At 40.9% G+C, this 575939-nt stretch overlaps 14 protein-coding genes, 1 long non-coding RNA gene and 2 other non-coding genes across 63 annotated transcripts; 7 read left to right on the top strand and 10 right to left on the bottom strand.

Annotated features, from left to right (window-relative positions):
* The first annotated feature begins 8664 nt into the window (after positions 1-8664).
* Positions 8665-48109, top strand: TRIM55 (tripartite motif containing 55). 3 transcript variants are annotated; one of them, XM_087752211.1, is made up of 11 exons: positions 8665-8977; positions 9383-9555; positions 16292-16457; positions 18180-18275; positions 22240-22473; positions 23513-23535; positions 23626-23750; positions 25927-26141; positions 28054-28341; positions 30733-30823; positions 45595-48109. In XM_087752211.1, exons 1-11 carry the CDS (start codon positions 8789-8791, stop codon positions 45603-45605), a joined length of 1611 nt encoding a protein of 536 aa, XP_087608337.1. In that variant the 5' UTR covers positions 8665-8788; the 3' UTR covers positions 45606-48109. The 3 variants fall into 3 exon arrangements, with proteins under 3 accessions (XP_087608337.1, XP_009469920.1, XP_087608346.1); XM_009471645.2 differs by lacking the exon at positions 30733-30823; XM_087752220.1 differs by lacking the exon at positions 30733-30823 and having other exon boundaries at positions 8810-8977; positions 9378-9555.
* A 78-nt stretch (positions 48110-48187) lies between these two features.
* On the bottom strand, positions 48188-49485 carry CRH (corticotropin releasing hormone). Its single transcript, XM_087752230.1, has 2 exons — positions 49188-49485; positions 48188-48736 (listed from the first exon to the last, which is right to left on the bottom strand). Exon 2 carries the CDS (start codon positions 48719-48721, stop codon positions 48188-48190), a length of 534 nt encoding a protein of 177 aa, XP_087608356.1. The 5' UTR covers positions 48722-48736; positions 49188-49485.
* Positions 49486-122381: 72896 nt separating this feature from the next.
* RRS1 (regulator of ribosome synthesis 1) lies at positions 122382-123686 on the top strand. The gene has a single exon (XM_087752166.1). The coding sequence runs from the start codon at positions 122473-122475 to the stop codon at positions 123553-123555; it is 1083 nt and encodes a 360-aa protein (XP_087608292.1). The 5' UTR covers positions 122382-122472; the 3' UTR covers positions 123556-123686.
* A 392-nt stretch (positions 123687-124078) lies between these two features.
* ADHFE1 (alcohol dehydrogenase iron containing 1) lies at positions 124079-145410 on the top strand. 6 transcript variants are annotated; one of them, XM_087752117.1, is made up of 15 exons: positions 125388-125443; positions 125914-125951; positions 128220-128263; positions 128430-128483; positions 129585-129739; positions 129906-130102; positions 130512-130589; positions 131733-131838; positions 133085-133237; positions 134393-134491; positions 135449-135527; positions 135679-135775; positions 139552-139709; positions 143464-143592; positions 145276-145410. In XM_087752117.1, exons 1-14 carry the CDS (start codon positions 125388-125390, stop codon positions 143545-143547), a joined length of 1398 nt encoding a protein of 465 aa, XP_087608243.1. In that variant the 3' UTR covers positions 143548-143592; positions 145276-145410. The 6 variants fall into 6 exon arrangements, with proteins under 6 accessions (XP_087608270.1, XP_087608280.1, XP_087608253.1 ...); XM_087752144.1 differs by lacking the exons at positions 125388-125443; positions 129585-129739; positions 145276-145410 and adding exons at positions 124079-124200; positions 124967-125056 and having other exon boundaries at positions 143464-143725; XM_087752127.1 differs by lacking the exons at positions 125388-125443; positions 145276-145410 and adding an exon at positions 125228-125291 and having other exon boundaries at positions 143464-143725.
* A 725-nt stretch (positions 145411-146135) lies between these two features.
* Positions 146136-176082, top strand: VXN (vexin). Of its 3 annotated transcripts, XR_015703546.1 has the most exons (10): positions 146136-149946; positions 150612-150688; positions 151403-151528; positions 156403-156575; positions 159619-159674; positions 165512-165674; positions 169980-170041; positions 171715-171800; positions 172821-173558; positions 174148-176082. XR_015703546.1 is itself a non-coding variant. In XM_087752175.1 (9 exons), exons 4-9 carry the CDS (start codon positions 156509-156511, stop codon positions 173005-173007), a joined length of 621 nt encoding a protein of 206 aa, XP_087608301.1. In that variant the 5' UTR covers positions 146136-149946; positions 150612-150688; positions 151403-151528; positions 156403-156508; the 3' UTR covers positions 173008-176082. The 3 variants fall into 3 exon arrangements, 2 of the variants coding, with proteins under 2 accessions (XP_087608301.1, XP_009469929.2); XM_087752175.1 differs by having other exon boundaries at positions 172821-176082; XM_009471654.2 differs by lacking the exons at positions 146136-149946; positions 150612-150688; positions 151403-151528 and adding an exon at positions 155778-155803 and having other exon boundaries at positions 172821-176082.
* Positions 176083-187269: 11187 nt separating this feature from the next.
* MYBL1 (MYB proto-oncogene like 1) lies at positions 187270-211940 on the bottom strand. Of its 5 annotated transcripts, none has more exons than XM_087752073.1 (16): positions 211526-211940; positions 207657-207759; positions 207460-207531; positions 204359-204451; positions 203086-203306; positions 201132-201315; positions 200832-200906; positions 199198-199302; positions 197730-197963; positions 197048-197416; positions 196414-196556; positions 195895-196009; positions 194089-194205; positions 193898-194002; positions 191754-191933; positions 187270-189893 (listed from the first exon to the last, which is right to left on the bottom strand). In XM_087752073.1, exons 1-16 carry the CDS (start codon positions 211543-211545, stop codon positions 189765-189767), a joined length of 2265 nt encoding a protein of 754 aa, XP_087608199.1. In that variant the 5' UTR covers positions 211546-211940; the 3' UTR covers positions 187270-189764. The 5 variants fall into 5 exon arrangements, with proteins under 5 accessions (XP_087608199.1, XP_087608202.1, XP_087608216.1 ...); XM_087752076.1 differs by having other exon boundaries at positions 199198-199299; XM_087752090.1 differs by lacking the exon at positions 191754-191933.
* A 445-nt stretch (positions 211941-212385) lies between these two features.
* On the bottom strand, positions 212386-212475 carry TRNAY-GUA (transfer RNA tyrosine (anticodon GUA)). The gene is given in 2 exon segments: positions 212386-212421; positions 212439-212475. It is a non-coding gene; the product is annotated as a tRNA-Tyr (tRNA).
* An 8880-nt stretch (positions 212476-221355) lies between these two features.
* Positions 221356-237965, bottom strand: VCPIP1 (valosin containing protein interacting protein 1). The gene is made up of 3 exons (XM_009471656.2): positions 235076-237965; positions 229520-229606; positions 221356-226620 (listed from the first exon to the last, which is right to left on the bottom strand). Exons 1-3 carry the CDS (start codon positions 237780-237782, stop codon positions 225749-225751), a joined length of 3666 nt encoding a protein of 1221 aa, XP_009469931.2. The 5' UTR covers positions 237783-237965; the 3' UTR covers positions 221356-225748.
* Positions 237966-253680: 15715 nt separating this feature from the next.
* SGK3 (serum/glucocorticoid regulated kinase family member 3) lies at positions 253681-316203 on the top strand. Of its 5 annotated transcripts, none has more exons than XM_087751983.1 (17): positions 253681-254332; positions 286082-286287; positions 291131-291214; positions 293278-293350; positions 296214-296289; positions 302021-302108; positions 304111-304160; positions 305496-305553; positions 306357-306440; positions 306538-306669; positions 308723-308835; positions 309047-309083; positions 309194-309280; positions 311407-311502; positions 312351-312506; positions 313614-313703; positions 314754-316203. In XM_087751983.1, the coding sequence occupies exons 2-17, from the start codon at positions 286210-286212 to the stop codon at positions 314922-314924; spliced, it is 1473 nt and encodes a 490-aa protein (XP_087608109.1). In that variant the 5' UTR covers positions 253681-254332; positions 286082-286209; the 3' UTR covers positions 314925-316203. The 5 variants fall into 5 exon arrangements, with proteins under 5 accessions (XP_087608109.1, XP_087608117.1, XP_087608138.1 ...); XM_087751991.1 differs by lacking the exon at positions 253681-254332 and adding an exon at positions 278483-278613; XM_087752012.1 differs by lacking the exon at positions 253681-254332 and adding an exon at positions 278752-278791.
* Positions 316204-320033: 3830 nt separating this feature from the next.
* MCMDC2 (minichromosome maintenance domain containing 2) lies at positions 320034-331236 on the top strand. Its single transcript, XM_009471650.2, has 14 exons — positions 320034-320247; positions 320342-320472; positions 320571-320630; positions 320946-321141; positions 322101-322223; positions 322403-322510; positions 323716-323844; positions 324376-324607; positions 326389-326594; positions 326905-327071; positions 327452-327628; positions 328136-328278; positions 328891-329000; positions 329508-331236. Exons 1-14 carry the CDS (start codon positions 320034-320036, stop codon positions 329672-329674), a joined length of 2163 nt encoding a protein of 720 aa, XP_009469925.2. The 3' UTR covers positions 329675-331236.
* On the bottom strand, positions 320138-334261 carry LOC148057298 (uncharacterized). 4 transcript variants are annotated; one of them, XR_015703526.1, is made up of 8 exons: positions 333859-334261; positions 332700-332812; positions 331759-331868; positions 331058-331211; positions 323448-323571; positions 321778-321914; positions 321619-321681; positions 320138-320270 (listed from the first exon to the last, which is right to left on the bottom strand). It is a non-coding gene; the product is annotated as an uncharacterized LOC148057298 (long non-coding RNA). The 4 variants fall into 4 exon arrangements; XR_015703527.1 differs by lacking the exons at positions 320138-320270; positions 321619-321681; positions 321778-321914; positions 323448-323571 and adding an exon at positions 326478-326606 and having other exon boundaries at positions 333859-334256; XR_015703525.1 differs by lacking the exons at positions 320138-320270; positions 321619-321681; positions 321778-321914; positions 323448-323571 and having other exon boundaries at positions 330942-331211; positions 332700-332808; positions 333859-334255.
* LOC148057299 (small nucleolar RNA SNORD87) lies at positions 331303-331381 on the bottom strand. Its single transcript, XR_015700180.1, has one exon. It is a non-coding gene; the product is annotated as a small nucleolar RNA SNORD87 (small nucleolar RNA).
* Positions 334262-337296: 3035 nt separating the features above from the next.
* TCF24 (transcription factor 24) lies at positions 337297-345448 on the bottom strand. Of its 9 annotated transcripts, none has more exons than XM_087735386.1 (5): positions 345098-345448; positions 343060-343145; positions 341954-342049; positions 340631-341040; positions 337297-338085 (listed from the first exon to the last, which is right to left on the bottom strand). In XM_087735386.1, the coding sequence occupies exons 4-5, from the start codon at positions 341012-341014 to the stop codon at positions 337972-337974; spliced, it is 498 nt and encodes a 165-aa protein (XP_087591512.1). In that variant the 5' UTR covers positions 341015-341040; positions 341954-342049; positions 343060-343145; positions 345098-345448; the 3' UTR covers positions 337297-337971. The 9 variants fall into 9 exon arrangements, with proteins under 9 accessions (XP_087591512.1, XP_087591521.1, XP_087591493.1 ...); XM_087735395.1 differs by lacking the exon at positions 345098-345448 and adding an exon at positions 344661-344706; XM_087735367.1 differs by lacking the exon at positions 345098-345448 and adding an exon at positions 344133-344250.
* A 2630-nt stretch (positions 345449-348078) lies between these two features.
* PPP1R42 (protein phosphatase 1 regulatory subunit 42) lies at positions 348079-373022 on the bottom strand. Of its 2 annotated transcripts, none has more exons than XM_087735336.1 (9): positions 372906-373022; positions 371243-371453; positions 368828-368994; positions 368248-368386; positions 366033-366149; positions 360024-360141; positions 358613-358741; positions 357189-357342; positions 348079-349742 (listed from the first exon to the last, which is right to left on the bottom strand). In XM_087735336.1, the coding sequence occupies exons 2-8, from the start codon at positions 371369-371371 to the stop codon at positions 357206-357208; spliced, it is 936 nt and encodes a 311-aa protein (XP_087591462.1). In that variant the 5' UTR covers positions 371372-371453; positions 372906-373022; the 3' UTR covers positions 348079-349742; positions 357189-357205. The 2 variants fall into 2 exon arrangements, with proteins under 2 accessions (XP_087591462.1, XP_087591470.1); XM_087735344.1 differs by lacking the exon at positions 372906-373022 and adding an exon at positions 372532-372615.
* Positions 373023-375320: 2298 nt separating this feature from the next.
* On the bottom strand, positions 375321-399170 carry COPS5 (COP9 signalosome subunit 5). 2 transcript variants are annotated; one of them, XM_087751971.1, is made up of 8 exons: positions 398684-399170; positions 398327-398561; positions 395468-395596; positions 394171-394236; positions 392614-392699; positions 389661-389772; positions 388744-388892; positions 375321-377354 (listed from the first exon to the last, which is right to left on the bottom strand). In XM_087751971.1, exons 1-8 carry the CDS (start codon positions 398845-398847, stop codon positions 377318-377320), a joined length of 978 nt encoding a protein of 325 aa, XP_087608097.1. In that variant the 5' UTR covers positions 398848-399170; the 3' UTR covers positions 375321-377317. The 2 variants fall into 2 exon arrangements, with proteins under 2 accessions (XP_087608097.1, XP_087608089.1); XM_087751963.1 differs by lacking the exon at positions 375321-377354 and adding an exon at positions 385247-385647 and having other exon boundaries at positions 398684-399167.
* Positions 399171-399218: 48 nt separating this feature from the next.
* On the top strand, positions 399219-466813 carry CSPP1 (centrosome and spindle pole associated protein 1). Of its 15 annotated transcripts, XR_015703486.1 has the most exons (32): positions 399219-399350; positions 404287-404390; positions 405691-405787; positions 410302-410402; positions 411115-411138; positions 414223-414303; positions 417653-417754; positions 421299-421744; positions 425962-426063; positions 426708-426790; positions 428632-428725; positions 429696-429753; positions 432728-432900; positions 433584-433702; positions 435251-435329; positions 435682-435802; positions 437691-437838; positions 440171-440323; positions 442671-442783; positions 443878-444027; positions 445272-445418; positions 446228-446332; positions 447449-447515; positions 448975-449095; positions 449804-449949; positions 450499-450639; positions 455874-455914; positions 457223-457286; positions 461232-461341; positions 461526-461676; positions 463452-463733; positions 465948-466085. XR_015703486.1 is itself a non-coding variant. In XM_087751871.1 (31 exons), the coding sequence occupies exons 2-31, from the start codon at positions 404289-404291 to the stop codon at positions 466172-466174; spliced, it is 3666 nt and encodes a 1221-aa protein (XP_087607997.1). In that variant the 5' UTR covers positions 399219-399350; positions 404287-404288; the 3' UTR covers positions 466175-466813. The 15 variants fall into 15 exon arrangements, 10 of the variants coding, with proteins under 10 accessions (XP_087607997.1, XP_087608020.1, XP_087608027.1 ...); XR_015703492.1 differs by lacking the exon at positions 461232-461341; XM_087751871.1 differs by lacking the exon at positions 463452-463733 and having other exon boundaries at positions 465948-466813.
* Positions 466814-469650: 2837 nt separating this feature from the next.
* Positions 469651-569796, bottom strand: ARFGEF1 (ARF guanine nucleotide exchange factor 1). Of its 3 annotated transcripts, XM_087751845.1 has the most exons (39): positions 568449-569796; positions 538125-538155; positions 533701-533857; positions 532469-532615; positions 522030-522209; positions 519706-519979; positions 519033-519146; positions 518219-518391; positions 516971-517104; positions 513269-513503; positions 508725-508824; positions 508465-508604; positions 508252-508360; positions 507035-507236; positions 505861-505972; positions 504424-504629; positions 504239-504323; positions 503309-503480; positions 501950-502101; positions 498171-498299; positions 494667-494825; positions 494137-494287; positions 490354-490444; positions 489123-489163; positions 488858-489027; positions 488073-488224; positions 487739-487911; positions 486591-486751; positions 485801-485931; positions 484098-484227; positions 482945-483080; positions 482720-482858; positions 478053-478122; positions 475568-475697; positions 474576-474715; positions 474023-474191; positions 472933-473071; positions 471848-471965; positions 469651-471103 (listed from the first exon to the last, which is right to left on the bottom strand). In XM_087751845.1, the coding sequence occupies exons 1-39, from the start codon at positions 568570-568572 to the stop codon at positions 470939-470941; spliced, it is 5541 nt and encodes a 1846-aa protein (XP_087607971.1). In that variant the 5' UTR covers positions 568573-569796; the 3' UTR covers positions 469651-470938. The 3 variants fall into 3 exon arrangements, with proteins under 3 accessions (XP_087607971.1, XP_087607979.1, XP_087607986.1); XM_087751853.1 differs by lacking the exons at positions 522030-522209; positions 532469-532615; positions 533701-533857; positions 538125-538155; positions 568449-569796 and having other exon boundaries at positions 519665-519792; XM_087751860.1 differs by lacking the exons at positions 519706-519979; positions 522030-522209; positions 532469-532615; ... (1 more) ...; positions 538125-538155; positions 568449-569796 and having other exon boundaries at positions 516971-517024.
* Positions 569797-575939: the final 6143 nt, after the last annotated feature.

The following is a 575939-nucleotide window of genomic DNA, read 5'->3' as shown; positions in this document are numbered from 1 at the left end:
CCCATTTTGGCTGCAGGAGCCTCTGGTGAGTACCTCTGGTGGAGGTCAGGGATGGCCGAGGCATCCTCTGCTGTTTGGTGTGGAATAGGAGATTGGCCCCAGGCTCGACTCCTGAGGTTCCCCGTGGTGTCTGTCGGGGTAGGATAAGAAGCCCAGTGATGAGCAAGAGCTTTCCTGCCCACCCAAAAACCCCCTCTCCTTTGAGTTGGAATTAAACTAAGGTTACCCTGGAAGCACCACAGCCCTCCACCCTGAGAGCTGAGCTATCAAAGGATGAGAGATGCAGTCCTGAGACTGACTCCTGGCAGGCTCCTGCAGCGGCCCCAGTCCCAGCGGCGTGATGGCAAGCAGCAGACGCATCACTCTGGGATATGGGGAACCAAGGCCTATAAGGCATCTTGAATACGAATATTTGCACAAAGCAATGCTGCTACAAAGCTGTTGCCTTGCTGTGAAGTGCTTCGTAGCAATTATTAGGGATGGAAATAGCACCAAGGCCATGCTACGTAGGTAACTGGAAGAGATGTGATTTGTAGTCTACTCATACATAAATCTATTATCACCCCTCTCATGTTCGCATTACAGTCTTTGGGATTATCAGAAGCAGCAGAAACGCGCTGTGTACTGCTCCAGCTTGTCACCTCCCAAGGTTTCCCTGAAGTAAGATTCCCTGCACACCTGCAACGGGGCAGAGGTGAGGAAGATCTGACCCCTCACATTAGAAAAACAGTGACACAAGGAGGCAAAACTCACAACAAGCAGATCCATCAGAGGGCTGACTGTTGCACCACCTCTTCTTTCTTGCAGACTACATGCAGTCGGCCGTGTGCTTCGCTAGCAGCAAAGCTCATAAGTGCTGTGATAATGGAAATGCACAGTGGCTCTGGCACTGATCCTGCGCTCTGCTTCACCACCACATCCCAGCCCTCCCTGCACCCCGCACATGCCCTTCCTCTCCCCCAGCCACCTTCTCCTGATCCAAAGGGTGGCTGTGGCAGGGGGATATGGGGTCAGTGGTGCCCTGTTTTTCCAGCTTCTTGACCACAGAGGGCAGGACAAGGGAGATCAGGCATTGCCAGCTCATGGCAGCCCTCTTTCCCTTGCACACAGCGCCAGAGCAGCCTCCCTCCCTGCTGATGGCTGGGGTCACCAGGAGTCACCCTCTGGGCTGGGGACAGGCTGTGCTTGGCTAGGTGAGGTAAAGGCAGGGGGAGAATGGGGGGAAGGGGGAAGAGAAAGCCCCAAACTCTTTGTCTTCTCCCCAGATCGTGGTAACAGATTACTGCGATGCAGTCTGCTGCTATGAACTACTTATTGCCCAACCCTGACTGCAGGGGTGCAGGACTTCACGGTGAGAGATGTGCGTCCTCAGGCAGCCTGACCCGGGCTTTCCGTGCAAAACACAGATTTTACTGCAAAGCTGACCCTTTGGTGGCAATGTCAAAGCCTTTGAAGAGGCACCCAAAATGTGATTTTTTTTGTGTGGTCAAAGGACTTGTCTGCCCTTTCTTTCCTTGCATTCCCTAAACTCAGCCAGAATCAGAAAGGCTGACTCCTGGGGAACAGCCTGATGGGACAGGGGGATGCAACACCACGCATGTGGATGTGGGCTGACGTGCTCGAGATGCTTCCTGAAGTGATAATTCAAAAGGACATTAATCTAATAGACTGCTGCTTGGTACAATGAACACAATGTCACAGCGGATGGCATCGCTGATCATAGCTTAAAGTGCGTTCATTCAACTCCTTCCTGGCTTGAAGGCGTTTCCAGCTGTTGTTGTCCTTGCAAACACCTGCATCTCTCTCTCTCATGCACTGTGCTCCCCAGCACTCACGTGAATCTCACATGAGGGAGTTGGGGAAAAGAACTTGGCTGGAGAATGGCCAAAAGGCAAACTTGCTTTTCTAATCTGACTTTCAAAAGAAAAAAGGCATTGACACTCAGAAATGAATAGTCATGCTGGTTTTGCTATATGCCTAAAGAGCATTTACAGGGCAAAGGAACACATGAAAGGAAAACACAGGAGTTGTTTGAAAAAAAAGGTAAAGGACAGAGGTACCATCTCTGTCACCAGTCATGTGCTGAGCAAGCGCCTGACTGGTTCAGGTAATGCCTCGTTGTGTGAAAACCTTCCTGCCCCCCCACACAGTATTTTTGTTTAGCTGTAATACCATAACGTTCGATCCTTTATCTTCCAGCACCGAACCTCTATTCTGTCCTAGAGGAATGACCCTCAAGATGGGGATGGATGAAAACATAACTTAGACCAGCCTAGGGAGCTGGGATGGAGTCTCAGCAAGTCTCTGATGTGGTGTAAAGTCATGTGCTTGAGTATAACCTTAAAAACAGTCCCTCCTTTGAACTCCAGACCTCAGCATTGTCTTGGAGAAAAAAAATACCCACGCTTCTCTGCTCTGCCAGCTGAGCTATGGAGGGGACATACTGAAATAGCATCAAGAGTGGCTTATATTGAGGAGACCAAGGCTGGGGAGAAACGTGACACTGGGACAGGGCTGTATCTCTGTGAAGTGATGAGCTGACACCAGCTGGGAAGCCTGAGCTGGATCTGTGCTGTGAAACACAAGTCGCTTCTCTATTGAACATCACTCTTCTAACGACAGAGCTGGGGTTGCAGCAGCGGGGTTTAAAGAGGAGTGCTATGACCTGTTAAGGCCAGAGCAGGAATCAGATCTGTCCTCCGGTCAAAATTCCTACTGTTAAAATTCTGCAATCACCTTTTCCTTAAATTCTGGTATGGTCAGGAGGCCCTCTAGCACTGCCCCAGCTGTGCCACCTGTGTCCAGCCCCGCTGTCACAGCACCGACTCCTCCGCTGCTAACCCAGCACTAAGTACCCTTGTTATTCCACAACATGAGGGAACTCGGGGAGAAGCCGTCATTCCTTCTTCTCTGCTAGCAGGGGAGACGTAGCGATGATTTACAAACAGGCTCCCATGGGATGCTGTGATAGCACAGTAGAGGGGAAAGGGTCAGGGCTGCATTTGAAAAGCGGGAAACTGTGCTAAAGTAGTAAAGCACTTGGTCGCTTACTCTCCAACAGGAAACGGGATTCTCCCACCTTTCTAACTGGTGTGTTCTCCTGTTTTTCCAACTGGTTTTGGTTTATTTATATCCTTTCTTCCTTCATGTCTCATTCTCATTGCAGGGCATATTTGGGGGTGTGGAAAAGCAAGCCTGTGCCTGTTATCTCTGAAACTTCTCCCTAGCCCTGGAGAGGACCTATTTTTAGGTAGGCAGTAGTGCAGGGCTATTTCTTCCCCACGTGCTGTACTTCCTCCATGCAGTGCTTTGGACATACTTTCATGCCTTGCATGTGAAACATAGATCTCCTTTTAGCAGGAATGTGTTGAGGGGATGAGGGTTTGGGAACCTCTGGGCTTGTAAAGTTGTGTATTGATCGGGGAGATGCTGAACCGCTAATCACATGTTTGTTATTCCACAGCACTGGTAGCTGTCTTTTCAGGCTCACTGATTTTGAGAATACAGGTAATTGCAGGGAAGATGATGAACACCTCATCTTCATCACCATTCGGGGTTGCCCTGCCTCCTGAAGGCTATGGCCCAACCACCATTTCTCATCCTGATCTTGAGGACTGTGAAGAAACCAGGACTTTCTGTTGGGAGGGCTTTCTATTTTCCTGTGGCCCCTAAAACCAGGTGACATTCGGGTCCACGCTGGCCTGCTGGCATTGCTGGAGGACAGCAGGAAGCCACAGGACCCTTCTTCTCCCAGGCAGGCAGCCAGGAGCAGCAACACCACGGCTCGGTGTTCTGCCAGCAGCAGAGCCACAGCACGTGGAGGTGATTCCCCGATGGAGTTCATCCACGGACTCTGCCTATTTCAGGGTCTTTTAATCCAAATCTATGAGGTTTGTCTGCTATAATTTATGTTGGTACTGCTGATGATTCTGGAACAGAAATGATAATGCAGTTCACCTGCCCATTTATCCCATGTTTCTGTCTGTTTGCTGCAAACCATGGAAGCTCCTTGAGCATGGCTAAGCCCAGAGAAGGCTGCTTTTGAGCACGATTCAGCTCAGGTCAATGTCCATCCCATATTCAAAAGAAAAGGGCAGACATCATCCCTCTGACTGGTCTTTGTAGCTTGTCCCTGAAGTCCTGTGCTCCTGCACATTTGATGTGCTTCCAGTGACTCACCCTTAGAAATGCTTTCAGCTTGTCCCTGCTGCTGTGATTTTGTATGGGCAAAAGGAAGTTTCAGAAGACGTCATTAGCTCCTGTGCTGGTCCTTGTTTTCCTGGAGATCGGAAACCGTCCCTCAGATTGTTTTTAGAAGGTGTCCAAATACTGACTGCATACGTCCTATCATCACATACGAGGAACGCAAAGGCGAATATACATGTTGAGTGGAAAAATGTCAGTCTCAAAAGGCAACTGTTTTTGAAAGCATTTGTCTCTGTTGCAAAGGCTCTTTTGCTGCATAAATTGAGTCACGTACAAGGGTACTTTTGGTATTTATCGTGGGATGTTTAGGGATCACAATAAAATCATGAAATGCAAGAAGTCATTTGCAGTTTGCACTTGCATAGGTAGGAGGGCTTCATCTTATAGCTGGCTCATCTGCTTAGTAAGTTGTTGCAAATGTAAGTGAAATGTGAGTTTCTGCAACATGCCTGCTGTAGGTGGGAATGCCGGTGCTCCCCATCCACCGCTGAGGACTGCACACTGCAGGGTAAATGGGCACAGACAAATGGTGAGATGGGTGGACACCCTCCTCGCTGCCCCCCGAGGGATGCTTGGCTAAAAATGCAAGTATTTACAGTCAAAAATCTCACATTTGGGTGGGCAGAAATGGAGGTAGCAGCCTCATTTTTGTTAGGATGTTGTATTGCTCAGGCAGCCAGGACTTCTCAGCAGAGGTCAGCAAGGCAGGGCAAAGCTGGGGGGAGACAGGCAGGTGGGTCCAGGGGTCCCCTCTCTTGCCCTGCACAGGTGGCTGCCAGCCTTGTCCTCTTCCAGCAGCTGAGCTCTCGCACAAAGCCCTCAGGTGAGCCCCGCCGGCCTCGGGAGTGCTGGAGGCAGCGGGGTGAGAACGGGTGTCAATCTCTGCCCAGGGGACAATGGGCAGCTGCCCACCTGCTTTAGGCAGCTGCTGGTCAGAGGCGTCTGCCTGCCCCCAGGCTGGGTGGCAGGGTGCTCGCTTGTCCCCGAGAACAGGCAGGAGGTGGGGTGGTGGCAGGCCAGGGCACCGTCGCCCCATGGACTGGGATGCTCCATGCCACCCACCACGTCCGGGTGAGGATGCCTGGGCAAGGAGCCTGGTGCTTGCAGAGCGGGCTTTGTCTCTGCTGGGCTGAGTGGGAAGGTAAGTCACACGGGAGCTATCCTCTGGCAAAAATACGCTTTTTCTCTTTGTTTTGCCATCATGCAAGAGAGCCACAGGGCAAATTTTCTGTGACTGACACAGGAGAGCTTCACAGCGCTGGTACAAGATAACAGGTTGCAGAGGGGAATTCTGTGAATGCAAAACCCAGGGATGTCATTAACTCTATCCCAGCCAAAACCGTCACAGGCATTGAAACCTGAACCTGGACATCGCTCAACCTCTCCCTCCTCCTCTAAATCCCTCTCCTAAACCCACTCCTTTGCAGCCAGGCTTCCAGGCTCTCCTGGCTGTCAGTCCACAGCCTGCAAGCTGTTATTCGGCTGCGAAAATGGAGGAGTTAGAAGCAATGTCTGTAAAAGCAAGCATATCTCTAGGAACTAGTGTTCTGATTGTATCAACAAAGCCAGGTAACATTCCCAGGCAAGCAATGCTGCAAGAAAATATGAGAAGAAAATGATATTTTCTTCTTGGTGGTGGCTGTCAGACATCCAGGGTTTCTGTCCAGGAGGGGGGGTTAAAGCAGGTCCTCTTGCCCTTTGTTAGTCCCTTGAGAGACGGCTTGGCTTGGTGACTTTTTGAAGGTGGACAGCTGTGCGTGCTGGTGGTCTTCCCTTGTGGGTGTAGAAGGGGAGGAAGAGGAGGGTGACAGGGCTGCCAGGGAGAGACAGGAGGGTGCCAGGCTCTTTCTCAGTGCGAGGTCTTCGAAGTCCAGCCTAAGCAATCCCTGCTGAAGACCGGCTGCAGGACCGTCCCGTGGCTCTGCGCCCTCTTGGGCTTTGCTCTTCTCATCCTCCTTGTTGCAACGCGGTCATACAACATGTGGCTTTCCTGGCACTTCTCATCCAGCCTTTGCAAGGGCGGCTGAGCCTTCGCCTTTCTTTACCTAGCAATTGCTGCTGTGGTTCGTAATATTTTGACAGGAAAGCCTGTGCTAATTTTTCACGTGTCTGAACTACATATTTCTGCCAGAAAAATATTTCAGCTTAGGCCTGGCTGCAGGAGGTGGGTCTGTCTTTGTTTTGTGGGCTCCATTTTGTGTTGTGCTGTTTATTACCTGTTCTGTGTTAGCGTGCTTCAGCACACAGAAAGGGGAAAACCAGCAGCAGACTGTCCCTCCCCTCGTTGCCATGAGGTGTCCTCTGCAGATGCATCAGGTGTCACAGTCAGCCTGTTAACAGAAGGCTTTTGTGGGCTACCACAGGTAAGTATAAATCCACCAGAATTACACCCCAGAGGCATGTTACACCCTGAGAGGTGCCTCAGTTCGTTGTCCAAAGGGCCGGCACTGCAGCACGATCCCCCAGGTTTTTTCCATGCCGTGAACACCCCCTTCCCTACATCACCATACGCAGGTCTTTCTGTGCACTGGCATTTCTAACCTTCAGCTTTTCCTCCCAGACTTTCTCTGTTTCTGCCTGTGCAGCAAGGTGGAAGTGCCTGCCTCGCCAGGCGAGGAAGGCTTTCCTCATCTAATTCAAAGCCCCTTATTAAAGCAGGTTTTGATGCACAAGGGGCAGCTGACTCAGAGTTAGAAGGGTAGGAATGAGGCATTGAAATTCCTCCAGACGTGAAAGTCACCTCTGACCCGGCCACAGAGGGGAGGGGAAGAAGAGAAATATCTTCTCGCTGCTGCCAGGAAAGGCTCCTCACCAGCCCTGCCAAAGCCCCAGCTGTCCGCGGCTCAGCTGCTGGAGCAGCTTCTCCTGCTCAGCTCCAGGCTCTTGTCTGCACCAGGCAGTCAAAGCAAAGGTGTGATTTCAAATGGGTTTAACTAAGCTATCACAAATTTCCCGTGAATGCAAGACTTCAGAAAAATCTGTTTGTTTTTATGTGGCTGCTGACAAATGTGTATGTTTACGTAGGGGAAATTCCAGCTCGATGGGCTGCAAACGGGTACAGGATTTCACCCAAACACATAAAAAGTATGCGAGGCATTGAAAATAAAATAGTCAATAATACACAACTTAATGTGATTCATTGCCATTGCATGCAGAGAATAGTATTCATTTTCATGCAGAAATCAATGAAAATCTTCACTTTTATGTTTCCCCGAAGTGCACAGTTTCCAGACTGGTGTTGCATGCAGATAAAGGGCCCTGAATTGGAGTCAGGGTCTGCCCCGGGACGTGCAGGGGACTCCCTCAGCCGCTCTGTAGCATATTTCAGATACAAGCCCTACACAGTCAGGAGGTAGAATAAACATGAGAGCTTTCTACAAGACACTTAGCAGAGAAAGCATTGTAGTTATTGATTAAAAAAGAAGACAATATTCTGATTACATGTACAGTACAGTGGCAAAGTGATTTTATACAGTACATGCAGGGACTCTGGCTTAAATTTGAGGATGAGATATTTATTGCTTGTACAGTTGTGTGATAAATTATTGGCAAGTAGAAGCACAGATGGCTTTCCCTTAAGATCAGGCATCACATGCCACAAATTATCTGGGAAATTGTCATTTTAAAAATAACTCTGGAACAAGTGCCAAGCTGAGAGGGATAGCAGTGTCTAATAAACAGATATAAACACAGCAGTGCCCAAAACTAAAATCTATTTGAATTAAACTATGTGGAGAGAGAGCATCTACAATTAGCACCTATTCTCTAGCAGTACAAATGAAAGCTTTTCATATTGTATTTCTTCTGTCTCCTTCTCATCAGGAAATTCAAATAAAGTTTCTCGTGCATATTTAAGCTGCTGTGGAGTTAATGTCTTGAATAGTTATGCTAGATTCTTATGTTACATCTCCTAAAAAAAAAAAATCATACCGGAAGAAACTTAAGCACAGTTATAGGCAGGCAATTTTTTTTAACTGATTTTCAAGGTGGTGACATGTTTACACCCTGAAGTGCCTGAGCTCCGGCGCAGCCATCGCTCCTATTGTCTTCTCCAGCAACCACGTGTGCTGCACACCTTGGAAAGGCAAGATCCTGGAGCCAAAACACATGGGCAAAATTACATCCTGCGTCTCATGGCCACGGCTGCTTGCACAAAACCGAGTATTTATTAGGCTGCAGCGTGTGGCTGGGCAGATCGGGGCAGCCCCACGCTCTCGGCCGCCGTGCAGAGATAAGGGGGGTAGCGGATCGCGTTTGCTTATCGCTCGCCCTCCTCCTCAAGGGGTGAAGGCCGCCATGTGCGAGTGAGGAGAGCCAGGGCCCCGCCGGCCGCCCCCCCGTCCCCCCGCTGGCCGTCACCTGTCCCAGCCTGTCCTCCTCTCACGCGCTTATATGGGCACGGCAGGGTGGCATCTCGTGACGCCACGCTGCTAAAAACAGCCCCGGCTCCCTTCGGCCCCTCGTTTAAACAATGTCCTCCGGCCAGAGCAACCCAGAGAGCCTCTGATCGCAGCACAGCCTTGGACCTATTTCAAGGGAAATTAACCTGGAAACCCCTCCACGAGGCCGTGATCCTGAGCATATGCCCCTGGAAAAGCTAGGGATGAGCACCTCCCTGAACTACAAGTCCTTCTCCAAAGAGCAGCAAACCATGGATAACCTGGAGAAACAGCTGATTTGCCCCATCTGCCTGGAGATGTTCACCAAGCCTGTGGTCATCCTGCCCTGCCAGCACAACCTCTGTCGGAAATGCGCCAGCGACATTTTCCAGGTAGGTTTCTTCCCGCAGAAAGTTCCACTTCCCAAGCAGCGCTGGCTGAAATTAACGGAAAAGCAGATTTTCACATGTTTCAGTGAATTGCTTTTAACAGGCGGGGGGGAGTGATTTTAAACAGAAGTTGAGTGTCCCTGGGAGCCAGGGCTGAGCTCGTAGCAGGTTAACGTGTCCCCTGCTAGCTGCGGGGACATGGCCGCCTGTGTGAGCCAAGGAACCGGCCCCTCACCCTGCGGTCACCAAGCACTTTCCTGAGGGCAGTTTGTCACACCTACCCTCTCCTTGGGCATGTTGATAGATGGTTTGCTACAAGCATGTTTTTGCCCCGGTGCTTTTGAAAGAGGTTTTTCATGGTTTTGCATGGCCTTACTCACCTCTCCTTGTGCTGCTTGGCAAGAGCAGGCCTCCAACCCCTACTTGCCGACCAGGGGAGGCACAACCGTGGCGTCGGGAGGTCGCTTTCGCTGTCCCTCCTGCAGGCACGAAGTGGTCCTCGACCGGCACGGCGTCTACGGGCTGCAGAGGAACCTGCTGGTGGAGAACATCATCGACATCTACAAGCAGGAGTCCACAAGGTAACGAGTGAATGTGTACCCTTCAGAGGAGGTTTGCCACAAAAGCAGAAACGGCTTAGGAGACTGCAGTGCCCTTCTGGTCTTTCTGTTTGTCGCGCAAAGTGATGTACTTGTTTTCTCTCTTGGAAATGCGGAAAGGGACCGTGCTGCCGTGCATGCCTGTCTGTTTGCTGTGCAATGGAGTCAGCTCTCACTGAACACAGAAAACTGTATCCAAATAGATGCTGAATTTCCCTGCTTCCACTTACAGCAGAGGCTTGTGCTATGCTTATTCACATGGGCAACACTTACCCGTGCAAGCAAAGCCCATGACATTATTTCACATGAATAAGTAGCTAGGTTCACCTCATTTATTTTAAAAACAGTTCAGATGAATCTTATTTGTCTTTAACCTGTGTGTTCTCATGCTAAAGAAGAGAAAGAAATTTCAAATCTTGTTAGAAAATCCTGAGGTACAGACAGCGCAAAGAAGAAGAAAACTGAATTTCACACAGAAGATATCCTGCATCATAATGTCAAATCAAAACTCAATTAAAATATCTCCATTCCTCTCAGCCTGGGATGTGAACTCATGAAATCAAGTCTTATTTAGGATTCCATAAAAGAGAAGGAATAGCCAGAAATAATACACATCAGTGCTGTGTGGCTGCACACAAGAATCAGGACCCCAAGGCAGAGGAATGGGTTTCTCATCTCTCTTGCCCTGGGATGGGTCAGATGCACGGTACCACCTTGGGGAACTTCGCAGGGGGGAAGCTAAACCTGGTCCCAGCCTGCCAAGCAAGCAGATCTCACCCAGGGAAGCCGCCTGTTGTCACCAGTGTGCATCCGTAGGGTCAGTTTTGTATGGCAAGGTGTTTTGTACACCTGAAGGAAGGTGAAATCCTGGCCGTGCTCCCTGACAGTCTGCCCATCCCGCCCCAACAAGAAGCTGAGTTTCACAGGGGCAAAGAGGTGATATCACTAGAGCAGGTGGACACAACTGTCGGAGCCCGGTGCCTTAGGTGGCTTAGGGCACTTCTACCCTCCTCCGGCAGCGGCGGGCAGTCACCAGCAGAGAGGACGTCAGAGGCCGGTGGTGGTTTTGGCTATTCTCAGCTGTTTGAATCCTTTCAGGGACTGTTGTAGCTGGGCATAGGTTGGAGCTCCAAAGCTTCAGAGAGCACAAAGTTGGCTTAAAATTGTCCTTTCTGCTGCCCTTCATGCTCAGTGCCAAGGGAAGGTCAGCTACCCTTGTATGTGTCATTGATACCCAAATATTATTTTAGTCAGGAAAATCTCGGAGGAAATGAATCAGCAAAGCTACGGTGGTGGACTTTGCTTTTGACCAAATAAGCTGGACATGTGTGACCTCATGGCTTTCTTGGTTGTGGGTTTTTTCAGCTCACAGTTGTACTTAACTTAAAAAATAAAGAAATGCAGCTCCTTTTCCCGTGTAGTTCATGGGCAATTGGAACAAAATTTAGTTAAACAGAAATGTAAGAGATTTAGTAGATTTTTTAAAATTCCATGAAAGTAAAACACAACATGATGAATAAAAGGGGAGAACAGAAAAAAATATAAATATGAACATATATTTGCTTAGATATTTGTCCAAAAGGTTCGTTTATTTAGTCTGTTAAGGCGCTTATTTAACCTTCATATATGTCCTTAGAATGAAAGTTATCATCTGTGTTACATAGCAGCAGCAATGCATAGCAGCATTATCTAAACTATTCGGCACTTTGTAGGCCTCAGCTGCTTATCTCCCTCTGCCTAACGTTCCTCAGGCTCCCATGAGAGTGTGAGCAAGATCTGCCGTGGCTTTATAGCCCGTGCTGTCCCGCTGAAACCAAAAAGTCAAGGGAAGTCAAGTCTTCTCCACTTCTTCCTTTTGTACCAGTCTCTTCCAAACTGAGGCTGGGGTCTGGCAGAGGTACAGAAGAGGAAGAGGGAGATGTGACCTTTGCCTCCTTGGTTCTTCCCAAGACAACCCTTCAAACTGGCAGCACCTGTGATTTCCAGGCAGGAGCCTCTTCCCCTCAAGTCCTCCTGTGTGTAAAATTCACCATAACTGTCTGTGCCAGAATGATGCCAGCTCCCAGCTGCACTTCACATGAACTTAGGAGAGTGAGGGGAATTCAGCTAGGGAGGAAGCTTTGTCTCCTGTTTAGGCAAAAATAATTTATTTCAAAAACATTTTTTAAAATTTGAGTTTCTATTTTAATTAAGGAATTAGTTTTTTTTAAATAAGAGCTTGGGCAGTAGCTGGGCTAGGGTGTTGGGAGGGTCTGTCCAAGCCCTCACATGCAGCCCCTCCTATTACTAAAAATCACATCATATGGTCTTTTATCCCATTCCTCATCAAATTCCAGCTGACGGCAGTGTAGCCTGTTGCCCATTTTAGAATCTATTAATGATGCAAGGAAAGAAATCTTCAAGCAGGACGTGGGTCCTACAAAGCTTTAAAGGAAGGCAAAGGACTGAACCCAGTGGAAACAGAGTTGGCTAAAATACTAAACCAGTGTTCGAAAGTCTGTAGGCCACTGATTACCTGAACTATGTGAGGAACATCAGGGTGCCTGCTGCCACCAGGAAAGGGTAGCAACAGGAGGCTCTGACTTCTTGCAAGCTCTGGCAGCTTCTAACGAGCTCGGCTGGCTCTTCCCGATCAAAAGGTGCTTTGGGCTTTGTTACCAGCTAACTCCTGATCAGGGATGGTTGAGAAGACCAGCGGGAAAGTCTAGAGCAAGGAAGACTTACCCTCAAGGGAGGGAGATGAGGTTAGGGAATATTAAAAAAAAAAACTGGGCATCCTGATGGGAGGCACATGAGTGGTGAGGGAGCTGGCTGATGTCATTGCAAGGCCACTATCAACAATCTTTGAAAGGTCGTGGTAATCGGGATACGTTCCTGAGGGCTGGACTGGAAGAAAGCAAATATTACTCCAATCTTCAAGAAGTCCAAGGAGGAGAATCCGGGGAGCTACAGGCTGGTCATCTTCACACTGGTCCCTAGAAAGCTGTTGGAGCAAACCCTCCTGGAAACCATTTTCAAACACATAAAAGACAAGAAGGTGATTAGAAATAGTCAGTATGGATTTATGAAGGGGAAATCACACCTGACCAACCTGATAGCCTTTATAGTGAGATGACTAACTCACTGAATGAGAGCAAAGCAGTGGATGTTGTTTATCTAGACTTGACACTGTCTCCTGTAACATCTTTATTGACAAACTGATGAAATAAGGTCTAGAGTGGACAGTGAGGTGGACTGAAAACTGGCTGAACTGCCAGACTCAAAGGGTTATGGTGAGCAGCATGAAGTCAGGTGGAGGCCAGTCATTAGTGGTGTATGCCCGAGATTGACACTGGGGCCAATACAGTTTAATATCTTCACTAATGATCTGACTGTGCCTCATACAGTCATGCAGATTCTCTCCATCCCCTGACCAGGCGCAGGCACTAGGTGATTTGATGGTACAGAAAGAGCTACAGCTATCTTAAGATCCTCAGTAAAACCACTATCAAAGTTGGATTCAGGATTTCAGTAGACACCTTTCTGGATTTGTAGAAATCCTAAGGAAAACATGCCTTCTAATTAAACAGCGGTTTTGTTAAGGTCTTGCTATGTCCTTAATTAAAGTGTGCTCCTTTATGTGCCCAGCAACTTTGTGTTTTCTTACCAAATCACAGAATCACAAAATGGCTGAGGTTGACCAGGACTTCTGGAGGTCATCTAGCCCAATCTCTCTGCTCAAGGAGGGCCACCCAGAGCCAGTTGCCCAGGACCATGTCCAGATGGCTTTTGAGTATCTCCAAGGACAGAGACTCTACAGCTTCTCTGGACAACCCGTGCCAGTGCTTGGTCACTCTCACAGTGAAAAAGTGTTTCCTGATGTTCAGAGGGAACCTCCTGTGTTTCAATTTGTGCTCATTGCCTCTGGTTCTGTCACTGGGCACCACTGCAAAGACCCTGGCTCCATCCTCATTACACCCTCCTTTCACGTATTTAGATACCTGAAGGTATTGATAAGATCAAGGTCATTGTTAAGATCCTCCTGAACCTTCTCTTATCCAGGTTGAAAGTCCCAGCTCTCTCTCAGCTTTTCCTCATAACAGAGATGGTCTATACCCTTAATCATCTCCAAGGCCCTTTGTTAGACTCTCTCTGGTATGTCCATGTCTCTCATGTACCGAGGAGCCCAGAACTGGACCTAGTACTCCAGGTATGGCCTCACCAGTGCTGAGAATCCTCTCCATAAAACATGCACAACACTCTGCACATTAAGGTCCAAATCCAATTTTAATGGAAAAGAATAAGCCTGTAGCAGTCAAACACAGGTTTAGTATCTCAAAGAGCAGAGTCAGAGAACAAAAGCACAAAGTTATTAAGCCATTTCAGCTACCTGCCACTTCATTGGTCACAAGCACATTTATGACAAATCTGTTCTACTAAAGCCATGCTGTCATTTTCCTACTGGCTACTCTTCAATCTTCCATTTCAGGAGCAGCCACCATTTTAAACTTATGGGTTGTGTTTTGGCTTTTGCTACATCTACACAGACCTAGAGGATCTCCTCCGAAGTCAGGAAATGTTCTGCTAAAAAATCTCTCCTTTTGCAAAGCCTAGAGGGGAGATTATAGATCTGTTTACTTCTAGCCTTCAGCTACTGTCTTCAGGGCCCCGCTAGTTCAGGGAGTTCTGCCAGGTTTCTTCCTGCTCTTTGCGGCACCTTTGAAGGTTGGCTAGTTCTGGCTGAACTTGCTTGACACCATTGCCTTTTTGCCCTCTGCGATGTGTCTTTCATGCTAGTGGCACCATTCCAGTGTCATATAACATTCTAGTAGTTTCTGGTTCTGGTCTTGTAAATATCTTCAGGAAGAGCAGCTTTTTCAGGCTTAATTAATCACTTTGAAATTCATTGTCTGTTATTGCCCTCGCATGCAGGCCCTGCCACTGGTGCACTATAGCATGAATATATTACGGGTTGCTTGCAGTCATCTGCAAACAATGCAAAGCATTCCTTATAGTGGAGACACCCCTCTTTTGACTAGCTTTTAAATGATGCTGGATTTGACACACTGAGTGCCTTATGTAAATGTATGCTGGAAATTTCATCCAAATAATACAGGCTTCCTTCAGAAGTGTCCATCTTGTTTTATTCTGGTATATCATGTTATATTGCAGATTACAGATTTTCCTTATGAACCCTTTAAATCCCAGTGCCCTCCTGCAATTAAAAAATATGAATGCATGAGACATTTTCTTTGGTACTTGATCTTTTTTTAAACCCATCTAATTGATCACATTCCATTCCCTTCAGAAGAGAAAACCTGTACTTTGTCATTAAAAAATAAGTGCCATGTCCGCTCTACCAAACTGTATGGAAAAACTCTATTGTAATATAACGTAAAATAATTAGCTTTCCATAAATTTTTAAACTTGTAATAGAATGAGTGGTTGCCTCCTTGCTACAGACCTCTGTAGAATGGCTTTTAAAAAGTTGTTGCCATTTAATTCCATTATATTCTATAGTTTTGGAAAATATTTTCTATCTAATAATGAAGATATATATTTCTATGATGCCATTGCTCCACTTGCTACTGCTCGTAGTCACAGTTCTCCTTCCAAATGGTAACAGAAGGGGATAACGGCTTATATTGGAAAGATTTAATGTTGCCACAGTAGGAGTGGGAACCCTTGGAGGCTTGAACCTCCAGGCACACTCCCTCCATCGATCTGCTAACTCTGTGCTCCAGTATTACATCCTCACACACTCATGTGCTTGTCGCAGACATGCTCAGGGTGCTAATCCTGAAGCGGGGGGTCAGAAAAGCATCAACCTGCCCACACGGACTGGACCAGAGCTTTCATTTACACTGGGAATGTCAGTTAAGTGGCTCATGTAAAGGAAGCTACAACTAAATTAGTTGCTAAAATAACAGGGATTGACTTGTGTGTATATGGCTAAATCATATTGGTGAAGAGACGATCAGGACTGAGCTGTAGTCTGGTGACAGCTCCTGGCTTAGCACAGGAAAAGAACTCTTCTTGTGTAGCCTGTGCCCTTGACGGCTGGTACAATTGAGTGGCTACTGTTAAAAAGTACACTGTACAAGCTAAACATGTGCCACCCAGCTAAAATTAATTTGTGTGAGACCTTATTTTGGTTGCTGGCCTAGTGTAAAGGCTGTAAGGACCCAGTTCTGTTTGATATTGACAGTCCTGACCTGGGCCTCACAAAGCTCATCAGCAGAGATATAGAGTTAAGAGCATGAAGGTCCACCAATACCTACAACTCTCACTTAAATTAGCCCCCTGAATAAGAGCTTTGCTGCATTAAGGCCAAATGCCCAACATTTTGCATGATGAACTCTAAAGGGATTACATATGTTTCATATTTCAGACAGATGTTGGATAACATGCTAATTAAAGTACACGGGTAGTCTGAGATCAGTCTTAGTGAGGTTATTTACATTTTTAAATATGAGCGAGGGTTCTGTCACACTCCCAGCTGGAATCCCCGTATGAAGTCATGTTGCTATATTGTCATCACATCCTGTTTTGTCAGGACATTAAGCTGTACCGCTGTCTATTTAGTCATCCTGTGTGGCAGGTGTAAGTCTACTCTGCGTCTTCAGGTCAGCTTTGGGCACTACTATACAAATGTATCCTATTTCATGATGATACCCTCAGTGCTGTCATCAGAAACTTGTGAGCACCGAGTTTGTTTTAAACTTGTTTTCTTTTGCAGACCCGAGAGGAAGTGTGACCAGCCAATGTGTGAAGAGCACGAAGATGAGAGAATTAATATCTATTGTTTGAACTGTGAAATGCCTACCTGCTCCTTGTGCAAAGTCTTTGGTGCCCACAAAGACTGTCAAGTTGCTCCTCTCACAAATGTTTACCAGCGACAGAAGGTAAGTATCTTTTTGTATCTCATAGTCCTCCCAGGATCTGACACGACGATTGACAGGAAAGTATTCCCATGAGCTTCCTGCGAGTTTCCAAAGGGGCCTGTGGTGCCTTTGCCATTCCTGTGTGTGAGTGAAAGGCTTACACAAATCTGTAGGAACTGTTTAGAAACAGAGCAAAATAAATTTATTAGAAATCATACAGAAAGATATTACAGTGTTCCAATTTTTGTTAGTATAGTGAGTAAACATTTTAGACAGGAATTTGATGTGAAGCTGAGGATCTCTCTTTCGAGGTTCCTAATCTCTTTTTTTCAGTGCCTTTAGATCAGAAAAACAAGTTGGATTTCCAACACATGAACTGGAAAGAGAGCAGTCCATTACAAATCAAATAGTTATCTATCAGGCACTTTTGCCTTCAAGCATCCCACTTTTAAGAAAAGCTAAGTGAAAAACTTCCTTCTGCAAGTGAATGCAGGAATATTCAATAGTTGGCAGCACAGGATGTACCTAACATCCTCTGCCCTTGCTGTCACCAGTAAAAGACTTGTTTATTTTTAATACAGTATTAATTTAAAACCTGACTCACTGGGTTATCCTCCTGAGATAAACAGCTCATTTTTCTGGAGAGCCCCAGTGGGGCAAGCAATCAGACAGGCCAAGTTTGCAATCCCAGCCTCCAACTTTGTCACACAGATGCTTGTGTGTGGAAACTACAAATGAGAAGTCACTTTAGGAAAGTAGTTACAAACATCCTTTTCAATCAAAAAGGGAGGGAGAAGGGGGAGAAGTTTCTTGGACCAAATCCATGCCCCTGATCATTCCCTTTGCGTGGAGATTTGCAAGCGGTGGTTTCCCTCCCAGCGTGCCTGGGGAAAGGGGCTGCCATGCCCACAACTGGAGGCCTAACCTGGAGGCTGCAGGATGCATGCTTCAAAGGATCCTTTACAAAGCTGTGGAGGCCACAGACACGGTTGCCTCTGTCACTACAGCAGTGTGCCAAGGGCCCTCGCCCTGCCCAGCACCCTCATCAAGTTCCCTAGGGACTAGCTTCTCTGTCTCTCCTTTTCCAAGGACACCCCATAGTCGTCTCCCTCCCCACACTTAGACCAATTCCCCTCTTCCACTCGTTTTCCTCATGCCAGTGGCTCAGTCTTTGCTTTCTCCTCGTTTTTTCTCCCTTCCCTTCTCACCACAGCCCCAGCCCCACTGCCCTTATGCCAGGGGCTCTGTAGCACCCTGGTCCCTCCAGGTCCATGGGCCACCTCTTCTCTCCAGAGCCAAGAGCTACAGTCATCAGGGAAATACTACAGTGGTGTGGCTAGGCCCAGACACTAAGAAAACCAGTCCCTCAAGAGACAAAGACTTTTCTCTCAACAAACCCAAAGGGACTATTTTGGAGCTGTTGAAACATAGTGCTTCAGACAAAAGGATCTAGAAGAACCTCCTAGAACAAAGTCCTTCCTCCTTTCCAAACCACAGTTTCTACTCCATGACAAGTTTCAAAACATCAATGTTTTCACAGTGTTTTGGGAGAGGAAACAAATGTCAAAGTACTAGTGGGTAACTTTTGGGCAAGTAAAGCTCCAGTTCTCCTCAGTTCTGGTGGAAAGAAGAGCTAATACCCTTGTATGGCTCATCCGTCCCCTGCTCCCCACAGTTAGATATGCCACCCTGAAGTGGGACAGTGTCTAACCCTCTACTGCTTGCTCTCCCCTTACTGCCTAGTCCGAGCTGAGTGATGGCATTGCAGTCCTGGTGGGGAGCAATGACAGAGTGCAAGGGATAGTCACGCAGCTGGAGGAGACCTGCAAGACAGTTGAGGTAGGTACCACCCCTTTAAATGCAGATATTTCAGTGTGAAGTCGCATCTTTTAAACTGATGGCAACGATCATTCTTTAACAGACCTCACTTTACCCACATGCATTCCCACAATGTTTTGCGAAACCATTACCTGTGGCATTGTACAGTGTCAGCTGTACTGCCTCAACCAAAGGATACGTCCTGCTCGGCACCCTGCCTCTGACATTGGCCATGTGGTTGAGAACAAAGAGCAAGGATAAACCACATCAACACAGCTTGCTCATTATTCTTAGTGGCATAGGATAACACTGAAGTTAACAGCAGATCCAACAAAATGCCAGCAACTCCCAGTTCATTTAACATCTAAGATCAGGTGCTAAAGCTGTAAAAGTCCAGTATTAGTCTAAGGCCTGACTGGTCCTGTGAACAGAGTCTTAGTCTCAGTCACAGGGTAGCCACAGCGTGGCTCCCACGTATGCTGTTGAACTCTGTCTTTGGTTACTTTCCCTCCTGTGCAAAGTAGTTATTTAATATACTTATGCTGTTCTTTAAGGAGTCTTCGTTTGTTGCTCATGGGAGGCAAGAGTTTGGGTTCTTACTGTGAGTCTGGATTTTCTGGTAAAGGTCTTGCTCTGACAAAGCTGGAATTAGCTTTGTGTCATTTAAAAGCAGAAGTGGTTTTCATTTCCTCCAAGAGGTTTGCACCAGCAAAGCAAATATGTATATGAGCTCTGACCAGTTTGAGCATCACAGAGCAATAGGCTGAAAGGAGCTCATATCAATTGATTTTATGATCAGAGTTTGATGAAGTATCTAGTGAAGGAGTTGCATCCCTCTCAGCCCAGTTAGAATTATATTGACTCTTCAGAGCTGGAGCAGAAAAGAGAAACTGCAGAGAAAAAGAAGTTAATCTAAGATGTATAGATTCTAATTGGTAAGAAAAATTGATTCCACAATTTACCTACACAATTGCCCAAGGCTCCTATTTCCTCAGGGCAAGGAAGAACAGAAAATGGCCAAGTTTGGTTCAAAGAACATAAAACCATTAGCCCAAGTAAATGAGAGAGCACGTTAGCAGCAGTCAGAACTTTGTAGTCAGGAAGCCTTCACGTCGCAAGGATGAAATTGGCTGCTATCAGGACTTTGCAGACAGAAGCAAGCCTTTCAAGTAGGTTAACTGCAGAAATTTGAATGATACAAAAGCAAAAGCTTATACTCATTTAAGTTGAAATAGCTGAGCCAGAAACAAAACTTCAAACATCTAGTCTGAAGTATGGAGAAAACATTGTGCTAAAAATACCTTAGTAAATACAACAGTTTCAGAAACTAGCTTCCTCAGAGTCATCCACTCAGTTTAAAGTCTAACCTTTAAACTCAAAGCCCAAAGAAAGTACAGACATTTTACCTTCAGATGTTTTAACAGGCTTTTCACCTTTAAAGCCAGAGATTGCAGAAAATAGATCCTAGAGCTTACCTTGGCACGTCCATGTTACATTTCAAGCAAATCACATTTCCTACCACACAAGAGTTTTGTCTGAATTGACATTAGTTTGCCCTTGAAGATGAAAAGCTACAGCTGGAGATGAGAAATGTGCACACATGGAAATAATGCTTATAATCCAGGATTGTCTCTTCTCTCTGCTTAACTCTTTGCAGAGAACAATAAATATCTGCTTTAGCAGAAAATACAGGATCATTTTCCTGTTAGCTGGAGTAAGCAATAGCAATATAGTTCTATATTTAGCTATTGCTCCTGTCCAAACCTAAAAAAGAGAAAAACAAACAAAAAAACCCTGATTAATACTTGTATACCTTTTAAGTGATTGAAAGGTAGACCAAATTCACATATTATACTGAAAATAAAAACAGGGAATATAAAATGCTAAATACTGGAAAACAATAACAAATAATTAAGTACTGTTTAGCCCTGTAAACAACACGAGTCAAATAATGAAGGAAAAATTACAGCGTTTCTTTCAAATGCTAATAGTGTAGGCCAGTCAATACAGACACTTCAGAACAAGCAGCGCAACTCATGCTCAGTGGCAAGGACTCCTTTCCTTTTGCTGTAGCCGTGCTTTAAAAAACAAATAGGCTGAGAACTTTTTAGAATGGAAAGTCATGTATTTGTTAACCTTTTTCGTTACTCAAAATCTGATTAGGGTAATTCCATCAGGCAGAGACTTTGTATGGGAACATTTTATACAGAAAGAGAATATTTCAGAAATATTTGAGCATTTGCAGTTAGGAACCTGTTTTGCACTCTCACTCTTGAGGTTCACAACTCTGTAATATCTCTGAAATATTATATATTACAGCTTAGAGATAGGGAAAGATCTCTCAGGGCACTCTGCTATCACTCTCTTGCTCTTCTTCCCCTAACACTTGTCCTGTGTCAAATGGCAAAGATAGGACATACCCGTCCTGAAATTAAGGTTGTTTTACAAGTGATCTGAATGACATTTCAGAGGAGGTCATTGTAGACTAAACCAAAGAGGAGTCTGGAGCAAGCAGAAGTGCAGGAAACACTGGCAGAAAGCTAGGAGAGGAGTGAAGGAGGAGAGGAAGATTATTTGAGGTCTGAACAATAGAACCATGACTCACTTGGTTCAAAAGCTTCCTTATCTCCACCCTATAATTCACTAATCAGGAATTTCTGGGAAGTGGCAAGGACCTCCAGAGGGGCAGGTCAAGCCTGCCCCCCGGCAAGGAGTTTTAAATTAAGAGTGCCTGCTTAGCCTAGTCTTCCTCATTGGGAAGCAGAGGTGGATACCTGGGTCAATGCAACAAGATCTGCCTTCACTCCCCACCCCTCAGCATAGACAGTGATTTTTGGCCACACATCCATCTTCAAAAGGCTTTCTCCTTTGAACGATACAGAGCAGACTGTCACCACTCGTAGGAGAGAGCTCTGGCTGAAAGTCAAGAAAAAAGTTGGATTCTCTCTGGCCAAGTGCTATGAATAATCAGTCTTATCACTTCCAAAAGTACTGTGGGACTGTTAATAATCCTATGCTGCCAGGATCTCAGCATTATGCCTCAAGGGACGAAGATGAGGAATTGATTCAGCCTCAGTTCCCAGGAAAGAGATTCAAATAATCGCCACCATGCGCAACCAGATATAACCGCAATAAGGTTGTGCCCCAGGGCACACAGATGACTCAAGTACTTCTATTTGGTAGACCTCAGACATTATAGATAGCCTGTCTCTGATTTCCTCCTCATAAATCCTCCCTTGCAAGTGCAGTGTGTTCTTGTTAGAGAGAGCTCGATGAAGCAGTCATCAAACCCATCCTCCTTCCTCAGCGAAACATGCTATGTTGTCTGGTTGGAAGGACAATAAGTGTGTCTCAAAAAATGATGTGAAAATCAGCGTCTGAAGGTAGGGTTGGAACCTGATTCCTCTTTCTTGTCTTTGTGCTTTTGTCACACACCATTTTCTTCGTGGTACCTCTACCTCATTCACTGCACAGTAAATGGAATATAATGGACACCTATTGTCAAAATAGTGTCTAAGAGGGTGTATGTGAAAATCAAGCCCAGCCAGGATAGTTCCAGGTCCTCTGGCAGAAAAAGAAAATTCTCCAGAGCTGGTCTGAGATGATCACTCCTTTAAAAACCATTCTGTTCGTGCAAATGAACACAGCTGCTAATATGGTGGGGTTTTTTACTTTTTCTGCAGACTTTGATGTGTCACTACAGACATCATAAATACCTTTCACAATTTTTTAGCAGCCTGACAAGTTATACAATAACCTGTTTGGGGGCTTTCAGTGGCTTGAAACTCAGAGTTTCAGAACAGTTTTAAAACTTTTGTTCCAATAGCTTGGACTTTGAAAATTATAAAAGTCTCTGGGGTCATTCAGAATCCTTTGCACTGTTCAGAAAGAGGAATTTCTTTGATGAAAATGCTTCCAAGTAACTGTAAAAATAGAAACTCTTTTAAGAACATAACATGTTTAACATAAACCAAATGATTCACAGGAATGCTGCAGACGACAGAAAGAGCAGCTGTGTGAAAAATTTGATTATCTCTATTCTGTACTGGAAGAAAGAAAAAATGAGATGACACAAATAATCACTAGAACCCAAGAGGAGAAACTGGAACACGTCCGATCCCTGATGAAGAAGTATGCAGATCATTTGGAAGCTGTGTCAAAGCTGGTTGAATCAGGAATCCAGTTCATGGAAGAACCAGAAATGGCCGTGTTTTTGCAGGTATGAAGTCTATAAATAGAGATAGAAAAACAATGATGGGTTTGTCAAAATACTATTTAAGCATTTCTCAATTTTAGGCACATTCAGAGTTTGGTCATCTTTGAGTGAACATTTATACAAACTCATTTTTTAAACACTTGCATCAGCACAGACAAATGACTAGTCTTCTTGTGAATAGTATCCAAACCAAGAACGTGAGTATTTGCTATTTGCACGAAAATATACTATCCTGTGTATGAATTTCTGGTCCCCAAAGAAGAAACAGGAATTTTAACATTTTCCAACATATCTTTATTGTCCCACCACTATAATATATATGTATATGAACTTCTGGGAGTTATAGGTTTCATTTGCATATTGAGAGAGTGATTAACTTTCCAAGAATTAAATATTTATGTTCTAAGTCACATTTTTATGCCTTTACTCCATTTTCTTTCCCTCTGGTTTCTTACTATAAACTTAGGAGAGCTGATTAGGAAACCATTAGCAGCCTATCCACTGAATTCATCGGTGTAGAATTTCTGTCCTGCAAGTTTACAATTTCTCTATATTAAAGGCTGGAAGGGTGTTTTCTACCAAAAAAAAACCCTTATTTTCATTAAATAGTTGCCTTTGAAGAGTACAATGTTCTTTCCAGATGAATAAAATTTTGTGGCTCCAGAAGTATGCCTTTATGGATAGTCAAAGATATAGTTACTGTGACTAAAGATGGTAACAGAACAATTGGTTTTCACCACAAATACACACACACAAAAAAAAGAGCAAAAATATTTCCATTTCATTTTTGTAGAAATTGTACCTATTTCCCATCATATTCAGATTTTAATTAAAAAGCCTTCAATGAACTAAAAGTTTTACTCAGCTGTATACTAATTACCATCCAAATTTGATCTCATTCATAGATCTCATGGTTGTCATTTATGAGATCCATATTAGTGCATTTAGAAGCAGCCAGTGTAAGAATTAGATCTCAATGCATAAAATCTCTGAAAAAATGGAACCATTTAAGAAGTCCGTTATTTCCTTTTTGTTTTCACAGAATGCCAAAACATTGCTACAAAAGTAAGTATTTAAACTTGAGACTCTTGATCTTTATAATGAATTACAAATTACAAATTTATCTGCAAATCCAAACCAATCTCTCTGTTTTAGAATTACTGAAGCATCTAAAGGATTTCAAATGGAAAAAATAGAGGACGGATATGAAAATATGAACCAGTTCACAGTGAACCTCAGCAGAGAAGAAAAGATAATACGAGAAATTGATTTTGACAGAGGTATGTCACTTATTTCACCTCAATTGCTTTCATAAATTGCAGCTGTGTGTAATTTGCATGATGGTACTGAGTAGGAAAACTTGAATCAGATATTTCTCTCCATCTCAAAGTGTAACTAGACCACTTTGTATCAATTATAATCAAAAGCAAAATCCATCACAGTCAAAAAATCACATAACCTGTTGACACCATTAATCTTACCTTTTATGTGGCCTCAACACTTTCCTAAGCCCATGATCTTTACTGACTCCTCATGTGAAGGGACCACAAAATTAAGCTTTTATCTCTGTCTGTAAAGTCCTTTTTTCCCCAAAAGATGCCATTATTGTATGGCCTGTTTGCTCTAGCAAGTCATTAAAGAAAGTTTACTGCTATAAGAAGTACTTATGAAAGATACTTTTTTTTAACTCTTTCTTTATAATAATTGAGAAATTTAACAGAAACATAATCAAAATTCAAAATTGCAGTTATAGAGGGAAGCAAAAATTGTCGTCTTTCATACATTTAACATTTTGTGTCATGTCCTTTGTCATGACATCATGACTGAACATACTTAATATGTCTATATACTAATGCAAAGTTGTAATTCTACATTTACCAAAGTAGCCTGAAATCTAGGCTTATCTATGCTTCACCTTACAGAGTAAGCCACAAGAAGTTAATGGAGATAAATGTTTCAAATAAGCAGATCTCTCCTATTAAAAGGAGGCAGTAATAGTCATCTGGGTATCTCTAATTTTCTTGCTAGCGCTGGATTCTGCTAGTACATTTACATTTACCTTTTTCAGCCCAGTTAAGTCTCATGCAGATGCCACCCATTGCTTACTCCCCTGCCACAACTTATATTAACTTGAGAGTGCATGGCTGCTCCCTGCAAGGGACCTTGCGTGCCTGCTGTGCAGTCTGTTATTTGGGATCCATGGACTAGCTATGCTTGGCACAGGGGTCCATGTAGTGGGACAGCAGCTGTGGGACCAGTCAGCAGCAGAGGAGCAGGTGCCATCTTGCAGGGACATGAACCTCCAGGGATTTGTCCTGGGAGGGACAATCCCTAGTCACAGCCTCGTGCCCAGTTCATCCCTGTGATCGGCCACAGGTGCCACATCCCGGCCACACACATGCATCTGCCAGGATTGTGACCTCGTGCTCCAGGCACACACCCCCACCATGTGATGAGGAATGTGACACCCACCTCTTGGGGAAAAGGCATTAGCAAGGGCTTTGGCAATCGGGAGTTCAGTCCTGCATTTGACACTCCTACCACAGTCAATGAGGTCCTCTGCAGCCAGAGGACGTGGAAGCAGAGATTCAGCACTCTGCTTATAGGAGTGTATTTGTCTGCAGAAACATTTCTCCATTATGAGGGCGTTATTGCGTTATTTTGCAGATCTCTATTCCTTCTACATACTCAGGCAGAACCATAACCTGTGCAAAATGTGCAGCCAATTTGGAGCTTGGGTTAATGTATCCATCTAAGTTTATTTCTCTGAAGTGGTAGGATGGCTCTGAACAACATGCGAGGTTTGTGAGGATGAATAGTGTGATTATGCAAAAGAAAATGCATTGTTAGAGGGTTCCCTCTGGAAAAAAGCCAAGCCACGAGTGCTGACAACAGGATGTGTCAGATGATGCCAAAGCGATGGTTTGACCAAGTTTGACAGTCTGGTTTTAGGGAGGTTGGTATCCCAAACCTCCAGTCACATATTGCAAAGCACTGACCTGGTAAAGATTAATTATGGTGGCTTCCATGGTGTTTAAAACAAACACATACCTAAAATTGCAAGAGGGACTTTTTTTCCTGGCAGGTTGTGCCAGACCAGGTATCCTCTCCCAAAAAAGTGCAGGGCCGTGCTGCCCATCCCTCATGAGGATAACTGCATTGGCAGGACTTTCTGTCCTTTTCCCACGGAAAGGGCCAGCTTAAGATTTTAACAAGCGTGTGTGTTCAGTGTCCTCCCTGCTGCAAAGTACCCGCCGGCAGCTCCATGGTAGTGCCCAGTCCAGGCTGGTGGGAGCAGGCTCCTCACCAAGGCCCTCTCTCCAGCCTGTGTCCTCTGCCAGGAAGCAGACTATCAGTAGCTTTGCCATGCAATTGTAAATGGCTTTTTAATTACATAAAGACTGTAGCCATCTTCATGTGGTGCTCAACCCTGTACTTCTACATGTATCCTATCAGAGGAGGAGGAAGAGGAGGAGGAGGAGACAGTGGATGGTGAAGATTTGGATGAAATCCACACAGAGTCATCCGGAGAGGATGAGCAGGAAGAGGTGGAGGAAGGGGCTGAGAGAGCACCACAGCCACCTCAGCAGGACCCTGAACCGCAGAGCGCAGCGGGAGAGCCCCCGGCCGAACCCACTCCGGTGCCACTGCCCGCTGCTCCGGCTGGTCAGGTAAGTGGTCCCAGTGCCCCGCTGCCCTGCCAGCTATGCCGAGTGCACCCTGGCAGAGCAAGAAAATGCTCCCCTATGGCCCGTAGGCACCATATGTTAGGAACGTGGCTAAGGGAGTCGATGCGCTGGAGAGCAAAATTTTTTATTGCCCTTGTACACATATACACAACTGTACCCTGTCCTTGTGACCTTCGTATATATCACTTGATAGGCAAAAAATTACACTGATGGATAAATTGAGATATATATGGAGTACATAAGATATAAATAAGAGATTCAGTTTGGGAGTTAAGCGCATTACAATGGATGTTCTGCTTGCTGTGACTTAACTCAGACTAACTATTATAAATGAAATGGTTGGTAAAATATTGATACTAAGAGAATCTGGCATTCCCTCTGGATTTAGTGAGCTTTCCACCACCAATTTTTAAATCGTACTTCTAATCTGCTTTCTGTGAATGGCATTTGCCGCTTTCTGTGAATGGCATTTGCCGCCTTCTGCTCTGGTCATCCTAGGGATATCGTCCAGGTGCATGCAGGGATATCATACACCAAACAGGAGAGGAAACTGCCTCTTAAAACTTAGCAGCAAAAAGATTCAGGGTGTGAATAATTTAGGCCAGCAGTTTTTCTTAAGGAATGTGATTGAATGAAACCATAATTGCCACATACTCTAAAAGACCTACATAAAAAAAATACACTTCATGTGTTACTTTAGCTGGCCATACATACAATTAAATTAGCAAATTCTCCTCTTATGCAATTTACCCAGTGAAGCTGCTGAGTGGGTAAAGGCTGCTGTGAAGATATTTGAGGAGGCCAGTGTGAAAACAAGAGAGCACATAAAGAATCTTTGATTGTAGCAAGCTCCCCACATAAAACAAGGGAAAATAAATACTATAGATTCATTCTTGCTTTGATTTAAAAAAATACGTGAGTTTGCACCAGTTGTGTGAAGATGCCCTTAAACCAGGCTTTATTGATTTAACCTTTAAATTTGCCTTTTGAGGATTTGCACTGACTTAACTAAACTTAGGTCGCCTAACTGATGTAGGTTTTTATGCAAATAAGAACGAGACATAAGCAATTCTGCCCACTGACGTGAAGTCCCTCACTTCTAAGGCTAAAATGGGAAAGGTACAGCATGCTGCTGTAGCAATTGTAAAATGCCATTAGGAGACGGTCAGCCGTGGAGTCAGATATGGCACATGGGTGTTGCGGTGTGTGGGATACCTGTATTTCAGCTTTTGCCTTCAGGTGTAAGAAAGGCAAAGCAGAAATGCTGTGGTGATAGCAGGTACTGTGTGGGTGAGCCCTGAGAGCCTGATGCAGGTAAAGAGGTGCAGTTCAGACGGCTGCTCCTCTTCCTGGCAGAGCAACTGTGCTTGGCTTATAGCATTGATAGCAAGGCTGGTGGGCAAATGTTTCTCCCCAGTATCTTTTTATTCCCCTCATTCTGACTGCTCATATCAACAGACTCATTGGCAAATGTGTCGTTCTTAACCCAAAATCCAACAAGCCATTCAAGGTACCTACACCCATCGTTCATGGCTGGTACCGGTTCATGGGGCTCTTAGGCAGAATTTCTTATATTTTTAGGATTGAATTGGGTGTTTATCTGAATTAATGAACCGCTTGCTCACTCCTTTCTCAGTCAGCATCCCCTTCCCAGCTAATTCTACCCTTCTATTCTATTTTTTGGGTAACTTATTTTCTTTCCCATATCTGTGTTATTCAAATGATAGTTGCTTTTGCTTCGCATTTTGATTGCAATTCTTTCAGATCATATGTTAGAACAAAGCTGTTCCTTGCAGTGAGATATAACAAACACGGCATGCAGAGCAACGTGGCTATGGCAGGAAGGTAACATGGTGCACTCTGCTTGTTCTTCTCTTTATCTGTCCTGATTAAGGATGAGATTGTGACACCAAGTGGTTCTCAACAGACCCCAGAGTCTGACAGTCAAGTGCCAGCCACAGCAGAAACCATCGATCCCTTGTTTTACCCTAGCTGGTATAAGGCTCAGTCGCGGCAACCAAGCAGTCCAAGCTCAACCCCGGTGAGTGGGTTGGGGAAAGTAGGGCCTCCCGTTTCTCTGGAAAAAAGTGCAAAGAAGACAGAAGCCCCAGCAGCATCAGCGATCGAGGAGAACGCACCGGGGAGTGGTAAGGAAAGTAATGCCACTGCAGCAACGTCCAAGGTCAGTGCTACCGAAGTCACCCCAGCGGGCTGTGACATGCAGGAAGGCGGGAACAGCAGTTGTTAAGGAAAATGTGACTTAATTTTCCTCTGCATGCTCAAGAATAAGAATAATTTCAGAAATATGGAAACAGTATAAATTGTCATTTCAGCAAATCCACTGGATTTACAGATGGTTTCAATATGTGACAGGCTGACTTTTCAGCTTCAGAGTAGCATGCTGACGGTTGCTTGTGCTTAACTGCCAGTGCACCTCGCTTGTGCGAGCTGTTATCCGAGTTGCTCACACACACGCTTAGGAGCTGTTGGAGAGGCTGGCGATGCCTCTGCGCAATCAGATATTTGCATGCATTAGTAGCAGATAAATCCTGTGCATGAGATTACTCTCGTCACCTGTTGAAAGCCTATGTACATCATAAGCCATCCTACCACCACTGGTAGAGCAGCTATGGCTTGGCTTTGCCTTCTGCAGCTCTCTGGCTGCACCTGGAGCATATGGCTTCCCCATGTGAACATGAAGCTATGCAAATACTCAGAGCCTTCTTGTGTGTTTGATTACCTCTCAGTAAGCAGTGTGATTTCCTGGGTTCAGATCTGTTGAACAGGGTTTCCTCCAAGGATTACTGGGACTTGATTAAAGGAGAGCAGGAAGATAATATATTCCAGTTCTGTGCTAGACTACCAGCAGCATGATGGGATAACAGAAACTGATGTGTTGCGTATGGGAGGGAGTTTCCCTTAAAATGACAATTTTAGAGTTGGGATAACCTGAATTTGAATATATCTTCTTCTGCATACGTGTACAAACTCCACATGGGTCAAAGATCCAAGAAACAGAGCTGAGGGAGCTGTGCATGGGGGATTTGCACACTATACCTGCTCCTGCTCTAGTGCCTGGCTACCAGCCCATGATCAGCACTCTCTAAATTAGACCATCCTGATTTACAAGCTTAAGCCATATGTTTTAAAAAAGCAATTACCTGTATGTGTGCGACAAGAGGAGATTACCTGTGTGTGTGTGTGTGTGAAAAAGCACAAGTGGGTAGTAAGTATTTCATGCAGTTTCCTTTAAAGTTGGAGTCAACCATTCAGCATACATAAGCAGACCTACCATGATAAACCATCACATGGCAGGGAAAAAGTTAGAAGAAGAAGGCATTCACACAGATATGATAAAATAGGCACTTACCTTTTAACTGGAGGCTTTAGTCAATGACACTTGAATTTGGTGCAGTGATCCTCACCATCTTCAATCTTAACAAAAGCAATGTTTGACCCTCAAATTTCAGTAGCTATTTTTCAAGTCAGGGTTTGATTTCAGAGTATTTGAGTGGAATAAAAAAAAAAAAAAAAAAGAATATTTTGAAATTACCAAATCTGCTATGACCTTATCTTCTTAAGCATATTCCAAACGAGCTGGCAAAAGCAGGTAAATTCAAAGTGAAATTAATTGCTGCTATTTCTTCGTATCAGTTCCACTAATGATTGGACAGCCAAGCCTCACCATAGGCAGGTAAAATTCTTACTGGGTAAATTCCCTGGGAACTTGCCTGACTGTGGTCTGCTTCCCTGGGTCCTAATTTACCAGTAGCAAGTAAAGGAGCAAAATTAAGGTTTGATGTGGCCAACTGTCTGAAAAAACAGTGGCAATGGTTTTCAGTCACACCGAAGCAGCAACCTGGTACCCAGCTGTCTTCATCATCAGGTACCGGGAATAACAACAGGCGCGTGGGAAAGATGTCAATTCCTGTTGACGTGTGAATGTGGGGGTGCTGGGTTTCGATATTTTCCCAGATCACAAGCGACACTGACATGTTGGGAGGAGGAGGATGTTGAGAAGAGTAGCACGTCGTTCTGGGGACAGGGGGAGGAAGGAGCAGGGGACACAGCTGAGGATAGAGTTGCCCCTGGGCTGGAGACAGAGGAAGGGATAGGAAAGCTCAGAAAGCAGAAAGGTGCAGAGTGTGCTGAAGAATAGAAAAAGCAGAGTGACCAACCTAGGAAGGGTGATGCCGCAACATTACGCCATGGTCAGATTTGCAGATCTGAGCTGAAATGTGTCTATGTCACGAACAAAATGGCCTCTGTCTTGTGGCAGTGATCATTTTTACGTATGTGAACTTCAACTCTGTTTTTTTCCTGCATGTGATTTTTGCACAACCCACTCTGAAATGCCGTATTTGTTTATTTTTTTAAAACCCCAGCTGGTGTTCCTCACATCATTGTTTCTACTCCCTTCCTCCAATTATATCATTGTTTCTGCTCCCTTCCTCCAATTAAAGGATATCATAGAAAAGTGCTGTGGAAACAGAGCTTTTTCACTGAACGTAGTGATAATGACTAGTTCATGTCATGACAACACTGGTGAAGCACTCTTCTTATTTTCTCACAGGAGTTAGCATTCTGCATATCACTTTTGGCATTTCTTATCATACTACATCATCTTTGGAATCTGATTCAATACATGATTTGTACTTTCATGGGTAGGAAATATTTTGTTTTACCATTAACTAACAGTTAAAATAGTGTCTCTGGTGATGTTCCTACATGGTTTTAAAGGATTTTTTCCCTTTCTTCCCATCCAAAAACATCATGCTAGTTCACAGTACTTCCACATTTCTTCCTCGCACCTTCCAAACGCCACCCTTCAGCTTACTCCTGCATGGTTAAACATTGCATTTCCCTGGTTCAGAATGAAGAGACATTTACTCCCTCAGATATATGGGCTTATATTTCAGTTGCTGTTCAGATGACTAGCAGGATAGAGAACCTGTGGGTCAACAGGAGATGTGAAGAACCCTGAGTTTGTTCAGTCCAACAAACGGGGGAGGAAGATCAGGAGAGCAATGGTTGTCATCAGAGGGGTAAACGTCAGGAAGAAAAATTCAGTGAATAATCGTGCTGCTGGGATTCCCACTATGAGCAAACTGCCAGTGGTCCCTTGGGGGATGGCTCAAGCCCTGCTCCGTGGAGGCCCCCATGAATCAGGGCTCAAGCCATCCCTCCAAGGGAGCACTGCCGTGGAGAGAGTCCCTTCACACCCCAGCCCACACAGCACACCCCACACATTGGGGACTCCTCTTCAGGTCCTTTTTCCATCAAAAAACATCCGAAGCCATCTCTCCTATATTCCCAGTGAGCGTGGAGTACCAAACATGGCCCTGAAATGCATCCCCATGCAGCTGGGGAGGATCCCAGCCCTTTAGACACCCAAGGCTCTGTGTGCGTTTTTAAATATCTGTGCTTAAAAAACATTATTCTGAAGGCAAAGGCTTTTTTTCCTTAGGTCACACTAATTAAGAGCTGAAATATCTAAAAGATCAAAGACTAAGAACTTCACTACCCAGTGAAGTTGTTCTGAATGCAAATACTGTAAATTAAACCTCAACTATTCCATAACATCTCTTCTGGAGTAGCTCTTTTTTGGCAGACACTGTCCATGATTTAGTTCTTCCAGCTCCAAATTCACACCCCTCTTAGGTAAGACATATGTGTATATTCAATTTCCAAAGTGATATGGCTGATCTGCGGAGAATTCCGTGTTACCATTGGGGCATTTAATCTTATTTTCTGAAGACCAAAAACATCTGATGCAAAACGACTGTAGTTACCTTTGGGTATTTGCCCTAATGAAAGAAGAATTCAATTTTGGTCTATTCTTCAACACAAAAATGTTTGTTTTTCCCTGCTCACTTTCTGTACTGCGCTCTAAGCATTGTACAACATGATCTGGTGCATCTATGAAAAATGATAAATTATTATTCAGCTTTTATGTGCAAAAATTCCAGCACTATGACTGAAGTATATCTCTCCATAAAAAAAGGGAGAGGGGAGAAGCTACACCTGTGCTTTAGCTGCGTAAGTTATGCAAAAAGATGCACTGTCTTATGGCAATTTGAATTTGAAAAGCATCAGACACTGTGAATCTCAATTAAATTTACAGATCATAGTTTAATTTTCATTTATTTGTCTTTGGTTTCGAAAATTTGTTGTTTTATTACAAGAGGACATAGAGCGTGTTTGTACTCCTGGGAAATCAGGCATGCGAATAGCATTATGCTCTTTTTTCCCTCTCTTTCTTTTTTAACTCAAAATACCTTTTGAAATTAAAAATAGACAAATGGAGAAAGCTCTCATTTCTACCATTTGAGACCTCTTTCTACGTGGTCTCTAGTGACAGCTTTATGATTTATTTAATCATGAAATAGAAAGGAGGTGAGGGAGAAAGGCATTTTGGTCTCAGACTCTATTCGCATAAAAATGATTTTCTCCGTTTGTAGTGAGGTGGCTGTTTAGACAGTTCATGTGTCTTTATCTTTCATGTGAGATATCAGGTCACTGCCCTTTTTTCTTCTTGTATGATAAGCCCCTGAAAGCCAAATAACAAAATTACTTTAAATAACTGTGATAATAGTTTATAATAATAATATAAATCTGCATGACTGTCATCATAAAAGCAGCATATAATTTATTTTCAGGCTATTTTAATAGAATGCACTGATAGGGATTTCCTTCTTTTTCAGCCGCAAAAAGAGGTCAGTTCCAACTATTAATTCCCAAAATTTACTTTATTTAAAGGCCACTGCACTCTAAGAAATTGTATCGACGCATTAAGAAAATTCCTCCACAGTGCAGGAGGGTGTATTGGCAGGGATATGGCAACAGGAGGTGCAGCCCACAGGTGTACAGATTGCTTGGTCTAAGAAAGGACGGAAGGAGATGATTCAGCGTGAACAAAATAGATAACTCTGCACTAGAGAGCTGTATCCCGCTTCAAGGAGTGCCTAAGTCAGAAGCATAGTCACCGCAGGCTGCTTCTGTGGCTGACAGAGGACAGGAGGCATCTCCAGTGAGAGACAGTTCACCAGCTGCTGCTGGTTCTCACTTGGCACATCTTCACATCTGCCTGCTGTGTGTAAGGTGACATCGCTCCTAACCCAGGTGCCTGAGCATCTAAAGTTGGGGGGAGGCTTTTGAAGTGAATCTCAGCCTCTGTGGATGACAACTGGGAGTGAACGATTGAAACACAGGGCGCGGGAATAGCATCAATGAGCTGCCTTGCCACCATGGGGAGTAATGTATTAGTGAAGGGTGACATAGACATTAACAAGCAGCCCTTTCCAGTGCTTGGGAGAAACAGATCTTGGATCCAAAACAAAAACTTAGAGAGGTTAGAGACAAACTGTGTGATGAGTTACAGAAGGAGGTGAAGCAAGTCTTCACCAAGTCTTAAGTTGTCTTCTTGTGTTTGGTCTCAGAAGACACGCTGAGTGAGCTAGGAAGAAGAATACATATTTTGTTCATTAGACTTCAGAAACTCATTCACCCATTTGGCATTTCAGGACTCAGGCATGTGTTTTTGTACTGTTTATATCTGGAGGATGCTACCAAGGCATATAGGTGTGGAGGTTTAGGCATATGAAGAACGCTGTGTATGTTTGTAAATGCTCGTGGCATCTAACTGTTGGACTGGCGCACCTGAAGGGGTATATGGCCCTGCAGTCTCTTGGAAATCTGACTTCTACATATATTCTAAAAAATATGCATTGAGTCATCCTTAGTAGTAAGATTAGTTTTCAGGAGTGCTGAACATCTATCTGTCACTTCTAACAGTGCAAATGCTCAATACTGATAGCTGTCAAGCCAGGTCTGTAAGCCCTTCTTGCTGCCCAGCTTTAGGCAACCAAATGTGAAAAGCTGGCCCTAAGTTCTGCCTTTTAATTCCCTTGTGCAGACCTCTGATAGCTAGAGAAATCCATGCACTTCAAGAACAGTAAAACCACTTTCCGGAAATGTGTAGTCCTTAAAAACGTCTTCACGTTCAGAACCACTCTATCCCACACTTTGTAATAGAGGAATTCCAAAAATGAGCAGTGATGAGTATTTTATAATAAAACCTTCTTGTGTTGTCACTGGAGGAAGGGAGATCACAAAATACCTTACATCTGCTCAAATTATTTCAGTCTGGTTAAAATACAGAGGAAATGGATGCATAAGGAAAAATTTGTTAATTTTTTTTCCCCTAATCAGATTTTTGTAGGTAACATCTCTCATGCAATGACACCATATAAATTTGTGAGAGTTTATGAAAGTCTTGTATTCACCTGGGTCTCTTGTTATCCAGTTTATTTCACCTAAGATGAAGTACTGGACCTTATATTCTGTTCCTCACATTCCCCATCAAAGAAGTGGCTGTCTGTGGCTCCGAAGGACTGAAGCGCATACCTTTAGTTTGAAAGGAAATGCAAGTTAATCATCCACAAACAGTATTCTGATCTAATTTCCCTTTGCTGCCAGTAAGTACAGTGCTTTAATTCCATGAGGATATAAAATATAATCAGGACTGAGCTCTTTGGGAGGAGAAATACTAATGGAGTGGCCTATGTTAATCTTGTTTCATTAGTTTTTAAATTTTCTTTTACCTGCTTGCAACCTTATGCCATCTGCCCGAATTACCATAGGGACAGTCCTCTCTGTATTCATGTACTGTAGTTCTCTTTGCCCTGCTGCTGAATACTTCAATTTCAGCTCGTGATCCTTCAAATATTTTTCCATGAGACAGCTTTAAATCACATGTCAGAGAGGTCAGTACTTAGCTAAGTTTTAGCTGATTGGTTGTCACGTCAATATGCAGACAACACGGACAAAATAAGATCATTTGAAACCAAAATAAGCCCAAGAGAGATCACGCTGTGCTCGTTGTCCATGTACCTCTGCTTTTCCATCACTCTATAAAAGGTACAGCCCCACATTTTAGCTCAATGCTGCTCTGGAACGATTGCACGAGCGTGGCGGTGGTACGCAAAAAATAATTGCCTTTCTTTTCTCCAAATTGGAAACTCAGTCTTGCCAATCTGCTCAGGTAAGGAAGCTAAGTCTCCCTCTTCAAGCCAACTACTCCAAGAGAGGGGATTGCTTGCTTGAGAGAAGGGAGTCTTGCAAGGCTGGATCTTGTGGGAACGACGCTAAGCGAGGGTCTCCCTCCCCTCCGGCCCACCTGACATGGCCTTCCCACAGTTTGCCTCCAGAGCGGGACAAGAAGTTTGTTAGCATCAGCAGCAGGCACAGCCCAGGCAGCTCTCTCTCAGCCAGCTGCTGCTCTGAAGGCTCTCTGCTCCCTGCAACTCCTGTGTGTAGTGCTAATGAAAGATCTGGGAATGTGGAGAGCAAAAGTCAACTTGGTATTTACCATCTACGTCTGGATATACTTGTACTATATCTTTCCTTGGGTAGAAAACTGGATGGGTTTATTTATGTTCAGATAAAAAATCTGTAAATTTTGACAGAATGAAAAATGGGTCATCTATCCTCCGCAAAGCTGAGCCTTTTGTAGGAGACCCATGAATCAGCTAGTATGCAAGCCCAAATTAAATTCTGTTTGAAGCTTCTTCCTGAACATCTCTTAAATTTCACTCAGGAAAAAAAAAAGTGTTCAGCCTGTAGCTGAAATACAGGGCAAATGCTAGATGCAAGAATCTCAGTTAACGGTCCAAAAATTCTGCCTTTGCTTCGCTGTAATTGGACTTAGCGAGTTGGGAGTCAGTTATAGCGGCAGGGTCTGAGGCCACTCAGGCTGATGTTTAGTTGATGGCAAATTCTGCCTGTAAATTTCCATTTTGCATCTTGACTTTGTGGTTCAGGTGAGATTTTTTTTCCCCTCAGTTGAGCAAATACATGCAGAGAAAATCAGGAAAGTCTTGATTGTTCCCCTTTTAACACCTCTCTCTCCCTTGCTTCTGAGAATTATCTGAGTGATTCAGAGGCAGCAGTGATGAGTCGTGAGGGCACTGCATTAAGACCGGCTTTCAGACAACAGTTTCTCATAATTAATATGAGTGGCAAATACTTCACCTGAAGTTTTACCTCAAATAGTCTGCTCTGTGATTTGTCTGGTGAGTCATAGATACCATCTGATTTATGTGTGTTTCATTTATTTCAATCCATTACTAGCAAAAGGACCTCCACAATGACAGCGTGGACAAAATTATTTCTCTTGTTCAAATTAATACAAAGCCAGGCTCACCTAAATGTTGTCTTTCTGCAACTAGCTTATTTAAATACTGAATCCTACCTCCACTCAACCTCCTCCTCCAAGCATCGCTCGTTCTGCTCATTGTTAGGGCATTCGGCAAGGAAAATAGAGTGTAAACAAAAAATACTTCTTAATCATGGATGAACTCTTGCTGGTTTACATCACATTACAGTAGATTTATGTCACAACAACATAAGCCATCTGTTTGTAAAATACTTGGTTAGTTGTCATCCTATTGCCTTGAGACAGCTCAGGCTTTCAGTGTAGCTGTACACTCGTCTACAGAAAGCAGTGTTTGTAATCCTGTAATCATTAGAGATGGATCAATATTTAAATACCAGCATATGTGATTGAAATCCCACTGGCAGTAATTAGTAAACTGGGGCTGAGTCCTTTGGATATTGTATCATGCCACTTCTAGGCTTTCTGGACTTGTGAGCAGGCAAGGGGCTGGACCGCAGCACCCTGCAGGATTTGGTGCCCACCTACCTGGCATTTGAAATGGAGACACAGGTTGGGGGCTGCATGTATAGCCAAAATTAAACAGAAAAAAAGAGAGGGACATATCAAACAGTGCTGATGCAGTCTTAGATCCCTTCCCAGTTGATATGTATTCCTAACATCTTTACAATAATCTCCAGGTCACTAAGTAAGAGATGAGTGACTAATTCAGAAAACCTGTTATCCCAGGCTACTGGCCAATGGAGACAGATCGGTGCTGTGATGTTCAAACCATGATGCAGATAGCCGACATGGATGTCACACCTTTGACTGAGCAGAGAATGAGGATCTTACAGTCCCGGAGAATAAGTGATCTGAATTTCTCATTGCTCTTTTTAATTTAGAGAGCACCCTATAAAATCCGCCTGAGTCTATCTCAACCACCAAAGGTGGTGATTGAAATACAGACCCAATCTCTCAGAGCACTCCTGGCTCAGCACTTCTGCACACAGAAGAAATGGCTATTTTTCATGATGAAACACTTGCTGTATGACTTGCTCTATTACAAAATGCCTTACTGAGGAAAGGTAGCTGTTGTTGCCCCCATCAGTGCTGGTGAGGCTTTTCAACATCTGGCACTAGACTTATTTTTTTAAATGCATTAATTTTTATAATTATGCACAATTTCGTAATTTAATTTTATAAAATAAATAGATTCCCTTTTTTTAAAAATGGAATTGGTGGCCACCCAGATGCAGGTCAGTTCCAAGCTTGTCTCTGGGGTCAGTTGCCTGTGATCTGTGCTCTATATTTCGTAAAAACCTGGTCAATAACTGTGATTGAATCAGGGACTTTAAGAGCAGTATTTATCACAGCTTCCTTGGACTTCACCTGGGAACAGTGCAAGATGGGCAGAAGGAAACTTGATTTAATATCTTGCTCATCGGCTGGCTGAGTGCTGTGCAAGCAAGCCAGCATTGCTAATGGGTGAGCAGAGATTACAATGTGTAGACATGATACAGCAGCCGTCTGTCCAGGAAGTCACGGTGCTGCTCACTGAGCAAAGTATTATTGTTAAAGTAGAGTCATTCCTTGGCTACCAGCTTCATTTGCTGTGGTCGTAGTTAGGAGAAGATTCAGGCAACTGAAGACATGGAAAAATGACCATACAAAGGAAAAGGGGCAGCAGCAACAGGTGATCAGGGAAAAAATGTTTTAACTGTGGCCAAGACTTTCTTTTTTCTGTTACGTCGTGGCTTTAAAGAATGGCAACCTGTTGCTTTAGCTGACATTCCAGCTTTTCTTCCTGCATCTCCATCAGTGTGCTTTTGTCTCTCAGAGAAGCTGTGCTGTGTCCACAGCTCACATATACCACCCCCGGCATACTTACAACAGCCCAGCTAAGTCAGTCACTCAGATGTGAGCAGTGCTCCAACCTCCAAAGCATGGTATGTGTCTACACACCTCCCAGCTATGCTGGCTCCACTATCTGATCCTGTGAATGGAGCTCTGGGGTGAGTCACAGTCTGAACTGGCACTCTGTCTCATTCATTGATTTGCAAAAATACCATTTGCAGAGAAAGAAAAAGCTTTCATTTACAACACTCTGCATTACTCAAAGGAAAGACTACATGACAGACACAAACATGACGTTAAACCATTACTAGGTTTGCTACTTCTCCCTGAAAGCTAATAGCAAAGTTTCTCTGACATGGACTAGATGCGTTACTGCCACCGAGAAGTTCTTGGAAGGTCTTTACTTCACGTTTAACTTGTTGATCTACTTTTCCGATGAAGCAGAATTAGGGGGAAGAGGGGAGAACTGGTAGCCATGAGTAGCTTTCTGGCACTGGTGGCCAGTGCATACCACTTCTACGCCCTCTCAAGATGATCCTTCCTTTGCTAGACAGTTCTCCAGCAGGGCTGGAAGGGAGCAGAAGTGTCAGATTGTTCATTGATCAGGAGGTCCTCAAAAACTTCACTCTGAGAGGAACGAAGAATGACGTGTGGATAGATCCAGGAAAGACTGTTCTGATCAAGCAGCCTTAACATTCACATGTTTGTAAGACTCTCCTCTTGGGTTTCCTTCGTTCTCCTGGACAGTGGCAGGACTAGGTTTTATGCAAATCTGTAGTTAATCACTCTCAACAAAAAGTAATGCCAGTGAGATGCAGCAATGGGTGAAATATTAAACAAGTATCTTACTTCTGGCTTTTTCGTTTGAGCCATGGAAAAGATAGGTGACATAAATATGGGAATTGTATTTCCTTTGTCTCAAGTAACAGAAGAAAGCTGCTCTCTCGCACCATTCTCTAAAGCTGTTTTCACCACTGGTTCAAGTGTCTGGACCTTTGGATCCCATGGAAGATGGGCAGATCCTATACTGAGCTAGCTGAGCTGTTATCTTCTGAACTATATTTGGTCTCTTTAAGGTCATTACGTGAGACATTGCATTAGACATTAACCACATAATGTTAATTGCAATATAATGAAAATCTATTGAAGAAAGGCATTTCCTCCCAATGGACTTTTAAAATTCATTACTGACCACTATTAAGAGAGTGTCATATCTAGTGCTGTGACTGATGGAGCTTATCTGTGCATATTATTTTGTCTGCCACCATATGTATTTCCGTGGCAGGTAATTGTAGCAACTATTTCAGAAAATATTGTGTTGGTTCCCGCTAATAAAAAGAAAAGATCCATACAAAATAAGCAGCCTCTTAGCTTGAAACAATATTGTTGTGGTATATGTGACAGCTGCCAGGTGTTATGCTGAAGGAGCTAGACTGCGTAAAAATATGAAAACAAAATGCTTGAACTAAAGTTTAAACTATTTAAAAATAACCTGTTGTGCTCCCTTTGTTTCTGCTGCCTGGAAGTGTTGAGTGCCAGAAGTGTAACACTTGACATTTGAGGCAAACACAGCCTACAAATTCTGTGATGGCTTTGCGACCAGCTATCATTTTTTAATCATGCCTGTTCTTGTCAACAGTGGGGGTTGTTTCTAAACAAGCCAGCTAAAATATCAGAATTAACTTTAATTTTTCACTCGCTTTCTGAGGCTACAGAAACTGTAGAAGCAAGAAGCTTGTATTTTCACTGCTTCTCTCTCCAAACCTACATTTTCTAACAAATTCACATTCTTGCTCTCCTGCTGGATCAAGAGGAGGCAGAGAAGGCATTGGGTAGTTCACATGCCTCTAAGGGTATAGATCCATTTTTTTCTCTGGCAGCAAAGGTGCTTTAGGAGTTTCTTGCCAAATGGCCCTGCTTCTTATTCCTGCCCAGATGCCACCAGTCACATGGCATTTGTGCTGAGGCAGCTGTTTGTTGGGCTGTGTTGGAATCAAATCAGTCAAATGGTCCAGGTTTAAAAATATCTTCCTTCACCTCAAAAAAACAACAAAAAATTGATGTAATTCCAGTGACATTCCCATTCTTAGCACAGCCCTGCAAACAGCTGCAGCAATGCAAACGGACAGTGAACCATGGAGGCAAAGCGGGAAGAGGTGGATGGGGAGCCGAAGGGCAGGACCTCCTTTGGTTAGTGTTGTTGGTCCAGAAAACATTCATATAACTGCACAAAAGGGCTATTTATAACCAAGCAGTGCATCCATGTGCATAGTTGTAAGAGATAACCCCCTTTCCTAGGCCATACTGCCTTCTAGTAAACGACATGCAGTCTTTTCTCACTTATTTCACTGTAAATCTAGACCTTTCTCATTAATTCAGTCAAAAGAGAGACCATGATTCCACAAGATGGTAAATACAGTTTTGGAGAATTCAGCACTAGGTCAGAAATAACATACTTAGGTGACACAAAGTGTTCAACTACTACAAATTCACTAGGTAGAACCATATTTGTTCAAAAAATGTGAGGAGGTCATTTTTGCTTTGCCAACAAAGGCATAATCTATTTTCCTGCGGCCAGTATAAAACCAGCATTTTTGTTTTCTGGTTAATTACAAAAAATTGTGGTAGTTTAGTCATGCTCAATCTGGATAAAATATACTGGTGGGTGATCTACAGTCCTGGAGGAAACAACCATTTCAGCCCTCATTTCTTGTATTTCTCACATGTCCTTGCAAGTTGGTGTGATATAACCTCTGAGAGGGCCATTATAACAATGGTTTCTCCAGATTCTACCTTACCAGAAGTCATCAAAAATAAGCAAAAAATGGCCAAAACAAAAACCAAACTGAAAAAGACTATGAACACCCTTCACCTTTCCTTTCCACTTTTGTGGTGCTTAGGGACATGGTTTAGAGGTGGACCAGGCAGTTAGGTTAACAGGTTGGGCTCGATGACCTCAGAGGTCCTTTCCAACCTTAACGATTCTATGATCTTCTATGATTCTAAATTTAAGAGTTACTGATATTGTAAAAAGTTATAGTGCAGTCAAAGTTCTCAATTCCTATCAAGCAGTTTTCTGATATCCTGAAGTATTTGGCTGGAATCTTTTTTGTGTAATTACTTAAAAGCCAGCTTCAGTCTAACCCAGTCACCAAGAGTATCTCTAGAGTCAGTAAAGAGAAACAGGTACCTCCAGAGGGCAATCCACCCTATAGACACTTCTTTTAGGATGGGACAAATCACCCTCTGGTGGTGCCTTTCTCTCATCACTCCCATTAGAGGGGATGAATGCAGTTTTCTTGAGTGGGTATCTTATTTCTGGATGACCGAAGTTTGGTAACATGGATCCCAGTCTTTGTACCTAAAGGCTATGGAGATTAGTGGTGGTAAAGCAGAAAACAGCGTGTGGACTTCATTGTGTTTCAAATATCTAGAAGGCCTAGCCTGCCTATTTTCCCCAGCATAAATAGGATAATTGCTGGGCCCTAATAAATGAAAACATTATGACAAAGCCATCCCACTCACCCCTTTCCTCCCCTCCACACCCTTTACAAGTACCTTATACAGATTTAAGTAGTGCTCTGTCAAAGGAAGCAAATGCTGAAAGGTGCTGAATACCTGCAACTTTGATACGACTCATCAGGTTAAACACTGAGATCCTTATACTGTTTATTCATGCAAATTCTAGTATTTCAGATGTTAAGGAGTGCTGAATAGCTGCTCAGTGGGAGTTGTGGTTGCTCAGCACCTCCAAAGAATTGGCATGTAAACTCCAGCCTGGACTTCGCTTATGGGAAAAACAAATCCAACCATCAGTCATGCAGGGTGTGCTTCCCTCCCCGCTTCATGAGCTGGCCTGGTGAAAATTCCTGGTGCTTATTGAAAACATTATCTGATGTCACTCGACACCACAGGGGAAAATATAAATCAAAGTGTAAGTATTCAGCACTCTCTCAGCATTGGCCTAATGCAATTAATGTAATCTGAGGTAAACACTTTAGTTATTCCTTATTACTGTTAGGGACCCAAATCAAGGGTTGGGACTTGTTATTCTAGGTAATGTGAAAAAACAAGCCCTACCCATGAGATCTCCAAGACTAAGATAAAGCTTGGGTAGAAGCTTAACAACAGTTACCTAATAGCAATGAAGAGACACAATGAAGTGTTGAATCTGAACCGTCTGAAAGGCATGTGGCAAGGGCTGTGCCATGCTCAGCAGAAAGCTTTTCTCTGGCAGCAGAGTAGGGCTGCGGTAACAGGGAGAGCGAGGTAATCCGGGATGAGATTGCAAGCATCTACAGGGGGGTCGGATGCCCAAATGCCATTGACACTGAGGGGACCTACTGCTGCTTTCTACCTTTCAGAATCACCTGCTGGTTCAAAAAAGTTGTTTTCTGTAAAAATTTACAGCTGAAATCTTTGTCTCAGACAATCCCAGCACACTGTATAACTCTGAGTTGTGTGGGCTGCCGTTGGAAGAGGGGAACAGACTTAATAACGTGGACAGCGTTGCTCCTGGCACCTTTTGATGGTCTCTTGCCTCGCACGAGGATAGCGTACCTCAGTTGCTGTATGACTTAGAGCACAAATACTAAAGTGTCACAAGTGTGAAAACACAAGTTTAAAAGCCAAGGAATGGCCCTATTTTCAGTTTTGTGTTTGCTTCACTCCCAGATGGGTGTGATGGCAAATGGTTGCTCTTGGAAAGGCACCCAGAGGTGTTGCAGACTGGCAGCCTGCTGAGTCCAGCGAGGTGCGGGGACTAAATGCTTCATCCAGCCAAACCCAGTGGGAATACGTTGGAGCTCCAACATTGTTTTGCTGACAGAGGAAGATGTCATCACAGCAGAATATGAAGGAGTTAACACATTATGAAACACAGTTTTGGCAGGGATGCAGACAAAGATTGTTTTGTTTGAAATGCAGTACCAGCAGTGTTGGTTAACAAGGTAATGCAGTCACCTAGCCAGTCCCAGTCATTACATTGTGCTTTATGTTTCTAAAGTGTTAGGTCCAAATCCTATGAAACAAGCTACTTAACTTTAAGCCCATAGATAGTTTTTTTCTTCAAATTAAAGCTTAGTTTAATGGATATGCCTGGATAACGGCTGGTTGAAATAGCAAGTGGAAGTGCTAAAGGAAGCCCACCTTGCACAGGAAGAGAAACGACAAGGTGCTGGTGTGGTTTTAAGTAAAAAAGGATAAAAATACAGGAAATTATTTTTTTAAACCTCTTGCCAGTCCTATTCCTTTGCAGGGTGAGGAGAAGTAAGGAGGGCTGTCCAATGCCTGCTTACACACACTGCTGAGGGCTCAGTGCACAAAATTGCACAACCAATTTCAAAATGACTTTTAGCTAGTCCAGGCACTCCAGCTGTCCTTCCAAAAATAAAAGGCAAAATTTTCAACATCACAGAGGACTAATAAACCACCTACGCACCTGCATCCACCGAGATCAAGAAAGCGCAGGATCCCTTACGACTCAGAAAGTCTAGCCACGTATTTACTGCTGATCCCTGACTTTTGTAATCGGGGTTGGAACATGTCAGCTGAAAGATTTGCTGAAAGAGAGGCAGCTCTTCTATAATCGGGACTCAATTAGCTACGTGCCTTTTCAGCTGAAGATCTGGCCCCGTGGGCCCAATTCTTTACAACACTTTTGCATAAGCCTGGGAGATGGCCCTTCTCACCAGCATTGCTGAAAATGGACTTCTGTATTCAAGTAGGCAGCTGATTCTCCCAGATTTTGCACCATGCTTGTGCTCTCATTAAAGTACATGATAAAGTTAGCAAGCAAAAGCTATACTCTTCTGCAAGATCCTTGGCCATAAAAATCCTTTCTGAGCCCTCTATTTTGCAGTGACTAGCAGTGAGGGCCTTGCTTTGAAAATATGAATCTAAGTCAACGATTAGTCCACATTTCAAATATTAAAGCAGATTCTCAGTATGTCATTGGAACAAGTAGGGCTGTTCCAGTCTAGAGCAATTGAGGGTCTGCATCTAAAAAAGGAGCTATGAACTCTAATTAGATATAAAGAAATAGGGAGCTACTTTTTTCATACCTCCATGCTGTCTTGTCTGTTGGTGTCATGACACTCAAATAGGTAGTAACTGGAATGAAGCCCAGTAGCCAATTTATACTTAACATACCATTAGTTCTTACTAATTCCTGTGGTACATTTTAACTTTAAGCGCTTACAAAAATGCTTAGGAAAATCATCCATCCCGTGCTTCAGTTCCTCACAAGCATCCCTGCTTCATTGTTTGTTCCTGGATATGTCTTTTAGCATCACTGCTTTGGTAACTTTCCATTTTAGGACAGTATTATAAATGATTGAGATGTGTTAAAGTTCAGAGGACCTTGTCATTTTCATGCTTTGTCACTTTCCCTCTATCAAGTATAGCATCTTGACATCAAATAGTTCTCCTGAGATCACGATGAAGTTCCCAAAGTAAGGTGAAACCCGGCACAGAGAAGGCTGGCAGCATTGGCTATTTTCATTTTAAGAATGTACAATAATGTATGTGCATATCTAGGAATATAGAGGGAAAAAAATCCCGTCTATTGCACGTTAAATTGTGATTTTAATGGTGAAGACACAAGGCATCCCTTAGCTACCAAATCACCCATTTTTGTATATTTTATCTTTAATAGGATTTCTGATACTATCACAAAGCTGTGGTCTTCATTCTTTGCCAAAGGGATCTCAAAACACTGGAACTAGTGAAAATATTTCTGTATATCATACTGGCCTGCTAAATATTCAGCTAATTTAAAAAAATAGTAATAATTCCTGTGATTAGCAGCTGCAGCATATCATGTCCAGATTCCTCTTTTTACTGTAAGCGTAGGATACCTGTGCAAACAAAAGCAAAATTTGGCCTGGGATATAAGCTTCTGCTTATACCTCTGTATTATTTATTTCCTGTTCTTGGGCTGAGTGAAACTGAAGTGAAATAAATATCAAAAGATTTTAAAGAAGAAAAAAAAAAACACATCCAAGGCAGATTTCCTGACAGCAGAACAAGTATCATTTTGAGTGGCAATGCACTGACAATAACTTTTGGCTTTGGTCCACATCAATCTGGAGGCCCGGCTACACAAGCCAAGCTGGCTCGGGATCACTTCTAAACAGGCAGTTATCACCTTTGGTGATATTCCAGAGGTCCAAGTCAGGACTAAGCCCTTTGCACAGGTGCGACACGCTCACCCGGCATAACCCTGCCTCCGCCGTTGTCCATGGCAAAAGTCCCTCTGACTTCTCTGGCGTTAGAAGTCTGGCTGACCTCCCCAAATGTTCATGCTCCCTGCCTTTCCCCCTCTTTCCCACTTCATTCTGGTTTTCTGCGTGTTGTGAAGTCTTAAGGATTTTAATGCAATTTGTCTTTTCCTCTTCCATTTGTCAACCTTTCCTTACTTTACAGACTGGTTCTGAACCATCCCCTCAAGGACGAGTGGAGGAAACTCCCGTGAGCAATGAGAGGGGTGACGAGCCGGCTCGTCATGTCTTCTCCTTCTCCTGGTTGAACTCACTGAATGAATGATGACTCACTCCGGCTGGCTTCTGGTGTGCTTCTCCTCGGAGGGACCGCGAGCGCAGGCAGCCTGGCTGCAATCAACAAAGAAACTGGCCTGGAAAGGGACATCCAAGCAGGTTTCATTCCCAGGAACTCAGTTGACCTCCACATCATACCCAGCCCTTGAGATGACAGAGTCCTAAAAGGGATGGGAGCATGGGGACAAATTGCTATACTGTATCGTAGTCAGAGTGTTTTCCAATAATTTCTTGTTTCCAAGGGGAAAATAGCATCACTACAGCTGTAGGCTGAGCACCGCTAATGTTTTGTTATTCACTTTTTGGCGTGTCCCTGTGTAGGTATAAATGCTTCACCAATGTTGTTAGCTAAAATGCTGGTAAGATATTCACTAGAAGCATCCTCTGCCAAGACAGTGTTTCTCCTCAGTACCCTCCTGCGTCCCAGCTCGTCGGTGCTGGTGACTTCGGTGACACTATCGTGCCCTTGGCACCCCCAAGTCGGGGCTGTGTCTGAGCACCTCCCTGCAGCCACTCCTGGTCCCCATGGTACCAGTGCCTCCCCGGCTGCAGAGGCTGAACGCGGGAGGGGAGAGGGAAGCTGCCATCCCTTCCTTTGCACTCGCCCTTCCTGCTAAGCCACAACAACAGGTTATTCGTAGGGAAGGTGCCCAGCAGCCGGGAGGAGGAAGATGCACACGCCAAAAGCACTGGCCACCCCCTGCATATGGATGCGAGACGCAGCTCTGAGCGTGTGGGGCAGATGCTAGAGCGCTGCCCGCCTCTGTCCAGCCATAATCTGTGTCTACGTCTTCTCAGTCACCCGTGCGTGTAGGAAAAGGGGCATGTTCTTGCATGAAACCAGGATGCAGTGAGGTGGTCACCAATAATAATTCAAGGTTTAATTTGAAGGCCCTGTGGTGTGCTATAGAAAAGGCAAATGACGAATGTCCTCTTCTGTGTGCATGGCAGATGTGGAGCTGTCTAATGAAATCAAATTTGTGTCTTAAAAGAAGCTCTGCAAGATGTACCGAAGGTGACACACTGCAAGTTTTGTCACTGGGGACAGGGTGTCAGCACTCAGTAGTGTTTAAGAGAGATTGGTGGGTTGCCGGCAGTGCTCGGTGCCATGGGAGACCAGGTGTCAAGCTCCGCGCTAGGGTTAAGTGTGGATCTCTCCAGGATCCCAGAGCCAGGCCCTAAGCACACCGTTTCGGCAGGGGACCGTGCCAGGCCATGGGGCTGTGCCGCGCGCCAGCAGGACGGGGGACGGGGGAGCAAGCAGTGCAGACGCAGCGCAGCGCCCGGTTAGCAGGCTGCGAGGGGTCAGCCCCGCTCCTGGCCAGCCCTCGCTGCAGGGCTGAGTCACATCAACCCTCATTTGTCTCCGTTTCCCCTGGAAAACACTCCTGCGGGAGAAGTTTTGGAGGGCTGCATAGATGAGGTCTGGACAAAGCTTTGAGACTCAGCCCAGAGCGAGCGCCGCTCCGCACCAGTACCACCACCGCATTGCCTCTGGCTGCTGGAGCAGCTTTTCCCTGGGATGTGGTTTGGGGTGAGGGATTTCCTATTTTCTCCCGCTCACCCTGGAGGATTTCCCCCCAGTTCCTCCCGGGAAGTTTCTCCACAGGCACCACCAGCCACCTCCCCAGCGCCCCTGGGAGGGACCCGGCTTGGGCACCGCCGCCGGGCCGGGGGCAGCCAAAGCGGGGAGGACCCTGCCCTTTTTGGGGTGTGGGGAGGACGAGCAGAGCCAGAACGAAAAGACAAAAGAGGTCGGGGCACGGCTCCGGGAGAGCCTGCAGGGACGGGGAGGGGGGTCCCCGGGGCCAGGAGGGGAAAAAGATGGGGCAGGGAGGGGAAAAACATCCCCTGGGGTGATTTAGAGGTCCCAGCGGCTCTGGGTGTCCGCAGCCGGGGGTGCCCACCCCCCCCGCCCCGGTAGCGCTGAGGGAGGGGGAGCAGCCCTCAGGCAGCTAGGCAAGAAAGTCTATCCAGCCATGGTTACTTTGCAGCTTTTATTAAAAATATAAATATTAAACATTCTCTTACACAACAAAATCGACCGAGCGCTGAAAAGATGTTTTATTGTGAAAATGTTTACAGGAAAAAAGTGGCTTTAAAGTAGCTTACAGAGATTCCCCCTCCCACCTCCCTGCCCCCAGCAGAAAAGTTACCTGTCTTCTTGGCACCATTGCTTCCAATGCTCACAGATCCCTACGTAGCGATGGCACTAGAATAACTGGGAAATGGAGAAATAAATAAAGGTAGGGGAAGTTACGGACGACACTCGTGTTTCTGCACTTGGTACACGGTTGTGCATGCTAGTCAAGGGACAGAGGCTGTTCGGAGCACACCCTTCTAGGTTTAAAGCTATATAAAAATAAAGAGATGACATCAGAGCAGCACTATGGTACATCGGACGGTGTAATTATTCTTGTGCTAATTGCGGAATCTCTTTGGCAAGGCGGGGAGGGGCCGCTTCACTTCCCGATTATCTCCATCAGTTTCCTGTTGCTGTGAGCTTGCTGCGCCAACTGCTCGGCTCGGGCCATCTCCAAGACTTCTCGCAGGAGGTGGAAAGTCAGATCCAGGGAAATAGGGGGCTCCTCGGACCGCTTCTCCCTCTCCACGGCCTCGCCCTCGGCCTCGCCCTCCGCGGGGCTCCCCGGCGAGCGCTCGGGCAGCTGCTCCAGCTGTTGCACCGCCGCCCGGACAAAGTTGCTGGCGGAGGCTGCGGGCTGTAGGTGGCTGGTGCTGCCGGAGGAGGCGGAGAAAGAGCCAGCGGGTCTCTTGTTGAGGTTGCCCAGGCGCAGGAAATACTCTTCTCCCATGCGGAGCAGGACGGGCAGAGTTTGCTGCTGCTGCTGCTGCTGCTGCTGCTGCTGCTGCAAGAAATCTGGCGGGCGCAGAGCCCCGCGGGCGGCTACCGGGCTCTTGCTGAGGGCTCTGCACTCCTGGCAGGGCAGGAGGGCGACCAGCAGGATTCCCGTGGAGACCAGCAGCGGGATCTTCATGGTCGGGGCCCAAACCTGCGGGGGCAGACGGGGGGTGGCGGGGGAGGTGGGGGTTACACAGCCGAGCCGCGGCGGCGGGGAGGGCAGCGCGGGGCCGGGGAGGGGGCGCAGCCCGCCGCCGCGGCCCCGCTGCTGAACCGCGCCGCTCCGCGCCCAGCCCCGGCCCGGCCGATCCCCGCCGTCGGGGCGGCCGCCCTCCGCCGAACAGCCCGGGGACGGGACCGGCCTGAGCCCCTGCGGAGCCCCACGCCTCTTCTCCCACCCGGGGGGTGGGAGGGTGCGTGGGGTGCCTGCGGCGGGGCGGCCGTCCCCAGGAGCTGCGGGGTGCGAGCGCCCGGCTCCCCGCGCCTCCCCGCTCCCCGCCCGGCCGGGGGAGCTCCCAGCCTCCCGCCGGACGCCGGGCTCAGCCCCCCGCACCGCACCGCACCGCAGCCCGCTCCGCGCCCGGGCACGGCCCCGCACCTACCTGGGGCGGCGGCGGCGGCGGCGGCGGCGGCAGGGCAGGGCAGGCGGCGGGGCGCGGCGGGGCTCGGCGGTGCCCGGCGTCCCTTCCTCTCGCTCTCCCTCGGAGCCGGCTCCTGGCGAACTTGGGATCAGATTTGGTCCTAATCAGAGCCGGGGCGCGGGATTTTTATAGCTTAGACCCTCTCCTGGAATCACGCAGAACTTGCCTAATAAGCTGACGCTCTCCTGACAGCCCGATTGCGTGCCCCGATCCACTGCTGAATAAATCATGGGGGCCCGTCGGAGCGGCGATGGGCCGAGTTTCGCTATCGCAACCCCAAATCTCACGTCCAATTATATCAACAGATATTTATCGCCTCTGCGGTGACGTCAGCCGGGCCGGGGGCCGGGGAGCAGGGTGCCCCCCCCCACCCCATTGACAAAAATACTTGAATGAGATTTCCTAGCGGGCGCGTACTATGAGAGGTCACTCCGGGGGAAACTTTCCACTCGCGGACCGGCCCGCGGGGAGGGACCCGACCCACCCGGGACCAGGGCTGCCGTCCCGGGCGGCGTCCTTCGCCCATCCCCGGAGCTCCCCGGACCCCGCTCCCCGCCGCGGCCGGCCGGCGCGGGAGGCTCCGCGGGACGCGGGTTTTGCGTGGATCCCGTCTTTGCTCCGCACCCGGGGCCAGCCCGGGGCGGGGCAGCGCTTCCCCCTGCAAAGCGGGCAGGAGCGCGGCCGAGACCCGCGGGGCAGGGCCGGGGCCGGGGCCGGGAGGGACCGGCGGCACCGCTGACACCGTCAGGTCGCAGGGGCTGCCCGGGGCCCCGCCGCCGGGAAAGGGGGCGGAAAGCCCTCGGTGAGCTTCCCCCGGGGCCGGGGGTGCCGCCGCCGGGGCCGCCCCGGGAGCATCGGCCGGGCGGGGACCGCAGCCCGCCCTGCCGCCCCGGCCGCCCCCCGCTCCCCCCGGCCCTGCCGCCGCGCTAGCGGCTCCCACTCCCTCCTTCTGGCCCTCGCTTCCCTCCATTGTCTTCTCACTTCTTGCGTGGAGGTAGCAACCGGTCTTTTTTCTTTTTTTTTTTCCCCTTCCTCGACACAACTAGCCGATCTTCCCCACCTCTTCACTCCCATGGCCATGTGTTTCCCTGTTTGCCCTCCTCAGCTAAAGCCCTGCCCTCCAGGGTGTCCCAATCCCATGTTGAGCTCCCTCTGAACTGCTCTCCCACCTCCATTAGGCCCGCAGGCTCCAGACCATGTTCCACCGATGTCTCCAGCTGGGTTGCTTACCCTGAGATCTCCTCTTCCAGGAGGTAGCGCTGCCTATAGAAGCAACTTCTGCCCAACACCCATTGCATGCGTCATGTGCGTTCTTCAGGTTTTGCATCCCATCAGCTTTGCCACCGCATCTCAGGCCTGCTTCTCCACTGCCTCGGTTGCAACATGAATCATGTATGTCCACTTTAAATTGGAAAATTGTACTGGAAACCTACTGGTTTTATCCTGCCTAGACTGTAAATGCTTGGGGTCAGGCACTTGCATGTCTCCCACCACAGTGAGAAGTTTCAGCAGACCACGGAAGGTGGTCATATGCTATCGATGCTAAATCAGTGATGAATCTGAAATCCATTTTCTTAATAAAATAACAAAGTTCAAACAATGTAATATATGAGGTTGGCCACAGCCCGATTCCGAGCATCTCCTTAGGGATGCTATACACTTTAATTTTTGTTATACCTACCTCCAGCCTTGGATGCTGTTGATGAAGTGCCAAAGAATCAGATCGTGTGCATCATAAAGAAACAAACGGAAAAACAAGTAGTAATACCAGAGATTTATCTCTGCATTACCTCTGTTAGCTCAGGCATTCATGAACTGAAATGCGTATTACAACGAAAACAGAACTGAATATATTGTGTAGATAGTCACAGCAGAAGCTATTTGTATGCTTTTAAAGCATGTCAGCACAGCTTGCAGTGAGAAGAACAAGAGGTTCAACGAAACAGGAGCTAAGTTCAATCAGTTGATGGAAAATGCAAGAGGCACTTATTAAACTCAAACCCTCCAGATGTGCTCCGGGGTGGGTTTTATCACAGTGTCTCCATTTTTAGGTTTCATATACCTTTTAAAGACACGAAACCTCTTAAAATAATGTGATCATAAATGTAAAGAAGGCAGCATTCTGATCCAAATACATTTTTTTAGTGTCGTGGGTGAGATCTGAATAAGACATAGAGCTGCATCTCTCCAAATGATTGATGCCAGTGAGAATTGGCTCAGATTATTTTGTTTTTCATCATTTACAGTATTATTTAGGTCCCTTTAGGCAGACGGTTTCGTCCCTTGAAGAGTTACAGGGATAGCAAATAGAGCATAGGAGTGGGCTAGGAGAGCTCCTGCGACCTTCACAAGAGCTGTACAACCTGCCAGGTTCTTCTCCCCGTTGTCCTGACCCCTGGCTCTGAGCAGGGTCTGCAGTGCCTCACACGTGCTTTTTTCTAATCCAGCATGGTCATGTTACCCCACTTTCCCTGTAGATCCTGAGTGATGTGTGAGAGGGCTTGCAACAATTTAAATGCAGGGCAGACTGTGAGACATTTGGAGGTCTTGATAATGAGGAATATAAAATATCACAGATAGATACACAAAACAAAAAGTAGTTCCCTGAGCACTTCAAATGCAGAACTGGCTGCCCAGGAACATAGCAGTCCTTTCTCCAAAGGGTCACTAGTTTCTGGGTGAAATCTCAGCTGTTACTCCTGAAGGAGATTACAACAGAAGAAACCCTGGATTCTCACCGGAGGGGTGAAAGAGAGAGACAAGGCAGATATCAGGTATATCTGGGTTAGAGTTTTATGTTTAGTGATATAGTTTGAGATTAGCATACCCTTTATAAGAAAAGTATTTATATTTGACTCATTCTGCAAACACCAGGGACAAGTATAATTTTTGCAGTGAATCACAAAATAACGTTGACTAGAAATAAAAAGCGTTAGCGAGGCCCATCTCCTCTCTGTTGACTTGGGCTGGGTGCACGTGCCCTTTAGCCTTAGTGATCTCAAACTCAGGCACCTACTGAAAGGCAATTATAGCTACTCTGCTGAAGCTAATGGAAAGTAGGAGCATGCCCAGAGCATGATACATCCCCTCACAAAATAGTACCTTCAGGCTTCTGGAGAAGCTCACCTCGTTCCTTTGTCTATAAAGGGAGTGCAGACAGCTACCTTAGCCTACTCACTGAATTTTTAGCTAGCTAATGTGAGGCGAGAAGAATCCCCTCCTCACTGATTGACCATAGCAGAGAGATCATGCAGTTCTAAAAACAGCAATACAGGAGTGATGATGTTAAACTGAGGGCATGGCTCTTACCGCAGGTATTTTTGAAGATGTCCAACTGCAAACATGGAAGAAAACACACTAGATGTAGATCAGCTTTCTACTGTGGTGCAATATTCCATTACCACTCTAGCTTTTGTCAGAAGGTGGTAAGGATTTCTGGTACTGTTGCGTTCAGCAAACACTTCCACGTCATCTCGCATAACCACTTAATGTGATCACCATCGTTACTCGGTCCCTGGGATCAGTCTCTAACATGCGATCTTACGTTCTGTGACTATTTCAGGTGAACTCGGTGCGTCTCACCCACTCTGAGGTGCCAGCAGTCATACACTGGCACATCTATACATTATATTTCCATTTCACCCTTTGGTACTCCTGATACTAAGACATCTAAATCTGATGGTCATAGATGCTATGGATTCTAGAGCAATCCAGAGAAAAAGAAAAAAATTCACGGTATCTTACTGCACCTGAAGGTGATAAGTCATTTTAAGAACAAAATACATTTGCCTATTATGCCTCAGCAGACTGAATTTGCCAGACAAATCATAGAGAAGTTCAATTAAAGTGAGTTATAAAAATCAATAAAAATAAATCAATTAAATACAAAAGAGTACCTTCTAGGTCAGGACAAAGAACAAAACTGACAAGGAGCTCAGCTATCTGCCCTTTCTTCTGACCCCAGAAGTCTTCAAAATTATCCCATTCAGTTCTAATTTCTCTTTCAATTTTTCAATGACCTCACCCCAGGACGGGACTCACATGCTCATGTCACAGGGATTTTCTATGGTACATCTCACCATCGTATCAGATCTCCACCTATAACATAACTGGTTCTCCTACGGTCCTGTGAGAGAGAGAGGAAAGCACCTTAATTTCCCAAACTTTCCAGCGGGGAAAAACAACACGAGATGGTGAAGAGGTTTATCCAGTATCCCTCAAGGATTTGTGTACGAGGCAGGACTGAATCTTGCATTTTCTGAGACCAAGTTCATAAGCTCGACCAGAGGACTATTTGCTTTCATGACAACATTTACGCTCCTGATCCCAGACGGCTGCCCACAAGACACAATTTTATGGGCTAGGGGTCCCAGCAGAAGGAAAAATTCCTTGGGAATATCCTCTCGGTTCCACAGTGTCTGGGAAGAACACAGCCGTTCACAGCGGGTCACACACGGGCGGATTTGCAGGGACGGTTTTCCTCCCAAAGCCTGACCCCCAGCTGAGCAGAGGCCAGCACACGCTGCTCAGGAATCTCAGTCATGGACCTTCTGTCCCAGCAAGAACCTTCCCTGTGCCCAAAGCCCCGCACGCCCGGTGGGGTATTCCCACCAGCGCGTGTAACACGGAAAGGAGCTGCGCCCGTACCCTCTTGAACATCACCAAAAAGCACTTTTGGAGGCTTCATGGCCCCGCTTTCTCCTTCTGAGCAGCGAAGGAAAGTTGCAGGCGCAGGCTGGGACAAGCGTTCAGGCAGCAAGGGCTGCGCCTCTCTCCTCCTGACAGCCCTCATCCAGGGAGGCAACAGCTGACCTTTATATTTACCTCACAAGACTTGTCAGTTGCTATTCTTGCTCTTGAATAAGGGCTGGAGAAGGCTGCATGGGTATGTGTGCAAGCCCTCTATGCTGTTAATGATAATGCTGTGGGAACTAATCTCACAATTATTGGTAGCAACAAGGAAAACCACCAAACAAGCACTCCCTGAGAGCACCAAGCAATCGGTATTCCTGGTTGTCTTGGTGTCTGGGTACATTTGGCCATGTGAGAAATTTTGCAGGTTAGCTGAGCGCCCAATCTGTCTGTCTTTGGCACACACCGGGCCAAGAACAAGGGTTTGGGTTTGCATCTCGCACACATCTGGAACAACCCACTGAAATCGCCAGGTTCACCCTGGTTCACAGTGGCAGAGACAAGGACACACACAACCTGTACGGACAGCAGGGTACGGGCTCGGCTGAGCAGGAGGGGGGATGCTGAACCGGAGGAGGGCAGGCATCAGGCACACAGGCCAAGCCGCCGGCCAAGGGGAGGTTGGGGAGAGCAGGGCAGGCCTGCAGGGAAGGGCAGGTGGGAATGCCCACATTGCCTCTCCCCAGGCACGTTCCTGCCCCTGGGAAGTTAGAGCCCAGAGCTGTCCCTTTACTCGGCGCTGAGAGAGGGGCACAGAGGGGAGCCCACAACGCTGTAACTGTATTGCAGATGGCTGCTTGCAGGCTTGTTCCATGGAGTCCGTGAGGAACGATCCACCAAAAGCCAAGAGCAGATGAGAGCATGTCTGTCGAGCTAGGACATCCCGACTGAAAGGGCCACTGAGCCAGTGATGGCTTCAGCTGTCAAACACACGCTTGACGCCAGGGACCTTGCCTTGCTCTCATCACGTGCAGCACCAGGCCTGCCATTAGCCATTAGCGTCAGCAGCAATATTTAGTTCATTCAGCTCTAAAGTTGTAGCCATGTCACAAGCAAGGGGAAACCATGCTGCTGGGGTGATGGATCTGGGCGTCACTATGAAAATCAAGAGAAACATCTGAGCACAGCTGGGCTGGTGTGGCATTTTCCAGCATCCAGGCAGAAGCAATTTGAGCAAATTGCTGGACTACATTTTTTCAGCGGCCAACTCGCTGCTGTCCCACTGGAGGAGAAGATAATGGGAGAAAAGTTGGAGTTGGAATTTGCTGAAAGCGAAACCCTCAGTCAGTGGCAAAACATCCACCATGTGTGTTTGTTGTGAACAAGGATTTCCTTCGTAAGGTAAGACACATGATACATTCACATGTAAGAGCATATACAACATGAGAATGAGACTGAGAAATGAAAACTGAGAGGGAAAATGATCGGTGCAATTTAAAGGAGGCTTGTGATACCAAGGGCAACTCCTGCTCCTGGAATCCTGTTACAACCTCAACTATTGCTAAAAAAAAAAAAGTTTAGCCTTCAAGCTTAAAGACATCACCCAGCTATACCATCAGGGCTGAGAACCCCCAAATAAACACCAGAAGAGCTGAGAATGTCATCTTCTTTAAAAATCTCATGATTCTGAAAACAATCTCAATATCTGGGGGAGAAGGAGATGGGGGCAGCACAATTTTGGAATACCTGAGGCTAGAGATGTTGCAACTGCCTCCTCACTTCTTTCAAGTGAGGAAATATGGGAAGAAATACAAACACACTATCTGTCTTGAATGGCTGGGCAACGGGCTATATATAGAATCTGCTCTGTCCTACTTAAGTTATGACTAATGCTAAACAATTAGAAATTCAGATGTCTGCATATTTGAAGGAGCAAACATCTCTAATGCACCATTTGTTGTTCATTAAAAAATGGAAGAATCAAAGTCGCTCTAAGCTCCGACTAGGCTGCACTTATCAACAGGTGCGTGTTGCTGGAAGTGGAGCCCCATGAGACTAATTGCAAGGGATAATGAACAAGATGAGGCGTTTCTTGGAAAAAAAGATTGTTATCTTTATAATGACCATACTCATGCCAAAGACTGCAAATTCTTTCGGGAAGGGACTTTCTTTTTTGTTCCGTTCCTGCCTGGTGTCTAGCACAGCGACGCCCTAGTCTGTGACTAGGAATCCTAAGTGCTACTGCAATTCAAGCAGTACATTAGAGTAAATAGTAGTATTGAATTAGCTGGGAACATGAAGGTGGTTTTCATCAGCATCTCTGATGTACAGGATCAACAAACATTTCTCTAAGCCAGAGGCCAATGGAGTTTTGTTTGAAAACACTTCATTTTTATGAGGAGAAGACAATGCTGATACAAAACTACAGCTTACTCTCAGGAATTTGGCAGGACTTTTTGTCTGGTTCCTCTAATTCAGGGCTGCAGTGTCTGGAAGCACTGGAGTGGGTTTTGATATAGCCAAGAAGAAAGACTGAGTGAAGGAATTGAGGTACAGAATAAAAATACAAATCATGCCAGCCAGTAAATGGAAGAAATGATCAGTCTCCACTGGACAAAATTTCCAGATTTCTCAACCATTCCCATTCTCACTAGGGGTTACTGTTATTGCAAAGTATATACTTAACGAATTTAGTTACTGGATGGTTTCCTTCATCTCTCTTCTGCTTTGTCATCATTACGGACGTAATGACAAGGGTTATGGATGGCACTGCCGCACACACATCATCATGTATTATTCTTTTAGCAAAAGAGGAAGATTTCAGTCTGGAAGAAAACACTGTCTTTATTCTTAACTCCTGATGCTGGGAGAGCAAAGATGAGTGGCAATGGAGGTATTGTAGCTGTTTGTCTACAACTAGGAGCTTCCAATAAACTTAGAAGTGGGTGTATCTGCTATCTCTGTTCCAGGCTAGTGGATATGAAAATCAGGTAAGACAGACTATGAATATTCCTGGGCAGTAAGGTTTTGATTTCTCCTTTACCAGGAAACAGCGGTGTCAGTGGCCTGACATCAGGCCATTTGATAAGAAACAGATCTCAAACTGCTTTGCAAATACTACCTCTGAATTTAATGAAGTTAATGAATAGCCATATATAACTAATTTTGTTTAGCAGTAAAATGCATTCTGTACTGAGATAGTCCAACACCACCCAGAATCAAGACCCACAGACTGGGCTAAAACTAGCACCAGGACACGTGTATGGATACTGGATCCAAGCAAGGCTGCAGGATGGGTGTGTTACAGGCAAGCCTACCTCATGTAATGGGTGCAGAGATGCTTGGACTACCCAAGTTTGGGTCATGCCGCTCTGGCAATGCAATGCCGCATCTCATGTAAGAGTCTTGCTGAGAGCTGGTGGCTCCTCGCTTTTCTTTGCAAGAGCAGGCACATGGGTTCGGAGCAGCAGTAGCTCAGCGCTCTCTCACTGTGCTCTGCTGTACATGCCCTTGGATCGACAGTTAAACTGCAACTTGGCTAAAACCATCTGGGTAAATGCCAAGAGCTCTTCAGCACCCATATCTGACGTAACCTGGCTCATCCGGATGAAGTTTTTACCAAATGACAGAGGAAGGATGAGATTTTAGGAGTGAACAACTACAGCAGAGAGGCATAGGGTGGCCTCAAAGACATTAGGAGCTACAAGTTCACAGCTCCTCCTAGGATGCTTTCAAACAGGAGAAGACAGCTGCTATCAGAAGGGCCAAACCTTTTTTAAACTTAAAAAATAACACCAGAACTGTAATCAGTAAATAAAGTCTAATTTTAAGCAATACTTGAGTTGATAGTGTCTCTTTTGAGGCAGTCACATATATGGGCATACAAAGGTTGGGAATGTCCCTATAAGGCTTTTTCAGTTCCCTTAGTGAAGGCTGTGTGAAAAATAATTTTAGAGCAGCCAAATTTAAGGTGTTAACAGTGAGTGCCATTGACCTTTAGGTGTTGCTGTAAGACAGCAGCGTGAATAATAATAAACTCCCTGAGGTTGTCTCTCTTCAGTTTCCTACAAGCATCTTGTGCTCAGGGAAGATTTTAAAAATCCTTGGCTCAACCAGGCAGCTCATCTGAACCTCCATGAGTTGCCACCCCAGGAAGTCTGCTCAGCGAGGCCTCTACCGTGAGAGATGGATTCAGAGGAACCCGGGAACACATCTAGTAAAAGGGTTGACACAAAAGCACTGAGAGCTTAGTCTGAATTGCTCTTAGGCTTCAGACTAAGAAAGGCCTCTCCCTCTGCTAGTAGGAGAAGGAAGAGGGTCCCTGGGTGAAATGTGGGGAGTACATCTCAGGGCCTCGCTTGTCCTACCTGTGTTGATGATCCTGAGGGGGAAAAGATACTGGTTTTGACTCAGAGGGAATGAAATTGTGCATTCTGAAATCTAAGGTTTTGACACTGACTGTCATTAAACTTGTTTTGGCCCCAAACTGAAAAGCACACACTTTCCTCCTATTTGTCTTGGCAGAGCTTTTGGCAGAGCTGTGTGATGGAGGCTGGCTGACTGTTGCAGAACAGGAATGGAAAGGAGATGCCAATAACAGGAAACTGGTGAGCTGGAAAAGAAGGGTGGCGGTAAGTGAACTGGCTTCTACACACCGATAGGTGATTGAACTGCACCATCATGTCTTTATCATGTCAGCAAGAACAATGACAGTAGGTACATATGTGTCATTCAAGACACGCTCCAATTTCGCTACTACAGTGACTGTGCCTAAGAGGTGGAATTTCTCTCTGGATCCTTTTGCTATTTCTATTAACAAACAAACCTCAAATTAAAGAAATGAGCAAGAAGGAATAGTGTGCATTTCACAACCAACCAACATTTCCAGCACAGCTCTTTCTAGACCCAAGAAACACTCAAGTAGGTCCTTAAGGGAGCAAGGAAAGGAGGTATTAATCCATTCTGAGAGCGAAGGAATTGTGGCATGTGGTTTTTTTGTTGTAGCTGCGAACAGTGTCTCTTGCCGCAGGCACAGGACTATCCTCCCTCCTTCAGCTGCTTAGTGACATGTGAGGACAAACTTCTAATAAACAACACATCCTAGATACTTATCTAAGGGGTAAATATCCCAGTTTTGGCCCCTCAGAACAGGTCTTCATTTCAAAAAATGAGCTACATGATAATCCCTTCAAAAATCCATTAGAGTCAACACCAAGCAGACTCAAAATCAGCTGATGGAAAACAAGGCGTTAGTTGACTTTTCTTTTGTAGACAATGTAAACAAAGTCCAAGTTTGGGATCAAGGCCGGATTTCAAATCTGGAACACCATCCTGAAGTGCAACCTTGCCTCTCCGCATGATTCAGCTTGAGATACTACACAGAGCTTGAGGCAGAGCTGCTTCATGCTCCAAAGAACGAATGCCGTAGCTTAACTATCTTTACATGCTATCTGCCATTATAACTGGAGCCACAAGGAATAAGTTTTCCATCTGCGTGTATTTCCACCACAGTATCACAGAGATCTTATTCAGTTTGACTTTTGTCTTCTAAGAACTGGACATGAACAATGCCAACTGCAGATGAGTCGCAGACAAGAGTCTGGTGAATCTTTTCATGCTCATTGTCACCTAGTGATAACCAATCACTGTTTATTACCAAAACCAGATAGTCTACTTATCCTTCAGCCTTCAGTTATGGCTAGGATGTACCTTGAGACAGACCAAGATGTTTTCAAGAATCTAAACTGAAGTACATCTTCCAGTGGCTTGTCTCTTCTGACAGTGAATGAACTAGGTTGTTATGAACTCACGGCATGTATAACTCCTGGTGGTTTTGGAGAAATAAAGTAATATTTTGATATTTTGATAGCACTGTTTCTGATGGGGCACTGGCCTTCAGTATCATGCTGCTACCCACGATGCCAGTCTCAGACTGTATCTCCTCACTGTACTCATACTGGGTTCATTTTCCCTTGGGAACTAACACATGCCTCACTTACTAGCCATAAACTAGCTGTGTCTTTAGCTGTACTATCTTTATAAGTGCTGAAGAAGTAACAACTATTACAGTGCTTCCATACTTCACAAATACAGCGTAGACCTGTCATTCATTTGATTGAGCCTTCAGTCAAACGGTGCTCTCTGCCCTCTGCTCCACGTACTAGGGCCTGATCACGCAGCTCTGTGCGCAGAGGCTCTCATGGGATGTGGTCTGCAGCTTAGGGACTTTGTGATCCAGTGACAGCCTTTGTGTTCCATAGAATAGAATTTTAATAGAATAATATAGAATTTTCTTTCGTAAATCTGTCTGAAAAAAGATTGATTGAGAAGTGCTCTGTCTGTGAATGACATCTGCATTAAAAATAAACAAGCCCCATAACAGATCCTAACATGTAATGTGACTGTGATAGGAAAAAGAGAACTTCAGTTATACAACCCATCCGTAAAACTGGGGAGATCCTTCTTTTCCTAGGAAAGATATCTTTGCATTTGACATCGCTGCCCTTACACTGGAAAAGGAAGGAATCGATTTTATAATTGATTGTAGAAGTCCTGATTCTTCCACAACATAAACAATGCAGGTGATCGCCCACAGCTCAGATTTCCACTGGAAATACCAAAAATTCCAGCAGCGCTTTGAAAGGCTGGTAGATTGCTTGCTTTGTGCCTTTAGCTGAGGAAATAACATCTGTCCGAGAAGAAAAGAATGGAATGATCTTTAGCCAAAAAGGCTAAGCTTCCTGATTCCCCATTATTCATTTATTTAGCTTGAATCATCCCATACCTACAGGTGGGAGCCAAGAGGTGGTGCTAGAACTCAGCTATCTTGTACCCAGCAAACTCTGTTCCATCTGGTTTTCAGGTGGAAAGATGTAAAAGATGGCTGCGCTCACTGCACTTTGTAATATTTCCAACCTATGTTGTTTAGTCTCTCTCAGCTGTCTGTGCTGTTAGGAAAAGTATAACCTGTTTTGTAGTTTTAGGGGCTAGCTGTTCTGGAAAGCAATCATCCTCAATTTTTCCTGCTCGCTTCCTAGAGTTCTTGAAACTGTTCACTCCTGGCTACATCCAGAAGCACTCATTATCAATATAATGAGAACAACTACCTCAGATGCAAATATTCATGAGTTAATCTCGTCTCATTGTCCTTAAGTTGAGCACTAGAGCAACACACTACCAAATATGCCTGAGTCAAATCATGCTTAAAACTAACACCAGGCCTTTCATCAGTGACAAATGTCCTACTTTGGGGGTGAATTACCAGAAGCACTTTCAGTGACAGCAAATCGCACTACATTTCTACATTTTGGGTTAAGGGCCTTGAGTAAGAAAGCAAGAACAACACCGGAGATACTTACAGCATCACTGACAGGAGCATCTGCCATAGCTGGGGCTTTTCTTGCCCTGCTGGTATATGGCTGAACTGGGAAATCAATCCCCTGGGAATTGTTCCCTCTATGCAGCCATCTTCAAAGGGAAATTTTGGTGCTGCCAGTGGAAATTTGAGCAATGTTAGGAAGAGCAGGTACCTCTCTGCTGAGAGAACCACACAGCAAAGTTTCAGTGGTAGTTTTGCAGCGTAAACCTTTCCAAATCAAACTAAGCAGAGACCACAAGAGCAGTGAATAACCATTTTTATTATCAGCTAGCAGTACTTATCACTTGTTACCTGCACCACCCTTTAGCAGGTGATTTTACAAGGCCCCCAAAAGAACCCTCCTGTTGTAGCTTCCAGTGTGTCTTCTCTTCTATATTTATCTCCATTAAAATCTGGACAATTAAGCCTCCTTCATCAACTTCATTTATTCTACAAAAACAGCCCACTAAAGACTGTTACTTCAGAATCAACAACAGGTAGCTAATAAATTGTAGCATCACAATCAATGATTAGGGAATTTCTTGAAGAGCTCCTAAACAATTAGCTGATAGAGCACTTGAAGTAAAATTTTTGTAAGCAAGCTGCTCATGAATAAACTTGGTTTTATTTCATCATAAAAAGAGCATACTGAGATAACAGATTTAAATGCTAGGATATTACATAATTTGTCATTATTATATTCTTATATAATTTGTATAACATTGCATTGTTGTTCACTAGACCAATTTTCTTTGGAACAAATGAATGTAACAGCCACCTTCTATTTTGGGATAAATGTAAGCATCAATTATAGTACTCTAGGGAATCAGACAATAAACGATACTATTCTCTATCCCCAAAATGCACACACGTCACCAGTAAAGCCATACATCAGCATAACTAGCAGGGGAAGTTTATTTGATGTTGTTTTTGGAAGGCTATCCATCTGAAAGGGGCTGAGAAGATTAAAGCTGCTGAGAAAGAAAAGCTCATGACATGATCAGAGCAAGCTCTGGGCACACAGCTCCGAGTACTCAGTACTGCAAATCTGACCTGGCGCCTGGCAGTATTGGATCAAAAGTGCTGCAGCCACCTGGTGCAAAGTGCTGCTGAATCAAAATTCTTCAAAAGCAAGTTAATTTTGTACCAGCGGGGTTTGTGCTGCTCTGGGTATCATCTGTTCCCCCTAAAGCTGGCACAGAAGATGGAGGCAGTATAAATACCACAGCACGTGATGCGAGTAATTTGACAGAAAAGGGAGCATATATTCGTGCTCCAGCTGGATCAGTGGGTGATCTGGTGGTGAGCAGCTCTACCAGCAATGAATGTGGCACCACCACCAAAAAAAGAAAGAGAACTTTCAGGCTAAGAACTGACTGAAAAAGGAGTCCAAACTACGAACAATTATCCTTTGTTGCTTGGTTCTTTCACCAAGATTTTGACAAAGGAACACCATTTTGTCAGCTTTTCTGTTTCAGTGGCTACGGACTCATGTCCAAATGGGGAACAATAGTACATTTAGACTACAACAGAATATTTTGCTTAAAATAGCCCATTTGGCAACATATTTCCAAGTTTCATAATAAGACAGCAACAGCGTAGTTATTTAGTATTTTTAATGAGCTGAGAAGACCAATGCATTTCAAATAAGATACAAACCAGCAGATAAAGTGTTTTGAGCTCTCATGGTCCCTCTCCCTGCCAAAGAACACACAAATAAAACTAAGTCACAAGATTGGAGATTATTTCTTTCCTTATTTTTTCCTAAATCTATTCTGTTACCGAGCTGTGTCCTAAAGCCCTTACTTCAGTAGAATGTCCTTCACCATTTAGAGTTTGCCCATGATGTGGTGGAGGTAATCAGCAGATGTGTTTATCCCATAGGAAATACCTGGACCCAGCATTTCCAGATGCATTATTTCATTAGCAATTGATGAACGCTTGCTAATGCAGTATCAAAAGAATTTACACCACCAGAAGGAGCACTTGGGGTGACCTACAGGCAATTTTGTAGTTCCTGGTCTTTCCATAATTGTGTACTCACTATTGTCTTTTTTGAGAAGTTTTATTTCCCACCTTTTTGTGGACAGCCACTTCCACCCTTGCATAAGAAACAAGAACTAGACTTAAGACTTGGAAGACCAATGCTCAGTTCCTTTCTCTGCTACTGTCATCCTAAGTGACTTTGAGCAAGTCATGTACTGTTTCAGAGCCTGACTTCCTTAACCTTGAAATATTCTTTCTGAAGATGCTTGCAGTTGTCCTGGTTTCAGCTGAGAAAGAGTTAATTTTCTTCCTAGTAGCTGGTATAGTGCTGTGTTTTAGATTTAGTATGAGAATAATGTTGATAACACACTGATGTTTTAGTTGTTGCTAAGCAGTGCCTACACTGGTCAAGGACTTTTCAGCTTCCCATGCTCTGCCAGGTGCACAAGAAGCTGGGAGGGGGCACAGCCAGGACAGCTGACCCAGACTGGCCAAAGGGCTATGCCATACCATATGACGTCATGGCCAGTATATAAACTGGGGAGAGTTGGCTGAGGGGCAGTGATTGCTGCTTGGGGACTGGCTGGGCATCAGTCAGCGGGTGGTAAGCAGTTGCATCACTTGTTTTTCCTGGGTTTTGTTCTTTTTTCGTTGCTGTTTTCCTTTTCACTATTACTATCACTATTTTTATTTTATTTTATTTTATTTTATTTTATTTTATTTTATTTTATTTTATTTTATTTTATTTTATTTCAATTATTAAAATGTTCTTATCTCAACCCGCGAGTTTTCTCACTTTTACCCTTCCAGTTCTCTCCCCCATCCCACCAGGAGGGGGAGGGTGAGCAAGCAGCTGTGTGGTGCTTAGTTGCCAGCTGGGATTAAACCACGACACCAGTAAAGAATGTAGGGTACACAGACATGACTGTCCTGGAAGCCCTATGACCCGACATGAGATATGCATGGCCTAGTAGCTTCCTAGGTCATCTCAGCCATGCCAGTCCCTCAGTACTGTGATCTCTCCTCCCCTCCTACCAGGTTTATTTTGAAGCTCACAGATGGATGTCTCAGTAGAATGCCTCTAATCAGGCACAATATTTTGCATGTAGTTAATCATTCATATGGGACTCCATTTCAAACAGTTCAGATTTTCCTAATTAATGTTTTGCATCATGATCATATTTACAGTAATTGGGACTGATATTTGAAGTACAGTAAAAGCTGTCATCTCATTCCCTCCTAAAGAACCCAATTACCTTCATTTGTTAGCAAATTCATACTAACATTTGGGTTTATTACACTTGACGATATAAAGCCAGCTCCTTCCGTGACACAGTTCAACAGAATGCCATCAGCCCAGGCCTAAAAAATGCTACAGACCTAGTCTAGGAGGCTAGAGTTGGGAGTACCTTCCTGACTTATGTCCTGACGGCGAAATCAGTCAAAAAGCATCTCCAGGACAAAAATGTCCCTTGTGCCCGTGCTAGACTTCAACCCATGACTACTGAGGAAGATGACAGCTTTTGTAATCAGCCATTTCTCTGACGTTCATGTGCTACAGGAGACAGCTTGTGCCCAGGTTCACTCAGCCCAGCTTCCACCTAATTCCTAATGCCTAGTGTTTTCAATTAGCACCTCTGAAGACCTACAGCCAGCCAAGAGGAAATATTAGGCACAGAAACTAGAGCAAAAGTCAGACCACATGAACTAAGGCATTAGTCTTTTTGAGTTTTCACATCCCTGGATTACAGTCCTAAAGGATGGCTGCAGAGTGGCACATGCTACTCATGTCGTTGAAAGCCATAGCTGCCATTGCATCCAAAAGCTAATTTCATGATCAGGTGTTAAAATGCACCTGTGTATATGGCTCTGTCATATAGCCATGTATGCCTCAGCAAGGTGTTTACAAGCATGCCATGCAGGCACTGCAGAGCGACTCAGCCGGTCCACAGACGGGAAAGAGAATGGAAAAGTGCCATACCTGTTTCTTATTCTGGGAAGTCCTATTTCAGCTACTGATTATTACCTAATAACCTAATCAGCAGTAACAGCAATATTTGGCACTTAAAAACAGTTTACATTCAAAGAGCTACACAAGCAGATTAGGTAGAAAAATAATCCCTAACTAATTAGCAAAGGAAGCAAGCAAAAAACAACATTTTAGGATCAGAAAAGAGAGCTACAGAAGCAAGGTCAGATCGTTAGAGCACAGTCATTCATTTGTTGTGGCTTTCTGTAGGGAAACAGGTGTTTTTCAACAGGGAAATAAGGTAAACTATTATTTTAACAGATGTTAGTGCATCAAGGTCAGGCCTAGTGGGATGCTTTGTGTTGCCTAATTAATAAACATTTAAACACTAAGAAAAAAAATCTTACATCACACTCACCCAGCTACAGCAGAGGTTTAAAATGGGCTTGTTACAGTGTGTTAGCAAGCACCAAAGACACCTCTCTGCCTGGGGTAAGCAAGATGTGAATGAGAAACAGAACTCAGGAGGTCCCACCCTTCCCACCTACCTACTGAGAAAACCAAATTTGTCTCTGCATGAAATTTCAGCACAAAGTTTTCCGACTGAAATCAGTTCCATGATTCAACAGTTCAATAAGCAGAAACCTCTCTCTCTTCTTGGTAATTTTCCCAAGAGTTTCCTCCAACTATTTTAGCTCTTAATTTATCTCTCTCTCCTTCTCTCTTTTCTTTTCTTTTTTTTTTTTTTTTTTTGGTACAAGCAACTTCTTCCCCAAGCACCTATCTACAATTGAATCCTACTCTAAATTCATGTCAAGATCAGCTTATGTATTCATTGCTGAATGAATTTCAAATATGTGCTCCTTGTGTTCCTTTCCCAACAGGATAGAGAGGCCTCTTGAGTTGCTTTAAATGTCTCATTACAAATGCTTCATTAGAAACTACGTCACAGATTGTGTCAATCTGGTCCACACTTTCATGCCAAAAAGTAAAGACTTTCAAGCTGTGCCTTTCTTACCATTAAGTTTCCAATCTGTTTTTAGAATCTCAATCAGTTCTTTAAGGAATGCAAATGTTACTTCTCCCTTCAGTGCTGAAACTAGCCATTGGGAAATGCACATGCATAATGCTTTCCTGTTCCTGCATGTATTGAAACAATAATCAATTCTGGAAGGGCAGACTACTTTCTATATATTTTCTGAAGGACGTGCAGACCTTCTACACTCATAGGGACAGACCGCCTCCTTCACATTGTGTGAACAGAAATAATTCACTTGAAATCAATATTACATGTGACAAGAGTTTAATCAAAATCAGTGTGAGAAGCTTAAGTCTATTGGGGCTGAAGCTGATCTTATGATAACGTAACATGAGTCAAGTTTCTTTGAGCCTGTTTTTCCCCTCAGCCAGACCTGGTTTACACTACCATAAACGTACTTATTTCAAGGGACTACTCTTAACTGCTACTTTCTGCTTAGTGCAACTGGGCTCCATTATTGTTTCCTACATACTCAGGAGCCCTACCTGCTTTACAGACATTGTGAACCTCAGTTTCATCAGTGATTCTTACTATGCTCTCTTATATCCAAATGGTAGAGGCCTTCTGCTTCTGTGGCTTCTGAACAATGCAGTGAAACATGGATTATTTTGTTTGCTACTAATTCAGCCTTGGAAGCTGAGTAACTCATTAAAAGCTCCTATTTTGTGTGAAACCATAAAGAACTAGTACAGAAAAGCATTATCATGCAGATGATCAGCAGTAAAAATAGAGGCAACGAGTGAAAATGTGAGATGGAAAACTCAGCACCTCAGATGTGGGAAGCTCAACCCAAGTAAAAATAGGAGGTAGTGTATACAAAATACAACACAAATTATTCCCTGTTGACTGTGACAGAGCAGAAGGTAGATAGGACACCCATGCTGCTGACAGCTGTGCACCCAGATGGCCTCACCTGTCTGATGGTCCTGGCTGAGATACACCAGACCATCATCTTGCCTCGAGGTAGGATCACAGAGACTCCACATCGTAGAATCATAGAATCATAGAATAGCTTGGGTTGGAAGAGACATTTAAAGGTCGTCTAGTCCAACCCTGCTGCAATGAGCAGGGACATCTTCAACTAGATCAGGTTGCTCAGAGCCCCGTCCAACCTGACCTTGAATGTTTCCAGGGATGGGGCATCTATCACCTCTCTGGGCAACCTGTTCCAGTGTTTCACCACCCTCATCGTAAAACATTTCTGCCTTGTATCTAGTCTGAATCTACCCTCTTTTAGTTTAAAACCATTACCCCTTGTCCTATTGCTATTGGCCCTGCTAAAAAGTCTGTCCCCATCTTTCTTGCAAGCCCCCTTTAAGTACTGAAAGGCTGCAATAAGGTCTCCCTGCAGCCTTCTCTTCTCCAGGCTGAATAACCCCAACTCTCTCAGTCTTTCCTCATAGGAAAGATGTTCCCACCTCTCTGATCATTTTTGTGGCCCTCCTCTGGACCCGCTCCAACAGGTCCATGTCCTTCCTGCGCTGAGGACCCCAGAGCTGGACGCAGTACTCCAGGTGGGGTCTCACCAGAGCAGAGGAGCAGAATCACCTCCCTCGACCTGCTGGCCATGCTGCTTTTGATGCAGCCCAGGATACAGTTGGCTTTCTGGGCTGCAAGCACACATTGCTGGCTCATGTCCAGCTTTTCATCCACCAGTACCCCCAAGTCCTTCTCCGCAGGGCTGCTCTCAATGTCTTCATCCCCCAGCCTGTATTTATACTGGGGGTTGCCCTGACTCACATATCAATCTTCCCTTACCGTTGCCAAGGTTTCCTAACACCTAACCGCACTATCCACACAGCCCATTAGTTTTCATCCTATCAAAACATTCTTTGGAGACCACGACTGTGTCTCACTCAGTTTTCTTTGTATTAACCCCTCTCAGATGCTTTTGTCTATCCACTACACTTCGTTTCCTAGGACTGCATTGCCCATACTACCCTTCTCTAGACTGTACATCTATGTTGCAGGATGGTGGACCCGAGACTGGACACAAGACTAAGGTGAAGCCTTATCAGTAGTGAGTAAAGCACTCCTCTTCATACATCCTAGTGTGATATCTGCTTTTCTATCCAAACAATGTGACATGGTTGATGTAAATTCAGTTGTGATCTGCTATAATCCCTAGACTTTTTCAGAAAATCTGTGTCTACTGAATACCCTTATTTTAGGTTTGTGCATTATTCTTCCTAATAACAGAACTTTGCTTATTGGGCTGCAGCTTTTTAGCTCAGTACTGTTTTTTTTTCAGATTTTCAGCAACAGTTCAGTCCTTTGCCACTTATGCTGCCCCTCCCAGATGGGTGTCATATGCAGGTTTAACAGGTATATTCTCTATTCCGTCATCCAAACCATTAATGAAATAGTGAATATCAAGCCCAGGTTATAACTCCTTGAATGCATCTCCTCAGTTGGAAAGATAATCATAACTACTCTCTAAACAAGGTTTTTGAAACCAGATTTGCACTGGCTGTGTTGCATTTTCATCTAGAGCAATGTTCTTCAACCTTATTCAACAAGAACCACTCAACCCTTTTGAAAAAAAATACAATACAAATCAATGGACCATCTTGTGCAATGACACCACATGAGATTTAGGTGTGGTGAAAACAAGATGAAAGCTTATTTCTCCTCCCTCCTTGTTTTGCATTCCCAGCATGCACAGGAGCATGCACACATTCCTTTTTAACTGCTGTTAGTAACCCTTTTGCAACTCACCTCTGGTATCTTACAAAAGACTAGAGATCAGTCCCCAGACTACCAGAAAGAAACTTGAACTAGACAAGATTCCCCTATACTGCTTAAGACAAATACCCCCGAGACAGTGTCAAAAGTCTGTTGGAGTCAAGTTTCATCTGTTGCTTCTTGATTAACACACACCCCCTCCACCCAGGTTCTGGAGAAAAGGGAGAGTTCATACGTTTTGTGTCCCAATGTCACAAATACTTTGGCTAAGAGGCAGTAGGATCCTGATGACTACATGCTCTCTTAAGTTTATATGATTTCAGGAATTGTTAGGAAGAAATACAATAGCTCAGAGTGGTGTTAGGGATTGCTAAGTGCTGGAAACTCTTTGTAAGAAGGTCTTGTTCCAAAAGATGGGCATGCCGTCCTGCATTGCTCTCAAGAGCAATCTGCTGCAACATCCAAAGCTGACGCATGCTCGGCATTGCTATGGCAATGGCTGTGCATGTCCATCTCACTTTCAGAGATTAAGTTTATCGCAGATGCTCAGAGCTTCAAGCCTTCAGCAGACATATCACCTTCTTTGGCTGGAAGAGTTAACCCTGATCTTGTGACCACGGATTACATATTATGTTATGCACTATGCTGTCACAGATGTTTTAACACTTTTGTATGCCTGACATGAGTAGGAGGATCCTCAAGGGAAGCTGTAACCACAAATATATTACATTTAAACTTGGAGGAGAGGCCATGCAATGTCTAATTAGATTTTCCTCATTTCTTCCTCACATTTGGCCAGTTGGGATGTTACGAAGTTTCATAACCTCTTAACTGAAAGCAAGGACTGTTTTCTGTTGGTGTTGTTTTCTTCCTAGCTGATTAAATGTCAATTAGGTAGTGGAAGAAATTTAATTGAGTTGTGCTGAGTTCTCCAATGACTAACAAGTCTGCTCCTGAGCTCTGGAAGAAAACATTATATCACCTGTGACATGTGTCATCCCAAGGATGAGGCAGCGAAGCTGAAGGAGCACTGGAACACGTACAGCTGGATTTCTTCTTTTCAAGATGAGGCCCAGGCAGTATAGTCCACGTATACACTGTCTTAAAGAGAACAGGGTAGTAAAGGCTTCCAAATCAACACACCCATAGCTCCTTACAGGAACTATAGGCTGCTAACATTTGCAAGTCCAAAAGCTTGAGCACAGGGTTTTGAACATCCTGATTTAAATGCTTTGTTGAGGGTATGTAGACCCCTGGGATGGTGTTTACTGAGCTCATTTGGGAACCAGCAGCAGTCTGACTTCATTGGCCACACACTACATCTACGTCTGCTAACCTTGCTGAGAGGTGGGACTTCTTAGCTCCTGTAAAGGACACAAGCTAGTACTGCCTCACAGGACTGTCCTGTACATTGTGGAGGTACCAGTCAGGTCAGGGAACTTGACCCATTAATTTCTGCATTTTGTTCCTTTGCATAGCTTAGATGTATCCTCCAAAAATGTCAGCTTGCACCTCAGTTATGGCCTCCTTTGCTACTTTTACAATAAAAAATCCCTTTAAGTGAATGTAAAGCAAAGTATTATTCACTGTAAGGTACCTCTGCGTTGCCACAGCAGCACTGAAGAACCTTTATGACACTGAAAAGACGCAATTTGACTGTACAGTCCGGACCTAGACGCATTTTACTGTTGCCGTTAAGTTGTGGGTGAACCCTGCCCTTAGTCACAGGGCAGTGAGGGTGGAGGAGCAGTCTGCAGTCCGTGGAAGAACGCAGGCAGGGTAGAAAGCACTCTGCTCTCCCTGAGGTACCAGATGCTAAAAAGCTGAATCACCTTTGCACAATTTCAGTTTTACAGCTGCAGAGGGTAATGCAGCCTCCCGGGAGCAGCGGAGCGGTCCTAGCCTACAGCACAGCCCTCAGTGCTCCAGCAAAGCTCCTCTCCTGGATCAGCCGTACAGCTGGCATTGTAATTAAGGCATCTGATCCACTGAGAAGTCGTGTCTACTGCTCTGATCCATTGAGCTCTCTAATCCAGTGGGGAAAGGTATAAGAAGATGTGGGCGCTAGAGGCAAATGTGGGCCACACAGCTCCAAGTCAGAGCAGAGACACCCTGTTTTTATCATGAAACAGGGTAACCGTTGTCACAGACTACCTCGTCAAGAGCTAGGCTCTCCAGTTCTCAAGTGTTTTCAAAACAGGACTCAGTGCCTTTCTGGGAGATCTTTCATCAAACATGTTACTGAATTCAACTAAGAGGTGACAATGACCTGCATGTATGTAATTCACAAAGGGTTTCAGGCTAGATGGTCTAAAGATGCTTTCTGGCTGTATATACCATCCATCTTCATACCTATTTTGTCCTTGATGATGCAGAACCAGCAGCAGGGACTGGCCTTGAGAAATACATCTACTATCTCTCTTCTGATGTTAGCCGTTCTAGAAAATGTTTTATTTTTTTAAACTGACATCCTCTTCACCATAAATGTTTTCTACCAAAGGTTCATAAGCAAGTATGTGCCCATTCACATCATTTTCAAACTCGCTGCCATTATTAATTCAGATTTTGTTTTTGTTTAAAAAATAATGTATTGATGCACTGAATTTTTGAATGACTCATCTAATTCTCTGAGTAGGTGGATTGTATGTCTTCGCTGCTTTAATCTCAGCCATCCAATTTTTTTAATCTTCAAAAATGGAAGGACGCAATCCAGCAGTGCAGTTGACTGCTGTTTGAATTTTTGAGGAAGATCTCTGGTCCTGCACCTATGTCATAAAACAGACCTTCGATTACCCTAGAGCTTACCAGCATGGCTTCACTCCAAGGAACTGATTTAGACCATGGCATGTTTCAGGCCAGTCTTAAAGCTGCTCTGACTTTTGCTGGTCTCCATGTCTGTCTAGGGCTGCAGGAACTGGTGAGGCCAATGGCTGTAGTATCATCTATCCACACTCCTCTTTTCCCTGGATCAGACTCCAGGCTTCCCAGCATTGACTGGTTTGAATCTGACTCCACTTAATGGCACCAACTCAGAACAAGAGCTTGGGGTGCATGTGCACATGTAGCTACTACTGCCTTTGGACCATAAAGTTGGAGGCTGACATGCAGCAAATATCTATGGGTAGTCAAGTGATCTAGAAGAAACCAAATGCAAGGTTTCCTGCTTCCTAGGTATGGCCAGCAGACAGGACAGACGACGTACAGGTGAAGAAGAACTCAATTAGGTTTCATCTGTCTTTTTAAGGGGACAAAATATGGAGATGGATGTGTCCTCCCCAGTCCTACCTTGTGCATAATGGTACTACTTAGAGCTTTCTACTACAATTGAATGAAATCCAGCCTCAGAAGGGGAATATGAAACTTAACTCCTGTATTTAAGTTTTATTTGAGTTGACTTGGCCAGCTAACCCACCAGCTGCTCTATGTGCCAACATACATGCCTGATTAAAAAAAAAAAAAAGTCTGCCTTAAATTTGCAGACAAAACAGAGTAGATGGAATAGTTCCCCTTTCCCAGCCTATGTATCGTTAACAACCCTTTGGCTGAGTGTCAGGCTGTCTAAGCACATTTATTAAAGCGAGAGTGAAGGTGATGTCTGCATCAGATTTGCTGGAGACAGTCTTTAATAACTGTCCTTAATCTGGGATAAATCACATACAATCAGCAACCCCAGCTTCAGAAAACAAATCAGAAGGAGTAAGAAAGTGGTATTAAATCAGCTAAATCAACTCAGCACAGGTGAATACAAGTCCTACATGCAGCTTTTGACTGATTTACAATTACTTAATTCCCTGAAATTAAAGAAAAATTAACTGCCTGATTGATCTGGTAATCCAGGGGCCACAAACTGCCCTTGTTAATAGAAGACCTGCTGGTTTGGATAATAGAGAGAATTGCTAATTTACTTGCTGTTCACTATGCTATAATTTTTCCTCTGAACTGAATTGTTAAAAATAAACAATTTCTTTTCCTTCCCAAATAGGAAAAAAGAGAGAATTTATTAGCAAGAATGTTTTGTGGCTTTAGGGGGAAAGTTAAATTTAGAACTTAGACTAGTTGCACAAAACACTTTATAAATATTTTAAGGAGCTAGCTTCCACTTTCTTCTGAATATAGATAGGAGCAGGGAACAAACTGAAACAAGAGTTTGGGATGGAGTGTTATTCACAGAGCATGATGTACCTCTGAAGAAGAGTGAATGAATTTTGCTTGGGATTTAACCTTTCTTGACTCTGTACCTTGTCTGTGTAAAATTGCAAAGCACGTGGTAGCCAGACTGGTCAGACGGGAACCTGTTGGTGACTCAGTCTGTAGCCCAAGAACTCCCTGCCTCCTGCCCAGATGTGCCTGCACTGATCCTTCCTCACCTATAATTTGGGGTACAGCTCTGGCTGCTGCTCCCTGGGCATGGGCCCAGGTGCTTTCTCACTAGGACTGTGGTGTATGAACATGTCTATTTGTTAGCACCTATTTGGTTTTAATTTAGCACACCACGCTTGCTTTGCGATGCCCAGTAAGCAGAGGAGACCAGTCCCCGCTGTCACCCCAGTCTCATTCTCAGCCTTGCCTACCAGCTGTGTCGCGCTCAGCCAGCCTGTGCCTCTGCAGGGCCTGGCTTTCCCTTTCTGCACCTTTTCTGATTTAGCTGGACCAAACCTGGGTGTCATAGCAGTGAAATACAGACACCTCCTCCTCATCTCAGCAAGCAGGAGGCAACTGGGAGTCAAGTAAAGCCAGTCACCTCCTATGGGAAACGTGTGCCTGCCCAGGTTCACCCTGGGGCACACCAGACACAGGCTGAGATAGCTGATGGGCAGACAGGTTCTCCCATGAGGTGGTCCTTCAAGTGGCTCTATTTAAGGGGGTATTAAGGACTCTGGGACATGACCCTATAACTCCTTTGCACCAATCTCTCTCCAAACTGATGCACTAGAATAGAAGCAAAGACACATGCGTGGATTGTATGCAGTAAAACCCAAAAATTTGGCCAGACCAGAGGTTTGGATCTGAGCCTGGATGTGCGATCTGGGCACACTTTGCGGTGTATATACAGTATATGTCAAGAGTGACATTTTAGAAGAGCTTAGGAGAAGAAGAAATGATGACTTGCATCTCCCTGAACGTAACTCTAACGGCAGTACTAGAAAAGAGCAATCAGCCCTTTTTAACCACACTTGTTCTCACAGAAGAGTCAGGAAATTAAAGATTTTTTTTAGGCAAAGAGATCAAATGAATTTTGGTCCCGCACTTCAAAAAAACTGGCACTTTTACCAAACAATGAAGATTTTCAATAGGAAAGGACAATTAATTACTCCAAAGAAGTTGCTAAATGTTAATAAGCACAGAACTTAGACATAATAATTTTAATCTGACAACTATTCCCATTAACAGTTGCTGTGTTAAGGAATATTTAGAAATCCTGACTGAAATTTTTAAATATAAATACAGTAATGCAATATAGATCTATTGTTTGATAGACTTATGGCATGGCCACAGTACATAATTTTCTTTGCCCTAGTGCAGGTAAAGAGAGAAAAAATATTGCACCAATTCAACACAACTGAGAGAAAAATGAGCTGCAATGGTTTAGAGATGAGTAATTAGAAACAGTTAATTACCACATACAAAACTAATCTGTATCATGCATCAAGGTAGGCCTCGGCTCAAGCAAAGACAAATGTCCAGACTTTTGAGCAGATCTGGTCAAAGATTTATCAGAATGTGATATTGTAAAATGGATTCCTCTTTTTTTATAAGAGGCTTTGGGATTAAACATTAAGTGTAAACTATCATTAAGATGATGACTGTGACCACTTTCATAAAATATATTATGAAGAAGTATGTGTCTATATTCAGAAGAATAAAACTCAAATTTTTATTAATTTGTGAAATGTATGTATATATAAGTGTGCATGGCTTCAGATGGAGAATAATTTAAATATTGTCATTCTCACTCTATTTTAACCAAAACCTCCTTCTTGTCACTGGTGCTACTCTGTACAAAATCAATCTGAAAGCAGACAAACGCATTACTCAAAGCACTTGGGAAGCCACAGTAATAGGTATTTAACTGACCCAAGCATTGCACAGGGCTGGTGGCCATCAAAGAGATTCTACATCTAAAAAAAAAAAGTGTCTTTAGTCATGGACTCAGGATATGTTTGTAGCTGTGGATCAATGTACTGCTGCTGATTTCACAGAATCACACAATCATGGAATGGTTGGGGTTGGAAGAGACCTCCGGAGAGCATCTGGTTCAACGCCCCTGCTCAAGCAGGGCCACCTAGAGCCAGTTGCCCAGGACAATGTCCAGCTTTTGAACATCTTCAAGGAGGGAGATTCATAGGTGGTACCTTTCTTTTCATGTTATTACTGAAGCAAAACTCTAGGCATGACAGTACCACATCAAGTGAAATCAAAACCATAAACATAAGGTTCTCAGTATCTTACAAGATTTTAATTTTTAGCCTAAATCTAGGTAGGTCACTAAAATAAAGAGATTCAATTTCAGTCATTAAGGAAAAGAATAAAAATAATAAAATAATTTTTAAAAAATCCTGTTAAACCATACTTAAAATAGAACTTTTTTGTTTGTTCCAGAGATGGTCACATTTCAGGATTAAAGGTGCTACAGAAAAGCATAAGAGTTAATACTATTAACATAATGAGACAGCTTTGTCTAGCACTTTGCTGTTTGTCCATAGATTTTAAGTGAATTTGAGAACTGCCTCTGTCACATTTCAGGCATGACCTCTCATGTGCTCTGACATATCGCACTGGGCCGCGTATGTGGCATCATGTTTGCCTTAAAGGAAGAAGTCTGATGTGACCTATACAACTCCATGCTGTGAGTCACAGCATGATGTATTGGGCAGAAAATTTTAAAAGATGCTTTTGCAAAATTCACCATTAAAAGAGTTAATTTTTCATCCTGGGAAACAAAAACGTTAAAAAATACAAAAATGCTTCTGAAAATGCCAAATTCTTCTTCATACATTGTTTAGGTCTGCATTGGTGGTTGTAATATATGATTCTCTTTTAAAGACTTAAATTAACAGATAGATAGATAGATAGCGATAGAAATGTTTTTTTTTCAAGTTGTTTTTCTTCTCGCTAAAAGACATCCTCAGTATGTTTTTATTCTCTAGATAAGATAAAGATGAAATGAGTAAACTATGCAACATGCAACATGCAATAAGACAATTAATGCTTCTCCTTATCCTGAAATTGCAAAGAGAACAGCTACGTGCAGGGTCTTTTGAGCTGTATATTGTTATCACTTTCATGATGATAACTGGTTGAATTTCAAACTCACGTCATTTATTGAGCTGTTACCTTCATAGCAGGGTTTTATCTTCTGTCTGAACTCTGTCAGGTCCCCTGAGTTCACAGAGAGCCTGAGCAGCATGGAGTACACAGCTGTTTCATCTAGCAGTTGGGCGTTGTGGAGCATCTCAGCATCTTTGAATCACAAGGAGCTGGATTTTGGTCCCAATTCAGTGTCTCTTGAAGTCAGACGCATATGAAAGGTATGTCATGCTCTTAAAAATAAGACCCTGGACCCTTCCAGCCTACCATGAAGTATCTTTACAGAGCTGCAGCCCTCCTCTGACAGGAAGCACAGGGTGTCTGTGCACGGGCGCAATGCTGGAGCCACAGACGCAAACCTCCTTGCAGCCCACTGCCGTGGTTACAGCTCCCCACTTACCATGACCGCCCGACTTGCAGAGCTGGCTTCTCTATTGCTGCCCACTGAGCTGCTTGTGTGAGCCAGGTCAATTTAAGCAGAATAATTTAAACATCAGATTCAGATTTATTTTGCCCATTTTCACTGAGGTGGGTTTGGGAACACTCATACATGTAGTTGAGTGAGCAGATCAGAATAGCAATAGCCCCTAAGAGTGGGTAGCACTGAAAAGCTGGGGCAATACATCTTCTACTGGGAGAGCCGCATCCAGGAGAGGTTGCCTACAGCCTGTTTTACTGCTGTACCTAGGCTTTACTGCCATACTGCTGTACCTAGGCTTTTCTGGGAGTAGAACTAACTCATTTAAAACTTTGTCAGGTCTCTCCAGGTTATGTTGCACCCTGTGAAGAGCAGAAACCTCCGCCAACAAAATCCTTCTCCTCATCCAGGAAGGTCATGGCTGCATTAGCCCCTGGATTGCCTTTGCCTTTGCTCTCCCAACAGTGTGAGGTAGTTTGATGCAAGGAAAGAAAAGTTAGCACCAGTTTGTGGTGCTCATACACTGTGAATAACCCTCCGTGCTGATGGAGCAAGGTGGCATGGCTGAGGGCCAAAGATGCCAGTTGAAAAACCTTGGTATAAATTCAGGATCTAGCAGATTCTGTCAATTGCCAGTCAGGATTCAGTCCAATAAAAGTCTTTTGGGGGTGAGTCTGCATTGAATAACTTTAGCCATTTAAGCTAGACATGTAAAATTAAATGCTGCTAATACTTACACCATTCTCTGTGTTTCATCCCCCTGATGTTTGCTGGGATGATGGAATATTGTCCTGCCTATGTATTTCCCTAGCTTCCTTCCTCCCCTGCTCTGGACAGGGATAAACAAGGAAGAGTGTCTCTCCTCCACAAAGCTCTCGCCCTGCTCCACCTCCCTGAGAGCTCGGTGGTGGCTAAAGATTATCCTTCAGGTACAGACTCTAACTCTAACTGGGGATCAGCACTGCTACTTCACTTTTTCCTTGCTGCTGCCTGCAATAGTCCTCTTAGATCAGCCTGCTCCAGAAGGAATGTGTTCAAGTGAACTGAGTATCAGCAGCAAGTAAATTTGTGATGGTCTCTGAGCAAATATCCTCACTCGGTAATTTTGGTTTGTTTGTTTTGCTCAGGCAGCATATCTAGTCAACTTTCCATGAAATTTTTTGACTTAACAGTGAGCTAGAGCCATGAAAATAATACATTCACTTAAGCACATTCAAATTCTTGTTATAAAAATATAACTGCTGCCAGGTGGGCAGCTGGATTTGATGCATACATGCTTGTGAACAAAGAAATTTATATATGTATCTGTAATGCTGCCTCTATCAGCTTTGCACCTTATTTTTACAATGGCAGTGATTTTCTGAAAAGGAATAAAATAAATCTGTCCGGTAATTAAACTTCAATGTAAGAAAGCTTTTAGACATACTATTAAAATAAAGTGAATTGGTCTGCTCACAGTTCTGTACATTTTGATTCAAGTTCAAAGTACAAAATAATCTTCTACTGCGCAATTACACATCTGCACATACAATAGTCTGCCCTTCATTCAACCACCTCCTTATATTAGCTGAATATATTAGTCATATCTTGCCATAAATTGTACCTCTCCATAAGGAATCCATAAAGAAGGTAGTAATAGAATGGCATTCCCATTCATATTTACCTACTCTAAGTCTGCATTAAGCAAGTATTTCCTTGAATGCTAATTTAAAAATCAATTTGATATTATGTTTGAAAATTTCATAGCATAATATAGCTGACTGGAGTCATTAACCTGTGCATAACATTAATGTACGATTTATTTGGAATCTTCTGCTTGAGGGGAAAGGGAAATGCAGTTTGTTTACAGCAATAATGATGGAAGATATTCTCAAGATGTTCATAGGAAGTGTATATAATTAGAAGAAGGGAATTTTAGTTTCTCCAAAAGCAAACACACTGGAAGAGAAAATTCAGCCCAAAACATTTTTTTCTGAGACTACAGTGGACAAAGGAGCCATCGTGCACACCTCTGGTTTCAGGGCTGGAAATGCGCCCTCTGTAATGACAGCAGGGAAAGAAACATTCAGGTAATAGCTTAGTGATTTATATCTGGTGGTTTCTAGAAAGACTGGGCCAAACTTTGAAGACAAATGGAGTAACTCTCAGCTTTACACTGTTGTAACTTAAAGCAGAATTTGCTTGTCGGTAGTAGAGGAAAGAGAAGGCTTATAACTATGGCACAAAAGTCCTTTGTAAGGTACACTTGATGTGATTTTTTTCAATAGGTATAATGTAAGTACTTAGCAGAGTGGTTTCTCTGGCCCCTTGACATTTAAACAGGAATCTATTAGTCAACTGATGTCATTAGCTGAAGTACGTTCTTTCTAAGGATGACACTGATGATCTAATCGATCATCATTATTAAGCTAACATCAATCAACTGCAGGTAGACTACAGCAGCTGCCTGATAGATAAAGTTCCTCTACTAAAGTTGGAGACAATGGATTTCTTTTCAATTCCTTGCTGTTTTTAAAACTCACAGAATGTTGACGGGCCAAATTCTGCCACTGATTTCAATGGTGGTGTTATTTTGGATTTATGCTGGTGTAAGAAAATAAGGGGAAAATGGTGTTTGCTTGTTTCAGCAATGGGAAGACCATAAAAGTGTCATGGTTGTGGCATAACAGTTCAGAAAAATAAGTAAGATATTTGCCTGTTAGGTACCAAAGGCAAATTTTATCAACAACTCTCAGCTTTAGACAGCATCAGTCTAATACAGTGAAATACACTGATAGAAATTCCTAGTCCTTTTCACAGCAAGTTTTAGCAAAAATGAAGGGACAGCCTAGAAATAAGATGAATGTTGATCTGAGCATTCATTCATCCACTACTGACTGTATTCGCTGTGCTCCCTTGGTTTGTCGAAGCTATTTTATAGACAATTTTATACATATGTTGAGCAAAGTTAGAAACTATTATAATCATATTAATCATGTTCAGGGAACAGGATACCACCAGCTTCTGAGCTGATTCTTTTCTCCATTTGTTGATGGGAAGGGAGTGAATCACCACAGAGTGGGTGTGGATGGACGATGATCTCCACCAAGGTGATGACTTCCAGCAGTAAACAAGCGTGAGGAAAGAGGTAAGCTTTGCCAGGAGAAGGGCAGGCAGATGTTATCCTCTTCAAGAAACGAAAAAGAAGCAGAGTTTAAAACACTTCTTTAGTCACTATTTGGTTATTCATCTTCTTCTCTGATAATGTAGGACAGATTTCTATAGGGCTAACCAGCTCATACAGTGCATGTTCCTTATGGCAGAGATCTGGCACCCAGCTTGGTCTGGAAGGATCATCGCACTCTGGAGCTGCTAAATACACAAGCCATAGCAATCCACATTACCAAGCCCATATTCAGGAAGGATCCACCACCACTGAGTTTTTAAAGGGTACCCAGAGAAGTCCCTGAGCATGAGGAAACAGAATGTGCCCGTGCCCTGTCTAAAATGGGTTTCCGCTCTCTGAGAAATTACTTGCCCATTTCAAAGACCCATGCCCTGATGGCTGCCATCAGGACAGCAGCAAGGTCGTGAAGTCATCCCATAAAGGCAGATTTCCCTCCAGTGGCGGTGAGACCGTGGCAGGCAGAGCCTGCGCTGTAGGGAAGAGATGTCATACCAGCTTCTGAAAGACAAGAACGAAAGGGAGAGGAAAAGCAAGCCAAGATGGGGCTGCCTGTCAGGTCTGCCTCATCCCTGTCAGATGTCAGCTGCCTCCACTGCTTCTAACTATAAATGTGACAGATAGGTGCCTCATGCCAATGAGTGCTTATAGTCATGCATGATGAAAGGATCTGAGATTATGGTGCTGTCAGTGGATTCTGTGTCAAACTGGAAATTTATATTTAGTATTTACCTCACTTGAAGTCGCTTAAGTTATTACCGCAGTTCTTAGCCAATTCTGGGGCCTGCTCCCTCCACCCTTGCATCTGACTGAGAGGTTATGGAAGCAATATTCAAAAAAGCCCATAGAAGGCAGACGTCCAACCTCTAAAGAAATTCAGTAGGATGCAGGTATCTCAAAGCTCCTTCAGAACCTGTGCCCACTGAGTGCCAAGTAAATGGAAAGTGCTTTATCTTAACCCAATCCCTCAGCACAGCTTTAAGTGATTATAGGAGGCACAAGGTGCCAAAGATTTGGGCAGATTGAAGAGGTCAGCAGCAAATTGTGATGTAAATTAGCATGAACCCATCAGCTTCTGTGACCTGTATTGATGTGCACCCACTAAAGACTCAGCCAGGTTTCATTTGACAGACTGACAGACTGAGCTTTATGCCACAGCTTAATGGAAGAGGATAATCTAAAATAGTGCCAGTAATAATGTTCTTTGGGCTCCTCTACCCTGTACATATGCAAAAACCAAGAGGTTAGATTTTTGATGAGTGTAGACTCATGAACAGCCCATCCTCATACATGGATGCAGGTTGGCCATACTCAAGATACCTGGTCCAAGTGCGACCTACTTCTGTTCCAGTTTCAGAACAAACTTTCCAGCTATCTGCACTTCTCCATCAGCCCAACTGTAACTACTCTAGGATAATCTTGTCACTGTAACTCTACTGGGATGGCTCAAGAGCTACAGTTCTCCAAGGTGGATGAGTTCTCACCAGAATGAATCTTGTACCAGAACAACTTCCTTTTGATGAACTCTGATAGCACCTCTGCGCATCATTCATTCAGAGAGTGTATTAGTCTGAAGGAAAAAGAATGAAGTGACAAAGAGGAAGTTCAGCTTTAATGAAATCAACTCCACTGAGACAAGAGGCAGATCATCAAACAGCCAAATATGTCTGCATGGATTTCTGCAGACAGAAATGAACTTGTTTTGCTCTTCTAGTTAAAAGACATAACCAGTCTAGTTCTCAGTTGGTCTTGGCATACCCTCATCGTCAGCATACCATAGAGTCTTTATGGTCCATATTGCCAGAAATGGTGTATTTGAACCCAAAGCAAACAGAATCCTGTCTCAACTATCCTGCCAGCAATAACAGATCCCTATTTTACTCCTTAATGGCCAACGATGGCAGCAGACTATGGGGCCAGCACAGAGACTCTAGCCAAGAGAAGCCAAGCGAGAGACAACTTTGAACACAGTAAAATTCTGGTAATATACATCAGTGGCAATATGTCCCTACTACTCTAATCCATTAGCATTTTATATGTACTCTGTCTGATGTAAATATCTGCACAAATGAGAATGAGAACCTTTCACCCTATTCCTGAAATTATTCTTGGATTTGCAATAAACTCCACAATTACCCAACAAATGAAGTCTGATGTGCTCACAATCTACTGGGGCATGGCTATGAATTATGTGCCTGACAGATTTTTAATTTGGCCTTAAATACCATATGTATTTAACATAGATATCTAGTTAACAGCAACCAGCTCACAACACTGAGTTTTGTATGCTGTGTACAAAATTTCTTAATCTGTACATGAAAAAGCACTTACTGGTTTCCAGATACACATCTCTTGAACTGATTTTTCTACCTCTGTATCACATTCTCATAAATTTTGTATCGGCACATACCAAACCGTAGACACATTTCCAGTTTACCATTTTAATGTCAATCATTGTTTTTAATGTTACAAAATGGCAGTACTGGAATTACGACTTTAAATAATCAGAGTAACGACTGACATACAAAGTACTCCATACTTCATGAATTGTGCTAATAAATATTTATTTAGTCAACAGCAGAAGTAAAAAATCTCTTCCAACTACATCAAATTGACTATATCCTGCACTGTTAATTCTTAGTTTGCATGGCTCCATCTGAATAAAAAAAAAATCTAATAAGTTTCACATCCATTTACTGGTGGAAAAATAAATGTAATCATAGTAAGTAATTCTATTATGTTCTCAATTTAAAATGGTTTATAGAGCTGGTTTATCATCAGACAGCTCTTGTCTAACAGACTGGCTCAACATACCTTAAAACACGTGAAAGACTGAGAATCTTCCTGTAAGAAAAAATTTTCTGTTTCCATCTGAAAATAGTCTGCTCAAAGTCTAGGCATAACTTTGCAGAACGTGTCTTAATAGAAACCATTTTGTGTCTTGGCTCCTTTCAAGAAGAGGAGCTGCTGCTTGCTTTGACCTTTCTCAGAATGATGCACCGTACCTATACCTGAAAGGCTCAAGCTGACTTTCGCAGTACCTACTTCTGGAAGAGAAGATGCTCAGTACCCCAAAAAATAAACCAAATCACTGACCTTTACCTTAAATATATCTGTAACATCTTCCAGTGATCTGATGGTTTTCTCTTTCCCATCTAGGGTTGGAGATGTGAAGAACTGACCTATCTGTTGCAGTCTATGCAAGGCCTTACTGTTTTTCTCCCAGCCCAAACACAAAGTTTCCCAGATTCACTGGGCACATTCAGCACTAATCTGCCTTTTAAGATACTGGGGAGACTTTGTTCTCATTTATACCCACAGAAGTTCTGAGTAAATCAAGCAGATGACTCTATGTGTCCTGAAATTAATAAATCCTCTAGGACTCCCTCCCGAGTTGACTCCTTATTCAGACCCAGTTTCACATTTCTCACACATCATCGTGATGTTCAGGAATGCTTCCTCATATTTGAACAACAGTGTTTTATTTACAAACTCCCAACACACAGCACTTCACAAAAAATAAATCTGCAACTTGTTCAGATTGGTTGTTTGCTCCCTGGTCAGTGTAAAGACATACAATGGATAGGAAAGGCCCCGCTAGATTTTTCAAGGTGTATGTGGAAAAAAGCAAGCCTTTCAAAAACTTTTGCCTCATTGAATGTCAGAGCCTAACTCCTTCGCTCACAGGGACTAGTTTCTGCTCATGTGTGAAATGTTATTAGAACGCTGAATTAAAATTACTCCAAACACCGAGATTTTTCAAAGATTACAAAAGAAATGACAGAAAATCGGGTTTTGCAAAGAAAGCCAGTACCAAGACTTTGATTGCCATTTAGAAACTGCAAGTCAATGTATGGCTCTTAAGGTCATATTTCTTGACCTCTTGTAAGGAATCCTTGCTTATCCTGCTAGCATTTCTGAGTCACATCAAGTCAAAGCTCCCTGCAATCCTATTTGCCCAGATCTTTTAGCATGCCTATTAACTCTTTGCTACTACCCTCCTTAAATTTGTCCTTACAGACTGTTACTCCAATAATGCCTACAAAATTCAAACCAAGTCCCCTGTTGCCCTGAGGCCAAACATACAGACTTTTGCTGATGCTGTCTGTCAGTTCCAAGATGCTGAGTCTTAAAATGCCCGCATCTTCTGGGGATCTCACTCTAAAACACTGTATTTGGGGACCGCCATGGGGAGAAGAGACTGAATCGTGGAGGGAAAGCAAAGAGAAGGAAAACAAAGAAAGACAGCAACGACAAAGTAATGCAAGGTAGATTTAGACCAGCAGCACCAAGACTGTTTTACAAGCATTTCACTACTTTGCCCTTTAAAAAAAGGACTTCTACTTCTGCATTTGGCAAGATATTGAGATGTACTGATAAATATTTATAATTTCTTTCTTATTTAAGTAAATGTAAGTAAAATGTTATGTTTTATGCCTTGTTTGTTCTGATGCTCCTGAATATATAGTAGAAATGTAAAACAGAAAGATAACCTGAAAAGAGGTAACAAAAATATCAGACTAAAATATGATGAAAAAGGAAAACAAATGGGTCTATCCTTAAAAGAGAACAGCAGTTTCATTATTTCTAAAAAAATTATACTAGTGTTACATGTATTAAATGTTAATTGCCAGAAGAGTTTATATCATCAGATGTTTATCCATGTAAGACATAGAAATGATAACAGATTTATTCCAAATTTTCCTCCGGGGCTTCTTCTGATGAATGTTTGAATGCAAGTAACTTATTAATTAAAGACAAGTGGAACTTCTGTGGGACCATTAAAATAAAGCACACCAGTTTTGTCCTCAGCCGATATAAATCAGTCCATAAGCCTCGTTCTTCATTCTTTTGCATCAATGAGGTTATGTGTATAGTACCAGTGATATGACTAGGCTTATAACCAGCAAGAATTTATGCTAACAGAGGAGAAAATCAGGCCCATTAAATTCAGTATACTTTTCATGCTGTATAACAACCAGGGTTTAAATATAGTTCTTTCAGGCATAAAGCAAGTGGTGAAATGTTCATAAATGTGACAAATGAACATCACTTATCACGAAGCTTGATCCAAGATCCATCGAAACAGATGGAAAGACTCTCTTGATCTTAAGGTCTATTGGATTTCTCCTGTTTCATACTATGGTGTGGTGCTCCCTTCTAGGTCTTCAGGCAGAAGCCTATGAGACCTCTCAGATGCCAGGCAATACAGTGAGGGCTGGCTTTTCTGGGAAGGGAAAGGTCAAAGATCCCAAAATTTTTTAAATTAAAACTATAATTAGTGCTTGTACACTGGTTTTTAATCAATTAGACTGGGATCTCTAAAGAAGATGCTTCGTTCTCTGGAAGACCTGACTGCAGTTATCTCCTTTGTCTGACAGGAGCTGAATCCAGAGAGTGTCCTAAATATCAGGCTCCACTTGGAAGGAATAGAGGACGGAAAAGGCAAGAAAAGTCCTAGTGACTTAACTGCTTGGTATTACATTTTTTTGAGGGGAAAAAAAGTCCTACAATTTTCACCTTCCTAATGAGCCTAATCATGAGGCACATTAGTCTCTTTCTGCACATGTTTGCTCAGTGTCCTATACAGCTCCCAGCTGGGATCATAGCACCTGAGAGCAGTCTACTGGAGGTAGCTGGGGTGCCCACTGGGAGATACGGGAGTTTCATTTGAAATCCCCACCCTGAATAAGGCCCCCAGTGGATACGAACGTCCTTCAACTGCACTCTTCTTCAATGTCCTAAAAAATAGGCAAGGGGTATCCATGTAGTTTTTTCCTTTTCAGGTTGGTCTATTTTGCAGCAAGTGTTTAGAGAGACAGAGACTGGGTGATAGCCTGACTGCCAGGGAACTCCCATGGTGGGCAGTCAAGTGATAGGTTGTCCCAAAAGGGTGCCAGGTCATCTGGGTTTGGCTCTTGCTTCAGTGGGTATTTAATTATTTGTACAGAGCAGGGTAATAGGAACAGGAGAAACTTTTCTCTTCCCACCTTCTCCTGTCTGCCTCTCCACCTTAGAAAATCCATGGATTAAAACACTCTCTGAGACAGTGAGAGATGTGGGCTTCAAAACCGCTTTGCAGGGGTTAAAACTGACCCAGCATCTCCCACACTGTGGTAGCGAGTGCTCTAGCCCCTGAGTTACTGGTCAAAACAGGAGCTACTGCCACCAAGATGTTTAGGATTTACGGTTCAGTGAAAAGAAAAGGAGGACAATTACACATGGTTCAACCAAAACACAATTTGTTCTCCATTTTGCCAGCCATCAATTAGTCATGCAGCTCTAATTTTGAACATTAGCAAATGCCTCTATTTTTCGAGTATCCTTATTCAAGAACCCTGAGTCCACAGAAGATAACAAAGACATTTAGAAACAAGAAAATAGGAAAAATATTTATCCGGTGTCACCTTTGATATTGCTTTATGCAGTATGCTAGAAGTGTTAACTATTACAAAGGTTTGCTTGTTCAAAGTGCTGTGTTAATATTAATGTAGTAAAACTAGTCATGATTTGTAACTCACTAAACCACAGCAGAATACTGATATAGAAAAAAGCACATTAACTCACTAGCCAGTGGATAAACTGACTACCTCTTTGGTGTTCCACACGGGCCAATGCCAAGAGGGTAAACCCTACAGTCAGAATAGAAGAAGGTAAAATTCACGTATTTGCTCTGATCTTTGACACCTCGCTACTACCAGCTGCTAAACTGCCTAAGAAAAGATTGCCAAGAAGAAAAAGGCCATGGTGTCAACATAAGAAGGACTTTCAGTATAACTGAGGGAAAAGGTAGTGGGCAGAATGATGTAAAGACTGTCCTTTGCCACTGCAGGAAAAGCAAAGCAAGGACCCCAGGGGAAGCTCTCCTCCAGAAGCCACGTAATCCCTCCCAGGGAGGTCTGTCAAACATCCACCTGGATGGATGGTCTTGTTGAAGGCTGCTCCTGACCTTTTCCCTCAGCCAGTCAGAACTCCCCTTCCAGACCAAACATATTTACTAGCAGCTACATTTACCTTGCTCCTGCAACTCGGCAAAAATTGCCCTATCCACATAGCATTCAGAAACTGATGTGGTGGCTGATGTGGCTGGGGTCTACTCCTGCACCCAGTCCGTGGATAGAGACTGAGTAGCTGGCAGGTAGCTTAACAGCAGAACTTGGAGCCACTGCTGGTAGAAAGTGTCTTGACTGGAGAGAGAAGTTCGCCTTATTTATTTATTTATGTATTTTGATTTGATGTGCAAAAATGCCTCTAAGCACTCTGACAGTAATTAAATTTATAGTCCCCATAGGATTATTCTGTGAATGATGCCAGTGTAGGTATTGACAAGGTGCCCGTAAAACCACACTGTTCCAGCACACAAAATGAACATATGTGTCACGCTGAAGGAGTAGCACTGTTGTTGTTGTACGCTCACCTCCCACATGAAATGCCATCATACCTGTTAAATGACACTTGAAAATGTGTTAGCACTTAACCAGAAATATTTTCAAAATAACACTTGAACATAAGAACCCTTAACTGCTGGAAACTTTCCCCTAATTTTCTGCTAACATTTACTTGCTGAAGAAGCTCACTTCCCAAACAGACTGCAAGAAAAATTTAGGAGACCCACTGGCTGAGCTGAATGCCCAGACTATGAATGCTTTTTGATAAGATCTTGACATTTCTCATTCTGACCCTGCTTAACACAATGCTTTTCAATTCTGCTTCCTGAAAATATGTTTTATTTAAAAGAGAGAGAGAAACAAAAAGTCTAAAAACCTCTTGCAAATACCTATAGGTCACCCACACTGTGTTAAAGAGAAACTGCTGAGAACATTAATGTTGCAAAGGCAGGCACTTAAGAAAATGCTGGAATTAAAGTTGCCTGTGGAGAAAGTGGCGTATGAGTGTGGAACTGAAGACAGTCATAGTGCGAGCGAGGTGTGATAATCTCCTGTACGGGGATGGTACAGGCAGCCTAATCCTGTCATTTTGTATCTTTCAGTGCTTGAAGCTTTCAATCGCCGTATTCTTCTTGGGGTTTCTATGTGTAATTCCCTAGCTCTGTTTTTTTTTTTTTTTAAACCTCTAGTGTTGTTTCACAGTGACACTCACCACCAGCAGGACCCCAGCTGCTACAGAGTCATCAGACAAGACAGGAACAAGCAAGATTTCTAGAAACATCATCTTCTTCAGACCCACCTTAGCTGCAGCTTCTGATCAAGCTGTGATTTCGCCCTGCAACAGAAGAGCAGGAGAGCTCAACTTGAACCAGAATCTCAGTCCAAGTATTTCACAAGCAAGCACCAGTATGAAATTGTACCGGGTCTGGCTGGGATGGAGTTAGCTTTCTTCATAGCAGCCTGTATGGTGCTGTGGTTTGGATTTATGCCTAAAACAGGGTTGGTAACACACCAATCTTTTAGCTATTGCTGAGCAGTGATTGCACCACATCAAGGCTTTCTCTGTTCCTCACTCTGACCCCCAGGGAGCAAGCTGGGGGCAGGCAAGGTGCTGGGAGGGGGACACAGCTGGCACAGCTGTCTCAAATTACCCAAAGGGATATTCTACACCCTACAACATCACACTCAGCAATAAAACCTGGAAAGACCAGTTTTCAAATGGCTACTTTCCAAGCTAGCCATTGCTTGGAGACTGGCTGGGCATCATCGGAATGATTGGCTTTGCATCACTTTTTTTTTTTCTCTCTCTTCCCTTCACTTACTAAACTGTATTTACCTCAACCCAGCAGTTTTCTTACTTTTGCTCTTCCAATTCTCTCCCTGAACCCGCTGAGGGGAGGGAGTGAGCAAGTGGCTGGGTAGGGGCTTAGTTGCTAGCCAGGATCAACCCACTTCAGAAGATCCTAAGCTTGATTTTCCTGTTGTTGGCAGTGGTTAGTGTGTGCCAGTGCTGGATGCAAGGAGGTCATTCATCATGTGCACCACAACAACGATGGCACCAAGAAAAATGACACTGTTGGTGCTGTAAAGCCAGCGGGAAGAATGCACCTTGCTGGCTTTTACCCAAACAAGTTGCTGAATCTGACCAGAACACTTCTCTGAACAGTGAAGCGCACATGAACACATGACATTGTGCTACCTGAATCTAGGAGTTTGAGTGACCAGCAAATACGTGGTAGAATAGATGGTAGTCACCAGCTAAAGAAAATCTTTCTCCTTTCTTCAAACCTGTAACTTTAATTCAAGGTTTAAATGTCAGCACTTGTCACATCCACTTTTGTCCACCGCAGGCTAGCCCTATGATAGAAATGTCTTCATAGTCTTCTGTGCTTAGAAATGATTTTGAGTGGACCTGACATTTTCCTGACCACAGACTGTGATGACTAACAACGGTACGTATGTCATGCTCTAACTTGTAGTTTGACAACAGTCAAAAAACTCAAGAACAGTTGTGCTTCAAAATGCAAGAAGTTCTGAGCCATGATATAGATTCTTAGTCACACTGTTACCCTAGCATATGAGTTTCCACCAGGATTAGAAGGTGATTTGATTTGTTTGCTTCCAATAATGTTATTAAAGCTTCTGATTTACTTGAAAGAGCTCATTATTTGGTCTGTATTTGTTTTGCAATTTACTTTAAATTTTAGAAAAGTTAATTAAAGGGTTCTGTGAAGAGCTCCCATGCCCAAGAGCAGTGGCCTATGGTGACAATTCAACAACAGAGCGTGTGTGATATCTACACCACCACAAGCATGTAGCAGACATCAGCCTCAGATTGTCTCCTATCTGACGACCTCATGATATAGGCATTGATACAAACTGTAACCAACATTGCTAATTACCGACATAGCAACAAAAATGAAGTCACTGTAGAAGTTTACTGAAGCTGTGCGCAATTCTGAATGATCTAAAAATATGCCATTAGCCCTGCCGCCTTCTTTGTAACAGTGTCATAGTCTGTCATTTTCTGAAGTTGGATAGATTTTTTTTTTATTAGTATTAATATGCACAAAAATTAGCCCTCTTTTAATATGCACAAAAAATACCCAAAAAGTAGCCACCTTTTGAAGGTCTGGGGCATTTTGAATATGATTTAATGGCAAGTGCGAAAAACAAATGAGTGTCATAAGTAGTCCCCAGAGACTTCCAAATGCCATAAGCAGACAGAGAGTTATTGATTGCTGCTTAACATGCCTGTAGAAAATAATGGGGTAACAGCACCTGTGCTGTAGCAAATAAAGTTATTCCATCTGTTGTGCCAGCACCAATATTTGGACATGTCCAGAGCTGAAGCCTCATTATTTGTAATGCCAGCTCCACTGTAACGAGAAGGGAAAGCAAGCAGGCTCCCAAGCCCTTGTGCTTTTGCTGTCTCCCACCAAAATCATGAAGCAGTTCAAGGAAGAAAAGGCAAATCAATAAGTAATTATTTTACAGCTCTCACCACTCTTTGCCCATGTCAACTAATTAAATTAATAAATAATTCATGGCTTTCTTGCTACCTCACTGGAGACGGGAGTCAGTTTCCTCAAATGTGTCATCGCTATTGATAAAGAGGTGACAGGGATGATCTTTCCCCATCTCCTTTGGTCACAAGTGGCCTCCTGATTTTGACAGTGGTAGTTCAGGGTCTCTCTGCCAAGCTGAGCAGGGCTGGCGGGGGAAGAGGGAGGACCAGGGTGCTCAGGCTGCCTAACAATAGTGTGTCGCTTGTATTCAATCTCCTCCTAACAACACAAGTGGGCCAGGAGGCTCGTGTACATGCTCCCCACTCCTGCGTATTGTATGAGAGATGCCAGCTGGGGAGTGCCAGGGCACTGCAGGGGCTGGGGGATCCCTGGGGAGCGGTGGGGTGGCAGGGCAGGGCCTGGCAGCCCATCCCACCCCAGCCACGAGCAGGGCAGCCAGGGGCCGTTGGGGCAGCCCCAGGTATTAGGCACCTCTCTGGGGATGGGCTGAGGCTGGGACGGGATGTCAGCCCATGGGTGGGGGTCAGGATCAGGCCTGGTGAGGGTAACCAGGGTCACACCAGCCCAGGATGGTCGGGCTCAGTTCTGGCTACATATCTCCACGGCCATGGGGCCAGGGGCCGCCCTCAGCTGCACTGGCACTGAGCTGCCCCGAGCCTGGCAGCCAGCACCCGGAGCAGGGGATGCTTTTGGGGCCCTGACAAGCAGGAAAACTAAAACTCTCATGAGAGCTGAAGAAAGCAGGCAAGCTGTCGGGACGCAGCCCCTTCCACAGGTCTCCATCCACCACAAGAAGACTACAAAATTCATTAGGCAATGTACAGTTTAAAATAACCTGGTGGGATTTCTAGTCTTAGCTGATATTTATTAACATTGGTTATTTCGAGGCTAACTACAAGCACCACCATTTTACGTTATTTCTGGTTTTTTTAAATATAACATTGCGTGCTCCATGATTGCTTTTCCTTTGTCCACCAGCATAGAATCATAGAATGATTTAGGTTGGAAAAGACCTTTAAAATCACCGAGTCCAACCGTTAACCCAGCACTGCCAAGTCCACCAGTAAACCAGGGCCACTTCGGATGACTGGGCAGCCTGATGCATTCTGATTTGACTTCTTCGGTTTCTTCGATGGGAGGGTATTTCTTACCAGCTTTCAAAAAACTACATGCATCACCTTCCACACCCAAGTCTTCATGTGTGAACTTTATAACATGTGTTATAAGCTTTAAAATACGTATGAGGGAGCTGAAAGGTAAGTCAGAAGAGTAGGTAGTAATGTAGTTTTTGATTGTGGAGTGCCATGTTATACTGTGAACATCAACATGAAGTTCAGACTCCAAACAGAAACATCTGGCAGGGTGATTGCCAGAGGATGTTTCCCAGAAGTCTCTTTTAAGAGTTTATAAATGCTTACCTTTTTAACAGACTTCATTTTTTTATTCATATTTTCCACAGGTGTCTGCTGTACACTGATATTTTTTCCTAAATTCAGTGTATGTGTTTTGAGTGTTTATGAGAATAATCTCAGGGAAAAGTTATTGTTTTGAAATAACATTTCAAGCTAGAAAAAATCTCACACTGAGAAACTCCAGAGCCCTGGCTTGGACCAGAAATTTTGTCCTCATAGCAGATATGCTTTTGTGATGCATTTACAAATTGTGAGAAATCTTTATTCACACGTGCCCGGTAAAGATTTGTTAGTATTTGGTGCCTAAATTCTCTAAAGACGTTGTGGCACCAGGTACCTCTAGCTCAGGCTATAGAGGCTGAGCACGGTTTTTCCTGCCATTGGTTTTCTGGACTGTCAGGGAGCAATGTGTTGTCACTGTCGGAGATACCTTCCTCCCCTGTATCACCATAGGTTCATCTACTAGCGTGTGGATGAGAAGCGCGCTCTTGCAGCAAATCTCCTGTCTGTCCACTACTTACCATGCTTTGCTTCATTGTCTCACAGTGCATGGGTCACAATCCTGGAAAGTGAAATTATTAAGGGAGGAATATGCTCCTAACATAAAGGAGGGTCCTGCCCCTGAAAGGTTGCCCAAAGTGAAATCCCCTGAAATGCTTATGGGGTGAACACTGGGTCCTGAACACATACCGTTTCACTCCAAAGGTCTGCTCCCATTGGGCCACGGTATTTGCTAATGCAGACATAGCCTCTCTGTAGTGTAAAGGAGTAGGAATTTCCCACCTGAGACGCAGAGGACAAGGACCAGACCAGGGGAAATGAAGGAGTAAGGAACCTGTTTGGTAATAAAAATGGAGGTTTTTTTAGTAGGTGCTATGAAGTTATTTAGACTTACAGCCAGTGAGTCTTAAACTGGGATGAAGAAGCTTTGGCAAGAGAAACCAGAGCCAACTGCACGAGGAAGTGGGAATGGAAAAAATAGCTGGGAGGAGAGCAGCAGAACAACAGCTGGCAGCATCCAAACCGTAATTCAATGAATAGGTCATGGGTGAAACCCACAGAAGTTTTCCATTGACTTCACCCTAGAACTCCAGACTGCTTAGGTCCATCAGCACGAGCAGGGTGTAATTTTAGGGCTGTTACAAACACATTTGAACTTTCAAATAAAAAATTGCCTCTGGGCCCCACTAACACCTCACTTCCCGATCTTTTCTCATGCTGTGCGTGTGCCTGTAGCTGTAAGCTAAGCATGGGCAGCCACTCAGTAGGAGTAAGTTGTCATTGATCCACTGGCTTAAATAGCAGTTGCTTAGATTTATACCTGCCTGAGATCCTGCTCTAGGGATTTGGCAGTTCGATGAAGAAAGAGCTAATTCTGAAATCTTTTCTATTTTAAAATGAAAATGTCTTTGTAGTCTAAATCTAAGTATGTACTATTAAGCCTATTACCAGCTGTAGTTTACTAGCAAGGGAATAGGACTCATGAAAAGGAAGAACAGGATGCGATTCAGGATTGATAATATTCGGGGCTTTTACCTCCTGCAGTAGTATGTAATAGCAAGTTGGTTAACTGGCAGAGGAAATGCACAGGATCTCCATAAATTATTTAATTCAGAAGTGACAGGAAAAAATTATTGAGTGACACTATGATACAATGCCCTCATGGTGAGACCACCTGTAGTTTAACGAATTAACATTGTTACAAGAATCTTTGCTTAAGACTTATACATTTAATTTGATTGTGTTAAACATGCCACTTATTTATCATTATTAATGGGATTTCTATTTTTAGATATTGGTCTCAACATGAGCAATGGGACAATATAATCAACAGCGGCTTCCATGATGTATACTCTCTATGGGAAGACTACATAGTGTTTCTCTGTGCATTCCCTCCATTCTTTAATTTTTTGTCTGGTCTTGCTGCAACTACAGCCATAAGCCATGACAGAGTCAGCATCTAAAGAGCAGCAGATTATGGAGACTAATTAGACAGGTGATGCAGGAGGCTCAGTCCTATCAAGCAGCTTCTACTTTAACTTCAGGTAATATTTTTTATTACAGCCAGTGAAATGTCATATTTAAATCTGAACCCTGCTCCGTACACAGCTACGTGTATCTTCTGCCTACAGTTCATCCTGTGCTTGTAGTCACACAGCAATAGTCCCTTTCATTTCGCTGGTCTCATTTCTTCCTGGTCTGTTCCTTCCACTCAGACAGTTCTGTCCCTCCTTCAAAAAGATTGCAGTACAACTGCAAAGCATACAGAAGCTGAGGTGGGAAGAGGCCTCTGGAGATCACCTGGCTCAACCACTCTTTGAAAGCAGGGCCTCAGATTAGGTTATCAAGGGCTCTGCCAAGCCAAGGCATGAGTGCCTCACTTGTAGTAAGGGAGATGTCACCACTTCTCTGGGTGTCTTCTTCCAAAGTTTAACTGTTGCCATGGTGAAGAATTTTTTTCTTATATCCAGACAGAATTTCCCCTGAAATAACTAGTGTCCTTTGCTTCTTGTCCTGTCGCTGTGCATACTTTTTTCCAGTTTACAGGGCACCAGATTATCAAGTACCGTAAATCAGCACAGTTCTGCTAACTCTAACCATCTGCAAAGGTGATTCACTAGCATTAGGGATCTGTGCTTTCTCTACCCTGACGTGACATCAGAACAAGTTTCCTTGGGAGTCTCAGCATGAGAGGCTGCAATCAGGGACCAGGGGCTATGAATACAGGTATCAAACTGTCTGCCTAATTGACCTTCTGAGCATCTCTGCAGATGATGTATAGCAGGGGCACTTGACCTAGAGTCTTTGGGTTAGAGCCAGCCAGCCTGAAGACTAATCCATCTTCTGCAAAAGACCCAGAGACATTGGCAGGAGCAGGTTGGGAGCCAGAGAAGTTGCTCCAGCGGTCTGTTACCTGCTGCCTCCTTTTCCTAAAGTACTGCAGCCCTTCCTGTTACATCCAGTCTCAAGATCTGTTGCACATACATGCTCTTGTCAATTTTGTTTATGTGACAGAGCATGTTGGATTACTTGGCAGAGAAACTGCCACTGCATAGATCCTGCAAGACCTTCCACACAGCACCTCTGTTCAAAGCCAGCATATATTTCACCTAGTCCCTAATTTCTCCTAACCTTCCCCTAGCCTATGTGACCGTTTAAATGCGTTTCCTGCTTTGGGTTTTGGGGTTTGTGGGGGGTTTTTTTGTTTTTTTTTTGTTTTGTTCTTGGTTGGTTTTTTTTGGAGGGGGGAGGGTTCTTGATTGTTTGAATAATTAAAACTTGAGTTGGGAATAAATGCCTTTGATTATTGATCAAATTCCAGCCAAACAGCAAGACAAGTAGAAAGGTCTTTTAGCACAGGAAAAGAAAGAGGATTTTTCCACATGCAGAGACTACAGAGAAGGAATCAGGAGGCAAAGGAGCTGTCAGAGCAATGAATGGCCACACTGCCAGTAATGCCTCAAAGGTTGTGTTCTAACTGCAGAAGAAGAAAACTGGGAATCAAGAAATGAAAAGGCTAGAAAAACTCATTTTGGAGTCTCACCCATAAGTAATACTGTCCTTCCACACCCTCCCACCCTAGCCAAAGTAATTACATGTGAAGTGTAATAGAGAACTGGATATAGATTGCTGTTTTATTGAAGAGATGTGGCATGGTTCTGATTCCCTTTGCTCTAGAGATGTGGAAACAAAGGAGTTTCACCTAGGGAACAGGAAGAGCAAACACATAAAACTATACTTAAGGCTAGTTAGGGAAAATTCAATCTGAATTAAACCTAGACAGCATGACTGAACATGATTGCTGCATATCAGTGCCATGCACACCATGAAAATCAACTTTTTAAAAATGTAGCCTATACCGACAAAAAGGAAACACCACGCTTAGGAAGTGAAAAATTCTCATTTACCTGAAATTGTCGGTAGCAATCTCAGGTCTCTCCAGACTTTCTGGCACCGATTACTCTTTTAAAATTTCAAAAATGTGAGTTCTCACTGTGTGCTGCATCCTCCCAAAGTGGGAGGTGGAACTGAGGACACAGCATTGGTTGGGGCCACTCCTCCTTTGTGGGCTTCCTAGGGGTGCAGGGAAACATTGCCAGAGGCTGGCTAAGTAACCCACGTTCTGATTTCCTCTACCCTTACTTCCCCCACATGGCCATCATCCCAAAAGTTGAGGCTTCCCCTTCTTCTCCTTCACTCTAACACTTCATGCATCTCATTGCCGTCTTGCAAATCCTTTCTTATAACCTGGTGCAAGACCTTGTTGAAAATGTGGAGCCAATCAAATCTAAATGAAGACTCACACACAAACTGAAGAGAGTGTCATCAGCTTCGAAAAGTGCTATTTAAACTAGCAATTATGAAAAAACAAAAAGGAATAAAAAATGGTCTCTTCCACAACTCCCCAGCGGAAAACATTAACTAATGTAGATGACTTTTGAAGACCAGTTTTGATGCAATTAGAGTCAAATAAGTTCAAAAGATATTGCACTATCTTCAATATAGAAAATTCTGTAAAAACTGCTAAAAAAAACAGGAAAAGTGCTAGCACAATTGAATCATTTACTCAAAAATCCATTCATTAAGAAAAGAAAAGTTAGCTATGAAAGTTTTTATCACTTTCTCTGCTGACTTAAAACCACAAAAATGACCTTAACCTTCTTACAAAACTGGCTGTTGCCATAACAGCCCTATTCTGAAAAAGAGCTAAAGGTCAGGTTACCTTTCAGAATCTACATCTTGAAGGAAAGCTGAAAGACACTACATTACAAACACAGCTTAAGGTTTATACACCTATATAAAATACTGAAATGATCTCCTGTCCAAATACCCAAATATTTCAATTCATGTGTCTTAAATTATATTGAAGAATTCCTTTATTTTCCTTTCCAAGAAGCAGAAGGACAGCAGGATCCTGAGGTACAGAAAACGTTTTAATAAAAAAGTAAAAGCAACATTTTGTTCCACGTATGAGAATGAGAAAAGGATCCACTCATGGACGAGCAAGTGCCTTTGGTGGGTGTCCTGATAATTTCCTCAATGCCATTATCTTGTTTATAATATAAGACCGTAACAAAAATTAAACATGGAAGCTGTATCTTAAACACATTTCAGAATAGTTACATTCTTGCAAATAATTAACAAAGTTCCCACTACACTAATCAGATATTCAAATTCACCTAGTGGCTTTGTTGACACCTCCTACACATCCCCTGATACAGCTGTGGATAAGATGCAGGATCCATACAGTTATTTTAGGAAAGTCTTCATACAGAGAACCGTTGCAAAACCTCACTAATGATGCAGAAACATACAATAGGAAATTATGCAGTCTGATGGCGGGTTTTGCACTCCTTTTGCATATAAAACGAAAGTTCATCAAGCAGCAGAATTCAGATTTTATGCACTGCTTTACACACACACAGGGCATAAAACAATTACATGCCGTTATAACATACTGTCATTTGTGTCAATAACAACAAAATATATCTGAAGTAAGTTTATCATTTGAGAAAGCAGATTCTATGAATTTGCTCTGATCTTTACTGAATTCAAAAGGAGAAGCATTTTAGAGGCAGATATTTGCTCCTCGGATGTTTTAAAGGGGGCAGTGCACACATACTGGTGGTTGGAAAAGGATCTATAGAGCTACAAGGAGCCACAGTGATGGTGGCAGGGTCCCGAGCGCATCCCCTGCTCTGGGCACTAGCCATCAGGCTTGGGGCAGCTCAGCGACGGCACAGCTAAGGGCATCCCCCATCCCTACACCCATAGGAGCACATGGCCATAACCAAACCTGGCCATCCTGGGCTATGTCTGACCCCAGTTCCCTTCACCGGGCCTGATCCTGACCCCCATCCACGGGCTGACATCCCATCCCAGCCTCAGCCCGTCCCCAAGGATGTGCCTGACAGCCAGGGCTGCCCCATTGCTTCCCAGCTGCCCTGCTCCTGGCTGGGGCGGTGGGTCCCTGGCTGGTTCCTCGCTGCTTGGCCCCACACAGTCATTCTGACTTTGACCAGCAGCAGGGTGTGCAATGGCATTTTATTTGCAGTTTGCACAGAAAAACATACAGATTCAAGTCAAGAACATCAGGCCCTTCATGAGAGATTCACCTCAACTGATTTTAAGGGCAGAATCCGGCTGCCTGAATGTGAGCACCTGGTGCTACACGAGGTCCCTTAGGCTCTGCCACCTGGCCTCCAGCACTGCTCCAGCAAGACACAGATTTCCCATCGCTCCTGCAGTATATCCTCCAGCCTTGCCATGGGGTGGGGCATCTCTGAATGCCTATGCCAAGAAAACTGGACTGAGCCCTGACTGCCTATATGGTAAAAGTGAAATTCCTCTTTGGTTTAAGATACCTAAATTTAGCTATGACAGATGCTGCCATGGAAGACAAGTGTCTAAGCTCCCATCATCGTCAGTGGAGCTCTAATCAATACAGTCAGGGGAGGTAAAGAGCTGCCCAGCCAGAAGCTGTTTACTTTTTGGTGGGCTAAATCACCACCTTGAGTGTCAGGGAGCAGCAAGAGTGGGTCTGCTTTGGAAGGGGAGCTGGGAGACGAGGGCAGCATCAGGGCAGGCAGGATGGTGGCCTCGCTGACACTGGGCACTTTCCTGGAGCATCTGGGAAAGAAGAGCTGAGCACATGTGGCAATGGGAACCAGTGTTAGCCAAGACCCCTGTGATTCCCCAGCGAGTCTGTAGTGGCAAGGCAGACCTGAGGCCAGGCCAGAAGGCAAGTCAAGGAACGAGGGTCAGGCTCAGGGAGCTGCAAGACCAGGCAGGGGCACCCCTGCACTGCAGCTCTGAGACCGAGGGAAAGAGCTCCCAAGTGAAGGAGGAGCAGGACCCCACTGAGGATCCTCAGGGCCAGACAGCTGCAGCACATCTAAGTTGGTCTTGAGCCTAGGCTGCCAAACCCCCAGGATTCAGAGGGATTTGCACAGGTGCCTGACAGCAAGTGTCATTGTCCGCACTGAATAGGGGCTTGATTCCTCTGTCCCAGAATAGGCATCTTGTGCCTTTGGGATGTCCTAGTGTACCCCTCCTGACCTCCAGCTGCTGCTTCAGAAGGGCTGGTGTCTCCTGTAGGTCCTACGGCATGTCTGCCAGCCCGGAGTAAGGGCATTAGATTCTCTGAGGGATTTCAAGTGGCTATATGCAGGAGCTTAGATACCAGTCCACACCACAGACAGTCCTACTTGTGGACACCTAGTTGTAATCTGCAGCTAAATCCCACTCCAGGTGTCCTGCCTCAGCTAACTGCCTGCACTCCCTCTGCTATCAGCGGTGAGAGAGAAGCAGCTCCAGAGGCAGTTCAGCTCATTTTAGGTAAATTGGATAAATTTCTCTTTAGAGGTGCCTTCCTCTCCCTGTGTAGAGGAACCTAGATGATTGATTAGATGAGATAGCTATCTAATAACCAGGTAAAATTGAATGAGCTGTGTCCCACCCTTTGTTTTAGAGATGTAGCTGTGCAAGAGATACTGGTTGAAGACTACGGCCCATGATCCCAGTGCAAGTCCCTAGTGCAAGGACTCACCAACACTGCAGGCAGCTACACTGCACGTACACCTACACCGTAAAATTCTGCACCTGGGTCTTCTCAGAAGTATCCCAGCCCTGGCAACGTTAACTCCTAGCTCTTTGGCTCCTGCCTGCATCCTCTCAGGATTTACAAACTGAAAGCTCTCTGTTTTGTCTGCAGCACTTGAATCACTGAAGAAGCAAAGCTGTGTGTGCCCTAATACGTCAAGGAGCACAGAAAAACAGCAAGAAGGGGCAATTTCCTCATTTTAATCCAGTAATTTAGTCAAAGCAACACTCAGTCAGCAGGTGGAAGACCTGGGTTCAGCAACCTGCTCTCAGCCCTACATACCACTTCTGCAGAGCCCTCTCCAAAGGCAGAGAGAAGAAACCGTGGACAGAAAGAATACATGAGAGCATCTAGTTAGATGCGTAGAGCACTCATCTGAGAGAGGAGAAATCAGCACTTCAGTTTCTGCATCAGCTATTATTTATTTCATCAAATGGCTGCCTGATATAAACCACAAACATTAATTGGCACAGAGAGTTGTGGTATCAAAGTTCTTTGTTCTTGTTCTTATACCCCAAGTAACTATGGATTCCAGTGAAAAATGAGTAAAAATTACATAATTCATTTGCGTCTTTATACAGCAACTCATCAAAAGCCTATTGAAATATTTCTTCCTGCTCCCTGCATCACACACCCCCACTAATCAGGCCTGGAAGTTTGTTAAGGTGATTAATACAGCAACACAGGCTTTTGGCATGCAGTGATGTAAAGGTGGAGAGTGTAACGAGGGCAGAGCCAGGCTCTTTTCAGTGGTGCCCAGTGACAGGACCAGAGGCAATGGGCACAAACTGAAACAGAGAAGGTTCCCTCTGAATATCAGGAAACACTTTTTCACTGTGAGGGTGACCGAGCACTGGCACAGGTTGCCCAAGGAGGTGGTAGAGTCTCCTTCTTTGGAGATATTCAAAAGCTGTCTGGACATGGTCCTGGGCAACGAGCTTTAGGTGGCCCTGCCTGAGCAGAGGGGTTGGACCAGATGCCAGATCCAGAGGTCCCTTCCCACTTCAGCCATTCTGTAAGCCTGTGTTTATTTCACCCAGAGTCTGGGTGAGCTCCGGCTGCTTTGTGTCAGTAGGATTATCTAAGTGCTTCAAGGCTGTCGCACAAGCTGTGGCCAGTAGAACTCAGGAACCAAAGTTTAGAGACTGCTGAAAACCCCCGCAGAAGAGACAACCTTGTAAAAAGATTACTCGGGCACATGACACATTCTGCTTTGCCCTAGGGAAAACTACTGGAAAAGGTCACTGATTCAATTTATTTTTGACCCACTTTAAACTTTGTATAAAGGACATGATTTGTTGAGCTCATTTACACTGGGCTGAACAGCACAGTTAATGTGCCTTGGGTGCTAATCATTTCAATTAACAAAAACTAACAATTTTGACTGGAAAATGTAAGCAGACTCATATTCTCCCTCACAGCCAAATGCACAGGGTCTCTATTAATTTCTGTCAATCCATAAAGTGCAGTTAGGATTGTCTCCTCTCTTTCAGGCCAAATTCAATATTTGGCTGCAACCAGCCCTCTTACAAAGTTTCACCTGTCACTCAGTGGGAAATCCACAACCCTAGTAGTTGTTTCAGGACATAGCTCGTCCTTCCAACAAAGGGCATCCTGTTTTTCTTTGGTAGCTGGTCTTCCTTTCCACAACAACAACAACAACAAAATTAAAACCACAGCTCCATTTTAAGGTGTTTTTAAAGATGGTCTGAAGGAATGTGTTAGCAGCAATGCGCGTAGCAAAGTGAGTATAAAATTGTACACAGATTCTCCCTTAAGCAGTGAGAAATGGTGAGAAACAAATTATTGTGCTATGAAAACTGACTGTGCATCAGAAGCAAATTAAAACAATCATTCAGAGGGCAAAATGTGATTTTTCTAGAAAATCAGAAATGTAATCAATGGCATAAGTGTCAGAAACAGTTAATAGCAGAACTCTATTTAAAAGGTTTGCAGCCTTATTTTTCTGTAGCTCCCTCTAGCTTGGTAGCTGGACCAAAATATTTCTAAGTTTAGACCCATGAAAACGAAGACTAAATATAGGATATAAAACAACACTTTATGAAAACAAAAATCCAAAATTTTCAGCTGTGGGTGTCTTTGGTAAGAGGTTCGCTCTTAGGTGACTGGATGCAGATCTTACTCATTTCAATGGGAGTTGTGGGACTAGGCATTTCTAAGCTCAAGGACATTTATCCAGCTGTGTCAATGTACATGACGGAGTTTTGAACCTGCTCTTCATTTTCCCAAACCATTTCTTTTCAGCTTCCTTCTTCTCCCTGTTTCCCTATCTAAACCTTTTTTTCCCCCGCTCTTATCTAACGAAGAAAGACATCACTCTGTTGAATCCCACACATCTCCAGTCTGGAGACTGGCTCTCCTTGCTATACCATCAAACTTCTAACTTTGATGAGACCAGGAGGAATGATAACCCCCTCTAGTAATAGTAGGAAATACCACAAGATGTTGCTCAGTGAAGTATTGACTTTTTTCATTTCATGTCATCATGTTTCTCTCTCATATCATCTTTCAGTAACATATGGAACGTAAATTCATAAGTTGTAATGACAAAACAGGAGGGAACAAGCATTGCAGACACAGACTCCTTCAGAAAATTGGGGATGTTATCACACTGCTCTGCCATCACATGCCCCCCAGGAGGGGAAGGGCCTGCCTACCTATTACCGGGTACACTCTGCTCATCTTTGAAGGTATTCCCCTCCTCCAGCTGCAGCAGTTAAGCACATCCTGCAGAATTTAAATGTCATTATTGGGGAGAGTCTGGTTAATGTTATCTAGTAAGAAGACACTTCTTTTCAGTATATGCATAAAGAACAAAACCCCAATAAAATTAATTGGGATCATTTTACCATGATGGCCAAAGACAAGCTTAAGTGCAGAAAGTAACAGTAATCATAGAATAAACATCAGGCAACAATATTGTTTCTGGCTCAAATCAAGAAAGTTCATTTCAAAGTTGGAGTGGTTACTCTTTTCCATCTGAATTGTAACACTTATCGATGAAACTTCAGCCAGTTGAAGCAGAATAAGAGCTATCCTTTAAGAAAACAACATATGACTACTCTTTCCTCCTATCTATGACTAACCCCAATTAGAATTTACTCTTTTTATAAATATTCAGGCATCATTTGACGCACTGTTGAAGGAAGATAAATTTGAAACCATTTCTGGATGAAGAAGAATCACAAAGATCATTCACAGGAGGCGAAGGCACTCATCTGTGAGAAATGGGAGGTGAAAGCTCTACAAGGATGGAGCACTCTCAAACTATCTGAAGCACTTGATGGATCTTTTCCCACCCTCTGTGATTAATAGAATGCATAAGCTATTCAGTCTCCAAGCATTTTTCTTGAGGAAGCTTTGATTTGAAAAATGAGACAAGTGCTTCCAATGCTGTCATTGATAGGAAATTAGGTGATAAAAGAGAGCACATTTAAGCAGCTCTTAAATATTCATAATTAGAGCTGTCAAACCGCTATACTGTCCCCTCTCTCTTTTTGCATTTACCCAAACGTTCTGTCAGGAGTAATGAAAACAGCAAAGCCAGGGGGATGTGACAGTACTAAAGTGCTTCAGAAGTAATCACAGGAGGACAAACAGGGTTGGTGTTTTTTTGGTCCAGACCACAGTGCAGATATAATCATCGAGTCAGTTGTACCTAATAGTTAATTTGCTATGTTGTGAGGTTTTGAGTTGCTTTTCTTTTAATGAATGGTATCATCAGAGGTTTCTCCTTCTGCTAATTCCCCTCCATTTGGTGCAGTAACAGGGCATTTGACTTACCAACTTTTGATTGTTTTCCTAGAAATACATTCCAGGATGATTTTTCTCATTACTCTGAATAAAAGAGAAAATTACCTAATGTAAAATTATAATAATAAGCAAACCCAGCTAATTTATTTTAATATTATTAAAATAATATATAATTATCTAAATCTTTTGTTTCTAAAGCCCCATACTGACAGAAGTGGCTCTCAAACCAGGATATCCCAAATATGAAAGTAGGTATACTCAAAAAATGAGGAATTCAAACTGTTATGAAATTCATTAGCTTTTGTTTCAGCACTCTATTAATTTAGAAGAACTCCAACTTGGCTCTGCTTTTTCAGTCAGTTTTGTGCACAGTGTTGCAAGAAACTGCAGAACTTCACCAGCAATCATGAGATGTGCTTGAACAGGCAGCTGCACAAGTGAAGCAGCACTGTGCATTTCAGGTTGCTCCTGACTGGACCAAATCTCTGCCACAAACATCTCCAGAAGAGCCAGATCTGCTCGGGGTGCAAATTCTTACCATTTGGTTCATCACTACTCAAGCTTCTGTGAGCCCAGCTGCTCCTACAGAAGACAATCTTTGCTTCATTTATGTTTTTCCATACAGCTTCTAAAGGTATGAGTTCCTCCTGTGCTGGAAGGTCACACAAGCAAGTTATAGCTGCAGGAGCTCCGGTGCAGCCAAGGCCTTAACCTGATGAAAAGCACGCTGCAGGGACTTCCAGCTGCCTTCAGCGTCCATTAGGTTGGCCCTTAAGGAACAGCAAGGGCAGATTACAATTTGTCATCTAGCACGTATAACTACTGCTGGGACCATTTCGAAGTTGGAACAGAGTTACAAGGTTGACTTGAAACCCACCTGAGAGGTAGAGAGCAGTACAAGGCAGTAATTGGTACACAGTAACGTTGTCCTCCGGTTTTGGTACAGGAAATGAAGACAAATGGCTTTTGCAATTGCCACTTCAGGAGGATGTATGCATGAAGAATGGAATTACTTCCAAAGACTTTTGGATAGGTCCGTATCCCTATGCTAATGAAATGAGACTAGCTTGTAAAAATCAAAGGGATCAGCATCTCAGTTTTATGTCTCTTCTCAGAGGTATCCCACAGTTAGGGCTGGGGAAAAAGAATTGATTCACAAAACATATTGATCATATAGAAACTGACTTTGTAATAGTGAGGAATGAAAAATCCCAAATGTATGCAATTCTCTGGAAAGGGAATGGAGTTCAGAACAGACTGTCCGGGTGGTGGATGCTGAATGCCCCGGCATGTCTGGCTCCAACATCACCTGAATGGCAGACTGGCTCACAGCTGCACACCCCGGGCATGTGTAATGGAAGATCTGGCAGACTAAAAGAAAGCGGCCGCCACTGGGGAACCAGGTCCCTTGATCTTTACTCCTAAATGTGTGCACCCAAATCATCTGTTAGGAAGTGGGCAGACAGAAAGGGGGTTTGCAATGAAAGACAGTATGTGCTGAATGCATAGTCTACATTCCTCCATATCTGCAAACAGGTTGACTGAATGTGTATGTAGGTATTTTTATACTGCATAAGAAATTTACCATCTAAGCAGACAAGTATAATATAGTTTTCCCATGTGTTTGTGATAGTCCACTTCTGCAAAGTTTTTGTGCTCAATCCACCACCTTGAAAGCCTTTCTTTAGAGTCAGAGGGAGGCAGGAACCACAGTGGTTCCAGTCAGACTGGACTGACTAGTACCATCTTGCACCTTCCTTTACAATTGTAGGAAAAAAACAGCATTCTGACTTGCAAAACTGTAAAGGGCTCTAAGGAGAAGACTGGAGTCTACGGCTTGTTAGGCTACATCACTATGATAGTCTTTCTGGAACAAGCAAAACACTATTCCTCATTCCCCTGTGCAAGTGGTGGGTGGATACTGAAACATTTCTGCTGTCACTTTTTGATTTTATGTTGTGTGGCTTCATGTTCAGCCTTAATTTGCTGCTTTTTATAGCTCAAGTGTAAAGAATACAGTTGAACAAATGTTACTGTCCCCCCTGACCCCCCCAAAAAAAACCTGGTCTGAATATTCATTTGCATTTTTGAACAAATTCACTGGGATTACACTCCTAGTTCATCTCTGATAAGTAATCCAGTGAATTCTCTAATGAGAAGCAACCGCAGCTGTGAGCAGGGAGTGCTGTGCTTCGAACGTGGGGCAGGCTCAGGTCTACCAGGAAGAAGTGAGGGAGCTTTGGCCAACCACATTAATACCGATCACCCCTCCTCACGTAATAGGCCCCGCTATGGCTATGAGGATGATGACACAATCTGGCTTCACACAGGTCAGGACAGTACTTATCCTCACACCTCAGCAGCACAAGAGTGCTCAGGGAGGCCACGCTCAATTTCTGCTTCAAAGGTTGCAAGAGGAGGAAGCAAAAGATATTGCAGACCTTTTTTTTTTTTTTTGCATTTCCTTCATGGCTGGATCCACAGAACTGACCTACAGATGTTTTGGGAATCACTCCTGAATTTCAGTAGCTTGAGCAAGAGCAGAGTACAACCTGGTGTAACAACAATACATAAAGCATAGCTGTATAAGTGCTTTCCAGCATGGGGAGCCCCATTTTTAATGTTGTACTGAGATATTTACAGTATCTTTGTCTTTGACCATGCAGAACAAGTAGGAGAATATTGACAGCGCTACGGAAACACAGCAGTGAGTAAACAGAGTTAAATCCTGTGCCACTGAAGCCAACAGGAAATTTCTGAGGGAGCCGGACTGCACCGTTGTGTACTACCTCTTCACAGACATTTTAAAGACATATATACTGCTTTTATATTGTACCCCGGGGCACAGCGCTGCTGTACCTGAAAGCCTGCAGTTTCAAAGAGAAGAACAGAAACCTCCACCTCTCCTCCTTCCCTCATGAGAAAAACTCGTTCATTTTTAATGTGATTTTTGGCCAGTCCATCCCCTCAACTGAGTCACTCCGAGGTCAGGCAAGCACCGGTGGCACATGGGAAGCAGCAGGGGTCCATGGCCAGGGAGGCAGGGGCAGAAAATGGCACCACCACCCTCTTTCAGCAGTGCCCAGCCCCTAAACCAGTTAGCTGTACCATCGCTGCACCCTGAATGTCCCAGTGCATGAGACTCCTGGCATTGGATGAAACACATTAAGCTGCCATGAGAGGCTCCAGGTAGGACAGAAGATTGCTTGGAGTAGTCTCTGTGAGCACAGGGTCTACTGGATAACACCAGTCTCACTGCCGTGCACAACCCCTTCCCCAGATTACAGGTCGGATGACCAGCTGCATCTGGTACCTCAGGTCAAAGACTGAAAGTGGGTGAGACACAGGTGGGGCAAGAAGGGAGAGCTCAGCAAGGGCGGTCAGATGAGTCTGTCCAGTTGACTGGCCTGCTTTCCACCTTTAGTCCTCAAGAGATGAGTAAAGATTTTCGAGGAATTGTTTAAGTAGTTTGATTGCCAAACGCATTTATATAGAATCATCATCATCTCAAAGCACCGAAGTGTAGGAGAAAAATAGACTATGAGTAAAAATGTAAGCAAGGGAAGAAAAGAAACAAGAAAGGAAAGTGGAGGAGAAAAAATAGCTTCTTCAGAGGAGATAAAAAGAAGACAACAAGAAGAAAAAAAGACTCTGGATAGGGAATATATACATAATACCTTGAATGGTCTCTACCTGTCAAGGTCCCACACAAGAAAGACAGGATCATCTCACCTACCTGTGACACCTACATAAGGAGGGCTATACATGAGTTACTCAAACTGCCACTGAGCTTACTGAAGAGGAACAAGCACTTCTAGGGAAATCTTTATCTTGTCTCAAAGAAGTTATCCAGAATATCTCATTATTTCTTGTTTCTCTCCGCTGGCTCTAAAAGAAGCCTAAATAACCAGCTCTATGTGGACACCTATAGTGTAGACACCTAAAGCTAGTTGAGGTTAATACCACAGTAACACCCCCCACATTCCTGCATGGTGTCTTCTGCTTCTTGATGTTCTCTGGGACTCTTGAGCTCTATGTTTCCCACTTCTTAGAGAGAGGTGCCATTAACAGACAAAAGCGGTCACACTGCCAAGCTGGAGATCAGCTGAATGCTTGGGAAACCAGGACCTGGCACACGACAACACACAAGACAAGTAGGCTTAGACTTCTCAGGGCATCACTGATATGCACTGCCAGTTTCTAGACATAAAGCCACAGCCTGGCCAAGTAGCATTAGATGTATTCCTCCCACTGTGAAGACTTTGATAAATCATGTAGAAAAAGCATTCATGTCCACTTCAAATTTGTCAAATACAACTGCCTGTGGTAATCTGTCCTTCACAGGCTGGGTTCAGCTCTTGTGTAAATCCGCTGAAGTCAGGGAGAAGTCGTAACAGGAACAGAGCACAACTCCTAGTAGAATGACAATAGCAGGCATATTCAGTAGCATACTAACTCTGTTCACTAAATTGGGCACTTTCCCACTTTATTTAAATAACTATAGTGAAAGAGACATTTATAGAATGAAAAGTTTGGAACAAAGTTCGATTTAAACAAAACTGAATGAAATAAAAAGGTACATTTTCAGTTGGCAGAAAGAAATAGACTATATTTGGATTTTGGTCAGAAATTCAAGGACTGTTTTTATCGCCTCTAAATATGGCAGCAGAATTCTGAGGTCTCTGGTACTGGAAGTGATTCTGGAGGCACATCCTCTTTGGAAGAAGATTAGAGTAATTTTCCACACATTTATGTTTATTAATAGAGGGGGGAAGAAAGATTTAACTGTCTCAGAATTGACGGAACCTTGGAAAAGCCTCACTGCCAGAAAAAGCTTCTGTCCAGAGCTTGTGCTTGCCACTCTAACAGGCATCTTGCATCAAAGCATTGCTGCCTTCAGTCATTCACCTCTTCATCCCAAGAGAAGCTGAAAAGTTACCACGAATACCTGATCCATTGGAGAATGTACTTTTGAATCTGTTTTCAGGCAGGTATTCAAGTAAAATGATGCTGAGTTCAATTCACACTGATGAGCTAGGTCACGAACGGTGATGGTCCCAGTTTACGTCCATGGTGGTCTTCCAAAGGGTGCTAGCAGAATCTGCACACCCTTGCTGAACAATGGCATGGCTCAGCTATTTCCTTTTTTTGGGCTGCCTGCCTGACTAATTGCTGGCTTTCAGTATTTTTGGATGGATTTGGGCCAACAGCCAAGTGACCTTGAGCTCATCATGTTCTGCCAGCTGCTCTGTGATGCTGTCTGCCTACTTCTCACCTCCCTCCCCATTCTGACCTGCAGAGTGCAGGGGTGTCAGCTCATCCTGACAGGACAACTTCTTTTGTCCCCCTCTCCCCAGCAGCGAATGGTCTTCAGACGGACGAGGCCACAATTCTCAAACTTGTTGACTTCAGTGGAATCACTTCAGGTTTTACCCACAAAACAGACAGTGGGGATGTGCAGTGAGGACCACTGACATGCTAGTGGGGAGCTCTGGGGTGACATAGCTCTTTTAAAACTTTTATGCAATCTTGTGCCCTCCACAACACCCCTGCCCTGCAGTTTCAGCAGAAGACACTTGCCAGGGCCGAAGAAGCAGTGAAAATGGGAACATTGCCGTGATCCAGAGGCGTGACTGCAGTTCTTCTAGGCACACTTGAGTCACCTTCAGCTGCCAGCTCTGGTGCTGACAGCAAGCATTTCTGCACAGACTCTGCAAATCTGCCCAGGACCCTGGCTGAGCACTTGGCTGCGGATGTCCTCAACATCACAGCTCCCTTGTTATCTGTACCCAAGCCAGGAAATTTCAGGTGAGATCACTATGGGAAGGCAAGCCGCAGTCTGCCCCTTGAACTGCATGACAGGAAAGGTATAAACCAAAATGCTGAGTACGTGGGACCTCCTGGTACTTTGGAAATGCAAGTGCAGTTGTTGGCACGCTGAATGGAAGGGATGTAAACAGACTACACATCCATCCTGAAAACCTCCTGTACATCTACACACGCACCAATCTCCCTGTGAAACAGCATCAGGTTAACTACCTACATTCACAGAATCATAGAATCATTCAGAGGCTTTTAAACCTTGTGATCTCACTGGAAGAGGAAAGCTGAAAGCAGGGCACTTACTTATAATGAAGGCATTTACAGAAGCAAGACTCTTTTATCTGTTTACCATGTTGTACCAAATAGAGGATTCTGCGAGCATGTGCATCAGATGATAATTGTGAAAAATGTATCTGCATTATCTTTGTTAAATATCTCACTAATGTGAAAGAAAGACTAAAGGTCATCTGTCAAATGTAGTTGTGAGGCAGGAAAAAAATAACTCTTATGCTAGATATCTTGAAACCTTTAGGCCTCGTGGTATTTTTGTTGAACAGAGAAAATGTGATCAATGAATCATTAGGAGTCCTGTGCCTGATAATGGAGGTCAAGAGTGCCTTTTGATTATGAGTTTAAGATGCTTTTATTAACCTGTCTCGAGATGGTTGATTGCTTTCTGATGTGATGAGACCCTCTCCAGCACTTGAATTTCAAAATATTTAGATATCTTCATTGTCAAATGTTTCTCAATAATGCTTCGCAATACATGAATTATTGTGCAAATGAAACTCAAGGTAGTTTTTAATAAAATCAGAGAGATTTCAGTATTCTGTAAAGACTAATCATGTTTTACAAAGTACTTGCTAAAATAAAGGTAACTAATAGGAAGACACCTGGAAATGAATGAAGAACTAGGTGGATCTCATTTTCTTTTCACACTAAGTTTCTGAGTATGTAAATACACTAATTTCTAATTCTAACTGCCTCTAATTAAATTCTGGCTCATTATAACAGTACAAATGTGAGAAGAAATGAATTCATCTATGCTCAGGTCCTAAGGAGCAAAGCCATTTTCAACCTTGATGTTTTCTGATACAAAATCTATTTTGCATCTCATTGGCTATATAGATTACATTCACATTTGCTTCACAATTCTGTAACACAGTTAGAGAAGTGCAAAGTGATGTCTGACTAAATGAAAATCAGGGCATTGCACATAAATTTTCACTCCTGTTTCAGGATCCCAATTCCCATTTCATTTACACCAAAAAGTGAATCACAAATAAATCTATTTAAATCCACCAGCCTGTACGAATGGGAAAACAGAGTAAGGAAGATCTTAATTGGAGGAGATGAGCAGCAATGTTCCATATTTAAATGGCTGCATGCTTTGTAGAGTTAGAATATATAGGATTTTGTTCATGCACCCTTTTAAAATCTCTGACAGCTTAGGCCTTCTTCTTGAAAGACAGTGCCAGTATCAGTTCTGAATTTATAAAGAGGAGCACAGCACAGTTTTTCATTAGGTCCTGCCAGCCGCAACTATTCATGGTAGATGAGTTTCCTGTACACTGTTTTCACCTGGTGATATGTTAGAGGGCAAATTATTAAGTCACTAATTAGGCTGGTAGCTGTTCAAATTCATACGGCTTCGCTTTATTGTACAGCTACGTGACATAATGCTCAATTGTCTCATCTGCCATCTGCTTTGGTGTCAAGATGTGCTTTTTTCCAAGTGACATTCTGTTGTCAATTGCAGCATTCTTGACATTTCTAAATGTCTTTGTTGAGAAGTTTGTGGTCTACTTTGTGTTTCCGCAAGAAAGTGTTGTTGATCACCACCAGTACTATGGGACTTGCTGTTCGTGGCAGCGGGAGGGATCGCTCACCCTGCCATTTCTAGGCAGCACCCTAGAAAATTCTGAAGCTTTGCAACCGCTTCTCCCAATTCCCTGCCAGTTTCACTTCTGAGTGAAGGATTCAGATGGCTTCACTTGCTCTGTTTGCTATTTTGCTCTTCACTTGCTCTACACGTTCAATATTCTTCTGACACCACATGCAAGCATGACATCAGAAAAATTAATGTTGGTCACAAGGCTTTAGTCACCTCATATAGGCCGGGACTACAAAGAGTTAATATGTTACTGAGATGCTCAGCTCACTGTTCTCAATTTAATCTAATATGGACTGGCTGTGTACTGTACCATGTTATACTGTGTACTGTATTGTATTCTGTAAGGGGGAACCTCTCATTAGGCAGCAGTTGTGCACAAAACGATGTTATACTGGCTCATGAGCTGAATATGAATCAACAGTGTGTGATGCTGAAAAAAAAAACAAACGGTCTTATTCTCTGGGGTATTGACAGGAAGGCCATTCGCAAGACCTGGGAAGTATGTTACCGATTTTCATTTGGCGTATCAAAGCCTAAGAAAGATGTAGGCATATTTGAAAGCTTTCAGGGGGCAGCAACAAGAATAAAAAGTCTGGAGAACCAACAACAGACAAGGATGGGTTAGAGGCACAATTATCATCAGTGCAATTTCTGGAGGTCCTTCCCATTTGCAGTGCTGGAGGTGTGTGATTTTTGAATTCTTGATTCAGTCCTTCCAGCCCACAAACACCAACGTGTCCTCTTGGGGAAACTTTTCAAGATCCCAGGGAACTGTAGGGAATAGGTGGAAAAAGCTGCCTTGCTGAGGGCTCATTCACAGTGCCCATGTGGGTATGTAACACAAGTTACAAGGATGTGAATAATAGTCTGAGTATATCTGCAAGATTTTTTTCCCCTTACATACCTTTTCAACAGCTTAGCCTAACTGTACACTCTGAGGGTACCTAACTGTATCTTGCAGATACTCAGACAATTATTAACATCCTCGTACCTAACTAACTGTGCCCTAACTGTACGCTCAGAAACAACCAACATGGAGCAACTCTTTGGCCTGATGTTGTAAAGCTGTGGCCCTCTAATTAGTCCCACTGACAGTCTGTGAACAAAAGCAGGCTCAGATAGCTGGCAAAGCCGATGTGACCCAAGGCAATGCCAAGTCACACCTGCCAAGGATCAGGCTGTAGACCTGTACTGTAGCAATGAGAGAATTTGGTTCGTAAAAGCTTCCAGGATCAGGCCCCGCATAGCTTTCATAATGCATTTAAATAACTTCTCTCAGACACGGCAAAAAAGTAGTTTGTACCGTACACAGAAAGGTCACAACAGCACTTACATTTCAACAAGAGGTAATTAACACATTATGTGGCCTTTCATTTGTCAGTTCTTATAGAGTGATGTACACGGCCAGCAGTTACACAAGGACTCTGTTGTACTAATGTTACCAGAGAAAAATTTCATTAAAAGTTGCATGGAGGGGTTATTAAGTAACATAGAAGGTATTTGCAGGCTTCCACGTTTTTGCTTTAAGGGTCATGCTGAGAACGAATACACAAAGTTTCTTTGTGGGGCACTTGCCATAAGACGTGTACATTTAAACAAAATATACATCCAACAATCCATGTTCTGCTGGCGCATACGCTCCTTCACTTTGATACCCCGGTGAGAATGCAGGGCCTTCTGAGTTTCTGCTCAGTGAGACACTCTATTGGAGGATCTTGCATTCAAAACCCGCAGTTAAATACATACCTCTCGTCAAACTCTGAGATCAGTAGGACTCTTCGTGTGCCTGAATACCTTCCTGAATCAGGCTGCAAACAACAGGAGTTTTCCCACCTAGTTTAGCTAAAGATGAAGCTGAGAGATGAAGCGAGGTAGCAGGCAACACATTTTGGTTTGTCTGAACATCTTTCATCTAGCATTACCTCTCATTATCTTGGCAAGCCCCGCTCGCTGCCCACCACACATGAAAAACCTGGCTAAATTTTGCTCTTCTCTATCCTAACAGAGACAGTAATGTAATGGCATGCCTTTAGTGCTGCTACAGCAAAAGTTTGCTAAGGATTTAAAGTTAAAATGTGTCTTCTGGACTCTGAGAGCTCTATCATCCCATTCGTTTTTAGACAGAAGCATAATCTGAAAGCAACTTTTCCTTAAAAATTGTCATGTTACCACCCTGAAAGATAGCAGAACGAAGAAGTATTTCAAGTGATTTTGGGGACTTGTACATCTGGGCATTTTGCAAAGAGAAAATTTGCAACAATCTGTTGAATTTTCCAAAATTATAATGAAACCAATTCAGAATCATAGCCTGTGTCCTCTTTGATCACATCTCAGCAAAGCTGTATCCAAAAAATTGGTGGGTTTCTGAAAGGAAGGGATCAAAGCTCTAGTTCATAAAGTTCTTAAAAGCATGCTTAATTTTATCTGCCTGGGAAAGTTCTTAAAAGCATGCTTAATTTTATCTGCCTAGGTTTAAACTTCAAAATCCAAACAAAAGAAAACACAGGTGATTAGCTTGCAAAACAAATGTACCTAGCTGAAGGTAGGTAGGAAGACAGGCTTACAAGCATATTTTATTTCCATATGTATGTAATTTTAAACTAGTGTAATTTACATGGAAAATGCAAACTCAGATGTGATGGTATAAAAGCAAGATTAATTTTTTTTTCAAAGACAGCAATCAATATTGCAGTCAAAGTGCATTTTTCCTATATGTAAAACAAAGATCTCATGCCACCTTGAAGACCACTGCTGAACCCATTGAGATGATTAACACAAATCTTTGAATTTCCAATCCAAAACGAGCCTTTTTAGCAAATAACATGTTTTATAGCATCCATCTACTTTTCTTTTTGTTCAAATTGTTTGAGTTTAGAGGGTTTATTTAGAAGACATAGGCTTAGTGCCAGATATTTCCATTGTAATAACTCATAGCCTGAACAAGAGCATCTCCCAAGATCTGTGAATATGTCCAGTCCAGTCCTAAACCACCTACAGGGTTTTTTTTTCTTTCTCTAATCAGCAAAAACATAATGAGAATATGCTTTATCTAGAGCTGTTTTGCACAGCTTGAGTAAATTGGAGTGAAGGAAAAGCTGCAATCATTCAAACCGCTCACTTAAAAAGATGTTGCTCTCCTCCTTCCCTACTGACCCTCTAAAACCCATTTATGAAGTATTTTTCCACTTAACTTTCCTCTTCTTTCCTCTACTTTCTCCAGTTGTAGACGTCTGTATTTTCATTGATGTAGGATACAAAGCCCAGGGAAGGCCTTACCAAGTGAGTGAAAAGCAATTGCTTTCCAATACGTAACGCTGCCCACACCAAATGTACAGCTGGGATTTTCCATGATCTTCTAATTGACGGGTAACATCAATAAGGGTTGAGTCATAAGCTTAATTCACAACTCAACTATTTCTCAAACTTACCATCAACTCTTTCTCAAACTTACCACCACCTGTTTCTCACACTTACCACACCGTTCAAACTCATCGCACCATTGGTATCAGTGCATTATAGGAAAGTTAAGCCTGGCTTACTCATGCAATTTAGTAGGTACTTTTTCCAGGTACCCAGGAGTGCTCTGTAGACCTGCATGAGAAACGCACGGTCTGACACACCTCAGCACAGCACACGGCTGTTCTGTCCACCAACAAACTAGTCCAGAGACAGGCTGCTAACTGGAGCAAGATTGCCCCACAAATCAGGGGAATTCAAGCTCAGTGCTTCACAGAAATAATTAGAAATACTAACGGCCATGATCAGGGGAGAGCATAGACTATGAAGAACAGCTTCAAATACAGGAGCAAGTAAGTAAACACAGTAGAAATAACTGGCCTTGGAGATGTCTGCATTAGTGCGTTAAAGAAGGAGGAACGACGGAAGGGAACGAAAGGGATGAGAGGAAAACAAGGCTCCAGGTGATGGGTTCTGAGGAGCACCTCCGAGGCACTCTGGATGGGTCTGTAGGGAGTGAGGCGAGTGTTGGGAAGCCCAGAGAGGAGGCAGGTGCAGGATTTATCTTCAAGAGAAAAGGAAGGTGTCCTTTGTCAGAATTGGGGATATTTGTCGAAATATCCAGACCCATCCAGATTGCCTTGCCCCTGCCTGAAAATTTCCTTGGTAACTGAGGAAAATTACAGACTGAGCAGTTCCCACGGTGCCTGTAGAAGGATTTTGGAAACTGAGATTCTATCCCATTTTACAGGTTTGCTCCTTTTCCTGTAATGCAGCAGCTGATGAACAGAGGCACGCTGCAGAAAACTATAAGGACGCACTGTGCAGAACACCTGATTTGGTTTTGTGGCGGCACGAAGGAGGCTCTGAACAGCTCGGAGAATCACTCATCCCCTCCAAGACCCAAGAGCTCTGACTGCAGATTAGGACAGGGAATTTCCTGCCCGAGCTCTGAGGGCTCTGATTCAGCAGCAGCCGGGAGGTTACCTTGTGATGGCCAACATTGCTCCTGCTCCCAGTTATCCCCACCACCGCCCCTCTGAGATGCTCCCAAACCCTTTGCAGGAATGACTGAGCTACCTATGTAGCAACTGGTTTAGTTTACAGTATATTATAATAAGGTAACCCCAAATTGCTGCCAGTTTCCCTTAACGCACCAGGCTGCGAGCTCTGGTTGCTACAGGAGCAGTTATGGGAGATCTCTGCTGCTACATGAGCAGTTATGCCACCTTCACAAGACAGACTTCTTCAAGAAGAGGTTTGGTAGGCTGCTGTAGGCATGAACCACAATTGCTCCTCCAAGGGAAGCCATCCCCACTTGTGAGTCAAACTGTGGCTAATTCCCTCAGGGACAAAGCCGGTTTGAGAGATTGCTGTTCCCTTTTGAATGCCTAGCCACGCATTCACACTCCCACCCCACCCCAGAAGCTACCTCCCTCAGCTGTGCTGATTCAGCTACCTTGTGAGCATGGTCTAAAACCTGCAAATTGACCGTGTTAATCTCTAGGACTTCTTTTTCAGTGCAAGAGCGATTTTAACCAAATCTGTTGTCACTGGGTAATGACATAAAGCCACAGCCTTAGGCTGTATGACATTCAAAATGAAAAATATTTGTTTAACAGAAATTCCCCTAATTTACTCTGAAGGACAACATACATCCTAGGTACAAGCTCATACAAGTTTACAGATGATTCTTGTCTTACATGAGTCACCCGTGGTTACATGTGGTTGAAAACCTCCCTAATATCTTGGATTGAACCTATAAAGTGCCATATTCCTGTGTACAAGAAGATCTAAACCAAGAATTTTTCCCCCTTTCATTGATAACTGTCAACTGAAAATGTATTAGCAAGACCTTGAAGTGACTGCCAGCAATGTAATTGAAACATCAAATTTGAAGCGCAGCATTTAGTATCTTTTACTTGGACGCCTACAGCGTACATTATCAAAATAGCTTGTGGGAGGCACAGTTGCACACACAAACGCTTTTGCTGCTTCATGGCAGGACCTGCATGTACATTCCCCACTCCTCATAACACCACCTTCAACGTGGATTTCGTTACGCTGGTGTCAAAGGTAGCTTTAAGAAGAAAACAGTCTGAAAACACACTGAGGACAAAATTCCATCCTGACTGATCAGCCTCGATGATGAATGGAAATGTGGAGGATAAAAGGTTACAAACTGGGCTTGGGGAGCCTTTTCCTTGCTGACTGCCAAGTAGCGCTGAGGCTTTGAAGGCACCTTTGGCAAGCAGCATTTCAGCATACATCTCCATGTCATCCAGCACGGGCTGGGAGAAGATTCAGGCGATTGTGGTGCTTGAAATGGTTGTGGCGTGTGTGTGAAATGGTTGTGGCGTGTGTATGAAATGATCTACGCCTGGATCTACGCCTAACGCCAGGTTGAATGTTCCCCAATAAGTCATTGAAGAATCGTGGTCCTAAATGCCTTGCATTGTTTTGCTTTGAGATCAGGTCTCATCCTTTTTCCTGTGGCAAAAATCAACATTCAAATCTCTCTTGTACACGTGAATGCTGTTATCTGTATAGGCTTAATCACATGCGTGCAGTATTTGTACATATGCATAAAAGGCTGAGATTTTCTACTGAAAATGTGGCCCAAGAAGCCTTTTCTATGGCCATTCCTGAAGATGGATTGCTTCTGACTCACAAAGGCATTGGAATATGGGATCTGGCACAGTCGCTGTCAGCAGACACACAGAGATTTATCCTAATCTCAGATTCACAGTACTGAACCCTTAGTTCGATTTGATTTGCCTTGTGTCCTTCTGTCAAAAATCAGGAGTGACTATGGCACATCCTTTGTGTCATGGATGAGGACTTACACGTTCCACCTCACTCAGAGACACTTCCGACGATGAATCCAACCCAAGAACAGAGGATCCGTTTTTGTTCTGGTTGCAAGTGTAGACTTAATCCAGGGCAAATCTCTGTTCATGACAGATTTCTTGCAAAAGAAAGAAATGTGCTCCATGGCTTTTTTTTCTAAACTTGTAGAAGTCATCTTATGCCAAAAAGTAGGTCTACTCTAGACAGGTGATAAGAAGGACTGACCCTGGAAAAGGAACACGTTACTACGTTGCCATTCTTTCCATCACTGTGTGATAAAAGTTCTCACTCTGTTCTTTAAATTCTCCTAAAAAAACACCTAACAAAACCAAGCCACGCCATTGCTGGTATTTCTAATATGAAGACCACGCTACAAGAAAACTTTCTCAAAGAAATCAGGTCACTGTAAAGCTCATAAAAAAGCAAACCACATCACAATCTGTTTTCAGCCTGATTCCCTGATGCATAGCAAGATAGGCACCAAGCACTTGGGAAGGCCTCAAATTAGCTTAGCTTGGTTTTGTTTACCCAAAATCAGTTCAGTGAAACCACGCAGTCACAGCCAGTCAACTGATCAAAATAGATTATTGTCTACCAATCACTTTCCACAGTGCCTGCAGTCATCCAGATCTCCCGGCTATCTCACCAGCTATCTATGTTATGGCTTCTGAACCAAAAATCAGGCTCTACTTGGTATCCACTTGTAACTGCATTCCCAATTACCCAGTCTCAGGTTTTGGGACCACAGCTACAGCCTCCTGAGTTTGATCTTCATGGGTTTTTTTTTCCACAAATACAGCATTCTGCTAATATCACACTAAATCTTTGGACAGGAAATCTAATCCTGCTCATTTACAAACCAAGTTTTTAAGCATGTGAGCACAGATAGTATCATCCGCATCAACAGAAAAATCCACATGCCTAGAATTAAGCGTGTCCCTGAACACATTTCTAGTAGGGTCTTACATTGGTGAAACCACAAGAATCAACTACCCATTACCTGTAATCAGTAATTTCACTCTTTCTTGAATAGTAAAAAACTGCAGCTACCAGGCATATTTTTGTTATACTGCTGAAGGCAATCCTGGTATTTGATAAAAGATGGTGGCTCAGGTCTTTGTGATTTTTTTTATTCCTTACAGACAGTTTTTTTCACATTATATGGACCAGTGAATAGGAAAGAGTCTTTGTTTAGCCAAATTTTCATGCCCATGCTTCGTTATTTGGACTGCAAAAGCACTTACATGTCCCAGGAAACAAGATACATGCTGAAATACATGAAATACATTTTACAGGGGTAAAAAATGTATTGGGAAGTAGAATTTGGTCCACAAACTGTTGTATTTAATTTAGCTTCAGTGAGCAAACAACTTCTCCCTGACAGGAAGAAATCCTACAACATAGACTTTTACTTCAAAGTGTACTGAACAAAGTCAGTGGAAAGGAATGATTCGGAGGCAGTGTGGGTATTTTAAGGGCACTTTCTACTATTTGCCAAAATTACCAGCACTTTCGGTTTTCCTGATAAAAGTGTTCATAATGATCCTCACAGCAGGCTTGTGAATTGGTTGAATCATCTTGTAACTACATCTACTGCCATCCAGAGGTAATTGGCAAAAGTTTGAAGAGTAAATCTAAGTTAATGGTATCACTAACAGTGAGACACAAATACTGTACATTAGAGCAGTTCCTATCAAACACAAACTTAAAGCTGTAGCCCAGCTGAACAGAAATTACAAAAATAAAAGTTAGGCAGGATCATTCTTTATTCTTTTCCAGCAGAAAAACAAAACCAACAGTATATCATACTGATGTTGTCGTTCTTCTGGCGCATCACATATATCCTGCATTATGCTTTCTATTAATCTTTTGGACAAGGGTTTCTGCAAATTATACTCTGCCATCTTATGTTTTTCATGCAGACCTCAACTGTGGTTAAAAAAAAAAACAATCCAAACCCCTACAGCCTTCTTCACCCCATAGAAAGCCTGCACTTTGCCACAGCATCCAATTTCTGTCTGATCATCTCACAGTAAAGAAAGTAAGCAAACACTAAGGAATTAAGCACATATACACACCCCATGACTTACGTATTACTATCGTTTATACTGAAGAGAGACAAAACCTCATGGAAAGAGAGAGTAAGGCTGAAATCGTTTAAGTATCTATGGACTGTGAGCGCCCACAGTAAGGGATAACTTCTTTCAAGTCCTACAGCTGAGCACTCACAAATCCAGCCACAGGCAGTTTGAGAAACGTGGTATTTGAGATTCTAAAACTAGGAACCCAAAACCAGAGATGACCACAATGAATAAGCGTTGCTAAAAATTCATCCTTAAAAAATTTACTGCAAAAGCCTGATAACAAAGCTGGAGCAAACATGAGATAATAAAACCAGATATTTTCTAACAGCTATTTCTGTAATTCAGCATTGATATCACCCTTTCATCTTTCAAAGTCCCACATTTTCAGCAGTACACACATGCCTGTTCACTCACAGGAAGCTGTGTGCCTGCTTGCAATTCTCAGGTCTAAACTGGGAGTTATAAGCTCAAAGCGTGGCTATGATTACTACGGTAAGCACCTCAGAAGCCACCTCTCACAAGGGGATAGTTCCCCAAAATATCGATGACTCTTACTTACAAACCCTGTTTGGTTTATGAATCTATTCAAATATTCTTCCAGCTACCACCTTCCCAACCACACTGTGAAATCACAAACTCAGAAATTTCCTGTCTGATTAATATACCACCGCTATGCACAGCAGTAATGATCTTGCAGCCAGGCTTCACTAACGGGCAATGTTGTGCTGAGGACACTTGAAGCACAGGAGCATGAGCCTCGTTCTTCAGTTATGTCCTGTTCTTACAGGACAAAAAGTTTGGCGTTGTCGGTAAACCAAGCAGAAATTTATTTCTGCTACACAACAGGAGGAGGTCTATACAAAGACTATGAAATTTCAGCTTGTAGTAACTAAAATCTGACCCTGCCAAGGCCTACAGCAAAACCATCCAAGGCTTCAGCTTGGTCAGGGTTTCTCCCATGTTCTTTAGAAGTCTGAATCCTTGAAATTATGCAAGAAGCTTTTTCAGAATTATTCTCTAAACAGGTATTTCAATTATTTTTTTGTGTTTTTTGAACTAATTTGAAGAATGTGTTGTAACGTCTACTTGTGACGAGTTTCAAAGACTCACCTAATTTGCTGAAAGTGTGATTTTCATAAACAGAAAAAAAAAACCAGTGCAAAAGCATTTACAGACTTCCTCTGTCGATCGTCATTGTTACTGTTCCATCATGTATGTACAGACTAAATACACAGAATCAATCCATTGCCTGCAGCAATGAAACACACAGCAAAGATCAGTAAAAGGAGAAAAAAGGCCATTAAAAAAATTCACCTTTGAACTCCATCTGAGACCAAGTACAGAATTTCCTGTCACTAATCCGTAATCATAAGGGTGCCCCTATTAGACTGTTGTCACAAAGTAGCACTGAAGCAATTGAGTAAATGAACAGTCCTGTTTACTGCATTGGGACCACTCATGCAGTAAATGACAATTTCTGGAATGCATATAAAGGCTGGAATTCAGTTGTACGCAGCAGTTGCCAGAAAGTAATTTTTACATCCTGAGATTCTTTTTTCCCTTCCTTAGCAGGTTCATGCTATCAGGTAAAACAAGAAGACCGATTCCTGGCATGCACTCCTGCTATTCCAGTGATACACAGTAATTACTAACACTTAAAGCAACTTTGGAAGTGCAACAGATATTACCAGTTATGTCCTCTCAGTCCCAGACATTTCCCTGAAGGCTTCTGGGCTTTGTACAAATATAAACCAAAAGAACTCAAAGAGTTAGCTGCGTAAGGATAAAACAGGAGGGTACAGGGATCGGTGTACAGGTATTGACCAGACTGCAGAAAAAGTGGACTTTGCAGATCAAAAGTATAAATTTATGCCTAAATCTAAATTGTGCACGGGCACCTCTTCAAAGAACTGTCTTTAAAGTTAATTTTATCTGTAATTCCAGGTGAAAGTATGAGCTGTCCAAGACAGGGAACAAGATATTCTCCAGCGCAATGCCATCTCGTGGTAAACGGGAAAACTGTCTGTGCCATCCGGCCGGGGTTTAAACGCACAGGGACTCTGCTGCTCCACGCTGTGTGAATCATACTCAGAACTGTTGACATGGAAAAACAAAGGCTTTATTACCGTTAGAATTACAAAGTACAAGCTGTGATGTCCTAGGCATTAGGTTTTGAGAATCAGCTATTCGTCTTCATTTTACAAGGCTGGCATTTTATTGTCATTCCAACAGATACTGCTGTGCCTTTGTACTTGGAATCATTTCCATCACTCCAAACATGATGGAAAGGCAGAGACGTGATATAACTTAGCATAAAATTGTATCTAGTATAAAAACTCCCATCACTTTCCTTGCCTAGAGTTAAGTGCCATCATGAGCTTGTTTTTAGGGCACTGGGGATCAGCTCAAAACGTCATGGCCACACAAGCCGAATCGCTGTATAGCTATAAAAGGATTCTTCCATAGCTCATTTGTTTAAAAATAGCACAGAGGTATCTTTGACCCAGCTGACCTTTGGGTGCAGGCAGTATCACCCGATCACCTCGCTTACCATTACGCCTGATGAGACACCTGCCAGGTGATACCGCCTTCCAAACGCCCTTCCTCCCCGCCCTTCTCTGGGGGGAGACTGGCCCACAAAACCTGCCTCGGTCTCTGTGGTGCTGCAATACAGTGCTTCAATTTTGGTCCTGCGACGAGCGCTTACAGGTATCGCTCTACAGCAATGACTGTCAGACATAATGATATACTACCAAAAAAACCCTAAAAACCGTGGATAAAGTATTTTCCTGTTTGTGTCCGAGAGCTGCCCAGCGTTTGAATGCCACGGCATGCCCCTCACGCAGGCGAGGCCCGGCGGCTCTGCGGCGGCAGCATCTCTCTGCAGCGCCGAGCGCGGCCGTGCTTTTGGCGTTGGCGTTGGCGTCCCCTCAGGCCTGTGCTCCTTCCACACCGTCTCCGCCTCAGCCCCACTCGTGGTGGCGGCGGGAGGGGGGGTTGGGGCCGCCCCGGCCCACACGCAGCCCCAGCCGCGGGGTCGCTGGGGACTTCAGTGGGTTCATCGGAAGCGCCTGGCCACAAGTCACGGCCGCGGGCGTCCCCTGACAGGAACCGAGAGGAATTACCGCGCGGTGACACCCCCGCAGCCGGGAGGAGGCGCGGGGAGGGTCTGCCGGGAGGAACGGCGCTCCTCGGGACTACAGCTCCCGGCAGGCACTGCGCCGAGCCCCCGCTGCTGTTCCGGGCGCGGAGAGGCGCTTCCGGCGCGCTGAACCGGAAGGGCTTTGCCGCACTTCCGTGAGCGGTCTGCGGGAGCTGTCCCCACGTGTGGCGAGCGGCGCGGCCCGGCCCGGCCCGGCCCATCGTGCCCGCCGCCATGGCGGCCGTGCGGGTGGAGGAGGTGCTGGCGGCCGCCGAGGAGCAGGAGGCGGAGAAGCGGCGGAGCGTGACGGTGGAGAAGGAGCTGGAGCTGGAGTTCGACCTGGGCAACCTGCTGGCGCTGGACCGCAACCCGCCGCCGGCGGCGGGGCTGCGCGGGGCCGGCCCGCGGCGTGAGGCGCTGCTGCGGGCGCTGGCCCGGGACAACACGCAGCTGCTGGTGGCCCGGCTCTGGGAGCTGCCGGCCGAGCGGGCCGGCGGGGCGGGGGGGCCGCTGGTGGCGCGGCTGCCCGAGCCGGCCTTCCGCCTGCCGCGGGAGAAGCCGCCGCCGCGACCGCGGCCGCCGACGCGCTGGGAGCAGTTCGCCCGGCTGAAGGGCATCCGCCGGCGCAAGCGGACCTCGCTGGTGTGGGACGAGGAGGCCAAAGAGTGGCGGCGGCGCTGGGGCTACCGGCGGGCGGGCGGCGACCCGGCCCGCGCCTGGCTGGCGGAGGTGCCGGCGGGCGCCGACCCGGAGGAGGACCAGTTCGCCAGGCTGCGGCGGGAGAAGCGGGAGCGGGTGGCCCGCAACGAGCTCAACCGCCTGCGCAACCTGGCCCGCGCCCACCGGGCCGGGACCGTCGTCCCCGCCGCGCCCCTCCACCCCACCGGCCACCAGAGCCGGGAGGAGCTGGGCCACGTCGCCCGCGTCGCCCGCGTCTCCACCGCCTCGCTCGGCCGCTTCCAGCCCCGGCTGCCCAAGGAGCCGGCCGAGCCGCCCTCCCGCAGCGGCGGTAGGAAGCGGCGCTTCGAGCCGCTGCTGGGAAACCTGGCAGCCGAGCGCAGCCGGCAGCTGGAGCTGCTGCGGGACATGGGCAGTAAGAAGCCGGTCCTCGACATCACCCGTGCCGTCAACAAGCAGCTGCGGCAGGAGGAAGCCGAGGCAGCCGCCGCCAAGGGCAAGAAGCAGTCGCAGCGGGGGAAGCGCGGCCGCCGGCAGCAGCGGGTTGGCCGCAGCGGGAAGAAGAGCGGAGCCCGGCGGCAGCAGCAGCAGCAGCAGAGGCCCGCAGGCAGCGGCGGCGGCAGGAGGAAGAAGGCATGAGGGACGGAGGGACTGCATGGGGCCGGGGATGCCTGCTGAGGCGTCGGAGAGGACTGTCACTGCCAGCCTCCTGCCTGGTGCTCCATTCCCACGCCTGTTTGTCAATAAATACGCTCCAGCCTTTCTAAAATGTCCTGCGTTTGGCTCTTAGCTGGCAGTCGAGGAGGGCTGTGTTCTCCGTCCAAGGGGAGTGGGTGGTGCATGGAGGGGGCTGAATTCTCCCCCAGTTTCGCAGGGACAGCCAGGTGACGTTGCTTCACGGCTGTGGCCGTGGCTGCAGCATTTCCAGGCAGGACTGGAGCTGAGCAAAGCTGTCTCTTGCTCAGGTAACTGGGACTGGGGGTGGACCACAGCCGTAACTGGTGTTTTGATTGAGTAACCAACCGCTTGCTGGGACACAGATACCAGGGAGGTGGCTGCTGCTCTGTGCTCTGGGCAAGTGGCCTGACGGTGGAGCTCTTGCTCTGTAAGTCAACTTCTGCCGCTCAGCTCTGTGGTATTCCGGTTCGGTTACTAAAGGAACGTGAAAACTTACTGTGAGATTTATTGCAGGGCCTAAGAAATTGTACAGATTTCCCAGAGAGTTCTGTTGATTAATAAAAGAAGCCAAAGCTGGTGACCAGCCATTGAATTCATCAGAAAAAGGTTTGTATTGAACAGCAGGTTAAAACCTAAATTTCTCCCTGTATTAATAGTAATCCATCATTTCATAGAAATAGTTTTGCAGTGTTTTTCTTTACCAAGCGGTTTGAGAGCAGATATTGGAAATGATCTCAGACTTCTGCTTGTTACTTCTTTTGAACTCTGTAGTGCACTTTGAACTCAAGTACAGTTGAAATAAAAAATACAATTTGCTGTCCCAATGTGTGGCTTAGCTACAGGAAGGATGCCGTTCCTGGTAAGAGGGGTAGTAAAACAAGCGTCAGCAATCTCACGTAAATTAAGTTGTCAAAATTTCAAGTCGTAAACTTGTGAGTGGTTAATGATAACATAACATTTTGCTGCAAATGAGCTTTTGGAAAAGCTAGGTGACTCTGTAGCAGTCCCGTTACCTCATTCTGTATCAGGTCAGTAGGATGGCAGCTTGAGCACGACCAAAACGCAAAACCTCGGTCTGTGTAAGGCGGCTGCTGAGGGCGGAAGGGGTACGTACGCCTTGAAGCTGAAGGGGTTTGGGTGGCACCGATGGACTGACTGTAGCGCTCAACCTACGGGCTTTGCGTAAGGGGTGCTCTTTGCCTCTTAAAGGCTTCTCGCCGCCGTGCTGGGCAGCCTGCACCACCGCGGGCTGCTTCGGACTTGCCAGTGGCAGGAATGGGCTCGCGATACCAAGCCTTCGGTGCAAGAAGCTAGGCAAAGCAGGGGCAAAAGGCACTTGCAAACGTGGAGAAAAAGTTGCTTTATGTTCCAGACGTCCGATTTTCCGGCAGTTTCCACAGGGTCCACCTTGTACCCGCTCAGCCGGAGGGCACGGCTGCATTCCCACGCGCGCACGCCCCCGGTGAGTATTTTTATGCTGCTGAGGGCGATACCGGTGAACTTCTAAACCCTAAAACCCTGGGCAGCGTGCGCGTTTCCAGCAGCGCGGCGGTCACCCGGGCAGAGGCGCGGGTGCTGCCGCTTCCTGGCTCTGCCAAGGGGACAGAGGTGTGGGACCCTGGGGCGGGGGCCCGGGCGGGCCGTGGGGGGCTGCGTCGGGACGGCGCCGTGCAAAGTCCTCGGGTTTGGTGAACTCGGTGAGTGGCGGGGGTCGGGAGGCGGGCGGGAGCCCCCGCTGCCCCGGGGGGGAGGCGCTGCCGCTGGCCCGGCCTCGGCCCCTCAGAGCCGCGGCGATGGCGGCTGGGCGGGAGCGGGCCGCCCGCCTCCTGCGGCAGCTGCAGCGGGCGGCGTGAGTGCGGGCGGGCCGGGGCGGCTGCGGGGGCCGCCGGTTTTCCTCCCCTCATCGGCAGGTGCCGGCAGCGGGGCGGGGGGCGAGGCGAGGCCGGGCGGCAGCCGCCTTTTAAACGTGAAAAGCAGCGGCCGCTCCCTAGCAGGGGGTCTCCTGATGCCCCCTCCCTGGCGCTGACCTCCCGCCTCACACGGGCACCCCGCGGGCCGGCCACCGGCACCCGCCCGCCTGCCGCCGTCGGCGGGACCCCAGCTGCCGGCCTGCCGCTCCCCGGGCCCCGGGCTGGGCCGGGGCCTCCTCCCCGGCCGGGGCCTTCTCCCCGGCCAGGCCTCTTGGGGTCGGGCGCGATGAACCGGCGCATACGGGAGGCTTTTAGGCAAGGACAGGTTCGGTTTGCTGCTTTAGTTTTTCCTTTTCACCATGCCTCTTTTTTTTTTTTTTTTTTTTTTTTTTTCCCCCCTTTTAACTAGATGTCGGTGCCCAAGCCATGGCCACACTTATTCCCAAGGTAAGGTTTGATGCGCGTCTCCAAAAATAATCCTGTAGGAGACCACGGCCCTGTAGAGCCATACGGATCAGTGTAACCTGGGCAGAGGGTGCAGGTAACAGGTAGGAAGGAGAAGAGTTTAAAGGACAAGGTAAGCAGTCTGTTATTTTGCAACTGTACAGTGATAGTGGCTATTGTTGGAGAGATTCACTGTTTCCACATAAGCCGCAACTAATGCACCCTGTCCCTCCCTCCCCTTACCGTGAAGCAAGCTGATCAGAAATTTCCTCTGGCTGCTGCTGTCATCACCTGAGCCGTCTCAACTTTAGATCTGCTTTTGAGGGGAAAAAGTACGCATCTGTTGTTACATTAGAAAAGAAACAGGAAGCGATATGGATAAAAAGGAGGTATTCGCTTTGGCTCGGGGAATGTCATCTCCATAGGCTTTTTATACAGTCAGTCACGAGAACGCAGCTCACGTAGGCCTGGCTTGTGGAGTAAGAGCAGGAGAGCTGCACCGAGTGACCGAGTCACCCCGGGAGGAATTTCTGTTTGCACTGACTGTAGGAAGGCTATGGGAGTAGCTATCTGTGTGCTGGCCAGTTTCCAGATCCAATAAAAATTAGTATTTTGGGCCATAATTTCAGCAGTGTGTAATTCTGAGTGCCTTGGTTTCGCATGCTTCAATTAAGACACTTTTTAAAGAATTACCATTTTACATACAGAAAAGCTATATATATATGTTCAGTTATTTGTTTTGCCCAAGACCATCGTGCAGCAAGACAATAGTGCAGCTGAGAAATAGAATCTCATTCTTCTGCTTGTCTGCTTGATGACCTGCTCGGTCAATTCAAACTAAGCCCTTGCTAAAAAGAAGTCTTAGGTAGGAACCCTCTCTGTAAGTTTTAGGCAGTGATTGAGTCTATAATGTAGCAAGATGGTATCAGTTCAGTAAGTCTCTAAATAGTGGGAATCGATTTAACAGTGACTAGCAGAAAAAAAATGTTCGTTGTGTTTCTTGGCAGTGTTCGAGGAAACAGTGCAATTTTTGAACTCGCTGAAATTTTTCCTGAAAGTTAAGTTTGGCTCAAGAATATAACAGCAGGCCATCTATTATACTATCAGAAAGCAAGAGAGTAAACGGCTTGGACATGTTCTTAGCCTGTCAAATTAATGACTGAGAGTACAGCAGACTCAAACTCCAGGAGAGGTCAAACACATACAGCCTGGCAAGAGATGGCAATGAAAGAGCTGATAGCAGCTGGCCTGGGCTTGAATAGAAAGTGCATAAAGGATTTTAATACATCTATCTGCTGCTGTTGTGGGTCAGTGCTTCAGTGCACCCCAGAGTGTCTCTAAGACTCATTATCATGGCGTCACTCATTGGATCGGAATCCAAACCGCATATTTTCAATTAATATAGCAGACAGCAGGCATGACTTCAGCAGGAAGAGCAGAATGACTCATCTCATCTTTTCTTGGAGAAGAATGGGCTGTTTCAGTTGATGCAGTTTGTTTCACTTTGTGGCAAAATCAAGATATGCGAGAAATGGGGAGTTTTGTGGAAATTCATGCAAGAATGACATGGCAGAGAAAGAGTGTGACTGAAATACTATCCTTGTAAATATCTTCTCTACTAAATAAACTTGATAGTGACACACCGATGCTTATTAAAACTCTCTTTATTATTAGCAATGTATGCAGTTTCTTAATTTTCAAGCAAGCAATTCAGTTTCACCTGCAAGTTCAGGACTAGGCAGAAGTAAAAAAGAAGTGTACACGCCTGTCACTACTACTCTCGCACGTACAAAAGATGTTCTCTGTCCGGGTGTGTATGGAGGATGTCTCATGGATTTGTCTTAAAAGTTGTTCTGAAGGTTATCATGTAACCCCTACACATTCATAACACCTCTCAACCTATATGTAGCAGCCTGTAGGCTCTGCAGATAACTCAGTTCTGCTTATTGTGTGCTGGTCTGGTCTTTGCAGACTGCAAACAAGTTCTCATGCAAACTTCCTGCTAACTTACTCAGTTTTTATAGGAAGGAATTAATTCTTAAAGAAGGAAAAAACACTCTTGCTGAATTAAATGAATCAAATTAAGTACATGGTTCATTTAATCTCACAAACAACAAGGGACAAAATGAGTAACTGTTACCCAGACAAGCCAAGGTGACCTGTGCAAATGTATTAGTGATTTTAAAAGCAAAGGAATCTGTCAGCTCTAGTATTGAGATACAGATTGATGTAACTTTGTTCCCTAATTTCACGGTTTCATTTCCGTTCTAGTCCCTGAACGGCCTACCCTGGGAAATACAGACTATGCATTTGAGGTACATTTAATAAAATATATTTGATTTTAAAGTAGTATTTTGTATACTTCCAAATATGGCATTTAACAAATATTTACATTAGTAAATATTTATATTTACTTTGACTGCTTAGGACTAGATGCCATTTCTCCATTTTTCGAGAAAAAATATGTTCTTTTTTTTGTAGATGGCCATTTCGAACATCCGATACGGAGAAGGAGTTACTAAAGAGATTGGCATGGTAAGCTTCTGTAGTGCAAGTCCCATCACTGGGGAAAAGTTGTATTCTAAAGGGCGGCTGGTGCTATCAATGCATTCTATAAGGGAAAGCTTATATATGGTATGTCTGAATTGCCACTGCTTTGCAGTATGTGTAGTCATATATACCAGTGTAAAAAGGTTGGAAAATATTGTTGGGTAAAGAAGAGAAGCACGTTACATCAGCGTTGCTGTGGTATAAGTGAGTACATGAAATGCAGCTTAGCGCATAATTAGATCGCTGCTGATTTGCCAGGATTATGCAACAATATTTTTCTTTGACAGGGAATTTAATCCAAAAAGTTTTGAATCCTGGTGACTCACCAGGATTTTCTCAAGATCACTTTCGTATCTTCCAGTGTTCATTAAAATGAATCAGAGTCTTTCCATTAATTTTCATTTATCATTTTTTCCTCTCTGCTTGGCATTTATGGCATTAACAGTTTTCTTTTTTGTTCGCAAATTTGTAAATTAATATTCAGATAGTAAATGAAGTTAGACAGAACTTCTGTCTTTAGGATTAGTTAGAAATGCGTGTTTTGTATAGCTATTGTGACAATTAATTTAGCAAAGGTTAGGATGTAGCATTATTTTTCTTCTTTTTGCCACCTTATTTTGATTTTTCATCAATAAATTAATATTCAATATTAAATTTTCAAAATTTTAATGCCGTGCTTTGGGATGCAGTTACGGGAGACCTAAGCTGTGGAAAAGCCTTTTTATGTCACATGAATTGTGTAGGAAAAAAATATTTCGAAAAAATCTGTTACATTTTACTCTAGTCTGAAGTGGTTCCACATGGTTTTCACTTGTTCAACATCTTTATCATTAGTTTTCTTCTATCATAAGATCTCAACTATGTAAGTTTGGCAGTTTTATACTTTATGCTGTTTTCTGCATCCTGTGTGTATATGGTTAATCCTCTTTAGCTGAGACTGTTTCAAAAACTTTAGGATAACCACCTATTTCTAGGTTGTGGGCTTTATGATTATTAAATGGTTCAGTTGATTTGGACTACTATTTAAATAGTTCAGTGTATGATTTTATGCCAGTTGTTTATTTTTTAATTTCATTGTTACTGTAGGACCTGCAGAATCTTGGTGCTAGAAGAGTTTGTTTGATGACAGATAAAAACCTTTCCCAACTCCCTCCTGTAAATGCAGTATTGAATTCCTTGGCAAAATATGGTATAAACTTTCAGATGTATGATAATGTCCGGGTGGAACCAACAGACCAAAGGTACTGCTTCTGACAGTGTGCTTCTCGCAGTAGTGCCTAGGCTCTTACAGCATGCCGTACAGCTGTTTGAACACCTCCTTGTGACCTGTGTGCTGGTCTTAACAGTTAGTTTCTCTATGTGCTGTTTTTCTCCTGACTAATTGGAAAGCTTTTCTTGTTTTCCCAGTTTCCTGGATGCCATTACATTTGCTAAAAAGGGAGAGTTTGATGCCTATGTTGCTGTTGGAGGTGGGTCTGTAATAGACACCTGTAAAGCTGCCAACCTGTATGCGTCCAGCCCTGCATCAGACTTCTTGGATTATGTCAATGCTCCTATTGGGAAAGGGAAGCCTGTCACTGTGCCCCTCAAGCCACTTATTGCAGGTAAAGCAGGAGGAGGATGTGTGGAGAGCGAGGGGTAGGAGAAGGGGAGTCGTTTTACACTCTGTATCATATTTCCAGTGAAATCAGTTTACCATGACTGTTTCACCTTCCTTTGGGCTTACCTCTGCCCTAGTTGTATTCAGCAGCAATTTTGCTATTTATTTCAGTGGAAGCAAAATCACAGTTTTTGTCATTATTTTGTCTTGTTTAGCTGAGTTTGACTCCTTTTACTGAGAAAAGAGATCAAAGTGGCAGTTTCTCTTTGACCTGTTGGCTTTGGATCAGGGATACCTCCAAGATTTCCTGGATCCTATATTTTTGGTGGCATTACTATTGAGTTTTTATTTATTTATTTTGCAATATTATATATTACTTGTTATTTGTTGTTATCCCCATTCTTCCTTTTAAGTTCCTACAACATCTGGAACTGGAAGTGAAACCACTGGTGTTGCCATTTTTGACTTCAAAGAACTAAAAGTAAAAACCGGTGAGTTTTTTTTCTGTCTGCTATTCAAGACAATTGCTTTTCCAATGTCTTCATTATTTCCCTGCCTGGAAAGAAAGGGATACTGCATGTCATTTCAGGTGTCATTTTGTTTGATTCAACTGCCATAGGCAAATTTGAAGAACTTAAATGTTTCCTCCTTGAATTAAATTTATAGCATATTAACATAATGAAATACCTATATAATACAGTGGATTATAGTTTGAAGGCAAAACAGGAAACTAAAATCCTTCAAGTTCTTAAATGGCAGAAAATGTTAATTGCAAAGGAAATTTCTACTTACATTCAGGGTCAACCAACTGTTCCTTATTTCCTCTGTATTTTTCTTTCTGCTTTTAAGACTTCTGTTTCTTTGTTGTGTAATTGCAACCAAATGTTCCTTTTCCTGCTTTTTGAAACCTCAGGCCTGAGATGCTGTGCAAGTGAGGGGCACTGTCTTCTTCTGGCCTTTTCATCCCTGGCAAATAAATATTAAGGCTAAAATGTCATCTTAAGCTTCATAGGTGTTTTGAGGTTTTAGTTCTAAACGTGTGGATTTTATATGCCACATAGTCTACAGTACTTGGGACCCAAACGGGTGTGCTAAGGAGCTCTGACCATAGCTCAGAGTTTTCTAGTCTGTATGTAGTCAGTCTGTGCGTGTCTCTATGTCTCTCTCTTTCAAAGCTACATCTGTGCCCCCTTAACCAAAATATGAAGGCATGGTTATTACAGATGCTGAAGACAGCAATTCGCAATAGAAGTTGATTATAGACACAAACCAGTCTTGCCCTCTGATTGTTCACAGAAGATACAAATCGAAGAATAATGTTGTAGATGCCATTCAGCACAGGCATTTTGAAAGTATAGGCTGCTCAGGAGGGTTACAAATGGAGAGAGAACGTTGTCTGCTATAATTCACTTCAGGCAACCGTCTCAAATCTTACAACTCTCTCACAGGGACTTCTTCATCAGTAAGGCTTAGATTCATAGATACTTCTTACTCTCTCTTCTATCTCTTTGCTTTTATCTTCACAGTTTCAAATCGTTTCCCCTCATTATTGTTATGTTTTGAACCTTAAGCTTGTCTTGTCCCATTTTGTTGCAAAAAGTCTTTAACTCCTTTTCCTCACTTACATATTGCAGGTATCGCTTCAAGAGCCATTAAGCCAACATTAGGCATCATTGATCCTTTACACACACTGTCTATGCCTGAGCGAATAGTGGCCAACAGTGGCTTTGATGTGCTTTGGTGAGTTTTCTGTGTAGGCTGCTACTTGAATTTATTACAATTTTGTATTTTTACCGTGATTGTAGAAAAAAATACATTTTAGGAGCAGAAAAGAATGATCTTTTTTCTCCCTTTCCTGTTCTTGTTAAGATGGTCTCTGTTATACTTTCCTCTTACTTAATTTCACTACCTCCCTCAGAACGTATGGAAGCAAATCATTCATTTGCAGAAATTTTAATGTTTTTGCAGTGCACTGGAGAAACTGTTTGCTTCCAGGATGGTTGTTGTCAGGCAAAAGAGTCCAGGTGTCCCTTTTTAAGAGATCATGTAGATGATTAATCACAACTGCGACAGCATTGAGCATCTCACAGTCATGGTAGGGAATAGAGAACAAGGATTTTCTAATAAAAGCCACAATGTGTAAACAAAAATTTGTCAAGGCTTGTGGGATGCTGGCAGGTCTTAGCCCAATTATGACCATCTTCAGAACCTCTCTCATAATGTGCTTTTCACTTGACACACGATTTTTTTCATCTTAAACCTACAGCTTTTAACTGCACAAAATGCATGGAAGTTTCTGTTTAGAGGGCCAGAGCTTACCTTGCTTCTGGGTGCTGTGTATATTAAAGTAATAGATGTATAATGAAACTGTGTGATTTCTGAAGCTTGGTGAAGTATCCTGAACTACAACGGCTGTAATGGAATCGAGGCATTCGTGTATAAATGAAAATGGTTTGTCTGTAGCTTTGTACATCTAAATGTCGCAATGTAGGCAGTGCCCCCTCTTTATGTAGCCAGATTCATGAGTATCCGGGAGATGAGACTGTTGGCAGTTCCACTTAGCTTAAATATCATACTCCTAATTTTTTAAAGGTCAATACTTTTAAAAGAAAGGTAGCTTCCAGTGCTTCCAGCGCTAAAGCCTCTTTTCCTACGGAAAGGAAACACACCCACTGCAGATGCACAGTGCTCTTCGGTGAAAAGCATTACACCATGCCAGATGCCAGTTGATCCAGCCTAACTTTAAGCATGGTGTGAGCTGATAGATTGTGACTGTGTTTGGATTGCTTTCTCTGTGTCTGTTGGAGAGCGAAGCACTATGGAGGTGCCCACCCAGCATTTTCCCAGTTGTTTATGAGATTGTATTTCTATTTTTGGCAGCTGTTAAACACCAGAAGTAAATAAAAGAACCTGCATTCAAAGGGCGGCAGGGCAGTAAAATGGAGCTCTCCCACTTAAATAATTCATTTTTTAACCTTTCTTTTAGCCATGCTCTAGAATCGTACACCGCTCTTCCTTACAACAGGCGCAGTCCCTGCCCTTCAAATCCAATCAACCGACCAGCTTACCAAGGCAGCAACCCCATCAGTGATGTCTGGGCTCTTCATGCTCTGCGCATTGTGGCTAAATATTTGAAAAGGTAATACATTTAACAGCCACCCCCCTTGCAGTATGTTCTGTCTTCAGTGCCCAAAAAGGGACACTTAGAAGAAATTTAATTTTAGGCTAAAATAAGGCAAACTACTACATTAAACCTTCATTTTCTACCCTGGATTTCTCTTAAATAAAGCAAGAAGTTTTTCAAATAAACTTGAAAGTAAAATTAGGGTTACTAGGTTGTCTTGAGGAGGTAGCTTTTTAATGCCTCTGTGAATCTATTTTAGGAGTCCTCAGTTAAAGGTATTTCAAGCTGCTCAGTAAATATGCGAGGAGCATTCACATATTTTTTCAAGAATTCTCTTTCTATTACAGTATAAGGGGAATATGTAACACACTGAACGAAATAACTGCTGATGTAATTTCTGTGACCTTCAGTGTAAATTAAGATACTTATGCATCCATCAAGAAAGTAACCACATGTACTTACAAATGTGCAAAATTATGCATTTACTGAAAACTAGTTCATACTTAGAAGACTTTTAATTTAGATTAAGTATTGACTTAACTGGGAGTTAGTTTTGATCCCTACCAATAAGGTTTTAACCTGTATACAGCTTTTGTATACCATGTGCACTTCTATTAAAGATCAACGTGGGTTTTTTTTTTGTAAAAGACTTTTTTACAGTACCTATCTAGTCAAAGTAGTTGTTTATTGTTCCTGTGGAATCTATTCATGAGACTTTTTCTCCATGTTGTCAAACTACACAAGCAGTCGGATGCGTAGGAAGGCAAGGAACCCTGTCCTCTTCCCGCACAGATGGTGGGGTCTAGACCACCACCTAATGAGACGGTGAGAAAGCTGGGGTGATCTTGGAGCCGTACATAGGATTGTCAAAGCTCCTAAGTAGAATTGTTGAAACCACCACTGAGGTGAATATGGCTAAATTCACTCTATTTACTCAGTTTTTAGAAAAGTGAAAGGAAACTTGCCCTTCGCTGAACCAGTTTGATCTACTTACTGATCCAGAAGCAGGATTGTTCTCTGACTGAAGTGTGAATTGGTCCTATTTCCAGCGTTTTCATCTCAGCTTATCTTAGAGGTTTCTGTCGATAAAGCAGCCCTCTCTCGCTTCTCCATCCTGAATTACCAATCCGTTTGTGAATTCACTGGTACCATTGTCTCCATGGTGCACAGAGCCATCAGAAACCCTGAAGACCGTGAAGCAAGAGCCAACATGCACCTAGCAAGTGCTTTTGCTGGTATTGGCTTTGGCAATGCTGGTGTTCATCTCTGGTGAGTACAGAAAAATGTTAACCCCATCCGAGCTCAGCTTCTAGCTAGTGTTTGTTTCAGAGAGTCAAAGACATCACTGCCTTTGTTGCTGAATATATAATAAGACATTGTAGCATGGCCTGTGATGCAGGGGGAGCCATGTGTTGTGAGAAATTGATGGGCTCTTGGCATTTTTGTGAATGAGGATTGTGTATTCTGGCATGTGATACTCAAATCCAATCACGTGAAAATTACGAAACATGGCCTTCTTTACCTTCTTTGATAGTAAAAACCATAGTTAGGGGAAAAAAAAAACATCAATGGCATTTAAAATGTTGATTTTCATGCCAGCTGTTCTGCAGTGAGACAGCAATGAGGTAATTTTGTGCCATTCCTGAACTGATGCAATTGTCTGTAAGTTTGTCTGTGGGGTAGGCATTTAGCAGGCCGAAATGAGCTGTAATTGATATTGCAAGGCAATGTAGTTTTCTATGGGTGAAAATCTCAGAGAAGCAAAGCCTGAGCCTGAATTGTGCGGAGAAGTTATTAGCAGTCATTCTCTTCAGAGACCTTCCTTTCATTCCTTTTGTTTGAGCAAATCCACTCTTTAATTATACTTCAAAATTAATGTTTATTTTTCTCAGGCAGTGTGATCAGGTAGGGATGCTGATTATACTATTTTTGGCGTATCTGTATTACTGTAGTAACTGAACATCTCTCAGTCCAGTCAGTGGAGTAATATAAGTTCACACTCACAAAGTAAGGAGGTGCTGGCTTTGACAGCTAGGTCCCTAAGGTGCGGAAGGGTGAGGGTTGTCTGTACCTAATATCCATACCATATCTGTACCTAAATACCTTTTGAGTACCTGTACCTAAGGGACTTGCATACAGAAGACTGACCGCACAAGGGACTAAACACAAGTTTTCCAAATACCAGGAGAGCTGCCCTAACGACTTTCTCTCTGCTCTCTATTCCAGCCATGGAATGTCTTACCCTATTTCTGGTTTGGTGAAAACTTATAAACCAAAGGATTATAATGTGGATCACTCTTTAGTGGTAAAACTTGGTTTATCTTTGTTTTCATATTATACATTTAAATTCTCTGTTATCTCACATTAATAAGCATTAAAGCACATTCAAGTTGAAAGTACATGTCCTGTTAATGTGATTTTATTCTTTTTTCTTCCTTTTTTTCTTTTCGCCCCAGCCACATGGCCTTTCTGTGGTGCTGACATCCCCAGCAGTGTTTGCTTTCACTGCACAGATACATCCTGAGCGGCACTTGGAAGCTGCAGAGATACTAGGTAGGAATCTCTATGGATACAAATTACTCATACAAATGGAATTCTTTCCAGAATGTCTTTTTGGGAGGGAAAAAAAAAATGTGTACAAGCAATTGTAGTTAGTTGTTGCAGAGGTTTTAAGTTTAAAAAACAAGATTCTGGAGTCCGAGTTACACATAATGCAAACTTAGGTAGAATAATGCTAAATTTTGATAATGGATGATGTAGTTAGAGAAGCAAGCTGGAGAAATCTGCTTCTTGGCTAGAAAACTGGACAGCTGAAATTGGCTGTAGATCTGTTACGAATCAGGAGAGAGTAGCTGTGATTGGCATGCTGTTGGTGCTTTATGCAGAGTAGTTACTTTAGAGTAGATACCATAAAACAAACCAGTACTTGGGTGCATCTGTTAGCTAAAAGGAAGCATTTTGCCTAACAAAATTCCTGCTGTGGCAATGAATTAGGACAGAGCGATGTTCCGAATCACTCCTGCTCTTTTTCAGTGGCACGCAACTGTGGGTTTCAGTCTTTCTAATGTAGGCCTAAACTTGTTTGTAGGTGTTGGAATTTCTCAGTGGCCAATGTCAAGGGAAAGCATGGAGTAGCTATTCTGTGGACACATCTGTGATGGCTCATAAGTGAGTTAATGAACAAAGTGGCCTTTTCTGCTTCTTAGCAGAATAAAAGTAAATGCTGTAAGCTGACAGCTCATTTAAAGATTATCTTTTCCTACAGTGCTTTGTTATCTGTGCAACCCATCACCAGAAGGTGTCCTAGAGAAAGGATACCTCTTCGTTGCACCCCAGCATGACTGTGTGTAATAAACTAGCTTTCAGTGATGTAATCTTGGAGCTGTTAGCAGTCTGGCTGTGACAGCATGGCTCTGCGGTGGGCTGATGTATTTATATATAAGGTCAGGTTTTTTGTTTGCACTAGACTCTGTTGTAGCTAAACTGCTGCTAATACCCATGCTTGCTAATGAGCAATCACAGTCACATGCACAGCAGTGTAGAGAGTAGAGAGAAAGTGGTTAGGGCAACTCTCCCGGTATTTGGAAAATTTGTGTTCAGTCCCTTGTATGGTCAGCCTTCTCTATGTGTTACAGATGAGTGGTTAGGTCGCTTAAAGATGCACCACCACAGTATGCAAGTCACAGCAATCCAGTCACATGTATGACTTCCTTGTATAAGTAATCTGAAAGCATTGTGGGTTTCGAAGAAGAGTGGGACTTCTATATAGACAATGAAAATATCACAGTATTTTAAAGAGGATGTAAAACAACATGGTCAGAAAAAATACATTGGGGGAAAATTCCATTTATTTTATAAATGTTGGCTATGAGGTTTGTTCAGCCTTCCTGTGAGGTATGCAGTCCTGCCTATGGTCAAAACCAGAACATAAAACCTAGTTGGAATCATATACTAAGCTGCAAAATGTCTGTGTTCCTGCAGCAATAACATACAACTCAAAGTAGACTAAGAAAATATTTCTGGATAACTGGCCAGCACTGCATATCAGAGAAATTGACTGTGGCTCCTTGATTTTAAAACAGGTGGTTAAAAAGCCGTTCTTTTAGGTTTTGTGGTATCAACTGCTGCCATAAATTCTGTCTATAAAAGCTCTGTCATGGTTTAATCCCAGCTGGCAACTGAGCACCACACAGCCACTTGCTTGCTCACTCCCCCCACAGTGGGATGGGGGAAAGAATAGGAAGAGTAAAAGTGAAAAAAACTCATGGGTTGAGATAAGAACTGTGTAATAATTGAAATATAATAATAATAATAACAACAACAACAACAACAACAAAAATAATGGAAAAAGAATATACAAAGCAAGTGAGGCACAATGGAATTGCTCACCACCTGCTGACTGATGCCCAGCCCGTCCCCGAGCAGCAATCACTGTCCTTCGGCCAACTCCCCCCAGTTTATATACTGAGCATGACATCATATGGTATGGAATAGCCCTTTGGCCAGTCTGGGTCAGCTGTCCTGGCTGTGCCCTCTCCCAGCTTCCTCTGCACCTCCTCTCTGGCAGAGTATGGGAAGCTGAAAAGTCCTTGACTTCGTGTAACAGCAACTAAAACATCAGTGTGCTATCACATTATTCTCATGCTAAATCCAAAACACAGCACTATACCAGCTACTAGGAAGAAAATTAACTCTATCCCAGCCAAAACCAGGACACTGTTAATTTTCTCAAAAGAAATGTAAACTATGTTATTGTCTGACTGGCTGTAAAGGGACTTTGCCGAAACCATGTCACGTGGAATTGCATTTGTTAATTCCCACCTGGGGTGTTTGCTTCTGATTCCAGTCCAGAGTCCAACCGACTACAGTAGCTGATTCAAATCTGTCATGTTGCCAAATGCAATGACTAAGAAGGTATTTTATGACATGGAGCAGATTACTAAATAGTTATGTTGTGTGTATCTACAGCTGTGAATTTGGGTACAGCCAGAAAAAGCTTAATACCTCCCTGGGTGGATTCTTAAACAGTTGAAATAGGTGTGCATGTGGCCAGAAATTTTCTAAATGCAATCAAAGACTGATGTATCCTTTAGGTTGAGCAAAAAAGTACTAGAACTATAGCAGTATTTTCAAACTGCCCTTCACATTTACTGTCCTTTTTTTCCCTCCTCACTTTCCCTTTTACTTTACAATCTGAAGATACTGGATTTACGTCCCAGTTAGTTGTCCACAGCAAAACCCAGGGTAAACTCAGACTGCATGGCATAATCCCAATAGCATAAGACTTCGTACAAGACTCTGTCATACCTTATTTATCAATTTTTCCCATTCTCTACAACAGTACTGCCAGTCTTACTACCCGAATGCCTGAGCTCCTCGAATGAGCATGTTGGTCTCCTGTTCACTTAGCCCCCTTTGAATGTTACACTGAACTGTGTGAGGATCACAGAAAATATTTTTACTGTAGCTATGTTGTGCTCACAGTCATCTCTCAGTATGGCACTTGGACCTAACATAGTTCTGGTGTAACATCATGGAGGTTACACAGAGAACAAATATAGCTCAGCTTACTTTGAAAAGAAATCGTATGGAGGAATGTCTATCTGGACATGTTTTTATTATTACTTTTAAATAAGTCCTGACCATTCACTGAAGGAGGGGAAGCAAGCTATTGTGTAAGAAATATTGTTAATTTTATATTGATGCTTTCATTACTGTTCAGTAGGTGTTTCAAAGATGCCAGTTCCTCCTCTTCAGTTCTACGTTATCCTACGCAAGTCAGCACATAGTCTAATAGCATTAAGTTTAGGATTTACTTAACCCCTTGAACACTGCCCTGTCGTCTCCTGTGTTTCTCAGCCTACATGCTCTAGTCCTCTCTTTGAATGTGTAATTGAACAGAATAGTCAGTGGTTTCCATCTCCTCTAGATGTCAGCAAACTCAAGGCCTTAAAGTTAGCGTTTGGCACAATGTTCATAAAAATAAATACCACTGACGTTCATGCCTTAGCTTCTTTCCTCCCAGCAGTTAGTCAGACCGAAAAGTGCTTCTCCCTGTAAGCGCAGAGGGAAAGGAAGTTAACCTCATATGGCAGTTAGTCTTTCTGGCAGCAGTTACCTGCTTCTCCTGATCTTGTTTTATTTCACCCTTTACAAACTATTCCAACTATAAAATGAAAAGTGATTCCTCTTTTTACTTCGTGTTGCTTTTAGGGCAGTGACTGTTATGTATGGATATGTATTCAGCTGATATTATGATTAAATTAAGTCCAGAACAGGCTTCCTCCTCTCTCTCTACCCTACAGTCAAGGCATTATGTCTTATTTTAGGAGCTGACATCCGCACTGCCAGAATCAAAGATGCGGGGTTTATTTTGGCAGACACGCTCCGGAAATTCCTGTTTGATCTGAATGTTGATGATGGCTTAGCTGCAATTGGTTATTCTAAAGCAGACATCCCCGCATTAGTCAAAGGCACTCTGCCTCAGGTAAGACAGAAAGCAAAACAGTTTTTCTTGTCAAATAAAAAGAGCAGATATTTGAAAAAATCAGAAGTGTTTCTTTTCAAGCAAATGTTATTTCTAGTCCTACATGAAAACAATTAAAATGGAGAAAATTATGGATAGTCAACTGTATTTTGTTTCTCTGCACAGTTTAGTTTTTTCAGTGAGATGGAGTGCATGCTGCAGTCTGGTCTTCACATGGATTCAGAAAGAATGGCTAGGTGTTTGTTTTCCGTTTGGTTTTTTTTTTCTGTCACATTTTTAAAAAAGAGGATGTTTTTCATAGACCTTTGGTTTTTGTAGAAGATACTGCTTTATCATAACTCTCTCTGTTAATTATGTATGCAGGATGGGTTATAGATAAAGCCTTAATACCAAATGCTATCTGGTAAGAATGATCGAGCTCACTTTGCATTAAACTTTTCCATATTGAGAAGTTGCACTTTTCTTCCCAGATGGCTTTTTTGTTCCAGTGACCCCCATCAGAATTTGAAATAAGGTCCCCTGGGATGATATAGATTAAACTTGTAATACCCTTTATTGTTTCAGTGCTCACAAAGACACGGCAAAAAGCAACACACCACTCCAAAAGCAAAATCCGGCATCTTCCTTGTAAAAAGACAGTTTGATTCATATGCTATGGACTGTTCTGTCCACTTAGGATTTATTTCTAACAAGTAGCAAGGGAAATAAACACTACAGAGAAAATGAAAATTTTGAAGGCTGAAAGGTTATTCACTTTTTACAGCAGTTCCTCTTACCATGTCTAGTGCTTCTCATTCATAAAGAAGCAACTTATAACAGAACGTAAATACTAATATTCCTATTTTGTACCTGAGAGAATGACACAAAGGTACAACTACTTAGGATCACACACAACAGAGCAGTGGTAAAGCCAGGAAGAAAACTAAGGTCCCTGAGCACCCATCCAATAGGTTATGCATGTAAATTGTTACGGGGCGTTTTGGAGGTTTGTTTTGATAAATATGTTCCTTTAAAACAATTGGGTTTGGGTCATCAGAAGCACAACATCTGACTGAAGGCATGTTTTGCATAGCTGGGGGAGGAGGAAGGTTCTTCACCAAAAGATGTTGAAGCTGTTTTTTGTTTGTTTGTTAGCTTAGCTCAAATTGACTTTTAATTCATTTATTGTCATCTCACGGCATTGATGATTAATTGTATTGTGTAAATGAGATAACCTAATAGTTTCTCAAACCTCATTTTTGTATATGAGATGTAGCACGATGAAAATGTGTTAGTGTTCCTTAATAGTCCATTATTACCCACAGAGGTAGTCCATACAGTTTAATTTTTAGTTGTTTTGTTTTTTTTTTTTCATCTTGCAGTAGGTTTTCTTTGGAATACAGCACTGACCCATTCACATCGACAAGGCAGAGTGGTACAGTGGTGACAGCACTAATAAGCGTGCGGGGTGTATTCCACACTGTGAAGCGCAGGCTGCAGGAAAACAAAACCTAATCTAATCTGCCAGGGTTTGGGGTGGGAGCTCTGCTGGGACAAACATTTATACTCGAAGTTAAAACAGAATTTTATTTTCCTTTCTAAGTGAGTCTATTGAAATTGATCCTATTTACAGACAGCAGTGAGTCTAGCAAGGAAGATGCTGTCCCAAGGTCTAAGGTGGCCAGCCCTGTGATGGTGTTTGAGGGGAGATGGGGAGGGCTGAAAATGAGAGCTGGTGGAAGGGCTGTTCTCTAGCCCACTCACCCCCTGCAGAGATCCCTGAGGCAGCTACACTGGGGCTGAACCACTGATGAGCCAGGAGTTGCTCATTTTTGGCACTATACCAGAGTGCACTGAGTCAGACTGGGTGAGCTGGGGCCTTGCTGTCTGGGTACCAGCAAATACCAGCAGGCTTGTGCCGAGGGAGCACTGGTGCCTCTGTGTCGAGGCGTACAGGAGGAGCATCCATTTGCAGCCTTCTGTCGATATAGCTGGGAAATGCTACAGCCTGTCAGGGTGATCGTCTCCTGTCACCCTGTGTGACTTTACAGATAACTCTGGCCATCTTGGTGCACAGGGCTGCAAAACTGTAATTTGGCCCAGAGTGTCCTAATACGAGCCTGATGAATTTACTGAGTACTTGAGCACCGAGTTGTTCTATTTTGCATATTTTGAGTCTGAAAAAAACCAACATACTTTTGCCCTAGTGATGTTTGAATTTTCCGTTTGGTTTCAAAACTGCATAGAAGAATCTTAGCCTGTTCTTTGGCTGGATCTGTGTGCATAGCAGCGCTGGTCAGGGATGGGGAAAGAGGCATCCTTGGATTGCTACTGCTGCACCAGCAAAGCTTCTCGTCGAGGTAGAGTTACGCACACAAAGCTGCACTTTTCAGACTCATCACAAGCCATGCTAACCGTGCTGACCGTGATTATGAACTGTGAATATCTCACAGCTGACTTCCTCACCACGCTAGACCAACCTTTCACATTAAATTCACAGTGCAGCGGCCTCTTTTGCTGTGTAACCACATCCAGCCTGTCCACAAATTGCAGCCCCGTGGGTTGAGAGGGAAGTGGAGCGGCTGCAGCGTTGCGCTGCAGCATTGCGCTGCGGCATTGCGCTGCGGCGGCGGTGTGTGCTCCGCTCGGGAGGCTGTCCGAGCTGAGCCTCCCCCCAAGGCAGGGGGGCTGGAGGAGCCCCTTCCCCGGCATCCCACTTGGTGCATCAGGCAAGGCCCCTAGCAAACGACATCCACCGTCTCATGTGTGAAAAAGGGGGGGGAAATTTAGAGCTTTTGCTGGGACAGCCTCTTCCACGAGGGAGATGTTGAAACAGGTGGTAACAGAAGAAACTCCATCTTGCCAAAATACACCGCATTCATCTAAAGATAACGCGTTCCTAGTGTAGGCCTGGCCTCTGTCTTTGCAGATGTTTGTAACTCTCCCCAATCTTTCCATAAATGTTAAAATCATTGATTGTTGAAAGCATAAAAGTACTGATCGTAACCAGTACACTAATGTTAGGCCCTTTCAGCTGCGTGTTTCTGCAGTAACTGAATACCTGCGCTAATAGAGCTCCACCTCCTCGGTGGCGTGGGGCTTTTCTGAATTGCCATCCCTGCCTTTGTGGTTATTTTGTCAAGCAGGACAGTGAAGCATATACCTGAGTTTCATTTCAGTTGGTGGGACTTCAGCAGCTGAAAATTCTGTTGAATCACCATCCAAATGAAGACCAACCGCAACTATTTTGTATTCTGATTCCAAAGTGTCAGGCTAGCTGTTCAGCAGTTTCACTACCATCCCTTGCTGTGCCTCTTTTTCAGAGTCTGAGTTGCAAGCGCTGCTTAGTCTCCCCATCTATGGCAGTTCCTGGGCTTTGAGACATGTTTTCTTTTGAACATCTTGGTCCCTAAAAATTGGCCTCCTAGTTGCAATGCTGACAAATGAATTTTAAAATGAACTGTATTCCCAGGATACTACCCACCACTGTACTGACATCTGTGACTGACAAGACCTGTGTTTGAAGTACTTGACTTTGCAGCTGAACTGCATTTTAATCTTGCTTCCGTGTATTTAATTATAGGCAATTTAAACTAATATATTCTTGAAAGTACTGTACAGTTGATGATGCTTCAACCTTAATTACTTGATTACTTATTTGCAAAGCCTTGTTATTCTCTGTGAAGGACGTTAGTACAAAGGCACATAGTTCAGCTACTGTTTGGTTAATTTTATTGGCAACCTTCTATAATCCAGTTTTTCTTTAATCTTGCAGGAGAGAGTGACTAAACTATCACCACGTCCCCAAACAGAAGAAGACTTATCTGCCCTCTTTGAGGCTTCCATGAAGCTTTATTAGCTTAAACATTTTGTTCCAAAAAGCGTGCTCTATTCTAACACAAAGGTAATTTGTTATAGATATGGGGCTGAATTTGTTTAGAGAATGGAAGAACTTGTGTGTCTTTGACTTCTGTTCCATTGTACACTGCCAAAAGGTCAAGTAATTCATCTTTAAGTAAATAGTGCTCTGAAGTGAAGGCTTGACTGTGGTTTTTTTTCTTGCTGAGTAGTCAGTGCTATTAACTTGCATAAAAGTTGCAGCAGACTTCTCGCTTTACTGAAGGCTTTTTTGTGCTTTAGAGGTGGTCAAAGGTGGAAACGTGTTTTAAGGGATATTCCAAAATATTTCACACATTATGGTTTTTATTAAAATTGTCTGTGATTTTGTTTTAAAAAGTCATGCTATTTAAGAAATAATTGGGGGTATTTTTAAATAGGGGAGGGGAGTAACCTTGTGGAAAATGTGAGCTTGCTGTATTCTGTTCCACTTTATCATCTTTTTACCATCTGGCTTCGCTAAAAAGGCTGTTGAACTGGGGTACTTTTTGTTGTTTGGTTAAGAAAAAACCTGAACACTTCATACATGTTTGGAAAAGGCTTCCTGAAAGTTTGCTTTGGGTTAAAATTTTTACATGTATTGTCAGATACTTATCTTCCCTTTTAAGATCTATATGAGGTGTTCATAGGAGGAGCAAAACCAGAGTAGAGCATGGTCACACACTCAACAGGAACCACGTAACAGCAAGACATCATCCATCATGGTCATATTGTCTCTGGAGGCAACAGCTCCCTTTTCCTGCTGCGTTCTGTGGCAAGAAGCTATATCAACTGTATCTTGCTTCTCTGTGAAGCAATTGCTTTTGCTGAGCTCCTGCAGGTGCTGTCACTCAGAGCGCAGCCACCAGCGTAAGGAAGTGGCAGTGTGCTGTGGTTCAATATTAAAAAGTGGTGGTGTAGCATATGGCTGCACAGTGCCCCGCTGGGAGCGCTGGTTAAACATGGGAATGAGTGTGCACGTTCAGAGCAGTTAACCAGCTGGTTGACTGTCAACTGAGAAAGGGAAGTGGGAAAGGGGGAAATGAAACCAAAATTTTAATACTATTTTTCTTTTTTTAAAAAGTGCACATGGTTGTGTGTACAGTTCATTTAAATCAGATTCTGCTTCATGCCGGACCCTTTCAGCATCTGATTCATGCAGCTACCACAGCCCAAGACAAATGCAAGAAGAACCCCATAACCTCTGGTGTGCTTATTCCTTTCTGCTAGGGAGGGAGCACTTTTCAGTCATCCTGTTGAAGTAGAAGGCTCTATACTTACACCTTTGCGTTCTTGTGTTGGTCTGATAAAGCTAGTGCTATCCTAGAATCTGAGGATGTGTACTGGATATTGACATTGGATCTGTTTTAACGCTCAGTTAAAACAGGTGGGTGAATACCGGTTGAAGACTGGAGATTTTCTTCTTAACCACGGAATGGGTTTGGTGGCCGTAAGGACTGTACTGCCAGTATGCCTCGGCCTGTGCTGGGACACACATTTGATTACCATGTCCTTCTGAATCTTGTCCTCTGCTGAAATTGCCCACAAGAACCTCTGTCACGAAGGCTGATGCTGTAATAGCAAGGGGCAAGGGATTCACGTTATTGTATTGTGCAAAGCTGCCGTGTTTGAAAAAAAAAAACTTTTTGTCACGCTCTTTTGTATATAATCTTTTGTCCTGTTTCATCTTTCTACTCCTGTCTTTCTCCAGGCTGTGGTAGCAGTACAGAGTCCTGAAGAGAGAATCTTTTTTCCAGGAGCCTAATTCATGGCAGCCATGCTGTGTTTGGGAGGAATACACTTTCTGGGGAACTGAACAGCACATGGGTTTCATCACTGCAGCGGAGCACTTTGATGGGCTATTTAGGAATGTAGAGTATTTCCTTCCAGCACACTTTTTATTTGCCATTTATGCCAGTATGGCAGTTATTAGCAGGCTGCGTTTTCAACTGACAGAACCTTGCACTTAACTTCCTATACCAGGTAACCCAGAGCTCTTGCTAGTTTTTAAATTAAGCCTCACACCCCACTCTGATATCATAGGTTTTATCCATATTTTATAGATGAGACAAAGGGTTTGATATAATACCTAACCCAACATAAGCAGATGGTGCTATAAGAAGGGCCATTTCTGTTTCCCACACCCCTTTGGCAGCATCAAGGTCTTTGACTGGCTTAACTGGTTGTGAAATCCCACTTATGGACATCAGCTACACAAATGTTCTCCCACCACCAATTATTAGTTACTAGTGGAAATTTTCTGAGGAAAAATCAAGGGAACTCAAGCCGCCCCACAGTACTGTCCTTCAAATAGTGATGGTGTGACAGGGAGTCATGCCCTGGCTCCCAGGCAGTGGCAGTTTTATTCGCAGCTGAAGATTTACCGGGGTTTTTCATGTATTGTCTTACTAAATTACTCTCTACTGAGAAAACCTAGTTGGTCAAATATATCTGTATCTTTGAATATGCCTGTTTTGTGCACATGAGCCTGGCATTTGTATGGGCAGCTGGGGTGAAACTGTAATTGTGAGTGCCCAGCAGTGGTTGGGCACGTGTGTGAAATCTGGGCTGCTCGTTCTTGTGGCTCCTGCTACTACTCAGGCCCTCCATGACATATCTGTTAGTGCCTTTAGATGATACTGGAATGCAAATAACCAATAATACTGTACTTGCTATAAACACAAGCTTGTTTGAAAGTGTTTGAGAGCAGTGTTTAACTCTGTCATGTTAACTTCAATCTTACAAGGTAACTATGAACCAAAAACCATTGAGAGAAAGTAGCCTTTCACTAGCTTCCCAGAGCATAATGACTCTTCCTGCAGCATCGTTTGCCTGGTGAGCTTGGCGCTGTGCAGGCAAAATCATTGTATCGTGGGTGACAACCGAGAGAAATGTTAGAGGTGTTCCAGAAATAAAAGCACCTGAACTGCTGGGTGATATTTCTATGAACATTTCAGATGCTTTCTGCACACCTTACTCTGCGTGATCAGTACATATTTGTAAGTATTATTACATATTTCATGACAACACTACCAGTTCTTGTATGTCATACTTGTTAGCAGTAAGGCTTGATTGAGTTCCTCCCTCTTCCTTGTGGAGTCAGAGACTTACTTTCTGTCTTAAACAGCTACAACTATATAAAAGGATTTGTCAGTCTTTATGTAAAAGAGAATAAATGCTCAGTTTATTTAGACCATGGGTTTTGAATAGGTTTTAAGGAAACATAAATGGCAGCTATTCAGTCATGACAGAAGGATGGTTTGAGAGACCCTAGGAATTGCTAGTAGAGTAGATTCTTGCTGTGGACGTTGAATTGCTACTTCTCTCCCCTAGTCCTGTATTCTCCAAGTTCTGTGCAGGCAAACACAAACCGAACCCTGGCCCATTTGGTTACTCACTCGGTGCATCTACAGTGACAAGGTTAGCTTTGGGGTGCAAGTATAAACAAGGGCACGTGTAGTGCTGGTGAAAATAGTTTAACAGCAGGTATAGTTTTACCTGGACTACAAAATGGAAAGCCTATTCCCCTTTCAAGGGACTCAGAGTTCACAAGGTTGCTCCTTGGCATCAATAGAAGTGGGGGCAAATGGTACAATAGTTTGTCTGGCTCCTCTTTTCCCTTGCCGCTTTCCATTCCACTGCTGATTTTCCCAGCAGTCAAAGCAAAAAGAGAATGAAGAAAAAAATATGTAACCAACGTGCCTAAATCTGCAAAAACTCTCACCATCATCCTGTGTGAATAAACTTGGAAGAAATCACAGGTAGGTTAGTGTGCATGCTCCTTCCTCGTTGCACCGTCTTCGCTTTAAGGCAATGTGCCAAGGCTGTCATCATCTGTCCTGTGGTTTGCTTTCCGTCCCCCTGAGACCTGAAGAATGGACGAGAAAGAGTGATGGTTAAGAGGCACACAGGAAAGCTATGTCTGGGCACTTTCCATAACCCCCTAGTAAATCTGCTTAAGCACCACAGTGCTCCAGGACGCGTGCAGTATGCCTTGGGTTCAACAGCCCCAACCTAACAGATCCGTCACTGCGTTTAAGCGTGTCTGTGGAGAAGGGACAAGGGCAACCTGATGCAACACAGCAGGAGGCCTGAAGGTATGGCCTTCATTTTTTCTCAGACCATCCCTGAATGCTTCCTAAATAAAAGGGAACTTAATTTGAATTCAAACACCAGCTCGTGAATACAGAAAGTGATGTGAGCGTTTTCCTGATCCCTCCAGGAGCTGTAGCTCACGCAGCGGTACACAGACTGCTTGTCTGCCGCAGTGTCAGCCCTGGGCAGTGAGAAGAGGGTCTTCCACGCCTACCCGCCCCTACTCATCCTGCCTGGGAACCCGGTCCCGTCTTTGACTCGTCAGCAGGCCACCTGCAGAAGAAGAGGTTCCTCTCTGAGCAATGGCGTGGCGGGACTGTCAGTGCCTGAACTTGCAGAGGTCTCAGCTCTCTTTGCGCATAGCCAGTTACCTTTGTACTTACCTGCAGTGTACGCATGAGAAATCACCCAGGCTCAATTTGTTACAAAATGTTCTGTGCGTATTTTTTATGTGTAGTTGTCCATGAGAATAAGCAGAAGCTTCTACTGTTGCTCTGAATTTCTCAGTGAAACTGAGACAAAAAAACCCCAAAACCTGGGCTATCATTAGGAAGGCTGCAGTTCCCTTAGATGCAACATTTCTGAATGCAGTTTTATGTTTTGCCAGTTCCAGGCTCCCATTAAATAACCCACTAAAATGTTACTCATTTTCTTTTTTTCCCATTGTACTGAAACAGCTGCTATGAGTGAGTTGGTAGAAAATGTTGTAAAGCTAAATAACAATAAGAGGAAGAACCATTTGACGCAGCTCAGTGGAATGTTAATCAGGGTCTTAAGTTAACTACTTTCCTAGTAACAGGAGAGGGGATGAAAAAAATACTTTCAGTCTTTGGTTTCTTTTGAAAAATTACATGCACTCGGCTTTCAGAGAACTTCAAATGCAACAAATGGCAGCAGATATTTTCCTTATTTCTCTGAACATGGAAATTAAAGGGGGGAAAAGTTAATGCACATCCATGAGGTGGCACAGTTAAGTGAAAGCAGAGGAAATGTGACCCGTATCCTTTGGAGAGCCGTGTTAATTCACGTCACACTGTAGAGCCGCAGAGCTCGGTTCTGCAGCCACATACGCTGGCAGCACGTACGCCACCAAAGTCAACCGAGCAGCAACAGAATGATGGCTGTGCCCACACTGTAGTCTGAGCTCTGGCAAATGTTTAATTTAATTTAGTACTACTGTGTCATGAAATATATATCTCTCATAGCACAAACGCTGGTTTATTGATGTGGAACTTTTCCTCTGTGTTCCCTGACTTGCAGTGACTTTGACCTACTTTAACAATGCACTTGTGCTTTTCCTGGGGTATGCTATTTGGCTGTTTGACCATACAGCCTTAAATTAGCAACTTGACATTGAAATGCTGATTTACACCTGCAGTCAAATGGATAACACATGTTAAAGACTGATTGTCAGCAGCTCCAATACGTTATCGCTTCATTCTGGGGCATTGTCACTTGCCTTTATGGGATTTAAGGACGCCATTGTGTGGCATTGTTGGTATGGCTATGGACACAGCTGTGGGGGGCTGACACTGTGTGTGGACCTTGTCATCTGTCTAAAAGCTGACATCACTTTCGAAAAATCACTGTGAAAGTTTGGATGTTTCAGTGTTGCTGTATACTTTAAGACAGCATTGGAAATAAAGCCGCTTTTTTGCTGGCATAAAAAACCAGTTAACATTGAATAACTTGCTCTTCCGACCTTTTCACCTTAAGGGAGATTAATGGTCGTTTAGATCAGAACTTCCCCCCTGATCAGGGGTCTGAAAGCTTCGGGGATGCAGATGGACAAAGAAAGTCTTTTCACCTCTAGGTCACCAGCACAGGCCTGTGGTGTCTCTCTAGTGACCATTAGATGGTTGCTCACCAGTTTATGTGCGAGAGTTGGTCGTCGTAATCCATTTTCCAATGGACAGGTCCCTGCCTCATGAAAGCTGTCACTACGTGCTTATCCGAGCAGCGAGAAATGGGAATTAACATCAGCGGAGCCTGAATTGCATTTGCCTTGCACTACGAAAACCTCAGAGCCTCTGTAACACTCGTTTCAGTGGATTGGTCCTTCTCCAGGGTAGTCTTTCCAGGCCAGGATGGGTTGAAGCTGTGTCAGTGCTGTGCTGTGAGCGGTGGCACTTCGGTGTTCCCTCCCGGAGGGCTGCAGCCTCTGCTACCGCTTCTGGAGCACGCGGGTCCCGTCCAGACACGCTCCCAGCGGTGCCACTCACATTTCTGGCAGCTAGGACGTCCTAGAAGAGCACGTCCCACAGCCTTCATGTAGCCATCTCCCAAGGTTAGTTCCTGGTGCGGTCAAGCTGATGTACTTCGTAACTACTGTGTTTGTGTTTTTTAAATGGAAGTCCTAAAATTAGGACTACTCAGTTGGTAAAACTGAGCACAGAGCTAGGGGGCAGATTTTGATAGTAAAGTAACCGTTTGTGACTTCTGATGTCAGAAATGATAACGTCACCAACTGTAAAGCACAGGTCAGGGACCCGCCCAACAGAGCTGAGCTAAAAACGCCAACCCGCTGAAGAAAGGCAGGGCAGCGTCAGCTGGCGGGTGCTAAAGCTGTAAGCATGTCCTTCACTGGAGACATCTGCATGTCCATAGCAAACAAGGCACTGGTAAAAGAACTGACGTGTGTGTAGACATATGCGTACAGTTGCTTACAGCTGAGAGCCTGAATATGTAACGTGGTTACAGGTTTGAGCATATAAAGAGTTGAAGAGCTAGGATCTAGGAGTCCACCTCTTTTTGGCTGACCAAGTTGAGAGGATATAGAAACATCAGACTTCAGGGGAACATCTAAGATGAGAATATGCATTTTGCAAAACATTGTAAAAAGCAGAAGGATGTAGAATCTAAAACTATGTAGTTATTAAGGAGAACGTGTCATGTCTATGGCAAGGCCCCTGAAAACTCTTCCCCGTTTCCTTTTGGTTTTCTTTCTCCCAGGCTTACCTCTGCATGGTATGGGCCATGTAGCGGATGGAGCAACTGAACAAGTTGCAACCAGAACTGAATTAATAAAGGTAAGTGTTTAAGTGTAAAGGCTGATAGGACAGAGGAAAAGGACAAGTAAAGATCATTATTTCTGCAAAAATCAAAGGTCTCGGACACTGTGTGACTTGAAAAGGACTGACCTCTGTGTCGCTTATGAGCTTGAAAATCCTCTCGTATGTATTTGCAGCATTAATTCCTCTTGTTATCCGAGGTGATCTGCTTTAATCAGATTCCTAGAAACAAGTCAGGTACTTAAAGGAGGAGGCCTTTGACACCCCTGCTGGCAGCATCAGTAGAGGGGCCAAAGACCAAACCATCAAGGAGACAAGATAACCTGCTTCATCCCTCCAAAACCCTTTTTAGGATAATTGGCGTCAGAGGGAGTGGCCCAGTTTCCCCTTCCAGACTCCTAGCCGTACGGTGTATGGCCATTTATCGTACTTATCACACAAAAGCTACCTCAAAAGTCTCACACTTCCAAGACACAGCAATTCCGTACTGGTGCTCCCACTCTATCCTAAAACCTCTGTCGCGGTGCTGGCTCCTGTGCTGTCTTGCTGCTTCACGCAGGCACCGTAACTTAAATCCGGACCAAAAGGGGACTCGTAAGCTTGATCCTGCTTTCGTGCCTTTAGTGCAGCTTCTCCTACTTCCTATTCCCGTTTTCTAAGTTTCTAGCCCAGGGGTCTCTGAGTGCCAATAATGATGGTCCTTGTTTTAAATTTAATCTCATTTTCACACAGAACTTAGGCCAGAGGAGGCAATGCCATGTGATACCCGCCAAAGACCTCCATCCTACAGTGCACGTGTGCTGCACGTGGCAAGAGGAGCTTGATGGCTGCGTGAGGACACACTTAGAGACAAGTAAGGTGAGAGTGCAGGTTGCCTCATTCTTTAGACTTATCCATGGGAGGAATCCTAAGTAGTTTGTGCCTGGTTACCCAAGCAGTGGATTTTCCTCTGCATGGTGTAAGACATAATATGCAGTTGCAGCAAGAGAGCTACCACTGCACAAATCCAGGAACCACAGGACAAGCTTTAATTAATGTGCTTGTTTGTCCAAAAATTATTATGTTCACATCAGCAGCCAATAGTCAAAATAAACTTTAAAAGTTTTAAAGGAAAAAACTGGGAGTGAAAAAGCACCATCCAAAAATGATTGTGCTTTATCAGGGAATAAAGACCTCACCGATCAATTAGCTTGAAAAATGAATTAATCAAGGACAAATGTAATTAAAGTTTGGCATCTTAATAAGCTGTTGTTGTCAGAGCCCAATTTGGACGTATCACTCTTTTGTTGACATTTTCAATGCTTTCTGTGGATTACCAGTACATGACCAGTGTATGAAAGCTTGTTAAGCCTCCACGTGCTCAGCCTGGCCCTAGCTTTAATGCTGGCTTAGCGCAATCCCTGCTGCTGGCACAAGCTCTGCGGGACTTGAACCTTGCAGTGCTGGGCATTGTACTTCTCACTAGTCATTGTATGGACTTACTCAAGTGTGTTTTACAAGCTTAGGGCAAATTTGTGAATGTCCAATTATCTATATGTAACTTTCTTAAGAGGAGCCAACCAGGCTTGTTTGATGGTTGGTTTGTTTGTTTGGTTTTTTTCCCTCAGGATCCTGCAGTATCTTTCTGTAACTAGTGGGGGGATCCTTTCAGCCTGGCTTCCAGGTCTGGCTGGTATTTCCTTTCCTGATTAGCAGAGAAGTTTGTGCAGTAGCCCTTTCAAATTGCACACCATTTGCATCCCTCTCTCCGGGTCCCCTACAGTGAATGTAAAGTTCAGAATGTTTTTTAAATGCCTCAATCTTATTCCCATTTGGGTAAAATCTGTTACAGCAGCTTCCAGCCAGACACAAATTAAAATGTTACTTTTGAAAATACTTCACTTATTCACAGACCTTTCAGCCATGCAGTGCTACTTTAATTTTGAACTAGTTTTGCAGACTGCTGTAAGTATGAGGTGAAGTTGTTGATAGCGTAGCTGTCTCTCTCTTCCTTTCATTTAGAGAAAACTAACAGACTATGTATGAGAAGCTCAGTTCATATTTTGCTTTTTTTGCTGGTTTTACTTTTCAGTCATTGGCAGTTGCAATTTTGTGGCCCTAAAATGAAACAAAGCAATTTTCCTTCCACAAAGAATGCTGCTTGCCTTGCGTCACGCAGAAGTGTTTTAGAGTAAATGTCTGCAGCATGCATGGGTAGTTTTATCCCATCTTATTTTTAAATGGTCAACTGTGCATACCTTTCGTTCACAATCCTATTCCAAAAATACCTGTGGTTTATCCTTATCATATTGCCCAGCTAACGGTAAGAAATAGGCTCAAGTGGCTCAGTACGGATTAGAGTCGCCTCTTACGCAACAGGGTACAAGATCCAGGGAGAAGCCAGAGCCCCGCCTTGGGAAGAGCTCTGTCCTCTGCGGGCCAGGGAATCCCTCGGCAATAGCCCTTGCATATGCTGGGAGTACAGGGATGCTTCCCACTGACTTCACTGGAAGAATGCTGCGCTGGAAAGGCATTCATTTCTTTACAAAGGCCAGGATAAATAAGGTTTCTGATACTTCTCTTAAATCACTCAAAGCTTTAATTACATTTTCTGTAACCATAATTCAAATTTGCTCTTATTGGATTCCTCTTAAGCTTACCAGCTCTGGCGTATTTGGTAAACAGGACAAGCATCTACACTTGTTCCTTCCACATGTGGCTGAACAGATCCAGCCCATGCGAAAAGCACCCTCGCCGCCTCCCCAGAGAGGCATTTTGCCAACTTCTGGGATTTTCTGCCATGTTGACAAGATTCACTGCACCTTATGGTGTTTTCACCAGTTGTTTTTAGCTGAGCCTCCGCATACGTCTCTTCCTCTTCTCCACTTCTCCCTCTTTTCTGCCCACGTTCCCAAAAATCAAATACCTTCCCTGTCCCAGACCTACAGTTCAGGTTTGATGGATGTTTTGCCAGACACTACATGTCTCTTCTTGTGTCCTGAGTTGTCCTCCTCCTCCTCCTCCTCCTCAGTTGTCCCCATTCACCTTTAGTCGCCAAGTTCTTCCACCAGCAAATGTTTTGATCATTTATTGACAACACTGGGAGTTCAGGTATTTGGTAAACAGAGATGTATCACAGCCCACGGCAAGGAATTTGGATTCCACATGTTGGCTTGGGAGTCTTCAGTCCAAGATATACCCCAGGACAAAAGCTTTTTGGGTCTTCTCATGGCTGCAGTGGCATCATGTGAATTAAATTTAATAGCTTATTAATGATGTTTAGCAGCAAGGAAAAATTTGAGCCTAGTTTCTAGATATTTTATGCAATTTGGGGAATAAAAAAAGGATTCATAGGATCAATAAATATTTGGTTTGCTGCTCCCACCACAGACTGAACTCTTGCTAGGTCAGCAGCGAGCCCGAGGGAGATGCTATGTGAAATCATCTGATGTGGCTTTGCAAGCAGTCCCTAGGTTGGACGTTGTGGAGCGTATCTTCCTCAAGTCTAAAATTACTGCCTGCTGTTCTTCAGCAGGTTGCATGCAGTTCAGCTTGATAGTATACTTTCTTGGCAGGTATCATCACACCTATTTTGTAGCTAGATAAACCAAGATGTTTATCCAAAATAACTCACGGACAGCTAGAAAAAAGTAGCCCAATATGTGCAGTCCTTCTCCTGAACCCACACTTAGATTTCCTGCAAAACCCTGAGCATTCATAGTGCTTGACTCTCCTGTAAGATCTGGGCAGAATGAAGCAGCAAACTCCCTTTCATGAACAGGAGAAAATTCCTTCCCAGATGAGACAGATTATATTGGCCCTCCCGAGCCCCGTTTTTGTCTGGAAGTGATGTGAGAGCCTTTTGCCAGCTCTCTGCCCAGAGAGTGACACACCCCCAGAGCATCACGTCCCTTGTAAGGAGAGGTGTTCAAAGCCTACCTGCTCAAAACCTAACCTATAAAGCCATGAATGCCAGCTGGTAACCAGCTCTTGAGTCTCTCTTCAGTTTCCACATCCCCACCACCCCTCAACATGATGAAACACCAAGTATTTGTTCTAATGCTAAACCCCAGCTATGATTTAAAAATATCTTTAGGTCATACCTATAACTAGGAGAACAATGACTCAGAGCCAAAAGTTCCTCTTATAGGACTCTGAATATCCAAAGGTGAAAGAAAGGGTGGGTTAAATTTGTTAGAGCTTTTTTTTTTTTTCCTTGGTCAACTATTCGGTGTTGCTGTTCATTATTTTTTTTATCCTTTTGAAAGCTTTAAAGCCTCCCTGCATAACCGCCTCTGCTCCATTCACTGCTGAATGGATGGTGCGCTGATCTTTTTCTCGGTGGGTAATGGATTTGGGTTGATTGCTTGACACAGGAACAATGGGGGGATAAACAATTGCATTCGCGCCCGTGCAGCTCCCCATCTGTTGAGTGCGTGCGCCTTCAGAGGGAGCCGGGCAGGGACAGATGAATGCGCCAGCCGAGCCTGATGTTAATGACATCAGTCATACAAGCAGAACATGTGGCGCAATAAATCAAAAACTAATTGAACTTTTGCTTGATTATATTGCCGTCCCACAGCCCGTTTCAAACGCGGCACGGTTTCCTGGGACAATGCCCCCAGCCCCGCAATGGCTTTGCTGCCCCTGGACAGCAGGAGGCTGCCCTGGGAGGTGACAAGCAACACCAGCTTCTCTTCACTCCTTTCTTTCTTGAAACAGTGACACCTTCCAGTCAACCAAAATGCTTCAGGATGTGTGTTTGACCAATATTTATTATTTCAAAGAAGAAACATTACATGAATATGACAGTGACAGCTCATGTTTGCTGGCACTTTCCATCTGGGACTGTTGGTGGCAGACGTCTATAGGAGAAGACAGCACTAGTTTTTGTGTTAATTACACACACGTGCTGGTAATGAAGGCTATTCATTAGACTGATATAATTTAATATCATTATGCACACTTGAAAGTGTTTCTGCTACATCAGTTGCCGGAGCCTGCAAGCCAAAATTTTCTATCTTATCTTAGGTGTCCATGGCAGCAGTAAGTCACCAGAAGTTGAGGGGGCTGACTTCGTAGATGTGGAAAGGAACAATTTCTGATGGGAGCGTTAAGGAATGAAAAGCTTTGGCAAGAAGACCCTTTATTGAAGTGCGTAAATATGGAATTAGGCCCTAGAACCATCAAGTCATGTAAGAACCCATCTATGACTGAGCCACCTGCCCTCCCTCTGCAGCCACTGAAGTGCAGGGGCATATAGACCTATGTACGTCTGCCTGACGTGCCCTTCTTTAGTCACCTGCGTTTGAAATTTTATACTGAAGTGCCCAGGATTCAGGTACCAGTTTATGAACTTAAAAGGCAAAGCACAAAATGCTTTTCTTAATACACCTAGAATCAACTCCTCATTATACGGGAGGAGCAAATTTTTACAATAAATGCGTTACAGTACACAAAGTATTAACCCAACTTATCTTAAAAATCCTTGCAGTACTTCTGTAAATGTTTATTTGTCTATACATTGGCTGCACAGAACAGACTTTAATTATTAGCCATTTGTTGTAGAGGATTCTCCAAACTGGTAAAAGGAGACATAAAATAAAATGTTCCTATCTGAATAGAGGGTTAAGTAACAGCTAAATTAAATCTTTGCATTAATAGTATTCATAGAAAGGCAGATGGGAGAAGAAAATGTTGCAATGAAGAATATGGAATGAGATGAGATCACAGCATCAGTCTGTCCTTTGTAGATCTGGACAATGATCACAGAGCCAGATTGGATTAGTGAAACCTATTTACCAGAAGTTCAGAGCGGTTGCATGAAGCTGAAAGGCAGTCAGGAGGGAGAGGTGGAAAATGCACCAGATTTACAGCTGCAGCGACGAAAATTTAGAAGTTTTCACCACTGTGATTTCATCCAAATGTGAGTACATGAAAACTGTAACAACTGCTACGGTGTTGTCTTTTAGATGGACGGGGTGTTTAGCATCAGGGAAATCTCTGAAGTGAGCAGTTCATCTGTTCTGCCTTGCCGTGCCGTGCTCTGCTTGCAGTCCAGCGCTCGCTGCTTGTTTCTGGAGCTAATCCGTGCAGGTGCTTCGACATTGTGGCTGTGTAAAATCTTTGCGCTGGCAAAATTGGGAGATCTGGAATCGGTGTTGATATACCTATGAGGTAATTGCTAAAGTGACAGCTTGCAACTGTGTGGCTATTCTGTGTCATAGAAAAGAAAATGAAGTTCTGCGAGCAGTTAGCAGCTCAGATGAACTGGGTGAACTGCATGAATGTTGAATTTAAGTCTGCTGGCTCAATAAGTGGAACATTTCCAAAGCCATGCCCTGGAAATGAATGCATGATTAACATTAATTGCTTGTAATGAAGAGTAAGAACCGGACAAAGCCCAGTCTGCATTTGATTGAACAAATTAGTTTAAACTCAATGGCTGCATATTTCAGCAACAAAAAAGCAGGTAAAAGCAGGGAAAACAAATTGTGAGGCCAGATCAGATCTTTACTTGCAAGCTGCGAGCGTGAGCTCTCAGCTGCTTAATTTCAGAATATAAGTGGAAATGACAACGTGAACCGTCACTGTAATTGTTTTTGCTGCCCGAAAGCTGGGCTGTACATACAAACATCCTTTTGCAGGCAAATCCAGAAACATCATCTGCAAGGATTCATTCTTCCCTTCCTGCTCCCACTCCCTGCAGAAAATCACGTTTGCAGTGAGAGCCCTGCAGCCCCACTGTTTGCATTGCTGCCATTGTGTTCCTGCGCGAGTGGGTCACTTCTGGCTACCTCCGTGATTCACTCTTCATTTAATGGCTATTCAAGTAATTGCTTGTTTGCTGGTGCTGTGACTACCCTTTCATGCCTTGCCTTTCTTCAGCCCCTGCAAGCCATTTGCCACTCGCTCTGGCAGACGACAGGCAGTGAGTTGGACTGTGAATCATACGTACTCTGAAAATACACAGATTTATTACCATTAGGCACATTTATGTGTTGTTCCTTGTACACCAGCCTGGGTACTGATAACAGCACAACAGTACTTGCTTCTGGTAGAAATCTGTATAAACTGTGCTCCTCACACTGTCCAGTAAAATACGTAAAATACGAGAGAGAAAAGAAGATAATTCCTTGCATCACTGAACTTTTCTGCACTTGCATGTTTGGCTTGTGAGCAATTAGTTTAGTCCTCACACAATGACATTCCAGAAGTGAAGGTGATTGCAGCAGCTTCAAAAACAAGTTACAACATATTCCTAGGAAAAAACTCACCTTCATTATGTTTGTCTGGTTTTCATCCCACACTCACCATGGTTTAAAATATAAAACGTGTACTGCAGGAGAAGGCAGTAGGGATCCCTGAGGATATCACACCATGCAAAACAGACTGTAATCGAACTGACAGCTTAGCACACTCTCAAGCTCTATACAGGCAGATAACTTACTTGTGATGAGTTCAGTGTGGAAGTACCCCACTGGCAAGGACCCAGGACAAGGCTGACCCCCTCCCATGTTACTGTCCTCTTTCACTATGGGCAGAGCGTAGGCCAAAACTTTATTTCTGTCCAGTGGGGTCCTAATGCTCAGCACTTATATCCTCCCTGGGGTATCAAGGGGTGGCTTTTAGACAAACACAAGCTGTCTAGGAAGAGTGACTTTGGTCCCACTGCCAGCTCTGCTTATATCCAGAGCCCTGGAAAGCCCCGTCCCTTGTTACTCCGGCCATCGGAGGAGAGGAGTTTGGCTGCAGTAGCGAGCGGCCTTGGATGACCTCCAGCTGCTTCCACAGCTTTGAAACTCTTTGCAAACATTAATACATAGCAGTGATAAGCACTGCAACTCCCGGAGTTGAAGGTATGCCAAAAATGTAACAGAAAGCTCACCTGGAGAGTGAGAGTCACCCGTCCTCCCATAACAAACCTTACTGGCTCTTCAAAGCCTTTGGATTATACATGGAGCCTGAATAGGAAACCCCCACTCATGTGCCTTGCCCTCAGGGTCAGCCTTTAGAATTGGAGTTAATTCTCCGGATTTGGCAGGTTTTTGCAGGCCTGTGTCTGTCACTGGCTGCTAAATCCCGTAGCCTGAACGCAGGGGAGGGTAATAATTTCAAAGAGCAAAGGGCAAGATATGGGAGGATGAGAGGGAGAGCTGGGAGTATCACAGAGTCTTTCAGGCCAGTTCCAAGTAGAAATGAAACAACAAGTGTTTAAACATCTTCACTTTGTCAATAAAAAACCCTCACCCAAAACCAATCTCTTAGGTCCAGTCAAAAGCCTGGCTTATGGTCCTGGCATCGTGTGTGTCTAGTGGCTCGTGATTCTGTTTTTGCCTGTGATTTTGGTGTCTTCATGGGTCTAAGAAATAAAATTGAGAAACACACTTTAAGCAAAATGCCCCAAGTTAAAGAACCGAATGGGTCATTTTGAGGATTGAAAAGAAAAGACTGGGCTTAGTGCAAATGCTGTGCTTTGGCCATCATGCAGTAAAAGTGAAATGACATCACGAAGGAGGCTGAGCTTATTGAAAAAGTCGCTATCTAGATAAAATGATAGGCCTCTCCAAAGTTAATGTATACACCAGTCATGTTTGAAGGTGACTGGATGGAAAGAGAAACTCATTTTCTTCTGAAACATCGGCAGGTGGGATGCCAGATCAAAACTCAGGAAGGAGAAGGACTGTTCCTCCTGGAAGCCTGTGGGAGAGGTGGGAACTTGGGGAAGGCTGTTGCCCTGTGCCCACGGATGTCTGTATTGCATAGCTAGAGCATGGTCTCTGAGATGACATTAAAAAGGACTTTCTTCTGGGTTGTTTCAGCTGGAATCCTCCTTAAACCCTTTATTCTTCCCCCACTTCCCACCATACCCCCAGTGTATTCTCACAGAGGACTTTTAGAGGCATGTGTAACCTCATCTTGTCCACCTCCTCTGCACCCTGACCGTATTCCTGTTCTTCTTTTCACAGCATGTAGTCCTGCCCGAAGACGAGCCAAAAGTACGCAGCACATCCTAACAAAGAGCGTAAGAAAAATCTCCCTCTTTTTTTTTTTTTTTTTTTTTTTAATTCTAGTTGGCTACACTTATCCTTAAAAAGGCCATGGATAAATGGGAAGCAGATCTTTCTGGGCAAAGAAGTGCATCAGTGGCTGATGCAGGGAGTGGGGCAGAAAACAGAAAGGGGAGTTTCTGTAAAGCTATAGTTTATTTACAGAAGCACTTTGAAACTTCAAAAAATATGGTCTTGCTGTGCACAGCCAGTCAAAATGAACAGAGTAGCTTATCAACATGGGTCATCTGAGGGAATCACAGACTTAATTCTTATCCATAAAGCCTTAATAGTGCCAGGAGGACAGGCAGGAATGAAAAGCAAACAAATCATATCAATATACATTAATCAAGGAGCCAGTATCCCATTCCCTGGGGAATTTGGGAGAAAAACACCAAGCAATGGACTGTAACCGTGACTCAGAAAGATGGCTCTGAGAGAGCCACAGGAGGATGCTTGTGCCTTGATTCCAGCGGTGCTTGCCTGTCCTCGACTCACCCCCAGTGCCCCGGCACAGAGGGCACTGCTGGAGCTTTACCCACCCCCTGCAGGTGAGGTGCCCCCCCAAATTCAAATAACTGAACATTTTTCATGCTCTGAGAAAATATTTTCAAGTTTGGACACTTTGACACATGGGCAGGAGGTTTCTTGTCTTCAGAGCCAGTTTTCCCTCCTTAAATCCACTTGGCCCATTCACATCACCTTCCACGGTCCTTTTATCGCAGTTCTGACTTGTAGGAATGACGGCCTCTTTCTCTTGTGCGTATCAAAGCACTTTTTACAAGCTTTGAGACTCTTCTGCCAAAGCATTTCTTCTCACTACAGACCTGTCTCTTCTCTAGCACTTTTATATATTTTGCTCCATGGCCTTTCCTTTTTCCATGCCCTATCCCACTTCCCAGCCCCATCCTCATTTGTAAATAGCCTCCTCTTTGTATTCCTGATTCCCTAATCTCCCCACAGCACCGTAGGTCCCCCCTGCTTACCACACTTACCCGTGTATTGGAAAAAAACTCGCCACATTCACTCCCATCCCCTCTCTTGGTTATTAAAGCGGATCACAGGATCCCAGTACTTCACAGGATACCCGAAGTGGTCCCCAGGAAGGGTCAATAACACGCCTGTCATGTTTGGGTAGAAACTATGTATGCGTGTATTTTCTCAAATTGTGAAAATCTTATTTTTGTCCTGTAACTCAGGCTGAGGTTTCAAAATGACTCTTCATTCCAAACGAGGATGAAAGTCAAAGTGCCATTTTGAGATACCCTTTTTTTAGTGGTTATGCCTTTTGTATATTTTGTTTTCCATGTAATATAAAAGTAGCAGAAAAGTCCAAACCAAAAGTGAACTATTCTGACTTAATAAAACAGAATGCTCAGATAATTTCTCAATTTTTTTTTTTTACAAAATAGATACTTTTCCAACAAAATGCCCAGATTTCTAACCAGAATTTTCTCATGAAACTATTCAGCTAGAAAATTTTCAGCTAGCTCTCATCAAAATCTAGGGCAACTGTATGTCTGTTATCATGTTCCAAATCTCAGTGGATAGATAGTTGTTGTTTCTGCTAAATGGGAGCCTGTAATATTTAATTTGGATTGGATCAGCTGCTGTAGCGGCACTATACTCATAAAGATCTAAGACAATTAGATAAGAAAGTCCCTGATTTGTTGCTGTATTTTTAGAGGATTTTTGTTTCCCTTTGGGGCTTTCCTGACGCCAATTAGAGATGTCCTTTGATTGGCCTTTAGCCATGATGCAGGCAGGACCGTATTAGCACCAAGCCCGAGGAATGATCTGCAGCTCCAGCTCAGAAAACAAGCAAGGCTCTCCAACCAAAGCAATCGGCACAGTCAGCTCTTAGACTCGTGCATTCCCCTTCTTCAGTGTGATGCAGCTGCTTACAGCTCATGTGCAAGCATTCAAATAAATTGCACGTACTGGAATATACGTGCCTGTGAGGAAGTTGTTATTGCCAATTTCTAGACCCACAGAAAAGTAGCAGAATGATTATTTATTTTTCACTTTTACGTCTGCACCTGCAGTCAGTGCTGTAGAAATGCCTCAGCTAACATGAAATCTTCTGCTCTGGTGATTGCAGTGGATGCACAACTCTAATCCTCAGCAAGGGCAAAAATAGCAAGCAACGTGGATGTCTGCCAGACTTTTTTCCATGGTAGAAATACTCAAGCAGTGTAGCATTAAGTGATTTCGCATTCAAATGACTGACCTTGGGGGGAGTAACTTCCATCACATTCCAGAACCCATCCCAAAAGCACATTCATGACTGTGGAAGGGTGAGAGAAAGGGGGATACACCTTCTTTTTTTTAATTGAGTGTTTCACCAATATGCTTATTTGCAGTTCCTGTTGCCCTATTAAGAGTTATTTCCAGTGATAGCAGATCCTTCCCTTCTCTTCCCTTGCTCTTCTAGCCCCAAAATCCTTTGGGTAGAACAGTCTGGACACCAGTACCTGGCTACTTTGCAGAAAAATGGCAAATCCCTCCGTGCATGCTAGTGCTGCCACATTAAAAATTAGATCAGCATTAGACCATCAAAAAGAGCTTAGCTCTACAAATCTGACATTTCCTCCACTAGCAAGTACTTTGTTGTTCAGCTTCTAAGCTTCAAAGTTTTATCCAAAGCCAGATGTTTAATTGTCACCTTTTCTGGTTGGTTGTTGGTTTGGCAGTAGGATTTTCGGTCAAGGAACACTGGCTGGGTTGTTGGAACATCCTCTGCCCTGCTCTGCAACCCTCCTGCGTCCTCCGTGCTCCCCGCTTAACACAGCTAATTCCAACAGTGGGTATGCCAGGCAGTAAAAACCACAAAAAAGAGACTTTTCTGAGCATTGAATTCAGAGTCGGCATCCTGCAAACAGACTGAGCTGGTCAAGGGACTTACAGGTTCTAAAAAGAATAATTTAGAGAGTAGTTTACTAATTCTGCGTAGTTTGGCTGACTTTGCCATTCACACAGATTTAAATTCCCTGGTACGTCTAGAAAAGAAAAGTGACTTCCAGCTGATCCTTCTGCCTTACCCTAGGTACCCTAGAGAAATGTCAGCTCCAGTTTAGATCAAAACTGAGCTACAGCAGGTTTAGTTTCCTGACCTAGATAAGTCTACATATTACAGTAACGGGTGAGGTAGCCAAAGTCATGGTGACATCTTGAATTAGGAGGTAAGAAACTCCAAAAGTGTACTACAGCCAAATGCGGCAAACAAAGATGCTAACTGAAGACATGCTATAGAGATTGTGCTGTTGTTGCCAGCTGTAATGGAAAATGGCATTGCAATTCATTTATACAGATTCTTCTGCTTGAAGGCGTTTTGGCATTACTGATAGGACATGTAACAAGGAATCTTGAAAGCATAGACAATGCACCTAAATAATTCCTGCTATTAATGGAGTTTAAAATCCTGCTTCCTTTCCCCAGATTAAATTTCATCCTTTGCAATGCATAGGCAGATTGTTAAATTTCAAGTTCATGGTGGTTTACACTGATCAAATAAGTCACTTTCAGGATTAGAGACAACTGCAGCCAGCATCCTACTTACCAAAAATGTTCTTTCCATGACCATGCAAAAGAAGCGACCTCAGGTGTCTCAGTAGCAGAGGGTTGCAGACATTTCCTGTCACACACTGAAGAAGGCTGAGTGTGACCAAGAGCACTGCACATATTTTCAGCGCTGGTGGGAAAGGTGAGCTTTGTAGCATTCTCTGACAGCTGGAAGAGCTCGGTTCACGTGAGGCAGACTCCAAGGGCTGTCATGAGAGACCCCTGCCAGCCACCGCCTCATCGTATTCGTCATGAAGGCAGGTGTCTCCACCGATGTCGCTGTGGTGATGGGGGGTAATGCCTCTGGTAAGCAGCTTGCAAGGTTCAGGTGGTCAGGGTGATGCAGTGGGCTGCACACCCCTGCGTGGACATGGGAGCCTGCAGCCTGCGAGGAGCTGCTGCAGAGGGATGGGGAGGTCCTGGAACTGGTCCAGGGGCAGCTGGGAGAGAGCCAACGGCAACTGCTTAAGCAGCAGCAGGAGGCCTCCCACCACCAGCATCACCCTCATTTCTGAATTACCAGGGCAATGCTGAGGCTCGTCCTTGTCCAGCAGCACCAGATGTGTGGTCAGCAGAGCTGGGCCCCAGCTGCAGCCTCCTTTAGCACGTGCTTGTCTTCAAGGACACCAGTAGTCCCTTTGACTTTAACTGAACACTGGGCACGTCCTTAAGTAGCTTACGGAGCAGGGACTGTGTTAGGCTGTTTGCCAAAATCCACAGAACTAAGAGAAAACCCCTCTTAGGTCTTGGATTAGGCTTTGGTTGCATCACCAGCCCTTTCCAGCAGTATTTTTGCCTGCTGTTGGGCAGTTTCTGCTCCTTGTCCTGCCGGTCAGTAGGATCTAGGTCCTGTAGCCTTATCCAGACTCCTGAGGGTACACGGAGTCAAAAGAGTAAAAAGTGGTCAGGTTGGGGTTTTTCTTTTTTCCTGTTTTGGAAGACATTGGTTTGCGCGTGTTTTTATATCTGTGCAAAAATTCACGTACACAGAATATTGCAGATTAATGGCAAACTGAATTAAAACTTACTTAAAGAAAATGGACAATTTTGCGTGAGGGGACATGCTTGAATGTGGTCTTGTTTTTATCTTGAGTGTATGTTAGAAGGCAGAGCAATAGGTGGAATTAAGGCTTTTTCTATGCCGATAGCAGACTGGTCAGTTGCCGGTCTCAGTCTTGACACAAAATAACTGTATTTGTATGTAAAACATGTAGATGGCAACTGTCAGTCATCAGTTAGATGCAAGTAACTGCTTTTCTCCTAGTCTTCCAACATAAGACCAACATGAGTAAGTCTAATAGGAAACAGTTGGAATAGTTGCCACATGTCTTGTTTCCTTGCTGGTTGGGATCTTTGCCCTGTTTAACTTGTTTTCTGTATGACAATAGCAAGTCTTCAGGGAGGAATAAAAAAAAAAAAAAAAAACCCAAACTATGAAACACTGTTTCCCTGCTGTCGGGACTTTAATCTTATTGAGAAAATTGTTTCCGGACCATCCTGGATAACAATCCTGATGGATCCACCTGCTTGGAGCCTATCCCTGGTTTTTTAAGCTCACATTAGCTCTGACCTCCCCAGTTGCCTGTGGCAGCACAGTGAGTGCCATGGCTTAGTCGTGGTCGATGTAGAAAGGAACTTGATTTTGTTCATGCTCGTTTTCAGGGACACTGTTTGAGATACAGGGGGCCTAATGTTCAAAGATGCAGCTCTTAGTGAGTTTTGTTTGTGCGAGCTAATGTTTGTGAAAATTAACCTCTAGGAGCACAATTATTCACTGCCTTGTATCCTCTGTAGTCTTTTACCAGGTATAAAATGTAAATAAGTCCAAAAGACAGGAAAGGCCATGAAGAAATAGCATTTGTAATTCACATTGCATAAGTTTAACTGATTGCCCAAGATATGACGCAGTAAGAAATTAAATTTGAGCTGTCTCAAAGGCATATCCTATTCAGTAGATCTTGAAAAGGATGACATTTCAGTCTCGTGAGGAGAATACAGAATACAACTAAGTAGCTGGGTCCCAGAGAGACCACACTTGATTTTTCCCATACTTTTGTACATCTCATGCATGGAGGCAGGACCCAAACAAAACAAACCGTCCAAATCCCACAGTCCCCACCCAACACAATCCCCTTTGGATGACAGTAAAGCAGTGGGAAGAGCAAGTGCCATGCTGGTCCCCCGTGACCTTGACAGACCACCTTATCTCCAAGGCTGGGTGTAACGAGATGGTTTTGCCTTTTCCCTGTAGGTGGTAGCCGTATCCGATCGTCGGCCCCACAGGACAGAGAAGCTGCAGCCCCACCAGGGTGACCTCTTCCAGGTGCTGTACAGCGAAGACGAGGTGCGGGGCTTGGGCTGCCTGCAGAGTGGGCAGCGGGGACCCTGCCCTGCCAAGGGCACTGCCCAGCACAGTAAGTCCACAGAAGTGGCTTTATTCCTTAGATACTGCAGTCTTCCAGCTTGCAGTGAAGCAGGAGCTTTGTTATGTACCTGAAGAATACTTCCATGCTTAAAATGTCCAGTGGAATTAATGAGATAATGACTGTGGCATTGCAGATCTCTTGCTTTATTCAGAGTCATAAACTCGCTTTATTCAGAGTCATAAGCGCTCCCTTTCCAAAGGCTGACAATATTTTAGAGATGATAGATTGCGTATTACTGAGTTTGCCTGAGTCATCTTATTATATAAGATCCCTGCTTAGAACTTGCCAGAACATAATCATTTGGGATGAAATTTTAGGTTCTGGATGTCAGCCACGGACCTGATTTTGTTTTCTTAACCAAAACTTGTTCAGCATATTTGTGAGATCCTGTGAAGGAAAAATAGAGTTTGCCAATGCAAAACCAAGGAAATGAGTAAACACAAATAGACTGGTCATTCAGCTCCTTCAGTGCTGGTGTGTTATGTTTGGAAGGTCGAAGCTGGAGCAGGGCCATGCAGTTTGGCAAGGGGTGGCCTTTTAATCAAAAACGCATCTTTTGCTCTCCCTTGAAAAACCACCTAGATGCAGACAAGTCATCAGGTTTTGAAAAAATCTCATATGGCATGTGTTCGGTAGTCACATTGGACATTGAGCTGTTAAAAGGTGCTAAATCTGTAAAGCAGATATTACCATGAAGGTGCATGTTCTTCACACCACCGGTCTGCAACTGCCCTGCTCATAAGCCACCCCATTTGAACACAGACCAGACAAGAGCGGGGCCTGGGAAACTGGGAAGGAACAAACTGAGCTTGGGACCGTAGGGAAAGATCTCAAACCAGGAGCGGAGCCAAGAAAGGGCTGAACAAAGAGCTGGGGCTTTGGGGCTGGAGCGGGGAGAGGAGGAGGAGTGGCTGGGACCAGCTGTGGGGCAGTGGGTGATAGAGGGCCAGCAGAGGGGAGAAAGGAGAGATTGCTGGTGCCTGCTGCTAGAGGCAGGTAAAGAGATAAAGGATGACAGATACATGCAAACAGGAGAAAAGATGTAGGAATCTGAAAAGAAGAGCAAATAAGGGGGAAACAGTTCTCGTAGGGGGAGAAAGGGAAGTGATTGGGCAAAGAAACTGGGATGCTGAATGGGAAAGAGGGAGAAACTGGGTTTAAATTACAGCAAAAAGTAAAGCAAAAAGGACTGACTGAGGAGTAGAAGGAGGGAGCGAGGAGAACAGGACAGGACAAGCTCTCCAGCAGCACCTGGACAAGACAAGAGAGCTGCTGCAGGGCCGCCTAAGATTGTGCAGCGTGGCGAGGTTGTTTGTTGGATCCCTGTTCCCCCCAGCACAGAAGGTGCTCAGGGACCACGACAGGGCATCTCCTGCAATAGCTCCCTAAGGTCTGTCCGTCACTGCCACCAGACTCCTCGGTGATGCTCGTCACCTCACACAGCCGATGTGTCCCCCTTTTCTGGGTGCCTGCTTCACACCTCTGACTGCAACACCCGGGAGCGCTCCATTCCTGCTGCACTGGGAACTGTGCTTTGGCTGTGAACAGTGCTGCATCCTCCTCAAGCCTCTGAAAAACTGGATCCCACGAACTTCTGATCTGACCTCAGTACCTACCTCTGTTTCCCTGGCATAACTCCTTGTCCTCCAGGAGGTGACGAAGCTGGTTTTTTTTAAAACATTTGTGCAGATGATGACTACAGTGATCAGCAATACAGAAAAGCCAGTGAAAATATTAATAGTTCTGTCCTCAGAGGATTCACTGGTGGGGAAAGTAAGTATAGGACTGGGTACTGAGAAATAAAAGCTAAGGATGACCAACTGCTTTCTGAGTGAATGCTGTCTATGAGTGAAGCAGAAAGTCTGTGGGAAAATGGTTTCTGGTCACAAAGTAGAGACTGAATCTCAATGTCTAGATCCTTGGGGGGATGAAATAACTTTGGTCCAATTCTGGTATTTCCTAACTTTTGAGTGCCTGACTTTACAGAGTTAGCATTTTAAGGGGAGGAAAGTAGAAGTGTTTGCAAATATTTGTATGAAAATAAAAATAGCTCTTTGCTACGATGTGCTGCAGTGCCCAGTTTCAGTATGTACTGTACTAATAATACCTACACGGAAAATACGGTGCCATGAGAGAGTCCAGAAAGGTTTCTCCAGCTGTTTCTCAACAGCTGGAGAGCCAGCATAATGTGATATGAAGTGAGGTATAAAAAGACATGTAGATGTGGTGTGTAGGACATGGTTTAGTGGTGGACTTGGCAGTGATAGTTTAACAGTTGGACTCAATATATTAAGGGTCTTTTCCAACCTAAACAATGCTATGATTCTATGATCTATTTTCATTAATCTCTCTACAAATGTGACCTCCATGTAAATTTCACCCTTCAAAACCACTCTTCAACTTTCTTACTGGCAATAGTTGTGTCTGTAGAGTTTTCCATGCTTGCTCCATACACAAGTACTGTTGAATATCAAAGAGACTTCAGATTTGGTAAAGCACAACTTGAAATCTGGGTCATAGAGTGAACAGTTCAACTTTCAGAGGAAGCGAAAAATGGGTAAATGAGAGCATAGATGAGAGCATCAGCACACTTATTGCTAGCTGCAGAAACCCTACACAAATATCAAAGCATAAGGACAGTGCATTCCAGCATGCAGGAAGGCAAGTAAGTGTAGTGGAAGGCCAGAACAAGAAACCCCTGACTGCACTCAAAGCAAGGCTTTGCTTCACAGGATGGATAGATTAAAAAAAAATTGCACTTATTCTCCAGGAAAGAAGTATTCAATTTTGTACCAAGTTTTTGTACAAGTACTCATCTTGGAAACACAGGGCAAGTCAGAATAACAGACGTGGAGCAACCCCTGTCCCAGACCGGGACATCCATAGCACCTTCTGGAAGTGGAATTCACACCACACCCAGCCACCACTGTCCTGAAGAGTGCTGGTGAACCTGAAGCCATGAGGACTTACTTTTGCTTACATATTTTGCTAAAACTTTGCAAGAACATTTTCTACATCTAATAAGAAGAGGGACAGGCTGCAGGGAAGAATCAGACAATATAGCAAACAAACAAAACAAAAAAAAAAAAGAAAAAATGTGGACATCAGCTGAAGCACTGATGTCTGGAGCCACTTGCTGAATATTGTTAGTACCTAATATACAAGATGAGAGGAGGTAATTGAATTAAACTTTGACATGAGGGATGCAGTTAGGTACCTGATGGAATTACTGGCCGGGGGAGGGAAGAGAGAGGCTGGTTAAGATATTTATCATGGTCAAATATTGCTTCCAGAAGGAGAAGACAGTTCTGATTGATTGGTTGCTAACTCATGCTAGAGACAGCACTATAAGCAGCACCTTGGCTATTTCTGATGTTTGTTGTCATTATTTATGTTCCATTGGTCACAGCAGTTGTGAATCATTCTGCCCTCTGTCTCAGTGAGTCTTGGTGTTTCTGTACATCCTTGCTCTTCACTTACTTGAATATCCTTTTAAAAAACAGCAGACAACCAAAACCAGCTGGGAACAGAAAGAAAGGAAAAAAAAACCAAACCAATTTCTACATTCCCACAGCCAAATGGGAGGATTTGGCTCCATGAAAAAGACCTGGCATCCCTCACTCCTTTATTTCCTCAGCACAACTAGCAGGCATGTCAGTGAGCATTTATCCACGGATAAGTTATCGGCCGAGTGCTCACTTGTAACTGCAAGGTAACCTCCAGGTTTGAGGACAGCAGAGAGAGGTGCCACTCAGCCACGGAGAGACAGAAAGGTTGAAATCCCGCCCTGTGATGGGGTGGATGTAGCACACATCTCTGCCCAGGTAGAAATAACTCCCCAGGGCAATCCAGAAAGGAGAATGCTCTCCTAGGCACGACGAACCTGGCAGTGGGGGCTCCCAGACGCACAAAAACTGCGTTACCCGGCCTCTGCTGAGGAGCAGATGGGACTGCTCTTTGTATATACATACACGAGTGTCCACAGAGGGGGAAGGGCTCCCACTTAGCTTGGTCTGCTAAGGACAGCTCGTCGTCTCGTTTGAAAAGCCTAGGAGCAAGCAGTTGAGTGACTTTCCAGAATGATTTAAGCAATTCCAAAATCATTTATTTTGACATCACAGTAGATGATCATAATAAAGAAATTTCTGCACTTTTGGCTATAATCAAACCTAGTGGCACTATAACCCGAACCTGGGCTCTGTTCATATCTAGGTTTAACTGCATGGAAGGAGGCTTTTAATGCAAGCTGTGCCAATTAATTACCGATAATGCCATGTTTCGAATGCTTTGCAGTGGGAATTACTGAACGAGAGTCATCCAAGCCCTGTAATCACCTGTTGGATGGAAAATCTTTGGTAAGTAAGTACAACAAGACCAACTACCACTGTCTGATGCATCTTAAAACCTAGTACCTGTCAGCATGTCCCACGTTAACAGTATGTCAGCCTGTCACAGTACATGCAGATTTCAGAGTCTTCGTTAAGGCTTTGAGACATGATTTATGGCAGAGGATCCTTAGCTGGGAGCAGAGACTGGCACAGGACAGCTGCCCCTCAGGGAACCAGGAAGGGTTGTGGGATGGAAACAGGCAGGCTCTCATTCTGGATGCTCAGCCACCTGCAAGAGCTGGAAGGAATTAGCCTCTTGTTTCTCAGGGAATTTCACAAATTGGGAAAAAAATAATTTCTAAAGCGGAACAAGCATCAAATAATTCATATTCTGCAGAATGCCAACCTGACATGATAATCAGATCAATCAAAAATGTCAATAAAGGGTTGATGGGAAAATCATCATACAAAACCCCAAAAATTGTTATGTAATGGACAGACAAAATGTTTTGGTTAAAAATTACTCAGCTTCACTGAAACATTTTCCCTCCCTTATTTTCTTACCAAAAAACAATTTTCAAAGTCCCTACATTTTATAAAAACTAGATTTTCAAACAGAATATAGTCCTTTGAAAAGTTTCTGACCAACATCAGACCATGCTATAGAAACTTTATGGCTTCAAATGCTCTTTTGGATGGCTGCAATATACTTGCTAACAGGTAGCCAGGCTACACTTGAGAAAAATGACTGTACAGTATTGAAGGATGGTCAAAATTAATGGTATTCAGTGCAATGAAACTAATTGCACCTACCAATAATTAACCCAGTTAAATTTCAAAGGATACTTGCAAAAGTGATTTCAAACATCTTTAAGTCTTGGGATACTTGCAGAGCACACCTAAATGTCTCAGAGTAATCCCAGGGGAAATAGCCCTAAACAGCTTAAGACCAGTTATAGTAGTGACAATAATATGAAGAAATTTTTCAGTATTGCCAGTAAAATCGGTAAGTGTGTTTATTGCCTGAAATGATGAGAGCACGTCACAATTTTTGACATTTTTTTTCTGTTTCTGGGCAACCCAGGCTTTAGCTTACCATCTTGGAGGATACGCCAGTCTCAGTGGCCTGTTTATGGGAAAATGTGACTTGGTTCTGTCGGGCTATTTGTGATCAAATAAGATAAGGAGGAAGACGATGATTAGGCACTTGTGGGGCTGTGGCAGAACTAGGGCGTGAACCAGGGCCCCCCACGCCACAGAGCAGCACCCAGCAAAACGGGGAAACATTTCTGAACGCTCAAGAAACGGCGATGGCTGGGACAGCAGCTTCTCAGCCCGCGGTAGAGGTGGCCTGTGAAGAGCTGCAAGTGGCAGGCTGCTCACTCTGCACAAAGACTGCCCTCCTCGGGAATCTAGGCATAAGAGCTAGGGAATAAAGTGTTCTGCAAGCCTCCCTCCTTCGATGGGAGGTGTAATTCTTGCCCATACAAGCCCTGTGCTGAGCTCAGCGAGACCGTTCGCGTGAGCAATCGGTATTTGTGTGGGTAAGAGTTGGGGAAAGTCCGTAGCCAGCCTGCTTTCCCTTGTTAAGAGATTTACAGTATTTATTCATTTTCCTAAAATGGCCTCTTTTCTCAGGTGAACCTGGGGTCCCTGCTCATCCACGGCGCTTCCTAATGACATGCTTTTTCCTCCTGCAGTTCCCACCATCGCCAGTTGCCCATACCACAGCGAAAGCGGCGGCTGTCGCAGACTCTCCCGCAGGCGACGTCACTCCTACAGAGGAGTAAGTCCCTTCCCACCCTCCAGCCAAGCCTGGGGGCTCTGCGTGGGGCGCTGCCCGGCGGGGAAGGGGAAGGGGCACCTCTGCCACCGGTCACCCTCTCACCTGAAACACAGAGAAGGGCTCAGCTGCAGATCTCCTCTGAGTCACAGCTGTAAAACCTCTGTAATTTACAGTAAAGCCATGCCGCTTGCTTCCCAGAGGCAGGGAGAGATTGGCTAAAGGACATGCTGGTTATATCATCAGCCATGGCCCTTTATACAGCTGCCCCGGTGCCAGTTACAGCTCTGTTTTATCACTAGAAAGAAAAGCATCTAGATTAAAAACTTAAGTATTGTCCTGTTAAGAAGTCTATAATATTTGCCCTAAGGCAGTTTAGAAAATGTAATTAAACAATTTTTAAACAAAGCTTTATTGTCTTTAAGTGTAATTAAGGAACAGCTCGACCATAGTACAAACGCACTCATCAGTAGGCAGTTAACCCAGACACAGATCCGGGTGATATCTGAGATGCCACCGTTGCCACCTGAGGGACAGTAACAAGCTCATTGTCACGGTGTCCTCGCACTTTGTACGCAGAGACATAAAAACCCGCTCAGCCGGCGTAGCCCCCTCGGCCAGGTGGAGCCCACCCGGCCTGGGCGCTGCCGCAGGGTCCCCGGGGCTTTGCTGGAAGGGCTCAGCTCTGTCCCCAGGCCACTCACCAGCTTTTTTCTTTGGTGGCAAACGCTACAGAGGATGCACCTAGTAGCAGTCCCACTTGTAGCTCATCCCCTCATGTGAGTGTTCACCCTGATAGCAAGTCAACGAGGGGCTCCAAGGGGAGCCGGGGCAGCTGCGGTGTCCAAGCCCACTGCCCCGCACAGCCCCTGCTCACCCTGGACCTGCCAGTCCCAGGGACAAGCGAGGCACAGACATGCCTTTGCAAACAGGCAGACCTTGGTTTTCAAAGGCTAGTGGTCGTAAGCAGGGGAGAAGTGCCACGGAGATGAATGCTTTACGCATCTGTGCTTTATTTGCTAGCCACAGGCAGCGCTGGAGGAAGACGGCAGAGTATGACCTGACCCTACCACCGGGAGCAGAAGCTTCCCTACCGCTGACGGGAGGCAACCTGTGTGGGACGCCCAGCCTCCTGAGGAAGATGTGGATGAAGCACAAGAAGAAGTCAGAGTACCTGGGGGCAACAAACAGTGCCTTTGAGGCGGACTGATAAGGCTCAGCGTCGCTTGGAAAGTCCTTTAGCCAGGACAAGGTGCTCTAGGATCGATGAGGGAACAGACACAGCACAGCTCATCCAGGAAAACAATATCCTTTTTATTACTTGATGCCATTGCCTCAGAATGGTAGGAGAAAGGCTAACTAAGGTAAAAATGGTGAACGTGATGCAACTCACTGGCCTTTCTTTGTTGCAATATACTAAAATCCCAAGTATCCCCCTAGAATTACATCTTGACTCCGTGATGCTGAAACTACTGCTGGCCCATTCAGCATTTTTACATGCCCTGACTGAATCAGCTCGGACTCACAAGAAAAGCCTACCAAGGTTCCTGCAAGGCAAAAGATCGATTACAGAGTGCCATTAAATCCCAGAGGTCCGCTCGTTGCGTACCACTGCTTGTCCTCTTCCCCCTCTCATATCATGAGATAAAACCTAAATCTTACGATATGCTTGGTTGAATGACATACACTAAACATCTTTTTTTTCTTCAGTTTTGAAGTTTCAAGACAGGAGTAAAAGAGGCAAAAATTTTAAAAGACCAGGTGAGTCAGAACTGAGCAAGTTTGCAAACACACACTTACCAAACTTTGCTATGTGATTGGCGTCCTGCCAGATCAAACTATGAGCAACCGGCTAACCTCAAGAGATACTTTCTTCCATAGAACCTGCTTATATGTTAACTGGTAGTCAGCAACTTACTCCCTACCTATGTGATACAGGATAGCTCACTAAGCGCACAAAATACTAAGAAGAAAGAAAATATGTAAATGGTGCAACTAGGTGATTAAACATGAGATGTTTGCATATAGGAGACCTGTGCTTATGAATAGATAGATTTAATGGAATTTGCTCAACAATTTTTCCAAAATTTTTTTCAGTTTAGAAATTGCTGGTCATGGCCCCTTGGGTTTTCTTCTCAAAAAAAAAAAAAAAAAAAAAAAAAGCTTTCACCAGTGTTACAGACAATATTATATTAGTCATGAACAGTACTTACCTTGTATGAGTGCTCCCCTGGTTATTATAAAAGACTTTGGTTTGCCTAAATACAGAACTTAAAATATAAAATTGAAGGAAGTGTATCTATCTCCTGCTGCTCATAGTAATGACGATCTTCTCCAATCTAACTGCCAGTGCTCCAAAGCATAAATGAAAAATAAAGGTCTTACTCTATGACAGAAGCAGAGGAAAGAAGCTCCCATCTGAAACTTGCTTGCCTGCCGCCAGCATAGTAAAACAGTGAGATGCCATCATACACAGTGCCACGGCACCGAGGTGAGGAGGCTCCAGAGCCATGAACCCACCAAAGGTCTGAACCGTCCGTCAGCAGTGTTAATGGCGGTTGCAGCTCCTTCCCCTCCTACCACAACCACCGGAGCAACTTCTGCACTTGGAGTACCTGCCGACTTCATCCACTGCTTGTGTTAAGATCACCTTTAACCTGGACTTAGAAAAAAGCATATTCTGAATTCCTCTTACAGCACGGCACTGAGGGAGCCTTGGATTACAGCCTGCAGAGCTGCAGGCTCCGGCAGTTATCCCCGGTCCAGGGTTCACCAGCTCAGAGGTACCAGGGTACCGCCTGGATAGGAGGAAAAGCTGCTAAAGCAGCCAGATTCTCTGGCTTTGGGGTGAGCGGGGTGGAGCAGCATGCAGGAAAGATTCGCAGCTTGACAACCTGAGCAACCAAAGTCCATGGGGTGGGAAAACAACTGGAGCGGCCCCATAGCTTTACAGAGCAAATGTCCCCAGTGGCTCCAAGGAGGGCAGCAGGGGACACCTGTGTGGGGCTGGACGTGCTGGAGAAGGCAGTAGGATGGGGAAGGAAGTCCTCATTTAAAAAGATACTATGGCTTTTCATATGGCCGGAGCCAACTCAGGCCAGAGTCTGCCAAGGAGGGGAGAGGCACTAGCCCATCATAAAATATCTGTCAGCCCTTGTGTTCAGCTGTCCATCACCGCTTCAGTCACGGGCTTCTCCTTCAGAGGTGCTCAACAACTCACAGAGGACAGCCTTGCAGCTGGAAATCACACAGGCTCTCCCCTCCTCCTGGCCAAAGGCAAAAGTCCTTCTCTGGCCCAGCAGCCTGAGAGAGGGATGATTTGCTCTCCTGCTTTTCTTCCTTCCTCCTGGGAAAGAACAACAAAGCTCCTCGTTAACCACACACTGAAAGGCCCCAGCTGCTGGCAAGGCAAGGAGAAGAGGCGATGGTGGCCTGGTATTGACCATGTGTCGCCAGCCACGGTGTGCGAGAGTAATGCCGATGCCCGCTGAAGGCTGCACACCTGAACAGCACCAGAGCAGTTTTCTCACAGGGGTCCATCCCACCTTTCAATTAGACCCTGACACATTGCCCCTGTGTAACAGCCCGGACACTGTGACCCTGCCAACATCAGGTCCTCTATGACTGAACCAAGCTGGAGCCATGGCCAAGATTTCCCTGAAACATCTTTGACAAATATCACCAACCACACTACACCCCCTCCCCAGCCCATAGAAATCCTGCCAGAAGGTAAACCTAGTAAATTCGGTGGGACTACTCTCTTGCACAGCAATGCACACAGTCAAGGAGTAGGGAGAATAGGAATCACCAGTTCCCTTTTTTGGTCTCATTCCCTAAGCAAAGCAAAAATAAAGAAGATGGACAGACACTGTGAAAAGTCCATTTGCTGCATTTGGGGGTAACTAAGACAGCACGCATTTGTGGTACCTGCCCTTGTAGCTAACGTGACCCATGGAGCACCCAACACACAGTCCAGGGCAGCAAGAGTTTTGTCTGTTGAGAAAGCTGTATCGTAGTATTTCATTTGCTAACTAATAGCTTTAAGCAGTATGAGGATGGAGGCAAAGAAGAGATGATTAATTTTTCTACCTAATAATTGCTGTATCTTGAAATGTGTATTTATGGTGTTCTTATTTATTTAATTTATAATTTGGATCTACAAGAGAAGGACAGATTTACAAGAAGCATATTTAATTTCTCTGTATTCCAGGAGCTGCTGTGGAGATTACTTGTATTGTAGTAGATACCTATTTTATTGATTCAAATAAAATATGTCGTATTCAGAAAAAAAATAAAAGAAATGAGTAGCATGTGGTAACATATGGGTCTCGGTGACTTAAAAGCTTTTGGGAAGCCTTTAGTGGAAAGTAAAGGCAGGGTTTATGATACTGAAGAACATGAACACCTGATGGCAAAGAACCCAAATTTTGCTCCCCACAGGGAGAGCCTGGAAGTGTATGTTTGTGAGCGGCTCCAATATTTTGCGGGTAGTAGAATCACTGTTTGTTATCAGATACTGAGAGAAAAGCCCTGGCACTGCCAGCATTAGATACACATTTACACACCTGACCTGAAAAGAGTTACGGACACGACGTTTAGTCTCACTGCATCCCTGGGAGGTAAGCAGTGTCACTGCCCTCCCTCCCACCAAATAAGAGCACCAAGACAGAGCCTCCTCAAGGGTAGCTAAGGCTCTGGTAGAGAATAAAACCAAGTGCTCCCCTTCTTCAGTCCTACCAGTTGACAACAAAGTCACTTAACTCAAACGCAACATGGTCTTTGGAGACCGTATGCTGCACCACGGCCCGACACAAGGTGGGTTGTACAGGGATGGAAGAGCCCAGGCTAGGGGAGCTGACTCAGGACTGCAAAGGGAAACACTTTAAGATACAACAAGGAAAGAATAAGTATGGTGTTGACGTCCTTCACCAATCTGGACTTTGGAAAGCCCGTCCATTAGAGGATGGCTTGTCCCCCTGCCTGCTGCACAGCCCATACTTTATGCAGCTCTGGTGGAAAGGCGCCACATTTCTGGTCCTTCCATTACAGACAGCGTCTACATTTAAAATGAGCAACCGGGGAGTGTCCTCTCGATGAGTGTCCACACCACAGGACTTGGCACAGATTTTTTCCAGGACGTGGGGTAACAACCTGGCCTCTGCTGGGAACTCCTCTGCGAATACCCGACCTTTAGTCATGTGTTAAAAATATTGGCATGAGTATGGAACAGGATGTGGGTATGCAATACATTTTCCAGATGAAAATGTACAGAAAGCAACGTTGGGTTGACTTCAGTGCACCATCAGAAAAATATGAAATAGTGATTTAAAAAAATAAGTGACCTGTACCATTTTTCCATCAAAGACAGAAAAGTTGTTAACTGTGCAGCTGACTGGCACTGCCTGACCCGTGCATATTGTCACACTTTGTAACATCCATGAGAGGATGCATTTTTCAGACGCATTTCATGTTATTTTACAATTTTGGGTGCCCCGGAACTAGGGACTAACTGGGGCACCAACCTGACTGAAATAGACTGCACGATGACAGTCCATCACACTTACAGTAATTTATACTTCATTTCCAAAAAAAGGTTTCTAATTTCTTCTCACTATTTCAAAAACATCTTTGTGACAGAGCTACTCATTAAAATATCCATCATTACTTTGCATACCACTTTATTTAAATAAACTGTAGTGAATTTAAAGCTAGGCTACTATATAAAATAATTCTTACTGATGCATGACAAAAAAATCTCAGCTATGCTTTGCCTGCCTTCCTTCCCCTTTTGCACTCACTTTACAGATCCTGTAGCAAACAGGTTTGCCAGAAGAGTTGATCGCAGACACATTGCTGCTTGGGGGAATACCACACGCTTTTTACAGAAAGCATTTTTAACTCAAACATTGGCATTTGCAGAATAATTTCACATCTGAGAGTTACCCAGCCAGAAATGTTGCAGTATCAGGACTTGCACACACAAAGAAATGCGAAACAAGTCAGATTTCTCAGATGAAACCCTGCATGTGAACTCTACAAACAATGCAGACGTCAAATAGCCATAAATATTTTATGAGAGATTTTTAAAATCTCCGTGTTAACTCCACAGATTATTCACGAGTGAGCAGCTTGACCCTACGTGGTACTGAAAACCTTTTTTTTAAGTGGCAGAACTATTATTTAAATAAAGGGGCACACAGATCACTAAAAGAAAAAGTGAAGCGTCTAGAAGGAAAAAAAAAAAGAGTTGATTATTTAATAAAGTTAGACAAAGGCCAGAAAAAACAAGCAGTTGAGCTCAAAGGAGAACATGAACTGGAAGCACATGCGAATGATGCCCCTCTTCTCAGCTGTCTGGTTGGATTCACTACAAAAAAAGGGCATCATTTTTAACAGCCTTATCAAGAAGCCCTATGGAGCAGCCGAGGGCCCCACAGCTGACCCAAAGGCAGGAGATCAGCACAGATGCTGGCTGGCAGCCCCCGGTCCCAGGTGTTTCACCCCGTCAGACCTCCCACCCTGCAGATTCACCTGCCCTAACAGTTTACTCTGCTTTATTTTAGACCAACATTTTCCTACTGCGCCGTCACGGTTTGCATAGCAGTGAAATAGTAAGAGGCAACACATCATCTATTTGCTTGATGCTCCCTTTTTCTGGGAGGGGGGGTGCGCTGGACCATAAAGCAGAAGAGACATGCAAAGGGCCCCTCAGCGTGCACGATCCTTCCCCTCCACCACTGACGAGGCACTTTTTGGTGAAGCGAGCCCTCGGTGCAGCCGTGCCGGGAGCTGACGCTGCGAAAGCAGCTGCTCTGCCAAGGCATTGTCTGGTCCTGCGCTGTGCCAGCAAAAGCAAAGGTGGGGTTCAGGAAGCAACAGCATCCTCGTCAAAGCAGTTGTCTGAGTAACAAGGACCACTAAACAAAAGCTTCAGCAGCAAAACAGCAAAAGCTTCAGAAGTTATAGGCTACTTTAGCCTGGGAGTGCAGTGACAAGCCTGGCAAGACTGTATTTAACTGCTAGACTGCACAGAAAGTCCTGCAAGTGATTTTTTCTAATAAAGACATTAACCTTTCCCAGGAAAACTGCAACCCTATAACTTATTTATAACTCTGTCCCAGAGCCCTCATAATACTGGGTATCTGACATTTGTCCTTGCAAGTTAGGATGCAAGCAGATTTTTCGATCGGATTTGAAGCAAGTTGGATAAAGATTTATCTATAATGAACCTTTATAAATGGCATTCATCAACACTGAGACTCTTGCAATGTCTATTCTTTTAATCATGAAATCCAAGCTTAGCTAATCATTATTTTTAATCATTCACTTTATAAATAGAAATATCAAGCTATTTAGCTGACAACAACACGCTTGAGGTGGGTTATCCCATTAGCAGAAGAGGCACAAATATTCTAGGAAAAAAAAAAAATAAGAAATAAGCCTCAAATCATTTTCCTCCACGAACACAGAAACCACGAGCGGCCGGCTCGCCGGGCTCCTGTGCCTCAGTGCATCAGCCACACACAGAAAAGGCAAAGGTCTGTACAAAGCCACTGTGGGGCAAGCAAGGATGTGAATATAGGATGCTATCGCCCAGCCTGGGGTTTTGCAAGGGAGCCTTTATTTTGTGACCGTTGCACCCATCTCAGCTGATGCCAGACCGATGCACGCTAAGGTAGTTTCTCCTTTTGCAGCCAGGCACAAGACCCTCACCAGACATCGGGTCTCCAAGTGGAAAGCAGAGATACTCAGTAACTACGCGGTGCCTCAGGTGATGCCCTTTCTTCCCTGACCTTTGCCACCTAAAGAAATGAGACAAACTCCACCAGTGTGACAGAGGAGTCGCCCCACATGTGCAAAACAGCTACGGTCTGGTTGCCACCACTCTGGCACCTGTTTTGCCCCATGTCAATCCTCCCTGCGGCTGAGGAGCAGCATCCAGCCACGCAGCTGCTTGCCAGAGACCCTGAGGACCGGGAGGGCTCGGTCCAGGCTGCCTTCTTCCCCGGCCAGTGGCATTCCCAGCTGCGCCCCAGCCAGCCCCACGTCCCTCCTCATATCGGGGAGGACGTGCATGTGCAGCGCTCGCGCGTCCGTGAGGGCGAGCATGCAGAACGGGGTCTGGCCCAATTTGCATAGCAGCTGCGGCAGCTGGACACATCAAGGGCTTCTCTGCAGACCACCACCTCAGCTTCAGCTCCCAGGGTTAAAAATACCTTCTTACTGCATGTGATCACTGCCAGGCTGGAGACACGTGTAATGAAAGCTCAACCACGGTGATCAGCAGAGAAGGAAACCAGAAACCCCCCAAATCAAAAAACCACGGAGGTCAACTGCCTCAGCCCCTGCAGAGGGTCAATAAAACCCTTCCTTACCTGTGCAAACCTCAGCACAGTCTGCGTTTAGATGCTCACGGTTTTGGAACTGGTACTTCTGGTACTTTCCATGAGGATCAATATTTTTGGAAGAACCTCAAGGCAGCTTGAATGCTTCCTTCCTCCAGGATCTGACAAACGCAGAAGAGCCACACCCTCTGCCCTCCAGTCTCCTTTTTGATTCACCAGAATAAACTATTTAACAGAGGTGGGTGAAGTTGGAGATAAATGAGGTTATGGAGCCAGTTTTATGCAAGAGTCAGGTCAGCCAGTTACAGCAGTCACTTTTGTCCCTAGAAATCATTGGGTCAACAGCAAAACCCCTGTAGTAGTTATCCCACACAACCCACAACAGAAGGAAAACTCCCAAGTCACCTCCTTCGCATCCAGTTGTGCTCCCAGCTGGAGGGTTGTTAGTTTGAGCGGAGTATTTCAGAGAGAAAGCAGCACGTGCACGAACCCTGCAACAGCCCTCTGCAACACAGGACGAAACAACCGCCGTATAGATGGACGCAGGCAGCACCTAAGAGAATCACTTCACATAATCAAGGAAACCTTCTTGCCTCACACTTGCTACATGGAGGGTACACGTACAAAACCACCCATTGACATGCACGTTTTCCCCTGTGGCTCAACACCCGCTCCCAAAAGCCGGCGCAGGCAGGCCAGTAGGGCCTCCCTGCGGCACCGAGCCAGGGGGTGCCCGGCTTCACCCCCTCCCAGCCAGCAACCCTACCACCAAACCACCACCACCCGCTGCAAAAGAAATCGCTTTATTTCCTTTTATTTACCGTGAGACAACAACATAAAGTCCATCTTGTCAGGGCAAACGCACACAGCTATTATTAAGTTTTGCTGCAACTTGATAACCAGTGCAGGCATGGAGACCCGGCAGGTGCCACACATCAGGAAACAAAAGGGCTTCCCTTGTACGTTGGAAATAGTGTTATGTGAAGTTACACTGCTGTTGTTTCTTAAATACCCTGACAGGATAGCTGGACGCATGTCACCTTACGCTGCACACGGCTGAATAAGAAGGTGCCCCTCACCACCACCGCCACTGATTGACTGTGCACGGTCACCCGTGCTGCAGGGGAGGGAAAGCATGCCAAAAAAAGCCCCCGTGTCTGCGCCCATGTGAACAGCCAGCTCTGAGGCTCTGCCCACGTTATATTTAGGTGACACAAACCTCAGCTGGGTCTTGGTGCATGGTCCAGATATGCAAAATCCCCACGGGAAACACCATTTCACACGGCGAGGCATGATGAGGAACACATTTCCCTTCCCTCCGAATGTTTTAACATCTTTCAGCACTGTAAGGCACGCAGTTATGGACTTCAACTGCTCTAAAAAAATAAAAGCTAAATATTGTTGAGTTTCCACCTGCACAGGCTCCGGGCCACGGCCAGCAGTGCCCCTGAGCTTGTACGGGCCAGGCAGCGCAGAGCCGGGGCAGTGCCCACACCCCTCAGCTCCCCCGTTCATTTCAACCCCTCACCAGCCTTTCCGGACTGAAACCCTTCTTTTTCACTCGCGTCAAACCCAAGCAGTTTTTAGCATCACCACCTGACTACTACTGGGTGTGAGGGGGAAGGCACACAGGGGACATTTTCACAGCAAGGCATCCTGGGCTGGGAACAAATCTGACAACTAACCCACTGGATGAAAGGCAATGCTATAGAGTAAAGCTTTTGAGGTGGCTGAAGCTCACTTTTTCCAAGATCTATGTTCCACCTGCTTTGCAGCTCTTATATTGCTTAAGTAAATAAATGGCTGATAGCTTTAATCATGTTCAGTAAAAAGTCAGAAAGACCATTTTGTTGTGGGGGTTTTTCATAGAAGAAAAACCGAGGTCCATAATCCTTACTGCAATGTGATCACGTCTATCCTCCTGTCTATAACACAGTTTGCGAATGAAAAAACTGCAACAAGCACTGCCTGCAAAATATTCTGTCCGTAGTCATTAGGACAAAAAAAACACCACGTCTCCCAAATGCCCTCTCAGAGTTCCCAAAACAAAAAAAAGTCTTGGGAAAAAAAAAAAAAAAGAGATACCAGGCTACAGTGGCAAGTACTTTGGTCCAGCCACCACCTGAACTTCAGGGGTCTGTGCATGTAGATTCAACCTCAAGCCTCATGACATCTCTCCTGAACAGGCAGATCCACAGTCCTGCTGATATCGGCACGTGGGAGGCACAGAGATGCCGGCACTTGAGGATGCCACTGGTCCTGCTCGCTTAGCTCCAGAGATTTTAACTAAATTAATATTAACTTTTCGCCCCATCCTGTCATAATCAGACCTTGCACACTCACAATGAATTTTTCCAACATTTTTAGTTATTTGCATTTTTGACTGTTTAAGCAGGGCTGGCTCCAAGCACCTTTGCAGAATATGCCTTTGCTATGAATGCGAGCAGTCCCTAGCAATAGAGTTTGAAGGAGGCAGAAGGACGAGGTAGACCAGGACGGCTGCCGACAGCTGGACCTGCTGCTGGCTTTTCCACCTGCAGAGCTGAGCTGCCACGGGGCAGGGAGGTGGGCTGCAAGGGGGGTGCTCCAGCTGCCCTTGTCACAGAGCCTGGCACCAAACCATGGGAAGCTGAACAGGATCAGAGACTGCAGGTGCTTCTCAAGAGCCTGAAATTGCTCTTGCAACTGCTAAATCCTTCAGGGCAACATTTCTCTTCTTACCTTGCTGTTACCTGCTCATTTAAAGCTGAAAATGAGAGAAAAACACACTTGCTCACTCTCACCTTCCCCAAGGGCGAGGAACACGATGCTAACCCATGATGAAGGGCCAAGCTGGATTACAAGCACAGACCCCGATGAGTTCTGGGCAAACCTTTACCAGCAGGAAACATTAAATGTAAAACTACTGACAGCATCTGTTGTGAGCTGAACTGGGGCTCTGGACCTAAAAACTCTTTTAAACATGATTGCCAGAGGTGGATTCAAACTCTGCAGCAATTTACAGACACGTTGCTGAGGGCCGTTCTCTATACACATGAGCTGGGAACGCCTCAGGTACGGGGAAATTCCTCCTGCCCTGTATTTATATCCATGCTTGCTGCTGAGGGAGGGAGTCAGATGCCACTCGCTGCCACCGAGCTCCTCAGGAGCTCTGCAGGGGGAGAAGCATCTGCTGCCAGCCAGCCCTGCACGGCAGCGAGCGCCGGCTCTCCTCTCCGGGGTCAGTATCGACGGAGCCCCTGCGCCTGCTCGGACCTTTGCCATCTCCAGCTGCACCCTGGAAGCGTGACCTCAGGCGACCCAGGCCACGTTTGCCATTTTTCCCCAGCCGGCCAGACAAAAGCAATGGAGGATGTAATATGTTTTACACATTTGCCCAGTGCAATTAGCAACAGGCTCTCGGTTGAGGGGCTGTATTGTCACACTCAGCTGGAGCCAGCTAAGCTGATTTGTCCGGGCTCGCAAAACTCCCCTTTCACAGGCCAGTGACTACGGTCAAAGGACAAACTGACAAGGTCCCATCTTGGCCCCAGCTGCCAAAAGGTCCACCCCCTCCACCTGGCCCCACGGGGAGGTGGGAAGTCTTGAAGAGCACTGGGTTTCTTTCTCCCTCAGGCTCCCTGTTGGATGACCAGGTCCGTGCTGGAGGAGTTTCCAGGCTCCCTCATTCTCCTGTCCCGGGCTGGAGGTCTCCCACCCCAGCCTGGCTTGCCAAGTTGCTAAAACATCCGTGCCAGCACTGCAGGCCAGTATTTGCAAACTACACGACGTACAAACACAAGTGTAACCATTGCTTACTGCTGGCCAAGGAAAAACACTTGCACTCTGGTAAGCACCAGCAAGGGCACAAAAGGAGCATAAACTAAGCAAACACAGGATGCTCCATACCCGGTCACTGCGAGTTCGCTAAAGGAGAGGTTGTATTAACAACAACAAAAAGAAAAAGGGAAGAAAAGAAAAAGCTCTCCTCTTCCCGCCAAAAATTATGCGGCAGCAGGTCCACAGAGTGTCTGCCAGATGACCCTCTTGTCACACTCATAATTGCTTCCCATCTGGTGTCTGGAGCACACAAAGCCTGGCCGTTTGCCAGCGCAGGACGACGCACAAACTGGCCTACTTCTGGTGACACAGGCCCTCCAGACACCGCTGATCCGCTCCTACGGCTGAGGAGAACGTGGCATTCATTTGTAAATTGCCAGCGGCTGATTTATCCAGCTATTCGGGCCGCCGCTCAGCGCAGCGCAGCTAACGCGCTTCCCCTTTGCTGCGTGGTGCAGCCCCAGCCCCGGTGCTGGGGCAATCCTCTCTGGCACCGGCTTGCCACAAATGCACACTTGCCAGCGTGAGAAGCAGGCAAACAAGAACGCTGCCCTCCTGTACGCCGCTCAGCCTTAAGATGAGCGCATCAAGCCAACTCATCCCTACATGTACATGCAAACACATCCTCAGCCGCTCTGATTTACAAAGCTGATTGCTTTTCCAAACTTTGTTGTTCCATCTAATGTATATGCATAACTCATTTTGTTTATGTAGTTCCTACAAAGACTTTTGAGGCACTTTGTATCACTGCTTATGAGCATGGTCTTTCAATGAGCAGTTTTCTCTGGGTTTTCTTTGTCTGCTTTATGGGTTTGTTCTATTGATTTTTTTTTTAATTATTTTTAATTTAATGCCTACTGGTGTAAGAACTTGATACCCTCAGAAAACTGAGCAAATATTTCTTAAGCTATGGAGTATACCATTTTAAAGCAGAGCACACAACATGCACTACAGCGTGCTCTAAAGTTCTCTCGGTTGTGCAACCACCAAATGTCACTTTTACAAGGAGTAACTAAGATCAAGCAACTGGCCAAGAGTCGGCAAGGAAGTAAATGCTGAGTAAGCAGAATTCTCCCTCACCAAAAGACAAAAGCACCCCTTCCCCTCAGACTGGGACACAGGACAGTTGCAGATGTACACCACTGCCAGCCCATTCCCATCTTGCGTGTGCTGAGGCCATTAACATCCATCTTCTCTGTAGTCAGAGGGCGTGACGACATAGGAAATCTGAAGTCGGGTAAATAATCCAGAGGACTCTCTAAAAATAAACCCAAAGAAGAATCCCAAATTTCTGTAAAAGGCAGTAGCAGGTAGACAGAATTCCCGTTGCAATAGCAACTCTGTCACTGGGGCCATGCAGTCCAAAAGCAGGCAGCATCAGAGGACTCCTTCCAGTTCTGCACCTCACAAAAACCACACACAGCAATGAAGCAGAAGAGAAAATGAAATTAAAAAAGAAAACCAAACCACCAACACAAGTTGATACCAAAGAACGCCATATTGCACATCTCTTACTCCAGACGCAAGTGGAAGCTGCACTATCGAGGTTTCTTCATAATCATTAAGGTGGATACAGTGGGTACGAGCATTTGCATTTTTACTTTATGCAAAAATGTAAGGTTATGTATAAATGTCCAAAGCTTACCTGTTCTTCCAACACATCACACTAGCAGAACTACAAGGATGCTATTGTTCCCTTCAGCCGCAGGGCAAGAATCCAGCCCACTCAAGGGATGAGCTGGCTGTCTCCAGGGGAAGCCACGCAGACCAGTATGCTGCAGTTTCAGGAGGGACCAATCTTTTGGCTCAGCTGGCACAGAAACAGTAATCCACAGCTTCCTCATGAAAGTAAGCATTTAAGCCCGTGAAGCTCCAGCTTATCCAAGGTCAAGAAAACTTATGGAAAAAAAAAATTAAACGAGGTTTAACATTAGAAGACATCGGTGTATGTTCTGCCTAAGTACTGAACCTTCATCTGAATGTTTGCCACAAAACCAAATGCAAGAATCAATTCCAGTTTCAGAATTTTCGTTGTTTGCATTGTTGGACTTTGGTCACAGGTATGGTGCAATCACGGTCAGTTAATATCCAGTGTTAAAACCCTTATTTCACGAAGCTGGATTCACTTACAATGTTGCATCAGTTTTAGCTTCGTGCAACTCTGGTAGAGTTATTCTCATGTAAAACCAGAATAGTAGCAGTAGGAACTGGGCTTATTCTCACCAATCAATTCCTTAAAGACCATTTCTTCCAAGCAAAGCCAGGCCCATGAGTAAAGCTTCCAGAGTCTTCATATAATCAAACTTAGGGTCACAGTTCCTCCCAAGTTTGGCTTCCTGGCTGTCCATCTGCTCTACTTTCTTTCACTCAGCAAAAGTGACACAGAAAAATGAACTAGTCACATCATTAGGCTTCGCTTTCACCTACCTATGCTTCACCGCGATTTCAGACGTCAGCAGCCAGCCATGACAAGAACAAATGCTCTACAGCCAGCCCACCTCGCTCGTCCTCAGCGATGGAAAATGTCACCCGTGCGAGCAGGCCTGCAGGATACTCACGCAGCGGCCTGGCTACGACAGCCAGAGCCCCAGCAAAGCCCCAGTAACAGTCACAGTTTGCCCATACAGCTTACAGCGAGGTGATACAAATCACCGGGACGTATTTCTGAAGAATTGGCTTGTGCTAGTCTCTCTCGGCCTTTTCTTTCAACAGATTATCTTAATTGTTTGCCGTTTGTGTTTTGTCACAAAACTGAGAAAGGCAAAAAGATATTATTTATTGAATGTGCGTGTCTCCAGCAAAATAAGACAGTCAAAGTCTAACACCAATTCAGATCAGTACATGTTTGTGAGTACTAGGTAGGGGAAAAAAAAACCAAACCCCACACCACAAACCCCACACCACACATCTTACACTTACATTTACCTCCCAAGACCCAGGCACACATACTAAAATATCACTTCTACCATACAAATGAAAGGAATGTAAAAAAGCTTTACACTAGCAGCATTCTTCATCCCTCAAACTATCCCTCTTCATCCCTATATATAAATATTTGCGTTAAAGCTTTGAGAGACAAATACAAACTCTTGACCAAATACAAGTAGGCTTAACAAGTAGGTTGGGTTGAAGCTTGTGTTGTCAAGGGGCTCCATCCCGCTGTGTAACCCACCAGTTCCCACCACTGCCCTTTGTCTCTGCCCAGTCCGGAAAAGGTAGGTTCCTTGCAGTTTCACATACACACGTCGCTTTCACGAGCGCTGAGTGTTTAAGATTTCAAATAAAAGGCACTTACAGTAACCTGGTACATAGATGCTTTATTTCTGACATTAATATGGTCTGTATTGTATGTGAGACTGTCTTACATAAAAGAAAAGTTTGTAGTACAACAAAAACTAAGATAAACAAGGCATTTGTTGCACATTATGTCAAACCTTAAAACAAAAATATGGAGTAATATGTATTTAGGTTTCATGCAAGTTTGGCTGCTGCATGTACAATCTACTTACAAACTGAAAGAAATGCAAATGCACGCAACATTCAAAAAGTAATAAAATATGCCTGACATATGAAAGATTAAAACCTTCCTGCTAAAGCAACAAAGTAGGAGTTAACTAAACGATCCAACCAATACCAACACAAATGAATACTACTTACCATAAATCTATGCTTAAACTTGGTATAGGCAGTTTTGGTGATACCGCTTCTACTGAAATATATCATCCAGATTCTAGATATTCATTCTCTCTCAATGTTTATTTCATTTTTTGTGAATTAAATGCTGTCTCCAGCATTAAATGTTGCTGTTGAACCCACTCTGGTAACGCACACCTAAATCTAGTACTGCCAAGAATTCCAATTGCCTCCTCTCAGTTTTCATAGGTGAGGAGGAATCCTGGCATGATGGCTATTTTCTGATCCCCTTGCTTATATAGGATTTCCCCCCCCTTAAAATGTTGATGTCTGAATTAAAAACTGCTAAAAATGTTTATGCCTACTACTATCATAGCCAGGCAAATATTTAATATCAAAAAGCTCCTAAAAAATAAGGATTGTATAAGCTTTGAGATGTTTAAAAAAGTTTAATAACCCATTACCTTCCTTGTGCCGCTCATCACGTTAAAATTCTCCATTAATAAATTATTCTCTACCATCTTTGATATTAAAGTGATAGGAATACTTTCCACACCCTGCATAGTACTGGTTGATCTCATAAAGTTAACTAGAGAACCTGACACCATTTTTGTAATTTTACATACAGTGCATATGATGCTCGCTCTTTCCATCTCTCATAGCAGCAAGCCGATTCTGCCACTATCTGTAGCAGCACACCCGGGAGTGGAGAGGAAGAGTGTTTGAATTATAAATAACTAAAACTACAGTGTACAAGTCTATTTACCTGTCAGTATTTGTTGATAGCACATCGTTATAACTTGCTTGAAAGTAACTACATAAAAATCTCTACACCAAAAGCAAACCAAAACATTCCTTCAAGAAAAAAGACATAAAATAAGTGCAAATACCTAAAATAGGCAACTAAAGCAACTGTTGTGACCTGTATACCTTTAAATAAGGACAAAGATTTTTCATAAATAAAAGAATGTTCTCTTTGCTCTTCAAACATTTAGTAAGTATATAATGGTCAAACTTAAGTGCAGATAACAATTGTTTTGAGATCCAAGGTGCCAAGTTTATTAAAAAAAAAAAAAATTTAAAATGCATTAGTTTTTAGTTCCTATGCAGGACAAAGTACTCCTGGGTCACATACAGGACCCCACCATTCCTTTCTAAATGTATTTAAACAAGGTACAGGAACAGCTGCTGTGTAATACAGGTATACCTTGTAATTATTTTGTAGACCAACATGATTTAAGGGTTATAGTGCAATCTTTATGTAGATGTAACATACAGTATAGATTTGTACACTTCACCGCTGTAATTCTTCTGCTATTCCATACTTTAAATTTGTCCTTTTTTCATTTTAGCTGTTTTAACAGGAAACAACGTTGGCTTCTAGACAACCTGCATACATATAAATATCTACATTTAAGCTTTAAAATGAAAATAAATTATAAAACCAGACTCCTTTCCAATTTACAAAATTTTCCCTGTTCCTACATACTGTACAATACATTCAACAATCATCTCATTTTGAGATTTATGAAGAAAATACTGATGCTTTACACTGAAACCTAATTCACCCCCCTCTGCCTACTTCTAGTACCATTTGCAAATAAATATATTTAACACTGTAGTTAATTTCATTGTTTTGCAGCATACCAAAAAATTAGTAGTGCAACTTTCTCTCCTTCCTTTATACTCCTTTCCATTGTGTTTCTTTATATACTAGAAAAATGCTACATAAGCAAAAGCACATTCAGTCATGTATGTTGCTCATTTGGAAACCAGTAACAACCTATAAATCTACTCTACATTGAAAATGCACTAACAGAAAAAAAGCAATGCAAGTCAAAAGAATAAATATGAAAAACAGACCTAAAACCTGTATGTTGTCAGTACTGCAATGTATTTTACCATTCTTTTCGTATTTTAGGGTGTTATTTTTTTGACATTTAAGAAATTCATTGCAGAACTGTTTGTACTATCCCTTCGTAGAGAATATGAGATCTTCATGTCTGTTCTTTGTCAGTCAAAAGAAGAAAGGAAGCTTTAAGGTAGCTTTAAGGTTTCCCTTGGCAGACTGTCTCAAAGTAAAGACTTAATTCACCAGTATTGTGCTGGAATTGCCTTCAACATTGTGTCAGTTTCAATGGAAAGAGATGGTTGTCAGTTGCAGTGACCATCACAGTATCAAAGCCCTTGAAGTGCTGTTGGTAGCTGTGTATGTGCTCAGATATCTTCTTGCTTGTTCAGTCATGATAAGCTGGTCTTCTGTTTTTCCGTAAACAACGGCTTCCCATTCACAATTTGACTGCATAAAATAAAACTCAGTTAAAAAGATTCTTTTAACTAACTGAAATGTTTGAGCAATTCTCATACAACCTGTCAGAGTAATAATAAATTATCAAAGTCTAGCAATACTGTATTTTACTGAGAAGGATTCAGTTCTACAATACAATACTTAAAACCTGTGACAAAGCTCCCTCTCCACCCCTTAATCCAGCTCCCCAGCAGTGCATCTGTGTTACGCTGTAAGTTCTAACACACAAAATGAAAAACACTCTTAAAAAGAGACCAGTTTGACAATTGATACATAAAAGGAAAGTTAATTAAGTCATCTTCTCTTTGGATATCTTCCCCTTTAAATGTGCTAAGTTCAACAGGCAGAAAAATACATTATTGATAGCTGTCTGGAGACACCAAGGAAGGCAAAATGGTTTGGCAGCTGAAAAAGAATACTGTGAAGGACTTCACTGAACCAAAGTGGCAGCTGTAGAAGAACGGTCAGATGTTTTGGGAATATATTAGAAATGGCAAAGGAATTGGGAATAAAAATAATGAATGGAAGAATAATTGAGACACTGGTGCTGCTTCTTCCATGAAGCAAACCCTGCACGTTTACATGATTTATTGAATCTCAAGCTGGTTTGTAGCAGCTCTAAATTGGACCTGACGCTAGCAGACTGTAGCATAATGAAGAATGCAAGATTCTCTCCCTCCCGCATTGAGCTAGAAACTGATCCAAAGGATCAGTTCCACATCTAGATGCACAGAGAAAATTAGCCATTTGAGTTGCTCTATAAATTTAGCAGGACTTGATTCATGGAAGGGACTCATGGTTAGAGAGGCCACTAAACTGAGAGGGAATTTCTCAGGGGAAAGAGCAAGGAGAAAGATGGTTCAATGAGAATATTTGTGAGGACAGTATGACTAAGCTCCCCTCTTAAGTATTCTTAAGAGCATAGTTCTGGGCCAGATAGATGCATTCACCTTTGCTCCAATTCACAGCAGTTAATTCTTTTTTTGGAACATCACAATTAAATGAGGTTTGGTCTGTCTTCTCATAAGAAAGGATCAGAAAGTAATACTGTTGTCTCTGTACTTAAAAACACATAATCATTAAAGCAATTAAGTGGGACATGGAAGATCAGGTGTCCTGCCCTTTTTTTTTTTCTGTTTTGTTGTTGTTGTGTTTTGGTTGTGTGTGTTCTGTTGTTTGTTTTTTTTTAATTAATACAGAGCTGTAGATATTCTGAGAAGACACAAAAGCTTTATACATTAACTCTCTATGGGGCAAACTGGAACAGGTACCAAGTCGGGTCAAAGAGAATCTCTCCTTAAACTTGGTGGTCAAGACACACACAGAAGAAAAACAAGGTTCCACAGTTTTAACAGTATGGAAAATATACCGATGTACAAGAACAGGCACGTTACAAGAACTAAATTACAATTACAATTACCAAATTGGTAATTACAATTACCAAACAGAACCTGTGAATGAACTCTGCTTAATGCATCCCACTGGGCTTATTATGAAGTAAGCACCAGCCAAATTTGAGAAACTTAGGTGCTATAGAGGTTTAGTTTTCTTACTGCTAGACTTCGGTACCCAAACCCGTTTTGTAGGTCCACCCTATCCTGATTTTTTTTTCCCCACATTTAAATCTTAGAGGCCACTCAGTGAAACATCATGGTTGTATTTAAAGAGCTTAGCTATGAATAAACACTTCGTGGACAAATGACCAACTTACAAGAAATTAGGATCATGGAAACACTGACCAAAGCTAGATCACTGACTTGAAAAATTCTAGACATTAGTACAAGACAGAAACCAAAGAGAAATTCTTTGTTAACCTGCTAACAAAACTAACAGAATTCTTTGCATCCAGACCTGAAGAGCTTTCTCCATTTTGACATTTTTTGAAGCACATGCATTCAGTTTCTTCTTAATTACTGCATTTGCTTTGTTTGCTGGATTTGTGTCCTGGTTTTCTGATGTCAGGTTACATCTGTTGTCATGTATTTCCAACAATGGTATCATTAATAAAGATGTGGTATATGCATTTTCTGACTATTGACAAAAAAGAGGGTAGGGAACAGGAATAATAATTAATAATTAGTATTTAATGTAAAAAAAAAAAAAAAAAAGGTCTTCAACTGCTGTGATCAGAGAAGCCAAAATGTAAACAAAGCAAATACTATCAGAAAGGTCCTAGGAAAGAATCTGAAAAGAAAAAGTAATGAACAGTATATGAAGCACTAGCCTGGTCTGTACCAGGATTCATAGTCAATACTGAGCACAGTAAAACAAGTAGCTGCTAGCATGATTTGAGCATTAGTGAGTAGATGGTTTCCTCCATATAAAGCCACGCTACAGCTGATTACATTTTGTTAAGAACAAGACTTGATAAAGTGGTAAATACAGAACAGTTTTAAAGAAAAAAGTTTGTAATTCATTTCTAGTACAACCCTTGTGAAAGTAAGCACAAGGAGACTGGAATAAAAAAAAAATGAAGATCACATCAGTGTCAGGGGGAGGAACTGCTTTAAGAACTGAAATAAGCACTGGATTGATCATTCCAGAAGAGTTTTATAAAGAAATTAATCCAGCTTCACTATAGCAAAGCAGAAGAAAGGTATATGGCAATTTTAGAGAGCAAAAGTAGATGAGAGTAACAGTGGCATATCTACTTGTTCGCTTACAAAAACATCCCATTAAACTGCATTAAACTACCTTTACATATTTATTCTACCTCGGACCTTACTCCTAACTTATCACCACGCAGACACACAATTTCTACTTAAGGATTGGTACATTTTTCATTTTTAAATCAGATATTACCACTATCTCTCTTGCTAATAGCCAATGTTCCTGTCGCACCAGCATTCCTCACTAAAATGGAGGAAAAGCAATTTTTTCCCAGTTCACTGCCTTTAATATACCACAACACCATAGTGTATCTTGGTTTTAGTTGAATAACCTGAACACCAGTGATGCACAATATACCATGTCATAACAAGACATTACTACGAGAACACCGGGCATTTTGTTTCTGTTTTGAATGGCTGCAGCAGTGCCACTCCTCACAAGACACAGGTGTTCCTGGGGAAGCGGGGAGTTTCCACTAGGTGGCAGAGCACCTAACGCCCAGCAGACAGACACCGAGGCTTGGCACAGAGTCTACAAGGCTTTAAGAAGGGAATTTAGAAAACCAGCTACAATAATCAGAAAGGGGTATGACTTAAGCACCTGTCCTTTTGAAGGACTTTGGCTCCTACCTCTTGAATATAGCTTTATACCTGATCAAGAGTCACAGACATTTACTCTTTCAGAATCAAAAACATACATTAATTTAAGAACCAGATTAGAATAAAGTTTTCCTACAAACTACAAGACTAAAGATTAATCTATTCAATCACTCAATCAGAAAAGTATTGGGCTACTTTTTAAAGGAATAAGGGACCAAAACAGCTCCATCTCTGAACTCCTGATGTCTTGGTTGTTGAGGCAGAAGTATTCAAATTCCTTCAGGCAGAGGAAGCCCACAAACCTCATCTTCTACGTGCTTGATATTTCTAAAAGTATTCCCCTACTATGTGAAGCGGGAAAAGGAAAAACATCCTGCCTAATATGCAATTAGGTATCTTCAGAACATGTCTGCCAGACTGTCAAGCATGCAAAACGGAGGGACAAATGCCACCTTCCTCATTTATTACAGAGAGCTTCAGCATGCCATGTATGCTAAAGTTTATAGTAACCAGCATGGAAGCAGCTTTGCTATAACAGCAAATCTGCAAAGCATTCACATTACCAGTCCTGCTCTGAATGCCTGAAAGGAAGAATTCATGCATGAATTCAAGCCTGATGTTCAAGTATTGCTTAAGTACTTAAAGTAGTATTTCAAACTGAAGGTGATTTTCACTTTCTAGATTTATGAATCTAGCCTCAAATCAATTTATTTTAGTTGACAGAATGAAAGATAGTTCTATATTAATATTGCTGCCAGTGATGCTCTTCAGTAGTTTAATACTTACCTGTACATCTAAACTATTATCTTCTGTGAAGAGCTGGGCACCAACCTCTTCTTTTTCCCATGGATCTAGAACCAGTGATTTTCTGACTTTTTTAGAAGAGTTGTGCTGCAATAAAGATTTTGCAGAGAAAAACTGTAAAATATTATTTAAAAGCAGTTATTTCCTATTTGAAATTATTATTGTAATGTTACCTCCTGCTTGCAGCTTTTATACACAGTGTCATCTTCCTCCTTGAGAAATATATCTGTTCCAGTTTCCTCTTTCAAAACTTCCCTAATGTCTTCCTCCAAGAAGGCAAGTGGTTGTGACTAAGTTAATTAAAATTGGAGAAGAAAATACAGGAAGTTGCTAATTTTTACCATATTCTACTTTCAGCCAACGTAGGCCAGAAAAGAGATCTTGCAAAATATAGCAACAGATAAAAGAATTTAAGCTATAGTAGTTAACAACTACAGATCAACACTCCAAGGCTATGCAGATTTTTTAATTCATTTTACTCCACGTTATTTCTAGCCAGATAAAACACATACATGCACACAGTGCCTCAAAAAATGCAAGGTAGCATTGAAGAAGACATGCTAACTACTTGTTTGCATTTATTAGCAATGGTTAAACACTGACAAAAGGGATAAAAATACTTTATATATACTAAACACATACATAAGCACATATATGTATATATACATGCATACAAACATACTAAAAAACTGTACTATAAAAGTATGGCTGTTGTTGGGAAAGGAATTTATATCAATCAGCACAAATCTTTGAATAAGACATTGATAGTCTTAAGTACAGTACAGAATTTCACAGAAGCCATACAGATGGCTCCTTTGTGTACCAACAGGAGAAGAATTCCCTTAAGCCCTCAAAATTTGATTTTGAACAGGAGGTTAATAGTGGACAGAAACAGGAATGCCAAACCACTCCATTTGCATAGTGAGAGACTGTGAATCTATAGGGTAACACAGATGGTGCCAAGCCCTGTGGCAAAGCCTGAGCTACCTTCTGTGTTTGCAGAAAAGAAGTAGTCAATATATATTGGCTGGAATTTTTTCAGAACTTGAAAAGCATATGTCTACTGAATTCCAAAAGTTATTATGCATTAACATACCTTAGCTAGGCTCAGAAGAGAGCAAAAATTGAATTCATTTGGAACAAACATACAAACAAAAAAAGTAACATTATCCATAGTCAACAAAAAAAAAAGTCTTCTGTGACAGCCAGAAGAATCAGAGGAATCATGAATTGCTACATTAAGATTTTGGTTTTTAGAATGAAGAAAATTGTAGACGTCACTCAAGTATGCCCCAGGAAGGATAAAACACTTCCAAACATCTTCCCATCAAAAAAATTCTCAGAATACTAGCATACTGTGGTAAACATCTAGTTTCAGTCCTAGCACTGTAGAAGAACCAAAACCAGAAAACAACTCAGCTCTTACATAGTCCAGAGGATTCAAAGATACTGCAGTTTTTCAAGTCAAATGCAGAAGTTGCTTAAAATCACTAAGTCAGTCACATTCATCCGCACCAGTTTGCTCTTAATAGATTATCCAGTTGGAGGACCCACGCCCATTTGCTCTCTCACTTACAACTTTTATTTTGAAAAAACAGAATGCTAAAGTATTAAAATTAAAATCTCAGACAACAACGTTACCACCTCTTAATAGGTACAGTGTTAGCAAGGCTACACAAATTTAAAACAACTCACAAATGCGGAACCAATATGTTTAAGATTACTATGGATAAATTATTATGTGTACTGAATACCATTTAAAAAGACAATGCCTCCATACTACACTGAAGGATACTAGTCTAACATACAAAATCTGAAACATTTTCTATTCACATTCTCTAGGATACTATGGAATGTCACTGAAACAACAACATTGTTAGAAAATGCTTTCTAAGATCATGCTGAGGCTTACAGTATCTCAGAAACAAGCGGGCATTTAGACTTTAATGAAGAAGAAAATAAACGATGTCATCACATACCGTAAGTTTGAGGGGACCATACTTTTTTTCCTGAGCAGCCAAAGCATTTTTAAAAGGAGTTGGCGTCCTTGGTGTTGAACCCAAAAGAGATCTTCTGATTGTGGGAGTTCTAAAACTATTCAAGCATAGAAAAGTGTTCATACATGCATTTTAATGTTTTACTTTATCAACAGTAATGTAATAAAATGAATCTAAGAAACATTTTAAAATACCTGAATTTACACAACAGGTATCACCACCATGACTCTGAAAGCATTAAGATCACCATAGCATTACCCCAGCTGTATTAAACTTTAATTGGATTTTGTCCAGTATTTTAAAAAAGGAAAAAAATTTAACTGAGTACAAGTCACTTTCTGTTAAGAACAGGAAGCCAGCTTGTTTGTACACAAGTGTTTAAGTGTTAGGGGTTTTAAAACTCTTTCACAGTATGCATACAGGTAGACTAATTTCTCAATGTTTAGAAAAACTTGTTTTTATTTGAGCAACATCACCAGATGTTTAGTGTAATAATCCTACCCCACATTTTCCTTTTGATCTTTTGGTGTCATTTCCTTGTGTAGAGGAGTCGTAATAAGAACTTTCTGCCCACAGATTGGAGTTGATGTAAATGCAGGATTTTCAAGGTTGAATTGTTCATTTCCAGAGCAAGTGTTGAAAAACTAAGCACAAGAGAGGAAAAAAACCTAAGCAGCCTTAAAGGACACAACTTCATCACTGTACTGAGCAGTAAAAAAAAATTATGTCTATATATCTGAAGGGCTTTTACTGATAAACCCCAATAAACTATTCTTGACTTATACTCCAAGACATTTGCGATATTCATCACTGAAACCTTGATTTTCTCCTTAAAATCCCTACTGTTTAATTAGGTCACAGAGACAATGGGTCTCTATCAACAATTATTTGCATGAGAAAGTGTGAGCTGAGACATAAGTTGCTGTCCCCCTTCCCCCCAGCTAGTCTTCAAAACAGAGGAAATAGGTTATTTAACAATTTCTTTTTAATATATCCACCCTTATGCAGATGTTTTAAGAAGTTTTTGAACATATTTGTTTAGGCTACAATGTATGACTAGGGAAGAAAGTACTTGTAATTTATAATCCACCCACTGCAGTCTTCATAGTTTAGCCATATTTAAAAATAAACCCACCTGCGATGGAGAAAATGGTAGTGTTTTCACTGGTGTATGCTTTAGTGCAACGTTGATGGCATCATTACACAAGCCATCATTCAGTTCATTAACTGGTGATTGCCCAACACGCAATCTCTTTTTCTTTCTTAGGATAGTGGGTGGAGTGCTGAATTTATTTAAATTTGGGGTTGTTGGAAAAACTGCTTCTTCCTCGCCACCGACGCTACTGTGTTTTTTGCCATCAAGCAGAACGCTGACGTTATACTGGCACTCAGCAGCCCCTTCATTGTGTTGAATCCGCATTAGTTTTACTGGAGCTGGCTTGACAGGAGATGCAACGGCCTCTGAAAGCTCAAAACTGGTGACATCGCTCCATGCTACGGGATCCTACGAGGCAAGATGCAAAACACTCAAACACTAGCAGACTTATCCAAGATTATTCCACAATGTCCAAGCCAGTCTAACAGCTCTCTACCTGCAGAAGCCATATAATGAATTATTCTCCCTGTATCTTTCACACAATCCTAAGACACTGAATATTTTAAAACACAATTCTTTTAAAACAAGCAATAAAACAAATCACTCAATATGGGTGAAACTATAGACAAGTACAGAATAAGGTAATTTTAAGAGTATTTTACACATGTTGTGCAAGTTGATGTTCCTAAACAAACATTTTTTAGAATAAATACAGACTTACAGATTCAATAAGCTCTAGTGTCTCTGCAAATTCTGGAATGGTCTGTAGAGAAGATAACATTGTATTTGCTTCCACAGCCAAATACTTAGGTGGTGAACTCTGCTGAACAGATGTGCCGTGGGTCTCATCCATGCTGTAGAACTCACTTGTTTGTTCCCCAAGGCTATTTAGTGTATTAGACACACAATCTTCTGTGACAAAACTTCCAGACCAACAAGGTAAGTTTCCAGCTTGCTAAAAAGTACGAAGAAACATGTTAATCTTATTCAACTTAGAAGATGAAGAGAGTCAATTACGTGACTGCAGGGAGGAAAAAAAAAGTAGTATGTGGAAAGACTAAGAGTAACTATTAATTTTTGCTTTTTCAAACTCTAATTATCTGTTTGCATTAATGCAGCTAGTCTTTTCCTTACATTAACATGCTCAACATACTCAAATTGTGCAAGATTTTTATCTTACCTCTCATTCATATCTTACACATGCTTATAACTTAGGTAATTATGGGTTTTATTGGAAGCCATCTCTGATGCAAGTTTCCTGCGTTCCTTAACATCAGTATATTACAAAGTCATCTTCACTACAGAACACAGGTACATTTTAAGATTAGAAACAGTGTCTAGAATGTGAAATACTTGTTTGATCCGATTTTTTTTTAGCACAGATTCTGCATTGATAGTTTACTTCTAAATGATTATGCCATTTTAGTACACTGCTTAGTACTCAAGAAACAGGTTTTCATTTTCACTGGGAATCTAGAAGCAAAGCAGATTCCACTAGATAAGCAGAACATTGCACTGTTTCAAGAAAATGCCAGGAACAGCTCCACCACAAAAAAAACAGAAGTTCACCTGTAATTAAATTAGTAATCAACATGGTTGGGTTGGTTAGGTGTCTGATGTTGTTCACAGCCCTCTGTTCCTGAGGAAATAAGTCACTGTCATCTGCAAGTTTCCCTCATTCCACTGAAGTACATGTAAATTTTGTACAGTGCAAATTTATATACTGTGTCATGTCCAAATATGGATATTAAGTACTGCAAGCACTCACACAGAAGTTTGATAAAAATATAATCTACAGGATGTTTTGAAATCAAATAGGGCAAAACCTATGTATTTTTCATCTTTCTCTGTTGAACAGACGATGGCTATTGCTGATCTATAAAAGTGAATGGCGGTGATATCAACAAATGTGCTACCTCTTGAAGAGGATTAAAATCCTGGGTCTTAGGAACAACTGCCAAGTTCCATGTCATATTTCTACTGTTTTCACAGTTTAGAAAACTGCACTAAAAATAATTTGCCTCAATTCTAATATATAGACTTTGTTTTACAACCCAACAGCCGTAGGTTTGATTTCTAGAAGGTCGGGTGAAAAAAACACCACACAAAACCAAACATCCATTTCTAAACTGCTGAGGATTAATCTCAATAAAGCATATTCAAATATTTACAAAATTTACAGTCCTTACAGAAGACACTCGTTTTCTTCTGATTTCATTCTCTGCTGACATAAGTAGCAATTCAAGTTCCTTTATTTTCTTTTCTTTATCAGGATCATCATCAATAAATGACTGCTGAAAAATTTAAGAAAGAAGTCATTACTATTTTCCACATCCACCACCTCTCCACAGTAAAGATTCTACATTATAACACAGCTACATGTTTAACAGAAATCCACACATAGCGGGAACAGAGCTATTCAAGCTGTATCATATTTTGCAATACAGTAGTCACTTGCAAGCGAAACAACTCCAGCAATTACCAGGAGATGGATCTGATGTTGAAGTGATATATAAGCTAATATTTTAACAGGTTTGTAATATGGCCTGTAAATGCTCAGTACGCTGTAGCACTTTTTAGCCAAAAGTCACTCAGTTCAATCTTTAATAGAAGCAGCATGTTGGCACCTTGGTACATGTGTTTGTGTTTTCATGGGCTTTCTAGAATTTTGAGTTATTTCTCCTCACTAAGTGTGCAAGAAAGTGTTTCAAATCAGCATTTGCTGACAGAGTGTCTACACAAGCAATCATACCACTACTATCAGAAAAGAAAATTAACTAATTGGTTTTGGTTGGTTGGTTTGTTTTTAACCTCCTTAAAACTTTATATTATTGCTATAAATATAGGTAAGTGAGGATATATGCCATGAGTTTCAAAACTAGTTATACTGCTGAGCTTAGGGGGACTTCAAGGAGCAGAAAGTATCTTATACTTTTCTGTATAGGGCAATCCAGAGTGTCAAAGGCCATAGGAGGCTCTGTTATGATTTGTATTCTTATACTGAAATCAGAGAAGAAAACACAAGATGAAACAGATGACCTGCACAGGGAAACTTAAGGTTAGTTACAGACTTCTGCAGAATACCTCTAACTCATCTAATACAAACAAAACATGTATTATTCCCTGTGTCAGAATAGTTTTTTTACTAATTTCAAATTCACAAAAATTCTTCCAGGAAGTCATATTGCAAACGAAGATCTGCATTCAGTCTGCAACACATGAGAAATTTCACATATATTCTAAGTGAGCCTAAAGGAGCAAAAGAAAATAAATATATCCAATTTTTTTGTTGTTTTTTAAAGTTTCTCAATACTTCAGCATTTAGAATGTTGCAAAAGAGCATCTTCAACTGACTGACAGAAGTTTATCAGTCAGAAAAAACTAAAACCTATTGAGAACAAAAAAGCACAGCCATAAGTGTAAGTCACAATAAGTTATTTGAACTGAGTCTTTCAGATAGGGTTATATTTATCACATATATAAAGTAACAAAATCTTGTCTTTAAATCTCTTGGAAGCTAGGTAATACTAACAGGTCATAATTTTAGCCTAAAGATTTAACTAGTAGACTATGTTTTAAGCCATACTTCTGTCAGAAATAAGCACAACCGTTGTGTTTCTGCGATGTATAAAGACAGCTTCTTTTTTCCTACCTAGAGCTACCAATTAAGCTAGCAAGCCTACTTACAGAGGAACGCTTACATAAATTTAGGTGAATGATAAAGACTTAAAGACATTTTGAAGTTACAGGTTTTTAAACTCTTCATTTTACAGCACAATACACAGTATATTCTCTTCATTTACAATCCACATTAACTATTTACCTGAACTAAGTTGGAAGAAGCTGAAGCATGTTCTAGACAGCTGCCTTCTGGTGAGGCATACTGGTATGCTGGAATCTAAAAAGACATAAATAATTTTATAAACCCTATAGAAAAAGAGGCTATAAAATTATCTCTAGTTTATTGTACATAAACTATTGATTATGGTTTAGAAATCCTAAATTACCATAATATCACAAAAATACTCAACAGATCTTCATTCTTTCAGATTTGTTTCTTGTTCCAAACCAAATAAATTATTTGAAACTGGGAAATACTAATTATTCTGGATTTTGAACTTACATGTGTCTGAACAGGTATGTAAAATTGATTCTGAGTGTGCATGTGTTCCGTAGTCAGACAAGGTTGGGGCTGCAGTTTGGATGAACTAGCTCTTTCAGACTTTATACCATCTTGTAAATATCCTTCCTGTTCCACCTTTCTTCGCATTGTTGAATTCCAGTGATTTTTAATGGAATTATCAGTCCTAAAATGAAAGTGTACAACAGTAACTGGCTTCCATATCTCGAAGTTTAATATATGGCATGGTTTGTACAGTAGGTTAATCCAAAGCCACAAATCCAGAAAGCTCCAGCAGCTTGGACTGAAAGTTCTACTATCAGTGGGGTTTTGGCATAATGACTAGAAAGCTACTCTTTTCAAAACTTCCTTCTACTAAACTTCAAGTCCGCAGGAAATTAAAAGTAGCAAAAGAGAAAGCCTTGGTTCTGGCTATTATCATGGGTAAGAACTTTTTTTTCCTAGATACTTGGAACAACCATGTGTTCTCTGTCACTACATTATTTACCCTCTGCTACAAATTTGCAGAACATGAAGCTAGTGCAAACACCCTACTGTCGCACCAGCATAAGAGCACTGTGGCTAGTGTTTGCCACTGGAAGACATCTCTTCTAAAAAAATGACAGCCTGCATTGCCAGCTCTGAGTTTTACGTGCAGCTTTGTGGAAGAACATCCTTCTACCTCTTGATGCCCTTGATCTTGTAAGGGGAAAGCAGGCATGGCAGAAGACCAGTACCCATTGTCACTCCCCTTGGAAAGAAAACGTCTGCAGTTTGACAAGCAGGCTGAAATCACTTTTAACACTCAATAAGCATTAAGGCCAGAGTAGAGTATGAATGCATTACAGTCTAAAATACTAGCAATATTATCACTAGCCTTAGAGAGAGGTACACAGAAATAAAAATTACTTGAAGCCCCATTCTTCATTTAAGCCCAACTCCAAGAAGTATTCCCCTTTTTCATCCCACTAGTGTTAGACTCTTTACAAATCTTCTAGGTCTATGATCCAATCTTTATCTAAGAGTCTCATCTTGGATTTATTTTCAACAAATAAGCCAGTGAATTAGGAATGCCTCTGTCCTTACAAACTCATCTTCCCTCTCTGAAATTCTATTAAGATGCAATCCGTTCCCTTCCCATTCCTCCAAAGGATTTCCTGTGATTCATGGATTGTGTACTTAATTAAAATGTCAAATTTTTAAACACACATCTCTAAGAACTCATTCTCCCAACCTAACAAGTGCTGACATTCCTTAGGCACAGCTGGACAGTCACCTCCTGAACACACAAACTGAATTCAGAGAGGGACAGCTTGATATTGAATTTCAGTTAACAGTACAAGGTAAAAAATTTATTTCATTAAACTCTTTATACACTAAAATTTTGTTTTCCACAGCATAAAAGTTGGCAATCACACTTTAAACAAAGATAAGAACAAAGCATACAATTCATCCTTAACTTAGAGACTACATGGTAACCAACTAGCTTTGCAACACATGACTCCTCAGCCTGGACTTTTGAAGGTTACTAAGATTCTCTTTTTCAAGTATCCTGTTTAACAAGAAGTATTCCACAAAAATAAATAAAAAAGAATTTCTGAACTTAAATCAGAAAGAAAGTCACCCCCGAATGCATATTAATGAAGGCACTTTAATCTCAAGTCATAGTATGTTAAGGCGTTCTTCCACTATTACTTGCAGTTACTCTTCAGCTCTACTATAGTTTTTTCTAAGTGAACAGGAGGATTTTTGAAGGAACCTGCAGGGTGTTATAGGTCTTTTTATTTAAGAATACATAATCAAATGCAAAAGATCTTAAAAAATTTCAGTATCTATCAAGATAAAGATGTTGTGACATAAGTTTCAGCAGATGCTGACTAACAATTACACTGGAAAGAGTTGTGAGATGACCAGTTTCCATATTCCAATATTTAACACAAATAGAGTTGAAAAGCACCTTCCAGGAAGAAGTTTTGCTATTTCAGCCCATCGGTTTCCCAAACGCTTGTGAGCTTCATAGATTATTCTGTCCTCTTCTTCCGTCCATGAAGACTTTTTTACCTCGGGATTGAGATGGTTATGCCATCTCTCTCTGCATTGCTTGCCTATTCTTCCTTTCAGGTGTTTTGCGATTAGAGACCAGCGCTTTGGACCATACTTCTGAACTAGTTCAATAACCTGGAACACAGATAAAAGCACGTTATAATTCCAAACCCTAATTTTCCTAATCACAGACTGAGAACACTGATAAACTCATATTTTAGAATAGGATTATAATAGTCAACTTGATAAGATACTAGGCCTAAGGAGGCAGAGAGTGACTTGGGGTTTTAAAAATTATTTTTCAAGAAATCAAGAAATTGCTTATTAACTCCAAATTCACTGTGTTTAGAATATAAGTATATACTGACGAAAACATTCATTTGGAAGTTTCCTTTCTGTCACCCATTGCATAAGCTGACATTAGGAAAGACCAAAAAAGAAGCTGGTAAACATGCTTGGTTTGACTTTTTTCAAGAACATATGTATGAGAAAAAACCCACACCTCTACTCCCAACCTTCATCCCATGTCTACGTGTTTTTACGCATTAGAAGCTTTTTCTGAAAAGACTGACGAGAACTGTAAAAAAATAGATTAGGAAGACCATATTCACAAGTTGACAAATACTAGTTTTAAACATCTTAAAACAGTTTTAAACAGTGGGAATGAGCAGTCGATTTGAAATACTGTACGTGAAAGCTATATGCGTACCTCCCTACAGGGCAGTCCAGGTTTTGCAGACAAAAAGCTGCAGTGTGGATTAACAGAGATAGGGAAAAGGAGTCTAAAACACCATTGCTAGCTTCTTTAACAGTAGAGTATGAAATAATTCCCCTTATTCCCAACCCCTTTAAGTCTCGTGGATTTGAGGAACAAAAGATGTAAATGAGACCTTTGATCTTTAGTGCTGCAAAGAGATCTCCTCTACTTGGTAAGCTAGAGTAGTTCAGCTAGCAATCTGAGCAAAGGGAAATGAAATGCTTGAGCAGACCAGATATTCCATCTACTTAAGAGCAGCTGCATTTTTTTTTCTTCTCACACAGCATAATGTAATGTAATTATCTATGTCACAAGATGCATCAGACATCATCTTTTTGAGGATGAAACCTAAGTAGTAGTACACATTCTTAGCAGTCATATGCCAATTTTATTACAGTAAAAGAGTACAGTATCAATTAGTTTTTATTACCCTCTGATCTTCTTCTTTCGTCCAGGGACCTTTAATCAATTCTGGGTTTAGTACCTTCTGCCATCGATGCTGGCACTGGAAATCTGAACGATTCTGAAATAGTTTTAGAAGACCAATGTAGCTGTTAAACTCTTGAATACACGAAACTGTAAATATTAGCTAGCCAGAATTATCAGCTTATTTCTAATTATAAGACTTTCAGACCTTTGTTCTAAGTATAATAGTTAAATTCTCCCTTATTATTTCTTCTTCCCTTTACTTATAAAAACTCTTCTCCAGTAAAAACAGCCTTGCACAAAGCTCTAATTACTTCAGTGCTCTTTCTTGATAATCAAATTCAGAACTTACTCTTCTTTAAAGAAAAATTTAGAATTATTTTTGTCCTCATTACTCCACACCTTCTCTGAACTTTATGTGATTGACATGCTTTTGACCCTATCTATAACCTATATCAGGAAAGAAATTTTTAAAGGAAGTACTTTTTCTTTCAAATAAAAGAATAAACTTTTTTTTAAGTCTTAAATGAATATATTCTCAGGTCTTTACTAGAGTGTTAAGGAAAACAGATTTATATCAAGTTTAGCTAACACATACTAATTAAACAACATTGCTTTTTCTGCTCAGGACAGATGGTGCTTTTCTGTAGCTCCACTAAGGATCTTTTGAAATATTGTTCCCAGTTATGAAAGAGACGTAAGCTTTCACTTAGCCTCTTAAAAACTGTCTGTAGGAAAGTTTGGGACTCTTGGTTCGGTCCAATCCTTAGGAATAGGCAGATAAGAGCCTGCCCCAGCACAGCACAGCACAGTGCCTTTTGTAACACTGGGACAAGATGATTTACTCTCTTCAGTGCAAGCTGCTGGATAGCAAGTACCAATTTCACGGTTTTGCTGGGCTTGTCTACCAAGTAAAGGCGTTACCACGTTAAGATGAAGTTAAACAAGAAGCAGTCTGCAAGACCAGAAAAAACACCCAAAACACTGTTATTTGATCACAGTACCTTCAAGTGAATCACAAGTAGACACCGTATGATTAAAAGCACACTAAAGTTTGTTACAAAACATGATCATTTCCTGGTGGAGACAAGCTGTAAAAGACAGACTCAATACAGGAGACAGCTGTTCCCATTTTTGATGAGAGAAAAATTTTGAAATTGTGGACTTTTAGTGTTTTTTACCTTCCAAGATATTTCTCAAATCATGACATATTTGGGGGAGAAGAGCAAGACAGATGACAGGATGAAATGATCAAATCATTTCAGGTCTGCCTTAACCCCAATAAATTGAAAGACAACACAAGCTGTGTTCCCGCTCTTGAGAGTCACCTTTAAGCCACCTTCACTTTTTGGGGCAGAATAGAGGGAAGGTTTACTTGTGCCCAGCCCAATAGTGAAATGGGGTTCTGAAAACATGGCAGTTTGAGTGCCTTTACATACCAGTAATTCAAGATACACTTCGTTTCCCTAGCAAAAGACCATCAGTAACAAGGTAAGTGCTAATTATGCCAGCCTCTATTATCTGGCTTTGTAATTTGAACACTGCAATAGGTCGCCCAGAGAGGCTGTAGAGTCTCCATCTATGGAGAAATTCAAAACCCAACTGGACACTGTCCTGGGCAGCCTGCTCCAGCTGACCTTGCTTGAGCAGGGGGCTCGGGCTAGATGATCTCGAGAGGTTCCTTCCAACATCAACAATTCAGCAATGGGCAACCTGATCCTCCATGCATGTTTCCAATGATAACTAGGGAGCCTTTTTTCAACCTCACTTGGGCCCAGCTGAACAATAGCTTTCTGTCTCCAGAAGCATTTGTTTTCAGCTGGAGAACTTTTTATTAAACTAAACTGTGAGATCTGTTAAATGCAAGTCCATACTACACCTGCAGATCAGTATCACCAAACATTGTATTTTTAAACAGTTTAATATAAAACCTTTCTGATATTATCTCTTTCTCCTCTGCCATTCACTCATTTCACTGCTGTTTGGAAGGGGATAATGTACATGTAAGGAATAGTGATTTGCCTATGCACTCCTTAAATTTAGAAGCTTTGAGTTTGTTCCCTGATATTTATACTTTGCCATCTGGGCGGGGGGGGGGAATCAGAAGCACAACAGTTGCACAAATATGATGAGAACAATGAAAAGTTACAGTTGTTCAACATTTAGAATTCACATCTATTTTTACCTAGTTACACAGGAATTTCATACAACCATATCATTCCACTCAATATTATAAGAACCACAAAGGCGGGGGGGTGTAATTTTTTTTATTTTTAACATTTGAATATTCAATACCACTTCTAAGTAGTGATTTCAGCCTTAGATTCTAGCCATGTTTTTATAGTAGGCGTTTTATAACATTTAATCAGAAGAGAAACAAACATCAATTCTAGTTGTAAATATTTTCCACCAGTGCAGCTCATACAGCTGAGGAGTTATTTAATGTTTGAACCAACAGCTCCTTTACTCATTCCACCTGACCACTGGAACAGAACAAGAAATGTCAAGTGTCAGTAGGAAACTTCCAAGAAACCCGCTAAGGTTCCATTCGTAGCTACTGAAGATATCATTGGGTGGAAAGATTTACATATGTTAAGAAAGCAGACATCACTGAAAAAAAAAAAAAAAAAAAGAACAAAAAAAAAACCAAACCAAAACCCCCACCAAAACAAAACAAAAAAACCCATCCCCCTTTTCCTAAGGTGTTTAAGAAATTGATCCTGCTCCTTTCAAGCAATCTTTCAGAAGCAACCCACTCTCCTAACTGCTTCAGAAGCAATCTGTGAACTGTAGATGTAACAACCACAAGTGATGCAAACAACAGGAAGCAGGAATATATTCCATCATGAAAACAAACAGCAAATGTGGACAGAAGGCATCAATTATTTTTTATCATTTCAAACCATCACTTGAGCCCCATCCTGAGCTAATAAGGTCCTCCAAGGTCTGAGCTAGATCTCAAGTCCGATTTACAAACATCCTTTAAAATATTTTTTACTATTATGTGTTTCGTGATTTCTATTTCACCTCATTTCCAAACTACACATATGACCAAAGTAAATAAATATTAAAAGGGAACTTAACTGAAACAAAGATTCAACTTACTTGTAGATGACTAGCAATGAAAGCCCAATCATCTGTACCATTTTGCTCCACCAGCTTCTTTAGCCTTTCATCCTGTTAAGACATAATCTCAGCCAATAAATGTTACATGCTAACCCAATACAATACTAAATAATAACAAATTTCATGTGCTACCGATATCATATAGGAATGAAAGTAAAGCCAAAAAAAAGTATTACCTCATCACGTGTCCATTTCACCCTGTTACATATCTTCTTCAAACCTTTTTGCTGTGGTACTTCATAGTCATGGTCCACATATTGAAGGTCATCTTCTTCCTCACTGCCGAGTACAACAGAAGAGTGAAGAAGATAGAAAGAGAGTTTAAAATAACTCCGAATAACTTATTTTTTCTAACTACTTGTAGCTTTTTTCCAATCTGTACATATTGTTCTAAAATGACATATGGAATTTGCATGAACATAAGATCTGCCTCCAGCAGTGGCCTATATTCACCATGTCAAAGGAACAGAATTAATTTTAAAGCCACATACTGGGATATGGTCAGATAATTCGTTCCAAGTCAAGACTTAAATTTGAAGCAAAAAGCTATTGTTTAAGATCATGTTTTTGTAACACATTTATGAATCTTTATTTTACACAAATGAGCTTATAAGATAAAGTGGTTTACTAGTCTGCAAAATACATTCATGTTCCACCTCCATAACTCAAACAACAAACACAAGAGTGCCAAATAATTTAGCACCAACTTGAGATTTTAAGTGGGCTCCTGCCTTGAATAAAAGCGTTGCCTCAACGTTACAGGAATTAGACACAAATCTTTGAAGCCAGAAATATTCCAGCACGAAATAACTACCGTGTCAGTGCTGACCCTCTAAGTTAAGAGCCAGAAGGGCAGGAAGCCAGGTAGCCTCTGTGACTCCATGCAGATCACACTCCATCTACTGGAGAAATGCATACTTCACAGCCTTGATAAACAAAGCCTTACAAACAAGCAGCACAGGGAAATGTTTCATGGAAATACCACTTAAACTTGTATGTCAGTGACTCATGTTAGACAGCATAAATTCAAACACATGTGGAAACCTAGGCCTAACAAGATGAGCAGTTCCTCTGCATTAGTTATAGCAAAGACACAAAGCAGGGACTCCCATCCAAATACACAGCTTTAATTAAAAGCAGTTTCATACGGCAATCTTAATTTTTCTCCATTTTATTATCAGTATAAAGCACAATACAAATACCATAAATTCATGTTCAAAACTAAATTTATTAGTTCTGCTCAGCCTGAAAATTACTTCCATTTGTTAACCAAAGGTAAAAAAAAAAAATCCTTTCCCAGTAATGGAATTAACCTGTGCTGGCGTCCTAAGAACTGATTAGATGGCAGATCTCTACATTATTTTCCAGAACATGCAATTCACCCACACAGCATGCTGATCAACCATATATGTATATTTGTTATTTCCCACGAAGTGAGTATGTTCTCTGTGGCTAACACGAATATATGGTCATTCAAAAAGAGCGCTACTTACTTGAAAGCATTACTACAAGATAGCATGCACCCAGGTCTTGCAGACCCAGTGTATTTAACATTGCTTCTACATCCTACACCACATCTGGATTTGCCCTACTTCGCTTCATGATGCGGTAGAAATAGTTAGTAACACATAAACATATTAAAACTGTGTGCAGGCAGTGAAACACAAAGCAGTAAGGTTGCTAAAAGGTCAACGGCAAGTTCTTCACAGTACTTCCACAGGTTCTCGACAAACTTCAGGAGCATATCTTGGTATTATAATCCTATTTCATATCAAGCAAGCTGTACAATTTACTTATAACTAAAATTTGACCTTGTGGTTAAGCTGTTTGTCAACACCATCTCCTTACCCACTGCACAGCAAACGAGTTCAAGAACAGAGTCTTCAGTTATGTGAAAAGTCATGGGGATTTTAAAAAAGAGGAAGGGCTCCACGTACACGGCAGTGACGCTGACAAGACAGCCAGTAACAACGTGGGGTCCCCGCCGGCAGTGGCAGTTAAGAACCCTGCACCTGGAGGTCTCCAGCAGCATGCGTATCCCACAGCCAAACCAGCACGGCCGATGGCCGCCTCCGTGCGCTTACGGGCGCAAGGGCCAGCCGAGCGGGCACTAAGCTCTCTTGCACCTTGATTCCACGTGAATAACTGTTTCGTCTTTGGTCTTGCTGAGAATAGTGCACCAGTAGATTATAAACTAAATATACATGAATGGTTGGGACTACTAACGTAAGCTTTCGATTAAAAAGAAAATATTTTCAAACACGTGGGGTTGTTACATTTGATGTGTTCATTTGGCAATTCTTTTGCAGTTACGATACTGTGCCACAATACTGCACGGAAGCGGAACATGGCCACCAAATTTCATAAAATAAGAAATCTGGAACAATAAAGTATTTCACAAGTTCTGTGCTAGCTGTCTTTGCAATTCTGAGTTGAGAACCATTAAAGGAAAAAATTAAGTTTCCAAATACAAAAACCAGGAGCAGTTTAACAAAATCAAACTTGATTCCATTTGCTGCAAAACAATTATACTTTCTCCTTACTCCACACCCCGATAAACAATCTTGAAGTCATCTTTACATAAACTCATAACTAGAATGATTTAGTTTTGGAGATATCATAACACACTGACACAGTATTCTTCTAGGGCTACTGATCTCTAACCAAACGTTCCTTTGCTATCCACAACCAGCTGTATTTTCAATGATGACATCAAAGCGCTCCATAGCCATGAGAGATAACACAAGCTAAAGCTTTGCAAAGACGAAAGAGATGAATGTCTCAAACTACAAAATGCAGATTCAGAGTAACAAGAAACATTCTCTCTGAGCTGATTCTTGCAGATAGCCAAGTATAGACAGCTCCAGCAGTCAGCCTCTGCAAGCAAAGCCCCTTTATGAATCTTTGTTCCTTACACAACTAGAACCCCAAAGAACTGCATTCTTGCTTTAGTTGCAGTATTGCAGAAAGAGATTAACTTATGAACTCTTTTCATGTCAAAGGAAAATGCAGAAGCAGTTTTAACCTCTGTAACTGTGAAGCCACTCGCAGTTCCATAAGTATGCAGCCTGGGTAAACCCCTGGTGCCATCGGTAACTCACACATTAGTATTAGTCACTGAGTATCCTTTCCTTTCTCAAGCCTAATCCTTCGTTTACATTTCTTTATCACTTTTCAGAAACTGATTTTCTATTTAGAACAAGAATAATTATGGCAATAAAACAGTTCTCCAAGACCCACCTTCTGAATACAAAGCAAAGACACACCCATTTTCATATCAATAAAACAAAAGATGTATCAAAACCATCTGGGGCTGCTGCTGAAGCTCTTGAGGAAAGCATTCTCTCTCTCAGGAAGACTTCAGGCTAGATTATGACATCCTCAGTCAAAGAACATGCCAAATCAGAGAAAGTAGGAACATTCAAGATATTGGAAGAATCAGCAGGCCTGAACACTAACTTTAACTGAACAGCCCCAAACCTTACATCAAGGCTGTTCCAAAGCCACTCGGGAGGAGAAAAGCAGGAAGTATCACTCCAGCAGAAGGAAAGTAACCAGCAGGAAAAGCTACTGCGGAGACAACGTAGTCGTTACTGACAGGCTGAGTGACCACAGAAAAGCAAAGCTAAGGAGTTGCCTAGGTAAGCCACAACAAAGATGGTCTGAGCGAGAGCAGAGAAGTGAGAGCAGCCTCTAAGCGAGAGGCGAGATTTATACCCGAAAGCTGGTGCTCGTAAGCCGGAGGGAAGACAGATACCTGCGCGGGTGCCGGGCGAGGGAGGAATCAGAGGGCGGAGGGAGGGAGGCGGGCAGTGACACCCGAGGCCGGGGAGGTGGAAGGAGGCCGAGGGCAGCGCCAGCAGGGCTCGGCGGGGGGGTGAGGGGCGGCAGGGACGGGGCGGGGCGGGACGGCGGCGGCACCTGGCAGGGATCCCGGGGCGCGGGGGGGTACCTGGGCGGCGGCCTGGAAGGCAGCGGCGGCCCGGGAGGGGGCAGGGGGCAGACGGCGCAGAGATCCCCTGGCCGGGCCCGCAGCCACACTCACCTGCGCGGTCTCTTCGCCATCCTCGGGGCGCAGCATAGGGGGGGCCGCCACGGCAGCGGGCGCAGCGCGGAGCCCCCGAGCCCCCGCCCGGGCTCCTTCTCTCACAGCCGGGCGGCGCGGCAGGGCGGGCGGGGGACGGAGAGGGGCACTGGCGGCACAGGAAGGCTGGAGGCGGGCAGGGCTCCTTCGACGGCCCCCTCCTCCCCGCGGAGCTTCGCGGTATCCACAGCGCCCCGGCGGCCGCCCTCAGCCCCGGCCCGGCCCGGCACCCGCCGCGTCAGGCATGGCTCGGCCCGGCCCCTGCCCGCAAGGACGGAGCGCGCAGCGGCCCCTCTCTCGCCCGGCTGCGCCTCCCCCGCCTCCTGTCAGAGCTTCTGCGGGCTCCGGCGGCGCCTTCCCGCCCCGGGCTGCTGCCCTGCCCCGCCCCGCCCGTCCCCCGCTGCCGGCCGGCCCCCGGCCCCCGCCGCCCGGGCTGCGCCGCCGCCACCGCGCTCGCGGCGGGCTCGGTCGGTGCCGCCGAATCTCGCGCCCAGCCTCCTTCCAGAGCCACCGTTTGAATCTGCGCAGGCGGACTGCCGCCCCATTGGCCGCCGCCACCGAACGCGACCCGGGCGGGGGGCGGGGCCTCGCGCCCGCCGCGGGCGGGGAGGGGGAGGGGCGGCGGGGCGAGGCACGACGGGGGCGCGAGTCTCCCCGGCGGGCGGGGACGCCCCGGCTCTCCGCCACCCCCCGCCCCGTAACGCCCCGCCACGAGCACCCGCGCGCCGCCAGCGGCAAAAGCTCCGCTCCTGACGGGGCTGGGGGGGGAGGAAATAAAAAAGCCGGCGCCCGCCCCGCGCGGCGGTGCAAAACCGAGCTGCTCCTTCGAGCCGGAATCGAACCAGCGACCTAAGGATTCCCACGGGCCGCGCCTCTACAGTCCTCCGCTCTACCAGCTGAGCTATCGAAGGGAGCTGGGTGATTGCCCCATTCCGCGGCACACAGCCTGCCCTTGCCTCACGGCGCCAACCGCTGCGCTGTAAGGACCAGCTTCAGGCCGAGCTCTGAACTCGCGGGCGGACCGGAGCCTGACGGGGCGAGCGCCCGGCGGAGGGCTCCCGCACCCAGGGCCTCCTCCCCGCTACCGGCGGGCCGGTTTGCGCAGGGGGCGAGGACGGCGCCCTCAGCCCCTCACGCTGCCGCAGGGGGTGCGAAGACAGCCCTTCCCTCTTCCCGCCCTTTGCTTCCTCCTCCGAAACACCGATGCCCTGCGGTGACACGCCTGCTCGAGAAGCGTGGGTCTCATCGCACCCCGCCATCCCGCTTACAGGGCGCCTGCTCTAGCCCCTGCACTGTTACATTAAAAAAAAGGCAGCCCAAACACCGCACCACATCCTCTTGTGGCTGCGCTCACAGGCGCATCACCTCTGCAGAGCTCTTAGGAGGAAAGTTGCCGTGAAGACGTGGCCTGGCAGTTACAGAGCCAAAAAAAAAAAAAAGGGGCAGGGACGTTCCTGCAGCCCTGAGAAAGGCCCCCCTGGATTAGCCTTTAAAGATACCCACAGCGTTTGCTTAGTTCTCGGGTGCTCAAGTCTATCGCAGGGCCGAACCATCAGCTTTTTCCTTTATTAATTTTAATGTGATTTTTACTTTAACGGTCAAAACAAATCCTCAAAACAGCATATGGTTTCTTATTCAAAATACATTTTTTAAGCGGTTTATTTCGGGGAAAATTGTGAACCTCCACTACGGAGGAAACAACCTCCAGAAGCCATCACCGCCACAAAGTACAAGCTACTCTCGAGCATAACCTACGTGTCCTCTAGGTACTCCCCTACACGAAAGTCTTAAGCTGGAAGGGAGTTGTACCAATGCAGCCTTGCACGTATGGGGTTTGTGCATAGGTGCACACAGATACGTTTATATCGGCCGGTACCTGCGCAGGCCGCCTCTCCTCAGCAGGGCGAGCGGGAAACCTTGGCTCGCAGCGCCCTCTGCGCAGGCAGGCGGGAACCTCAGGCCCCGCCACAGCCCCTGCGGCACAGGATGGGGAAAAAAAAAAACCACCAAAAACCCAATTTGCCTGCGTTACAAACCTGCTACGACAAGGGTGAACTCGTATCGTTGCGTCTTTCACAGAAAACAAAAAAAAAATTGCTGAAATTTTTATTTGTTTGTTTACAAGTAGTCTTCGCCTGCTGCTTACTAATAGGTGTTCAGCGCCAACCTGCGTTCACTGTGATTCACTTTTAGTATCCAGAGATGACAACCCAGCAGGCTTCCCCACATCAAAGCTCTGACAGGAGTCTTTGAACTACAAAAGCTGTAATCAAAAAGTATGTGGAATAAAAACCACCCTGAGACAGGATTTCTGTCGTCAGCCTCGTATGGTATGAAATATCATCTTTTAGCATTCATTTATATTTAATTCAAAGTGAAAGGAGCCCAAAATAAAGAGTGTTGTTCAAATAAGTACCTTCTTGTATATTCCCATAGTAATATACATGTTCTTAATTTATAGAAAATAGATCCTGAAAGCATTATCTGAGTCGAGCTCCTAAATTAATAAGTAGTGATGGTCCTGTTGTTAAAAAAAATAATAATCTAAAGATGCAGTTTGCTATGACATCCAGTAAGCATGGATTACATCGGTAAGCACATACACACCTCACTTCTTTTTTAATCCTGTAAGTATTACTGTCCCGTGTGACAAGGTCTAATGTTCCGAGTTTCTTGTGCTCCTACATGACAAAAAAAAAAGGATGGAGACGCATCCCCTTCTCCATCTCTTCTCAGCTTCTAGCAGCTTCCCAAAACCAAGCCAGAGGTCTCGCTACTTCTCTCTTCAGAGACCCTACAACAAGTTCTTTTTTCCAACCGTTCATTTAAGAGCATCCCTAAGAAAGAAGGCGCAAACTGGCAGTCTGTCTCTGTAGCGGGATATGGAACGTCTCCCCCAAATGCCACCATTTTCAGGGACTGTCCCATCACGTCCCATCAGGGCTGTCATGGCCCACAAGCCATCAGGCTCAGTCTCAATAGACTTCTGGTAGGACACTCACCAGCCTGCAATACCCGAGTCCCATTATGCAAGACCTGCTTTCTGCCTTTGCTTATCCTTCCCTGAGACTCCCTTGTGACAAAGGAGAGCTTGGTTCCAGCCTAGACCTGAAGAACATGACCGGGTGCAAAGACACTGCTGCAGGTTTAGGGTGGCAGGATGAGGCAAATGCCACCATCGCTCCAAGCTCATGGACCTTGGGTCACAGCGGGCGTGCTTCCAGTGGCACTTTGCCACTTCCCCGTTGCCTTAGGACTGCTTAGTTGGGTCTCCCGACAAATCAAAACCAAACATCACTAGAACCACCTGCTGGCATTTGAATCCCGCTTGGTTTTTGTAGTGTTCCCCGAGCACTAGCAGCAGTGGGCATCCCACTTCCAAAGGCAGGACACTCACCCACACTCTTACCCAGATGATTTGATAGGTGAAGTATCCTGGAAAAGACAGTGATGATCCTGTAATTTTCACCGTTATTTATTCCTTCTTGCTAATCTTGCTAATTCTTCCTACTGATCCACAGTGAAAAAAATCCTGTTAGGCATTCATCATGACCCTAACCAACAGCAGATCAGCGAGACTGTTCCTGCTCGGAAACAGGTTCCTTTCTGTGCAACACGGATGCTTCAAAAAATTTCACCCAGCTGCAATGGTATGAAGGTACCACAGTATTAGGCCATTTGTTAAGTCCGTATGTGTATTACCAGGCTCAATTGTTACTGCTCCAATTCTGTAAGAGTTCCGTCTATTCCCTGGCAAAGCCTTTAATGAATAAACAAAAATAACAGTCATGATCCCATTTCATATTGTCACAGAGCTGAAATGATGGAAAAACTCTGAAGTCATGTGCAGAAGTTTGTAATTGTTTGCTGCTATGCTCATCAGAATGTCATTGTGAATTCAGGCAGCCAGTTCGACATCTTTCTGGACAACTCCGCCATACAAGGGTATTCCCCAGAAGGCACAGGACTTAACACCACTGACATGAAGTTAAGAATAATCAGTCTACCCTAAATTATCTCCCTATAGGTTGTTTGGAAGCCTTACAACAAAGGAACACAGAGTTTTTGTGAAGATGATTCTCAGCACAGGCAATCAACAAGGCACGCAACTGACTTCTTGCTACGAGAGCTTCAACCTTTGAATCTAGCAAAATTCCTACAAGGTAAAATCAGGAATTAGTTTTTGAATTGTGGAAAACAAGTGGCTTATTTCCTCAGCAAACAGCTTCCCAACTCAAAAGCAATTGCTGCCAGCCCCATAGAGCTAAGGTCTATAAAGTCAAAGAAACACGTGATGATTGATAAAATAAAGACCAAGATCAGTGTAGGTGAGCTTAGAGGTTTTTTTACCAGATAGTTCCCTTTTAGTAGTCTTCAATGCCTTATCACCAGTTCCTCTAGTGACTATAATCTTCAGAGCTCTACACTGGCAGAAACACCAAACATGTCAATCAAAACCACATGCATCCATCAAGCCTTCAGCCCAGCTACTTGACTTGGTCTAGATTCAGTGTCATAGCACCACTCATTCAGCGCCCAAGGTGATCTTGCTTGCATCAGCCCTGTGGGGGCTGAGCTTCCTCCCCGTGTTTGGAGAAATTCCTGATGAAGAGCACGAGGATACTTACCAGATACTCTTCTGAATTAAAATAGTTCTCCATACGGACAGCACGTTATTATCTCCATCTGCTCCGTGTCTCAGTACTGAAGATCCCAGCTTGTCATTCGTGCTTGAGTCATGTCACAGTCAGTTCAGTGAAGATGCAGTTCAGAGCAATTTCAACTTGCTGTGTGCCTTCAGAGTCATACTTAGTCTTTTTTTTTTTTCTTTTTTAAAACTTCTTAGTATCGAAGTTTCTGAAGGGCAATATTCTATTCATCGCTGATGAAAATGAGCTGCTTTTGCTGGAATTCTCTCTAAATGCTCCTTACAACATTTTCCCGAGATGCTAAGTCTTACAGGATCAACCACGTCACCCAGAAGAGTTAGCAAGCTCTGTGCACTTTGGCTCAATCTATTCATACAGCCTTTCAGAGAGGGGAAAAAGTGCTATTACCTCTGCCTAACTCAATCAGTCTGTGTTCTGTTAACCATGACACAGAAGAATTGTATGTACTTTGTGATTTCATGAATTTTGCTTTACTATATTGACAGGTCTACGTTATTCATGCTAGTGTAGGGAGGGTGGAAATGTAAGGCTTAAAGGCTACCGTATTACAAAAGTATCAAAATAATTGAATATATCTGAATGGGCTTAGATTTTATACTAGTGCATTAACCTCCATGACAATTGTGCACAAAAAACACCCTCTGGCACATTCCCAAAGCAGCCTATATCAGCTTCTCAAGGAGGCTGTATGACTACTCAAAGAATTCTGAGGTGGCCTTTGGATCAAGCCTTGGACTGAAAACAGCCACCGCAGTTCCCAAGTTCGGGAGATCAATAAAGGAGCTCCAGGGACATAGCCCTGCCAGGGACCTACACTAGCATCCACCCAGGCACGTACGCGAAGAACAAGTTACTTACTGTGGAATACTTGCAGTTCTCAGGGATGAGGTTATATTTCAGGTCTCATGAGCTGCTCTCTATCCCTGCTTCTGGCAATCCTCAGCTGTCATTGGCTTGAGAAGAAACCGAGGTCACGCTGAGCTGACACTGCCTCTCGCACAGTGTGAGGAAATGGTGTTAGTGCACAGCTCTGATGGACGCTGTCACTTAGGAACCAAGTCCGAGGCCTCACCTCATCTGCTTATGCAAGTACAGTGGCAGCTACACTGATAGTACTCCTTTGAAGAGACAAATTTCTGGTTGGTAACCACTTCACCTGTGATTTCAATGGCATGGGTATTAATTTATATGAGGCACTATATAGGCAAACGTTACTTTTTAGGGGTTGAAAGATAGATCCAAGCAGCCTAAGTTCAATAGTATCCTGGTGATAAATGGAAAGCACTGGCTTGACTTTCTACCCCCAAAATAAAAACCACTTTATAAAAAGAATAGTGTTCTGATCCCCTACTTTCCAACCAAGCAACAAGACTCTCTCCTTCCCATTCCTAACACTAATTACAACAACAGGAGTCACGGAGACAAATCTTCCGGTATCACAACCGGCAATCCCAGAGATGCTGGCCCCTGCTGCTCGCACAACTGTAGTTTACCTCTTTTTTTCAAGGCAGCGTTGCCCCCATGCCCTGCAGAATTCCAGCAGGAGAGAAGAGAGAGCGGAGAGCGCTTACAGCTGCGAAAGACTGCACACCTCCACCCTGGCTCCGCTTCTGCAGTCAGCAATGAGTGCCCATGAAAGGTCCTTAGTTATCACAAATGTATTTTCTGAGTTTGTGCCAGGATGCGAGTTTATGAGAGTTTCAAATGTAGAACCTCGGGGTCAGAGTTGGAAAGATGCAAACCGTTAAATAAAAAAGGACGACTTTCAGAGCAGACAATAGATAACTGGGGATTTTTGGGCTGCTGGCTTACTAGAGACCTGAGATAGTTCGAAGTTTCCAAACTAAGAAGGGAATGGGCTAGCTCAGCTGACTTCAAATGCAGGGAAGAAAAAAAATATCTTAGTGAATATGGCAGAGTGAAGAAGAAGTCAAGGTTAGGAGAAACAGAGGGAGCAAAGAAATAAATTCTGGTATTTAGTTTCTTCCATTGTACAATGCCTTGAATTTTCTTATTTTGAAAGCAAAAGGAAGCAGGTATTCTTGACCCTTATTTCCTGCATCCCTCCTGCTGTCTGCAAAAATAATTGCTGTTTCCAGCATCTGTCTTCAGAAGCCAAGAAGGGCCTTATTTTAAGAAAGACATAGTGGGGGAAAAACTAGTATTCTTGCATGTGCAATGTTCAGATGTCGGACTTGGGTATGTACTGAGCAACACTTGAGCAGATTTGAACATATAAATAGTTAGAAATAGGAGTTATTTCATTCCCCACAATTTTAAGTTAGGCCCTTGCCTTTTCTGCGTGTTTTGCCTTTTTTCTTGCTGCCACAAACCCTACGCCATCATGTGACAACAACCGGTGAGGTCTCACCCCTTCTCTCCCACTGGGTGGAAAAGTATGTATTTGGCAGCTTTTGCTCCTAGGAGAACAGAAAGGTGGATCTCAGGGAAATCCCCAGATTTAGAGTGAGCCACTGCAGCTTCTAAAGCTCTGATGAGGTGGAGCAACATGAGACATGGTTGCCCTACAGAACTACTAGGTGATTTTTAGAATCATTGATAAATCCTTAGGTATCTTCTTCCCTCTCCTGAATATGCCCACAAGTCCCCTGCTCTCTTAGGAATCTCCCTTCATTCCTTTCCGTCCCATACATATGGACCTCAGAGGAAGTCAAACAAGGTTTTAATTTCTATCAATCAGTCTAATTTGTGTGAAATTGTATCATTTATCTATTGCCTCTTACTGGCTGTAAGAGCAGCAGTATAAAGAGAGGACAATAAGCTTACAAAAACATCCATGGTAAAAATGATTCAAGTCCAAACGGCAGATGAAAAGCAGAGAGGAAAGCTAACCCAACATCAGAAGAGACCTCTTTAGGATTTGCAGAGTCTGCACAAATGCAAGTGGGAAAGAAGACAGAGGTTAGGATTAGGGGGTAGCGTCTGGCAAGTATCTCTCCACATTTATACAACAATGTGACAATCTGAAAGAAGCTTCATTTTAAAGAAAATCTTATCTACTGAGTTGAAAAAACAGCCTATAAAATCAAGTTTTCTTATTCTGAAAGAAGTTGCTTGAGCCGTGCCTTAAAGGTTTATAAGAAATGACACTGCATGTCACGCAGCCTATGGGCTAATAAGAACCATAGCACCTTCTAAACCTTCTTCTAATTTCTGGTAACTTCCTTCCACCTGCTGTCTTTCTTTTAATTTTTTTACTTATTGAATACAAGTTTCCAAACAGCACAGACCCAATCCAGATCTACAGGATCACTTTAGAAGTGAAATTAGATTTGCTACCAGCAAGACAAGCCACTCTAAGTATTATTTCCAGCAGAAAACAAAATTAGGTAGTCATTTAAAAAAACAGAGGTGGATGAAGTCCAGATACAAGTCTGTGCAGCTATCTCTTAATCATCAAATCAATGCCTTTCATTAACAGAACAGAGAATAATAGTCTTTTCTGAAGCCTTTTAAAGTGTCTGCGAGTTACTGCAACAGAGGTCACGCTTACACTGAAGCCTAATGCCTTTGATGGTTTTAATAAATGTTCAGAATCACCCAGCGTACATCAATTTCAGTAATTCAAATCAGAATAACCCATTTCAAATCAGCTGTGGCAACCAGGTTTCCGTAACGACAGCTCGGCCATCAAGTCTATTATGGATCCAAACACTACTACTTTTCCTACCTATCATTAAGAAGTAAATATTCAAAACATCATGAATCAGTGGAAGCCAACATAAATCAAAGTCTCAGTAAACTCCACTCAATAGTAAGTAAAGCGACACAGTTTCTATTAACTTTTCAGTCAATATACATGTTCGAATCGACTCTTCATAATACCAAAAGCACCTTCCACAACTCACTACACGTGCTGATGAACATCCGAGGTTCACTCTCACCCTGATCCTAGGGAGAAAATTATGTTGTGAGCGGTCTTGTTCTGGTAGGAAGGTGGGGTTTTGCAGGGATGTTAGAACAGTTTTGCTATGAACATACCTAAGGAAAAAAAAAAAACAAACCCAACAACTCCCATCTAAAATAAAAAAAAAATTAAGCAGATATTAAGGCTGTACAACTAATAGCAGAAGAAAAATGAAAACACTTTGAAAGCACTCGTAACTTGGTTGCTTCATACGTTCAGTACTGGTTTTGGCTCAGATTATAAACACTGCATTAATAATGATGAGTAAATTTCTAGCTTAGCATTAAGCATTTAAGCCTTTGAAATACGAATCTTCCGAAGGATAATTTTCAATTCTTCATGATATGACACGCAATCAAAATTAACTCCGTATATTTACACCCATCATTTTAAAGAATGCTTTAATGCTAGCACACTTTGAATTAAAGCCTTTCAATAAATACAGGAAGAAGTAACACAGAGTTTTGCAGATGGGTTTTATGACTTCTTTTTAGGCTCAAAAGTTATGATTACAGCCAATTTTTGAAACCAAGTACCACACGTAGCTGGTGGAAAAAGCACAGAGATAACATTGACAACTACTTAAATTCATCTTCGAGTATTGCCAAATTTTCGAAAGCCTAGTTCTTCCAAATGATACTATTCATTCTTGCATATTACATGCATGCATTGAAATTTTGCTTTGAAATACATTTTGACCAGTGTTTCAAGCCACAGATTGCAAGGTATCTTAAATGTCATGTATGACTTGGTCAGCATTTTTCTACAGCTTCTTCTTGGTGACAACTTTGAAAAAAGATCCAGATCTCAGATTCTGGTCTCAAATATATAAAAACCTCTTTTAAAAATCTCTCAAATTCAAGGGTCCTATGTGTTTAATGAAATATTCAGAACAGGTATGAGGCCAAAACCAAACTTTTCCATACAGAGTTTTTCTTTCAAAAAAGTTTCTTTTAAACAAAAACATAACTAAAGCAAAATGGATGACATCAGAGTTTACTTTTCTAAGGTTCGTACCGGTTTTTCAACTTCTGTACTAGCATTCACGTATGCAAGTATAATGCAATTTATATGTAGAATGAAGAAGTTAATACAATTACAACTCATTCATTTTGTAGCCAAATCAGTGTTAATTAAACAGGCTAATGTGTGAAAGGCTAGATAAAAGTTGCACCTTACAAAACCAAAGCAGATGTTTTAACTTATAGTTTTAATATAGCAATCAAAGAAAATTCCAAATACTGTACAGTGAAGTGTAGTATAGTACACTATATACTGTTATAATACACTATTGTTACATTACAGATAAAAAAATCAAATATAATTAGTACAGCAATCACAAATAAAACAAACCAAACTGTGCTGGATAACAGCCAGTACTGTGAAGATGGTATAGTTTCTATGCTAATTTATTTTTAATTCAACATGTAAAGCACTTACTGTTTAAAAAGATTTGTTTTCTAAATATATACACTATTTTAATTCTTATTTATACATTTTAAATAGCATTCCCTCCTAAAAGTGCACTCTTTCCTTTCTTGGCAATAATCCTCATTAAACGTAAAATAATTCTGAAAATACCACTCTTGTTTCAACCTTTTATTGCTCAACCGCAGGCATAAGGGCTCAGAGGGAATCCTGCACTCTAAAGATCTTAAGCAACTTCTTCAATTTTAAGAAGCTAAACTGATATCCACAAGCAAAACAAAGAAACCACTTACTGTTGTTTTTTTTTTTTAACAGAAGGATCAACTTCATATTATTATTATTATTTTACAAAAGCGTGTAGATTCTGCTATTTGAAAATGGGAGCCAAACAAATGTAGAGATAACAGTGGCATCTTCTTAAATCATTCATTTTTCATACATTTCAGATCAAGCATCGCTCTCCCAATTGTAAGCATACTATGACTCTTATTACCTGGCATTTTCGGTGCATTGAAAAAGTAGCATGCAACTCTGCTAACCTTGTGACGGCGACAATAGATTCTCCTTTTTGAAAGACTGTAAATTAAGCATTTTGGTCTTGAAAGTATGCCTGCTGTAGAGGGTTGTTAGCATACAGCCTTGCGGCACCGTGCCTCTGTGGCGCTGCTAGAGCGTTCTGTCGGTGCCAGCGTCTAGCTCCCATTTTCTGTCTATCAGAAGACTAAAACTATATGGGATTCACAAAACCAACAATATACATTGCTGTTTTGTGACCGTAACAGTGAAGATATCCCAAATATATTTATATGATTTCATTTGAAAAGCTGTTATTTATTTTCTCTCACTGAAATGCAAACAATTCACAGAGAAACAGCAATATCAAAAAGTCAACCTTACTAAGCAGCCAGCCATGTGAAGTAGTAAAAATCTTGCATTTGCCTGGAAAACTGATCTGTTCTCCTGAGGTTTCCCATATGCTCATCAGCAATCTAGTTAATTCTCTTCTTTTTTTAATCATCTCTCGTCTAGCTTATACATACTAAGCCATAGTAAAGTTTAGGATTTCCAAATAATTTAAGTCTTGTTTGCCATGAGACACTCTGTAGAAGGTGGTTGGCCCCTAGAGAACAAAGTAATCAAGGCAGGTACTCAAAAATAATTTAGAAGCACGGCCTAAGTCCAGAGGCAATTCAGTAGCAAGAAGTTGGGGGTTTGTTGAGAAAGGGAGGCTCTTCACGCCATTTGAGAAGTCCTACTGACAGGGCTTCGCACCCACAATGACTCAACATCTTCCCTGCCCTTGTACCCCACCACCATCTGCCTGACTCGAACAGGCAGATCTAACAAGCACGCTGGTGCTCCTAAGACAGGCATACAGATTTGCCTCAACTTACGTTTGCACCCACTGCTAGCAATCAAATGAAACGTCTCTTCAAAACTTACACTTCAGTGTTCTTTATTTCACTTCTCCTGTACAGTTACACATCTCACCGGCATGTAGATGAAGTTTAGCTTCACTTGAGAGTATCAAAAGCCGTCTTTCTCAAAAACACTGATATTTAAATGCATGAGAAAGCTACGTGAAATAAGAACACCGCAAAGAAATATGCACAATCCTGCTTTACACCAGAGGAATTCACGTCAGCGGATCTTGTGATTTTGACACCACCTTACCATTCCTTTTTGAGACCATTTTGTTTTAGGAACTGGAGAGTTCTGATCTACATGACTTGAGTGGACCCGAGATGACCCTAAGGGTGAATCGAACAGAGCTATTATCTGTGTCTATTTCTATTTAGGTAAGAAGGAAAATGTCCAATTACTGCTGAAATGGGAAGTGTGTCAAATTAAACCAAGCCTTCCTCTTTACTCAGTAAAAGGCACACAAACTTCTGTAGTCTTACCAGAAAGGCATGAAAGAAGTAAGCAACTTCCCTTGAAATAAGGATGATGTGCAAGAAATATTTCAATTTATTTCAAACTTAGAATTCTCTTATATACACTGCCTGTGTTTTTTTTCAGCTGAGGAAGACTTCTTTTTTCTAAAGAAAATGTTAAAAATGTCTAAGTGATAGTTACCTTGTCTAAAATGGAAGAGATCCAGGAGATTCCTCAGCCTCTCCTGACTTAAACTCCTTCTCAGGAACACGCCACTGCTTCTAAACATCACACTGTGACAAAGCACAAGCCTCTACGCAACATTTTCTATATAGAAGTAGCCTTCAGACAGCTAGACTGATTCATGGGAGACTAAATGTTTTCAGAAGTCCTGGCAGGCTTCCAGCTGCTGCATGTGCATCCTGTTTCTCATTGAATAAGCCCTGCCAGTTAATCAGTGCATCAGCAAGGGCAGTTCTGGTGAGCCAAATTACTTCATACATTCCAAGCTTCCAAATTGCTAACTTACAGGTTAGCACCTTGAGATCTTAGAATTTTTCATTTATTTGTGAAAAGGCGATTCTTATTTTTTTACCTAGAAGTAGTGTACTAAATCATAAAATATTTATTCCCTCTACATAAAAAGTTAACCAACAGAGGCATTTTAATTTCCTTTGACAAAACAGGGGCTATTCTTTAAGTGACTTGCTTCAGTTAATTTTGACATACAAAAATAAATCCTCCCTCCTGGGACTTTTTATCATACTAATGCTTAGAACTGTTTAAGTGATTACAAATGTAAAAAGTGAGGAGACTTTTCTGAATACAAACATATACAATACAAACAACATTTGTGAACTGGTAAAAACCCACATGTGCACAAACACAGACTTCAATATTTAAATGCTCTTAATTCCTTTGAAGCTGTATTAACATCTTTCATCCATTCAATGTTATTTTACCATTAGAGGAAGCAACAATAGTGCACTTAAATATGACTATGGAGATAGGAAGCAAAGTGCGGTATCAGATACACATTCCACCCTTAGGCAGCAAGCACAATGGCTGCTTCTCAAGAACTAGCACTGCAGGTCTGATGAACATGCTACTTAAGTGGATACCAGCTACATTATCACTGATGCAGGGAAATCTGCATCACACACTGAAGTGAGGCTAATAGAGGTGGGCAGGCTTTATAGACACTGAAACAGCATGTAGTCCTTGTTTCCATGGAGTAAACAGTGAGTTTTCAAAAGCTCAATTATCACTGAACACTTTAGGGTAATGTATGTTAGAGAGTCATTTCCTTCCAATAAATTGTTAATTTGCTCTGAAGAGGACAGCTGTTATTTAATTTTTGCCATTACTAACCAATGCTAGTAATCAACATCTTTTAAAAAAGACATGGATTCGCTGTTGAACATTTGTTGTTTCTTGCAATTGCCAACTCCTTCTCTCCTGTAGCTGTATTAAAAGTTGCACAACCTCTGACCAGCTCGGCATTTGGGAGGAAATAAAAACACGCTATCACTTACTAACAGAGCACCAAAATGGTTGCGTTGGCTCAGACAGCCATGCATAACCACACCACATTCACTTTATCTTCATCATACACTACGTAGCCTTTTTTCTAACTTGCTTAAACTGACGATATGCAGAAATTAAGAGAGTTTACTAAAGTTACACTTATTCCAAGATTTCTGACAAGCGTATACAGCTGTATGAATGAAAAAGTTTTTAAATCGGAGGAAGTGCCAGCACAGTGTAATTAAAGTACTGTATATGCTGCATTATCAAATTTAGCAGAAGTTTAGTTTCAGTTGCTTTTTGAAATGTATGTATAATTCATGTTTATAGTGTATTTTTGAGTGGAATTAAGTACCTGGGACAGGATTAACTTTGTCACGTTTCTAGTTTTGCCTGTTCTAGCCTTTCCAGTAACCTTAAACTAGCGTGGTAAGAACCTTGCATGGGTTTAAATTTTAAGACTTTTAAGGAATTAAAAATTACAAAGAATTTTCAAGAACCCACATTTACAGCAGATATTCATCTCAGTGCATTTCCTAATAACTAATTTACAGGTAACAGAGCCAGCCTGGGCAGCAGTATGGTAATATTGAAAGCTATTGCCAATCACACACTTGCTTATCATGCACTGAATAAGATGATATAATCTTTGACATACATACAAGATTTAACAACTAATCACTTTGTGTGGCCCAGCCAATAAACATTACATTTGAACAGTAATTTCTTCTACCCTTATTAGATTTTAACCTATCAAGAGTGATCCATTGGCTCAGTTGCGTTAGTGATTCCTGCATCTTGACTATCCATCTCCTCAAGCTCCTCAACAGAATTTCCCTTTTGTGCTTTAGACCTTGCAGGGAATGTTGTTCCCACAGAATTCACCACGTTACCATCAGTTGATTCGGTATTCAAGTGTTCAGTACCACCTGGTGCAGAAAATGGTTCGGGTAAGCCAGCCTGAAAGCTCCCAGTTTTAGCAGTTGAACTCACTGCCTCTACTTTTCTTTGAGATAGATCAACTGATGCTGACTGCTCTGTATTCTGATCCCGCAAATGTCTATCCATTGAAGCCTGAATAGAAGAGACCATTTCCTGCAACTTTTTTCTCTGTGCCTCAATCAAAGTGGGGTCAAGCTGCCTGCTGTCTCTCATTGTCACAACTCCCGGAGCAATTCGGATAAGCTCGCTGTTACCCGAAGCAGCTGTGAATACAGAAGGCTCAATTTTAGCAGAAGGACTGAAGTCCGTTTCTGTGCTAGGCTTTCTCAAAAGTGGTGTCTCCCTGGCTCTTTGATCATGCTGTTGACTACTAGATGCAGTTCCTAGGGAATGGCCCTTTCCTTGAAACGCAGTTATGTTATGGAGTTGTTCAGATTTCTTTTTCACTACTCCACCACTACCCAGCTTCAGCATTCCGTGCGAAGGACTTGCTTCCCTGCTTCGTGAAGTGGCTTCTGCTCGCACTTGACTTAAGGCCTCTTTAACCAACTCTTCAACGTCAGGACCAATAGGAAAGTGCCCTGCAGCATCCACACACAGCTCTAATCTGTCTTCTGCTGCATTGTACACAAAGTTTTTACCAGGCAGATGAGGAAAAGTACAGTGCTTGCCATCAGCCAAACCTATAAAGACAGAAAAAGTTATTCAAAGTGCTAACATATTTTAAGGCACGCTCTGAATACACAGTAATTATTGTATTTAAACTTATTGCATCAAGTAGGTAAAAACAAACACACTGAAACCTACTACTGTGGGAGAAAAACAATTTAGGCTTGTATGCCGTATGATAGCAATCACAGTATACCCCTAAGATGCCGCTGCCTTCTATGGCGATTCTCATCAAGAGCAGGACTGTAGTATTACTAGATAAAATAACCACGTTGCTGCGACTTGCTGTTCTAATACAACAGAAGTTAAAGAAATAGTATATGCTTGCAGTAACACAAAGCAAGCCAAACCCCATCACTACCACCATCACCCCCTGCCCCCAAACCACACAAAACCAAGCAACCAACCAAAAAAATCCAGAACACTGCCAAAGAGCACATTTCAAACCACTGCCTATCTGGAGAAGTACTATTTAAGACCACTTCCATACTAGTTAGAATTGTAGTAGGATTTCAGGGTGTACAACTGCTGCTAAGCCTGAGGAATTTCAAATTTGCTGTTTGTCATCTTTTCAGAGAGGAAGTGTTGCTAGATAAACAAAAGTGTTCCAGGCTTACTATATTTAGTAGTCCTGGAGATTATAACTACTAACCTTTACAAAACAAACACGAGGCATAATATTTTTGATCTGCTGTATGTTTCATTGTCCCACTTACAATTTGACCTGTCTGCTAAAATTGAGAGTTCACTAGACAAATTTAAGTTCTGAAGCTGCTCTGTGTCAAAAATGGGCAACATCAGGGTTTCCAGTTTATCACCATAAAATACAAAATAACTCTTTCAACTCTTGTCCCATACAGGTTGTGGTAAAAGCAGTAAAGTATCACTTCAGTGATGATGGCTTTCTGTGAGTTAAAAGCTATCTGCAGACGAAAACTTGGCTGCAACAACTCTTTTCACTTCAGTTCTATCAGCTATGCAAGGAGAGCTACAATAAAAAAATCACTTTTTAAAAAGTGCTAGGAATTAATGGGATTTTTCCTCATATTCTCTTATAATTCTTGAAGAAAAACATCAGAAATTATGCAGAGGGGAAGAAACACGAAAGGCAAATCCTATTTCTGTGTTATTGAATACAATGCAGTCAGAACAAGTATTCTGGGCATCAATAAAAAAGGTCACTCCATTTGAAACGTTCTTAAACTGTTTTTATACTGATGAACCACCTGACTAATCTCACTCACCCTCCACAGCTTCTGATTCACTTTTACAGTTGAAAAGAATCTACAGATGAGATTTTATTTCGAGAACTTGAGACACGTAGCTCCTTTTTTGACATATCCATGGGAACCAATAACCAAACAGCCAAAACACACAGAAGAAAATTTAACCCCAAACATCTATCCATCTAACTTAGCCTGAAGATCATATTTTAACTACATAATGTACCAGCTCAACCTTCATTTGCAAAAGAGAGCTGTAACAGCTTCTATGATAGACCAAAACTGCCTCTGAAATTGCAATCCTAAAATCTCAAAATAAGATCTTAAACGAGATCTACTAAATCAAATTTCAATTAACAGTACCTACACTTGATAGAAAGCTTTGTTCCAAATGTCCAGTATAATAGTTGCATTATTACATTAACTAAAATATTACAAATAGGTAAGGAGCTTCTTTAAGTGGGAAAAAAAAATAGATTGTTGCACACTGTAATTGTTTAATGTGGAAATTTAGTAGTTCATAAAACGTTAAAATCATACAAGTATGTTAATGCTGAAATAGTAATTTTGCCTACTAAGGTAGTGTAAAATACCTGAACACACAGAAATGCAATAATGTTCAAATACAGAATATCATCTCCCACGGCCTTAGTTCTTACATTGTCAGTTGGCAAAAATGACTTTTAAGTCAGGCATTTTCTGTGAGTTAATGACCAGCTGGATTCAAATCCCTTGGATTAATTTCAAGTTCTCAACTCTGGCTAGTCATTAATCAGTCCAAAATGTCCTTTCCCTCAGGTACTGTTTAAGCTAATTCACTTGCCACAAACAATACACCAGTCTTTACTGTACAAGCATAGGAAAAGAAAGAAAACTAAAAGGAAACAGATCTGCTATAAGACACTTGCATGATAATTCTATTACCTGGGCTAATAATTCAGTGAGAGGTAGTGGGCATTGAGTATATATATATATATATATGAAAATAAACTTTAAATGAGAGAAAATAACTGAATAGTACTTTCTTCTCTAAAGAAACACATGTTATTCTTTGTAGGTAGTATTTGTAAAGCCAACTAAAAATCAAATATACTCTAACTACTTGCTTGATTATTCAGCACATAGTCCAAGATGCGACATTTATCAATGCAAGAAGGGGATGGATAGCTTTGCTTTTGAACAACAGTCTTAGAAATATGAAAGACAAATTTAACCAACCATTGAAATTTAAAACATGCAGTACCCCTGTATAAAATATCTACTAAGAAGCACACTAGAAAGATGAACTGCTTATGCAGGAAGTATTTTAAAGTTTAACAGGAACAGGTCCTATGATCTTCTCTTTGTTTGATCTTTCCAGAAAAAAAAATTAAGAATAATAAAAAAAAAAAAATCACTTGACTTATTGAAGTTGTTTGTATAATTCAGGAAGTTTAAATGGAGATGTATGGTTGTAGAGAAAATTTCAGAGAAGAAGAGATTTAAGTTGAATTAACTAGTCTTAGTCAGATTCCCTAGTCTTAGGCTCTCTGAGGGAACATAAGGAGTTCTACAACATTATGAAAATAAAAATGTACCACGGTAATAAAATAGAAATATATTTATGCTTACAAGTGACTCAATTCCAATTTACAATTTTAAAGATTTGAAAACAGAGGAAGGAAGGGATAAAAACAAAACCCCAAAATACCTGTGGTTTTCTTCATTATGCTGTAGAATACTCCACCCTGCTGAAACAACTGAGGAAGCCCCTTTGCGTAAGACCAAACATCTTCTCCTGTAAAAATCAAACACAATCATTAAACAGACATATTTTAACATTATAAACAATGGCTGAAAATGTAACTCCTTAAATTAAAAGCTGAATCCTCACTCTTTTCTATGCAATTAAGATTTTGAATTTTTATTGCAAATTTACAGAACAGGAGCCCAGGACATTGAGAAACTCTCAGGAAAACATATCATCTGCAGTCAAATATCCTACATGTTCTAGTACAAAGGTTCCCAAATCTGATTTCATCCAAGCTGCAGCTCCTGGTTCTTTGCCAGGCCCTACACGAGTCTCCATTCCCCTCCTACCCATGCTTTCAATGTAAAACTAGGAAATGACTAACACACTTCCAAAATTCAAGCACATACCCTTGCACATTAAAACCTTAATTCTATATCCCCACACCTCCTCAAAACTCAGATCTCAATTTCACAGCTGCCATACAGCAGACTTTATACTATAGCTGAGATAAAAATGTCTGATAAAAATGCACAGCTGTGCACAAGCTGTGTCTGTACCTTGCTTTTCTTGACAGTTAGAAACAAAATACCAACTGTAAGGCCCCAGCAGTCCTGTGTAACTGGCATTTTTCAAAGATGCCAAAAATGGCATTGAAATGTGACAACTTTAAATGCCACTGAGAGGGAAAAAAAATAGACTATGTAAGGAAAGGAATATAAAGAACAAAAAAATTGGGCTACAATGACAGAATATCAGTAGCCTAAAGCACCTGCTAAATCAGTTCAGATCTGCTTTTTTACCTATACCCTTTTCCTCATTTTACTAACCACTTACCTGCTTCAGAGAAGTGACGTGCGATGTAGCCGTCAAAGTAGTGCAAACAAAAAGCACTGATAAATTCCATTCTCCTGATGCAGAAACAACTACTGCACATATGCATTTTCAGAAAAAATTGCTTTTCCCGCTTCATATCCAACATTCAGGGAACATACTGCGATACTTTAAATAGAAATTGCACCCTTCTTTAGGCATCAAAATCTCAATAACCATGTCTCTCAATCTTCTATTAAAATTGGAGAATGTAAATCATCAACTAAAGTTAACTGGATGCACTTACTACTTAGAATAGAGATAGTTGGAATGTGTGAGGCTGTAAAATATTACTTCTTTGCTTGCTGTTAAGAGCAAAATAAAAGTTAAAAGTTATTTTTAATAGCTTCCACATACTGAATATAAGGCACATCTAAATCCCTCCTTGCATTTCTTTACTGAAGATCCCACAGAGTACCCGTGGCTACTCTCCTATCCCACCTGCTTCAGGTGAGAAAATGTTTCACCCTGGTGACAGCGGCATTATGTGCTACGTTATTCTTTGAAACACTTCACGCCACTCTCCACCTTTTCTGTTTCCCTTCCCCGACAGACACAGGACTCCGTACACTCCCCTGCTCCTCCGTCCCCCCACCAGAAGGATTCGCTGCTCTTCAGGTGTTATTCAAGTCCCCATTCTCTATAAAAAGTGCATCTTCATCCTGTTTTGTCTTTAGACATTTTAAAGACAGGAGACCTACACAATCTGATTCATTTTAAATGCATTCCCTTGAACCATATATGCTCTGGTTCATTGCATTCATTTGCACATCAAGCTCAGATTTGGCCTTCACGTCCTAGCAAGAACACCCAAGTAAAACCAACTACTCATCTTTCTTATTTTCCATGATCTACTGAAGAAGGAGGTCTTGTCTTTGACTTTATCCTGATAACTCCTCTCTACTGACTTGCTAATAAATTTGAAGCTCCTCTCTAGCTCTCACTGACCCACTAAAAAAAAAAAATTAAAAGAAGAAAAATTTAAAAGGAGCATTCTCTTTTCTTCCCCACTATTGCCACCACTTTCCCTCTTCTTCAAACAGCTGCATGGAGGGAGGACAATTATTGCTGATAACACACTCTCACGTTTTTGCTATTTCAAGAAGTGTTCACTGCTACCCTGCATCCCTATTCTCATTTACATTTTGAAATACACATCCCGGTACACAATGGTTCCAGAGTATCACTGCTGTAGCTCTTCATTTTCCCCCAAGCAGCAGCAAGCTGAAGTCTTCCTGATGGTTTAAATACTGCTCACAGGAATCAAAATAACCACTACACTGATAAGTAACAGACCAGAGTCATCAGTCTACTGAAGCTTGGGGAGGCCACAGCCAGCAGCCACGCAGCGGCCAACTCCATACTAAGGACTCCTATACTGCTGCATCTTGCAATCCTTTCTTATTTGAAGGATTCCCTTCCACGAGACAACCACCAGGCTTTTAGAAGAAGCCCAGTTTTACACATTAGTGGCATTCTCCAAGGAAAGATTCCCTATTCCCTCCAGGCATGATTTTTCAAGCCTTGCACCAGAAAAGCATCGTTGTTTAGATAGCCTTTTATGCAACACTAACAAGGACTACATGCAGAAAAGTATGGAGAGCGGGGCTCACGAAACAAAAGCATCAGCCACTGAAAGAAATACAAGCTAACTATGCTGTTTTGATAAAGAGATCTCAGACTGGAACACCAAAAAAAACCCACAATTACAACTGGACTTTCCCAGATCAGAAGAACTAGTGTGTGTGATTCAACTAACCTACATTTGTGGTTTGCACATTTTTGTTGCTAGTTGGGTTATACTGTTTGTTTTGGTTTTGTTTACCATGGGAGTAAGATGCTGATAGGTCACAAGTTAATTTGAGCGATCATTTAGTTAGATTAAAAACTCCCTCAAGACACTACATTTATCAAAGAGATGATGTTCTCTGCACTGTTCCCACTCCAGCACACATTCCCTCAGACCAGACCTCAGCCCCACAACATTAAGGTATGGCAGCAAATGAAGACTATCCTACCCACAAGCATGCCTCCTACTGCTGAAAAAGAGCAGCTGCAGACTAACTTACGCCAGTGGAAGCCCAAGACCGTCACTTTGTACAGCAGAGAGGACACATAGAAGTGCAAAACCACCCAAAAGCTCAGTTGATAAACGTAGGTTACAGGGAACTAGAGTTGGCTTAAAAACAAGCTGTTTAAATCCAAGCAAATCCTGGTATGAATTAATACATTTAATTTAAAGCTGGCTATTTTGATTTCTTGTGCACTGACAAATTCGTCAATGCAAAACAAACCGATCCAAACAGATTCATCCTTGGCTTGCGTGTATCCAGAGTGCTTCTGCATGGGTGTATGTAAAATCAGTTTAAAAATACAATGGTTTAACTATGTTAATGTAAAATTAAAATTCCTTTAGTCATTTCCTTATAGAATTCTGTACTTTGAGCTAAACAAAAATAGGGGAGAAAACATTATGCATGATTTTTTGTAAAGCTAAGTATTCCAGAAATTACAGTATCTAATTTCCCAAGGCTTATCTTTAAGTTATATACATAAAAAATAAATAACATGGTCTAAAATTTTAATAAGTTAACTAGCTGAGACCAGAAAGGAAAAATTCTAGTAACTGAAATATGAAAGAAGCATCAAGTCAGCCTACAGGAGACCCTGTATGAAAGAAAAGCTTTAAGCATCCAGAATTAACAGTTATAGATGTTTGAAGACACACTTTCACTATGGGCATTGGGGGGGGGGGAGCGTGTCTGGCCTAGAGAGCTATTTCAATAGCATCTCCCCTCTACACATTCTAATCTGACTGTATTAGATGAATGCTTTTAGCAGAACAAAGTTACAGCAAAAGCACGCAGGATAAGCTGACTCTCAGAACTCTGCAGCATTGGTTTTTAGCAGTACAAAAACGTAACTGAGAAGCACTGAGGCCTCTTGTCCCAGAAAGGCTGAATATACCACCTCAAGGAACTGCCACCCCAACACTCTTAAGAAAGTGCAAGGACTTAAGAAGTTTCTTAGAGTTTGCTTCCCCATTGAAAAATCACAGTTGTAAGTAGTCAACTGTCTAGATTTTTTCCACAAGTATCTTTGAAGGGAAATTAATTATTCAGTAGCTGCATAGGTTGTTGTAACTGGTTGGTTTATCATTTGCTGACACTTTTACTTCTATTAGTCATGCAAAATGGATGCAACCAGAGAAGGGTGAGGTAAATTCTATTCTAACCTGTGCTTCGAAAGCAGAGTCTAACAGCAATGAGAGTCAAAGACAAAAATTGATATACAAGAGCAGCTCACAGTTTATAGATAAACACTTGTAAAAAAAATGAGACACCTCAATGCTGAAGTCACTGAGATACTTTTAAAGCGCCTCCAAATTTTTTGCAAGCCAGTAACTACATTTTCAGCAGTATTTCCTCAAAACAGGAAAGCAATCTTTTAAGCTTCATCTCAAAATTAAGACAGCTTTTGAACCTAACCTTTTCCTGCACTTTGGAACTGCAGTGTAAATGTCAGTGTGACAAGGCGGCTAGTGATTCAGCACAATATCTTGCAAGAGACACAGGAGTACACAATCGGGCTTGGAAAGGAATCAGAGTTCTGCACGATGAACTTCTGACATACCACTCTGTGATTATGTAATTGTTTCGTTTCTGAAACATCACATGCTTCAGCCACGCCAAATCCCTCCAGCAAAAAGGAAGGCTCCCATAAAAAAAACCTGTAAACATTACGATTCAACTGGCTCATACAGCGAAATGTATGATAATTACTGTTCTACTTCCTGCCAGTAAGCAGCAAGAACTGTGAAACCTGATGGAGAAAGTACACAAATGAAGGTCCAAGTCTCCCGAGTCCAAATATGAAAATAAAAACCACAGGCACCTGAGTAAAGTCCTTTCGTCTTCAACTATTAACAGTTAGTCAGATTTATATGACTGACGATTTACAAGCATAGCTTTGCAACCCTATGTCCACCTTTGGGATTCAAGCCTGTGTTTAGCTTCTTTCAGTTTCTCTTCTGCTTACATTCTGAAATAATACTTTTCACAGCTCTTTAAAAAGACCAGATTTTCACTTAAAATTAGCAGATTAGCTAAGGATACAATGGTGTGTTGATTTAATTAAAACAACACAACTTCCTGTGGGGAGAAATCCCAGGACTTTATCCTACTACAAAGGTGATAACTTGGTCCTCAAACTTCCAGTGAGCAGACATTCAGCGTCCCCTTTTCACTTCTGCTCTGAATTTATTTCCTGAAATCTGAGGGAGATGTAGGAAAAAAAGAGAGCATGTAGCTCACACACATACACATCAGATGTGTGCCTAATGAGAGACAGGAAAAACAGAGAGAGAGACAGACAGAAGAAGAAATGCAACAACTTCTAAACAGCAATTTTTAAAAGAGGACTTTATAGCAAAGAAAGAACAAGTATCTCCTATGCACATTTTTAACACTCAACAAATCACTGACAGCATGTTAAATGTTATTCTAATAGAGGAATGAAGGAACTAACCTTCTCCATGGTTACAGAGAGAAAAAAAAAAAACGATCGGTAGGTAACTACAGTTTGTAAAATGTTATCTTCTACTTAAGAATACAATTTTAAAGTACAACTTGAAGTCAGCCTTACCCATTAGTGTTGCTAGAAGACACAGAGAATACATCTCCTTATCGACTTGCTCTTGCAGTTCCTTCGATGAGATTTTACTAGTCACAGCAACATCTTCATGCTTCACGGCATGGGCCGAGTGTGCTGAAGCAGACTGCCTGCCTTCCTCCTTACCTTTCAGGATTTCTATCGCAATCCTGTCACCATGTTGCAAAGGAACAGGCTCATTTTCCATGCCTTCTTTGGGAGGCAGCAGCTCTTTAGGAGGAAAGCCATAGCGAATACATTGCAAATACGGAGGAATATTAAATTCTCTCGCTATGCTTTCCTGTAGTTCCAAGAAGGTGGTAGTGCACTTCAGGGTAAGCATTGACTGCCTCCCATCATTTGTGGTTATTCTAATTTTCTTTTCTTTTGTAGATGTTGGAGAATACGGGGCTTTTGTTGGTGTAGCAGGTGCAGATGATGGCCCCTCACGAACAGCCCCAGGAGAAGCAGTCCTAGGTTGCCCTTTATGCTCTTGTTTCAATTTTTCACTTTTCCGTTTTTGCATTACAGAAGCCTGGTCTGCAATGTTCTGCTGAATAGTTCTTTCAGCTTTGCTCATATTCAGCTCCTCCTTGTGCAAAGTTTTTGTCTTCTGCCCAGTCAAAATAATTTTGGTTGGAAGTTGCGACTCTAACTCTTGTCCTTGCTGTACATCGTCAGCTCTTTGGGCGTGAGCACCATCGACATTTACAGGGGTATAATCATCAGGGTTCTTTTTGGCAGTTTGATGCAGTATTGTGTTGACAACCTTCTGAACAAGAATCTCACTACCAAATTCACCAGGGAAGTGCTTGGTAACAAGTTTCATGGCGACGTCATACACGTTGCTGTTCAGAGATGTGTCGCTTTCATACTGGAACCAGTAGACTGTCTCTCTCACCACTCTTCCACCCCACTCTAGAGTAATGGGAAAAGCTTCAGGGAGATTATCGTATTCTTTACCTTCCCAGTAGTGCTTGAATCCACAGCCACATTTCCCACCTGTAGACCTAGTATTGGTTCTGTCTCCATCCAAATACGAAACAGATCCATCTTCTCTGACACGACGCACTAAGTTACCATGACACCAGTTACAAGCAGTCAAACTACTCAGGCTATAGTCTGGTACCAGCACATCCTTTGCGGGGTTGTAAGAACACACCAAACTGTTCAGGGGAAAACTGTAATTTTTGTCAGGCCTTAGTTGGCCATGGGTACTTTTTGCCAGGTTATAGAGTTTCCCCCCAGGAGCCAGCCACTCCGGAGGAACGTGATGCTCTGAAAGGGCCCCACAGATGAGGCACCTGTGAAGGCGGTTGTCCATCACTGCTTTTTTGGCAGCTGCAGTGACTTCTTCAGGCTGGACTCCTATTACACCAGTCCTTCTGTAGAAATACTGATGTACATCAGCTACAAGACTGGGATGGATACCGTGCTTACTCATGAAAACCTCCTCCATTGCAGCAACGAGCCTCATCAAGTACTTATCTTGCAAACTTCTGTCTCCTCCAATAACACAACCACCGTCCTCCTCTAACTTGATGTACTTTTTGATGAGGTCTTGAGGAACTCCCCAGGCTTTAGGAAGTAGCTTCCTAGGCAGTTTAGGTAAAGCAGCACCTTTAATTCCAACTAGAGGAATATAATGGTTACGTCCTGAGCTACTCCATGCAATGCAGATCGGCTTGTTCAACATGCCATCTTTCCCCATGCATTTTTCTAGAGGTACCAGGCCAGGGAGGAACGTCGCTGAATAATCTCCGGAGCTTCGCATTCCGCTCAAGGAGTCTAACAGGATGATAGGCCGGTGAAGCACGTTGGCCAGACCAAAGATGTGAATATTCCTAAGGCCCATTGGCACACCTTCTGGAGGAACAAACAAAGGGTCACATTCGTTGATGATGTCCTCCCACTCTGCTGCATCAATAAAGTCATGGAAAAGCGCCTTGTAGTGACTCAGATTCTCCTCAAAATGCTTCTTTAGATTCTCTCGCAGAGCGTGCCAGAACAGTTCCCTGCCAACAAGCGCCCGCGAGACTGCGTGGACGAGGCAGTGGCCATCACCATCCACGTGGACAGGAATGAGGCACTCCTGACTGTTGTTGGCCTTCTTGATGTCTTCCAGGGTGTCGTGCAGGTAGATGAGGCTGCCAGAGCGGTCCTTTCCGTAACCGATGGTTTCAACGTGCTCCGGCTCAATGAGGAAGGCGCGGTCACCCAAGAGGGAGCAGTCAAAGATGTCTCCCTGGTTCATCTCTGTGAGGAGCTTGGCTTTGCCCGTTTGCTTATCCATGCCGTAGCGGGCCAGGATGGGGGCCAGGAGCTTGCAGTGGTAGTTGGAGAGGCCCATGACTTTGACGAGCTCGGTGTTCCTGCGGGGCGGGCCGGCGCCACTGACGCCCAGCAGCGCGTTTCGCAGCAGGTTGTGCAGCACCAGGTCGGGGTCCGTCACCTCCTCCACGGCCAGCAGCTGCCGCTGCTCGTGGCGCTGCCCGCAGTCCGTGCACTCGATGCTGCCGCTGCTCTGCGGCCCGTGGGCCGGGAAGAAGAGCCGCGCCTGGCATTTGGGGTCGGGGCAGGTGCCCGAGAAGATGCGCCGGTCCCGCTTCTTGGAGGCGGCCGGAGGCGGCGGCTGCGGCTGCTGCTGAGGAGACGGCGGCGGCGGCGGCGGCGGCTGTTGCTGCTGCTGCGGCCGAGACATCGCTCCGCTCTGGCCGGGCTTCACCCCCACCCGCGCTCCTCCGCCCTCACAGGCTCATCCCCTGCGCCCCGGCGAACGGCCGGCGCCTGACAGATGCCGCCGCCGGTGCCGTCCGCCAACCGCCCATCCACCGAGCGCCCTCCCGCTGCTGCCGCTGCCGCCGCCGCCGCTCCGCGCCCCCACCCCCGCCTGCCCCCCCCCCGGCAAACGCGGAAGCCGCCGGCGCCGCCGCTTACTGCCTCTTCGCTGCCTTAGCCGTTGCCCGCAACGCAACGGCCTCTCGCACTTCCACGCTAACGGCGCAGGCGCGGCGTCGCGGGGGCTCTCGGGAACGGTAGTCTTCGCCGCCGCCACGGCCCGGCGCGGGGAAGGGAGCGGGGAGCGGGCGAAGACTACAGGGGCCGTGATGCCAGGCGGCGGAGGCGGGGCGGGGGCGGGGCGAGCCGGGCCGGCCGCCCCGCCCCGCGGGGTTTCTGGGAAGCGTAGTCTCCCGGCGGGCGAGGCGCGGCGGAGGGGAGCCGGCAGGGACACACTTGGGGCGCTGTGCCGCCGCCGGCTGCGCTTCCCCTGTCGGGCTGTGGGGGAAGGGCAGGGTGCTGTCTTTAAGGTGACACCCCCACATATGTATCCCTCTTCTGCCCGCCCCAGCATGAAGACTGAAGCAAGGCTCCCTCCCTGTCACCTGTCCCTCTGGGCAGGCAGCCGGGGAAGGCGGCTGCTCACGCTGCCCGAGGGGCTCCGTGCCGCCGCCGGGCCTCGTCCCCCGGCTTTGGCCTCCGTCTCCTCACAGCGCTGCCTGGCCGAGCTCCAACAGGTTGCCGCCGACGAGGGGCTGACAGAACGGGGCACGGCAGGCGGCCGGGCCCCAGCCTGCACCTCACTGCCGCTGTGCAGGGGCTCCGAGTGCCCGGGGGTGAGCCCCCGGGGCTTCCCGGGCATGGAGGTTTTCAAACAGCATGGCGAGCGGCGCGTCCTCCCAGGCGGCCATCCCCTGCGGCCGTGGGCACGCGGGTTCGGCCCTAAATGTCTGCCCACGCGAGTCACCGCAGCCAGGCCTGGCCCACGCGGGGCTGGCGTGGGCGGCAGATACACCCGCGGCGGGGTTTCGCTTCCCCAGCAGCTACGCCAAGCTGCTTCTCCGGGAGGTGATCTATCTAAACGGAGGTGTTCCCCAGCTGCCGGCTGCTGATAGCGCCCAAACAAGACACGAGGGGATGTGGGAGCAAGTTGTTAGCGCAAGTGATCCCTCCTGCTGGTGCTACATAAGGAGATAATGAGGGAATGGAGCTGGTGCTTACGATATCTCCAGTGGCCGTCTGAAATGATACTTCACAGAAATGAAAGGGAATAATGTTCACAACTTCCAGCCTAATTACAGTGGGCTGGCAGCATATTCACCTGGAGAGCTCAAGGAGGGTTACTGTCAGCGCACGGGTTTTTTTAAGTTCTGTGGAAGCCATTCCAGATAGAGATTTATCCTTTAATAAAGGAAAACAAAAGCTGAGCTTCTGGGGGACAAGGTAGCACCTCCCTGGGTATTGCCAAGTACCAGAGAGACCCAGCCCTACAAATACAAGAGCAAAAATGACCGTTTCCTCCCTCCTCCGTCATCCCGGTTCCACCGAACAAACACCTGGCGTTTACATCCCGAGGCCTTACCTATTCTATAGTCACCCAAACGATTTAAAATTAGAAGAAAAATTATAGAGAACGTATTGTGCTTGTACTTTCCAATACAAAGAGCATGTTTCATTTTCATTAATCCATGAAAAGTAATTTATGCAGCTGACATTTAAATTATAAATATTCAGATGATTAATACATACAGAAAAATTCTGTTTGTGTGCTTTATCACAGGCTTAAGGAAAAAAATGTCTCCAGGCCTGGCCCTGTGACAGACTGAGCACCTTCCAGTGACGGCAGCAGAGCTGTGCATGCTCATTGCCTCTTGGTACAATAATTTGTCAAGCACAGAAAATATATATGTGTGTGTAAATGTATGCATTCCGCAGCATAATCTTTTATCTGATCTTTCAAAATCTGGGACAGGGTTGAAGAGGAAAAGGTGAAAGTTATGAGACAGATTTTCATTCTTGCCTGCTACTAATTCTTTTTTATGTGTACGACAGTAAGGTAGCAGCATCACCGGCTCCATAATCCTGCCAATGTGCCTTGTCCTTGGGGATAAATCAGCAGTCTATGCCCATTCATTCCTTAGTCTTCCCTTCATAAGCAGCAGGAACGCGGTAAAATGCAAACAGGGGAGCCTCTGTCCTCTGTGAAACTGTGTGGCAGCTATTGAGAATGGGCACCACGCAGGGCATCGGACGGTGACAATCCTGTGCTGACCCGGCCTGCATTTTGAAGGGATGTCAAAGAATTTTTCTGTAACATCACTGGCCTCTGCAGCAATCCATTGCTGTCATTGCTTAATAGTACTTTGTAGTCAATAATAGGTAGCATCCTGGTGAAATAATTAGCTTTTACTGTCAAAGCCGACGAAAATGTTGATGTTTTGTTTACTTCTCTAGCCAGATGTTTTTATGAAAGCACTTGAGTAAAGTCAAAAGCTTTTCTCCTTCCTATTCCCTACATTAATTTCACTGATAAATGATATTCAATAGAGGAATCTATCTTTTATGGTGACTTGACCCTAATTAACATGAATGTTTTCGATGAATTACATTTGTAAGTGGTCCAGCTATATGCAGACTTATCATCATGACTGATTTCCCAAGCAATTTCTGCAACAATAAACTTCCGTTACAGAATCTTTGATAAAAATCACAATTCTCTGGCAGGTTAATAATTTATGCAAATTAAATGCATGTTTATTTACAAGCTTTATACACTGTATCTGGCAAACAGGATAAGGAAGTTCTGTGTTACATCACTGAATACAGGTCATGCAAGTAACTAAACCTTTAAGCAGCCTTAAAGGACAATTCAGGAAATACAGTATCTGCCTTGTTAGTAGATACCCTACAGAAGTGTAGCAATGAGTCCTGGCAGAGATCACGGCAATAACCACACTATTTTCACAGGCAATGCAAACAGCAACATCACAGTCAGGAAAGCAGGATTACTTTCAAATCTACCACATCCTTGAAGATCACACTGATTACAAAGTTAAATATACTTATAATGGGTCAGAAGAGTAATTAATTATCAGCAACAGGATATATCTGAACCCCTGCTACTTTGTTGATGAGAACCGAGCACTACCAGGCAAAATACCAGGTATTTGTTTCAGGGCCAGGATGCAAGATCTAAAATTTTAAATTTGATCTTCACCCAGTGCTGCTCCCTCTCTTCTGTGTCATTCACCCTCAGGAAATGCATCATTCCCAGGTGAAAGCAATTATTTCTCAGAGGGACTTTTTTCTCTGGAAGAGCAATGACAGAAGTTTCCAGCTAAACAGAAACAGAAGGCTTGTGCAGCATCCCAAAGACCGGATCATGATAAACTAGAAGATGCTCTATTTTGTCTAGAAGTTAAAGTTATTATCAGCCTTCAGCTACAACTCACCGTGCTCTCCATACCGTGCATTATAGAGAAAGGATAGCTAAAATCTGGTGCTACCTTCATTGAATCCCTGGCAGAGCTGATCCTGCCTAGCCTGCAAGACTAGCAGTTTTGCCTGACCTGGCCCTAAAAGCACTCTCCATTTCAGCCTTACACTCGAGAAGGAGGAGAGAGAAAACACAAGTGTGAGCTAGAGGGAAGATGGCAGTATCATCACAACCCACAATGAATGCAACTTTTTTTCTATTTAGATATGACACCCTAGTGTCTAAAAAGCATGGGTAGGCCCCCGGCTGGATAGTACTTACAATATCATAAGTACTATTAGTAGTACCAGCTATCTACAAGGAGTCAACAGCAGTATGTGCTTCACCGCACAGAGCAGCTTCGAGTTCCGTGCAGCGTAGGCTCTTGTATTTATGCTCTTGTTAAGCCAGTTCTGTGCTCACTTCCAAACGGCTGCTGAACTGCATGTATTTTGTTGGCCCTTCACTTGAGCAGGTGTTATTAAAAGCCCGAGCATTAAGCACCACGCTTACTGCGGTATGCCGAAGGGGTGTTGGTCACAGGCCTCCTCGCGTCCTTTTTCCTCAGAGGCAGCGTGCAGCCCAGCACAGTGTTCTGGAAGGACAGGAACCACCACTGAGCAACTTGAGTTCAGCTTTCATAAACCTTTGAATTAATGAATGGTTAATTGATGGTGGTTAGAAAACAGCATCTGGCTTATTTTGACGACCTAGACTCGTAACTCCTGTCCTGGATACGTCCAACCGAATAGCTTCCATATCCCTATTCCGATGATCTCCAAAATGAAAAACTCTTTTCCTTCAGTGCTTTCACAGAGTCAGAGCTTGAACTGCTGCCATTGCAACAGGTTCTGCATTTCACACCCCTAATAGATGCACTTTGTTAACGTTGATGTAATTCCTACACACGAGACCAAATTTGAGGCTGCTCAAAATGTGGTATGTGTGTTAGCAAAACAGAAGCACGTTAGAAAAACAACACACGAAAGGGAGATACTGGGCAGACCTTGTAATACTAATTACAACTATCCAAATAACCTGCTCAAAGGCTTTGCTGCTGCAAAGTCAATGTTCCCGATGTTTTTTCAGGGACAGCCTTGTCCGGTAAGAACAGCTCTACAGCTGACTCCCACGCAGGGGCAATCTTGGCATCCAAGACAAGCTGCTCAATGGGTACACTGGCTTTTTTTTACCTGTGCTTTCCTTTTATTTCTTGGCTTAAAATCTGGCTCTGAGGCCCTATCTTGAAAGCAAATTAAATTGATTTCACATGCAAACTCCTCTGCAAAATTAAGGCCCCACATTTTTTATTCTGAATATCTCTGAGAGGTGATGCCAGCACAATTGGCAAACAAAATGGATTCATCAGGACTGTCAGTGTCCAGCAACTGTCAATAGAAAATCAATCTTTAGGGCAGTAGACCATTAAAAAAGAGGAGCATGTAAGTGTTATTAGCTTAGATGTGTAACCTCATTATAGGGAAGTCTCAACGGCAATTACTGTGAATATTTATCTGCTTTCCATAGCGCTCTGTCAAATACAAATTGAAGGAATGGTACAATCCCATTACACTAAAAGATAAATGCCTCAAAATAAAATAGGTTGAGCAACTAACACACTCGCTGCCGTATTGATTTGTATGTTCACAGCGTATGCGCAGTCACTGATCTCGGCAGCTGTTAAAGGTTTACTTAAATCTATATGACATTCATGTGTATTTAAGCATCCCGATTTACTGTCTGGTCCTTAGTGAAATTCTCTCTGCAAATACCCAGTTTAGTAGAGAAAAATGAGCAGCCGTTTCCAGGACAGAAGAATTCCCAAGTCAAGGATGTAAATGGATAACAAAGACAATGGAATGCTTCTTACAGACAACACATAGCAGTGATGCCCGGCTTGTGGTTATGCTTAAATTTGGAATTATTTGACAGGTTGAGAGCCTGTATTTTTCAGAGTTGAAGACATAGGAGAGAACCTGGTACACAAATATGAAATGGTGGGATTGGATCAGCTGGCTGAAAAAAAGGAAAACAAACAAAGCCACTCTGTCCTCAGATTGTCTCCCGAGGGTTTTAGCCTAGGTGTTGTTACAGTTCAAATATAAACTAGATGAACCCTTCAAACTGGTTTGTTGCCCTGTCCTTTAGCAACTGAGCATAATATCCCATCTTCCAAAATGCACAAACACCCTTACCACCAGTAGCCAGATGTTATAAGTTTCCAGTTTTCTGATTGCTCACAAGGTTCTTTGTCCTTTATACACCTATAAAGGTCTAAAGTACAGCTCTCGTGTGCATGAATTCATTGCAGTTTACTAAACCTAGCAACCCTCCAGTAAGCAGAATCTTCTACCACACTTCCTTGCCCTGGATGTGATTTCTCGGTATTGAAATAAGTGAAAAGGAGGTTTGCAAAAACAAAGAAACAGGTCCCTACTACGTGGCAGGAATTGCTTTGAGGAGAAGCTTTTTCTTGAATCTGATGTAAAACCATTGGCAGTAACAATGAAGATGTATCATCTATTTAAAAAAAAAAAAAAGTTACACCGTTTTTGCCTCTGAGAAGTATTTACTTCTAGCCATAAACTCAATAGCTTCTATCATGGAAAATGCATAAAGTGACTTTCAATTAACCATTGTCCTTCACTAATTTTACTAGAAAAACAGCAACAAAAAACCCCAAATTGCTCCTGGAGACTACTCCATTTCTGATCTGTGTTACTCTTATTTCCATAAAAGTATGGATGGCATTTATCTCTTTAAGTACAACACTGGTAGTCCGAATCCAAAGCTACAGTCCATCAGTCTTGTGGGACAGCGTCAAAGCCTTCTCCTGTGTTACTTTGCTGCATTCAGCTCTGGCAGTAGGTGTCAGCAGAAGCCAACCAAGTGAACTTCCCACTGGTCCCAGGAACTGCCACGCTCCGCGGATGATACATTAGTGCTATAAGGCACGACGACTTTGTCACTCTATATTGCCTTTTAGCTGACTAATCAAATAAAGAAAACCAGAGGGTCCAACTGCTGAACATCCTAGATGACTGTACACTACTGAGCAAATAACCAGGACACGCTTTGCTTACGCACTAAGATTTCACTAGCATACCAAGCGTGGTAGGATAGTTCACAAGACAGATATTGATATAGAAGAACATTGCGGGCTGAAGAATGACGGAAAACCGTGATTTGCACGTTGAGAGCATGAGTGCCTGTTCTGAGGTCCAGAACTCATCAGGAGATCTGCTCACATAACCGCAACAAAATGGGGTTGAAGAGAAAGCGGCGGAAAGATCCCACTATGGCATGACTTTACTACAGAGCACTGCGTAAGATCAGCGGATATAATTTGAAGGGGAGGATTTCAAATAAAATCATACTAACGTCCTTCATTACCAGCAAGTTCACTACTCAAATTAACAGATATCTGCTGGTAAATGGGTACAGTGGGAGAAAGCTGGCTAACAGGTAGAAAGTTTGAGAGAGATTCTGTTGATATAGAAGATGCAAGGCATCCTGTAGGGAAGGCTTTCTAGATTTGAACCTGAGCAGATCTAGCTGAACAAACAAAAGTAGCAAACAAGTTGCACAACTGTTCATGAAATGATAAAAGAGATAAAGAAAGACGATGGACTTTTGAAACTCTCCACATTGCTAGATAAGATTTCATGGGAAGAAAGTAAAAATTAAAAGTAATTCTGAAAAAATCAGAGGTTACATGTGCCCAAACCATCTCAATCCAAGGAATAGTAAAGTGCAGAAAAATCAGCTTGGTTAAACAATAACATTGACCCCCAAACTCAAAAAGAACCATACCAAAAATAAAAAAACTAAATCAAATTACCAAAGAGAAGGCGATATGGTCAAAAAAATCCAACGATGCCAAAGCAGAAAGTAAGACACAATTAAGGAGATAAAAGGAGGATATTCTGCAAATGCATTATTACTATGAGGAACGGTCACCAATGCCAGCCCAATACGGTAACCTATTTTCTCTCAGTGAGAGCAGGCCACGTACATGAGAAATGATAGCTGTCTTATCTTGGCATTTGTGAGTTTTGGTATCCTCTCACATTACACCTTGCAATCAAGCTAGCAGAAAATGCACCGATTGGATACTGCTGTGCTAGATAGAAAAGCCATGATTATAGCATACTTATGTAACCACGGCATATGCAGAGCAGCTGGTCACTACCAAACTGTAAAAGCATATCAAAATGAGGTTATGCAGCATCTGTCCTCAGTCTGTTCATTAATTACATCCAGGATTATACTTATTAAACTTGCGGGAAACACTAAGCTGGAAAGAGTTGCAAGCACTTTCGGGGAGAAATTTATAGTCCAAAATTATCTTGACAAGCTGGTGAAATAAATAGGATTAGAAAGCAGCACATATAGTACTTTATTCCCACTTATAATCACAAGATAAGGGAGTAAATTTATTGGGAACATTCTTCAGAAAGGATCGGGGCATGCAGTGAATCACAAACTGATTGTAAGTCAGCCATGTCATGTTGTTATGAAAAAGCAAAGCCTTGTAAAGGATTCAGAGCATGAGTATCACAGGTAAGACAAAATGATCAACATGGCAACTTGCAGCAAGCGCAGTGTGTGTTGGTACCTCATTTCAAGAAGTATGTGAACCAACAGGGAAAAGTCCAAGCTAGATGAACAAAAAATAATCATGGTCTAGAAAAAAGACGTGAGAGAAAGAGTGGATGTCCTCATCTAAGCACGCAAGAGCTAGGTAACTGAGGCTGGTATCACACGCAGATTGGAAGTAAGAGTCAAGATATCAGTACAGAAAGATGATACAAAATTAGAAGATACACGAGAAAAAATATCTCAGAGATTATATTGCTTCATGATAAACAATCCGCTCTACTCCCAGCCTTTTCCTATCTTTCTGTTTGTGTCTAACTGCTAAGTCCACCCATCTGATAGTTAAGTTTTGTTCACCTCCTGTTTACACCATAAGCAGCCAGCCCAGCGCTCAAGGTGAACTGTGAAATTTGGGGGAATGTTCTTCGGGAAGGCAAACAAAAACATGCTGACTATGTTGAAAACTAGAAAAAAGCAAAATGAGAATTCGAGAAAAAGAGACTGAGAGCTTACCTTCTTGTATGTGGGTTAGCAGAGCTGAGAGTTTCAGCTGGTTTTATAATAACCTACAGATCAAAGAACATTTGACTGAAGCCATTACCCCTCCCAAGAGCGTTATTCCCAACTCAGCTCTTCCAAAGCACTTCACTGGCTCTCTGACGTGTTTCCTTCCATGAAGGAAAAATGAATTAAAGTATTGGGGGACTAAAGAGATTCAGTGAATCGATGGGGTAGTGGAGGGAGAAAGAGATGCAATGTGGACCTCTGGTATGGGGAGGCAACATAAGCAGCCTCTGGCAGGGTGGGAAACCCCAGCTCCGCAGAAAGGGAGTCCCAGCAATCCCCCTTCCTTGTTGCACAATACCAGACCCTGGAAGAAGGCCTCGGGCAGGTATTTTTACTACAGTTTCTGAATAAGATGGAGAAGAAACTAGGGGATACATAACTGCGCCCAAAACTTTGCCTTTCAAGTCTAGGTGTAGGAGAGACAGTGGGTAGTTTCCCCAGACAACTCTTCAGGAACAGATACGATCTGAAAATATTCTGAAGTGGAGAACATGGCATTTTTACCACTGGTTTAACATTGGTTTAGGTTTATCTAATCCCTACTTTAAATATTGTGCCTCAGTCGCTTCCTACGACTCCAGACACTTCCCAAATAGACCTTTTGTGAGCAGCTATCTCCTATCATGTGTGCAAAAGGATTTCTTGTAAACTTCCAGCAGTTCCCACCAGCAAAGAAGCTACCTCAGATGCAGATAGCTACCGGTGTTTGAAACATGCTCTACTGAGAGCAGATCCATGTACCAGTTGGTTAGCACACCTGGGACACTCGCTCTATTCTTCCTGCTGGAGCTCTGCAAGAGTTGACTAAAAAATAGATGCTTGTAGAATGGAGTTACAGCACGCGACAGACCCCAGGGCTTAGTAACGTGGATGTCTCTCCTTCACTTGCCCAGTTCAGTTATCCTTTCGTTGTACGCCCATTGTATTTCACTATGCTTATTTCTGTGTGCAAGCTTATTAAAAAAAGATGAGTAATTTCAGGTCTTTCCCAGTTTACCCTTCAGAAGAGATTTCATCGGCTTCCTTAATCCAGTTTCATCTATACTGCATTACAGTGCAGAAAAGTTCATAAAACAGAAGACAGTAAAGATGAGAAAGCAGAACAACAAAACTGAAGGAAAACAAAACATTTATTTTTAGGTTGTAGTCTCACTATCAGCAGGGCTGAAAAGAGTGCCTGTGTTAATGAAGAGTGAGCATTAAGCAACAACACTTCCGATTTACGCATATATAAAAAAGACTTCACATATATAAACTTTATTAACACCTCCACTTGACTTAGAAATGGGTAATTCAGCTTCCTTACAGCCTTCTACTCTTGACCACTCAAAAGGCTTATTCTCTTCTTTTGAAGACTTTACACCCCAACTCCTATATTAAGATAAATAAGAACACCTCCACGAGTTTGTGGTAGGTTTTGAGATTTTATTTTGGGGAAAGCTGTTGCCTCATCTTTGGTACTTCCTGATAACTCATGGGAAACATCTGAGGCAGGGACTTTCGTGTTCCCCAAACCGGCCACCACAGCTGGAATGAAAATGAAAAGAGAGAAGAAACAAAAAAACCACTTCATTAAATAAATTTATTTTCTAAGCGGGATGTTTTCTTACACTGAAACTTTTACAAGTTAATTCAATTTCAACTTCCCGAAGACTTCATTATGCCACGTGACGTGTTTTTTTCCTATACCACTAAGATTTAATCCCAATCCCCTTTTATAAAACTATCTTAAGAAGCAAAAGTAGACTTAGGGTTTTACTTAGGGCCTCTAATTTATCATCTGCTTAATTATTACATATTGCAGTGAGTAAGATGACTATGCATCCTCTCATGTTTTCTTTGCTGTATCCTTTGGTCTTCTGTTTGGAGGTATCGAGATACAATTATTGTGTAGCACCCTTGTAATACATGCCTTTTTTTCTTGCGCCTTTTTGTAGAGAAATAGCTTCTAATTCTTGGCTGGATGTTTGAGAATTGTTGTTTAATATATTAAAGATAAATGGTTTTATTATTTTTAAAGAAGTTTATTACAGATGTAAAGAATATACTGTCTTCTGTTATTTCAGTTAATTCTGCTTGCAGCGGTTGACTGTCAGATGCTGTAGCCAACGTGACTGGTGTTTCATATGACAAATAGTACATAGCAGCACGGATCCTAAATGCAAAAAATGGGCTCTGCTTTATATGCAAAAGTTAAACAGGCTTGTGGTGTGAATGGATGAACCTTACAGTGTAGCCAGTAACAAAAGCTGAAGGGCAGTGAACCTTCTGGTCTAATTAACCTTGAACTTTACAGAGAACATACTTAAATGTTTAACAGTAGCATAATACGCCACAGCAGTTGAGTAAGAGGATATGATAAAAGAATGACAAATTTACTTTTTGGAAGGAGGGAGAGAAAATTAAGTGTGTTTACTAGCTACCTAGACAAAGGATCCTGTGCTTAATTGCTTTCCTCTCACTGTTTCAGCAAAAGAACTGTACTTACTGCGTTGAAAGCTGCTCCTAGTTAGGGGCTAAGTAACACTGCTTACATGTCCTGAAATACCACCCACAAACTTGGCAATATCTTCTTCCTACTCAGTTCACCCGTATTCAACTTGTCTCAGGATTAGACTGCTAATGACCACTATTTAGTAACAACTAAGACTTGGAAACATGTCTCTGCACTTTGGAGGTGGGCACCTCACCTGAATATCCATCTATGGTGGGCTCCAATTCTGCAAAATCTGATCTAGATTTTCTCATGACACTGATGAGTACAAACTAAAGTATGAAACTCAAAGCATCCAACAGTGTAGGGAATATAACCAAGCAAAACCAACTTAAAATGGTGGCTATGAGAATGGTGACCTCCACTCTTCTCTACCTGCTCTGATTTGGGTGTTGATAGGGAAGTCCAATGGCAACGCTTTGGAGAAGATGATTTTTCCTTGAAGGCACAATAGGAGTTCAATAGGGATCCCCAGATGTGATTTGGCAACCATGTTCCATGAGCTCAATAAAGCACTCAAGCTTCGTTTTATTTAACATTTGTGTTGAGCTTTCATCTTAATTGCTGTAGTCCATGTTTCAAACGTTCAATAAAACATGTAAGTATTATACTACCTTACTGGAGGAAAGTAAATTCAATACCTATACCTTGTAAAGCTCTATGTTTCTCAGAAATATGAATAGCTAGCTAGCCCCCTAAAGACAAATTTATCATTCCTTCAGGAACTTGCTCTGTAAAAATGGAAATTTGTGTGCCTGAAGATAGGAACCTCTTCATGAACATGGATTTAGTGGCAGATGAATGCCATGTCACAACAAGCCTTTCTCATAATACGTAATCATTGATTTATTTCCTTGCTAGTATGTGGTTGTGGGGGATCTAACTAGCCTGAGCGTGTACCGTCAGGTCTGCTGAACAGACAATCCTAGGTGAAAGATCACCTTGTATAACTTTCTGCTCTCTAAAACTTTCTTAACTTCTTTTATTCCACTTGTCCTTAGTCTGTATTTCTTTTCTCCCTACTTAGGCTCATAGCCTGTAGTGCTAGAAAGCTCGCTACCAGTCTACATCAGTTAATGACACTTTGTCTTTGCAATTTTCCCTTCTAAAGGTCTGCCTGCACTATTACGCAGCTTCTCGATGTGGGAGGAGGCAGAAGTAGGATGTATGCAGGCAGAGTTGCTATGGGGAAAGAAGTGCAAAGGGAAGAAAGGTGGAAACGTGCAAACGGGTGAAGCGACAAAGAGAATGACAGAAGGTATAGCAAGAAGGCAAAAGGTGACCTCGCAAAAGATCTTTCCTCCTTTGTGTGGTCTCTCACAATAAAATGCAAAACACATCATCGCCACAACTACTCAGTTACTGCAGAGAGGGTTTACTCTGACCTCAGTCCGTGCACCAGTGCTGGTGTTGACCCGAGTTTTGTTATGCTTTAGAAGCAGTATGTCATCATCATCTGTTTTTTCCCCATTTTCTCTTTCTGTGTTGCTGGTGCTTCTAGGTGAGCTATTCAGACATTGGCCTGTGTGTAGTTAAACAGATCAACCTGTCTGCAAGGATATGTGTAAGAAAAGAAAACAAACGATGGAGCAAACAGATGAAGGAACAAATGAGGCACATCTATCAGCTTTGTTTGTTCAGCAGCAGGACTGAGACGAACCTTTTAAAGATTTTCTAGGTTTAGTGCTTCCTATTATGGATGATGTAGCATTAGGGACCTTGAGTGTGTACTTACGTCCTCGCAGCAGAATACCAGAGCAAGAGGAAAACACGCTGTTCTTACAGGGCAATTACGATGGAAGAAAATAAAAGGCTGACTGTAACAGCAAGTAATTTTCTTTCTCATTCCTTTTTTTTTTTTAAGAGGATTTCATCGTAGGTGAAATTTGCTTATATTGAAGGGGGGGGGGTGCAGTTAAGATTCTCACTGATATTTAGGTCTTGTGCTGTGGCCGTACAGGAGTGCGATAGCTTGAGTAGGCACAGAAGAGTCTCTGGTACAGAGAACTGAACTTGGAAAGAGTGTGAATCTGCAGTCGCCCAGGGGCTCCGCCACCACAGCAATGTCATGGTGGGGCCAGGGCTGTGTCTGCAGATTGTGGTCTAGACTGGAAACTTTCCCAGGCTGTCAGCAAGCCAACCCATCACTTGCAGGAGGACCATGTCTTTCTCAAGCCACTTAGTTTGGGTCAAACTGCATGTAAAGCAGGAAAAATGGATTCTATCGGGTCAAAGAAAGATTCGTAGTGTTTTTACACACACACAAAAAAAGGACCAGAAGAGACTTCCAGTGGTTCAGCCTCCGCAACTGATACAAGCTGCCGTTTATGGCTGTCCTTTTTCTTCCTACTAGCTCTGTGCTCTTTTTAAGTGGCAGGAAAATTCTAGAAAGAGTTGCATATTATTGCTAGATAATCAAGGTGGGTTTCACTTAAAATGGATGCTTTTTACAATTTTTAATTTCAGACAGGGAACAAACTATATGAGAATACCGTGTTAGAGCTTTGGAAGTAGAAATCCTGGTGCCAGTATGGGATGAGCACCAATGAAACTAGGTACTTTATCCAGTATTTAAGAAGTACAAGAATGTTGTGATGATACATCAGGTTATAGGCTACTCTACAGTTAAACAACCCTTTCCTTTTTGGGGAGGGGAAAAGAACATTTTTTGTTCTGTTTTTGGTTTTGTCCTGATACAGGAGCGCTGGCTCAGAGCCCTGTCCAACCTGACCTTGAATGTTTCCAGGGATGGGGCTTCTACCACCTCTCTGGGCAACCTGTTCCAGTGTTTCACCACCCTCATCGTAAAAAATCTCTTCCTTGTATCTAGTCTGAATCTACCCTCTTTTAGTTTAAATCCATTACTCCTTGTCCTATCGCTACTGGCACTGCTAAAAAGTCTGTCCCCATCTTTCTTATAGGCCTCCTTTAAGTACTGAAAGGCTGCAATGAAGTCTCCCCCAAGAGCCTTCTCTTCTCCAGGCCGAACAACCCCAACTCTCTCAGCCTCTCCTCATCGGAGAGGTGTTCCAGCCCTCTGATCATTTTTGTGGCCCTCCTCTGGACCTGCTCCAACAGGTCCATGTCCTTCCTGCGCTGAGGACCCCAGAGCTGGACGCAGTACTCCAGGTGGGGTCTCAGCTCCCTCGACCTGCTGGCCACGCTGCTTTTGATGCAGCCCAGGATATGGTTGGCTTTCTGGGCTGCAAGAGCACATTGCCAGCTCATGTCCAGTTTTTCATCCACCAATACCCCTGAGTCCTTCTCCGCAGGGCTGCTCTCAATCTCTTCACCCCCCAGCCTGTATTGATACCAGGGGTTGCCCCGACCCGGGTGCAGGACCTTGCACTTGTCCTTGTTGAACCTCATGATGTACGCACAGGCCCACTTCTCAAGCCTGTCCAGGCCCCTCTGGATGGCATCCTGTCCCTCAGGTGTGTCAACTGCACCACTCACCTTGGTGTCATCTGCAAACTTGCTGACGGTGCACTTGATCCCACTGTCTATGTCATTGATGAAGACATTAAACAGTACTGGTCCCAGTACAGAGGGACACCACTTGTCACCGATCTCCATCTGGACATCGAGCCATTGACCACTACCCTCTGGATGCAACCATCCAACCAATTCCTCATCCACCGAGCAGTCCACCCATTGAATCCATATCCTTCTAATTTAGAGAGAAGGATATTGTGGGGGACTGTCTCAAAGGCCTTACAGAAGTCCAGATAGATGACATCTGTAGCTCTTCCCTTGTCCACTGATGGCAAGAACTGCTTATTCCTATCTTTCCTCAAAGATGTGGCTTTTTCCTGTACTGTTCATCTCACTCCTTTGCTTAATTAGAAGAGGGGAAGGAAGGAACTATCCAAACTGCACTGCAGGGACACTGTAAGGTAGTGATCATTCTTTTAAGATATGCTAGGACATCAGATTAACTATACCAGACCATCAGATTGAGCTCTTTGTCTAGGATTCACTTTTGCACATACTATAGTCTCTGTTTTCTTCCTTACATCTCAGGATGCAAGAGCTGCTGCCTTTCTCAGTAGTCTCTTGCCTTCCTCTTTTTGCCACTCAAAAATTTCACCTGTGCCCCTTCTGTGCTTGGAACAACCTCCTTCATCTCGCGTCCCGTCTCTGAGGCCTTCCTGAAATGTTCCGTGATTTGTGAAGCCTCCATGGGAACCTCAGCTGGCCGTACTCAGAACCATGAATCTGATCCACAGAAGTGTTTCGAGGCAGGATTGTGCAAATTAAGAGTGGGGTGGGTTTTTCCGTGCCGCATCCTGTGGAGAAGCAAGCGTGGCAGGAAGCACCAAAGCAGCAGCCAGAAAAGAGACAACAAATGTTGCCTGAGACGGACTGATAACTCTATTTTTACCACATCCTGCCATGAGAAATGAGCACTGAAAGTGACTATTGAAGAAAAAAGGCAGAATAACGCCTGGAAGACAGACGGGGAAGGATGCTTCTGCACCCTAGATAACGTCTCCAATGTCTCTTTCCCCCATCCAGCCCGATTAATTCATTTTTTCTGGGCAGACGAACGAAACACTGGCGTCGAAAATCCGTCTTCGCTTTCTGTGCCAGGCCGTGACGGTGCTGCGGATGATGGGGCGACCCAGGGTTACGCAGACTGTGCGTGCTTGGGAGCCGCTCGGGAGCCGCTCGTCGGGTGCCTCCGCGGGGCTCGCAGCACCACCACCCCTCGACACCCGCTCCCGAGGTGCAGCGGGTGCTGCCCGGTTTCTGCTGGATGCGGGGGAGACCGCGTCGCCCGGGGTCATCCGCCGGTTTAACCGGAGGCCGGAGGATCCCGGTCATCCGGCCTTGAATCCCCTCTCCCAGTGTTTGCCGGCAGCCGCAGGCTCCGCAGGCAGCGGGCGCAGCTCTGCCGGTGCCGGTCCCTCGGGCAGCCGCAGCACCGGGGCCCCCGGCGGGAGCGGGCCGGGGGCAGGCCGGGGGCAGGCCGCCGGGGGCCGGGGCGGAGCGGGCCGGGGGCCGGCGCCGGCCTCGAGTCCCCGCCTGACCCCGCTCTCCGCCGCCCGGGGGGGCGCTGGTCGGCGGCTGCGACAGCGACGACAGCGACAGCGGCCCCGCCTGCCCCGGCGGTCGTGCGTGGCCGCCCGGTGCCCGCGGCGCGGCGCGGCGGGGCGGGGGGAGCCCCCGCGGGCGGGAGCCCGTCGGCCCGGGGCGGCGGCGGGAGGAGCGCGGCTGACGCGGCAGGGAAGGCGGCAGGAGGAAGAGGCCAGCTCGAGCGGGCGGGCGGGCGGGCGGACGGACAGACGGACGGACACCCCCGGCCCGCCCCGGCCGGCGGGAGGGAGGCAGGCAGGTACGCGGGGTCCCGCCGCCGGTGGCCGCTTGCAGACGGCCGGCGGGCGGGCGTTTTAAAGAGGGGCCGGCCGGCGCCGGGGGGGGGGCTTTGCCCGGCGGGTCCGGTTTGCCTCCCTTTTGTTGCAGCCCGACGATGGGTGCGCGCTTTTCTTACCTCCCCCGGCGCTTCGGCGGAGCGTGTGCCCTGTGGCCCTCTGCGGGGGGGGCTGGAGCTGGTCACGCAGGAAAACGCGGACCCGCGTGGGCGAACGGCTCCAGTTGTAGGGATCCGGTTACGGACTGGGGGCAAAGTGCTCCACGCAAACATGGAGAAACTTCTGCTTTTTTTTTTTTTTTTTTTTTTTTTCCCCCAGCTGGTGTAGTTTCAGATACTGTGTTTGGAAAGAAGTTGCAGAGTCATTCTGCATTCCACCTTCTCCTCTCGCCTTTTTTTTATTCTCGCCCTTCTTCAGCAGTGTTACTTGCTCCTGCTAGTACTCTTGCCCTAACGTTTTGATGCACTACTCTGTGTATGTGTAGTTTTACGTGTTATGTTTTATTTTGCATGGCTGGCTGGGGTTTGGGAGGGTTTGATTTCTGGGTTGCAACTATGGACACCACCAAACTCCGTTTCAGTTCCACTACTTAATTCCATATAGACGGTGATGCTAAGCTGGAAGCAGACATTTGAGGTAAGGGATGGCTTGGCATTTACATTTGGATCCCTCTTCCAGAGAGCCCTTTCCCCATGCCCCCATAGATGGGGAGACCCTGGTTCGCTTTGCTTTGTGCCTCGCCAAAGAAAAGCAGTGAACGCAGGGCAGTGCCTCTTTCTAGCGATCTCTGTGCCAGAGAGGCAAGGGCTGGAATTGCCTCTTTACCCCTTTAAACACCTTAAATACAAGAGAAGGTTGGAGGCAGGGAGAAAATTAAAATAATTGTTTTCGCCTCGCGCGCAGAGGGAGTTGCAAAGTATCGGTACTTTCTGGGCAGATCTCTTACGGGAAGGGTAAAATTCTGATGCAAACTTGGAGGATTTGCACTAGGGGGAGAACTAGTGGTGCTCGAAGGAGTATCCCACAACATTCACCTGCGTGACTTTGTATTTGCAGGACGCCTTTGGCTCAGTTCTTTCGTGAGCATTGGTCAGCGCTCCTTGGCTTCCCCTTGCTGAGACTTACGTGGCCCTGCAGAGCTGTTTTTCTGTCTGAATTCTGCCATGCCCTTTCCCTTACTTTTGCGGAGCGTAGGAAGAGCAGGAATATGTACTAGTTGGCAGCAAAAAAACAGTTCGCAGTCGCTGTATTTCTCTCTAGTAAGTGCTACAGCCTCTTTGTTACGTGCTCTGAACATTGAAAAAGCATTGAAATTTATATTGGATACTCAAAACAGATGCTGACAGCCCTTGCATTTAATTTCTTTCATGCTAATCTAATAAATTCAGTATCTATTGTTATCTTAAAAGAGGATTAAACATTTCCTGAGGGGAAGGAGAGTTATGCGGACTGGTGTATACATGGACTGCATCCAGAGTACTGCAAGACTTGTAATTCAATGGTTATGTTGTACTGAGGGGATCTTCATTCTGATAATGAACAACTGATAGGAGTTGCTGCTTTTTATTACTGCTCTCTGCATTTTCATTCTCTAAGGACAGGCAGCTTTCTAAGAAGCCTGACAAAGCTGGATGTTCAAGTCTCATTGAACAGAGGTTCAAAGGACCTACAGGGAACATTAGTTGGGCGGTTCCTAGCCCACTCTGCTTATAAAATATGTATTTCAGGGAGCTAGTAGTTCAAGTTTTAAGATGTGGGCACTTTAAAATTACTAGTCTGTTCATTTTTTGACTTGTTTAAAGTCAATCCACAAGTAGGTGGATAATTTGACTGTAATGGCGTATGTTTAAAATAGTGATTGCTGGTTTTTAATATGCAGAATTGTTTCAGCCCAGCTAGCTGGAGTAGCTGCAAGCCTCCAAAGCTGACTTGACCCTGCAACAAGATATTTCAACAGGGTATGCTGAGAGCCAAAAATAAAGTATATTAAATCAAATGTCATAGGTATTAGCAAATAAAAATAGATGCAAAGCAACTCTTGTATCCCCTGGGATCTAGGATTTATGATGGAAATCATCTGTCATTTTATAATACCATGCGTGCTAATTGCAGGTTCATGTTAATCATCACTATGTAAGAGGGTATGTCAAATCTTATTTTCCATCCCATCCATACAGGATAAGCATCTAATAAGCTGTGATCCTTCAGCCACATCCACACATCAGCTCTCTCCTGGGTTATCCTGCCTATATCCCAGATCATTTTCCAGATGGTTTTGGTTTTATAATTTGCATACAAGTGCTAGGGCATTTTTGTCCCACAGCTACAAGCTATTTTATACACAAATGCCCTGCATTTCGGCACGTAAATCGAGATCAGATTACACATATTTGTAGTTGTAAATGAATATTTTTTTTGGGCTGTCTAATTTGTCATTTAGAAAAATGTTATTTTTAAGGACTGGGCACTTCCCAAAAGGAAAGTCACTGTTGGTTGTTTTAGTGACTTCATTTTTGGATGCTTATAAGTCACCGAAGACTTATACTGCTATGAATTATTTTTTTCTGTAGACCAAGGAACTAGAAACTGGCATAAGTAATTATCTATTTATATAGACTGAGCTGTAGTAAAGCAATATGTTGTTTTTATTTGAAGTTATCACTTTAAGTGTTTATATTGAAGGATTCATTTTGTTCTAGTTTAAGTAGTATCCATATGCTAAAATAACCTGCAAAGCAAACACTTATGCTTTCCAGAGCAGAACTGAAGGGCTTCAGCATACTGTAAGAACATTTTAAAATGTGTTAATCAGGTTCCTGCTTGCATTCCTAATTCTCAAACAGAATTTATCTCCCCGAGTCTTCCAAACCACCTAACATGGTGTCTGCCTGACTCTGAAAGCATCTTAAATGTATTGGATCTCCCTCTTGAAGCAGAAAGTTTTTAAGCGCCTTATCTAGAGCTGCTGTAGTTGAGCATCAAAGCCCTTAGGAGATCAAGGAACTAGGACACCTGGCAAGCACACTGTAAACACAGACGCTGATAGGGTTGGTTGTGTCTCGAAATGCAGTTGTATGGGTTTTCTTTTTAAAACATCTCCAGAAGAGGAACCAGTGACCACCTTTCCCTGAGAGCTGGTGGTGATGGGACTTGTCTAAAGAGTAGACACCGTTCTAGTAGTTGAAACCTGGGCTCCTGGTCCCCGCGCCCAAGGGGTTCAAGCCCACATCTTCCCCCACCTCCGCAGCTGTTGCAGAGGCTGAAGTGAGCGGGAGGGCAGGCTTCTCTCCTTGTGTTTAACCTGGGCCATCTCGTGGAAGATGCCGCAGGTTGCCCGAGGCTGACATGAGGGAACACCAGCAGGAACCGGACTCTGTTGCAGCAGTTTGTGTGTTCCCCTGGGAGGAGGGCTGGGATCTAGTGCTTGGTCACTGATGGTGAGACTGTTATCAGAGGTAGGCATTTCCACGACATCCTCCATGTTTCAAGAAGGGAGTAACCCTTGGCTAGTTGCTCTAGGAGAAAACTGGGCCCAGGAGAAGAATGGGCTCTGAGCCCTGGACTAGATGGTGATAGCTGTTTGTAGTCCTGGCTTAGGAGTTTAAGCCCTGAAGTTGAAGTAGGGAGAGTGTTCAGTATTTCCTACCAGAAGACCCCATTTCCAGTGCAGAAATCTCCATCCTGGGCCGCCTCTCCGCGCGGTGTATCTGTGTGGCGGTAGGTGCCAGCCTGGCAGTTCTCTATGATGCAGGTGCTCCGTTCTTGTCATAACCGATCCAATCCGCAGGTTGGGGTGTCTGTGACCTGACCTGTAACTCCGTCCCCTCACCCGGCTCTGTGTTGAGAGTCGTCTTCCCTAGCCTTTAGCAAAGGAAGAAGTAAGGTTGTACCTTCACATGATCTTTTACCGTGGTTCTTTCAGACACCCTGCAAGCTTCATCTGACGATGAGAGGGAAATTCCTCATTCCCTCAGATTTGAAAAGCTTTGCTTTGCTACTACAGTGTTTCTTCGTTCTAGAGCAGGAAAGCACCTGGTTGGGGGGGGTGTGTGGATAAGGAAGATTGGTGTCTAAATTTACTTGAAAGCTCCTTTATTCGAAGAGATATCACATCTTATTTTTTGGCAGTCGTTTGAAACTCAGCGGGCGACTGGCAAGCTGCTAGTGCTAAGTGCCTTGCCAAATACTGTTGCAAAATACTGCCACTGCAGAAGTTGTGCAACTTTACAGACCATTACATTTCTCTTGGAGTTAAACCAAAGGGGTGCCAACTTCTGATCCTTTGCCTCCGCTGAGAAGCAAGACCGACCATTTCCAGCTGCTTCCGAGGCACCAGCATGCTGCTTTGCTGCTGCCGTCTCTTCTTGTTCTTGCAGTCAGTTTTCCTTCAACAGTCCTTCTCCATCTCTTGTTCACTGTTGTGAAAGAACTGACAAAACAGAACTATTTAAAACTTTTTCATTGTACTGTTAATTGCAAAATATTTTGGAACAGACATCAGACCACGGAAAGCTTTGCCTCTGGTTCTGAACTCAATGCTAACGTATCAGGTGCATCAAAAGAGATTCGCAGCATCCCATGGAGTTATACCTCATATGTGAGTGTTTATTGAACAACTGTGGAATTGAAGTCACTCCCAAGTATTTATATTCATCTAATTAAGAGAGGATACAAAATCTGATATCTAAATATATGCAAACTGTGGGTCAGTTTTTGAGGTCTCATAACTTTTCTGTTTCCTGTTAAAATAAGGGACTGGTTGGAAACACAGTTCTTATTTTTCACAAACTATCTTGATGGCTATTTGAGGGCTTTGCACCATTAATCTTTGCTCAGATTGATATTTTAATGAGATATTGTGTTTGGGGGACTTGTGAGGATTATTGTCCTGTGATGTTGCATTGCATTACAGTGACATTTCTGGATTCAGCTAGGAAGATACACTGAAGAGGTAAGTGCTGCTTAGGGCTAAAGGTCTTAAATCATGCAGTTATTCAGGTTAGAAGGAACCTTGGGAGGTGTTCAGTGCAACCTCCTCCTCGAAACAGGGTTAACCCTGAGTTCAGACTGGGTTGCTCAGGGCTTTGTCTAGCTGGGTTTTGAAAACCTCCAAAGACACAGGCTCCGCAGCCCCTCTGGGCAACTTGTCCTGGTGGTCAATTATCCTTATAATGATTTCCCTTCTCATGCAATGCATCGCAAGCAAAGAGTCTGTCTTTCTGTCTTCTCCGTAACCTTCTCTAAGGCATTGGGAGGCTGCCGTTAGGTCCCCGTGAAGCCTCCTCTTCTCAAGGCTAAGCGAGTCTGGTCACCTGCGACTAGAGCATGTGCTGCAGCCCTTGACGGTCTGTCTTCTGACCTCTTCTGTGCCCTGTGTCCTTCCTGCTTAAGTGCAGGAATGTCGGACATATGTATTTAAATGTGAATGTACTCAGTCCGCAGGACTCTGACAGAACAACCGTGTATTTAGATTATGATAGTTGAGGTTTAGACTTTTTTTTTTGGCATCTTAGTGTTAGTTATTTATGAACTGGGATCACTATCAAGCCCTAAAATATGTTTCGTACTAAGTTTAGTAAATAAGTAAGGACTGAGCATTCAGAAAATTATTGCTTTTACTTAAGTGCTGTGGAATTTCCCATTTATGGTATGTGTTTTGCTTTGATGTTGTGAAGAGCATGGAATAGGGATAAGAGGTAGTTAAAGAAAAAAATAACTTTTGTACTCCGTTTGGATGAGATTTAACCATACCTTGCAAAAGCAAGATGCATTAAGTATACGAGTTTGGAATGCTACCAAAAACTACGGAACAGAGAAAACTTAGAACAGTTCAGAAATAAAAGCTACCTGGCAAAAACGTACCCAGACTGTCAAACTCCTGAAGGCAAGTGCAACCAAGAACTAGGAGACTTCTGCTTCCTTGCTGCACTAGTAATGGTACATCTTGATTATATTATAGAAAAAAAAAAAGAAAAGAAAAAAGCTATGTTGTCATAAAAGGTAAGTAAAAAGAGCATGTAGCATTAAAGAGTATATACCAATGTTTTATGAGAGGTAAGACGTGAAACAGGAGGGGGCTAGCTAGAGTCATAGTAGGTGCTGATAGCCTAGAATCCAATTTGCTTCCTGATTTTTTTTTCCCCCAAATACTAGGCCCTCTTGTTTCATTCAAGTGTTTTATTTAAGTAATACATCTGATAGTATTAATCTAATCTCCTGGTACTCATGGTAAATTTCTTGTAAATAAGTAATTTAGCGTGATCAATTGCTCTTACAAGGGGTTCTGGATTTTCAGACTGTCATGGAAATACTTAAGCAGCATTTTAATATTAAACCATCTAAATTTCACCCCCGTCCCTCCCAAATCAGCCCTTGGTAAAAGAATATCTGTTGTCTTTGGAATTGTTGGGTCTCTTTTCTGCCATCCTTCTGTGACTGAAAACGTACAGGGTTTCTCTGCCAGGGGACCACAAAACTGTCCCTCGGTAGTGTCCCTTAAAAACCACGGGAGACTTGCAGCAGTGACAGAAAACCTGAGCAATTACATTGGCCACGCTCTCTTGCCAGAGCAATGTGTTCTGAAATTTTCAACTGTCTTAGTGTAAAGAGTTTGTCCCAAGAACAAACTGTGCTGTTTCCAATGAGGTTTTACATCTTGTGTATGTGTCCACACACATTATATGTAACTCCAAAGGCATATGCCAGATAGATTGGCTTAACTTCACTTTTCTTCAGAATTTTTTGGAGGTTGGCTGCCTCTTTGGTGCTCTTTTCATGTTAACTAATACGTTATGTGGTGGATGAATAGGATTCTTTATAGAATTATCTACAACCAGGCACTGATTTATTTCAAAACAAAGGGTTTCTTTAGAGCGAAGTTTAAGCTGGCATTGCCATGAATCCTAGAATTATTCTACATTTAAATGAGAGAACAGTGATGCACTTGTACTTGGGCTTTGAACAGCACAGAGCTGTTGACCAGAGACTCGGAGACCGCTGAGCAAATCTTTCTAGGTCCACTTGCCGAAGTTTCCAAGACTACTTTTCTCTCCTTATGGAGATAGTGAAAAGCAAAGCTAAAAAGATGCTATTACTTGCAGTAGTCCATTTTTTTGGAGGTATGCAAAATTGTTCTGCAGTGTGTGATCAAAAAAATCTGTAAAACCCTGAGTGCTCTGTAGCAATCTGAACGCATACTTTTTCTCTGTTTTGGTTTGGGGTGTGTGGGGTATACTGCATAGCAGCTAAACAATACCTCACTTGTTTATAAAAAACCTTGGGAAGAAGGGGTGAGAAAGAAGAAAATATTTACAGTAGTTTTCTACCCAATTAAAATCAGAAGGCAGACTGAAAAGGAAAGAGTTCCTCTACCATCCAAGCCAATTAAAAGTAAGTTTTGCTGCTTGGATGTTAATTTACACATCCAAGGCCATGTAAATTTAAACTAGAAGCTTGACTTAACCTCGCCGATTCAGACGAACTTCAAATTTATGATTCATTTGGTTTTGGTCATAGCATCTGGGTGTTTAAGCACATTTTATGTGAATTCACAAAGGCTATTAGAAATTCATAAACCGCCTTAAAATGTTAAACTTGTGGAGTACTTCACCAGAATGTGTAAATAATGCCTGTCTTGCAAACATAGCTCTGCAACACGAGCTGGCTAGGGTCCTCCATTAAGATATTCTTATGTTTGATGCCCTCAGCCATTTTTCCTGTTGTTTAATTATCTGGGAATAAAACCAGAATTCTGTAGCTTCTCTCATGTATTAAAAGGTATCTAGAATTTCTGTGCAAACATTTTAATTGTATTTGTTGATATTAGTTGAGGTTGTTTGTGGTTTTTTTTCCTCTGTGTTTCATGTGTGTTTGTTTATAAAGAATTAAAATAGAGGTGGCAGGAGGAATGTCATAACATTTGCAGGGTTTTACTCAGAAATGAAACTGTAAACTTGTCACTGTGTGCAAAAATCAGTTTGCTCTTTTACATAGGAGCATCACTTGAAGTGACCTGAAAGAAATTTTATGATCAACCACCCAGTCAAAGCCCAGATAATTATTCAGGGAACCATGCTGGATGTGTGATGTGCCCAGAGTAAGAAACAAAACAGTCCTTGACAAGGAAGCCAAAGGTGCTGAATATTTTGGAAGCTACAGAGCAAGGGCCTCATAAGGAACAAAGGATGGCCTTGCAGCTCAGAGTCTAAAGAGCCACGCACACACAGCCTTGTGCACAGTTTGACCCTTCTTTAGGAAAAGAAAGTTGCACCATGAAATGAATATATGTTGATAAGAAATTAGGAACTGGCAATGAGGACTGGAATGTTCTTTGTCTTGGTTACTGCTTTATGACGCGACAGCTGGAAAAGATTGATGGCTTGGGTGCTTGGCCTTTTGTTTTGGTTCTGCTATTTTAATTTATGAGTCAGAAAGTCCCTAGACATAGGTCCTCACTTAAAGAAAAGAAAGAAAGAAAAACAAAAGACAGATTATCAGCAATGTTATTTTAAAGCAAATGCAGTTGTTAAATGAAAACATTGTGATGGTTTGTTACAGTTTGTTTACAGGCCTACCCAAGACATCCATATGTCACATCAGATGTCAGTTAAAATGGTCAATATGCTGTCTCGGAACAGTCAGTACCTGGTGCCTAGACACTGAACGCTGTCACTCCAGTCATGCTTGTTGCTGCAAAGTATTTAGATCTGTCTAACAGTTGAGGCAAGCAGTGTTGTTCTGGTCTGCTATGGTTGACCTGTCCTGCTTTGCTCTCTGCCGTATGGATGCCACTGTTGGTCCCTGGATTCCTCTGGTTTGGCTTAGGGTGAGTCTGTGTTACCGTATTCGTTCAGTTCAGGAGCCTGCTTTTGAAGTACGTCCCTCACGACATTTTGGTTCGCTTTGCCGGGTGATCTTGGGGAACACGAGTGGGTTTCCTTTCAGATGAAGTGAGACTGGAAGATCTTCTGCAGGAGCGCTTTTAACACCTACCGACCACGAATGGGTGTCCTGCCCACAGGACCAGGCTAGAGCTGGCTTGAAGCAAAACATACAAATCCTACCATGCCAACATGGGTAGTGTGGATGCCACATCCTCAACATCAACTGTTTTCCTCTCTGTGGATGTGCTTTTCTTGCACGGCGTTACTTGCTAAGGTAGACATGGAACAAAAACTACAGCAAGGGCACATGCAAGCGCCTGGAGGCTGCCTTTTCTCTTGACTTCAGGTGCAACCTCCTAAGTAGTTGCTCATGAAAGTGTCACACACCTCTGAAATGGCTCTCCCTGCAAGTGGCAGTCTCGTTTTTGATCTTTCTTTCTCTCAGTTTTCTGCCTGTCACTTGACTTCCCTCGGTGCTTCTCCTCTCTGTGCTTTCAAACCACTCTTCCTTCCCCTCACTTCTTGTTTGCCACCATCTCTTTCCTAGAACATTGCTCCCAGCCATAAGTTCTCAGTCTCAAGAGGTCATTTAACCGTCTCTACCCCAAAAGTGCAATCTGTCTTTTGTGAAGAAGTGTTCACCTCACTTTTTAAAGCTATTCCCTGGTGGAATCTCCTCCAGTGCTCCACTACCCTGCCATTATTTTTTTTGATGTTCATGTCTCCCTTCCTCCAGTGTTTAACCTGAACCTTTCCTGTGCTCATTTTAAGCTCATTAGGACTTGTCCTTTCCGTAGCTGGCTGAAGAGACAATTCCCTTCTCTTTGTAGTAGTCTTCCAATGTAACAGCTATCCCTTAAGTGTTTCTTTTTTCCCCTCCATTAACAACTAGCTCGTCCATCCCACCTCCCCATAAGTCACATTTTCTAGACTACTTTGCATTCTCATTACTGTTGCCTCTACCCTCTCTGGTGGGTCCACATCATTCCTAGGTATTCAGACATGAACGGAGTAAAGTAGAAGGATTTTTTTGGGTTCAGCAGATTATGCTCAGGCTTTGCACTCCGACACTTTTCAAAACTTTTATACCTTTTAGGAACGTTTGTCTGCCTTACAACAGCATGATATTTTTCTCTTGTGACCCGCTGTAGGCTGCTGCCTTGTTGTTTCCCATCCTGTATTTCTATATTTGATGTTTCCTGCCAGTGGGTGGTAGCTTGTACATAACCTGCTACATTTCACTCCGTCCTTCCAGATCACTACTCTATCCTGACGATGATATATTTAACCTTTGTTTCTCGCATCCTGAACTAATATTTACTCTTCCGGCATCTGTAGTCTGATTGTTAAAATGTCTCGAGGCAGTTTCAAAGCCTTACTAAAGGAAAGATGTGACATCTGCTGTTTCTCTCCTACCTATCTGGAAGGCCTGTCAAAGGAAGTTAGCAATGTGATTTAACAAATCTCTTTTGGCTACTAGTTAAGATTATTTTACAAGTGCTGCTAATTAATTTGTTCTGGATTGTTTTCTCCAGGAATTTGAAGTTAAACTGACTCATTGGGTCTCTAATATTCTTACCTGTTGCTTTTTGTTGCTTTGTTTTGTTGGCTTATTTGTTTTTTTCCATCGTGCACACGTGCACGCAGTTTCATTCACATTCTCTCTCTCTTCCTCCTTCCTCTGAAATCTTACCTGTCGTTGCTGCTGTTTATGCTAATCACTGCTTGCATTTGACCCTCTTAGTGAAGACTGATGTCCTAAACATGATAGCCTTCTGGATGTCATCTCTCATCAGTTTTTCTCTGTGTTGACTGGGGCAGCAAGGTTTTTCTTGCTTTTAAGCTATAATCATATTGATAATAAGGAATTTTTTTTGTTGCTAGCCAGTTTTTTAAATTATAATTCTATCTTAACCATGCTGATTCTCATACCTATGTACTTATGTAGATTTTATACTTCTTGCTAGCAATTAGACTGTGTTTTCACATTCTATGTCTGTCTTGACAAATAAATCTTGTGCTACAACTTCTGCTGTGTATTTTTACAAGGCACAAGCACAGATGATCCTACTGTATTGTTTATTGGAGGAACTGCTGCTGCTTTGTTGCCTCTCCTCTTAGTAGTGTCTCTTGTGAGGTCTCCTCTCTACCTGAGTGTGTTTGCGTTTGTCTTCGTTACATTTATGAGCTCCCTCTCCTTCCATTTCATGAGGTTTAGTCTGAACTGGTTGCTCTCCATTTGTCTGGAAACAAATCTAAAGGATCTGCTGCCTTCTGTATTTTCTCCATTTTTTAATTACAAAAATTGCTAATTTTGAAATAAAAGAAGTGTGAGTCTAAACAACAGTAAAGCTTCATGTCCATTCATGGGCCTTTGCTCCTTATACCATGTGGCTATCAAGATACCACGTGTTGTTAGATTACCATTTCAGGCTTTTCTGCTTTATTTCCAAGTCACTAGCTGTTTGATATATAGATTTAAGATATGAAACAAATAACCCTGGTGCTGCTAGATTTTTTTTAATGCCTTCGTTGTTGTTTAAACTGATTAGGCCTGTTAGCGCAAATGGCAGCCACTAGGCACTCAAAGCTGCATCAAGTCCGCATTATGCTGGATGTCTTGCACAAAATTAATAAAAATGACCTCTTTTCCAAAGAACTCTGCTCTGGCTTTTATTCCTAGCTGGTGAGATAAGACAGCTGCAGCGTGAAAAGGGTCCTGAACAGAGTGGGTGACAGCGGCGTTTGAGTGTGGAGAGAGCGGGAAGAGAGGGGTTCTGAGCAAAGTCCTGCACCTCTTGAGGTGGAGAGGCAGGGTGTAACATGGTAGACAGACATTATCCTCCCAGTGAAGGTAAATGAGAAAGATGCTCCAACAAAAATGGGAAGATATTTTTTTCATTGCCTGCTATTTGATATTACTTTTTTTTGTGTGCAACTGCCTGCAAGCTTTTATCTGTGCTGATGAAGGAGGTGCCCAAAATAAAACACTGTTTAGGGTTTAATGTAATAATTAAGTAGGCAAAGCCCTGCCAGTTTGTTCTGACCACAAAATGCTTTTTTAGGCTGTCGTCTCCTTTTCTCCCACGTGCTTTAGCATCTCCAGCCCAATAAGACTTACTGTGATTTTGGTGTTAATTTATTTGCAGCCCGTCCTATCCTGTGCCTAATTAGAGATTAGTTTTAGCAAACTAATTCACTGAGCATATTGACACATGGAGCCAGATACTCTAGGGAGCTCCGATCACCCTGGGGTTGGCAAGTGGTCTTCCAAACATTTGTATGTAACCTGGGGTTCTGCTGGTGCTCTACACAGATGAGCAATCAAAGTTACGTGGCGCTAGAGAATTAGGGCTGGGGTGCTTTTAGAAGAAGGTAAGAAGTAGACTGTTTTTTCCTAACTGAGTAAAAAGGCTGTCCTTTGCAAGTAATCTTCCTCCACTGTGGGATAATGAATAAGATGTGCTGGGAGGTTGGAAGACTCAAGATCTCTTCCTTGTTCTACTGCAAAAACTTTCCTTGTGCTTTGGTTGACTCTTTGAGTCTGTGTTGCAGGCACGTTTTTATTGCTGTTTTCACGTTTTACAATGTAGCAGGTCTTAATTTTATTGTTCATTGGAGTCTGAACAGTCTTGGCCAAGAAAATGCTGCTACTGGCAAAGAAAATACTACTTAATCTATTTATTTGGATTCAGACCTTGGTTTGTTTATTTATTCTCCTTAGCCAATATCTGGGATTTTGTTTGTTTCTTTAATCTGACTTCCTTCCAAATTTGTGATACATTCTGTGCCAATATATGACAGAATTAACCACTGACCAGTGTCAGACCTCTTTTTCTTTTAAGCCTCTTCAGTAAATTGGATGCTTAATTTTTCAGGTCTAGGCAGATTATCTAGCAATATTTGAAAACTTTTAAAATGTAAGACAAATTCCACGATTTATGTGTTCAGAAGATAACTGACAAATATTCTCTGAAATAACTTTTTGTTAGTATCCGATTTACTTTCCTTTCTAGTAAATTTGCGCCCCCCATATGCTTGTGTATATATAGATTATTTTTTTTTTTGCCTTACAAAAGAAAATCTCCATATAATTTTTCTTTTTTGTTATAAAGTAAAGGAATGGGGGTTCTGCATGTTTTCCTCTCCCCTTTACAGGAAGTCATGGGCTCTGCTCTCAACTTTCCTAGACATGCAATAAAACAAAACTTCATATAATCCCATGTAAATGAAATAACTAATCCCACCATCTTCCTGTTTTCATACTCCCACAATTCTAGCATCTGCACGGGTATAGTTTGACTCTATACCTGCCGACCATGGTAGGCATATTAATGCTTTCAAGTTTGCATTTATGTGAAACGTCCAAAATGTCTTTTTGGTGTTAGCTTAATGTTTTATTTGTTCTCTTTTTGTCTCCCTCGACTGCTGGTCCTTTTGTTAGTTGACAGAAACTCTACTGTTATTCCATTATCCCAAAAAAGCGCTAAGCTGCTCTGGTTTGTACGACTTGAGACATTCTTCCCATAAACCAGATTTTAAAATGAGGTACTAGTTTAACTGTGCAAGTTCACAATGAATGCAATAAAATGATTATGAAAAGCTTTATTGAGCAATTATGCATGTAGGAATGCTGGAGCCAGGAATCAGCAGTATAAACAGCCATCTTGCTTGCTCTGACTTCAACAGCATTACATAAAAAAATGTTTTTGTCCTCAGTACTTCTGCATTTCCCTTCTCAAAATTAGGCACCGTTCTTGTAAGAGTGAGAAATAAACAGTGCTTGTATTTTCTGATTTTGAAGACACTTCTGAATCAATCAGTGGAGGCAGATGGGTGAAGGAATGAAAATATCCGTAATTACCCGGACTTTATTTTAATGGAGGTACGCGGTGAGGGGCCCTTGGCTGGACACCCCAGGCTCCCTAGGGGAGGTGACCATGCCAGCAGCGCAGGCGTTCCCTGCCGTTCTGGTGTGCTAACGACTGCGTGCGGGTAGGCATAAATTGGTGGCAAACAAAAGAAAAAAATGATCAGCGTAGGCCCGGGAGAACCGCAGTTATATAAAGGTGAACGATGAAACGTCATTTCTAAAGTGGGTATTTTGAAGGGCTGTTACCGGAACACTTTTTATATAAATGAAAGGTACATTTGAATCAGAAGCAGTTTGGTGTAGAAACCTGCTAGTGACTCATCCCAGACCTGAGGGGAAGCAGAGCTAGTGCGGCACGGAGAGATTTTGGAGCACTTACATGCTACCTACTTCAGAGTGAAGTTAAATTTTCATCAGTTAATCCAAGAGTGGGAGATATTAGCACCTTCCTCCAACACCGCTCCTATTAACTTCCATTAGCGTGGTGCATATTCCAGTCTGGATATCCTCATCACTGTTGTAATCGCATCTGAGCCGAGGTTGATTATTGGTGGTTTCCTGAACATTGTACAGATTCTTCACAGCTCCCATATTTTCCTCCCAGTGCAGTAACAATGTATTTATCAAGTGCTTCAGTTCTTGAGATGTATGGCATCTTGAGTTCTCACGGCTGTACAGAACTCTTTATCTTCTTTCTAGAACAGAAGTTTTTCTTTGCTTAATTCGAAGGTTTATAAAAACATTTAATGAATCGGGTTGACACGAAGATTGCCACGTAATTAGAAAACTTTGGCATTTTGCTCTTTTGTGTTCTTATGCAAGCTTAAAATTGCACTGTCATCTACCAAAATTACTTTAATTTGTACAGCATTGTTGGAGAAGACTGTAGTTGGAATAAGACTTATTCTTGATCTCATGCCTTATAGAAGGAAAACAGAGTAGCTTGGATTTGTGTGCAGGAACATTTTCATATGAAACATTTGACTTAATCTGAACAAGGACTGCAAGAAAATACCATGTCTTTTAAATAATCTGGTTCTTATTTTCCCTTTAAAAAGGCTGTATGTACATCAAAGCTAAATGTCAACGTACAATTTTGTGATAACTTCTCCTACTTAGTATTCATGTTACATGCTGCAACTTACAATATCTTTCTTCGTTCTCTGTGGTCCTTGCCACCCAACACCATAATAGCTAACATCAAAAAATTGCTGACCTGAAACATTAAATACTGCCATGTTCCTTTTTAAAACTGCATAATGGAACAGCGGTCTTGAGTTAATATCGAGATTAGAGGGATTTATTTAATTGTTGCTTGTGCTTCGTACTCAGATTTGTGATATTCCATTAAGTGACTTCTGCTAGATTGTCGTATTGTAAGAAGAAAGATGTTAAAGAAAAATTTGATTTAGTAGAGTCCAAAAGTTGATCATCTGTCCTCTGTCCCTGCTTGTTCTTGGACATCCTGTGTTGCATTGGTTTTACGTGGTAGAAGAAGACAGGATGTATCTTTATATAAATCTATTGCCGAAACTCACTTAATAGTGCAGACCCACATACACACTTAAAACATTGACCCACAGCTCCCAGGACTGAAAATGAGAGTATTTGTGCTTGCAGAACAAAAACCAGACTCTGTAGTTGGTAGATGGAAATACATCTTCTGTGTGGGTCAGGAATAGGTTGGCATCTGGCAAACATGAGGAAACGGCTAGGTAAGCAACTAAACAAAGTAATGACAGCAAATAATAAACTCTTACAACATTTTGCTTAAATCTCTCTCATTTTTGGATTATAAGATACAGCTTCTTGCTTTGGTGGTGGCGTTTTTAAATTGCTGCTATGTTTTTTCTACTCCGAGTTGGTGCATAACGCTGCTCTAGTGGAATGCATGTGTCTTTTGACATAACCAATTTGTTAGAAGTATTACTAGAACAGCAAATCCAAATCTGGTCTGTTCTGTAGATCTTAGGCTGCCTTTAAAATGTTGACATTTTGGAAAAAGGCTGTGAGCCTTTTGTGAGGGGTGGACACAATGGGGGGACACCTCCAAACCAATGCCCTTGTTTAGTTTCATTTGAATAGAATACCTGTACAGATGAGCTACCAGTAAATAGCTTGAAAATGCAAATATGGTGCTTGTGTTCTTGCTCATCTCTAGAATCTGGGGAAGAACTCTTGCCATTCTGGGTAGACCCCACCTATGTAACATTGTGCGCCAGAGCAGCTGTTTACCAAAGCATGTTTGTTCACCCCAGCCTGTATTTGCAATTCTAGTAGAATGTGCTGTAGCTGGGATTCAGGAGACTGAATTAAGAAACATCCATACAGAATTACTACTTAGAAAGCTTTTTTTCTTTTATACTTAGCTTTGGTATACTTCCCTGCACAAACTGCTCAGATCTGCAAACTCAGATACTTGACCTGTTTGATAGAACTGTATTTATAAACTGAATTCCAAAGCGTCTTTAAGAACAAAAAGCAGGTCTTGCAGTACTATGAGTCGGGAGGGTTTTTAGCAACTTATACTGATACTTCATGAGATGTATTGAATAGCTTCAGCTTCAAAGTGTTTAACAGGACAGTAATTTATTACTGCGTTGTATGCATCTCTGCTGAAACTAGCCCCAGAACATGTTAGCATATACCAATAAGCCATATATTTGACATGGTAAGCATGTATTTTGCTATATATCTATAAAGCAGACAGTTATCTTTGTCCTTTTGCTATATATGTATTCATGCTTGTAGGACTTGGTGATAAGTCAGGTCCAATGGACTTCTTTTTCCTCATATTCTTGGAACCCCTGTGAATCTTCCATGCTTCCGTGTAAGCAAGTGGAGGTGGCGTGAAGCAGTATCTACACTGTACATCTCTAGGATAACTGAAAACTAAGGTAAACTAGGCTATCGGGAGTTTAGCATTCATGCTATTTTTCTGCTTCTGGTAGCTGAACTAGTTTGTGGAGATTCCGCTTGGGTACCTGCTCCAGACTGCATGCTTGCAGTGAGTGAGGGTAGGTGGAAGGCAGAAAGAGATCTGGGCCCAGTGGGCAATGAATACTGGTGTGTGTCCATGTGCCCTCGGTTAGTGGTGCTTCCCCTAATGACGAGGCTGTAACTTGGTAGTATCTCCTGGTGGAACCCTGCCAGCTATTGACCTGATAAGTGAACAGGATGTAAACAGCAGGGTTTGGGTCAGAGGTGAGCTTTGTCAGACAGTTCATGTGCACTTCACCGTTCACTTTAAATGCCTTGCATGATAAGTAATTTTAAGAAACTAATCTTACGTTCTTTGCTTTATAACAATACATTGTTCAACTTGCCCTAACTGAAGAAAGTACTCCAAAATGACTGATACGGCAATAATAATACATTTTGGTGTATGTATGAGGGAAAGAAAGAACTTGAGGAGGATGAAGTGAGGAAAATAGAGATGTATTGAAAATGCAGAGATGATATTTCACTGCCTGATACTGCTTTTTTATCTTGAAATCCCATCATGCATTTATGTGGTTTCTACCAAAAATTGCTTGCCTATATCAAATTACCCAGGGCGTTGTTCGTTACAACATAGTGTTGTACAAAAGGAATTAATTTTCCTAAATATGTTTATGAAAACATACAGAGGCTTCAAGTAATCATGAAATGTAAACAAGCAGAACTCTTGCATGAAAGGAAAAAAGGGTAACTCATGGCCTCACTTGTCTTCATGTTTTCAGTTTGCTTTCCATCTTTTAAAAGGCTGTCTAGTGCTTGTGACAGTAAACTGGTTTCATAGAATCATGGAATGTCCTGAGTTGGAAGGGACCCACAAGGATCATCGAGTCCAGCTCCTGTCCCTGCATAGGACAACCCCAAAATTCACACCATATGTCTGAGGGCATTGTCCAAATGCTTCTTAAATGTTGTCAGGCTTGGCGCCATGGCTGCCTCCCAGGGGAGCCAGTTCCAGTGCTCCACCACCCTCTGGGTGAAGAACCTTTTCCTAATGTCCGACCTAAACCTCCCCTGGCATATCTTCCTGCCGTTCCCTCGGGTTCTATCATTGGTCATCAGGGAGAAGAGATGAGCGCCTGCCCCTCTTCTTCCCCTTGTGAGGAAGCTGTAGACCGCTATGAAGTCTCCCCTCAGTCTCCTCTTCTCCAGGCTGAAGAGACCAAGTGACTTCAGCTGCTCCTTGTACGGCTTCCCCTCTAAACCCTTCACCATCTTCATGGCTCTCCTCTGGACACTCTCCAGTAGCTTTGTATCCTTTTTGTACCGTGGTGCCCAAAACTGCACACAGCACTCAAGATGAGGCCGCGCCAGTGCAGAGTAGAGTGGGACAATCACCTCCCTTGACCGGCTGGCACTACAGTGCTTGATGCACCCCAGGACACGGTTGGCCCTCTTGTATGTATCTGCATGTATGTGTGTTCTCCAATACTCATGTATTTGGGTAAAATGTGAGACTGGCTATGATACGGATTATAGGTTGGTATCAAGATCATGAGGGGCGTCTGTACTTTGTCTGAGGTATATACACCTTTTCTACTGGAATGAATCACTCAGGTTTCCTCCCCACCACCACTCAGCCGATTACGCGCCATTTGCTACCTCCAGATCTTTATGCATATCAAGTACTTCCCACAATGAGGTGGTCGCCAGGTCCATAAAGTCCCTTTTCTAGAGGGTGTTTGCCCAAAGACGTTGCTTGAAACAGATTCCTTCTCGTTGTAGAATACCATATGTGACATAACTGAACACGAAGTATATGAAGTACAGCCAGAAATCCCTGGCTTGTAAGAAAGCAGCTCAGAATATAGCGATCCCTGCATCTCAGGGAATGAAGATTGTTCAAAGTGGAGTAAAATCTGGGATATGAAAGTGGCCTTTGTGACGGGAAAGGGAGGCATCCCTAGGCAAAGTCTCTGGTACTGTGTGAGGATGAATGCTATGCTTGGACTGAGATGGGATCTGTAAAACCTGCCATATGTCTAATTTTCTTTAGAGATGCCTCCTCTTTTCTTCTGCCTGGAGGTGGTACCAGGACAGAACCTAACTATTTTGGAGCTCTGGATACCCAGCAGACAAGTAAGAATGGCCCTTCCCCCTGGGCTGTGGATGTTAAGAGGTCCTGCATAGGTCTGCTGAACGTTCAGAGTACAGCTACTGCTTCTAGGAAGGACCACATATATGTGCTGTAGCGTTGACCAATGTAAATGTCAACGCGCTTAAGACAGAGGTGTCACTGAACTCCTTCTTAGTGGGGCTTTTCCATGTGACTGAGAGTATTTGCTGTTTACTACAGTTGATCTTGCCCAGAGAAACTGTCAGCTGCTGAGAGCTTCATCATCCCAGTGTGTAAATGCATTGCTAAAGAGACTGAGAGCTTCATGTATTTTAACAAAAGACGCAATTGCTCTGAAGAGCGCTGGCAAGGAATCTGAATTTCCAAGGTACACAACAACATACTTGGCATACATGTTCCCCCAGGTAGGGATAAACTTGCCTTTTTAATCTTTTAGCATTACCTATTTTTCCTTCATTCCTTCTGACGCTGCTGCTTTTGGAACAGTGCTTGCTTGTGTACTAGTGTTCATCTTTAGTATATGCTTCAATTGATTTCAACCAGTTTTCTTCTTAGCTTCTGTGAAGAATTTCTTTGATGTGGTGCTGCTGTCATTCTTCTTGTCCATGTTATGTATACTCTGTGATGTTTGTGAAATGACACAATATATTACAGTTTTTCTACAGTTTTCCATTATTTTTGTTTGTGGTGTTTCTTACGCTAAGTGGGGTCTGTGTACTGTTGTTGTAGATCCTGGTCTTGATCTCCACCAGCCTCTGTGCCCCAGGACACTCTTCTTGTAATACGTGGATCATCTTCTTTGTGTCTGGAGTGCTGGAAAACTGTCAGTTCACTGTGAATGCTGTTCAGGGTTGGGAAGCTTCCTTTACTTGCCAAGTTCTTATGCTTTGTCAAGAGATAATAATGAATCTTTCAGTCGTACTTGTTTAGGTGGCTTGTGGTAGTTTCGGGTGGGTTGGTTGGTTTGTTGGGAGAAGGGGTTGAAGTATATGTTTGCTACGAATCGGTCTCTTAAGTATTCATTTCAGTCCTTCCAAGTGAAAGACTGTAATCTGAAGACATTTTGTAGTTGATCTAGCGTACAAAAAGAAAGTATGGGAAAAAAGCATTTCTCCTGTGCAGCTCATGTAAAACTGAACCATTATTCAGACTTTGATAATAAGCACAGGCACGCATCTATGAAAATGAGTTAAATGAAAGCCATTAATATGCATACATGCATTAAGTGTTACAAAACCTGCTTTGGTAAAGAACAGTTACCTGGTGACACTGTTGCTTGCATGTGCACTGTGAGGTTTAAATCTTGTCCAGCTGGTGTTTCTTCCACAGTTTTAACCTTCAGGCTTTCAGCTAAATCACCTTCCCACTGAGGGTCTTCTTATTTGATTTTATCTGTGATAGCCCATGTGTTTTGGTAATCTCATGTGTCCAGGGAGCCTATCAGAAGACAGTTTTCTCCGGTACATGACTCTTGGGTCTCATGCTTTGCAGTCCAAACTGGCCCATTCCCAAGCCTCTTCAAAGTCTTATTCCTAAGCAGGCAGCGCGGTATGAATATGGAGTAATCAGGTGTATCCAAACAAGAGGCTGGGAAGCAGTGTGAGAGTAATTGATAGAAAAGGGCGGGTGCATATCTGTCTTCACACATTTTATGGAGTTTTTCTGGCTGCCGGAATCCTGGGTGTTAGACAATATTTGCCCTGAGTTGCTGTGCCTGTGTCATTATGAGGCCCATCCATTGCAGCCTGAGGCTTTCCAAAGGGTGATGTCCTCAGACTGCTCAATGCTGTGTAGGTGGATACAATCTGCTTGGAGTTGGGTTCTTTGATTAAAATAATTGGCACGTGCAAAGTTAACTACAATGGCCAGCAGATGTTTCCTGAGCGAAGTCTAAATTTAAGGCTTTATAGGCTAAAGGCTAACAATAATTATTTAAAAGATCACTTCATATCCATTGCAGCGTCACGTTAATGCCTTTTGGAGCGTTTTAAACAGACGTGCCTTCGGTTGTGTTATCCCTGAGCGTGAAGAGTAGGATAGAAGGCTTGGTGTTAAAAGTGATAAGCTAAGATACTCCTCTGAAGATGCAGGAACTGAAACCGAAAGCTGTGATATCAATGTTTGAAGCTGATAATGAGGTAATGATTTCGAGGTGTTACTCAATTGACCCACCATGTTTTAGCAGTAACTAAAAATATTGGGCTATGCTTGTCAAGTGGTTTGGGCTGTGCTTGTTCTGTGAATATTTGAATATATACTAAAGTACCACAGAATATACATACAGAACAGTGTTCACTAGCAAAGCTCCTGGCTATGTTTAAACAAGTCTTCTGCATTCCTGCTTGTCTTTGTCTTACAATGTTTTTCATACTGTATTTTTGTCTATATAGTTCTCTCGATGTTGTAAAATTAGACTTTTGATCTTTGGTCAGGGGCAAGGTTTTTGTACTAATTTAAGGACATTTTCAGTAAAAACAGAACCTAATATTTCAGATTATTGCTACCTGCTCATACTGGGCTTGGAGAAACATGTCAAAGGTACCCTGCATTTCTGTGACCTCTTGCATTTGCAGTGGGTTGAGATGGGTCCTTCATTTCTCTTCCCTTTTTTCTTCTTTTCCACCCCCGCCACCCAGTCACTGGTGTTCTTCAGCAAAGACTTGAAATACTTGGGATGACAGCACAGTACATGGATTTGTAACATTCTTTAGAAGCAAAGTACTGCAAAGCAGTGGAAGTGAGATTCTTTGTGTGTATTACTTGCCCAGGAAACATAAATAGGGAATGCAAGGGAGTTCCTGGGGACAAAAATGTTAGAGCGAATGCTGACCTTTAACTTCACTTGAAAGGCAAGTTGAGTTCCATGTGTTTCTGTGTGTGCTATGCGGTTAACCACCAGGTATCCACACTGACGTTAGAATATCAGCCTTTAAAAGCTCATCAAGCAAATCTGTAAATTAGGATTTATTTAAATTTTAGGACCTTAACAGTGTTTTGCATGGTAGGATGCACTAGACAGATGAACGTCGTGTGGAATTCATTCAGGCAAATTACAATTTAAGGATATGTACCACGTTGCTGCTCTCTAATTACTTAAGATTGAGCACAGCTCCAGAATAGTGAGAGGAACTGCATAAAATTAACCGGTTGACAGCCCAGTCTTCAGGCAGTTTTGAACTGTGAGGAAGGACAAATAGCTGCTCTTTATTCAGAGTTTTAGGGCTTAGGCCATGTGGCCAGGTAGACGGAGTTAAATTATCTCTAGGCCAGGGTCATCTCTGCTTTCCTGGGTTGAGGCCCCTCTACGTACTGTAAATCAGTCCAGTGGCTCCATTCAACTGATCTGCTGACAAGTGAATGATTAACTGAAAACTATCAACCAGACAGAAGATGAACTCTGCTAAACAACTGTAAAGTAAAATAACTCTTGAATACAGATTACCTGATTAAGTTATTTGCCAACAAGTTATTTTAACTGACTTAAAGTTCAAAAGCTCTGGGTTTCACAATGAGAAGTGCTAACACAGTTTCTTTAAAACCTCTCTATGAATGCAAGGCAAATAGCTTACCCGATCTGGACAAGCAAAAGGCGGCTGTTGCTGCAATGCAGAGTCTCTGGATCTAGCAGTGCCTACCCAAAAATACAAAACTCCAAAATCAGGAAAGGGCAGGTTAGGATGGAGAAATTCCTCATTTCTTCCTGCGAGGAATGGAAGCTTGTGATCCAGTTGACTGTGTACATAGTTACAACACGCTAATCAAAACACTGACGTATTTTAAATAATGCCAGGCTGCTTCTCTGGTTTGTTTTTGGAGAGTGGTTGGATGACTGTCAGTGTCTGACACATGCGTGTAGTATTGTGCAGGAATACTTCTGCAGCAGGAGTGTCCAGAAACAGGATCTCCCGAATCACTGTTTACCAGATACTTGCCAATACCTGAGACTGCTGAAATGAGCATCGTCGTGTCTCGTCAGGCCCACATACAAGTCTTGTGAAGACACGCTTGTAGAACATGGGGCTTCTCTGTAATCAATAGAACAATTTCCTGATGAAAAGCTGTTGGTTTTTTGGGGTACCTACGTGTTACATCAGTTAAGACAGTGGGATGGGCTACAGTGTTTTCATGCTTGCTCATGCTTTACATGGCAGTTGAAATCCCAAGAATCATTTCAGGTATTTATATGGAGGAAGCTAAAATGGCATAGGTTTTTACCTCATCCTGAGTGTTACCGTTTGCGTTACATATTCTTTGCCTCTTAAGCCTTGTCTGAATGAGGAACATACACCTTTGGAGACCGCAGCAGATCCTCAATGAACACGAGGTTTTAACTTCATGGGTGCAGGGTCTGTTCTGTTAAACTCAATCCACGCCGACTCCTGGCTGGTCCTGCACTTTCGGATCTAGTTAACCAAGCAGAAGCGATACTGCCATTGAAAGAGCTTTTTTCTGGAATTTGTAATTTTATAACTGTTTTATGGCGTCAATCTGCTCAGGAAAAACTTACCAAGTTACACTTTGTTTTAAGAGGTCTAGCTGAATTTTAACTGGGCTATTGAAACTTACCCTCTAATTTCAGAGGGTGCAGAAAGGGTTCCCTAAATAGTGCTAGGTATTATAGAAACCTATCTCATTTTTCTGCATTATTCCTGCTGCACATACAGAAGAAGGGGAAGAGCTTTCATTACAGCAGCTGGTTTAATGACAGCCTTGCCAGTGGATTGTGGGCACCCCTAAACACACCGAAGAGTTAAACTGAAACCCCTCTTGTGTGCAATTATTTTGGTTTTATTACTATTTTTACCGGAGCGGCAGCTTCGCCACTGTTGATTTTCTGTGGGGAGCGGCCCAGCAGAAGCGGGCACATCCCCCGGGGGCTGAAACCCAGCGGCGGGGACGGGGAAAAGTGGGAACTTGTAGTTAAAATTTGAAAAAAAAAAGGATTTTTTTTAAAAAAAGGGGGGGGGGGGGTAACCCCGCCTCCCGTCCCCGGCCTACAGCCCGGGGCAAGAGCGGGTCTGGGCCCCGCGGAGGGCCCGGGGGTGGCGGCGCGGCGGCGGCTGGAGGCGGCGGGAGGGCGGCCGCGACCGGGCGCTGGCCCCGCGGGCGCGTCCGTGGGTGGGCCGGGGCGGCTGGCCGCCCTCGCCTTCCCCGGGAGGGCGCTAATTGGGGTTAATGGTCCTCCCGCTCCCTGCCCCTGCCCCGCCCCGCCCCGCCCCGCCCCGCTCCGCTCCGGAGCGACGGCCGCACGTGCGGGGTGCGTGGGCTGGGCGGGTGCGCGGCCGTTGCCGCTTGGCGCGGCGGTGAGGCGCGGCGAGGCGGCGGGGCCTGCCGGGCGCCCTTCCGCGGCGGCGCTGGCCTCCTCTCCTCTCCTCTCCTGGGTGGAGCCGCCTTTCCTCGCCGTTGGGGCCGCGTGTGCGTTAGCCTGCGGGGCTCCGGGGGCGGGCTGCGGGGCGGCGGGACGCCGCCGGGCTGGAGATGGCTGCGCCGGGGGGGAGGCGGGCGGGCGGGCGGGCGGGGGCAGCCATCTGAATGTGAGAAATTTGTAACTTCCTAGAAATCGGGGAGCTGAGAAATAGTTGCTGGGGCGAAGGTGAGCGGCTTGGTTTCGTTCCCGGCGGTCTCGCTCGTGCGGTAGGCGGGTGGGGGTCCCTTTTTCGGTCCGTTTAACCGGCTGTGGCGGCCGCTGGAGGAGGGGCATGCCCCGGGGCGGTGGCTGCGCCGTGTTTACTCCTCGTCCTCCGAGCGGTTTGCGGCCAGTGCGGTGCCGGTGTTTTGGGAGGAGCGCAGCGAACCTGAGGGAGAATGCCGCTGAGGTCTTGTCCTGAAAAACTACAGCTTTTTAGGCAGTGCTGTTTTGCAGGGATTCAGGTACCCCTGAGGAATTTAATTTTGTGGAGGTTAATTAAAAGGCCGCTGTAAATTATTAAGGCTTAAGCTATTTTGACAGCTCGTCTTTTTGTAATATTTATGTGAATTTTCCTCCTCTAGCAGCTCTTAAAGGTGTAACTGTTCTGCTTCTGGATGTGCAGTAGTTTTGCAGTATGGAATGTTCATTTCTTATTCCCCTTTAAACTTAAGATACGTTTTGGTGCTGGTACTGCATTTCGTTTCAACACAGCAATGTCCCTTGAACGCCGTTACGGTTCTCCCAGTTATTTGGCACTGAAGATTTCTTTGAATATCACTTGCTGCAGTATTCTTGTAGCTAAGGTTTTTTTTATAACTCCTTTCAAACATTAGGTGTGTTTATAGACATGCAGAATTAATCTGTATTTTTAAAGGCTGCTGTTATTCCATTTTGGGTTCTTCTCATGTTACTGTTGCTTCAGTCTGAGTGTCTAAATATAGTTCTGATTTCTATTTTATTTTGTTTTTTTTTTAGTCTTCACCTGCACATCAGTCTCCTCAATGACTGTAATATGACCTAATGATAAAAAAGGAAGGTGTGTATGGAGGAGTGCTTTCCTGAAGGCTTTATGATACTTTAGATTTCAGGAAAAAATGTTAGTGGCTTTTGGAAAGCATTTTGGAAAGTTCACTGTTAATATTGTCAGGGTAGTCTCCATGCATGGTATTTCTAATAGCTTAAAGCTAGAAAACTGACCTATTTCTTAAAAGGTATTTCACGATGCTCATTTAGGTCAGAAATACAGCAGGTATTTGAGATGCTGGTTTAGCTCAGAAACTTGCACATGTCAGTGAGAAGTACTGGTTGCTTTAGCAGCCTTGACAATTCTAAAGCTGAAGAAGTAGTCACTAGTGGTTACGTGATGATGATGAATTGTGTTAAATTTGCTTTCTAACCTTAATGTCCGCCTTTGACTGTAAATTACAGCCTCACCACATCTGACGTTATTGTATCAAATTCTGTTGTACATGCATAAACAACTGTTCCCTGAGTCCTTATGGAAGTGAAACACCTTCTTATTCTCTGCAGCACTGGAATATGTGAGAGGTCAATGTATGCTCTTACCTGCAGGGGTTTGTAAACTGTCCTTGAAGAATGGGCATAAAATACTAGTTGTAGGTGCACAGGTGTAACGTGAGGAATCAAGTGGTGGTGAACTGGGCGTGTGATTTGAATATTGCTAAAGGCTCTTTCTCTTACTTGCCTTTTATATTCTGATATTTAAGTTGTTGCCTTTTCATTATCCAACAGCTTTATGGCTCTAGGCGGCCGTGAATTCTGTATGTGTTTTCTGGATTGTGAACTGTGGCTTGAATTTACATATTTCATTATTTTAAAATCCAGATATATTCTGTTGTATGGATTTTACCCTTTTGCTGATTATAGTATGTAAAATCCAGTAACTTTCTTCATGTTCGATGCATTAGCAGTAACATCAATCTTAAATAGATCTGAATTCTCTTGTCTTTATGTAGTGAAACAGAGGGAGAACAGTTAGTGATTTCTGTTGAAGGTCATATAAAAAAATGGGCAATATATCTGGAATTGAAATTTAGGGTTCTCTCGCTAAATCTTCATCAAGAGGGGCAAAATGAGGCTGGAAGTGTTTGCTCTGTGTTTACTGAAGCCTGACTGCCCTCTCATGTAGAACTGACTATGTTGCAAGTGGCTGGTATCAGCTCCCTGTAAGACCTCCTGGAAGTAGCTCACAGTGCTGTTGCTACAGCTTTTGATCTGTGCTATCCTTAGGCACCTACATTTAACTTTAATTGGACCTAGTGTGTAGGAAGGCTGGGGAAGCATGCCAAGAAATGTGCAGGTAGCAAGTGTAATGCAAAGTTGATTTTTTTTTTTTTATGTGCTCTGCTGTTTATGTAAGTCATACTGTCTGAGGCATACAGTGACCATTCCAGATACTATGGACACAGGCTAAAGATGAAATTATTATGGACCCGTGTTCAGGATTAAAAGACAGCTGCCTTTTATTGGCAGTATTTGTTCTTTAGACTCATTTTATTACTCAGGGTTTGCTTACCACAGCAAAGAACCCGTGTTCTGTCATGTAATAAACATGTACGCAAATAGATCCAGTCCAATCCACAAATCTTGAATATGCCAGTTAGAGTAATTTACTGGAGCATATTTTGGGAGGTGGGGCAGAAGGATTATTCTTGGGTGCAGTAGAATCGTGGGAAGTGAATGTTTGCCTGACTTCTCCAAAGTAAATTGGATAGAAAAAAAAGAGGAGTTACTCATTTCTTTCCCTTGGTTGAGTTTTCATTTTACCTCCTATCCTTTTCTATGAGTACAAGGAATCAGTGGAATTGGACTTTGCCCACATTGCTGCAGAGTAGTGGTTTGCTTTCCATAGTGGTGATACTAAAGATTTTTAAAAATGCAAGGTAGTGGGTGGGTGTGTGAACAGGGAGCAGGCTTTTTCCTTTACACCAACGGCTGAATTCTCAATTCTCCTCTCAAATTGTAGTTAGAAGGGAGTGTGGAGATACGCCAGGGGTTGGCCAGAGTATTTTGGTTAGTGGTCTCCTTTTTTCTTCAGCTGTAATACTTCTAGAGGTCTACACTGGTGTTTAGTGTTCTCATATTAAAAATCATATGTATGTAGTATTTAAAAGGATGGCCTATGCGAAGCCTGTTTTCTTCAGAACCTAGTTATTCAACATCTTCTGGCCATCCATCTCTCTTTACAGGTTAGTGATCTGTGTTTTGCTTTTGACTCTTTCTGAAGCATGCGACTTCTCTTGCAGTCCCTGGCTCTCCTCATCCTGTATTTCTGTTGCATTGGATTCCGAGTATCTTGTCTCCCGTTTCCTGTGTGTCAGCTGCTTGTCTGGTAACGAGAGAGTGGGACTCCCTGTTTCATCATAGAGCGGTTGAGAAAAAGTTGACTTTCTGGGCTTTCTCAAAGCTTGTGTAATATTTGGTGATATGTTGAGTCATTATCAGGATATTTGTGGAGAAGACTGAGGAAGCGATGAAAAGTATGCCAAAGATGATACTTTCTCTAAAGTTAGAGGAAATAGAGTAATGTTCATAGTGAATAATAGGACTGTCACCTGTAGCTTGCTTTCTGTTTCTGCATATGCAGGTTCCTTTTGTAATTGGAATCACACTCAGGTGGGATTTCCAGCAGCTGGTTTTCCTGGTGACTCAGTCCTAGAGTAAGTCTTTCTAGGCGGATGATTAGCGTATAGGGAAATGCCTGTTCTGTTCCAATGGGTGAGTGTGGATCCTGGGGATTCTTCCAAGTGTGCTTGCAGGGAGACTGTCTTTCATTTTTTTTGACTGTTCTTGTCTCTGCTTCCCTTGTATTACTCAAAGAGTTGGAGTGAGCGTGATAGCTGATTTGCACTGACATTAGAGGCATTTAAGGCAATTTGCTACAGCTAGAGAGTACTCACCCAGCAGGTGAGTACACAGCTTCCTAATCTAGTTTTGAACATTCTTGGCAGAGATTGACTTATAAGCACCCAGAACAAGGGTCTTTGGTTATGCAATGGTATCATCTTCAGGCCATTATAATTTAAGAAAGAAAAGAAAACGTACAGAATAAAACAATCTGATTAAACTTCAGAAACCTTTTCTAATACACTTTGAGCCTAGCTTGTGTAGAAAGGAGCAAAAGGAGGTTGCTATGCACCACTAAATGACATAATGTTTGCCTGTTACATGTAGCTGTTATGAGATTGCACAAAATATTTTATTGTAAGGCATTCAGAAAATTCTTCATTTGTGGGTATAGTAGATCTATATATGTTCTCATAGTGTCAGGGTTCTGTTACTACCATGCTCTTACTTCACCAGAGGCAAGGGTCAGCCTGAAATTTGACATTGTTGCAGCTTCCTGTCACCAGGAAACGGTGAAAATACTGCCTGCTTTTTGACAGCCACCATGGCGAAAGCGGACAGTGTAGCTGTTACCAGGCTTGAAACTTTCCCAGGAGGATGCGTGACTTCTGTTCTCTAAGGCGTTTGTCTGTGCCTTCTCCGGTTCGAGGCCTAGATACTGTAGCAACTTAAAAGTTTTAGCAGTTTCTGGACAGCACGTGTCTCAGTATTAACCTGTCTTGCATTATCTACATGCTCTTTCACTAGTGCTCGTGTATGAGTTAAGGGGTATTTGTTTTGCCACCTGGTTTTCTAAAGTTCCTTTTCCTTTGTGCCTGTTGTCAAAGTTGACGTCGGGGATACTTGTTCTTAGTTACAGGAAAAGCTGTAAGCAGAGGCAGAGACTTCTCAAGTGACAGTGTCTGTTGAATTCACTCGTATCTGGCAACCCTCAAGACACTGCAGTTTGCACTTGTGAAGCTGGGGATGAAAATACGTCTCTACGGTTTGCTCTCTGTTATTACTTCATCTAGTTACCACAGCGTTAGTGGTTTTACCTGCTACTAAAACTACAGCATGGCAAAGATTAAGGCAAATCTATCCATATTTCTACAGTCAGACCTGCAATTCAGACGTAAGAAGCTCTGAAGAGCTGATAGACTTGTGGCAAATAGAAATTGAAAGAAAGCTCTGATCCTCTGGAGCTTAGTGTCGAATTGATAATGCATTTCTTCCAAGTTTGTCAGTTCAGCTTCGTGTTGGTGACCCAGGCACAGCTCAGAGGAGATGCCTCAGGGAAAGAAAATAATCACAGACAGTGGTCTTCTAGGCAGCTTAAAGAAATACGAACATTGCAGTTTCAGCTTATCAGATGACTTATTCTTTTTCTCCCCAGTAAGATGAATAAACTCTTCCTGAATTAATCTGGATGACACTTCCTCCTTTTGTTTTCTGTAGATATTTCAACTTCAGATCTGGAATAAAGCTCAGTCTTCCAAGCGATACTCCTTGGACTACAGCCTTTAATCCATACTGCTCCTGTACTGGTATTTAAAGCTATGACACCAAGAATAAAAAATGAAAGGGATGAGAGAAGCACAGCCTATATTGTGAGAATGAGTGCAAGCATGTTAGGAACCTTTGTAATGAATGTCAGTTTACAAGAGGAGAAAGACGGTGAGTGATGTTAGTCAGGGAACACCTAATCCATTTTAAAGCTTTACTTGTTTTTCTGTGATGAGCAGGAAGACAGATAAACACAGGGACTTGTGCTCACTTCCTAGTGCTGGACCTGAAGTGGCTAAAGATTCACATAAGTGCTTAGTAAAGTCTGAGCTTAGTGAAACACTTACTGAAAGTGGTGCCTGTTGACTATTTTAGTGGACCTCTTATGATGGAGAAGAGCACAGATCTTAATTTTAGTGTGTGGCAATCGGTGAAGAATAGTCTTAATCCCATGCCAGTATAAAATTGTGGAAAATGGGATCTGTGCCTTGTTATAATAAAGCTTTTAACAGTGGTTTGCCAAAGGAAAAGAGAAACCCATTTGAAACTCAGAGTCTGTGTTAACTGGCTTGGATGAGTTGTGTTAATAGTCAAGTAAAGGCAGGAGGGAAGCTTAACCCTGCTCAACCCTATAACTACCTAATCAGTGAAGTAGGGAGCAATCAAATTAAGTTGAATGCAGATGTAACTAAAAATTATTCTCTAAATACATTACAGTATGGATGATCAATCACTTAGCTGTGATTACAGTGGTTTCAAACACTCCTTTTTGTTTAAAGTCACCAGATAGATCTTTGAAAATTACTTAATTTTAAATGGCTACAGAAGGAATAATAACATGAAGTTCGAACCAGAGACATGATCTGGCTTTTGACAACAAGGAAAATAGTCAGCTGACTGACTGAGACTAGTTGGGTATCAAGAACAAATCTTTTCACTGGATTCCAGGGACTTTGGCCTTTGTGCCAACATAAATATGGGTGTCTCTCTAATAGCAGAATTGCATTGGATTAGTTTGTGCTTTTTGGAAATTTATATTATGAAATACACAGTTCACTTTTATACTTCCTTGTTTTAAGAAAATAGGGAATTAAATGTTGAACTGCGTGCTTCTTTTTCCTCTGCATGTTTTGAAGAGAACTGAGGTCTCCTCTTTCTAAAAAATTTTCCTCATGTTTTGTAAGTTGGTTAGACACACAGTGTTCTAAAAGCTGAGCTGCATTCACTAAAACGTTTCAGACAGCCGTGCAGGCCTGAACAGAGGGTTGTAGCTACGTAGCATTAATTTTTGCTGCTCTTAGGCTGTGCTGCAGTTCCTGTTGCTTGCAGTGGGGTCCAGTAAACAATTGGTTTGTGCTCAAGGCGGGTGTGGAGAATACTGTCCTTGGGTGAGTGAAGAGGCATCTAGTTAATACTAAGCTCTCTGCCTTTTTGATGGCTTTATCCTCTCTTGTCTTGTGCCCTTCTCAAGTTCTTGCAAGGAAGCTAAGTGTTCTACTGAAGGGAATGGATGACCTTACTATTCTTGCTAAACACAAAGCATGCCAAGTATGGGGGCAGAGAAGGTAAATACTCAGACAGACACATGATGCTACCTGTGTCCCTCTGTAAAATTCATGTGAAAAATTATTTCTTCTCATGTTGTCTTTCATCTCTGATGTGATAATTAAGTACACTCAGCATGTTCTGACAAATCTGAAATGCCCTCTGGTACAGAGTCATGCAGTTGAAAACCTTTGTTTTTGAAATGAACTGTTCTGAATGTACATGTTAGTGGCTTTTCTCAGATGTCTGATACCAGGTTGTCATCTTTAATTATTTCTCTGTGCTCTATCTTTGTTCCTTCAAAGTATTGTCTGTAGTGGGCCCAAATCTGTTTCCAGAATGTCTACACAACTCAGTGATTTTTTGGGTGCACTTGCGTCCTTAGAGAACACGAGTGATTTCAGTGAAACAGCAAAGGACCACAAGCATAAAACAGTTTGCAAAATCATAATGATTATGGCTGTATATGTGCATAGTAAAGTGCATTTCCTGCCAAGAAATGTTCTTGTCTCACAGGTTTTAGCACTGTGAGTTAAGTGTTCCTGTACTTAATTTTCCTTTTCTGTTTACTTTAAGATTACATGATGGAATTCGCGTTTTCTCAAGAAAAGCTGCATATCTTGGATCAGTACCGTTGAAGATATCTTCTGATTGCAACACCCGAAGCAGGGTTCTGTTACAAATTTGTCAAAAGAACACATACAATGGATCTCAAAGAAAGCTGCCCAAGTGTTAGCATTCCTAGCTCTGATGAACACAGAGAGAAGAAAAAAAGATTTACTGTAAGTATGTAAGAGTGTAAGCACTGTAGGCAAATGCATAGGCTATTAGTGCCTAGAAGTGGTACTTTCTCGGTTTTTTACTAGTAAGCTTGGTCTTATTTTCAACAGGTTTATGGAAATCTGCTCACTTGCTCTTGTGAGTACTGGCCATAGTCCAGTGTGAGAAGTCGTGAATGTTTTACAGTGTTTAACTGTGTTGCTTTCTGCAAAAAGTATTCGACTTTACAAATTTCTGGTATTTTTACCCCCAAACAGCAGCATTTTCTCATAGAAAATACATAAGTGTCCAGATGCAGGGATAACATTTTGATACCAAATCGGATTAAGATTTGGCATCCTACATTATTTTTCATGAAAACGTTTATTTTGTGATGGAGTAAAGTGTGGGTTTGGTTGGGGTTTTGTTTTGGTTTTTTTAAATGGCCACTTTTTTCATAGATCTCTTATACTTTTATAATTTTTTGTGTAAAAGAAAAAATATAAACGATCAAATTTTTTAAAGACCTTTTCTCTCTGTCTTCTTTCCTGTTTTCTATTTCTAATGCCTATGAGTTTTTTCCTATCCTGTTCCCATTTCCACTCCTTGTCATTCCCCTCCCTCTTCCTTTTCCAATTTGACCTGCTTTCTGGAATTAAAGTCTTCCCATTCTGTGGGGAAACTCTTTGCATTGCATACTGAAAAACAGCATGGCATGAATTTTTGTTTTGCTTATATGTATGCTAGGATATAAAGACAGCATTGTAATACTTCCTTTAAAAAGCTTGAACTATTTCATTGCTCTTGTGCAACTTCCTCTAAGCTTTTTTTTTTTTTTTTTTGAGTGACTTAGTCACTCTTCAGATGTGGAATGCAAACACCCTTAGACTGAATAGCTGTCTGAAGAATACAACAAAACAAAGACTTACTTTGAGATGTATATCTGTCTTTCCTCTTCACCTCCCTTCCTCAGAGGAGAATAATGCTATTTGATTCTACAAGTGTATCAAGATGTAATTTGGGGAAGGAGTGTGCTGGTAAAGGGAGCAAGCAAAAGGGAACTTTACTAATACTTTAAACTGCTGCGTGCATGTGAAACTCAAATGAGCAGGAAAAACTTCAAAGAAGTCTAAACTTTAGCAAAACAAGTTTGTTTTATTGCGTCAGTGCTGGCGGTCCTGCTGTTAAAATGTGCCAGTGTAGTACATTTGTGGTACATACTAGTGTTGTGATTTCCAGGTAATTTTATCTAAAGATCTGTGTGACAACCTTAGCAACGTAAAGGCACTTTCTTTGGGCGTGCCCTTTAGAAAGCTGTACAGGCAAGAGTAGGAAACTTCAGACATTGGGGTTAAGGGAGGGGACAAAAGGAGTCCAACCCAGCTTGCACTATGTGGAGGTACGCTTTGTCTTGGCGGCTTCTGCTTTCTGCATCAATTAGCAGCTTGACAAGAACTGCTTTTCACAACCAAGCTTTTGAGTATTATCACATCTATTTTAGAATTTGATAACAGAAGTGAGGGTCATACTAAACTTCGTGGTGGGAACTGTGAATTCCAGCATGTGTCTGTCGGTGCTTTTACTGTGTTTCCTCTTTTGTAGCTGTGTTGTAATGACTGGAGCCTGTCAGTACTGCTTTTGGAGGGGAGCAAGAAAGGGGTGTGGGGGCAAACAGTTCTTAACAAATTTGTGGTAGGTATAGCTGTTTCTGATAGCCATGTTAGTGCCATTTCCATAAAGAGCAATAAGAACCTTAGGGTGAAAGAAAAGGTTAAAGTGATAAAGGCTAGGAAAGACTTCAGGTGACTATTTTGTATAATCTTCACCTTACTGGCACTTACAGTATATATCACTACCGCTTCTGAGACTATTCTAGAATCTTACTGGTCTGAATAGAAACTATGAATTCCAGCTCAAACCTTACAGTGGCTCACTTAATGCTGGCATGGAAACAAGACAAGTATGTGCAACTTTGCTTTTACTAACTCTTCTTTTTCCCCTAGTGCGTGCCCTGATGAAGCATTTTTAAAAACAATCTTATCTCTGTGCAGTCTTCATTCTGATAAATGAGTCAAACTTTTCAATTTTGTCTTTGGAAATGAACTGTTCATTCTTCTTGAGCATTTTCATAACCTTTTATTGAATATTTGATTTGGTTTTGTTAAATACTGCATGCATTAGATATATTTACTACCAATATTTTTTTCCTTGACTAATAATTTAATGTTTGATTTTTTCGGGTGTTCTGGCAAGGAAGCTCTTTTGCTTCCACTTAGTTCGTGGTAACCAGCCTCTATGTATATCCACTCTAGTTCACTGTCCTGCCTTTTTCTGAAGATTCAGCATTCACTTTCTTCATAAAAAGAGCAAAATACTGGCTTGTTTTGGACCATATCTAGGCTATATTAATTGCTATTCCGTCCTTGCTGCATAGTGGGCCACTTTTTTTTTGCCTGTTTTGCCAAATAGCTTTGTTCTGGATTTCTCGCTTTTATCCCTATGCTATTGAATGTCTGAGGCTTAATTTTCTTTTCTGACCTGTTCTCTTGTCTCCCCTCACACCCCAATCATATACAGGCTTATTAAGAAATCTCTTTGAAGGGTGCTGTTTGATTAAATCTGGAAACTTCGTCTCAGATCTGTGATGTACAATACTAATCCCCAGCCCTGTGAAAATTGCGGAGTTGATTTTTTTATTTTATTGACACTTTATAAATAGTTTCATTACTTTCTCAATGCTTGCTCTCTTGAAATTGGAAAACAGCCTACCTTTTTACTTAGCTTTGTTTAATACAAACTGAATATTTAATCTAGAAGCATGAGCTACCAAAACAGAGTTGAAGCCTTTTAATTTTAATGACTTATTTCGTGAAGAAATCTATCACATCCAGAAATAGCTGGACCCTATCGTATCTGCATCTGGGAAGGTGGTTTATGGTGATGATTCTGATGTTTTCAGGAATTCTGTTTCTTTTTCTTCCTTTTTCCTTTCTCAAAGTTTTGCATTATTTATCCACCTATCACAAGGTGTGGATGCATCTTATCTGTTTTTTAGGAGTTTTCTAAGACTGGTTTTGGTTCAGGAGTAATTAGATTTGAAAAGGTTATTATCTAAGTAAGGCTAGATTCTGCCCCCCTCCCCCCCCCCGACTTTCTAGAAACAAGCATTGCACATATCTCTAAATCATTACATAGGTGTAGCTGATAGTAGTAATAAAGCCCAAAGACATGTTGTGTTTTTGGGTTTTACCAAATTCTTTGTAGATATCATATGTGTTCTTACCATTCAGTGCTTCCGTTGGTGTTGAACTTGCAGTTTCTACTTCGTTGGGTATGCAAGAGCTTCGGTGATGGTGTGAAATGGATGACCTCATATGGATATTTTTTTTATGCTCTCTTGTGTAAAAAAATGTTGACTGTGTCATTGTTCCACAGCTAGCTACTGCAAGAACAAAACTTTTTTAATTTTGAGGTTGACGAAGAGGTAAATATCATCTTGCATCCTAAGTTTTGCTTGCCTGTGCGCTTTGCAGTCTATGCATTTTGCCCTGCTGATTTAAGAAGTTGTCCATAGCCTGCTGCTTAAGTTTGTTGGCATTGATCTGCCATGCAACCATGGGGAATGAAAATGTGTGTTTGAGCACTATTTGTGGGACTTGATTGCTGTATAAGATAGCTAGTTGAGGAGGACAGTACTGAAGTCTTTGCAGCTGAAGCTTTTGCTGTTTACAGTCTAGGGAGGCTCTAGAAGGTGAGTAGCTAGGTTTTATGCTAATGCTTGTGTAGCAGTATAAGGGAAAGCTGGTTTTCTAAGTAGAGTCTTATCGGCATCCTACTGGATGCTGCTATCCAGCCTCCTGTGTTCCCCAGAGAAGACTGAGAGCAGCTTATTTGAGCAGTTAACGTAGCATGAATGCAAATCTCGGGCTAAGGAACTGATGTTGGTAGCTGCCACTTCCACTGAGGGCGTTAAAAAGAGAGAGGTGAGCTGCTGTTGCAGGACAGAAGGGAGACTGGGGCATCGGTCCAGTTTTCTACGTCAGGAATTAGCAGCCTTCTGCACTCATTTCCTTGCTGTGCCCATCCTCTCCCCTGAAGGAATAGCCAGGCTCCTTCTGGAAGCACAAGAAGGTGGAGAAGGAAGGTCAACTAGTTGCATAAGAGACAGAAGCCTGCTGGACACTCAGCTGTCAACTAGGTTTATAAAGCCAGGGATTGACAATCTGTCTGGCTACCGCAGTCCTCTGCTGCCCTGGGATTTGAATGGCCAGAACTGTGCAGCAGGTTCCAGCTACGCCTCCCTGGATCCCAGTGCTGTGGATTGTGTAACTTGGTGCTGTATTTCAGCTGCAGCAGCATTTTTTCCCAACCTGAACAATTACGTCATCTGCCAGGATCCTGACAATAATATGTATTCAGGATGTTGCAAGGAACAGTTATCTTTATAACTGCCTTCCATATGTGCTTTCTCTTTAGGTTTTGATGAAGGCAATCTTCAGTATTTAAATGCTTTATTTCTTTAATGTTAGTCTTTATTATGGATTATCAAGTTGTTAACAAATTTCATAGCAAATTTTTATAGACTGATGGCCAGGTGTTCTTGTGGATATGAACTAACTTACGAAACTCCATTAAATCAGCTTAAACACTAGGTAAGCAAAAACTATTTCTGTAAAATACCAGACTCTTCTAATTGTTCTTTTAATCATTTGTGTTGATGTCTGTGTGACAGCTGTAAGAAATACATAGCTCAACAAGTATATTTACACAATACATCTAACATGCTCTTATTTCCACCACAGGATTAAACCTGGGAGGTTTTCTTAAACTTTGCTGTTGGCAATAACTTTATCTTTGTTACTACAGGTTTACAAAGTGTTGGTCTCAGTTGGCAGAAATGAATGGTTTGTCTTCAGACGGTATGCAGAGTTTGATAAACTCTACAATACGGTAAGTAAAAGGCAAGCTATGAAATCACGCCAAAATAGCACAGAGTAACAGTTGTTTGCAGCATTATGATTTGAGTTAATTCCCTCGTGGAGGAGTTTGAGTCAACATTCAGTAACCATAGGAGCTTGTTTAAAGGAAATGGCAGGGTGTTTTTTTAAACTTCGGTTTGTTTGAATTTCAAATTCGAAATCCACTTATTTGTCACTTTTGTTTTATTGTTGGTTGGGATCATAGTGTAATGAGAGAAACTTCCAATTTACTCGTTGTCAGAACATCCAAAATGTTCATTTATTCGTGGTGGTAAAAATCACTGCAAAACTTAAAACATCTAGATAGATAAATTTCTCTTAAAATAAATGTTTTACGTTGAAGTACTGAAAGCAATGAACAAATCCTTGTTTCTTAATATAAACTTTCTGGTAAGTCAGTCAAGGAAATTGCTACCTGCAGTTTCATAGCCAATTTTTGTGGCAGTGGTCCAAATAAAACAGACCTCTTCAGCAACTAAGTATGGATTTCTTGGGTTCATTGCTAGAAGACGATTTTGCCCCTTTTTACATAGTGGGCAAGTGGGGCAAATAATTGCTCAGATGTGCAGTCTATTATGTGTCTTGTGTCCATACTTTTCTCCAGTTCTTCATGTTTAGAGCACACAGCTTTTGCTTTAACAAATAATAAGAAATAATTCTTCTGTGATCCCCATAAGAAAAGATTACCAGCTGCTTATCTGTGCCTCCATTTCCCTTCCATTGCCCCTATGGGAAGTGTGTGACAATGTTATTACAAATGCAGGCAGTGAGCTTGGAGATGTCTTAAAAGGTCTGAGCTGGAGTCAGCCTAGATGCACCACACTATGCTTTGCCTGCATCTTGGGATAGACTTCCAGGTGATGTGAAAACGAAGTATCCCCTTTTTGATACCTGCAGAGTGAGTGTTGGTGATCCTGTTCCCTTTGCCACATCTTTTGCTATTCAGATTAGGATTGCTCTGCTGAAGTTTGTTCATCACTGGTCTTTCTAACGTGTAGAGGTGGAGGTCCTGGGGAAGCATAACCAGGAGGACATTTAGTCCAGTTTCTATTCAGTGTAATTCATATAGTGTAGTACACCAAAGAGAACTTTGTGTGGCTAACTGGAAGAGATCATAGAATCATTAAGGTTGGAAAGGACCTCTGAGATCGAGTCCAACCGTTAACCTAACTGCCTGGTCCACCTCTAAACCATGTCCTAAAGCACCACATCCACATGTTTTTTGAATACTTCCAGGGACTGTGATAGCACCGCTTCTCTGGATACTGATGTTTCTAAGGAAAGAAGAATTGCTAGCTACTGTATTAGAAAACTACTCTCTTGAAGAGGATGTTAGAGTAAGATTGCTCTTCCTGGAGCGCTTGAAGATGAAACCAATCTAGTCAAGGCTTGGCTCATGTCAGTTTTTTTGATAAATTCAGTGCTGTTGTATACGATCTTCTGGTCAGTTTATCAAGTGTGGAATACAATCAAATTATTAAATGCAGTATTGTAAAACAGGCTGTTCATCTATTTACAATTTTGACTTAGGGGTAGACCACCTGTGGTTTCTGAAGCTTTAAGAATGTTGTTTGGGCAAAGCCCGGAGGCCTGTATCCCCAACCCATCTTAAACCTCGTGCATACATCCCTATGTAAGCAGGCAAGAAAAAAACAAACATGAGAGAGATAGCGAACTGATGGAGGAAGGAAGTAAAGAGGAGAATAAACCCAACATTTTAGCCTACTTGTTAATCTCGGGCAAGTGGAAAACCATTTTGCCAATATTGCAGAAGATAGCTGCAATAGTTCATAGCTTTCTAAAGCGAAATGGCCTTTGAATTGAAAAGGGTGCGAGGGGTGCAAACAAGCTGAGTACAGGTTGTTTTGCGTTTGCTTTTTTCCCTTAAGTGTACGAGTAGAGAAGGTGGCAGAGAGGAGCAGAATTACTAATAATCAGATGTTCAAACTGTTTGTCAGAAAACAAACAAAATGCAATTATTTCCAGGTACTTTGATGTCTAAGCACAATCCAATTGTGCGTGTTTTGTTTACAGCTAAAGAAGCAATTTCCCACCATGAACCTGAAGATTCCAGCTAAAAGAATATTTGGAGATAATTTTGATCCCGGTAAGTTATCATCTTGTTACTCATTTTGTCAGTTTCTTTATATGAAAATTGATCTATTCCAGCCTACAAGAAGCTATCTTAGATGAGCTTTATACCAGTCCTCAAAACAGTGACTAAACCAAAGTTTAGTCATGCTTCAGTCAAGAACAGGAACTAGCGTAGGTAGGTATTCTACCTTGTGATATTGAGCAAAGTATGGCTTAGTGGCCCAGTGCCTCTCTTGCGCTGAAGGCTCCTCCCAACCCTCCCATATTCAGGATTGTGAGAGATTCTGAACTGTCAGGTGTAATCTCTCTTCTATAAAAGCAAGAGCCAAAACCCAAACTCTTTAAAATGTACACCTAGTAAATTTTAAGCTTCATCTGTGTGACTTCCCCCCGAAAAACTGAATAACTAAAGGATTTATCTTCGAAGGCTTTTGAACTCTCTCTATCTAAATGTGCTTCCTTGTACAGTTTAGATGAAAATGAACCTCTTGCTGTTGTTCCACTTACAGAAGCCTGTCTGATGTGAACCCGATGTGATCCAGTTAGCAGTGATGGGTCCCAATTAAGCTTGCTCTGTCCACATCAAAATACTAATGGAAAATCACTTGTAAAGTGCATTGAATTAACCTAGGTGGTACCACTGATGAATAAATAAAAAGGCAAATGGGAGGCCAGGCATTTGTTCTGTGTGTTTATTCCTTTTGTTTCAGGCCATTTTTCCTTAAGGGTTTTCCTGATGGTCGTTGGGAACCTCCCACCCTCCCCTGGCTTGCTGATATGATCAGACTGTGTTTGTAGTTTCACCTTCTCCTGCACCTGTTTCAAGCATGTCATTTTCTCCTTTGCTGAAGAACAAATGGATCCAAAGATGTTGAACTTATTGGGATGTGTTGTTTTGGGTTTTTGAGAGTTGTTTCAAACAAATTAATTTTTGTCAGTGACAGTTAATCATCTGGACCCTGACATAAAACTCCCTTTTATTATTAAAATAATCAAATGCAGGTATCTAGGCTCTGATGTCCTCTTCTGATGAAGATGTAAATGATTGCCAAAAGTTCTACATGTATTATGTATACATGGATGACTTGGTTTGGTTTGGTTTCTTTGCTTTTCTCTGACCTTGGGGTTTTCAGAGCTGGCTGAAGACCTAGTAATGTCATGGAGTCTGGTCTGCTGTACAGCCAAATGCACAGGTGGATTTCTTGGAGTCAGATTTAGGAAACTGGAGTTTAAATGGGGAAAAAAAAACCCTAAAACTTTATTAAAACTATATATGTAAAAAAAACGTCCTCAGACTTGTTTTAATTTTCTGTGAACTATCCTGAAATCCTTGAAGCATGAGAAATTAAATAGTTCTCAAGATGTTTCTTGCTGGGGGGCAGGGTGGAGATGGAGCCATGATGCTTATTTAAATAATTCTTTATCTTAACATTGATTTATTGAAGCTTTGATGTAATGTTTCTACTGGCTTCTGGAATAGGTCACATACTTCACAAATGGTGAAAAGGTATTTTACTTCTGTCAATCCACGCTTGGGTGTGCAGCATTGTACTATTATATTGGAGTCGTAAGCGCAGCAGAGTGAAACTTACATATCCCTTTTCCCAAAGTCTACCAAAAATACTGTCATAACATACATTGTCATTTAAACGCTCCATTTTTATTGTCACTTAGGTTATTTCAAAATTAATCTTGTTTTAACTTCAAAAATGGGGCACAGGGAAATCATAGAAACCAGCCAGAACACAGAACTAGAAAATTACAGAATACATTTGAGCTGATGTGATGCAGGTGTTTTATCTGCAACAACATGGATAGCTCTGAAGGTTTTGCGTGGCTGATTGCGTTATACATCCGCCATACTGAAACTGCTGATGTTGGTGACTCCCTTAACATCTTTATGCAGATTTACCTTCCTGTTTGATGTCAGTAATTTGGGATTATTAAATACCCTAACAGGGATTTAGGGATTACATACCTGAAACAATATTAACATTTTTCTTAATATTTGAAATACAGCTTTTAATTGAAATTTAATTTTAATTTGAAATTTTAATAGTTGTCAGTAATCTATATGTGACAGAAAGAGTCATTGGAATACCTTGAAAGTTAATACACAAGTTAAATATTCTTTTTCCATACAAATTATTGGTGATATGAGTAACGAAAGACAAGATTATTCTGTTTTGCACTTTATTTCATGTTAAAGCTCGCTCTCAATTTCAGGTCCCTTGTGTATCTTTCCATATTGCTAAAGAAAAGTTACGTGTGTTAAAGTTTGGGTGAGGGTGGAGATTCTGAGCAGGTTTTTTTTTTGTTTTTTTTTTTTTTTACGTTAGAGATGATGTCCAAAACAGGGGAAAAAAGGCATTTTATTTAGTTATTTTTAATGGTTACATCTGACTGCCTGCTGGCTGGATGAATTGTGCAACTTTCCCACTGCCATACATATATTATGGAAATATGCTGCTTGGTGGGACTGTTCGTGTAAAAACTTGACTTGGACAACTGATGTCAAGTTTTGCCTGTGGCTTTTTTCTGAGTGGAATCATGTCCTGAAGGGCCCACCCGTGCAATGAAGGCTGCACAGGTTAGCCCACTGCGGTTACGTGCTGTTCTTGAAGCACTACAGTGCACTTTTAATCCACCTGGCTTTCTCCGTTTTCAGGTAGCATAGCAGAGAAATTGAAATTTGTTCTTTCACCTCACTTGAATGTTCTAAGCTTGTGACTTTCATATACAGAAACAATCATGAACCAGTCTCTTTTTAACTGCTGTTCAAGTCTGTAAAAAAATGAAAAAAATTTGAGAATAAGTCTTTTTCACCAGCTGACTGATCATTCTGATAAATCTATCTCTTTTTTTTTTTCTTCCAGATTTCATTAAACAGAGAAGAGCAGGACTGAATGAATTCATTCAGAATTTAGTTAGACAGCCAGAGCTATGCAACCAGTAAGTAGTTTCATTTCTGTTTTACAAGGACTATTTAAAAGACGAGTTGTCAAATACAAAATTGCAAATTAAGTACTTTAAGTAGAAAATGTATTCTACCTGTTCAGTGCTCTTAAGCATAATAAATAAACTTTAATATGGCTGTTCATTCCTTCAAGAAAAATCTACAGACTGATGAGCAGTATAAAGATGTCTTTGTTTTCTGAAAACTGATCTACAAATAAACTTGCGGGCAGTTAACTGATTTTAGTTCAAGAGTCGCAGATCCCAGTGTGAACTCTGTTGCTGTAGGGCAGGTGTTTGTTCTGCCGATAGCTTTACCGTTTGAAAACTACTGTCACTTGCTACTACATTGTCCTGGGAGCAAGTCACTGCCTGCATCCTTTTGTTAGAGCAGTTCATGTGTCTACTCCAGAACTTGTTTTAAGCCTGTTAACCAAGTAGCTTAATCAGCTTGCTTAGGTGGTTTGGGATAACGAAGCTGACCTGCCTAAAGCAAATGAATAAGCTTGCACGTAAACTGTTCTGTCAGAAGAACTGCAGGCGTGTTAACCTCCATCAGTGGGATGGTGATGAATGAGAGACAGGGATGTGCTAGAGTCAGCTCCAGTTAAATATGGAGGATAGCGCTTCTGTCTGTGAACCGATTTGGGGGGTAAACTGTGTTTTTCTTTAAGTCTATACCTAATCAGTTGAAACTAAATCCATGCAACTTTCTGCGTTACTTGAACTAGTAAAATGGTAAAGCTCTATGTTTGGCTTTAGTGTTGAGTAAATGTCTTTAATACATATGCTTTGTTTAATTAGCCTATATCTACGACCTGTGAAACTGCCTGTTTCCCACAGGAAAAAAAAAAATCCCTTGACAGACTATTGCTGCAGTTTGCAGTGTGCAATCAGGTTATTTTTTTTCCCAACAAAAGAACTATTTAATGTCCTGTTAACCTGAAATATGTACTTCCTTTCATTTTTGGAAAAAAAAGGAGCATTTTAGATATACTTCCTTGTGGAAAGGAAGAAAGTGGAAAAAATTTTGAAACAAAGTCTTTACGGTGGAATAGTTTTCCACTAGAACAAATACTGTGAGGTTTGTGATCATAGTCATGTTCTTCTCTGGGAAAGAACAGGAAGCACTTTAAAATAACTAATTATTGAAAGCTAATCTGTTTTGTTACATTAGGAAGGGACACTGGCTTCATTCAGCACAATCCCCTCCCCTCAGCCTGTTTGGTTGTCAGTATGTTCAAGTACAAAATATTTTGTGTCAAAACATACTATATTTGTTTTCCAAAGGTAAAGTGGTACTTTTCTTTTTTCAGTGCACATCACAAAGTTGTGCGCTTAAAAAAAAAACAAAACCAACCAAATCTCAAATCCACTTGCCTTCTTAAATTTTTGTGAGCTTTTAAAATTGCTTTATGTTCAAATGCATCTGTAGCTGAATCTGTGTTCTTTAATACGGCACTTAGCCTGTCTGGAACTTAAACCAGTATTAAGAAATAGGTCTTATAAAGTGTGTGGTGCTGTTGGAAATTTGTTAAATAAAAAGCTTATTAGGCATACTTCTACAATAAAACCAAAATAGAGACTGAAGTTTGTCTTGTGCTGTTCTCCTCCTCCCCAGCCTTAAAGTAACAGCGATTTTTGTGGGAGAAGAAGCAAGCCTTTAATTCACAATTCCGTGCAAAAGCATTTAATTTTATGGTAATTCCTATGTTGTTGTTCTTCTAATAACTGCAAGGTACTTTGTTTTTCTGGAGTGTGCTTTTACTTTTTGCAGTGCTCCATTGCAACAAATCATATTAATAATTACATAATCTGTCGCCTTTTCTACGTGCCAATTAATGTTATTAGTGAAGAAATACTAAAACTTTATGACTTTGCTGGGTTGTGTTTTTGTTTGGTTTTTGTAAAATCTGCTAGAAACTACTCAAGGAATATATGGTGACTGAGCCTTCACAGATAGTCCACATCCTTGCTTTCATAGACTGTTTTGCTTTAATGTGCTAATTAAACTTGATATTAGGTAAAATAACTTATGTAAAGTGAGTTATGCATTCTCACAGAACTTTAAGGAGGTCCACATTCCACTACATTTCTTAAGCATTAAAACCAGTACCAGGATGTCATATTTTTAAGTCCTACCTAGGAAAACTGTTTCACTAAAAAGCTTAAGGATGGTTCATGGTGATGTCCTCGTTTCTGGAGGGGAAGGCACCTGAACATCTGAACTGAAAAGCACAAACATCAGATTCAGTGTGTCCAAAATGGTAATATTTACATTATTCTCTGAAACATGCAGCCAAACCTTTCTGCTCAATAATAAACCCAACAAAAACCTAAAGTGTGTTAGAGTGATTAGAGAGCCCCTGTAACGGTTGATAAGGATTTTCCTGCAATTGCTGTCACATCGTATGCGGGGTGAGATGGATCATTGGCTTGGACCAAATTGGGAGTTAAGTGGACTAGCTTCAAGCTGCATTTACAGCTAACTGTATTTGATAGAGAACTCGTGTCATGGATAGAACGTGGATGTTGCAAAAAAACCAGAACAAAACAAAAAACCCAACACAAAAAAAAAAGGCAGAAGGGATGGAGATCTGATAATGCGTCCCCCTTGCTGACTGAATGGGAGCTGGGGGTTTGTTGCTTGGGAGCACTGTGAGGCCCCCTAAATCACTGAGCAACTATTCAAATTGGGCTGCTCGCCCCCTCAAATGTAGGTCTTCACTGAAAAAGTAGTGCATTTAGTTGTCTATCAGAACATGTCCAAAGAAAATCTGTTTGAATCCAAATGTATAATAGAGAATGCATTAAAGATGTAACGTAGTTATTTTTAAATAGTCCAAAGTAGCTCCTTAATGAAAATGAGAACATTTGCATAACACTTGAAGAACTCCAGGATGACAATACCCTGCAACCTCTCTGGGAAAATGACTCATCAGTTCCTTAAGTGAGAAGCGGGGTTCTGCATTTGTTCCCTAGAAGAAGATCGGAGTGACTAGATTTTTCTCGTTTCCAAGTCTGATGAATATAAAAATGAATATGAAACCCCTGGATTGTAAGATCTTGCAGTCCATGTTGGGGAAAGCAAATCTTGCATTACATTAGTTGTGCTCTTTTGAAATCTTATGGTCTGTTATGGCTTTTTGAGCCTTTGCTTTCTGTAAGAAAGATAGCAGTGGTTTGGTTTTGGTTTTTGGGTTTCTTTTTTTGTGTTTTTTTTTTGTTTTTTTTTTTAAAGTGTGTGGAGAAGATGGAGGAGCTGGGAACCGTTATTTAAATAAAGTGTGTCTTAAATGTTAAGGTTCTGTCGCTGGCAATTAATTTTACCGTTTTGCTTCAAAATTTGTGTAACTTTTTGGGCTTGCTCATATTTGTGGGTATGTCCAAAATTTCTGAGTGGCTTCATATGTTTCTGCAGAAAGGGTAATGCAGAACAAGTATCACAGAAGAAACCATATTTAGGCAGAGTTTGACACCCCTTTGTGGATTTCAGAGATAATCCATAAACTAAACTTATCCAGTCAATCATAAAAATCCAGACAAAACCAAGTTTTGCTGGTAGTATAGGTACAACGTATGTCAAGCATCCCTTCTTAAACTGTTTTCTTGATCCTTTTAATTTGATATGTGAGGTTATTTTAGGAATAGTTTCAGTTTATTTTAAAATACATTGAGTTAATACATGTGAGCTAACGTAGCATAGACATCCTACCAATCTATACAACGTTTTGCATAACATGCTGCAATCTTGGCTGGAAAGTTCATACATTTAAACTTTTTAATCACTACTTCTTTGCAGTGCTTTTAAAATTACAAATGTGAACAACGTAACATTGATCAGTTAGCTTCTGGCTGCCATGTATTGTGGAGATCGTTGAATCCTCTGCAACTGTACAGCAGCCTTTTACTGTGAACAGATTTTTTTTTTTGTTGGGAATTCAGTCATGGACAAAGTTACTATAGTAACTATTTGAGATGTATTAAAACATGCTCTATTTAATCAGCCAGTTGTCCAGAATAATTGACGCTGAAAGGTAGTTAAGGTCTGGTTTTGTTGTTCTGTTTAGTGAAAAGCATTAACCATAACTTTTTATTCTTGATGTGACGATATCCAAAGATTCTGAAACTTAAATTGTTGCATGATGAGCCAATATTACTACAGTATTCAAGCCATAGTGGTTTTTTTCTTCCTGAGATAGGATACAAGACAGACCCTGAAATAGATCAGAATTTGGAGTTCGTATAAGATGGGAAGAATTAAACTGAAACGATGGTGGGAAATGATGTGTTCAGTCTTGTTGCTGTATTTTAAACCTGAAAGGCTGAAGGTAACTGAAACAGATTTCAAATAGGGTTTAGGAATACAGAATGTAAGCGATGGAGACCAGGAGCCTCAGATAGCACAGGACATGAATTAGGTTCAGTAATGCTAATGTGAAATACAGGAGCTGGAGTAATGTCAGAAACAGCTCATCTCTTGCTTCTGATCCTCACTTTACAGAGGCGTGGAGGGTGAAACGGATTGGAAATAGCAAACCAAGCGTATCTGCTGCTTCTATAAAACTACCCTATTTAATATATACTAGGAATAAGATAAAAGAGCAGCTCCATAGTAAGTTAGTGCTGTTCTTGTACTGAATGGCTCAGGCAGACTTTCCTATCAGTGGCTGCCCTGAGACCTTCTCGAAGAACTTCTGTCTCTGAAATTTAGCTAAGATTTCTTCCTTGAGAAACAAGTTGCCTTTTAGTGAACTGAAGGAACTTGAAGGAGTCAAGTCATCTCTTCAAGTGGTATATAGGCTATACGTGATACCCATTTGTTTAGGAATTAATTTTGCCTCACATTACATTATTCTGTACTCCCTCACTGTGCTGTGGTTAAGAAAGATGTTACATTCTTTTGAACTTACTGTTGGCTAAGCCTCGCTTCCTGGGAACGGGTTCTCAGAATTCTCTTACTTTTCCCTCCTTTCTCCCAGTCCTCCTCCCTCAGTCCCCGCCAAGACAGAAGCTAGAAACCAATGGTGAAGTTTAAAATGCATCTCCTTAGGTACTGTGGGAAGCTTGTAGTCTCTCTTGCCAGTTCTTGAAGGACAGTGTTTGTGTCCTGCAGCTGACTGCAAGGGGTTTCTTACGTTGGCTTGTCAGTGCCCAGCTAGAATGCAGTCTGAATACAAAATCGCCATCTTCCACTTTGAAGCGAATGGGGACAGGAAGGTGACAACCATGTACCTCTTGGGGCAGGCATCTCTCTTTGGGATACAGACTGTGTTATCACTTTCTGTATTGTGTTGGACTGTTTCATTAATTTTGGAAAACTAAAAATGGTTTTTAAACTCTTCCATTTTTTGAAAGAAAGTTGGTTTCCTGGTGGTTGCTAGCCAGTTAGAACTCTTGCTTTGGGTAGTGTTCTTTCTTCTAACAATTACCTTTTAATGCAGTTCTGCAGAGCATTTCCGTATGAAATCTTCATATGCATATACTTCAACATACCAGTTTTTTGCAAGTGGAAAATTTTATGTACTGTATGTAACACATTCAGCAGTTGAATTATGTTGCTACAAAAGTATTTCTTGTACACAGTCCTTAATTACCAGAACTTAAGTATAAAACTTTGTGACGAGTAACTCCTCTGTACACTGCTGTTTAATCCTATGCTTCCTATGGTTATGGCTGAAAATCACGCAGGTTGTCGGTGTGCTAATGAAGTTAATTGTGTTTCTAGCCCAGATGTCAGAGCATTTCTTCAGATGGATAACCCAAAACACCAGTCGGATCCATCTGAAGATGAAGATGAAAGGAGCAGTCGGAAGGTAATAAAACGGAAGTAGGACAGTCTTCTAAATTTTAATTACTTGAGGGCAATCTTAGGTATATTATTTACTGAAAATTACTGGTTGGTTTCACAATAAATCCCCTCCATGCTCCTTTAAACAAATGTGTTCCACTGTGGGCTGTAAGATATTTTTCTGTGAGATGCGAACTGCAGAGAGGGGTAAAAGTGATTGCTAGCTTTGCCTTGCTTCTTCCCCACTTGCTACATGGGTTAAAGAAACACAGCTTTAGTCATGGCTTAGCTGTCACAGTTTTTGCAATCTCTTAAAAGATTCTTGCTAAGAACATCTGGTAAGGAGCAGGGGAGACTGAATGTTTAATTGTCTTTTTGTTTGCTTGTGTGTTGTTTTTTTTAAATAGGGGGAGAAATATAATTTTCTTGGGGGGAAAAAAGGCAGTCTTTTTAAAAGTCACTCAGGAGCATGGCTGGATTTGATTTCATTTCACATACAACACTGTGTGAGGTCTGAAGCCTCTTTTGTCACAAAAGCCACTACATAGCTAGATGGATTCTGTGAAAATTAATTTACAGCCTCCAGAAACAGTGCTGTTTGAAAAAAAGGAGTATTTCTAGGAAGGCAGAAGTGCCATATTTAAGCTTGTTTTCTCTATGGCTCGCTTCTTGGCATACAGATGTGATCTTAGTACTTCTCTTCTTATTCAGCCCCTGTTAATGATGCAAGAGTTGTCATTTTGGTTTGTGTGTGATCCACAGCAGATTTAGTGTTTTCTGAAAGTTTCCCTTCCAAAGATGCCAGTCTTTGCTGCCTTTTTTTTTTTTTTTAAAGTGCTTGACAGCACTGTGAACATGCAGCAAAATTCTAATTTAAAATATCAGTTTCCTCCTGCTTTGAAAGGTATTTTAAGTAATGTGGAATGATCTAAACCTTCTGTGGAAAATTAATGATGTGTCATGCCACAAGAAATTCCAAACTAGGAAGAGAGTTAATGCATAGTGGCCTGGACCACACTTTTTGATAGAAAATTCACCTTCTCATAAATTCACCTTCTCATAGTTACTGTAAGCGATGAAGATGAAGAATAAGGAACAAAAACAAGCCCTCAAGAAAAGGAAAATCTTAAAACTTATATAGTAGCTTTTTAAAAACTGTCTGGTACCATTGTGTGATTGGCTCTTATTAGTGAATAGTAGCATTCAGTGCTGCTGTCAGGGCATTCTCTGCTTCTGTAGGAGCACTGGTTTTGTGATGCCTGCTAGCCTGTCCCTAGGTAACTTGTATTTGAATACAGTTTATCCTTCTCTGATAAAGCCCAAAACCACAATGAGGGTACAAATACTGCTTTTTTTTTTTTAATCAAAAACAAAATGGAGAAAATTGCCTAAATGACAGTGGTTTCCTTCTCTCCCTGTAATTTACAAATTCTATCTGGGTGTGTACTGGTAAGATTCATGCTATTCCTGGAATTGAGTTAGTTAACCTTTAATGTCAAGATAGAAAAGGTTGGTAATGTTTTTCTTGGGGGGGGGGGGGGGGAGAAAGTTCACTTTTTTTTTTTAAAGCTCCGTGTCTTTCATTAATTACTCTTCCATAAACAGTGTAGGTTTAAAATTATTTTATTGATAAGATCTTGGAAAATTTAGAATAAAAGGTAAAAACATATTCCTAGAGCAAATACAGAAAGGGTTAAGTTGCAGATGAGGAACAAGTTGTTTGTTGAAACGCTCTTAACTTTTTGTTCCTAATCTTGTCCTCTGTGTCTGTACACAATTATTTTATTACCTTCATCCTTGAATATGATGTACATAGAAATAATTTGTTCACAAGGTGATGATGGCCAGATATTTCAACTTGTTAAATTCCCAATCTGGATGTTAGATCTCTTTAAAAATCTAATGTGACAAGTGTGAAGGTATGGATTGAGCAAATTAGTAGAGTATTTTGAAGTTAATATTGGTTGAAATATAAGAGAGAATAAATTAAAAAAATACTAAAAATAAACCTCTATCTCTCCCAACAGTTAAACTCTACCTCACAGAATATCAACTTGGGACCATCTGGAAATCCTCAGTAGGTTTCAATTAAATTGAATTAAAATGTAATTGAATTTACTGTAAAAATTTTTACTTTAATGAAATGTTATTAAAATTAATTTTAAAACCTGAAAAATTAGACTTACTGTAATTGTTAACAGTATGAAAAGTTCTTTGGATATATGCTTTTATTTGTTGATTTGCACTGCTCAGGAGGAAGCAAAACATTGAATCCTGTGCTACATAAATAACCACTTTTAAAACATGTTTTCCTTTTCACCTTCAGATTTTAGTCTGCTATCCTTTTACTTAAGGATCCTACAGCAAAGGTGACCTCTCTGTCTTGGGAGTGGTCGCAAAACTGTTAAGAATGTGAATGGTTTCTGAAAACAAGTTTGTTTTAATGCATGGCAAAGGAGCAGCTTGCCCTGTTGATACTACAGACCTAGTTGCTGCAGTCATAACTTGCTTCTCTGTTTAGTGTCTTCTGTAGAGTTTCTGTTCTCAGTTCTATGTGAATCTGTGCTTTCCTCATCTAGGAGATGACTGCTATTTTGGTTTTGCTTTCCTCACAGATTTGTTCTGGGTTAACAGGAGGAAATGCTTAGTAGATTGCAGTAAGGAATTAAATTTAAGAGTACTTCCCTTCAGGGGCAATAATGGAGAGGTGTATGGTGATGTAACTATTGTTTTAGAATTTGAAAACATGGATAATTGTTTTGCTGACAAAATTATCTCTGCATTGTGTATTTAGGAAAAAGTGAGGGAATCCTGGGAAATAACTCAAAGGAGTGGTGATGTGGGAAGTGGAAAAACTGAGAGTGAGTTCATACATACACACACGGAAGAGGAAGCTGTTAGGGCCTCATTCCTCTCACTGTAATTTAAAATGAGAGAGGAATGGATGGAGGGAAGGATGGGATAGGCAAAGAGAGAATAAATAGACTTGGTCCTTCCTTCCCTCATGTAAGCTTGAGAATCCATTTGGCCCTCTGGAAATGAGAAATAAGCTCCAGGAAAAGTCATGGGGAAATGGAGACTTAAAAATGACAAGAAACTAGACTATAGAGAATAAAAGAACAGTCTTGCTCCTCCTTTACTTCTTAGACTTACAAAATAAAATAAACTCAAAGGATGCAACTTGAACACTTGACTTGGAGGAAAACGGAATTCCAAAATGAAGAGGAATTGTCGTCTCCTCCAAGGGAAGGTCTGCAGAAGTCTAGGTGTTGAGTAGAATAATGAATAAAGGAGGGTGCTGACAGACGGTTCTTCTCACATTACAACTCAAGTGCTACACTAGACTGCTGTACAGCTATAAAGCTTGTAGTTTCTACCTAGATGACCTGTCTCCTTCCTGAATATCTTTCAGTGCTAAACCAACAGACTTTGATTTCCTGAAAGTTATTGGGAAAGGCAGCTTTGGCAAGGTGAGTTTTCTTTTTACTGTGTCTTAACCTGGTGCAAGAATGGTAGCTGGTGTGTGTTGCGCATACTGACTGTTGACTAGACTTGGCCAGAGGCTTTGGAAGTGGTATCTATCCGTCTAGGGTGGCATATAAACTGTCGTATTGGATCCCTGTTCCTGCTTCTTTATAGCCCTGCCATTTTTTCTGTGGTGTGGCAGTTGGCTGCCTCCATTGCTTGTTGGGAGTAAGAAAAGGGAGTTCCCTTTCTCGTTAAGAGCAATAGGGATCCTCTGTTTCCCCCAGAGAGGAAGGGAGGTACCCCTGTGCTTATGCAGCAGCTAGAGTACGAATCATGCATTTCCCTTTGTTGGCATGGACTGTTTTCTCAAACCCCTAATGCGATGGAGCAGTGTGAGCAACAGCCCACTGAAAAGTGACTTAAATATTGATATTCTGCAAAGGTGCAATAGAGAATCCATCTTGAAATCTTTGGTTTCAGGTTATTTTTCAACTTGTTGTTTTCCATTAAATTATCTTTAAAACTTACAAAACCAGCTGAAATTGATCTTGATAGAGATTCAGCAGGTCCTGGAATAAATGTTATAATTCAGTCTTTCGTATCATCACTATCATGACAGATTTTACTGAACTGTAAGCTTGCTCTATTGGTAATTATATTGCTGATTGACTATATTAAAAGCAAACAAACTTTATTGTGTAAAAATAGCATGAATACTTTCCAATTATGCTGAAACTATGAAAATATTGCTAATAGAATGTGAACTGCCACAATTACATTTCTTCATTTGTTTTGAATTTCACAGGTTCTTCTTGCAAAACGAAAACTGGATGGGAAATACTATGCTGTCAAAGTGCTGCAGAAAAAAATTGTTCTTAATAGGAAAGAGGTGAAAAGAAATATTCTTTCTCCACCCACCTCCCTTCCTTTTTCCCTTAATTACAAAATCATTCCTGTTTACGTATTGATCTTTTACTTCCTTATAGCAAAAACATATTATGGCTGAGCGTAATGTGCTTTTGAAAAATGTGAAACATCCATTTTTGGTTGGATTACATTACTCGTTCCAAACAACGGAAAAGCTTTACTTTGTCCTGGATTTTGTTAATGGAGGAGAGGTATGTGGTGGTTGTGTTTGGATTTGAGTCTCTCTATTGTGCTAGTTCTAGGTGGGAGGAACGACATGATCTTTTACAATGGGCTGTGATCAGTATTCTCCCAATTTTGAAAATCTATTATTATCTGCTGTTACTACAGACTTCTGTAGCTATATGGACCCTGTTCCTCTTCTTATCGACAACTTTAATCCCAAATTTATTCATGATTGTCAGATACAAATACAGTATTTTACAGTTACATAAATGTACCTTTATTAAGAATTAATCTTATGTTGATGTTTTTCACTATGTAAAACTGTCTTTTGTATCTGCATTAGCTGAGACACTAGTATTTCGAAAGCAGAAAGAAGGAAACTGGCAACTGAATTTACTACATTGATACTATTGGGAACCTTGGGATTATTCGGTAGCTTTGCGTGGTCTAATTACTTCTTGCCAAATAGCCTTATCCTCAGGATTCTTTGCCTTGAAGCTATGCTATTGAATCTGAGGAGCCATTAAGGAACTGGGGTGGGGGTGGGGTGAACTTGTGAAAGAAACGGAGGAAGTCTATATGTTTGAATGTACTTCTGGAGCAGTTTGTCTTCAGCTAGGGACCTGCTGCTCTTCAAAGCACCCGGTACTTCCAGGAGTGCTCAAGAAACTCATGTATAAACTGGTTGAATAGCCAGTACACATGAGAAGGGTATAAAATGTTGCTTCTGTTCCTTCAAAAGGTTCTGTGGAAAATCAAGGGCCTTGTAGACTAATAACACCTGGACCTGTCTAGGAAATTAGTTGTGATTGAAGAAAACAGTGTAGTGAAAAATTATTGTATGAAAGGAACTCTCCAACATACATGCTTTAAAGAAGATCTGTATGTCTTGTCACTTGCTGTGTTTTCAATTTGGTAATTTATTGGTATAAAATGTACACATTTCAGAAGGTCTTACAGGTGCTTAAAGCAGAACAGGAAAGAAGGATGAGACAGGATACTGGTTTTGATGATAAAACTCTGGTAGCTGAAAGAGCACAGGAGAAGGGTTAGAATTTAAATAGTTTGTTTTGGCAATATCTTAAGGTTTCCTATTATGTCACTGCACCTGGATGTACACAGACAACTATAAAGTATGCTGAATAAACCAGGATGAGATATGAACTGGGGTATACATTAGTTTATATTCATATGGCCTACTGCCAGTATTTATGGTGCTCGTAGGGCTGGCATGACTCCTTTAAGGGTCAGAGTTGGGACAAGATAGGCCTTTCTCTTGTCTAATGTACTGTCATCTTATTTAGATGGTATTAGCAAACTCCTAGTTTGCTCTGCTCTGAATTCCTGGCCGCAATGTTATTTGGCATTCTTCCAGGCAACCTAAAATACAGTTCAAAACAGCTTTCAAATTTGAATGAAGTGCTTGGAAAGCTTTGGTGGCTTTATATTTTTTTTTCCCAAACTTTGTAGGCAGAAAAAAGAAAATTTCTGTTTTATTAAAGTTTTTAGAAGTTGAATGGGTAGTATAGTTTCATCTGTATGTTTATGATTTAATCTTTGGCTAGACTTCTGTATCTACTCAAATTATTTGAAGCCAGACAGCTCTCTGTAGTTGAGAGAATTTGTGGATCAGCTTGGAATATACATCTCCTGAAGTGATCTACGTCTAGATGATTTCAGAATACAATTATATAGATATTTACATACAAAACTTTGAATGCAAGCCTATGCAGAAATGGAAGATTACGTATTTGACACCAGTTTATATTCTGTTAGGAGGCTATCTTGCCAATCTCTGTTCACAGCTTAGTGGTTTACTCTGGTTCCTTCTGACTAGTCCTGGTTTTAGGGGAATGTTTTTATGTGTTTGAGTTACCTATCCATTTCTGAGCTACAAAAGAGAGGAAAGGAAGTGAGTAAAGGATGACAAAGTCATGCAGCAAAACCAATTAGATTTAATTTTGCATTTTTTAAAAAAAGTGGATAGCTAAATAAAATTACTTTTTACTGTTAAAATTACACGTTATTAACCTGGTTTTTTGTGTGTAATGTTCTTATTTACTATTTGCATATTTACAGCTGTTCTTTCACTTACAAAGAGAACGTTCCTTTCCTGAGCACAGAGCCAGATTTTATGCTGCTGAAATAGCCAGTGCACTGGGCTACTTACACTCCATAAATATAGTGTACAGGTAAGTTTCTGAAATGTATCCTTGTCCTGCAGAAGTTCAAAATAGGACAAATTACTGAATAAAAACCACGACACAAAGTCATCTTATGGGAAACTCGAACATAACAATTTCACCAAAACTTGAAGCTTTCAGCTGAAGAATAAAAGTCCTTGCCTCTAAAGCTCTTGTGTGACTGCTGTTTTCAATTAATAGAATTTTTTTTTTTGAACAGGGATTTAAAACCAGAAAACATTCTCCTAGATTCACTAGTAAGTATGCAACATTATTGGGTTTTTGTGTTCTCTCACAAAATTGACATTTACGTGTATCCACACACTGACCATGTTTTGTTTTTAAAATACCACTCTTTCTTAAACAGGGTCATGTTGTGTTGACAGACTTTGGACTTTGTAAAGAAGGGATTGCAAGTTCTGATACCACTGCAACTTTTTGTGGGACACCAGAAGTATGTTGACAACTTTTGTGGTTTTTTGACTAGTAATTAATGACTGTTTATTATTAATACTTGTGTAACTGGAAGATCAAATATTCCATTTTGTACTGTTGGAGATTTGCATTCTTTGAACAAGCTCTTCCATGAAACCAAACCAAACGAAAGACAAGCTTCCTGCAGATCTGTTCTTTGTCCTTTTTACTAATACACAGTGTCTCCTACTTACTACCCACATCCCCATAACTCATCTCTTCCTTCCTCCTTTTTTCCAGCCCTTTTCAAACATTCTGTTCCTCCCATGTCTCCTAACTGCTGGCTAGACACGGGACAGTTAGCTTGTGTAACAGCTGCAACAGATTAGCCAATATGAATCTACTTACCATATTCTGCCACTGATTTTTTAGTAAGTTTATAAGGACTTAATACATGTGAGTCTTGAGCAAATTTTGCATATGCATGAAACTCAACTTGTTGACTGAGTTTATTCAACTCTGTCTCTTTTTAGTAAGAAAACTAGGCTGGAAAACTCAGAATCTGGAAGTCTTGAACACATATGAGGGATTCACTGAAATGCCAGGATTAGTGGCTTTGATAAGTTGATAAACGTACTTTACGGAAAATGCCTTTGAAGGCAGGGAAGGATGAGTGAGGAGTAGTATGTAGCTGAAACATTTGAACTCAAAAAAAAAAGGCAGGTGACAACATGTGACAGCTTATCCTAGTTATGATTAGAGTAGGAATCCGTAAAGCTGAGTGGTAAATGTGAGCTGAAACAATATTTGTTGAATATTTTGGAAAGTTCAAAGGACTATATAGGGAACACTGGTAACTCTGGATCTGTTTGAGAAAATCTGTGGGTTTTTTCCCATGTTCAGAGGTTTAGTCTTCACACTTACCTTGGACTTGCACGAATTGCAACATAAGGGGATGCTAATGCTGTTGCTTCATATGAGTTCTTAAAAATGCCAAGACTAAACATAGCAGTTGTGTATTAACCTCTCTAATCCAAGATTTAAATTAAAATCTTTCATGATCCTGCTAAAAGTGTAATGATCTTCTCAGTGGTTCTAAAAACTGAGGTGAATCACTTGGTGAGTTCCAACACCTAAAAAGCTCAAAGGAGTTTGTGAAAGATTAGAAAAAGTAGTTGAGTTCAAAATACTTCAGCTGCTTTTCATGCTTTTGCAGCGTCATCTATAGACAAATGAGTTACAGGGCACTCACATACAGAAAGCTTGAGAAAGATTGATGTAATTAAACTGTGAGTTTAAGTCTGTGCCTTGTCTGACAATGCTATCATCTATTTGTAGATGAAATTTCAGAATTTGAATACTAAAGTGATAGAAGTGAGCATCCTCTTGTTTTGAGAGGTTAGAAACTGTGTGTGCTGTAGATGAGGACTGAGATGATGATGATCCAGCCATAGTAATTTTATATTACATATTCACAAACAACAGTCTCATATTATGAAGTGGCTGTCCTCGTGCGGTAGTGTTAGTAAGCTCTGAGATGCTGAATAGATGTCTTGCAAGGCAGATCGAAACCAGTTAGCGTTGTCATTCAGTGTTCGGTGGTATCGGATGTTTAACACAGATCAGTCAAGTGATACCTGTTTGACAAGAATCTCTAATTTAGCAACTCGCAACTCATGCCCTCATTGAGATTTACTGTGAAACTCTATTGGTCATACCATTTTTCAATAACAATGGATTTAAAGCAGAATTAAGACCTCCTTTCATTTTTATGTACTGGATGGGGAACATTCCAGCTGAGGATGGCAGAATAGGCATGGCTAGTAGCCAGCTTGCTGAGAGATGTTGCCTCTGCAACAGTGCAGCAACCTATCTGAAATGTAAAACAAGTTTCTTAATAGAGGTGGCAAAGTAGTTTGGCAAAACAATAATGTGTAGGATCTATTGTTTCAGTTGGGAAAACAGCTGTCCTACTTGGTAAATGACCAGATGGTGACGAAGTATTTGCCAGGTTTATTGAAGGACAAGATAAATACTTAGCAGTCTTACAATTGCTATGAAGCAACTTTTCCTGAAGGTGTTTATTGTGATGTGACTAAAACCTAGGTTTTATTCTTGCTAGCCTAATGCTCTAAAATACTTTTTTTTTTTTTTTTTTAATTTTAGTATCTTGCACCAGAAGTCATTAAAAAGCAGCCCTATGACAACACAGTAGACTGGTGGTGCCTTGGTGCAGTTCTTTATGAAATGCTTTATGGGCTGGTACGTACTTAATATGTGGGGGGACAGGGGTTGCTTCCCCTGCTCCTCCCCCTTTACGTGATGTAACCCTGGAGTGTTGTTAAAGATGCTAACTTTTGCAAAATATTGAAATACTCAACTTAAATGGATGAACAGTTTGTCTTATACTTAACATAGCACCTGTTTTTTCTCTTTTGGATTTTGCGTTGCCTCTTGATGTCTAAGATTTTGCTTTCCAGTGAACTGCTGGACATCAATGAAGACAAGTAGTCATCACTTTGAGGGAATGTGAGAGTTAACCGATTCAACAGTGATAATATCCAATAAAAACTCCCAGCTTATAAGTGAAATCTTGCCAAATACTGGAATAAATAAAATTAAAAGACTTTATTTTACTTAGGTCTCCCAGAATTTCTCCTAGCTTTTCCACTGCTTGATGCAGCATTAAAACAAAAAGTGTTACTATGCTGCTTCTACTCATATGTCATCACTCCAGTAACAATCTGTTCTGTTAGTTTTCTTGAGTTTTATCTCTTCCCATAGGACCTTAAATAGGGAGACAGATTTGTTTTTCCACTCTCATGTTCTTTTCAGGCAAGTTCAATGGGGGCTTTGAAGCTGGATGGCATCTGTGGCTACTTACGATTGTGAGAACATGTTAGGAGCAGCAGAGTTGGGTGGGGAAGCTCTCAAGTGTAAAGATCTGGCAATGGTGATGACAATTAGAAGTTAGCAGTGCATAAGAAAAGGTAGATTTCTTCTTCACTGCTAGCAGTTTGTATTTCTTATAAAATTATTTACTGGTCCGTACACGTGAAAGAAAATGTCGCATGGGGCTTCAAATTCATGTATAACTTTTTTTTTTTTAGCCTCCTTTTTACTGCCGTGATGTTGCTGAGATGTATGAGAATATTCTTCATAAACCTCTAGTTTTGCGCCCAGGAATCAGTCTTACAGCTTGGTCTATTCTGGAAGAACTTTTGGAGAAAGATCGGCAAAGCAGGCTTGGAGCAAGGGAAGACTTTGTATGTAATGTCCTAATTTATCAAGCTGTACTTCATTTAAAGGGACATCACCAAATTTATGTGCACAGCACAGCTTCAACAGTTGGAGACAGAGATTGCTCTGTTATGTCTGTCTTTGTTTTCTTCCTTTTTATTTCTTCATTAAAGACACCAGTGTGGTCAATCCCTGAAAGCTGTTGGGGATAGGAAAGAGATGATTGTTGTGGGATATAAATATTTTGAGCTTGGTTGCTGCTGTACGTGCCATCAAAGGAAATGCAATTCCTGGTGTAGTAGTCACTAAGGTGTACTAAGAAGGTAGGTTTCACTGTTCATAGTGAAACTGGGAAATAATCAAAAGAAAAGGCCATTTTCTGGTCATGTCAGTTTAACTAACTACATGAAAAACAGTCTTCAGATAAAGAGGAACACTAGTACCATGCAAACGGCAGCTCTTTTTTTTAGCCTTAAAATCATGGCAAATGTTTTCCCAGTGTAACAACAAAAACTTTGTTTGCAAGAAGCTGATGTAAGAAGGTATAGATGTCTTCAGAACAGTGCGATGAGGAATGATCTAAAAGGAATTCTTCCATCCATTGTGAGATCTTCGTAGTCTTCTGTTTGCAGCCTTAACGTTAGGTAGTCTGTTGACCTTGTAACAGAGCATTTAGACTGTGACATCGTATTTTCACAGCGTGGAGCAAGACAAAAGGATGGAAGCATTTAGCGTAGCTGTTTGCTGCTTCATAACTAGTAAGCATATTGCAGAGTTGTTGAAGCAGCTGCTTGTCAGACTATGACCTGCTTTACAAAAACTAACAAAACTTTAAGGCAGGAGCAGAGGTACTAACAGAAAACACTCTTGCTCTGTGGCAGACTTCAAGGTAGTTGATTTTAAGGCTTAAAAGCGGAAAATATGATCTTAAAAGGAAACCAATTTGTAGAGGCAGCCTAACAAATTTTAATTGCTGTTTTTACCAACTATAGCTTTTATTGCAAAGTAAACTGTGAATAAATAAGCTGATGAAGGACTTCTATGACTTCCTTATGTGCATGCAGTCTGAAGCATTTACTGTGGTGCACAGGATGGATTTCTGAAATATCTAAAATCTTTATTCCTTACTGCAGCTCGAAATTCAAAAGCACCCGTTCTTTGAATCTCTCAGCTGGACTGATCTTCTTCAGAAGAAGATTCCACCACCATTTAATCCTAATGTGGTAGGTGCCTGGCGCTGGTTTAGTTCATACCTGCCAAACTTCTGCTTTTGAGGGCTCATCTGTTTGCAAAGAATGTTTGTTTCAGAATGGTGAAGAATGGGACCCCCCCAGTGCTGACTGGCCTTTTGAGCAGTGATACTGTGGGGGTTTTTTTGGTTTTTTGTTTGGGTTTTTTTTGTTTGGTTTTGTTTTTTTTTTTACTTAAAACTCAGTTTGACGTATCACTGTTTCCTCTGCTCATTCCTGTCAAAGTACTGTCAATTTTTGTGGGGTCTGAAGACCAAAGAAGAAAATACAGATAGGCTGTTCACTTGAAGACTTTCCAAAAGACTGATTTCCTGCTTTTTTTGTAGTTATTAAGCCTTAGTTGCAGCTTTTCTTTATCCTCCCGTTAGTTTAAACTGTGTCAGTCTGTGACTGCTTGTCCAGAAACTCAGGGAGGGTGGGGAGGAAGTCCTTCCTGAAGTCACATCAGAGCATCACCTTTCGTTGACTCTCTGTCTGTGTGGTGAAGAAGCCTAAGCTGCCTTGTCTCTTCTCACTGTGACTAAATATTACTATGCTCTAGTTCTTAGGTGTCTTACTGGGAAGCTCATGTATCATAACAGTACCATTGCTAGAATTTAACACTTAAAGTATTATTGATGGAAAGGGGAGAAAGATAATTTGGTGTGGTTTGCGTTTTTTGTTTGGTTTTTTTTTTGGTGGGTTTTCATTTTTGGGGTTGTTTTGATTGGGGGGGGGGGGGAGTTAGTTTTTGCATTTCCCTAACAGTCACTTAAGAAAGAGACATTTCTTCATATTTCTTAGGTTTATTAGTTCATAAAGGTATGTAGGCTTTGGCCCAAACTCCAGCCTAAAAGAAACAAGCAGGCTTTTAATAACTTCTCAGGGATGCTGTGGTGTGCTTCCTTAAATTTACAGTACTTAAAATAGGGAAGAACGACATAAAGTAGATAGCCTCAGGAGTTAAATTTGAAACCTAAAGGACAAGCACAAGTTTAAAACACAGCATTAATATGACAACTGATAGATCTTTCTGTTTTCTAGGTTGGACCAGATGATATTGGGAATTTTGATGCAGTGTTTACAGAAGAAATGGTCCCATACTCAGTTTGCGTTTCTTCAGATTACAACGTTGTTAATGCCAGTGTCCTAGAGGCAGATGATGCCTTTGTTGGATTTTCTTATGCACCACCTTCTGATGATATGTTTTCCTAGGAAGTTAGAAGCCAACAGTGTTTTGGAAGTCTTGGGGTGAACTGAAATGTTAGGGTTTATGGACACATCCCAAATAGTGTAACTAGTGCCTCGTTTTGTATGTAGGTTTGAAACCTATGAACAAACTTTCTCTGCTGTATAGGAGGAATTTGGGCATTGTGGATGGCTTTCTTTGGGGTTTGAATTGTTTGTTCCTGCTGCAGAAAATATTTTTTAAAACCTTTAAAAAGCGTTCTCTACATATTTTTTAAGCAAAAACACTGACTGTTCTCAATCCCTTCAAGTTTACATTCATACCTGTCTAAGATTTGGCTGGCACAAACAGCAGCAAATTTAGTAAATTTATAAATGCTTTTGTACCTATTTACAGTGACTTTGTGCTTGAACTGTAACTATGCAAATTGTCTTTTGTATATCCTGGTTTAAAAAAGGTAAATGTTTTCCCTGTTCTATCAGTTTGAAATATATGTTCATTTACCTGTCAGCACTTAAATGAGGGGATTCTTAAAGGACTTCAACAGAATGAAAAGTTGGTGATATAAAACTGGATTGTTGCTCTTGCGCTTGCTGAAGTACCCATTCACTCAAGTGGATTATCTGAGGTATGGGGGATTGCTCAAAGCAAGGATGGAACAAATTAACTGGCTTGATCTGATAACATTACTGATCGTGTGTTCTGCTTTTCTTTCCTCCTTGAGGTAAATATGTCTATATTTCAACTACATTAAAAATATTTTTGGTTAAAACTCTGCTTTTCCAAAGATAAAATATGCAATAATCACTGTTACTTTAAAAGGCTGTCTTGCTTTGACCTTTTGGGGGTGGGCGGTGAGGGGATCATGCCAAATATTAGGGATTTTTTTTCTCACATATTTATAGTTTGAAACACTAATATGTTCCAAATTGATTGTATTTCAGTGTTCATAGCTACTTGTCTTTGTGTTCCAGTTTGCACCATTTTTAAATCTTCACTTGATATTAGGGGAAAAAATGTAAATTATGCTGATAATTTTAAAAATGTGAAAAGCTATTGTATTTCTCATAACATACACATGTATGGACAAACTGATAATTCTGAACAATTTCTGTTTAAGGAAATTTTTTTAAGCAATGCAAAAATTGACTGCAGTTACAGTGTATAAAGGCCTATCATGGTAGTAGTATTGTTATATATATTACTTGTAAATAACAACTTATTTTTGTCTGTTACTTCAAAAATGTTCTGTGTTTTTTGTTCATAAATACATTCAATTAAATGCCTTGATTTGAGAGAAGTCCAGTAAGACACTGATGAGTAGCCAGAGTTAAATGTTAGATAATTTCAATATCTAAATCATCTAATTTTTGACAAAATGAGAACTAGCTAAGAGAAATGCTATCTGTATTGCATCAAGATCAGTTAAAAATTGAGAATATTGGGGAAACGAGTATATCAAATCATAATTCTTTTGAAATTAATGTTGTGTCAACAGTGAAACATTAGACAAGTGGGAACTAAAACAGAATTCCTTGCTTATGTCAAGGAGTATCTCCTATAGCACTGTCTCCTGCATAGTGCTTAAGCGATGCTGAGCAGTTGCTACGTGAGCTGTTGGAAGGAGCGGCTGGGTAAAAGAAGAATTGACATTGACATGGAAGGGAGGAGGGAACTGTATCGTTTGGGGGAGCGGCTGGTGGCTTGGCGCTCCTTTTCCATAGTGCCGCTCTTTGGAAATAGCTATGCAGCTGTTCAGGACAACCAACAACTACGTGAATCCTGTTCTTGCACTTAAAATCATTTGGAAGCAACAGCCTTATCCTTCCCCCCCCCCCCCCCCCCCCCTTCCCTTTTTTCTTTAAACATGTCTTTCTGATGGACTGGAAAGCAGAAATTGATTGTAAGGAAAGTATCCATTCTCATACTGAGTTTTTACTCTCAATACTCGTGGAACGATTGTGGGCTACTGTAACTGCCTTCTCTTTATGGCAAGGAAGCAGATGCTGTAGCCGCTTTCTGCTTCTCCCAGCAAGGAAGTGCAGTACCGTAGAGAGATGGGAAGGAGAGGGAATACTTCAGAAGCTGTTGCTGTGGGAGCTAGCACCCCTTTTAGTTTCTTCGTCTTATATTTCCAAGATGTCTATACCTAGCTGCTGGACTGGGTGAGGGGTTTTTTCTTTTTTTTTTTTGTCATAAATTTGGGGTTTCTTTTTTTTTTTATTAAAAGATGGCAGTGGTCGTTGAAGTTATTTCTAGGAGATCAGCTTAATTGCTTACTAAGCTTTTTCCTTCAGCAGGCTCTGCGTTTTTGGCGAAGTGTGAATGTGTTAAACATACCACTTGCAATACGTAAGCTCACTTTGTTTCTTCTGCTAGAAGTTTATATTGTGAAATGCCTCGGTCGGGTCAGGACTTCTGAAGGTAACCCACTCTGTGTGCAACATCAGGCAGTAAAGCCTCACGATACTTCTGTCTCTAGTGCTCTCGTTCTGCATCTCCGTTTCAGGGCGCTGGTTTTCAAAGCGAGATGCTGGCTTCAGAGTGCAGCAGCCCCTTCACCCATGCTGAGCTGGAAAGTGGCACCTGGGGCACTGGTAATGGTAAAGCCTAGAGAGGAGATCGTCGAAGAACCTACACGGGAACCACCGTGCTGCTCCCCATTTTGGCAGATATGTAATAAAGGGAGGTAAAATTTGTCTTTTTGTGACTAATGCAGGGGGTTTTTCCCTGTCAGTAGCAAAAGGGGATGGTTCCTCCCCTTCCGGAGCGGGGCAGCTGAAGGCTGCGAGGAGCAGGCCTTCTCCCCTGGTGCGGTGGAAGCAAAGGAAGGGTGCCGCCTTCGTGCTCCCCAGGCTTCCCCTGGGAGGAGAGAGAGAAACAAGACGGACTGACTGAAATGCATGGCGGTTGTAAAAATATGCACTGAAATACAACAGAAGAAGAGAGCTTAGAGGTGCTGTCCTGGGAGGTAAGTTTGTAGATGGCTGGCATGCCAAAGGCAGCAGGTAAATATGCAATATTTATGAATGAAAGAGAGAAAATGGTTTTACAAATAAGCTGTCTTTTAGTGCTTGCTACACTGTCAGTGTGTGACCCTTTTCTAGTGACCCGCCTAGGACTGTGGCCACAGTAAACCCAAGGCAGCGCGCCCCACAGTAGCTGCGTGCTGAACGGGGCAGAGTCATCCAGCAGAGGCGGCGGCTGCTGCGCTTGTGCAGCGCTGGGTAACGCCCGGCTTGGGTTTCGCCTTCGCTAAGGCGCCGAGGGCGTCGTTCTCAAGGCGGGCGCTGCCCTGCAGGGGCTCGGCAGCGGCGGCCCGGAGAGGCGGAGCCCGCGGGGGCGGGGGGAGCCGCGGCGCCTTTCCCGCCTCGGCCGCGCGCTGCCGCCGGCTGCCCCCGAGGCCGCCGAGCTGCCGGCTGAGGGGGCGAGGGAGCCGACCCGGCCGCCCCGTCCTGCGGCTGTCGGTCCCGGCGGTACCGCCCCGTCCTGCGGCTGTCGGTCCCGGCGGTACCGCCCCGTCCTGCGGCTGTCGGTCCCGGCGGTACCGCCCCGTACGTGGTCCCGCTGACCGCGCCTGCGGGCGCACCGGCGCCCTCCTGGGGAGAAGGCGGCATGGCCGCTCTCCCCGCTGTGGTGCGGGCAGCCTGGTCGCCCTCAGCGCCCATTGCTGCCGACACAGCAGTGCTGAAGAGGGGGGCATAGGGAGCCTGGAGAATATTTTGGGGAGGGCGCCGGTGAGGTTTGTGAGGCGGGGGTGCTGATGGCAGGAGCTGGAAGCCAGGAGGGCGATGCTGGGTACCGCGGCGTGCCAGATGCCGGAGCGCAGCCGAGTGGGGTTAGCTGGCTGTGGGGCACTGATGGACATGGTCTCCCCGCCAGTGGGACTGGTCAGGTTTTATTTTTCCAAGCTTAGGCAATGGCAGTGTTTCGTGCACAATGACCCAGGCCATAGCTTAGTCCTTCCTCGTCATGTTTGTTGTCCTTCTAGTCTAGGGAACACAAGGGCCCAGGGAGATATGGTGGATCCGTGTGTGTGTTTCTTTAATCCCTTCTTGCTGAAGATTTCAAGGGATGGAGCAATAATCGTGTGAGACTAATCCTACAGAAACTGGAAAAAAAAAATCCCTGCTATAAATTCTCTTTTAACTTGTGCTCAAAATTTGATACTTCAGGCACTAAACACATCTACCAGCCCACAGCGTACAATTCTCAGACGCCAGGGTTTATATACGCTGCTGCCGCACAAGTGTGGCACTGGTATCCAGTCACTCCTCCCTCGGGTGTTGATCTGTTTGTCCTCCCAAAGCCAGTTCTGTGAACTCCTACAGGGGATCTTTCATATGCTATGAGCTTTGCTTCCTCATCAGCCCAATAATTCTGTGTCTTGTCCTTTACTAGGTAGCTTAATCTGTTTTTGAAGATCTAAGTGGCATTTCATGTTGGTCATCTGCAGAGAGGAGAAAGGACACTTTGTAGAAGAAAATCTGTAAGACAGTAAAACAGATATACAAATACTATATTTTGCCCTTAGTAATTCTCCCTCTAAATTCAGGAAATAAGTGCTTCATGGTACGAGATTCTACTTAAAAAAAAAAAAAAAAACCACAACATGCAGATATGTGGATAATACACAGTGAAAACAGCGCTGAAGAGCATGGTCAGCCTCGAAACCAAAATCGTTGTGCAAGTTTTGTCTATAGGAATCAGAACTGATCTTCTGTGTACGTGGATGGAAATAAGTGTTTGCAAGATCAACACCTTAAGTGGGTGCTACAGGAGGTGACAGCAGAGTAGGAAAGTCAGATTTAGAAAAGGGAAAAAATGTTGCCCAGTTTCACACTTGTAGCAGCTATGACAGAATTCTCAGATAAGGGAGGTACTTAAGTCTTACTTTTAATAGGCTGATTATAAAATATATAGGGGAGGTTAAATTAAATGCAAGCTTTAATTTCATGGGTTAGGGAATTGCACAGTGAAATAATTCATTGAGAAAAGAAAACACTAGAGAGTATTCTTCAGGAATTTTACTTTGGGAACGTAGTATGCTTCAGCCATCGGAAAGAACTTTCCACTGAATTTTAAAAATCCTTAAAGAATTGCATAGTTTGAAAAAGAGACTATTTTAATTTTGTATGGCTTTGTTAATATATACCTTTATTATTATTGTAGCACAGCCAGTTCTAAAGTCATTTCTTCACAGTTTATTCCAACATTTTGATAAAGAGTGCGAAGAGCTTTCTTGGAAGATGCATCGTGAAATACAGAAAATGAGGGAAATTGCCCTTGTTTACCTTGACAGAAGTGGTGGCCTTCAGAAATTCGTGCACGATTGCAAAAAATATAATGGTACTACTCACTCAATAGACAGTCTGTTAAATTGATACGTAAAAAAAAAAGTAAGAGATTTGTGTAATATTTAAGATACTTTTTGCTCCTACAGACTCAAAACAAAGTTACGCTGTTTATCGTTTCATTATTTCAATAAATCCTTCTGACATTGCTGAATTAGATGCAACTCTTGGAAATTACATTCTTCATAATCCCATACAAGCTGCACAGATTTTTCAGTCAGTAAGTATGTATTTATAGACAAGAGTAGACAAAAGTACATCTTCTGTATTTTAACTAGGTTTTCCTTTCTAAAATGAAGTTATTTTTCAATATCACAGGTATGTTTCATAGCTATTAAGACATTATCATTAATTGAACAACTGCAGACAGAGGCCCAGGTGAGTCTGCATTGTTTTCCTCCATTTAGATCTTAAATCTTTTAACTATGGTGAAGTATTAACAAATATAATTTTTGAATTAACTTTTCAGTTTTCATTTTCCCTTTGGTTGTAGTAGTATTTGTAATTAAAAATAGCTGGAAGTCTCACCCAACCATATTGCAAAAATTTTGAGATAATTAATATGAAACCTAATTACTCTTACACTTTATGTGTTTCTGAAATTTTTTTCTAATAGCTATGTATTATCTAAGTAAAGCAGTTTTAAATAAAAAAATATTTTTACGGTATTAATGTAATTGTGTCTCTTGTTAGATTAGTATACTGCTGAAACCAACACATTTGCCACCTTTACCAAGTTATGTTCTGAGTCTTTCTGCGTTTCCCTTTAATTACACATCTCAAAGATTTTATATGTCTGAAGGAATAGTGATTGCAATGGGAACTGTAACAAAATATACACAAGGAGCAAGATTTCTTTGTACTGAGGAAACCTGTCCATTTTCTGAAGGTAGTAAAAAAAAAAAAATCAGTACTGTTTCAAAAGCTATTTAATAATTTTCATAACTTAACAGAGATTAAAAACCTAGCATGAAAAAGGCATTTCTCTATGCAGTCTTATTATGCAAACATTTTTGTAATGAGCACAGCATGATTTTTACTAATTGAAAGCAGTGGACCTTGCAGGGGTTGCTCAGCATTATTAAATGTTTTGGAAGCATAGCTATGCCAGCAATCCCATTTTCCTCATGTTGAAGATAGTTTATATGAGAAAAGATATGTCGCCAATATAATTTAATAAATTATCTGAAAGAAAAAACGCTAAACTAGTAGAATACTTTTTTTTTTCCCTTGGAAGCTGTGTTTATAAAAAAAAAAATGCCCCAGAAAAATATGCTTAAGTGACGGGCAAAAGATTCTAGCATAGAACAAGTTTGCTTTAATGAGTATCTGACTTCTGTGGAACTACTTCTTTGAGTAATATCACCTTGCTTGTACTGTTGCAGGATTAGGGCTGAAGTACTTCTAAGGCTGTTTTGTTTGCTTCTTCCTGTAACAGAGACCATAAAATCAGAAGAGAGAAGCAAATCCCAAAGTTAGGAGACTGCAGAATACATCATAATGACGTCTTTATGAGGGCACGCACCTCTAATAATGAATATCCATATCCCGTGTCATTTCCACGCAAAGCAGAAGTGGCAGTCGCTTGCTCCCTGCGGCTCAGTGGCCAAGCTGTTCTACTTGGGAATGGGCAATGGGAAATTCTGACATCTTGTGGACAACCTGTAATAGATTATACAGATCATTTTAGTGGAAGCATAGTATATGAACGTATGCCCATCTGAAGAAACACGTGACAAATCTGGAATTTCACTGTCCAATATACTAATCACTTCTATTCTTAATGGGAAATTTGAAATGAAAGCCATGTCCTCGTTTTAAATTTTTGGTAATTTTTTTTTTTTTTAGGCTTTAGGTACATAAGGGTGCATCTGCCTGGAGCCACCGAATCTGCCACAGTGAGGAATGATTTTGTGTGTAGTTTGTGTGCTTCGCCACTGCGGGAGGACATGAAATTTAGAGTACTTGGTGGTAGGATTTATGTAGTTTTATTTTTAGTTCTATTACTTTCCTACTTCTGTTACACAATAAGTAAACAAAATGGTTAAGTGCAAAAAGCCCCCAAATGCACCAGCCATTTAGAGAAAGAAAAAAAAAAAGCTGTATTGTTTTCAAGAGAACTAACCTTTTCTTTGCCTTTATTTTGAAAGATAAACAAATAGTTGAAATGATTGATGCAAAAGTTCTTAATGCTTTGAAAGGATATTCCAGTGATAAATCACATTTTAGGATTCAGACATTTACAGTTTTCTTGAGAGGTAAGCTGAATTTTGGAGTTTTGTCAAAAATGTTTTAGAATTGAACTGTAATAATCCCTTGCATTTTCCTTATAGGTCCATTTCTCTGGATAAAATGGTGAAAGTCCTAATTTATATTGCAGTTCTTTCATAAAATTAGGGGGGTAAAATACATAAAATTAGCTAGGTGATTAAACAGTATACACAGGTGATTTAAGAGTGCACACGACAAAACTGTTGCATTCATTTTTATACCTTCATTTAAATAAAATCCCCTGGCCAGCTCTGCAGTATTGCATTCTTACTGTAGCTTGTTTTTTCTTCCTTTCTACTTCCTTTGGTCACACTGTTTTGTAACTTCATGCATTTTTAACATCCTTCCTCAATCTAGCTGTTTTCTGCATTCCATCAGGATTTTTGGCTTCTACTACTACTACCTTCCGCTGCAAACATTAAATGATTTCTAATGTGAATATCCAACTAAGATCACAACTCACCAACATAATTCCATTAATTCTCTTAAAAAAAAAAAAAAAGTGCCATTCAAAGTCTACGGAATTATATGGTTAATTTCTTGAAAACTAAATAGCTCCAGGATCATGAGAAACACTTAAAAACTGACGCTATGCATGTATGGTTATAAAACAGAATCTATGGGTGAGATACTGCCAGTCATGCATGCATTAATTTCCACTGGCTTCAGTGATCAATGAGGTTAGACAGGGTCTCAACAGCTGAGATTCGTGTTTGATTGGACCTAACTCTCATTTCCAAAAAATAAATGTGATTTTTTTTTTAAATGCACAGAAATACAAATGTTCCCAAAGCTATTTGAAACCCGTTTAGTTTGGATCGCCTTTTTATTGTGTGTTTTTTTTTTTTTTTTTTTTCCTCCAACATTTTATAGGACAGTAAGTGATAATGGCGTAACCACAAGTTTCAGAGTAGGAATGCATACTTGCAAACAACTGTCCATTTTCTTCTCAGTGCAGAACTAAATGGATCATCCATTTTCTTTATCAGGAATCTCCTTTTCCTCACCCAGTGTGCCTTCCTTACCTCTTGCATCCAACTGTTGTTTTCTGCAATTAAATCATAAAATCAAACTGTTCAGAATGTGAAGAAAAGTTTTCTGACCATGTCTTTAGACCTGTTTTTATGCCCTAAAACACATCTGCAGGTTCTCCTCCCCCCTGCCCCCCCCCCCTTTTTTTTTTAATTTCTAGACGAACTGGCCAATAAAATGAAAATGGGAAACCACTACAAGATTATAGGAATTCCAGCTTGTGTACAAAATGGCTTACAAAGTACAGCATGTATAGAAGTCAATAGTGTACAGCTCTGTAAATCAAATGGTAAGAAAGTTCCATTAAAAATTGACTAAAAAAGTTGGAAAAACATTCTAGAACAAAATCTTGAGAATTGGTACAGTCTTCTGTTATCTAGAGGTCCGGATTACAAAACCACTCTGGGACTTTCCTCTTACAGTCTGAAATGTGTGCTTACGGTTATTTGAGAATATCTTCTTTTGCCCAGTTTCCATGCGTTGGGAAACTACGTAATTATTTACTGCAGTTCTTCAACTTCTCTTTCCAACTTCTCCTATCCATTGGAAGGTACTTTGAAATCATACATTAAGATATTTTAGTTTGTTAGTAGTTTGTTATTAGTTTGTTATTCCTTTCTTAGTCCGCCAGTTTTAGCAGATCATGTCTGCTACCTTTTTCGTAGTAAAATTAATAGTGTCAGATGTTTAAATTCTGAATTTGAGTAAACATACTTGTTCTTTGTAAGTTTTGTATCAAGACTGGAACGGTGATTTGTTCTAATATATCTGCATAGCGCTCTTATGAAGTGTTTGTTAACCTGTACTTTGTTTTCATTAGGTCCTTCTTTTGTCAGTGACAATTTTAAGTATCTGCTCTCCCTGACTTCAAGTTCATGCTGGAGGTTTACTGCCATCCTTGCCAGTAACTTTGCTTCTCAAGTTGTTCCACCAGGCACTTACAATACTCTTAAACTCGCAATATTGCTGAGTCTAGTACAGACATGTGAAAAAGAAAACGCAGATTATCTGGATCTGTTGATTGTGACAAGTGACACGCTAGTAATTGATAGGTAAAGAGATCCCTTATTTTTAACCTAAATTAGAATTAAAAACATGAGTATTTTTAAAGATAATAGGATCGGTCTTCCATGAAAGGCTAAAGAGACTATATTTTAAAAGAATATACAGGGCTCCAACTCAGTAAAAATACCCCATTTTTATCCCTGGGACATTTTTCTTTATTTCAAGTGATAAATCTAGATCAGAACTTCACGAGTAATAAAACCACTTAACAGTCTCATAATGATCTCAACGAGATTTTAACACTAGCACTGTTTAGCAGAGCTCAAATAATACATTCTTCTAAAATGAAAACTGAAGCCGGTCCCAGAAGCTGGTAATGATGAAAGCAAAGGGCTCTGCTTTCAAATCTTGTGTCACTTTAAGCCTTTTCATCACCGCTTCCCAGGTATCAGCATTTTCAGTTCATAAGCAGTGTGTAAATAGATACTTTCATTTTTATCACTCTTTTTGATAAAAACTATACTGATAAGGTATCAAAACTCACGTACGTCTTTACACGTAGGTCATAAATCCAGCTGTTGTTGCCTTTAACAAAATGTTTTCCTGTATTTATGCATTTTATGTATTTACCCCTTCGCACAACTGTAAACTGTTCACATAATTTCACATACACTGCAGAAAAGTACAATATGCTCACCTTTAAATTTATATTAATTTAAACAAAATTACTTTCTCCTTCCCCAACTCAAAACAGGGCTTCGTTTTTATTTTTGACAAAGACCTTTGAAAGTGGCATGAATTTTATTTTCATTTGAGAGTTTAACAAATTCATTAGTATTTTTTGTTGTGGAACAAAAAAAACTTTCTTAACCATTTTAAAATTTAGCTGTAGAAATGAGTTCAAATTTGAATAAAAAGTGGGTTGCAGGCTTTCTTTCTCAGGTTAAGAGTAAGATGTCATAAGAGAAATCATAGGAGCTCAGAGTGTTTTGAGAATTAAAACATCTGGTTAATATTAAAACAGTTGCACACTGTGAATCTTGATCAGTACTGTCATTTGTACTGTTTTGTATGTGCACATAGTATTTTATTGTCGGTAGCCTGTCAAAATAGGCATTTCTACATCATATTTATATTGGTATGATAGCCTATTTATGAATACTTATTAATTTTAATTAATAATTTTCTCCAAGTTAGTAATAATAATAGGATAAATCATGCTCTGACACCTTAAAATCATTAGGAGCCTTGGATTGTGGAACCAGACAGACAATTTGCAACCTCTTTGTGCCAAGGAACGGAGTGCAGGGGATGAAAAAGAAATTCTATACCTGCTTTCTCAAAAAGAATTGGGGTGGGGGGCAGTAACCCAGGCAGGCAGAGCTTGTGTGTTCCCAGCTTTTTCATTTTTCCCAGATGGCCAGGATTCCTAATCCTCTACCCTTTTAAATCACTGGAAAAGTTTCTCTAGAATAGGAACAGGAGTTAACAACGTGGGGTTAAATTATGAGACTTCTTTTTGACTCCCTAGGAATTACTTCTATTGCAAACCATGATTTGTCTCATATGTTATATCCATAAGAAATTTTTGTCCTGTTGGCAGCTGTTGGTGAGAAAGCCTGGACGTCTACCTTTGTATTCAAAGTTACTTTAAACATTTAATTTTGACGCTGTTTTTATGTTAAGGGTGGTGGTTGTTGTTGTTTCTAAGTGAGTCTTAATATATATAAATACCATTATAAAGTATTAAGTGTAGTATTAAGTTGTTCAAGTTTTTTAAAACTGAACAATAACAATTTGTGACTAACAGAAATATTTAATCCTCTAGGCTTCTGAATTACAGCATATGTCTTCTGCCTCGTGGCATACGACACCCACCTTCTAGTGAAATTTTTCCTTCTGTGTCCAAAGATAAACACGGAACTGGAAGTGCTAGTATTCACGCCTGCAGTGCTGCGCTGGCTAAGGGTGGTATCTGTTACATAGGAGACTTATCTTCATATAAAAAGGACAAACTTGAACTTCTACAGTCCGGTAATCTCACACCTACTAACGAATGAGGGGACACAACAAAACAAACATGCAGATTTGTGGCGAGCTTCGTTCCCCAGCTTATGGCCCTCAAATGCTGGGAAAATCGATAAGCTATTTGTCACCAGTCTGTGTCCAAAACAAGGACAAAAAAGCCAAGGTCCTATTAGCTTACATTTGCTACAGAGATCCACTGATTGTGACGATTCAGTGAAATACATAATCGTGACTGGTTTCAGACAGTGCCTGTGGGACTAGAATTTATAGTTAAACTACATCAAAAACGTAACTGATGTATTTTGTCCTGTCCTAGTGCTGGAGAGCAGAACGACAACAGTGTTCATTCCTGGGAAGAAGTATGGAGAAGAGGCTGACCAACAAGTTACTATTTCAGTTCAGACCAGTTTTTGGTCTTTTGTAGATGTGGATGCTTCCACAAAGAAACATACGCAAAAGGATAACTTTTTAATTGGGCAGATGGTAAAGCACATGCCTTGTTATGACAGTAACTGTACTACAGCAGTTAGTTGTGTTTACGGTTATTTCAACTTATAATGAAAACAATCAAATTTGTTAGTATTTCCAAAAAGTCACAACTTCAGTGACTTTAAATCAAGTATCTTCTAAAATGAGCTAGCTTTCCGAGAAGCAGCTATCATTTATATTATTCAGAATAGCTTTTGACAACTACTATTGAAACAAAATTTTACTGCATATATTGTAGGTAATTCATTAGATAATCTTGCAGGACTCAGTATATATGGATATTGAACGTTTCAGACTGAAAAAACTGTGAGGTTTCTACAAGTCAAAAGGCCAAAATAAAGTAATTGTGTTCTTTCTCTGGGTCTTCTCTTTAGGATGTGAGTTTGATTCCACCTAACCTCCTAGATGTTTTTGGGCTTTTGATATACAGTGAGTTTCCTTCCTGTCGACTATCTTCTCCTCTTGTGCATCATATCTTGAAAAAAGCCATTAATCCTGAGGCCGTGCTGTACAAAGTCTCACAGCAGTTCAGAACGCAGGATTATGAGGAGGTAACAGATACTATCCAGTAACTTAGAAATGCATTATACTTGGGAATATCATACTGTTTCTGGAATCGCAATGTTCTCTCCGCGCATTGTGACTGCTTATTTTTAAACCTGTTAATACTCACTTCTTACTCTTTCCCCCCCACCATATTCCCACTAGAACTAATAATTGATACACACACTGATAAAATTAGCTTCAGTTCTTTAAAAGGGGGCCAGCACAATAAATTCAGTTCAGTCCTGCTTCTGAAAAAAATACTAGGTTAACATTCATATGAGATCTCCGATACCTCATTTTGACCAGAATAGCTTACAATCAGCAGTAAAAGTTAATATTCTATTCTAAATAAACTGAGATCTATCCTTACGCATAGCTGAATGGTGACAGTTGTCTTTATAAAAACTATTGGTAGAATATATTGTCCAAACTATGTTACTATGCCACTGCTGTGAAAAATGTAAATTCTTTGTTTTCCAGTTAAATATTTAAAATGTATACCCTCTCTCTAGTTTATTTTGTTTGCTAAGAATCTTCATGTTGAACTGAGTTCAGAAGCAGAAAATCTCATTCAGGGCTACTATCTTGCAAGTCGCAGAGTGAGAAGAGATTCTATTAATGGATCAACATTATCAGCATCTGCACTAAAAATTCTGTACGTCCTGCTCTTCCTAGTAAAGGAAACACATCTATGTTTCAAATAGAAATTGTGCTAGCCTGCTCAAGAGCTTGTTAAATAAAAATCTAGACAAGACTTTTAAGTTTTGAAAAGTTCAAGTGTAAAGAATCTTATTTACCATTTATGAATGCTGCTTATCTTATATATTGAAGTTGCAAAAAAAAAAAAGTTTAAAGAGTTTTAAAGTTTAAAAAGTTTTGTGTTTGGTTTCCCCCCCCCCCCCCCCCGGCAAAAAAACAGTGATTTAAGAGACAATTATCACTATTAAAGCTACCTAGAAAAACAAAAATGGGATTTAAATTATCACAGCTTGGTACTATGCAAGCAAAAAATGTATTAACAGTAGATAATATTCTGAGTTCCACTGCCTTCATAGCACAAGAAAGTAATGCAGAGTAATATGTACTTTCTCAGTGACAAGTATAACTGCACTATTTGTGGGAAGTTTACACAGCTGAAGTATGGGGGGAAAAAAACCCGCTCCAGTGTTAACTTTTTATTTACTGCAGTGCTTGAAACAGGGCAATACATACTGCATTCATGTCTGCAATATCTTTTATTTCTGACATGCTTATATTCGTCTCTTAGGATTTCACTGGCTAAGGCTCATACTAAACTAAGTTTAAGAAAGAAAGCGCTCGAGGAAGATGCGTTGATTGCCATCTTGTTACTTGAATCCTCTCTTACCCTAAAACATGGTAAATAATGTAACGGTCTTTAGTCTTGGGTACATCTTTTTCATATTTTGGCAGTTTGAAAAAAGTTCATATCGATTGACTGCAATAGTAGTTAGTTCCTCTCAAATCAAAGTCCAGAATTTCCACTGCCTTTCAGTTCCCTGCAAAGCGTCTCAGTGCTGTACGTCATTAGGCCGCAGGCCAGCACCAAGCCTCCACCCTTTATGCTGGCTTATGAGAGGCGCAGCTCCGCTAACATCGATCCAGGTTCAACTAAAGACAGATTCCCTCCCTGGGGAGGGAGAAGACAAGGGTTGAGGGTTTTTTTTTTTGTTTTTGTTTATCTAGCATCACAGGCACATTTGTTCACACAAATTTGGCAGAGGCAAGAATTATGATGCAATGCTTAAAAATGGAAACATACAAGATTGCATTACTGAGTCATCTGTCACAGCTTTTTTGCCCTCAAAGCCCTGGCAAGAGTTTATCAAGTCTTGTAGCACAAGTCTTAATTTCTTCTTTGTTTAGGCAAGTCTGCATTATGCATAGCACCAAATCCTGTATTTCCATTTGACCTCAGTGATGAAAACTCCCTGCAAGAGCGAGATAGTTACCTAATGCAGTGTCACCATCAACTGCTGAAGTTTATTGGTGCATATGGCCCGGGAACTCATATTAAGACTAACGAAGAGTGAAAACTCCACTCTGTAAGTAAAGCCTGAAGCTTCCACTTTAGCCTTTTGAGAGACTGCAGTTAGAAATATACTTAGAAATAAACTTAATAACTAATTAACTTTAGTTTAGTTATTAACTAATGTTAATAACTTAGAAATACAGTTTTTAATATTTTGGTAAGACTGTTCAGTGCTGTTTTGCTAAGGAATAAAGCATAGCTGACAAGATTCAATTACAAGTTTTGTGACAGTGTTGTTTGAAGGCAGGAGTGACATCTTTGTCCTAGGAGGCCATGGCATCAGTGTTGTTTGAAGGCAGGAGTGACATCTTTGTCCTAGGAGGCCATGGCGTCAGAATAAAGTCACAACCGGAACTTCTCTTCCTGGCTACCACTGTTCATCCACGCTTAGTGACAGGAGTAAAGCAGGGTTTTTAATAAGACTACAACTAACAATTAAACCAGGGGTTTAGAATCTAATGTTTCATTTCAACTACATGAACTCTCTCCGCAGTTTTTCTTGTTGCTTCTTTTCAAATGTATCACCCAATGAGCATTAAATTGTTTTAAATACATTAAAACTCTTTTTCTAGTGTAAGTCAACTTTTTAACATTATTAGTCATGTTCTGAAAGGTATAAAAGTATCGCCATACTGCTTGACGTTCTATGTCTTTGTTTTACATCACAGCAACATAGTATTAGACCAGGATGCTGGTGTGCTCTTGCAATCTGAAAAAACCCACAGTATTTCCACGTTACAGACCGCAGGGGATAGCAGAACCCGACAGGAGAGTGAAAAAAAATGTTATTGGACGACCTGGTAGGTGGGCAGCTCAGCAAGTTCAACTCTACCTCACTGCAAAAACAAGTGTAAAGAGTGGTGTAGTAGAAGATGAGCTGTCTGACCTACAGTACGTTTCTCCAACTGTGGACTTTTCTGTATTTTATCTTCCTAGTAAGGATATAGCAGTAGACATAATACTGAGCAAGTTTTACATCCAAGAAGTCCATGTTAAAAAAAAAAAAAAAATGCAGCAGAAAAATTGTAGGCTTCCTGTCAAATCTGGACAAGCTGAACGGCTTGGTGTGGCTCCTACCCAGGCTGTCATCCAGCCGGATCGTGGTGCTACTGCTCACGTAGCCTCAACAAAAAACTACAGGCACTGAAAACAGAAATCCAACGGTTTTTTTTTTCATACACACACTGCCTTGGAGATAAGCAGAAAAGCTGCCTCCACGAACACTGTAAACACTCTCATGTAGAAAAGATAACACAAGTTTTCCTACATGTTTTAGCTCTTGCTTTATTCCATTTTATTCAATTTGTTTGGCACACTTAAATATTCATACCAAGTTCTAAGAGTGTCCACAAGGCCACCTCCCTTTCTTGAGTGACACGCTCACCTGAACTCCATTCAAGGATTATTCACACATTTTCACTAAACAGCTACTCCTCTGCCATACTATTGAACCAAGCAGTATTTCTGAGGAGCAGGAAGGGCCGTGAAAGCATTTGCGAGGGCATCAGAACTCCACGTTTCAGGTTGCTGTTTTCAAGCTAAAAAAAAAAAACACAACAAAAACCAACTCAAAATAAGTTAATCAGTTTTCTGTATGCTTAATCAATCTTATACAAAGTTAGTAACTTTACTGGCATTTCAGATTCCAAGATACACATCAAAAAACAGTCAGATGGGTAAACGGCAAAGATTTCATCACTATGCCAGCAAAATTACTTCTAGAATAGACTTAAATAGAATTCCTTCATAAACCACGATTTTTGAAAAGCTGTATTAAGGAACATACATCCTTAGGAAAAAAAAAATCTGCAAAAAGAGCACAACTTTTTATCCGTACCTCTCCCCAGCTTCTCCCGTGACGTGTTAAGCAAAAATTAGAAGACCAGTAGCAGTCCCACAAGTAAAGAACAGCATAGTCAGTCAGTAGCCCAAAAGCGCCCTCGACTAACAGGCCGCACCTTCGGCTGACGTAAGCCGGCATGGCTCCAGACAGCAGCAAACATGGCCAGTACAGGCCTTCAGCGGCTAGCAGCGTAGCTTACTGGAGCCCGAGTACTGTAGCATCGCAGTAAAAAAGCAACTTACCTTCTTAAACACCTCTACTTCTAGAATTGGATGGAGTCTGCTGTTGGCTGTATGTGCGTACACGAGCCTCAAAGACAGTGGAGAAAGAAGGTCATCTGATGTCATAGCGCCTTTAAAAAGAATAAGCGAAATCAGAAACGATGGTAGCAGATCAAACGGGAAAAATCCTACTCGTTAGCTGGCACATCAGATACAACATTGCTCATCACAAAACTCAGCTGGGTAAACGGCAAAGTCGTCATCACTAGGCCAGCAAGCAGTCTCCTGCCTGTGCTAAGGCTGGTGTAAGGCATCAAACGCAAGGGGGTCTGTTAAGTTCGTCGCAAGAGATGCACTTCTATACATCAAAGTAGAACCTTGTTTTTAACTGTTAAGCACAGAATGGCTTCAGTAGAGCCAGGAACAAGAGAAAAAAGCTCCCTCTGGGCACAAAACCACAGGCCCCTCCCTGTTGTTAGATTCAAGCTCCAGATGCCAAGTATCTTTCTAGAGGGAAAGTCCACTGCCATAGTCACCTTTCCCTTTGGAATATATTCCATCAGGCTGATACGGTTAAGTGCCAGCAGGGATGGTGATTTGAACACGCTGTTCTTCACTTTAGCCTCTGACTTCCAACTAGCATCTGCTAATCCTTCAAAGCAGAAGTCTCGTTTCTCTCCCCAGTTAAAAGCTAAATGTTCTGATACTATTACAAACCTTTCCCCTCCGATTCCTTCGGGATTCTTGGCTTGCACCTGATTTGTTCTGGGGAGCATGTCTTAGGTTATATAGCTATCATAATACCTTTTGTTTTGAATTTCAACCGCTTAACCCTACATGCAAACAATCATATTCCTCCTTGTTCCATCTGTAAGAGCATTTACAAGCCATAAAACAGCTTCAGAAATCTAGTTTTCAGGAGGCTTTCCTCAACATTTTTAAGTACAGTAAGAAGGAATTACTTCGGTAGCTCCAGAATTCAGGTGACATCTTCCTGGTTGCAAGGTAACAGCGTAGCAGAGTCCAGACTGGAGATTCCCAAAGCCGGTAACAAGCTCATCTCTCCACCTGCTGCCTACAACAATGAAAAGAGATAAAAGATATCCGATTCAGAGAACTCCGCTGCTGAGCCAGCAGCAGAAAGCATCAACATTTCCTTGGGGGAAGTAAGCCAGTCAAAGAAATACCAACCCCCTGGGCAGCCTAATTGCTGGCTTTATCACTACCTGGGGAGAAAAGTACAGGCAGGATCAGCCGAGATCAAGGTTACACAGAGGCGTGATCATTTTATTACCTAAAGCGCACGCCAGTACGAAGAATGACTGATTGCAGGGCCGTTGTGCTGCTCCTAACGAACAGCCGTGGCAGGGGAGAGGAGTACCCCAGCAGGGCACAGCCTGTAACCCCAGTTCACATGCTGCGCTCGGGGGAGCCTACTGACGCGTTTTCCTTTTGGTTAAGGTCAGCTCTGGCGCTGCGGCCCCGGCAGGAGAGCGTTACCGCAGAGACTGCCGAGAGCCCCGGGTCCTGCCCCTGCCAGAGCCCCCCGCTCGGGTCTGCCTGCGATCCAAAGAGGGCATCGTCGGGGTCGCCGTACACCACTGGCCAAATTCCCCAAAGAGAAAAAAGGTAATTTATCTTTAGAATTAGGACATGCATTTGCCAATGAAAATGATTTATCAGCAAAACCAAGCCTCTTTTTGGATGTCCAATCTGTCATTCCTTTGACGACTTGAAGAACCAAGAGATGGCTCGCAGGAGCCACCACGGCTCGCCAGCGGAGCAGCACATGCTAATGAGGTCCATCCTAGCCTCACGGGACGTACGCGGGTCCCTGGAAAGCCCGCGTGGCTACTGAGCGTCGGCTTCAGCTAGCCCGCTCCAGCAGCCAGGCTGGACCACTGCCACTACGCTGGGCAACCAAAACCAAGGTACAGTTACCACAGCGTGACCATCGCTCATCTTTCACGTGATGGCTTACGCCGTTTAGAAAACGGTGCCAGCAATACGCCCCTTCAATTCTTGAGGTTATACTCGTTGTTTTGAGCCCTCAGAACGGGATTTCTCACATTAAACAGGAGGGGATATTTCTGATTCCTCTGAAAAAAAACGAGAACTCACTCTACTGTTCAGACGAGCGTGTGCTTGGACTGAGGAGCTGAGGAGCTGATTCAAGGAAGCAGCGGCACCAAGTCGTAGGCCGGGTGGCTCGGCCGCTCCCGACGCCCCCGGCAAGGCGGCCGGGCCGCTGCCGCAGGGCCCGTCCCGGCGGAGCGGCATTAGCCCCGGCGGCCCGAGCTGCCGCTCCGGTGCCGGAGGCAAGCAGGGAAGAGCTCGCGGCCCACCCAGCTACCGGCTCCGGCCACCGTGTCCCCGCGTCCCGCCCGCCGGCAGGCCCCCGCCCCCCTCCTCAGGGCCGCAGGGCGCGGAAGGAGCGAGCGGGGGGCGGCAGGCCGTTAAATAGTCCGCGCGGCACGGCGGCGCTTTCCGGCAGGGCGGGGCCTGCCCCGGCGGCGGGCGCTGGCTGCCCGCGCATGCGCAGGCCTGAGGCGGGCGGCGGGGCCGGCGGCGGCGGGAAGCGTGTGGGAGGGAGGCGGGGTGAGGGCGCTGCGGCCGGGGGCCGGGCGGGAGAGGCGGGAGGCCCCTCCTTCCTTCCTTCGGGCGGCGGCCGATCCCCAGCGGCTCTTCTGCGTGGCACCGGAGCGGCTGGGTGCGGTGCCGCCGCCGAGGGGGGCTCGGGGCGCGGGCAGCAGCCTGCCCTGCCGGCCGGGCTCTGGGGGAGCTGGCGGCGAGCACGCAAGTCTGCGGTCACGGGGCGCTTTATGGGGCCGCGGCTTCACTGAGGAAAGCGAAGAGCTTGTGCCAGGCGGGTTAAGAAAGTGAGCGAGACTACCCGGGGTGGAAGCACCATCGCTTGCTCTTTGCTGTGTCTTAACATACCACAGTATTCTTAATAAAACCCAGCTTTTTCAACCTTAAAATGCTTCCGTTCTCACTGAAGAGTCAGTCTTTTAGAAGTCAAAGCCGTGGAAAATCCACCTTTTTGGTGTTGTCGTTCTTTGGTTTAGACAAGCACAAGGAGCGCTTTGTCCTTAACGGTCCCTGAGGGACGAAGGAGCGATTGGCGGGGGGTGCGCTCAGAGAAGGCGATGCAGGGCCGGAGGGCACAGCGTTGTAGTTACAGCTGCGCGTCTGAGCAAAAAAGAAAGACCTGTATCCAGCAGGTTTTGCGTAGGCGGGTTGTTTGCGTACGGCCGTGCGAAGCTCACCGGTCCCATCCCTCTGAAGGAGAAGCTGCGATGACAGTAACTGAGGTTTGCGGAGATCCTGAAGTTACGCCATGAAAAAACGGTTCCTTTTGGTAGCAATGCGCGACCATTGCAGAATTTTATTCCTAAACACAGGCCTATTTCCAGTGCCAAACGCCAAACCGTTCTGTCTCCGTATACAAGGATACAAACTGTTCCTAAGAAACGCCATGTTTGATCCAAACATCAGGTTTGAAGCAAACAGGTTCAGAGGGTCTGCTTCCATCCTGGTGTAAATTTCTGGAAGACAAGAGCTCCTGGGCTGGTCAAAGGGAGCGAGTTGCCTAACCTGGTGTCTTGGCTCTGGGAGGAAAGGCATAAACATTTGCCGCTGATGCAGAATAATCTGTCTCGGGGAAAAAAAAAAATCCCAACTCATCAATATGGGGAGTTCTTCTCAAGTAAAAAACTGCTGTTTTAATTCTGCATGTTCTTACTATCCTTTAATGCATCTATAAAATGCTGCTGAGGTCTTTGCATTGTCATGGATGCGGCCACAATTTATACAAATGTTGTAGGTGCAAAGTACCTCTGGTGGTTGCTGCTCCATTTCACTGGCTGGCTTCTGACCACTGTAAAAACTCCTCCCGTACTCCAGTAAAAGTCTGAGTAGCGATGTTTTCTCCAAGCCATCCGTTCCTAACTTTCCATGTTTCTAACCCTTATTCCCATCCACTTTTCATGCTTGCTTCATGCATAAGCAGTCAGAATCTTTCACTTACATTTAATGGAAGAAGCCTTTAAAAGCTGGGAGGGGGTGGGGGGTGTCTTTTCCTTTTTTTTTCTTGAATTCTGCCCCTTCCAGGTGTATTCTTTAAGAGCCTGTGAAGTAACCAGCACCTCTGTGCTAGGTAAGAGCATGCAAACCATGCAAAACACCACAGCGTTTTGTGTTTTCCCCACATGATTTGTATGCATGATCATATGTGGTTTGTTTTCATTACCAGACCACTGCTACACAGTGGCAGCTCCGGGTTTGATGTTGACTTCTGGCTGAGATTTCGCTTGTCCTTTTCTCCCTGACCTGATGCCATTCATTTAGATCTCAGTGACATATAAAACTAGACCAAATTCTCTGTGCTTCAACGTTGCTACTTGTCATTTTATCAGTCTAAAGCGTAAGCTGTGCCTTACGCCTTCATCTTCTACAGCAAAGTATTCCTGGAAGCCCCGACTGTTCTGTCACTCCTTCATCTTCCTGAACTAGTGTCACCTTTACAACTCCCTCGCATCTCCTCATTAATATCTCTGAATATGAACAGCTGTCCCCATAAGAGGTGGTGCTAACCCACTTTTTACTGCTATGGGAAGTGAGTACAGTTCTTTTTAAAAGTCAAACTCTTATTTACCTAAGAGTAGATACTTGTCTAGGCAAAACTGCCCCTTTTGTACACATTTTTTTTTTCCCCACAAAATACAGGAGTTTGTGTGGTTGAATGATGCTCTGGCTATGTAATTCTCATAATAAACCACTTACAATTGTAAATAAGAAATACATGCCTAAAATAGTTCAAATATAAAGTATTTTTACTGTTTAAAAGAATAATCTTTTTAAAAAGCTCAGAATGCTGCAGGGGTGGAGGGCAGTTCCAGATTTTACCACACTTTACAGCTCTCGCATCTCCTAGCTGGTTTGTCCAGCTCCTTCTCAAGGCTCTGCTAGTTTTTATATACTTTCTTCTACCGCAGGCCTGATTTTCTGCGATACTGAACACAGCTTGCAATGACATACTCAGTACCTCTGAAACGCATCACGACTTTGACTCAAGAATGAAAGCAATAAAATGACTTTTTTTTTTTTTTAAAAAAAAAGGTTGTTCTTGCTAGTATTTGTGTTTTCCTTTTCTGCCAAATGTAACTTTAAGAAGTAAACTGAGGAAGTCCTTCAGAAAGAAGTTGCTCTAAATGTCAAATATTACTATTAGAAACTATCAGTCCTGTACAATGAGAAACTGATAGATTTCGCAACTCAATAAATACATAATGTCCACTGAATAATATTTAATAAAATGTTTACTTCAGCAATAACGAACTATGAGAAGTACAGTGTTTTACAGAACAGATACATTAGATAGCATTTGTGCCTTTCATTTCAGCTTTTCTTGCCTCAACGTAGAAGATGTTTAAGTGAAAAACGTGCTACGGACAAGCCGATGCTTAAGGCTCATTTGCTTAAATGCACGAACCTGCTAAAAGGCAAGGTAAATGAACCTTGGTACCTTGAGCAGACAAGCGGTTGTACTGGGGTAACACGTAAACACATTTTAAACCCTGTAACATGCAACACCATCGTACGGCTCAACACAAGCAATACTCAATGTACAGAGCGGTTTGTGTCTCTTGTACGTGGCGCCGCGTGTACGCGGGAGAGATGTCGGCACGTTTTTACTTGAGGTGAACATGCATCTGCGTTCTCCGGAATAACTACCTACATTTAAGATTAATATTACCCAAAGGATGAAGCCCTGACCCGACAACCGCAGCCAGGGGGGTTTCGGCCATTGCGTTCGCGCAGTGAAAAAAAGTGCACGCAGGATTTCCATTGCTATTTTTAGGCTTGCCCTTTGCTTCTCCCCCAGGCCGGTATTGCTCTGCGCTAAGCCCGTGCCGCATCGCTCCCCTTCTCCCCCTTTTCTGCAGGTTCCCCGTCCTGCCAGCAGCTCTACCTTGGCGGCTGCCTCTCCTGCTGGTGCCGACTGCCATCACCTTCATTTCCCCCAGTGCAGAGCCCAGCAACGTCCTCTATGACAGAAACCAATCATGCATCACATTAACTTAATGAGGTATTAATTACATTTAAGAATCAATTCCTTCTCCTCTACAAACAGTATTTCAGCAATTATAGTTTGTCTGTAGATATTATTTCTTAACTTAAATATATATAAGGTGTAATAAATAACTTTTTTTTTAGAAGCGAGAAGGGAGATTAGATTTGTGAAGTTGTCGATGTTTCTCCTTGGTTTGCGCCGTCTCCTTGTGCCGAGTGAGTCAGAAACTGTCCTGTAGCTCCGATGTATAACCTGGAACGCATTGGCCACTTCTGCAAGAGAGGAGACAGGCACAGCCCTGAGATACACGGGAACTGCGTGGGTAGGAGCAGTCTGAGTGTCGTTCTCAAAGCTTTAAATGTTGGTGGAATCACAATACGAGAAAATAGGAAACTGTTGCTATTGCCGGAAAGTTCCCATTTTGTCCTTTGTTGGAAAAATGTCGTTAGAAGCTGTTAAGGGAACCTCAGCCTGAGTATTCTCTTTGGTAATTAACGGCGAGGCACAGCTCCTAACCCCCCGGGACCCAGCGCACCGGAGTAAGTCACGCTGACCAGTCGTCGTGCCACAATTTGTATAGTGGGTGCTCTGTTGGTAGAATAAAACAGAGCGTCCTCTCTACAGTGCCAGGGATGCCGCGGGAATATACCGACGCCCGTGGAGATGGCAGCCCTGCGTGCCTACCCGTTCCTGCCAGCCCCCGCAACACCGACCGCAGCACAGGGGCTGCTGAAGACTCTGCTGGAGGGAATTTAATATAATTGCTCCTTGGTGGTCTTCAGCACTGACCGCTTCTTGTTCTTGGTCAGCTCCAATGATTTCAGAGGAGACAATTCATCTTTCCATTCATTGATTATTGGAATAATCAGTTAGACTGGCGTTAAACATCTATTCTTACAGCTCGAGTTTCTTAACGCGAGCGAGTTACTGCAAGTGGCCCTGCAGCTGTGCGCCCTTCTCCTGGGAGGAAGCACTCGGCTCCAGTTTGATGTGCTGAGTTCGTTATTAGAGAGCTGGATGTTTGAAAAGACAACTGGCCATACATACACAGCTGATGCAAGAATACCTGAAACACAGCCGGCATGTTGGTCCAAAAGAAGAAACATTTTTTTAAGATACTTTTGGGAACAGGCTGGCACCTTTCCTGTGGGTAATGAAAGAGAGCCCTAAAAACTAGAGGGGCTTAATACTGCAGTTAGATCTCAGCTCTTCTATTTAAAGACATAATGAAGCGGCATATTCCCACTTGGAAACACAGTACAATCTCATTCAGTATTTTTATTTCAAGAGTGATGTTATGAATGCGTTACCAATAAGACACCTCAGTTTAAAGTCATTAACCATATTTTTTTTTGGTGCACACACAACTGTACTTGATATTTTACTTTCCTCGCTATTTGGAGTTACTGTGCTTGATATATGAGCGTAGTTACAGCCCTTATCTGTACTGGCTGTCTCATATCCTGCACTTGGGGTTTTTTTTGACGCATGTGCTACAATTTACCCGTGACACTTTTGTGCTAGTGCCAACTAAAAAAACTAAATTACTACCAGGAATAATTTGAAAGATTGGTTAGACTCATAGAATCTTTACAAAACTACATACAGGTAAATGGCACATAAGTAAGATTATAAAAAATAATTGCTAGATGAATCCAGTATTGCCATATACCAGTAGCCCAGGAAATCTGCATCTGGATCATTTAACTGCTGTAATAACTATTTAAAAGTATTTTCTGCCACTAATAGTTGGCAGCTGATAAAAAGTACCCTAAGAGACCTGTGTCCCTTCACTCTGACCAAGGGAACCAACAGAAGCTACTTAAAACTTATTTTGAAATACATCACGATATTTTTTTTCCTTAAGTTATAGCCATCTTCTAATTGATGTAAAGGTTTTGCTTTCTTAATGAGCCTCCTAATCATTTAAATGGCCTCAGAAGCCTACGTTCACATCACGCTCTTTACAGCGACCCAACACTGCGAACAAGAAACTCTCTGTGAATTAGTCACTTTCTAGGAATTAGAGATTACTTCACAAATTAATCTTAATTAAATCATTCTGAATTCACCAGACTTTAAAAAAAAAGAAGAAAAAAAACCATGCCAGTGCTCTGACTCACTCCCTGAGACCAGAGCCAAAGAAAATACCCCGTGGTATTTAAGAGCCCCGTCAGTCACTAAGCAATGCATCTGAAACCAGTCTCCAGCCCCAGGCCCCCTCCAAGAGGGGCTCCCCTTTCTCATCCCCTCTGCATCGCCGTGAATTTTGACAAAGGGAAGAGCAACAGCAGCGTAAACCAAGTAGACGAAATAAATGCATCAGAAAAGCACTTTCATGGAAGGAATTAACATGTGGCCAGTAATTAACGCCACCTCCCACACCTTGGCTGCCTCAGGAGAGCCAGAGCAGGCCCAGCCATGGCTGGGGCGGCCGCCGTGGGACAGCACATCCCCGCAACCGCAGACATCCCCTGCGGTGGGTCCCGATGGGCTCGGTGGGGGATCCCCAAGGTTTCCACGGGCAGACCGAGGTGCTCGTGCTCCTCTGGCGCTGCCCTCTGCCTTCACTTCCAAGGGACCACGTCCCACTGGGTTTGGGCCTACACTGTATTTGATATTTTTGTGCAAAGTCCCTGAAGCTGGAGGGACAAAGCTCTGAGACGTTTCCATCAGGCCCCTAGCACCTCGATGCAACGGTTAATGCAGGCAGTCTTTTCGTGTATTAACTCTGGCAAGGTAAAGAAGCTTGAAATCTTTAACACCTATTTACTTCTTCACTGAGAGAAGATGGTAGCTGCTCCTCAGCTCTCCTACCTTGACAGGGTGGAGGTATCCATCCCCTCGGAGGGTACCCAAGCCCTCTCCCGGTGACTCTTCCTCATCCTGAAGGCTGCGCGTGAGGTGCGCGATATAGGTGGTGGCCAGGAGGAGCACATCCAGCTTGGAGAGCTTGGTGTCGGGCGGCACCGAGGGGAGAGTCTTCTGCAGCTCGAGGAAGGCATGGCGCAGGGTTTGAACCCGACTGCGCTCTCGAGCGGCGTTCGCAGCGGCAGGTCTGCCAGGAGGAGCCCCGGCCCGCTGCCCCGCCGCCGAGGGCGGGCAGGAACTGCTGCTGGCAGCAGAAGGCAGCAAGGAATCGGGCTCTGCACCCAGGCCAGAGATCTCCTCGCTGCTCTCCGCTAAGTGTCCACAGTCCATTGGTGACTTCCCCGGCAGGGAGGGTCCTGCAACCAACAAGAGCATCTCTAAAGCCAGCCGCCACGCTGCGCTGAAGCAAACGCTTCCTAAAACCAGAGATTATCAGAAATGTGAGGGCTGCCCGCGCCAGAAAAAGCCAGGATGCGGCTGTGCAGCTGTAAGCTGCTCCTCTGCTTGCTGCTTATAAACTTGATGTCACACACAGGTACAGAAACAGAAGTTAAACTCTTCACAAAGATTTAATTTTGGGGGGGACAGTATTACACAGAGCAATTTCTTTGAATCACTCCTAGCTCAAAGATCACCCGGCTTTTCTGAGAAAATCCACCAGGCAACACTGAGCAGCACTGCCCCGGTAGCTTCCAGTTACAATCAACTAAAAATTAGGCTAAATGCGATTTTTTTTTTTTTAAAACCACATTATTTGTATGATTTGGGATGTGGGACTATGTGTCTATTTTCTATTTACCTGCCACCATTTTATTGACAATCTTTTAAGTGATCAGTGCTCCATGGATTACAAAAAGAAAACCATTTTCAGACGCAGCGGTGAATGGCGCCACGGAGCATAGTACTGAATTTTTGAAGGTCAAAGCTTGGTCCACGATTTTAAAGGATCAGCCACCAACTTCTGTCCTCCCACCCCTAAGGCTACTCAAGAATTTCTGTGCTTATCCTGGAGCTTCTACATTTTCAAACATAAAAGCATCCTGTAAACTGGATTTTGGCCATTGGGGGGCAAAAGAACCCTTTGGAAACAACAGCAAAAAGCTCCTTTTGAGCAAAGCTGAAAACAATGACTGCAAGGTCTTTCCCCAACTTTCAGAAGAGACAGTCAGCTCTGCCTCTAATAAAACTCACCGTCGTTTCATTCATTCAGTTCCACAGCAAAATGCAATTCAACCAGTATTTCCCCAAACTTCTTAGCCAGAAGAATACCTGACCCTGTTGTCCTTAGTCAAGCAGCCCTTCGAGACGTCTCAGACAGATCCCGGCTTTCACGTGTTGGGAGCGGCTCTTTCTGGGATGGCCCAGCTAGACAGCAAGGGTAAGAACAAGCTATTAAAACTTTTAATTTCATTCAAATACTATGTAATTTTAAAAATTTAAGTAAAATCGATGCACGTAAATGACTGAAGATCTAAATTTCCAAAAATTAGCCCTTAATTTTACAAAGCCTTTCAACCACGTGCTGAAGTCCCACTGATGTCCCTGTCTAACTGTGGCTGATAAAGGCAAAAAACCCAAGACAATGAACCCAGCCAAAGATTTATAGCTGAGAAGAGGAAAGGTTTCTAAATAACCTTTTTTGCAATGCTCTAATTTGATGGTATTTAGAAGACATTATTATTTTTGGTGTTTTATTGTGATTCATTTGCTGTTAATCTGACTCAGAGTTTTATCAGGTAATGTTCTCTCAAATAGTAGTCAAATTTAGCCTGAAATTATTTGTGAAATACTCCGTGTGCGTTATAGCTGTAAACAAAAGGAAAAAAACTCATTATTCTTTTTTATAGTGATAATTACGACCTATATAAAATAAAACTCACATGAAGTCCACATGAGCTTGTCTTGAGTGAGGGCTGAAAAATGGTCCTTGAATTGGCCATTTCCTTTAACTTAATATAAAAAAGGTCCCCTGTGCTTTTTTTTTTTAATTTTCTCACCATGTTAACTGACAGTCAGATCTAGATGCACTTGAGTGGCAAAAAAAAAAAAAAAAAATCATCTCTGTTGCCACTGCAGAGTCAATACAATCACAAAATACAGCAAAGTCGTCTGTCATTTCAGGGTTATCAGCAGGATTTCTCATTTGCCATCCCATCGAAATCCCAGCGAAATGAAGAAGTCTTCCCTGATTACTGGAAAAGTCTGAATTATGCAAGGATACAGACAGACTGGGTCAGTACAAGTACCTGCTCGTCGACTGAAACACAGGACCGGGGCTGGTTTGCACGCAGTTTTGATTTTGCTGTGTTGCTGTGTCACCAAATTTAGCACTAGAATGACTTTACGTGACGTACAGCACACAGAAATGCACGTACCTAAAAACCACATTTCTTTGGGCGCCCCTTCAAGTAGAATTTTCTGGTTTAGAAGCTTCACGTCTACATCGGATGAAATCCTGCGCCTATGGGGAAAAAAAAGGCAAAAATCTCAGCTGTGGAAATGAGAGGTTTCCCTCTGAAATAAATTCTTCACTGTCAGATTTCCCATCAAATACGTACGGCAAATGGCCCGCGAAAATCTGCCACGCAGAAACACGGGCTCTACTGTAGGCACGGACACACGTGTAGCCGAAACACGGCGGTTCCTGAGCCAGGACCACGTTAGTTACGTGCCGGGGCCGGGCAGCGTCGCCCTCCGCACCGGTGCGATCAGTAAAGCCCAGCCATCACCCAAACCTCGTGGTCCAAAAAACCATTGCTGAAAACTAAAGAAAATAAAGTGCCTCTGGGCAACAGTCAGTTTCCATGTAATCCCCTTTAAAATTTTACAAGAAAGAGGTTTGCTTTTTTAAGATAATTGCAATCATTTTTGCGAACGCCCGCTTGCTGCCCGGCGTGCAGAGAGACCTGGAAATGGGGGTGCGGAAGTAAGTTAAAGTATTTATATTATTTCTAAAGCATTTCTATCGCAGTATTTCTAATGCCAGCTGAGGCGTTCGGGGTTTTACATGCCATTACAAAGACATAATCGGGTTTAAATGTAATATGTTTACCGAAGAAAACAGCACAACACGTATTTTAGTCCTATATTCCCTGTGAGTGGAGCAGCGATGGAGGCAACCTACCCACACGGACAAGGAAAAAGATCGAAAACGCCAGAGCAGAGCATGCAACCTGAAAAGAAATAAGTGGAAACCTGCGATAAACTTCCTCGCAGCCTCTTCAGCTGTTCCTTGGGGGGAAAAAATACAGTGAATCTGTATTATTTTGCATCGTTCGTTAAAAAGACCTTGCTCGGGTAACGGTTAGGGACGAGACCCGCTCTGGAGCAGCGAGACGGGAACGCGCTTTGCCAAGGGCGCAGAGGCGCTGACCGCCCCGCCGAGGCCGAGGCCCCCCCGCCGCCTCCCCGGCTGAGCCCGCGGTCCCCGGCCCGGGGATGAACTTACCGGTCCCGGTCACTGCCGGCCCGGCCCCGCGGCGCCGCTTATAAACCGTGGCGGCCGGTGGGTGCGGCGGGGCTGGGTCGCACCTGGGCGCCGGGCTCCCCCCGCCCGCCCGGGCGGCAGCGACCGCCCCTCGCCGGGCGGGCCATTAATCACGGAGCTGTCGGGGGGCGGCATCGCCTCCCGTCCCGTCCCGTCCCGTCCCGCTCCTCCGCCCGCGCCCCCCCCGGCCAGGCCCCGTCCCGCGGCCGCGGGGGTCGGGTGGCGGCTGCCGGGCGCCCCCCGCGGGACCGACCCACACGCGGGGCTGCAAACACGAAGGGGATGAGGCGCGACCGCGGCGGTTTGGAAGTGAAGGGGGAGCAATTAAAAATTAGCAACGTTAATGAGAAGGGACAGTCAAAGTAAATAGCGGGGGTAGGGAATTAGCCCAGAAAAACATGCTGAACGAAGCCCGATCGTGCGATAACGGAGACACAATAAATCAAGCCTCGGGAGCAGTAGAAAAACAAAGTCTGCGCGATTCGTTACCGCTTTTGCAGCCAAGAAAATTACGGGCTTCATCTTCAGCGATAATTGGAAGTCCCGGGAAGGGATGATTTAGGGGCGGGAGGGCCCGGCGGGGGCGGCCGCGGCCGCGCAGGGGGAGCCGGGCGCCCGCCTTCAGCCCCTCCGGCGGGGCTGCTGCACCTCCGCCGCGCCCCGGGCCCGGCCCGGTGAGCGGCCGCCGGCCCTCGGGGCGGCACGAAGCGGGCGAGCCCGCCCCAGCAAAAGGCTCCGGCCCGAGTGTTTCACAGCCCCGCTGAGGGGGGGCGAGCAAGAGCCGCGGCCCCGCCGAGGCCTTCCCGCCCGGGGGTGGTAGCCACAGCCCCGCCGAGGCGGAGAGGGCCGGTGGCGAGGGTGCCATCGGGCTGCTTCAAGGGAGGTGGACTGAACTACGAAAAGCGAAACTGTGCCTCGAGGTTTACCTTTGCCCGGCGCTGGCTGCCTCGGTAGGGGCTTCCCTTCTTCCCTCAGCAGTTACCCTGACAGAAGCTGCTCCGTCAGGATTTACGGGGCCGTGACCGCGGGCCTCACCTCCGCCGCGGGCTTCCCCTCCGCCGCGGGCCATCCTCCAGCTGCCCAGAAGGAGCTGCGGCTCCTGGGGGGCGGCGGAGGCCTCCAAGCCGCCGGCCCAGCCAGCCTCGCACCCCGGCCCGCCCTGCCGCCCCCGGGCTTCCAGGTCTGCCTCCAGCGCAAGCCGGCATCCCCGGCACCTGCCTGCGGCGAAAGCCGCTCAGAAGCTCCCTCAGCCAGCCGCCGGGGCTGGAGCAGGCGCTTCTGCAACCGAGCCCCCCTGGCTGACACGGCGCTGCGGTGCGGGAGAGCCGATGCCGGCCTCCCCGGGCGCAGGGAGACTTGCCTCCCAGCCCCGGTTCCCCAAACGCGCTGACTCGGTGCAGCACAGGAGCCCGGGCATCGGCTCTCCCGTGTCCCCAGGAGGAGCCCTAGGCCTGCCCGCCCGAGAAACGTCTGCCCCAAAAGGACTTTCAGCTGGACTGCGGGACCCTCGGCAACGTTAACTTGGGTCAGCGACAGACAGAGGCCTTGGAGGGAGGTGTCTTAACTGCCCGAGCCACCCTAAGTTAGCAGATCGTGAGCGCTGTGCTCTTTTTCTCTGCTCTAATGGAATCGGTGACGTAAAATGATGTATTTTTTTGACCTTCCCGTTGTACGCACGCCGAGTTCAGCCTCAGCGCAGGAAATCCAGCGGCAGGAGCTGGAAGGGACGTGGTGGAACCCCCGTTACCATCTTTTGGCAACTCCAAATCCAGCCGGCTGCGGAGCGCGGTTAGAGAGATTGCCTAGCGAGGTTTGCGAGCGGGGTTTGGAGAGGCCACCCTGGCTGCTAACACTGTTACCAAAGCAGAGGTCCTTCAGATACATTAAAAACCCCACCCAGTGGATGTAAGGGTAGAGAGAGTTGCTCTTTGCCCCATCAAGACTTTCTCCCACCAGAAGACTCCTCCTCCGTTGTAACCACCAAGAGATCCAGGGCTTATTTTCTTGTATCGACCCACTATTTAAGCCTGAAGCTGTAACAAGCTGCTGCAGCTGTTTCTCCTTCTCCTTTCCCAGCTAAATGTCTGAGAATGACTTTCCTGCCTTACCTTCCACAGTATATTTCAAATCTGAGAAACGCCAGGGCCACAGGGGGGGCCAGATTTCCCGTGTGATTTAGGTAAGACAAAGTTCTGCTAGAGACAGAGCGATGCTTATCCAGGTACACTTTGCTCCCTTCACGTCAAATTATTTTCTGGTGTTACAGCTACGGTTCAGCATGAACGTTCACGGTATTTCTTTCCAATTTGTTCATTCTCTCCCATTCCCATTTCTGTATAAGGACTTCACAAGCATGTTTGTCTGCTGGCAAGGGGAAGCGTGGCTATGGCTACTACTGACGGACCAGCAGAAATGTTGCTTGTCCGGGTGAAACAGTTTTGGCGCAGAGCCTGAGAAGGGCTGCGCCTGATCCGCTCCCGCTGCTTCCAGCCGTAGCTTGGGAGCGAACCAAAGGCGAGGCGCAGCCACGGGAGAGGCGAAATAGGTTCAAATTCAGCACTTCTGCTTCATGGGGAAAACTCAGCATTTTGTGATGGGAGTGCATTCCAAATCCAAATGAGTATTTCGAAAGTTTCCAATTAAATACCTTTTTTTCCTTGCTTCAAATGCCATGTTGGTGTGTTGTAGGACCACGGCGTATTCTGCAGTTATGTTAAATATGTTATATTACCGTGTAGCTAAACGCCTTTTATTGTATTTTCTAAATTACTAAACGTAGAGCTGCTTCTTAATACTGGAATACCAGAACACACCAGTGCCTCTCCTGTATGCTGCAAGAAAGATTTTGCAGCATACACTGAAAAAGAAAACAGGACAAACATTTTCAATTTCAGCTCTCCTTCCAAATTTGCTGATCAAAGTAGTTTAGCTTCCAAAAATGTCGCCTCAATCAAAATGTCATTTTGAATTACAATTTTGGTGAACGTTTTCACTAACAGACATAAAACAATCAACAAGTTCAAATGCCATCTCTTACCCCCCCTTTAAAATTGTCCTCTCTCTAGATTTTCCCATCCACACTCATAAATCCAAATATTTTAAAATAAATGTTTTTTTAAAAAAACACAACATTTTCGGAGGCAAGTTGCAAAAATGAAGCTTAAGTGAGTTCAGTATTTCATTCTCCCAGCTACCACCAAGAAGCATCCACTTTTCCTAGTAGTAATTACTTTTAAAATATATCTAAAATATGTATCAGAAGGGCTCTGTTCTAGTGCGTGTGTGTACACAAGTCTTAGAGTGTAATATTAAGGTTTTCTTTTTTTTAAAGACTTAGAGGTGCTGAGATCCCAGCGTAATTCCATTTCATACCCACCCATATTTAAGGAACTACTTCTAAACCCTCCCATTGTAGATGACGAGAAAGGTGTCCAATTTGAAAGGGTCTCCGTTAGCTCGGCCGTTCTCGCTCTAAGAAAAGAGAAAGGAAAACGAGGGTGAAGGATGAGAGCCCCAGGAGACCTGGCCCCATTCCCCTCGCTAGCAGCCAGGTGAGAAGCGCGCTGCTGCAGCCAGCGCGGGCGAGCGGCGCGGGAGCCGAGCAGGGGAAGGGCTGGCTTTGCTGGAGCTGGAGAAGCGGGGAGTATTTATGCAATAAATGACAGCGCGAACGGTTGCACTCAAGGGGGATTGCAGACTTAAAACGCAGGGGTTTAGAGCAGGGCAAAGGATGGGACTAAAGACACACGTATGCAGCTGGGATGTAGCCAAGCTATTCCGGAATATAAAAAGTGAGAGGGAGATTAGATCCAGCGAGACCGTGACCCACTTTGCTATTTCACCAGTGGAAAACTTTGATAGGGGTTTGCTTTAGCAAGACGCAAGTTGCTTGGCTGCAGGATTCACTGTGTGAAACCCTGTGGCCCACTCGGTATAGGGAATAATTCGTTCAGGTCTTGAGTATTTTATTTCATATACAAGAAACTAAAATCTTTAAGCCAGAAATGCTCGGAACCTATGAAAAATAAGTCACGCCCTAAATGGCTTACACAGCAGAACCCACATTGAGAAATATTAAAACTCCATGAAACGTTTTTAAATGGGTGTGTGTGAGGCAGAGGGAAGCGTAAGGTGGAAAGACAACGCCATGCTATAGAGATCAGGAGGTGACTTCCTAATCCTCTGCGTTGAGTCAGTAATCCGGCGGCTGCCACTTCAGACACGCTCACCGAAAGCATTGACTTTCTTCTCTGGGAACTGCCTAAACAAGAAGCAACTTCTTTTAAATGTATGCGTTTCTGTCCTCCTCGACCTGAATGTCCTTGGTGACGACAGCTAAGACAAGGAGTATCATGCTCGGTTAATACTCATTTCAGTAATGGACTAATAACGACAGCTACACATCAGAGCTTAATTTATTGTGTCCTATTTTCTTATTTTGAAGGCAAATGACTCACTAGCTTTAACAGAAGCAAGCGGCACCTCAGGGTTATAGTACGACTCATTTACTACCTTAGTTTTGGAAATCTGTTTCTTTCCAATGAAGATAAAGATCTTGTTATTCAAGGGGAGAAGGCATGCAGGAGTTAAATTTATTTGAATGATCTTTATCAAAGAGCAATAAAATACAAATGGTAACAAAACACACAGAACATTGAATGCAAAAAGACAGATCCTGATTTCCTTATTCAGGAAAAATCCCTTTCTTATTTCAGAGAGGGTCTGAAGCATAAGATGCTGAGCTGACATTCATACAGAGAAGCTCCACTGGGAAAGGTTTTATTCCAGAGGCAATTTACAATCTGGGCTTTCCTTTCCTTATCTGTACATTTGGAATTTTCCTATATCAGAAGTCTTGAGCGCTCATTTAATTACTCAAACTAGTGCAAAGCAGCCAAACTCAAGTCCCAGTTACTTAAAACAGAATTCAAAGTAAAATTAATGTGTAATGCTCCCGATCCAAAAATTAATCAGCATAGACATCATTAATCTTCTTGTGCCTTCTCTCCTAACTATTCCACGTTATTCACCAGAACTTGGAAAAATCCAAATGATGGAAATTATTTTTTTGGGACTACAGATCTTCTCAAAAATCATGTATTAATAGGTCCTTTCTTCTTGAAGTAAGAGACTACAAGTGTGCCTCTGCATAACTGTTAAGAGTATCACATATGGAAAGCAGCAGCTCCTCGGGTATTCAGGTCACAAACTAGGTAAGACACTGGTTAAAACCAACTCCTTTCTTGAGGAAGTTTAAGAAATAGGCAACCGGTTTAGCCTACCACGCGCTGATAGCTGTACATGCTTTTAATACAAAGCATTACTTCTAAATAAATAGGCAGTCACCTTATTTTTCTGAATGCTCTTAAAGGGCAGCGTTAAGTTCAACGTACTTCATTCTGTCTGGTTTTGAGATTACAAAGACACAGACAACATACCTAAAGAGACGCCAATACCTTTCTTTGTAAGCTTTGAGGAAAAAAAATATCCAATAATGGCCAAATCTTCACATCCTGTAACTTCTGGCTTTTAGAATTCAACGTCTGCCATTACTTCAGGTTCCTCCTCAACCTACAGAGGGATCAGAGGAGACAGATGAGGTCTTCATGTCAGAACCACACCAAAGCCCCCGGCGCTCCTGTCTTCATTAACGCTTCTCAAGACCACACAATATTTCTACAAAATTTATAAGCAGCATTATCAAAAGCTGCAGACGAAAAAAAAGGTCTTTACCTATTGCGAGGATATCGACTGATGCAATGAAAGCCCTTTTTTTTAACCAATGCCAAGCCTGAGGGGAGACTAATCCGAATTGACATAATCTGACGATCTGGAGTACTATACATTCCCTTGTTACAAAATTGACACAAAAATGGTGACAGTTCACAATTTTGGCCAGAGAAATTTGTATCAACCACTGATAATTTTCAAGTTCCACAAGAAACAAAAACCTTAGTAATAATCAAAGCAATTTCTCATATAAATGAAATCAGATAAGACGCAGTCTTTTATTCCAAAACATTTTACTACAAACTATGTGTAACTGATTATACCCAACTTTACTGGACGTGTAATTAGTGATTACTATGACAGTCTAATATATTTACTCTCAAAGAAAGGAAGAGCGTATTGCTCCAATTCTCTTTTTGAATTAAAGTATTAGTCTATTACATGGATCATTTCACAGCTGGCTCTGATTTATCTTGGTTTTGATGCAGCAATTAATTCTGCTCAGAATTAAGAGAACAGAAAGATGTAGCCAGTCATTCCTGTAGTCTCTGGTTACAGTGTTACTTGATTGAAGAGGTAAAGTTCAAATACATATTTTTTTAGCAGTGAACTCCTAGAATCCTTCAAGGCCACGTGACTTAAAGTCAAAACTCACTGGTTTTTTTTTTTTTTTTCTGGCAAAGTAAAATCTATTTGTTACAGTCACAATATATAACATTTATCATTTAGTGACTGGGAATAAGCAGGTTCACATATTAATTGATTCCCCTCAGAGCTCTGTTAGTCAGGACACCTACTTTGTACAGTACACAAAGATAACAAATCATAAGGAAAACCTGGAAGAGACTTTCCAGATCCACTTATTTTTATCAGTTACGCTCTGAATTACAATGGCATACTTTCCCATACTAACAGGTCATGTGTCTTAATCCTCATCCTGAAAAATCAATGGGCACATCTTGAACACCGACTCAGTTTTTTGGCTATTTTTTCCCCTTCTTCCCCAACCTCAGAACTTTTTGATTCTATCACAGGCAGTTCCGTGCACTGCTTTATACCTGCATATATAAAGAAATAATATGGCGTTAACTTACACCTTGCACTATTTTTAATGTGACATGTAAGAAAAATGGGATTTTTTCCTTGGTCACTGATTTAAATTTCACATGTGTACACAGTGATTACAAAGCTTATGTATCTATACATATGTTCTGATTAGGGTCAGAGCAGTGCCAAGGGGAGGTGTTCAGGCACTGATGCCTGACTTTGTTCCCCTTTTGGTACTTCTGACACGCCAAAAAGCTGCAACAGTACTGCAGATTGCTCTGAAAGCATCTGGATCTGGACTGGCGAGGCCTGGTCTCACGCCTCCTAGGTCCTAGGAACAGTTTTTAGGGGGGAGAAATACCACCAACAGTAGATGGTGATGGAGTTAGGAACCACTAGGGCACATCTGACATATCCAAGTCTTTGCAACTGGATGGGATGCACCCCAGGCGCCGGAAGGGAATTTGAGGAGGTATAGCTGTTACTATACGACTAGGGGTTGTAACGCTGTCCTCCAAAACGTAGTGTCTCATCTTGCTAGATGAGGGCACAACGATTGCGTTTTCACCTCAAGTTTGTTAAAGCAACTGCTTTCAATGTTTCAGATATGGGAGGATGCCTACAGAATGCGTGGTAGGATGCAGGAAGGCAAACAGTGAAACAGTGTTTATATCATTGCAGTAAATTAGTTTTATTGGAACTGACTTCAACTGAATAGCTTCCAGAGTTATACTGAGGTATTACAGAATTTATTTATGTATCCCTATTCAAGCAGCAGTCTTTATTTTAATCTCAAATTACTTTCTAAATCTCTCATGCTGGTATCTGTTTTAAAAACCTGAAAACACAGCATTATGTCTTTACTTTGTTAATTTGATTCATGCTTTGTGTATATAAAAGTGTTTTTTATAATTTTGTAAATTAGTTACACAATAAAAAATGTTCAGTGCTAACGCAGCAGACTAAAAATGTTACAAAGTTTTGAGTTTTCATCTCAACAGTAGTCTGTAAAAGTACTGACAACAAAGATCTAAGGATAGGAAAAAAGTAAACAATGCATACTGGATGTCTGTTTCGTTTATCTAATGACCATTACAATGAACACCGAACACCTGAAAAACAGATATGCAAAGATCTGAGTTTGCTTTTTGTTTATTTTACCATCCTAAAGTAGTACTTCATTGCTGATACAATTTTGATGGAGCCATTTACAAGATGCAACTCACTCTAAAGTCACTGAATAGCCCTTTCTAGATATGCATTCTGTTTAAAATGTTATTGACCTACGGTTGGACTTGATGATCTTAAGGGTCTTTTCCAACCTAAATGATTCTAAGTATTAATGTAGACGGTTTCAAGCAGTCTGGGTTTCAACGTTCTTGAAAGTGTATTACAGCCTGCAGACCCAGATGTGCCCCGGCAATTTTTTGACCTACTAGTGGCTGACAAGTTGCACGTGCTATTTGGTCTTCTAAAGGTCTGGGAAATAGCAGCAGCAAATGTGCCGCGGCCAGCTTGCCCATCAGCAGGCACATACCTCCTGACAAGAACGTGCCGATATGATAGCTGGTCATCCAGCCATGCAGGAGTACGTGTGGTCCGGCTGGCAATCTGCTCATCAGGAGATGGGCGCGTGCTCTCAGTGATGTGAAAAAGCGTTTATTCTTTTCAAGGGCACAGGGGGTCTATTAGTGCATGTGTTCTGCTACTGTATGTTAGATCCTTTCTCTTTCCCAGTTCTGGGCACAGCCAGCAGCACAGAGAACTGAAGTGGGGAGGCATGGACACAGGAAAGAAAGGATAATTTCCAAATCAGTAGTCTCCAGGTAAATAGTAGAACTCATGGCCAAAAAGGGATGCCTTTTATCACTGTCTTTGGGATGCTGAATGCTGTGGCAGTGTTAAGTACTACAGGTTTGGCATATATTAAAACTACTCTTTTTTTTTTTTTTTTTTTTTTAATTACCACTACTGAAATTTAAGTTTAGAGAGAAGATAATGCTGTTTGTACAGAATCTTGCACGTTTGTAATGAGAGTTATATTTTTCCTTCTAAACAGATTATGAATTACCATGGGGAGAATCATTCAGCACCACATTCAACTGAATTAATTCAGCAAGACTATAAACATGGATACAGAAAATGTAGATACACAATACCGTAATGTTAATAATGATCTTACAAACGCACTCATGCTCACCTTTGCAGGTAGTGCATGTCCTCCAGAAAAAAGGGAACCAACGACTAAATCGGTGAATTGCCCGCTGAAACCCTTACATGGGCCACAGTAACCAGAAACTCTTTACCCCTGATCTCCATTCAAATAGCTCTGCTTCAGCAACACTATTTAATTTCAGAACTTCACTTCATCTCTTCATCCTTACACTTTATCTAGCATTACAGTGACTCCTCTCATATCCCATATCATGGCTGAATAATTCAACAGCAAGTAAATTCCTTACATTTCTCTTCCATAGCCTTCATCACCTATTGCTGATGGATACTTTCTAGACCTCACTGAGGAGATGTTTGCATTTTTCCTTCCACACCACCACCAAGAAAACGCAGTGAGACGGGCTATAGCTGCTGGAAAAGGCACTCCAGGTCTGTTCAAAACATGCCCCCAGCTCTGCCAAAGTGCTCCAGCTGGTATCTCCAAATATTTAATGCACGTCATTCTGAATACAGTGCTATGCAGTGGCTGAAACCAGCTCTAGGGTGCACAGCTAAAACTGCACTAGTTTGTATCTTAACTCTGTATTTCTCCTTTTTCTGAAGGCAAGGATGAAAATACTTCTTATTTTTGAATTTTCAGAAGTTTGCTGAAACTGATATTCAGTAAGATAACAAGATTTATGTTACCTGGAGGTAAAATACCCCCCCCCCTCCCCTCAAATAAGAGAACTATATTCTGTAATATGAAATAAACGTATGATTGTAAAAGTTATGTTTTGGGTATTCAATCATTATAATCTCAGTATCAGCCCTTCCCCAAAACCTGTTATGTAATAGGCTTTAATAATTCTATTTATTATAATGCCAGTTACATTCGTATAAACAGAAGCCCAGTATACATGCAGAACATGTACATTCTTACCTGTTATCAAATATACATTACCCTATATCGATTTCAGACCTCATAAATCACCTCAAGGCATTTATAAATATTTAACTAACTAACTAACTAACTAACTAAACAAAATGTTGATAAGAGCACCTGCCAAAGAGCTAAGAAGAGGGAGAACTAACATTGCTCACTGCAAGTTCCTTCCATTTGAACTAGAACTTGACCTATACAGGATGTGCGTGGTGGCTAGGAGAGTGGCTTATGATTAGTTGACGCAATCCAGTGTACTTATTATATGCTGACTATATAATTTAAAAATATTACCATATTGCTGATCACATATACTGGAGAGACAAGAGGTGACTTTCCCACCAAATTCTGAACTGCTACGATATTGCTACAAATACCTACTGTGATATTTAATTCCATGAGTACGGAAACGTGGGCAGAAACTGCTGGTTACAGGTTAAGTTTACAACATCAAAATTTCAACAACTTCTCTACTCAGGGAAAATTAATAATAGTGTATCCCATTGGAAGGTATTAGGTATCTTTAAAACAGTTAAGTGATTTGTTTTCTTTTAATTACTTCCTGCCAATATCTATAATTCTCTCTAAATGTTCAAAACTAACTTAAAATTCAATATAAAATTGCTATTGTTTTTATGTCATCAAAGAAGAAAGATTAATGACATATTTCAGTAATCTAGTAATAACTGGCTGTTTTCCTTGTTCAAGCTGTATGTAATCCTCAGTGGATCTTAGATGTAGGTTAAAAAGGTATTTAATGCCTGTTTTTCAGTTGCCAAGGTCAAACATCACCTAGCGTGTATAGGGGAAGAGGAAACATCTGTTGGAATAATTTATTTGACTAACACGGAGGGTAGGATTAAAATTCACTAATTTCTTTGGTCTAATACTGAACTTCAATTAAACAATACCGGTATTTGTTCAGTTTGAAAAAATTTCCTCGCTTTACATGTGGGCAAATTTATGCATATCCCTAACTACTGGATCTGGCAAGGGAATACTGTGATTTTTCATTATTTTGTATCTGCATATACTCTGAGAATTAATATTTCTGTATTTTGAGTTATTTTTTTTCCCCTCAAAAAAAATTTTAAGAGAGAATTCACAAACCTTTAACTAATTCCCAAGACTCTTTGGTTTCCATGGAATTCCACTAGTAACAAGATTAGAATACGTCCCAAGATCAGTGACTCCATATGAAATTGTAATGTACAAGCAACCTTCAGCATCCAAGATAAAAAGTCCCGCTTAGAAGTTTTTTGAAAATATTAAATGCAAGTCATCTGACGGTAGTTTATTCTATCCTTTATGTGAATCAGAGTAAAATCTTCTAGACTAATAGTACAAACAAAACAAAAAAATCACTCAAATTGTTTAATTTGCAAATCTAAATGAATACAAATATAAACCTTTGATTTCAATCAAGTATGCAAGATGCAATCTTTGCTGCTCTAGAGTCAGGAGGGATTTCAACAGGCCCGGGACTGTACTCCAGCTTCTTAATACTGGGAAAAATTTTGTCAAGCAAAGCAGCTCAACAATTGGACAGCTTTTTAACATGGTAGAGTAAAATCGGAATGCTTTATCTCCAAGGAGATAGCAGAAGTTCCTACACTGAAGAAAATAACTTTCTGGGAGGTGCTGTACACACATGTTCCATCCTTTATTAGAACTAAGGGGGATGGTAAATGAAAAGCATAGCTTTATTCAGCCTAGCCCAAAAGACAGAATGCTAATAAAGATGACATGCAGGCTGACAGAACACTGAGCATGTGGATAAACTCATTTTACAATGGAATTAAAAGAAAAAAAATGCATGTTTGGCGTGAGTATTAGGCTGTACCCCTCTAAATTTCACAAGCCTGGACTATTCGCTGGAAAATAATCACATAGTAGTACTATTTTGTGATAACTAGTGCATTGTTCTTGCAGTTCTTGTTTTTAAACTTCTCCACTTCTGCAGCAGGAAGAAAACCCAAGAACAGGTACACATACGGCGAGTTCAGTTTGGTTTTAGGCCGGAATAATATCCATTGTCATATGAAGAACAAAAATGATACTTTGGAAGAGAGCAGCTCTGTGATTTGTAATTCTTCATCCTTTCTCAAGGGAAAGGCAGCAATTTTTTGTCAGAACAAATAATCAGTAGCAACAAAACTGATGGAATGGAAAGTGGTAAATTGTCAAGAATAAAATAGTATTAAATGTTGCCCAGTTAAATTTTCAAACAAACTAATAAATTCTGATTTGAATGTAAAATAAAACATTAAATTTAGTAATTTAGTTACAAAAGAATACCTACGTCAGTTGAATTTATTTATTTTATCTACAGCATTGCATAAATGATGATTTTTTTTGTTGGCCAGTACGGCTGATAAATAATAAAACAGTTAGGCTAAAAGTAGAATTAAACATCCAGAAGGAGTGATAGTAGGTCCCAAATACTGAACTAAACTATTACTACAGGTAAAACTGGAAAAACTATAGGTCCCAAACTGCGAATCCCCATGAGCAGATTTTAGTTCCACAAAGAGTTGCGTTAAGAGTTCACAAGGCTGCTTATGTAAGTAAGGAACGCTAAACTGTGGATTGTTTGAATTCATCTAATGTGTAAATGTCTGTAAGGCACACACATCAGATTTTCTTTCTTGATTATCTTGATGGTCTTGAGTTGATGCTACAGGAAAATGCTCATCACGTTTATAATACACTGGAACATGTCTATTAGAGGTAAGCTATAATGATGAAAAGTGATTGTTTCTCCTTCTGCATATTACTGCCTGCACGGGATCAACCTTCACCAATGTTGTTGACAGTAACTGTACTTCCAAGAATTAACTTCTATATTGTTTTACCTTTTTGGAAGATTACAAGCAAATGCATACGACAGAAACTAGTAACACTGGAGTAAAGTTATTACTATTGGCTAGTAATAATAGTAATTACTGATTTATAACCAGAAACGGAAATCTATTATCCTGTCTTTCAAAGAAATAAAGACCACAATTATAACGTGGTTAAAAAAACATGAAACTGATTTCAGATTAAATTCTACCTTCATGTACTCGTTTTCCAACTGATTCAATAAGAGCTGTACATGCAATAACCAACAGAACTAAGAGGAAGATGTCTGAGGAACATACCTGAGTTTTCATCTGATTTATTTTTTTCCCAGGATTCTTGGCAGAGGTTTTCTTTTAACGTTGTGCATCTCAGACAAAACTAAAAAATTTGGTTTTTCTTTCACAGAGTGACTGTAGTGAAAGGGAAGAATAGGATAAGGTGTTTCAAAGTCAGCTGCAGAAAAGAAAGAAAAAAGGATTAATTCAATATCCCAAGTCAAACCACATCTATTTTAATAATCAGTATGATTGATCACAGGTTCCAAAATATTTTGTTATAGAAAACAGTGTAATAAGCCTTAGGGTAAAATGCCTCAATTTAATAATTGAAAATGGAGAACTTCATATGAAATTATGGAAGGTGCTGCAAACACTGATGAAGGTGAATATTAAAGCAGGTATTCATATTCAGGTAGAGTTATTTGAAAGGGAGTAAATTCCGTTACATAGCACCTGGTAGTTATTCAGAAGACAGAATATTACTTTCAGAAGCATTGCCATTCACATATGGCTTCCAAACACTGAGCAGACTGCAGCTTTCTTGGGGCTGAGACTGACAGGCTGAGTGCTTTTCACTCTATGTCTTCAAAAATAACTGATCTTCATGAGATTTCATGAATTAATAAGTTGAGGTAGTATGGCTACAACGAGCATGCTCTCTCCCCTAGGTTACATATCACAGTTTATCTTCTCAAAACAACAGTGTAACTGTCACCAATTTTATTTTATTTTATAAATATGGTCATTCAAACCATTTTGAGTCATTTGAAGTCTAATGTCTGTTTCCAAATCCTGCAAGATGGCAAGACATGCTGTTAAGTCATTCATGTTTTAATCTGCAGTCAACTCTATAACAACAACAACCCCCACCCCACCATTTTTTAAAAAACTCAAAGTTTATTTCAGGTTTTGCTTAAGTGTCAAAAGTCATTTGTTTTCCCGCTTTAAGAACTTGTTGCCTTTTCTTTTAGGTTTAAGGCTTTTTTTCCTCCAGGACTTTTTTTTCCTTTCCAAATTTAAAACTTTTACTTCTGCTAGACGTGTATCTTGTGAAGGCCTTCAAAAGGACTGGGAATTTACACAGATCGAATAAGTATCAACAAATAGATTTTAAAAGTCTGATGTATTTCATGCATATTTATTCTAGAATGCCCAACGCTTTTTTTTTTTTTTTACCATGGAAAGTAATCATGAATATTTACAAACATTCAAAATGGATCAGCTACTCCTTTCCATAATTCTGGGAGACTGGGATGGGAGGAAAAAAACACCACATGAACTAGTGCTAAAATTAAATTTTATATTGGAAAAGTTCAATTTCTACTCCTGTGTTTTGGTCCCACCACCAGTACAAGTCTCATTCCTAGTACATTCACTGTTAGCTGCTATTTTATTGTTTCTATAATATTGCAAATAATCATGAAGTAATTGCTTAGTCTGCTTACAAAAATGTAGATAGGCTGCATGTTCATTTGTCATTCTTTCTTTGTTTTTTTTCCTGGCAGCTTTGGAGGCTTTCCAATTCATTAGGAACTGTCTTTCCATTTCTTTAATTTCTTTCCCATCAAGCGATTCTGTCAAAGAGAAGAGAACATTTTCTGTGATACCCAAAGTTAACTAAAAGGCTGTACAAAGCTGTATGTAACGTGTACTGGTTCTATATTTGCTCTTTCAAATATTTTTTGTCTTTTGGTAAAAAAAATACCCAATACGGCTTGATATTAATATTCAAGCTGCAAGAGTGAGCTGACATGCCTGAATTACAAAAGAAAGCATCTATTATTTTGATAACTTTCAAGAGTAAAAAATATATTTCACATTCAGTTAATGTGCAACACCTTATAGAAAGTTTTGAAGAAAAGCTATGCTCTTACACAAAATATATATAGAGATGCAGAAATTCAGGTTGAGAGAGGGAAACTGCATGTCTTAGCAGTCAAGGAATCCTACTGATCATGAAGGCAGACAGACAGATTTGGCTCTTTAAGGTTAACGTTGCTCACTTAGGTGCCATAAAGCTTGTGCTCTATGTTTCCTTGGTTGCAGCTGCATTTTTGAGTCAGACCAAATGAAATACCTCATTTGGCTACAAATTTAGGCTGCATTAGAACTGTCCTAAGGCACCGTTATTTTCATTGTGCAGATAGGCTTTTTCTTTTTCTTAATGGCCGATATTTTATACTCTCAGAAAAAACAAGTTCTGTACTTACAACTTTTAAGATAATTGCCACTGTTATCCAAAAAAAAAAGCAGATATTTTTTGTTTATACAGTATGAATACTTACATAGATAAGACTAAGTTGCTTCCTTTCGTGCTAAAATTATCTCAAAATAATAACGTAAACTGCATCACAGTAAGGTTAAGATTAACAAATACATTTGTAACATAAGTGTAAACTGCTTTTAAGGACAAACGTTATATAACAAATTCAAACACGGTAAGGTATGACCCTTACAGCTGTAACTGTACAACTAAAACACCTAAGCAACTACTACAGGCTGATAGGGGAGTAGACTAAACTTATCTTTGAAAATCGGTTTCACAACGTCTGGAATATGAACACAAAAAAAGTCCTATTGTCTTATAAAAATCTCAGCAATCATCTATTATAAACCAAATGATTATTACTACTAATAGCAAAAGCTAAGCAACACGGTTTGTGCAGTTGATTACATAAACAGTTTTAGCTACATTACCTGTACATAAATTAAAAATTTATCATTTGACATAAATATCTATGGCAGTAATTATGTTTACATACATAGTGCCATTCAAGAAGGACTGTATCAGTTACGTCCTAAAACAGTGAGGGTTGTGGGTGGGTTTTGGGGTTGGCTATTAGTTTTATTTTTTACCTAAAGTTCGTGACTCTACTACAATGCTGTCCCTGTACTTTGGCTTCTGGCAGATGGGGTTTCCTGTAAGATCCATTCTGCGTAGCTTTGGCCATTTGTGTAATACAACCTCCAAATCCTGCAATTGATACAAGAACAGAACATTGTGATTATTTTTCCTCCTCCAGAGTAATATTCAGTAGTAACGTGATTTGTTCAGCCAGGCCCAAATCCTGCACACAGAAATAACTTCAATGAGACTATTCATGTATTAATATGCACATTAAGAATGTGCATTTTCAAATAGAGTGGTGCGTAGTATTCCCCAAATATATCAAAATTGCACAGCAGAAATGGTGATGCAGTTGGAAAACTCTGCATTTTGAAGGATATAGTAATGCTGGCTATGGAAAATTACCACTACAATCCCACTTATAAGCACCTGAAGCCGAGGAATTACCAGCCAAAAAATTAGTATGATATGTAGTGTCTGTTAATGCATCCCCGTGGTCTCACAGAGCCCTGGGAGTATCAGTGTGTGATTAGATTTTGAAAAAATTGTGGAAGAATAAATACTTTACAGAGAAAGAACAGACTCTAAAAAAAGCTAAAAATCGTGCAAACCACAGTAGACTGCCTCTCTCTTTATATATATGCAAAACTGTATTTTACAGAGAAACAGTAATCCCCCCCTACATAACCATGGGTGGTCAGTTATAGTATTGGCCCAAATAGTGAAATCTTTGAAATATACTTTTCTCCATCTGAGTTTCTGTCTGGTTACCCAAGGGCAGTATGACCTAGATAAAACTTCTTCTGTCTTTTAAACACAATAAATTCAAGTTAAAAGGATGCAAAGCTTAGCAGATTGGTCCTTTCTACTCAGATATCCTACTTTCTGAAATACTTTCTTTTCAAAATTTCACTTAACTGTCATTCTTGATAGGCTTCCTTATATGTGTGAAAACCTTAAGGAGGGATTCAAAACAATCTGTATGAATACCAGGGGAGAGAGAATTTATGTTCTACAGTTATAATAATTTGGAAAAAATCTACTAATCATGATGTGACAGATTCTAAACTGCAAAGTCTGTAGAATTTTGTAGCTTGATGCCAATAATGAAGTATCTAGCAATGCAGATATCTCTTAGCTCCTTCAAATTTAGAAAATCATCTGGGTAACACAAGCAAGGAGAATTCCAGTTTTGCAGGCTCTACTCCCTTGGTAGAAAATCCTCCTGGGAATATTCTATGGGTTATATAATACATGTTTAGAAAAATCACATGGAAGAGGAAGTGGCAGCACAGCCTCATACCACCTTTTTGTCTATCGATGATGATGGTGATATCATCTATTGTTATCCAGTGATGATAACATCTTTTCAGAAAAATAGAGAGCAAAAGTCTGGTTCTGTGAGGAGCAAGACTGATAAAACACTGCAAGAAACTCTGAGGACCAGTCCACATGAAGAAATGTTGATGAATCTCATATCGTTACACAGCAAAGCTTTATCAGCATGTATCAGAATAGCAACATGATAATCCCCACAGTTTAGGTGCTAACACTTAATCACAAACACAATAATTTAGGTGAAAAATATTTTAGGCTAGGCTTACTAAAAGAGAAATAGCATTTAGCAAATGTATTTATTTATTCTTACCTGAGCATTCAGGCATTGTCATTGAAATCTGTAATGTGTTCAAGATTTCACTAGAAAGAATTTTTTCAAGTAATAGTTTTGCAACACAAAATTGTCTATTACTGAAATAAGATGTATACAGTTTAACTTTGAGGAATGTACACAGAGAGTCCTGTAGATTTTTGTTAGCTGTTACTTACTTGATAAATGACCCAGAACATGCTTACTCCAGTGTATGTTTATCTAAGAGCACACTAATCCTGTGCTGAAATATGATTACCCTTTCGATACGCTCTAGTTGTTCATTGCCTTCCTGTCTCTAATAAAGTGCTTTCACTTCCCAGCCTTTCAATAAGCTGTACTAAAGGGACCAGACACTCTTCTGGGCAGTCTCCGTTTGATAAATGATCATGTCATGCTATCACTTTGAGGTCTGCTACAAAATACTGACGAGCAAATTATATTCTATTGGGGGGGGAAGAGGGGGAAGGGCAAGTGCCTTAGTAGGCAGCTGTAGTGCTGGCAATAACGTTCTTACCAATTAATGATGGCCATTTAAGAATTGGTATTTGACCAGTATGCTCCAGTTTTTATCGGAAATGTCTAGTCCAACTGCCCTAACTACATCCACAGACAGCAATTTGTCACCATCTTGACTACCTGTCATAATCTATTTGAGAAAATCTATAATTTTTCTCTTGTTCCTGACTCGATTCTGAAGTGAATGAATTCATCTTTTGTGATATCCGCTTGTCATAATCAATATCGGGCAGAGGTTGAATAAATGAAAGACTTAGGAAATACTGATTTTTATAGGTATATCTAGCTATATTTTCTCTATCTATCCAAATACTCACACAAGTCATAACCTTCCCAAAACTAATGTAATTAATAAATAAATAATATTCTGGCTTTTTGTAAACAGAAATAGTTGTGGGGTTTTTTTTAATAGGAATAATGTTTTTAAAAAATTCCCTTAGTATTCCAACCCAAATACACTGCAGCCTAGAAGTCCTTGCAAACCTGACTAAAGTAAACCAGAAGCTCGATAGGATAAATAAATGAAGTAGCAAGAAACAGAAAATAAAGAAAAGCCAATTCTATTAAGATCAATTATATTCTTGGTAACTGACCTAAGACATGCTTTTTACATGTGGTAGCTAGTCATAGTAAGTTATTTTGCATGAATTGAGAAAAATTACTTAATTTTGTTCTGTCTGCTCTTCAGTCTGCATTATATAAACTTCAGTCATGTGAAACGAGGTCATATGCCTTGATGTCTGTTAATTATGCTAACAATGCCCTGAATTAGCCAGAACCTTAAGTGGTTGAATTTACTAGCCCTAATTTTCAACTACGCTGAAATCAACGTGGCATTGTTGAAAAGCGAGGGAGTATGGGTTTTCATAATAATGTGAAAAAACCTGAGATACATGTTTAGATATAAAATAATCATACTAATTATATAAAAGTGAGAAAAGTCTACATGAGAAGATTGTATTTCATGCATTTCTCATGCCTTTCACATTTCCTTCTTTTGCAAAGATTCCGTATTATTCCTGCTGCCATCTACCTCTGCTACACAGATCACTGCTGTTGACCAGCCCTGCCAAGACCTGGATGGCTCCTCTACAGCTTCTCTTCCCACCGGGTGAAGCAAAGCTGGGTACAGAGCTCTTTGGCACTTCTCTGTCATGCAGCACCGCCACGGTCTCCGATCAATGCGAAACATTCCTGGGGACGTTCTTGATGGCAGTGATGGGGAAGCAGGAATGGGAAAAGGGGGGACGTAGAGCCTTTGGCACGAAAAAGAGGTATACTTCAGAGCTTTGAAAACAGAGAGGCAAGATGGAGGAGAATGGAGGCAGCTTGTGTGGGAATGAAAGAGCCTTTGCTGCGTGTAACAAGTTCAGCCAGCAGAAGCAATTAAGTATATGTAGTACAATTGTATACCCCCTAAAATCCTTTCAGCTATCACAGCTGTAGAATAATGCAAGCCATGGAATCACGAAATTCAGGGTTGCAAAAAAATTGAAACATACTCAAAACTTCCCTCAACTATTTTTTTTTTTAAAGTGAGTGGATGTATCAAATTGCTCTCCTGCTAGATGTTCACTGTAAGTTAAAGCCTCTTAAATATATCTAAAACTGACTTTTTTTTTGTATTTTGCATGGCTTACTGCTTTTTTCAACAGTTTGGGTTTTTTTTATTCAAATAGGAATTTGTATTAGTGATAAGTAGAGCCTACTAAAATGCAATCCCTAAACCACAGTAATTGTAGCTGGAAAGCTGGATATTCAGCTGCATCACACTATATGTTAGACACATTCATTAATTTTACAGGTCTGCAAGGATATGAATAGAAATACCCTATCTGCTCCATATTTTCAGAACTTGGTGATTGTTTAGAAAACACACAGGACAGTCACTTTCAAAGTTTACCAGACCTTGATCCAGGTGTAACTGATAGCAGCAGCAGCTAACTCAAATGCTAACCACATAATTTTTAAAAAGCTGTGACCATGTAACATGGAAATCTAAATGTCTAATTGATTTAGGTAAATATTAACTCTGATCTTCCTGATGATGAAATAATGCCTTTTAATAATGATTAAATAATACATACACAGCTACTGAATAATACAGTCTTTTTGTCCTCTCCTTATTCTGTTTCAGAAGATACTGTTTTTTCCTCTGAGATACTGAAAACACTGTCTCTGAACTGACATCCTCATTCTTAAAAATAATTGGTTCTTTGGCTAAGACAATCCCCTTTTAAGATTATCACAACTGAAGTCTTTTGTATTTATAAGAAAGAAAAAAGACAATTAAAAAAATCACTGTAATATGTTTTATTTAGAAAAGGCATCCTTTTGAAAAGGGAAGCTTTGGAGAGACTACCTATTTAAAAAAGCTTACTGTTATTTGATGTAACCAACACATCCAATATGGTTTTAATTACCCAGCAAAAGCCTACATGAACTGTATGTCGATATGAATTCAATCATAACTGCCAGCCAGAAACACAGCTTGAAATACAATACATTAATAATTCTCTAGTAAAAAAGAAATGCATCATTCAACATTTTTTAATATTAAAATGAAAAAATAAAGAATCCAAATAAAGTATGTTGACCTAGAAAATTGCTGGATTGTGCAGACAAAGTACTGGCATCTCCTCATTAGTAAAAAGAACTGCCAAATTTAATTTAAAGATATTAAGTGTTCTAAGAAGTAATAAGAATAGTTATTTTAATAATTACTAACCAATGAAAGTTAACTTCTCTAAGGAAACAGAATGTATATGCAAACCAGTAATGAAAGAGTTTATTTTAATCAAGGCTTTGTCTTGGTGATTTGGGTTACGATTTAAGCCAATTCATTTTAGTATTTATTAATAAAAATATAAATTTCAAAAAAAGCAGAACACTAATGCCTATGGTTTATATGAAATGAAAACAGTGTTTATTAAGTAATTTATAAAGTTTGTTCCATGCCTCCACTGTGCAATGATGGTGCCAGCATACTGTTCAACAGAAATTTCATAATCAGTTACTAGCATGACACTAAAATTATTTTTTTAGCTGCTCTTTATGTCAAGAAGTAGAAGACGACATAACTTACAAAAATAATGAGAAGTAACAAGGCCAATACTCCTGTTCCTTTTTGAGAAGATAAGCTGGAAATTGTAAGTCTAGAACATTATGTTTGAACTGCATTCACTACTGCAAAAGGAAGAGCATAAATACTTTTATTTCTTTTGTTTTAGCTGCTACTGTGGAAGTCAGAGCTCTTGCTTATGAAGACATGTCTTTCCTTAGCAGAAATTTATGAAAGAAATTCAATGTATACTTTCATGACAAATACTTCTTATGCTAGTCCAGCAACGATAGTCGAAAAGTCATTTTGATATTAGAATGTCTGCAAAATCGGCTGGATTACCTGATATCCAAGAAGAGGCTTTTATAACATTAAAACGGAGAACTAAAAACTGTAATATGGTAAAATATTGCAAGTTAATTAGCAAACAATGGCCACGTCATCTTTGCAAACTAAGCCACGCGTAGTACTCGGCCAAAACATTCACACTAACTCTACTTTTTGGACATATTATATTATAATTATAACTTCCATGCGTTTACTACTCAGTTGATAGATGCATGCACAATTGCCACTTTACGTAGGATTAAAGGACATTTGGACATCGTAGATAAATGGTTCTCCATTTTTAATCTCAACAAGATTTTTTGGAGGAGAAAAGACAGCATGCTTGGAAAGTCAGAGGTTCAGTAACTGTAGAAGTAAAGTTTATTTTTACTCATCTGTTTAGTGATAAAGATGAATTTGACTGATTACTTATCTAAATAGAACAAGTATTTATTTTAATACCTTCATATCTTGAAGTTGATTGTCAACTGCTCTAAGATAAGAAAGATTTTCCAAAATTGCCAGTTCTTCTAATTCATCAATGTTGTTATTGCTGATATTCAACACAGACAAAGATTTCTGGAGGAAGAAAAGCAGAAAAAGAAATTTTTTTTCATGACATCCATGAGTCAAGTTTTAAATTCTTACAGAAAATTCTCTTAAAGGAAGAACATGCATATGAAGCAGAAATATGCAAATACAACTACCACATACCTCACACATTGTTTTATGTTGGCCTTGCATCTTGTCGTAAAATGCTGTTTATTTGGGGTTTTTTTGTCAAGAAAGTCAAACCAAAGTAAGATAATTTCTCAATTATTTCAGAAATTCTTTGTAAACACAGAACTTTTGTTTTTCTCTAAACACGTTCAAATGCTTGACAGAGTTCTGCAAGTGCTACTAATTCTACGTTTGAAGTACAAAACAAACACAGAAATTGACTGCCTTTTCCAAGGTTACATCTGAACTGCACAGAGCTGAAATCCACATCTGATACCCACATAGTCTCGTTTAACAGCTGGACTATACTTTTTTTCTTTCAGGCTTGATCCTACAAACCTCTCGGTATACATACCTCTATTCCTTGCCCCTTTGTTGGAACACTAGTGAGTCACATAATGCACTTTGCCTTTTGTAACAGACAAATAGTCAGAGAGATCTTTACATTCTAAATAAAAAGTAAATGCATTTCAGGTGTTTATCTCAGGGAATACTTCATGGAGTTTCACACAGAAGGAAAAATAAGCTTGTATCTCCAGAAGATGAAACAGGGCACCTAATCCAGTGGGTTGAGATATGGGATTTACCGTTAGTTAGAAAATGTCTATTTCAGCAGTGTATACAGGAAATGTAACCCCCTTCTAAAATCTGACCAAGAGCTACACTGTAGGCAGAAATTACCAGTATCATCCTGATACACACAGTGCATAAACTTAATCTCCTCAGTCAAAAGATTCACGATATTGTCATCGTCGTCGAACATTTGTTTGTGGTACACAGAGAGCTATATGGTCCCATGTTTTTGGCTCTTTTATCTCTGACAGCATTAAGAGCCAGAAACAGATAGAAGAAGATGAAGTAAGAAGTGATATCTTAAAGAGAGACCAAACACTTAGCACTCGACGGATAAAAATAGAATGTTTTTAGATGTAGCTTCCACAAAGATGTTACATGGTCAAGAATGCAAACTGTTTCTTAAAAAATGAAACAAAAAAAACACCACACCAAAAGACCTTAAATAAAAGCCATGAAGAACAAAATGCTAGTGACTCTAGGCCAGGATACTGAGAAACACTGAAGTATACGAGTTATCCCAGGAAGATTATAGCTATATAACCTCCCTCTACTTTCATCATTTCTCCAATATAGAAGGAACAAAGTAAAAGTGCTCCCACAGGAATGGCTCATTTCTGTTAAAGGAAAATGGCCATACATGTCTAGGATTACTTAATTTCAAAACAGCAAGAATCAGAGCTAGGTCAAACGTTTATGATATACACAAGAACAATTTCAGTGAGTTCTTTATCTTCACAAAAAAAGCTCATCAAGCCCTGACTACACTTTAGGAGACACAGCAAGATGATTTTTTTTTAGTACAGAACTACATCTATTAGTAAATCAACTCTATTTTTTCAACTACTTCAACAATACATTGATGTTTACTGAGCAATTAGCGTTGAAAGAAAACTTCAAAAGTTGACTTTCCTGAAATCTTGACATATCACAACATAGAAAAATTGCAGGACTAAAACTGAATGTTTTTGATTGTGTTGCCCCTAATATCCAGAAAAAAAGCTGTTTGCACCTTTTGCCATTGCCTTCTCTAGAGAAATACAGGAGGCAGTAAATAAACTACTATCAACAAAATAATTCACTACAAACTAAGTAAACTAAGATAACTGTGATGAATTCCTACCCCTTCCCATTCTGTTGGTATAGGCTATCCACACATTTCCTTACTTCCCCTCTAACTTTATTTGTATTTCCATGCTTCATAGAAAAATAAATGAAGTAGAATCTGCTGGACTCCTTGCTTATGGGAGAAATGGGATGGGAGTCCTTGGTAGAATTTGAAAGAAAGACACCAGCTGGGAGAAAAGGAAAACACAGAGTGATCAAGTCCTAATTACTTCTCTTAAAAATACTGGGCTCATGGAAATTCTCAAAATGCACTTACTGCCAGGGACCTAAGAGACCTTGGATCAAACAGAAGCTTTTCACCAAGCGGGAGATGTTGACTTTCAATATGTAGCTCCCTTATTTCTTCTAATTTATCCAAACCCTCTACTACAGTGATGCAGTTTCCCCCCAAATACCTGCAGAATAGAACACAAAATAGATTTAATATCCTCTGAAAGCAAAAGCTAACACAAGGCCTCAATATATTAAAAAAAATGTTTTAAATATTATTGAATAATACTTGGAAATTATAATAGAAAAAGTAAATAACCTAGCATGCAAGTAGAACATACAGCTAACAGATCCAAGGTTTTTTTAGGGGTTTTATATATTGCTACTATTAGTATCAATTGGCTGAAAAAGGAAAATAATTTAAATGCAAATAAATATGTTATGATGATATGCCATCACTTTATTTATATCATAGAACACTTTGTTAAAAAATCATAAGCAATTACTTTGATTTGAAAAGCAACATTTAAGAGCTGAAAGGACCTTACTGGCTACATAATTTTTTATTTTCTTAGTGCAATAATTGTTCTTTTACTAGTAAAATACATACATGATTTTCAACTTACAGTTTTTCAAGGTTTTTCAGCGATGAGAGGTTTTCTATACGTGTAATACAATTGTTCTGAAGGTAAAGGTGTGTTATATTTGAAGCAAAGTCCAAGTTTTGGATTCGACTGATTTGGTTATCATATAAATATAGAACTCTAAGATTTTTACACAAAGAGAGGTCACCCTGAAATAAACAATAACAAATTAACTCTACATAGATTTCATTCACCGCCTGCTTCTGGAAGCTGCTGATTGTTTTTATATTTAAGTTCTGCTGCATGATTTATACGTTTTCACCTTTAACAAACACTTTTAACAACTATTTTTCCTAGAAAAACTGAGTGTCAGTAATCATCTCCTGCATAGATTTAAGACTGAAATCACTGCTGTTCTGCCATACAGAAGCTGAGGACTACAGCCATCAGCAGCAGGTACATCACATCCTCTGTGTGTGACTTCATTCCCTTCCTTGCCTTCATCAGGTGGATTTCAGAAAAGCACAATTGTTAGTGTAGTTGTCTCCATCAAACCTCAGTGATGTAATGGAAACCAGTTCTTGGCAAAGGAATATTGATTTATACAAAAACTCACTCTTCAATGTATTTTAATACACTTCTGAGTTTAAGATTCCACTCAAATGTCAAGTTTCTTTGAATGTATTCTTCTTAAATAACTAAAACATCACATGTTCTTATGAGGGTTTCTGTTAAACTTCTCTAAGGCATCTTATGAACCAGTCCTAATCAAATGGACTGATCAAATTAGTAACTTGCTATGGCTGTGCACATTCCTAGGAGTGGGATGAATAAACCTATTTTCTTGCATGGATCTGTTCACATAGAACAAACCATTTAATCTTCTTGACTGAAATCACACTTTTAAAGCAGAAATCCACCATACACAACAATTCAGTTGTTCAGGGTTCAGCAATTTCAAAATGTACTCAGTATCTTGAGGGGATTTGCATTAACTCAGGACTTACTGAAACCTGTATAAATTTTCTATTATTAAACTCAAAGGAAGGAGGACTGGCTTAAGTTTGCAGGTTTAGTCATGCAAAGGTCATGGATTATTTTTTAAATTAATAAGCCCCAGGGAGCAATTTAAAAAAAAAAAAAAAAGTAGATTTTAACCTGACTAATTTGAAAAAGCCACTACACCAGTCCAAATGTGTTAACCTCACTTGGCTTGTATCCTGTTCCTGAACTCCCCTTTCCTTTCTCAGACTTCCTCTGAAATCTAAGGAATAAATCACTGATAGATTGAAAAGATTGTGCTGTGAGTTAACAACTCTTTGTAAAATTCCCAAGACGAGAAAAAATATGGCATTAACAAGAATAAAATAAGTGTTGCACTTAATAGTATGTAATATCATTATTACTTCCTTTAAAAAAAAAAAAAAAAACTGATCTGCAAAATTACTAGTTCCTTACCTGATCTTCTATCCACAGTTTGTATTTTTATAAAGGTAATAATCAATAAATACAAGTCTTTAAATAAAAAAAACAAACTGTTGAAAATATGAACTTTAGTTTTTAACCTCAGACCTAAAGTCTCTGAGAACACTATAGCTAGATTTCAGTAGAGTTAGATCACTGCTGTGAAAGCCCTACACCAACTGGTTCAATGGCAACAGCCTGGCTATATTCTATAGGAAAAGTGTCAGGTCTAAATAATTAATTTGAAATATTGTCTTTCTTAAGTGGGTAAAGAGGTAAGCAAGTGGAGTTATCATTTCCATTTTGGTGACTTCCTGAAAGCTCCTTTCACAATGTAGCAATTGTATGAAATAATCAAAACAGTAAATTGTTTCGGTTTTTATTTTTAGAGCTGCAGATTTCTATAATAGTTCTGTGAAATACTGCAAAAAATACTTTAATACTTCAGTTCATCTCTCTTGTGTAATTGCTCACATGGATTTTCTATTTTAATTAATTAATGGCAAAAATAGTTAGTGTTCTGATAATATCTTTCTTGTCTGCTACACAGATGATGTGTATTTCCACAGTTTCAGGTAAGTGAAATACTTCAACAAGATTTTTGCCACATAAAGGAAAAAGAGTCAGGCTGATAAGAAGAAACCTGCAGACTGCTGGAGTTACAGTCGCCCGCTTTGATGTTTTATATGAAAAACTACAGCTGAAAGGTTATTTTCACATTTCAAATGCACACACATTTAAAATCCATTTAAACACTTTTACATCCAAGCCGTGTTCCACACAATAACAGCAGTGAATGCTGAAGCATGTTTCCAAACAGATGTATTATTAAGGCTAAACTGCTAGTCAATATAAATGTTCAAATGTAGTGTAGCTGTTACAAAATAGAAACTTGGCTTTGCTTGTTTGTCTCCCCAGCTATAAACAACTGAACACTAACTGCAAAACATTTGAGTAGCCAGGTTAAAAGGAATAAAGAAAAATAAATCTTACAATTGCATCTATATTTTTATCTGATAAATTCAGGTGAGTTACTTTTCGTAGATACCGTCCGAAGTCCTCTTCATTGCGATTCTTGTGACTGACGCTTTTAGCAATGAGGTCCATTGTTAGTTGAACCATAGTTCTGTAATAGGCCAAACTGCTCTACCGCTTCTTTTAATAGTGTGTTCCACGTGCTCTTGCAAGTAGTTTTATAAAATGCCTTAAAAACAAAAAGGAAAATGTTATACTACTTGTACCCCAGATCTTCAACAAAGCTTACAGGTATACTTCAAATCTGATGTTTCCCCACCAATTCCCTTGTTGCTTACAGTGACACAATTATGTAGTCTTTGCTGCTTATAAAAAACTACCCCTTTCTTGCTGTCATTTTTTCAAACTTTTAGTGTATTAAATAACATTTGAAATACATTGTTATATTTTATTTTTTGTTTCAGTGTGCTTAAGGTTGTACCGTCATCTTCACCTTTTTCATATAGAAATATGAGCACAATGGTCCACAGCTGAAGTAATTCTCACACAAATAACTAATTAATGGCAGCTCATAACCTAATTATTAGTTAGAAAATACATTAGTCACTATAGCAGGTTTTACAGGCTGTGAGAAGTGGTATAAAGCTACAGTACTGTTTATGGATTTGCACGGCCCTTTTGTCATGCACACAACTGCCTGTGCATTTGTTATGGCTCTGTAGAGGCTCTCACAACAAAACCAATTTGTTTTTTTAAATTCTGGCCATTGTTGCAAGTGAGCTTATAAATCAGGGAACGGCGGGGAAGGAAGAAGGCGAGACACATATTTCGAACTGGATGTGTAAACGGCCTGGGGATAAAAATACCCTAACAAATATAACTTAACAACTCAGAATAAAAAGGTTGCTTTTTTAGCCTGTACGTAATACAATGTACATTACATATTTTAGCCAATACATAATACCCCCACATCAGCGTATCAAAACAACTGAGGAGACAGCAAAAAGCATCTCAATACTAAAACTCATGCAGCCACATAAACCAAGGCACAGAGAATCCTCCTTGCCAGTCGTACATTTATGAGAAACTGAGGAAAAGCAAAGGTTGAAACTGTGAAGACAGAAGAAATTTCCTTATTTACTAAGCAAGGCTGAAGCTCAGTAGTTCCCCCTTATCCTTGTGGGTTTTGGTTTTTTTTCTTTTTTTTAAAAGGTGGGGGAAGAAGAAAAGCTGAAAGGCGCTTTTTTTTTTTTTTTTTTTTTTTACTGAGAAGCGTGCTTCTTTCTTGCTTTTTTTACACAAAATACCTTTCAGAGCCTTTCCTTAGACCTTCTTCCAAAACAAGCAGTAGCAGCAAGGGAAAGGCGGGCTGCCAGGGCGGGGGCTTTCCGTGAGGCAGGTCTCTCTCGCTCCCCCAGCTCCTAGAGCCCTGTGATTTGGCACTGTCGCCCCCCTCTCCCCCCGCCTCGGCCCCCAGCAGAAGGCTTGACGACGACAAGGACCAGCCGCCACCCAGCGCAACCCGCGGGAAGGCTGCTCTGATGTCCCTGCCCGTAAGGCAAGAGGGACAGGTAGCGGGCAGGAAGGAAGAGGCAGGATCCGCTCCCAACCACCCTCTCCCCAGGCGGCCCAGGGAAGAGCCCCCCGCCCCGGCCTGCCCCGGCCCCGCTCGCCCCCTCACCTCAAGGGGACGGCGGGCAGAGAGGCGGTGCGAGCGCCTCCCCCGCCCCCGGTTGCCGTGGCAACCGCACGCCAACCGCCGAGAAGGCCCAAGGCTCCCGCCGCCGGCTGCGGCGCGCGCCCTCCCCACCCAATCAGCGTTGAGGACAGAGCACGGCCGGGGGCAGGCGGGCGGGGCTGCGCCTGCGCAGCTGTGGGCGGTGCACGAGCAGAGGCGGGCGGGGCACTTCGGCGCCGTCGTCTGAGCGGCTGTGAGGGGGGCAAGGCCTGAGGCGGCCTGTGGGGAAAGGGCTGCTGGGGCTCGCTGGGGGCCTTGCCTCCCCTGGCTAGACCACAAGGGTGAGCCGGGGTGGGGGAGTGGGTGTTGCTTCTTAGCCTGCAGTTATGGGCCTGGTTACGCCTCCGAGGCAAAAGAGGGTTTCTGTGCGACAGGTCAAGGGCACAGGCATGTCCCACAGTGAGGGTGGCCCCTCGGCTAGCTGCGGCCTGTCAGCCCGTCTCAGGAGTGTGTGGAAGAGGGAATCGCAACAGGGGAATATCCCAGAAGAAAACTTTGAAACCTGATAATGCAAATGGAGTTTGAACAACATCTGCCCTATGAGGAGCTCATTGCCTTACTAATATCTTAATAATGCTATGTATTCTTAAATTTTGTTTACCTGCAGATTTTTCATCTGGTATGACCACTTCTTCCTGCATGCCAGGCATTTTAGTGAGCATGAGTTACTGGCAAAAAAGTTATGTGGTTCCTTTCCCCCATGCTGAAATTAGAATCATAGAATGCTTTGGGATGGAAGAGACCTTTAAAGGCCATCTAGTCCAACCCCCCTGCAATTGGCAGGGACATCTACAACTAGAGCAGGTTGCTCAGAGTCCCATCCAGCCTGGCCTTGAATGTTTTCAGGGTTGGGGCATCTACTACCTCTCTGGGCAACCCATTCCAGTGTTTCACCACCCTCATCGTAAAAAATTTTTTCCTTGCATTCAGTCTAAATCTACCCTCCTTTAGTTTAAAACCGTTACCCCTTGTCGTATCGCTATTGGCCCTACTAAAAGTCTGTCCCCATCTTTCTTGTAGGCCCCCTTTAAGTACTGAAAGGCCGCACTAAGGTCTCCCTGCAGCCTTTCTTCTCCAGGCTGAACAACCCCAGCTCTTTCAGCCTTTCCTCATAGCAGAGGTGTTCCATCCCTCTGACCATTTTTGTGGCCCTAAGGGGCCCTTAGGAGGGTTAATAGTTAAATAAATTGAGTGGATACTGTATTTAACAGCAATGTTCTATAAAAAAAGTTAGCAAATGTTTAATACATTATTCGTATGATGAAACATTATTCCATTTGGGGGTTGTTTGGGTTTTTTTTAATCAATATATCAACGTTTTTGGTGCCTTTTAAAATGAATTAATTAATTGCTGATGACACAATGCTGGGACAAGTGGCTGATACACCAGAAGGTCATGCTGCCATCCAGAGGGACCTCTATAGGCTGGAGAAACGGGCTGACGGGAGCCTCAAGAAGTTCAGCAAGGGGAAGTGCAAGGCCCTGCCCCTGGGGAGGAACAACCCCAGGCACCAGCACAGGCTGGCCAGCTGGAAAGCAGCTTTGCAGAGAAGGACCTGGGGGTCCTGGTGGACACCAAATTGAATGTGATCCAGCCACGTGCCCTTGCTGCAAAGAAAGCAAATGGTATCGTGGGCTGCATTGGAGGGGCATTGCCAGCAGGTGGAGGGAGGTGATCCTGCCCCTCTGCACTGGTGAGGCCACACCTGGAGTGCTCGGCCCAGGTCTGTGCTCTCCAGTACAAGTGAGACATGGACATACTGGGGAGAGTCCAGCAAAGGGCCACTAAGGTGATGAAGGGACTGGAGCATCTCTCCTGTAAGGAAAGGCTGAGAGTGCTGGGTCTGTTCAGCCTGGAGGCTCATGGGGACCTCATCAATGTATATAACTACTGGGTAGGAGGGAATGAAGAAGATGGAGCCAGGCTCTTCTCGGTGGCACCCAGTGACAGGACCAGAGACGATGGGCACCAGTTGAAACACAGGAGGTTCCCTCTGAACATCAGGAAACACTTTTTCCTTGTGAGGGTGATGGAGCACTGGCACAGGCTGCCCAGGGGAGGTTGTGGGGTCTCCATTCTTGGAGATACTCAAAAGCTGCCCGGACACAGTCCTGGGCAGCCGGCTCAAGGGGGCCCTGTCTGAGTGAGTACGTTGGACCAGATGCCCTGCGGAGGTCCCTTCCTGTCTCGCCCATTCTGTGATTCTACCAATTAAGCATATGAAAATTCACTGAAAATAAAACTTCATACGTTATATGCTTGCTGTGTTGGAACATACAAGTGCATCAGCTGGTCAGTGACAAAATATATTGCTTCCAGTGAAACCACGACTTTATTTCTCGTGTAGGAAAAATGACACAAAATGTTGTTACGAGCAAGCATGTCCCACTTCGACCTTTGTTAGAAATGCAGACAAGGTATAAAGAGTCCCATCCTCCCAACCTCAAATTTCCTATATCCTTCTCTCTGAGGATATGGAAGTTCATAAGATGTCCTTATTTCTGTGGTGGAATCCAAACTGAGCATGCCCTGGAGCTGCTTGTTCTGGGAAATGTTTCTGTAAAAAAAGTATGTTAATATTCTGAAAGTTAATTTTGGACTTAGTTTGTTCTCCCTCATGGCTGTAGATTTTGCAGGTGTCTTGGGCTGTCTGTTAGTAATTTGATTTAAAGGCAGAAAAAGCTATGAGAAGTTTCAGAGAGAGTATTTATTCACTAAGATTTGAAGTAGGATTCTCATCTGGTGGCACAGAGTATTAAACAATCATCTGCGTACTCTCCAGGATGGCAGCAATTTGGCTGAGTACAAAAAGTCCTTGTCTTCAAAAAAGCTTTTGGAAATACCTGCGTAAAATCATTGATGGCTATATTTCTTACAGTTCCAGATTGGAACGTTGAACTGAAATTTACTTCTAAAGACATAAAACACCTTAAGAGCCTCCCTTGCATAAGCACTACCATGCATTTTGCATAGAGCTAGTTCCGTGCGTACGGATTCTATACATGGGGTGTGTCATATAATGAATAAGACAAATATCCTTAGAAGATACTCACACTTCTAATTGTAAAGCATTAAATTCAAGCCTAACAATTTCTGACAAACTTTTTCAGGGCCAGGTTTCAAACTTTTTATTCAGTCAGACTTTTTCCTGAGTATGTCTGGCCTTCCTCTTTTGTGGCTAGACAGCTATGTAAAATGGAATCAACACAGTTGGTTCAGTATAGTTGTTTTAATATGTAAAAATATGTCTGAAACAACTTTTTCCACTGAATTTAAAATCGTTTTGGCTTTTATGTTTTCAAAGGTAGCAAATATAGGGTTCTCAAAAACATAGGGGAGGGCATAGTGCTTTAATTTCAATAAACTTGGAGAGAGCTGTACTGAAATATCTTTGTCTGAAAAATAAGTTATAATCCATTATGGCTGATGTTGTCAGCTTGGTTTCTTAAGGACATGGTGCTTATCCATTCGTGATGTCTCTGCCTGCATATACTGCCTAGTAACTTTTAAACCCTTCGAGCCAACTCTGGCTAGAACTGGCAAAGGGGACAGGCATGGGGCGCTAATAAATTCTACCATTTTTTACAAAATTCAACAACTGGTTAGAAAAAAAGAAATTCCTAGCCCCGCGTCCTCATTTGAGGGAGGGACTGGAGCGTGACCTGAACAGTCCCCTGCTGCTCTGGCAGGTGGGCATTAGCCGGCCTCCCTGGCAAGTCCGGCAGCCTTCATTCAGCCGCGGCCGGTGGGCAGGGGGGAGAGCTGGAGCAGCGTGGGGGGCCTGTTACAGGCGTGGGGATGGGAGCTCCAGCTGCCACCCACGAACCTCTCAGTTACAGTCAAGAGGGAATAAGATGCTGCAGGAGACAGGGAATCGCGTTTTTTTGCTGCTCATGAATAATAATTCTGGTAAATACGTGGTTTCCTCAGTTTTGTCCACAAGTCGAACTTATTCTGGAATAGGTGTCCGGCAGCATAACTCTACATATTTATATTTCTATCCTGGAAGTGGTTTAGGTGAGACAAGTACCTGGAATAATTATTTCTGTAAAGCCCTAACCTTGCATGCAGTGCTTCAAGTTCTTGGGCTTATTCTGTGGCATGGCAACCACTTGACAACGCCTCTTGATTCTTGATTTGATTTGAGCAGGATCTTGTGCACGCTTGAGTAACAGATTACGCATTCAAAGCTAAGCTACTTTTCCTTCCCTGTGCTGGAGAAGCTCCGGACTGGAGTTCTGTCGCTGCGGTGCCGCCTTCTCCTCGCTGACCACGCACGGTTCATGTCTCATGCTGCTGCGGTTTCAGGGGTTATACCTTATCACTTCTTCCGTGATGAGATTAACACTTTTGCTCATACTGACTGCTGATACCAACAGAACTGTGCAAGCCTAAGCAAAATGGGAGCCAAGACAGAAAACCACCAACATGATTAAAATGAGATAGATAACAGGCTGGCTGTTACAAAAGTTCCTAAAATTATTTCTGCAAATACAACTAAAATCAAGTTAAAATATGTCCAATACCAGACAAAGCCTGAAGCTCAATATGGATTATTATTATTATTATTATTATTGTTGTTGTTGTTGTTGTTGTTGTATTAAACTTTAAGGTCTGTTATTAGTACAAAACTGTTGTCACCATTAATATCATTGGCAGATGCCAAAAAGTGAAATAGCCTTTCTGCATCTCCCAGCATTAAAATCTGTTAGAGCCTGGAAGTAAAAGTGAAGTTATTAGAAGACGATCTGTTTGTTAGGACAACCATTTTATCTTTATAGTGTTTACAATGTTTTTTATGAACACTGTATCTTACCTCCAGCAGAAACTACAATGCTGATTTGGGAAATGCAAGATTCTGTCTCCAAAGGTGAGCGACAAGAAATAATTCAAACCACACTTTTACAATTTTTACCATAGAGAAAATAACAGCTTTCCAAATATTGTAATGAAGTTTGACAGAAGAACCAAGAAGAGAAGGTAAAAATTATTACATGCTGCTATTATTCAGAAAGAGTTAGAAGATGTACTGGTATCTCAGCATTATTTTGTCAAACACTGTACAGAGAGCAAATCTGAGTATTCATCCAGCCATTCTTCTTTGTGCTTAAATAGATGTAAGATGTTATTTACATGTTATTTGTCCCTGGCTGATGTTTTACATAAATATTTGTGTTAAACCATTTTTTGCCACTTTCAGAATTTTACCTAGTTGTCATAGGAAGAATTTTTAAAGTGGAAAAGGAAGATGTTCCACAAAAACTTGGTATAATGAGGAGCTAGTTTGGAGTTTGTATCACCATATAGAATACATACATCTTGTTTAAGCTGGAAGAATATCTGCCGGTTTAGTACCTCTAGGTTTCTCCAGTTATATCTCCAGCTTTGTGGAACTCAGACCGAAAAGGCCTCCCTTAGAAACAGATTAAAAATATAAGCTTAATTCTAACCTCAAATGATACAGTAAGTGAACGCAACTTGTCTTCAGCTGGAGAAGAAAGTTCAGATGGCTGTAATTGCTAAAGATTGCATGCCGTTAGGTGCAGGCACATAAATTAATTTCCTTTTATAATAAAGTAATGCCACTGCAGTTATACGCAAGCCCTAAGGTAATTGGGTCTAAACCAAACAGAAATTCACACAGGAAATGATGGACAAATTACATAGGAGTTGAATGCATGTTTCAGTTGAAAATGAAGAGTTCCTAAAACAATATATTTATAATCCCCTGAAAGGACTCAGGCATTTCCTATCTGTGATGATCTAAACAGACAAACTATGCAAAACAGAGTAAACATTCCTTGCTAACAGCATTGTTAAGAATTGTTATTTAAGGTGGTAATGCCTGACAAACTGGAGGTGTAGCGATGACCTTCAGTGCATAAAAATGGTAACACTTACATATCCTTTTTCATCTGTATTTTTAAAAGGCTCATGATCAATCTTCTTATTTCATAGAGGAAAGCAGACACTAACTCTGGCAAAAATGCCTTGCTAAAGTTTATGCACTCCTGGTTTGTGAAAAGTCAGGAAGAAAGCCCAATTCTCCTGAGATGCAGTCCTATGACCTATCCACTGGACCATGCTACTTCCCAGAATACTGTAGTTTTCAGAAAGCCCTGTATGAAGCAATTTTTCATAATTAAAAACAAACCAAACGTCACAGCAAATATTTCATATGTTAGAAGTTTCATCTGAGGGTCAAAATTAACTTTCCTAAATTACATATTTCCTCGTGGATATTATTCCTAGGCTCTGAAAAGTAAAACTACAGCTCATAAAAAATACACCCTGAGGAACAAGATACTTCATTAATTCCTTAAAGGTTTAGCATAATTGTTTTTAACTCCAGAAAAATCCTTCAACTAACTGGAGACTCTCTGATGTCAGTTCTTCAAGACTTGACACAAGCAAAAATTCTGCATGCATGCAATTAATCTTATGTATTATCACCCCATATTTTAATAATTTTCACCTCTTAGGGACTTGCACCCTTAAAATGATGCTAGCTCAACTCTGCAGTATTTAAATTTTGTCTGGTTTTGTACTTTTGGAAGTATTTGTTTTTATAATTTTATCTTAACCTAGTTTATGGTATGATATACAAAATCTCTTATACTGGGATTTCAATAAATACTTTAAATATTGTGTATAAACATATTATGTTAATTACATGTTAGTAGCATAATGAGAGTCCAATTCTGATTTGGACTTTTTGGGGCACAGCAATAAAAACAGATAAAATAAATAGTATGTTTATCAAAGAGAAAGTAACATACCAAGCTTATTTTAAAACCAAAAAAAAAAAAAAAAGCTCTAAAATTTAGCAAAGGGGAGAAAATAAGTAAGATAATTAATGGTTAATTATATTTAGTATATTTTTAACCTTATAAACAAAATAGTAACATGTCAGCAATTAGCTTTACATCTTGGATTCTTGCATTTTTAATAATCAACATTAAATAATCAACTGGCATTACAGTTCATAATAAATGGGGGAGCACTACAGAAACATTGTATGTTCATGGCAACCTTGTATCTGCAGGAATAGCCTGCTGCAGGGAAGCTTCATGAAGCACTAGACAGGTTAAGGTGAAAACAAAATACCCAAACCCAGACGCAGTCGAAGCTACATAAAGGCACAAGCGATAGAAATGCAAGAAAATTATGCTTCATTTACTAAATAGCAAGTTTAAAAGAGCTCATTCTATTTAACCTGAGCTCGTGTGCACAAAGTGCCACCAAAGGCAAGGAAAACAAGAAAGTCCCTTGTAAAATAGGGTCTGAACAGAGACGTTGTGGGGTAAGGGGAGTTTTCTAGGGAATATCAAAGACAGACGGTGAACAGAGCTGTTGTAGCCAGCTCACAGCTGCCTGTTATTCCAGTACTAGAATCAAAGATAATTTATGAAAAGCTCAAGGAATATTTCTTCTGGCCTGGCATGAACGTGAGGTAAGGGACAACTGAAGAACTTGTAACGCTGGTCAAAAGCGAAAGATTAAGGTTAGCCTTTTTATTAGCTTTTTCTAAAGCAAAAATATTTCTGGATTTCAGTGAGGTTGTTCATACAAAGATTGCTTATAAGAGTAAAGATTACAGAGTTTGTAACAAAATCCAGATACTAGTGGCTAACTGTGGCAGAGAGAGTTTTTGGGACCGAAACATTTTCTAAAATTTGGCTTTCTTCAGTGTATCAAACTCCCAGTTAGGGCCAATCCTTCAGAAAGGCTCAGTCTCCAGTAGACATCTAATGTAAGAGACCTAGGGAGACACTTAACATCTAGTAACTCCCATTTTCCCTCTGAATAAGTGCTGAGTTTTTGAAAATCTGGGTGCTTAGTGGTACAAATGGGGGCTGCTGGATGGAGAATTATTAAAAAAAAAATTGGCTCTAGTAGCCTGATCACCTAATTTAGCTTTTTACAGTTTTGTTCAACACTATCCACAAACATTGCTAAAGCAAATGCAGTCAGAGTGAAGATGTTACATTTTACAGATTAGTTAAGAATAGATCTACTGAGTAGCTCATCTAATCGTTTATGTGAGACTTCAAAGCAGAATTTCACTACCTTAAGTGTCTTGCCTACATATAAAATCTGAGAAATAGAAGTATTCCTGCTTTATGTGACCAGATACCTCAGATATACCATATACATTTGAAATGTTTCTATTGCTGTTAGTTAGAATCCAGGAATAGGACTTTGCACGTTTCTGAAGTGCTTATTTTCAGTTTTATATGTATATATATGGCAGTCAGATACAGTGCAGGCATATGCAAGATAAATGAATAATTGTGCGTGCATGAGTCCTATGTCTGCACCTCATCATTCATGCCATAGGCCTGAAACCAGCTCCTTCTCCAGTGTACAGCCTTTGGAGGGCAAAACATTCTTCCCTGCAGTCGCTGCAAGTCAATGTTTGTCCTCCAATGTGTTTATTTTCAAAGGTTTGTCCTATAGTTGAGTTACTATTCTCTGTGCAATACTCTGGATATTCAGAATATGAAACAATGGCTAGACATTGTGCTGAATTATAAAGACAACCCAAGCTTGAATTTTGTTATAGACAGCAAAATAGTTTGCATTTGACTTTACTGTCCAAAAGTATGCCACTACATTATAAAATATATGGCAGTACATTATAAAATATAGTCAGTATCATTGGGGTAAACTCCTCTCTGAAATGAGCACGTCAAGCAGATGAAACCCCGGAGAATTAAAGACAACTGAGTATCTTGAAGTTTTCAGCTGGTAACTTGGGCAGTCAAATACCACGCTGACGGTGAGGAACTCCAAAAGGACCTCACAAAACTGAGTGAGCAGAAATGTGGCAGAGGAGCTTCGATGTAGATAAATGCACCTGGGGAAGATCTGAACCATGCCTACACAATGCTTTCCAGAGTTGTACCGACCAATTCAAACTTAAGCAGTTTTTAAGAGTTTGAAATCATCAGCTTGATGTGCAGCAGCAACCAAATAAGCCAGCGAAGCACTGGGTGTCACCAGGAAGGGTACTGAGAACAAGGGAGAACTATTTTGCCTCTCTATAAAACTTTGGCGCACCCACATCTTGAGCACGGTGCCGTTCTGGGCTCTGCGTGTCAAGGACAAAGCAGGATGAGACACGGCATGGAGGGCAACTACGATGATCGAGTGGGTAAAGTGGCAGCTTTAGAACAGCAGCATGAAAAAGCTGAAACGTCTCAATTTGGAGAGAAGGCTGAGGTGACAATACGATAAAAGCTAATAAATCATAAAGGTGGAGGGTAAGGCAAACAAAACTTAGTCGGCACATGCCACGCTGTTAGAACTAGAAATACTCTATAAAAGCTACTAGATCCATTCAAAACAGGTAAAAAAGCGGCCAGGTCCAGGTGCTCTTCCCCAGCAGCGCTCCTACGGCTGCTGTTAGAGGTGGCCAACCAGCAGGGCGTTTCCCACAACCCCTTACCTTCTCTTGCCTATTTGCATTTTAGGTAGACTGGAAAATAGGACAACAGGTGAACAGAAATAGAAGCCAGTCTCTCACAGCTGCATTACTCCATTCCATAGATTTAAAAAAGGCAAGAAAAATTATATCTTTTTTCTGGTTCCATATGGCAACAGAAGCACCACTGTTCAATCTTCAGGCAAGAAAATTAACGTATAGGAGCTGCCATTCCAGTTCTTACCAAACATTTGAAGGGAACTTCAAAGGAGAAGGCGGTCTGACAGGACAATGAAGCATCTGTGACTGTCCCAGTAATCACAGAATAAAACTGAAAGGCTCTTCTTGAAGCCTGTGCACAATAAAGGCAAACTGGTACTCTTACCAGGAATTACCGCTTAGTCCTTGGTATTTGATTGTTACAAATATGCATGTATGTCTTCAGATTTTGTTGAGATTAGAATGTATAAATTGCTTAAAAATGCGATTTGCATACATAAGAAAGGTGAGCATGCAGGACAACTTGAAAAAAAGAACAGAAGGAGAGGGAAGAAGTTCAAACACAATTCAGCATTTTCAGCATTCTGTAACTTTAATACCGATAGATGAAGAAATTGTGGTCATTGAATTACATTTTTAATTAAAACGTTAAAGGCACTCGGAGTTTTTGTATGCATGCTTGTCTCAGAAATCTAAATAAAGGGAACCTATTTGCATGTGCTTTAGGATGTACTGAATTACTTCACCTGTCAAAATAATTACCTGATATGTGGCACTCATTTGCATGAACTAATTTCTAAATAAAAAGTGGGTGCAAATGTGGAAGAACGAATTCATGTATTTGTTGATATACAACATGTATTGTTCTCAAGAATACCTTATTCCTAATATTTTTAAAGTCTCAAAACTATTCAGTAGGATTAAGGCATACTTTCTATTCCTTAGTGACTGTCCATCCTTTAGGATATGCTTGTCTGCGTGTGTGTACATACTGGATGAGTCCTTTGCGGCCATCATCTTCAATGCATGGAATTTTCACCTCAGTTAAGGCAGAATTTGGAATAACGCTAGCATTAAAAATGGTTGATCAAAGACAAGGGCATTGTTATTTTGGTTCCTGAACACTGCAGAAAGGATCCTATACAGGCCACAGGTATAGCCAGACTACGTGTATGATTTTAAATTGAGTTGTAACACTATATGCTCCGCAAGTAACAACAGAGGTAACCCAATGGACAACTGTTTACATCAGCATTCATATTCCTATAGTTTATAAAACAACTTGGTATTTTAAAGCCAACTGTGACTAAAAACATTCAGTCTGAGCCTATGTGCATGAAATTTCAGCTCCCTGCTATCACAAATGAGGACAGTTTAAATAAGCTAAATAGACTAATCTGAGATTAAACTATTATATTTCAGGCAGATACAAGACGCGCAAAACTTTTGAATCATGTTATGCAAGGAGAATTCCATAAAGCGGCAACGTAAGTTGTATTTCCTAATGGGTATTTATCTCACAAAAGCAGCATACTTCTTTGCGTAAACAGATACTGAGCGGGACAGTGGCTGTGTAGAGTCTCACAAACCCGTGTGGAAGAAAATAAGTAGGAAAAGTTACTGGCCAGGTACACTTGCTGTGTCTTCCTTGAACTTACAAGGTACTGCTGTGGGCTTATGTACTGTGCTTGCTTGTACAGAAGTCTATCGCTGCCATTTCCAAGAAAATGAATGGCTCGGAATATTAAAATACCACAGCTTTCTTCTCCTGCCTCCCCGCCACCACTGCCATGCTGGAAGAAGCATAAAATTGTTCTCCTATCAAACTGCACAACCGAGAATTATCTCAGCTTTACTAGCTCTGAGTAAATACATTTTCCCTACGCTGCTGGATGCTGCTGCTTTAAAACTCTTGATGAATTTCTGCTTCAGGGTATCTGCATTTTCCTGCTGAATGGTAACTTTCCATTGTATGACTTGCATCCTAGCTTCAAATATGCTGGAGTCCATTTGGATGAAAAGCCCCAAATGAGTAATAGCTATTAAAACTTCCAGACCAAAACAAAAACAAAACCCACATCAAGGCAGAGTTAAGGTTGAAAAGGAATATCAGTTACTTACAGTATAAAGCATAATGGCATATTGTATAAAGCATGTTATAAATTATCCCAAAAGTAAACATTCCAAAAACCCCAGGAAACTCAGGATTAAGTATAAAAACTTAAAAGAAATCCAAACATCTTGAATTATTGAAATGCAGTATGAAAGCCTCCAAAACAAACTTAGATCAGCCCTGCAGCAGCACCATGTTGTAAGCCAGCAATTATGATTAATGCATTGTCGTATCTGTGGCCCTAAATTAGCCTAATGCATATTTTGGAGATAATAATTTTTCATTTTGTTCCTTTGCATGCAACAAGTGACTATGACAAGCAATAGAAGGTGAGCAGGAGAAAAATAATGGCATATAACCATATTATTAGTTTCACTGCGGAACTGGTCGTTACTTGACTACTTAGAAATATAAAATGTCCATCGTAAGTGTGAAGCTGCAAGCAAAATACGGTTGTATCGTGCATGCATGGTTCATCACCGTGAGAAGAAACTATTTCTGGCTGAACCAGTAACACTAAATCAGGAAAGGCTCTATTACATTTAATAACTTGTTAAAAGATAAGCAAATGGGATTTCAATTCTTAAAATTAAACACAGAAATGAAAATCTGAGAAACAAACTTCTTATACTGCACAGGTTACCTATCTAGTTTAACTGACTGGACAGAATTTTTCTATGGAACAAGAGGAAAAAGAGTAAGAGGAGATGAATGTTTGCCAAAAAATTCAAGCCCCAAAACACTCATTTTCAAAATTGTTTTATTGCAGTTGGATAATAGAGATAAATACCTAAGAGCAAAATCCAGTAAGTCACATTTATTTTTCTTTTGGAACAATTCTCCAAACCGGTTGTGTTTTATGATAAAGAACAAAAAGTTGCACTACATTTCAGAACATTTTGTTCTTTAAAACTGGTCAGACAGGTGGGAAATATTAAAGTACTACGAATTAAATGAATAATTTTCCACTCCAGCTTCATTTCCCAAATTGAACAAGTCCAAGCAAAAGAAACCATGACTTTTTCTGCTCTGGAGATGCATATCAGCTGGTGATGCACTTCAAGCTATATTAATTTGATTAAAAAGTTTATCCTTAATAACCTGAGACATCAATCCATGTATAGCTTCTATGGTGGTCTTGCAGCTGAAAAACAAGCATAAATTCAATGTTGGCCAAACACTGAACTGAACTGTCATTTTATTTGAAGATATTCAGCTGTTTTGGAAGATCAGGGTGCCCATAACCCCATGAATCTTAACAACTGTCCAGAAAGGAAAAGTCATACACAGCAATTTAGCCATTGTTGCCAATAACTTTTTGTTACTTAAAAAGCAAACTGACGAGCACTATACACACAAAGACCAATTCCAGAAAACTTCTTTGTCTGGCAATTTAGGGCATCTCACATTAACAATAGCAAGTGAGCTCTGTGGTCACCTGAACCAAAAAATAATAATAAAAAAAAATACCTGGGGAAATGGAGCTATCAGCTGTTATCAATACCTGAATGTTCTCACTGTTCTCTATCTCCTTTGCCCAACCCCAGGCCAGTAGTGCAGAGTAACCATAGCTCCTCTGAGAAACTTTACAGATAACATTAAAGGAAGAGTTTATAGAGCTAATCAGTTATTAGTCAAAATATGTAACATGTGCAAAACCCCCAAACAGCCGAGAGGATTCCTACTGATCCAAGTTTCACCCAGTGTGCCTGGCTTAGGGGGACGTAGTGTCAAACTAACAAATAAAAAATGTCTCAGAACAGAATATACAAATGCAAAAGATGAATCAGCCCTGAAGGCGTGGAGAGTAGGGATAAATTACTACTAGACAGATAAAGGAATCCCAGGCAAAGGAAGCCAGCTTGGAGCACTGTTTAGCTAATGCATAGGTACTCTTAGAAAATGGCTCTTAGAGATGTGTATGTATAGTAACAGAAGATATCATATAGCCACCTGTAAGCACCTTTATCCTAATGTCTTACAGAATTGTCTTTCCTAAAACAGGTACACCCAATAATCCCTTAGCAAACTTGGCAACCTTATTTCGTGAAAGGAATTTAGGTGCCACTGAATCAATTGTCCTGTCTGCACAAGTCTTCCACTCTTTTCTCTTGTCTTAGGAAAGATTATTAGTTGAAGAAAAACATGCATCTGTAAAAGTGTTACAATCCATTTTGGGAACTACAGTAGCCTCTGTTACATAGGAAAGCAGAATTGACGACAACAACAATCCCTTCCAGTCTTACAATTTAGAAACTAACTACTGATGATGACTAAATAAAAAAAGAAAAATCTCTTGAAATGCTGCAAGAAATAATATAGTAGGATGATCAGAGAAGGTGTTATTTCTTAGAATAACTGTAAGCACATGAAAGTAACGTGAAGACAAAATGCAGTCAGTATTATGGGACACCAAACAGGGATCAAAATCAAAGCAAACTTGTCAGCAATTCCATCCTTCTCATGTCTTTGAAGCATTGCTATTGTAACTGTTTCACTACAGGAACCGGGAGGTATCACCTAACCTGGCTGTCCTGAGTTAGCAGCAGCCTTAACTCCATTGCAAATCTATTCTGCAACTAAAACAGTCTAAATGGGTATTTACTTCTATAAAGTCAACCCCCTCCAACTCAATCGTGTTTGTTAGAAAACCTGTAAGAGCTGTTAACTTTCCATAACAAGAAAACAAATGCACAACAGCAACTCTGATTCTATTTAGCAATGACCATATTCCATTTGCAGGTATTCCCCCACCGCGTACTGTGGAACAAAGGCTTGTCCAACACAAGCTGACTCCTCTCTTTATTAAGGCAAAGCCCATGTTCACCTGAGTTATACTGAGCAAGATGTAAAGGAATTTATTTATAAATCAGTCTCTTCACAGAAGGCCTCCTTTTTGTCTCTTGATTTTTTTACCTATCACTAACTCACCACTCACCTGGTATCTCAAAAATCAGTTTGTTAGTAAAGTTTTTACTACAGCACATATTGCTAACGCGGCGGGGCAGGGAAGAGACCACAAGACAACTGTTCTATGTATCAGGATAAAATGATGAGGCAGAGGACCAGAAAACCTCCAACTCTGAAAAGTAGACCATCCCAGATTTCATTCGATTTTTGCAGTCTGTTCCAAGGGATTCTACAGAATTGTCCTTATTAAATGGAATTGTATCTCACTCAGAACACTCCTAAGATGCGTGCAGGTGAGTTCTGTCTTCTCCACAGCTGGACCTGAGATTGTACTAGCATGTACAGGGCAGTACTTCTTGGTTTTCCAAGTCTGGAATTTGCCAAATACAATGTTCTTGAACAGCCCAAGATACTGTATGGCTTGTTGGATACTATTACCCTTTGTTAAAGATTTTACTTGGAAAAATGGTGACTGTAACATTACATAGGTAGTCTAAGCACACATATCATTCTTACGACTATTGGGAGAGATGTGAGTATTAGTGAGAAGCAACTTTTGTACTTCAAAGCTCAAAAAAGAAAAGAGCTGATTACCAACAAACATATAAGGAACACTGAGGGAAAACACTACAACTTCTCTGAAATAATGCTGTATACCCAGTGATGATAAGTTCATTAACTGATAATAGCAAGTATTTGTTATCAGGCAGGGTAGCGAAACATAAAGGCTAAAATGCCTGTAATCTAATTCTTAAAAAGAAAACAAAATATGACATAAAACCTTCCTCATTTGTGGAGAAAGGATGTATTAATTAAGAAATATGAAAAAAAGGGGAGTTCTTGATTTTTAACTGGGTGAAAGTATGACCCAACTGTAAACTAAACTTACTGGACTGTTAGCACTAGTTCTTAAAATCATGTTGTAGGTAATAATTTTATTTACTGTTAGTTTAAACCTGATTAACCACATAAAATGTGCTATTTTCTAGTAATGCTACCATTTTGCATTTGACAGAAAACATCTTCTTTGGTTTCCTGTATACTGATGGAATTTAACAGGGCTTTTATGTTAACTATAAACTAGAGTTGAATTTATTCCAGAAACAAAGATTGAAAAGCCATTGTAGGTTTAATAAAGGCAAGATTTTCTTAAACTCTCAAAAATAACTGGTGACATTTGGAGTCTCATTCCTATCTACAATCTAATCATTCTTATCTATAATCTTGGTAGGTTACAATTTAATTGGTAGGTTACAATTACAGGCATGATAAACGTTTAAAACAAAATAACACTTTTTACAGGGAAGAACACAAGTATGCGTTATCTTACCTGTCTCTTGTCGCTTTTGCAAGTTTGTCTTCTGATTTCTTATCATGAGTTTCTAAACCCAGCATGAAACTGCCCCTTCCAAGCTGAGCTTCTGACTGTTCTAATTTTTCAGACAAATCAAAGACTTGGCCAGTGGTGTAGTCAGCATTCTTAGGAGAAAGAAGGCATTAAACATATTGAATTCTAAGATATAAATTCAAGCATTTATACACAAAATAAACAAAATCTGAAAAGAGCCTTTAAGACTGTAGTACTGCACATTTTAACCTACGTCTGCAATTGAAGTGATAACAGAACATGAGTGGCACACAAGTGGTGGTTGAGAGAACAGAAGATGAACATCTGACAAATGCTCAATACCTAAAGCCTGAAATGGGCACTCTTTATTACTTTCGGCCCATGCCTTAAGTTACAAATGAGTAAGTAAAACTCAGTTGGTTTTGACCAAGAGAAAAGGTACAAAATTGGCTTTTGCAGAAGGAAGGTTTTGATGCTGAGATGTTATAGTGAAGGTCTACCTGCAGTTTTAACAGTTCCATTGTTTTTTTTTTTTGTTGTTTTTTTTTTTTTTATTTTAAGAAGTGTTTACTTATTCAATACCATTATTTTAAGGCACACTATTCATTACAGTGCTGTAAAGAGATATAAGGTTAAAAGGTCCTTAAGACAAAATCTAAGTGTATAGAGGACTCAGTAAAATTAAACCTAAGTTATTCCCACCTTCTACTTTTGAGGACCAGATATAAGGGACATTTCGGCACTCACGATTAGGAAAACCCTCCTTTCTTCTTTAATCTGGCAAATAGATTCTTCATGTGGGACCTATATCAGCGTCCCATTAAGCGTTTTACAGTAGAGGGTCTGGCTTTCAGCACTAATGAATTAATATATGCACGATAGCATACTATGGTACTTACAGTAAGCAAACTAGAAGAACTGAGAGTGTTCACCCAGTACTTGTTCCACAAAAGTTCAAGCAATTTACGATCCAAGGATGATTTAAAGTACGAGACTTCTAAAGCATAATACCTTTAAAAACAAACATGCAAACAAAATAAGCTTCCATCTAACTATATCTTGTTTGGCTGTGACAGCCAAAGTACATGCATCTCAAAAAATCCGTATCAATGACCAATATCTTCAAAAATTCAAAGCACTGAACAATAAAAAAGTTACTCCCGCTTCCAATTCTAACTCTGAAAGATGTTCTGTAACTATTTCATATATAGCTTTAATACAGATATACATAATCCCCACACATACTGCTGTGTTCTATTTAATGAGATTGCAAGGTTTTTTAAATTATTCTCGTAACAACTTCTTCTGCAATGCAATGATGCCCTGTTCCATGCTTGGGATCTTCAATACTGTAATACCTGTTCCTTACAGATTATGTCACCTCTGATTCAATTAGGAACGTTTGATAGCAGTAAATGTTACAAACAGGCAAACAATCTTATGTTCTAACACACCTATTTTGAAAGCCAGGCTTTAGTGGTGCTACAGAATTCACAAGAGATGATAAAGCAGATAGAAAGCTGAGCTCTGCAAAGTCATTAGTGTAAGTGAATTACAGCAACATTAAAGAGTTGTATTAAACTTTACTTTGATCAGGAAATGCTTGAGCAGGTTATCAATAATCCTATTATCTCGTGATTTCTCTGGAAAGTTATTTTGCTTGGCGTTTCTGTAAGAAATTCCATCCAAGATAACAATGCTTTAAAATCTACCCACACACCACACTTTAGTATTTCTATGATAGAACAAATACCCTCATTTCACATATGCTAAGAAAAATGAGGTACTAAGTCAGTTCTTCAAAGAGATGCGTGGCAGATTCAAAATCAGAAATGCAAGTTGTTTGAGGAATAGTGTAATAAACTTACTAAAAAAGATTAAATGGAAGCAGTTTCATATTGGGCATTTGAATACCAATTAAAGGACAGAAGTTTGACTAAGATTATCCAGGCTGCTACGATGAAGCAATTAGTAGTCACTGGCATTAAGGGTCTCGAGAACAAGTCTTATGAGGAGCGGCTGACGGAGCTGGGGTTGTTTAGCCTGGAGAAAAGGAGGCTGAAGGGAGACCTTATCGCTCTCTACAACTACCTGAAAGGAGGTTGTAGCGAGGTGGGGGTCAGTCTCTTCTCCCAAGTAACAAGTGATAGGACGAGAGGAAATGGCCTCAAGTTGTGCCAGGGGAGGTTTAGATTGGATATTAGGAAAAATTTCTTCAGCAAAAGGCTTGTCAAGCACTGGAACAGGCTGCCCAGGGAAGTGGTTGAGTCACTGTTCCTGGAGGTATTTAAAAGATGCGTAGAAATGGCACTTAGGGACATGGTTTAGCGGTGGACTTTGTAGTGTTAGGTTAATGGTAGGTCTCAATGAACTTAAAGGCCTTTTCCAACCTGAATGATTCTGAGGTTCTATGATCATCATTCAAGTTCTCTAAACTTTTAATTCTTACTCAGACTACACATACTACTGAGAGGACACCAGCGCTCCCCTTGTATTATCAGTATTTCGGTAACAAGACAGATTACCAGTTTTAATTCCCCCTATTTGCCTAACTGCTGTTTCCTTCTAGGAGAGACTGGAAAATATTTTCTTGTTAGGATGGAAAGAAATGACTTGTACAAGAAGACAGCTTCCCAAGATGGAGATTAGAACGGTGACTATCAAGCACTTCCAATTTAAAAAAAAACACCAAATGAACTCTCTCAAATTGACCACCTCTAAAATCAAAAAGATAAAACATATCCTCCTTTCACGCTTAAAAGCATGGGTTTATGGCCAACGTCAGACATACAAGGACTACTCTGAAATGAAAGGAACATTACAGTTTACAAAGATTTCTGTGTAGCTACTGTTTGGATTTTTCCTCAAACTGGATAGGAAGACAAATTCCAATTGTTTTAATTTCTTCATCTCTTCAGGGTCAGACTTTGCACGCAATGATAAATGCACTGAATAGCAGATACCCATGCACCAAAAACGTGAAAAAACTATGCAACAGCCTACAGGACACACTGGTGCCAATGAGATCTTCAAGTTGCCAACACTTAAGCTGTAGTGCTTGTCAAACATCTGAAGGTAGAACTGAAACCAAGATGTTATTGAAAGAAGCGGTCCCATCTTTCCTTAGCTGTTCTTTGCAAACACTGCGTCTCCAACATCTGTCTCTACTTTCCACTCTACCCTAGCTTAACCAGCAAGAATGTCTGTGCTCCCACAAGTTGGACCAGATCAGGGGACTGACCTGGCAAAACAAATGCCTCGCCAAATAAGCAAATGTAGGTATGAAGTGAGGAACATGTGGCTGGGGAATAGAACAGTTAAAGAAAGAATGGTTAAAACTAAACTACCTTTTTAATTCATGGGAAGTAAACTAACAGGAGAGAGAAAGCAGTAATTCTGCCTGTTGCTGATGTTATCCTTGAAGCAGCTCCACTTTCCAATCCTACCAAAGACAGAAACAATTTTAACATGCCCTGTGACGCAGGATAAAGAGAGGCACAGCACTTGCCACTACTCAGAAGAGCAGACAGATTACAGTCTCCCTAGCCCTGCTGCTAAATCTACATCTGACCCTTTCCTCCCTGCCCTAAGAAAGCACCACTACTTAAAGGTGTTCAGGAACCAACTGCTAAAGCTTTTTACCAGGTTCATCTTCACCTTTGTAACAGTTGTCCCTTAAAATATCTCCTGATAAATGACAATAACACTTTTTCACAAAACCAACAGTGCTAAAGCAATAAAGAACTTCAAGATTTGAAACACTCCAAGAAATGTACTTCTCTGTACTGAATCACTAACGTAAACACAAAAATTGAGAACTTAGCTAGAGTTAGTAGTTTTTATGTTACTTACTGTTTACAATGTACACCAAAGTCTTCTATTTTATTAAGCGGAATAGTCTGGTATTCAGAGGGACCTTCATCTGGAGGTTTATAGCCCTAAAAATTCAAAAAAGGGCAAAGATGACTCAGTAATTTTGGGATGTTTTAAAATGCCTAAACTCTTTGAAAGCATTTACAAAAATTCTAGTTTATGCAATTCTTGTTTATTTTTCCTAGGGAAAATGAAATTTCCCCCAGTAGCCTAAAATTTGGAATTTTCTTGGATCTCATTTACATTTGGCTTTACAAGCAATCATTACATTTGCAGGTCTATCAAAATGCACGCTGGAAGCAAACTAGTGGTCATAGTTGAGATTTTTCAAACAAGTAAGGTGGCAAGCTGTGATTAGATCATTTCTTAGATCAAAGAAAGAGTGAGCTTCTTCTAAGATAATAGTTCTCTACCTGTTTTTGGAAGTGATTTCAATCCTCTTTTGAGGGAAGACAGGAGGCATGAGAAGAGGGAAGAAACATCCATGCCTTGGATATGCCTTAGGGATACCTAAAACTTCAGTTATTTAGCCAAGATGGTGCCACTCACAGCTACTGAGTAGCCAAGAACCACCCGCAGACCACTGTGAGGACTTCCTAAAAATATGCTTCTAACGTGCATTTTCTGTATACAATTTGGTTTTCAGGTGCAGGATTCCTCTCCCTGCTCAAAATTCTGGAAGTATTTATAAAGTAGTTTTGCCTAGAGAAGTGAATATTCTCCGGAATCACAAACTGTTCTAAGATGATCTCTTGTGTATTTGTCATCACAAAAATAATGCATGAATGCAACTGGGAACCTCTCACAAACATTTTTGTTAATTACAGTTCTACTGGATGTCAGCCTAAAGTTCTTGCTCACTCAATAACTGGAAATTTGAAGGATATACCTGAACTTTATTAGACTGAAATTAAATAGCACAGTTATATCTCTGCTAGAAGTATAAACGAAAGACTGCATTTGGAGATCTAGATCTCCAGTATCTATGTGATTTCCCAGTTTTTAGCCTAACCTTTCCACGTTGTTCAATTAACTTGGTTTTTTGTACGTTATGGTGCAAAGATTCATAACATTTATTTGAAACAGTTAAGTAGATCGTTTTGAATCTTGCTTTTTTAAAATGAAAAGCAGATTACAACATATAAAACACGCTATTACCATTTGGTTTTAGGTCTAAAAAATGACAGAGAAGAATTAACATAAATCTATTTTGATGAATGCTACCCACAAAAATGGCTATATTGAGCTATATAATTTTAGGACAGCTCCACTATCTAGACAGTCTATTTGATTTAACACTGCCAAAAATCTATGAAAAAGAAAGTAGAAGTCACCCTTTGTAAATGTAATCAATATCCAAAGACATGCAATAAGCAGTATATCAGCACGTCTTTCTTTTAGAATGAACAATGACATACAGTACAGCACAGCAAATCGAACTGTCAGATGATCAAACCGTAGTAATCTTTAAAACCAATCTATTACTCATTCAAAGACAGTTTAGTGATTACACACTAGGTAATTTTCACTATTTACCTTAGGATAAGTCCTAAATGCTCCAAGATTTACTTTTCCTGCAGATATTGTTCTTGTTGGATCAATCTGTAGAAATACAGGTAATGCTTGTTATATGCATCTTATAAATTATTACAGGCATAAATTAACTTCACAGTAATTGTATTTCAGAAATGTAATTAGTGCAAATTGTGTTAGTTTTGTCATAAACAGTACTTTTTCAGTTGGCATCTGTTGGTATGAGAGACTCTAAAAAGATGGGAATACCAATACCCCTCTGTGGACCACTTTTTCAAACTCATTTTCCTTATTTCCCAAATACTCTAAAGAAATTGCACTTAAGAGCAAACAATAAACCATAATAATAAAAAAAAATCTGCATTTTAATCTCATAACCACTAGAGGTAAGAAACAGTATTATGTGATCTGCTGTATTTTGGTGGAAAATACAGGAAACCAATGAACAAATCTCTTTGCTAACATATTTACTAAAACCACGTTTAATATTAAAAGTAATTAAAAAAAAGAAAGAAAGAAAAAGAAAAACCAAACAAAAAAACAGTCCCAAGGAAAGTGTTCTTAATCTGTGAAATTATGTCATAACATAGAACTCACATGGTGGAAATACTTCTTAAGGGTGATTTATCTTTTTCTAATGTAATTCTTCCATCAGAGTTATATTCCTTCTTTCTGACTTATTTCAGTCTTTTTTCCTTTATTTCCTTCAGCAGCAATGCAATACAAGCAGTATCTAAAATAAGGTTTACTTTTGGTTTCAAATGTGATCTGTAGCCTGGCAGATGCTGAAGGGCTCAAAGAGTTTCTTCAGATTTTTACTTCAAAGATAGATTTCCTAGTGTCTTCTACCTTGTACTATGCCACTGGTTTAATTTAAAAGGCATTTTAGATGCAAAGTAACAGAACCCTGTGAACATGCTTTGCTCTGTTTTGACAGAAGCAGCAAGGAAGAGAACAAAAGAAAAAGATTTTTGTTCTATTGCAGGAGTTGAGTATTGATTGCTCAATACATTTTTTTGCAAAAGTACCAAGTAGAACTTTAAGAGTAACGTATGGATTTGTACAGAGCTACCATACCTGCAACAGTGCAGTGAAAGTGGCCTTGGTAAGCAATACTACTGGTTTGACCAGTATACGGCCAGCAAAGCAAAAGGAGCGATACCAATTTAAAATTTAGATCTAACACTTCCATTGTGCAAAATACACACTACTAGAATGTCAACAGACAGAAATCTAAAAATTATACCCCCCCTCAACATAATTTGCTATGCAGTTTTATCAACTATCAGCCAGTACTTACAACCACTGCTACAAAGGGTTCTTGAAATTGCTGATTAAGCATCTGGGTACTGACGTCGATCCCGGAGAGCCAGCAGCCATAGCCAGGGTGACTGTGATACCAGCCAATTGCATTTTCTAGACGACCAACCTAACAGCAGCGACGGAAAACAAACCCAGGGTTAATCTCCATTCGCAAAGTGTCAGCTGCCCTCTATTGGGCCTTCCAGCATACTACAACACAGTGGGAGGATAAGGAATACACACACAGCCTTGCCATGCTAACTTACTAAAACTAAACTAAATACTAAACATACACCTTATTTTGCTAAACTATTTTCTAGAAACCATACAGTCTGTAGTATTAGCATTCTCTATTACAGCTACTACCACAGAACAAAAAACTTCAAGGAGACAGAAGCTACTTCTTCAAGGACAGCTGAAGTACAAAACAGGTTCCACATGGTGAGATGGTTAAGTAAGCTGGGACTCCACAGCGTGGAAGAGACATTTCTTAGGGTGGATATGACATAAGTATATATAACCTCATATAATGCATGGTATGTCAGCAGAGAATGAACGTTCATTGTTTAGTACAGTAGCACATCTCACAGGCATATAGAGAGATTATTGCTAGGTTTAAAAAATAACTTCAGAGAGGCATGTTTTCTAACACCAAAAATGACAGAAATTATTGCCAGGGCATGCCGTGAAAGCCAAAAGACGAATTTTTGAGATTTTTAAGGTCAAAAAACTCAAAATAGGAGTTTCCAAATAATACCCCCGGCTATCTCTACAAATACTGGAAGAAAAACAAACAAACAAAAACTCAGGAGAAAAAACACCCATTGCACCCGATTTTGTAATCCTCTCTCAGGAATTGCTTACTAGCTGTTCCGTACCGAGTTGAGTAATTTTGATATGACCCTATATGCCAGTTCTTAACTGAGAGTTGCGTGTTTGGATGCATCACCTGCTTAGTTTTGCCAAATACTGAATATGTCAGGGAGATTAAATCAGAAAAATGTTAAAACGAACTGCCCACTAAATGGAACATGTATAATATTTTTGAATGGTGAATAACATAAATATTTTCTTTACATCTCTCATAATAGAGAAGGAGAGACCAACAAAACACTAAAGAACGTGTTAGTTTTCAAAGCCAAATAACACATTTTGACTGTATTAACACCAGATCCTGCCCATGGAGAAGCAAATAACTGGAACACTGGCATCTGTAAAGTACTTATGCAGGGGAATATATCAACTTGCAATCTAATATTAAAAAGAGTTATTCCAGGAACAACTGCTTGCCAAAATCAAATGTGGAACAGCCAGCATGCAAACTCTGCCAGAGCACCAGTAAAGCTGAGTTGTTTTATTTGCACACAGGTTCAATTTCAAAATTGTGAAGCCAAGTATAGATAAAACTGTACAATATAAACAACTAGAGAAAACATTTCCTATTATATGAGTACTCCTACAGAAACCTGAACTGTTTTAAACATAAGATGAACTAACTGTATACAAAAAATACTAATTTTAAGCTATATGCTTACTATTTTGAAACGCATTATTTCTACCTATGAACTGGATAGTATGAATATGTCTTTAAAGACATCTTTTCAAGTTACCTACTTTTCTGCAACAACAGTATTAGCATCATGACATTAATACTTCCCAGATAAAAGGAACTAGATTAAATAAATTATTTCTAAATTTTCTCATAAACAGGGATGAATTATTAAAAAAGTCCCAGAATATACCTACTTCTGGATTATATTTACTCTTTTCAGATGTTACGATCCAGCCTAATTCACATGTATTTAAATATCTCTAACTGTATATAAGGCTGTGAATGTAAGTACAACTCTCCAAAATAACCCAGATACTGCTCTGTTATCTCCACTGTATAAGTAAGGTGTCTCTAATTTCAGCTGGTGTAAAATCCTTTGAGGATTAAAGAAAAATCAAAGGGTAAACATTCAAAGCATAGGATTGCCCTGTATTGGAAGAAGCATGCCAGCAGGTGCTCTGATGTGCCGTGCTGGTTTCTACATCAGCCAAAGAGCGGATTCATATTTCTGTTATCCTTCTGCATGTGAGAATTTTACTACATAATCAGGCTTAATATGACATGGATCTCTGAATACAGGGTGACGAAGAAGGGGAACGGACATTTGAGTCAGTTCATCTAAATTTCCAAATTATAAATATGAATAATGAAGTTGTGCTGAAACTTACTTATGCCTTCATTGGCATTTTCTTCACAAATGTCTTTATTTTTATAGCAGCATGGCTATGCAGTCAGACATCAGAAAGCAAGAAGGTAAGAATAAATGTCATATTCCTGATCCACAACTAGTAAGTATCTCTGACACATATGTGTTTTATATTTAATTTTGCATACTGTTTTTAGAAACATGTATTATATCCATTATTTTAGAAACACACCCCCTCCTTGTTCCACCCGCAAGCCACCAGCTGCGGCCACAAAAACACTTCGAACTGAGCAATGAAAATCATCTATAAAGGAAAGGAGAATCCAGTACTTGATGACCTACTATTTACAAAGGAAAGGAAAATCCAGTACTTGATGACCTACTATTTACAAAGGAAAGGAGAATCCAGTACTTGATGACCTACTCTAAGACATGGAAATACATTTCTGCAAAAATGTTGAGAGGGGTCAGTGTTCTTTACTGCTGACACAGTTCTCTTGGCCACGTTTGAGAAGGAACAGGGCAACTGGCCAGCCACTTTATCACCGCGGGAGGCGGGGAAGCCTGCAAACTCCACAACACGTTCCTGCGCGATGAGCTTACAAGATCCACAGCCGCACCACGGAGGGAGAGACACAGCCTCCGCCACCCCTCCTTACCTGCTTTGCGTTCTCAATGTACGCAGCCATGTACTCGTAGGCGGCCGCCTGAGCGTTGACGCGAGTCTCGGTGCCCTCCACCGGCAGGGCGAAGCTGTCCATGATGATCATGGTTTCCCCGTCCACCTTGCCCAGCATGAGCCCCATCACCTCCAGGTTGCCCCCTGACCGGGCGTGCATCACCATCTTCAGCAGCGCCAGCGCCGAGATCTTGCAGTACTTGAAGTAATGGTGGCTGCGGGAGAGGGGCGGCGGAAGCCATCAGGGACGGCGCCGCCGCCGGGCCCTCGCCTCCCGCCCGCCCGCCCGCCCCTCCGGCCCCGCCGCCCGGCCCGGCCCGGCGCCGCTCTCACTCACTCTTTGGTCCAGGGCTTGGCCGCCAGGATCTCCTGCTGCTGCTTGCGGTCGTACTTGTAGATCTCGTCGATGCTCTGCGCCTCCTGCATGTTGTTGGCCAACTCCCACGTCTTCTGCGCCATCCCGCTCCCGGAGGCGCCGCTCCCCGCCGCCGCCGCCGCCATCGCCCCCCGCGCTGGGCCCGGCCCCGGCCCCGGCCCGCCTCACCGCCGCACCGGGCCGCCGGCGGAACTAAGCGAGGCGGGGGGGAGGCTGGCGGAGGGCGGTGGTACGGTCCGCGCAGGCCCGGGGCGGGCGGCGCCGGGCCCCCAGCGGTGGCGCCGGGCTCTGCGCCTGGGCCGGGTCTGCGCGGCGACTCCGCGTGCTCCCGTTACAGCATGACACGAGTGCTGGGGGGGAATCGCAGTGCGTTCTCCCTCCTCGCCGCCGCCCGGCCAAGCGGTGTTTCACGGCGAGACGGGGAAGACCGCCGCCGCCTCCCGCCCCGCTCCCTTTCCCCGGTTACAGCCGCGCCAGTGCGGCCCTGCCCGCACCCGGGGAGGAGGCGGGGCAGAGGGGCCGCGTCGTGCCGCCCTCCGGAGCAGCAGGGGGCGCTGCTCGACGCCGCCCGCCGGTTTCCGGGGAGGCGGTAACGCGCGCGTGGAAGCGGAGAGAGCGGCGGTCGCCGGTGAGCGCTGCGATGGGGACAGCGACCGGGAACCCTCCCGCCGCAGTCCGGGCTGTCGAGCTGCTGCGGGCGGGACGGCGGCGGCTCACCGGGGAGCGAGACGGGCCCGGGAGGCGGCGCAGGGAGCGTTCGCTCCCTGCGCCGCCTCCCGGGCCCGTCTCGCTCCCCGGTGAGCCGCTTGCGGGCCGGGACCCACGGTGCCGGGCCTGGGCGTCCCGGGGGGGGGTTGAGGGGGCAGCGGGGCCTTCCGGCGGGAGCCGTTTGTTGCGCGGCCGTTGCCTAACAACGGCGCCGCGCTCCTTAAAGGCGCCGCGCTCCTTAAAGGGGCCGAGCCCCGAGTTCTGCCGCCCCCCCTCCCCCGCCGGGCCCACAGCCTTCCGCGATCGCTGTCTCGGGTGGGCGACAGCGCCTCACACCTGGCCCGAGGTGTGTGTGTGTGGGGGGGTCGGTGCTCCCGGGGCTGCCTGAGGAATGCTGCCGAGGAGGGAGGTTGGGAGGCCGGGGGAGAGGCCCTTCCCCGAGCTGTCACGCTTGGAGAAATACATCTGATCTCCTGGCTCTGAAGGTTTCCCGAAATTAACGTCTTTTTGGATCAGAGCCCGTGTCCTGGAAAAGCAGATAAGCCCTTATGGCGAGGGGAAGCAGCTCGCAAAACTTGTTGGTTGGTTGTTTTGAGGGTTAATTGCCTTCACAGTTATGAAAAAGTCGTGTTGTTTTAGAGTGTATTAGTTGTGAGCGTCCAGACCCTGGATTTCTTGGTGCTTTTTCAGATAAGAATTGAAAAGAAACGAAGGTGAAAGGTGTGGGAAGCACGTCTCTGACAGCAAGAGCTTATTCTAAATGCCATTCACAGAGGCAGCCAGTGCTGGCTGTCCTGAGAGCTGAGGTGGTTTGGGTGAAAAATATTTCTCAATGAAACGATTATGCGACCATATAATCTGCAAGTACAATTACTAAACATGGCATACAGTTGCTTTTTTAAAGCAATTCCCTCCCTTCCCACCCTTGCTGCAGTTGATATGGATGGGAATTGCCATTTTGCCACTTTTCCTGATGTCGTTTTAGTATTATTGTGGCACAGAATAGATGAAGTCTGTCTACTTACACATGCTGATTTTAAATTTTGTGCCCTGTTTTCTTGAACAAATAGGAGGGAAAGGGAAAGAATAAAAAGGAACGCAGTAAACATTGCTTTAGATGATAAAGTAGGTACACAATATGCAGATAGATGTAGTACTTACGATACAATACATAGGTAAATAGACGTTTCGAATGTCTCGAATACAGAGACTTGCATTATTAACTCTCTTTGGGCATAGCTCTAATAAAAATATAATGTTCAAACTTGACTTATTTTCTTGAATATCTATATGCTTTCTATTGCCTGGTATATTTGGTTAAGTTGAAGTCTACCTGGCTGACACTGTAGTTATTCGAAGTTGCTTTTGTGAAAACTTCCAGTTTAAAAGCAAAAAAAGGTTATGAAAAACTAAAATCTTCTTGAAAGGAAAAGTATATAAAATGTATTTTTTATGGGATGCTTTCAGACAGTAGTTGAGTATATAGCAGCAGTATGTTTAATGTAATTTCACTTTGAATAATACAATGTTTTGGGAATGCAAATATATCCAAGATTTAAAGATGGAAGAGCTGATAGATCTATGCTATCAAACTTTTTTTTTTTTAAAATAGCATTTACAAAATACTCTGTTTTCCAAAAAACATGAAAAATATGTTATTCGCACCTTGTCATTTTGGGGGCATATGGTTTATCCTTTAGTTTTCAAATGTTTACAGCATGTTCTGACTTTCCATTTTGATCTATGCATGTGCCCGTGGAGCAAAGTCTCCAAACTTAGTTGTGAATCTCTTGCTTTCGCTAGTAATAACCGCAAGGCTCTAGAAATGCACAAAATGCATTCAGACACATTGCTAAACTGAAAATAGATTATTTTATTTTGAATTGAAGTGGTTTTATAGTGGCAAGTTGTACCTCCGTACGTTTGTGCAGTCATGTGAAGCCAGTTTGAAGTTAACAGTTCGCTGTGAGTTTAGTGCTGTCACCTCCAAGATACTTCACTGTGTAACTGGGGACTGTGGCAGCACTCTTTTCAGATAGAAATGTATTGTTTCTTTTTTTTCGTTGTGGTTATTCATGTTCTCTTCACTTGATACAGATGCAATAAAACTGATTAAAATTCAGTAAGGTACTTGCTTACATACTGGTATATTTTCTGAACTTAGCAGTGTATTCATCACATTCAAATTGTCAGTCTTTTGCTTAGAATATGTAAGAATTTTTGATTTTTTTTTCCTATCTTTCATTCTCTTTCAGTATAATATACCCTTTTCGCTTATCTCATAAAGTTTGCACTCGTGCATATTTTAGAAGATCAACTCAAGCAGAAAGATGTAGGACATAAAATGTCTAGCTATTTTCTAAGAGGCATTTCGCCGCTTTTCCTGGCTATTTAGCTGTATTAAAGGTATGCTGAATCAACAGTGCTGTGGCATTAGTCGTCTTAGAGTTCTCCAAGGCCTGGAGTTGTAAGCTTTCTTCACACCAATTGAGTTGTCTGTGTAGTTCAACTGTAACTGTTTTGTCTTTGTTTTTTAATTTATTATATTGCTCTTTTGAGTAATATGATAAGAGTGCAGAATGCTAGAATATTCATTGTCTTCCTTGTGGTAGACAGAAAATATACTGCAAATATTCCTTTCCTGATACAGTCTCTCAGAATAGGTTTGGTACCATTCCAATACCATGATTTGGAAACAGTTCTAGAGTTTATAAATATTACTGTAAATAGAGGTAAGAAATGCAGATGTTGCAGTCAATGATCTTTTGGGAAGGCTTCTCACAGTCCCTCCTTCTGCATGTGATAATTTTGCTCTTGGTGGGTATGCAGCACTGGATAGGTGATGAGACCAACTTTTAAATTCTTTAGTATGACAAGTTGTTTCACCCATTTAGAACAGTGGTTTTTTCATTATTCCTATGTAACCTAATATGCTAAATAAAATTTATCAGTGCCTGGAAACTTACCCTCTTTTAGATTTCTTTTATCCTTTTTCTGTATGCAAAACTAATGAGATTAAAGATTTAGGACAAATCAGATGGGGGAATTTATTTTTGGAATTGATTGTCCTGTATTGCCACTAGGAGTTGTAAATAGGTTGTCCTAGTTTTGCCTCCTTTGTAACAATATTATAATTTTATATTATGAATCAAAAAATATCATGAATGTAAGAGGAAAAAGTTTAAAGGAATACATTTTAAGGAATACATCAAGCAGCTGTATTCCTTAAATTAAGTTAGCATGCGATTACTTGAATTTATTTAATGGAATTTTGACATTTTTTTCTCTTCATCTTACTTCCAGTAAGCATTTATCTCAGTCTCTCTGGACACATTATTTTATGTTAACCTGTGTAGTATCTTATTCTGCTAGTCTTTGTGAGGTGGTTTTGTTTTGTTTTGTTTTTTAAATTCTTTGATCCTCTTCCTGAAAGTGTTTTCTAATATACTTTTGTCATTGGACTATGGTTTACTTCATACGGTCTGTAGGCTTTAGAAAGATACTGAATTTGCCTCAATAAAGCTGCTGTACAATCTGAGTTTAGATACCGGCTGTGATGGGATTGCTTAGGAACCTGCATAAGCAATCCTATTGCTTAAGTTGTATGGGTAGTATTAGAGGGATTAGAGGGTCATAAATTTCTTCTCAGTTTCATGCGTCCTTTAAGCATGGATTTTTAAATATGGATTTTTTGATCTGTAGGCTTGGTTTTGCAAAACTTCTCCTGCAGTGGAGTTGGTGAAAATGCTGAGTGGAGATGAGGATGAGTAGGCTTGTATGCAGTCATTCTTTTTGTTTTTGTCTTTCTTCTTTCCATGGTTACTTAGTATGCAGCTTTGCAATATTTTTAGTTCGGACAAGACTATTCAAACAAAGAATATTCAAAGTCTGAGTGTGTGCCTTAACTTCTGTACAGTTCCGTTGTCATGAATTTGATTCACTTTAATTTTTATTACGAGGTTATCTAGGAGAAGCAATATACAATAAATTGCACAAATAAGATGCTAACATTTCTGCTCTGAAGGGCTTTCAGTTAAATAGGCAAGATGCACAACTAATGGAGGAGAGGTAATCAGCTGTTCCTCAGTACATGTTTTGTTACAGATGAGCGGCTTGTCTGATTGCAAGTCAATGCTGCCTGATATCCACGATCTTACAATTATTGCAGAATTGTAGCTGTTCTTATTGCTTCTGCTATTTTATTGGTACAGGAGGTAATGATACACTGTTGGCTCCAACTCCAGACACACTATGCATGTATTTTGTGTTTTGTGTTTTTTTTTTGTAGTTTTTTCCTTTGTTTTTTTGTGATTTTTTTTGTTTTGTTTTGAATAAGCTTGATGATTTTTAAGACTTCTCAAGATAGCAAGTTAAGCACAGAATTGATTGTGTGATTTAGTCTTTATTTTAGAGTATACGTGTATTTTGCACTTCTGTACTTTTTTGTCTAACATTCCTTTATCCTGTTTATTTTTTTATGTTGTCTAATTTTGATTTTATAACTCACTAACAATAAGCTTCTGCTAGTGTGTAGTGAAGGGCCATTGGTAGACTTGCAGTTAAAAAAAAAAAAACACAACCCAAACCACTTTGACCAAGTTAGAAAAAAAGATTAGAGAAATATCTTCAGTCTTATAACCTGGAATCTTTGAGTTTTCTCTCTCGTGAAACATCAAGTAATCTCCATGGATGGGTTTCCTGAGTCAGGTGTTTGGTTGACCTGGCAAACATCTTAAGGCCTATAGTTCTGAGAGAGAAACTTGAATATTACTTAACTACTGTCTTAAGCAACTATAATTGAGCTTTAAATTTTTGAGGTTCTGATGCAATGTTCTATGTCTTTTCTGTAACTTTAGAAATGATGGCAGTTGATTTAGACAAATTTATTGAGGATCAGAAGGCCAAGTTGGCACAAGATAAGGCAGAACTTGAAAATGATCCACCTTACATGGAAATAAGGGTAAGAGTATTAAACAGTTTTCCTGAATTTAAACATTTCTATTGCTAGGGTCTTGATTTAAGCTTGCTTTTATTGTGCTCTTAAAACTGTATTTAAAGTATATATTAAAGATTTATTTATTCAAAGTAATTTCTAACTTAAATACTTTGAATCTGTATTTATGTAGATTTTTACCTGTTTGCCACCAGGCATACACAGTAACGTTTGTATTTTACAAGTGGGAAAACTCTTGTAAATGGTTATCATTGTTCCTTCCCCCCTCCCTAGGGAAGCCGACTAGCAGGGATATGCTCTCTGCCCACTCCAGAGCATGGGTGTTGGGATGGGGATGGAAGGTATAAATATCCTCAAAATTTCTGTTACGGAAACTAGGAAATATAAAAGGCAAATTACTTAATCCAATCAATTAAACAGAATCTCTTCTTATCACAATTTTCCTGTTAGAAATTTTAGTACCTAATTGTAAAGATTGTAAAAAAATAAATAGTACCTAATTGTAAAGGTAAAAAAAATAAATTAGTACCTAATTGTAAAGATTTTATCATTTGCAGATCACCATTAAGTTGTTTAATAGTGCCAGTACCTGGCAAACAGCTGTATCTAAATAATTCAAGCTAGCTAAGTGTTATGGTAATTAAATAAAGTCCTCAGTAAAAAAAGGTGTTTTGATTTGTCTGTTGTTTGAGTTACAAAGCCCCAAACAGCTTGAGCTTTTAACAGCAATTATAATACTGAGTTTTCATGCCCTTCTTGGTTTCATCAGAAGGTTATGAGAATTGATCTTTCCCCTTCTTTGGGTAATATAAGTATTTTTACCTAGTTACAATAATTCTCTCCAGGAAGTTTTATTAATTCACTCCAGAAAGTTAATTCTTAGGGAGCTGTGAGGAGTTGGGCTTCCTTTATTTTTGCCTCCTCTGCTCAGAGCAAGTTTAAAGAGGAGAGTGTTCCCAGCCTACAGCTCGATAAAGTCCTAAGCTGTGTGGTGAAAGTTACAGGGAACAGCTGTGTTAAACTATGAAACGATTGCGGATTATGACATAAATCACAATATATATTGTCAATGTATTTCATGACATGAAATATATTGAATAAATTGAACTGATAATTTCTGTGTTGTAGAGGAGAACTACTTTTTTGGTAGCATTAGTGAAATGTGTAACTTTCTTAATGTCTTAATCCAGCATCACTTTCAATCTCTCTGCTCTCCAGTGCTAAAAATTATGTTAATAATATTGTTCTTACGTGTGTTGTTCTTTTTACCTTGTGAATGCAGCAAAGCATTTTGTTTTGCTTTCAGAATAAGGAATCAGAGAAGCTTTCTGAGAATAGCAAAATGTTAATCTCCATGGCTAAAGAAAATATACCTCCAAATAGTCAACAGAACTATCCTTCAGGTATAGTATTTTTTTTTTATACGTCTTCTAGATTTAAGTAGCATTTAATTACCTTTGAGAATTTTTGGAAGGGAATTACTACTTTGGATTTTTAATTATAAGATGATCATTATAATTCAAGTGCATAGCAATTTTTCAGTCTTGGGATTGTATGGAATTTCTTTTTGTAGTTATGCTTTTTTTAAATAAGGAAAATATGCCAAGCACTTTCTTTTTCTTCTTGTAAAGGTAGCTCCATTTAAAAAAACAAAACAAAACAAAAAACCAAAACAAAAAGCTGCTTGCTGGTCCTTGATAGATGATCTGTCCTTTCCTGTTGTATTTGGGTGGAGCAAAAAAGCTGTGGAAGTCCATCTTTCATCTGGACTTTACTGCAAAAGGATACGTTCCCTGTACCTTGTGCCAGGGAAGTAAGGATGCCTTTTCTTTCAGCCTCTAAGCTTAAGAGTCCTAGTCCAACTTGGCTAAAATGCACACAGTTAAACTAATTTTTCTTTTAAATGCTAAGTGTCTTTTAAACATTTAGGCATAGAGTACTAAACTGATTGTATTGCTTTTGTAATTTTGTTATAATGTAGTCATTTATTATACAAGGAAAGAACAAGCACTTAGTTTTGGTTGAAATCTTAACTAAGTGAAATGGTTAGATTTGTTTTGCTGTGACTATCGATTTAATCACCGCTTTCTTTAAAAATATATATTATCCTATTTTCTTCTTTTCTCTGTGTTCTTTGTGATTTCTGTTTGAAATGTGTGATAGTGTTCCTTTCTCCATTTTACTGTTTCTGTAATGTGCCATCTTTCCTTACTTGTCTTACCATCTCCTTTCTGTAGGCACTACTGTTTTTCCTTAGTTACACTTGTGTAGCTCAGGTTTGTCTTGACAGCTTTAAAGCTTTTCTGTGGCCTACTCCTTGTCGGTAGGTAACTCTCTTCTTTCATGTGTAGACACTTTGGTTTTGTACCTCATTAATTTTTATACCATGCTTACTGTAATTCTGGTGTAATTCTGCAGCTTCCAGTGGGAGTAAGAGCTGTGCTTTTATTTTAAAGAAGATACGTCAATGTATATTTGATGTTGTTTACATAATACCAATCTAATCTGTCTTTTAAATAAGTACTGCTGCTACACTTAGTGTTATGTCCCCTCTGTAATTTCAATAGAATTTGTGAGCAGAAAAGTGCATGTCTTAAAAAACAGAGCCTGAGCTTGTGAATCTGGGGGCCTGCACTGATCTTGGCTGCATAAATAAAACCATGTTTTTTTATAAGGATGTTGTATAAGTAGAACTTCCAGCCATCAACAATGCTAGCTCCTCTAAAACCTTTACAGGAAAACCACTAAAAATGACCTGAAATGATAATTGAGTATTCCTTGCTGCCAGAAGTCATAATGAATAAACTTGGTTAGAGGACAGCACCTGAATAAGTATCTACCTCACCTTTTTGGCAGTTTTATTATGATCAGCAGGTTAGTCCTGGTGTTGATAATTCTTTGCTTAACTGTGGAAACATATGATACAGAAAATAGAACACATTAAGTAGTGTCCCAATGGCTGTGACAGACCACTACACAACAGTTAAGCTATTTTAATATTAAAATGATTTTATCTCTTGTTGGAGAGCTGTAATAGCACATGTCATGTTGTGTTTATTATTATAAATTGGACTTAACTGTTGACACCTAAATATAGTAACACACATGATGTATTGCAGATGAGGGGCATGCAGGTGGTCTTAAATGAAAAGCACCAAGTAGGTATTGCTATGTTGTGGTTTAACCCCAGCTGGCAACAAAGCACCGCACAGCTGCTTGCTCACTCCCCGCTGCAGCGGGATGGGGGGAGAGAATCAGAAGGGTAAAAGTGAGAAAACTTGTGGGCTGAGATAAAAACAGTTTAATAATTGAAATAAAAGAATAATAATTAATACATTGTAATGAAAAAGAAAATAACAGACAGAAATAAAACCCAAGAAAGACAAGTGATGTAAATGAAAACAATTACTCACCATGAACCACCCCCCTAGTTTTATTACTGAACATGATGTCATACGGTATGGGATATCCCTTTGGTCAGCTGGGGTCAGCTGTCCCAGCTGCGTCCCCTCCCAACAACTTGTGCGCCCCCAGCCTCCTTGCTGGTGGGGTGGGGTGAGAAGCAGAAAAGGCCTTGAGTCTGTGTAAGCACTGCTCAGCAGTAACAAAACCATCCCTGTATTCTCAACACTGTTTCCAGCACGAATCCAAAACAGCCCCATAGTGGCCACTATGAAGAAAATTAACTCTATCCCAGCCAAACCCAGCACATTCTATAATAATAATTTGGGCGCTGAACACATTTGGCTATCAGTGGATGGTTGTTGATATTATTGACTGGTTCTGCTTTAAAGCAATGTGATTTCCTTTGGATTAAATTAGACAGGGATTTGTTCCTTGGTAGCTGCTAAGTATGTTCTATAGTTCTAGCAGTACTGTTGAGAATCAGGCTGAATGAAGTTATAGTTATTTCTCAACGTATTAAATGCATGCAGACTTATATGTAAAAATGCATTTAAAATCTTAACTTTTTTTCTAAAAAAAAAAAAGTTTTCAATGTGATTGTGTGCGATTAACAGAATGTGAAATGGCAAATAAACACAGCAAATACAGAATAAACAATAGCAGAAAACCAATGAAAAAGAAAGTATATCTCTTATTCCGATAGAGGAATTCAGAAAAATTGTGCATGAAATTAGGATGAATGTATGTTAACTGGAGTATTTTTGCCCTGCTAGGCTCTCCTAAAGTAAGTTTTTGAAGTAGGTAGTTTTCAAGTATCTCCTAAATCACTACCCATAATTGTTATCTCAGTGGTTTTCTGGTGGCCAAAAAAAGTTCCTCTGTAATAGAATTAACTTTAAACCCTCTTTTGTTTGAATAATTCACATATTTGAATTAAAGCACTTGATTCTCACTGATTTTTTTTCTGTACTGAATTTTACTGACCTCTGTGAAGTTACTGAATCTTCACTCTGACATGTTAGTTGCTTTTGATTTTTTTTCTTGGTTTCCTATAGTTAATCCAACAATAATTTCACAAAATAAAAGGCAAGAGCAAGTAGCTGAAACAAACCATTTCCTCTTCTGTATTCTGTTCTTCTTTACACTTACCCCTTTTTTGAGGGTTGAAAGGGTATGTTGTTTTTTAATGGAACTCACACTTACCATGTGCAAAATTAGGAGAAAAGTAACTTGCAGGTTTGAGAGGCAGCTCCCATGCAGATTTTGGTTAGTAGCTAACTCTGCAAGCTGTTTCAAAATAGCGCATGACATATTTAATCAGGTATTAGGTCCTTTGGTTCTACAGAAGAGCAGTCTGACTCCTGTTTTGGCTTGCGAGGATACATTCTGACTTAGCTGAAACTATCTCAAGCCAAGCCAGCTAAGCCTATTTTTACTAAGCATATTTCAACCTTTTTTCTGTTTCAGTAGCAGAGTGATTCCCAAGTGAGCAATTTTCAGCATTTATATAGTGTCGTTTTTACTGTACAGACATCGATTAATGCCCTAAACATTTAAAATACTGGAGTCAGACAAAGTACCATGCAATAAATTTGGACTGATATAAGAGTAAATCTTGAGTAGCCTTCTCTTCCCTCTTACTCCTTGCTACTCATTTTACATCGACGACAAGATGTAGAAATGCTTTCAGAGGCACCATAGGAAATGAAAAAAAAAAAACAGAGTTGCAGTCTGTGTCTCTTGTTGTGTGGTTTTGTGGAATTCACTAGCTCTCTGTGGAGAGTGGTGAAAGTGGCTGCAGAGGGGGGCTTGTGGGGCAGTGGATATTTCTTATAAAGTACTTTAAAATGTATTTTGGGAACAACAAACAACTTGCATAGCACTATATTTTAAGAGTGCAGCTGTTCTGAGACCTGACAGTAATCTTGGAAAAGGACTAAATGCGTGTTTTGCGTCTACTACAATTAAAAACACTGAGGTGGAAAGAAAAAATTATTATCATATGGTCATATTCCTTCTACTTGTATGGAAGCCAACATATTTTTCACATGCTTCATGCTAAACAAATAGCTTGTTGCTTTCTAGTTGCAAAGTATGTTTTCTATTGTGTGATAAGCACAGCTTAAAATATCAGTGTAATTTAGAAACTAATGTGCCAAAGGAGATTTCCTTTGAAACATACATTAACAACAATATTTAGGTTATTTTATTCTATTTGTCAAACTATCCAAATAAATTCAGTTTATGTTGCATTTTTTTTCCAGTGGAGAGAAGAAGCACAGGGACTAGAGGAAAACTAACGTCTAAAAATCAACCTATTTTTCTGTGCTTTCCACCTAACTACTCATACAGAGAAAGTGATGTTTATTGCAGCTGTTTTGTAACTACTGGTTGCATTGTTAATTTTTTTTTATTGCTGATGTCTGATAAAAATCCAGATGTAGCTTTTGCTGGATGTGCTTTGTATTAATACAAAATAGTGGAATAACACTTTACAGTGTTAAACTTTCAGGTGACTATGGCTTGAGTTTACCTCTTGGAGAAGAATATGAACGAAAAAAACATAAACTCAAGGAGGAACTTCGACAAGATTATAGGCGATATCTTTCTCAGGTAAAGCTTCTTGTCTGATTGCCTGAGTTTAGTGAGTCTTTTAAAATGACTCTTTCATTTAAATTGAATGAAAATCAATAAAATCTGTGGAAAATCTTTATAAGGGGGCATTCATTATGAGCGATGGCTGATTTCGAAGACTTGAGTAAAAGTAGTTTCAAAATGTCACCACTAGGAAAGGTTATATATTTTAGGCTTCTACAGATCTCATTGCCATGAGACTACATGTTACTTAATACATTTTATTCTGAATACTTTTATTTATTTGTCTGTACTTCTTTCTTAGTTTCTTCTTAAGAATTTAAAATATCATCTGTTACTTCCTTAAGCACTTATGTATTCTATGGTCTGTAATTCAGGTAAGAATATTCCTGTAATTAGTATGACTCCATTTAACAACTTCTTTTCAATTTTAGAAATAAAAAAAAGCTTTGTTCTGCTTAGCATGACTTACTGAATGTCACAGTAAATGTAAAATTGAAATGGTATGTATGAAGTGACATAATCTTGGGAATATTCTGTATCCCTTCTTAGTCAAACAGAATAAAAAATCAGGAACCAAATAATTTCTGTTGTCTGAAGATGCTAATTATCTTTAGTTCTTAAAATGAAATAATCGATTCTTTTCTTAAGAAAAGAATTCTTTTTTGTTAAGTCAAATATTTTTGAATGAAAGACACTTTTTGAATAGTATCTTTTCCCTGACTTTTAGGGTATTTCACAGGCAAAAAGAAAGGTAGGGTGCCTGCAATATCAATTTTTTTTTCTTCAAATTAGTTGCTTTTTGCTTTGTTTGAAAGCTTTGTGCTCTTTGAATTTAAAAAAAAAAAAAATCATTGCTTCTTCTGTGCTTTGTGTGTTTGTGCATGCTGTAGTGATTAGTTGTGATTAACAGCATTGTTTGCTTTATGCAAAATGATTGCTTATATTTATTATTTTCCATTAATAAGATTTTAAAACACTTGTTGATTTCTTTTTTCCTTTGCAATTGCTATTGTTGCTGTCTAATGCTGACTCTACAAAAGTTTTTTTCTTTTAGTAGACATTTGCTTCAAGGCTTATCAGTTACATCGAAGTTATGAGTTCAGATTTTTTTTTCTGATATACATACTTTATAAAGATGGAATAAAATCGTAAATTCTGAAATATTATAATATGTAATTGGAACCAAAATCAGGGCTTTTTTCTTCCCTGTCACTGTGAAATCTCATCAGTGGTGCTTAGAAAAGCACTAGAGCCAGTTATTCAGCACCTAGTGGCCAGAATGCAAGAATACAAGTATTGTGAGAAAAAAACAATACCAGAGGCACATTTTTGCAAGCTTCATTCAATTATAGTAATTTTTAATTATTTATGTCATTATGGTATCACGTATATATAATTCTCAAATTTAACACTGTCCATCCAGGTTGCTCACATTAAGAAACTTCAGTAAAGGACCGGGAGGCAATGTGGTAGAAACACAACCTTCTGTTTTTTCTGAGGCTTTAAATAACATGCATATGATACAAATTAACTATATAAGCATGCACTAGAATTCCTGAATAACAATAGCAACAGCAGAATTAACTGGCTTCTTAACCTCTAACCAAAACGATGCTAATATATTTGTTGCTTCTTGTTTAATCTTGAACTTGTTTATTTTCAAAGTTAGAATGTTGTGTTAAAACTTAACGTTTCATAATTCTCACCAAAGTACCCAAGTGATATAATTTTTACATTAACTTCTAATATTTTATTCTCAATTGAACTTCAGTTTTACAAATTTAGGTTTACAAGGGTTGCTTTTTGTAGTACACATTAGCTATATTAAGCTTGTAAGGCCTGAGAGCTATATTAAGCTTGTAAGGCCTGAGGAGGAGATAGGATAACAATCTCTAATTTCTTTTCCCCATGTAAAGAGTGCAACTTTTAGCAGCTCTCACAGTGATAATATTTTGGTTAATACTTGTTTAGTCTCACTTACGTAGAAAATGCTGTTTCCACATCAGCTTCTGATTTTTGGCAAATACCTTTTTAAGATCGGAGGTAATCTCTACAGGTGTGTTCAAAGTGTGAAATTAATAATTTAAAAATTACTTAATAATGAGGATTACAATTGATTTACTTTTTCTAGTAATAATAATTTAGCTCTCCATATTAATCTAGTTGTCTCAGTGCTTGAATATTTGCATGGTTATTAAATCCCTTAAATCTTTCAATGTGTGGTTGTGAAATATAATTCATAATGATGTGCTTTTGTACTGGAACAGGTAGTGCTCTTACCTATTGACATGCCTCTAAGCTTTTAAGCTACATTACGACATAGATAATGGAAGGAACCAATGCTAGTGAAATACCGTATCTAACCCATTCCCCTCATCAGCCTGTGCCACACAAACAGATGATCTTTTTATTAATCGGATTTATAAAACATAGGTGATTGACTGAGAATTGCCTGGGGGTGCTTTTAGTAAATGAGTGATGTACGAAGAAGCCACTAGACCTGGAAGCTAAGGACCTGTTCCAGCACTGGTGTTTGATTTGAAAGGCTGATACTTTGACTTGCTGTGCAGCCTAGTTCCCAAGCTGCAGCCCAGGGAGCTATGTAGAGCAACAACATAGCGTTTTCAATGGAAAGTTCTATTCTGAAAGTGACTGATGGTCCGTAAGGAATTACAAGATTTGGTGGTGGGTCATTGTTGTGGTTTAACCCCAGTTGGCAACTAAGCACCATATGGCCTCTTGCTCACTGCCTCACCCCCCCAGCCCTCCCTGGTGGGATGGGGGAGAGAATCGGGGGGAAAAAAAAAACCAAAACAAAACTGTGGGCTGAGAAAAAGACAGTTTAATAGGACAGCAGAGGAAGGGAAAATAGTAGTAATAATAATGATAAAAGAATATACAAAACAAGTGATGCACAATGCAATTGCTCACCACCTGCTGACCAATGCCCATCCTGTCCCTGAGCAGCGATCACTACCCCCTGACCAACTCCCCCCAGCTTTATATACTGGCCATGATGTCATACGGTATGGCATAGCCCTGTGGCCAGTCTGGGTCAGCTGTCCTGGCTGTGCCCCCTCCCAGCTTCTTCTGCACCGGGCAGAGCATGGGAAGCTGAAAAGTCCTTGACCAGTGTAAGCACTAATGAGCAATAACTAAAACATCAGTGTGTTATCAATGTTATTCTCATCCTAAATCCAAACCACAGCACTATACCAGCTACTAGGAAGAAAATTAACTCTGTCCCAGCCAAAACCAGGGCAGTCATTACCCTGAAAAGTTTGGGGACTGCTGTTGTAGAAAACAGATAGTGTTGAGATGCAAAGTGGTGACTGTGCTAGTGTTAGCGGGATTCCATCTGTTAAAATAAGAATCAGACATAAGTTTTCTACAGTTAGAAAAAGCAATTTTTTCATCTTAAGGAAGGTAGCATCTTGGAAAATTCCTCTTATGATTGTACAGATTCTTGTGCTTATGCTACTTGCTTACAGGAGAATTGAGTAATGGTGGGGTTTTTTTTGAATAAAAATATTTTTTTAATATACAGAGACCAGCTTATGTAATCCTTGAAATAGTGTAACAGGGAAGAAGTGACAAACACTTTCAAACTCAAGCTTAAAGCTTGACAAAGCCCTTTACTTTTCCGCATTCCTTGACTTCACTTCATTCATGTGTTCCAAGAACATCCTACATTTTCAAAATGTGAAGGTTGTCTTCAGTCTTTATTTCATTAAGTTGATCAGATTTGTTTCAGAAAATATAATTCCTAGCAACTGTTTAGCAAGTAAGATTTGATATTTTAAAATATATTGATTTTTATTTTTTTTTACTGTAGAAAAATTATCTGACTACTGGTGAAGTAGATCCATATACTCAGGGATTATCTCTTCCTATTGATGAGCGAAGATCTGCCAAGGTAAATATCTGGAGGAAACTAAGTAAGTGGTGCATAACTTGAAAATGAACCTGGATGTTTAAACTGTTGTGGAAAAATTATTTCCACTCAAGTTTTTTTGTTTGATTGGTTTTTTTTTACACTGTTTACAAATGAACATTTTTGGAGGTGGTCATTAGAATAATTTCCAGAAAAGTAAAGTCTTTGCATTTTGTTGTTGTTTTTAAATTTTTAATTCTAGGTTACCTGTACTCTTAATTTTTAGGTAATTAGATGTGTAATTCTATACTGATACTAGACTGAGGTTTGCTACTTCTAATTCACACCTGCAAGGCACTTGATGTGTACAAAAGCTCTAGTGGTTGTGCTTGGGTTTTGTTCAGTAATAAGTATTGATCTAATAAACAGCATTATTTTTCTTATATATATGCTTTTCTAATTTATTACTCTTCTTACTGCAGCCTGGGGATAATTTTAAAAATATTTTCTTGTAGTTGTTTCTACAGTGATATTCTTGTCAGTTCCTATCAGAACTAGAGGAAGTGTGCTTTCTGCTGTACACAATTTATTTTGATGTCTGTGTACATTTAACCTACCTGCTTATCCTCGTGATTTTTTTTTAACAGATAAATCCAGGAATCTAAATAAAAGCTGATCTGTTATTTCACATATTGCCTGCTGTTAATATACGAATCTTCCCCGTTTCCAATCTTTCTTTGAGAATACAGATACTAATGTGTTTTGTGAAAAGAGTACACATTCTCTCTTTGTGTTCAGCCCCTTTGATCTCCCTGAAGTTTCTTACGGTCTTGCTTTCATATGTTGGAGAAAGATAGCAGCCATAACAGTCTATCTGCTGTTGGAGGTTCATGGAGGTTAGAATATGAAGATGCAACGTGCATATGTGGATTTTCTTAACCTCTGGTCCATTCCTCTGATGCATAGTATGATTCTGTGGAAGCCTAAATCCGTCTTACAGGGGTCACCTCTCCTCCTGCCTTCACACTGTTGGCCTTATATTCCCAGTTCCTTGCTTGTGTTTGCTTGTAAATTGATCCAGGAAGTTGAATCAGCAGAAACATTGTAATTTAGCAAATATTTTTGCTGACTTAATGAACACCACTGGTTGGTTCTTAGGATCTGTCTAACCCCAGTGGAGATGCAAGGCAGAAAGAGAAACTGTTGCTGGAGTAGGACTGGACTGTTACACCCTTGGGGGTTTTATTTGGTTTTGGTTTTTTTTAACCTATGTTGCCTTGGAGTTGCATTGTTGCTCTGTGTTTGGGGCGATGCTGTCACTGTAATCTGGCACAAGACTTCTGCTATGGAATGTGTTGGTCTTACCCTTGCTGTGCTTAGTTACACTTTCTGCCTCTCTTGTGCCGGCAATAATGTTTGGCCATATGAGGAGCCCGGTGAGAACTGAAATAAGTGAAAATTGCTGTTACGAAAAAGCCCCAAATTCCAAATTATACCAGTGTTAAAAAAAAGGGAGGCAGCAAGAATGAAATGCCCAGGAAAGGGAAAGGACTCCTTCTCAGTGGCAGCATGTATGTGTCCTGAGTTTATGTTAGCTTCAAGTTCATGTGAACTTTGTGTTAACCCTTGCGAGGTGTGCTGAAACAGTGAAAGATAAAGTATCTTTGATTAATTCTGTGGAAATTGAAGATGTATCTGCACTGGGAACATGTCTGATCATTGATGGTTTTGTATTATAGCAGCCCAACATGCGTTGTATCCTTTTTACCCATTTATTTATTGCTGTTGCAGAACCTAAAAGCTGCCGGAAGATGGCACACTGTGCCCTGCTAAACGGTTAGCTTCTGGGCAGCTAATGAATAGAGGTTAACATTTGCATTTTGGTTTCCTCTGTTAGGTAAAATGTGCAGTCACACAGCATATTGAATTTTCTGCTGAGTGTTTTGCCACCTGTTAAAGACAACGCTAGCTTCTCAGCTTTGGAAAATACCCCTCAGGCAGCTTTCATAGCTGTCTACAGGTTTTATATTGTCACTGTCAGAAAACCTATAGACACAAATTTTGGGGAAAAAAAACCAAACAACTGTTTTGGGGAGCATTGGTCTCATTTGCAAAACTATTACTAAGCTGGTATTTCTATGGTGATTGCGGTATAGAATCATAGAATCTTTAAGGTTTGAAAAGACTTCTGAGATCATCGAGTCCAGCCGTTAACCTAACTGCCAGGTCCACCTCTAAACCATGTCCCTAAGCACCACATCCACACGTTTTTTGAACGCTTCCAGGGACTGTGATTGCATCACTTCCCTGGGCAGTCTGTTCCAATGCCTAACCACTCTCTCCGTGAAGACATTTTTTCCTAATATCTAATCTAAATCTCCCCTGGCACAACTTGAGGCCATTTCCTCTCGTCCTTGTATAAATTATTTTTGTTTGACGTTTGTTCATGGGAAAGTAAATTTACATATAATGTTCAGATTTTTTAATACCTTTGGCTTTTTATTGGAAAATACTGTAGTGGAGAAGAGCATGATTGGTAATATTGTAATATAATTCTCTTTTTTTTCATTTATATGATGGTTGGAATGAGGTAGTATAAGAGATGCCCCATGCTCTAGACATAAGGTACTAATACCAGGAAATAATGCAAATTAGAGTTTGCTTTACCTGGAGACTTTTGTATTTCATATTATATTATTAGGCTATTGATGTACAATTCCTGCCCATTTTTAGACCTGAGCAAGCTGGTTATAAAAGTAGTCACTTTGCAAAAGCAGCTAGGACAAGGTGGATAGATCATGGTTTTAGTTTTCCTTGCATTCTTTGTGCTTTTTACTCTTTTTGCAGTCATCTTAACTGCTCATTTGAATTTGACAGTACAAGTTATATCCTAAGCTATAATTGACACATCTTGTCTATACATATATTTGTTGTCCTGTTTTAATTATGAGTGGGGCAAGTCACAACTAACCTTAACACACAAAAAAAATTGTATGTTTAAAAATCATCTGTAAATATATTCAGATTGGAAATTAGAAGGTGATTTCTGATTGTCAAAGGAGTGAGGCTTTGGAACAATTTTGGAATAGATCTAGCAGGAGGAAACCTAACTGATTTTAAGATGGAACTTGATACACAGTAGTGTTACTGGGGACTAGACTTCATGTCCAAGAAGCTGACTTCTACTTACAGATTTCAGATTAAGAGAAAGTACTATGTTCAAGAACGAACAAAAAAACTTAAAGCAATTCAAGCCCTATCTGTACATCACAAAGAAGGGGGGGGGGGGGAACACACAGCTGGCATGTATTCATTTAATACTGTAGTTCTGTGAAGTTAAAAGCTACTCAAAAATGCAAAATTATGATGCCGTTTTCAATGCCTGTTTTAGGAGAAACTACGGCTTGAAAGAAACAAGGAGTACAATCAATATCTCAGGGATAAAGAAGAATGGAATGAAAGGCTAAGGAAATTAGGGAAGAAAACCACAGAGGTAATAGAGTTTTACTGAAGCTGATACAAAGAACATCATAAATGATCTTGTCAATTGTTTTATCTTTGACTAAGACGTATAAAGAAAGACAAAATAAGCAAAGAATATCATTCAATTAGGCCACAGTTTTATTAATATATGTAGCAATTCCTGGTTGAGAATCATACAGTGCGGTTCTTGATTCCTACTTCAGTCATGTCTATCTGGTAGAGGGATGCTTTCATTCTTTGTGTCTGAAGCAAGTCCCTGGATTGTTCTTGGTGCTAAAAGTGGTGGCCAAAAAAGCTATCTCTGAACAAAATGTTGAGCTCCACACAGTGTTCCTTAGCTTTTATTTGTAGCTGCTTTTTCCTCAGACTGTGTCCAGCTCATGAGAAAGCAAGGCAAGGGCAGGCAGCTGTCCAGTATATGGTGCTGTGCATTTGTGAATCAAAAAAAAAAAGTCTTTACTACTGCAAGTCAGCTAGACACATGCATAATTGAACTCAGATTCTGATCTGAGGCCTTTTATTTGTATGGTAGTAGGCAACTAAGCACCATGCAGCCATTTGCTCACTCCCCACCCCTCGCAGTGGGATGGGGGAGAGAATCAGAAGGGTAAAAGTGAGAAAAATCATAGGTTGAGTTAAAGACAGTTTAATAGGTAAAGCAAAAGCTGCAGACACAAGCAAAGCAAAATCAGGAATTCATTGACTACTTTCCATTGGTAGGCAGGAGTTCAGCCATCTCCAGGAAAGCGGGGCTCCATAACACGTAACGATTGCTTGGGAAGACAGAGGCCATAATCCCAAATGTCTGCCTTTCCTTCTTCTTCCCTCGTTTTTTATCCTTGAGTATGACATTATGTGGTATGGGATATCCCTTTGGTCAGTTGGGGTCAGCTGTCCCAGCTGTGTCTCCTCCCAACTTCTTGTGCACTCCCAGCCTCCTCGCTGGTGGGGTGGGGTGAGAAGCAGAAAAGGCCTTGACTCTGTGTTAGCACTGCTCAGCAATAACGAAAACATCCCTGTATTATCAACACTGATTTCATCACAAATCTAAAACATAGCCTCATACTAGCTACTATGAAGAAATTTAACTCTATCCCAGCCAAAACCAGTACAACAATCAACAGGGGATTTTAAGGTCTTATTAGCATTGCTGTGAGACCCTTTGTTTTAGTAATCTGGAAGCAATATATTGATCTGAGAAAGCCTCTCTACTGCTTGTTAATTGTAAAATCTTGTGCAGAATGGGTAAATTTTCTTTTTTAAATATTGTTGCCTTAGTTTAGTGATGGACTGCAATAATTTGGAACTCTCATCTAATGCAGATTTGATTTAAGAAGGCCTTCCACATTTTTTCAATATGGAAATTCTTAAGTGTACAGTAGTGTGAGAGCTAGGTCATTCTATGAAGGGACTTGTATTTGTACTCATAACAGCTGAAAGTTTGTTGTCTTTCTTACAGCAGTTGGCAAGTGCAAATACCCCTGTATTTATATGTTCTATCTAGAAGAATGTTTCTGGTCAGTCTCCAGAAAGATTGTTTTCTTATGAGAAGGGTCTTTTCCTCCAACTGCATTGGAGTGTCATATAGTTGAAAACTATCTTAATCTGTGAAGACAGCTATAAGGCAGTATTCAGGCATCTTTTAGATGTCAGAATTCAATATCTGATTCTTATTGTCTTCTTCAAAGGTTGGAGTGCTACACAACAGTGATCCCTAGGAAATACATGGCAAAAATGCAGCTTGTTTGTGAGTCTGTAAATCTCTAAAGATTTTTCTACATGTTTGGGTATTTTTGTTTCCTCAGCGGACTTACCTAATCAAGTCTATTTAGGGAATCAAGGTTTTTTCTTTCTGCTTTGTTTGTCATCCCATTTGACCTTTATGTTATATTTTTATTATTCTTGTGTAGAAAGAATTTTGCTGTCATAAAAGAAAAAAACAGGAAAAAAACCTGGTGAGGATTTGTTGAGGTTCTTCCTTCTCTGAGGGATGTTTGACTTGGAGTGAGAGTCAAATGAATGGGTCTCATGATTAACATATGTGGCCTCAAAAGTTTGATCCAATAGTTTAGATAGTCATAGGATAAACTTCAGTTGCAAGGAACGTCTGGAAGTCACGTAGTACAGTCTCCTACTCAGAGCAGGGTTAACTTCACAGTTAGATCAGGTTGGTGAGGCCTTATCTGGTTGAGTTTTGAAAGGATGGAGAATCCATAGTTCCTCTGGTCAACCTGTTCCACTGCTTTAACTGCTTGATCTGAATTTCTTTCCCTCCATATCCCATCGGAAGTTCCTTTGCTGCCACTTGTGACCGTTGGTTCTTTGAAAATCACGATTCTGGCATCTCTGTAACCACCCATTAGGTCGAAACTGCAATTCCTCCTGCCCCCATACATACCCTCCTTAACCTTCTTTTTCGAGGCTGAACAAATCCATCTCTGTCAGCTTCTCCTTTATGAGCTCAAGTGCCTTAACCATCTCAGTAGCTATCCTCTGCACTTTCTCCAGTTTGTCAGTATCCATGGGGAGGGGGGGAAACTGGGCACACTACACCGAAACCTGAATACTGAATAAATACTGAGCAGAGGAGAAGGATCACTTCCCTTGACCTGCTGATGACACTCTTGTTAATGCAGCCCAGGGTGTAGTTGGCTGTCATCACTGCAAGGGTGCTCTGCTGACTCATGTTCAGCTACTCGCCCACCACTAACCCAGGCCTTTTCTGCAAAACTGCTTTCTAGATGGTCAGTGCCCAGCCTGTACTGGTGCATGGCATTATTCTGTCTCAGATGCAGAATTTTGCATTTGTTGATCTTCATGAGCTTTTTATCAGCATATTTCTCCAGTTTGTCAAGACCCTTCTGAGTGGCAGTCATACCCTCTAGTGTATTGATCATTCTTCCCAGTTTGGTGTCATTTGCATCTTTAATTTATTTTTCATTACATTTGGTAAAGTATGAGTTAGTTATCGTTATTCCACGGATGAAAGATTAGCGCACTGAAATACTACAGGATTTACCAAAAACTATGTTGTTTGCTAGAACTGTGTATTGAACACTGGTCCAATGTGTCATAGGGTTTTTTTAATCCACTAAACTATCTTTTCTCATAGTGACATCTCCTGGGGAGCAAAGAAATAGGTTAAGAAATGGTCAGGTTAAAAGGTTGTGCTCATAGGTAAAAAGTAGTACAGACTTGCCTGAATCTGGATAGAATAAAGATATCTAGTCTCTTGATGAGGTATAAAGTGCAAAGAGTTTTTTGATTTTTTGCACCTCTGAATCTGAAGGTCAAATTGGAGTTCATAAAAGGCTCGCCCAGGATTGATAGCCATTCTTCTGAAAAATATTAGTTAAGAGAAAGAGTGCTTTTTTTCCCTCAAGAAAAAAAAAATCCCTAGCTTTTAAGCCCTCCTTGAAGTGTTTTTCTTGCTCACCTCCTGCCTTTTCTCCAGTACCTGTTTAGGGATTGTTTGAAGAAATACAAAACCAAGTTTTTGCTCAATGTGTTTGTTTATAGTCAGATCTTTTAATATTTTTTTTTCCATTAAACAGAACGAGATGGACAAGAATAAAAAACCTATTGCTGTTACCAGGCTCCAGCCAGAACTATATACAGAAGTACAGCCCTGTAATACGGGTACAGAACCTCCCAAGAAGGATGCCTTTACTTCTACAGAAGGTTATGAAGAGCTGCTAAATAAGAGATGGCTGGAGGAAGACAGGTATCATAGGTTAGATGATGAGACTGAATTGAGAAGTCGACTATTAAATAGAAGACTTGATGAAGATTTGGATGTTCCTAATCGAAGACATCGTGGATTTGCTAGCCAATCTGTAATTCCTATGAGGAAGCATCACAGACTTGATGAGGATCGTGATTTTGGTAGAAGATACTACAGAATGGACTATGATCCTGAGATAAGTGAAGAAATGGACCCTAGATTTAGATGTGAAAGCGCTTATGACAGAAAAACTCCCCGTGTTTTTTATGCTGAAAGGTATTCTTAATTCTGTTTTGTCCTTTATTTCTGTAGTGCTTGTTGATAGCCATGGTTTGCTGTCATTGAAAATTAGACAAGATTCACATGTGAAAGCATGATTTTTGTACTTACTTTAAAAAGGAACTTTGCAATAATTTTTAGAAAAAATACTTTAAAATTGGACCAGTACCTAAGACTATACATCCTACATTAGGGAGCATTTTATATATTATGGCAAACCAAGGATACTAGAGAAATTACCCCAGAAAAAGAAGCCCACAATTCATTTTTATAAAGAGCAGCTTGCCAGAAAACATGTTAGTATTTGAAAACAAACCCCTGCACTGGGAACCCAAGATTACATGTATTTTCTTAGTCTGTAATAGTTACAGCAAGTCAATTTTCAATTCAGATTCCAAAATTGCTTTCAGCTTCAGTTTTCGGTACATACCACTACGTGTCAGAAATGTAAAAAAAAAAATTTTTTTTAAATCCTCTTTTTTCCTGCATGTCTTGCTAAATGGCAGACTGTAAACATATGCATAGTTGAACCAAATCCTGATAGTGTTAATAGGTGCTAATCTCAGTAATAACTACACAATTTGAATACACATTTAAGAAAACCCTAACCAAAAGAGGGTATTTTAGATAAATCATTCAGGAGGAAAACTGATAGTAGGTACTGTTCATTATTAAATAGTCTTTACTGTGTTAGCTGATAAATCAGTTTGACTACTTTGATGTAAATTGTTAATCTTTCTCTTCTAGCTCACTCATTTAAAAGAAAAAAAAAAAAAAAAGAAAGCATAACCTTCCCAATCATTCAGGGTTTGGCAGTCTGGCCACCTTCGGTTATTCCATTGCAAGAACCAGTTGCTTTCAAAAACAGATGGGTTGTGGCGTGAAACAGTACCAAACTTGAAACAGATTTGTTTTATACAGCTAAATTCAAATGAAATAAAGCAGTAGAGTTTCTTGTAAATAAGTTTTAAAAAGGTGCTTGAAGAGTGTTCATTTGTTCACTTTACAGATCTTGGGAACGTGAGTGTTGTAGATGCACTTTTTTTTTTTTGCCTTTGTGTTAAGCCTGTTGCCAGAATTATTTTAATGCGCTTGCTTCAGTGAAGGAAATGCCACTGTCTTTCCCTTATTAGGAAAAATAGCCACTTTTTTTTTTTTTCTAGAATTAACACTTCTAGAAAAAACAGAAAGCAAGTTGTACTACTCTCAACAGTGTTAAATACTACAATCATGTTTCGTTGTTAATTGCTGGTGGACTGGTTAAATGATCTTTTGAGTCATTGTTTACAGGGATAATTTTCTGGATAGTACCGCAAATTAATAACTGGGAGAAACAAACCCTAAAATGCTCTTCTACTGCAAAAGTGTTTTCTAAATTGAATGAAGTCATGCTTCTTTTCCAGTTTCAAATGACAATAGAGTTAAAATAACTTGTCTACAAATACAGCTTTTGATATTCTTTCTCAGCCTTTAAAAAAAATAAAGAAATTAAGTAACTATGGAGAAAATGAAATGTCTGGAAGCATTTGGGAGATGCAGACTAAATAAATGGGTTATTTCAGAGTTTCAGGTTGTATGTTCACATGTGCTCCTAAAAGCATGTATTTATTCATACAATGTTTCTGAAAAAGACTAGCAAATGGAAGCAGTGCTTAAATAGATAGCAGAACAAGATTGCCCATTTTCTGCTGAATGAGATTCAGAGAAGATAATGCAAAATACAAAAATTGTTCCATCCTATAGTGTAATATTGGTAGAAATGAGCAAAGGAGGTGTTAGGGTAGAGAGGGTGGTCTTGTCCTACAATTTTTCAGAAAGAAAAATATTAGAAGCTTGACTTGGCGTCTAACAAAGATAACTAAAATGTCCGTATTTTTGAGACTGACAGCAACGTTAATCCTCTATGTTAATTAACATCCAGAAGGATGAATGTCCTCTTTTTAATGGGTAGCTGTTTGCCACTGTCTAATGCAATTGGACACAGAGTCTAATCTTTAAATAAAAATGTCCATTTGATAAAGTTTGAGGGTTTACTTTGTTTCTCAAAGAGTATATACAGAATTGTATATGTAAAATAACAGCAAGGATGGTGGTTGAACCAACAGTAGACAGTATCACGTTGAATAGAAGTATACTTGTTCTTAGTTATTCCAGAAAACACTGATGGTGCTTATTTAAATGTCCGTGACCAATATATCACTAGGCAATTCATTGCTTATTTGGAGAGGCCTCTGAAACAGTTTGGGTTTCAGTTTTCTTTTAAAAGAAAGTACAGAAGATCTGTACAAAGTCTTATCTTTGTTATTGGCAGACTTGGTGCATCTTCTTAAAAGAAGTTGCTGGACCATCACCTGAATTGCATGAACTTAAATTTGTACATAAAATTAAGGTCTGTTTTTTTTGGTGTGTATCTTCTACTTTGCTGAATTTTTATTGATTATTAATTACTTTTCATTATTTATTTTTTATTAAATGTGCTTTGTAACCTAGTACTTTTTTTTTTCCTCCTGCGCAAGGAGCTCCACTTAACCTTTTATGGACTATATTCAGTCTCTCTTCAAGAAGGAGAAACACATCGATTAGATACTGACAGCTCAGCTTCTGAAGAGTTAGCATTTTTTTTTTTTCTACATTTCAGGCAAAGTCACCTTTTCCAGAGCACATTCTATTCATGACAGAAACTAAATTCATAAGGAGGAGTATTTTTATTTGCTGTATTTAAGTTTTTATGTTTTTAAATGGGCTTTATTAGTTTGGAGAGGCAGGTCTTTGTAACAGGACTTTTCTGAAAGGTTTCTGTTTTGGCGGAGGCACAAGGACCGTGGCATATTTCAGCAAATAGAAATGGTGACAGGAAAGTGAAAGGAAGTGCAAAATGTTTTGGTTCTTAGGAGTGGAATGCTTTAGTCCATCCCCGGGAGCTAGGTCTGTCCTACGAACAGGATACCACAGCTTCTTGACTGAATTGGGCCAACATGCCTGGACCTGCCATGCTAAGCTTGCTGCTTTTTACAAAAAAGGTTGCCTCTTGAATGCCAAGGTTTGTTTCTTTGCTTCCTCCCTGCATCCTTTCATCGTGCTATGGACTAGGCTTTCTGTTTCCTGACTGCGTTTCAGTCTTACGTGACCAGCCTTGTAAGTAGCAGATTGATCATTATCAAAAAGATGTTCTTGATCATGAAAGAAGATCATGTTATGCCAAGAAGATGGATGTCGTTCTTTCATGTTGTTCTTATGGGTTGTTAAGATGCCAAATCAATGTTTAATAATCTGCTTGCACCCTTTCGTCTTTGATTATTGGCTTTTATTTAAATTAGAGATGGGCAAAGCTGTGGATCTTCTTACATAGAAAAAATCCCAACTTATTCTTTTATGTTTAGATAGTATTTTTTGGGGGTTTGCTTAATAGGAAGTCCATGGCTCTGTCCAGCTCTGAAAAATATATAACTTTGTTAGCATCTATTGGGTACTTTATTTTTCATTGAATACCTATTTTTGCCTTATTTTATCAAGCTAACTTTAAGTCCTCATTAAAGAGTAGTTAATTTGCAAGGCAAGAAAAGCCTGTAAATTCAACTACCCCAGATCTTTTCAGGAAAAGCTTCCTTGTGTCCATACAATTTTTGGCATCTTTGGAATTATTTAAAGTTTCAATGATATTAATTCACTGCATATTTAGATGATTGAAATTTTAGCTCCTGAATTTTTGTGTTCACTGTGTTACCTGTATTTTATCTTGATGAAAAGTCACCTCTCTCTTTTAAATGGTATCAGGTGCATAGTGAAGGGTAGGTTGTCATTAAAAGAAGCTTTTCATATCTGAATTAACTCTTTCACCAGACTTGCACAATAGCTGTGTGCCGAAATTTGTTGTAGACTTTGTTGGCTCCTGGGGATTAAGAGCAGCAAAGATCTGTTTCAATTAATGCAGTGTCAATGCTGAATGCTCTTCAGCTCTCAAAACTCTTAACCAGCTCAATAGATAAAGGTTGCATGAAAGCAAGCTTGAGAATTCAAACTCCAGACAGAGAGCTGCCTTGACAATGCTAGCAAAGTGAATTATTTCTGGAAATTTCGTGTGATATTTTCAGAACTGGTTCTGCCGTCCAGTGTGCAATCAGGCTGAAGATCCATTTGCACGAAACTGCTAGACCTTCCATTTCAGATTGTATGTTTGTAGGCAAGCATAGCTGAATATTTTCTATTTCTTTAAGGCCCTATGTGGATGGAATAGTAAGAGATCTACCTGCAGATTATGAAGACGAATTAAAGGAGAGAGCACATGTGCAGCAGATCTCAAGAACTGGAAATTCTAGGTGTGGTATACGGTGTATTTTTCTGATAAGCAGTACAAAATCATGGTGAAAGCAAAATGTTTATCTAAAATCCCTAATGTGTTGTCTGAAATGGCTGATAGTTTTTCCTGCGGCTAAGATGTAGTAGGACAAGAAAAACTTGCTTCCTTTGAGAACAGCTATTGAAGCTTGCATGCCAGTTTTCTTTTTGAAACACTAGATCACCAATTCTCCAGCTGAAGACTTTTCATGATTAGAATAACCTGGAATCCTTTTTTTGATAGTAGTTTTAAAATTCCTTTTTTTCCTCTTGTCTTGGTTTTGCAAGTCCTGAAGTGATCTAAGTGGATGAGGCAGAAGGAGAACACTTGTAAAGCCCTTATGTAAACTCTTGACTGGCACCACACAGTCTGTCAACATTGTTGAAGTGCTCAACTGAGTCAGTGTTTCTGATGGCTTCAGAAACCGCAGGCAAATGAGAACTGTGAGAAACGCCTTTTTGCCAGGCGGTTTCTTCTTTTGCTTGTGATGTTTCTTTGGATTTTAGGAAAGCTGTTTGTCATAAATGTATCACATAGTGATGTAAGTGCATCTATCATGTTTCACACAGACTGCAAGTAAATTCTCGAGTTTGATCTTTCCATTTTCTTTTTTGTCTTTGCCAGAAATCAGGTACAAATTAGTTCTTCAGCTAATGAACAGGCCAAGTCTGCAGCTGAAATGCCGTATGCAACAGGCCTTGTTCTTGGTATGTATAAAAACCTAACTAATGACACTGAGCTAGCCTTTCTTTGCATATTTTATTTTTCTCTGGGAATAATTAAAAACTAGAAAAATTAGCTTTTTCTTTGTGCTAGTTGTCCCCAAGGCTGGTAAATAAATATTATTTACATAGAGAAAATAAAAACAGAAAAACATGTTCCTTTTTCCCTGTAATGTAACGGGGCTTTCTAATTAGTTTTGAAGAGCTCAAGTTTTTTCTTAGATTTCATTAACAGTTTAAGGCCCAGATACATTCTTCATTTTTTTTACAAAATGAAGTATAGGAGAAATATTAACATCTGTATTGTTAAAGACATGGCTTGGTATTGAATTTCAATTACAGAAATATGGGAAATGGTACTGTTCACAGCCTTGTGCAGGAACAAATGATTCTGATCATCTCTTACTGCTTAAATGCAGCCATAAAATTTAGCAGGGAACATTATCTATTGGGCGTAGTAGAGAGAAACACTGTTGAAAACATTCCTAGCTAAATTCAGAAAATTGTATGGCAAGAATAAAAGAACTGTAGTAGTTCTTCAGATGGGAGCCTTTGAAGGAAAGCTAGGTTTGAATTATGGAAAAATTGACTAAAAGTTGTTAGAATAATTTCTATTTATTTTTACATTTGAACTCGCCTGATCTTCAGTGCTATGAATATGTGGCAGGTCAATTTTTTGGAACTGTTTAAAGGCAGCATTAAAACAGTGGTGTTGTAATGGTCAGTCTCTTTGATCTCTTCAGTCATCTCATTTGTAGCAACTTGAGTACATGAAGTTCTGAATTTGTATTCCTAGCAGTCCCGGTTAGGAGAAGAATATTGTTAACTATGTTGTATAAAGATCAAGTAAATTAACGCTTGAAATTTTTGGAAGTGAGAAGTGATTTCAGGCTTCCCAAAAATCACAGACCATGAGGTTGTCTTGCACATTTTGATCACTTTACAGTCCCAGCACAATAATTGAATTTAAAATTCAGTCAGTCATGCATCATGGGTTTTTTGTGGTGGTGGTTTTTGGGGTTGGTTTGTTTGTTTGTTTTAGTTCCTTTGCAGCTTCCTTCACTTTATTGTTCAGGTCTACTTCACTGGAGATCCACAGTGACTCTGTGTATGGAAATATGTTAGGAGTCCTTGTGTCTGATACTTACACTATATAGAAAGTGGTGATGATGGGTTTTTGTTTTGTTTTGTTTTGTTTTTAAAATAATAGAAGACTCTCTGCTTATTGTGGGGGAACTACCGCAAGTTGAAAGTTTTTTGGGTTCCTTAAAATCCATGTGAGATGTTATCACTGTTTCCATTTACATATACGTATCTGCCAATACATTGCTAATTCTTAGTAGTCATGGGAACCACCCTAAAAGTGGAACAATTTGCTTTCCTCCCTGCAGGCTTGACTCTCTTCCGTTTTAGCTTTCATTTTTATCCAGAGCAGTGCCTCATAATTTTGGAGTGCCATAGTGTTTCTTCCTTAGCTGAGCATTAGGGGGGAAAAAATATAAAATTTAAGTAACTTTTTTTAGTTGCTGTTGTATCACGTAGCTTTGCAATTTGTAGCTTCTGGACTATACAAAAGCAGGCAAACTAGGAAAATAATAATGAAAATTTTAGTAGTTTTGATCATCACACTCCAAACAAACTGCATATTAAAACTAGATATATTTTTTTTTTTCAGTCAGTAAAGATCCAGTGTTCTTATGCACATTCCCAGATCATATACTCTGCTGTGTTTCATGTTTTAAATTGACTGAAATGTGGTGGTTTTGTCCAGTACCTTTTGTGTATTTTGTGCAACATTTACGCAAACGTGTGGTCATTTCCATTAGGTGGTCAGGACCGAGAACTTCTCCAAAGGAAAAAAGAGAAATACAGGCAAGAATTGATAGAACAGATGGCTGAGCAACAGCGAAATAAGAGACGGTAATGGGAAGTTACTATATTTTTAAGTCATAATGGCTGAAATTTAAAGGAATTTCATGAATTCAATGTGGTAAGAATAATTTTCATAACTAAGGAATTCCAGCGAGCAAGGTAATATTGCATCCAATTAAACTCATTGGCATGAGGGCTTTAGTTTTTAATAAACAAATTCACCAGCTTTCAGTGGAACAAAGGAAAACCCAGATTTTTTTCATTTTTAAAAAATTATTTTTAGTTTCTTAAGGGTGAAGAAGCTTTAACTGAAGTTATCTTTTTTGCTGGTAGAGGAGTGTCTAATTACTTTGCAAAGTTGAATCTTGTTTTGCCCTCCAATTTAGGAAAGTAACCTTTCACTTTCAAAGCACTTGGCCATCTGGTTTATGCAGAATAATAAAATATAAATTTCTTGTTTACCTATTAGTAGCTGCCTGCTGAATGATAGTATGGATACCTAAAAACACACAGTGATATTAGTGAAGGGATAAAGAATTAAAAATAAGTTACTATTGACGGTTTCACTGTGATGAAAAATTGTACATGCTGAACAAGCCTGAGCCCTGAAATTACAGTGTAGTACTTATGGCTGTACTTTTGAATCACTCATTTCAATATTTTATAATAAGCTTCTTGTTGTAACGTGAATAAAGATCAATTTTTAAGAAATGTCTTGAGAGGTTGTAGTAAAAAGCAATGTGGTGGTTTATCCTTTTATGGTGGTTGGATTTTTATTAGGCGGAATAGATGATAGCCAGATACTTCTTGAGAGTTCTGTTTATTTACAAATAATGTATAGTATCCTTCTTCCCTGACTCCAGAAGAAATCAAGTGGAATCACACCTTCTGTTATCCTCTATTTTCAGAGTTATTTTAACTACAGAGTTGCGAGGTCTGTGCTTTGAAAGAATGAGTATAGTTGTTACTGCTTTCTGATCTGATCCTTTTTTTTTTTCCTTTTTTAAAACAAAAACAGTGAGAAGGAACTTGAGCTCTCAGTTGCTGCTTCTGGAGCTCGAGACCCAGAAAAGAAGGTAAGAAACTTGGATTGTCTTTCACCTATATAGACTTTTTTTTATTACATGTACACTGTTGGCTGCTCAGTCACAAAACTCTCTAGGGCTTTCATAGAATGATAGATGTTGTGTGTTTTTCTGATAGGGCATTAGCATAGAATAAAATCGAAGCCAAGGATGATAAGGCTGTAACTCATTACACATGCTTTCAGCTTAAGAGGAAAATATTTTCATGGAAGTTATCTAACACTTTGTTTTGCTGTGACCAAGTGGAGATTTTGTACAAGCAGTGGGTATCATGGAAAAAATACTTAGGGTCCACTGGTACCCTGTACGTGCACACATTAGTAACCTTTCTTTGGGAATGTAAAGTATGCTGCAGAAAGTTGTTTTTGCTCTTTTTCAATTAAAAAAATTCCAGTTATTTTGCAACTGAGTTGATCTCATTGTAGCAATTTTTAATTTCAAATTTGTAATTCTTTTTTAAACTCTGAAATGTAGTGTTCAGGATTACAGGCATTTTTATGGGATTTTGTAAAAAGCAAGATGTTCAATATTGTGTTGCTTGTAAGACTAAGTGCAGAGTTACTACTGTCTCCACTTCCTTAGTAAGGTGAGTATTGTACTAAGACTTTTGATTAGCATATATGAAGGAGTAGATTGTTAGCACTGGTAACATTAGTAGGAGACTGGTTGTCACAGAACTAGCATGATTTGCATGTGTGTTTGCTAAGTGCCCGAAGCCGTTGCATCTTGGGTGCAGTAGAGATCTGTTGGAGATGTAGGATGGGTAACTTTCTCAAGCAAGAATAAACTGGTTATTAATTTAACTGGTTACCAGTTTAAATTATCAATGGCGCTGTTTTTTGGGGGAGGCTACAACACAGAAATAAACTTGTGCCATTTCTGGAGAATTCAGCAGAAATGAAAGGAGCTCTTATTTTCTAGAAAATGAAGATGAATAAATAGCTGTAAGATGCTATTAGTCAGCATGTGTGGCAGGAGACTGAGAACACACGTAGATAAGCAATGAAGCTAAATCAAAATTCTTACTCCTACATGGGCAGGGAGAACACTGACGAGTGGTCTGGCTGCACGTTCCTGCCCTCTCTGCTTGAAGTATCCGTGGTGCTTGTTTGATCCCTTTTGCGAACTGATTCAGCTTGGTTAGCTGGCAAAAATCTGAATCTCTTTTGCTGCTTTCGTTGGCTTAGAGAGGTCAGTTGGCTAATCAGGGATTCAGATGGTGAAAGGGAGAGGGATGGAGTGTACAGCTGGGAGCCAGGCAGGAAAAGAGGAAAAACGGAGCAGAGGATGCTGGCTCTTCGGCACAGCAGGCTGTAAGGTCAGGGTAGACCGTTCTGTCTAATCAAAGCTGACTAGGCAGAAGCATGCTGCGCTGAAGCACTCTATGCGCTGTATGCATCTTAGTCAGAGACTGAAAAGTGCTTGTTGTAGGAACAAAATTACATCCAGAGCAAGTCCAGGGCATGTATAATGTTTTAAACCCATCAATTTAGCGGAAAGCCTTCAATTAAGTAGAATTGCTACATTCATTAAGCAGCAGTCACTGTTAGCTTTAAATTGCCTCTCGGGGAGGGATTGTAATTAGGTGGATTTCTTGATTAATTACAGGTTGGTTAAATAGCAATGCCTGATTAAGAATCTATAAATGTAGACTGTTGTATATACTGCTTGTTTAAAAGAAAACAATCCCCAGGATGAACTGAGTACCATAGTCACATGTGAGATTAGCTACAGAGCTGAAATCTGGGGCACTTTGGGAACAGTTCACATCAAACTTGTTAGTGAGAAAGGCCGTTTTAAATATTCTCCTGCTCACCACACTGGATTTGAAAAGACAAGTTAAAAAAAAGTCTGTAGACTGCTTTATAATTTTCAATTGCTGTAGCTCATATCTATTATCTAATTTTGTATTTAGATCTAGAAATTTGAAGTTAAATGTTATAAACAAATATTCATGTCTAGTAGACTTCGAGAATTTTAACCTTAATGCTGTAGTTGATGATTGGTGAGTACTAACTGCCTTGTATATACTGTCTTGCAGCTAAGTGATGAGGAGGTAAAGATTTAATATTTTGCTGAAATACTTCCATATTGTAGGGTATATGGTTTGCTGTTAGATATTTAGTCTTTAGCTGGTGGCTGGTATTACTTTCTCTGAATGCATGTTAATTGAAGCACTACAATGTTAGGACCAATAAATTCGGAAACAAAATCTGTTATACAATGTATAATTTTTTTCTGGTCTATTAGATTGACTCATTTAAACAAACATTAAAATATTTATGCATAGCAGCTGGTATAAGGGCTTTCTGGGTGTGATAGGATAGTTCTGAAACTGACTGACTTGCATGCCTTTGCATTACTTGCATGTTGCCTTTGACTTTTTTCTGAGGCTGCCAGTTGTCAATAAACATTTGATACTTTAAAAAAAACCACAAAATTTTGTAATTGTTGTGTTTGCAAGAGCTAATAACATCAAACGAACCCCAAAAATGAAATAACAGTATTGCGAGGAAATGTTTATTGGAAAACGTCTCAGTGTGTGTTTGTTTTTATTTTTACTGATTATTAGCTATTTTAGTTTTTGGGGGGGTTGTATTTTAGAAACTTTTCCTATGCATAATGTGATAATACTGTCAGTGTAAGAAGCTGGTGGCAGTACTACAGACAACTGTGTAAATACTTTTTTTTTCCCCTGGATGATAACTAGAACCGTATACTTCCTGAAACCTGCCATAGAGGCTGGATTTTGTAAATCTGTGGTAAACATGCTGGATTTCCTTGTAGTATGAGATTTCCAGTAATTCCTTGGGAGAAAAAAAATGCAATTACTAGAAATTGGAACAGCTAGTTGGGACCCAGTGAAGTGTTTAATGCAGCCTAAATGGAGGTTCAGAGTATCTCCTAGTAATAACAAGGTAACTGCTTTTTTTTCTCTCTTTTTCTATTCTGCCCCTGCCTTCAGCCAAATAGACTGAAGCAGTTTGGCTTGACAGCAAGAGCTTCTGCAGAGAAAGTACCTCCTGAAAGGCCTAGGGTGGCTTTCCAAACTCCGGTGCCCGTCCTTTCAGCCTCTCCGGTGAATGAAGACTTCCACAGGGGGCTAGCCAGCACTCTTGGTGAAATTGCAGTGCCCAGGTGCTTCACCATGATGTTCCTTTTGCACGTTAAATATGCTTAGTGCTAAGGATGTTATTACTACTTACTGGATGTTTGTGTAGGATAAGTCATGCTGTAGAAATTATGTCTTGTGGCTGTAATACGGAACTGCGCTGCGAGGGTGCTTGGGGCACACGCCAGCGGTGTCCATATTGTGAGAAGGCTGGTTTGGCATGAGTTTGGCCGTCTCCCAGGGCTAAGCTCAGGAATGCAGTGTAGGCAAGGACAGCTTCCACTAGGCACTGTGGTTGAGACTAAACTCTTGGGAGAGAGAAGGAGCTTTAGGCACGTGGCTAAAGCTGTGCTGTGCCACTTGCCCTTTGACCAGAGACTAATCCTTGGCTTGTTTTATTTACTGTTACTGATGTAACCAGTAAGTATCATTAACTGAACCAGTTAAAGAAAGCGTGCTTGTTTTATGTTCTTTAGATCTCTGGAATAGTGTGGGTTAATGTACTACTCCCTAAGGGAAGGTTAATTTCCTACTGAGGCTTATTGTATCTTGTTCCTGCATGGCACTAATGAGAGGTCTTGGGCTGAGCTAAATCTAGAGTTTTTCTATAGTGAATTCTCTCTCTCTTTTTTTTCCTTTCTTTCTTATTTCAATGATCTCTTTTCAGTTGTACAACAAAACAAAAAATTGTGTTCCTTTATTCTTTAAGGCTTGCACCGATGCCACCGCCTCCACCACCAGTTTTGACGGACAACTATAGAACACCTTATGATGACGCATATTACTTTTATGGAGTTAGGAATCCTTTGGATCCCAATCTTGCATATTGTAAGTTGATGATTTTAGGTCGATTGGTTGTTAGTGTGATTCAAATGACTGCTTTTAATCTAGTTAAATGATGAATAATGTAGAATAGAACTAGTAACAGCAATTTAAACCCATTTCGTATTGAACGAAAAGTGGGCTTTTTTTCAGTACTGGTTTTGAATGAAGTAGTTTTCTTCAGCTGCAAAAGGGCCTATGGCTTCCAGAAATCTTGCTCATTGCTTGAACAAGCTCTAGTCTCAGCTACTTAGCCATTACTCCTCCCAGATCATTTTCTTTATAGTTTTGATAATCAAAACATTTTTTCTAAAATTGCTTAAATGATATTATAAGTGATTACATGTTTAGGTGTTGTTACAATTCCAGATATAATTTTAACTATTTTTAAAGGAACTGTATGAAGTAATCAACCTTTTTATTTTAAGAACTCCTTTTTTGTTATCTACCCTTTGACTGCTTCATGATGATTTCACGAGTGAAACAACTGTGATGTGCGTGTGGAGGGACTGAATTGTGTGGTGTTTAGTGGGTTTTTTTGCTTTTTTAGAGGAAAAACCAGAAACACTTTTAAAAAATAGTTTTGCTGCCTTCATAGAAAAGTTAAAATAAAGGAGAAAAAAACCCCTTGCAATAATAAAAACCCAAGATTTGTATCCACTGGGAAATTTTGGGAATGCTAGAGATTTAAGAGCAAAAAAGTTTTTAGATTTTTTTTTTTTTCTAGTGTAAATTTCTCCCTGTCTTGAAATGTAATAGCTTATGTTTTTTTACCTTTTCTTTACAATCTTATTTTCAGACCACAGTTTTAACTCACAGAAGTTTGGGGGTTTTTGAGGGGTTTGTTTGGTGTGGGTTTTTTGTTTTTTTTTTTTGTATTGGTGTTTTGTTGTTTGTTTGGGTTTTTTTTTCCCTTGTATCAATATAACCTCTTGGGTAAAATGGCTTACAGTTTAGAGTATTAAAGAAACTGATACTTAAAATTCACATACGAGAGTTAAGTTGTGTTAAAGCTTGTTGTCACAAACTGGAATATTGTTGGTGCTTAAAATCTGAAAGTGTGAAATTGTTTGAGAGAGGCATCTCTTGTTGTCTTGAACACAAGCAGTAGTATGCACAGTAATTTCGAGCCCTGCTGTGGCAGAGTGCTGCAGGTCCTGTTTCAGTAAGAGTACAGGTGCCAAATGTGCTGCATTTCTGCAGGAGGCAATGGGGCTCTCCTCCCAATAGAGGACACATTTGGAAAGCATGAGGGCAAGTGTTACATTAAGCGAGTTATTTCTTTTTCTTAGTTTATTGTAGAATATGTTAATGAATACATTTGTAAATTTTAAAGGGATTTAGTTGAATTTAAGAAATAGATTTGTACCTTGGCATCATATTTCTTGCTTTAGAGGGCATTAAGCATTAGCTAAGTTTGGTATAGAAGTTGAGGGTCCTGTTTGTAATTCTGCAGTCACAGAGTTTGCGCAGTGAGCTCTGTTCTTTTAAGTAATGGCAAATATTTATATCTGAGCATTCAAAATCTAAAATATTAATTTTTTTACTGGGTAGATGGTACAGGTATGATGGGAATGCAACCCACACCTAATCTGGATCCTCCTTTAGGCCAAGCCCCAGTAGAGCAATCTGTGTGAGTATTATCTGCATTCATATTCTTGCTTGTATTTATTTGTATTGATATGCTTTTCATTTTGGGAGTATTTTGCTGACAACGGATATGCCTTTGAAATAAAGTGTGTTAAAGACAACTCTTCAAACTTCTAATTAAGAATTTCTGTCTAAACAGTAATTCAGTGAACTATTTTTATATGGATTTATAAAAATGTTTGAGATTATAAACTGCCAGGCTGTGGAAAACAACAGGTCTTAAATATTTCAGGCTGGGATTTTTTTTTTTTTTAACCCCCACCCACCCACCCCCCACCCCCCCCCATCTGGACCCTATGATGTTTTCCTTTTATATGTGTGATTTTCTAATTCAGAAGTAACACTGGACAGAGGAATACAGGAGACAGACCAAGAAGCATAGGAGTATTTTCTGAAGAAAAAACAAAGCCTTCCAAAGAGGCAACATTATCTTATCAACAAGAATTACAGCAGCAGGTACTGAGTGATAAAGCTTCTGACGCTTTCTTCTTTTACTTTTTAACATATATTGGTTGTAACTGTAGTACTCTTTCAAACATATTTATTTATTTTACAAGCAAAAAGCTTTATTAACTCTCCCTCCTTTCATCACTTCCTTCCTCCCATTCCTCTGGCCCTGCTTTAGCTCATTTTAGCTCTTCAGGTGGACAGTAAGCTCTTCAATTTTTTTATCAGAGGCAGAGAGAATGTTAAGACTGATAGCAAACAGATTAGTTCCAGGCATGGAGTTTTATATAATTATTTTCGTAAACATAAGATCCTGCATCTTAAAAGTAATGAGTTGTATTGCTCTGATATTCCTATTGAAAGACTGCTTTTGAGCATTATTGCTATAATTAATAGGAACACTCTAAGTTCAATAAATTCTTCATGATCATTTGGATACTAATTCAAAAGCTTCCCTAATGTTTACTTCCAGTGTGTTTGTAGGTGGTGTCTTATCTCTTTTTAGCTTCCTTTTTGATAGACTACACAAATTTCTTGAGTCTCCTGTCTTCCAGTAGACACCCTAGTCCCCTACTCACTTTAGTGGCCTTTTGCTGCTGCACCTTGTGGGAGTTTATATTTATAAAATGTATTTGACTATGATAAGGCATGTTATTTCAGAAGAGATTTTGCTAGAACCCAGTTCAGTGGCACTAACGTTTTCTTATCTTATTCTTCATTATGCATTTCTTCAGTGGAGGTAAATAATTGCTATAAAAATATTCTAGTTCTAATTATGATTGTGCATAGGGATGAAGGAGAGGCTGCCAATCAACGTCAAATTAAGAATAAAATAAACATTTAGGAACAGTGTCCGATATTGCATTTATGCTTCTTTGAAGGCATTTTCTCACTATAGTCCTTGAAGTAAATTTTATCTTGCCATATGAGAGACTGCACAATTTGACATAAAGGTCTAATAAACATGGCATGATACAGTCTTTCAAACTTATTATGCTGCTTATGGTTGAAAGCGAACGGAAGGTATTCTGCTTCTTTTTCCTATAGACAAGCCTGACTGACCATGTTTGTAAACAATCGAAGGGGCTAGATGGGTCTTTGTGTTGACTTGTTGTATCTCTTCTGAAATTGTTGGACTACTTGAAAAAGGGAAGTGTTTATTTAATGCGCAGACGAAAAAAAGAAAAATACGTTAATATATTTCAGCTACATAAATAGCTAATGTTTTAAAAGCTTTGAATAGAAGATGGACTTTTTTAACAGCTGTTCTCTTTATAAATGGTACATTAAGTTATTAGGAGACTTAGTTATATAAATTTAACCTGATTTTGAAGAAAAGGCAGAACAAACTGTATGAACAGTTCTGTGTTATTTGCATACATCATCATGTATTACTGCAGAAAACTGTTTCGTGAATGGTTATAGAATTGTGTAGCATTCCATTAAGGCATTTATTGTTAGGAGTCTTTCTTTACCTCATGTCATCTCTAGTCCAAGTTTTGTTTAAACGAAGTACACCAGCTTGAGAGAAGCAAGTGCTGTAGTATTGTAGAATTTTGCCTGTTTAGTTTTCAGGCAGTATAAACTTCTGTATCAAAGATCCAAAGATATGGGACTTTTGATCTACTGCAGTGTCAGATGTGAACATTTCTGGAACTTGGAAGTCTTATAATGTGTATCTGTATGTTTCTCTGTGGTTATGCACAACTGGATGTGCACGTTTTGACAACAGTGTTTAATCACTGTTGCAGAATAGGCAGTGAAATGTTTGCAATTTGCTTGATATAGATGGGGGAATGGGTAATGATAGCATTCAGCTTGCTCTGTTAACTTTTTATTAAAATTATACTTAATGTGATATTTTTATGCAACTGACTTTGGTTGGTTTGTTTTTCAGATAAGAGAGAGAGAAGAACGACGCAGACAAGAGAGAGAGGAGAAGGAACGCTACGAAGCCAAGTTAGAAGCAGAAATGAGGAATTACAATCCCTGGGGAAAAGGTGGTGGTGGTGCTCCTCTCAGAGATGCAAAAGGAAATCTGATAAGTATGTTTGCTAAAATTATGGGTTGTCTTTTCAAGATTGATGTTTTCTTGCTCTCGTAAGGGCTCTATTCAGATATGTTATTCCTTGTTTTGTAACACTGGTAGCCTGTTATTGACAAGTAGATGTACTTGTTTCAAGCAGATGCACTCTAGGAATATTTAAGTGAGTAATTATTTTGATTTCTGTAGAAATTCGAAGAGTACAATTTGAACAAAATGGGAAACACATGATATGTCAACTCTAAGTGAAGACACAATGCAATAGTAAAGGGAGAAGGAGGAAAACAAGATGTTAGAATCATCTGCAATACAAATGTGCTAAAGTCTATTGTGAAGACTTTTATTTAAACATTTTCCAGGAACCTTTTTTTTTTTAATTGTTTTTCTTTTTTAAAATAACTTCTAGGCTTAGAAAGCTCTACTTGTGACATGGAAAATGGAAGCATGTTTGAATAAATATATAAAGCTAAGTGGAAAATTTAAATTTCCCCAAGTAACACTGCTGGTAAATGGCTATATAAATAGCAGTCAGCAGTAATGTTTTTTAAGGTTTATTTTTTTCCAAGTGCTGTTTTATACAAGATGGGAGTAGTGAGCTGGGAGATAGCTATGATCCGGGCAAGTTGTTCATCCACCCCTCCAGTAAATCAGAGATAGATGTAAGATTAAAACTCAAATTCCTGATCCTGGTTCCTAGTGAACCCTACAGGAATAGCTTATCTAAAATAAAAATAGTACTCAGTAGGCACGATTAGATTTGTATATTTCAAAATCTTGGCCTGTGCTAGCTCTCTTCATTCTTGCCTTTAGCATCTGAATAAGTCTTACAATTTTATAACTATTGATTTCTAATGTGAGACAAATTGATTTTCTTGTTATTGGAATATGATGTTGAATTCTGATTAGATTTTTTAAGTATGTCTCCTGGTAATAAAATATGAGAATTTTCAAAGCCTGGAACACGTACTGGATAACAGTTTATATATAAATAGTTAGTTTCAGTTTTATGGCACCCGAGCAACATATGGCTAAATTCATAGTGTGGTTTGAGGGTAGGGGTAAAGTTTAAGTGCTTTTTAAAGAATGTGTGCCCAAATGATAAGTTTAGAAGCTTGTGTTGAGGATCCAAGCTTGTGTTTATCGCCAGAGCAGATAGAGGCGTTCACACTGCCTAACTTTAGGCACTGCATTTGAGTGTCTGGCTTCTTTCTCTAGGCTTTACAATGGTGTGAGTAGAGCGGGTCAGAGCAAAATGTAGGTGTCTCATATTAGGCTGAGCTCTGCATATACCTGCTGAGAAGCTTATCTCCATCTGTAAATGAGGAACCAAGAGAAAGAAGTTTCTTAGCCTGTTTCCCTGAATTAAACATGTAAAGTTATTTTTCGCACCATAGTTTAGCAGCACGATGGATAAGCTATGAGTTAAATGTTGTAAAACATAACATGCTTTCTGCCATGTCTCTTTTTTATGCAGTGTGGCTTGTCTTTTTATCCTCTTGAAAATGTCTGTAAATAGCTTTTGAGACTCTGATTTAAGCAAAGGCTGCTTTACAGAGAGCGATGTAAGTTCTTGCAATCTGTGTGCTTAAATGACTACAGTAATTCATAATGATCAGAAACACTATTTAAAAAAGGTAATCTGAAAAATGTGTAGTACTTTTTTGTTTGAAACGAGCCTTCTAGGTATAGTATGGTAACACTTCAAATGAGCTGAAATTAACATCTTTGATCAGGATTTTTACGGTAACTGAGAGGCACCGTGTAAATTGTGGTGAAAATGTTGGATGACATTGTTTTGCTTACATACAGAAATTTGCACCTGGATTGTTACTAAAGACATGAAGACCAAAATACACTTTAATGGTTCAATTGTGCTTATCACCCTTAATAGTAATCAAATAGAGATTCAGTACTTAAAGTACCAATACTAAACTCAAAAGTATTTTACAGCTTTAAGGAAACAGAAGAAGGGGTGGTTTCTAAACACATGCCTGTCAACACAGACTTGTCAGTCATTTTTGTCTTTGAGCTCTTTATCCTTTTCTATCCATTTCGTAGCATGTTTGGGTGGGGAAGAGGGGAGGTTTGCTGTGACGAATCTGGCAAAAGAAAACCAACAAAATAAATCTTTTAATCAGTTAATTCCTAATGACTAGTATGTCGCCTACAGCTTCTATATTCTTTCCTTTGCTTAAATTTTTTGTTCCCATAGTTGGTATGCCCAGGGAAAGTGGAGTCTGCTCAAAAATCCCTGTATTTTTGAGAATCTATGGTGAAACGTGCCTTTTTATGAGAATAAAATACTATAAACAGTTATTTCCCCTTTCCTTTAGCGGACTTGAATATGATGCACAAGCAAAATGAAGATGCATATCATAATCCAGAGGCAAGACTATATGAAGATAAAAGGGCTATTGTATCTGTTGACCTAAGTTTGGCCTCGCCAAGACCTGAGATCACAGAAGCATCTACAAATAAAATAGCAGGTTTTTAAGAATACTGTATTACAGCTCTAATTATTTATAGGTCTTAATGATCAAAATTCTCTAGTTTCTTTACTCCTTTCTAGTAGTCCTATGATAGTGTTAGTGCTCTCTACCTGTGAAACCGGCATCATTCTTCCTTCCCAAACTTCTTCATTGCTGTCACTGTGTGCACTGCAAGTGTATTTTCTTATCTGTCTTGTCAGTAATGATAACTAGTAACTGTTTTAGCACTGAACAGTCAGGATCAGTATATTAGTTTTCCAGGTTCAATGTTATCTAATCAAATCTTCATACATATTTGTTTTACTTTCAAATGACACAGTAAAATACAACTGTATAGTAGGAGAGAAAATGGAAGTAAAAGGAAGAGGAGGGTCAGCAGATGTATCGTGTTACAGGTTAAGATGAAATTGGTACAGTAGCTAGGTTAATAAGTTCTAAAAAGTTACAGGTAAACTGGGTACATATGCAGCTCTGTGCACTGCCTCCAAGTTTTAGGGATTTTATTTTATTTTCCTATTTAAACACGAATGCATCTTCCTCTTCTTATGTTTTGTGAGACATCTAAACGAGAGCACTGTGGTACTCCAGACCTGTCCCTAGTCTGGGATGGGCAAAGGCCAGGATCGGCGGTGGTCTCCTCAAGGCAGCTTAGATGCTGCTTTTCTTTCTCCTGTCTGAACTGTTGCACTTCTATATAAAGAATTGCATAGTACTTGGGGCACGGATCTACTTCGCACGATTGCATTTCAGTGTCCTGGCCACTGGCTGTAGAATAATTTTTTTTGTTCCTTCCATCCCCTCTCTTGCTCTTTCTCCCTAACATAGTGTATATTTAACCATTTAGTAAGAAGTGAAACAGGCAAGGCCAATAAAGTAATAATGCAGAATTGCAAAGAGCCCCCTGGTTAGATCACTTACTGTGGGATCAGGAGGTCGTGTAGATCAATGATGGGAACTTTATAGTCTTCCACCTTTCATTTGATTAATCAGGCAGTAAAGTGGCTTTGTGTAGGTTTTGGTGGTTTTGGTTGTTTGTTTTTTGTTTTGTTTGTTTTTTGGTTTTGGTGGTTTGTTTTTTTTTTTTACACCACCCCATTAAAAGAGGAACTTGCAGGATAGTAGCTGGTACACAATAAGTTCATTCTTTGATACCTTCCATAGTAACCTGTTTGTCTTGTGTCCATGCCTTTCAAATGGTATATAAACTTTATTCTGCTTTTTTGCATGGAATATATCCATGTGAAGTAAATCCATCCTGAAAGAGCCGCGTGTAAATTCAGTTATATTTTGGAAGGATTCAAACAGTGATTCCATGTAAGGAAAAATAATACTAACATCAAAGTGTACTCCTGGGTATGCAAGCACATGCTCCTAAGGATAGGCTGCAGCAGTAAGCGTGTGCATTCCTATGGGAATAAGTGTATGTGTTATTTCTGCTTTCATCTGACTTGGGTGGTCCATCACCATATAGGGAAATGTAAGGGGGCAACATGAGAACAGCAACAGCTGTGTTCATCTCAGCTCAGTGGAGCTATGGCTCCTGCACATCCTTGAGGCACTGTCCTATGGAGCAGACATGATATGAATGAAGAACATGCTGTGTCAACTGCAAAGTTAACACAACGTACTCTACTTTTCCTTTACTTCCTTCCTTTCTGCTCTGCTTCCTGTAGGGATCCTGTTCTGCAAAACCTGTTCTGTGTAGTATCTGAGTTAATCCTCCTATCTAGAGCTTTTGGGACTGTATGGTTATGACGCATTCATAACTCAGGGCTAAAGGAGACCTGACGCTTCAAACTTCATAATATGGAAGGCACCTTATACTGGCAGAATTCAATTTTCTGACTGCTTAGAATTTTATTTGCCAGTTTTGGGCTTTGTTTTTTGTAGCATCCGGTGCTATTTTAGCTAAATATTTGTTCTGTTAGGATGTTCTGGTTTTAAAGAGTGAATAGACCTAAGGAACAGAACTACGCATGTTAAGTCAGAGTAATTGCAAGCCGTAAAGTTATGAGATGTAAAACCTTTGCTATTCTAATTAGCTTACAGGTAACATTTTTAGATACTAAACTGCAGATTGGACAGTAGAATATGACTTCTATAGGTGTTATTTTGTAACAAGACAACTCACTTGGACATTATTAATTGAGCAGTTAAAACCTGACAGTAGTCTAGCCAGACAACGTAAGAACTTTTAATCCTAGCTACTGTTTTCAGCAATAGCCTTGAATTATGGCTGTCATAAACTACCTTTTGAAACAAGTGTCTCAGATTCCTGCTTCTTCACTCTGGCTTGCTGTCATAAATTTACTTTGATTTTTGTCTGTAACTTCCCCCCGCTTAGGTTTTACATTTGCACAGACCTCTCCTTTTGCTCGAGGTAATGTGTTTGGTGAACCACCATCTCCACAGCATCTTAAGCGACAGGAGTCGTACAAGAACTTTCTTCGTCTACAGGTGAATGCGCACACCAGTTATCATCTGGTTGAATACATTTTAAAAAGATGGATTACAGTCAAAGTAAATCATCACTGCTGACCAAGGACCTTATCCAATCATAGCCAATTCTATACACAAGAGGTGTACTAAGAGCTATATGCTATTGAGTCTCTCAGATTTTGCCTTACGTAAGAAATGCTTATAAAAGTGATGCTATTAATAGTTGGCTTCATTAATCTAGATTCTGTCTTTTTTTTCTAAGTACAGCTCTCTAAATATAGTATTGAGTTCTCAAACTGTGCATACAGTACAAGTTTGCATACATAAATATGTAAAGAAACAAAGATGTTTGCCCTTGGAAGTCTGTATGATACAAATGGACATTCATCAGAATGAAATGGTGATCAGTGAGACAATAATAGTGTAGTTATTTATTGATGGGTATATGATACGTGATTGTTCTTCTACCAGCTTCTGTCTTCTGTCCATAATAATTTGCATATAATCCTATGCCACAAGAATTAAATATTAATTTAATTAAATATAAAGGAAATCCTAGATAATTTAGAAGAGTATGAATGTCATACGGTAGTTTGATGTGGCACTCTCAAACAGAAAAGATCAATTCCATGTATAGTGCTGCCAGAAAGAATAAAGAATGGGCAGACCTTTGGCTTCAGTAAGTCAGCGCTGTGTCTAAAAATATTATAATTGTAGAAAGGAAAAAGATAATTGCCCTGTCTTTTTTTTGTTCTGGTTTCCCATCTTCCATTATTTAATCAGTGAAGAAAAGTGTTAGTCCAGCACATTTGGAGTAGAGTAAGTGTTAGGAAATACTCAGGTTCTATTAGTAGCATTTATAATTAGTGTTCTTACTGGAGGGTGGTTCCGTAAATAGTGGCCAAAAAGAGAGAGTAAAATATCATCTCATTTTAAAGGAATTCTGAAGCTGAAATGTAAGACTGGCCCTTGAATTCTCTCTGTTGCTCCATACAATCTTTGATTGCTCAAGTAGGTGCCGTAAAAGTCACAGAAGATCATGATGGTAAATGTTGTTCATCAGATTCTTGATGGCTATCGACAGTTGAATACTTCTTTGCTTTATTTTCTAGATTGAAGAAAAGAGACGTAGGGAAGAAGCAGAGCGAGAAAAACTTAGAATGGAAGAAGAAAAAGAAGAAAAACGACTAGCTGAACAGAGGATGAGAATTCAAAAAGCATATGAAGATGAACAGGAAGAGAAAAGAAAGAAAGAGGAGGAGGTGTAGTATTTTGATACCTTGACTTTTTTCCATCTTAAACTAACCCTTTGTAATATTTGTTCTCTAGATTAAGAAGGTAATCTGAGAAGTGTCCTGTGAATTGGTCTTTGTTTTAAAATGGGTCTATATTAGCCAGAGGAGAGGTAGAATACTGTCAGTATTAACAGCACATTCTTCTCACTCTTTATGGTTTACTACCAACTGGAAGTACTATTAATTCTTCTAAGAAAAATTGTGTAGTTTTATAATTGACATTTCTAAAGCAAATTGTTTGTGAGGCCAATAAAAAGCTTTGTCAAATTGGTGAATTAAAAAAAAAAACGAACAATAGTTGTTTGTTTTGGTTTGGTTTGGTTTTTTTTTGTTAGCCTCTTAAATCTGTCTCTCATGGAATTATTTGTATTCTGAGTATAGCTATACAGGAAGATTTTGTAAAACCTTTTTTTGAATTGGCCAGGATATATGTTTGAGATAAGAATACTGCTTGTTTTGGAAGAATGCCAAGCAAATCTAATGAATACTTTTCATGGAGGTAAATTTGTGATTTAATTCAAACCCAAAAGCTTTAATTATCAGGTTTGGAAAACTGAATAAATTTGCATAATTCAGAATCTCATAAATAATTGTAGGGAAAGGACACAAGGCCATGAGAGATGGAAAAATCTTTCAGTACCTTGCGGGATTACGAAAGATCAGTTCAGGACATAGGACTTCAAGATTTCTAAGACAGGACATATATTCTAGATTCTCTTCCCTAGTATGAGCAAGTTAGTTGGATGAGTCTTGTCTTCTGGATAATAGAGGTGGTCTAGTATAGAGTAGGAAGCTAACTGGTATCATCGCTTTTCACAGGCACAAGACTAAAATTGAGACTGGATGATAATTTTCTCTGTGGGCTTGTGATAAGGTGGTGCATGTTTGCAGTATGTTTTGTTTGAATCTGAATTTTTGGAGGTGACTCCTACAGTTTAGCCTTAACTGGCAGCAGATCTGGGCACACAAACTGGCGTTTATTGAAGTTATTAGGAATTCTGTTAAATGATGTTAGCAGAGCCAGGACTGCAGATTTTTTATATTTGCATGGAATAGTTTTTAATTTGAATGTTTGAAGTCAGCCTAATGAAATATGCTTTTCATTTCATACTAATCACTTTGATGTGTAATTTTAACTTCTCAAAGAAAACCAAAGCAAAACTTTAATAATGTTGAGTCTTTTTTATGTACTAATAATGTTTATGTTACAGCGAAGATTGAAAAATAAAGAAATAATTCGATTAGATGAAGAGAGGCAAAAAGAGGCAGAAAAAAGAAGAAAAGAAAAAGAAGAAAAGCAAGATGAACAACTTAGGCAATATTTTGAGAAAGAAAAGATGGAAGAGGAAAAAAAGATGGTATGCTTCAGTGACTTTCTAAGATACAAATAATTTTTCCTAACTTTTAAAAAGAACCGAATTTTAAAGAAATTGCATGATTTCTTAGACCTCTACCTTCAGTGTTGTTCCCCTCTTAGTTTATCAAGCTATGGTATGCTTAGCGCACACACAGGGAACAGCTGATTGAAAACTCGGATGTACTGCGGTGGAAACTTCTCATGCTGATCAAATTCACATTAAAAAAGTAGTAAAATCAAGATAAATAAGAGCAAGCTGCACTCCATAGTTGATTTTTATATCTGCTGTGAAGTACCGTGGCCTGCTTTTGCTGAGGTCCAAATACAAATAAAAATAAAGTTATATAATTTAGAGGACTGGAGGACTGTTCGTCTTTAACAACGACGTTCTTTGTAATTTAATTATTTTCCTTTGACGTGGGTGATGTCCATCACATAGAATTCTGATGGACAAAATCTAAGTAAAATGTAGAACTGTTTCTCTTCTAGAAATTTCTCCATGTCATTTCTCTAAAATGGACAGATACAATGGAAGTGTCTAGAGGAAAAAAAGATATGTAACTTAACCATAAATTAAAAAAACTAAATGATAGAAAAAAATTACTGTAGGTAGAAAATAAAATCACATTAAATAATTTTTGCAATAATTTTATGCAGTTAAGAGTTGAAAGCAAATTAAATACAAAAATAAGTAAGATAAGCAAAAGCTTTTTTCTGTCAAATTAAAAATATTAACAAAACTCTTCCTATGCAAAATACTTTATTCAGAATCTATAGCAGGTAGTTTCAGTCTTGCTTTCCTCCTTGCAGTTTTCAAGGCAGCCTTCTCCCATTGTTTCTGCTCTTCAGAACAAATCAATAAGGAAAGAAGAAAGGATTCCCTCTGCTGAGAGCCATATATCTTACTATGCACAAGTATGATTTTTATAGTAAACTTTGCTGATTTATTTAAGACAGTACAGTGTATGAAATCCTACCAGGTTTTTAATGTTTGCCAGTTATTACTGCAATACCACAAATAACTGGAGACAGTCTTTATATTAGCCAGTCTTGTAGCTCTGAAATGTAATGTTCAGGTTTGTTCTAAGTATTGAAGAAACTTTTCTGGGGTGTGTTATTTTATTTTTTTTTTCTGCATGTGCATTTTTTGTAGAGATGAGCACCTCATTTTTGAGTATACATACTCTGTCCAGACCCTTACCAAGGGTCTAATGATCTCAAGGTTTAGGATAAGAAAGTTTACATCTAATATAGCAACTCGTTGTGTTCACTCAGAGAAGAACTCAGCTCAGGCATGAAGTTTAATGTTGATTCCTAACTACAGACATTATTGTTTTATCTTTAAGTTTTTGAAGGTACAATAAGATTATAACTCCTAATGCACTTCCCTTTCTTCTTTGCATCACAAATGGGTTACAGTAGTGGTCCCGAGACCACTGATTTCTTTCACTTTATTTAATCTTCCGTGGGACAATTTTTTTTTTTTAAATAAATTTCTCCTGTGAAGAGTAGATTAAATAATCATCTATGATATATGAATCTCAGGCTACACTTCTGACTTCTTATTGGAAATGTTTTTTTTACCAACTGTCTGTATGAACTGGGCTAAAAATTAAAAAAATGAATTTGCCATGAAAACGATAATTTGGCAAAATACTTTATAGTGCAGTTTCAGAAAATGTTTCAAGTAAGACCTTAAACCTTATTTAAAACTGTTGCTTTCCCTAAATGTTAAGAATGCTCTCGGGGAAGGTGAGTTTATTTCTGTGTCTTTGCAGTACGTGGTATAGCTTTGTCTAGATCTCTGAATAGTGCATTATAGGTATTATCATAGTATTTTAGACTATACATTTGAAGATCAGATTTGTAAAAGCCTTAGGCATTAAGAACCTGTAAGGTTACTATTCTGTCTTCCAGTTGTAGTGGTAGGTAGTGTAAATTGGACATAAAATAAGGAAATAAAATGTACTTACGGCTGCTATCTTTTCTTCCTTTGACATATTAACATTTCATATTCATTATGATCACTAGGATCCTCCACAACCAAGGGTTCCTTCTCCACCTGTCCCTGCTAGAAGAAATCAGTTGCGTGCATTTGGTAGGTATTGTCTTTATTGCAAGCTCACTTTCTATTACAACGAAACTGTTCTCAGTTACAGTCCTCTTTCTTACCATCAAAGGAAAAGGCTTATACAGTTTGCATTTCTATGTGGGTGTTCTCTCTGTCTTAGTATTATCAGTATGTTAGTATGGTATGTCGGAAGTATCAACACAAAATAAAGATGCATTTATTATGTGTCTTCGTCAGGAAATATTTTTTTGTGAAACCTCTGATAACGGAATAGTCTACACGGGAAGTGCTGGATCTTTCAGTCAGGACAGTGGTGACCACTGTGACCAGAACATTGCAAAACGGGAGAGTTTTGGATTGGCTGAGTAATGGATTAGACCAGCAACGTGTAGAGCATTGCAGTCCTAACTCTTAAATTCTGCTTTCCTTTGTTAATCTGCCTAATCCTCTGCTTGTTCCTCTTAGCCTTCACTGGTGGTTTTAAAATTCAGACGTGCTAGCAGGATCTCCTTTGCTCTTTATATTTTCGTTATCTTGGCAATATGCGGGTGAAAAGCAGTAATTTTTCTTCTGGTTCTTTTTTACAAGTATAAAAGAAACAACACATGGAATGTAACAGTAAATGTTGTCCTACAAATGCTAACCCCCAGCAGTCAGTACCTGGGTCCATTCTGGGGACTTTTGGCTCTTCCACTACATGGAAGGCAGAGTGGTTCTTAATGCAGCTCTTGGAAATCGATTGATTCAGACTATCTGTCATGAGAGAAATAAAGACGTAGGAATTAAATCTTGTGTTTGAGGATTTAAGCTAGTAAAACTTGCTTGCCTGCTAGGTTCTGAACTCAGACTAGAAGTCAGTAAAATATCAAATTATTAAGTGTGTTATTTGGAAAATAAGGAATTTATGAAACTGTTTTAACTTCTGGAGGAATGCTGTCCTGACCCCAAAAAACAGCTTAGACCCAAAGTAGGTCTAAAAAGTCAACATAAGCACGTACTAAAAATAAGTGTTGAAGTTAGAACTCTTGAACACTTAAGAGAGTCTGCACTGAGCAGACAGATATCCCACTTTTGAGTCAGGAAACAGAAATGAGGTTGCGTACTTGCTGATACCACCTCAGTTCCTGTGATCTGCCTCTGAGATTCTGAGGACTGCGTAGATTTACTAATTTCAAAATAAGACTATTTACTGGCAGCACCCACTTGCTGGTATTTCATAGCTTTTCTTTTTTTAAATACAGTGAAACATTTCCATTGAAGTTTGGATGCTTTCTGCTGTTCAGGGGATCTCGTCCTTGTGCTGTCTCAAAATACAAGCTCTGACCTAATTTCTAGTGTATGAAATGCTGTGATTCTTGTGTTTGTATAATCCTTGTTTTAATTAACAGTTCATTATCTCTTTTTTTTTTTTTTGCCTTATATTTATGAGGTAGACAGAAAAGTGTCTGACACTCTTTATTTTTAAATTATTTGTGTTAAATTCCAGAGGAAAGAAAGAACGTGATAAATGAATTATCAGAGATGAGGAAACAGCTTCGTAGTGAAGAGAGGCGACTGCAGGAACAGTTGCTAAATGTGGCGAGTGATGATGATGTACCGATTACACGGTAAGAATTTTGTCTTCAGTTTTAAAAGTTAGATTTTGCACAGGAACTCAAAGCCACTGTGTATTAGTAGCTAGTATTAGTTGGCTAATATACATGAGTGAAATGAAAATATAAAGATAGAACTTGTATATAAATTTTTCTTCATTTTTTCTAATGTGTGTGTGGTTTTTCCAAGAATCTGACTAAAGTTTAGTGTAAGAATGGCTGTACTGGTAAGATTGGAAATGGCAATACTCTCTCTTGGAGAGTGGTCCAAAACAGATGTCTAAGGCACAGTTTCATCTCATTACCTTTTTACCTAGGGCATAATTTGTGCCTGTAAACTGCAGTACTACTGCTGATGAATATGCTTACGAATAGCATACTGCTGTGGAAGTACTTTCTTACTGAAAATCATGCCCTTTTTATTTAAAAAAAGTTGTTTGGTTCCAAAATGTATTAGTTAATCATACCGATTAGTTGGAAAAGACTCATCAGATCATCAGTCTTTGTTCCACTCCATAAAGTATGAGGGTTTTTTTTGATTTTAAGTAGGTTATCCCTTTTTATAACACAATATGCAGTGTCATTACTTTCAAATTTATTTTCCTGTTTTGATAGCTGTATTTAAGGATAAAAGATGTGAGCTTTATCAATATTATAATTCCACCCAACTCATTAATATTACAGTGTTAAATGGTATTCTGCTTGTTTTACAAACTTTTCAAGTGGGAGGAGAGAGAAGAATCCAAAGGACATATTTGAGATGGCCAGGCTTCGTCTGCAGGCTCCAGTAAGGCGACCTTCATCAAAGGAGACACAAGATCCCGTCAATATACAGAATATCTGGGAATTTAATGAACTTAAATACAAAGGCAGGTAGATTTTCTTATTATTGATGAAGAAAGGTAGTGAAACATCTGTTCTTTTCCTCCATCCTCCATCTTCCATGCCACCCAGGGTTTAAAGACAAAAATAAAAATCAGGCTCTTCACAGCTAGTGCCCATACACAACATGCTCCGTGGACAGCATTTTGTATATGTGTACAAATGCACACAATTCACGGCATTGTAACGCTGAGTTACCACTCAGAGCACTCACCTAGCTTCTAGTCCTTGCTGCTTAAACTTCTTAACTTCTTATGCGTTTGATATTATGATGTTGCTCAAAGTAGACTGAACTTGATTTTTTTACTCACCAACAAATTATGATTCTATGTAACTTTCTGTTTCTCCTTTACCAGAAATTACATTTTTAATATAGTAAAATTGTAAAATCATTGCTAAAGTGGCTCATCTTCTTGGCCATTGTCACCATTATTTTTAATGTTTTTCATGACTCTGTATCGGTAGCTAGTTCTTTAAAAATGTTTTTCAGAAACATTGGTTTAGGGAAAAATTTAACTTTCATATCTTTGCTCTAGATTCTGAAACACGTATGGGCTTGAGGCACATGTATCCTGATCCTCCAAAAGATGACCAGACTCTAGAGATTCAACAGCAGGCACTGTTGAGGGAACAGCAGAAAAAACTTGACAGAATGAGAATGAGGAGAGAAACAGAAGGTAAGAAATCAATGGTCCAAGATAATTTCAGTGATTTTCGTTTATTTGTTTTGTATTTGGTAAGAATTAAAAAACACCAGGTCTGGTTTCACTTCTTTCAAGTTCAACGTCAGCACTGCAGTACAAAACAGTAAAACACCAGAACGCTGAAATTCTGTTATAATGTAAAGCACAAAAAAATCTAATGCCTTTTTAACTACAGTGACTGTTTCTCTCTTGATTCCCTGAAAGTAATGTAACTAGTGCACCATCCTTCAGACAAATGCAAGAGAAAAGTAGTTTGGTTACTGTTTCTTAAAGAAAACTACAGAGCAGTAAAACACTTCAGCTCATTTGTGATAAAAGCGTTAGCAGGTAAGTTCCTTGTGGCATTTTGTCAGTTCTCGCTGAGGAAGTAGATGGCTTTGAACTGTGAATTGGTTAAAATGCAGCCAGTATGTCTTCACCTTGGTCTCCTTTTAATGGATTAAATTTCTTTTATTTCCATGGTCTTGGGTTGACTGTTTCAAAGTTTCAGAAATCTGTATCCATAAACAGGCTTTGCTTTATAAACCACACGTAAGATATAACTAGTTTGAGGTTCCAGAATTAAAATTTTGCTTGTATCGCTTAATGGAGATCATCCTAATACAGTAAAATATTAACATCCTAACATAGTAAAATATTTTGGCTGCATATCGCAGAAGCAGTGAAATGTAAATGTAATGCCCCTTTTTTGCATGCTGCACTTAATTCCAAATGTAATGCTCATTCAGATGTCTTTTATGAACCGTCATGAAAGAGCAGTATCTCAAGTTACAGTTGCAACTATCCGAATGAACTCAGTTTTGAGTGCAAGATATAAACTTCTCAGAAGAGTGTTTCTCTCTGTAATTCAGACTGCCCTAACTAAAATTTTGAAGAGAAAGTAACTTTATTTCTGTGGTGGCATAGCCTTGGCTAGCAGCGAAACTCCCACCCAGCTGCTCGCCTGCTCACGTCCCCTCATTCGTGCCCCTTGGCGAGACAGTAGGGGAAACTGGAAGAATAATGCTTGTTGGCCGAGGTACAGACGGGGAGATTGCTTACCAATTGCTGTTGCAGGCAAAACAGACTTGATTTGGGGAAAATTAACCTAATTATTATTAATTTAAATAAATTTTTAATTACTGATTTTGAATAGTGGGGAAACAAAAAGACAAACATCAAAACCACACCTTTTCCGTCCCCTTCCCCATGCCCAATTTCACTCCTTCACTCCCGATGCCCCTGCTCCCCTTGCTTCGTACCACCCCGGGTTACGCTCAGTCCCTTCGATGACGCAATGAGTGGCATCAGCCTAGTGCGGGGGGAATTATGGTCAGTACACAGCAGTTTCTCTCTGCTGCTCCTGTCGTCTTGTACCTTTCCATCTGCTCCACCGTGGTCTCCTCCAAGGGCTGCAGGGGAATCTCTGCTCCAGCACCTGGAGTACCTCCTCCCCTTCCTCCTTCTCCAACCTTGGTGTCTGCAGGGCTGCTTCTCACACTTTTGTCCTCACTGCTGTGTTTCGTTTTGCCCTTTCTTAAATATGTTTTCACAGAGGCACCACAAACTTGACTTAGGGGCTCAACTGTGTCCTGCAGTGGGTCCATTGTGCTACCGGCTGTGCCCTGGCAGCTTCTCACAGGGGCCACCCCTGCAGCCCCAATCTTGCCACAGCCAGCCAGTACAATTTCAGATTGCTCCGTAAACTTTTTTTAGTCTTGGAGATGAGGTGAGAGTTTGGCATAAAAAAACCAAAACACATATAAAAGGAAAACAGTTACACCTTTCCATACTGCTTTAGAAAAACTGAATGCCTCTTCTTTATCACTGGTCGTGCTTTGAGGATTGTTTGTGTTACCTGTTAATAGACTCATATGTGAGAAAGATTAACAAAAATGATACCAAGATGTGAAGGGTGACAGTTAGTTGCAGAGTGTTTTGTTTGGTACCCTGTGGAGTGTTAAAGATGGTTCCTATTCCATCTTGGACAGATGTGCTGGTGTTCAAGCAGTGTGTGGAATATTGCTTATGGATAACATCGCAGTTGCAAATAAGCATGTCTATACCACTTTCTGTGTTAATTACAAGCTCTTGAATGTCATTTAATGTCTAAATGGAATGTATAGGGTTGTCTTCAGTCTTCCCCTTTGTGAGATTGACTGAAATGGTGAAAAATATTTCACTAGCTTCAACTGAGATCTGTGCGGGGTTTGGTTTTGGTTTTATGCCATTAGAATATTTTTCAGTAGGTCAGTCTGAGGAGGCTTTAATGTTGTCTGGAGAGGAACCTCCACCAAGTAGAAAGCAAATTTGTCTTCTTCATTAATTTTAAGGACAAGCAGTCATTTTAGACATATGCTAATGCTGAATGGATGATGCAGGCTTACATGGTGACAACCTAAAGAGGCATTTCCGTGGACAATTTAGATTAGTTGGTAGACAAGCAGCTGATTTTTTAAAACGATTTTCCACTGATGCTTATAGAGGGTCCTTGAGCATTTTTTCCTCTCTCTTTCCTTCTCCTACTGCTTTACAACATCATTTAACTTTATAGTCTGTCACTGTGTACTGAGCAAGAGAATTAATTAGTTGCCATGTATCTCTCTATTTTCGGTTTATTTTCCTCAGAGACAAGTTCATCGTCTTCCTCTCACTGAAAATAGATGAGTGGTTTTATTGTCTGATTTAAGGCAGAAAGAAAGATGAATTAAAGCAATATGTATTTTTGTACTGTCGGCAAAATGTTGTATTATAGCCTGTAGTGGCAAAGGCTTACCCGTTTTCCCCTGCTATATATGTGTTCTTTACCTTACATGCTTTATATACTGTTTTCCCTCTAATATGCTTTTTCTTTCTTTTTTTTTTCTCTTTATGTAAAAGAGAAATATGTGGACTATTAGTGGAACTATAACCTGAGAAACTAATGATTTTTTAAATGTCCCAAATTTTTTAAATGCTTGCTGTGTCCCTGTAAACAAGGCAGTCCTTTGCAGACTTGTGGACGATTATTATTTTGAGGGATAGGAGGGAAAGGCACAGGAGCAGGTTTGATGTCGTTGCGCTGCTCTGCTTGACTGGAGTAGCGTATCGGGAATGGGCTGGTTGTCAGTCCAGGAGGAGTGGCAGCCCGTGTGCTATGGTTTTTGATGCTAGACAGGTCGTCAGCTACACACTGAATAAGTTTGCTAGACAGAGATGCAAGAAATAAAAGCTGTCTTATTAAATATTTTATTTGAAGACTTAAACTGAATAAGAAGAATAACTTCAGTTTTGCTTCTTTGTATTTCCAGTGTGCATGGGGTCATTGTTAGATTAACTTTCAGGATGGTTCTCTGTGCTTTCCAGCGTTGAGGTTTTTAATCCTTAGACAAGTACTTTCCTCTGTGAAATGATCGCTGTCTGGTTCAACCTCTCAGCCTCTCTTTGGAAGCTGCAAACGCGGTGTGCTCAGCATGCTGAGCGTACGTTCACTCTTGGGGCTTTCTGCAGTCTCCTGCTCTGTTAGTACACCCCGACAGAAGCCAAGAGAACTGATTTCATCTGACAGAGTTTACTGTGGCACAGCATCCTTCTTGCTAGTCAAATTGGTTGTTGAGTTGTCCCACCTAGGGGAGAACATCGTTAGTCTTGAGTTCTGTGGATATAAATATGACTGTTTAGCTACACAAACATGCCTATTCCTGGCAAGAAGGTGGCTGGAATATAGAATAAATATTTTTTGAGTATCGCTGAGTTTTAACTACAAAACTGTTGTAATGTTTAGCTTCACTACATGTAAACGAGCCTCCTGCATCCCTCAGTCTAGCTCTTGATAGACCACTAAAAATAATGGCAAAAACCAAAGTGGGGTCAGGAAAAACATGGCTCAGGTGATCCCTAATTATGGAAAAAATAAGTCCTTTTTGGCGCTCTAATTTTTGAAATTTGATACAGTATTGGTTTGTTTTTCTACTTGGTTCATAGCAAGTTTAAACAAAAATTGATAAATTAGAGAGATTTCTCTCCATTATTGGTTTTTTTTTGTGTCCTAGCTGTGAAGTTGAGATGGAGTTTAAAGTGTTGCAGTTTAGCACTAGCAACCACTGGGATGCTGAATACCATTGACTTCCACTCTTTTTTTTTTTTTTTAATTCACAAATGTTTTTAATATAAGAAAAATGTGACATGCATAAAATTTAATATGTGAAGATGATGGCAAGAAAACCAAAATACTTGTGCTAGGGAAGGGAGGATAATCTTTATTATAGTAAGGTGGCCATTGACCTTGAGTTCTTGGTTATACTTTGGAAAGTAAGTTTCTGTGTAAATGCTTTTTCATCTGAAGTTACTTAACATTGTGTGTTGTCTCAGTGCCATCTTCCAGTTGCGTTAGGATTCAGCAGTGTGCAGAATATATGATGAAAAAAACATTTGTTGCTAGCTGTGGGACAGGATATTGTTTAAGGTGCAGTAATTCAAATAATAAAGGATCTTAAGGTATCAACAAACAAAACATAAGGGGGTAAAAGAGAGAAACCTAGTATTCACGCAGCAATCTTTTGTGCTCCAATGTGTTGCTTTGATGGCTTAAACCATGCTGCCTTCGCACAAATTGATGGTTTTTACATTATTCAGTCAACACTTGGACATGACCTTTCTAGAACAAGTGTTTACAATATTGTTGTAAACATAGCACAAAAGTAGTTCTGACTGTTGCAGTATAGAGAACTTTTTCAGAATTCAGCACAACTTAGTGCAATTTTAGCATTTCATCAAGTGTGATTATATCTTCTTAAAAAATTTGGTTTTCAGTAGCCACAAAAATAGTTATGCTTCCTTTTTCTGGATAACATCAGGTTTTGAACAAGATGGGAAATGGTTGATTTTTATTAGGGATGAACAATATAGTTCTAGTGTGAAAAGTATGTTTGCTCTTTGGGGAGAGACTGATGAACCCAGCTGTAAGAAGGGCTTGCACATGCTCAACGCTCTTAGAAATAATCTACTACTGAGTTCTGTTTGATTTCTCTGATTCTACTTAAATTGACATAAGGAAACCGGAATAAACATTGCATTCAAATGTTTTAAAAATATTAATTACAAGGTGTGTAATTTTAAAGAAGTAATGTATAGTGGTCTTCATTTTTGTAATAATATGCTGATAAAACTTTTAATATGTTTTAGTATTAACTGTTTTTATGTCAATACTATCGTTTTGTCCCTTGTCTATGTGGCTTTTCTTGATCAAGATGATTCTGCTTCTGGCGGTAACCCACAAACCATGGGACTGGTAAGAATAAAACAAGTTTTTTATTATATTACTTTGCCTTTTTCAAGTGTGAGAAATATTGTGTCTTTCACAGATTTGGAGAAAGGAATTACACTTAAGTAGCAAGACAGCAAGCTTATTTACTTCTCTTGCTTGTCAATACACTGAGTAACAGCTTCTTTAGACTTGACATACAATTTGTTTATCTTTGTATGTAGAGATAGTTTGATTCTTTAACTCCCTTCTTTTTATATTCATTGGTACTTATTTTATATTCATATGGTGTTAGATTGCGGCTGGACGTGGGAATTAGTAGAGAACTCCAAGCCAGAAGCAGTTGCTCTGAATTTAGTTGGCTTAAGCGATGCACATGGAAGTCAATAATTAGATCCGTTGTCTCAAATGGGATGTTTATTTTCTGACTTGGTAAACAGAGCACGATAAAGTGCTATCCAATTGGAATTCTGCACTAACCCGACCTACAGAATAACAGAGTTCAATTGTGTCTCGTGGGAATGTGAAACCATACAAAATGGAAGACTGTGGAAGAGCAAAGCCGTTAGCCTCAAGGATAATACTGTAACTACATGCAGAAATGAAACATTTTTTATTTTAAAAGTCACCTTAGCACATTTTATAGTTGCAATTTATTGCCTGAAATTCTTCTTCAGGGCAACGCTTTGCAGTAAAAAAAGTTGTTGTTTTCTCTTGTTCTGTTTCCCCTGATAGTTTCTACTGCTTTGATTTCAGAGTGGTTTTCAACATAAATTATTCCATAATAGAATTTCTGTAACAAATGGGTGCAACTATGCAGTGAACCAGAGGTGTTACTCTTAGTGCTTGTTATTACTATGAAGAAACTTATTGTTTTAATGCTTTAACATCAAAGATTGTATGTGGTGGGATAAGTGAAATATAAGGAATCATTCTTCATTTGATCGGTAATTTGCATTTCATGCAAACCTTGGGTACAAAGCTCACTTCTAGTGCTGACTGTCCTGAAACTCAGGCAGAGTGATGAGGAGGTATTTCTTGATTGAAATGTCTGTGTTACACAAATCACCACAACAGTTGCCATGTGTAAGCAATTTCAACAAATGGGATTACTACAGAGAAGTAAAAAAACCATAATGCTTAAAGAGAACATGAGTTATTTAAAAATCTATAGATTTTTTTTTTTATAACCATAAAGTAAGGAATAGTACAGTACACTGTAGAGCTGCTGTTTGCTTTGCAGAAGTTTGGCAGGTAACTTACATTAATTAACATTTGGCCCCAGAAAGATATTGAGGCATCTGAATTTGCATGTCTTCTGTTTCACTTTTGTAGTTCAGGAATGAATCTAATGAATTCTTGAAAAATTCACTGTTGGAATCGGATAGCGCTTTTATCGGTGAGTTTATACCTCCCTTTAACCATGTTATGAATGTACAAACATGTCATTTAATCTAATGATGTGTCTCTAAAATGATTATTGCTGTTTTAAAAGTTGCAGTGGGTGTAGCTATGGTGATTGTTTTAAAGTACTAGAAAATTATGCCTCCAAATTAAAATGCAGATCTTTATGTAATTGTACTGCAATAAATTTGTGTAGGTCACACCTAAAATTAATGATGCTGCTCACTCGCCTTATACCACTTCACACCTTTTCATGAGAAAGCATCTTTCTGTGCTCATTGTGCTCTGACAGGGATGTTAGCCTTGTTAAGGAGCTTTTTTGACACCTTCCCAGCTTTGGATAAGGAAAAGCTAGTATTTGTTCAGCAAATGTATTACAATGGTAGAATATGCAATGCTCTTCTATTGTTCTGCAGCAAATAAAATAATTTATTAGCAATCACAGCTTACAATTATGAGCTGACATAGTGAAATATAAAAGTGTTGGGCAGTCAGTGATTCTTCTCATTTTTATTCTTCTGTTTTATAAGCATGCTCGATTTTAAGTATGATTATGTGGGTATAAAATAGTGAATCATTCTAAATTAGTCAGTTTTCTGCTGTTCACACGTTACTTCAGTTCACATAACTTGCAACATCATACTTGTAAACATTGTCACTTCTGAATCATCTGAAGGAGATGATTTTTAGTTTTAAGATTTTTGTATAGAGGATTATGCCTCACATTGTCTTATGTCTCTTTATTCAACCTTTACATGCATGTATGTAAGAGTGCTGTTTCAGATGTGTTTTGTTTCCAGTCACTAGAAGTAATAAGGCTAGAACTTATCTTCTCTTTTCTTAAAAAACCCAACCAGCTCAGGCCTCTACGCGTTATTTTCCATTAGTAGGTATTACAGTACCTTGAAATTCTCTCCAATCATCTATGGGAAATCATCTTACAAGGTTTTATTCTTTGCTGTATGGGAGATGCAGTAGATTTCCCGCAAGTGCTTTTTAATGAAACTAGATACGTTTCTGTTTACTGATGACTGTTATCTCTGCCTTTGGTTAAAAGCAGAATTTTTCACTTGAAATGTATTCAAGCTTATTCTGGTAATGCGCAAGCCCTGGAGTACAGGGCATAACCTGGCATTGGGAAGGGCACAGGGTTGGGCTTGCAGGCTTCTTCAGTGCATTTGGTGCTCGCGTAGTCTGCAATACGTTCTTCTTCAGGTTAGGAGGTACTATTTATTATTTACAGACCAACTGATGAAAGGATGCTTTAGGAGAGTCCGTCAGTCTGTAATCTGGCCAAATGCCCTGTCTCTAACAGTAGCCAGAGTAGGCGCATGGGGAAGAATAGGAGGAGGAGGGCAGGCATGCAGCAGCACTGCGGTGTGCTCTGAATCGGAATCAGCATTTTTGAATCCCTCTAATTGTTTACCATCAGCAGTATTGTGTGGATAAGTTTCCACACTATGCCTTGCGTGAAGTATCTCCTTTCATCTGTTCTGAATCTGCCACCTGTGTAATGGGGGGCTCCTTCGTTTTGTTCCCCACTTTCACAAGGTTCACGATACTTATAGTCCTCTCTTCTGTTCCCTTCTCCCCCTCCAGCTGATTCTTGCAGCTCAGTGAGGTGATGGAGTTAACTTATGATGCTATTCACCCCCTTATTTTTCTTTCTCTTTCTCCCACCACATCGTTTATGACTCTGTTGAAAAGCATCTTCGCCAATACTGAGCTGTAGGCACTAACTAAAACTTTGCTACCCTTTGCATTACTTGGGCTTTATAAATAGCAATTAAAATTCTGAATGTGAATCTGGTGACTTCCAGCCCTGAAATGAAAAATAAAAACTCTCATTATCTGTGGGCTGCCTTCTCTGTGAATTGTGCTGCTCACATTGTCTGAGGGTCTTTTGTGAAATACTTGTGATGTATTTTAGCAATGTTTTTCATTTCCTGAGAAGAGCCTAACACCACCCTCTGTTTTAGGTTTTCCAGGTTTTTTTTTTTGACATGGGTTTAAAATCTAACTCAATTTTGTAATAGATGTCAGCATTACAAATGAATTTGTCTTTATCTCCTAGGGCTCAGAAACTTGAGGTATTTAGGAATAAAGAGGCTTATCAATTTTTTTCCCTTTTTTTGCCTCACTTGAAACCCTAGAATTTGTTACTGTTAATGCAGTGACTTGAAAGCACATCTGCGTAGCAGTATCTGAATGAGAGATGCTTAAAGGAACAGGTAGCATCTTACATTGATGAAACCCTAAACGCACAAATAAATTCTTCTTTAGCTTGTACTTTGTTTCTGTTGTGATAAATTCACATGATTAAACAATTTTTTGTGTTCTGAGTAATAGCGCTATTTTGAATATAATGAAGTTCGACTGATCTTGTAACTAGAATTCTGAGAAGTGGATTGTTAGCCATATACCATTTCAAAATTATGCTTTGATTTTTTTACTTGAAACATTTGTGGTGGGAGCATGAGTACCTTTGGCGAAACTGGGGGAGGGAAAAGAGGAGAGGGGAATAAAATGTTTATTTCTAGGGAAAAAACAACTGGCAATATGAAAGAATTTTTTTAAATACCTGTCTTTGTTTCTCTGAACTTCCTTGATATCTATCAAATTTATTTTTCAAACCTAAGTGTTTCAATTTTCAACCCAAAGAACCGTTTAATTTATAATCGTTACTTTTAAAATTTCATACGAAGATCTTTGAAACTCGTGAATGATATAAAGTATGTCATTAACATTTATTGTCAAATTGCTGGGAAGGGAAAAAACCATTCTTTCCACAGTTGTGGTTTATTTTTCATGTCATAGTATGTCATTTCAGACAAATGCTGCAGAAGTGTTCAGTACTCTGTGTGTTTGTGTGTGTGTATATATTTTTTTTTTTTTACACACTTTTTTTTTTTTTAACTTAATGTGTCATACTAGACTAAGCGCCTTTCCAAAAGGTGACTTCATTGTCACAAACAGTAACTGGTGGTAACGGATTCTGTACTGGTTTTCTAAAGCAGAGTCCTTTCTTTTTCTGGGAGGCTCTCTTCTGGGAGGTACTAGGGGGACTGAACTAGAAAACAGAGCCCACTGCCCGCACCAAGCAGCGGCAAAGCCATAAACCAGCCCCCAGACAGTGGTTACTGGTCCTGGAGAGAAAAAAAGTATCTGTTTGAATAGTTTGTCTTTGAAGTAGTTTCCAGAATCAGCGAAGGAAGGGGAAATAGACAAAACAAGTGTGAAGCAGAAACATCACCTTAGGGTTCATTTATATTATAAAAATAGATTAAACTCCCCCCACTGTCATGTGATAGCGGTATTATCAAAAATTTATTTAGTTATTTATTTTTGTGTGAACAGATTCTAGCACTTTATTACATGAAAAGGCTAAGATAGGACTAAGGATATGTGATTAAGGCATTGATTATGTTATTATATTCCATGTAACATTACCATTTCATGTAACGTTGTTATATATTCCATGTAACATATTTACATACGTGATTTATTACATGGTCGTATCTTTTTATGCCTCCAATTTGCCTAGTGTTCTCTCTTTCAAGCAGAGATACTATACTCATTTGAGTACTCGTTTTCTTTAAAGGTCTAGATGTAAACAAGATACGGTGAAGTAAGGTAGGTGGTGGATTTGCAGGATGTGAAATGCCTTATCCTCCACACAAGAGAGATCGCAATATGTATCTCAAGATATTCCTTGCCTTTGCTGAGGCAAGGTTCATCCCTTGCTGCTGTTGTGGTACCTGGTTCTTTTGTCTGCATCTGGATTATCACTGGCCTCATGCAAGATGTCCTAATGAATACATTCCTTTGATTCCTGGGATTAAATCACATACAATATATTGGCTTATTTCAAACCATAAACGTGTTTGAACACTGTCTAGTATTTTGATTGCTTTGAAAATGCTTTTGCCTGTTTTTCCAGGTGCTAATGGGGAAATGTTTCCTGCCTTAGGAGAAGTTAATTTATCACCACAGCTTCTACCTTCTGCAAGGGAGAGGAGACGAATAAAGCAGAAAGCTTTGGAGTGTGCTGTATGTATAAGGACTGGATTGGCTGAAATATGAAGGTGGACCACAGATCTAATGTCAGACAGTTCCTGTGGTTCCTTAGCGGCTAGATGATATGGATGCCGAGAGCATGCATGTATAGATATTTGCCCTTTTAAAAAGGATGCTGTTTAACTGAAGGATTTGTGCATTTTTGGATTTTCTGCAGGAGGATGTTGCACCGGGCCAGGCACCGTTACTGCAACCTGATGGCTTTTCTTTGCACTCGAGCTTCAGCCTCGATGTTGATCAGTTGAAAGGCAAGAATGAAGAACGATTGCACAGACTGACTGAGCTCCAGCAGAAATCTGCTTACTTGGGTATGGTCTGTGTAGTAGAGATGACGCGGTGAATACTAAGTAATTGCAATAATTAAAGGAACAAATATTAATAGACTGCCTGTGGTTGAGCAGTGAGCAACTGGCTCAAACACAGGAATTATTTATAGAGCTCTGTAGCTGGTGCAAGAGGTTCCCCAGCAAACTTCAACACAGCTTTTTAGAGTAAGTTTAGCAGAGGGTGATAGGAAAAGGTGCTCTAATTCCTGTCTGATCAGCCACTCATACCTGTCCTGTCTATACTACTTTTAATATTGCGATGCGTCACTGCCAGCAGTAGGATGTGGACATCCAGCTGCATAGCTGAAATGTTAGTGGGAAGAAACGAAACTCCTGACTGATTGATGGGGCGCCTGTGCGAGTTTACTGGCATTCCTAGGAATCGGATGTCTGTGGTCCAACCAGCATGAAGATATGCCAAAAAATTGTGTATAAAATACTACTTCAATTTCTAGTTAATTTGGATTTTCTGCTGGTTTGTTAACATAAATGATCATTCAGTATTCGAGGTTGATATTGATAACTCTTTCACTATACACGCACTTGAATTTATGATGTCCGTCTTGTGACCATATAATACATCCAGCTCTGGGAGTTATCCCAGAGCTTCTCCAGAGGCTGCCTGCCTGATGTAGATCCGCTCTGTGTATCAAGTACCAATTATGGCAACCGTTAACGGCCTTTAATTTCTCACATGGATTATGACCCCATTGATACACTTTGTGCTAATGATTCTTTCATACGAGCCTGAAATCTCCCTTTTTTTAGGAGGTGGTTGCTATGCTGTCTAGGCAATTACAGTATCAGTATCCTTTTTATAAACTTAATGAGAGTACAGATGCTGACAGTTTTTCTGATTCCGTTGCTATGGGTACACTTACAAGCACTTCCTCCTTTTTTGTTTCTTTTAACCATCTCACTGTGTTTTCTAAGTCACTAAAAAAACCCCCATTCATATTCATTTCTTCTAGAATCTAAACAAATGCTTTCCTAATTTTACTCCACCCAAACATTTTTGCTGTGTGAACTTCTTTTACTTCTCTGCCCTTGTTCTCACTCACCTCTTCTATAGTTTCACCTCCTATCGTGTGAACTACACTTTTTATTTTGTTTACCTTCTGTTTGTCATGGTCTCCAGAGCTTCAGCCTTTAGATATATATAATTTGTGTGTGTGTGTGTATATTTATATGTCTGTACGTAGCTTGTTCTTTGGAATGCGTGGGGACCATCACTCATCCTTCGCATATGTGCCTCTTGGAGATGTAACGAGATCCTTTTGCTCAGCTGTGGTGGTTAGGGCTGCACTGCTGCCTGCACTCCTGTTCTACCTCACGCTCAGTGACGTTACAAAAAAAATGAGTGAAGCCCAGTGGTTTCATTCCTGTTCCCTAGCAGGTTGATAGAACCCTTGTGGCATCCTCTTGCTTTCCTGACAACTAGGACTGTTATTTCTCCTCCACCCTCAGAGACACTGCTGGGAGAAAACAACTCTGTTAAATATATAACTAAGGAACTCTAACTGGTTATCTTCCCTTTAAATGACAATTTACAGGCTTTGATAAATTGTAAGAGCTGATCGTTGGCACAGTAAGGAGGCTCTGTTCACAGCAGTTCACTTTTCCTTTATGGGACTGATGTGGGAATCCTAAAGCCACCCTAGAATTGTTTTCTTAATTGGAAAATTAGTGCACATCATTGGAGCCAGGCCTCCTTCTCTGCTTTCACCCATCCAAAAAAACCATTCTCATCAATGTAGACTTGGTGCATCCTTTGGGCGATGAAGTCTCTGCAAGCCAGCAGCTACTTTCTCCAGCGGGCAATGTATGCATGCTCCTAATTGCATAAACAAGAGCAGACTCGGACACAGAAGAGAGAATTCTCACAGCTTTGAGCACATTAGATATGTGGCTGAGACCCTGCTGTATGTAAAAGAAGTTGCCTAAACTGCTTGAGACTTCTGAGGCATTCCTCTGTGCCTTTCAGCAAGGGAATGCTGGAGCCTGCGATGACCTACAGCGGGCAGCAGCACTGATTGCTGGTAAGCGCGGGCTGACAGCAGACAAACACCGATATCCACTCCAGGGCGCTGAAGGAGTTTGTTCTCCTCCAGGGGCAGGGTGTGCCGCAGTCAGGGGTGTTCAGGGTGCGCCGCAGTCAGTCAGGGGCGTCCAGGGTGTGCCGCAGCCGGTGCTCAGCGGGAGTCTAGACACCACTCAATTGCTAAATCAGTATTTCTTGTGAAGGAAAGAGGTCTGCTTATCCCCAGCCTCCAGATACTAACTGTGAATTATCAAGAATTTTCTCATAAAAGAAATATATAAATTATAATGTAAAAGAAATAAAGAAAATTCTTTGTATGTGGCCCAATTAAGAACAGGTTTTTATGGACTATACAAAGTGTTGAAATTCATGATGAAGCAAGTTTTGTACTGTAGCTGCTCTGTTGTGCTTTCTAACAGCAGCAGCAAACGAGTTTGATATAGTGATGTGCATGGTGAGCTTATCTCTTGACAGAGCAGTTGTTCTCACCTCTGACTGCCGGAAGATCTCATGGCTTCGGCTTTGAAGGCAGGAATAGTTAAACTTGGGGAAATGCAGCCTTCTGGCCTGAAAGTCCACAGTTTGTCTGTCTCTAAACAAATACATCACCTTAGCTTCATTGTTTCTAAATATCATCTCTTTAAAAAGTAGCAAAGAGAAAATTAATTTTCTTTTAAGTATTATTTTTCCTGCCGTCTACTGCCGTTAACCCCACCATAACTTATGTACGTAAAAACTGCGGGTTGCAACCCGTAGGAGAGTTCATCTGACCCAAGATTTAGGAGCCAAGTTCTTTTTGAACAAAAAGTATTCGGCATTTTGTTTTAGAGCCTGCGTCCCGCCTTAGGCACTAAGAGGAAAACCGAGCCTTCGCTCTGGGTGTAGGGGGGGTCGTGCGGTTTCTGTCCTTCCCTTCACGTCTACACACCTGGCTGCTGCTTCTGCAGGACTTGGTTTCTCACACCCGTGCTTACACCATCACGTTTTAATGAGACGCTTCAGAGAAGCTTTGGTTTAAGATCAGATTTTAAAAAGTCATCATTTTTTTTCCAGAATAAAAAACTTAAGTTTGGAAAACTCATCCAAATACTTAAATTACACGACACTTATGAATTGCTTACGTGAACTATTTCATCACTAAAGAATATACAATTCTGTTAAGTTTTACTGGAATTAGTATGTTTCTGCAAAAACTTTGTGTATTTTTCCCTAATCCAGAGTCTTTAAATATTTTTCTGCCCAGCTTAAAAAACCCCCAACAAACCAGAACCTCCTCATTTACATGACAGCTTTAAAGAGGAAACCATTGCAATTTTCAGTCCTTGTAGGTGTGGGGGGGTTTGCATTGTTTTTTGGTTTATACATGTAAAAGTAATGTTGTGAATCCAAAAAGTGAACAGCTCAGAGAAATGATACATTTATATCCTTTTATATATTTTTATATATATATATATAAAATAAATGTTTGATAATCCACACTAAAAACTATCTGGTTAAGGTGTTAGGTATGTATGGTTGCTGAGTGAATTGAAACAAGTAATAGCAGTGTTCAGAGTGATAACGATCCCAAGTCCAAAGGCAGGGCTGGTTTTAGTTTTTTGTTGGTTTTTTTTTGTTGTTGTTGTTTTTTGCGTGGTTTGTTTTGTAGCTGGAAGATGACGACTTAGCCAGTACGCATTTCCGAATGGCGCCGCCTGTAAGGTTATTAGCTATGCTGGACTGTGATACGCAGACGTGCTTGCATTTGCAGGGTTTACCAGTGTTAAAATAATTCTTCCTGAGTTCTCTCCTGAGTAAGAGACTGTCTATACAAGAATGTTTAGCCATAACACTGTCATTTCATGGCCTTATTTCTATACGCATTTTCTATGCATATACGCACTGACAGATTTGACTTGTCGCTATAGCGGGAGGCTTTGCGAAAGCAAGAAGCTTCTGCCAAGCCCCTCCAAGGCTGCCTGTAGTGCCTCCTTGTTGATCTGGCAGGGGGAGGAGCTGTTAGCACTGACATCAAAGACCTGGAGGCTTTAGCTGTTGACTCTAGATGGGCCCAGTTCAAAAATGTGTGTTAAGTAGAAACAAATGTAACTTAAAAGCGTTATGTATGCATTTATTGCAGACAAATAAGCCTGTTCAGTATAGCAAAATGTTGTGGTGAGGTGTGATAAGCTTTTGTTACCTTTAACAGAGGTATGTTGCACTCCTCTCTCAGGTGATAACATTTCCTTGGGAGAAGCGGACGACCTTTTGAAGCACGCTCCATCCAGCGCGGGCAGACGGCCCAGTTCTGTCGACACAGTCGCAACAGAGCCCTGGCTGCGACCGGGAACGTCAGAGACGCTCCAAAGGCTCACGGCTGAACAGCCAAGCCCAGCAAAGCTTTCACCCGAAAACACGCTACCGCTCCATTGGCAAGGCCTCTCGACCGCGCACGGCTGACGCGAGTCCCTGGGCGAACCAGCTGTGCCTTGCAGCGCAGGAGGGACGGCTCGGCACTACCGCACTTTCCAGGGTCTCTTGTAGGAATAGTTCTCTTCCATGTATAGAGTGTGGAGCTGTACGGATCGTTTAACATAGCAATAATGAAGTAACAGGAGCTGCGGTGTAACGGAGACGTAGAGCTGGGATGGTTTATGTTACATGGCCTGGGAAGCGGAGGAGTAGCTTGGCAATTTTTGCACTTTTTATACAAGTTAAGTTTCAGCCTCAGAGCTGGACTTGGCACAAAACCAGTGTGCGTGTGTGTGAATTTGATATTAAATCAAAGTTAATTTTTAGCTTTGTTTATAGCCAAACTCCAAAACTGTCTGGAAGCAGAGTAACCCAACAGCAGAGGTGCATTTTAAGCTTTTACCAAAAGCATAAATAACTTGGGGAAGGGCACTTGCTTTTCATACACTGATGAGTGCTCTCCTGCATGAAAGCTCAGTCATTTTTCCATGAATCTGTTTGCTAATAGCAATGTATCTTATGTTCCCTAACCTGTTACGTGCTGGAAATACAGAGAGTGTTGCATATATTTAATTTATGGTTCTGATTTAAGAGTTAATAAATTATTTTGTTACTAAAAATGTGAAAGCAGACTTCAGTTTTCTTGATTTATCATGTGCTTCAGCTTACATTTCCTCATGAACAAACTGGAACCTTAAGGCTATCTGCAAAGAACCAGGAAAAAACCCACGGAAAAGTTGCTGAACAAAAGCACAGAGCTTTAGCAAGAAGGAGGTGTAGATGGAAGCAAGATTTTAGGAGTTCAGTGACCTGAAACACCAAGGTGAAGCAAGGGGAAGGCCGTGACTTTCCTCTTGGTTAGGAATCCCCTCCCAGAGGCCAAAGCTTGACCAGCAGGGAAAAACAAATGAAGAAACGAAAACCATTTGTAAAAATGCCTTTTTTTTTCCTACTGAAATGCTGCCTTCAAGCTTCCGTCTACCTGCTTGAAGGCCACAGCAGGTCTGTGATGACGGCAGGCAGGAGATGCTTGCTGAGAAAGATGTACTTCAAGATGGTGTCGTGCTGAGCTGCTTCATAGGTTTAGCATGTTCCTGCCCGGAGAGGAAGGGCCAAATCGGGCTCGTTCTTACCAGGAGTTTCTGGCTCATCAGCTAAAAGGGCTATCAGCCTCATCAGTGTGGCTATGACAGCAATGGCCAGTGAGTACTGCAGGGAGCGGTGGGGAATCCAAGCCCTAGGCTAGAGAATGTAGCACAGCCCTCAGGGCTGCTTGATTCTGAATTTCCCAGAGGCAGGAATAGTTTTAGGCAGCTGAGGTGACAACGTTCAATAATACAGTATCACCCTACCACCGAGCCTCTCATGCTGAAGCCCACCTTACGTATGTCAGAGTTTTCTTCGGTTTGGCACCTGCCGGCCTTCCCCTTGTTTCTGAGGCCTGATGACTCTTCTCAGTTGCTTCCCAAGTTGAACTTTGTGATCCATTCCTTGTACTACCTCCAGGCTAACTCTTCTTCCTCGTCTAGTGGCCTGCGTAGTTTAATTTTTCTTTACTCCCTGAACTTTAATCAGTTTTACCTGCCTGATAGAAGCAGAAAGTTAGCGTTAACCTAAAAAGCCAGCCTCAGTTAACTGCAAGAATTTCTGTAAATGTCGCCGACCCTCAGAGGCAGCCAGTCCTCTCCTCCAGTGTCTAGGACACTGCGCAGCCCCCCTTTACGTTGCTTCCCTCACCTCTGCAGTGACCTGAAACCACGAGACAGCATAACCTCACTGCTCAACAGCCTCAGCACAGCGCATTACGCTCTTCCTCACAGCCAGCCTCCCTTCGGGATACTCTGGGTCCTTCACATCTTTCCTTCAGCTTTCTCCGCGTATCCAAAGCTCAGCTGGCGGCAGGGTGTTTCTGCCTGCCTTCCTATGCTTTTTTTTTTTATTTTCTTTTTTATCACGACAGTCTCACCTGCAAAATAAACGCAGCTGCGATCCACAGTCCTGAGCTCAAAGCTGAGATGGCCAAAACAGAACCAGTTCCCTGCCCCGACCCCGCTTTTCTGATGATCGTTGCAGACGTGAGCAAGTTGAAGGTGACACGCGGAGCACAGCTCATGCAGCTCTGGCGCTGCCGGAACTATGGAGAGCTACCGAAAAGAGGAACGATGACACAGGAGTTCAGTTTCCCGTGAACCAAGACTAAACAGCGATTAGGCCTTTTCCACATAGGCAATAAATAAGGTAAGGCATGAGAAAGTCATGCTGTAAAGAAAGTCAGTACTAAATCGGAGTGCACAACAGAATGAGGAAGGAGTAAGGTTTAAAGAAAAACAAAGAAACCAACCCAAACTACCAGACTTTTTAGATAATCTATTGTACTCACTGACCCGGAATGCTGGATCATGAACGCAGACACTTAAAAAGGAATTATGCAGAGACAGGGGAACAGATACAGAAATGGCTGTTAGAACAGCGCTGTGGGCAGCAGCGCCAGGAACACCTGGATAACGGTACCGAGAACAGTTTGCCGCAGGCACGGGGGAGAGTGCGACATCCATAGGGCTGGGACACATCATACTTACTCTAAGAATGATTACTGATGACTGACAGACAAGACAGACCTCAGGTCTGGCCTAGTACGGTGGTTTAAGATTTAAACGTTACACAACAAACTGAAAAAGTAAAATACAGCCCAAGAGGAAAGGCTGTACAATTACAATTAATTGAAATAACCTCAATTCTCCCCCCTCTGACTTTGACAAATGCAATTTGGTTTTGCTCCGCCCCAATTACCATTACCACAAAACTCCCAGTCACAGGTCATGCCCTTTAATTCCCTCCACTGGCCTTTCCATAGCCGCTTCCTTCAACCGCTTGCGCTTATTTTTGGAGCGTGCTGTGAACAGCTACAGGGAGATTCATTCACCTCTGAGATTAGGCTCCCTCAGCCACTTTCTCGGTCTTTCTGCTTCTCTCCTGTGCTAGTGGTGAGTTTTGTGAGAAGACACTGGAGAACAATCCAATTCCACTTTTACTTACAAAATCAAAGACACCGAGAAAGCTTAGCGGGCTGATGTATCCGAGTCAGCAGTCAGATGAACTGTGATCCCAGCCTCTCCCACCCACCCTTCTTCCATAGTCTGTTTTGTATTAATATTTTAATCCCCCGAAAGCAAAACGCAGCATTTGAGCTTCTGTCTGCGCAGCACTACAGGGTTCATTTAACCAGTCCACCTACAAGCACTTTTATTATTCCTTTTTTTTTTTTTTTTTTTTTTTTTAAAACTTACCATTCTTTTTCACCCTGTATTTGCCTAGCAGTGAGCAGACACCTCCTGGTCAACCTAATGGCAGCCGCCTTTCGGCCCCCGGAGGGCTGGGGTTTGTTCCTTTGAAACGAGAGGAGGAGAGGCAAAGGAAACTGTAAAACAAGTAGCTGTGGATTAGACTGGTTTTGATTGCACTGATGAAAGAGTTCAAAAACTTTATTGACCTATAACCTGATTAGAATATGCCAGATGAGAACCAAATATTGTACAGAAAGTTGTACAGAATTTTTTTTACATAGAAAACTTTACATATCTGTACCATATACATTTTGTCCATCTGAAAAAAATTTCTACATCCATTGTAATACAGAATGCTTGACAATCTTGTCTGTTAACCATCAGAGCACAATTCACAGTATGAATACATATCCAATAAATTTAACCATCCCCAAACCATGCCAGATTTGTTACTTGAATATATTCAACATTAAATTCTGTACATAAGAGTGAAATCTACATCAAACAAAAAACATCTGACAGCAGACACAACCTAGACTTGTTTGCAGTGATTCAAGTTCCAGTCCTTGAAGGATCATCATTTCAATGGCTCGTTATATTGAAAAGCCCTAAAACAAGTATATTACAGGTAGTTATGTCAGTCGTGGTATTTCTACCTCTGTTCTTGACAAAAGTCGGCAACACTAAGTTCTGGGCTACAACGAAACCAAAAACAAAAAAAAAGGGGAAAAAAAAAAAAGAAAAAAATCACAACCCAAAAAAAGAAACCCAAACTTCTAGTGCATTTGGTAAACAATGAAGTGTTATGGGTTTTCAGCAAATCAATAATACAGAAATAAAACAATTCAGGAAGAACTGTATAGTGTTAAAGAGTTTATATTACAGACCTGCATCTCTGTACATTTTTCACAGAAGGATGATTACCCATGTCTCAGACAGTCTGAGTGTGCAAAAATCTCAGAATAAGAATATCAGACATAGTTGCTAAATATCTTTTACCATGAACAATAATCTCCATTTTCTTTTCACTATAAACATTTTATCCTTCAAAATACAGCTCTCCTGAGTTGTACTTCTTGCAGAAGCTCAAACCTTTACATATATAGTTCTTTGGGTACATTTTACCTTCACACCCGCCATAAACATCTGTTGCTATACCGCTGTCTAGGACAGTAAAGGATATTGCAGCCCATGCTGACAAGAGGACTGTGCTAAAAACTGGCTCTGTGCTCAGCATGAGCCAGGTAAGAGAAACCGATAGAGAGAATCCATCAGGAAATAAAGGGACTGAAGTGTTGCAAGCCTTAATTACAGTTGTAAGCATCTGTACCGTTAACCCTCAGATACACATCGCCATACAAAGAAACCATTTTTATGGATATCCAGACAGAATGGCTCAGCTACCTGGTCCTTTTATTTAGCTGAGGAATACAGACTTTTAAACAGAGCAATACTCAGTCACTATCTGCTACTGCTTGTTTATTCCAGACTCTTGTTCTGGTGGTTGGGATATTTGGAAAACCACACCAATCCGCAGGAAAAACCTTCGTAGAACAGCTCGAAGTTCAGGAATAAGGTCAAACTGCATAATTTCACACAACAGAGGGTAGTAGAATGAGGCATGAGCCTTGAACTGAGGAAAAAACAAAGAGAAGAAATTATTTTAGTATGCATCAATACACCTCAGAAAGCGTGTTGCAAGCAAAGACTTTTAAATACTCTCCCTAGGCAAGGTGAGAAACCCGCAAAGTGACAAGCAGAAACATCTTTATAACTGGAGCTAGCAGCCCTAGAATAAGGCTAAGACAGCTGTGATGTACTCTGACAGATGCTCACTAGCTACACACAGCTCCTTACTAATGCTTCTTCTTCAGGAGGAAGAATTTTTCTGTCATCAGTTTATTGTTGTAGCTGGCCCCTTTCACTTAATATTTCAGTCAAGTTTCTAAGAAATAGAGGGAGATCTGAATATGGATGTATTTACTGCAGAATTGCCTTGGAGAAGGTCAAGGTGATGTACATGTAGCACTGGAAGCAGAAACAGGAGTTATTTCTTTGAATAAAGTATCAGCCACTGATCCTCTTCCTCAGTAGGAGAGGGGTAAAGGCAACTTAACACACACTTCTAAAGGATTTTAGCACCTTTTAAATTTTCTCAGACACATTTTATTTTATCACTCACTGCACCCTCACTCTGCATTACTACTGGCAGTATCTGTGTCAAGTGCAGCTTCAATGTACATTCCCTCAACAAAGAGTGTCTACAGAGCAGCAGGAGCTTTTAAATTCAAGTATATAACTGTGTGTGAAGAACCGGTCTGGAATGACGTCTTACCTATAAATGTTGTCTTAAATACCATTCCGAACAGCTACTTACCCTTTCATCACTTATCTTCAGGACTTTAGTCAAAAATAAGAGTAATAAATTAGTCCAGGCTTCCCGATGACTTTCTGATGTAAGTGTGAGGAAGTAACTCAGAGCCTCGCTGCAGACACTAGAGAGAAAAGACACAAAAACTAGTAACTAACATTTTATTGTGACCTCTACTGCAGAGAGAGCGCTTTGGCTTTGCAACTATACCAGTGCAGAGCCCTGGTGTAGAACAGCATCGTTTTATGAAAGCTACTGTAAGCCTGATTAGTAATAGAAAGCAGTGACTTTGTTCAACTCAGAAACCAAAGTCCTAGGACTTCAGTATTAAATATGCTGACAAAACACGACTGTGCTGTTTGTGCATATATTTAAAGTGTATCAAGTGCTCTCTCAGAGGTATTAAAATGCATGCGACAAAATGACATGCAGACTTCAAAAATTAATCTCATGCTGGCGTAACCAGGTAGTTTTCAGCTCTGCACCCTGGTCTATAAACCTTAAAATACTTTCACTGTGTTATTGCCATGGTTTTAAGCCCTCTGTTATTCCAACACTTGCTTGAACAACTTTGTTAACTAGAAACGTTCAGGTGAACCTTAGTATTCACAGTAATGAATACCCAAAAAGCCAAAAGCTTCTGTATGCCCACAGGCTCCTCAAGCCCAGTGCTCATTTCTGCAGATGAGAACAAACAGCATCAGTTCCCCCAAATACCTGAGGTTACTGAAAGAAACAAGCAGGGTTTAGGTGACAGTTGCTTTTCTTTTTAAAGAGGCGCTATAACAACCCCCACCTACCCATGTGCTACAAAAAAGAAGAGAAAAAAAAAAAAAAACCCGAAGGTGACAAAACCTTTGTTCCCTCCTGCAAAACATGTAATGAGAACAGGAAACAGAGGCAGCATTAGTAGCTGGAGGCACAACTCTCCACACAACATAACAACTCTTAATATTAGCTGTGACCACCAACATACTATGTTAACTCTAGGAACCTTACTGCAAACAGAGGAGGTCTAGCCTTTTAAATAAAAATAAACATTCTTTTAACATCAGAAATAACATCAACAGGTTCAGCTACATGGACCTTACTTTAGTAGTCTTTGCTGGACTTCCTCCCATGCACTGGTACGGCTTTCATCCATGTACATACGGAACAGAATGCGCAACCCACAGGCAAGACTGCTGGTCTCCTGTTTCAGAAGATTTGGCTTTGATTTGCCTTTGAAACCTAGAGAAATTCCAAGCATTCATTTAGATTTTTGTTTCATCTGACATTTTTCCTTACAGTCCCCCACTTCTCCTTCTAACCATCTTCTGCATGTAGACGCTTAGAAGAACCACCTTACGTAATTAATTTCTCACGATGTTTAGTACAATGGAGTACTGTTAAAAAATAACCTATGTATATACACCATAACTGTGTTTGGGACCCGTTTTTATATAAGCTTCCAAGTAGATGTGAAACCTGGGTGTACGATAGAAGTGCATTCTAACCACCTGAACAACGGACCATTTTGTCTCAATCATGTATCTGTAGTGTATACTGTTTTATTGCTTGTTTTTGATAAAAATGCCTACAATACTGCTGTTTCCAAAGCTGTTACTGTATAATTAAACTCAGTTTGCTAGTGGAGGTCCATACTAGCAAAAAGCATACCCATAAATATTAATACTACCTCACTCAAGCTGAAATGGCTCTGTGTGTGCATACATCAATGCACAAAACAGCTTGCTGCATATTCACAGTATGCATTCACCATAAAAAGTATTAATATAGCTAACTTTGGTGCAAGGAATAGATTAAACACAATGCTACAGAGTCCGTTTTCCATCTGTTGTAGAAAGTGACACATATGTCACTTATACACTGGTAGGTAAAACAACCCCCCCTAATAAGTTTTGGTGGGTTGTGCCTGCAGCTTCCCAGCATGGGACTCACACCTACGGCCAGGGATCAGCTTGGCAGCCGTAACCCAGTGAAACCTGAAATTTCAGGAAATGGAAAAGATATTTGCACCTGCACAGATGAGGCCTCCTCCCCTTAGGTATTCTAGGGTTCTAAATTCTAGGGATATGCAATTTTACATTCAGCATCAAAGTACTTTTGACCTATTTTTGGGTCAATTCAAAGCACAGTAACACATTCTCACAAAATATTTCTCCAAGGTGACTGATTCACCTGCTTTCCAGAGAGCAGTTCTTTGTTCATTGTTTGAATTAAATGCTTTAGCAAATCTGTGAGATTCCAGCAGACAATCCAGAAGTTTGAAAAGCTGCTGTGATGTTAGAAAACGATACATCCCTTGATCTTGTGTATCCACATGGACATCGAAATCTACTGCATCTCTCTATCAAAAAAAAGAAAAAAAAAAAAGAAAAAAAAAGATATTTAAAGTAAAAATTCACAATTGTCTTCAGCAAGCTCCTGTGATTACTCAATCCTACCCTGTTTTTATCTGTACTTGTATTTAAACTTAAAACTGCATTAAAAGTTGTATCCACATCCCAGTTGCATAAATCCCTTTGAACAATACATGTTTTAATCTCCACAGTGTGCTGCCCCAGCACAGCAAATGCAATTTAATGCAAGATGTAAAAGATCTCAACAGTCTGCCGGAAGTTCTCAAGCGCTTCTAAAAATTGTAAATTAGAAGATGTTACAGGAGTTTATGAAATGTTATCCACTAGAGAAAAAGCTGTTAAAAACAGAGACACCTATCAGTTCTACTTACTTGTGCTGCTGCTAGATTCTCTGCATCCTCTTTTTTGCTAGTTGCTGGGAAGAACACAATATTGTCGATAGTCTGAATGAGTTCCAGTTGTACAACGCATTTGATCAAGAGAGCAGCAAATAACTTCTGTTCTGGAAATTCTTTAAAAGAAAAAAAAAAAAGAAAATTGCTTGTTAACTAATATAACTGCAATAATTTTTTCTTTTTTGAGGGGTAAGTTGAAGAACGGCTTAACTTCAAGGACATTCATAAACCAAACCTGGAATCCACTCGTCTGAGTTACTCTTCTAAAACCAGGACTGGTCACCATGTTAACAATTGGCAGGTTTTAAAAAGCTATTTCTTAACTTTGATGTCGCCTGCCGTACATTGGACAAATATTCAGTGTTACTTAAAAATCACCAAAATTAGTGACCTTGTTAGCATCAGTGCAATGGGAAGAACCAGAGGCTGAGACTGTCCGCAGGCAGAGGAGGCTTAGGATAGCAGTGGTATCACTGATGCTTGTTTGTACTTGTGGAAAGTACCAATACCACCAAACATGAACATTTTGAGCACCAACACATAACTTTGCACAAGTATCTTAAGGGTTTGATGTACTCTCTTCAAATAACTCTAAGTACACCTTCCCCCCCCACCCCCCAGCTATTGCTTCTGTTGCATTCTGCACAGAAGGAAATTTGCTCTTAAGAAAAAGTTACTCATTTACATAGCATTATAAGGAGAGTACTATTCTTAATATTTTGCTTTGGGTAAAAAGCCTGCAAGTTAGCAGCTGAACTCTAGATTTTTAAAGCACAGGTCAAAAATGTGGACCCATGAGAGTCCAACAGAATTCTGTCATACTACCTGAAGACAAAAATTTAACCAATGTAATTTTCTTCACATCGTGTATCTAAAGTTATAGCTGGGGCTACAACTAAAGATATCAAACATCTGCTAAAAACTACTCTTAACAGATATAAAATGCCAAATCACTACAAAACACGCACTTGCTGTTGGCCTGGTTTTACTCATTTCTTCACCTACTGTGGACCCTGTGCTGGGTTGGTATGGACGTCCATCTGAAGATCGAGGCTGAATAGAATCATGAATATCTACTGACTTCTGTGAGATTGTATCCTGAAAAGAAAGCAAAAAAAAAAAAAAATTAACTTACACAAAACTTCTGCAAGCTAATCGTCAACAGTGTTATGCTCTTCATAGCTTAAGACATTTCAACACTGCACTTTTTCATTCACGTTAGTCATATTTGATATTAGCATTCAAGAAAGATGTACTAAAAGATGACCTACTAAGAAAGAACTGAAAATTTAACAAGCAACAAATACTTAATTACATAGCAAAGTCGATGAGTAGTATTTTGCACATCATTTTTTTGTATGCCATCCAAGCGTTTAGTATGTCAGCCAACAGTTTGACTTTTACCAGATTAAGTGCATGAGGTTTGCTGCAAGGTTCCAATACTGGGCAATGCAGTATCTACCTTGATCTACAATAAAAACCTCTAGTAGCTTCTGTGAGAATTTGTATTCCTTTTATAACGGGTGAAAATGTGAACACACAGCTCTTAAATGACATGTCCAAACAACATGAGCGATCATCAAACTTTCATCTTTACTTGCCTTTACTCCCTTGAATGTTCTGAATTATACACTCCTACTAACATGTTTGCAGGTGCTACAGGAATTTACTACAGTAAAATGATGGAGGAGAAGAATATATGCATATGAAAAAAAAGCTCTGATCTAAAATCCTTTTGCCAGAGAGCTGCTTCAGCAGACTTCTTCAGTGTGTTCTGATTTTCCATGTTGTATTGTGTTATCTTGTGAGCTAGAACTCAATGACTTTGGAAGATGACTTGTTGGAGTTTAGTTTTGTTTTATTTTTTAATAAATATCTTCGTTCTTGATCAGTTCAAGGTAGAGTATTAAAATCAATGGTAATACCTATTGTTTTCATTTCAGAAAGCGTTCATTGAAAGAGGGAAATGTAATAAATGTAATTAATAACAAAATATGTTCTCATTAACGGCAAAGCAGTTATATATAGCGATTACTGTCCCTTTCAATAACCCAGCATTTCTATTGGCATTTGTTCCATAAGTGCCACTGGAGACTACACATTAATTGCCTGCATTGTGTTGTTAGCAAGACTTAAATCTACACATACAGTTCCTATAAAGAATATATCAACTTCTCATACCAGTAAATAACGAAGGTTTTAATCTCTATTAAGTATAAATATACTTTTAATAGATATTATGTCTATAGATAATGCTAATGTGTAACGCTTCATTATATTTGAACTACCTCAAGAAAAATTAGATGGAAATATCAAAAGCCTACAAAAATTCTATCCTACCAAAAGGATGGATCCAAAATATATCTCCTTTAACACTATTTATTATACAAGTTCTGTTAATTCTGAAGTTGTAAAGTGTTTTTTTTACACTGAAGACAAAAAGGTTTTTGAAAACATTCATGTTAAACTATTTCAAAGAGAAAAGATCTTTCAATTTATTCATGACTAAGACATTCAGTATATTTGCCATTTTTGCATGCTATTATATTTGACATAAATGGATCAAAAACGTAGCCAACATTTAGATTAAATGTTTTATAGATCAAAGCACTACAAATGAGTTAAGATATAGCAACCACATTCAGCCACACGGATGTAAAATACCTGTATAATGAGAACTGGCCATCACAAACATTTACGCTCTGTTGTAAGTAAATTATGTGAACACTCCATAAAGATAAATGAACGGAGTCAGTCTCTTTTAGTAGAACTCATTTGGGACCATATCCTTGAACGATTTTTATCAAATGCTTCATTAATCCATAAAGAACTTTATGCAGCAATCTTGTGAGAATGTCCAAAAGCTAAACTAATTCTCATCAATAGTAAAGCAGCTACAGGGCTGCCACTTGTAGGCAAATCTGAATTCTACATCAGTTTATTCAATCAGTGCTAAGAAATCTGATGGTTATACATATTTTCTATTTTAAACACTGATGTTTAAGTTCTTATTACCAGAGAAAATCTAAAGGAAAAAAAAGTCAATCTAACTGGCAAACCTTCCACCTCCAGCATTTTCTCATCATGCCAATATATCAAAGAGAATATTGAGCAAAATGAAACAAAAACCACACCCCAAACCAGAAAACAACTCAAACCCTAGATACAGTATTACAGAGACCTAACAGACACAGGACGTTACCTAAAACATACATGGATAATGACCTACAGCCAACTTCACTGCAAACAAATACATGCTTCTCTTTCTCAATTAATTCCTTGCCATTTTTACGTATTAAGTAGCACTTACTTTATCTGGAAAAATCTTTTCCAAGTAAATCAAAATTGAAAAATGGGTTTAAACTAAGTATACTTTTCACTTATTCTACATCACAACACATTTGTACCAAACTCTTGCAAGCTTTTAAAATACTTTTTTTTTCAGCAGCTTACCAGTTTTTCTTTTGCATCAGAAGGAGATCCAGAGCCAAACTCCCCGCTGACTGGTCGCCAAGTGAGCAGCCTTGAAAACACAAAACCAGTACCAAATTTATTAAGTTTGAAATACAAATCAGAACTGATATTCTAAAAAGTCCACATCGATATAGTGGGGTTTTTTTGTTTTAATTTAAATTAATGGAAGCCAAACATGAAAAGTCGAATATAGATACTTCCATAAATAAATAAACAAACTAGTTAAGTATACATTTTGTTCTTTCGCACATAGTGAAAAATTGAAGTATTGTGTTTTTTGAACTTCACTGTTTCTGCCAATTGCCCTGGACAGACAACTGGATTATGTGGAGATGCATTAATTTTTCTCAGAAACATTGGATTTGGCTTTAGGCAGTACTCTAGTGTCATTAGTGGGCCTTGCTCTCTCACACTGCCTTAAGCTATACCTGGAATAAGGAATGAATCTACCCCAGGACAAATCAGCATAATGTCTGCAGATGTTTTGCATTCTCTGTTTGGCCTATGTTCCAGCACTGTGGTTCTGTCTCCACGTAGGATTCAACACTTCCACTTAGGATTCATTGCTGCTATGAGGTACCAAGCCACTGACAATACTTCTGATCTCTTCCCTGTTGTTTTCCTATAGCATGTTGCCGTCTTGAGGATCTTCGCCTTAAGCACTAAGAACTTTCTACATTAATTGTAACTTATTGAGGCTGGCTGTGCCTGCCAAGAAATGAAGGAAACTGGATTAAATAACCTAAGTGGTCCCATCATCTCTTGTTCTACCAAATCTGTTGTTACCAAGATTAAAGTTATTTGTCATTGTTAAGATCTCAAACTATTTAGCCTCAATCTGTGTGAGGCAATGCTTGATGGACATTTGTGTCTGCGTATCCTAAGTGAGATCTTTCCTATTGTGTTAAGGATCCTAAATTAACACATCACTGATCTCGATACAACTAAAGACCATAGACCTAAAAAGACAAATCAGAGATAATAAAAGATAAAATCTTGAGGCATGTAATGAGACAAGTAAAGTAGAGCAGAGAACTGAATTGATTCTTGAAAGCTACCAGGACACAAATTGCAGATTATTCTGGATTAGAGGTTGTTAAATACAGCGTAGTTTATTTTGGGCTATAAAGTCTTAAAATTCCATCTGCCAAAGGAGGTAGTGGAATAATGAGCCGTTATGAGCCAGTAGAGGCCAGATCATCGTAATTTGTGCATGGAATCAATTCTAACTCTTAAATTTCTCAAGGACAAGAGAGCATTCACCCTGGCTTTCTCAGCGCCAGCAAGCCAAGACTTGCTCTCATGAAGCTTCAGAAAATTTCAATTAAAAAAACCTTATAAACAGAATAGAAATTAAATAAAAAGAAGAATCAAAGAAACTATTAAAATGAGCTAAGGAAGTATGGGCTGGATGAACAAACAGTGAGGTGGACTGAAAACTGGCTGAACAGCCGAGCCAAGAGGGTGGTGATCAGGGGCATAAAGTCTAGTTGGAGGCCGGTAACTAATGGGGTACCCCAGGGGTCAATATTGGGTCCAATTCTGTTCAACATCTTCATTAATGATCTGGATGACGGGGCAGAGTGGACCCTCAGCAAATTTGCTGATGACAGAAAACTGGGAGGAGTGGCTAATACACCAGAGGGTCATGCTCCCACCCAGAGTGACCTCAACAGGCTGGAGAAACGAGCTGACAGGAACCTCACGCAGTTCAACAAGGGGAAGTGCAAAATTCTTCACCTGGAGAGGAACAACCCCATGCACCAGTATATGCTGGGAGCCACCCAGCTGGAAAACAGCTTGGCAGAGAAGGCCCTGGGGTCCTGGTGGACAAGCAGGTTGGACATGAGTCAGTAATGTGCCCTTGCTGCAAAGAAAGCAAACGTTATCCTGGGCTGCATTATGAGAGTTGCTAGCAGGTGGAGGGAGGTGGTCCTGCCCCGCTACTCAGCACTATGTCCAGTCCTGCACTCCCCACTACGAGAGAGACATGGACATATTGGAGAGGCTCCAGCAAAAGGCCACGAAGATGATTAAGGGACTGGAGCATCTCTCCTACAAGGAAAGGCTGAGAGAGGTGGGACTGTTCAGCCTGGAGATGTGAAGGCTCAGGGGGTATCTCATCAATGTAGATAAATACGTGAAGGCAGGATACAAAGAGGACAGAGCCAGGCTCTTTCCAGTGGTGCCCAGTGACAGCACCAGAGGCAACAGGTACAAACTGAAACACAGGAGGTTCCCTCTGAGCATCAGGAGACACTTTTTCCACTGTGAGGGTGACCAAGCGCTGGCACAGGTTGCCCAGGGAGCTGTGGAGCTTCCCTCCTTGGAGATAATCAAAAGCCAGGACATGGTCCTGGGGAAATTGCTCTGGGTGGCCATACTTGAGCAGGGGGATTGGACCAGACAACCTCCAGAGCCCCTTCCAACCTCAGCCATTCTGTGATTCTGTGTTAGTATCTTCAGCTATCAACACCTCAATGATTTTGTGGAAGCTTGGCAGGAGTACATTTTGGGCTTTTCTAGTAAGTCAACCTTGCTGAAATTGGTAGCTGAGTAAATATTCCAATACTAAGTCTTCCAAACAAGGAAATAATATGATCCTCTCTCTTTGCAAAAAGGTAACTTGCCAAGAACCAGCAGAGGTTAGTACTGCAACTAAGAACTCCTGCAGCCAATGCTGCAACTCTTGAACTGAAGAATTAAGTTATGCAATACCTGGAAGATGTTTTATATAAATGCTAAAAGAGAACAGATATAATCCTACCTGATCAGGTTAATAAAAACCTCTGCCAGAAGATACTTCACACTCCAGAGATTCATAGCATCTGACTATTTCAAAGACAATTAGCAAAAAAGCACTCGCTCATAAAACTTTCATATATACCACTGTGCGATTTGTCTCTGTCTTCATTTCAACATTAACCATTGTGTTACTTCCAGACATGGGAAAAAAAAAGGTAAAAGGAGCATTTGCCTTCTTCTCTAAGTACTGGGGCAGCCTCCACAACAAGCTGGGTATTAAAACTGTGTTGTGGGGAAAAAAAAAAAAAAAAAAAAAAATTAAGGCCGGGAGGGCAGGAGAAGCTCCACCACAAAATAAGGCTAATAGAAGGACTAAGAAATACAAATATGAAATGCCAGCCAAACCAGGAGTCACAGAAAAACCTGTGAAAAACCTATCCTCTTAGGGCTCAGAAAGAGAAGGAAAAAAAATGAGTACAAAGTCTCCATTAAAAATATGAATGAATACCTGTATATTGTTATCATATTTTTTTCTTACCCATCTAAAAAGCTTCAGCTTTAATCAATTACGGTCAAAGTGAAAAGACTGTTCTGAGCAGTTTTGTGTCACCCAATAATTGTTTGGAAAAAAGCAGGTGTACTTTCACCATGGGAAAGGAGACTGATTACATATATGCTCAAGGGATTACTCATGCATAAAATCCAAGTAAGATTTACTTCACCCTGCAACAGCTGGGAACCTCCCAGAAATATAAGAAATAACATAATGAAGTTCTCAAAGAAGGCACAGAAAGATTAAAAAAGGAGATGGGAAGTAAAGAATGGAAATCTATGGAAAGAGTCAGATACCATCCTAGGGAAAATAACCCATTTGAAAAGCCTAAGTGCCATAAACATCAAAGGGAATAATGCACATATTTCAAATCAGGTATAGCTAAAGGCAACAAGAGTATTTTGAATGTGTCTAAATATTAAGATATCCAAAATGCTGCTCTAGAAGGGTTTCTAATGTTCAGCTATACCCAGAAACCTAAGTTTTGATCATATGTGGAAACCAAAGCAGATGTTCTGCTAGTGAGTATTCACTTCAAAATCTTTCCAAGTACGGGACATAGTAAGTCAGGGCTAATTCAACTGGACTTTTACATCCAGAGATTCGGTTTCAAATTTTATTTTTGGCAGTTACCAAAATGCAAAAAAAATATCTTGCCAGCTCCCAGATGTTTCAGCTTTATTTTAGTATTATTTTTTGGGTGCAATTAATTCATCACATAGAAAAACAGGTGAGGTAGTGACAGATGGATTAATTTATCTTTTAAACATGAATGAAGCTCTCTTACAGTGCTATTTGATACATAACTCTAAAATTAAGGAAAGACTGATGTGCAGAAGATTCCCTTTTGCTCCAGTTTTCTTCAGGCCTGAACTGGGTGACACCCAGAAGCAAACGCTATGGGAACTAATTGACAGATATAGGACAAGTACAACAGTTGAACATTAAGACTATCAGATTTGAAAATAAGTAGTGTTTCACCTCAGTGTTGGTAGGGGGAAAAAACCCTCATCTTTGGTATAATGCTGGACGTGATTTCTTGTTATTCTGTTCTATGATGTACATGTATAACATACTACTCAGAATAGTATACAGCCTTGTTTCAAGAAACTTCGCATAGAGTTATAACATGAAGAAGGGAAAGACAGTTACCAAATATGCAAGATAATTTTCATAAAAAGATTAGGATTCATAGAAACATATGATGGAAATTAACCATCAACCACAGAGACTTAAATCTCTAAGACTGTTGCAGTGTTTTAGTATTTTGTGGAAAAAGCTTCACAGAAATCAGTAAGTCATCTAGCTAAACTATTTTACAAAGTATAAATATTAACAGTCAACTTACGCATGAGGGATTGTAGTTTTGAAAATATCCAGCATGCAAGTACAAGTTTTATCCCAGATTTCTAGGGTAAACTTTTCACCATTTAGGATGACAACATTCTCCAAACAGTTTGTACCAGACCGTGCCAGTTGTTCATTGTCTGGAAAAGACAAACAGTGCATTTGTTTATTCACATTCAACAGTAAAATGTTAACATTGTTTAATGTAATTTTGGTACAGTCCTACCTTGCTGCACACACCAGTACAGCTGTGCAAATATATCATCCAAAAGAACATCACTAAGTACTTCTAAATACTGTGTGAATACATCACATATTGCATAAAGTGCATGGTTGCAAGTAGTTGTCATCCATTCAGCTTTCTAGAAGGGGGGGAAAAAAAAGTTACAACTTTGTTTAAGGTGAAACTTTTAGGATACACATCCCTGCAGGCAGACGGATATATGCATTTACTCAATTTGAATTGCTTTACAGTGACATGCAATTCTTTTCTGTACCTCAAAACCCCCAAAACTTGGAGGCCCAACTTTTCTTTGCTAACTAGCAGGTTTAAAAAACTACAGAAACAAACAACTATTCTTGGAGACCAGATTATAGGACTGACAAGCACTTACCATCATGAGATACTGAGTTTGACATTAAACTTAGTGTCTAACCCTAGCTCAACAGGTTTAACACCAAGTTCTCTGTGTTTCTTCTAAATATTTTCCAGGGAATAAAAATTTAGAAAGTGAGAGATGTCCTTCTACAAATAGTCAGACAGAGCCTCCCAAATAGTTGACAATTTTGATCAAACTTCTAATATTAATAATTTACACTTAATTTACATTAGTAAGCCCATTTCTGTTTCACTTCCTTGTCAGGACAGTACCTGGTCCTGGTTTGGCAGGTCAAAACCTGTTTTGCTGGTCAAAAGGGTGCAGTGAAAGGAGAGTGCTGCTTTTTGGGGTTTTCTGTTTGTTTTTTCCCTAGTCATAAAAAAGTTTTGAACTAGCAGAACTTATTTCTTCGAATTGTGACTTCACTGCTGATTACACGCCTAATTCCATTACGCATGTTGCCATGAAATGATGTGTGTCTCAACTTCCAGACATGTGTAAAAGCTGCAGTTCTTCTTACAAACCCTAGATATTGCATTTCATGCTATTCTTCTATTGTTCATAGTGTAAACTACTAGGCCTTTTACACACATAGTTTAAAAAAAAAAGAGGAAAGTGACAGTAGAATGCTAATATAGCAAAATAAGGCTACTAGAACCAGCGGTCAGCTGTGGAAGTTTTGAGGTTTGCCTTACATTACTTGATAAGCTAATATTACTAATCCGGTTTTTGACCATCAATATAGATCTCATGTAAATTATCTTCCCCCACTTTTTTCACCTCAGTCTGCTGTTCTGGCAGTTTCATGTTGTCAAATATCCTGAAGACAATCCGAAACAAATCTTGCCACCAGTGTTTTTCGTAAGTATGGCCATATGTCTTCATTATTTCAAACATTACTGTTAAACCCCTGAAATGAAGAAAGAACAACATATACTAAGAGTTATAAAAAGACATGCACGAGACCAAATATGTCGAACTGCAACAACAATAACAAACTCAAATACTGTTAAGAACATCATACACTGATCTGATGTGGATCAGTCACACAAGTACACTAAAATTAAGTAGAAAATCAGCTTGTTTCAAAAGCACTTAAAACTCACAGGCAATAGCCAGAAAATACATTTGAGAACTGTGGTAATTTCAAATTAAAATAGGAAAACAAACTTCTTTACAAAGGACCACAAAAATAAAGGAACAAGTATTTCCAGGTAAGAAATACAGAGATCTAGAAAATGAGTATTAATGTTCACCAGCTATAAAGGGAGTCCAGATGCACAGCTCGCATGTAGATGTGTAAATTTAAAATTATTTGTATACAACCTCTCATATTTAGCATCAGAACTGCAACAGAATACACTTTATAAGGGAAAAGCCATATTCAAGGAAAATAAGCAGGTTTTACATTAAATCAGAGTACAGCTTTGTTTTTTCAACTGTATCTGCAATCCTCAACCAGTTAATGTATCATGGTATAAAAACAGTTTTAAAATCTTCAAAGTAAGTATGATGGGCAAGACACAGGAGGGCAGGCAGAACTGGGGTCATGAGTTTTAATTAAAACCAAAAAAAGATTCCAACAGAATTTTGCTGTTGGAGTCCACTAAAACAAAACCTACTCATTGCACAAATGAAAAATGCTCCATTTTAAACAGAGAGAAAATGGAAACGTGACATGAGGCTTACCCAGGTCAACTATGACAAATCATTAAAATGGAGTAACAGGGGCATATATCATGGAATCAAACATCATACATTTATATTTACTAATGAATAGAGAGAATCAGTATTGCCACTGGAAAAATACAGATTTGGATATTAATCCAATGTAATACCTTATTTAAAAAAAAAAGGGGGGGAGGACGACACGGAATGTAATGCATGTTGACCATTTAGAGTTGACCTTCCCCGCTAAAATAATGCTTGCTTGCCATACATTGGGAAAGTTAGAAGTTGGACTTTTACATTTTACTGTGTTCTATGGATCAACTGCTTCCATAGCATCTGATTGCAATTTGAGCTGAGCTGTCTTAAATAGTTTATAGGTTCTATAATAAATGGAAAACAGTCACTATATTTTCTTTACTTAAGCTTTAATTTATTTTTAAATGAACTATTTAAATAGTTCTTATCTTTGTGATTTCATGGCTACCCATCCTAAACAGGCACTCTTTAAATATTTAACTTTAAGGAAATGTAATACTTATCTCTAACATAATGCAGTCACAACCACGTAACTTCATTATTTATTATAACAGAAGATAAGAATTTCATGTAAAGAACACAGATTTAATTCCAGCATGTACATTCCAGCATCTATTTAGAAGGTGTTTTTAAAAAGTTTGGTGTTCCCACAGTGGTATCACCTAAATTAAATAATAAGTCATTTTATGACAGTTACGTTTACTAAGAGAGTTGTTTCTATTTTAAAAGTATAAAGTAAGCCTTTTAAAATTTGAATTACAAATACTGATTGTTACCTGGTTCTTACATCTAATTTGCATCTATTGATGATACAGGACAACTCAAACAGAATTGGGAACCATCCTCGCACCCACACTCTGTCTTCGGGAGCTACATTCATATCATCACTTGTGTATTCTTTGAATGCCTTTAAAAGAAAACACAGGGTTTTACAGAGTCGGAAGAGTTAGATTGTTCAAAATAAAACACGATTTGGACTGTAAATAATCTCTGCTGTACTAATATTACACCCTGATAACTCAAGTGAGCTGGCAATCAAAATAATACTGAGAAGGTGAAGTGTTTTTCAAAGTAATGCTTAGTATATTATGAAAAATAAACTAAAAAAAAAAATAAACAAGATGATACATTCAAGCATCAGTTTTTGCTTGCAGTTCAGTCTGAGTCTCTTACTCTCCTTTTATAGAGACAGCACTGAAAGTGAGGATCTACCATAACATTTTGAGGATATCCAACATTTCTGCGTATGCCATTATCCATTCTTCACAACATTTCTCAGTAGAGAGCAGATCCTGAGATACGTTGATTTCCAGCAGCTCTCAGGAAAGCCATCCACCAGCTGAACTGGGTGGATGGGGATGGGCAGGGGGGAATAAAAGAAAAAAAAAAAATTGCTGATACTTTCAAAGCCTGTGGCATTTTATTTTCCTATTGCTTGTAAATAAAGTACCTTTCTCATTAATCTCTGAAACTTGAAGGGAAGCCAATAAGGTTAGCGCCAGTATTTTTTTCTTTATAAAACACTGTTGATTAGAACACTTATAATTTAGTTAATACAGACTATACCTGAGGTCTATCAGATACATATTTTGCACAGTGGCGAATGAGGCGGATCGCTTCCATACTGGTATCTGGAAATGCTGCATTGCAGGCAAATTCAGACAAGCACTTTACTGCATCCTGGAAAGAATCTATGGTTGCTGGGAAGTGTTTTTCAAACACAATTGCTGGGAGAAAAGTGTGAACAGAAGAAAAAAGTGTCATGCTTTAAAATCTATTAATTCTAATATGAACTGACTGTAACATAAGTCATGAGAGACTGGTTCATCGATTGGTGCTGTCAAATGCTTGAGTAGTAATAAAAACTAAAAAATGAATGCTCAGCCTAAAAAAAGAATGACCTAGAAGGCATTCTGTTTTGACAGTAAATAAGTGTTTAAAATAAATCAAGGTAGCATCTAGTCTAGAAGAGGGAAATTTAACAGTTAAGCAAGAGCAGAGCAATAGGCTTACTGGTTAACACTAGCCTGTGTGATCAGAGCTTAAGAGTGCTACATAAAGCACAGAGTTACATCTACAAAAAGACTTCCCACAGCAATATGGTCCTGTTGCCTTGATTTTAAACAGTTACTTTTAAGGAAAAAAACCATTCTTCTTCAATGCTGAAAAAGTTTTAGGAACTTGCAGAGGTTGAGACACAATAAAAAGATCCCTTACAGCACTTAAAACCTGAGATCTAAATTAGCATGGGGGACAAAAAAAAACCCAAAAACCTAGTGCCACCTAGCACAGCACTTTCTCCTAAAGAGGCCATAGAGAAGCACAATTCAGAAACAAGGAAAAAGATAAGCAAACAACATAATAGTAAAATGACTATACAATTTTCTTCTGGAGGAAAAAAGTGTAAAATCCTTCACTTAAATTAAAAAGTACACATTAAGTAAAATTATCTAAGGCCCGACTTGTTTTACTACAGAATGCTACAAACAGATAATTTTTTTTTTAAAGGCATAAAGGAAGACAAATAACTATAATCTTATTGAATTACTTTCCTACGTATTTTCCCAGAGGATTGGTTGAAAAGTGTAAAACGTTGGTTCTAAAGCATGAACCAGGCTTTACTATGCAGGCTGTAAAGCCAACAGCTAAACAAAGCTTCTCAGTCTCTGGAGTCACACAAACTTTCATGATGTTTGAATACCATCAATACTCACTGACAATGTGTCCTGTAGTCTGGAATGCAAGTTCCACTATACTTTCATCCTGATCCGAGGCTGCCAGATGAAATACTGAAAAAATGTTTTTCCAGCCAGAACGAATGTTAGCAGCCTGGGAATTCACCATCTGTGCAATACACCGTACAACCATGTCTCGAATAGTAGGAGACCTAAATTAAGATAATAAAAAATAATTGTTTAAACTAAATTACATAAACAATTAGAATAGTATAATGCTCCAGCAACTGATTTTACAAAAGCGATCTGAAACATTAATTGCGAAAGTCGATGCTTATGATCCCAGGCAATTCAGTTAATTGTATGTTATTACCTGTTTCTCTTCATGATATGTTCAAACGGTCTTAGGAAGTCCTTCTGGAATCGGAAATTAGCAAGTTCTCCTTTTTCTAAGAACTTCATTGATAATTGCCTTAATGAGTCTACAGCAAAAATAGCTACATCTTCATTAGGATTGCAGCCAACCTGATAATGTAGAACAGAAATGCACAGTAAGCTTGAATCAGAATTCTTAGGGATTCAGCCCAAGCTGCCTTTACATTTGACAACAGAGAACTAAGCAGTACTGGAAAATTAATAAAAATAAACAGTAACCAGTTCCATAAACCACATTGTTAATGCGTTTCAATAATCCCTAAGCAATTCCAGCTATTTTCTACATTACACATCCTAGCATTTAAAACTTTCTAAAAGTAAGCAAACTGTCTAGAAAGACTTCAATAAGCTGTATTAAACATGCACGTCAAACATTCACCTGATAGTCAATTTAGACTTGAACAGAAAACAACCTCTTATCCCAAGCTTCATAAAACACCCCCAAAAATGAGAACACATAACTAAAGGCAGCCAGTTCCAGACCAGGTCATGATAAATAACAATGTATACTCTTGCCTTTACGTTTATTATATTGTGTACATCTGCCTTCTCGCAGGCCTTTCCAGCTTTACAATTTTTGTGGTGTTTTAAGCTACTTATACAGAAGGACAGAAAAAACAGTATAATTCAGATGAGCACATGCTTTTCCAAGAAATCTCTAAATAAAATTTATTTGTATCGATAAATTCAAGGAGTATGCAGTATAATCATTAACAGGGATACCTTATTAAAATGATCTCCAATAACTTCCCAGATTCTAGACCACTGTAGCCTTATCCGGCCCATGTTGTAGTACGAAATCTCTACTATCTTCTGCAGACTAAACATTCGAGGGTGGGTAGCAGACAGCAGTTCATCCATAGATACGGCACACAGCCAGCGAACGAAATCCACTGTTAAATGACCACAGATTTTAATGCAATATTCTTCCAAGGTTTAAGACAAAGCTGCTTTGTAGTTTACAGGGGGAGGGGGAGATAAAACTTACCAATAGCATTTCCATCCAACCTTGTAGATCCTGTAAATATTCTGTAAAGTGCAGTTTAAGACATTGTTACAGTTTCTTAAAAAAGCATCTAATAAGCACGTATTCAATATTTTTTTAAATATACATAGACACCCTCTGACTACTTCTATTTATTAAAAAACAATTAGTAATTGTGGAAAAATACTGAGCTTTGAAAATAAAATCAGAAATATCTCAATTATTTCTAATATTTAAAAATAACTCCCATAAGCATGCGTGGAGACTGGGAGGCGAGCATTGTTTCTAATACTATCTGCTCATTGACAGTGACTGATGAATAATGTCAGTAGTTTATAAACTAGCCAGCCCTGCTCCAAATACAGAAGTCAAACTTCTCCAGAGTGCACAATTCCTATTTGCCATGACAAATAGATACTTGAAACACTTCCCATTATGAAGTGGGGAGAAATACTGCAAACCTAAAGAGCTGTTATGTGTTTGACATTAAGCCTCCAGTTCGCTTGATGTGATTTTACTGCAAGGCAAGTTTCATTGAACTGACATTGATCTTGCTACCTATACTCAATCACAGAAATGCTTGTAAGCCTTCAGAATGATACATCTTTGTGACTGTCAATTTTGACAACCATTAAGAAAATGATGTTTTCAGATTTCTTATATGTTGAGAGAGCAAGATCCATTAACACTCCAGTCTGATCAGTACTTTATGATATGAACAGGGAATGCTTATGAGATGTATCATGCCTGATCAAATTCAGTTATGATAAATATGATTCATAGAAAGGAAGACTGGAATAATAATTTTGGTAATTTCAGACAACATCTACATAACCTAGAGGAAAGCAGGGAGTCAGTGATTACATTTAGGAGAAAGAGTCTGTCAATAATGCTCCCTGTACTAAGGCAAAATGAGATTTGCTATATGTTACTATATATCGCAAATCAAGATTCACTGGACAGCACAGCAGTCTCCATTCTGCAACTCTCCTGTAATAATTTTATAATCAGTAAAAAGGCTTCTTGCCTAATCTTTGTTGTGTTCCTTCTTGCAAAAATACTTCTGCTCCATAAAAAATGAAAAAACCCACAAAACTGAAAAGCACTTTAATATGGTAGTATTTATGTAGTTTTTTCCAAATAGGGATAAACTAATAATGTCCTATCATTAGCACAGGGTATTCAAATATTTCTTAAAAAGCTTGAGGTGGCAACAGCAAATTTAATACAATACCTGTCTACAGCAACGACAACACTTTGGGAGCTAGTTTCGCCAATGGATTCCTGAATACTTGCTATCTGCTTCCAATCCACGTTTCCACCCACTACAGTAAACAAAATTTGAAAAATGGGTAAGAGACAACACAGAAAGGGCTGGGAAGAAAGAGGAAGAGAAGTCGCACCACTACCAATATAATTATATATATTTTTAATTCACATAAAAGAGAAGTACATTATTAATTTCCCTTGCATAAGCTGGGCATTTCAGTGAACAGTTGCATGTTGGTCTAAGTCCTGATTCTCTAGATTCTCTATCCGTGTATAAACTATATTAGTCCCAGAAAACTGTCCACATTTAGAACAATTGTATGAATAGATACAAGTGAAAAAAATTCAAAAGCACAAGAACCACCTTTTTCTCTCCATCTTTCTTTCCATGGATCCTTGGTAATTCTGCTACTGAAAATACACAACATATGATAGAGAATACTGCACAGAGGAGAACTTTTCACACTTTATTAGAAGCAAGTGAGTAAATCCATCCTGATAGGTTTTCTTTTTAATCATTCACAGAGAAGAGCTCCCATTAAAACTCCATCTTAAACCTACCTCTCAAGTACAACAAAATTATCACCTAACAATATTGAGAAAAATCTGTAAATAAAAATAGCAGTATTTATTTTGGAGGCTAGAAACTGTAACCCACACCTGGGAAAGCTCATGTTAAGAAAATGCTAACTTCACAGTGAGCAAATTGCTGAAATTTCTGGCAATCTCTAAGCCCCACCTCCACCCCCCATCAAAAAAAGAACAGGAATCTTGTAACCATTCTGGGTAATTCCACCTACCCTGTATTTAGGGTTTTTTTCCTTAGGCAGCCTATCAGAAGGATAGGGGAGAACAGAAGGCTGAAAGACAGCCAGCAGTTCTGTTCTCAGAGCTTTGCAGAGACAAATAGTTCTCATGTTTCAGACTGCCTCCCAAAAGTCTGCCTCTGAGTCTTGCTGTGCTCCACACTTGGAGGTGGCTGGAGATGACTGGCTGGCAAATCTAGATAAACTGACCCATCTGAAGTATTTTTCTAGGGCATTTATGGAGTAGCCTTTCTGTAGATACATGCATACATACGTAATCTTATACTAGTATTTCAGCAACTTATAACACTGTTGGGTTTGATCAAGTCTTCTCCTGTAAGCACATGAGCTGCCAGTATCAATTAGCCTGAATCTTGGTAATGCGTCAGCCAAGAAACATATCGAGCAAACAGCTGTGTGAAGTGAATTTGAAGGGCTATTTCCGAGAATTCAGGTCACCCTAATCAACCCTGCCAGTTTACATGAGAATTCCTTATTATTGTAGGATTTATAATCAATGCTGGAAGACCTAAACAGACAGCAGATTTAAATTCCAACAGTAACGAGATCTTTTACAATGAAACATAGAGTCACCTATATAATTCTGCTTTATGAAAAACTGATTCCTCAGATTCCCATTGTCCAAAGAAGGTTTCTGGTTACCTAAGAAGTATACTTTGGCTATGACCTACACAAAGCTGAAAGACAAAACCTACTGCTGTGAGAATAGAAACTAGGCTAGAAGAAAGCTGAACTTCACAGTTACAACTCCAAGTAAGACAACATTCCTACCAAAGAAGCAAAGGAATAGATGCTTATTCGTTTACTTTTACAACCCACATGCTTGTGATGCCTTGAATTTTCAAGTAAAACAAAAAAGGGCCACAGCAAGAAGATAATGCAAGAGTGAAGACAACATTCAAATGTAGATGCCTGAAGAGTGCACACCTGAATCCTTGTTCAGGCAGTAAATGAGCAAAAGGGTTTCTGGAGTTGTTTTTTTGTTTTGTTTTGTTTTGTTTGTTTGTTTTTTAAAAACACACACTTCTGACTTCAGCAAGAAGACTGAATGCTGCTGCTTATGCATGTCTGATTTTGCAAGCAGGTTTGAAAGATGAAGCTTCTGCGTCACCAGACTGCAACTTCACTTACTCTAATTAAACAACTATTTTCCTTTAAAATGTGTGTCTGTATATATAGACATATGCACTATGGGTTCTTCATAGGAATTTAGCTTTATAGGAAGGTTGCTTGAAAGCCATAGTTCCAAAGGATACTTCAGAGTGATCACAGAAAGAAAATTAAAGTATCTGCCACACAGGATTTGCGGTGAAGAGTGAAAAAACTAAAATAGTTGAGAAAATGACTATGTTCTAACAGCCCCTAAATACATGAAAACCAAACTCCTTTGAGTTAGACATTTTCCTGTAAGATTGATGTGATATTAAAAAAAAAAAAAAAACAAAAAACGTTAAGTTTCCATATATGCACTGTAACAAGCACTGCAGAAATTCAATTCAGAGAGAAACATTTTATGCATTTGGGCACGATTACTTTCCCCAGAAATGTAGTTGACAGAGGGGAAAAAAGTCTTTATGAGCTGGATCTACACCAATGACTAGCAAGTGTGATTTAGAGACACCTGACCACAGCTTACATTCTTGAGCTATTAGGACTTAAAAATTTTTAAAGGCCAGTCACTTCAGTGTAGAGAAACTACCAGCATTTGGAAATAGCAAAGTTGGATAGGTCATTGGGGAACACTTAACTGGAGGATGCATATTAGAAGGGCAGGAAGAAGCTCAGTATATGAGATGCTGGCAGATGCATTAATTTCCAGGCATAAGGTTTCCCTGCAGCAACTCTTGGCAAGGTGAGGGGAGTACATAGAGGCAGGCCAAAGGAGAGCACAATGGAAAGAAAAGGACTGACTGCAGAATTAGAAAAACTGGCTGAGGAGAACACAGAGCCAGACGATTAGGACTAGGTTGAGGGCTAAGATCAGGGAAACTAGTAAAATAATCATTACTTCTCAAAAAAAAAAAAAATTACAAGAAAAAATTGAGGGAAGACAAAGCTTTTGTTCAGTTATGGGTGAAGTTGTTCAAAAGGCAGGAGATACGGAGCATCATACTAAAATTGAAACTTTCTAACAGTCAAATGGAGTTATATATACTTCCTTGACGCTTCCATAGTTTCCTAATACCCTACATCTGTATGTCTTTAACTGTGTTCCTATTTTAAAAAAAAAAAAAATCAACCTTTTTAAGATAATTTAAGGTAAGACAGGTATACTTTTCTAGGAGGACAGGAAACATCATCTGATTTACGGAGTACATTTTGGATCTTGGGCCAACCTAAAAAAGACACTTACTCAGTATGAAAGTAACCAAAAGAGGAGGAAACAGAATTTCAGAATTTAAACTAAACTAATCTTCCACTTGGTTTGAATACTGCGTATTTCTCACAAAGTTTTGTAACAGGATGCTTAACCTACACATACTAACTTGCCTGTTTGGTAAAACACTTGGTGCACTAATCACAGAATCACAGAATGCTTTGGGATGGAAGGGACCTTTAAAGGTCATCTAGTCCATCCCCCCTGCAACTGGCAGGGACATCTATGTTGCAATATTATTAAATCTGGTCATGCCATCAGCAATCCATTCTTATTTGGTCAGCTATATTTTAATAGAAATGACTAATGTATCATTTTCTTACCTTTCACACTCCCCCATCCTAGCAATAATACTTAACAGAGCAAAACAAATATTCCAGAAATAGGAATAGGCCGATTCAAAGCCTAAGACAGTTTTACAAGGACTACTTCATGATCTCATCTCCAAACCTCAGAGTCAACAATAATGCAAACAAAGGACAAACTTTAATATCTGTCTGAACAAAGCCAGTTAAACGAAATACTTCATATCCACATTACTTACCCAGTCCTAGCCCCACAAATTCATCGGGTGCCTGATCTTTTGTTCCAGTAAAAGAACCTTCCCTGCCACGCACTGTCCCTGAGATGTAGCGAGGTTTTACTCCAGTTCCTATTAACTGTGCCAGTTCAAGTTGACTGATGCATTTCAGAATCTATTCCAGAGAATAAAGATGTTTATCAACAAAAAGCAGCTTGAAATAGTAAAAAATAAATAAATAAAAATCTTTAGGCAGATCTTTAGAAGAAAAAAAAAATTCTAAACACTCAAGGTCAGACAAGTATTTCTGTTCTGTCTAAAATGAACACTAATTTAAATACTATTGGATTAGTCTCACAATTCTATTTCTCACTTCGACATGTTTTGCTACTTTAATTGGCTGCATAATGTGCAATTCTACATGATGTATGTGCAAAAGTATATACTCAGCATTTATCTAAACACCACTGTATTTATGCACAAATAAGTACACTACTGTGTTCAAAATCAGTACACATGCTTTCTTACTGTTTAAGTATAAATGACTCTTGTACCTCATGCCAGGAATTTCCTAAATAGTTTCCATCTGTATGAGCCACTGTGATGAGAGTTTTAATTGTGTCAATATTCTTCTGCTTCATTTCAGTAATACCAGAACTCACTGTAAGTAACGTAAATCTTGCTAACGCCTGGACATAGGCATCTCTTTCCAGCTACAAATAGGAGAAAAAAAAAAAAAAAGATGGTCTTGTCAGTATTTTCTCAGTTTCTTGTTCTTAGTACAATCTGTGTGATTTCAGCAACTATATAGTTTACCTTTCTCTTCCTAGAAAAGAATTCTACATAGTGAAAATACCTCATGTTCTTCTGTAGTAAGCTGTGGGATAAAATCAGGCTCCCTCTCTTCAGGAACATGAAGTGTAATGTGTGACAGCACAGAACACATAGGTTGTTGTTAGGTTTCTGGGTTTGGTCTTTTTGGATATTTGGGGGGCTTTTTTGGGGAACAGGATGCTGCTTCAGAAGAAATGTGGCTTCTTAGATAGGCTTTTAATATTCTTGTACTATACCTGGACCTACTCTGAAAACGCTGTCTTAGCAGACTCTCAAGTTGCAGGATTTTTTTGGCAACAGAATCTAAATAACATATCTAAAAGGCATGTTTTGCCAATTCCACAAAACTGCTCAAAACGTATTTGATTTAGTCTATGCCATTTGGAGCACCTCAGAAGTTTGTGAGGTGAGGCTGTCATGGGTGGGTAAACTGTAAGTAACCTATAATCTAGGCAGATGAATTCAATCTCACAAAAAAGAACGTTCCACATCTAGGTACCCAATTTTTATGTATAGGGTATCTAGAAACACCAAAGGAAACCCCTCACGTCTCATATGAACCGATTTTACCGAATGGTAAAAAGGGGATTACCATTGAGCTCACAAGTGCATTTTACTCTCCTGTTACGTATGATCCGAAGGCCATAAAGTGAAACGGTTGTACATCAGAGAAACAAATGACAACTATAAAATGTATTTAACTGTTTGGATGTTTAAGACTTCTTTGAAATAAAAACATCATTGAGCACATAATAAAACCAAATATAAAATCTTAAAAAAAAATTCCCAGGAAGAATGTCTGTTTTGTAGAGAAAAAACACAAACGCCACAACAGTGGGCAATGACAGAAGGGACAGATTCTAACAGAGCCACACAGCATGGCTGCCGTGTTCAAACCCAACTACTACTACTACAGGGTACGCTGGCAAAGGCACAGCAAATGATATATAAGCACAGAAAAATGGAAGGTTCATGGAAAGAGTACGAAGCAAAGAAGCTTTAGAGTCTACAAACTGTGTATCTTCTGTTAAAGGAAAATGTTTTCAGTCCTACCTTCCCTCTCTGTTCCATACAGATATTCCCCCTCTGCCCCTTTTTCCAAGCCATCAAAGCAGGAGAAAAACAACTAAACAATGTGTCCATCAACCAGAAAGTAAAAACAGATGACATAAGAAAATAAAGTACATCCTTTTGATGCATATCTTGTCCCAGATGCTTAAAGACAAAAGCCTGACTGTGTGACAGTCTAAGATTAAAAGCATAAATAATTAAAACCAGAATCTTTAATTGAGGTTTTAGAGGTGAACATGCATAGGTTAAACTATATTGTGTACTTTGGGAATTTTCTTAAGCTAAAAGCCTTCAGCTTCACTATCTCTGAAGGTGTGTCAACTAATGTTAACTGTTCTTAGACACCAATCTTAACTTCTGTATGTTTATTCAATGAAATAGAAAAGTTGCCAGCACCAGTCAAGCACAAGAGGAAAAACCTGCTTCCTACAGGAAAGATCCCTACATCAGCTCAAGTACAGATTTGCTAGTCTCCTTCAAACCATCAGAGCTATCTAGCATCTGAAGTCAAACAACACCGCCATCTAATCAGGACCTTGTACAACGGAATCATCCTGTAACGTACTGAAATCATCAACAAACCAGCACTGTTTTTAATTATATCAACAAAACAGAATTCCCACAAGAAACCAAGAAGGAATATTACTTACATTGAAAATACAAAACCCAAGTTTTTAAATTTCAACAAATGAGAAGTGTGGGTTTTTTTAAACACCTCCAGTTCAATCAAGTTTATCCCAAGCCAATGGAAGGGTATGAGTGATTCTGGTACATTCTTGGAACATGGGGATCTTAGAGCAAACATGTCCTTGCCCTCCCCATCCAAGGCAGACCACTGCAGGACTGGGAGCTAACCTCTGCAGCTGCTGAAACTGATAGTTGTACCAGTTCCACTTTCGCAGCTTAGAAACAAAAATAACAGGAATGTGAATTTCATTGAACAGCGGCAGGCTCCAGGGAAGGCTTTGTTAATCAAATTTTTAAGTCTGTTCAGTTCGGGGTGGGAATGAAGTGGAAAGACAGAGGAAGGAAACCTTACATGATCTCAAATGGGCTTTTTTAAGCAGCTGTATCAGAGGTCCCAATGTGCCTTTCCACATTAGTGATAAAAAGTTATCTAATTTGCTAAATACAAGTGCAAGGGGAGAGGGAAGCAAAGCATTCACTATCATATCATAGTTCGACAGGTTTACTTAAAGTTAGTCTTACAAGTTTTTTTTTTATCCTTTTGTTTTTTTTTTAAATGTTTTCAATGTACACATGAAATAATGCAATATCAAACATGAATTTTGCTTGCCTCTCTCTTCAGCTATCCCTACAATGGAATTACGGCAGACCAGTACTCCATTTATTAACTAATAGTCTACCATAATGTAATAGTACATTCACTACCAATTATTTTAAAATAAAAAAAAAAAAAAGGGGGGCAAAAAATAGCCCAAGTTTAATCAGAATTACCCTCTGGAGCCAGAGAGTCTGGAATTCTTGGCATTGTGCTTAATGCAAGATACATTAATGCATTACATCAGGAATGACATTTCCAGTGCCATAACTGTTAAAATGGTATCCAATTATAGAAGTCTCAGATTAGTATAATCTCTCTGAAGTTGAGAACAATATTTGAAACACAGTTCACAGAGATACTATTTTACTTATGAAACAGGATAGAAAGACTCATTTTATGAAACATCATAACAAAGCTAAACAGCTTTGTAACAAAGCTAGAAAGAAAGTACTTTGACATAAAAGTAGTCAACTTGTGGGGAAACAAAAATTCAGTACACAGGCATGGCAGCACTTACCACAAAATACCATGAAAAATAAAAGTTACTTTATTTAAAACACTTCCAGTCGAAGGCCATTTTATTTAAAACACTTCCAGTCAAAGGCCATTTTATTTAAAACACTTCCAGTCAAAGGCCATTTTATTTAAAACACTTCCAGTCAAAGGCCATTTTATTTAAAACACTTCCAGTCAAAGGCCATTTTACTTAAAACACTTCCAGTCAAATATCAGATGAAGTTGCAATGGCAGAAGCAGGCAGCCTCTAGGTATTGGAATGCATAGGTTCAGCAACAAGGACTCTTAGAACCCCACTAACGTTTTGGTGGTACATAAATCAAAGTATTGTCTCACTCTTAATTTTTGTTACCTGAATGTTGAAAATGCAAGCGATCCTGATTGCACATCGTATACCCTCCAAACAAAGAGAGGCAACTTCGGTGTCATCACAGTCCTGAAGACCCACACTGAATGCAGCTAGAAAAGGTGTCCATGCCAACTGGAATGTATGCAAAATAAAAGTTATGTTAGCAACTATCAGTACTTGAAGGGAATGTTATAGTTTCAACATCTTGCTGAAGTGTAAATTCTGTCCTTAACTCACATCATTAACCCTGATATTGCCTTTTGTCAAAAAGGAAATGAAATAGAACAGACATGAGACATGGAATAGGACAGAAGTACAGTTAGAAGAGACATGAGATATAAAATACGATAGAAGTAATGCAGATTGACACTACCCTCAGAAGCACTCTCCCTCAGCAACCAACACACACAATCATCTTCAGATAGCTGGGAAAAAACAAAACAAAATAAAACAACAAACAAACCCCAAAGCTATGTCGGTTAGATGTTTACTGGAGTTTTGGTATTCCTGCGATAACCTTTATCTTCGTACAGTGAGAAACAGAGTCAACAGTTATTACAAGAACCAACACAGTGTATAATAGATGCCTTTATGATGAAAAGTATGTACTTAAGTAAGACAAGTTTGTCCTGGTAACACCAGAAGGAAAAAAAAAAGGTATGGTAAAACAGGGCAGCAAACTGTATTAATTCCACTAAAATTACAGTAAGACAACAACAATAAGAGACAGGACACGACTCTTTCCTTGATCTCTCTGCTCTTAATTTTGTTGCCCTTGGCTCTCCATCTTTTTGTATCTAAGCCACTGTTGATGTTTCCCATCCTCTTGCCTTTGGTGGGACTGAGAGTGTAATGTAATACACTCAGCTAAAAGTTATTGCAGGAGAGTCCACATCGTCCTGTCCTTGTGGTCAAGGCTCCCTCTCCCACAGGCAGAAAAACCAATCAGAAGATGCAGAGGATCCTGCCGTAACTACACGTGGTTATGGACAGGAAAGCCCAGGGTACCCAGAATGATTTTAGAAATAATTTTACCTGAAATAACCCCATATGAAATACAGAGTCAACGGGCACAGCAGAGAGTAACAGATTTCACACTTAATTTCATAATAAAACGATGCACCACAGAGCTTTGGTTTCATTTAAGCCAGCAATTCCAAAAGCACTACCTCAGAAAAGCGTTTAACACTTGCACACACCAAACCATAACTCTGGGACAGTATTAAAGGCATCAGATGAATTCCTAGATCCAGGACTTAATTCCCTATTGCATGACTTTTACAAGTCCCTTCCAACCCAAACTATTCTATGATTCTATGTCCCAGAAGTGTATGTTTCTCTCCCCCCCTTTTTCATTCCTATTGAAATGAAAACTAATCTTAAAAATCTCAAAACTGAAATATTTTCTTAAAAACTATCTAGAGATCTGTACAGTATGCTTTATAACTAGATTCATGCTGTTATTTATAATAGACTGTTTTGTCATTAAAGGTGAAAAATTATGCCTCTAAAATAGACAATCAATTTGGGGCTGCTTAGGTGGGTGTATAAAAGTGAATTTTTGTTCTGCTTTATCACTTCGCAAATCTATCTGTAAATATAGTTATAATGATAAATTTTACACTGGCTTCAATGGGTGAAAGAGACACCCAGACATTTATGAAGTTTTGCTGAAATAAAAATAAAATAAAATTTAAAAAGTCTAAATTAAAAAAAAGTGAAATTATATTTAAACTTCCACAGTTCTCACTTTCTGAGAAGACAGCTCTCTGTTCAACACATTACATTATCCTCAGTACTTTAATTAATTTATGAACATCCTCAAGCAAGACGACTCCTAATTCTTAGCACCTTCACAAAAGATGTTTAGGGTGTTAATTTACCTTGATGCTTCATATTTTGCTCCTTTGAAAATGGATTTTGCAAATGTACTTTTCAGATACTAAAAGCTAGGAATGTTATAGAGTAACTGGGCTGGTATCTTAAGGAAAAATAGTCCATGAATTTTACAGATGCCTGCATGGAAGTTATTTCACTTCAGCCTTAAAGAAGTCAGCAGAGAGAAATTATGTACAGTACACCTCTGCTAAGTGACACCCTGACACTCTGAAAGTAGATCTTAAACAAGGGCTTCATTTAGCGTTATTCTGTACAAGCAGAGTATTATCGTACTTTTATTAATATGGCAATAAAGAACCCAGAAGTTTCCTCACGGACAGCAATTTTACAGCTAGATCCTCAGTGTGCCCAGGTGGCCAAGGCCAATAGCATCTTGGTTTGTATCAGAAATAGCGTGGCCAGCAGGACCAGGGAAGTGATCGTGCCCCTGTACTTGGCACTGGTGAGGCCGCACCTTGAGTACTGTGTTCAGTTTTGGGCCCCTCACTACAAGAAGGACATCGAGGTGCTGGAGCGTGTCCAGAGGAGGGCAACGAAGCTGGTGAAGGGTCTAGAGAACAAGTCTTCTAAGGAGTGGCTGCAGGAACTGAGGTTGTTTAGCCTAGAGAAAAGGAGGCTGAGGGGAGACCTTATTGCTCTCTACAACTACCTGAAAGGAGGATGTAGCAAGGTGGGTGTTGATCTCTTCTCTCAAGTAACAAGCAACAGGATGAGAGGAAACAGCCTCAAGTTGCACCGGGGAGGTTTAGGTTGGATATTAGGAAAAATTTCTTCACTCAAAGGGCAGTCAGGCACTGGAACAGGCTGCCCACGGAGGTGGTTGAGTCCCCATCCCTGGAGGTATTTAGAAGACGTGTAGATGTGGAGCTTAGAGACATGGTTTAGTGGTGGACTTGGCAGTGATAGGTTAACGGTTGGACCTGATGATCTTAAAGGTCTTTTCCAACCTAAACGATTCTATGATTCTTGAGCCTGGGCCTGGAGCTCAACCTGACTTCACAGTACATCACTCCAGGGAACCATTTGTTTATTGTAATGGTAGTGGTCTGAGACTTTACCTCCCTGGAGCAGTTCACAAAGGAGTCATGTGATGACCACTACTTGCACAAGGGCAGCAAACGAGAGGGCATGGTAAGGGCGCAACAATTTATTTCAGTGGCAGTTAACCGTAATGAGTTAGTTATGTCGAAGACCATATCCAATAGCATACTGAAGCATAATACAGTACTGAACATACTCTGTATCTACAAATCTGAATCACTGGTATGGAAAAGGCATTTGGGATGCAGACAGCTTTGCACCTACACAATAGCAAAGACAGGTGTTTAGAATAATGGCTTACTACAGGTCCAGCTATCTCCTCCAAAACTAGATGATGGTCCTACCTAGCGTTTTGAAATATTAATTTGCAACAAACAACATTAGACAGAAGTTTGTCCTGATAATTGCTCCCCCAAAATGCAATGTAGTAATCTCCCTTAGAAGCAGTAGGAGGGACTCAAACAATGAACTGGGATTAGTCATTTCTCACTTTTGTAAATCTGTTGTTTTGACTGCACCTCTATACCTGAAATAAAAATCCTATCATTTCAAGTTTTTAACTACTCTTTGTACTTTTGTCCCCTCAACATACTCCTCATAACTCCTCCATTATATCAAGATGCTGCTTCTACCAGCATAGAAACTTCTTAAATCCCAGGGCAAATGAAACTGGAGCAGAAGGCTCAAAATCCCTTCTTTCTCATAGCAAGTTAAATAACTTACAAAATGATCAAAATGTAGCAGACAAAAATCTTGAGTATTTTCAACAAATCCTGTCAGTCAGTATTTTGTATTAAGAAACTATGTGATATTCTAGGTAAATATCTAAACATGTATCTCACCTTAAACATGGGTCTCACATGCTCCAGGTGTGTTGCACTAGTAAAAGGTGCCTGAACATGGCTCACTGCCTCCATGAGAGCTTTAGCTGTTTTAGCCATTTGTTCCATTTCCAAATTATATAGGAGTCTTCTCTGCTTTTCACTAGCAACACCTGTAAACACATTGTTTCCTCTCATTTCTGCATCTTTAGCAGTGGCATCTTCAGGAATATAATAATTTTAAGTTTTTTGTTAAGTGCCATACTCAGACACATTTTTTGTATTATCTTTACTTTCAGAAATTACCATACCAGCAAGATATTTCTTTTACAATATAGATAAGATTTAACTTAAGGCAAACTTATGTATGAAATGTAACTTCATTTTAAACCTTTACAGAATTTGAAGATTTGCACAACAAACATTTCTTCTCCATCACCTCAACTGACAGCATAAATATCACATCCACTAAGCTAAATTCAAAGTGACCAGAAGTTTCATAGCAATCCATCAGCACAGAAAATAACAATAAAAATAAGTGGACATCCTTTTTCTGAGGGAGAACTACCTTAATCACCTTTTCATTTCAGTAACAGAACCTCCATCTCATCAAGAAAGCAAAACCCAAGTAGAATGTAGTAATCAGCTTCTTTAAAATTACAATAAAAACATTATATTAATTGAACAAATATTGAAAATAAGAGGGATTCTTTTTTCCAGATGCAAAGTTCCGGTAAGTAATATGTTCATAAGGCTAACCTAGAACTTAAAAGTATACAAATTTGACTATGTTGGGAAAAAGTCAAGTCTCTCTGTATGTTCTCTGGAGAAAAGCTAGAACGAGTAACATCTGAATCTTCACACTGCAAAACACAAAGTTTTTCTGGTATTTCAGAAAGGAAAAGATAATTAATTTAAAAAGTGTATAAATTAGGGCCCTACAAACCAAATAATGCAAAACTTTTGAAGATGACGGACTGGTTATTGCAGAAAAACACAAAGGTGACCTTAGAAACAGAAGGCACAACTACTGTGTTTGTTCTGCACTATGCCACTCAGCAACATTGTTAGTTCACAAATCCCTCAAACGCATTTTTGTATGTTTCTGTTCAACAGTAAAACCTGTCTTCTCCATAGTCAAAGCACTGAATACCAGGAATTCAGATGCAAAGGGAAGTGAAAATAAGCAGTTGCATTTAACACAGATTTGAAGGTAGCATCATGCATTTATGTTAAAAAGAATACGAAATTAGAAGTTAGGACTCATTTTGAGTTAAGTAAGTGGTGCTTGCTTCATTCATCTCTCATTTTAAAAAGGAGATAGCTTCATCAAACTGAAGAGCCAACACTTTGAAAAAAGCTAACATTGCAACTACTTACTTTGTTTACTGGATTTTGTAGGTATTGTTAATTCTTTTGTTTCTTTCATTGAAATCTTCTTTCCAGCTATTTCATTATAGATAGCAGACAAATATTCTTCAGGGAGATCTTTACTGTCATTGATACCTCTATTCATTTTAATATACTGTTCTTTCGTCATTTTATTCTTAACCTGAAACCCAAATGAGGGAAGTTCATAGCAATTACATTGCTGCCTATAAAGCAGCCAAACAGATGAAAAGCTACCATGAAGGACAAACCTGCTGACTCAGAAGACATTTTAAAGTATCCAACATATCCAAGACTATGCTGTCAAATCTAAAAAATAACTCAAGGCCATGTGGACATTACAACACTCAAACATTCAGTAGAATTTGCAGACCAATTAGACATACATTACAATGTATGTTTTATCTTGTCATACAGACCAAACTATCTATTTTAAACATAATCCCCTAATCTCATAAGAGTTCAATACTCTTTCCAGATTTTGCTTAAATAAATGTTGATGGCTAATAACCACAACTTTGAATATTATGCACTCCAGAGCTGTATTTATCAAAATAAAGCTGTGTTATTTTTTTAGACTGAAATCAGGAGCAGATTTTTGTTAAAATCATAAGTTCTGGCTTTGACTGTAGGCTAGATCACTACTGTGAGTGCTGTAATATGAAAGCAAATCCAGACAATTCCTATTCAACACAGAGTAGGGAAATGACACCTTACAGAAAGGTCTAACCAAAACAACTTAAAAATCTCTACACCAATGAAACACAATACTGTTGCTTAAAAGATGCACAAACTTAAGCTACCGTATTTCTTACGCACATATTGGTGTTCAATTGAACATCAAGCTTTTACAACTACATTGTCACAAAGCCTGAAAGTTAGATGTCTATGGATTACACAAATATTCTTCTAGCAACATACCTGTGGACTGTGAAGATCTGTTGTCAACATGATAATTGAGTAAGCTAAAACATAGGCAGTATCTGCACTAGCAAAAAGAGTTTGCCTGAAGGGGGAAAGGAGAAAAAGAACAGCAAATTTAACACATTAGGATTTTTTACTTATTATTCAGCTTTCCAAAGTTCTGAAGACAAAGTATGGCCTACCCTTGGTTACATTCTAAATATCTAGCAGCAAATTTCTCCATTAGGCGATCAATTTTTTGAGCCTCTCCGGGAAGACGAAATCCCTCTAGAAACATGCGCAGAGCTGAAACAAAATCCTTTCCTGAAAAGTCGTGTTGGTCTACATATGCATACATGACTTCTTTGTTAAATTTATCATTGTCTCCCAGGAACTCCCCAACCTGAGTCTAAAATAAGAATAGAAAAAGACAAACTATTGCATTGACACTGGAAAAAAAAATATCAAATAAGAACAACAGAGTCATACTGCCCATATGTCTTACAAAAAGAGAGGCCTGTATGCAGTTAACTAAGGCATATTCCTGCTACTCCTCTACACTCTAAATCAAAGTATTTTGGCCATATATTCCATTATAACGCTCTTACATGCTCATATCTGCCTACTTTTCCCCTTCGCTGGTTTTATTCATGCACCTTTTTTTCCTAGTAGATGAATTCCACACGTGCACAAGACAAAGTTAATATTACCAATGATTGTTTGTTCTCTGCTGTAATGATTTTTGTAGTTGGGAAACTTACTACAGGAATGAAAATCTTACTAAACTCAGCTTTATTCCCACTAGAGTATAGATCTCAAATAGATCTAAGTGCTGCTTGAATATAAATAGCTGGTATTCAAATACATCCAAGTTGATCACTGTCAACACAACACAGTACAGTGAAAAATACTATGCATTCAGATAAAGATACCTGTATATGTAAACTGAGGTTAAAAATTTGTTTTGATGGCTGTCTCTAAGTTCTAATACTGAAATTTATGACTTCAGTCACAGCTGCAAGCATGGGCATATGCGAGCCTTTCCTTAGAAAAAAATGGGGGTGGTTACTAAGCACAATGGTGCAGACTGCCATTTCGGAAAGCTAAGTTTTTCATGACAATACCAACATGAGATATTCCCACCCTCCTCAGCCAGGTATTGCAGGACCCATCCAAGTCCAGCAACAGCTGCAAGCTGTAAATAAAATCAAAAAACTCATCTAGATTAAATAACCTTCCTTTGGGAGGCAGCAAAAAATGCTTTTCATGTTGTTGCACCATGTTGTTTTTTAGCCATCTTTGAAGGACCGTTACTTCTGCCAGACACTTACTGGATTAAAGTACATACAGTTTAGTAAGTTGCTTCTAGCTATACTAGCAACTAAGTACAAGTTTTGAATCAGCTCAAGTAGGTCAGTCTTTTCCTTTACACTTTGCTGAACTGCAGGATGCATATAGTACAGGGTATAGCTCTTATGATACTCCAATTCAAATCCCTTGAGCTCACACATTTTAGAAAAGAGAGAGGTTTCCTTTTCTTCATTGTACAATAATGTTATGCACTTTAAAACACTATCATGTGATTTTCAATTAGTATAAAAACATCAGCATGAGAACCATCAGAAAAAGAGTTTTCTTACTGAATCTAATCTTTCTTCTTGATGCAAGAACTGAGCAATATCTTCAGGGGTAGTGCCAAGCATTCCTTGTTCTTGCAGGTACTGAATCCCCCTCTTTGGTTTCTTGTTGAATCTGTACAATCAAGAGCAGGATGGAATGAGAGTTAACCCTTTTACCCATGCACAAAGCCTTACCAGCTTAAGTAAAAAGATTCAATAATTTTGGATGAGGTATTGAAAATCTATGTATTAAATATTTTTCCTTTATCAAACTGTGCATTAGATAGGAATGAGCTATTCCTTTCTATGATTATTCCCTTCATCATTGGCTGATTTTATGTTTTTTTTCCCCTGTAACCAGCCTCCTCTTCCTCTTTGCTACGTAACTGCCAGCATGGCATCCAAGCAGCTCCCAGTAAAGAGAGCTAAAGACTATCATTTACTCTGGCACTTGTGAAGAAAAAACATTCCACAGAAATAGTAAAGTATTGGCTTGGAAAGGAACAATTATGCTCTGTTGCTTTTTGTTTTAATCTGTATGAAACAATGAAGAAATCCATGAGTTGCCTGTAAGAATGGAAACATACAAGACAAGGAACCAGCTAACTGAAAGAAACTGAAACCCTAAAGGACTAAGGCATGTTTGTTCAGGGTCTGAAAACTATACTATAGAATACTTTCATTTTTGCATAAAGTGACCTCACTGAGGAGGTAAGGTGACAAGGCTGAAATCACACAGAAGATTCGTATCAGACTGCACTGAGAAATTATACTAACCTCCAGTTCTAATTATGACAAGTTAGTTAATCAGAAGGAAGCATCAGCTTAAGCATACAGACACACTCATCAGTAATGTGTACACTAAAACGGATTGTATTCAATTGATCACAAGTTCAATGTTCTTTTTATCCAAATATAAAAATCTTATTTTTAGACAAGCAGGTCTGGAGAAAAAAAGAACAAACATTCAGAGTACTCATCTTCTAGCTGTGAGGAATTAGGTTAACACAAAACACTGTTGACAGGCTCCAAAGGGGACACCATTCAGCACTCTTTCACCAGAGGAAGTGCTGTTACATCCAGAGTTTTTTTCCTAACACAAGATGAGTATCTATGAGGAGAAGGAAGAAAAACCCAGGAATCTTCATAGCTCCAAAAGAATCCACCCTCCCATGGGTGATAAAAGGGCACTCACAAGTCAATTCCTTGTTCTATTATTTCCTTTTGTTGCTTTAGGACCTCAAACTGCTCTGGGTTGTCAGTGCCAGACATCTGTGTGCTGTAACTGCCAATTCCTGATGAAGCAGTAGAATCCAAGGAATTTAAGCTTCCATATCTGTTAATTGTCTCAGGGTGTTTGGTTTCATTGCTGTCCTGTTCCGTGGGTTTTTCTTGGCCTATAAATTGGAAAGGGTTAGACACATACAAAATACATACAGTGAAAAGAAATTAAAATCACAGGTTATTCTTCAAATCCCCTCTGAAGGCTTTTAAAACCTACTAGGGTTATCTTCAATTATTTATTTATTTTTATATAAATATTCTGCTTTTGGTTTTGTTGGGAAAATAACAAAAAAATCACTACAACATATCAAGATGGATTCTTTCAGTCTATCACATACCTGAAATTTAAGCCTTACAACTATAATTTCTAGGCACGTGCAAAAAAAAAAAAAAAATATACGACACCTTAGAAACCCAACTACAGATCTTTCCTTTTATTTTCAAGTCTGATGTTACTTTTGACCTGAAGTGAATCACACTATTCTAACTTTCAGAAACAGAGCGTCTACAAGTGTTTATGATCAGATATGCCAAGGAGCTGGTGCTCTCAGTTCACGAAGACAGCCGTGCAAACCACCTCTAGAAAGGTTATTACTTCACCTACCAACTTTAAGCGCTTAACCTGAAAATTCTGGCATAACCTTAGTACTTTTCATCTCAGGTCAGATGGAAACAAGATTAAAACAAGTAATGATTTAGTTACTTCACTGCTTACAACAATGAAAATTCTGTAGCTATACATTAATAAATTTAAAAAATGCTCTCCATCCAGCTTGCTTCAGTAGTAATTTAATCAATATGAAGTTAGGTTAAATCAGGGGAGCTTCAAATTAAGTTTTGCAATCCTTTTAAAATTAGAAATATAGAAAATAACAGGATTTAGTAATTTCCGGCATAGTAGCTTTCTAGGAATTCATACCGTTAAGAAAAGACAACTTAAACAACTTGTTCAAATGATACCAATCCAAACTTACCGATATTTCTACCACAGAAAAACAAAGTTTATTCTCTCTCTTTTTTTAATGCAAGAGGTTTTACCAATCTGGACACCAACAGTATCAAAATAATGGAAAAATGCACTAAAGCACCTCTTTACTAAAGCTAGAAGAAACACATCTCATCTCTTACCAAGTGTTGTCTGAGAATTGGGATTTACATATTGATCCTTACTCCACTCCACCATGCACTTCAAGATTGATACTAAGCATTCCAATCCTTTTTTTCTCAAACTTAATTCCTAGAAAAGATTTCAAAAGCAATACATTAGTGGAATGGAGAGCTTAGTCTTAACGTATCATGCCAAGAAACATGAAGCTTCATAAAGTTTGGTGGAGTTTTTACCTGAACGTTGGACATGCCAAGTTCTTGGCTACCCCTTCCTTGAGCAATCTTTGATAGGTCATTAACCAGCCTTTCAAATATATTTGCTGCATTTAAATCACAATCATAGTTCACGTAGATATCCACTACACTCTGGGCATCTATAAGCAAAGTGACATTGTCAAACTCAGAACAAAAAGTAAATCATTCAATGAAAGGCAAGTACAGTGTTGTTCTTTAGTGTAAAAATGTAAAAACTAGAACCAAATGGTCCTTAATACCTGCACATATCCTTGTCAGCGTTTGTATAACCATCCATTTATGATCAAATGAGCTAGTAGAAGTTTCCAAGATATACAGGAAAATTTCTTTGAAGAAAACCTAACAAATATTCCAGGAAGAGGGAGAAAAAAATAAAATCTATTACAAATGCAGTCGCTAACTTTGATGGCCAATATTCTGACATAATTCTGAAAGTAGCACTTCAGAGGTACAGGAGAAGGAAAAAAAAAAAAGGAGGGTAGGAGTAAATACAACTTACGCTTGACACGTTCAAATTAGGAATTCGAATTATTACTGATGTACTTCTGGAGTTTTGTCCAGCTGAAAAGTTTGGTTTATATTCTGATCACTCAAAAACAGAAGAACCAGGAATGATGTGAAGTCCTGAAGGACAATTTAGCCTAACAAGAAGTCTAAGCTGCTATTAGAGATCATTTGGGATTTTGAAAGGAGAGGTATTACCTCACCACAAAAGATTTTCTCTACGAGATGATGATATTATGGCACAAATGTAACAAACAACCACTTATGCCAATTTACAGTATTGGACCTTCATTAGAAGGGAAACATCTTGACACAAAAGAATCATTCTACAGTATTAGATTATTGGAAGAAGGGTATTGGTCAGGCACAGCATAAAAAATGCAGCAGGTCCACTAATAGGAAAATTACTCTTCCCTAAAAGAGACACAGTTTTCCCTGAAATCGCTTTAGTATAGATGCTTTTGTTTGGAACAGCGACAATTATATTCTCTCTCAATTAGTTCCTCACCAGATCCATTAGTATTACAGGCAGACTAGTTCAGCTGAGCATGCTTAGCAGCTAGGGCAGGCTTTTTCTCACTGCTTCCCTAAGCAGCAGCAACCGCTGTAACAGCATATGAACTCAAAATGTGAACTGCTACATGGCATTACATCACCATCCTACACAACATTACATCACCGTTCTGCACTTCTGAGAGCTCACCTCTTCATAGCCAGTTGTGGCTACCAAATCCACCAACATATGTTTTTTTTCTAGAACGCTGCTGATAGTCTCAAGCCATCAAGCTCCTCTTCTCTGAGGAGCAGAGCTCTGAGCAGAGGAGCAGAGCAGCACACAAATATCCAAATATGTAACTACCCTTGTTTTAATATTAGATATTCCCTTATGCCACAGAATTTTTACAGATATTTTTATGCTATTAGCCAGGTAGAGATAAGCATAAGGCTAATTTCGGTTTAAGTCACATGTTTGGGGAAAAACAGCAACATTGATTTTTAAGCAACTTCGATGGTAAGCTGTTTCCTTAAGCAAAATGCGCTAACGGTATTTCCATTTTATTGGCCTCTTTAGAGAAAGAGAGGCACACAGTACAATCCCAGTTACTAGTCTCAATAAGGAAAGCATCCCCACGAAACATAAGGAGTTCAACACATAACAGATCAAAGACTTGCAAGCGCTTAAATATACTCAAGAGTAGTAGACTGATTTTAGCCACAATTTTATGTAATCCAAACAGAGGAAGACATAAAATTTTAATAAAGGTCATGCTATGAGCAATCCTTAGTTACATATTTGCTGTTTTCTGATTTTTGACAGTAATGTTCTTTTTTCTGGTAGAAAATTTAAAAAAAGAAGTCACTGATGGAGCAGATAATAAAGTTTCAACTACAAAAACTAAACCCAAGTCTAAGCTAGAAGAGAAATTAGCTCGAAGGTCTGCATACTGCAAAGACACTTTAGATTCTATGCTTCTGAGACAGAGCTGACTTCTTGCTTCTGGTGTCAACTTTGAACAAGCATATCTTGGAATGAACAGCTTCTCAAAACTGTACTGATTATTTACATTTCAGATATTTAAAAACACTGTCTATCACTATTTTACTTACTACAATTCATGTCACAGAGTTGAGACTTTAATCCTAGCATATTGGAAAACTAAATCAGGAAAGAGCTAATTATTTAGTTTGGTAAACTGAAAATAAGAGCTTTAAGATAGCTTATTCACAGTTACAAAAGGGTGGTAATGGTAAGTATAGCTAAATGACACCCCAAATCCCCTGACATCTAGGGACTTGATTTGCTGCAAATATATTCATTGACCCATTTAGAAATACAGTTACAATACAATTAAGGTACGACTCAATCTATTTTAACTGTCAGAGGGCAGTGTTAGCTGAATATTTAAGTCAAAGGACCAAGGGAGGGTCACTTTCAACAGAATCTGAAACTAGTATTTTAAAATACACCAAAAATTTCTTACACAGACAAAGAATTCAGCCTCAATCCCAAAATATATAGATTTTGCATATTATAAATCAGAGCATATGGCTCCCCTTACAGCTCCAAGACACAAACTGAATGTGAAGTTATCTACTTGCCTACCCACATCTTCTGAATAACCTTTAGGATCAGTAGCTAAAAGAAGAGGTATTCTTAGCTCACAACCAGGAAAAAGAGTAAGTTTCTAGAAATTGCTGTCCCCCATACTTTGTAATAGATGGATACTTTGGCAGCATCAAGCTTTTGGCTTTCGTATTTGTGAGGAGGAAATGCAGCCCTGCTATGTGGTGATGGTCCTAATTTAGCTTATTCTAGAAGCTGCTACAATAATGTAGGGTATCCTATATCCAATTTTCCTCAGATATGTCTTCATTTTCTGTTTGGAATTTGGGGAAAGGATGGCAGAGATGGAAGCTCATCAAATTTCTGTCAGGAAAGCCGTATTGCAATGCATTTACCACCTACACACTGACTTGTAAGCTCTGTGAACACATAGCGAGTCCAGCGCTTTCTGGGAAGCAGGCTGTGTGACTGAAGAGCAGCTCGGCCCAGACTGTCTGATGTGCTGAACACTGCACGTGCACTACAGTCTTGTTGAGTACACACAGTTTGTCTTGAAAGCCTTCAAAATGCATCATATTTTAAAGGCACATTCAATCAATCAATCACCAAACCTATATTTCTAACCAAGCTATGCTCAAGGAAATACTGGAAATCCTACTGTTTCTTACCCAAAAAGGCATCAGAATAACCTGGTAAGTGATCACAATACCCTACTGACATGGTACTGGCAAAATGAGGTTCTTCCCCCAAAGCTACCACAACATATCAACTTATACGACGACATCCATAGATGAAGAAATCCCTGAATTCAAGGTCCTTATAACAGCAACACAGTCAACATTTCTCAGCGTCTTTTCACGTACTTAACCTCCACACTTCGGGGACAATCTTCAGGCTTCAGTATTCACATTGACTCCCAAAACATAAAAATTACCAAAATGAACAGTAGGAACACACTGTGCAGACTACTACTTTATTCATCATGGAATTCAGATCTTTAACACGTGGGACACACAAGCGGGTATCCATGTGGTTCAAATGGACAGAATCATTCCAAGAAGCTGCTTGTACCATATGGCACAAGAATTAGAAGTCAAGAACAAAGCCTCTACATGTGTCTTGCTTTCCCCTATGACTTAGAATATATCCAGCGAGAAAATTTGCAATGTCTGTCAGGACTCGGATAACTCTTATTGCTAAGAATATGGACTTATCTCTACTTATGGCCCAAGGAGTTAAGTCATGCATACACCTTTTGAGACCTGAGGAAATAAGATTATCTTATTCAGGACATATATTGATGTAGGCCCTGATATACAAAGGGACGTGGCTACAATAATCAAATAGCTGGGATTTCACTCTATTAAGAAATCTGTTCAAGTGACCTCAAAGAGAATCCACAATGCATTTCAAGTTATTAATTTTTATTCTAAAATTCCTTTGCAAAACTATGTATTACACAGTCTTTTCATAAGTGTACTAATTTTCTTAATTTGTACTATGTAGTGCAGAGCTATAACTTCCTAATTGCATTATCGAACATTGGTTGACCAAGTTTATCCACAAGCCTACTCATTTATGAGTTTCAGCATCATTCTGCAATAACACCATGCCACAGCCAACAGAAAACTCTGCTTTTAAATAAAGGAAACTAACTCATATAGTAACAGTAGTGACTATGAACATAATAAGTTATGATTGCAAAAATTCACCTCAATCACAGAGTCAATCAAAGCATGTTTTGCACTGTAAAATTTCTTAGTTTATGTTAATGTCTATTATTAAGTGATGAAACGGCCTACTTCTTTATTAGGTACTTCTTTTCATGTTCTAGTTAAAATATGATGGAAATTTTTTTAAAACAGCCCTACAAAAGTTTTCCCATCACTTTCCACTTCACCAAAGGAACACTACCACAAGTGTCACATTGGCTCTGTAGCATCAGAAGTAATCTTATTTAATCTGCAAGTATTCCAAAGGAAATGCTGCTATTTTATTTGAAGGGGGTTTCAAGGGCATTGTTGCAAGCAAGTCCATTGCCACTGGGTGAAAATGAGCTTCTATGCATGGGAAGATCTGGCAAGTCTCACGCAAAAGCTGAGATTCAGAAGAGAAAACAAATTTATCTAAGCAAGACCAAGCTACACACAAATATAAACAAATGTTCACGTAACACTCCCCCGAGCCCTTAAATTAGAAATTCATGTAACGTACCTCAATCTGCATCTTTAGATGAGTCTTAAAGTTTGAGAGCAGGGTAAGAAATATGGAAAGTGAAAGTTCAAAAACTTCTGGAACTGATGAGACTCCATTTTTTGACAGTGCAACACAAAGGTACTGCTTAATAGCATTAATAAACATCTCATTTGTCCTGAAGACAGGTCCTGCATTTTGCAGAATGGACAGAAGCAACTGCAATGAAAGAATCTTTGATCGCAGTTCATGAGATCTAGAACAAAACAATGCAGCATAACGGCTCAGTGTAAGTCATAAAAAATAAAACATTCTCTTGAAAAGTCAATGCACACCACAATGATTTTGTATGTGGAATGTTCATGAAATAAACTCAAATTTGACATAACCTGGTCTAGAAAGTAATAAAAAGATGTTTTTTGTTGAAGTGGTCACTTCAGCCAAGAAGGTGGGCAAGACTAAACTTTTCCAGTTACTGTTTCTCTCCAATACTATTCAGCCACTCTCTCTTGCGCAGCACAGCACCGCAGAACAGCAGCAACAGTAGGCAATGCTGCCTATCTTACCCAGAGGATAAGGGAGCATTCTTTCCTTTTAATGGATTTTTGGAAGATCCCATTTAAACTATCCAGCCCATCTACAGAACCTTGACTACCAAAAGGTGGAAATTCTTCCTCCTCCTCTATTTCCACCAGCATGGAAAGAGAGTTGAAGGACCATAAAGACAACAGCTGTACTACCCGACCTACTTCCTCCCAACACTGAAATCTCTTTTTTTGTGTTGTTTATCAGTCACTGGCCCCATCCCACTCCAAGAGCAGCTAAGATACATAATGTACCTATTTCAAGCATGGCAATAACAAAGTCCAGCAACTGCAGTGTTGTCAAGTGCTCCACAGTTAACATCACGCTTCTTACAGACCGAAGTAAGCTAGAATTCATGTCAGAACAGTGCTACTATTTATGCTTTAAAAAAAAAATTACAGAAAAAACCCAAAAACAACCCACACAAAAGTGTAAAGGAAATCTGCATCTATGAAAATACGAAGCAATTTAAATAGCATCCTGGGTGAAAGCGTTCTCTTTTCAGACTCCTGATGCTCCTTCACGCTTCTGATCATTTCGAAAAAGACTATAACTCTTCTGAAGAGCAGGCATAGACACAAATGGCTTTCCCAACAAGACAGTCCACAGCTTTCATTGAACAACCACCCACTGACAGAGGACAGTTATGAAACATAAGGAACAACGACAAGAAATTTTTCATACAGTACAGGGCAGACACGGTAAGGAGTGCTTCAAGTCAACACGTGACATACAATATTTGGATATTTGCTGTATACTGCAAAAACACAAGCTTAATGAAAAAAAAGTAATTCCAGTCTAGCTAAAAACAAAAATGCAAATTAATAACAAGTATGTTGCAGATAAACTCAATGATTTCTGCACGCTGGCAAAGTGGGATGGGGGGAAACGGCAAACATTCACATCTACAAACATTTCAAACTCATAGAATATAATCCCAAGCTTAGACTTTTTGTCTGCAGACACTTTTGAGAAGCAAAACATAGCCAGTCAAACTGAGTGAGGAACTTGTTCCTCCCATTCCTCCTAATGCACTGCAGGTCAAAGTAAATGCCGCAGAACAGCTCTCTGTAGGAGTTCTTCAAGAAAATGTCTGGCTCTGGACGCTGCACAGCTGCATGGAACCTAATGTAACAATCTCCTTTGATGCAAAAGGCTCGATTTTTGCATCGCGTTCCATCAAGTGTGCAGACAGCACATGACCAGACCATACTTTGCTATGAAATAAGAATTTAAATATGAAGAGAATTTCAATCATAAATAAAATATTAAATATTGCCTACTTCCAGCTAGTGTCAGCTCATAACTGAAGTCCTAACTTGCTGGCCTTACCAATTCTGTATGATGTGTAAAGCCCACTTAATTTAAAACAAGTTTAAGGACTAAAATCTAATAAGTAAACCTTCAAGACATTTATCCCCCATCTTATTTTATTCCAGGGAAAAAGGAGATAAAGCCATTAAGCAGGTTCCCAGCAAGCATAACCTTGATCTCAACTCCCAGCTTATGATTTTAAGCTAAAGCTCCGTGTCCAGTTACCTAAAATTTAAAAATATTTTCATTAAACACTTTATAGCTAATTTTACTGGAAAGATGATTTTTAAAGAGGCAGATAGGAGGTTTTTTTAAATGCTGTAGATAGCCTACGCCTCCTCTTCCAATTACAACATGTTTGTAATAGTTCAAAAAGCCATCAATGCCTCAGAACCACCGATAAATTCCAGGCACTTCTCCAAGCACAGGACGTCTTTGAATGCCTTTGCAGCTAATTCTTGTTGCCCTAAATGCCATTTCCTCCAATTTGTTCTGTATGAAGAGCTTAATCAGTTCTAATATGAATGTCAAGGACTCCATGGATTCAGATAAGATGCTTCAAGTGCCTCAATAGCCATTGCTGCTCTTCCAGGAGGGAGTTAATCCATTAAAGCCTTTAATAAATGGACAGTCTTAGTTTCAGAGAACTGACTAAAACCAAACGATTTTCATGGCATTTCCTGGAAGACAAATTCTCAAAAACAGTGAGAAAAAAATCTCATGCCTCAGTCTTCATTCTTGAATGTCCTGACTTTCCATAGTGCATCTCTAGATAACAATTTGAAAATTGTTCTAGACTAACCCTTCAAAACCCTTTCTACTACATCATATTTTTTTCAGCTTATTAAATCCACAACACATATCAGTGATTAAACCATCTTAAAGTTACTTGCTTTAGAAGTTAGACCTTGGAACAGTAAAGCTGATTTTATTTTGAAGAATACTGGGCCTTTGACTGTCATCAGAAGTCATACTACAGCTTTAATATCTTAGGAACAAAAAAGCATTCCTCTTGAAAAGCATTACCAATTGTTCCTACTGTGCAAAAAAAAAAAAAATGCATATAAATTCTATTTAAGATCAGAAAAGCAAAGTTCTTTGCCAACAGTCACAACTAACTAATACTGGCACCCATCTATAGAGGAGAAGATTTTTTGTTTGTTTGTTTACAATGAACAATTCTCTAAGCCAAATTGAAAACATGGCATCTTCAGTCAGAGGACAAGATTTCCAAAACAAGCAAATACAGACTTTGTTTTCAAAACATTTGTGTTTTGATTAAGGAGGCTGTCAAAAGTGTCCAGCCTGAGCAAAAGAATGAAACACTATATCACAAGTTTATCATAACCAGTATCAGCTCAAAGTGAGGAGCTTATATTAAGATGAAGTAGAGTTGGGTATGTGTACTGGATACCCAATATGCAAGAGATGTAAGAAATTGTGGGGCATAAACAGCAACGGCTATGAACCTAGGTATTACTTAAAAGCAGAGTAACATTAGCCGAGACCAAAAATACCTGAAGACCTTCTCTACAAATCCTTCTGAAAAACGTTATAAAGAGCAACTACGAAGAACATGATGTACTTACAGGAAGCGTAGGTGTTGTCAAGAAACTTCTAAACAGGTAGATGGGTAGTAGCAGTTGCTTTCATTTAACATACAAACGATGCATTAAAACATAAAAGTACCTTTACAAAGTTTCCAAGTTCTTTTTACCATACCATTATTTTCTCAATAACCGAGGACTTTCAAATTTATTTAAATAATTTATTTTTATTTTCAAATAGAAAAGATTCATTATGAGAACTCTTAATTCTACTTACTTTGGATCTGGCGGTCCATCTGACAGGGGCTTCATGGAGAGTTTACACAGTGACCTGAATACAAGGAAGGCATCCTTTTGTAAAATGTGGGAAAACTTAGCACCAGGGGTAGGTCCTGAAGAATTTCCAGATTCCTAAAGAAGTTAACATATTTCAGTATTCCATTTTGCATTAGCAGGGTGTGTAGGGAAATCCCCACCTCCTAGCAACAAGAAGTTAACATACAAATATAACTAATTCACTATGGCTTTATGGTCTCAAGACTAAACGAAAACAAAATAAAATATTCTGCAGTCCAGTTAAAATTAACAAACTCACTAATAAGAACTGCCATCTCAGTAAGAAGTCAGAATTAATTAAAGACTGTCATGAAATTAGGTAGGTCAAGTTTAAGTAAGGTAACTTCCAGTGAATTGCCTTCAGACATTTTCAGTAGATAACTAGTTTAAAAAAAAAACCAACTTGACATTTTAATAGAATGCGAGTAGTTACATATCTGTGGCAAGACACATTTGGTAAAATTTCTATGGTACAATAATCACCCCTATTATTAAGTTCTTGCAATTTGGTATTGTTCTTTATATAAGCAACATGTTTAATGTTAATCTTCTATTTGTATGGAATACGTGACTGCAGCTTTTTAAGCTTAAAATCTATTATTCCCAAACCTAATTACTCAGTACACTTTGACAGCAGATACCCTCTGTCAGTTAATAGTGCATACATGCCAACATCTGATACAACAGAGAGTATATTTTCACATCTTTTTTGTTAATGAAAATCACATCCTCTCAGACATGAAACTTTTTATCTGAAATCATTGCAGTAAGGTCATGCTATAGGCTTGAAATTTCTATTTAGCATTTGAAAAGAGTACACTGAAATTATACAAGCATGTCTGTAATTGGCTATATTATTCACTGTGTATTTTGAATGCTAGTTTTACAGTTTCTCAGGAGCACTTCAAAAAAACAGGGAACTGAGTTCTCTAATCTTGGAACAGTGTTCTCTATGGGCAGCTAAAAATATGCTAGGATAAAAAAGGCATCACATGCAAAATTTACTTAGAAAAATTTAATTTAAATAGTGCATTAAAATAGAATACTGCTTAGAACATGACTTAATACTTGAAATTCATCTGAGTAACTTCTTTTATGGAATTATATTAAACACTCTTTGCACAAGTGTTGGGCAACACTTCAGACATATTACTTTTTTCAGTATTTCCTCATTTATAACTGCCTGTACCTGAGTATCGTTGGAAGAGACAGATAATCTGTCATCAGGTAAAGATGGTGTATAAGCAACAGAAATTGGAGTCCCTGGAATTCCATTTGCCTGAATGTTTTCACTGTCACTGCCATCCTCTAATGTTACAATTGTGCCATCACCACCTGCACTTTCAGCAGTCCCTTCCACATCTATCAGAAAAGATGTAAAAATTATAAACAAGTGTTACATAACAATGCAAATTAAAAAGAGCTTTTAAATCTAACGTTTAAAAACTAAAAGAATCATAAGCAAAGTATCATAAGGAGGAACTTAAGGCAGAATTTACATGGCATTATATAATTTAAAAAATTCCAAATACTCTTAATTCCTACCAATGAAAATTACAATTAAAAAACAACTTACAACTTTACATTGCCAGGTTCACCATTCTACCAAGTTTCCAAGAAGTATTGGGGGGAAAAAAATAAGTCACTGATTTGATATATGCTTTCCAACAAACTGAAAAATGTAGTGCTATACTGCTACTACAGAGACAGGCCCATTTGTGAAGAGTTTATGTGGAAACAAAACAGAAAAAAAAAAGTAACAAGAATTTGTATTTTAAAAAGAACGTTAGTCTCCAATATAGAGTGTAAATTAATGTATGAAATCTTGTCCATTTTACTGTTAAATAATGCACAGATAAGGTCAGACAACTGAAACTGTTTTCTTCAGCATGTAAGTGTTATTTAAATAATGACATATTTTAGTTAAATATTCAGAAGTGTTAAATAATTCTTAATGTCAAGATTCAGACTGTAGTCGTTATCGACTAGACAGATATTAATACCTCCAACTACTATGTTCACCATTTCCTGCACAATACTTTCTACAATTTCTTGCGCCTTCTCTTCACACTCATTGCTTTCACCATCATATGTTCCTCCATCAGCTTTAGAAAGATCTTTAAAAAGAAAAACAAACCCAAACAAATATTAATGAGAAAGTCAGAAATTAAGGAAATATTTTACTTGTATTTAATATTTAAAAAGTCAACTACAAATCTATTAACAGGAGAGTATACGTTAAAAAAAGCAGTGTTTGGATGCTTTGAAAATAGCATTTGCAGAACACGAGCATTCCAGTGTTTAACCTGTAAATGGTAAATGGCAATTAATCCACATGCCTACACCAACAGAAGACATCAATTTGTATTTTCTCATACATTAAACACTGAAAACTTACTGGGTTTGAGATGTTACTCTCAAAAACTTTCACAATATCACATAGGTGCAAAGAGGAATCTTTGCTACAGTGACTACAACAGAGTGCAGGACTAAAGGATACTTGTGATAAAAGTTTAGACAGTGGTAACAACGACAACAGGCATTTTGCATTAGTCAACTATTTGAAAATATATGCCTGGCTCCAGATTTGGGAGAGGGAAAAAAAGGCAATCCTCAAGCCTTTCTTTTTACAGACCTTTTCCCTCCCTCCATGAAACAGAAATACACAATGATTACTTTCTGCTGCTGTGGCTTGGTCGGCTTCTGTCTGTTCATTTTCAGCACTAGAAATATCAGATCCATTTTCTGCCTCTATATCTTCTTGAAGGTTCTTGTCCACATCATTTGTGCTGTGGTCAAGCTCTCTCTCATGTTCTTTGGACAGCGGATCAGTCTGTGTTGGAATATGTCTCAACTGAGGTGACTCAGGCTCATGATGGCTTACTGGAGACTGCTGTAGATGGTGTTGCTGTCTGTGTCTTTCCTTTTCCATCTGTTTGGCTTCCTGAAGCTACAAAAACATTGCAATCACACAAGAATTCCACTATCAAAACAAAACAATGAGCTGTATACATATTGTATACATTATTTTATAAACATGAAATCTCCATTGTCTCTGCTTACCCAGCGCCTTCATAAAACTCTAACAGTTTAAGAAAATGCACCCTTTGTATTATTATAAATAATTTTAATATCACAGGATAAACCTTTGCAAAAGGGCTGCTTCCCAGCTATGCACATTACACTTAGCCACACCCTCACTGTGGAAGAGGGATGACTAATCTACACATAGTATAGGACCAAGAGTTGTCTGCCTGCCCTATAAGGAAGTTCAGCCAGTAGATGTGACAATACACAAGGACTGCGTGGAGAAACATCAAGGCAGGTTCTTTTCTTTTTTGAAAGCTCTCACAAAGAGAAATACATTGGAGAACTTACGAGTCTTCTGTTATCCTACAAGCATGTGGTATTAAGGGAAAGACTAAAAAAAAAAAAATACCACCAACCCCCCAAAAAAACAAAACAAAAAAAACCCCCAAACCAAAAAAAACCCCAATCTAACAAAGAAAAAACCCAAACCAAAAGAAGGGAAACTGACTAAACATCCAGGGAAAAACAGAAAAACAGGAGTTAGAGCTGAAAAGAGCAGCACTTCCAAAATGCTACACAAGACAGATCCTCAGGAAGAAAATACTTAAATCGTACTTAACCATACTTAAAACTGTAAGACAAAGACTATTATAGTTTCATGGTTCCTTGGTCTGGAATCCCCGGAAAGAGAAGAATTTCTGTAACTTGTCTAATGGCTTAAAGACAGCAGTCATTAAAGTCAGACCAAAGCAGAGTGTCCTTTGAGGTGATGCTCTAAGGACCAGCTTTCTGTCCCTGCAGAGCCTAGTGTTTACCAAAAGTTTTGTAACTTTTTATACTGCTAGTTTGACTACTATGATCTCAGTCCTTTACTCTTCCACTTAAAGCTTTCTGTGCTGCATCTTTTGGGGTGCTACAGATCCACGAGTAGATACTACCTTTCAAATTACAGCTCAAATAATTCCTTCTAGCATTTGTTAGCTATCATATTAAAATAACTGCTCAGAGTGTGCACAACAAGCAGAACTGCTTAAAAGGACAGTAGCTGCACAGACTTCTCAAAGCACTCAGGTACTGTACGGCTTTTGCCATGACTTAATCATAAATATGATGTCCCATAAATCTTCGACTGTGGCAGTACCATGTACCAATATGCAGTCGCTTCTGAGAGGAAAGTGGGAAAGAAATTACTACATGTTCTTAGAGAAAACTTATGAGTTTGTAATAATACAGCAGAATTACTTCTAGAAGTAGCTAGGAATTGAAGAAGTTCTCAAATCCGGGCACCTGCTTTTTTGTTTGTTTGGGTTTTGGGCGTTTGTTTGTTTGTTTGTTTAATAGGAATTAGGACAATTATTTTGCCTTATTGATCTTTATTGTCAGCAGTAGAAGGCACAGGGCATATGCTGGAGTCCCTGCGGCCAATTCACAATAGCAATTTCAGTGACATAGAAGTATCTGTTAGTGACTATTACACATTAAAACGTTAAAAAATATAAATGATTACATGACTAGAGAGTTTTTTTTGTTTGGTTTTTGTTTTTGTTTTGTTTGGTTTTTGTTTTGTTTTAATCATGGATTACTTCTTTGGTGTTTAACATCACGACAACACTGGAGCATTTCACTAACACTAATGTAGTCCACATGCACTCTTATGCAGGTAGCGTGGCATCTCTTGACAGCCTGACGATAGAAACTGAAGTTGAATACATCCATTAAATATAAAGGACCCCTATGAGAAGTTTAAATCCTATACACCACCCCTGCTCCCCAAAAACACATTTCACACCTGTTTCAGAGTGCAAAACACAGAAAGAACAAAGATACCTGATTCCCTTTTTTTTTTTTTTTTTTTCAAAAGTACGTAAGTTGGGAAAGCCAAAAAGCTTTACTAATAATGACAACACAAATCTCTCAAGCTGGTTTGCTTTTAAGAGCTAATATCTATATAAGGATACTGAGATACTCACTGCTTGATTTTCCATACGTGCAAAAATGACATTCAGCATTTGTGTTAGAGTGGCCTTGGCTGTGGTTTGATTTATGAGATTTTTGCTTGCTAGATAGATATTGTAACATGTTCTTACAGCCTGTAGCACTGTTCCTTCGTGGATTTCTATGTGTTGAGATGTTACTGCAGTGAGCAAAGCCTAAATAAACAAACACACACATATATACATTTTCCAGTCAAAACTTTTCATGTCAATCAAATAATTTGCAAATGATTAAATATCGAAATTGGATTACTTTAATATATAACTAAGTATATATCTTGAACTGCAGTTTAATTACGTTTCCCCGTGTACTCTTGTAGCCATATCGGAACATCATACATATCAGTTATATTAAATTGAGAGTGTTTTTAATCAGCGTATCTAGGAAATACATGTTTCATAGCATATAACAGCAAGAAGTAACCAATGGAGTTATCAGACAGGTAGTTAATAAATTCATCCTAGAATTTTCTAGACATAAAACATGAACAGACTACCTGTTAAAATCTGGAAAGCAATCCAAAGGGTCCGAAAGTTGTTTTACAAATAAATGTAAATGTGAGAACAAAGACTGAGTATGAGATTAGGCAGTTGTAAGTGGGACAACTACCCTTTCTAAACATTCTCTTTGGGGAGATGCTAGAATATTGTGTTGCCCTCTCTGTAGAAATTCACTTCTTTCTTTCCATTTGAGTTTATATCTGCTGCTCTTTTTTTGCAAAAAAATACGCAAATAAGCCTCTAAAAGATCAGATAACACAGAAGTAAGGAAGACATTATCTTTACGTGAGGTAAAGGCAGGCTGGATTAAGGAGCAGAAATAGAGGCAGAAGAAAGCCGAGGATAGGGTGTGAAGACATTGTCAGAGGTGCATGTTGGCGAGTGGAAGGAAAGGGCAAGAGCTTGGTCCACAAAAGAACAAACATGTTTATACTGATCATTGTACTCCAGTAGAAGAAAACAGGGCATTTTATGCATTAAAGACTTTGACTGAGTTAATGATTTAACGGGACGTTTAGGGTAAGAAAGAAAGAACTGGAAGCACTGGAAAGTTCATACATTGGTAAGTTTATCACAGTTAAAACAGAATTTATTTTAAGTGTTGTGTAATTTACTCATGAAACTGTGCCTCGTTTCTTTCACCAACATTGTCAGCACTTCTGTCCACACATGGCACCTACAAGTGGACAAAGAGTATCCATTGCTCACTTAAACCCTTTAAAAATCACCGTACAGCTTAACAGGAAAAAGAAAATCAAAGACCCACCTCACTGCACTCCTGCTGAAGAGACCCGAATTCTACTCCTAGATAAGCAGTTCACTTAAGGTCCCTTCTTATTCTACCCGTGGTGCCTCAGTTCTCTCATCAGTGGACATAGGGAGGTACGCACATGGATGACTGTACTTACATTTCTTACTGGAGAGTATACATTCTTATCTGCATGACCACTAAAGAGCATCTCATGCTACAATCTATAAAGTAGTACTGCCTACATGTCCACTAGAAGTCTTTTTTCTCAAAAATTGAAAGAAAAAAAATTTAAAAAACACCCAACAAACCAAAGAAAAGAAATCACAGAGGTAGGCAAACTGTAGACAATGGCTTTGTTAAAAGAACTTAAGTCTCTGAGCACTGGTACTGTTCTTTTTTTCCCTCCCAGAATTCAGTTTACACGTCACCGGCCTTCTAAAAACCAAGAAGCGCTAAGCTGAAATTCATACCACCATCCTTAATTCTTACCCTCTCTGTGCAATGATTCAATACCTCCACAGAACTTATCAATACCCTGTTTCTGCTAATGGAAACATCATTGAGGCAAGAGGACATATAAAAGCCGTAACAAAATCCAGTGCCGTATCTGGATGGAGATCAGTGACAAGTGGTGTCCCTCAGGCGTCCATACTGGACCAGTACTGTCGAATATCTTCATCAGTGACATAGACAGTGGGATTGAGTGCACCCTCAGCAAATTTGCAGATGACACCAAGCTGAGTGGTGCGGTTGACACACCTCAGGGATGGGATGCCATCCAGAGGGGCCTGGACAAGCTCGGGAAGTGGGCCCGTGTGAACCTCATGAGGTTCAACAAGGCCAAATGCAAGGTCCTGCACCCGGGTTGGGGCAACCCCTGGTATCAATACAGGCTGGGGGATGAAGAGATTGAGAGCAGCCCTGCGGAGAAGGACGCGGGGGTATTGGTGGATGAAAAGCTGGACATGAGCCAGCAATGTGCACTCGCAGCCCGGAAAGCCAACCATATCCTGGCTGCACCAAAAGAAGCGTGGTGAGCAGGTCAACCCCACTTGTGTCCAGCTCTGGAGTCCTCAGCGCAGGAAGGACATGGATCTGTTGGAGCGGGTCCAGAGGAGGGCCACAAAAACGATCAGAGGGATGGGAACATCTTTCCTATGAGGAAAGGCCGAGAGTTGGGGTTGTTCAGCCTGGAGAAGAGAAGGCTGCGGGGAGACCTTATTGCAGCCTTTCAGTACTTAAAGGGGGCTTGCAAGAAAGATGGGGACAGACTTTTTAGTAGGGCCTGTTGTGATAGGACAAGGGGCAGTGGCTTTAAACTAAAAGAGGGTAGATTCAGTCCAGATATAAGGAAGAAATTTTTTACAATGAGGGTGGTGAAACACTGGAACGGGTTGCCCAGAGAGGCTGTATATGCCCCATCCCTGGAAACATTCAAGGTCAAGTTGGACAGGGCTCTGAGCAACTTGATCTGGTTGAAGATGTCCCTGCTCATTGCAGGGGGGTTGGACTAGGTGATCTTTAAAGGTCCCTTCCAACCCAAAACATTCTACAATTATATTCTATCATCTCTGTATCAATGAGTCTGCCACCAAAACCTATTTACACATTTAAACCATTCCCCACCTGTCCTTCCCCCTCTCCCCTTAATACAAACACGTTCTACACTGGTCTACACACGCGATTCTATGTGTCATATTTTCACTTATCTTTCATTAAGTGTTGTACTGTTTCACCTCTACCTTACTGCTAGGAATTCCTGGGGGGGGGGGGGGGTTGTGAGACTTGCAAATACTGAGCTAAAACACGCTGAACCCCATTAATTAGAGCAGCACATCTCTTCTGATCAGGTAACATATCTACATCCCCTATACCACAGTACTCTCACACACCAAAATTTATCCCCAAAGCTACTCATATCAATCACAGCTCTGCTGACTTCTCCAACTCTTTCCTACATGTTTCAGGAGCAAAGGCAGTCACCCTGAAGGCAGGTAACTCCCAGTGATTGGATTCTGCACTCTCCAATCTGGCTGGAAAGGCTGCACACCTGTACAGATTTTAGTATTCTACTTTTCCAAGTTTTGTGCGTCAAAGTCCTGAAAGGCCAAAACAGAAAGCTCCCTTCATCTTTCACTAATAATTCTGTAACAGAATTAACCTTGAAGAACTTTGTCTATGCCAGTTTAAAAAAATAAGATCAGTAACTCTTGAAAACAAACCAAACAGGTGGAGCCCAGGCATAAACAAGACAGCTGTTTTTTCCAAGCATTACTGTTTGGGCCCCATACAGTAAGCATTTAGATTTAGTTAAGATTTCTTTCATTCAATTCCAAAAGATAACACTGAGACACACACACTTAAAATACGTCAGTTTAAGAACCACCTACGATTTCTCACTTGGAAGATAAGGTCTCTTGCTGCCTAGCATTTAGGACACTAACGAAAAGGTGCAGGGGGGCAGGAGAGTTGAGTTTCCATCTCTCTTGTTCTAGCTATATCATTCATTCATTTACTCCTTTGTGTCACTTTCTGTCTCCTTGTTAAATTCAGGTGATTAAGAATTTGGTATTTGAAAGTCCAATTTTAACTTCCATCTCAGTTCAGTAAAGTCCTATGGGTTTTTTTTCCCAACTTTTAATAATAGGAGACAATGCCTGCTTGTAGAAAAAGGTGACAAGGCTACAGATGGATTATGTGCTCTTTTGTTTTAATTGGCTTAACAGCCTGAATTTCCTAAGTGTCTTCAGTATGCTTGTTATGACTACTAGAGCTTGGTTCTTTTCACACCACCTGATAAGGGGGTGCGGAGGCGAAGAAATGTTTACACACACACAGAGAGACATACCTCCTTAACACATTAATCCAAATTCACTGAATAGCTACATCTTCTATGCAGACTGAGAAATCAGTCTTTCCAGCAGGGCATCTCCTTGCAGATATCTAACTATTGAAGAGTTCAACTTGGCTACAGAGGTCCTGACAGTCACTTCTTCGGGTTTCTTTCCTTCTCAGGCACTAGAGACAACGAACCCTAATGACTACCACACGTTTATAAACAGATAAGCATTTTAAACTTTGATCTTTTGTTAATATATTTCATATTCCTTCCAATTTAGAGCCATCCTCAGGCCGTCATGCTTACTTCACATCTCAGTGCCATTTCTCTTCCTCTACTATCACAGTCTAGCAGAAATACGAGAACAAACATGAGACAGGAAGGATTTTACAATCACTTTCTGACAACATCCTTCCCTCTTGGCAGCTTCCATCCAGGGCTCAATTTGACAGCATGCCCTAAACAACATCACCTCATTCTGTATCATAAAAGAGTACATCATTACCACAACTGGCGTGACCCAAGAAACCGCAGGTTACGATCACGAGTGGCAGTCCTGCTCCTCTGAAACCCTTGTCTACTCAAATGTTAAGAAAACTAATCCTTCCCTTTCTCACTTTATCAGTTTTCGTCAGATTACTCCCCAACCTTACTCTGTGGCCAAACAGCTACTTGGGTCCAATGCAAGGAGGAAGAGAGGGAAGACAGATGAGTAGAAGACAACCACCTCAGTAACAGTCCCCAGTTAAGCCGGATTACACAAAATCTCAAACTGCTACACAGCAATGCATGTCCCTGAGAGATGGAACAACAAAAGCCATACACTCTTACTGCTTACTTTGCAACAGGCCCGGGGCATGAAGCCACCTGTGCTATTTTAATGGCAACACATTAATACAATTAAAAACAACACAGAACAAAAAAACCCCACAGGTGCTTTTCTGGTGTTTGGTTTTGCAGGTTGGTTTGTTTATTTGTTTTTAAAAGTCATTTTAGTTGATTCAGAGTATTAAATGCATGCCAGGACAAGGGATGGAGCGAGACAACATTTGGGAGCCTGGACAGAAAAATGCCTCTCTGCAGGGGTCAAAGCAGCAAGCTACTGCAGTGGCTCTACTGACTACGGAGTCACAGCATTAGGTTGCTTTTTTCTATCATGGTAAAGATTTGCTGCTCAAGGCTTTTTGCAGCTGAGTTCCCACTCCTTCTGGTCACACTTAGCTCATCTGTTTTCATCCAGTATCTTCAGCTAAGGAGAGAATGATTAAAAAAAAAAAGCCTACTTTACTTGTATTCCTCCCCTTTGCTGTTCTTCAGGCATGGAAGGAAACCTTTGTAAAAACATTGTTAGCACCACCTCATTATACTTCATGTCCTTCCACAAAAGCTTTCTTTGTCACAAAGCCTGCAAAAATACCAACAGCCATGAAGCTTCCCCTTGTCCTGAAACTACCAGCTATCATCCTGACTGTGAGATTGTTCCCTTGCTTTCCTTCCAGTCCTTCACACCTATTGTTCTGTATTTGAGAAAAACCCTATTGTTCCGTGCCTCCACCTAGTTACTATAAATAAAACTTATTCATTTCTGTAAACAACCATCAGATGGGTTTGGGAAAGGAGAAAAATCTTCAGGATCATTTCTTGAGTTACACATTATCATATCTTTGTATGACACCCATAGTATTTTTTCTTTTAGCCTGAAGCATGTTTGCCTATTTAGTGAATTTCCCATTATGTAAAATGAGTGTGAGGCAAAATGAATGTAGTTTATGAAGTAAACTAAATTAACATTAATTTGCTACTAAAAACATCTAGCATCTATCTGTACCTGTAAACTTTTCATTCCTCTCACACTGAATATTCTGCAAGAACAGAACGGTTATGGTGAAAGAAAGTAACCACAACCAGAAGAACGATTTAAGAACGCACAACCGGCAGATGCACCTACATACAGACGAGATAGGAAGCCTAGTTTTCAACTCAGGGTCATTCTTTTCTTCCTCTCAGCCAACTCTGATCATCTTATCTTTGGAAGATTTATGACACAGTACAGCCGTCATCTGATCAGCACAGGCTTACTTTGGGTAAAATACTTATAATTCAGTTGCCTGGGAACTCTCTAGTACCTGAGACAGCACATAAAACACAGTGCCTCTAACCCGTCTCTCTAGCGTATTAGCTACTGGAACCACATAATTCTGTTTTCTTTGAGAAGGGCTATAGGGTTATTTTTAATAATAAAATGTTTTTAAAAGTCAACTTGAAGTCCAAACATTAACTTATCATGAAATAATGTGTTACTATGGACTGACTTTTGGAAAAACACAGGAGACTTAAGTCCTTAAGCCACAAAGCAACAAATACCTCAAATAACCTTCACAGATAAATCATTTTTCAATATGTCACTCCAAGCAACATTTTCTTTGTGAGCAAGTGATAAGATTATCTCCTGCTTTTTACCATTTCCAAATTATTCAGTCATTTATGTTATACATTTACCATAGCTTTAAAAGACCTACGTTTACCTAACTTAGTTTACCAACTTTGAAGACCTACGGAAATACACTGTAATGGTATGAAAAATAGAAAAATACAGTGTTTGCTTCCAGCATGCTTTCACAGTCAAGACAGTGTCATATCCTAGATTATACACCAGATTTCAGTAATAATGGATCATTAATAACACTTAGTATTTTATTAAAACTAGTATTTTTTCTACTTAACATCAATTTTAATAAAAAAAAATAATCCATATTCATAAGCATGTGCTCAGTTACCAGTCCTGAAACACACTGAAGGATTATGACTGTGGAGATTGCAGAAAGAACAGCAGTATGTTGCAGTTTCTCCTACAGAGGATAATATAAAGAATACAAATTATTTAAGAATACAAAGTTTTATTTAGTTTATCACTAGAAAGTTAGGTGTTCAAAATGAACTAGAATCTAACATGGAATGAAACGGATACATATTTTGCAAAACAGAAGTATTTCATGTCCAACTCTGAAAATGTAATCTCTAAAAAATAAAATTGCAAACTGACAGGACAGCATTTTCAGGTTAAGTAACCAGTCCTAGCCATTAACTTAAGATGAAAGCCTCAAGATACAAAGATTCAGAAATAAAACTGCCTGCATCATTATTTCGATTCTCAAATCATTCCATAATCCACAGCTCCTTCTAAACTCAGCAGGAGGAATTAAGCTTTCTACAATCTTTTTACAGGAAAAAATAACCACACTACTGATTAAGTTACTTAGATAGCATTCCACACTACTGAAACACAACAGGATATGGAACTGAAGAAGTTCTTTCTAAGGGTCTTCTCAATCTGGAATCTGTTTTCACACAAGTTTTGTTAAAATTCTTTCAAACCTATCATCATTCTCCTTATTCCTCAGAATTAGTTAGCTTTTACAGTCTTCCCATTCTGTAACCCAACAATGAGTTGTCCTCTCATTGTCCTCTATTTTTAGTTTCAAAAGACAGCTTGTGCAAGCAACGTTTGATTCAACTTGCCTTCCTCCATGGACAATGGTCATACTGACAGCGTGACTAGCTGTAAAAAGACACGTACAGGAGTTGACCTTATGAACAGTCTATTGCACATGGAAGACTCAGAAAGCCATCACTAAAATAACATGCAACTTTTCAAACTACAGCTATCAAGCACGCACAAAAATTTTTCTTTGCCAAACATGAACAAGTTAGGCTGTAAAAGTATCTAGATAATACCAAATACTTACTATACAGCAGACCAAGGCAAGAAAATACAGATGAGGATAAACAGTTGATCTCGTGTCCCATCCTTCTTCCTCATCCCTATTCTTTCTTTATAGATTTTTAAAAAAATTTAATATAGTTTTTGTCATAATTGTAGTTCTTCAGGAACAAAAAGGCCAGACAGAAATGTAAACAGAAGTTCAACTAAAACCTCTGCAGGTGTCAACAGGAACTTTGCACACACACATCACGAATGCCATAGCCCCCCTAGCAGAGGAAGCCTGAAGGCAAGAAGGTTCAATCAAGGGAGGCTGTTTCAAACATAATTTGAACAAACAATTTCAATTTATAGCAGCCGCCTAATTACTTGCTTTTCTTCTGCCCCAGCAATCCCCACCATAACAACTGAACAAGAATTTGCATGGCTTCCCATCAAAATTACACCAAATCAAACTAAACTACAAAAGGAAGGAAGGAGAAAGCTAATTTCCCAGTCTGGTTCATCACAGAGTCTGCAGATGAAGAACGAGGGGATTACAGAGATGAGAACATGCAAGCAGAAATAGGGACAAAAAAGTTAAACTGGCCACCAACTGTCAGAGCTACCACTAAACATACCTCTAAAGCTTAGGTACCTAAAAAGAGAGAAATTACACTCCTCAGTCTCAGCAAGATTGTTTCCTCGGTAGTCAGCAGAAAGGTATTTTCAGAACGCCTAAGTGGCTCCGGTTGTTGGGAACCTGCTTAAGATGACTCCACCACTGGAAAGACATCTAGTACCTAGCAAACAGCACCGCGTGGGAACTCTTACCCAACGCCGGCTCACAGATCTTAGACTGAGGGCAGCACGCTATGTAAGGGCCACCCATTCAGCACGCAGAACCAAGATAACCCTCCAGGAGGGAAGGTGTCTGAGTGATCAAGGTTCTCAGATTTTACTGTGGTGTTGGTGATACAGCTGCCCTGTGGGAGCACTACTCATGCTATGAATAACAGCCTGGGAGCGACAGCAGAGAAAGCGGGAGACCCAGGTCCCCTGCCTTCTATCTCCTTGATGGAATTAAAATTCTTCAGAGAACATACTAATCACCAGGGCCACAGAAGAGTCTGAAAAGACCCATGATCTAGCCTTCAAATCATACTGGAGAAGCAGGGTCCACACTCAGCCTGGAACAGAAGAGTTATGAAGCGTACGAGAATACGACTGACTTGGCATTTTCATTATTCCCCCAAGGGAAATAACAAGTTCTGGTCTTTGCTAAGATTATTTCTAATTTTGATGCTTTTTATAGTGTCCAGTGTACTGGACAAACATGGAGCCAAAACAAAAACAGTACTCTCCACTTTTCCAGGCATTCTAACATGGCAACTACCTAAGTCTAAACAGTCAAAAAATGAAAGTCACTAAATGAATTTACACACTTAATGCATTTTACAATTGTTGAAGAATTTACTTTCTCTGCTATTTCCTTGCACAGAAGGAATTTCAGCTCACAGATACCCGCTTTCAGGCAGGAGGTTAACTTTTTAACATCTTGACCAAGGGCTCAGAGGACCAGAATAAGAAAGCATTCAGAGAGAAGGTATTACGGTGAGAGGGAGATATAACGGTTTCAGTCACTGAAAGTTTAAATCAACAAAAACTTCCTTCTGCAAGATGAAAAGTGTCTTAAAAGCTTCGGCAAAACAATACAACAAATCTAGACAACAGCAGCATAGACCAACATTTGTAACAACTATCTGCTGGAGAAGTAGAGTGTCAAGAAAAAGGAAGATTTGAGCTATGAAAAGGAGTAGGAAAACAAACTACCTTCTTTGCAGTAAAACAAGTAACACAATCTGCAAGAAATGCCAACACCTCATGACAAATATACACAAGAATACAAGGTAACAAACACTCCAGTCCTCATAACTAACTTTGTGTTCTTCACTACTGCTCATCATCACAACCATTCAAAGACTACTGTTACAGGAGTAGGGTATGGTATTTCCACTAGGTGGCTAACTTCTATTAGTTGACATAATAATTTCCTGTAATAAATACCCCTAATTAATGGGTGCAATCAGAAAACTGCTAAGGTTCCTCAGAAACACTTATTTGTACAGACTCCACATGCAATGTTTATATAAGCTATGGAAAGAAACCCGAGACCTCCTTCAAGCAAAAGTCTATGACACAGCAGCACACAGCTACCATGGTAACGCCTGACTGCCAGGTCTAATTGCATTTCATAAAATAATTCCAAAATGGATTTAAAAATCTGCTGCTTAATTACTGTCTTCCCCACTGGGAGTGCAGGATTATTTGACAGTAATTCCTCACAATTAGAAAGCTCCACTGATCGCTGTGAATGAAATTTCACCCAGTGGTCTGTGCACAAGACTTCAGGTCACAACCATGAATTCACCCAAAATGCAATGGGGGAGAGTAGGGAAAGGAGCATTAGATAGGGAGTTTCCATCTCATACAAACAGGATCAAGAAAATATTTTTAAATTACCATTACATTTACAAATTAAACGCTTCTGCTTTTGAACTCTGAGGCCATGAATGTCTTCCTGCTGTCACCACTATAAATACTGGAAGTATTAATCATATTACCTTTATTATTTGTAGCTGAACCCCTTCGTCTGTTTGAGGGCCTTGAAAACAGCCACATATTGTCTCAATAATTCTATCAATTAATTTTTTGCCTGGAGCTGTACTGTCTGGAGCATTCCCTGTCAAGTGCCCATATGCTATAAGTTTCTGGAGAGGAGAAAAAAAACACATAAATAAGAGCTTAAAAAAATAAGTCAGCTTTTTGTTATAATAAATAAATTCACTTGATAGCTCTAACTTGCACAGAATAATTAAAACAGTACATTTTACTCCAAGTCTCATAAAACATCAAGGATTTTTTTTAAAATGTCCTCCAGATTTATTCAATTTTCACTCAGCAACTGCAATATAAAGTTTGTCAGCAAACTTAAGAAAAAAGCTTTTGTTCATCAGTTAACAATGTTTTAAACCAAACAGGATTCTAAAAACTAACTCACATCACACATGTCTTCATATGTAGTCAGCACACAAATGCTTTTAATATCAGATAAACCAGCTGCAAATGCTTTCTATTTAAGCTACTAGCTAGTCTTCTGTTTTTAAGTGTTCTATTATCCCTTTTTCTCTCTAGGTCTTCAATACTTTGAAATGGAATTTATTACAAAATTAACAAAATCCTCTTCCGAACACTTCAGGCATGAGAGTATTTGTAAATCTCCGTGGCCCACCTACTTAAAAACATGCAGATTAGAAAGGCATCATAGCGAGACAGCATGCCAGGCAGGCATATGCCTCTGAATGTAAATATATTAATCGAGTTCACTGTTGGGCTACTCAGGAGAAGCGAATGGCTAAATTCCATGCTGTAGAATTTGTTTTGAAAACATTACAGGAGCCTATGAGTTTTGAGAGACTAGACATCTCAAATTGAAAATATTTTACGCAATTATAAATAGCATAAAATGAATTTGATAATGTGTTATCAACACATTGATAATGTGTTAGTTCAACACATAGATATACGCATGAAAATAGGTAGTTGGACACTAACGTAATAAAACTGATCCAAACATCTAACTGTGGTAATACATATATATACAAACACATACATGCATTACATAATAAATAAGACATACATTCACCTTTTATGAGAAATATATTCAATTTGCTTGTGTGTGCAAGAAAGTAAAATAATAGAAAAACAATGACATTATTTGTTACATACAACTGTAGTTCCCCTCCAAACCAACGGAATTTTAGAGTTGACAGTTAAAGCTCATCTTCATACAGACCTGTAAACAATCTAGAGATGTACTGACAATCCTGGGGCACTTCGACTGGCATGCCAATTCAAATGGTAGGAAGTATTTGTCCGCTTCAATGAAGCTTGTCTTTGATTTCACAGGTGGAAGAGTGCTTGAACCAGGCTTTGCTTCTCCATGAGGGGGACTAAACAGAATGATTGTATTAGAATGCTGTAAGTGGTAACAAAAATAGTTCTCACCACCACAATGTTTATGAATGAAATAAAATATCAAGAAAATTAACATTAGGAAAGAGTAACTTCTATGAAGTTAACACAACAGTAATATGGTCATATAAATATTCTTAACGGCTTTTATACTTCATCTGTCTCCTTTATGGATCAGGCAAATTGACCCATTTGCACACTAAGTAGATATTCAGTGGTCCCTGCCGGTTTGAAGGCATAAAGACTTGTTTCCTCTGAAAACAGGAAAAGACTCCCCTTACTTGGTTGGTGAAGGCAGAGGGGAAGAAGGGAAATCTATTCAGTATCATTTCCACATTAAATTAGAACTCTGAGAGAAGTCTAGTCAGTTACTACTAGAACAGATAAAAACACAACTTGCCAAAAATTTTTATGACCCTGAAAGTTAAGAACTACTCAACTACTGTATTATGATACGAGTTTGGTTCAGTACTTCAGAGAACTTACATCTATTTTGGAGATTAAATCCTATCTGAACTTCAATCCTGGACATACTCAGGGGAAAAACAAACAAAGAAACACCAACGAAAAAAAACCCAAAACTTTGCTCTGTCTGCTTCAGACGACACCACAGAATTTAAGAGTTCAGTGGTAACCAATGTATCTCACTTGGGCAATGTATCTGAAATGACTAACTGTACAAAATATGAGAAATTAGCTGTTGAACTCTCATTGCTTACAGCACCTTTAGAAAGGGCATGCTTATTAATACTTAGCTAAAAAGGACAATTAAGAATGGGTAATTTTTCACTTATTTGTGTGCATCAATGCAGTTTGCCTTTGACTCAAAGCAACATGTTCAGATTTTTCATTTCACAGAATAGCTCATCATCTTTATATAAAGCATTCCTGACCTGTTTTGTGCACGCATATGTATCTTTACATAAAACGTAAACTACCCTGTCTTACACAGACTTGATAAGTGATATTAAAAAAAAAAAAAAAAAAAAGAGCATAACTGTATTCTGTAGTGAAGGATTACAAAATTCTTGCAGTAATTCAAACAGATCTTTACAGAACAACTAATTTCAAATCCAGGCCCTATGCATTTGTTGCAAATTAAATCAGATGCTTCAAGGAATGCAGATGGTAGAAAAATATACATTTATCATGTTGCTGAAGTAGAAGAATGAACTGCTAAGAGTTTATTATAAATCCAAAGAATTAATGCAGTCCCACGCATCATGGAGAGAGCCTTAAACTAACCGATATGATAAATTACCAATTTCAGCTTTCCAAGGAGCAAGCTGGGTTGTCCTTGAGAAGATATTTGGTACCACACTGAAAAAGCCCTCCTTGTTTAGGCTGCTTAAAAAGGGCACCTAAATTCTAAGTCTTAATAGGGAATAATTAGCATTAAGATTCTACTTTTTACTAAATAACTTCTCATTTGAAGGTTTAAGGATTTATCCCTACAGATTTTTTTCCTGAAGAAGAGCAGAGGTTTGTTTTTCTGTTGGATACATAACTTTATTTATTGCCCAATATTGTTTTGCTGGAAACAGAGCTCTTTTGGACAAAACCCAAATCAGATAAGTTGCAGAGGAAGTACATGATTCTTCTGTGTCCTTAAATCTCTCTGAAATTCCTATAAAAGCTTTTTTCTGAGGAACGGAAGGGTGGTATCTCTTGCTCGTGTCACTTCATCTAGTGATTATGTCCATTGAAACCATTAAAATCAGGTTAAAAAAGCACCCAGGAAATAAAACCAGAATTTTTCAGAAAGCAGGAGCAGGCCATGATGAGATTCCAAAAACGAAGAACTCATGCCACAGCAAACAATTGCAGAAGCCTGAAGCTTCTCTTAACTGAAAGCTATTAAAAAATGCCCCAAATAATAAATATGGAAGATGATGCTCCATTTGCCTCTGGAAAGATAGCTCAATAAGCTCATCACCTTGCTGATGATGGAGGGGAAGGGGATAGCAGGGAGAGGGGAGAAGAGAAACCCAAAAGGTCTTTTCTTCTTAATGTCAGCAAAGAAATTACTTCAGCTGTTGGTTTGTTTTTTTTTTTTCCCAGTAGACTGTGAAACCAGAAACTGTCCCTAACGAAAGTCTTCCATCAAGGAACCTACCAAGCATGGGAATTATGACATGTGCTGGTATTTACATATCAGCCATAGAAACAGGCTAAGGTATGTATCAAACAGTGAATTTAAAAAATTATTTTGGCAGCATTTGCTGTGTAACGGTTACATAAATCAGCCTGTCCTTCTCTATGCCACTCCCCTCTGCCCCACTACCAAACACCAGTTCTCTTTAAAAAACAAACAAACAACAAAACAAAAGAAGCCATTTTCGATGCAAAATTTCTGGGAGGTGGAAATGATCTATTTTTCAATGCTTTCGAGCTTAACTGTGAGATCAGTTTCCTTGAACAGGGACTGGAAAAATGTAAAGAATTATCATTAAAAGTACCTTGTTAGGATATTCAAATCTCAATTACAGAAATAAGAAGCTGAAAATAATTTGATAAACTAAGAGGTTTCTCTATTCTAAGGCCTAGAAAAACAGTATTTTCTACTGCATCTAAAAAATTTGACTTGAGGGCAAATACATTCACAGTTACCAAGTCCAGCAATGCCTTCATCGCAGCAAAAGGCTACTGTCAAAATAAAGACAGCACTGAAGAAAAGGAATCAAAATCTATTTAGAAAATGTACCTAGGCAGGTAAGACATACATATTATACCCCAAAAAATCACAACTTCAGATATTAATAGGACAGAATTTACACACCCAAAGTTCAGAAATGGCTGAACCACGCTTGTATAAATCATTATAATTCAGCACTCTCGTTAGTTGTAGCATGGTATTTAACTATAGAATCAGATATTACTTTTCCTTATTCAGTGCCCAGAACAAATATTGTTCACTGAATACTTAATGTTAAGCATTTTTTTCTTATGATGCCTCACAATGTGGACTTGTGCTTTATTTATACTACTGTAAGTAAAATCTGTTATAAAACCACATTACTACTTTCTGTCTGAGACTGTCTTGTGGTGCTTGGTGCAACATTTTCTTAACACTACACAAATACTAAGTTTATTTTTTACAACCTTACTATAAGCTGATGGCATTGACTTTATTTTGCTGGTGGAAACTGAAGCACAGTGACTTAATCAGATGCATCCACTAATTTTTACGTGCCCAATTTTATAAGCTGTAAGACTAAATTGTTCAGAATATTTGATATTAAATTGTCCTTTACATCTTCTGAAATAAAGTTCCCATTGGCTTCCTTTCCAGCTAGAAGCGCTTACATTTTCCAAACCAAAACTTGTAGATTTCAGCTCAAACACCCAGGAGACAAAGCAGAAATCATTAGCAGCCAGTTTTGACAGCTGTGGTTTAAATGATTTGCCTAAACCAGAAATTCAGTTACAGGGCAGAATGCAGGTCCCCAAGTAGCACTCATCTGCTTAAGCCATAAGAGCACTTTCATCATCAGTTTCACCCACTGATTCGATTCTTTCAACAAGGGGTATAAACAGTCTTCACCACACAGCCCTGACTCATGGTTAGCAACGTACACTGAATGAGGAAGAAGATCCTGTGGAACATTGTAATTAAATACTAATAATGGATTCCACAGTTTACCAATACTTAAAAATGTACTTGTTGATAGCGGAGGAGTGCTCAATGTCAATTTTGGCTTCTACCTTCACTTGTAGAGGAATTGCCTCCAGAAATCTACACCTATTCCCTAACAATGTCCTTTCCAGACACTGTCTTTCCAAATTACACTAGTTTTCTCCACCCATTCCCACTTCCTCACCCCAACCTCCTCCCCTGGCTCACTCACAGTTCAAGTCTTTTATTTGCATTCCAGGCTCTTCCCCCTCCTCTGAACCCACTTCAAGAGCCTTTTAAGCTCAGGCCCCTCCACCAATACTTACTTTCTGTGTCACCCACAATGACCTTTTCTAATCTTGATCCCCATTCCTACCCTCCCTGGCAAAGCAATATCAGCCTGCTCCCTCTAAACTATCTTCTGCTGCTACCCCCAGGCCCCATGCCTTGCACCATAACAGCCAGTCACAGAGGCAGTATCTTTAGCACGTTTCCAGATACCACCAACCTTACAAAATACATTGAAAATGCTTTTCAGAGAGAGCCCGTACTCCCAATGCAGAATAAGTATGGTACACATTTTAAGAAGTTAAAAGCACTATTGCTCAATACGATAAACTATCACATACCTTTGCTTTTCTGTTTCAGCCTTTATTTCCTCTGTAAAATGAAACAAAGGCACAGTTATGGAAATGGTATCATAACCACAAATATAAAATAAAATAACTGAAAATGGTTGGAAAGCAAAACTATTTAGGCAAACATTTGAAATCAGGATTAATTTAAAACAGAAAATACATGTTTATAAGCAGTTTCATAAGAGCTTCTACTCTTCACCTGCATTGCTTGCAAACTGTACCAAAATTACTTTACCAATATATATTCGAAACTTAATACTTAAATTTGCATCCAGTCATGCCAGCTAAAAACCACATCCCTAGAATGTTTCTGCCAAGATACTGGCAAGCTCTTTTCACAGCTCATGTATACAGAAATAATGAGGAAAATGCAAATATTATTAAATTAGACACCACAGTAATGACTAGAGGGGAGGAAGAAAACATCTGTAGTGCCCCTATTTCATACTATTTTAAAAGATATTAGAACAGAAGAACTAATAGTTTAATGCTGTTGACAAGACATTCTAAGTAATTTTTTACAATACATTTTTAAAGTAATTTTAAATTACTAAAACTAACTTTAGGAAACATCTTCAATTTTAGGAGTACTTTTGTCTGTATTCTCGAGTTACTTAGCACACGTAAATCACAGGAAATTCCATAACAACTAGGATTTCCAATGTTGTAGGAATACGTTCTTGAAATAAAATGTACGGAATCAAGTATGAATACATATATATATTTATATATATATATATTAAGAAACAATCTCAGGCAATCCATTCTAATGTCAAGTCCTGCTCAAACATGCAAAACCACAATCAACTAAAACCACCACTTCACTTTGATTTTTGTGTATAAGCTTTAAACTAGTGGTATGGATCGATTCTGACCAAAAAAAAAAAAAAAATTAATATTTCTAACTAAGCTCCCATGCAGCAAAAGCACACTTCATCTGTGTCCTATCCTTTCCAGCATCTTCATACCCTTCATTATTTTACCTCCCACCTTAGCATTCACACCCAGGAACTCTCCTCCCCGAGATGCTCTGAAGTCTGTCCAACAAACAACAGTACCAACCAACAGATACAACTGCAGAATGGCTTCCGAGTTCAAAGTTTCCGACTAAAGTGACAAAACTGAGCAGATTCTCCCCCAATAGCCAAGTATTTTGAACACAGAATGAAACATAGTAGACTACAGAAACTAAGCGAGTCCTAATGTTCTGCTTAGATAGTAATCCCATTAATAATGGCAATGAAATATTAACAAATTTTGCCTGTAAAATGACACAAGGTGTTAGGAGTAGTGGGTTGTTTTTTGGTTTTTTTTTTTTTTTAAAAAAGTGGGGGGCAGACACCCAACACAAAAGTAGAAATCGTGTCTTACTGAACTTGAATTAGTCTGAGTGACTCCTTTAAATCTTTTTTATATATATTAGGTTCTTATTTTAAGTGATTAACACACAAATTCAGAAACTACTTAGTTATAAAATTTGAACCTGAGTCATGTTAACAAACATTTCTACTGTTTTATATTTAAATTATAATTAAAGATTATAACCCATTTCATGGCATTTAATATGAAGAAAGATGATATTTCAATTCAAGATAATGTCAAGATCAACGTCAACTTGTTATAAACACAAATTTCAGTTTACAATTTTATCAGATTTTAATGACCTGAAACAAACCTGTTTATTTAACAGTTTTACTTAAGATCACTTAGGTACAGGAGTCAACTACTCTATTGACAACATAGAGATTTGTGCATTTACAAGTTATTTTATACTTTGGCTAGGGGAAAATAAAACAACAACAAACAAATCTAGAAAAAGAATGATTTCAGACTATTGCTATAAATAAAATAACAGAATGCGAAGCTCCACTTCATGTCCAATTCTAGTTGCCCTTCTCAGCCTGCATCACGCCACTGGGACGCTAACCCCCAGAGGGCAACCACTCCCCCCCTAGGGAAGGTGCAAATTATAGTGGTACCAGTTCATTGTTCAGAACAGAAACAGTTGTGAGTATGGAATTAGTGTGCAAATTGCTTAAGGAAGTACAAGTAAGCCAATTCTCAGCTCCCCACCCTCTCCCTTTCTCCATGAACAACAGTATTCTTCCAGTAAAAGACAGCACACATCCTAAGCGCAAATATTCTTCCGGCCCTACTTAAAGCAGATGTGACAGTAGGTGAGTGTTCAGACACCCTAGTCAACTTTACAGGTTCCAAAACTGTGGTTAAACTGTATGTTTAAGCAAATTTCTTGAGCTGAAAGCGCTGCATGAACAAAGACAGTCCCTGGCAAACAGACAAACATAAAATAACATTCAAGAAAAGAACGATCAGAAACAGCAGTTCCGCTTTGCACTAACTCGTTTTACTCCTGAACTAAAAGAATGTATGAAACCCAGCTAGCTGTCATCTTGATACTACATCAGATGATCTCCGAATGTATTCTCTGCCTTGTAAACTCTAACAGGACTGGCAAAGATTACCAAAACAATAAAAAAACCCAATCGAGCTGCTTAGACCCCTCATATCAGCACTGCTGATATTCTAACAAATCATCACTATTCTTTCTTAAAATACTACAAGAGATTGTCTTCAGAATAGGACACAACAATTCATATCAGAAAGTGGAAATTTTTGTAATTGAAGGAAGTATACTACAATTACAAGGAAAAAGCTTATGCAAGTGTCAATCTAATTAAATGTTACTACCATTTCAAGCAGCACTGCATCAGTCTATTAATGTGAAAGTATAGATTTTATAACCTTTGTTAAATAAAAAGAAAGATTCTTACAGCAGCCGACATCAATATTTTAGGAGACTAAAATATTTTAAATGGCAGATAAGCAGATAGTACGACACCATTACTATGAGTGAGTTAGGCAGCAAACTTAAACTTTACTTTTACCCTTGAGAACAGAGAAAACCTATTTTCCTTTACTGTCTGATTGCTCCCTCTGCTCTCCACGCCAAAACACAAGTTAATCGCAGTACAATTTCATCGTCATGTAACAACCACGTCCAGTAGGAAGCACAGAAAAATTCAAGGCGCATTATCAGCAGAAAACCAGATTATAATAAAGGTAACTAACAATTCTCATGCTAGATAAATAATCTGTTAATGACAGATGAACCAAAACACTGATTGATACGTTCTTTCAAATGGGGAAAAAAAGTAATCCCTGCAAAACTAAAGATTAGCTAGAAAAGGGAGATGAAGCCAGGCTTAAAAACATATGGATGCTTCCTTGTTTTGCTCTCCCCCTCTCCAAAACACACACCCAAAACCACAAAGGAGAGGATCCCAGAGCTGGAAAAGCGTACTATCTCACCATCACCATTCATTTTGGGAAGGAAAAGTAAGAGAGGATGTAAGATGCTGGAACAGGACAAGAAGACTGCAGAAAAGGACTATAGCTTCCAGAGTCTTTCTCTGCATTATCTGGGATGTAAACACAGAATTACTGTGGAAAATAGCTCAAATAGTTCTACAGCACTTAGTGTCCTAAACTGGAATTAATTGGATTATATTTTGTACTCTTAAATAAAGTGTGGCAGAAATAACAAAATAAATCCTTTCTGAACTCTCGCTTTCATACATGGATCCATAAGAAGACCTCTTTATAGAGCTGTATCACAGAATTAATGGAAATATGTGTGGCTTTTGCACACAGAAGATAGAGCTGATCAGAGAGATGCATTATTTTGCAGTTTACAATGGTATGCATCAACTGTTTTACAAAACAGGTAAAATGAGTCATGTACATCAGTTTCAACATAATTTTCCACTTCATCTACACTTGTACAGACCATCATCATTTCAAAGAAATCTCTGAAAAGGTCTAAGACTTTTGTTATACAGGTATACTGTTTAGGCTGGGATAGAGCTAATTTTCTGCACGGTAGCTTGTATGTCACTGTGTTTCAGATTTGTGATGAAAACAGTGTTGATAATACAGAGATATTTTCGTTATTGCTGAGCAGTGCTTACACAGAGTCAAGGCCTTTTCCTGCTTCTCACGCTGCCCTGCCAGCGAGGAGGCTGGGGGTGCACAAGAAGTTGGGAAGGGACACAGCTGGGACAGCTGATCCCAGCTGACCAAAGGGATATTCCATACCATATGGTGTCATGCTCAGCAATAAAAACCTGGGGGGAAAGAGGGGAGTTTACCTGCAATTGCCTGGGGACTGGCTGAGCATCAGTTGCCTGGTGGTGAGCTATTGCGTTTTTTCGCATCACTTGTGTTTCTTCTTTTTGTTTTCTTTTGTTCTCCACGCCCCCCCCCCTTTATTTTCTTATTAAACTGTCTTTATCTCAACCCAAAGTTTTTGCACTTTTACCCTTCCAGTTCTCTCCCCGATAGCAGCCACTGAGTGGCTGCATGGGGCTTAGCTGCCGGCTGGAGGTAAACTACCACAACAGGTATCCATAATTCCATTCTCACCCTTCAACTTTAATTCACGATTTCAGCATGTCATTTGAACACTTTTCCTTACCCTCTTCAGACGGCTCATAGTTTCTAGGATGAAAAAAACAAACTAGTTTCTAGCTTTCTTTTTCTCCCTTTAACACCTAATAACCAGCTAATTTCATTTGCAACTATAAATTTAACAGCTCTCTCTGTAATGACAATGCCTAAGCATTGAGGTCAAAATGGGCCAAGTAGGTCAAGCAGGTGCTGTGGACAATACTGTCTTAACTGGCCTATAATGCTGATCTAACTCCAACTTAGAGCTAATTCACTGTTTGCTCCACTAATCCGATTCAAAGGATGATTTAAACCTTAACTACACTGAAGAGTGTCTCTAATTCCCATTTGAAATTTGTTTTTGACTGGATTATTCCCTTGGTTCCTATGCCAACATCCCCCTACATCTGAAACAGACCCTCTCCTCTAGGTTACCTTTAGGTAATATTTCCTTCTGCTTACCTAAATACGCCATAATAGCATGTAAAGTATAAATATTCTATGGTTATACTTTGGTAGAAGTCAAGGATAACGTTCTCATCAAGTAAGGGATAACTAAACGGTTACCTTCAGGAATGGTACACAGAGCTAAGTTCTACGGTATCAGCTCAACAACAAGTTGTACATTAGACTACAGGGAAAAGAATTCTTATGGAACTTGCTATTGGGAAAAGGCCAAACTATTTTCCATAAAATGGAAACATACAAGTTTACTACAAAGTATGATGTTAGGAAAAACCCACACACTTAAAAGCATTTAATGCATATCTCACATTATATTTTTTCATTCTTGCATCAGAATTGTATTCAAAAACAAGGGCATACTACATTCCCACAATACCGTATTCCAAACAACTGACGTTGCCTGCCAGAGAAGCACACGCATAAGTCTCAATTCTACAAGGATCTGCACATCTGAAGACTAATATTCAGTGTAAACATCAGAATTAAAGTTTATTTGCCTAAGTAAATCTATTGGAACAGAAAACATCCTGCATTTTTATTGGAAAAAAAAAATTACCTAATAAAAATTACATCCAAAATGTATACGCCCGTTCCTCTGCTCACTGGGGGAGAGGCAGAAGAAGCTACTCTTCCACTCAGTATTGAAAAAAAATTGGATTTTCCAACTCTTCTTAATGCCCAAAACATATGCAGATGACTAAAAATCATAATATTACAACAAAAAAAAGGTATTAAATATATAATGAATTCAAGATAGTAAGCAGTTGCATTTTAAAGAATTGTAACCATCCTGGGTAATCAGAAGGTAGAACCAGCCAAAGCAGCACAGGCTGCAACACTCCAAGGGAACAAGTCAATGCTTGGAGCTCACACTACTTATACCATAGAAGACTACTGTGAGAAGGAAGCAATTTGAATTCAATTCTTTCAAGTCAAAGCAGGTGGATGAGTTCCAAGGAATGAGCAGTGAAGATTAATTTAAATTATATCGATATCTATATTTAAAAAAAGTGAAATCCTATTAGAACATTAAAGGCTTTGCTTGAATTGACTTGGCTTGCTTCCTTCCTTCCATCCAAGTATTCTAGTGACTGCCTCCAACATCATACAAAATATTGTGCCAATTAAGGGATTAAAAAACCCAAATTTTTCATCATTAACAATACTGAAACTGTCCTTCTCCATATCAAGGTATACGGAAACACTCAAAGACCTAGCAGTCTAAAGGTACTCATCAATTTAAAACTGTAAGATAAAGCAAGCTGGACTGTAAGTAATGTAAAACTAGAAATCCAATATTTATTTGAAGAGAACTTTAATTAACTATATTCCCAACTACATGAATAAGATTATTATGTATATAGTGATAGTTTAATTTAAAAAAATTTACCAAATGTGAACTCACAGTTCAAAGCCATATAAACGTGACGGGAATAAAACACATCCCCAAAACCAATCTCTCCCTCAAAGAGACAAAATTCCACGCACACCATGCTGAGTAAGTTTTCTCCCAAAAGGGGTTATTAGAATATATTTTTAAATAAATATCCAAAACTTGTTTCTTTTCTTGATATCTGCTATCCATTAGCTTCAAGCAGTGTCAAAAAGTCTCTTGCCTATTCAGCTAAAGTAAGGAAGTATTAACACCCAAAAGTCAATAACAGACTTCAGAAAAAAACTAAAATAATTAGGTCTAAGGAATCCAAACAACAGAACTGGAGAAACACACAGCCATTTTCAACTCAAGGTCCACTGCATTCAGACAATGATGATCCAAAGATTATCTCTGTGGGCAACTTCTGCCAAGTCAGGACATCTAAGAAAAATCAGCAAGTTTATGTAAAAATACATGCTGCAAATTTGGCACTTGCTCTTACCTAAATGTTGTTCCTAACATCTAAACCCCTTACAGCTCTTCTGCAAAGCTGAGGATTTGCTAAGAGACAAACAGTGTCGAGCACACACACACTGCATAGAAATTTTCTCCAGGCTTCCAGCTGACCGCTCTTCTTGCTCTCGCAGACCCTCTGCCTCACTACTTCTAAACTCTGAATTACTCCAGTTTCAATATGTTTTCTCACGCTGATGATGTATGGAGAAGAGTAATTAGCAAACTTAGATTATGGTATTTTCCTCTCCCATTTCTTTTTTAATTCTAGCAGTGTAATTAACTTTCAGTAACTTTTAATACATCTATCTTCAACGTTAATCTGTATCAGTGTATGTAAATAGCAAACAGACAAAAAATGGAAGCTTTATAAGAAGCCTCACTGGGATCTCAAATCACCATAGAGTAATTAAACAATTCTGTACAATACTGTTATTCCCCTAGATTATCAAATCAGCTTGACTTGCCTAAAACTGGTAATAGTGTAGGCAAATTCATTATAGGAAGACAGTACTGAAATGATCAGTATTTTAGGTAGCCTGCAGAAGAAAACATCCACTATGAAAGCTGAAATTGTTCCTTAAATGGAATTCCCAAGATGCATATCATAGCACTGTGTCTTCCTGTAAATCCTATGAACAGCTTTCTCCATCATACCTTCTAAGATGCACAGAGATCTCTCCTCCCTTCCCTCAAATCCTCCTGAACACAGTGACTGTAAGATGGACAAAAAATCCTATTTGTGGGAGTCCAAGAAGAGGCTGACAGCAACACTGGGCCTTTAGGGGTGCAGTTTTGTTCTTTGTTTTAATCCAGGAAGCTAACCTAAAGAGAAACAGGATTGGAAGAAATACAGATGCAAGCACAAGCACATAGAGCTTCGAAGTGTGAACTTCACCTGTGTACATTCTCCCCATTGTAGAATACCATGAGTGTTTCTTTTGCCCAGACTTTTAGCACAGACCCTTAGTTATAGTTTGTTTACACATCTGTTCTTATAACTGCTGTTATGTGCTGGGGTCAATTAACCTTTCATTCTACTTAGTTTCCTCTACCTGCAAGCTTACAGCTCACACAGCTAATGGCACATGGACAGAAAACACCAAAGCTCCGTGCAGACTTAAGAAAGTCACTGCTGTGGTCTTCACATAGCATTTATATTATAACAAATAATTCTTGTACAGACAAACAAAACAACCTTAAGAGTGTATTTGAACACTTCCACTTGCTTTCCATTCCAATGTATTATGCTGGTGCACCTTCAAGTTTACACGTATTGAAGGAGTAACTAAGGAAGCACGGATTAATCACACTATTTAAGAAGCAGCGTTCCAAACAGCAGTTATATTTTGAGCCTGACAACTCTTGATGAAATTCTGTGTAGATCCTCCTGGTTGTGCTCTGCAAAATCCTGAAACCCTCTAATCAAATAAAATACTAAGTCATATCTCATTAGCTTAGAAAAAGATGGAATAGTAACCTTTGAAGCATGCAGAGAAGTATTTGTGTGTACATACATGCAAAGTAAAAAAGCAAAAGCCACAGATACAAACTTTGTACAGATGCTTCAACTTTAGATGACACTGATCCTCTGAAGAGAGTGTTCATATAAAAAAGGAACATAATATGTTCTTACTTCCCATGCCATATTTTCTGATATGTTAAAGGTTTGCAGCAAATCCTACTGAAGTATTTCTCTACTTTTACATCTGCAATTCAAAAGACAATAACTACATGGCTTTTTGTCTGTGAAGCAATCTTCTCACGTATTCTTAATTTTCTTTTTAGACAGTCATTCATACAGAGCTACAGCTTCTCCCCACCCCTGCTCACAACATAATATCATTTGGGAATATGCAACGCTGGTGTAAATTCAGAAGGTTGAACGCACAACCTGTCTCCACTCAGCCAACCTTACTACCTGCTCCTTCAGCTCATTAGGTATGACATTTTCAAACCGAGAATCACTGTCAAATTTACTCAGAAGAAGAACCTACTCTAGTGGCCTCATTCTGCTTAAAATTAATTCAGAATCTTTCAAACCAATGTGGTTTTATGACTAGATTTTCTGTAGTAATCTTTCTCCTTGCTAAACCAAGTTGAGACTACTGTCAAGTTGCTTCACTGACTACTTGGGAAAGAGAGGAGGGGTGACACACATATAGGTCACACATTGCCAAGGATAACTGAATTGTAGTCATTATTAGTAGCATTTATATTCTAACATGTGGCTGAAAAGCTCATTATCTGCAGCAGTAAATCCCTCTGCTTCCCCTCAATATTATATGGGTCTTCATCCTTAATTAATTCTACAGCAAACTCCCAGCAGTATCCAAACTTGTGTCTTCACTCCTTAAAGAAATTTCTTATACTTAGATCAAAACCAAAGAATGGAAATAGACTTTTTATTTACACCTTTAAACACATTTACAAGAAGAGGATAGCCATGTACATTCATGTTAATCAAGCAAGGCATACCTTTCAAACACTTTGTTCCAGCCTTTTTTGATACCTCCTCCCACTACTCGTTTCACGTGCAGAACTCGTGGCACAAGTTGCTGAAAAGGTGCATTAATAGACAGGCAATTTGTTGGTTACCAAATAGATAGTCACTTAACCAGATTATAGAAAAGATCTTGCCTAGAGGTACAGTTTTCCAATATGCTTTAATCCAATCCAGCTGAGGGTGACCACCAAAAAAGGTGGTTCCTCTCATTCCACGTGTCTCTTCGTGCCTATTCACACACTCCTTACGCAATCACTGCCAAGGCACAAAGTTTCAAAAGCGAGGTATTTCAGCTCACTGTAGAGCTGCATGATCATGAGTTGCCACACCTTATGTGTATCATGTGTTTCGGGAAGGAAGAGCTGGAACAGAAGTGCCCATTGCAGTGGATGCCCACAGGTGCACTGGAATAAATATACCGCACAACCATATGAAGTTTACCCACTATGTTTCATAAGCATTAGTATTTTTTGTAATGAAGTAAGTTTTGCAAGGGCAACAACGTTTCCTTATCAGGCAAGGGGGGGGAAGACTGCAGCTGTATATTCCTCTTCGTATTCACAATGCGTATAGTGTTTTCTGACCCTTCTTTCTCATGTCTGATGTTAAAATTCTTGTGAGTTGTGTAAATCCTGATTCTAGAGGCCTCAGCCCCAGCATATAAACACAGAAACAGCTATCCAAATAAAGAGGCAGGTAGCACAATATTTTGAAAACAGCGTTAACTAACTTCACTCAGATATTTTTATTGCTTTTTTGTATGTTTTGCTGCTTAAAGAAAGTAAGCAGCATATATATCCTATGCAGACAGATGAGTCAACTACTACTTAGAACAAAGAAAGAACAAAGAACTCAGCAAGAAAAACATACAATGTTGTTCAATGTGTTAAATGGCACAAATCTTTTTGATACTTAATATCCCTTTTCTCCTGACTGCATCATCTATATTATGCCGGTACAACTGTCTGTGCACGCCTGCTATAAAATTGCAGAGATACCTTACCTGTTGAAAAGTAACACTGGACTAAGAAAGTAAAAGTTGAAGTTTTTAACTGAAAGTTTAAAACATTTTTTTAAAAAATATGGATCAGTTCCTTCATCTAGTTTTACCATGTGGCTAAGGGTAGGATGGGGAAGAAAACAAATGCTTTAGCCAGGATTACTGCTACTGCTGGGGAAATATGGGGTGTTAACTATAACAGACTGTAATCACAGAAAGAACAGAAAATTAAATTCAACATGGAAACATGAAAACGTGTCGAGGGAGGTCATTGATTTCTTTAGTTAAGAATATGGGAGGACAAAACACCACAGAGAAACAACCAAATTAAGACAGACCTCCTAGAAAAGCCCGATCAAGGGATATACTACAATTATTCAGATCAGAATAACTGTAATTTACAGAAAAAGCAATTTTACCGAGTGCAATGGTATACAGTATACAGATCAGTAGACAAAAAGGTTGTTACCAACTGTCTCTCATGAAAATACCAATATGCTGGACTAAGAAAAGCATCACAAGTCTTTGGAGACAAAAAAAGCCCCAGCTTTACTGCCACAATAATTGATTTTTCAAATATTATTGCCAAGAATCATAACTGCCATCTATGTAACCCATAGTAAGGTAAACAAAACTAATTATCAATGACAAATTCCATAAAATATGGATTATAACCAGCATAATTCTTTACAGAAGTGAGACTTTATATTTACGCCCCCTCTGTCATTGCAACCCAACATTACAAAGCACTCTATGTGCGTGGAGTTCCTGCAAGCACCTGTAACTCCACTAGAAAGAGTTAGGAATCTACTCATTGAATTAGGTTTCAAATTTAAGGGGGGGGAGGGTAAGCCTTGAAGGATGATAGAATCTAATGGTTTGAAATAGCATGTTACTCCTCCGGTTCCTCTAGAATAGTTCATGGAAGATAACTGGACTTGCCCCCTACTCCCATACTGTTTACCTGATTCAACTGCTGGGACACATTAGTTTCTCAGCATATTCATCAAAGAGAAAACAGAGTGAAAAATCAGGGCAGACAGAAATTCTCAATAGTCCTCCTCTCTATCAATTTTCTCAAATATTCACTAGTTCATTTGAGTGAATATTTGCTTAAGTCAGCAGAACTGTAGCTTGTACTGCATGGAAGAGCAGGACTGCAGACACCCTCTGAGAATGGTGGGTTTACGCTTCCTCAAAACCACAAGGAAACCAGTAGCTCGGTTGTTTTAAGATTGTGAAATGTGTTTGCCTAGTTCAACAGATGATGAATCATCAATAACTCTTCATTTGCCACAGCAGCTTGATACGTTGCCCTCTGAAATTTAGAGAAGTCAAAAGCGGCCTCAGTTGTTCTGCTGCAACCTTTAAGAAATTAACTTGGATCTAGGTCTTCATATTTTTCCCTTTGAGCACTGAATATAATATAGCTATTTTGGATCCATAGTACAAAGTAGAAATTTAAGACTGTATATCTGTCCAAATATTTTTTTCTCTCTCTCTCTCTCTCTGCACACATACCCCATCTCCAGATATAATGCAATTTTTACTCCCCAGATCTAATCTATAACTTGAAGAGGAAGATCTAACTCAGCACAACATAGGAAACACCACATGCATTTAACTGATAGTTTGAATCGGAAGATAGGTCATGAGGTCATGACTGAAACTGCAATCAGAATACTAATACATTTCCAGCCTCTACCACTGTTTCGCACATCCTGATAAACTTTATATGAAAAGTACTCCTATCTTCTCAAACATAACATAGATTCTTCTTCTTTATTTTTAAGTTAAAAATGAAACTCACGAATACAGGCAAATAAAAGAATTGATTATGTATGATATTTCTGGTGAAAACTGTCAGATATGAAAGAAGTGTAGCATCATTTCTTACAAAGAAAGGAAGCCTGTGGTAATGCACATTGTGCCTCTTCATGTCAAGCTGGGCTTCCCCCCACACCCCTTCCCCCCAACAGAGTAGGTTAGTTTCCCTCATTTTTAAGATCAGAAACTCAAGCACATCCCTCATACTCTGCTTGGAATAGTGTGAGTTTCTGCTAAAATACAAAAATGACAGAAACAAATTTTGGAGACACAAAATTACATTTGAAATAGGGAAAACAGTTTCAATCAAATCATTTCCATCTGTCTGAAAAAGCATATCTGAAATTAAATATATCCAGAACAAAATCCTGCAATTTGTAACTCATCTGAAAGGACACAATGAGCTTCTTTCTGAAGATCATCTTTAAGTCTGACCTTTAAGTTCCAAGTAGGCAAACATGATAAGCCCAACTCAAAAAAACAAAGACCTGATAGTAAGAAATCATCTCAACCCCTCTGCAGTTAGAATTGCTGGATTCTTCCACCACATCCATCCCTGTAAGAGAGAAATTTCTGCACAGTCTCATGTGCCACTGCCTATTTATTACCTTTGGTAATATCTAAACAGTGAACAGGCTGCCCAGAGAAGTGGTAAGAGTCTGCTCCGCTGGAATTACTCACGCTTCGGCTTGACAGGGTGCTCAATCTAATCTAAGGCCCTGCTTTCAACAGATAATTTCCGTAAGTCCCGTTCAATCTAGACTTCTCTATGACTTGACTCCATACGTTTCCAAAAGACTTCTGTTACACAAGAACGCCTCTTCAGCATTCACTTGCAGTCAATGTGATAAATAAAAGGCTTAACGGAAACAAGTCTCTTAAGTAGCTGAGTAACTCAAATTTTAATTAACATTTTTAGTTGTTTGCATTGACAACTGAGAAAGCATCCCAAACATTCAATAGAACCTACATCTAGAAACACAAAATGTCGCATTCAAGGTAGGATTCGGTTTGACGTTAAGATGTTTCAACCTGCGTGTTTTCATGCATGCTATCCACCTAACCTCTTGTAAGTGCAAGCTGTCAGCAGCTGAGGAAGCTGTGCAGGAGACCAGCCAGGAGCTGTGCTTCAGGACCTGCCCAAGCATTCTCCAAAGCCAGCAGAGAGTTTATGAGAGATTTGATGCATATGAAGCTTTTAACCTTAGGCATTTTACTTTTGAACTGAGTCCTGTTTCAAGAGTTTGTGCTCCCATGACAGAATCAACAACCTAGTAACAGAAGAACAAGTAACATATAACATGAATTTAAGTCACCAAGCCAGTTTCTCAGTTTTTCCTCAGCGCCAATACTCTCATATTTTAACAACAGTATTACAGTTGTAAACATAAAGCCCTGTATTTACATAAATTATGACAGAAACTTGAACAAAGAAAAATTACTACTATATTTTCACTTATGCACTTGGCTTATTTATGAATCAAATTTTTAAGGCCTAACCAAATATAAATTGGAAAATCAAGCTGCAGCATATTTTGCAGCAGTTCAGCTCTCCCTGTGTTACACAAGCATTCTGTTCTTCCTACTTCACATACAACACAGCTTTTTACACCTACATGCAAAGTTTAATTCCAGAATTCGCGTATCTTCAGTTCATTATGCCATTCCCAGAAAACCAGTATTTTCATCATCATTTCATGTCATAAGACAGGGATTTGCATTCAGTATCTCTAGTCCATTTAGTTAAAACATGCATTTTAATACATAAAATTTAAAAAAACGTGATAATTTAGCATAAACATTTTTGAACTTTTGCACTACCCAGCTCAAAAGCTATTTCACCACAGACTGCAGACATAATGGAACTAAATGAAAATAAATTTCAAACAAGAGGCACAAAGGCAAACTAATCAAGCTTCACAGACAATGAATGTCTCATGAAATACATAAGCAGATCAATGGCCAAAGATGCAAACAAAAATGGAGCATCCCTATCTCAGATTTTTAAATCAAGTCCCTGTAAACTTTGAGAACTGGGGAACAAACCCAGAAATCAAACCTAAAAACACCAGACTGTATTGGACAGACAGATACAAGAATGGCAATTTTTTCTTAAACCCTTGATATCTAGCCTGTATTTTGCTTCCACAAGCGGCCAACAGCATATGCTTAAGTAAATGCAGATCATAAAAGCAGGGCAAGAATGCTGCAATAGTCCCCTCCTACCAGCATCTAGCCATCTGTAGCTTACACTCTTCCTGTGCAAAGACTGATCCTGCAGGTTTGACAACCCTTGCTAAATTCTCATTTAATCACTTTTTAAACCATTTAAACTCTTGGGATCAATGTAATTACAAGCTGCAGGAAAGAATATTTTTTTGCTTTACTTGACATAAGCCGAGTTCTTTACAGCATCTCCGGATCTGCATGACAAGAAATTGCAATCAATTATTCTCTCTTCATGTCTATGCCACTTAAAAATCTTACAAACTTCTTTTACGTCCATCTTCCTCATTTTTTTTCCCCTCCAGGGAACAAGAGGCGTAGTCTGCTTAATCTCTTCTGGAAGACATTCCATACTTTCAGTCATCATGGTTTACTTGCAATGCATCATTTCTAAGTCCACTGTCTCTTTGGGAGGCAGCAGAGAGTAGAGCTACAAATGGAATGCATGGTATCTTTATAAAAAGTGGTGTAACAGCTTCATTTTTTTTTCTCTATTGTTTCTCTGTATTTGTCTTTTTGACAAAGGAATCAATATTTTGATGGAATCATTCACAGTAACTCCAATTCTTTCCCCCTCAACGGATAAAAGTCTTACTTAGAGCCCATGTTTGTGCATGTGAAATTTAGACCTGCTTCCTCCTCTGCTTCCCCTCTTCCATTCATACGGATTAGTTTGCATTTATCAAAACTCAACTTCTGCCCTTTTATCAAGAAGTGGGTCAGTTTAGCTACAACTGTGGACTTTAACAAGTTGTTTTCACTCTTTTAAATATTTCCTTTTGTAAGCCTTCGTCACCTCACAATTCACCCCAAAACACCATGAACCTCCACAGAACTGAAATACCTCTCCATTGGGAAAGCAGAACATGTACTTCTTGACAGCTCAATACCTTCAGGAACCTTGGGTGAGCAACCTGGTTGAGGTTTACTGTAAAACTGGATTATCATATGCTTATCTACACTCACTGACTCCGCCTTACATATTTGTGACCGTAAGTCTCCCCTCTGCAAAGCCTGCACCACAGCACAGGCATCCATTCTGTTCTCTACCAACTTTACTCTTTCCTACAGTTCAGACTTGCCAGTCTAAAGTTCTCAAGCTTCCTCCATCCCTTATACCCTCGGCACTTTTTTGTTTTTAAAAAAAACAAACAAAAAGACCGACGCTACTCACATACAGTACCTCCTGTTCCTTTGTTAGCAATCAATGAAATTTTAACATTATACGCTCTAGTAAACAGTTCAGCAATTTCAGATAAGAGAACCTTTAAAAACTCTTAATCCTAATGAGTTAATATGAACTTTGGTTTAAACTTCAAATTGGGAACTTTTTTCTGACTCATTCTTTGTAATTCCACTATAGGAAACTTCCTCAGCTTCCACGTACAACAAGGCAAATAATGTATTTTGGTCTCCTTCAGTATCTTTATATTCCCCAAATTCTTCTGTGATACCATTATCATCTAGAAGCCATACAGATATGGGTGTGTTTTCTTCTTTGCTATTTGTTCATACCGACTTTATCACAGGCTTTTCATAAGCTTTTATCAATAGCCGGTATACACCTACTCTAACTGTTAACAAAACACGTGACAAAGAATCACCACGTTAGCTCCAAGCATTTTGCTCCCTTGTGCTTTAATGAGTCTTTTTCATTACTACTACGAAGCTGAATTTGAGCATATTTTAGCGTATGTTTGAGTATGTAATGATGAGAATGCTCACTATTACAGACCAGCTCTTCAGTTGTTATACCTTAAACCAATTCCTGGGTAGCACTCAAGAAGAACTCAAGAGCTGCTCAATATATCTTAATTGAATGTTACCTGTCAATGCAGTTTATTTATTTACCTAACATGACTAAGCTTTCTGTAAAGTAGAGCAAATTTAACACTCATACCTACATAATTAATGCTACGGAATTAAGACTTTTTTACACATTATCCTTCCCCATTCCTGGCCTGTTAAGACAGCATCCTCATTTTAAAACCACTAATATTTCACCTGACCATTTTTAGACTTCCAGCATTCACATATAAGCAAGCATGCATTTGGTTTTGACATAGATACCTACTGATGAAACTATTTCTTGAGACTTCTGTGTTATTTTCTACTATGTTCTACTTGCTCGTTTGCTTGGTTGGTGACAACTGAAGACTGAAATAAACGTTTTACTAATGCTTTGTATTTATTCTGGCAGGGACAGGCTGCCGTTGCAGAACAAGACCATCATTATGTTTCTCAGTCTTGTTTCTGGATCATTTGGCAGTATGAACAAAAGCTACGCGTCCACTTTTCACACAACCCACCTCTTCAGTAATGCTCTGTCATGTAACGCGATCCTTCAAACATTCTTATTTTTTCTTAAAAGATTTTTTCAGGAGTAAGCACACATGCATAATAATGATGATGCATCCTTATTCCATACTTTTTAAAGTATAACCAGCTACTACAAAATACAACTACACACATTGAAGACACTCAAGTTTAACACTTTACTTGAGGTAAGAGAAGCAGTGACGCCTCTGCTGTCCCCTCCACGAACAAAAGCATACAATACATTAAGTAGGTGTGATACACATACAGAACAGACTCATGGAATAAAATAAATCATGGCATGTGATGATGATTATTCTAAGCCAGGCATATGAGCATATTTATCTCAAAGTATGTGTCTATTTTGACTGCTAGAATCTTTTTTTTTTAAAAACCAAATCCAGAGTTAAAACTGATCGAACTATGTACATAGTAACCCTTCCCACATCCTGCAAAAAGGGAACCTTCATGCTTTTTGATTATCATCCTGATGACGGGGCAATCATTTGCTATAAAGTTTTCAATGTCTATGAGGAAGTTTCATATACCTTTTTTAAGCAATCAGTACTGTGAATTGTCAAAGACTAGATACAACCAAGGACAATAAGCTCTTGGGCAGTATGGAGTTCTAAGAACACCTAGAATCAAATTAAAAGATTCCTTTGCAATACGGGAAAATCTACATTTTATTTTTAACCTCCATCCTTGCTGTAGATATCTGACTGCAATTATTTTTTGTCCTTTTGGAAATGTGTAGTTTAAAAGGTAATTTAGAAGTTGGAAATTACTAAGCTTTATTTCAGACTTAAACACAAGATCCTTGTAAGTTCATGATACCTTGAGAAATGGCAAATAAATCGAAAACAAAACAAAACAAAAAACCAACACACCAAAAACCATATTCCCATTAAACAGCCTGGTCACTACAGCAACTTCAAAAGCAATTTGCAAGTAGGGATGAAAAAAACAAGAAGTAAAACACGTGACACTGCAAGACTCTTACCCATTTCAAGCACTGAAACTTTAAAGGTCACTTGTAAGTCTATACATGAATTATACTACTGGTAACCTTCTAATTAAAAAAGCATTATGCCACTTCCCTCCTGCCATAGCTCTGAATCACAAGAAAATCATAATCTTTACCAGATACAAGACGATAGCCAGGAGACTACAATTTAATGACTGTCTATAAAATTCACCAAGCTACATGTGACAGAGGAAAAAAAAAAATTGGATAACAGAAAAGTACAGACTTAAGTTTATTTTTATGTCTATGGTATGCCCACCCAAAATGTTACAACCACATCAACTTTGTAATTTTCACTCAAACAAAAATTTGTATTTGTAATAGAAAGCTCAAACTTTAGGTCAGAAGTCCTGGTGTGAGATCTTTCAAATGAAGCTTTCAAAGTGATCACACTGTTAAAGTCCTGATTTCTTCATTAGATTCTGATGTAGGAAGCAGCTCAGACTAAGATGAACACAAGAAGTAAGGATATGAGTATTACAGTACTCTGAAAGCTCCAATGTGGCCACCTTCAGTACAGCACATATGCATTAGTTTATTAATGCAATGAAACTTATTTTCCATCTCCTATCTTCTGCTTACGTCCAAAAGAAATATTTTTGAAAGTTCAGACTGCTTAAATTAAGACAACTACTCATTTGACAACTACTCTTTCTTTCCTCAGATGCTGATCAGAAGACAACTGGAAGACTTACTTAAAAAGGTCACCACTGCACAATATTGTTAACTCCACCTGGCTGCACACCATCCTACAAAGAAGTGCTTCTTTTACCATTGCTTACCAAAGCTGTGAAGAACAAGACAATTAAGGTATTCAGTTCGGTATTTACTGGATCCATGAGTTCATAATAAACTATAATGAAAAAGTATACCTGCAGTGACTACACAAATGGTTTTCATGTATGTATATATATATATAGACACACAGTTTTTATTTAACAGTAATTACTTACACTTTCTACTGCACTGAGATTGTGCCCCTCCTACTTGTTCTTTAAGAGCATTTTAGGACACGTGATTAAATAAATGGTGTTATGAACTACAACAGTTAGTCAAAGAACTTTCAAAATCACCCTCTCTTATAAAAGGATACTTGGCCTTTCAACTATTTGTTGTTATCAAAATAATGGAAGTTTCTTCATATTTCAGAAGCCAGAGCATAACTCTGTGGCTATTTCCAGGCAATCTATTTGTGATCAAATGCAAACACCTTCCACCACCAGCTATTGCTCATCAGGCATCTACTAGATTACATCTAATACATCTAATCTGTGCTATTCAAGGCTTTTTTATTATTTTTATTTAAGTCATTGGTATATAAAACTATTTTGGCCATTTCTACCTCTACAGAAGTAGAAATCTTCTACGTAAGTTGGAGTATGAATCCTTAGTGCATGTACTGCCACAGGTACAAGCTGTATATGAAAATAAACCTCTGAAGTTACACATATCCTTTAAGTTTTATAGATACTGGCAATAAATACTAGAAGAATCTCTAACTTTCTTTGAAAAGGTCCTCAACATTACAGTGTACAGTTCTTTTTTAAAGAAATCTAAAACCCTTCTTTTCCTTGTGAGGGTGTTTCACCCTGACCCACTCCTCCCTCTGGTCCAGTTTCAGAAAGCAGCGGGGGAGGGGGATTTTTAGATTGGAAGGGGAGGTGAGGGGTGTTATTAAAGTGAACTCCTACGCAGAAGTATAAAAGAAACTATCACCCGAAGGGTAGAGGTAAGAAACATCTTAGTGCCATGCCACCTGCCTCAAGTTCATCACTGAAAGGCCTGGAAAGTAACCAGGCAGACAGACAGCAGCTTCTGCTTTCATGTGAAAAGGAGGTGATCAAGGAAAGAATGTCCCAAGTGCTGCTTTACCTTCAATGTAAAAGACAGTGTTAATAATTCCGACGCAGAATTTTGTCTCAACTGAGGGATGGAAGTCAAACTTATCCCCTCTTCTCTTTCTTTCTGCATCCAAGACACAAACCTAAGGCTCCTCCAAACATCACTAACCATCACAGTCTATTTTCCCCACAGTGTTAGAGACAATTCTAAAAACGAAAAGTATTTCTCTTTACGGCAAAATTTCTAAGCATTTGAGATCCATTTATATGCACAATTATGCACACATAATTACACAACATAAAGTATCATGTCTTAAATCACAAGTGGAAAACATCTAAGTGTCTCATTTCACTGCAGGTGAAGAAAATTTTAAGCATACTTCTCAGGCACTTAGGCAGCCTTTATCCAGCTTTCAAACTTGCATGCAAATGCAGCTGTCTTATTCTAGCAATTTTACTTACAGCAGTTATAAAGTTCCATTTCAGGATAATGAAAACAGGGGTAAATTTATTCCTATCCACTTTCCCATACACTGCACAAGATTCAGTATGGCATTCCTGCGGACGTCAAAGTCCTTTAGCCAAATGAAGTGAGCTGAGTTAAGACTCTGCATTTTCCAGCTTTCCTGAGTTGCAGAAAAAAAAAAAAAGTTATTTTATGCCAGCTGCTGCACTCTCAGTCCAAGCAATAGTACCACTCAGACCTTATACGCACTGCTATTACCTGCAAGGTTGCTTGCCAGGCACGCACAGGTGTGTTAGTTTTACACACAATAAAACCACACCTTTGCAAAAAACATCGTCATTTGAAAGGGTATTCCCATTAGTTTATGCTTATTACCTGCATTAAAAGTACACTCTTTTGTGCAAGCGTATCTATGTTAATTTGTAGCACATTTTTAAAATTAAAATATGATGGGAAGCTACCAAAGAAATCAAACCAGTGCCATACTACTTATATTTAATTTACAGATTTGAAACTTTCTAAGTGTACCTTGTACTATTCAACTGGACAGCTGAGCCTTGTAGCATAAAACACTATTTAACATCTTTAGTAAACGCCAACATTTTTATCTCAATTTGAAAGTTTAAAAAGATCTTTGTCCCAGTTTCTCTCAACCGCAAAGCTGCGTGTTGCAATGCTGAAGCATGTTGGTCATTCAAATATTCCTGACAACTAACTGCAATGCAAACTGATGCTCACTCCCACATTTATGTCAAGTAAAAACACAAAGCAGCAAAACACTCCTGTATCCAGCACTGGCTAAAATCTCCTGACATGAAATATTTACAAACCTAATTATACTTTTATTTCTAAATGAAAAGAAGGAATAGCATTACAAAACTTATTATTAGAACAGCAAGTGCTAAAGACAGTGAGCACAGAATTTGTATTATTAATGGATCATCATTTCACACCTATCTACCTCTGTGTCTAAGAACAGACAAAAAAGAGGGCTTGAATAAACCCATTTATGTCAAGGGTGGGTATTTTCAATTATCTTAAAAAATCTTAATTTTTTTTCTGACACAAGAAACATATGAAATGAAAAAAAAAAGATTGAAGAGCACTGGACAGCAGACATCACCCATCTGAACAAAAACAAGTATTAAATAGCATAACATCAATAACCATGTAATCTCGTACCACATGATACACAGAGTACCAGAAATGTTGCGAGGGAGAAAACAGAAGTAAAACATTCTGAACTGAAATCAACAATTAAAAAAAAAAAAAAAAGCCCACAGCAATCATGCCCTAGATGTCTTAATAAAAGACTCTCTTGGTTTTGGTAAAATTTAGTTAAGCCGTTAGATAAGCTGTTAGAGTGTGTATACAATTATAAAACAAAAAGCTGGGATAAAAGACAAAAAACCCCACCACCACCCAAGCATGACAAAACAGCTAGTTAGATAATACAATTAGAATGAAACCTGTTAAGCAGAAAAATTAAATAATACTAGAACAGAACAAGAACAGCATACCTGCAAAAAACAGGATCTGAGCTGATGAAACAGGCGGCTATGTGAGTGTATCAAATTAGACAGGGGCTACTGTCCACTACTTTGGTGAAGTGTAAATCTGCTTTTCAGGACTGGGTTTGTCTTTATTTTAAAATCTACCTGAGATGCTACTGAAAAATTTTTCTTTGTTCAAGCTCAAAAAAAATCACAGGAGGAAAAAAAAAAAATATTAAAACAACTGAACAGAATGATATTTTGGGAATCTAATCAAACGTTGCAACCAAATACATTACTGCTTTGGGTTCCTTCACTAGCATGAGTACATTTGATCACAGCTTAGAGAAAAGCTACAAGTAGCCGCCTCAGAGAATAAACACCATCAGAATGCCACAATGATCACTCAGTTCACGAAGTTTTGGCAATTTATCATTCCTGAAGAGGCAAAAAAAAATCAGTGGGCAAGTAACCAAAGTGGAAGAAGCGAAATTCTCTCTCAAAATGAAAGCTCTATTTGTCATTTTCGGGTTTCACACACACCAACAGCACTTCCATAACACAGTAACATGTTATATATTCTTGGTATAACATTTAAAAGTACAAACATAGTTTCACTTAAATTCCTATAAAATCAAGTGTGACTTTTTTTATTAAAGAGAAAGGAATTTCCAAAACAGAATCATCCTTTTTGCAGTTTAAGAGGAAGCATCCAGTGTCACTCCCTTTTACAAACTCCTGAAAAGCACTGCCAGATGTAAGACATCTCTTAAAAAAAATTTTGCTTGAATCAAAACACATTTTTGGAAAAGAATGTGTGATACAAAGACTTGCAACATCAGAGAATAAAACTAGCCCGCTGTTTTCCTACCTGTGTCTAAACAGAAGCAACAGACTTAATCTTGATTCTTGTGCTATTTTTTTCAATCTCTAATTCATATGGCTCTTCAAGCATGTCTCACTGATAATAAAGACCATGCACTGCTGAAACCAGGAGTAACATGACTCTAAAAGTTGTATCGGGTACAGTTAGTATAACCTCCACATTCCCTGCTCAAGCTTCAAACTGCTTTTGACTACAGCATCAGACTAAGAGCTCAGATTCCTCAAGACTTCAAGTTCTTTAAGAGCTCCTGCTTCCCAACTAAAACCTCATAATATACTAATATGTCCACACTGAAAACTAAATCTAGACGTTCAAATTAAAGAAAAACAACAAAAAATCAAACCCAGAAACCACCAACCCAAAGAAAATCCCCAACACCAAGAAGAATACCTAAAAGCTAAGACCACGGTAATGGTGGAAAAAAGCAACATGAAAAATGGGGGGAAAAAAGCTAACAAAATTTGTCAATATTTATTAATTCAAATGAAATTTTATCAAGCCTTTTCCTACAAGCCTGGCAGTTTTTACTTCTAATTGTGTAAAATTAAGAACTGAAGAACACAGGAGTTACAGAAGACTAAAATGTGTGGAAAACGCCTTATAATCTATCCCCAAAACTTAAATTGGTAGAGGGCTTGCCCTTTTTTTTTTTTTCTTAAATCTTTCTCAAATCCTTGCCGACTGGCATTTTTGTTCTCACTCACATCATGTATCAGCTACTCCACTACCTAGTCTGGGATCAACACTAGGCCAATACACTAGTAATTATCCAGGTCATCCCATCCATCCTTGTAACAATGTTGGCACAGTAGCAGATGTCTTCAAGTCCTTTGGAATCTTCTCAGTGTCCTAAGATTGTTTAGAAATCAATAAGGGAGTTCTGCCAGGTATTTCAAACTCTTGGGATCTGACAGGCCTATTTTTAGCAGCTCTTTTACATTTGTACTCAAAATGGGAAGTAGCATATAACAAGTATCATGTACCTTATCCTTCAAAACAGATATTTTTATTTAACACTCCCCTGCATTCCATTAAGATATCTATAAAATATATAGGCTGGGGTTTTTTTTTGGTTTTGAGTTTTGTTTTTTTCTTAAGTTCTAACACTAGGTGTTTTTTATAGAAACAAAACACACCAGCTACCACTTGTTCAACTGTCCTTGTACAATATTCTCTTTCTACAAAATCCCACAGAAGTATTTTATGTTTTCCCTGGTTTTTTGGAGACTTTTTGTACGTATGTGATTTTTCTTAAAGGTTTGGTTTGCCTAACAGTAACCTATAGTTTCTTCTACTATTTATTCATGGAAAGGACATGGTAATAACTGCCAACTATGAACAGAATACTTCTTGGTCTGTATCCATCTGACTAGCACAGCTAGATCACATATTTTTGGCTTTCAGACACACAACAGAGTTCTGCCTCCTCTAACAGATAAAAACTATCAAGCTTCTTACTCAATTCTGCATATTTCCTTGATACCCCCCTCCTTCCTCGAAACCTGCAGAGTTGTGTTTCCCAAGTCACTTCAGCCTCTGATGCTCCACTGACAGTAGCTGTCTTTCCCAGACAAAAATATTTCCTCCTAGCAAACCACCAATTTACACATCACACAGGAAAACTCTCTGGCTTGATGCAGAAAACATGAAACTCCCTTCCCCCTGCCTATTCAAGTTAGAGTCACCAATCTACTGCTGGCTGATGCAGAACTGAGTAAGAGACATGTACGAGTTTGCTGGTCTTGCTTCCCAGGCTCCTGGCAGCATCTGTTTGCTTTGAAGTACTAACTAATCAGCAACTTGATAAAAATATCAGTATCAACGAAAAACCCAAAACTGACAGGCAGGTGCCACAAAAGAATACAAGGCTTCCTCATCTAGCTTTTTGTGAGTCCGTGATTTCAGCTAGGAGTTTTGTCAAAAACAGGGAAGAGAGACCGACTAGCACACCACCGGCTGATGCTTCCCTCCCTCTCAACACCCGTGTTGACAATCCTCCCTGACAACTAAACAAGTTAGCATATTAATAACATATTATCAAAATACTAGCTGAATACCAATTATTCTTTCACAGACTCCAGAAAAGGTCTGGAATGTACATCTGACATCAACAGCCAAGCTAATTTTTTTTCAATTGTATATGAAGAAGATGCACAAGAACGGACATTGTTGTCATCCTGAAAAAAAATGAAACAGTGGTTAACTGGAAACAAGAACCAAGAGAAGAGAGAAAAAGATTACAATTACAGGAATAATATACTGGAAGAAGATACAGAAAAAGATCAACTAGAACAAAAACCCACAAACCAGTAAAGATATTTCATTATAAGAAATAGATGCACTCTGGTCACAAGGCAACAACTTTTCATTTTAACCTTCAACATTCCAATTAGTGCTCTAAGATACACAGCAGAACAGAGATATTTAAAAGCTGCCCTGTGTCACAAAGATGTGTTGAAGTCTTTCAAAATTAGATTTTAAAAGATACTGTAAATCAGCATTAAAACTTAAAATATCTAAGACTTTAACTGAGGACATATTTCAGGATAAAGTCAAAGTTCCACCTGAAAAAATACCATTTTTTTTTCTTTCCAAGACAAAACCCAAATATTTGATACTCATTTTCCATTAACATTTTTCCAACCCAAATACAATCTACCTTGTTTTCTATAAAAGTGTTTTTATGTGCACCCTGCCAACCATCCCCTTTCTTAAGGGAGATTAAACCTCGTCAGTGTTGCCATTCTACACAGCCAAGAACTGATCACATTTAAAACAATAAAAATTCCCACTATACACAGCTTTTCTTAAATTAGTCCCGTAAATTTGACATAAATGGCACTTTACACCTCAAATGCAGAAGGCAACCTGGAAAGCAGTTTATGGGGCCAAACAAACCTTACTGTTACCAAGTCAAGTTTTAAATCTTTGCAAAAGTAGATGAGCTCTTAACCACACTGAAACCCTGCTAGGTAAAGTCCAAGTTTAACAAAGCAAGCAAGAGAAGAAAAAAGCAGCTGCAACTTTTAGGTTGTTGTTTGTTTGTTTAAACACATCTTGGTTTGTACTAGCAAAAAATCTCCATTTATCCTGCTTCCTTACTTCGAAGTAAGTGTTTCGGAGGAACAATTAAAACCAGAAAATAAATTCTGTACAGACAATGGTGACTTGTATATTGTGAAAATACATGCCTATAGCACATGCAGACAACAGACAATGGTACAATATTGATCCCTTTGTATGCAGCAAAGACTCTAAAAATTCTGGGCTTTGACTTCTGAAAAAGGACAGCTAATTTTGATGAAAGATGGAATGTAGTCTACTGAGAACAGCATTACCCAAAATATAAGCAGAAATTTAGCTCGTTCAACACTTCTCCAGTAACATTAATTCCAGAGGAGTAACACAATAATGGTCTAAAAAATGCATTTTTAACTGTTTGTGCTAGTTTAGGAAAGTTTTTTTCAAGGCACCCAGCATTTGCATCACACACGTGCATTTCTGTATTGACTGTTAACCTGGCTTACTCTGATAATAGAACATGATTATCTACATATGCGAAGGACATGAGAAAATGAAACCAGGAAGGGTAAAAAGAGAGACAGAAAAATTTATGCAGGTGAGACTTTCCCAGGCCATTTACAAATCTGCATAAGTGAAGACATAGATGAATCTTCCCACCTCTGGGGTAAGTTCTACTCCAAACGTTACCTGTTTTCAGAAAAACTAAGATTCAATGCTTAATTATATCCTGCTGCTTCATCATCCTACGCGTGCATGTAATGGCAGCACAAACTGAACGGAACTGTTACTTTCACATTGCATGAGACCTACATCACGCAGCAGGACCTTTGCATGACAGACTGAACAATCCAAGGAGCACTGAAGCACCTTTTAAAACTGAGTTTCAACCTTCCTCAGTCAGTACTTCCAGAATTCCAAGCAGCGCATGCACGCTTTGCTTTAAAGTACATGCCAGGTACATATCTATATCGTAATATTTGCAGTTCAGAGTTTTAAAGAAGAGTTGCTTGACTCCTGATTGCAGTTGAACTAGCAGCCTTTCTACAAGCAGGGAATTCTGGTTTGCTCAGCTTGGTCGTCTATAAACCGCCTTTCCAGGCGGACAAATCCACACCCTGGATACTGACACAAAGCACTAACAGTTTTTCTTCAGTCTATTAAAAACTTTATATTCAGCTGAGGAATTTTTTTTTTTCCCCCAAGACCTTTTATGGACCATACATAATGCAGTATTTTTACTGTAAAGTTTCCTATACTGTAATATAGCTGAAAACCAATACAGAAACAGCAGTGCAGGGAACTGCCTGAGAAGGGAGCCTCTAAATCTAATCCTGCTGTCAGCTTGCTGCCTGATGCTCTCTGCAAGTGAATAATTTTAAAGATAAACTCATTCCTTACCTAGATTAAGAGTAGCTGCTATGCAAGTAAACAACACGAAGTTCTAAATTAGTGTATTTCATTAGGTGACTAGAGAAAGAAATGTTACATTCTTTACATAGAGAGAGTATCTTTCAGAAAGGACAATGTTACAAGAAAAAATACATTAAATTTGGAGTCAGCTATTCTGTATTAATCCAGACACAACCTGGTGAATCATTAGATACAGGATGCAAGTATCAGGCTTAATTTCATCCCTGTTAAAAACCAAAGAACACCTATAATTCAAGTTGCAATATTTAACTCATATTTTGCTTTCTTATCTTTTAATAGTCCAGAAAAATGGTCATACTAGAAGGACCTCATCTTGACACCTGTTCAGAGGCCAGGCTTCCAGAGTAACATACCCCAGGAATGTTGTGCGTTTTTTCTCCCTCAGAATTCACAAATCAAAAATAGATGAAGTATAATCTTAACGGAATGCAATAGCACAGGTTTATAAGAAAATATATAGAGATTAAAAATGACAAAGGGATATTCTTAAAGATTCTTAAAATACTGCTTGTTAACTTCAATCTAAAAAGCAGAGTTTTAATTTGTCTATTGTACAGGTATACCATATTTCTGGTCATTGCTTGCTTGTTTCTGAAATACTTCAATAGCAGCTCATCTTATATAAACAATGCAAAACAACATAAGTACTGGATTTAGAAAAAAATAAGAAATGAAAACATCTCAAAAAATGAAACAAAAAAGCATCTGGATTAGTAACAATGACTAGTTAGAATATTTGGTATACTAATAGTAAGCAACATTTTACTACAGTCATGCAGTTGGAAAGAAAGATCTTAATGGCAGAGTTTTGTATTACATCAGATAATTTCAGTAAAGACAAATCAATTAAATATTCAGACTGAAAAAAACATGATGCTGATTAGAGGATGTGTAATTATTGCCATGATTTTTAAAAGCTACTTTTTATTTAACAACCATTCTAAAAAATCCAATAAAACTTTAAAGTTAAACTTTGCCAGAGTTAACTCCAAATTGAACTTAACTCTAAATTACTACTTTTCTAATGTTTTATCATTGATGATGTTGTGCTCTGAAATAAAGCAATTTCTCAGGACTAAGAAGTACGTACTCTTTGCTTAAGGTAGCTAAGAAGTGTCCAGTTGAAGAGTATTCTCCAACAGATGAAGAGCTAGATGGGGAGAGCACAACACGTGCACCCTATTTCCAATTCTGCTGCGAAAACCACAGCTCAGCTTTAACACCCAGTTGCCCCATATGTGAAATAAGGAGGATACTTACTTTTCTCTGAAAAGCTTTTAATAGTTAGACACGAGCACTACTCTATAGAAGTTATACATTGCCACTTTTGAATGAGGAGTCTATCACACACAAAACCAGACAATGGACCATACTACATCTACAATCACCAACTATATTTCATTGCGCCACAATCTAAAAAAAAAAAATTATTTCTAAAAAATTATTACTACTCTATGGTAATTAACATCACATCTGATATTTTTCAAGTTCATGAATCCCTTCTGTATACATTAGCTAATACACACAATCTTTTATTTCTTTTTTCCTGCTTCACTGGCTTTTATACCCACACACCGCATCATTTTCCTATATAAGCCCCAATCACGCAACCAGATCCACAGGAGGTTTCAATGAAGCTGTAGCATAGAAACCACTGGGATGTGTGCTTGGGGGTCTCCTTGCACGAATCAGTTTACAAGATAAAAGACTGTACAGTCTAGAGGGCTTGCTTTATAACCTGTGTAACACAATGGAGCCATGCTTGGAGCGATCTGGATGATACTTAAGACAGATCAAGCTACTGAAATAAAGTACAGCAGAAACACAACATTAATACCTATGTCTAATTCTATGGATGACATACAGGCTGGATATAAATTCAGTTTAACAATAAGAAAACATTTCTCTGTTTTATTTCCAACTTGGATATGCAGTCTAAAGACAACAGAAAGGCCACAGGGTTATCAGTTTAATCCCATCTGCCTAAATCATAAGATTATTATTAATAATTCTAGTGATAAATGAGAAATGTGAGGAAAAACTCTTTCCAATCTATCTGAATTATTAAGAAATAAGTAGTTGAACTACTGCCATTTCTCCCCCTCCATTTGTCAGGGTCTTTCACAAAGAAAACAAGAAACGGATTGCTCTTTTTTCTAAATTGAAAGTATTATAAAAGACAAATGAATAGAATGACAAAAGAACAGCCTGAAACTACTTATACTAATTTTCAAAACAAGCAAGTTTCAGTTTAATATTATCTCTTCAAACAAATCCATTTGAACAGACATTATTACTGTACAAAATCAAGATAATTATCTCCAAACCCAGAAACAATTACACAAGAATGGGAGGGACATAATCCATTTACGTATTATTTAGAGAAAGGCCTGCTTTATTCAGAAGTCTTTCAGTAAACACGTCAATATTTTGCCACATAGGTTCAAACCCTGCCTCTGCTCATCATGCCAGAATTTTAAAGCCCAAGTTCTCCTTTTGTGCTGCCTGTAATGGGATGTGTACATACGCTTTGTACTACCCAACCCCGGTACTTCCCTCACGCTTCTAGACGAGGTGGTGTTGACACAGCTGCCCTACCAGCCTAACACCCCTCTTCAGCCCGAAGCAGACAAACATCCCCGCATCTTCCGGGGCTGCATCAACTCTGCCATGCATGAAGGAAGCCCCCTTCCCCACCAGCTCTTTCTCCACCAGCAACCACACAGCCAAGGCTCTCCCTCACACATCTCCTGGACCATCCTCTCCCTCTCTAGCCCTCCTCCCCGGAGGCCTGCGTCCCGGCGCCGAAGGGCCACCAGCTCCAGACGGGGCCTGGTGTCATTGTCTCTCACTTTCGCCACCCCCGCTTCCTCCCCCGTCCCTCCTCCCTTACCGCTGCCTGTCACCTGCTCCCTCCCCGCCGGCCGTCTGCTTCCAGGTCAGCTCAGCTCAGCTCGGCTCCTCCGTCTCTCTGCCTATTCATCCTGCGAGCGGGGAGGAGGAGGAGGAGGAGAGCCCGCCGGGCGCCGCAGCGCCCTCACCCCCACTGTCAGCAGCGCGCGGAGGGCCGCTCTGGGCAAGGGGCGAAGCTCTCCCCTCAGCCCGGGGGCACACAGAGGGCTTCCCAGCCCGACGGCGACAGGCCTCGGCCTCTCCGCGCCCCCACCCCGCGTCTCACACAACTAACCAGACCCTCCACTCGATCCCAAAACCGGTGCCAGGGCTCAGCCCGCAGCCCCACCTCCCCCGGCCCTTCCCCTCCGGGCAGCCCCCTCGCCTCACTTCCCCAGAGAGGCCCCAGAGCGTCCCTTCGCTCTCCCTCACCCCCGGGCAACACAAACGCACGGGGGAAGGGGGCAACGGTAGAAGGGGGCAACGTGGGAAGGGGGCCCCGGAGCGCACCCCCGAACCCCCCCGCCGGCCGCCCCTTCCCGCCCCGGGCTGCGCCTCACCTAGGGCTACCTCGCAGGCTTTGCGCAGCTGGGAGTGATGCGCCTTCTTCACCTCCTTGTCGGCCAGGATCTTCTCCAGGGCCCGGGTCAGGAACATGTTTTTCGTCTTCTTCCCTTCATACATGGGCGCGATCGAGCCGGGAAAGGAGGAGGAGGAGGAGGAGTAGGGTGGGGAGGGGAAGGGAGAGCGGGGCACCGGCCGCTCCCGCCGGGGGAGGGCTGCGAGGGGCCGAGGCAGGCGCGGGGGAAGGGCTCCCTCAGAGGGAGGGCCGCGGCGTCCCGACGCCCGCTCGGAGGCTCCCCGCGAGGGGAGGCTGGGGTGGGCCCGGGCGGCGGCGACAGCCAACCCCCGCGGCTGAGGCAGGACGAAGCCTTCTCCTTCCTTCTCCTTCCCCCCCGCCCCCGCTGCCTGTGTGCGCGGACGGCGCCCGCGACGCGCTCAGTCCCCGAGCCGCCCCCGGCCCGCACCCGCCTCCATTAGCAGCGGCAGCAGCGGCGGCACCAGCAACCTGCCCTCGCCATGTTGGAAGGAAACGACGTCAGGGCCGCAGCCGCACGGCTGCGGAGCAGGAGGAAGCGGCGGCCGTGCCCCGGCCGGGCGGGCGGAGGGAAGCGGGCGGGCGGGGAGGGGGCGCTCGCCTTCTGCCCGCCCCGCGGGCGCGCTACAGGTGGAGCAGCGCGGCAGCAGGCAGCGGAGAGGGAGGTACGGAGATGGCCGCTGCCACCTGGGAGCTGGCTGAGGAGGAGGAGGGGCAGGGCTTCCCTTCCGGGCCACCGGCGCTAGGAGGGGGAGGAAGGCTCCCCCGGGAAGCGCCACCTGCCCCTGAGGGGGGCCTCCGCCGGCGGCAGGGCAAGAGGCTCCCTGCGAGAGGAGCCGCCGTCCCTCCCCCGTCCGCGGCCTCCCCTGACGAGAAGCCCCCGGGGCTCTGCCGCACGGGAGGAGCGAGCGGCGAGCAGCCGAGGGAGGAAGAAGCGCGTTGGGGTGCGGGACGCGACCGGGCTCCCCGCGCCCCTCCGCGGGCAGAGGGGGAGCGCGGTGGCCGCCCCGGGGGCGCTCCCGCAGCCCCCTCCGCCTCGCCCCGCCGGGCGGGAGCAGCGCTGCCCGGCAGCAGCGGCCGCCCTCGCCGGCTGCCCTCGCCTGCCCGCCCTCCTCCTTGCGGCCCGCCGCTCTCCGGCGTCGGATGAATGCTTCACCTGTGGGTTGTCAGGGTCCCCTTTCTGCTCGGGTGCCCTTTCCCTGTCACCTTCATCCTCTGCCTTTAAAATACAGCCACCCGCACTTCTTCCCCATTGTACGTGCACTAGGAGTACAAAGCATTAAAAAAATCTGCACCTTCGCTTATAACTAAACAGTGACTTTTGTGGTTTTTTTATTTTATTAGAAATTTTTTTTAAATTGTTGCTGTGGGGTTTTTTTGGTTTTTTTTTACTTGTGTTCTTTGGCCTTTTTCCTTCCCAGAGTGCCAAAGGGTAATTTCCTCATGCTTGGTTCAGGGCCACGAAAAGCTGTGCTCGGCTCTGGCTGACTGGTAAGCAGCAGAAGCGTAATAGGGCAAGTTTTTGCACTCAGAGGTGGTACAATAGTATTTTAAAGTAGAATACGGTACTAACTGAAGCCAGGTCTGTCTTTTTACCTGATACAAAAAAAATATTAATTAAAAATTAATCTGGAAATGAAAGGACTGAATTTCTAGATGTACTTTTTAGCTATAGTGTCAGCTGCAGAAAGCAGAAATGGTTGTGGAAACCAGGGGCCGTCTCTGACCTCGGAGGATGGAGAGCCAGCACACGGGAAGGAGGTTAGCCCCAGCAAACTTCTGTCTGTTCTCTATTCCTCTGGTCCTGCTGCATTAGTCAGGACAACAGCCTTCCAAAGTTAATCCTGATCCCTTCCCCATGGAGAATTTGAGAGAGCCTGCCCAGGCTATCATGCCACCATGCTGAGGCCTTGCAAGTAGCCTTGTGTTCTCGACTAAATAGTTCATCTGAGCACCTCTGTTTCTTTGTCTACAGTGGGGTGGTTGTAGATGCATTAGTAAAGATACAGTTACCCCAGCCCCCTAATGAAGAGGCAGCTAATGCTCCCCAGTATTGCTTTAACCAGTTTCCCAAATGAAAAATGATTTGTTCCAAAATGACTTGTTGCCTTATAGGTATCGATGTTTGGACTTTTTAAGGAATACAATGGCATGGGGAATTCCGTTAAAGCTATAGATGAATACCAGGCCTGACTGTCAGAACAAAACACTGTTTGCTGAAATGACTTGATCTGCACCAGGGGCTTTTTCTAGTCACTGTCAGAACCTGCAGGCTATTTTATTACCCAACTGATAAACAGTACTGAAAATATTAAGAGGGCACACCTGATTTTAGCCTTGTAACAGCTTTGTGAGAGAGTTAGAAGTCACAGCACCAAGCGCATTGATTCAAAAAAAAAAGCACACAAGTTTTTTTTACTGACCGTATTCAGATTGTGTTGGTTTATTCAAAAGACTGCGTCTTCAGCAGCACAATTACTAAGCATAATTGAATTATTTCTAGTAATTTATTCAGGGAAAAACCTTTTACCTGTTAGTTAAATTGCAATTTTTTTTTTTATACACAGGTGCAAGTTCAGAAATTCTAATGTCAAAATGACTTTGGTCTTTCAAAGCTGCCTGCTAGTGACCACATGGCAAGAGTAATAATTTCCATGGAGTTCTTGCTGGTAGTTTTGCACAAACCACCTGAGTCCAGATTTCCTTAGCCAAGTCAGAGCTTGCAAGTGTTATTTAGTAAATGGAGTTTGGTATTGATTTTCACAGTCCATTTGGCAGAAATAGACTTGCAATATCATGAAGACAATGGGTATCTGTATGTAAAGAGCACTGAGCGCTGCAGTTATCTGTTTTGTTCATATTGATGTCTATTTTCATATGCTATACACAAGATGATTTTACATGTAAAATACGTTTTAGTTGAGCATAAAGAATTGCTGCTGAAACATCAAGCTACTGGAGGAAAAGACCCATCAGAGAGAGACTCACTTCCATGGCTTTCATTCTTGCTCTAATATGAACAGATTAAACTTATTGTTTTGTTTTGTTTTCATGTGGTTTGAATCTTCAATGTCTGTTCTCAGGTTCAAACAACTGCTACTCTGTTCACTCAATTTATAGCTTGGCACAGCTGGCACTCTACATCTACATGCTAGTCACAAGGCAACCCCTGGCTGAACCCCGCAACAGTGTAGAGCCTGTATGTTACCGAAGGACTGCTTCTGAAATTGCACGGGAAGATCTCACTGCAAATCATCTCTCCAGCAGGTTGACATCCAGTTTCCTTCCTAGAGCTGAGCCAGTAAGGATGGAAATCACAGGGGAACTATAATATAAGCATTGGAGATAACAAGACAGTCCCATGCCCTCATTTAGGGCCAACATATGAATGGTTGTCAGCTTGTGTGCTGGGTCCCAGTGCCTTGAATAGAGTCAGTTGTTATGACAGCTTTATTGACTAGGGAAGCCATGTATTAAAATAATGTTTGGTCAATTATGAAGAATTTTATGGACTTTGAGGAAGCATTTTGAGGGCAGATTTTGTTACAGAGACTACAGACCATAGGGAACATGTTTAGCTCTTTTCGGATTACTATAAAAACTAGGGGTTTCTCTCTGTTGAAAGGAGAATAAGAAAACTCACAAGAAAGAAAGGGTAAAGATTTAGAATATTTGTGTCTTACGTGGGTTCCTAACTAAACATAGAATCACGGAATCATTTAGATTGCAAAAGACCCTTAGGATCATCAAGTCCAACCGTTAACCTAGCACTGCCAAGTCCACCACTGAACCATCTCCCTAAGCACCATGTCTACCCTTCTTTTAAATACCTCCAGGGGTGGAGACTCAACCACTTCCTTGGGCAGCTTGTTCCAGTGCTTGACAACCATTTTGATGAAGAAATTTTTCCTAATAGCCAATCTAAACCTCCCGTGGTGCAACTTAAGCCCATTTTTCCTTGTCCTATTGCTTGCTACTTGGGAGAAGAGACCGACCCCCACCTCGCTACAACTTCCTTTCAGGTAGTTGTAGAGAGCAATAAGGTCTCCCCTCAGCCTCCTCTTCTCCAAACTAAACAACCCCAGCTCCCTCAGCTGCTCCTCATAAGACTTGTGCTGTAGACCCTTCATCAGCTTCGTTGCCCTTCTTTGGACATGCTCCAGCACCTCAATGTCCTTCTTGTAGTGAGGGGCCCAAAACTGAACCCGGTACTCGAGGTGTGGCCTCACCAGTGCTGAGTACAGGGAGACAATCACCGCCCTGGTCCTGCTGGCCACACTATTCCTGATACAAGCCAGGATGCTATTGGCCTTCTTGGCCACCTGGGCACATTGCTGGCTCGTGTTCAGCTGGCTGTCAACCAACACCCCCGGGTCCTTTTCCACTGGGCAGCTCTCCAGCCACTCCTCCCCAAGCCTGTAGCGTTGCATGGGGTTGTTGTGACCCAAGTGCAGGACCCGGCACTTAGCCTTGTTGAACCTCATACGGTTGGCCCCAGCCCATCGATCCAGCCTGTCCAGGTCCCTCTGTAGGGCCTTCCTACCCTCCAGCAGATCAACACTTTCACCCAGCTTGGTGTCGCCTGCAAACTTACTGAGGGTGCACTCAATCCCCTCGTCCAGATCATTGATAAAGATATTAATCAGAACTGGCCCTGATACTGAGCCCTGGGGAACAGATGGTGCTGTACAACAGCAGTGCCTTGCAAAGAATTCCCAAATGCTTGTTAGATACAGTGATTCTAATGTCTGTATTGTTTTGGTTTCAGCATGCAGATTTCTGCTTTACTGGTAATTGGCATCAGTCAATGGCTGACCCAAGGACTGTAATCCTCGTAGCTGCAGAGATCCCTATTTGGTTGCTGGTGAAGTCCTGAGGATGTGGAAAAGTACTGATAATTGTTTTTTCTGCTCAAACCGCTAAGTCTGCAGGCAACGTGTATGAAATACTATAGTTGTGCTATCAAACCTGAGAAATGTTTTCTGACAAACCTAAAAGAAACATGTTGGTATGTATGTGCTAAAGCACAAAAGCATCACTGCTTTGTTGGAGCCTTTACGTTTAAACATAAAAGAGCACAAGAGAAAAAATGTATTTGAGAAACACCCCCAAAATTACTGTCTAGTACTTTTTTATTTGCAAGTTAATTAGAGTATTCCAAAAGCCACTTATATTGTTTCATACATTGAAAATGTTTTCAGTGAGTATTAGATACTTGTTTTGTAAAAAACTGTAGAGAACTTTCTGTGTGAGAGGGAACAATTAGCACCTGCTTCTGATGGCTTTGTGTACAACAATTGTATGTAGTGCTTGTCTGAAAACGCTGAAAAGCTAGGACTTGTAAGCCTTTGCTTCCAACTGACAGTAAAAGGTGATAGTAAGAGTGCAGTTGCATGCTTGGAACAAGCTGGTCATCTCTGGCTGCACTGCCTCCCAAAGGGAACTCTTTCACCTGTATGAGCTCTCACCCCCTTTCTTGTGTTGGTGCAGTCGTGCAGTCAGTCAGTTCGGCTCAGTGGTCCAGCCAAAAATCAGCCTTACAAGAAAGCCAGTTGTCAGCGGGATCAGTGAATTGATCAGACTTACCCGCATATTCAGTAATCCTTACACAAGAAAGCGAGTGGGGAAATGTGGTTGGGGTGATGAGGAGGGCTGGTCTACTGCTCATGGGGGCACTGTCTTCTTGATGAGCTTTGAAACAGCGCAGTAATAGTTAGACTGTGATCACTTCAAGCTAGAATAAGACAGAACTGTGTGGTGGGTTGACCCTGGCTGGATGCCAGATGCCCAACAAAGCTGCTCTATCACTCCCCCTCCTCAGCTGGACAGGGGAGAGAAAATATAACAAAAGGCTAGTGGGCCTAGCTAAGGACAGGGAGAGATCATTCACCAGTTACTGTCATGGGCAAAACAGACTCAACTTGGGGAAATTAGTTTGATTTATTACCAATCAAATCAGAGTAAGGTAATGAGAAATAAAAACTAAATCTTGAAACACCTTACCCCCACCCCTCCCTTCTTCCCAGGCTTAACTTTACTCCTGGTTTCTCTACCTCCTCCCCCCGAGGAGCACACGGGGATGGGGAATGGGGGTTGTGGTCAGTTTGTCACGCATTGCCTCTGCTGCTCCTTCCTCCTCAGAGGAGGACTCCTCACATTCTTCCCCTGCTCCAGTGTGGCGTCCCTCCCACAGGAGACAGTCCTCCATGAACTGCTCCAATGTGGGTCCTTCCCACGGGCTGCAGTTCTTCATTAACTGCTCCAGCGTGGGTCCTTTCCATGGGATGCAGTCCCTCAGGAACTGACTGCTCCAGCGTGGGTCCCCCGTGGGGTCACAAGTCCTGCCAGCAAACCTGCTCCAGCGTGGGCTCCTCTCTCCATGGGTCCACAGGTCCTGCCAGGAGCCTGCTGCAGCATGGGCTTCCCATGGGGTCACAGCCTCCTTTGGGCATCCACCTCCTACGGCATGGAGTCCTCCACGGCCTGCAGGTGGATATCTGCTCCAGCGTTACCCTCCATGGGCTGCAGGGGGACAGCCTGCCTCACCAGGGTCTTTACCACAGGCTGCAGGGGAATCTCTGCTCCGGTGCCTGGAGCACCTCCTCCCCCCCCTTCTTCACTGATCTTGGTGTCCGCAGAGTTGTTCCTCTCACATGTTCCCACTCCTCTCTCCTGGCTGCAGTTATGCAGGTTTTTTTTTTTTTTCCTTCTTAAATCCGTTATCCCAGAGATGCTACCACCGTCGCTGATTGGCTTGGCCTTGGCCAGCGGCAGGTCCGTCTTGGAGCCGGCTGGCATTGGCTCTATCAGACATAGGGGAAGCTTCTGGCAGCTTCTCACAGAAGCCAACCCTGTATCCCCCCTGCTACCGAAACCTTGCCATACAAGCCCAATACAAACTGCGACTAAAGAAGCAACCCTTCTTCCTGCTTCTACCTATATACTTCTTGCTTCCTTGGTCAGCATAAGCATTTGCATTGTCATGTTGTGAATTATGTGCTGAATTGCATTCAGAATTTAATTAGGTTGAAATTAACCTGACAAGAAACAGAGAATTTTTAATCCAGATATATTCCATATCCTGATTCATCAGGCAACCTCACAAATGTTTGTGTTAGCTCAAGGAAGGGGATAACACAAGGACAGGAACAAGAAAACAGGAAAGAACAGGGCAGGCTTGCATTTTTTGGCAACAGTACCAGTTTATGCCAACTTAAAGTATTGTTTAAACTACTACTTTTAATATAAATTTTCTTCAGTATTTCCATTGTGCAAGAGACCACTCAGCCCTGTCTCTGTATGTGACCCATAAATAGGATGGACGGGTCAATAGATGGGACCAGCGTGTTAGTGCCAGTGAATGTGATCCTTTAATTGTGATGGCTCACTTGTTGGCACCTTCTTTAGCTGCAGTATAGTACTTTGCATTTGCTCCCGTTCTGTTTTCATGTAC

The sequence above is a fragment of the Nipponia nippon genome, unplaced genomic scaffold, assembly GCF_047370975.1.
Source record: "Nipponia nippon isolate SJK-2023a ecotype South Korea unplaced genomic scaffold, ASM4737097v1 scaffold_1, whole genome shotgun sequence".
Classification (NCBI taxonomy): domain Eukaryota; kingdom Metazoa; phylum Chordata; class Aves; order Pelecaniformes; family Threskiornithidae; genus Nipponia; species Nipponia nippon.
The sequence above is the reverse complement of the archived record's forward strand: the minus strand, read 5'-3'. Positions and strand labels throughout refer to the sequence as shown.

Bases quoted from the DNA above. Each gene is read 5' to 3' on its own strand.
- TRIM55 (XM_009471645.2), top strand. From the start codon at position 8,789: ATGCCCCTGGAAAAGCTAGGGATGAGCACCTCCCTGAACTACAAGTCC. The intron at 16,458-18,179 runs GTAAGTATCTTT...CTTACTGCCTAG, and splicing joins ATGTTTACCAGCGACAGAAG to TCCGAGCTGAGTGATGGCAT. The intron at 28,342-45,594 runs GTCAGTGCTACC...CTTACTTTACAG, and splicing joins CCACTGCAGCAACGTCCAAG to ACTGGTTCTGAACCATCCCC.
- CRH (XM_087752230.1), bottom strand. From the start codon at position 48,721: ATGAAGATCCCGCTGCTGGTCTCCACGGGAATCCTGCTGGTCGCCCTC.
- RRS1 (XM_087752166.1), top strand. From the start codon at position 122,473: ATGGCGGCCGTGCGGGTGGAGGAGGTGCTGGCGGCCGCCGAGGAGCAG.
- ADHFE1 (XM_087752117.1), top strand. From the start codon at position 125,388: ATGGCGGCTGGGCGGGAGCGGGCCGCCCGCCTCCTGCGGCAGCTGCAG. The intron at 125,444-125,913 runs GTGAGTGCGGGC...CCTTTTAACTAG, and splicing joins CGGCAGCTGCAGCGGGCGGC to ATGTCGGTGCCCAAGCCATG. The intron at 133,238-134,392 runs GTAATACATTTA...CATGGTGCACAG, and splicing joins GTGGCTAAATATTTGAAAAG to AGCCATCAGAAACCCTGAAG.
- VXN (XM_087752175.1), top strand. From the start codon at position 156,509: ATGCACCAGATTTACAGCTGCAGCGACGAAAATTTAGAAGTTTTCACC. The intron at 156,576-159,618 runs GTGAGTACATGA...TTCTTTTCACAG, and splicing joins CACTGTGATTTCATCCAAAT to CATGTAGTCCTGCCCGAAGA. The intron at 165,675-169,979 runs GTAAGTCCACAG...AATGCTTTGCAG, and splicing joins CAAGGGCACTGCCCAGCACA to TGGGAATTACTGAACGAGAG.
- MYBL1 (XM_087752073.1), bottom strand. From the start codon at position 211,545: ATGGCGAAGAGACCGCGCAG. The intron at 200,907-201,131 runs GTAAGTTCAAAA...ATGTCTTTTTAG, and splicing joins ACATACCTGTTCAGACACAT to ATTCCAGCATACCAGTATGC. The intron at 189,894-191,753 runs GTCTGGATGCAA...TATTTTATGCAG, and splicing joins AAATGGAGAAAGCTCTTCAG to TCAAATTGTGAATGGGAAGC.
- VCPIP1 (XM_009471656.2), bottom strand. From the start codon at position 237,782: ATGTCTCGGCCGCAGCAGCAGCAACAGCCGCCGCCGCCGCCGCCGCCG. The intron at 229,607-235,075 runs GTAAGGCTGACT...TGATTTTTACAG, and splicing joins TCTTCTAGCAACACTAATGG to GAGAAGATGTTTGGTCTTAC. The intron at 226,621-229,519 runs GTATTTTGGGGT...CTGTCTTTATAG, and splicing joins CATAATGAAGAAAACCACAG to GTTTGGCTGATGGCAAGCAC.
- SGK3 (XM_087751983.1), top strand. From the start codon at position 286,210: ATGGATCTCAAAGAAAGCTGCCCAAGTGTTAGCATTCCTAGCTCTGAT. The intron at 291,215-293,277 runs GTAAGTAAAAGG...TTTTGTTTACAG, and splicing joins TTGATAAACTCTACAATACG to CTAAAGAAGCAATTTCCCAC. The intron at 309,084-309,193 runs GTAAGTATGCAA...TTTCTTAAACAG, and splicing joins ACATTCTCCTAGATTCACTA to GGTCATGTTGTGTTGACAGA.
- MCMDC2 (XM_009471650.2), top strand. From the start codon at position 320,034: ATGGCTTTGTTAATATATACCTTTATTATTATTGTAGCACAGCCAGTT. The intron at 326,595-326,904 runs GTAATCTCACAC...GTCCTGTCCTAG, and splicing joins ACTTGAACTTCTACAGTCCG to TGCTGGAGAGCAGAACGACA. The intron at 327,629-328,135 runs GTAACAGATACT...CCCTCTCTCTAG, and splicing joins GAACGCAGGATTATGAGGAG to TTTATTTTGTTTGCTAAGAA.
- TCF24 (XM_087735386.1), bottom strand. From the start codon at position 341,014: ATGGACTGTGGACACTTAGCGGAGAGCAGCGAGGAGATCTCTGGCCTG. The intron at 338,086-340,630 runs GTAGGAGAGCTG...CCTCTCTTGCAG, and splicing joins GATACCTCCACCCTGTCAAG to AAGTGGCCAATGCGTTCCAG.
- PPP1R42 (XM_087735336.1), bottom strand. From the start codon at position 371,371: ATGGTTCAACTAACAATGGACCTCATTGCTAAAAGCGTCAGTCACAAG. The intron at 366,150-368,247 runs GTAAGTGCATTT...TTCTTCCTCCAG, and splicing joins GGTCTCTTAGGTCCCTGGCA to AAATCTTTGTCTGTGTTGAA. The intron at 357,343-358,612 runs GTAAGCAGACTA...TCTTTTCTGCAG, and splicing joins TGCAGCCTATCTACATTTTT to CTGACTTTGAAACACCTTAT.
- COPS5 (XM_087751963.1), bottom strand. From the start codon at position 398,847: ATGGCGGCGGCGGCGGCGGGGAGCGGCGCCTCCGGGAGCGGGATGGCG. The intron at 398,562-398,683 runs GTGAGTGAGAGC...CCTCTCCCGCAG, and splicing joins GCCAAGCCCTGGACCAAAGA to CCACCATTACTTCAAGTACT. The intron at 392,700-394,170 runs GTAAATAGTGAA...TTGAATTTTTAG, and splicing joins CATTTAGGACTTATCCTAAG to GGCTATAAACCTCCAGATGA.
- CSPP1 (XM_087751871.1), top strand. From the start codon at position 404,289: ATGATGGCAGTTGATTTAGACAAATTTATTGAGGATCAGAAGGCCAAG. The intron at 404,391-405,690 runs GTAAGAGTATTA...TTTTGCTTTCAG, and splicing joins CACCTTACATGGAAATAAGG to AATAAGGAATCAGAGAAGCT. The intron at 410,403-411,114 runs GTAAAGCTTCTT...CCTGACTTTTAG, and splicing joins ATAGGCGATATCTTTCTCAG to GGTATTTCACAGGCAAAAAG.
- ARFGEF1 (XM_087751845.1), bottom strand. From the start codon at position 568,572: ATGTATGAAGGGAAGAAGACGAAAAACATGTTCCTGACCCGGGCCCTG. The intron at 519,147-519,705 runs GTAATCATTGTG...TTCTTTTTAAAG, and splicing joins CCAAGCCACAGCAGCAGAAA to ATCTTTCTAAAGCTGATGGA. The intron at 485,932-486,590 runs GTATAGTCTGTA...TTTCTTTTAAAG, and splicing joins ATGTATCTGATAGACCTCAG to GCATTCAAAGAATACACAAG.